Below are 568,804 nucleotides of genomic sequence, written 5' to 3'. Positions count from 1 at the left end.
GCCCAAGATCACCTTGCCAGCAGTAAAGACTATGAGATGCTTCCCATTTGGGCCTCACGGGCTCTTGAAAGTTAGATCGAGTAGAGACAGATTTCTGATCCTCCCACCATTCAGGGAGGTGGGTGGTCGCTGAGGAGGAAAGCTGGAGGCAAAGGGCTCTGGGAGAGAGGGGAGCCGTGGGAAGCTGTACTTGGGATTGCAATTAAGGCAGAGTCACTGTGGCAAAAGCAGAAGCAGAGAGCAGGAGGCCAACGATGTCCATGCTTCATGTGGTGTCAGGCCATGCCCACTACGTAGAAATAAAGCCAGAGGTGGTCCATTTTCAAGGCAAGACATGTAACCTGTAATGGAAAATTACTGCATGGCGGCCTGTGGATGGGACAAAGCTCAAGCACCTGGAAATCCACCCCCTCCCCCTGGCAAACAGGATATTAGAAAGAGCTCACCAGCAGGGAGCATGGGTCACGATGAATGAGGAAGTGGGGAAAGACGAGGAAGTGGGGAAAGACGTATACTGTCAGAAGGCACGCACCCAGGAGGCCTCCGCCACAGGGACAAGGGGGGTGGGGACAAGCCCAAGCCCACAGCCACTTTCTAGATAGCCTGGTAGGAAAATTAGGTGACATCTGGGAAGAGTGTACGCCCCATAGTGCTCAGCCAATGAGGGACCGGGGAGGGAGTCAGGCGCTGGGGAAACTGCTCGCTGTGAACACCGGGCTGTGCCTGCCCACAAGACACCTGGTCTTGCAAGACCACCAATAAAAGTTTCATGTTCGCCAGCTGGGTCTCACAAGCGGGGTCCACCAAGCAGTGGGGCAGTGTGTGTGTGTGAGTGGTATGTGTGGTGTGTGTGTGGTGTGTGTGTGTGCTGTGTGTGGTGTGTGCGTGGGGTGTGCGTGTGTGTGCTGTGTGTGTGGTGTGTGCGTGGGGTGTGCGTGTGTGTGCTGTGTGTGTGGTGTGTGCGTGGGGTGTGCGTGTGGTGTGTGTGGTGTGTGTGTGGTGTGTGTGTGTGCTGTGTGTGGTGTGTATGTGGTGTGTGTGTGTGTGCTGTGTGTGTGGTGTGTGCGTGGGGTGTGCGTGTGGTGTGTGTGGTGTGTGTGTGTGTGGTGTGTGTGTGGTGTGTGTGGTGTGTGTGGTGTGTGTGTGGTGTGTGTGTGGTGTGTGTGTGTGTGGTGTGTGGTGTATGGTGTGTGGTGTGTGTGGGGTGTGTGTGTGTGGTGTGTGTGTGATGTGTGGGGTGTGGTATGGTGTGTGTGGTGTATGTGTGTGTGGTGTGTGTGTGTGGTGTGTGTGGTGTGTGTGTTTTTGGTGTTTGTGTGTGTGTGTGGTGTGTGGTGTATGTGTGTGTGTGGTGTGTGTGGTGTGTGTGTTTTTGGTGTTTGTGTGTGTGTGTGGTGTGTGGTGTGTGTGGTGTGTTTGGTGTGTGTGGTGTTTGTGTGTGGTGTGTGGTGTGCGTGGTGTGTGTGTATATTGTGTGTGGTGTGTGTGTGTGTTTTTGGTGTTTGTGTGTGGTGTGTGTGGTGTGTGTGTGGTGTGTGTGGTGTGTGTGTGGTGTGTTTGGTGTGTGTGGTGTGTATGTGGTGTGTATGTGGTGTGTGTGGTGTGTGTGTGTATTGTGTGTGGTGTGTGTGTTTTTGGTGTGTGTGTGGTGTGTGTGTGAATTGTGTGTGGTGTGCGTGTTTTTGGTGTGTGTGTGGTGTGTGTGGTGTGTGTGGTGTGTGTGTATTGTGTGTGGTGTGTGTGTTTTTGGTGTGTGTGTGGTGTGTGTGTGAATTGTGTGTGGTGTGCGTGTTTTTGGTGTGTGTGTGGTGTGTGTGGTGTGTGTGGTGTGTGTGTGTATTGTGTGTGGTGTGTGTGTTTTTGGTGTGTGTGTGGTGTGTGTGTGAATTGTGTGTGGTGTGCGTGTTTTTGGTGTGTGTGTGGTGTGTGTGGTGTGTGTAGTGTGTGTGGTGTGTGTGGTGTGTGTGGTGTGTGTGTGAATTGTGTGTGGTGTGCGTGTTTTTGGTGTGTGTGTGGTGTGTGTGGTGTGTGTGGTGTGTGTGTATTGTGTGTGGTGTGTGTGTTTTTGGTGTTTGTGGTGTGTGTGGTGTGTGTGGTGTGTGTGTGGTGTGTGTGGTGTGTATGGTGTGTGTGGTGTGTGTGGTGTGTGTGGTGTGTGTTTGGTGTGTGTGGTGTGTGTGGTGTGTGTGGTGTGTGTTTGGTGTGTGTGGTGTGTGTGTGGTGTGTGTGGTGTGTGTGGTGTGTGTGTTGCATGTGGTGTGTGTGGTGTGTGTGGTGTGTGTTTGGTGTGTGTGGTGTGTGTGTTGTATGTGGTGTGTGTGGTGTGTGTTGTGTGTGTTGTATGTGGTGTGTGTGGTGTGTGTGGTGTGTGGTGTGTGTGGTGTATGTGGTGTGTGTGGTGTGTGTGGTGTGTGTGTTGTGTGTGTTGTGTATGTGGTGTGTGTGGTGTGTATGTGGTGTGTGTGGTGTGTGGTGTGTGTGTTGTATGTGGTGTGTGTGTTGTGTGTGTTGTGTGTGTTGTATGTGTTGTGTGTGTTGTGTGTGTTGTGTGTTGTGTCTGTTGTGTGTGGTGTGTATGTGGTGTGTGTGGTGTGTGTGTGTGTGTGGTGTGTGTGGTGTGTGTGTTGTATGTGGTGTATGTGGTGTGTGTGGTGTGTGGTGTGTGGTGTGTGTGTTGTATGTGGTGTGTGTGGTGTGTGTGGTTTTGTGGTGTGTGTGTGTGTGGTGTTTGTGGTGTGTGGTGTATGTGGTGTGTGTAGTGTGTGTGGTGTGTGTGGTGTGTGTGGTGTGTATGTGGTGTGTGTGTGTGTGTGTGTGTGTGTGTGTGGTGTGTGTGGCACCTACAATTGGGCAGGTTCTGGCGGGGCTCTCAGAGGAGGTGGGGAGTTCTACCCTGAGCTGGCACTCAGCTCATTCTCCTCTGAGCCCTGTTGCTGGTCGCAATGGGAAGGTCACCTGCAGGTGTAGCTGGGAGGAGGCTGATGGGAAGGTCACCTGCATGGCTAGCTGGGAGGAGGCTGATGGGAAGGTCACCTGCAGGGCGTAGCTGGGAGGAGGCTGATGGGAAGGTCACCTGCAGGGAGTACCTGGGAGGAGGCTGATGGGAAGGTCACCTGCAGGGGTAGCTGGGAGGAGGCTGATGGGAAGGTCACCTGCAGGGAGTAGCTGGGAGGAGGCTGATGGGAAGGTCACCTGCAGGGCATAGCTGGGAGGAGGCTGATGGGAAGGTCACCTGCAGGGAGTAGCAGGGAGGAGGCTGATGGGAAGGTCACCTGCAGGGGGAGCTGGGAGGAGGCTGATGGGAAGGTCACCTGCAGGGAGTAGCTGGGAGGAGGCTGATGGGAAGGTCACCTGCAGGGCGTAGCTGGGAGGAGGCTGATGGGAAGGTCACCTGCAGGGGTAGCTGGGAGGAGGCTGATGGGAAGGTCACCTGCATGGCTAGCTGGGAGGAGGCTGATGGGAAGGTCACCTGCAGGGCGTAGCTGGGAGGAGGCTAATGGGAAGGTCACCTGCAGGGAGTAGCTGGGAGGAGGCTGATGGGAAGGTCACCTGCAGGGCGTAGCTGGGAGGAGGCTGATGGGAAGGTCACCTGCAGGGGGAGCTGGGAGGAGGCTGATGGGAAGGTCACCTGCAGGGGTAGCTGGGAGGAGGCTGATGGGAAGGTCACCTGCAGGGGTAGCTGGGAGGAGGCTGATGGGAAGGTCACCTGCAGGGGTAGCTGGGAGGAGGCTGATGGGAAGGTCACCTGCAGGGGTAGCTGGGAGGAGGCTGATGGGAAGGTCACCTGCAGGGGTAGCTGGGAGGAGGCTGATGGGAAGGTCACCTGCAGGGGTAGCTGGGAGGAGGCTGATGGGAAGGTCACCTGCAGGGGTAGCTGGGAGGAGGCTGATGGGAAGGTCACCTGCAGGGCGTAGCTGGGGAGGAGGCTGATGCTCTGGTGAGCTCAGGGCCCCGCTCCAGGTGGGCCCGGTGGAGGTTGGGTCGCCTGCACCGGCTGAGGCAGAAGTGGGGTGGGCGGCGGTCCAGGCTGGGCCTCCAGGCGGCTCTGGTGCAGCTGCAGGTTGAGAAGCCTTGGGCTGTGGAACCAGACCATTGGGGAGTCTGGGCTGCCTGTCGGGAGGCAGAGGCAGGGAGAGCAGCAGGTCGCCCATAGGAAGCTGCTCTGCCTCCCCCTCCCCACCCCCCGCTGCTATATTGGGTAGAAGGACAAAGACCAGGGGGAAGTAGACAAATGGGCAGTTTACAGGTAATGGGGCTGGAGACTTGCAAAGGCCTGTGGGTAAGCAAAGACTGGGGGCCTTGACGGGCTGGGGGCTCTGGTCTCTGCAATGAGGCTGCTCGTCTTTCATGATCACGGGCAGCTCCTGGTGGGGGATGGGCCGCATTCCCAGGTGAGCCCCCGGGTCCCACTGCAGCTCCCAGCCAGGTGAGCATGCGCCTCTGCAACCAGAACAGCAATCCCGGCCACAGGGCAGGACTCACCCTCCTCACAGTCACAGCTGGCCCCGCGTTCCGTTTCTGCCCCTGTCAATCCTCTCTGCACACCGGCAGCAACCCTGGCACCATAGTTGGGTACCTCCCTCCCCCAGGCTGGTGGAAGGTGCCCGGCTGGCTGGACTGGGCCGGTCCAGGTGCCTCTGGACTGTAGGCTCGGGGAGGACAGGACCCAGCGTCTCCGTTTTCCATGATCTCCCAGCAGCTAGGTCTCCGTAAGGTTTGCTGCATCCGAGAGAGGAAGAAGGAGCCATCATCCAGGCATTTGCCTTCGCTCCACATCCACTTCCTGCCTTTCTGGGCCCTGGTTTGTGACCTAGGGAACTACATTTCCCAGGTTCCCTTGCCTCTAAGCCTTTGAGCCAATCAGAGCCACGGGAGAATGGGGAGCCTAGGAGGAGGGGAAGCAGGGGATATTTCTTCCCTCTCCTGCTGTCAGCCTGGGCTCCTCTTGGTGCCTGGTGATCCCTCCCTCCAGGGCCGTGGCTCCAGCTCCGTCCGCTGCCTGAGCCTCAGCCTGGAACCCTCAGCCCCCGGAGGGGCAGCTTCCTGCGGCTGCTAATCTCTGGGTGTCCTACCTCTTCTGTCCCCTGTACAAACCCCTCCTTTAAATCTCTGAGCTCGAAAGCCTAGCGTGGTTTTTGTCTTCTCAGTGGACTCGGTGGGGTGAATGGGTGAATGGGGGAACGTGCTGCTCATTCCCTGTATGGGCCACAGACCTGAGCAGGTTGGTTTGTGTTTTAAATATAGTTTTATTTATTTCAGAGAGGGAGGGAGGGAGGGAGGGAGGGAGGGAGAGAGAGAGAGAGAGAGAGAGAGAGAGAGAGAGAGAGAGAGAGAGAAACACCAATGATGAGAGAGAATCATCGATCTGCCTCCTGCATGACCCACACTGGGGATGGAGCCCGCAAGCCAGACTCATGGTTGGATTCCCACTCAGGGCACATGCCCAGGTTGTGGGCTCGGTCCACAGAGAGGGGCGTGCAGGAGGCAGCTGATTGATGATTCTCTCTCATCATTGATGTTTCTCTCTCTCTCTCTCTCTCTCTCTCTCTCTCTCTCTTCCTCCCCCCTTCCTCTCTTAAATCAATAAAGATATATATTCTTTAAAATGTAGGATGACTATTTTAAAAAATTGTTACTGTTTGATTTCATCAGTAGCAAAAGCATCCTCTCCTTTGCTGCCTCAGAGATGCTTTTTGTCATGTGAGGTGTCAGCATGAAAGGTCTGTCAGGTCAAACATCTGAAGTTTTGATCAACAATGGAGACATTTTCTCTGTGAACAACTTGGTTGTTTGAGAACCGAGATTTGATGGCATGTTCATTCCCTACAGTGACTCCACTGCATGAGCACGAGGTGGGCACTGAAAGGGCGAGGGCTACGCCCTCCATCTTGCCCCGGATCCTCCATTTTTGGGCAGCAGCCATTAGCCATGTGCTCAGCAAGGAGCTTTTTCCTGGAAGCCCAAGCCTCTGCTAGCCACACCTAGGATTTCTTTAAACTAACCAATGATAATCAAGGGAAGTGTGCGCCATAGACACAACCACATCCTGTGTAACAAGACTCTGACTTGTGCCTGGTCAATTGGCAGGGGCCACAGTCCTCTCTCCTCCCCTTACTCCAACCCCCCTATAAAACCCCTCTCCCCACAGAGTGCTCTCTCTCTCTGCCTCCTGCTGCTGCGTTGGTGAGTGTGGTGGATGGGGAGCTCGAGCTAGCTTGAATAAAGACTCTTTTGCTTTTGCATTGGACTCGGCTGGCTCCCTGGTGGTCTTTTGGGGATCCTGAAATCTGGGCTTAACAGGCACCAGCCAGGTGCCAAGAGGAACAGCCACCCCCTGCCTGCTGGGCTGGCGTGGCCTCCAGTCCTGGTCTCTGGGAGGGGAGGGCATGCAGTGACCCTCGGGAACTGTCGTCTCAGCCTCAGTTTAAGGAGGAGACAGAGTCTAAGAGCTTACGTGGCCTCTTTGCCCTTTACAACCAAAGAGCCACCAGTTCTGTCCATCTGGTCTCATTTCCTGCCTCTCGTTGCCTCCCTGCTGGCCTCACTGCTTCTGTTCACTTCATTATTATTTTTTCTGCACCCCTATGTTTATTGCAGTATTGTTTAAAATATCCAAGATATGGCCGAAACCGGTTTGGCTCAGTGGATAGAGCGTCGGCCTGCGGACTGAGAGGTCCCAGGTTCGATTCCGGTCAAGGGCATGTACCTGGGTTGCGGGCATATCCCCAGTAGGAGATGTGCAGGAGGCAGCTGATCGATGATTCTCTCTCATCGATGTTTCTAACTCTCTATCTCTCTATCTCTCTCCCTTCCTCTCTGTAAAAAATCAATAAAATATATTTTAAAAAAAATAAATAAAATATCCAAGATATGGAAACAACCTAAGTGTTCATGAATGGTTAAGTAGATAAAGAAGTTGTAATTATAGCCCAGCCAGCATGGCTCAGTGATTGAGCACCAACCTAGGAGCCAGGACTCTATCCACTGAGCCAAACTGCCCAGGGGTGATGGCTCCTTTTTTGTGTTGTTGATGGTCTCACCAAGTTCCTTGAGGGTCAGGCCAAGTCCCTTGGGCGTCCTTATGACCATTGTTTTAAACTCCGTATCTGGTAGTTTGCTTGTTTCCACTTCATTTAGTTCCTTTTCTGGAGATTTCTCCTGTTCTTTCATTTGTGACGTGCTTCTTCGTCTTTGCATTTGGGCTCTTCTCACTTTGAACACGCACAGCTCTCTGCAGGCTCTGAGTGGGTCCGCCTGCTCCCAAGGCCTTATTGTTGGAGGAAGGAGGCTGATTGCCTAACCCTGGCAGTCAAGGCCCTCCCGGGTCTGGTCCAGCACCCCTTCCAGCTGCCTCTCTTGCCTCCCTCCCCGTTAGGTCTGATCAAGTAATTGAATCAACACCCCTCCCCTGGGAGCTGACCTTTAGGCCAATTCACAATGGACAATCCCTTTCACTTAGACACATCCCATTTGCTAAGACCCTTACCTCTCTGCTCCAGACCTCCCAGAATCCCGCCTTCCCCGAGAGCTTCCCAGGGAAAAGCCTACCTCTGCCTCCCGTCCCTGGGTGCTGGCACCACTTGGGGGCTCAGCCCATCTGGTCTCCAGATGCCCTAATCGATTTATAATTCTTCACCCCTTTGGGCCTCATGCATTCTTCCTTTGGTGACCCTAACATTTGGTGCCAAAACCCGGGAGGGTTCCACAGGAAAGGGGAGCAATCTTCCTGGCTTCAGTCACCCCGAGTTTGCTACTTGGAGAGCAGTAGGCAGCAGCAGCTCATCCTGGGCTTTCCTCCAAATCCCACTCGATTAGGCCTCCCTCCTGAACCATCCAAGGAGGACGCCGGATCGGGCATCTCTCCTTCTTCATTGCTGACCCTCCATCCCACACCGCCCAGTCTTCTCTAGGTGAGTGACGTTCCACAACTCCCCTCATCTCGAGTCTTCTGCTCTCTCTCTCACTGACTTCTCAGAAGTCTCTCATCTCAAAAGCCCTAGCGCTAGGACACAAGATTCCTCAGTCATTTCTCGTGGTGATTGGGTTAGCAGTGGGGATGCCTGCCCTAAACAGTCACCTTTGTATCTGTGGTCTGTCACTCACTCTTCCTCTCTCGTGGGCCACGCCACACTCACCCTGCACACTCAGGGGAGAGATCAGGCCCAAGCACCTCACTTTGTTTTGTAACACTGTTTGGTCCCAATATAAACTAGATAATAAGTCTCAATGGCCTAAAAATGGCACTTTCAATTTTAACACATTGCACAATTTACTTTATTTATTTTTATTATTTTTTAAATATGCTTTTATTGATTTTAGAGAGAGAGGAAGGGAAAGGAAGAGAGAGACAGAAGCATCGATGAGAGAGAAACATCTACCGGCTGCCTCCTGCAGGCCCCCTACTGGGTATCGAGCCAGCAGCCCAGGCATGTGCCCTGAGCAGATATTGAACTGGTGACCTCTTGGTGCCTGGGTCAGCACTCAACCTCTGAGCCACACCAGCCAGGCCACATTGCGCGATTTAGATAATTGCTGTCACCGCAATGGAAAGTGGTCAGAGATTCCCTACGTCCAGGCCTTTTCACCCTTCCATCCTGACCCTCTCTTTCTCTCAGTCCTGCTCTACCCATCAGATCCTTCTCCTTCACACAAAACAACATCCCCTGACACTTCTGATTCTGAATCTACTTTTGACCCAGAAGACCACCAGCCTCTACCCCCTTACGTGCCCCCTCCCTTACCTGCAGTAGGTTCCCCAAACCCAGACCCTCCTAACCAGCAACCACCTTCTCCCCTGGCCCTTGAGAGCCCAAATCCCAAAACACGAGCGTCAGTACAGACTTTCCCCACCTAACACTTGCTCTCGGGCCACCCAAAGGGCGCCTTCCCCATCAGCCGCTTCTGTTCCCACACCCACTCTACCCTGAGGGAGGCAGCGGGGATTGTCCAGGTACACGTCCTATTTTCCACGTCTGACCGCACACAAACGAGAGGCATCTCAGGTCTTTTCCCACCAACCCCACCTCCTTTACCAAGGGATTTGCGTGCCTGACCCAGTCCTAAGACCTGACCTGGCACGACATCTGTGTCCTGTCCTCCTCGCTCACCCAGAGGAGAAGGAGTGCGTCTGGCCAGCAGCTCAGGACCGTGCCTATCCCATCCCTTCACAGACAGGACATGGCAGCCAGCCTGGCTGGCGCTGACACGGCCCTCCGAACTGACCCGAGACGGGACTATCGGGTTAATTCTCCAGGGCGCCGGCTCTGTAGCCATATAATCCCCTGTCTCATTGCCGGACTCAAAAAGGCTGCCCATAAGGTGGTCAACTATGAAAAGCTTAATGAAATCACTCAGGGCCCTGACGGAAACCCAGCTCTCCTCTCCCACCTCACAGAGGCCTTACAGCAATTCACCACCTTATACCCCCTCCCCAGAGGGGGCCCTTCTTCTGAACACCCATTTTATAGCCCAATCAGCCCCTGATATACCCAATCAGCCTCAAAGTTCAAAAAGTAGACACAGGGCCACAAACCCCTCAAAAAGACCTCATTAACCAGGCCTTTAAGGTCTTTAATAATAGAGATGAGGAGACCCACATCCAAAAACAAAGGCGAGACAGGCTAAGGCTGAGGCCCAGTGGGAGGCCTTCCAGCTCCCAGCCACCGCTCTCGCAAACCCCAAACAAAGTGCCGGTCCTCCAACCCAGGGTAAGTCAGGGCTAAGCCTCCTTCGGGCCCTGCTTCAAATGCAACAGGGAAGGACACTGAGCCAAGTCCTGCTCAAACCCGAGACCCCCGCCTGGGCCCTGCCCAAGGTGCGGAAGGGAAAGGCCACTGGAAATCACACCGTAGTCTGGCCCCTCCGGGTCAGGCCTCAGCCAGTCCAGCAAGGCCACCCTCTGGATCCGGTTTGGAGCCCCCAGACCTCCTGGGACTGGCCACCGAAGACTGAAGCTGCCCAGGCCCTGGCAAAGCCCCACAGACGTACATTACCAGGACAGAACCTCGGGTAAGGACTGTGGTGGGGGGTAAGCCGATCTCCTTTTTAACTGACACTGGGGCCACTTATTCTACCCTCCCAGAATTCGCTGGGACCCTTGTCCACTCCTCAGTCTCTATTATGGGGCTGATGAATTACTCTCACAGCCATCAGCCACCTCACGTCTACACTGCATCTTACTAAATATCTTTTTTATCCACTCTTTTCTCATTCTACCTCGGTGCCCGACTGGGGCACATCCCCTCATAAAGCCCAGTTGTCCAGAACCACAGTCACCTATCTCAGTTTCACTCTCACCCCCAAAGCCGAGCCATTACTGTTAGGTTGCTGAAGGAGGAACGCACAAGGCCAGAGCGGTGAGGGATCACGAATTTATTCGATCATCCACACACCAGGTGGCTGAGCCTGGATGGCTCCAGCCCCCAGAGGCTTTTAAAGGACTTTTGGCGGGCTGTTTCCTGGGTGGAGACTTCTTTATGCAGACCCGGAGGGGAGAGAATGGAATGTGGTAACCGCAAGTGGAATGTGGTCAAAGGGAATGTACATTGTGAAATGACCTGAAAAGCCAGTTCCCTGGGGAGGGGTACCAACTCAACTATTTGATCAGACCTAACACTTACCTTCCTGCAGAGGGCTTTAGCCTCCTCACAAAGGCACTCCTCACTGATGACAGGCCCCCTCACTGAGCCTTTAGGTCCCAAGGCCAGCATTCTCACCCTTTAATGCTCTGAAACTGCTCTCACCTCAGCGCCTTCTCACCCCCTTCCCAAAGAACAACTTTATTTACTGCTAAACTGCAAACACGTACTTAGCAGTCCAGTTACTATCAGAAGCTGAACTCATTATCACCCAAACCTTAGCATGTTACCTCTAAGGCAGTGGTTCTCAACCTGTGGGTCGCAACCCCTTTGGGGGTCGAACGACCCTTTCACAGGAGTTGCCTAAGACCATCGGAAAACACATACATAATTACATATTGTTTTTGTGATTAATCACTATGCTTTAATTATGTTCAATTTGTAACAATGAAAATACATCCTGCATATCAGATATTTACATTATGATTCATAACAGTAGCAAAATTACAGTTATGAAGTAGCAATGAAAATAATTTTATGGTTGGGGGTCACCACAACATGAGGAACTGTATTAAAGGGTCGCGGCATTAGGAAGGTTGAGAACCACTGGTTTAAGGAAAAATGTGGCTGTTTTAAATCCAAGCGGCTGGAGGCCTGGGAACTGCAGTCCTAGAACAGGCTGGGGCACCTGCTCCCACCTCCCCCACCTTTTCTCCAGCCCCATATGCCTGTACATACTCTCCCAAAGTCGTTGATATACGTAAAGGCTTTGGTTAATTGATAAACACCTAAATATTTTAAAATAACATAAAATACTGAAATATTGATTGTTAGACAAGTTTTAAATTTGCCTGCTCTTGGCTTTTAGTACAGAAGGTCTCTTGTACTTTGGTAAAGGCATATTTCCTTGAAAGTAAGAATGTGTTTAAAGTGTGTTCTGGTTTTTTGTGAATGGGTAGAAGGTTTGTGAAAGTTGTAGAAAAGTTTGTCCAGTGAATCAGGGCCTGATCCCCCTGACATGCCAGGGGACCCCTCTCTCTTAGGAAGCTGAAGCAGCCCGCCAGGCTCTCCTGTGGCTTACGTCCTTAGACTGGAGCCAGACTTGCTTCATTCCCACTGCTCATTCAGTCCTTGACACTATCACTGAAAGCCTCACGGGTCTTCCTGCTTGGCATTCAGGAACCTCTCTCCCCTCTTCTCACCTTCTTAAAGGTCATTCACTGCGAAGGACACTGAGTCGGGAATGATCCCGAAATAAAGAGAGATAACAAAGCAGACCAGGAGGCCAAGGCAGTGGCTCAGAGGAAGCCCCCATCTCCCCAACTCTTAGCTCTACCCCATATAACACCCTCATACACTCCAGAGGAACTTAGTCCCTAGTAGCTCATGGGGCCGCTCAGGAAGATCCATGATTAAAATTTCAGGGAAAGTATATCCTTCCCCAGGGACAGGCCCACAACATCATACAGCTACTCACAATTCCCTACATATAGGATATAGACCCCTTCTACAACTCCTAACCCCCCCGCCCCCCGCCATCACATGTCCTAGCCTAGCCTCCCTACTGCAAGATACACCAAAACCTGCTCCACTTGTTACTCACTATCTCCCCAAGGACAGGGTAGACCTCCTCCTTTCCCCACTCATCAGGCAAGGGGCCAAACCCCTGGACAAGACTAGCAGGTCGACTGCACTCACTTGCCCCCTATTAGAAGGACCAAGTTTCTCTTAACCCTGGTAGACGCCTCCTCAGGCTGGGCAGAAGCGTTCCCCACTGCGTCTGAAAAGTCCTCGAGGTCACACAAGCTCCCATTCAGCTTGTCATCCCCACATTTGGCCTCCCCACCTCACTGCAATCAGATAATGGACCTGCTTTCATATTTCAAACTAGAGGCCGGGTGCCTGAAATTCATGTGTGTGTGGGGGGAAAGTCCCCTCAATCCAGCTTGCACCCTTTCCAATCCGGGACCCCTCGGGGGATTTCCAACTGCTAGTTTAGGCCCGATCCCTCTCACAATCCTGGACCGCTGGCTCCTAATTGCTCACCTGCCTGCCTGACTGCCTGGTCACCCCTAACTGCCACCCCCCCGGCCTGATTGCCTCTCACTGCCTCTGTATGCCTGCCTGATCCCCTCCAACTGCCCCCCCTGCTGGCCAGGTTGCCCCCAACTGCCCCCTCCCTGCCAGCCTGGTTGCTCCTAACTGCCCCCCCTGCCAGCCTATTCCCCCCAACTGCCCATTCTGGCCTGGTCACCCCCAACTGCCCCTCGCCCTGCCGGCCTAGTCACCCCATGCAGCCTGCTGTTCAGTCGTTTGGTCATCATTCACTAACCCCCCTGCCGGCCTGGTTGTAAGCAGCCATGTTGTGAGGGTGTGAGAGTTAATTTGCATATTACCTCTTTATTATATAGGATGACTCAACAGGTCTCCTCCACTCTGAACATTCATGGAACTTACATACCCCTACCAGCCCCAATCTCCAGGCAAGGTAGAAAAGGCAAATTCCTTAATTCAGTCTCACCTAACTAAACTAACTCTCGAAATCAAAGAACCTTAAACTACTCTCCCTACCTCTAGCCCTTATGCGCATCAGGGCAACCCTCCCACCAACCCCCCCCCCCCGGGCACCCTCCTTCCTTAGTCCCTTTGAACTCATGTATGAAAGACGCTTTTATTAGGAAACTTCCCTTCCACAGAGACCCCTCTAGGAGACTGTGTCCCCATTTTATTTTATTTTATTTTAAAAAAATATATATTTTATTGTTTTTTGTTTTTTTTTAACAGAGAGGAAGGGAGAGGGATAGAGAGTTAGAAACATCAATGAGAGAGAAACATCGATCAGCTGCTTCCTACACATCTCCTACTGGGGATGTGCCTGCAACCAAGGTACATGCCCTTGGCTGGAATCGAACCTGGGACCCTCCAGTTCGCAGGCCAACGCTCTATCCACTGAGCCAAACTGATTAGGGCTGTGTCCCCATTTTAAATCTCGTCCAACAGTTGCTGAGAGAACATGCTGATCAGGTCCTCCCTTGGCCTTTTATGGCAGACCCCCCCTCCCCCCCTCCCACACACACTCCTCTACAGCCAGGGGACTGGGTCCTCCTAAAGGAAATCCATTTGTCAAATAATTTACAGCCCCAATGGCAAGGCCCTTATCAGGTACTCCTAACCACCCCACTGCAGCTAAACTACCCGGGCACCCCCATGGTTCCACCTTTCCAGATTAACACCCGCCCCACAACACCTCCATCACATAGCTGAGTCCCCTAAGTATCACAGCCACCTGGTTGGGCCCACCAGACCCCGCCTTGCCCACATCCCAGAGGGAGAGGACGACTGAGTGAGCACCCCTGCACGTGCCCCCGTGTACTGACCCTACAAACCCTGCCTTTCCTGGAAGCCCCCTCCTCTCCCAAGACAAGTCCTCCAGGTCCTACTACTGCCCCTCCCCCTTTGCATCAGGACTCTCACCTTCCTATGGGACTCGCTTCTCCAAGGGACTTCGCTTACCCGTGGGGTGAGATTTCCCTCCTTCTAGGTCCCCAACATACCCTCCCCCCTTGGGACCATCCCTGGCCTGGAAGTGGGGCTTAGCTCTCCTTCTCACCCGATCCCAGCCCTCCTCTCCTCCACCCACAGGGAACCTTCCCACCTCCATTCGTGTCCAACCAACACCTAACCCGCCCATTCCCTCCTGAGCCAGACCATTCCAGCCTTCCCCAGGGCTGCTGGCTCTGCCTTTCCCGCTCCTCTTCTGCAAATGCCACCATCCCTATCCCAATCCAGAGGTGGAATCAGGCAAACATCACTAGCTTATAGAAAGGGAACTGTTTCTTGAAAAGGCAGACACCCTTCTAGGCAATTATCCTGCAGCCCAGGCATCAAGCCTCCCTTCTTTTCTGTTCTTATATTCAATCTCTTGCTAAGGCAGCTCCTTCCTCCCTCCTGGTCACAGGTCCTATCACTCTGCACACCCCACCAATCGCCCAAGCCCCTTTATGCTTTACAAGGTCACAGGGCAATATAGCAATGGGCCATCTCCCATCATCAGCCTGCAACACCACAGTTAACCATGAACTACTGAACGGCCAGTGGTCCCAACAGGTTAACTGCCAGGTCCCCCCGGAAGCCAATGGTTATTTCTACAGCTGACCTGTTTTACTTCTTATCCAAACATCCAGGCCTCAGGCTTCAACTGCTCCTTCCCTTCCCTTTCGCTTTTCCCTTGGATAACAGCCCATCCTCGTGTTCCCTCCCTTTCACTGCAATGGAATCTCAACCACTCAACTGTCACCCTTATCGGCAGTGCCATGGCGATGACCCTCTCGGTTTGGAGCGTAGAACTGGGAAAGGAATTTCATACCCTTTAGTCACCTCTTCTCCCTACCCCTCAGCTTGTCTGCATGATCAGGGATTCTTCTTCCTCTGTGGGGAGAACACAGACATCTGCCTCCCCACCAACTGGGCAGGAACCTGTACTCTCATCTATCTCTCACCCAGTGTAGATGTGGCACCAAAAATCAGTCTTTACCTGTCCCCATAACCCATCACAGCCGACACAAAAGAGGAGTCCAGATAATCCCTCTCCTCATAACCCTGGGCATCACAGCAGGGGTTGGACCTGCCATAAGGGGTTGGCCTAACCACTGCTCTATCGTATTCTGAAATCCTGTCTCAGGTTCTACAAGAAAGCCTAGATGACATTGCCAAAACTTTAGTTCAAATTCAGGATCAGACAGACTCACTAGCGGCTTCACCCTCCAAAATCGAAGAGGACTAGACCTCTTTTTTTTTTTATTATTTCAAGAAAAATGATTTTAAATATAATAATATTACTAAAACTGTAATAACATATTATAATATCACAAAAGTTGTAGGAAATATTCAAAATCTGCAAATAACAGGATTACTTCTATTATATTCTAAAAATTTTTTCCCTGGCTCTATTTTTGTTCATCAGTTTATGTTGATCATTATATCCCACATATGAGTGAGATAATGTGGTATTTCTCTTTCTCTTTATTTTTTTTTATTGCTTAAAGTATTACAAAGGGTATTACATATGTCTCCTTTTTTCCCCCACCCTTGACAATCCCCTGGCCTCCCCTACCCCCCAGTGTCTTATGTCCATTGGTTATGCTTATATGCATGCATATAAGTCTTTCAGTTGATCTCTTACCCTCCCCCGCTTCTGCCCTCCCACCTTCCCCGGCCTTCCCGCTGCAGTTTGACAGTCTGTTTGAGGCTGCTCTGCCTCTGTATCTATTTTTGTTCTTAAGTTTATAATGGTCTCTATTATCCATGAATGAGTGAGATCATGTGGTATTTTTCCTTCATTGACTGGCTTATTTCGCTTAGCATAATGCTCTCCAGTTCCATCCATGCTGTTGCAAATGGTAAGAGTTTCTTCTTTTTTATAGCAGCATAGTATTCCATCGTGTAGATGTACCACAGTTTTCTAACCCATTCATCTACTGATGGGCACTTAGGCTGTTTCCAGATCTTAGCTATGGTGAATTGTGCTGCTATGAACATAGAGGTGCATATATCCTTTCTGATTGGTGTTTCTGGTTTATTGGGATATATTCCTAGAAGTGTGACCACTGGGTCAAATGGGAGTTCCATTTTTAGTTTTTTGAGGAAACTCCATACTGTTCTCCACAGTGGCTGCACCAGTCTGCATTCCCACCAGCAGTGCACGAGGGTTCCTTTTTCTCCACATCCTCTCCAGCACTTGCTGTTTGTTTATTTGTTGATGATAGCCATTCTGACAGGTGTGAGGTGATACCGCATTGTCGTTTTGATTTGCATCTCTCGGATGATTAGTGACTGAGCATGTTTTCATGTGTCTCTCGGCCTTCTGTATGTCCTTTTTTGGAAAGTGTCTATTTGGGTCCTTTGCCCATTTTTAAATTGGATTGTTTATCTTCCTTTTGTTAAGTTGTATGAGTTCCCTGTAAATGTTGGAGATTAACCCCGTGTCTGAGATAACATTGGCAAATATGTTCTCCCATGCAGTGGGCTCTCTTGTTTGGTTGATGGTTTCCTTTGCTGTGCAGAAGCTTTTGATTTTGATGTAGCCCCATTTGTTTATTTTCTCCTTGGTTTCCATTGCCCTAGGAGCTGTGTCGCGAAAGATATTGCTATGACATATGTCTGATATTTTGCTGCCTGTGGATTCTTCTAAGCTTTTCATGGTTTCCCATCTTACGTTTAAAGGAGGAGGCCTCTTGACGGTGGAGGAAGGGGTCTGTGCTTCTTCCTGGGAGAAGTGTGTCTACTTGGCTCTTCCCTCCACAGGCCGTTCACATTCCTATTCCTCGTCCTCATGTTTGGCCCGTGTGTTCTGCGCCATTTTTCATCGGCCCCTCAGGACCGCCGGAGCCTTCAGCCGCCGCCGATCTCTCAGGGAAATCCTGCCCCGCGACCTCCGCGCAACCAGGGGGAGCCTCCGCGGCCTCCGCCGCCCACACTCACAGTCCACCCTCAGCGGGAAGCAGCGAGGAAGATATGACCATCGGCCCCGTGCTGCCCCAGATGAGCCTGGAATGTTAGTTTTGATCAAATAATTGAACCGATACCCCTCCCCGAGGGGCTGACCGCTCCACGATGGACCTTCCCTCTGCGTGGGCCACTCTCCGCTTGCTAGGACCCGTCTCTCTCCCCGGGACTTTCCCAGAGTCCGGGCCCTCCCAGAGAGCTCCCCGCTGGGCACGCACTAGAGTCCTTTAAAACCTCCCCCCACCCCCGGTGCTGGAGCCGTTCTGGGGCTCAGCCCATCTAATTTTTACCGAACACACTTAAAATTGTTCCCCCCTTTTGGCTTCATGCGTTCCTCCTTCAGTGACCATAACCTCCACACTCACTCCTCACCCACAACCCAGCAGCAGGGAGCCCTGAGCGGCTCTCAACCTGTGGGTCGCGGCCCCTTTGGGGGTCGAATGACCCTTTCACAGGGGTCGCCTAAGACCATCCTGCAGATCAGATATTTACATGACGTTTCATAACAGTAGCAACATGACAGTTATGAAGTAGCAACGAAAATAATTTTATGGTTGGGTCACCACATGAGGAACTGTATTTAAAGGGCCAGAAGGTTGAGAACCACTGCACTAAGGCTTAGCGCTTCTGTGACCACCTGGCGCCCGTGCCTACTTCCCAGGGCTGTGCCCTCAGCTCTGAGACCTCCCTCCCCCACGGTGCCCTCTCCCTAACGGCTCCTGCTCTTTCTCAGCACCAGGCCTGCACAGCCCCCTCCGAGACGCCTTCGCCAGCTCTGCTCTGGCCCCTCCCGGACCCCGTGCACCCTCTGCCGCTTCCACGCCACACATCTGTCGCGACCACTGTTCACGTCTCTCTCCCCCGAACCCGCAGTTCCTCAAGGGCTGGAGCTATGCTTTGCCTTTCACTTAAAGGGCCCCCTGAGCACTAGCTGTGTGCGCACTCCTGCCGGCGGCTGGGATGTGCGTTTCCGTGTTAGGCAGCGTGTCTAGTGCAGAATCAAGCACACCGGTGACCACAGCAATAAAGGAACCCACACCTCCTTGGCTATAGATCGTGAAGGGAAAGGAAAGGGGGGATGTCATGGTGCCTGGCACCAGCAGGTATTTGATAAATTTGACTTCCACCCCAACCAGTGTGGCCTAGTGGATAGAGCATCGGCCTGCAGACCACAGGGTCCCAGGTTCAATTTCGCTCAAGGGCACGTACCTCAGTTGCAGGTTCCTCACCAAGGGCCCTGATTGGGGCGTGTGCAGAAGGCAACCAATCGATGTGTCTCTCTGTCTCTCCTTCTTTCTTCTACTCTCCCTAAAAATCAATGGGAAAATATCCTCGGGTGAGGGTTTACAATATAAATAAATAAATAAATAAATAAATAAATAAATAAATAAATAAAGGCACGCGACCCCCCTGCCCAGCGCACTGGCTGGGCACTCGCCACTGTGTGCAGGGCGCTGCTGCCGCCGTGGGCGCGTTGGCTCACGCTGGTCCCCGTGCTCCTCACGGGAGCTGAGCCTCAGGCCCCAGGGCCTGGCACACAGCAGGCGTGTGGCCAGGAGGTTGAGTGGGAAACGGACTTGCATCCTTGTGTGTGAGTCGCGATGGCCTTGCCACCCTGGGCGCCCAGGCCCCAGGGTAGGGGGGCCCGAGCTCTGGACATGGCTACCCCCTCTCCCCTGAGCACCCTCCCCGTGGCCGTGGAGCCCAGGGAGGGGTCCTCTCAGGCCGTGTGACCGTGAGCAAGTCCTGCAGCCTCTCCGAGCCTCGCCCTCCCTGCCTGCACCGCGGAGATAACAGTGGTACGTCCCGCACTGCTCTGAGGAGGCTCAGTTCATACACAGAGAGCGTGAGGCCACGCCTGGCAGGGACAGGCCTGTACATCTGAGTTACGACTGCTGTCATCTATGTTATTATTACTATTTCTTTGTTGTTGTTGTGGTTAATCCTCACCCGAGGATATTTTTCCAATGATTTTTAGAGAGAGTAGAAGAGAGAGGGAAGGACAGAGAGAAACATCCATGTGAGAGACACATGGATTGGTTGCCTCCTGCACACACCCTGACCAGAGCCCAGGCTGGGAGGAGCCTGCAACTGAGGTACGTGCCCTTGACCGGAGTCGAACCTGGAACCCTTCAGTCCAAGGGCCAGCGCTCTATCCACTAAGCCACACTGGCCAGGCTTTATTATTATTATTATTATTATCATTATTATTACCATTTCTACTGCGGGTTCCCAGGGAATGCCTCACTGTCCTCTGCCGCCCACACTGGCCAGTCTCCTCCGGCCTGACCTGTGGCTGGAGCCTTCCTTCTGCAGGACGCTGTGGGGAACTGGGTTTAATTAAGCATCTCACCTGGGGTGTGACCAGCGGCTGCTGAGACAGCTGAGGGCGGGGGACAGGGGGCGGGGAGATTACGGAGGGCCAGGGAGAGAGGCAGAGCAGGAGGCTCCTGGTGTCAGGGTGGTACTTCCAGGCTCAACCAGCCCACTTTGTTCAACAACTGAGGACCCAGGAATAACCCTTCAGCGCCTCCCAGTTCCTGGATAGGGCTCACCCCCACTCCCAGAGCTGTAGTCCATAGTTACTATCACCTACTCATTCAAGTCATTCCCCCCAAAACTGGGGGAAGGGAGAAAAGTAGGCTTACGGTTGTGGGTACCCGAAACAAAGTCATTAAAGCTGTAACGGTCGTAACCTCATGTTTTGTATATGAACACTGTAGGCTACCCCCCCCCCCCCGCCACCCCGTGCTTGCCCACCCACAGCCAGCCTGCTCTGTGCAGTCTCCCTGTTAAGAATGGTTTCTACATTTTAAAAGGGCACATTGTAAGAAAAAAATAATAAAACAAATCTCAACGACTACTAGGGTGCAGAGACCTATGTGGCTTCAAAGCCTGAAATATTTATTTTCTGATGTTTTACAGAAGCGTTTGCTGAGCCCGGATAGAAGCCGCTGTCAGCACCTCGCCCTCCTCACCTGGGAAGCACAGGGTGGAGGTGGACACCCCACTCCTTCCGTGTGGGACGCGGGCTCTGCATCCCAGTGCCCCTGTCTGGCTGCAGGTCTGAGAGGTCCATGCTGTGCCTCCGCAGGTGCCCAGGCAGTGGCCGGGCTGGCGCCGTGGTTGGCCAGGAGGAGCCGTATGGGCTCAGCAAGCAGTTGAACTCTGAGCGGCAGTTTCCTCCCCTGAAAAGGGGATGATAACTTAGCGCCTGCCTCCTGGGGCGCAGTAAGAACCGAAGGAGAATTACCGAGGAGTCTGTAAATGCTCCAGCGCCCAAATGCTGGCCACGCTGTTCCTGTTATTCCTGCACGTTGTGGGGACCCAGCTTTGTAGTTCTACTTGGTACATTGTTTTTTCCAGGCAGGAAGGGAGAGGGAGAGAGAGAAACATCAATGATGAGAGAGAAGCATGGATCGGCACCTCCTGCACGCCCCCCTGGGGATGGAGCCCGCAACCTCAGGCCGCAGGCTGGGGCTCTATCCACTGAGCCAAACCAGCCAGGGCTCCTTGATACAATGTAACTCATAGATGGGTTCCTTAGGATAGCTTGGTTCCAGAAGATCAAGGCAGATTCTCCAGCTGCCATCAGAGAGGCCCAGGGTGAGTGCGCTCTGGGATGGGGTGTCTGTGGCCTGCTCTCTGCCTGCTCCTCAGTCGTGAGGGGGATGGACTGTGAGCAGGAACTGGAACATGCCGGGAAGGAAGAGTCCAGGCTGGGGAAGGCCGACTCCCAGAGTCTTGATTCCCAACCACCCCCAGGCCTGCGCTGGAGACAGGCCCACACAGCAGGTTCCGGATTCACCTCTGCTCCCTGGAAGGGAGAATTTGGCTTTACTGCTTTCAACCAATGGCTGTTGGTGCCAATTTAACGCCAACAGGAATCCCCAGTTTGGGGTGCAGTACAGGGGCTGTGAGGCCACTCAGACCGGACATTGCCGGTCTTCGGCTCAGCCAGGGAGACGCTTCTTCGGTGGAAAGGGAGAGGGCACTGTCAGAGCCGGAGGGTAGCTGGCTTATATGGACAGAAATCCCACCTGGTCCCCGATTGGTCATTCCTCATGCAAATGAGGATCCAAACAATCGCGGAGTGATTGCTCCAAAGGGCACTGTCCTGATTGGTTAGAATAGAGCTACTCTGATTGGTCGGGGCTGCACAATTCTGATTGGATGGGGAAAGCCTCAATCCTATTGGTTGAGCTAGGATTCCAGGAAACCTTATAAGGGCTGGCTCAGGGGCAGGAGCACAGTGCGGGCCGCCAGTTCAGAGAGGAGGCTGGCTCAGCGCAGGCTTCCAGCCACCAGGAGCCATTCTCAATAAGTGTTTTTTTCTTCTCAGGGTTCACACTACCTTGCCCTCCACCCCTCCCACCACCACAGCGCCGGCCTCATCTCTTCATGCCCTTGACTAATCTTTGTTTAGCATTTTCTTTTCAGTGACTCTTCCCATGTATATCCAGTTTGCTTTCCACAAGAACCCTATGCTGTCAGGATATGAGTTGCCCCTCATCCTATCTAATAAAAGCCGAATATGCAAATTGTCCCTTCAGGAGTTCGACCGCTCGCTATGACGTGCACTGACCACCAGGGGGTGGCACAGAATGAAGGAAGGCCTGGCTGGCAGCTGGCAGCCGGGGGAAGGAAGGCCCTGATCGTCCCTTATCGCCAGCCAGGCCTAGGGCCCTACCTGTGCATGAATTTCGTGCATCGGGTCTCTAGTTTGTAGATAAAGATACTGGGCTCAAGGACATAAAGTGACTTGTCCAAAGAGAGTGTCCCACCTGGGTGAGCTCTAGGTTCCTGACTTCCAGCTCTCTCTCTATCACACCAAATGGTCTTTCTTCACCTGCCTCAGTTGTATCAAACAATCTGTCCCTTCCCTGCCCCTCCCACTCTTGTCCTGCCCTTCCCTTTGCCCAGCCTGAACCTCCTTCTCCTCCCTCCCCTCCTGGGCTGCTGGGACCGGCCTGCTCCCAAGTGGAAATCGGCTGTGATGACAGTGGGGCGTGGGGCCCCTCCTTCCCTGGCCCTGACCCCTGGGTCTGGGGGGGAGGGGGGGTCTGGGGAAAGGGCACAGCAGGGGTGCCAAGGAAGAAATGTCAGTTTTGCTACCATGACACGGAACATTATGCTGCCACGGGGCCTGGTGTCACAATGCATTACATGGCACCAGCTGCTCACCCTCTCCCTCCGCCTGCTGGTGCCGTGCTTGGGGCGTTCCTGAGCCTGGGCAAGCAGCTTGGCTCTCCTGGGTGCCCAGCCTTCGGAAGGGCCACTTCCTCGGAGCTCAGGGTTCAGCTGGGGAGAGAGAGCTCTGACCCAGCAGGTCTGTCTGGCCTTCCTGGGGGAGGCCCGTTTCCTGGTTTGAGGCCGTCAGTCTTTCTCGGGGGGGTGATGCTCCGCTTGGGGGGGCTGCCCAGCAGGGACTGGGTGCAGGAGCAGACTGCAAAGGAGGAGGATCTCAGGCCTGGCTCCCCCTATGGGCAGCAGGGAGACTAGGAGCCCCCAGCCCTCAGCATGCACCCCTCTTGCCTGCTCATCCTCTGTTGTCTCTGCAGCTCCCCCTTCCCCGGGAGCAATCATCTGGCCTAAGCTGTGGGGTGGGAGCAAGGCCATCGGAAGGCGCCCACACTGCGGAGGAGGAAGTATTTCTTGGGGGAGCACACAGTTCTGTGGGGCACCCAGCCCGAGGAATGGGGGGCATAGAACTGAGCCCCGAGCATAGGGCTCCGCTGTGCCATTCCCCCCCCCCCCCACACACACCCAGGCCGACCTCACGCTCACCCCTCCCCCTGCCCCGTGCCTGGCCTGAGCCTTCCGGACTGCAGCCCCCACCCCACCTCTCTGCTCACTAGACCCTACTAGTCTCCCCGTGCCGCCTGCCTGCAGCCTCCCCCACAGGCTGCCGCCGCCCACGTGCCCAGTGTGGCTTCCCCGCTCCAGCCCGGCAGTAGCTACCCCTCTGCCCTCTGCACCCTCTTCTCCGGGCCCCTCTTGTTCAATCTTGGGCCTCGGTGCACGCTGACCCCTGAGAATGAGGCTACTCCCTCGTCGCTTGCAAAGAGCCCTGGGTCCTTCCTGTCTCCCCCCGCGGAGGAAGAGGGTGCTGCACGGACACGCCCCCAGAAACAAACTGGAATGACAACTAGCGGGCGGAGAGAGCGGAGCCTGCGGGGGGGGGGGGGGGGGGGGGGGGGGGGGTGAGTGCTCGGGAAGCTACTGCTGTGGGAACGGAGAGGTATGGCCAGACCGCCCTGAGCCCCGGAGAACCACAAGCCTCGGGAGAACAGAAGCGACCAGGAGGGCATCAGGCCATTGCGCCCCAGGGAGAGACCCGCCGGGTCTCCGCCAGCAGACGCGGGGCGCGGAGAAAGCCGCGGGCGCAGTCTTATCTGGTCACCTCTCCCTACGTTCCAACGCTCACTTTTTCCAGAATCCCAAACCCGTTAGCTACCTGTTTCTCCTCATCAAAAAGGTCAGCTTGCCCAGCGGCGCAGCCCAGGGGTTGAGCGTGGACCTAGGAACCAGGAGGTCACGGTTTGATTCCCGGTCAGGGCACGTGCCGGGGTTGCGGGCTCCATCCCCAGTAGGGGGCGTGAATGGCAGCCAATCCATGATTCTCATCATTGGTGTTTCTCTCTCCCTCTCCCTCTCCCTTCCTCTCTGAAATCAATAAAAATATTTTAAAAAATCAGCTTAAGATGAGATGTAAGATGGTCTTTATGGCACACAACCCGCCCTCTTCTCAGATCACCAGCCATCTGAATAAAGTGCCCATAAAGATTCAAGAAAGAAAGAAAGGTGTGGGGCACAGGTGGTGGGTGCGAGGAGGTGGGAGGTCCTTGGATAGGACAGGGCCCGGCTCCGCCCTCACCTCCTGGGCCTCCCTGTCCTCCTGCTCCTGGGGCCACCTTGCATGAGGCTCCGTGGCAGTGAGGCCCAGTGGCAGGCAGAGGCCGGAGGGCAGACGGGCGCACACAGAGGAGGAAGGGCAGAGGGCGGGCGTCCGCACTCAGTGCCAAGAATACCCTTGGGGGCCATTTGCATCACGCAAAGCATGGCTGTCGATTGGCCTGGCAGCTAATAGAGTCATTTGGATGCCATTACCCGATTGGCTGGGAGAAACAGAAGGGCACTTATCCCCGGGTGGTCTCTGCATCCTCCGTTGGCACAGGGCTGGGCGCTGTCATGGCCTTCATGCGGGAGAAGGCGAGGAGCTGGTTATCTTTATGGCCGGTCTGAGCGGCGGGGTCAGGGGAGGGTCTCGGTCAGCTCCCAGTGGAAGAAGGCAGGCCACTGAGCTGGCATGAGCATGGGCGACAGGCAAAATCCTACTTGGAGGTGCTATTGTGGGGTATTTCTTCTGGCGAAGCTTTCGTATTCCTTTTCTATTGCTGAGCAACAAAGTACCACAACTGCACCAGCTTGAAACACAGACACTGTTATCTCTTGGTTCCTGTGAGCCGGGTGCCCAGCCCAGCCCCGTGGGCTCTTTGCTCAGGGTCACATACAGTGACATCTGGCTGTGGGCTGGCCTGTGTTCCTTCTGGGAGCATAGCATCCTCGTCTGAGCTCCCATGATTCCTGGCAGAATTCAGGTCCTTGTGGTTGCAGGACTGAAGTCCCATTCTCTTGTGGGTTTTCACTCCAGGGCCCCTCTTGGCTTCCAGAACCTGCTCCAGGTCTTGTCCTATAGCCCTCTTATCAGCCCACTTTCTTCCCCTCCTCCTCCTTCTCCTCCTCCCCCTCCTCCTCCTCCTCCCCCCCCCTCCTCCTCCTCCTCCTCCCCCCTCCTCCTCCTCCTCCCCCCCTCCTCCTCCTCCTCCTCCTCCTACTTCCCCTCCTCCTCCCCCTCCTCCTCCTCCTCCTCCTCCTCCTCCTCCTCCTCCTCCTCCTTCCCCTCCTCCTCCTCCTCCTCCTCCTCCTCCTTCCCCTCCTCCTCCTCCTTCCCCTCCTCCTCCTCCTCCTCCTCCTCCTCCTTTTCCTCCTCCTCCTCCTCCTCCTTCTCCTGCTCCTCCCCCTCCTCCTCCTCCTGGATTGGTTACCTTCTGCATGTTCCTCGACTGGGATCAAACCACAACCTAAGTATGTGCCCTGACAGGAATCAAACCTGCAACCTTTTGGTGCACAGGGACGATGCTCCAACCAGCTGAGCCACCGCCAGGGCCTGCTCACTCACCTCTTTAAAGTCTCAGAAGAATGTCCCTCCCCAGGAAGGGCCGGTCCCACTTCTATGGGATTTTGCCTGATGAGGTCAGCCCCGCCAAGATGGTCTTCCTTTCCATTAACTCAACAGCAGCTGGTTGGGGACCTGCATTACCTCCCCCTCCTATTCAGGAGTCTTCCCACACGGAGGGAGAAGTGGGCAGGCTATGTAGGCAAGGAGGCAAGAATTTAGGGACTGTCTTAGAATTCTGCCCATCACAGTATTTCAGAGAGAGAGAGAGGGAGAGAGAGGGGGAGAGAGAGGGGGGGGGGAGAGAGGGACAGAGAAAGATGGAGAGCAAGAGGGAGAGAGGAAGAAGAGGGAGGAAGGGAGGGAGAGAGAAGGCGGGAGAGAGGGGGAGGGAGAGGTTTGATAAGGGGGGTTGGGGAGTACAGAACAAGAGTTTTAGAAGCCCTCTTGTTATCCCCTTCTGCTCTGCTCTCCCCTTTCCTGTTTATAATGAACGTGAAAACCGCTGTTAGTGCGGAATGTTAACGATGAGCAGTGACTGCTGCGGGGAGGAGCCAAAGAGCATTTGCTGGAACCTGGGGACCAGCCCAGCCAACGCCACCTGCCAGGACGGGACCTGCACATCGCTTCTCCCTTCTTGAGCCGAGAGTCGAGAGTCGCAGGCGGCGGGAGCCAGTGTGGGCTTCGGGGTCACGTGAGTCCAGGCAGTCATTGCCCAGACGACGACGAAAGGAGGCCTCGAGAGGAGGCGGCGCCGGGTGAGGTCACGCAGCTAGTCTCACGGTGGCGGTGGCGAGGCTTACCAGGAACTGGGCAAGGCCGACTCGCTGGGCACAGAGTCCGCGGGGGCGGGAGGGGCAGGTGGCCCGGGCCATCCCATGCATGTCCCTCTACCCGTTTCCCCATGCCTGGGACTGGCTCTGAGAACCTGTAGTGTGTAAGATCTGACATCGCAGTTGCCTTTTTGCATTTTTAAAATTGGTTCCAGAGAGGAAGGGAGAGGGAGAGAGAGAGAGAGAAAATCAGTGATGAGCGAGCCTCCTGCACCGCCCACACTGGGGACCGAGCCCATGGCCCCGACATGTCCCCTGACCTGGATTCGAGCCGTGACCTCCTGGTTCATAGGCTGATGCTCAACCGCGCCTCCTTTGTCCTGCGTGGCTGTGGGGAGAGACGGGAGGGGGGTGGGGCGCTGTGGCCGGAGCACAGATGGGGCGGCAGCAGGTGGAGGGGGCTCTGCACCCGGCAGAGTAGCAATGTTCCTGCGCACACGCGTGTGCGTGCGTATCCAGCTGAGATTCAATCCTGAGAGCAGGACTCAGCCTCCCGCCCCCCTGCGGCCACATCCTGCCTGTGACTGCCCTGCCCCCGCCCCTCAGCGCCTCCATCCCCACCACGGCGCTGACTCACCAGGTGCGGTTTCCAGGGAGGTGATGCTGATAGCGCTGTGGTCCTCTGGCTCACCCGGCCTAGTGCCTCCCCCTCCTCTTTCCAGCCCCCTCCACCTTCCTCTAGGAAAGAAGGAGACTGTTCACAGCACGAGAGGGGCGAGAGGAAAGCTGGGCCCGCGGAGCCGCAGCGGCGGGTCAGGCATGGGGCCAGGCTCGCTCACGGGTCTGACGAACAGTGGACACAGAAGACGCCTCGGCCGTCCTGGGCGCAGCGGAGGGCGTGTTCTTGCCGCGCCCCCTCAAGGGCAGCGCCTCTGGGGGCACGTTCGCCGTCCTTTGGCGCACACGTTGCATATGTTGGCTCCACTGTGCGTGTGGTCAGCGTGCCGGGCACCAGAGGACAGCCGTGTGGACCCAGAGCCGTCACTGTCCAGGCTGTCGGTGGCCTGAGCCAGCACTCACCCCCCTGAAGGGTGAGAGGGAGACCAGAGGGAAAGGGCCTGCTCAAGGTCACGTGGACGTGGTCTCCCGCTTCCGTTCGAGGTCGCTCTCTTCTCCAGTTCCCGTTCCCTGCTGCCCTTTCACTCCCCGCTGGAGTCGGGGGCCACGGAGAGGCTCCCTCGGAGCTGCAGGTGCAGGGGAGGGAAGGGCACCAGCCTGAGTGCCCGGGGCTTCCGGCTGGGCGGCCTCTGCCGACACCCGCCTCTGCGAGCTGCCCCAGCTCCTTCCTTGTTTCCGTAGCGACTGGAGTGGGACGCGACAGCCTCCTGCACAAGGAGCTCACACAGTGGACCGTGTCCCTCGAGCTCTTCATTCTGTCCGTGTGTGTGGGGGGGGGGGGGCGGGGGGGTGCAGACGGTGAGGCATGCAGAACTTTTTCTTTCTTTTTATTTTATATATATATATATATATATATATATATATATATATATATATATATATATTCATACCAATAGGTTACAGAACTTTTTTAAAATAAGCCTTTACTGTTGAAAGTGTTACATATGTCCTTTCCCCCATTGACCCCTCCACCCTGCCCCCACCCCAGGCCCTCACCACCCACTGTCTGTGTCCATGGGCCATGCAGAGATGCATACAAGGTCTTTGGTTGATCACCTCCCACCCACCCGCCCTCCCCGCCTTCCCTCCGAGATCCCGCACTCTGTTCCCTGCGTCCATGTCTCTGGGTCCCCTCCGTCCATCAGTTTATTTTGTTCCTTAGATTCCACATGTGAGTGAGATCAGTGACACTTCTCTTTCTCTGACTGACTTAGTTCACTCGGCAAGGCACACAGACCTTTATGCTGAAGTTCGGATTTGTGTGATGGGCAGTGGGTCCCAGCCTTCACTGTGTGAGAGGGAGGCCCGGGTTCACACGGGGGTGAGGGGCGGGGGGGGGGGGGTGGACGAGGAGGCCCGGGATGCTTTTCCTGGCTGTCTGCTCCCTTTGGGCCAGTCTGGGGCTTGGGAGACCCCCATCGTCCTGCTTCCTACAGCCCGGACCTTGGGTGAACTTGGCGGAGGAGAAACTAGGTCATGGAGACAGGCCTGAGCACCCCCTGGAGTCCCACAGGCCCTGTGCTGGTCATTCTGTTTTGTGGGTTTTGGTGTTTTCATCAGGAGTGTCTGGTTGGGCACTCCTTTTGGGGAGGCCAGGCCGCCCCTGGGTTCAGCACCACGGACAGGGCCACGCCAGGGTCACGCTAGCGGGAGGGCTCTGCTTGCTTTGGGGCGCCCCCTGCGGGCCTGTGGGCATGGTGCCCGTGCACCCACCTCTGCCCCAAGCTGGTGGGCGGGCAGGGCTGGCATGACTGGCCTTTTGGGAGCGGCCTAGGGCTGGCCAGCCAGCCCCAGGGGCACAGGCTGGGCTGCTCCGTCCGGGAGACGGAGGGCTTGCTGCCAGGAAGTGGTCGCTGGAGCTGAGCTGGAGGAGGCCAGCGGGCAGCATGGTCACATCCCTCCCGGTGACGGCCCAGCACTGCGTGCCCGGAGGCCAGGCACAGAGCACCTCTGTCACTGCTGTGCCCTGGCAGCTGACAGAGCGACTGGCACGAGGTAGGTGCTATTTAAAAAAAAATTGATTTCAGAGAGGAAGAGAGAGATGGAAACATCAATGATGAGAATCATTGATTGGCTGCCTCCTGCATGCCCCCCACAGGAGCTCGAGCCCACACCCCCAGCACATGCCCTGACCGGAATCGAACTGTGACCTCCTGGTTCATAGGTCAATGCTCAACCCCTGAGTCAGGCAGCCGGGATGATGATTAATTCTCGATGGAACTTTGAGGAAGGTCACAGGGTGGAGGCGAGCAGGGGGGTGGGCGGGGAAACCGAGAGGGCCTGGGTGGTCCTCTGTAGGGAGGCGGCTTCCCAGCCCTGTCCTTGCTCTGCCCACCCCTCCTCACCCCAGTGCTCCGGGCACCCCTTCTCTACACCAGGCCATTCTCTTCTCTTGACACGTTCTCACCTCTAGTCCACCCTCCATGCCTCTCCCACGGCCACCACCCCACCCGTCGCTGACACTTATCTCACCCGCCACCAGCTCGCTCCTGAGCGCAGGCCCCAGTTCTCCCCACGACTCTCCCCACATCGCCCTACATTCTCCTCCCCGGTGCCTCCCCTCCCCCTTACACTGGCAAGGATTTTGCATTTTACACATATTTGTCTTGGGCCCATATTGGGATGTCATCGTTTAAAAAGTTAAACAAATGACGAATATATTTTATGTGATCCCACAGCATTACGTTGGCATGTTTAAAAAATATGAGTGAAATATTTCCCATTCTTCTTTTCAGAGCTCCATGGTGTGTTCTGAGCCCATCCCCTCCCACAGCAGGGCAGGCCCCGTGCCCAGCGGCCCCGGGGGGGGGGGGGGGTGTGTGACAGCAGGTTGAGCGGCGTCTGGTGCTGAGCACGGTCCCTGGGTGCACACAGCGCATCCTGTGTGGGCCTTCTCCTTCTCTGCGGTGTCAGCAGGTGGGAGAGCCCCTGAGAGCCAGGGCTCCTGCTCCCTCCCTCCGGTCCTCCGCTCTGTGGCTGTGGTCGGGCGGGTCCTCTGTGTCCCTCACCTGCCCCTGTGAAGGGGGCTCACCCAGCTTCCTGGCAGGAGCGCCAGAGGCGCCAGCTGCTCTCGCAGGTTCCCCACAAATAGAGGTGCTGTTTCCTATACGGCCCCACACTCCGCTCCGCATCACCTTTCCCTCCTCCCACACACCCGCCACCAGCTGTCCTAGATAGAGGGGCTCTTGTTTTTAAAAATATATTGTTATTGATTTCAGAGAGGAAGGGAGGGAGAGGGAGAGAGAAACATCAATGATGAGAGAGAAGCATGGATCGGCTGCCTCCTGCACGCCCCCCACTGGGGATCGAGCCCGCAACCCGGGCCTGTGCCTGATGGGAATTGAACCCAGGACCCTTCAGTCCACAGGCCGATGCTCCATCCACGGAGCCACACTGGCCGGGCGAGAAGCTCTCATTTTAGTGGGACTGTCTGCCCACTGCTGGCATCGGCGCCTCACCTGGCACTGAGCCCTCCTTCCCTAGAGGTGGCCGCGGCCAGTGTGCTCCTGCAGCGGGTGAGGCCAGGACGGGAGTTCCGCATGAGGCGGGAGAGGAGCCGGAGGGCCACAGGGAGCCAGCCCCAAGTCACGGCTCCATGGTGCCCTCCGGCGCCTGCAGTGGAAGCAGACAGTGGAGCTCTGAGGAGACGTCTGCGGCACCGCTGACGGTGAGACACACGCAGGAGCTCTCTGGGAAAGGGAGGGGCCTGGCCTGGCCCGGCCCGCGTGGCCCAGCGGTTGAGGTCACGGTTCAATCCCGTCAGGGCACGTGCCCGGGTTGTGGGCTCAGTCCCCAGTGTGGGGCGTGCAGGAGGCGGCCGATCGATGGTTCTCTCATCACTGATGTTTCTCTCTCCCTCTCCCTTCCTCTGAAATCAATAGAAATAGGTTTAAAGAAGCACCCGCCTCACAGAGTCCTCGTGAGGATGTACGGAGCTGAGAGCAGTGCTGGGGCCCGAGGGCACTGCGGACACGGCGCTGTATGAGCTTCTGTAACGTTAAATACATGACACGGACCCCCCCCCCCCCGCCCCCGCACACACACACACCGATTGTCCTCTGAGGGGCCTTGGTTGTCAGCGTGGCCTTCGAGATGGAGGCCCAGGACTGAGCAGTCTCCAGAGAACTGGGTCCGACCGACCTCCTCTGCCTGTTGCTCTAGGAGTGTAGCCTGGCCCACGGCACAGACATCAGAGATTACAGTGGCCTCATCATCTTCTTACCTTTTTCAAAGATATATTTTTATTGATTTCAGAGAGAAAGGGAGAGGGAGAGGGAGATAGAAACATCAATGATTGGCTGCCTCCTGCACACCCCACACTGGGGATCGAGCCTGCAACCCGGGCCTGTGTCCTGACGGGGAATTGAACTGTGACCTCCTGGTTCATGGGTGAGTCCTCAACCCCTGAGCCAGGCCGGCCGGGATCACCTTCCTATCACATCTCAAGCAGGTCTTTAGCTGAGTCCTGGGTCTGTTTTCCACAGGCTGCTGAGAAATGGCTGCTCCCCACCCTGTGCTCGTGCAGCCGGACTCCGAACAGAGCCGCCCTACCCTCCACCTGCTCCTGTGGGGTGGCCTCTGGGCCCGGCCTGGCCAGGTCTTTGCAGGACCCGGGTGCTCGTGTTGGCCGTGTGGACGGCTTCTCTCCTTTTGGGAACTCCTGGCCCCACAGTGTGCACTGGCCTCTGGCGGGGAGGGGACACGGAGGGCGGGTGCCGAGAGCATGGGCCTGGCTCACGCCCTCCCTGTGCCTTGTGGTCCGAGTCTTTCCGGCCTTTTCCAGAAGGCTTTTCCAGAGGCTGTGTGTCAGCCATGCCTCGCCCAGGAGTGTCTGGCCTGGTGTCTTGTGAGCGCACCTGGTCTCCAGATCTTAGCAGGCTGGCTTGGGGGTGAGGAGCTCCGTCAGCCCGGGAGCCTCTTTATCCGACCGTCCACTTTGAGTGAGAGCCTTGCTGATATAGTCATCTTGGTCTCAGATCCTTGCTCTCCATTCCCGTCTGGCCTGTCGTTTCTGATGAGGAAGCAGCTGACAGCCTAGGGGAGCCCCTGTGTACGTGACAGCTTGCCTTCCTCTTGCTGCCGTCGGGATTCTGTCTTTAATTTCTGGCATTTGATGCTGCTGTGCCTGGGCGTGGGCCTGGTCTCCAGAGCTTTAGAGCAAACACTTTGCCTGTCTTCCCTCCTTCTTCCCAGCTGCTGGCCTGTCCCTGGGCTCGGGCCAGTCTGAGCTCCCTCTTCCCTTCCCGGGGGCCTCTGTCTCCAACATTAAATAGGGAACCCACCCCCCAGGGAGCAGGCAGGCGCCTCGTGCTCCCTTCCGCTGTCTGCACTACTGAGTGTGCTTTCTCAGCCTCTCCTCTCTAAGAGGCGGCCATCAGCCCAGGGAGGACTCCCACTCAGCATCCTCGTTGGTGCTGGCACAGGGAGGGGACACAGGGGAAGGCAGAGGAGCCTGAGAAATACACAGAGAGGAATGCAAGCCTCACAGGCAGGGCCCCAGGCCCTCAGACGGACAGATGGCACAAGAGACGGGTGGGGGGGTGGAGGGAGTGGTCAGGGACGGAGCCCTGTGTTCCTTCCTTCCCAGTCCCCGCGGCGGCTGGGCGGGCCGGTCTCCCTGGTCTGTCCCTGGCTGTGCAGTGAGGGCTCTGAAGCTGGGAGGGGCAGGCCCCATGGGCACTGCCAACAAGATTGCACAGGAATCACGCTTGCTCTGCGGCTCCTCTGAGATCCCCTCCTGCTGTCTGTCCCCCACAGACCTTCAAGATGCCTTCTCCCTGGAGCCTCACAGCCAGGGCCCAGGGCAGGGACGACCCCTCAACCACAGAGGCCCCGACACTGGCGCCTGAGCCGGGCTCCTGGAGGGTCCGGTGTGGACTCAGGTCTGTGGGGACTGAGATTTCACACCCAAACCAGGCACAGGTTTCCTTCTAGGTCCCAGTACGAGCCGTGAGGTGGTGGCCGAGTCACCCGACTTCTCTGAGCCTCAGCTTCCCCATCTGTCAAGCAGAGCCTTTCCTCCAGGAGCAGGCAGAGATGAGACCAGGAGTGTGCGTGCGCGTGTGTGCGTGTGTGTGTGTGCATGTGTGTGCGTGTGTGCGTGCTGTAGAAAGCGGCTGGCATCACCCCCCACACACACACACCACTCTTGGTTGCCTGGCGCTGCCAGGATGCTTCCTGGGCTCAGAGCACAGGCACCCCTGCCTCCCGGGGGCGTGGTGGAAGACGCCATCTTTCTGCTCTCCTTTTTCATGCACTTTCCTTCTCTCTGCCCTCCACTGGGTCCCCACCAGCCCCTCTAGGGGTCCCGCAGTCAAAAGCTTCAGGGGCTCTGAGCCTCAGCTAAGAGCGTCCCAGACTCAGGGAGGGCAGTGGCCAGGCCCCGCGGCCAGCAGGTCCCTGGAGAGGGAGGCGGCGGCTCTCCCTTCTGCTCTTGGAAGGGGGCTTGCTGGTCTTCCAGCCTGAGCAGCAGCAGCGAGAAAGCCGACCCCACCCCCAGCTCAGCCCAGCCTCCTGCAGAGTTAGGGGTGCGACCCGACCTTCAGGGGGGCCTGAGACACTCACACTGCGGGTTCTCACTCTGCCTTCCTAGGGTTGAGGGTCAAGGGTCAGGGAGACTAGATGCAGCAACACCCACACCTGGCGACCACCACATAGGTCTGCCATGTGCCCACCAGGGGGCGCTGTAGGCTCCACCCTCCGTGTGGGCCCTGCCCTCTGGGTGAGAGGACAGGGTGCCTGCAGGGCAGCCAGAGACCCACGTGTCCTCCTGTCACTGGGCAGCAGGTGGGCTCAGCCTGGCCTGTGGGGAGGGGCAGGGCACTCCCCCCGCATGGCCGGGCCTTGACCAGCTCTGACCACCTGCAGGGCAACAGCTATGGAGATACTGGTCCACACATCTGCATCTCGTTGAGGAGGCTGGCGGCCAGGGAGGGAGGCGGGATGCTAGGAGTGACCGCAGAGCGCCCCTCCTGTGAGGGCCCGTGGGCCACGGCCTGTCCCGGCCGCAGAGCATCCAGAGCAGAGCTGCGTGCAGCGCCCACTCTGAGGCAGGTGTAGACCTGTGCTTCCCAGGATCCAACAGGCGCCCTGTCCCCTGCCCCACCCCTGCCATGCTCGCCCCCACCACACCTCCTGCCATGCCCCTGCCACGCCCGCCCCCACCCCTGCCACGCCTGCCATACCCCTGCAATGCCCCACCCCGCCCTGCCCCTGCCCCGCCTCACCTAGCCCGTTACACCCACCCCACCACACCCCCTGCCACGCACCACCCTGTCACACCCCCTGCTATGCCCGCCCCTCCCCTACAGGTCCCCTGCCATGCCCGCCCCACCCCTACAGGCCCCTGCCATGCCCCGCCCTGCAGCCCTTCTGGGAGGCTGAGGGGCTGGTGGTGAACGGGGTTCTGGGACCCTGATGGGAGGGGCGCTTGCAGCAGCGGGATGGGGGAGGACGCAGAGGCGGACCTGGCCCTGCCTGGGATGCTCATGCTCGGCTGCTGGGTCTCAGGGCACCTGGGATGTCTGTTCTGTTCCAGCCGCGCCATTTACAGACCAAGACGTGAGGCCGGAGAAGGGAGGCCTAAAGCTGTCCCAGGGGGACAGTGGCCCTGCCGGGTCTCAGCGTGGCACGCCGGCACCCCCAGGCTGCCCACTGCCATCCAGCCTGGAGGGACATGGTGGGGGGCGGGGCGGGGGGGGGGGTACCTCGTGCAGGGCTCTGCCTCCTGCCAGCAGTGAGCCTGGACAGCAGGGCAGCAGGCAGCCTTTCTATCCCGCTCCGCGCTGCTCCCCATCCTCAGCCCCAGGCAGCACGGCCTGTGCTCCTTCTGCCTTTCGCCCCAGGCCGGGTTGGGTCCCAGGCCCCAGGCTGAATTGGGTCCCAGGCCGAGCTGGGCCCTGCAGGGAGAAAGCAGGGTGGGTGCTCCTGGCTCGCGTATGGGCTGGGGCAGAGACAGCACATTCAGTTGGGGCGTGAATCCTGGATGCTCAGGGTGTCCTGGGTGTGGGACAGCCCCTCTGGAGGCTGCTCCCTGCCGGCCCCCGGCCTCTGCCAGATCCCCCTGCCCCGCGGCGGCCAGTGGTTCCAGATGCCACCGCTGCTGCCCTGGGGGTGCCCCTCGCCCACCACACCAATTGATTGCCGTGTGAGCTGTGCACCCAGGCTGCCTGAGCCCGCCCAGGGCGGCCTCGCTCCTGAGGGCTGTGCTAAAAACTCCCCGTGGTTTGGGGTGAAAGCAGGGCGTGTCTCCCTTTGCCCAGCACCCTGGTGTGTGTGGGGGTGTCTTTGCTCCCTGTCTGGGGGGGGGGGGCGGTGCTGAGGACAGGGGCAGAGCAGCCTAGCACTCCCAGGCCTTGTGCAAGCATCTACACAGAAGCAGAATGCTCTCCAGAGACTCGGGGAGCAGATGGCCTCGGTGACTTTCCGAATGTTTTGTTTGTGGGTTTTGTGCCATTAGCCACCGTCTCGTGGTGTTTTGTGATGCTGGGTGTGTGACTTTCGGGGTCTGTGCTGGGAAGGAAGGCTGCAACTTTCCCAGGCTCCCGCCTCCATCCTTCCCTCCTCAGTGGCCAAGTCCTGGGCACCCTCCCTCCTGCACAATCTCTCCCGTCTGCCGCTCCTGCTCCCTTCCATGCCACTCTCCCTGCATGGCTCAGGCTCTAGCCTGCCTGTCCCAGTGCTCTCCCAGCTTCTAGGAGTCCTCCCACCCCCCAACCCCCTGGCACTGGTCTGTGTCACTCATCACTGTCAGGATATGTTCCTAAGCTCATCTCTCCTAAGGCATCTTCCACTCTGAAACTCACCTCCTCAGCCCAGCAGGTAAGACCCTCCATGATCCAACCTCAACAGCATCCTCAGTACAGGTCATGCCTGGCTAGTCGCTGTTCCTGGTACAAGTCCCAGGGTCATCTTGCCTCGGTTTCCCTAAGGCGGTCTGTCAGTGGGAGGCTGACGTCAAACCATTTTGGGTGAATTGTAGATGAACATAATTACAACGTGTACGGCCCTTAGCCTAGAAGCGAGCTGTGGCACAAAACAGTGATCAGTGCCCTGGTGCCTTTGCCCTCACACCCAGTGCGTGGCCTCACTGGGCAGTTTGGAGCCAGGATGCCCTTCCCGAGGGCTGCAGCCTCACTCCCGGACCCTTGTCTGAGGGCTGCCCCCAGGACCTCCCCGGCTGGAGTAGTGATGCATTCACAGAGAGGGAGGGCCAGGCTTCCCGAAAGGGGTGCCCTGGGCTGGCCTAGGGGCAGCTGCCCGCCTGGCCCAGGCAAGCTGTTTAAAAAACCATTGAGCAATATTAACCTGTAAAAACCCCACTCCCCACCTCCTCCTGCCCCAGCACCTGCCCCAGAGACTTGATGCCAAAGCTGCTGCTGCCACCTTCCTGCATGACTGAGGGAAACTGAGGCCTGAGAGGGCGGAGGCTGCCTGAGTCCACGACGGAACGAGAACTGCAACCTCGGATGTTCCGGTGCCCCCAGCCCCAGCCGCCACCGCCTGCCACCCCTCCCCAGAGCAGCCTTCCCCCAGGGGAGCGCCTGCCCTGCCTCAAGGCCTGACCGGCTTTCCCGGAGCGACTACGGCCCTTCCAGCGCCACTTAATGAGTGCTCCACCTCCCACACGGCCCCGGGTCCCCCCTCCCACACGGCCACGGGTCCCCCCTCCCACACGGCCCCGGGGTCCCCCCTCCCACACGGCCATGGGGATCCCCCCTCCCACACGGCCACGGGTCCCCCCTCCCACACGGCCCCGGGGTCCCCCCTCCCACACGGCCATGGGGATCCCCACTCCCACACGGCCATGGGGATCCCCCCTCCCACACGGCCATGGGGATCCCCCCTCCCACACGGCCCCGGGGTCCCACCTCCCACACGGCCCCGGGTCCCCCCTCCCACACGGCCCCGGGTCCCCCCTCCCACACGGCCATGGGGATCCCCCTTCCCACACGGCCACGGGTCCCCCCTCCCACACGGGCACGGGATCCCACCTCCCACACGGCCCCGGGTCCCCCCTCCCACACGGCCATGGGGATCCCCCTTCCCACACGGCCTCGGGTCCCCCCTCCCACACGGGCACGGGATCCCACCTCCCACACGGCCCCGGGATCCCACCTCCCACACGGCCCCGGGTCCCCCCTCCCACACGGCCATGGGGATCCCCCCTCCCACACGGCCATGGGGATCCCCCCTCCCACACGGCCCCGGGGTACCACCTCCCACACGGCCCCGGGTCCCCCCTCCCACACGGCCCTGGGGATCCCCCCTCCCACACGGCCATGGGGATCCCCCCTCCGACACGGCCCCGGGGTCCCACCTCCCACACGGCCCCGGGTCCCCCCTCCCACACGGCCACGGGTCCCCCCTCCCACACGGCCACGGGTCCCCCCTCCCACACGACCCCGGGGTCCCCCCTCCCACACGGCCATGGGGATCCACCTCCCACACGGCCCCGGGTCCCCCCTCCCACACGGCCACATGGTCCCCCCTCCCACACGGCCACGGGTCCCCCCTCCCACACGGCCATGGGGATCCCCCCTCCCACACGGCCATGGGGATCCCCCCTCCCACACGGCCACGGGTCCCCCCTCCCACACGGCCCCGGGGTCCCCCCTCCCACACGGCCCCGGGTCCCCCCTCCCACACGGCCACGGGTCCCCCCTCCCACACGGCCCGGGGGTCCCCCCTCCCACACGGCCCCGGGTCCCCCCTCCCACACGGCCACGGGTCCCCCCTCCCACACGGCCCCGGGTCCCCCCTCCCACACGGCCATGGGGATCCCCCCTCCCACACGGCCACGGGTCCCCCCTCCCACACAGCCACGGGTCCCCCCTCCCACACGGCCACGGGGATCCACCTCCCACACGGCCCCGGGGTCCCACCTCCCACACGGCCACAGGGATCCACCTCCCACACGGCCCCGGGGTCCCACCTCCCACACGGCCCCGGGGTCCCACCTCCCACAGAGCCCCGGGGTCCCCCCTCCCACACGGCCCCGGGGTCGCCCCTCCCACACGGCCACAGGGTCCCACCTCCCACACGGCCCCGGGGTCCCACCTCCCACACGGCCCCGGGGTCCCACCTCCCACACGGCCCCGGGATCCCACCTCCCACACGGCCCCGGGATCCCACCTCCCACACGGCCCCGGGATCCCACCTCCCACACGGCCCCGGGATCCCACCTCCCACACGGCCCCGGGGTCCCACCTCCCACACGGCCACAGGGATCCCACCTCCCACAGGGCCACGGGGTCCCACCTCCCACAGGGCCCCGGGGTCCCACCTCCCACACGGCCCCCGGGTCCCACCTCCCACACGGCCCCGGGGTCCCACCTCCCACAGAGCCCCGGGGTCCCCCCTCCCACACGACCCCGGGGTCCCCCCTCCCACACGGCCACAGGGTCCCACCTCCCACACGGCCCCGGGGTCCCACCTCCCACACGGCCCCAGGGATCCCACCTCCCACAGGGCCCCGGGGTCCCACCTCCCACACGGCCCCGGGATCCCACCTCCCACAGGGCCCCGGGGTCCCCCCTCCCACACGGCACCGGGGTCCCCCCTCCCACACGGCCATGGGGATCCCACCTCCCACACGGCCCCGGGGTCCCACCTCCCACACGGCCACAGGGATCCCACCTCCCACAGGGCCACGGGGTCCCACCTCTTGCACGGCTACAGGGATCCCACCTCCCACAGGGCCACGGGATCCCACCTCCCACATGGCCACAGGGATCCCACCTCCCACAGGGCCCCGGGGTCCCACCTCCCGCACGGCCACAGGGATCCCACCTCTCACAGGGCCCCGGGGTCCCACCTCCCACAGGGCCACAGGGATCCCACCTCCCATACGGCCCCGGGGTCCCACCTCCCACACGGCCACAGGGTCCCACCTCCCACACGGCCCCGGGGTCCCACCTCCCACACGGCCACAGGGTCCCACCTCCCACACGGCCCCGGGGTCCCACCTCCCACACGGCCCCAGGGATCCCACCTCCCACACGGCCCCTGGGTCCCACCTCCCACACGGCCCCAGGGATCCCACCTCCCACAGGGCCACGGGATCCCACCTCCCACAGGGCCACAGGGATCCCACCTCCCACAGGGCCCCGGGGTCCCACCTCCCACATGGCCACAGGGATCCCACCTCTCACAGGGCCACAGGGTCCCACCTCCCACATGGCCACAGGGATCCCACCTCCCACACGGCCCCGGGGTCCCACCTCCCACACGGCCACAGGGTCCCACCTCCCACACGGCCCCGGGGTCCCCCCTCCCACACGGCCATGGGGATCCCCCCTCCCACACGGCCACGGGTCCCCCCTCCCACACGGCCATGGGGATCCACCTCCCAAACGGCCCCGGGGTCCCACCTCCCACACGGCCACAGGGTACCCCCTCCCACACGGCCATGGGGATCACCCCTCCCACACGGCCATGGGGATCCCCCCTCCCACACGGCCACGAGTCCCCCCTCCCACACGGCCATAGGGATCCTCCTCCCACACGGCCCCGGGTCCCCCCTCCCACACGGCCCCGGGGTCCCCCCTCCCACACGGCCCCGGGTCCCCCCTCCCACACAGCCCCAGGTCCCCCCTCCCACACGGCCACGGGTCCGCCCTCCCACACGGCCCCGGGGTCCCACCTCCCACACGGCCATGGGGATCCCCCCTCCCACACGGCCATGGGGATCCCCCCTCCCACACGGCCCCGGGTCCCCCTTCCCACACGGCCATGGGGATCCCCCCTCCCACACGGCCACGGGTCCCCCCTCCCACACGGCCACGGGTCCCCCCTCCCACACGGCCACGGGTCCCCCCTCCCACACGGCCACGGGATCCCACCTCCCACAGGGCCACGGGGTCCCACCTCCCACACGGCCACGGGGTCCCACCTCCCACACAACCACGGGGTCCCACCTCCCACACGGCCCCAGGGATCCCACCTCCCACACGGCCCCGGGGTCCCACCTCCCACACGGCCCCGGGATCCCACCTCCCACACGGCCCCGGGGTCCCCCCTCCCACACGGCCACAGGGTCCCACCTCCCACACGGCCCCGGGGTCCCACCTCCCACACGGCCCCAGGGATCCCACCTCCCACAGGGCCCCGGGGTCCCACCTCCCACACGGCCCCAGGGATCCCACCTCCCACAGGGCCCCGGGGTCCCCCCTCCCACACGGCCCCGGGGTCCCCCCTCCCACACGGCCATGGGGATCCCACCTCCCACACGGCCACAGGGATCCCACCTCCCACAGGGCCACGGGGTCCCACCTCCCACACGGCCACAGGGATCCCACCTCCCACACGGCCCCAGAGATCCCACCTCCCACATGGCCCCGGGGTCCCACCTCCCACACGGCCCCAGGGATCCCACCTCCCACAGGGCCACGGGGTCCCACCTCCCGCACGGCCACAGGGATCCCACCTCCCACAGGGCCACGGGATCCCACCTCCCACAGGGCCACAGGGATCCCACCTCCCACAGGGCCCTGGGGTCCCACCTCCCGCACGGCCACAGGGATCCCACCTCCCACACGGCCACAGGGTCCCACCTCCCACACGGCCACGGGGTCCCACCTCCCACACGGCCCCGGGGTCCCCCCTCCCACAGGGCCCCGGGGTCCCACCTCCCACACGGCCCCGGGGTCCCCCCTCCCACACGGCCACCGGGTCCCACCTCCCACACGGCCCCGGGGTCCCACCTCCCACACGGCCCCAGGGATCCCACCTCCCACACGGCCCCGGGGTCCCCCCTCCCACACGGCCCCGGGGTCCCACCTCCCACACGGCCACAGGGTCCCACCTCCCACACGGCCCCGGGGTCCCACCTCCCACACGGCCCCAGGGATCCCCCCTCCCACACGGCCACAGGGTCCCACCTCCCACACGGCCACAGAGTCCCACCTCCCACACGGCCATGGGGATCCCACCTCCCACACGGCCACGGGGACTGCATGCTCTCTGAGGATGGGGGTTGCACTGATTTCAAGTGAACCCAGCTCAGGGCGTGGCCCATAGGAAGGGCTCGGTGAATGTTTGTTGAATAACTCACAATCCACTCGGCTGCGCTTGCACTGAAAGTGACTGTTGTTCGTGTTGCAGGAATTCCCACGGCTTCAGGGCAGGAGGGCCCATGAAGGACTGAAGCAGATTCTCGTGTTCTCCATCCCAGCGGCCATCAGCGCCAGGGCCACGGCCAACGCCGGGGCCAAGGCCAGCCTACGGAGGCCACCTGCTCTGTGACCGCTACGTTTCCTGCTCACCTGGCCCAGGGGACTGAGAGGGAAGTCATCTGCCCTGGGGCAAACGCATTCCTGCGGCTGCTGCACCTGCCACAGGGAGGGCGAGGAGAAAGGGAGACAGCGGACGAAGGAGAACATCGGTCAATGTGAATGTCGTGTTTGTCTCTCTGGATTCCCGTGTGCATGGACTTGGCACTATTACTGATGAGTCGCAGGGACCATAGTCCCGTCTCCACCTCTGTCAGGTCCTAGGCAGATTCTCTGACTGCCTGACAGAAACCACCAGGCTTGCTTCAGGAACAGGAAATTTATCATAAACATGAAGACCGTCTCATGGGCTGCAGCCAGAATGCCCAGGTCTTGGGAGAGTTGAGAGCCACCCAGAGCCCAGAAGACTGCCCTTCCTGCTAATTTGATGCCATCTGGTCGCATCTGGGCTGCTCTGTGCGCCGTCTTCCTGCCTTTTCCTTCTGACCGACTTTCTTTGCTTGCGTCCTAACATAGTGGCTCCTAACATAGTGGCTCCAGTCCCCGCTAAGCTGCTCTGTCGGCCTGAGCCCCAGCCCCAGCCCCAGCCCCAGCGCGACTCCCAGGCTCTGGGACCCCCATCCAGTCTTCTGAGGGAGTCTCCGATTGGCTGTTGGTCAGCCAATGACGCGACTCCTGCTGGGTCGGGTGTCCCTGTTTTATCTCATTGCGTGAGCCCAGCAGGCAGGGAGGGGAGGCGCGGCTGGTGCTGCCTTCTCAGGACCCCGAGGGAGCAGGTGTGCTAGCTGGGGAGCTGGGCCAGGCAGCCAGCCTTCACCTTGGTGACCTGAGGGGTGCCCCTGGGCCAGCCAAGATGCCATGGCAGGTAGTTTCCTGTCGGTAGGCATGGGCATTGCCAAGAGGGTACCAGCCATGTTCCTGTGACCCACACAGGCCAGGGATGGAGCCCTCAGTGGCAGGCAGGGCAGCCCGTGGCCAGGAGTGGGCAGCACCCAGGCGATGATGGTCATTGGTGCCAATTCATTGCTAACAAGAGTCTGCAGTGTGGGGTGCAGTGTGGGGTGCAGTGTGGGGTGCAGTGTGGGGTGCAGTGAAGAAAACGTGACTCAGTGAAAACAGCCCAGTCATGACACAGCACAGCCCTGGAACAGCTCAAGGCTACAGCTCAGGCATAGGCAGCGGCCTCCATCTTGGGTGGAAGGGGTGTGCGCCCCCAGGGAGGAGCTGGCTTGCATAGAGAGAAGTCCCTGCCCCTGGTCCCTGATTGGTCTGTCCCTAAGCAAATGAGGACTCCAAATTCTCAAAGTTTGATTGGTCCAAAGGCACTGTCCTGCTTGGCTAGAATAGAGCTGTTCTGATTGGCCAGCGCTGTGCAGCTCTGATTGGATGAGGAAAGCCTCATCCTATTGGTGGAAATAGGATTCTGGGTGCTGCTTCCTAAGGACTGGCGCGGAGCGGGGGAGCCCCGGCGGCCAGCGCAGCTTCCCGTGGGGTGCCGTGTGGGTGAGGGGCCGCGGAGAAATGGGGCGAGGGCTCTGCTGGGTAAAGTGCGGTCCAGCCAGCCGCCAGGAGCGCTTCTCCTGTGCGTGTGCAAAGCTGTTGGTACTGATATTGGAGAGGAAGGAGGAGAGAGAGCATGGATGAGCGTGAACCGCCGCTCGGCGGCCTCCTGAGCCATGACCAGGGCCGGAACCTGCAGCCGAGGCCCGCGGCTGGCCTGACCGGGACGGAACCGGCAGCCCTTCAGTGGCGGGGCGGCGCCCAGCCACGCAGCACACGGCCAGGGCGGGACTTTTTTTCCCTCCTCCGAGGTGCTGGGGCACCCAGCCTCATCCTGGATCTTGGAGCTCGAGCCAGTGAGCCCGTGGTCCCTGACCGGGCCATGCAGCCCCTCTGCCTGTTGAAAAGGAAGGTTCCTTTGCTTTGCGTGATCTTTCTGGGAGAGAAACCACTCTTTCCAGCTGTTCTCTCCCAGCCTCTGAGCTACACACAGCCTCTGGGGTGCGGGGGGGCAGCCACTGCTGGGGGCTGGGGACCAGGGGGCCGTGGCGGAGGCTGGGGGTGCGGGCAGGGCAGCGTGCCTTTTCTCTGAACGTGAGAAATCTCTCGCTATTTATTGCTCACAGGCCCAGGCAGGTGCTTTTCCCTGGATCCGGGAGCACCTACTTGCCACCCCTGCTCACGGGGCTGACGCATTTGTCTCCACACAACAGGCAGGCCACGAGGCTGCTGACTCGCACTTTCCTCTCCCCAGCGTGTCTCCGACAGTGAGTCCTCCTCTCTCCTCTCCTGCCTTCGCTGCCCTCCCTTCCTCTCTCACCGGGTCCTCCATGGGGCTGGCCTCTGCGAGTTGGGCTCCAGTTCCTCAGCAGCGTCTGCAAGCCCCACCCGCGGCTGTGGAGCTCAGCCTCCTTCAGTGACTCTCCTGAAAGTAGAGTGCTCCTCGGAGCCAGGCATGGGCGAGGCACACAGGTGCGGGTGTGGCACACAGGTGCGGGGGAGGCACACAGGTGCGGGGGAGGCACTCAGGTGCGGGGGAGGCACACACGTGCAGGGGAGGCACACCCGTGCGGGGGAGGCACACAGGTGCGGGGGAGGCACTCAGGTGCGGGGGAGGCACTCAGGTGCAGGGGAGGCACACCCGTGCGGGGGAGGCACACCGGTGCGGGGGAGGCACTCAGGTGCGGGGGAGGCACTCAGGTGCGGGGGAGGCACTCAGGTGCGGGGGAGGCACACAGGGGATGATTCCTGCCCTCACAGCGAGGAGGGGAATATTAGACACAAAAGTAGACGACGTACACGTGATCATATTTAATTAGCACTGTGCTGTGTGTTATGAGGAGAATGTACAGGAAGCTGGCGAAGGCATGAGATTGGGGTCAGGGGCGGTTGGAAGGCCCCTGAGGAGTAACTAGTAAGATGGGGCCTGAAGCGCAGGGGTGTGGCTCCGTAGGTTGAGAGTCAGCCCATGGCTTAAAGGTTGCCAGTTGATATTCCCAGTCAGGGCTGATCCCCAGTAGGGGGCGTGCAGGAGGCAGCTGATTGATATTCCTCTTCCTGGCTCTGAAAAAAAAAGTTAAAAAAAAAAAAAGGATGAGGGCTGTAGAACAGAAAAGTGGGTAACGCCTTCCAGGGAGAGGAGCCCGCCCGCCCGTGGCAGGTGCTGCGTCAGCGGTGGGCGCTCTGAGGACAGCCACCGAGCGGCTGGCAGGAAGTAAGCAGGGGGGGAGAGAAGCTGAGGGCTGGGCGGAGAGGAGGAGCCAGGGCCTGGGGGGAGGGTCAGGCTAAAGAAGTTCAAAATTCATCCTAATGGCCAGTTGTGCAGTTTCTTATGCACTAAATGTGACATGTACTTATTTTATCCAGCAATTCTATTCAATTGCCATATTTACCCCCAAAGGAATAAAACGCGCACATCTAAAACAACGTGTATGAAATACTCATAGCGGCTTTACTGATAACAGCCCCAAACTGGGCACAACCCGAGCACCCACGCACCGGGGAGGGTGCGCAGCTGCCGGCGGTGCGAGGGGGTGACCACCGGCAGCCACAGGCGCGCTAGCCCGCGGCCCTGCGATTGGTCTGATTTAGGCAGGACTCGCGCCAGGGATGGGGGTGAATCCTGAAAATACTATTTTGAGTGAAAGAAGCCTGACACTGACGAGTGTGGACTGTGTGGGTTTGTAGGAAATTCTAGGAAAGGCTAAATAAGCGCTAGGAACCAGATTGCTCAGGGGGAGGTGGGGGAGGGCGGGGCTGCCTGGACAGGAACAGGAGGGAAACGTGGTGGTGGGTACACAGGTGTATGTTTGTCAAAACTCATCACCTAAATTCAATGAGTGCATGTTGTTTTATGGAAATCATATCAATAAAGTTGATTTTTTTACAAAGCACTTTTTTGTCCTGTCTGTTACCCCAGTAAAGACATATCATTTGCAAAACAAACAAACAAACAAAAACACACAAAAAACCCCACCCCAAAACCAACAACAGAAAGAAAAATGAGTGAGGATCAGGCCTGTCTGCATGGAGACAGCTGGGAAGGAGCAGGCGTGGAGGCGGGAAATGGTTGCGAGTTGAGGGGAGTCCCAGTGTTGGGCGGGGGGGGGGGGGGGGGGGGGGGAGGGGGGGGGCACAGCCGGGAGGAGACTTGTTGCCCAGCTGGCGACTCCCAGCTCCCTCCCCACGAGGACCGAGGGGCTGGCCTTAGCTGCCTTGGCCCTGGGTGGAGCCTGGCCCCAGCAGAGAGGAGAGGTTTCCCGGTGCCCCCTGTGGGGCCGCCCCAGCCCCTTCTTCCTCATGGGTAAACTGGCCGCCGGGATGCGCCGCCCACACGGGGAGGGGTTCGCGTGGCCCCCACCCGGTGCTGGTGCTGCAGGCGAAGACTCCGCTCGCTCTCAGGCTCGCACCTCCAGGCTCCAAGATTAGCAGGAGGCGCAGCAGGGGAAGGCGGTTCATTTTCCTGTTCACGGAGCCTGCTGCACCCCCTCCCGTCCTGGGGTCCCCACAGCCGCCTCAGCCCACCCTCCTACAGGGGTCTGTCCTGGACCTGCGGCGCTGGGCGGTCTCAGCCGGCTGCAGTGGGCACCCAGGGCCTCCATCCTGGGCCCTGCCGCGGGCCTGGCGCCTGCCCTGCAGCCTTGGATGGTCCCAGCAGCCAAGGTCTTTGGCTCAATTAATCAGCCCAATTAGCACCTTCTGGTGGGGCCATGGCCAGAGCCCACCCAGCCTCTGTCAGTTGGGCTCAGCCCGGGTGCCAGCGCTGCTGGGCACGAGAGCAGGACTGGCTCCCGTGCTGCACTTGCTGGGAGAGGAAGCTCTGCTCCAAAAGCAGGGCCCTGGGCCTCCTCCTAGGGGGCACCCCCGCTCCCCCCTTCTCTGACACTCCCACCCACCTGCACGCTGAGTCCCAGGCCCTGTGTACCCGCTGTGGGTCCCTCCTGCTCGTCGAGGAGCGGGGGCTGGCTTTCCCCTTCCCACTGGTACCTCCAGATGGATGGACGGAATCTTTTTACAGTCTTTCTTTTTTAAATATATGTTTATTGCTTTCAGAGAGGAAGGGAGAGGGAGAGAGAGAAAGAAACCTCAATGATGAGAGAGTCATGGATCGGCTCCCTCCTGCACGCCCCACACTGGGGATCTAGCCCGCCGGGCATGTGCCCTGACCAGAATGGAACCCTGACCTCCTGGTCCATAGGTCGACGCTCAGCCCCTGAGCCATGCGGCCAGGCCAGGCTTCACCTTGCTGGGGCACCACACACTCCTCTGTGAAGGTGCTGTTTCTGCCTTTATCTGACAGAGGAGGAAGAGGGGCTCTGAGCTGGAAAGGCCACGCTACATGCACATATGGACAGGAGTGGCTGTGGGCGGGGCTCTGCCTGCTGCCTCAGGTGTTTGATAATCCCAGCACCTCACACAGAACCCGCTTTCATAGTGCTCATTGGGAACCACGCCAGGTCCCTGGACAGCCAAGGCCGGTGGGAGCACAGAGGCCATGTTATCAACACACCAGGATGGCCACAGGCTGCGCTGGGCGTGTGCCTAAACGGATGTCCAAGGACTCTGAGCCTGGGAATCCTCATCAGGCCAAGATACCATGAGCAGGTGCAAGGACACAAGGCACACTGTGCCCTTCAGTAGCCAGTATGATTGATGTCACTGTTGGCACCAAGCCTTCAGTGTCTAAATGGTGTAAAAGTGGGTTACTGACCAGCTAGTCGGCTGGAGTGAGAAGTCTGCTGGAGAGAGCAGCTGGGATGGAAGGAGAAGAAGTCTGTTGGAGAGAGCAGCTAGGATGGAGGGAGAAGTCTGCTGGAGACAGCAGCTGGTTGGAGGGAGAAGTCTCCTGGAGAGAGCAGCAGGGATGGAGGGAGAAGAAGTCTGATGGAGAGAGCAGCTGGGATGGAGGGAGAAGTCTGCTGGAGAGAGCAGCTGGGATGGGGGGAGAAGTCTCCTGGAGAGAGCAGCTGGGATGGGGGGAGAAGAAGTCTGCTGGAGAGAGCAGCTGGGATGGAGGGAGAAGTCTGCTGGAGACAGCAGCTGGTTGGAGGGAGAAGTCTCCTGGAGAGAGCAGCAGGGATGGAGGGAGAAGAAGTCTGATGGAGAGAGCAGCTGGGATGGAGGGAGAAGTCTGCTGGAGAGAGCAGCTGGGATGGTGGAGAAGAAGTCTGCTGGAGAGAGCAGCTGGGATGGAGGGAGAAGAAGTCTGCTGGAGAGAGTAGCTGGGATGGAGGGAGAAGTCTCCTGGAGAGAGCAGCAGGGATGGAGGGAGAAGAAGTCTGATGGAGAGAGCAGCTGGGATGGAGGGAGAAGTCTGCTGGAGAGAGCAGCTGGGATGGTGGAGAAGAAGTCTGCTGGAGAGAGCAGCTGGGATAGAGGGAGAAGAAGTCTGCTGGAGAGAGCAGCTGGGATGGAGGGAGAAGAAGTCTGCTGGAGAGAGCAGCTGGGATGGAGGGAGAAGAAGTCTGCTGGAGAGAGCAGCTGGGATGGAGGGAGAAGAAGTCTGCTGGAGAGAGCAGCTGGGATGGAGGGAGAAGTCTGCTGGAGAGAGCAGCTGGGATGGAGGGAGAAGTCTGCTGGAGAGAGCAGCTGGGATGGAGGGAGAAGTCTGCTGGAGAGAGCAGCTGGGATGGAGGGAGAAGTCTCCTGGAGAGAGCAGATGGGATGGGGGAGAAGAAGTCTGCTGGAGAGAGCAGCTGGGATGGAGGGAGAAGTCTGCTGGAGAGAGCAGTTGGGATGGAGGGAGAAGTCTGCTGGAGAGAGCAGCTGGGATGGAGGGAGAAGTCTGCTGGAGAGAGCAGCTGGGATGGTGGAGAAGAAGTCTGCTGGAGAGAGCAGCTGGGATGGAGGGAGAAGAAGTCTGCTGGAGAGAGCAGCTGGGATGGAGGGAGAAGTCTGCTGGAGAGAGCAGCTGGGATGGGGGGAGAAGTCTGCTGGAGAGAGCAGCTGGGATGGAGGGAGAAGTCTGCTGGAGAGAGCAGCTGGGATGGGGGGAGAAGAAGTCTGTTGGAGAGAGCAGCTGGGATGGAGGGAGAAGAAGTCTGCTGGAGAGAGCAGCTGGGATGGTGGAGAAGAAGTCAGCTGGAGAGAGCAGCTGTAATGGAGGGAGAAGAAGTCTGCTGGAGAGAGCAGCTGGGATGGAGGGAGAAGAAGTCTGCTGGAGAGAGCAGCTGGGATGGTGGAGAAGAAGTCTGCTGGAGAGAGCAGCTGTAATGGAGGGAGAAGAAGTCTGCTGGAGAGAGCAGCTGGGATGGAGGGAGAAGAAGTCTGCTGGAGAGAGCAGCTGGGATGGTGGAGAAGAAGTCTGCTGGAGAGAGCAGCTGGGATGGTGGAGAAGAAGTCTGCTGGAGAGAGCAGCTGGGATGGTGGAGAAGAAGTCTGCTGGAGAGAGCAGCTGGGATGGAGGGAGAAGAAGTCTGCTGGAGAGAGCAGCTGGGATGGAGGGAGAAGTCTGCTGGAGAGAGCAGCTGGGATGGGGGGAGAAGTCTGCTGGAGAGAGCAGCTGGGATGGAGGGAGAAGTCTGCTGGAGAGAGCAGCTGGGATGGGGGGAGAAGAAGTCTGCTGGAGAGAGCAGCTGGGATGGAGGGGGAAGTCTGCTGGAGAGAGCAGCTGGGATGGGGGGAGAAGTCTGCTGGAGAGAGCACCTGGGATGGAGGGAGAAGTCTGCTGGAGAGAGCAGCTGGGATGGGGGGAGACGTCTGCTGGAGAGAGCAGCTGGAATGGAGGGAGAAGAAGTCTGCTGGAGAGAGCAGCTGGGATGAAGGGAGAAGTCTGCTGGAGAGAGCAGCTAGGATGGGGGGAGAAGTCTGCTGGAGAGAGCAGCTGTGATGGAGGGAGAAGAAGTCTGCTGGAGAGACCAGCTGGGATGGAGGGAGAAGAAGTCTGCTGGAGAGAGTAGCTGGGATGGAGGGAGAAGTCTGCTGGAGAGAGCAGCTGGGATGGGGGGAGAAGTCTGTTGGAGAGAGCAGCTGGGATGGAGGGAGAAGAAGTCTGCTGGAGAGAGCAGCTGGGATGGAGGGAGAAGAAGTCTGTTGGAGAGAGCAGCTGGGATGGGGGAAGAAGAAGTCTGTTGGAGAGAGCAGCTGTAATGGAGGGAGAAGAAGTCTGCTGGAGAGAGCAGCTGTAATGGAGGGAGAAGAAGTCTGCTGGAGAGAGCAGCTGGGATGGAGGGAGAAGAAGTCTGCTGGAGAGAGCAGCTGGGATGGTGGAGAAGAAGTCTGCTGGAGAGAGCAGCTGGGATGGTGGAGAAGAAGTCTGCTGGAGAGAGCAGCTGGGATGGTGGAGAAGAAGTCTGCTGGAGAGAGCAGCTGGGATGGTGGAGAAGAAGTCTGCTGGAGAGAGCAGCTGGGATGGAGGGAGAAGAAGTCTGCTGGAGAGAGCAGCTGGGATGGAGGGAGAAGTCTGCTGGAGAGAGCAGCTGGGATGGGGGGAGAAGTCTGCTGGAGAGAGCAGCTGGGATGGAGGGAGAAGAAGTCTGCTGGAGAGAGCAGCTGGGATGGAGGGAGAAGTCTGCTGGAGAGAGCAGCTGGGATGGGGGGAGAAGTCTGCTGGAGAGAGCAGCTGGGATGGAGGGAGAAGAAGTCTGCTGGAGAGAGTAGCTGGGATGGAGGGAGAAGTCTCCTGGAGAGAGCAGCAGGGATGGAGGGAGAAGAAGTCTGATGGAGAGAGCAGCTGGGATGGAGGGAGAAGTCTGCTGGAGAGAGCAGCTGGGATGGTGGAGAAGAAGTCTGCTGGAGAGAGCAGCTGGGATAGAGGGAGAAGAAGTCTGCTGGAGAGAGCAGCTGGGATGGAGGGAGAAGAAGTCTGCTGGAGAGAGCAGCTGGGATGGAGGGAGAAGAAGTCTGCTGGAGAGAGCAGCTGGGATGGGGGGAGAAGTCTGCTGGAGAGAGCAGCAGGGATGGAGGGAGAAGAAGTCTGCTGGAGAGAGCAGCTGGGATGGAGTGAGAAGTCTGCTGGAGAGAGCAGCTGGGATGGTGGAGAAGAAGTCTGCTGGAGAGAGCAGCTGGGATGGAGGGAGAAGAAGTCTGCTGGAGAGAGTAGCTGGGATGGAGGGAGAAGTCTCCTGGAGAGAGCAGCAGGGATGGAGGGAGAAGAAGTCTGATGGAGAGAGCAGCTGGGATGGAGGGAGAAGTCTGCTGGAGAGAGCAGCTGGGATGGTGGAGAAGAAGTCTGCTGGAGAGAGCAGCTGGGATAGAGGGAGAAGAAGTCTGCTGGAGAGAGCAGCTGGGATGGAGGGAGAAGAAGTCTGCTGGAGAGAGCAGCTGGGATGGAGGGAGAAGAAGTCTGCTGGAGAGAGCAGCTGGGATGGAGGGAGAAGAAGTCTGCTGGAGAGAGCAGCTGGGATGGAGGGAGAAGTCTGCTGGAGAAAGCAGCTGGGATGGAGGGAGAAGTCTGCTGGAGAGAGCAGCTGGGATGGAGGGAGAAGTCTGCTGGAGAGAGCAGCTGGGATGGAGGGAGAAGTCTCCTGGAGAGAGCAGATGGGATGGGGGGAGAAGAAGTCTGCTGGAGAGAGCAGCTGGGATGGAGGGAGAAGTCTGCTGGAGAGAGCAGCTGGGATGGAGGGAGAAGTCTGCTGGAGAGAGCAGCTGGGATGGAGGGAGAAGTCTGCTGGAGAGAGCAGCTGGGATGGTGGAGAAGAAGTCTGCTGGAGAGAGCAGCTGGGATGGAGGGAGAAGAATTCTGCTGGAGAGAGCAGCTGGGATGGAGGGAGAAGTCTGCTGGAGAGAGCAGCTGGGATGGGGGGAGAAGTCTGCTGGAGAGAGCAGCTGGGATGGAGGGAGAAGTCTGCTGGAGAGAGCAGCTGGGATGGAGGGAGAAGAAGTCTGCTGGACAGAGCAGCTGGGATGGAGGGAGAAGAAGTCTGTTGGAGAGAGCAGCTGGGATGGGGGAAGAAGAAGTCTGTTGGAGAGAGCAGCTGGGATGGAGGGAGAAGTCTGCTGGAGAGAGCATCTGGGTAGGAGGAGAAGAAGTCTGTTGGAGAGAGCAGCTGGGATGGAGGGAGAAGAAGTCTGCTGGAGAGAGCAGCTGGGATGGTGGAGAAGAAGTCTGCTGGAGAGAGCAGCTGTAATGGAGGGAGAAGAAGTCTGCTGGAGAGAGCAGCTGGGATGGAGGGAGAAGAAGTCTGCTGGAGAGAGCAGCTGGGATGGTGGAGAAGAAGTCTGCTGGAGAGAGCAGCTGGGATGGTGGAGAAGAAGTCTGCTGGAGAGAGCAGCTGGGATGGTGGAGAAGAAGTCTGCTGGAGAGAGCAGCTGGGATGGAGGGAGAAGAAGTCTGCTGGAGAGAGCAGCTGGGATGGAGGGAGAAGTCTGCTGGAGAGAGCAGCTGGGATGGGGGGAGAAGTCTGCTGGAGAGAGCAGCTGGGATGGAGTGAGAAGTCTGCTGGAGAGAGCAGCTGGGATGGGGGGAGAAGAAGTCTGCTGGAGAGAGCAGCTGGGATGGAGGGGGAAGTCTGCTGGAGAGAGCAGCTGGGATGGGGGGAGAAGTCTGCTGGAGAGAGCACCTGGGATGGAGGGAGAAGTCTGCTGGAGAGAGCAGCTGGGATGGGGGGAGACGTCTGCTGGAGAGAGCAGCTGGAATGGAGGGAGAAGAAGTCTGCTGGAGAGAGCAGCTGGGATGAAGGGAGAAGTCTGCTGGAGAGAGCAGCTAGGATGGGGGGAGAAGTCTGCTGGAGAGAGCAGATGTGATGGAGGGAGAAGAAGTCTGCTGGAGAGAGCAGCTGGGATGGAGGGAGAAGAAGTCTGCTGGAGAGAGTAGCTGGGATGGAGGGAGAAGTCTGCTGGAGAGAGCAGCTGGGATGGGGGGAGAAGTCTGTTGGAGAGAGCAGCTGGGATGGAGGGAGAAGAAGTCTGCTGGAGAGAGCAGCTGGGATGGAGGGAGAAGAAGTCTGTTGGAGAGAGCAGCTGGGATGGGGGAAGAAGAAGTCTGTTGGAGAGAGCAGCTGTAATGGAGGGAGAAGAAGTCTGCTGGAGAGAGTAGCTGTAATGGAGGGAGAAGAAGTCTGCTGGAGAGAGCAGCTGGGATGGAGGGAGAAGAAGTCTGCTGGAGAGAGCAGCTGGGATGGTGGAGAAGAAGTCTGCTGGAGAGAGCAGCTGGGATGGTGGAGAAGAAGTCTGCTGGAGAGAGCAGCTGGGATGGTGGAGAAGAAGTCTGCTGGAGAGAGCAGCTGGGATGGTGGAGAAGAAGTCTGCTGGAGAGAGCAGCTGGGATGGAGGGAGAAGAAGTCTGCTGGAGAGAGCAGCTGGGATGGAGGGAGAAGTCTGCTGGAGAGAGCAGCTGGGATGGGGGGAGAAGTCTGCTGGAGAGAGCAGCTGGGATGGAGGGAGAAGTCTGCTGGAGAGAGCAGCTGGGATGGGGGGAGAAGTCTGCTGGAGAGAGCAGCTGGGATGGAGGGAGAAGAAGTCTGCTGGAGAGAGCAGCTGGGATGGAGGGAAAAGAAGTCTGCTGGAGAGAGCAGCTGGGATGGAGGGAGAAGTCTGCTGGAGAGAGCAGCTGGGATGGGGGGAGAAGTCTGCTGGAGAGAGCAGCTCGATGGGGGGAGAAGAAGTCTGCTGGAGAGAGCAGCTGGGATGGAGGGAGAAGTCTGCTGGAGAGAGCAGCTGGGATGGGGGGAGAAGTCTGCTGGAGAGAGCAGCTGGGATGGAGGGAGAAGAAGTCTGCTGGAGAGAGCAGCTGGGATGGAGGGAGAAGAAGTCTGCTGGAGAGAGCAGCTGGGATGGAGGGAGAAGTCTGCTGGAGAGAGCAGCTGGGATGGGGGGAGAAGTCTGCTGGAGAGAGCAGCTGGGATGGGGAGAAGAAGTCTGCTGGAGAGAGCAGCTGGGATGGAGGGAGAAGTCTGCTGGAGAGAGCAGCTGGGATGGGGGGAGAAGTCTGCTGGAGAGAGCAGCTCGATGGGGGGAGAAGAAGTCTGCTGGAGAGAGCAGCTGGGATGGGGGGAGAAGTCTGCTGGAGAGAGCAGCTGGGATGGGGGGGAGAAGAATTCTGCTGGAGAGAGCAGGTGGAATGGAGAGTGGAGTAGCTGCTCAGCTGGAGCTCAGGTTCTGCTAAGATGTGAGTCTCGGAGGCAGCATGTGGCTGCTCAGCTGAAGATGTGGGTGCAGGGATGGATGCTGCTTTATGGGAAAGAGGTATGCTCACCAGCCGGTGTCTGCTGCCTGCCTCCGTGGACTTGACTGTGGGGAGTGTTCTCTCTGACGGCTGTGTGGCCACTGGCTCCTGCAATAAGGACTCATCCTTATAAACCCACAGCCTCTCATGGCTTCTCCATCTCCTCCATCTCTCAGGACCCCCTTACCAAGCTCTGCCCAGAGTCAGAGCATTTCAGAGCATCTCAGAGCACTAGCCTCGTGCATAGCCTCTGCTGCGTGCTCAGACAGCCCCCTGCATCCCCCAGGGTGGGATTCCCTTGCCCACTGGCTGAGACCTAGCCTGAGATCTGAGCTTCCAGATCCCAGCCCCCCAGGGCTCCCACAGGCTGTTTCCAGCCCCCCACCCCCACCCCAGGCCCCTGTGCACTGGACTTCATCCTCCTTCTGCCCACACCCCTGCTCTCCGGAGGCAGGTGCAAGCAGGGCTGGGATTGTGCCATCAGGACAGGGCTCCTTCAGCAACACGGGGTTCAGGGGCACATGCCCACCAGCTCAGGAGCTGTGGTGGCCGGTGTGAGGAGATGGTGGTGAGCGGAGCTTAATCCTGGCCCTTTGGGCCCTTTAGGAGCTGTGTGGAGAGTGAGGCCACAGTGGGGTGCAGCCACACGGGCAGTGGCAGGGGCTCTGGGCATCTTCCTCGGAGAGGTCCTATGGTGGGCAGGGGGAGAAGGGTGGGGGGGAAGGACAGGGGACGATGCTTGGCTGTTGGCTGTTTCAGACCCCGAGCAGTATGGCGGGGTTTTCGATAGGATGGTGGGTGGGTTTGAGCAGGTGCGCCGAAGGACCAGTCTACGTCCTGGTGACCAGAACCTGTGAGGGGCCTCATCTGGAGAAAGAATGAAGTTGAAGGATCTCAAGGGAAAGCACCCTCGATTATCTGGGAGGGAGGGCCCCAGATTCAATGGCAAGTGTCCTTACAAGGGACATACCAAGGAGAACCTGGGGAAGGAGGCAGAGGTTGGGGTTCCTCACTCTGAGCCAGGGAGAGCGATGATGAGGGAAAGAAGACATTTGGGGGGGGGGGGGGAAGCAGCCTGACTGATCAGTATCCCTAATGTACATTCTTGTTAGCCTATAGTCTAGTCACTGCCCCTTCCTTAATTATCTGGTCTTGCAAGAGCTATTTACCTAAATGCTCCCATTTTACAGAGGCCATAAACCATGAACCATACACAACCCCTGGAGGGGTTCTCAGCACTGGCGCCTGGCCAGGCCTTTAGGTGTGGTCTCACAGCCCCCATCCCAACACACGGGGCTTTTTGCAAAGCCCGTGAAAGGTCCAGAAATCTGATCCATATTTGGGGGACAAGGAAACCAAAGGGTATAAAGGGAGAGCTTGCTCCATATTTGGGGCTCAGGATTTGGAAACAGGCTCCCCTGAGTCACGGTGCTAATACATCTGGAAATAACGGGTTTTTCCTGTGTCTCCAACTACTCCTGTGTGTATTTTCTGGTCGCCTGGTAAATTCTGTAACAGCAGGGCCCCCATAAACAGGAGGAGCTCAGGGAGGCTCCCCGCTGGAGCCTGGGGAGCGTGGTCCTGCTGACGCCTGACTTTGGGTTTCTGGTCTCTCGGGGTCTGTGAGAGAACGCATTTCCGTCATAAGCACCTAGTTTGTGGCAATACGTTATGGCTAGGAAGTGAATACAATCATCTTTTTAAGGAAATAAAAAGAGTTCTGATTTTAAAAAACGCACCGAGCTGTGGGAGCAGGACCTTTAAGGGGCCTTGCTTAGGATTGCTAGAAATAAGGCGAGCCCCCGAGTCAGGGGTCCTGGGGAACACAAGTCATAGTTGGAGCCAGGCAGCAGGCGGACATCTGTGCTTCTACGCAGAAGGGTGCACACGTGGTCTGGGAGCGCGCACACGAGCGGGCGGCCTGTTTGGCTTTATAACCCCTGACGTGTGACCTGTCCCTTGCTCCTGATTGGTGCTCAGGCGCACAGTCTTTCCCGATTGGCTAATTCAAAGGGAGGGGTTGGCCTTTGCTGTTTCAAGATGGTGGCCCCCAGGGGGCTGCAAGCCATGCGGCCAACATGGCGGCTGCCTACACCAGTGATGGCGAACCTCTTGAGCTCGGCGTGTCAGCGTTTTGAAAACCCTAACTTAACTCTGGTACCGTGTCACATAGAGAAATTTTTTGATATTTGCAACCATAGTAAAACAAAGATTTATATTTTTTATATTTATTTTATATATTTAAATGCCATTTAACAAAGAAAAATCAACCAAAAAAATGAGTTCGCGTGTCTCCTCTGACACACGTGTCATAGGTTCACCATCACTGGCCTACACTGTTCTTTGACAGAGAGATGACTTGCTCATTCTCACAAGATGCTGAGTGTGAAGTGTGGTCGGAAGGGGCCACATGCTGACCTGACAGCTCAGGGGAGGCCGCATGGCGGGCTTGCAAACTCAGACCTAAAGTCACCACAAGGATGGTCTGAAATTACACTTGAACTAAAAGCAGTGATGGTGGGCAGTCACCTCCAGGACACCCGGTCACCTCCTAGGCGGGTATCTTCACTGACCAGGTCAGCCTTTCCCTTCACTGAGCCTGCCTGTCTTTTTGCCTCTATGATAACACACCCTTGAAGTGTCTGGGTAACTTGTAACTTCCCTTTTCTGGACCCCTTGGGGCACAACCTAATGTGCTGGGCGCCAGGACAGAGACCACAGATTCCTTCATTGTTATCATGTTCATTGATCCTGCACCCACCTAAGTATGTGTCCATCATTTTACCTTTTATCCAATCCCAGGCCCCACCCCCCCTGCTTTGCTTTCTCCCGCCTCCCTAGTCTATCGCCAATGGGTTTCAGGTCACCCACCTCCGTCCCTCCTTTGATTGCAGTGTGTACAGCTGTAACCCACCTTCTCCGGAGCATTATCTCAATATGTTGAGGTTCTGCTTCCCAGCATTGTTAACAGTTTGGCTCAAATAAACTCACAGAATTCTTTCCAGGATTGAATGTTTTTATGTTAACAGAAGCAAGCATATTTCCCCCGCCCCCGCCGCCCCCAGGACCGCCAGAGGTCAGACAGGTCTAGAACCTGGAGTGAGGAGGCCGCAGGAATGCCGACCAGGAAACAAGTCCGGGCTGTGCAATGCTCCCAGTCACCCTGGGCCACATTCAGCTGAAAGGAGACCCTTTTCAGAGGCAACTACTGGGTACGAGGTACAGAGAATAAAAGCCCCTGTGCACAGAGGAGAGAAGGGAGCAGCCACAAGCAGGGATGCATCCCCACCTGTCGGGCAGGTGAGCCAGGACCCAGCTTGCTCCTCACACACCTTTGCCATGGCATCGGCTCGGACAAAGACATGTGTGGGTTGTCATTGCCGGAAGCTGGTCCATCCTTGCTGCTTGACACAGTCACTGCAAGAAAGAAACATCTGCACAGCATATGTTTCAAGGGACCTGGCGTATATGGCATACTGTTCTTAATATGTTTGCTCCCCCTCTTAGCGCTATGTGTTTTAAACAAGACCACCTCACCAAGAAAGGTTGTTTCCCCAGGTGAGGATTTTTTTTCCCCTGGAGTTAGGGATTAACAGGACTAAGGAAGAGAATAAATCAGTGAACCCCCCCATGTACTACTTATGAAGAACTTGGACTAAGACTGTTGGCAATAAATTTGGGACTTGTTGGGCCCACATCCCCAGGGGTCTGCCCACCAGGGAAAGCACCAAAGCCTATCCCCCTGGAGACTCACCAACACAGGGCAGTCCCAGGGAAGGCAAGCAGTGAGGCTAGGACAGCCGTGGGCAAACTACGGCCCGCGGGCCGGATCCGGCCCGTTCGGTTGTTCTATCCAGCCCGTGGAGCCGAAAGAGCGGAGGGTTCTCTTGCTCTCCCCTCCACTCCTTCACCAGCAGCAGTGTTAACATGTATTAGTTCATACAAACACTCCATCCATGCTTTTGTTCCGGCCCTCCAGTCCAGTTTAAGAACCCATTGTGGCCCTCGAATCAAAAAGTTTGCCCACCCCTGGGCTAGGAGGACATAACCTTTACTGGGCAGGATAATCTCCTTCAGTCACTTCCTTGTAGCTTATCAGTAGAGCAGTGACCTTGGAATAGCCCTTATAATGGAACACAGAGATTAACCTAGACAGGATTAAACTCAACAGAACTAGATTAACAAACGCCTTTGAGGGGCGGAATGGGAAGGGGTGGGGGCTGAGTGTACTTGGTGCGCACTGATTGGTGGCTCACTGCATGGTCCATATAGGACAAGGCTTAGGGGATTTGGCAGGTGTGGATGGGTGGTTCAATGTATAGTCCATATAAGGTTCATGGTTAGTCACGCAGGTATTTCCGGGCTGCAGGTTACGTCATACTCCACCCACCAGTTGGGGGAAGGGAGGATCTATCACATACATCATCAACTCCAAGGCCAAGTTATGGACTGAAGTCGCCAAAGTAGACTAATAAGGATGATTAAACTTTTGAATTCTAAGTTTCTGGAGGAATAACAATCAATTATCATTTACATGTTTGCCGAGTCCTAGGATTTGCAACATTTTTGAAAGCTGCTATTAAATATAAATAACAGCACGCATTTTTTAAAGCTGCGGTGAGGCCTGGGGCATCTGCTACTCTCTTCCTGGTGCTCAGCTCTGCGGGTGTGGTTGGGGTCTGGGCTCTGGGCCTGAGGCCAGCAGAGGTGGAGGGTGGGTGGGATGCCACAGGGGCTGTGCGTTTGTAGCCGGACAGCCCAGGGGTCTGGGCCGCCTGTCACTACCTGAGCCAGTTAAGCAGAGGCAGGGGTGAATCACATGAGCGTGTGCTCCAATCCTGCCGGCAGCGTGGGAGAGCAGCAGGTCACCCACAGAAATCTGCTCTGCCTCCTCCCCATCGCACCAGGGTCTTATATTGGGTAGAAGGACAAGCAGTACAGGGGGGAATAGGCAAAAGGGTCAAAGGCCTGCGGGTAAGCAAAGGCTGGGGGTAAGCAAAGGCCTGCGGGTAAGCAAAGGCCTGTGGATAAGCAAAAGCTGTGGGTAAGCAAAGGCTGGGGGTAAGCAAAGGCCTGCGGGTAAGCAAAGGCCTGTGGATAAGCAAAGGCTGCGGGTAAGCAAAGACTGGGGGCCTTGACGGGCTGGGGGCTCTGGTCTCTGCAATGAGGCTGCTCGTCTTTCATGATCACGGGCAGCTCCTGGTGGGGGGATGGGCCGCATTCCCAGGTGAGCCCCCGGGTCCCACTGCAGCTCCCAGCCAGGTGAGCATGCGCCTCTGCAACCAGAACAGCAATCCCGGCCACAGAGCAGGACTCACCTTCCTCACAGTCACAGCTGGCCCCGGTTCCGTTTCTGCCCCTGTCAACCGGATCCTAGGGAAGTTAAGCCACTTGTCAGGGTCCTGGCTTGTAAAAGGTAGTTGGACCCTGGAACCCTGCTCTGGCTCCACGTGCCAGCCGTGAGACAGGTGCCCGCTCAGCAGTCTGTCTCCAGAAAACGAAACCAGAGTCCTGGGCCTTCCTCGGGGCTTGGGGAGGCGGAGACAAGGCTCACACAGCCTGGAGAGGACCTCAGAACTAGCCCAGTTTACGGTTCCCAACAGTCTGACGTGGCATTACTGTGCCTGCAGAGAACACTCCGGAAAGGTAGGTTCCCACGCAGTAGGCAGGAGGGAGAGAAGGAACCCCAGATGATGGGGGCATCATCATGCAGGGCTTCTCCTGACCCCACTTCCCACGGATTTGCCTCAGAGCCCGGTCGGCGGGGCTCAGTGGCTGAGCGACGACCCCTGAACCAGGAGGTCACATGCCCGGGTTGCAGGCTCCGTCACCTGGATGGGGCCTGCAGGAGGCAGCGGATCAGTGGTTCTCTCTCATCATTGATGTTTCTATCCCTCCCTTCCTCTCTGAAACCAATAAAAATATATTTTTTAAAATTTGCCTCTGAGATGTGCCACGTTCTCTGCCGAGAAGGAACTGTGTTTCCGTGGGTGGCACCACGCAGCCAGGCTGGCCTTGCTGGGCAGGCTCTTCCTCAACATTCTCTGTCTGGACATAAAGCGCCCAGCACTCAGCACCTTCTGCCTCCTCCTGGGAACACCCACACGCCAGGCAGTGCCAGCGCCCCCTCCAGGCCAGGTGACTGGTGCTCCTCACAGTGGTCAGCTGAGCTGTGTGCCCACAGCCAGGGCCCTGCCCGGTGGCTGGCAAGCAAGTGACCAGCTCAGACTGTGCCATTTGGCTCTTTGGCTTCTGCTCTGGGAAAAAAAGTAATTGGCTGAGAAGAGGTAAAAGCTGTTGGCAAAATGCAAAGTCTGGGCTCTTGGTCCCAACTCAGCAGAGATAATCCTGACTTGGCTTAGCTTCTGCATGTTAGTGCGTGTGCGTGTGTGTGCGTGTGTGCATGTGTGTGTGTGCGTGTGTGTTCACTGCTCCGTCACATGATTTTAACTGTCATAAAATGAGGATGAAAGCAGGCCAAAGGTTCATTGTGAAAGAGAAAGCACCTGGGGCCTCGGGCCAATCGTGACCAGTCTTGGGTGAGGTCACCTGCCAGGCAGTAAATGGCTTTGCCCAATTAGAGCAGCCAGTTGGCTCAGTCACCATCTGGCCCACCCATGGGAAAGCCACTTGTTAGAGACTGTGGACTTGGCTGAATTGATGCCTCGCCGGCTAAAGGCTGTGATGCTGGGTAGAACCTCTTCCAGGCCTCACTTCACTGAAAAAAAGAAAAGTGTTTTCCCCGTGTCCATTTCTGGGCATGCATTAATAATAACAGTGATGCGCCCTGTGCACAGGCGCCTGTCTGAGCCGTGGGCTCGGCTGTGCCCTTCTGTGCTTTCCCCAAGTCGCCCTCTGCACTCGCTCACAAGTGCGCAGGTGTCTCCCAACTGGACTGCAGGCTCCGTGACAGGAGAGCCAGCCCTCCTGCCTGCCCCCGGGCCCGCGTCCGCGGCAGCCGAACAGGAGCCCAGAGCAGGTGCTCAGTAAATGCCACTGGGTGAGAATGAGGGAGTGGACCAGTCCTGACAGGGGCAGCTGGCATGTGGGACCAGCTATGAAAGTCAGGAGTGTGACTGCTGCTCGGTGGCCGGGATTGTCTTGTTCGCATTACAGGAGGGGCATGCTCACCTGGTGGGAGCTGCACGTGGAGATGCAGATTATCATGGAGAGATTAACAACCTTGTGGCAGGAACCAGAACCCACAGCCCTTTGCATATCACTAACCCTTCTGGGGAAATGTGTGTGTAATTTACCGATATAAACGGCCCATTTGGCACACGCTTTCCCTCCTTCCCCTGTAATCTCTGTCCTTCTACCCATACAGCAGCTGGGGGGGAGTGGGGGTGCGGGGGCAGATGTCTCTGGGTGACCTGCTGCTCTCCACGCTGCCGGCAGGACTGGAACACACACGCTCACAGGATTCACCGCCTCTGGCGAATCGGCTCAGGTAGTGACGGGCAGCTGGACCCTGGCTGTCTGGCTACACTGCTGTCCGCCTGCTCCGTGAGGGTGGGGACAGGTAGACGGCCTGTGGTGACTAATTGTACATGTCGTGCCGACCTGACTGGCCACAGGCTCCAGGCGAGTCGGGAGGGAGCTGCTGGTGAGTGAACCTGAACCAGGCACTGGGGAAGCAGGTGGCCTCCTAGTGTGCGAGGGCCCATGCACACCGAGGAGCGAGGAGCGAAAGAGCATTCAAGGCCGAGGAAGAGCAAACCGCACTGCCGCCGGGCAGGTGGGGCAGCGAGCCTCCTGCCGCCGGGGACTGAGCCAGGCTCCCGCTGCACGCTGCCCTCGGGCGGGTTAGCCGCCACAAGCGCCGGAGCCAGTTCCTTAGAATCGCCCTCTTTCTACGACTATTTGTCCGCTTATACCCATTGGCTCTGTGTCCCTGGAGAAGCCTGACTAACCCAGGGCCCCTGACAGGCTCCGGCTGGGGAGGACGGGGAAGCCAGGCTGAGCGGAGGCGGCGGCCCCCCGACCCGGCTCCAGCAGACGCCTCCTCAGAAGGTCCCTTTTCTCTCACAAAGCATTTCTTTTCCCTTTCTCTCTCTCTTTCTTTTTTTCTTTCTTTCTTTCTTTCTTTCTTTCTTTCTTTCTTTCTTTCTCTCTCTCTCTCTCTCTCTCTCTCTCTCTCTCTCTCTCTCTCTCTCTTTCTTGCTTTCTTTCTTTCTTCTTTTCTATATTTTTATTGATCTCAGAGAGGAAGGGAGAGGGAGAGAGAAACATCAATGATCAGAGGGAATCATGGAACCCCACTGCCTCCTGCACACCCCCCACTGGGGATGGAGCCCACAACCCGGGCATGTGCCCTGACCGGGAATCGACACCTGACCTCCTGGTTCCTGAGCTGACACTCAGCCCCTGAGCCACGCGGCTGGGCAGAAAGCTTTGCTTCACAGTCTCTATGGACGCGTGTGGCAGAGGCGTGTTCTGACAATACAGGTAGAGCAGTGAATAGAAGGTCCCGGCCTCCGGACTCACCATTGCCATGGACATTAGTGTATTGAAGGTGAGGAATACTCTGGAAAATAAGAAATGGATCCGGGTCAGGAAGGTGGAGTGCATCAGGGTGGGCGTAGTGACGCGCTGAAAGGGAAACTAGCCATGCCTCAGTGGGAGGGTGAGCAGGAGGTGAAGGAAGTGCAGGAGGGAGCGCTAGATGCTGGAGGAAGAGATGCCAGGCAGAGCAGCCAGCACACAGACCCTGGGGAGAGCTGCCTGGTGAGCGGCAGCTGCAGAGGGTCAGGTGCTGGCACGGGAGCGGGAGTGGGAAGGAGGCGGCAGCAGGAGGCCGGATGGGATCACAGAGGGCGAGACATGAAAAGCAAACCAGGCAGGACCTCCCAGCAGAGGAGGGCGCCATCTGAGGTAGGTTTAAAAAGGATTTGTTTGGCCCTGGCCGGCTTGGCTCAGTGGGTAGAGCATCGGCCTGCGGACCCAAGGGTCCTGGGTTCGGTTCTGATCAAGGGCATATACTTTGGTTGCGGGCTTCTCCTCTGGTTGGGGCGTGAGCAGGAGGCAACGAATTGTGGTGTTTCTCTCACATCAATGTTTCTCTCTGTCTTTCACTCTCTCTAAAAATCAATGAAAATATCCTCGAGTGAGGATTAACAAAAAAGTAAATAAGTAAATACATGAATAAAGAGGACTTCATTGGCTCTCTATTGAGAAGAGATTGCCAAGGGGCCAGGGACAGGAGCCCGGCGAGCTGGTCGGATGCCAGGTGGAGTGAGCAGCAGGGGAAGAGGCCCCCCAGAGTGTGCTTCTTCTCTCTGCCCAGGGATGTGCCCTGAGGACACCCCCTCCCCTGGGACCCCCTGGAGCAGTGCTGGGTCATGACTGGGGACAGTCTACGTGGAGGGCTGAGGAGGAGGGGGAAGGCCAATACCTTTCCCCGTCCAGAGCTGCCATTAAAGATGATGACATCATATGCACCCTAGAGCTGGCGTGGGGGCAGATGGTAGGGAGGAGTATCTCCCCCATTAGTTCAGGAAAGGATGTGCTGGTAAAGGCTTAACTACTGGGGAAATGTGTGTGTAACTTACTGATATAAAGGCTATTTTGCATGTATTTTGTAAATAATAATAAAATACACAATATCCTTTATTATAAACTAGAGGTCCGGTACATGAATTCCTGCACCAGTGGGGTCCTTCAGCTTGGACTGTGAGGATTGAGCGAAACTGGCTCTCCAATATGCCCCCAGGGGTCCCAGATTGCAAGAGGGTGGTTCTCAGGTAACGGCACCCCAGAATCGGGCTCCCTCCTCTCTGGTTCTTGGTGTATCACCAAGAACTGCAGCTGCCAAGTCACTGCAGCTCAGCAGCTTCTGTGTTCACCATTTGCCCCCTGGTGGTCAGTGCATGTCATAGCTACTGGCCAATCAGCCAGTTGCTTAGGCTTTTATATATATAGGCTAGAGGCCCCGTGCACAAAAATTTGTGCACTCGGGGGGGGGGGGGGGTCCCTCAGCCTGGCCTGTGCCCTCTCGCAGTCTGGGACCCCTCGGGAGATAATGACCTGCTGGCTTAGGCCTGCTCCTGGGTGGCAGAGGGCAGGCCCAATCCCTAGGTGCAGCCCATGGTCGGGCTCAGAGCAGGGCTGATTGGGGAGTTGGGGCACCGCCCCCTGTCATGCACAGAGCAGGGCAGATCAGGAGGTTGCAATGCCACCCTCAGTCACGCTCAGGGTAGGGCCGATTGGGGGGTTGAGGAGCTGCCACCTGTCACTCACAGAGCAGGACCCATCAAGGGGGTTGGGGCTCCGTACCCTGTCATGCACAGAGCAGGGCGGATCAGAGGGTTGGGGCACTGCACCCTGTCACACTCAGGGCAGGGCCGATGGGGAGGTTATGGCTCTACCCTGTCACACACAGAGCAGGGCCTGTGTGTGTGTGTGGGGGGGGGGGGGGGGGGTTGGGGCGCCGTATCCTGTCACACACAGAGCAGGGCCGATCAGGGGGTTGGGGCACCGCAGCCTATCACACACAGAGCCGCAGGGCGATCAGGGGGTTGGGGAGCTCCCCCCTATCAGGCACAGAGCAGGGATGATCAGGGGGTTGGGGCACCTTCCCCTGTCACTAACAGAGCAGGGCGGATAGGGAGGTTGTGGCCCCGCCCCCTGTCACACACAGAGCCGCAGGGCGATCAGGGGGTTTGGGCGCTGCCCCCTGTCATGCTGATCCCGGTGCCGGGAGGCCTCCCAGCTCTGCTGATCCTGGTGCTGGGAGGCATATTACCCTTTTACTATATAGGATAGAGGCCTGGTGCACAGGTGGGGGCCAGCTGGTTTGCCCTGAAGGGTGTCCTGGATCAGGGTGGGGGTCCCCACTGGGGTGCCTGGCCAGTCTGGATGAGAGGCTGAGGGCTGTTTTCAGGCTGGCGGGTGACTGAAGCTCCCAACCACTCCTTTTTTTCTTTTTTTTAAAAATTCTGGGCCAGCTTTAGCTCTGAGGCTTGGCTCCAGCTCTTAGGCCTCTGCTGCTGAAAGCAGGTATCTGGTTTGTTTGGGTTCTATACTCGAAACACTGTTTCAACTCCAGCTCTGAGATCCCGGCTGGCTGAAAGCAGGTTTCTGGGGTTTTGTTTAGCTTCTATATTTGTAACAATGTTTCAAACTGCAAGCTCAGAGGCCAGCAAGGCAGGTGGGGAACGTTGGAGTCCTCCGTCACTGAAGCAAGCAAGCCTCATGTTCGCTTCAAGCTGCCTGGCTGCCGGCCGCCATCTTGGCTGGCAGTTAATTTGCATATAGCCCTGATTAGCCAATGGGAAGGGTAGCGGATGTATGGCTAATTACCATGTTTCTCTTTTATTAGATAGGACTAGAGGCCCAGTGCATGAAAATTCATGCACTGGCAGGGTGGTGTCCCTCAGCCTGGCCTGTGCCCTCTCAGAGTCCAGGAGCCCTCAGGGGATGTCCAACTGATAGCTTAAGCCTGCTCTGGCCTCCCTCTGTGGGAAGTGATTAGGCAGGCAATCAGGGGATGGCGCCGGCCCCCATCGCCCACTGCTGGTTGCCACCGTCCCTACCCACCCCTTTGCTGTCCCCTCCCTCTGCCTGCTGGCATGCACCTTGGCTGGCCTGGTGCCACCTACTCACTGGCTCTGCCCCCCACCTACTGGTCATTCTGCCATTCTGTCCATTTGCATATTATGTTTTTATTATATAGGATTCTGTGTAGCTAATTGGTTCCGACAGAATGACTTTGTTGATTTTTAAAATATATTTTTATTGATTTCAGAGAGGAAAGGAGAGGGAGAGAGAGAGAAACATCCATGGTGAGAGAGAATCATTGATCAGCTGCCTCCTGCATGCCCCCTACTGGGGATCAAACCCACAACCCAGGCATGAGCTCTGACCTGGAATTGAACTGTGACCTCCTGGTTCATAGGTCAATGCTCAACCACTGAGCCATGCCAGCCGGGCAATTCTGATGGGTTTTGCAGAACTTTTATGACTGTTGCCAACCTATGGTTGCAATTGACAAGCGAGTGTAGTTCCCACATGAATGTTGTTAATATTTGCATCTATATTAATGGGTCAAAAGAATTCAAAACAACAAAGATGTTTGTTGAAACTTCTTTGTCCATCCATGACATGAGCGACTTCTTTGCTGCATGAGATAATCATTTTCAATGACTGCAAGAGCATTTCCTCCATTTGTTGTGCTATGTAAAATGTAATAACTACACATAAAACACACCTATAGGTTTAATCTGCATTATTAAGATGTTCCCATCACTATTTTAAGTCTAAATAAATAAACTATAAATAAAGTCCTGACTTTCAGCATTTGCTAGTTTTCATGGTGTGAATCCTCCCACCTACTCACTTGCGGGTGGCATTACTGAGCTGGTTTGGGAAGATGCTTAGCAGTGAGCCCCCAGGTAGCATGTCCAACACACAGACACCATTGACAGAAATTGCCTCAAGAGCGTGGATAATCTTATCTAATAAAGAGGGAATTTGCAAATTGACCATCACACCCTAACAGTCAAGATGGCTGTGCCCACAGTGGAGGCCGAGTTCCCGAAATGAGCCTTAACGAGCAATCAGCAGGGACCTCAGGCCGCACCCCTGCTCCATCCCTGGGCCGGAGGACCTGAGGTCACGCTCCCTGCCATGTGGAGCTTGATGGTGTGAGAATGAGCCAGTCATCTCTTCTGTCAAAGAACAGTGTGGTCAGCCGCCATTTAGGCTGTGTCACTTGGCAGCCGCCCTGTTGGCCGCATGGCTTGCAGCTCCCCTGGGGGCCACCATCTTGAAACAGCAAAGGCCAACCCCTCCCTTTGAATTAGCCAATCGGGAAAAACTGTGCGCCTGAGCACCAATCAGGAGCAAGGGACAGGTCACACGTCAGGGGTTATAAAGCCAAACAGGCCGCCCGCTGGGTGTGCGCGCTCCCAGACCATGTGTGCACCCTTCTGCGTAGAAGCACAGATGTCCGCCTGCTGCCTGGCTCCAACTATGACTTGTGTTCCACCAGGACCCCTGACTCAGGGGCTCGCCTTATTTCTAGCAATGGGGGACCTCCGGCCACACCCCCCACCCAGCGGGGCTTGATGGGGACCTCAGGCCCTGCCCCCCACCTAGTGGAGCTTGTCAGGGGTGGGGTCGGCCGCATCTGGATCTAGCCCAGCCGTGGGCAAACTACGGCCCATTTGAAATGAATAAAACTAAAAAAAAAAAGACCGTACCCTTTTATGTAATGATGTTTACTTTGAATTTATATTAGTTCACACAACCTTCCATCCATGCTTTTGTTCCGGCCCTCCGGTCCAGTTTAAGAACCCATTGTGGCCCTCGAGTCAAAAAGTTTGCCCACCCCTGAGCCCAATGGGGGTGGGGCCGGCCGGGTCTGGGTCTCGCGCGATTTTGAGGTGCACGTGGGTGGGCGGGGACTTGACTCTGGGTCCCACGGCGTGCCCCAGACGTTGACAGGAGGAAGATTTTCATATACATTTTACTAATTTTCTTTCATCGCTGATACTTATATTATAGAGAAAGGGCAAATAGCAATATTAAAATATTTCCTCTAATTAATTCCCTTTTAATGTGCACAAATTTCATGCACCAGGTCACTAGTAGTAAAATAATTCAGAAGTAATGAGTTTTGAGAATTTATTCCCTTTGTGTTGAATAGAACTGATTTAATTGTAAGTTTATATAATTTAGTTTTATATAATACTGTGTTGATCCACAAGCTTGCAAAGCCACTGAGAATTTAACCACTGACTCTTAGGAGCCAACACCAGCCAGCTCTCACACCCACCACTGGGCAACGCTCACAGACACCTCCACTCTCCCAACCGAGGTCTGGTAGCTTCCTCTCCCAAAAAAGGGGGACACTGAGGCTCATGTCCTAGAACAAGGATGGCTGGGGGGGTGTCTGCTGTGGAGTGAGAGGAGGGCTGTGGAGCTGAGAGAGCCAGAGGGAGTTTCATACCAGGGCAGTGAGGGTGGACAGAGGTTGCATGTAAGGGATACTGAAACCCACGCCCACATTGCCAGCACTGGTGACCCGGCCTGCCCGGGCCGGCCCTCAGGATGAGAGCCACAGGTCTTCACAGAGAGGCGGCCACACCAAGGTGCAAATCACACACCAAAGAATGTAAATAACAAGTTTGCCCACAGGACGGAAGAATGGTCAGTGCCAGGCTCCTGGGCCGGGCCTGTCCGTCAGCACGTAGTGAAGCTGGTCACAGGGAGTCAGGCCCTGTTGGCCAAATGCAGTTGTGTTTCATCGTCTCAGAATTTAGGAAAAGGGCCCGCCGGCGTGGCTCAGGGGTTGAGCATTGACCTATGAACCAGGAGGTCACGGTTCGATTCCCAGTCAGGGCACATGCCTGGGTTGTGGGCTCGATCCCCAGTGTGGGGCGTGCAGGAGGCAGCTGATCAGGGATTCTCTCTCATCATGGATGTTTCTATCTCTCTCCCTCTCCCTTCCTCTCTGTAATCAACAAAAAAATATATATTAAAAAAAAAAGAATTTAGGAAAAAGGCAAGAGAGGGTTGAGAGACAGGAGCTGGGAACCCGAAGGTCGAAGACACCCTGACATAGCACTGCTCTCTGTTGGGAAAGCTGCCTCGGCCCCTGGGGCCCTGGAGTCCTGTTTCCATTTCCCAAGTCCTCTTCCACTTGCCAGTGCACCCTACATGCCTGCTGGCCTCTGGCTCCCGGAAAGGAGCTACAGGACCCCCGCCTCCCAGGCCCAGTGCAGTGGGAGGGGCCGTGCAGAGTCCTAAGCACCAGGGGGCTGAGTGGCGACCTTTTGTGCAACTCTGAACGTGGCCTCACTCAGGAGCTGACCCTGAGGCTCAGATGCCGTGAGGGGCGGGGCCGCGGGAGAGGAGCAGGGATGGGTCCGCAGGGAAGGGGCAGTTGGGTCGGAGAGCAGCCCGCCCCCAGCTTTGGCACAGGAGGCAGCCCGCCCAGCCCAGAGCGGTCTTTTCTGAATCCATTCGGCAAGTCAAAGCGCCCCTCGGACAGAACCAGCGGAGACCCTATGACCTCACCCTTGTGTGGGTATAAAAGGGACAGCGCCGACACTAACAGCACGTGGTGGGGCCGGAGGGGGGATGAGGAGAAGGGGGCCTACTATGAGGTGACAGGAGGGGATCTGACTCTGGGAGGTGGGCACGCGGTGCAATACACAGATCCTGCCACACAGAAACCCACACCCGAAACCTGTATGTTCATGTGGACCAACGCCACCCCAATTTAATTAAAAAACCAAACAACCCCACAAAACAGGAAAATAAATAAATAAAGCTTCTAGAACATTAAAAAGAGAGAGAGCCCCTCTGAGGCCTGCCCCGACTCCTGGCCCAGGGCTCCCTCCCGGGGGTCTCCCTCCCAGGAGGACTTGGGATCTGGGTCCGAGCTCACCCTCATGCCGGCGGGTCTGCGTGGCCCTGAGTCAGCTCTGCCCGGGCCTGGTGCCCGCTGGCCTGGGAGTCCCACAGCCTCGGTTCTGCCATTGACCAGGTTACTGAACCCAAGCAAGTGACATAGCGTCCGGCCTCTAGGCCCCTCTCTACCTTTCCATGCAGGGAGTCGCCTGGGCCAGCAGGGAGCAGGCTGCCCGGATGGGGGGAGGGTGGGCGGGGTGAGAAGGGGAGCCTCCTTGTGCTGCCCGCACCCTGCTTGCCCTCAGACTCCCAGCTGCAGGAGACAGCTCAGCTCAGCACCTTCGTCCTGGACAGGAGTGAAACCAGGCCCGAGGGGCCTTGGGCACCTTGGGGAGGGGCACCCGTGAGAGTGGGAACCTCGGGAGAAACAGGGGTGAGAGGCACAGACAGAGGGAGGCTGAGGCCAGAGGGGAAGCCGAGGGAAGGGGCGCTGACGCAGCTCACTCTGCAAATGTCTCCCCTAACCCTCGGAGGACCTGTTCCCCTTTCTGTGGGAATGATCCGGGGCGGGTCTCCTGGCCGCACGGGCGGCTGCACCGAGCTTACCTCTGGCCTGGCAGCTGCCCCGCCTTTCACACCCACCTCGCTGCCACCTCAGGCTGCACTGTCTCCCGGAAGGCTGCCTCCCGGCCTGGTTCCCGAGCCTCCTCCAGGGCCCCCAGACCTGCTTGCCCCACAGGGCATCCCCTGCAGCAGGCGGGGGGGCGCTCCCCCAGGAAGGGTGAGTTAGCTGCTCTGTGCTTGGCTCTGCCCAGCTGCCTGGTGTGCGGTGAATCCTGGGGGCGGGACTACCTGCTGCTCATCAGGTGTGTGTATGTTTGACGGGCAGGCACCCCTGGGTGCAGAGACCCCTGGTCCCACTGAAGGGGACGCCAGGGCCCCTCGCTCACCTGCATGGACCATCTCCAGCCTCCTCCATCCTCAACACCCACCAGCTCTCCTGAGAGGAAGGCCGCCAGCCTGCTGCACCCCGGAGTCTGGAAGGCTGCGTGGCCAGGGGAGAGGAGGGGGCGGGGCGAGGAGGGGGCGGGGCGATGAGGAGGGCGGGGGCAGGAGGGTGTCCTGGAGGCAGCGTCCGCTCCACCTTATCTCAGCAACGCATCCTTCAGTGGGTCACCGAGACACACGGCCTCTGTTTCTTTACCTGTGAAATGGGCACAGTCATACCTGACCATCTACTCAGCTCGGTTCCTACCCATTCTTTAAACTCTTACCAGATGCTTTTCGCCAGCATCGACCTTTGCCCTGGGCAGCCCAGTGAGGGGGACTCACCACCCAGGCTGTTGACCGGAAGCCTGAGGCCGGACGGCTCCCTTCAGACCTGTGCTGCCTTCACCTGGGCTCGGCCCCAGGTCACATTGGTGGGGTCACAGCCTCGCCTGGGGGTACAGAGGCGACAGGGCCACGGTGCTGCAGCCTGCAGACCTGTCCTCCGAACCCCGACCCCCAACAGGACGCGCCTTTCTGGCTGGAGGATCTGAGGGCTCAGCCCTCCCTCTGCCCCACACCCGCCAGGAGGAAGCCCGGCAGCGCCTCTTCCCCCAGGGAGGGTTCAGTGGGGAGTGAGGGGGGGCGGTGCTGGACCCACACCTCTGCCCGCCCCCTCTGGGCAGTTATTCCTGGGCCCCCTTCAGAGCTCTGCGTTGTCAATCAGACGGCAAGTAGATGCCTTTGCTCTGTGGGTGGGAGAAGGAGGATGATAGAAGTCAGGGCTCTGCAGGCTGCAGCCCTCAGGCACCTGATTCTGAGGACGGCCTTTCCACCCCACCCTTACCTGGTGGCCTGCCTTGTCCATAACCCCATCCCTCCCACATCAGAGGCTTCAGGACGGAGCCTGCCGAGCCCACCCAACCTCTCCTGCAGGCCCACCCTCCCATCCACAGCGAGGGCTCAGCGCCCACATGGAGGGGACCCGGCAGCTCCCGTGCTGGGTTGGGGTGAGCAGCAAGCCCCTTGTCCCTACTCAGCTGGGGGCCTGTCATCCTGTGGTCACATTCCACAGCCTCGGATAAGGCCCCTGCAGTTCATGCAGAAAGAGGGAAGGGCCACCCCTTGTGAAGGGGGTGTGGCCAGGCCTGACTGGGGAGGGAGGCTTAGTGCCCATTCAACGGCAGTGAAATTCTGCCACCTTCTGGCCACATCCCTGAAATGCAGAGAGCCTTTGGCGGATTCCCTGGATGGGAAAAAAAAAAACCCACAAAAAAACGGTGGGAAACTACCCAGCTGCCCCCACTGGGTCCCTCTGACAGGGGCAGAAACGGAACGCGGGGCCAGCTGTGACTGCGAGGAAGGCGAGTCCTGCTCTGTGGCCGGGATTGCTGTTCTGGTTGCAGAGGCGCATGCTCACCTGGCTGGGAGCTGCAGTGGGACCCATCCCCCCCCCACCAGGAGCTGCCCGTGATCATGAAAGACGAGCAGCCTCATTGCAGAGACCAGAGCCCCCAGCCCGTCAAGGCCCCAGCCTTTGCTTACTCACAGGCCTTTGCTTACCCACAGGCCTTTGCATATCCAGCCCGCATTGCCTGTGAACGGCCCATCTGGCACACCCTCTGCCTCCTTCCCCTGTAATCTCTGTCCTTCTACCCAATACAGCAACTGGGGGAGAGTGGGGGGGGGGCGGGCAGATTTCTGTGGGTGACCTGCTGCTCTCCAGCTGCCGGCAGGACTGGAACACACGCTCATAGGATTCACCGTTTCTGCCGACTTGGCTCAGGTAGTGACGGGCACAGACCCGATGTTTGTCTGGTTACATCTCCTGTCCAAGTGCAGAAGGTTAAAAATCAAGCTTGGCTGCAGGGGGAGATGTTGTCATTGTTGCTGATGATGATCCGACAGCCGTCACAATATTGGCGTGCTGGGGCTTCACACACTGTGTGGGCTCTTCCGAGGTCCTTTCAGACGCCGTTACCCTCCTGCAGGCTGAGCCGCTGCCCACGGTCGCACTGGTGAGTCCAAGGCCACACTGGTGAGCCCACGGTCGCACTGGTGAGCCCACGGTCACGCTGGTGAGTCGCCCCCTTGTGCTCTGACTCAGGCCATCAGTCCCAAGCGCTGCTCCCTGCTCCAAAGCCCACACGACAAGATACCCTGATGCCCCTTGCGGGGCATCTCCCCATGTCCCCTTTTGTCTGCTTCACCCTCCACTCCCACCATCTTTCCCCAAGTGGAGGCGAGAAGCCCTGCCCACACCCCTGCACTATTCTAAGAAGAGGACCCAGTAGCCCCGTACACACAGGTGTCTTGTGGTAGGCGGGCCTGGAAGACCCGGGTCCAGCATGTGGGGCAGCACGGGACTTGGTTGGAAGGTCTGTCAGGAGGCATCTCTGGAAGGTCGGGGGCCTCGAGGGGGACTTTGCTGAAGGCAGCAGCCCCTGCCTTGACTTTTCCAATCAAGTATGAACCTTCCTCCCCAACCCCCAACCCCAGTGTTTTACTAGAATCTTTATATTTAGACTTCAAAGTGTCCTTGCTTAAAAAACACTGCAGAGGGAAACCAAGATGGCGGCATAGGTAAACACCGGAGATTGCTGCCTTGCACAACCACTTCAAAAATACAATTAAAGACAGAACGGACATCACCCAGAACCACAGGAAGGCTGGCTGAGGGGAAATTCTACAACTAGAAGGAAAGAGAAAAGCATACCGAGACTCAGAGAAGGTGCGGTGAGGAAGTAAAATACTAAGGTGCGGAGGTGCATGCGGAGCGGGCTGGTGGCTGAGGGCGCGGTTGTCGTTTTCAATCGGGAGTCTCAGGCTCTTGGCTCCAGTTTCGGGCGAGTCTCTGGGGACGCAGACTCATACGGGAGAAGCGGGACTGTCTGGCATTGGTCGGAACTCGAGGGCAGTTTTCTCTCCGAGGGGCTTGCAGCGGTTGCTGGGACACTGAGAGGCAGAGCCTCTGGGGACGAGACTGAGAGCAGCCATAACTGCTTGCTCGGCCCGCCCTGTTGATCCCGTGCGACCCGCCCTGCCCAAGTCCTGCACAGAGGCATTTGCTGGATAGCCTCAGGCAAAGGCTAGATTAGCACCTCCCTAGAGGACAGAAGTTCTCCCACTGCAGACACAGCTGATTCTCACAGCCACTTGGCCTGGAGGTCAAATCCCCCCCAGTGTTACCTACAACAATCAAGGCTTAACTACAACAAGACTGCGCATGAAGACCACTAGGGGGTGCACCAAGAAAGCATAAAAAATGCGGAGACAAAGAAACAGGACACAAATGACAGAAATGGAAGAAAGCAAAATGCTGGATATAGAGTTCAAAACCACACTTTTAAGGTCTCTCAAGAACTGTCTAGAAGCCGCCAATAAATTTAGTAAGGCCCTCAAAAAGACTGGTGAGACCGCCGATAAATATAGTGAGATCCTCAAGAAATCTAATGAGACCCTCGATGTTGTAATAAAGGACCAACTAGAAATTAAGCATACACTGACTGAAATAAAGAATATTATACAGGCTCCAAACAGCAGACCAGAGGAGCGCAAGAATCAAGTCAAAGATTTGAAATGTGAAGAAGCAAAAAACACCCAACCGGAAAAGCAAAATGAAAAAAGAATCTGAAAATACGAAGATAGTGTAAGGAGCCTCTGGGACAGCTTCAAGCTTACCAACATCTGAATTATAGGGGTGCCAGAAGATGAGAGAGAGCAAGATATTGAAAACCTATTTGAAGAAATAATGACAGAAAACTTCCCCTACCTGGTGAAAGAAATAGACTTCCAAGTCCAGGAAGCGCAGAGAACCCCAAACAAAAGGAATCCAAAGAGGACCACACCAAGACACATCATAATTAAAATGCCAAGAGCAAAAGACACAGAGAGAATCTTAAAAGCAGCAAGAAAAAGACAGTCAGTTACCCACAAGGGAGTACCCATACGACTGTCAGCGGATTTCTCAACAGAAACTTTGCAGGCCAGAAGGGAGTGGCAAGAAATATTCAAAGTGATGAATACCAAGAACCTACAACCAAGATTACTTTATCCAGCAAAACTATCATTCAGAATTGAAGGTCAGATAAAGAGCTTCACAGATAAGGAAAAGCTAACGGAGTTCATCACCACCAAACCAGGATTATATGAAATGCTGAAAGGTATCCTTTAAGAAGAGGAGGAAGAAGAAGAAGAAGGTAAAGATACAAATTATGAACAACAAATACGCATCTATCAACAAGTGAATCTAAAAATCAAGTGAATAAATAATCTGATGAACAGAATGAACTGGTGATTATAATAGAATCAGGAGCATAGAAAGGGAGTGGACTGACTATTCTTGGGGGGGGGGGGAGGAGTGTAGGGGTGAGGGAAGAGATTGGACAAAAATCGTGCACCTATGGATGAGGACAGTGGGTGGGGAGTGAGGGCGGAGGGTGGGGTGGGAACTGGGAGGAGGGGAGTTATGGGGGGGAAAAAAGAGGAACACATGTAATAATCTGAACAATAAAGATTTAATTTAAAAACAAAACAAAACACTGCAGACGCATGTGTCTTCTCAAGGATGCTCACCCTGCTGATAGTATCTAATAGCTAATTTTAGTTCAAGCTGTTGCTACAATAAAAGCCCAAGGAGGCAGGCGAATGGGGCTGTCTGGTTCCTTTAGCCAGGCAGCCCCTTAGCCCTCTCTTTCACAGAAACATGCGTCGGAGTCATCACTCATCCATCGCTCAGGTCTGCTGGTCAGCCCAGCACCAGAGCGGAGCTGGATAGGGCCTGAGTCCCTGACTGGTGGGCTGGGCAGTGGGACCCTGGGGATGTGGGAGTCCCATCCATCTGGCCGTCACCCCATCCTAATCAGGGTGCCCCAGCCTGGGACCACACTCAGTTTTCCAGTCCCTTCCATTCGAGCTGGGAGGGGCCTCGTAATGACCCAGTGTAAGTGCCTCGTGTTCTGCATGGGGAAGGGCAAGCCAGAGAGGGCAGGCAGCCTGCCCAGCTCACACAGCTCAAGTGACCAGCCAGGAGGGGAGCTCCCCACCCCCCGCCAGGGGAGGCCATGGCACAGGTCAGCGTGGACAGGACTTGCTGGGCCTGAGGAAAGAGGATGGAAGTGTGTTTGCTTCTCTGTGCCTCCCGATTCGGGGGAGATGCCCCTTGCCCCGCCTCCCCTTCTCTGATTGCTTTATCGCCACAATTCCAGCATGGATGGAGTCGGTAGGGCTTGGGAGGGTCCCGTCAACATGGCTGTTTTGTCTTCTCACCTCCCGGCCTCCACCCTCCTGGTGAGGCCCAGGCCTGGGACAGGCAGGGACCAGCTGCCCCCATGGCTGTCAGCCCAGAGAACTCAGACAGACCTGGGTTCCTGTCCACTCCCCTCCTCTGGGGCTGAAGGGCTCAGGGAGGGACCCAAGGTGTGGCGGCCAGGACCTGTCTCTGAGAATCTAGGCGTCCCTGGAGGCCAGCAGTGCAGCCCCTGACCACACTCAGGGCCACAGGCCTGCAGGGTGGCCCATGGAGATGGGCTGCTGGGTGCCGAGCCCTCCTCAGGGCTCCCCCCCCCCCCCCACGCTCACGCTCACGGAGCTGCAGCCCACCCCCCCCCCACGGCCTAGGGGAGGCCCGGATGGCAAAGCGCCCAGCCCTGATGCATCCCTCTCCTCCCTGAAGCGCCTCAGGGCATCTCCTGTCTTCCTCTCCACCCAGGGATGCGCTTGTTCAACACAAGAGGAGTAGCGATTAGCGGTTTATTGAGTGGCTTGAGTGGCGGCCTGAGCTGAATGTCTGCCCCTCCCCCTCCTGCCAGGGCCCAGCCTCCCCCGGAGGAGGGAGGGGCTGTGAGAAGAATGACCCCACTTGCTGCCCCCGGTTTGGTCTCCTCTCCAGACCCCTAGCCATGGCAGCACGCGTTGGGGAGGCATCGGTGGAGAGGGAGACTGTGCTGGGTAGGGGGTAGGGGGTAAGAGGGATGGGGGGTGGGGATTGGGAGTGGGGGGGTGTGCGGGCAGTAGGCAGCGTAGAGGCACCTCATTGAATAGCGTGGTCTTCCCGCCCAGCACACTCCCCCCCCACCCTCCACCCCCCTGGCGCTGACTACCCATCGCCAGGGGATTCAAAATTACAGAACTAACGGGCTCTGCAGGTAAATGGTGTTCTGCAGGGCAGCTGGGCCTGGGACTCCATTGTCAGGGAATTGCACATCTCAGAGAGAGAATGTTCTGGCTCAAGTCCCGCCAGCCAGGAGAGCCGCCCTGCGGGACTGCAGACCCAGAGTGGGTGTGGGAGCCCAGGGACGATGCCAAGACCCTAAGAAGCCTCCCTCTGTCATGGCCACGGGCTGAAGGTCTGCCAGATTGGGCCTGGACAGGGAGGGCCAGGGCAGGGCACAGCAACAGTCTCTCCTGGATGGGCCCCCGCGGGTGGGAAGTGAGGGCTGGGCCAGGCACCCACTGCTCGCAGCATGGGGCCAGGGCTTGGAGAGCAGGGCCCATCCTGAGGGCAGCAGGGCCTGATAGGAGGCAGGCTGGTCCCATGTGGCAGCCATCTCTAGTCCCACTGAAGAGAAAGGTGGGGGTCGGGGAGAGAAGCTCACTTGTCTCCCACCCCCGTGATGCTTGGCTTCTGAGCAGAACGAAGACCGTGACCATTAGAAACCGGAAGTGGGAGAGCGGCCTGGGTGGAGTGTGGCCAAGGGGAAGGGGGGGGTGGCCAGGATGGCCCTGGGGGCGGGCAGAGGGCTGGGGACGGCAGGCACAGCACCAGCCTTCCTGCAGCCGCGACAGTAGCAAGAGCAGCAGGGTCAGCGGGAGGGGGTGCCTCGTTCCCTCTGGAGCTCACGGGGCCTCGTTGGAGCCAACCCCGTTGCCTTTGTTGACGTAGAATGGCCGGTGGTGAGACTGCGGGAACAAGAGTAGTTAGGGGTGCACATGGCGGGGACCCCATTAGCCAGACCCACCCCACCCTAACCCCAGGAAGCAGCAGTGGTCTGAACCCCAACAATCCTATGAGCTGTGGCCTAACCTGCAAGCTCGATCTATGCTGTGATCAGGATCGGGCGCCCATGTCAGTTTCCAGGCTCAAATCCTAATTAGAGTTTATTTCCCTCCATTGGTTGGTGAGCTTGAACTTCAGCCCCTCGTCCAATTCCCTGCATGGCCCAGGGCCTCCCAGCCATTGCAGGGCTCTCTACTCAGCAGAGCCACAGGCGCTGCTCACACACGGACTTGTGGGATTGCCGCCGCCGCCCGTTACCTGGGCTACTGCTCTCACGCCCACCCTCCAGGGGAACAAACCGAGGCGCTGCCAGGCTGAGCGCTTTGCCCGGTCACAGCTGGTAAGTGGAACCAGGTCGCCAGGCCCAGCAGGCCGGTCCGTGCACCCACCGTCCCCACCCATTTCTCCAAACCACTCCCGGGTCTCGAGGGCTTTGCCTGGATCTCCTGACAGAGGCGGTAGAGAGAGGCCTGCACCCGCCCCAGCCCAGCAGGGACCACGGCCCGTCTCAGCCCCTCCTCTTCCATCCTGGCTCCTCCTCAGGACTCAGGAAGCACCTCTCAGGACAGAGCCAGGGACCCTCTCCGGCCAGGTCTGTGCGTGACATCCAGCAGCGACTTCACATCGTCAGCGCCACCCTCGCTTCCTAGGCCCTGGCAAGCACTGGGACCCTGACCCTGACCCTGGCCCGGGAGACACCAGGTGCCCCCAGGCCTGTCCTTGGCCTTGCCAGCTTAGACCCTGTATTTCCTCGGACTCCTTGCTGAGCCCGGTCCCCAGCAGGCCTGGGGCCTGGGGAATGCGGGGCTGAGGCCTCGGCTCGTGCCTCAGGGACCCCATCTATAGGCAAGGGAAGAGATGGAGGCCAGGGAGGGGATGACAGGCAAGGCACACAGCCACTGAGCTACAGCGTCTGGACCAGGTCTCTGGACCCCCAGGTGCCCACTGGACCCCAAGCCTTCAATACAGCAAAGGGAATGGCCTGGCCGTGGCTGCGCCGTTCAGGGAGGCGGGTCAGTAAGACGGGCCGCGGTCAGTGAACAGTGCTGTCTCTGTAGCCCCGAGCGGGGGTGGTGGAGACACACAGCCCAGGCACCCGGCAGGGTGTGCTCCCCCCGCACCCCCATTCCCTCTCTGGGTCGCAGTCACAGCCTGTGAGGGTTGGAAGAGCTATGACATCATCCCAGCATCTGACTCATGTTACAGATGGGGAGACTAAGGCACCGAGGAAGAGTGGCTCCCATGAGGTCACATGGCAGGTGGTGAGAGGCCTGGGGCCAGCTGCCAGGCCGCCCAGCCCCTTCCCTGGGTGTAGAATTACCCGCCTCTTCTCCCAGCTCTGGGCGCAGCTGCAGGCACCAGGACCCAGCCCAGCCCGGCATCTGGAGGTGCCATGAGCCCCCTCCACTGAGATGCGGCTCTGGGACATGGGGGACGGGGAGGGGGGATGGGGGCTGGGCCCAGGAACAGGGGCTTCGACTTCCCCTCACTTGCTTTGGGCACCTACTGCGGCAGTGGCCTGGGCCCGGCTCTACGGCACATGCACCGTCACTCAGCTCCAATGGCCAGGAAGTTCAAGGGCCTCCCTCCCAACTAACCAGCCTCTTCCCTCCTGTGGCCCAGGTCCGCCCGCCCCGTGCTCTGACCTCCCTGTGCAAAGGCAGCAGAAGCAGCCTGTCCTCAGCAGGTGCGCCCAACTCCCAGGGCAGCGGGCTGACCCCTGCAGGGCTGGCCTGGCCTCCATGGAGAAGCCTGTGGAGACGTGCACAGCGTTTGAAGGTCTGATCGCTGAGGTCTGTGCAGGGCCCGGCATGTCTGCTACCGAAACCTAAACACATCTGTTCCTAAGTTTGCAGACGCTGCCTCAGCTCTCCCACTGCCTTGCCAGGATGCCCGTCCCAGGCTGAGCATGTCACTCCCAGAGCTGGCAGCAAAGCCGCCATTCAGCAAGCACGGGTGCCCAGCAGCCATCTGCCAAATATCAGCCAAGGCCGCCCGTTTTACAGATGAGAAAACTGAGGCTCAGCAAGTCCATGCTGACTTCCGTCCCCGCCTGTGAGCCCTGGGTTCCTACTGCCCTTTGCTGTGTGCAGGTCCTCGGCCACTGCTGCCTCCTCCCGCCCATGGCCTGGAGATGCCACCGTCCCCCCACAGGCCCCAGGCAAGTGACGAGCTGTCACTGGGGAGCCCCATTTAGCACCCCATCTGGCCATGTCTGGCCCGGACGGCTCTCCGCAGGGCTCCTCACTCACCAGCAAAGTCTGTTTGCCAGATTTCCAAGTCTGGGGCTGGACCTTGGGGCTCTGGCTCCGCATGAGGGAGGGGTAGCCTGGGAAGACAGAGGCTGTGGTCAGAGGAGGCCCTGCACGCTGGGAGCCCCCAGGGCACGGACCCATCTCCAGAGAGACCGCCAAGCTCCACCCAGCCCGTTACCAAGGAGAGCCACCTGAGGAGGTGTGCACCCCCGGGGGCCCGCTGGGGAAACCTGGGAGGCTGGCCAAAGGGAGGGGGCCCAAGGCAGACAGAAAGAGAAGGAGCAGGCGAGGTGGGCTGGGCCAGGCAGCAGGGGAGTGTCCCCCCAATCCAGGTCAGGGTCACCCCACTCTGTGGGAATTTTCTCCCCCTCCCCCATCCCCCCACCCCCGTCCTGAAGCCTCACCCCCCCCCCCCCCCAGAGCCCAGGAAAGCCTCTTCAGAGCACAGCCTGCCGGGCTCCACAGGAGGCCCCCAGCCCGTGCTGCACGGAGACGGATGTGCCCTCACTGATTGGCCCACTGGGCTCCGTGGGCCTCACTGAGCCCGCCCTATCTCTGTGCGCCTGGCAGGAGCAGAGCCAGAGAAAGACCAGGCTGAGGCCTGGAAGCGAAGGGACTCAGGAAGTCAGCAGGCCCTGCCTGGCCGGGGGCTCAGCAGGTGAGCCTCATCCCGGGCACCAAAGGGTTGTGGGTTCGATTCCTCTTTGGGGCACATACCTAGGTTGCAGGTTCTACCCCTGATCAGGGCATGTGTGGGAGGCAACTGATTAAGGTTTCTCTCACATTGATGTTTCTCTTTCTTGCTCTCTCTCCCCTTCTCTCTAAAAATCAATAAACGTAACTTTGCGTGATGTTTATAGTGTGGGATTCATGAGGCCAAACAATTAAAAAAGAAAGAAAGCCTGGCCCGTGTGGCTCAGGGGTTGAGCAGTGACCTATGAACCAGGAGGTCACAGTTCAATTCCCGGTCAGGGCACAGGCCCGGGCTGCGGGCTCGATCCCCACTGTGGGGTGTGCAGGAGGCGGCCGATCATTGATGTTTCTCTCTCTCCTTCTCCCTTCCTCTCTAAAATCAATAAAAAAAAACACAAAACATTAAAAATTAAAAAAAAAGAAATCACGTCTGTCCCTGGCGAAGGCCACCGAGAGCCCTCAGGCTGTTCGAAGGGACAAAAGCTGGTCAGACCCAGAAGCCACCGGCAGCACCGGCAGGATGCTAGCCAGCTGCCCTTCCTTGGCGGGCACTGGGTGAGGGCAGAGACGAAGCAGAGACCCTAGGCTCCGCCTGCACCTGGGGCGGGACAGCCTTGCAAAGAGAGGGTCCTGCTGACCCTGAGCGGGAGCCGTTACCAGGAAGAAAACCCCGCACCAGCCGGGAGAGGGGGCCGGGGCGCAGGAGGCGTAGGGCAGCAGGGGGACAGTGGGCACCCACGCTCTCCCGTGTGGGAGAGAGGGGCGGGACGGACAGGTACCGGGACTAATTTTAAACAGCTCATTGGTGTCCGCCGGCTTGGGGAACTCTGAGGTGGCCTGTCCCAAGGTGGGGAAGTGGTAGGGGGGCCGCCCGGGGCCTGCTGGGAGAGAGAGACATTAGCAGCGGGCGTTTCAGGGGCCGCCTTCCACAGCCCAAGCTCTCTGCCTCCTGAGCTGCTGCGCCAGCTGCGGGCGGGGCTGGTCCTGGGCGGGGTCTCCTTGCTCACAGGCAGCCCTGCCTCCCTCCAGGGCCTTCCCAGGGGGCTGGTGAGCTGATCTGTGGAGGTGACGCAGGTGTCCCAGGTTTCCTGGAGGACACAGTGCATGGGAGGGGGCTCCCCTGAGGTCAGGCCGACCGGAGGCTCTGTGGGCAGGTGAGGAGACACTGGGGAGCAGGACACCCCACCTGACACCTGCCGGGCAGCCTGTGACTGGGCCTGACCGCAGAGCAGGGAGGGACCCGTTAGAAGCCAGACAGGCCACAGGGACCCCAGTTCCCCAGCTCCTGCCGGCGGGGACCCTTCACCTGGCTGATCGCTCCTGGAAGAGGGGGCTGGAGGATGGAGCTGCCTTCAGAGGCCGCTGCCTGGATGTGTGCCCACCCTGCGATCCTCGCCTCCCGCCCCCCTAGAGCCCCGCCCCCCCATCCGCCATCCTGTCTTCCAGGCCAGGCATCCTCGGTGCGGACAGGGGGTGGGCTCCCTGCACCAGGGCTCACCAAGCCTGAACATCGCCAGAGACGCAAGGGCCTGGGCCCATTGTGAGGGGTTTGGCACGAGCCTCCCCTCAAAGCGACCTGCCTCCAGGGGCCGGAGGGCTGACTGTGCAGCCGTGTGGAGCCCGGGGAGCAAATCAGAAATGGAGGCCCTGGAGGTCCTCGTGCCCACTTTCCCCAACGCAGCTCGCGGGCTTTGGCTCTGCGGACCGGCACCAGGTGCCGCCTGGCCACAGGACTCAGCTCGCCCAGCAGGGGTCACGGGTGAGCATAGGGAAGGCAGCGCTCTGCAGTAGGGAGACGTGGGGCTCAGCCCCCACACACCTGGGATGGGGGGAGGAGGGGTGTGGAGGGTGTGACCTGGCCCCATCGCCCCACAGGGGACAGTGCGATTAAACAGTCCCCAGAACGCTGCCTGGCCAGCTGCCTGGCGGTGGGGAGGGAGAGGGGCTCAGGCCCTGGGAGGCGAGGGCCTGGCGAGTGAGGAGCAGGGTGGGTGCAGGGCTACCTGTGGCGGGGGAGGCGGGAGCAGGGCTCAGCTCACCTTTCAGAGAGAAGGAGGAGCTGCCTTGGACCCCGGGCAGGGGCAGGTCCTCGGGGCCCTGCACGGTGGAGGAGTACTCCCAGACTCGAGACGTGTAGTTACCTGGGCGGCAAAGGGAAGGGTCAGGCCACAGCGGTCGGCCCGGGGCCAGAGCCAGGACGAGGCCATTCCTGTGCCTGTCCAGTCCTCGCCGTGTCTCAAGTCAGGAGGATGCTGGGCCCACTCACCTCCTGCCAGTCAAAGCTGTCCTTCTGAACTGGGAAGTGCTGCGCCCTGCTGTCCCCGCAGGCCCCCGGCTGTCCGGCTTTCCGGTGAAGGTGCAAAGCCCACGCTACACGGCCTGCCGTTCTCCCGGCTGCTGCCCACCTCTCACCACCGCCTCCACCTCCTGGCTCCCCCTCGTGCCCTCTCCATCGCTCATCACTCCACCTCTGCACTCGGCGTTCCTCATACACTGCAGGCTCCCTCTTGCCCTAGCTTTTTGCACAGAACAGGCCTGGGGTACTCCCCATGCACCCCACTCTCAGCAAATCCATGTGTTGGTCTTCCATGTCACCTCCCCAGTCCGTGTGAGCTCAGCCACGCCCCCCTCACCACCCGCCTGCTGGTGTCAGCTGTCTGTCTCCCCACTGGGCTCCGAGGGCAGCATGGCACCCGTGCCCGGCACAGAGCCTGGTCCCCGAAGGGGCTCCTTGGATGGCTGACAGATGAAATGAACAAATAAATGCAAACACGGGCTAAACTTCAGAGACAGAGCAGCTGCTACACCTCCCGGCACTCTGCGCGCCAGGTGGGGCAGCTGACACGTGTCCATCTGCGAGCATGTCCCTGCAGCCTGGAGAGAAGGAGGCAGTGGGGGACATGCAGGACAGTGGGGGTTCTCAGCCCCTCTGGAAAAGGCCCCCTCCTCTGGCCCCTCCCATCCAGCACGCAGGGTCCCAGTCCTGAGATTTCCCACTGTTGCCTGAAGGGGGGTCTGGGGCTCAGCAGTCAGAGGGGCTGGCTGTCCACCTGCTGTAGGTGAGCCCCGCCCACAGGGTGCCCAGGAAGTCTGCAGTCTGGCCCTCAGCCAGCACGTCCGCCCAAGGCTCTCAGGCCCATGGGCCTGGCCCGTCATTCCCTCACTCATCTGTTCTCTCTCTCTCTCTCTCTCTCTCTCTCTCTCTCTCTCTCTTTCTCCCCACCCCCCGCCCCGAGTCCCTTCGGGCCGAGGTGGCAGCCGTGACAGCCAGACCGAGCTTGGCCTCACAGTCTGCTGTGTGCGCGATGGTGCAATGGGGGCCAGTCCTGGACGTGAGCCCGGGCGCTGCCCCGTCCAGGGGGCCTGCCTCCAGATCTCCAGGACTCGCTTTCTCTGAAGAGGCCCCGACTGGCCTCAGCAGCCTGGCTCTGTGCCGGGGGCTGGGAGCTGGCTCAGTCTCCCCCACGCCCTCTGCACGGGGCTGGGCAGCACCAGGGGCCCCAGGAGGCACCAGGCCTCCCAGCTGGGCCCCTCCAAGCCCACTGCCCGCCCTCGGCATGAGGTCCACCGCGGCACCTGGGCAGAGGCTTGGCACCTGGCTGTCCCCGGGAGGCCAGGGCTCCGTTCCATCTCGTCTCTCCTGGGCCGAAGGGCATGCCACCCTCCCCTCTCATGGCAGGGTACCTCCCTGACGCCTGGGCGGGCCCACTCCTCCCCGTGCCACCCTGCCACTTACAGCAACAGGAGTTGGGCTTCACGCAGATTCGCAAGGTCCCTGTGCCCCAATCCGCGCTGAAGGGCGTCCCCACACCCATACAGGCCCCAGTTCCCCTGCTTGTCCCCAAGCAGAAGGCCCCGGACTCAGGGTTCCCAGGGAGGCCCCTGCTCCCTGCAGCCTGAGTCACAGTGTCTCACACAGGCACACTCACCCTTTACCCTCAGCAGGACCCTCTGGTCCACCTCTGAGCTCACAACCCCTCCCCAATCCTCCTTCACCTTGGATTGGGAAGCCCAGGACACTGCCCACCTCGCCCTGAGCCCCGCCCACCTTGCCCTTAGTCCCGCCCCTACCTTTGGTGCCATAGAGATTACTGAAGTTCTTCTGGTTGATGTCCTTGGGGAGGCGGCTGGGGGACACAGGCTGGTACGACGTCCTGGCGCCCCCTGGGAAGCAAAGGGGAAGAGCTGTCATCGCAGAAGGTGGGGCGGCTTACTCAGGGCGGCACCTCTGACCTGAAGGGCCCCCAGCGCCTGTCCCCGGGCCCAGATGCCACTACGACAGCTCATTGGGGGCTGGAATAAAGTGATATGTCATTTACCCCCGAGCCCCAAGCCGGGACACTTTCCTAACCGTGCCAAGAGCACCAGGTGTGGCTGGCCAGCCCTGGACACAGGGATGCATCTGGCCACCTGCTCGAGGCTGAGGGTCACCAGGGGCTGGAGAGGCCCACATGCCACCCGGGCCAGTCCCCTATGGCTGCCACCCCGAGGCTGGGACACCGGCTCCTGTGAGGACGGGTGGCCACGGGGACTGTGAGGTGCTGGACGGAGGCCCCGGGCCAGGAGAGGGTCCTCTGCCCCCCACCCCGATGTGGCCTCTGGCATCAGTCTGGAGAGGGAGGCGGACTGGGACATACACCCCTTTACAGACGAAAGAACACACCCCTGCCTGGCCGGGGGGCTCGGTGGCTGAGTCGGCCTAGGAACCAGGAGGTCAGGGTTCCATTCCCAGTCAGGGCACAGGCCTGGGCTGTGGGCTCGATCCCCAGGGTGGGGCGTGCAGGAGGCAGCCGATCATGATTCTCTCTCATCATGGATGTTTCTCTCTCTCCCTTCCTCTCTGAAATCAATAAAATATATTTTTTTAAAAAAGAAAGCACGCTCAGGTCCTTCTGTGGGCCCTCCCTCTGCAGAGCCCGCCTGTCGGGTTCCAGCCCCTGCCCAGCCCCTGCCCAGCCCCTGCCCAGTCCCTGCCCAGTCCCTGCCCAGCCCCTGCCCAGCCCCTGCTGGTCCTCCCTCCGACCCTCCCACCTGCAGTGCTCGCACCTCTCTCCAGGGCCCTCGGCCTTCACGCCAGGCCCTCTGCCCTGAGCCCACTGCCTCTGCCGGGCCCTGGAGACCGCCCCTCCTGGGAGCCTGACTGACCAGCCCACTGCCTGGAGCCCCCAGACTCCAGCGGGCAGCCCTCCGGGGACCATGCCTCCTGAGTCTCTGACCCTCCTTGGCCCAGAGGGCACATCTCCTCCTGTTCCAGGGCAGGCGGGGCTGGGCACGGGGTCGGAGGTTGGGGGGCACCTGCTTCTCCCCGGCAGATGCCCAGCCTCATGCACAGGGCCAAGAGGATCCCTCCCGGCTCCTCTCTTCTCAGACAGGGACAGAAGGGTGGTGACAGTCAGGCTGTCAGGGGACACGGTGGGGTGCTCTGCCCTCCCTCCCCATCACTGCCCTCCTCCTCGCAGCCTGCGGGGAGCTGCCCTCCCCACCGTTGTCCACAGAATGGGGGGGCAGAGCAGGGGCAACTCGGGGCTCAATGCCCAGAGGCCCGGGGAGCGAGGAGAGAGGCCAGGTGGGGAGCTGGCATCTCAGAGTTGTGCCCAAAGGGCAGCATCGGGGTTGGGGGTTCGGGGGGCAGGACTAGCTGTCCACACCAGGACTGTGGGGGTGGGGTCAGGTGCGGCTGCCTCGCCAGGCCTCCACCTGAAGTCCAGGTGCTGTTTTTTCATTGGGTGGGGTGGCTACTCTGAACTGAGCTCATCCCTCCCACCCCTGCACCCCACCCAGTGTGTGTCCCAGCGGGTGAGTCAGTGCAGGGCTGAGGCCTCCTCCACGCATCCTTTCTGCCTCTCCCCACATGTATTCTCCCCCAACATGTGCCTGCACACCCCTCCCCCTCACATACCTGCACCCCCTCCCCCACACACGCCTGCACCCCTTCCCATGCCTGCACCCCTCCCTCTCCCATGCCTGCACCCCTCCCCCTTACATGCCTGCGCCCCCTCCCCCTCCCATGCTTGTACCCCTCCCTCTCACATGCCTGCACCCCTCCCCCTCACATGCCTGCACCCCTCCCACACACATGCCTGCACCCCTCCCCCTCACATGCCTGCACCCCTCCCCCTCCCATGCCTGCACCCCTCCCCCACACATGCCTGCACCCCTCCCACACACATGCCTGCACCCCTCCCCCTCCCATGCCTGCACACCCTCCCCCACACATGCCTGCACCCCTCCCTCTGAGGCTGGCAGGCCACACCCACCTTACGTAATGGGCATTGTTGTGGTGCCAAAGAATGTGACAGGCTCCCACAGGGCAAGGACAGGCAGGCACTGGTCTGCACCCCACCCAGCGGCACCACCTCTCAGGGCCTGGGTAGGGCTGGGCCCACAGAGGGAGGGAGAGCAACCCTGTCTCCATGCCCTGAGGAGCGGGATGATGCAAACTGCAAACACCCAGGCAGAATCCCACACAGCGAGGCCTGGCAGGGGGAGGGGAGACCAGCAGCCAGGAACCTGCTGGAGGAGCGAGAGGAAGGGTGGGGGCTGGCGGTGAGGGAAGGTGGGGACCCCTGGGTCCTGAGGAGGGAAGCCCCTGAGGAACAGGGTGCCAGGTCATAGGTCATCCGAACAGGAGGCACATGCTGAGATGGTCCCAGGCAAACAGGAAGTGCCCTCGCCCACCCAGGGAGCCTGCGAGTCCTTCCAGGAAGCAGCGGGTGCCTTACCCTTGGGCGTGAGGTACATGGAATACCGCTTCATGGTGTCGGGCGTGCTCCAGTCGCTGGCGTAGCTGCTGGTGTAGTTGCTCATGTAGCGATGGTCAACCCCTGGAAGGAAGGAGCAAGGTCGGTCAGCGGAGGGGCTGTGGGGAGCAGCTGCCCAGGGGCACCCCAGCCTTGCTGAGGCCGTGCCCTGCCACCGCTGTCCCCGGGGAGGCGGGGCTCCCCAGCATCAGAGAAGGTAACACCTGCCGCACCCCCTCTGCTGGGGGCAGGGGCCTCGGTGCACAGACCTGCATCTGCCAGGTGCTGCCAGCTCCCCTCCCCATCCGACAGGCACCGCGGCCCTGGGCCCCCTCCCCTCCGCAGGTGGTGGGTGAGGACCTGGGCTCAGGACGTCACTTGCTCCATATGTCTGGGCCAGTGAGGACAGAGGGGGGCGAGCCCAGCCTCCCCCTGCTGCCGCTCACTCACTGGCTGCTGGCTGCTGGCTGCTGGCTGGGGCGGGCTGATGCCCTGGCTGGTCCCCGGCTGGGCCTGAGCTGTGTGCAGAGCGAGCTCTCGGAATGGGCATGATGCCTCCCTGCCCGCCAGCCCGCCCCTCCCTCCTCAAACCGAAGCCAATGTGTGGCTCCTGCTTGCCTCCCAGCCCCCTCCTTCCCACTCCCTCTTCTCACTCCTTCCCTCTCCCATGTCCCCCTGCCCTTCCCGTGGCCTCCATCCTGGGCAGAGGGAAGAGTGGCTCGTCCCTCATTCTGCACCTGTCACCTGTGCCCAGCAGCCCTGGCACGCAGGGGGCATCCATGACAACCCCTGGGTGTGGCTCAGCCCTTCCCCAAGCCCAGGATGAAGATGGCTGGTGCCCGCAGCCCGCAGGCCTCTGACGGCAGAATGAGACCCTGGCCTGTGGGCGGCCGGCCTCAGGCAGGAGGACGGTCACTAGGGTCTCCCCACCTCCCACAGCCGAACACGTTCCCAGCAACACTGTGGCCGCAACAAGCACCAACACGGAGGCCAGGGCCCCGGGCACAGGTGCAGGCTGCTGACGTCAGAGGCTCCGTCGCTGCTCCCGGGAGCCGCCCCTCCACACCCGCAGGGGGCACAGGCCACACCTGCACAGAGGCCGTGGCCGACACAACCGTGACCTAGTAATGGCCAGTGGGTGGGTGGCAGGCCACTGGGTCCATCAGGCCAACTTCACCTCCCCGAAGCGGGCACCCGGGGCTGTGGCCACCACACGCTCCCGCCCTCCGCGTGGTGCCCGCAGCCCTTCTCGGAGGAGATGAGGGGGGAGTGGGTCAGAGCGGAGAGCTGGCTGCCTGCGGAGCGGGCGCCTGTGAGAAGCTGCTCCCTGAGCCTCGGCCCTGGCCTGGGAGACGCACACAGCTGCCCGGAGCTCAGATGCTGGGGGTGGCGAGCAGGCGGAGGCCCTCAGTCTCCCGCCGTCACCACTGGTGACATCGCCATCATCACTAGCAGGAGGGTTTCGGGACCGAGTGCCACCAAAGCCAAGTGCTCGTCTCGCTGCCATGGTTCACCAGTCCTCAGAGGGACACCGTGGGATGCCACCACCCAGACACGCAGGGCCCCGCGGGCCTGGCCCCTCTGCACACCCCACACCGCACACGCTGCGCCTGGCGCCTCCTCGGGCGCCTGGGGCCAGAGGCCGTTCGTCAGGCAGTGTCCCCAGGCCGGGCCAGGCCCAGGACCAGACGGGGCTCTGGGGAAAGTGCCCAGGCGTCGGGCCCTAAAGCGACGGGGCTGGGATGGGGGTGCGGGAAGCGGGGGGGGGGGGGGGGGGTGAGGGGGTCTCGGCAGAGTAGTTCTCAGGGTCGGGGCTTTCTGGAAGGTTATTCAGTGGCCTCTGTGGGTGGAGCATGATTCAGAAGAGACGCTGCCGTCAGGAGAGCTGTGAGTCACCAGGACATGCTGTGTCCCGCTGGCCCCCAGGCCCAGCCCAGCCTCTGAGCGCGGAGGACTCGGCACAGGTGACGGGCAGGCTCTCTCTCCAGCCCAGGTGCGGCTCTAGGCCCACCTCCTGAGGTCTGCAGAGCCCTTACAAGCATCAGCACAGCCCACCCGGCATGGCTCAGGGGTTGAGCGTCGACTTACGAACCAGGAGGTCATAGTTCGATCCCAGTCAGGGCTCATGCCCGGGTCGTGGATCCGGTCCCCAGTGGGGGCCGTGCAGGAGGCAGCCAACCCATGACTCCCTCTCATCATTGATGTTTCTCTCTCCCTCTCCCTTCCTCTCTGCATCAATAAAATAGTTTTTAAAAAAGAAGGGCAGCACCCACCCAGCTGCTGGACGGGGCTGGCAGCAGAGGCCCCTGCCCGGAGACCCCTTGCAGAGGCTGCCCACCTTTGGCAGCAAGTTCAAAGGGGACTGCACTCCCGGCATCTAGTACCAATACCACAGGTGCAGTGGTGGCTGGGGGCAACAAGGGCCATCGGTGGGTGCCAGCCGCACAGGCAGCCAGGACTGACTGGGAGGAAAGTGCCCACGGCCGCGGGTTGCCCGCGAGGGACCCACCGTTCTCCGCGTGGCTCCTCTCGATGAAGCTGCGGCTCAGGTCGGCCTTGCACATCTTCTCCACGTGGCGCATGCACACGTTCAGCAGGTCGTCCCTGCAGTTGCCTAGCGCCTGCCCCAGGCCCTCCCCCTCCAGCAGCACACGGTAGCTGGGCAGGGGCGGGGGCAGGGAGTAATTGCTCATCAAAGCGCCAAATTCCTGCAAGGAGGGAAAGCAGCCCTTAGGGGGGGAGGGGGGAAGAGTCTTGGAAGTGGGGGGAGCCCTCTCAGGGGCTGTCACAGTGAAGCTGGCAGGTCCCACACCGGAGCAAGAAGAGCCGGGGTTAGACCCAGCGCTGCTATTAAACAGCCCATTTCTCTTCCGGGAAATGGAAGAGTTTGGCCCTGGCCAGTGTGGCTCCGTGGATAGAGAGTCGGCCTGTGGACTGAAGGGTCCTGGGTTTGATTCTGGTCAGGGCACAATTCCCAGTGGGGGGAGTGCAGGAGGCAGCTGATCAATGATTCTCTCTCATCATTGATGTTTCTGTCTCTCTCTCCCTTCTTCTCTGAAATCAATAAAAATATATTTTATAATAAAAATTTTTAAAGAAAGATCCAGGACAACAACTGTGCAACACTTCTCTGCCACAATCCACAGCCCAAGCAGGCATCACTAATCCATCACCGAGCTCCTTCCTGCTGGACGGGGGCACTGCTCAAGGGTGCCAGGCGGCACTGGGTGCCATCCTTGGATTCGGCAGTGAAAGGGCTTGGGTGGGAGAATTAAGGGGAGAGGTGGGCTGGAGCGTGGATGGATGAGTGACGGATGCATGGGAAGGTGGATGGATGACCAGTGAGGCCTAGAAGGGGGGGAGAGGAGAGGGCAGATGGGGGCTCCTGGCACCTGCAGGAAGAGCACCGAGTCGCTGATGCTGTGCAGCTGCTCCCGGGTCTGCTTGTCCTCCTGCAGCACCTGGGCCCGCTGGTCCAGGGCATCCACGATCACCTTCACCTGGCCCACGGCATCCTGCTCCCGCTGCTCCAGCGCGGCCCGCACCTCCTCCTTCTGCTTCTCCAGGTCCCGCACCAGCTCCCGGAAGCTCTGCTCCAAGATGGCCTTCTCGTTGGTGGTGAAGCTCTGGGGGCAGAGCGAGGGCGCCAAGGGAGGAGGCATCAGTCACTGACACCTCCCTGGGCCTTTAGGTTCCAACACAGAGTCCGGTCGCTCCCACCCGAGAGCCTGGTTGGCCCAGAAGCTCCCTGGAGGCCTCTTGGAGAAAGGCCAGTTCTGACGGAGGTGGCCAGTGTTTACAGCCGCTGTTCCTGATCCACCGGTGGCCCCACCGCCACCATCGTTCCTCCCCGCCTCGGTGGGCAATGCTGCGGGCCCCAGAGTGCCCGTGAGTCAGGCTGCGCTCCCTGGAACCTCAACCAGGACCCAGCACCACCAGAAAGTGAACTGATGGATGTGTATGTGGCAGGGTCATGGGTCAGATGTGGTCTGCAATGACTCAGACCGTGGCACATGGGCATCTAACCTCCCCGGCACAGTGAACGGGGAATGGCAAGCCTTTGGCAGCTGGTGGCCTGAGCAGACAATGGGACATTGGAAGGTGGGTGGTTCGAGAGCCTGTCTGTCCTGGAATGATGTCACGTGAGTGTCAGGTGATGGGTCAGACCCACTTGTACCCCTGACCCCGACTGAGAAGAGGAATTGGCGAGAACGCCAAAGGGAGTGGGGAAATCGGGAAAAACCCAATGTGGGGAGTCCGTGTAGGGCTGAGGCCGCCCACAGAGGCCGCCTCCGCCGGGGAAGGGAGAGGCAGCGGCGCCGGGCGGCTCACCTTGATGCGGTCCTTCTCCTTCTGCCACTTGTCTGCTTCGTCCTCGAGCTCGATGACCTTGAGCTGCAGCTGCTCCTTCTGCAGGGACAGCTCTGTCTGCAGGGAGGGCCGGGTGGGAGGAGACGTCAGGGGGTGGTGGGAGAAGTGGGGAGCGGGCCCGCCCGGGGAGCAAACTCAACAGGCTCACTCCTCACCCATCCAGTCCTTCGTTCAGCAAACCAGCACCCAGACCTGGCCAAGGATCCAGAAACACGCTCCAAACACCCGGGTCTGTGGGGTCGAGCATCCCAGCCCTGTCTTCACAGGGCTAAGCTTCTGCAAGGCCCTCCAGCCAAGGTGAGCAGGAGGGAGGCCCAGATATGGAGTCCCCACTCCTGCCAGTGGGCCTGGGGCCATAAGAAGAGGGAGGAGAGCTACGGGGAGGTGGGGACCCAGCCCAGTCCAGGGAGTCCAGGGCACAGCAGGCGGCACATTCTCAGGGCCTGACATGGGCCTGCGCTGTGAGCGGGAGCCAGACCCGCTGCTGGCGGCAGGCACAGCTGTGGCCCTGCTCACGGGCAAGGGGGTGCCGTCTGCCTGTGGACAAGATAGAAACTTGATTCTGGGCAGGAAGAGGCTCGTGTGTGAGGCAGTGGTGGGCGGGTGGAGGGAACAGGAGAGGTTCCAGGGGCCCCTGACCAGGGGGAGATCAAGGCTGTTGAGATCGGGGGTGCGCTGGGAAGAGGATGTATCGGGAATGTGCTGGGACATGAGCTCTCCTACCCATACGTCCCTTCCCTTTGGGAAAAGAGATCTCACTTTGAAAAGCAGCTACAACCAAGACAGAAGGGGAGGCTTGGAGCAAGGCCGGCCCCATTCAGCTGAGCCAACGGGCAGCTGGCGGGCCCGAGGGCTTCCCAGGATGCTCTCCAAGCCCCTCCTGCTTGGGGGTAGGTGGCTGGTCCCCACCCGGCAGGCAGGCAGAAGGAACAGGCACCTGAAAGCTTGGGGTACACCCGGTCCCCCGTCCCTGGGCGTTACATGCAGAGCCACCCCTTCTGCAGCCATCTCTCTGAGGAGCATGAAGTCGCCACAAACGGCCGGGAATGTGTCTCTATCGGCTGGAGTCTGAGCAGCCACGACCTCCACACGTCACACCTGGACGCTCCCCGCACCGAGCGGTGCTGCCGGGAACCACTGCAGACACCGGCCGTGGGCCGAGGTGGGGAGCGCTCCCGGGTGGTCTGGAAAGGGTGCCCGAGGGCTGGGCTTTCCAGCTGCGACTCTAGTTCCTCTCAGAACGCACCTGCCCAGCCAGCGATGCGCTGGAGACCCCGGGGCAGGGACACGCTCACCAGGGCCGGCGTGGTTGCGGGAGGAGGCAAGTAAGGGGAGGGGAGTGCAGGGTTTGGCTGGGGTCTGGAGAAAAGCTGTGGGGAAGCCACTGCCACAGACACAGAGGCAGGAAGACAGAGCCCAGGGAGCGGCCTCACACAGGCCCAGCGGGGGCCCAGGCCGAGCCCGTGCACAGCAGGCTCAGCCCTCATGCTCTCAGGGGTGGAGCTTGCCGAGCCCTGGCCTGGAGACCCCATGGAGTCTGGGCCTGGTGGGCAGACCGAGCTGGGAGGAAGGGACCATGAGGTTGGACGGGGCCCGTCCCAGGCGGCTTCCCACCCCTGGAGAATTCCTGTCTGTACCAGGCTGAAGGGGCAGGGGAGGCCTGCCCCACGGCGCAGAGCGTTGTTGCTGGCTCAGGAATGGAGGAGCTGGCCTTGAGTTTCTCCCCCTCCACCCCCACACAGGCCTGACAGACAGGAGAGCAGAGAATAAAAGTGCAAGCAGCGTGCACTCAGCCTGGAGCCTGGGCATCCAGGAGGGGCCCGCCCAGAGCACGGGACAGGCATCGGAAGACTTAAATCCAGGCCCTGTCACCTGCAGGCAGGGCCCTCGCAGCTCCCCTGGCACACACCCCACCTTTCATGGAGGCGGGTAGAGGGCTGCCTCCAGGGGCTGTGGGGTCCCGGGATCAGGAAAGGGAAGCTCTCGGCAGGTGCCAGGGCACCTTCCATGGACAGTGAGCCAGGCAGGCCAGCGGGCACCATGAGCGAGGGCCGTGGGCACCATGGTCAGGTGACATCGCGGTGAGCCAGCCTGTGTGGGCGGACCGGCTCCAGGTGCGCATGGACACTGCCTGGACACAGAGCGAAGTGCACAGACAGGCCGGGAGGCCACCACTTTAGAGCAGCGATCACCAGCCTTTCGGACCTCACGGGCCATCAGCGGCCCACAGGCCACTGGCTGGCGACCACTCTTTAGATTAAAGATGCAAAATAGATCGTGGAGGCTTGGAGGATACGGGAGACACCAGAATGGAGGTGGGAAAAGGGGTGAGTGGGAGGCAATTTGACCAGAGAAGGCAGAGGCCCGAGGAGCCCAGTGTCTGGAGGGAGCAGTGGCGGGGCCTCGGGGGCAAGGGGGGACGAGGCTGTGCCGAGGCCTGCAGGTGAGGCAAGGACAGTGTGGACTCACGGCCAAGAGCAGGAAGGAGGCACTGACCACAGAGGAAGGAGGGTCCGATGAGGCTAAGAAAATGTGTAAACAAGCCTAGGGCCCCCGGCCCACGTGGCTCAGGGGTGGCGCGTCGACCTATGAACCAGGAGGTCAGGGTTTGATTCCCAGTCAGGGCACATGCCTGGACTGCAGGCTCGACCCCCAGGGTGGGGTGTGCAGGAGGCAGCCGATCCATGATTGCCTCTCATCATTGATGTCTCTCCCTCTCCCTTCCTCTCTGGAATCAATAACAAACTATTAAAAAAAAAAGCCTAGGCCAAGGGCAGAGGGAGCCCGCCTCGGGGAGCCCACCTGTCATTGAGGGGGAGCGGGGCCGTGGGGCTCGCTGAGGTGCAGAGGGGTGTCTGCCAGCCCTGGGGACGGGGGTGGCTGGCCTTGAACCGTGAAAGGGTAGAGACAGAAGTGGGGATGTGCTGTCCGCAGCCGTGGGCGGGAGCATCAGCTGGTGCAGAGGCCATCTCATCTCTCTGGGACACTAGGAAGCTGTACATCAAGCATGTCAAACTCGCAGCCCGTGGGCCGCATGCAGCCCACCATGAATGTTTTTGTGGCCCAGCCAATATAATGGTATGAATAAAAATGTCACGACTTAAGTTTTGCAATATCCTGTTATACATAATAATTATTTTTTTCTTTTAAAAATATGGAACGCTTCACAATTTGCGTGTCATCCTTGCTCAGGGCCGTACTAATCTTCTCTGTATTGTTCCCATTTTAGCATATGTGCTGCTGAAGTGAGCACCACACATAACTATTAATAACTAACTACAACGTCCGCTAATGACCGATGACTACAATTGTGCTGCATCCATTTCCCTTACAGCCTTACGCGCAGGCGCACCATTTCTCTCCACTAATACCAGCAGCGAATATTTTAGCAGCCGATGGCCACGTCATTAGTCTTGGACTGACTTGTTTGGTGTGCACAACAGGAAATATTTCACTTTCGGAGAACAAGAAAAATAGATTTATTTGTGTTACACTTATTAATCTGTGCAGTTATTCAGTGTCTGGTAAGTTCATGTTCAAATTAATTGTTATAAAATGTCCTACTATTTTATGTTAATGACTCATTTATGTCAGCCCTTTGTGTTCAGCATGTCTCTATCGAAATAAACCTGCGTTTCTATGAAAATCGAAGCTTTTGTTTGTTTGCGGCCACACACCTTGTTTACTGGGCCGGTGTCAGCCTTTGAGTGTGACACGCTCGCTGTACACTGTGCACAGCTCCCGCAGCACGTCCCGGGGGCCAGGCCCCTGAGCACAGCTCCCGCAGCATGTCCCGGGGGCCAGGCCCTGAGCACAGCGGCTCTCGGGGGGGAGCCTGGACCGGAGGCTGTGCGGCGTGAACGGCCCCTTCTCCGCTCTGGGGTGAAGGGCTTGGGGTGAGACCCTGGAGGTGTACTCAGCCTCTGTGCGCCCCTTGTCAACACCCCTACTCTGGGCCCTGGGCTCCCGGCAGCACGAGGGAGAAGGGGCGCAATTGTATCTCTGGGCACCCTTACGTGCCGGCTCGTCTCCTCTCACCGGCAAGCCCCCGCGAAGAAAGGGGTGTTAAAGGTGCAGACACCATGTTTAGAACCTGCAGGTGAGAAAGTCATTGACGCTTCCGAGCTGTTTCAGCATGGACACGGGACCTATTAGCAGCCTGCTAGGTAACAGTGGCTGAGTTCTTTGGGGTTTGATCATTCAAGGCGCTGTTTTCTTAGATTATTGTCTTCTAAGTGTTTGGAAGTTATTTGTTCAAGTACTTAATGTAGTTTGGCTCAAGTGCCTTTACACTCTAAATGCATGTTGTAGCATTTAATGGGCGAAATGGCCCTGGTTACCTGAGGAGGAGTCAGCACGACTTGGTGAAGACTTAAAGAACACATGTTGTGAATGTCTTATAAGGTGGAATGGTCATTGAAATATAAGGACTTGAATAATTGTATTTCCTGAAAAATGTATGTTTATGAATTTTCTAACTTAAAAAAAATAAACAAAGATGCAGAAACCCAGGCCTGGAAAGCCGGCCGAGCTCGCCGGAGGCCTCAAGCTGGAAAGGGGTGAGGCCAGAGGAGCACTCGGCTCTGTCCTGCGGCCGCCCGGCCTCTGGGCTGTCCCCGTGTCCGGGACTTCCCTCCCCTTCTCGCCGCCGCCTCAGCGCGCAGGCTGTCCTGCCTCACAGGGGGCAGTTGGTGAGTCTGCCCCTTCCTCTTGGCACCTGCCCCCACCCTCCTTATGGCCCCGGAGGCCCCAGCTCTCTCTCCTTCTCTCCCTTGGAAGGTGATTAAAGTCATGTCTGACGGGGCCTCAGCTCCCATGTCCCCTCCCTCCTGACTTCCTCCTGCTCCCCATTTCATCCCTTCGCCTGCACAGGCCTGTCCCTAAATGCCTCCTTTGTTCCCGCTCCCACCTCGTCTGGGTGCCTCTTGCTCTGATGGCTGGGCCTGGCCGTGTGGGGCCACCCAGCCTCGGGGAGCAGAGGTTTCCTGGAGAACGGAGAGCAGCTCAGCATGTGCCCCGCCTGGGGAAGCCTCCAGCTGCCACACACCTGGCCACGCACCTGGACGCTCCCACTGCCCTTGGGGAAGGGGCGACTGGAGATCAGGCCCCTGCCGCCCTCAGCCACATGGGCCACGGGCTGAGGCATGTGCCAAAGGAGCCATTAATGGCCAAATTCGCACTCCCCGACAGTGTGATTATCCGGATGGCAATCTGAAATGCTCAGTTCCCCATTTCCACTCATGCCAACAGCCCACGACCAGTCTGCCTGGCGGGGGATCCCCTTCCTCTGCTCCCTCAGGCATTAGGACAGGGAGGGTCAAGACAGGGGGAGCATCACCAGGCCAGGCCACGGCCGTGGCCCTCGGGGAAGTCACCCCACTCTCCAGGCCTTGGTTTCCTCCTGGTAACATTGAACTAGAGCTGGGATTCCCAACCCGGCAGCACATCAGCAAAGACCCCAGACCCTGAGCCCTGAGCAGGACCTCCTGGGGGACACCTGGGCATCTGTGTCCTAACAATTCATCAGGCCATCGGGTCAGAGGTCGGCTGTTGGAAGCCACTGGACTCAGGGAGTCCAAGGAGGGCCTGCAAGTGGGGGAAATGGGACAGCCTGGGCTGCGCCCCATAATGGATGAGCCAGCGCTGCCTCTCCGGCTGTGATTAACTTCAGGGAAGTCTCTAACATCTTGAAATCTGTCTTTCCCTTTCTTCCTTCCTTCCTCCCTTCCTTCCTTCCTTCCTTCCTTCCTCACCCAATAATATTTTTCCCATTGATTTTTAGAGAGAGTGAAAGGGAGGGAGGGAGGGAGGGAGAAAGAGAAACATTGATGTGAGAGAGACACATGGATTGGTTGCCTCCTGCATGCACCCTGACTGGGCCTGGAATCAAACCCGCCACCGTTTGATGTGCGGGCTGCTGCTCTACCCGCACCCCGCCCCCCCCCCCCCCCCCCCCCACGCCACACCGGCCATGGCGAGCCTATGTCTTCATCTATAAAGTCAGTGCCGGAGCCCCACTGGGTGACCTGTTGCCGGGAGTAACCATGGAATGCAGGGCCAGTCCTGGCACACCGGTGTGCTCCCTGAAGCCTGGTGTGCCTCTTGCCCATTTGCCTGTCACTCTCCCTGCCGTCCTGGGTCGAGCCTCTTATTTTGCTGCTTCCTCCTCAGCACCCACAGAGGTCACCCCACCTCCTTTCCTACCAGCTGGTCCCAGAGCAGAAGGTCCCCCCGACCTCCAGGAAGTGGTTCTGCCCCTCAGCCATGCCCAGGCCTGGAGCCTGGCTTCTCTGTTCTCTCTCCACAGAGCTCTTGCCCGCACCAGCCCTGTGTTCAGGGCTGAGGGGCCATGACTTCCCCACAGCCCCTCAGCCAGCAGCTCAGCCTCCGTGGGGAGCCGGGGCCTGAGCGGGGGCAGGGCTCTGAGTGAGAGGAGCACTCCTGAGAGCAGGCGGCCCTGCCAGGAGGAGCTGCCCTGGCTCAGCAGCAGGAAGGCCTGGGCTGGCGGAGGGAGGCGTGAGGCCGGGGTGCGTGTGTTCCTTTCACCTCGTCAGCCGATCCAGCCCGGGGAGCCCCGGAGCCGAGGTGGTGGACACCTGGGGGGCCCCAGGGCATTCAGAGTAACATGGACACCGTTCCGACCCCGGGTGCCCCAGAAGGGCAGTCATGTTGCCACCGAGTGCCCTGCCCCCGTGCTGCCTCCGCTCGGATCCTGGGCAGATGGACACCCACAGCCATGTCACCGGCAGCGAAACGTGCCTGCGATGACCTCACCCGGGCTGCCACCCTAGCCTGTCCGACAGGTCTGGACAGAGCTCCCTGTGCAGAGTGTGGGCCGGTGTTTGGGTCTGAAGGGGGCGCGTCAGAAAGGTGCCGGTTGATGTGCGTGTTCATTCTGACCCATTAACCCACGCACTCCGCTCGGTGCCATGGCTGAGGCTCCCGCAGAGCCAGGCCCAGGCAGGCTGTCTGCTCCCTCCACCCCGGGCTGGTCTACGCTGCTGGCACCACACACCCACACACGCACACACACACACACACACGCACACACGCACACACGCTCACATACATACACGCACACACACATGCACGCGCACACGCTCACACACACAGGCGCGCACACACTACATGAAGCTCCCACCATCACAGTCACATCTGTGGGTCAGACCCTCTCCCCGGAGAGCACCTCCCCCGAGTCCTGCCCTTCAAGGCTGTTCTCGCTGCTCCCCGTGCTGGACAAGACCGTGGGGAGCGGTCCCTCAGGCCCGGCAGCTGGACGGGTCCCTCCTCCTGGGCCTGTCCCCACCGCAGGTGAAGCGGGAGGACGAGCCTGCAGTCCGTGCACCTGGCCTTCCGTCCACTGTGACTGGTGCACCGGCAGCTGCTGTCGGGCGGATGCTCCCAGAGGAGCTGCTGTGCGCTCTGCCTCCCGCCTGTGCCTGAGCCTCAGAGACCACAGCGGCCCCTGGGAGGGCACAGCGGCCCCGGGACCGGAAGGCGAGTTGAGCTGGTGCCTCCGGGGAGAGCGGCCAGGCCCCTCTGTCTTCAGGGCACCTGCTTTCCTAGATGGTGACACCCCGCTCCAGATGAAGTTTGGGCCCCGCCCTGCGTAGGAGCCGGAGCGGGTTCTCTGCCGGTAACAGAAGGGGGAGCCTCCAGGCCGGCTCTTGGCTTCATCTCCCCTCCTTGTCCCTGAGGCCTTGACGACATGTTCAAGGCCCCCGGGTTCCACGAGGGCCACGCGGAAACAATCCAGCCCAGCCCCCGAGCACGAAGGTCAGAGTCAAACCCAGGAGCAGAGCCAGGCCGGTCCTGGAGCCCAGGCAGAGGCCCTGCGTGTCCTGGCTGCCGTGGGTGCTGATGACGGCCCCTCATTCTGGGTGATTTCCCGTCAGCTCCTGGAGGGGGGCTCTGTGGCCCCCCACATCTCGGCCTCCCAGTAGGAAGGTGGGAGCCAGGCTGGGGTGGGAAAGTGGGGGGGACTGGGAGCACCTCCTTCCTGGGCCAAATGAGGCTCCGGAGGCATCTGGGTATTTTCCCATCTCCACGTGCCCCTCCCTGCCCAGGGGAGAGCCACCCACCGCTCCTGGTCAGGAGGGCTGGGCATGGCGTCCGCGGGCAACCTGTGGGGAAGGAGCCTCGGCCGAAGCTGAGCCCTTAACGCACGACCTTCTCCCGGTTTCCCAGCCTACGCGCCCCTGCTGCTCCCCACAGCAGCACAGGCAGGGCCGCATACACCGACTCCACGCAGCACACGTCCCCCCCACACATACAAACACATGCAAAATCCATGAATGAACATAAACACCCACACGCCTAGAAACACACACACATATGTATATACCCAACCCACACACAAATGCCGACCTTACTAATAGTGTCCGCCCACAGGCCTAGGCAGGTTCTGCACACGCAAAGCACACGGGGCCAGCTGAGAGAAGGTAAAGGTGGCCAGAGCGGGCGGGGTGGGGGGAGGGGGGGCGGGGGAGGAAGGCAGCTGGCTGGTGGGGGTGGTCAGATAGAGCTGGAAGTCACTGTCCTCTAAATGCAAACTCTGAAGCCAGAGATGAAGGACGTTTAAAGGTCAAATTCCCTCTTCACCCAGGACCCTTTCCCGGGGAGCCCTGCTCAGCGGGAATGGAAGACTCTCCCTTAAATAAAAAGGAGAAACGGCCCGCCCAGGCACTGAGCAGGACTGCGTGCCGTCTCCGTCTGGCGCGGGTTGGCCCTGAGCCCTTGGCCAGGCCGGACCTTTCCTGAGCCTCTACCTGCTCCTCCAGGGAAAGGCCTGTCTCCTGAGGCCTGGGGGCTGCTTCCGACCCTCAGCCTGTGGTGTGTGGGGCAGGAGAGAGCCAGGGACCGAGGAGGCGGCAGCCCCAAAGCTGAGGGACCCCGTGGAGGAGAGCAGGCGGCAGACGCCTTCGGTGAGGGAGGACGGCTGGGCCGGGGGGGGGGGGGGGGGGGGAGGGACACGGCACGGGGGGGGGGGGGGGCAGTACCTCCTTCTCGGCCTTGGCCTCCTCCACGGTCACAGTGCTGTGGTTCTTGTGCTCCTGGAACATGCACAGGTAGCAGATGCAGGTCTGGTCCGTCTGGCAGAAGAGCTCCATGGTCTTGCCGTGCAGCGGGCACTTGCGGGCCTCGAAGTCGCCGATGGGCTCCAGCAGCGGGTGGTCGCGGAAGGCGGCGCCCTCCAGGTGCGGCTTGAGGTGCAGCTCGCAGAAGGAGGCCTGGCACACCAGGCAGGACTTGACCGCCTTCTGCTTGTTGCCGATGCAGGAGTCGCACAGGACCTCCTCGGCGCCCGGCTTGGCGCGCGGCAGGCTGCCCGGGTCCGCCCGGGGGAAGCTGTGCCTCCTGGCGTCCCCGGGCTCCCCGATGGACAGGGCGGGCTTGCGGGGCTCCGAGAAGATGGACTTGCGCAGCTCTCCCTTCTCGGCGAAGGTGACCGGCGGCTTCCTGGCGGCCCCCAGCTGCAGCCCCGCGTAGGGGGACCGCTTGCCGTCCCCAGAGTCCATGCTGAAGTAGTTGGGGCCCTTGTCGTCCACCGACTCCACGAACTGGACGATGGGCCGCCGCCACTCGCCCCCCAGGAACAGGGTGCTCTTCCCCTCCCCTGGCTTCGGGGTGCTGCCCGGGCTCTTGCCCTCAGCCGCCTCCCCGCTGTGCCCGTTGGTAGTCTTGGCGTCCTTACTGTCCGCCTTGGCCCCGTTCTCAGGGCTGCCCACAGGGCCTGGCGGGCTGCGGGCTTCCCTGGCCTCCGGGCTGGCCCCGTTGCTCCGGGCGGCGTCGGTGGCGTCCATGGCAGGCGTTTGGCGGGTCTGTCTCAGGGTCAGGGGCTGCGGTGGTGGCCTCTCGGGTGGCGTCTGCCGGGCAGTGGGACAGGAGGCGGTGGAGCCCAGAGACACACCTTGAGGGGAGGGAGGAGGAGGCGGAGGGACAGGCTGGGAGGAGCCGGCACACGGCTGCCTCCAGGCAGAGCAGCTCCTTGTCCAGGCCACACCCTGCACCTTCAGACCCACCCTGATTTGTGGAAGGAGTGTTTTTTCTCCCCGTTTAATTATTTCCTACAGCTCAGCAACCAGTCGGGCTGCTTCCTTCTGATGCACCTTTTAAAGGGGAGCCGTGTCCTCACAGGTGGGCCAGCTTGCTGAGCCGAGAGGCCCCTGGGGCAGAGGCCGAGGTGTCTGCTGAGGCCCACGGACAGAGGGCTGTGGACTGGATCATACAAGCCAAACAGCCGTGCGCTGTGTGGGCCTGGCTTCAGGGGGAGGGCCCTGTGCGGATGGTGGGATTGCTCCTCGTCTTAAGGGAAAGGGTGGGTGCCAGGGATTTGGGGTTTGCAATGAAATGGCTGCCAATTATTCAACTCACCTGGCCACGCCCAGGCACTGTCCTCCCTACATTACAATCCAGCAACCTGCTCAATGATCCCGCTAACAGACGAGGAAACGGAAGCTCTAGGAAGAGAAAGCACTGGCCTAAGTCACCTAGGAGAGCTGGCATCTGAACCCAAGGCCTAGAGATGCACAGGTCTTTCCTCAGCTAAGGGCCCCAGCGCCACCTGAGCCCCTCCGTGCAAGGCGGCCTCAGAGCGCCGTGCGTCCGGCAGCCCTAACCAGGTGCACACAGCCCTGCGGTTGTTCCTGGCAGAGCAGGCCAGAACTTGCTTGGATCTAAAAGGCAGACACAGTAATGCAGGGAATGCAAGCAATGCCAAGCCAGGGGGCTGGGTCCTGGGGCCCGAACACTTACCTCGCACTGTCTCCACAGCAGGTTTGCTGTGTGACTCAGAAAACATCTGCCCCCCGCCCCCCCGCCCCCTCAGAGCCAGGCCTCCTAAAAGAAGCCATGAAGGTGGGCCTCAGGTTATTCCCGAAGGGGGCTGTTCAGGTGTGATATCCCCTCAGCACAGAGCCCAGGACCAGATGTGAGGAAGCCTACGCCGGCAGAGGCCTCTATCCGACCACCTGCAGGAGCACCTGCCAGACAGGCCACCTGGTCCCCACCTGGGCTGTGACCCGCTGCCATGGTCCTGGGAGCCTCCCCAGCGAGTGCATAACTGTGCCTCTCCCGGGTGGGGCTGGAGGGACAGAACAGGGTGGGTGCGGCTGGGGTGGCATGTTCTGGGTGGTGTGTATGCAGGAGAGTGGGTTTCCCTCCCTCCCCTTGAATCCAGGTCAAGCTCAGGAGTCCCGCCCGGCTGGCTCACCAGGCTGAGCAGCTAATCCTGTGCAATAATATCCCTGGGAAAAGAGCCTAGACAAGCTTGCTTCACAAGCCAGCTCGAGTTTTAAGAGGTGTGGAGTGGTGTTGGGGTGTAGACCTGGCTCCATAGTGGGAATTCCTTCTGTTCTCAGGCACCACGGGAGCCACCTCTTGTTTGAACTTACTAGGAAGTTGGCTAAGAGCTCGTGGGGTCTTTGAGGGTGGGGAGCCCTTCCTTAAAAACTCAGTCCCCATTCCACGGGGCTCTTGCCAAAGGTGAGGAGGGAGAGCCCCCTCTCCTCACAGTGTCTCCCCAACCTTGTGAGAACAGACATAAGGAGGAAAGAGCAGGGAATCCAAGAAGCATAAGAGAAAAAACAAAGGGTTCTAGTATGGATCCGCCATCAATGGGCTGAGCCTGGGGCTGCACTAGGAGGCTCTGCTAGTCCTTGGAGCTCATGCACCTTCATCCCAAGTCTGGGGGATGGGTCTGAGCCTTGGGAGTAGCTGACACAGAGTAGATGCTCAGAGAACATTGGTGGATGGATGGATGGATGGGTGAGTGGATGGATGAATGGATAGGTGGATAGATAGATGGATGGGTAGGTGGATGCATGCATGGATGGATGGATGGATGGATGGATGGATGGATGGATGGATGGATAAGTGGATGGATGGATGGATGGATGGATGGATGGATGGATGGATGGATGGATGGATTGATGGATGCATGAATGGATGGGTGAGTAGATGGATGAATGGATGGATGGATGGATGGATGGATGGATGGATGGATGGATGGATGAGTTGGTGGATGGATGGATGGATGGATGGATGGATGGATGGATGGATGGATGGATGAATGGGTGGGTGGATGGATGGATGGATGGATGGATGGATGGATGGGTGTATGGATGAATAAATGAGTGGATAGATAGATGGATGGGTAGGTGGATGCATAGATGGATGAATGGATGGGTACGTGGATGATGGATGGATGAGTTGGTGGATGGATGGATGGATGGATAGATGGATAGATGCATGGATGAATGGATGAGTGAGTGTGTGGGTGGATGTATGGATGCATGCATGGATGGATGGATGAATGGATGGGTGGGTGGATGGATGGATGGAAGAAAGAAAAGTTAGATGAATCTGAGTGGGGAAATAGATGGGTAATATATGTGAAGAATGATGGGTGGGCAAAAAAAATGGATGGATGGATGAATACATAGTTTGCAAATTGGATAAAATAACTGAGAAAAAAGGAAGGAAAAAGACAGGAATAGAGAGAGAAAGGAAGATAGGTGGGAAGGAGAGAGTTATGAGAAGGGAAGAGAAAGGATGGATGAAGATGAATAGGTAGAAGGCGGTGGGTGTGCTGATAACAGTTTAGCAGCTGGCTCTTCCAGGGTGAAAAAGTGCTGGTTTGTAGTGAGCCCATTTCTCCTACCATGACCAATCTCCAGCTACCAATGCAAGATGTGTGGGGAAGAGATGCACCCGATTGGCTCTCCTGAGCTATTGGGAGCCAGCGCCAGCCTATCACAGAAGAGTGGTGGGAAACCAAGGTAGATTGATAGATTGTAGGAGGGAGACAAAACATATGGATTCTGGAGGATGCCACCCTCAGTTGTCCTGAGCAAGGAACCCAGGTTCAAGTGACTTCAAGGCCGTGAAAATCAAGGCTGATTTATGTCTTCCACAGGCGTTCCCTCTGACCCAGGCCATCGGTGAAGGCTCCTTCCGCTGGACCCCTGTCTGTCCCGCTCTGAGGCATTCAGCTCAGACCGCTCAGTACTGTTGTGATTCACTCATGGACACAGATTTCTTGAGCATCTTACTATGTGCCAGGCCCTAACCAGGGGCTGGTCACACGGCATGAATGAGTTGGAGAGCTCACACTCCCATGGGAAAACAAACCAGGGAGTCAATGATTTGAGTTTGGAGTAAACAGTGAAGGAGGCATTCTGCGAGGGGCTGTGCTGCAGAGAGGAGGAGGAGGAGGAGCCGGAGACGTGCTAAGAGGCCTCCCGCCAGGCTGGGTGGGGGCTCACTCCCCAGCACAGACGAGTCCCCCAGCCAGACAGAGGGGACCTGGGTTCAACGCAGCAGATCTGTATTTGGTTGAATGCCGGTTGATCCTCCTGGGCAGGGCCCCTGACCCCTTCCTCCCTTGGGGGACCCGAGCCTTCCAAATGCCTGGTGGGAGGTAGGGGCTCCTGGGGACCCCAAGGCCTGAAGAGACCTTCTCAGAGGAAGCCCGGCTCTTCCAGGACTGACGGAGCCCTCACACCCACCCGCCTGTGGCCGGCCACGTCGAAGAGCAAGGATTCTGTCTGCTCAGATGTGAGGGCTGAGCTGGCACTGAGCGCCAACCGCGGGAAGGCGATGGCTGAGAGCTGCCCCAGGCCCTTCACTCAGCCCCGCCCGGGTGCCATCCAGGGCCCAACTACACTCAGTCCATCCCCTGGGCCTGCCCCTCCAACCCAAATCCAGTGGCACTGGCTCCACAAGCAGACAATCCCTGACGATGGCAGAGACTGTGCCACACGCCAACTGGCAGGAAGGACCCAAGGCCACCTACCCATGTGCTGAGGGCTGGGAGCAGAGGACCTCTTCCATTTTTAAAAATATTTTTATTGGTTCCAGAGAGAAAGGGCGAGGGAGGGAGATAAGCATCCATGATGAGAGAGTCACGGGTCAGCTGCCTCCTGCACACCCCACATTGGGGATCGAGCCCGAAGCCGGGCATGTGCCCTGACTGGGAATCCAACTGTGACCTGCTGGTTCATAGGTCGATGCTCAACCACTGAGCCAGGCCAGTGGGGCTTGTGTGATGTAACATGTGGGGTCTGCTTTCATGTGGACTGGTGCAACTCTCCCATGCACTAAGCTGAAAGAGCCGTGCAAAGAAAAGAAAGAAAAGAGATCAGCGGGGAGTCCTCCCAGGTGAGGCCCAGACCCAGGCCTTCTCTGCACAGACGCACTCACTCACACTGGCCCTGAGCTCCGGGGAGGCAGCCTGCAGAGGTGCCAGGGACCCCGCAGAGAAACAGAATCGTCCGGCTTCAGGGCCAGGGCTGCAGGCAGGACTGAAGGCTGCCTGGCACCATCCTCCCTTTGCTGAGCCCTCCTCCCACACAGTCCTCTCCCCCACAACCCTCCCCCACACAGCCCTCCCCCCCACAGTACCCCCCCACAGCCCTCCCCCACAGTCCCCCCCACAGTCCCCCCACAGCCCTCCCCCACAGCCCTCCCCCACAGCCCTCCCCCATACAGCCCTCCCCTACACAAGCCTCTCTCCCACAGCCCTCCCCCACACAGCCCTCCCCCACACAGCCCTCCCCCCACAGTCCCTCCCACACACAGCCCTCCCCCCCACAGCCCCCCATACACAGCCCTCCCCCCCACAGTCCCTCCCACACACAGGCCTCCCCCCACAGCCCTCCCCCCCACAGTCCTCCCCCCACAGCCCTCCCCCACACAGGCCTCCCCCCAAAGCCCTCCCCCACACAGCCCTCCCCCACACAGCCCCCCCCCCCAGCCTTCCCCAACACAGGCATGGGAGAGTTGCACCAGTCCACAGGGAGACCCAGATTTGGCACCAGGCAGGTGCCAAATCTGGGTCTCCCTGCAGGTTCCCTGAGACCGGCCGCACGCCATTCGCCTGCCTGGCCCGTTTTTCAGCCACTGTCCCACAGGCCTTGCCTGCACTGCGGTCTTTCCTAACATCTCGCCGTGGCCCACAAACACCAAACAGCGGCCTTGGCATGCCTCACCTCTGGCTAAGGGTCCCCACGCTGGGCACAAGTGGCAGCGTGGCCTCCCCCACAGGCACCCAGGCCCAGTCCGGCAGCGACAGCAGGCTCACCCTCCAGGCTCTTGTCTTCCGAGCTCCCCCAGACTTAGGCAGCAGCCCTCCTCCTGCCCTGTCACTGCCCCCTCCCCCCCGGCTTTTCCCAGCCACTGGCCTTGGTCTGAGCCAGAGCACCGCACGGAGCAAGGCAGCCTCCGAAAGGAGAGGGCATCGGGGCTGTGTCGTGTCCTGGGGGGTAACCCACCCAGGACCCTCAGGAGGGTGGGCAGCGAGGGCCTGGCCCTGTTGGCACTTCCCTGACACGGACCGAGGGCTCTGACCAGGACTCTGACCAGGACTCTGACCCAGGGCTCTGACCTGGACTCTGACCAGAGCTCTGACCAGGGCTCTGACCCAGGACTCTGACCAGGTCTCTGACCCAGGGCTCTGACCAGGACTCTGACCAGGGCTCTGACCAGGACTCTGACCAGGACTCCTACCCAGACTCTGACCAGACTCTGACCAGGACTCTGACCAGGGCTCTGACCAGGTCTCTGACAAGGGCTCTGACCAGGACTCTGACCAGGGCTCTGACCAGGACTCTGACCCGGGCTCTGACCAGGGCTCTGATCAGGGCTCTGACCAGGACTATGACCCGGGCTCTGACCCAGGGCTCTGACCAGGACTCTGACCAGGACTCCTACCCAGACTCTGACCAGACTCTGACCAGGACTCTGACCAGGGCTCTGACCAGGACTCTGACCAGGGCTCTGACCAGGGCTCTGACCAGGACTCTGACCAGGGCTCTGACCAGGGCTCTGACCAGGGCTCTGATCAGGGCTCTGACCCGGACTCTGACCAGGACTCTGACCAGGGCTCTGACCAGGGCTCTGATCAGGGCTCTGACCAGGACTCTGAGTCCAGGGCTCTGATCAGGGCTCTGACCAGGACTCTGACCAGGGCTCTGACCAGGACTCTGACCAGGACTCTGACCAGGGCTCTGATCAGGGCTCTGACCAGGACTCTGACTAAGGCTCTGACCCAGACTCTGACCAGGGCTCTGACCAGGGCTCTGACCCAGACTCTGACCAGGGCTCTGATCAGGGCTCAGACCAGGACTCTGACCAGGGCTCTGACCAGGTCTCTGACCAGGGCTCTGACCAGGGCTCTGACCCAGACTCTGACCAGGACTCTGACCAGGGCTCTGATCAGGGCTCAGACCAGGACTCTGACCAGGACTCTGACCAGGGCTCTGACCCAGGGCTCTGACCAGGGCTCTGACCAGGGCTCTGACCCGGACTCTGACCAGGGCTCTGACCAGGGCTCTGACCCAGGGCTCTGACCAGGGCTCTGACCAGGGCTCTGACCCAGACTCTGACCAGGGCTCTGACCAGGGCTCTAACCCAGGGCTCTGACCAGGGCTCTCTGACCAGGGCTCTGACCCAGGCTCTGACCAGGACTCTGACCAGGGCTCTGACCCAGACTCTGACCAGGGCTCTGACCAGGATTCTGACCAGGGCTCTGACCGAGGGCTCTGACCAGGGCTCTGACCAGAGCTCTGACCCAGACTCTGACCAGGGCTCTGATCAGGGCTCAGACCAGGACTCTGACCAGGGCTCTGACCAGGACTCTGACCAGGGCTCTGACCAGGGCTCTGACCCAGGACTCTGCCCAGGTCTCTGACCCAGGGCTCTGACCAGGACTCTGACCAGGGCTCTGACCAGGTCCCTGACAAGGGCTCTGACCAGGGCTCTGATCAGGGCTCTGACCAGGACTATGACCTGGGCTCTGACCAGGGCTCTGACCAGGACTCTGACCAGGACTCCTACCCAGACTCTGACCAGACTCTGACCAGGACTCTGACCAGGGCTCTGATCAGGGCTCAGACCAGGACTCTGACCAGGACTCTGACCAGGGCTCTGACCCAGGGCTCTGACCAGGGCTCTGACCAGGGCTCTGACCCGGACTCTGACCAGGGCTCTGACCAGGGCTCTGACCCAGGGCTCTGACCAGGGCTCTGACCAGGGCTCTGACCCAGACTCTGACCAGGGCTCTGACCAGGGCTCTAACCCAGGGCTCTGACCAGGGCTCTGACCAGGACTCTGACCAGGGCTCTGACCGAGGGCTCTGACCAGGGCTCTGACCAGAGCTCTGACCCAGACTCTGACCAGGGCTCTGATCAGGGTTCAGACCAGGACTCTGACCAGGGCTCTGACCAGGACTCTGACCAGGGCTCTGACCCAGACTCTGACCAGGGCTCTGACCAGGGCTCTGACCCAGACTCTGACCAGGGCTCTGACCAGGGCTCTAACCCAGGGCTCTGACCAGGGCTCTGACCAGGGCTCTGACCCAGACTCTGACCAGGGCTCTGACCAGGGCTCTAACCCAGGGCTCTGACCAGGGCTCTGACCAGGGCTCTAACCCAGGGCTCTGACCAGGGCTCTGACCAGGGCTCTGACCCAGGCTCTGACCAGGACTCTGACCAGGGCTCTGACCCAGACTCTGACCAGGGCTCTGACCAGGGCTCTGACCTGGGCTCTGACCCAGGGCTCTGACCAGGGCTCTGACCCAGGGCTCTCACCAGGGCTCTGACCAGGGCTCTGACCCAGACTCTGACCAGGGCTCTGACCAGAGCTCTGACCAGGACTCTGACCAGGGCTCTGACCGAGGCCCGGGCAGCTCCAGCCAGGGAGGGCCGACTCCTGCAGCCTGGGTCCAGCCGGGAGCCTCGGGGAGGCGTGTGCCCGCTAGGAGGCTCCCCCCAGGTGGGTGGCTTGCGGGTCCCTGTCGGGTGTGAGGCCAGCAGAGCCGCGGACGGAAAGGAGGCCCCACCTCTGTGGTTGGGCCCCATCGTCCGCTGTGAGGCCCTGAGAGTAAAAACTGAGTTTTCCTGGAGAAAGAAAAATCCGCCTCCAACAGCTCCCGCCCCTCCTGCCTGACCCCAGCCCCGCTGCCCAGCTCAGCGCCAGCATCGCATCCACCGCGTCCTGGGGACAAGCCATGCGAGTAAACACCCGTCCGCTGGGTCCGGGCTCGGTGACACCCGCCTGAGTCCCACGGCGTCCACAGCCGGGACTGGCTCTGGGGGCGGCGGGGCGACTGGAAGGGGGGAGAGTAGCAGCAGGGAGCTGGGCCCGGAGATGGGGCCCCGGGGACTCATTGGTGTGTGAATGGGGCAGCTGCCTCCTTACTCCACCCAGGTTCCTGCTACAAAGGAGCTGTCACAGCCCCTGCAGGAGCACCGAGGGGAGAGGGGGGAGCACCGAGGACAGAGGGGGGAGCACCGAGGAGAGAAGGGGGAGCACTGAGGGGAGGAGCACCGAGGGGAGAGGGGGAGCACCGAGGAGAGAAGGGGGAGCACTGAGGGGAGAGGGGGAGCACTGAGGGGAGAGGGAGAGCACTGAGGGGAGAGGGGGGAGCACTGAGGGGAGAGGGGGAGCACTGAGGGGAGAGGGGGAGCACTGAGGGGAGAGGGGGAGCACTGAGGGGAGAGGGGGAAGCACTGAGGGGAGAGGGGGAGCACAGAGGGGAGAGGGGGAGCACTGAGGGGAGAGGGGGAGCACTGAGGGGAGAGGGGGAGCACTGAGGGGAGAGGGGGGAGCACTGAGGGGAGAGGGGGAGCACTGAGGGGAGAGGCAGAAGAACTGAGGGGAGAAGTAGGCGAGTGGAGAAAACCTCTTGAGTCTTGGCTCCCAGGACCTGCTCCGGAGGGCTGCTTGCTGCGTCCCTTTAAGAGAGACAAACAGGGCTCTTCTCTGGGAGGAAGGGGTGCTGACGGGGAGCTGCGGGTTGTCCTCCCCTTGGGGCTGGGCTTTGCCCTGCACCTCAGGCCCCGGGTGCCTCCAGCGCTGAAGCCCCCTGGTTCCAGGGCTGCATCCCCACAGAGAAGGGCCGGACAGCACAGAGGCCGGGGATTGCCTGGCCTGCGGGGGGGTGGCTAGTGGCACCCTCAGTGCGGGCGGGGGTCTCCCTCCCCCCTCTCCAGGCAGCCAGGGGAGCCCGGCGGGAGCCACAGGCTCGCGTGGCCGCGCCGTCAGAGAGCGCGAGGCGGGCCAGGGCCGCCCGCCGTAGGCCGTGGACTACACACCCCGGGTGTCCTCTCTGCTGTTTGAATTCTAGAACCAATTTTCCCAGAATTATGAAGAATAGGAGGAAAGGGCCCGGCCAGCGGGGGTCGGTCGGAAAGGGACCGACCTAGGAACCAGGAGGTCACTTTTGAGTCCCGGTCGGTCACAGGCCCGGGTTGTGGGCTCGATCCCCAGTGGGGGGCACTCAGGAGGCAGCCGGTCAGTGATTCTCTCTCGTCATGGATGTTTGTATCTCTCTCTCCTTCTCCCTTCTTCTCCGGAATCTATTTTAAAGAATCGGAGGGAAGGGAAAGACACGGAGGGCAGGCGGACTGGTGGTGGGCGGCCCAGCAGGCTCCACGGCCCCAGCTGCAGCGGAGGCCGCAGGGGGAGTGGGGGCGCTGAGGGGTCGGCGAGCTCGGGCCACGCGGAGTAGCTGGGTGCATTGTGAGAGCAGCTGGGTGCATTGTGAGAGCAGCTGGGTGCATTGTGAGAGCAGCTGGGTGCATTGTGAGAGCAGCTGGGTGCATTGTGAGAGCAGGTGGGTGCATTGTGAGAGCAGGTGGGTGCATTGTGAGAACAGCTGGGAGCATTGTGAGAGCAGGTGGGTGCATTGTGAGAGCAGGTGGGTGCATTGTGAGAGCAGCTGGGTGCATTGTGAGAGCAGGTGGGAGCATTGTGAGAGCAGGTGGGTGCATTGTGAGAGCAGCTGGGTGCATTGTGAGAGCAGGTGGGAGCATTGTGAGAGCAGCTGGGTGCATTGTGAGAGCAGGTGGGTGCATTGTGAGAGCAGCTGGGTGCATTGTGAGAGCAGCTGGGTGCATTGTGAGAGCAGGTGGGTGCATTGTGAGAGCAGCTGGGTGCATTGTGAGAGCAGGTGGGTGCATTGTGAGAGCAGCTGGGTGCATTGTGAGAGCAGCTGGGTGCATTGTGAGAGCAGGTGGGTGCATTGTGAGAGCAGGTGGGTGCATTGTGAGAACAGCTGGGAGCATTGTGAGAGCAGGTGGGTGCATTGTGAGAGCAGGTGGGTGCATTGTGAGAGCAGCTGGGTGCATTGTGAGAGCAGGTGGGAGCATTGTGAGAGCAGGTGGGTGCATTGTGAGAGCAGCTGGGTGCATTGTGAGAGCAGGTGGGAGCATTGTGAGAGCAGCTGGGTGCATTGTGAGAGCAGGTGGGTGCATTGTGAGAGCAGCTGGGTGCATTGTGAGAGCAGCTGGGTGCATTGTGAGAGCAGGTGGGTGCATTGTGAGAGCAGCTGGGTGCATTGTGAGAGCAGGTGGGTGCATTGTGAGAGCAGCTGGGTGCATTGTGAGAGCAGCTGGGTGCATTGTGAGAGCAGCTGGGTGCATTGTGAGAGCAGCTGGGTGCATTGTGAGAGCAGATGGGAGCATTGTGAGAGCAGCTGGGTGCATTGTGAGAGCAGCTGGGTGCATTGTGAGAGCAGGTGGGTGCATTGTGAGAGCAGGTGGGTGCATTGTGAGAGCAGGTGGGAGCATTGTGAGAGCAGCTGGGTGCATTGGGAGAGCAGCTGGGTGCATTGTGAGAGCAGCTGGGTGCATTGTGAGAGCAGCTGGGTGCATTGTGAGAGCAGCTGGGTGCATTGTGAGAGCAGGTGGGTGCATTGTGAGAGCAGGTGGGTGCATTGTGAGAGCAGGTGGGAGCATTGTGAGAGCAGCTGGGAGCATTGTGAGAGCAGCTGGGTGCATTGTGAGAGCAGGTGGGTGCATTGTGAGAGCAGGTGGGAGCATTGTGAGAGCAGCTGGGAGCATTGTGAGAGCAGCTGGGTGCATTGTGAGAGCAGGTGGGTGCATTGTGAGAGCAGCTGGGTGCATTGTGAGAGCAGGTGGGAGCATTGTGAGAGCAGGTGGGAGCATTGTGAGAGCAGCTGGGTGCATTGTGAGAGCAGCTGGGTGCATTGTGAGAGCAGGTGGGTGCATTGTGAGAGCAGCTGGGAGCATTGTGAGAGCAGGTGGGTGCATTGTGAGAGCAGCTGGGTGCATTGTGAGAGCAGCTGGGTGCATTGTGAGAGCAGCTGGGTGCATTGTGAGAGCAGGTGGGTGCATTATGAGAGCAGGTGGGTGCATTGTGAGAACAGCTGGGAGCATTGTGAGAGCAGGTGGGTGCATTGTGAGAGCAGGTGGGTGCATTGTGAGAGCAGCTGGGTGCATTGTGAGAGCAGGTGGGAGCATTGTGAGAGCAGGTGGGTGCATTGTGAGAGCAGCTGGGTGCATTGTGAGAGCAGGTGGGAGCATTGTGAGAGCAGCTGGGTGCATTGTGAGAGCAGCAGGGTGCATTGTGAGAGCAGCTGGGTGCATTGTGAGAGCAGCTGGGTGCATTGTGAGAGCAGGTGGGTGCATTGTGAGAGCAGCTGGGTGCATTGTGAGAGCAGCTGGGTGCATTGTGAGAGCAGCTGGGTGCATTGTGAGAGCAGGTGGGTGCATTGTGAGAGCAGCTGGGTGCATTGTGAGAGCAGGTGGGTGCATTGTTAGAGCAGCTGGGTGCATTGTGAGAGCAGGTGGGTGCATTGTGAGAGCAGCTGGGTGCATTGTGAGAGCAGGTGGGAGCATTGTGAGAGCAGCTGGGTGCATTGTGAGAGCAGGTGGGAGCATTGTGAGAGCAGGTGGGAGCATTGTGAGAGCAGGTGGGTGCATTGTGAGAGCAGGTGGGTGCATTGTGAGAGCAGCTGGGTGCATTGTGAGAGCAGGTGGGAGCATTGTGAGAGCAGGTGGGTGCATTGTGAGAGCAGGTGGGTGCATTGTGAGAGCAGCCCTAGCTCCTAAAGCCTCAGCAGGCGCCCCCCCCCCCCCCCCACACACACACACACAGACCTGGGCTCCTGCACGCAAACCTCACCACTAACCAGGCGGGGAGCACCGCCCCCGCTCACTGATGGGAAATGGGGACAAGCTGAGCAGCACACCCTCAGCCACTCAATTGCGAGCCAACGAGGCACATACACCAGCTCCCAAGCCTAACACGTCCCTGAAATGAGCGCGATGGGGGCCACCTCCTTCCACAGCTCTCACCCCCCGGGGAGGCAGGGTCCCTGTGAGGCCCCAGGGGGCGGCAGGCAAGAGCCACTCAGCCCTCGGCGCAGGGACGCACGCCGGCCAGCCGAGCCCCATCGCGGACCCCCAGCCTCCCATGATCCTGGGAGGCAAGCACTGCCCTTCTCCCGGGTTTCAGCAGAACCTGAGGCAGAGAGGTCGAGTCACCTGCCCGCGGTCACATGATTAGTAAGCACGTTGGGGTTTTGAACTGGACATAACCAGACTCAAGAAGTCTCCTTCCAGCCCTGGCCAGTAACTCAGTCGGTGAGAGCGTTGTCCCAATACGCCAAGGTTGCGGGTTCGATCCCTGGTCAGGGTGCATGCAAGGAGCAACCAACAGATGCATAAATGAGTGCAACAACAAATTGATGTTTCTCTCTCCGTGCCCCTCACTCTCTCTAGAATAATTCAATAAATACATTTTAAAAAAAAAAAAAGAAGAAGAAGAAGAAGCCCAGCCAGTGTTGCTCAATGGTTAAGCATCGACCTATGAACCAGGCGGTCACTTTTCGATCCCCAGTCAGGGCACAGGCCCAGGTTGCGGGCTCAATCCCCAGTGGGGGGCACGCAGGAGGCAGCCGATCCATGATTCTCTCTCATCCTCGATGTTTCTCTCCCTCTCCCTCTCCCTTCCTCTCTGAAATCAATAAAAATATTTTTAAATAAATAAATAAAAATTGAAGAAAGAGTCTCCTCAGTCCTTAAACCCTAGTGTCAGCTTTCCCTTCTGAGTCAGCAGGCTGACTGACCTCACAGGCTAACATTACCTTTGTGATGTCTCTACAGCTGAGCCCAAAACCTGGATCAGAGACACACCCAGAGCCACAGGCAGAACCAGACCCCAAACCAGAACCAGACCCAGACCCAGAGCACCCTGACAGGCAGAGGGGCTGGGCGGCGGGAGGGCTCTAGGCAGGCGGATGAGGGGAGGAACCCGGACACATGAGGGGCCCGGCCCTGCTGCTTCAGGAGAAGGGGCGCCCACACTGGGTCGCCCTGATTGGCAAGAGCACCCGCGCTGCGGAAGAGGAGCACAGGGGCTGGGCGGGGACTGGGCCTGGCAGCCTGGCAGGGAAGCGTGGGCTCTTCAGGCCTCACCTCCTGGCCAGACTCGCCCTCGCACCCAAAGCCAAGAGCCGCCTGCCTGTCTCACAGCTGCGCCCTCGCCGCCCCGCCCACCGTGGGTCTTCCCGTAGTTGGCACTTCTTCCAAGAATCACTTCTTGACCCTCCCCCCACCCCCCAATCCAGGCTGGGTGGCCCTCCCTGCCCCCCATCCCTCCTAGGCCCCCAGTGCTGCCTGGGTCGCACTGCGTCAGCCCACAGCCGTCAGCTACTCCACACCCGCCCGAGCCCACACGTCTGCTCATCTGTGGCCAGTGCTCCAGGTCGTGCCAGGCACAGTGGGTGGTGACACACCTGTTGCTGGACGGATGGTTACAACAGAACAAAAGAGAGGCGGCTGTCGGCATGGGTCCTGCCCCCAAGCCCACGGTTCCCAAACTGTCAGGTGCCCAGCTCCGGTCTTGGCGAGAACAGGTCAGGTTCAAGGGCTGCGAGGCTGATGACAGGGTGAGGCATCACCCAGAGGGAGGGAGGTGGGCAGGAGGCTCCAACAAGGAGGGTGGTGCAGGGCCGGGCCCTGGCTCACTTTCCAGGGAAGCCAGGCGAGGAGACGAGGAGACGTGTCAGGGCAGGAGCGCAGAGCAGGCCCTGCCGCCTCCGCCTCCGGGCGAGGGAGCCGAGCAGAGCGGGGCGGCCAGAGGCGAGGAGAAAGGCCAGAGGCAGCGCCTTCCCAGGTCTCCCCAAGCCGTGCTGCTGTGTCCTCACAACTTCAAGACAATGCCCTCCCCACTCGCCAGAGCCCTCCAGCCCCCAGCCTCCTGCTGCTGACCCTGATGCAGAGCCATCAGTGGGCAAAGGGCACGGGGCAGGGGGGAGAGGGAGGCCCTGGGCACCTGGGCAGGTGAGAAAGGGAGACGACAAGAGGGCTGAGCCCGGCCGGTGGGGCTCAATGGTTGAGCGTTGACCTATGAGCGAGGAGGTCACAGTTGGATTCCTGGTCAAGGCACACACCCGGGTTTTGGGCTCGACCTCCAATGTGGGGCGTGCAGGAGGCAGCCAATTCTCTCTCATCATTGATGTTTCTATCTCTCTCCCTCTCCCTTCCTCTCTGAAATCAATAAAAATATGTTTAAAAAGACAGAAGGGAGGGAGGGAGGGAGGGAGGGAGGGAGGGAGGGAGGGAGGGAGGGAGAGAAGGAGGGAGGGAGGGAGGGAGAGAAGGAAGGAGGGGAGGAAGGAGGGAGGGGACGAAGGAGGGAGGGGAGGGAGGAGAGGGGGGAGGAAGGAGGGAGGGGAGGAAGGTGGGAGGGGAGGGAGGAGGGGGGGAGGGAGAAGGGGGGAGGAAGGAGGAAAGAGGGCTGCGAGAAAGTTGAAGAGGAACCAAAGGGCAGCAGGAACCAGAGGTGGAGGGAGTGAAGGAGAGAGAGGCGGTGGGGACAGGGTGCTCCCAGCCTCGCACCCCTCCCGCCTGGTCCCTGTGCACACACAGCAGCTCCATGAGGTATAATTATCCTGTTCTTCCCTTTCATTTTACTTCACTTTTTATTACCAACAAACGTCAAACATACACAAAGTAAGCAAAATAGTGTAAATTAAACCCCTAGGCACCGTCACCCGCTGTGACAGTTATCGCTGGGCCATTTTTGTTCCGCTGTATTTTTATCCACTCTATTTCTATTACTTTTTGACAGTGCTATTTTTTTAGGAAATTTGCAGACAATACAGTGTACAGACACTGGCTGCGGGCTGCTGGTAGATGTTACATCCAGGCGCTCACACACCATGGCACGCCCCCACCGGAGCGCTCCTGCCGCTCGCAGCCCCTTTCTAACGAGGCTGGTTGTGCTGATGTCACACAGACGGGTCACAGAAGGTGCCCTTGCTCTCTCTCTCGTTATCTTGTTTTGGAGAGTCGCCCACCGTGGCGCCGTGTCAGGAGTGTCTTTCACAGTCGCTGACGAGCGTTCCCGTGTGTGGACTGTCCGAAGGCGGGCAGCAGCTCTCTGCTGGGTGAGCCTCTGGGCTCTGCCAGGGCGTGGCTGCTGGGCGCTCCGCTTCTAGGAGCATTGTGTTTGTGGGCAAGCTCTCACTTCTCCCCGATGAGCACCTGGGAGTTAAGAGGAATTGTGCGTCTGACTGACCTTGTAAGAAGCGGTCAGGCCCTGCAGGGCCCATCAGCAGTGTGTGAGCTCGCCGGCTCTAGTCTTGTCAGCATTTGGCCGTTGTCAGGCTGTCCCACTGGAGCCACTCGAATGGCTGTTTAGTGGTTGTCCTTACACTCACGACTACTGATGTCAAGCCATGTTCCATGTGCTTATTGGCATGTGCACATCTTTTGTGAAGTATCTGTTCAAGTTTTTGCCCATTTTTCATGAAGTCACTTGTCTTTTTATGATTGAGTCATAATTCTTTGTATATTCTGATAACAAGCCCTTGTCAGATGTAAGGTTTCTGAATATCTTCTCCAAATTTGAGACCTGCGTGCTCATTTCTTAATAGTGTCCTTTTAATCAAATTTATGAAGGCATAATTCATATATTTTCACCAATTTTAAGTGCCCATTTCAATGAGTTTTGGACACGTGTGTAGTGTCATGTATCCACTGTGAGAAGCATGACAGAGAATATTCCTACCACCCCAGAATGCTCCCATGTGCCCCCGAGGGAATCCTATGCCCCGTCTTCGGGAGCCGAGAAATGTGGACTGGTATCCACTGACCTGCTTTCTGGCTCTGTACACTTGCCTTTTCTAGAATTTCATATAAATAGAATCTTGAAGTATGTAATCTTTTTTTTAAATATATTTTTATTGACTTTAGAGAGGAAGGAGAGGGAGAGAGAGATAGAAACATCAATGATGAGAGAGAATCATTGATCGGCTGCCTCCTGCACACCCCACACTGGGGATGGAGCCCATAACCCAGGCATGCGCCCTTGATCAAAATCGAACTCGGGACCCTTCAATCCACAGGTGACGTTCTATCCACTGAGCAAAACTGGCCAGGCCAAGTATATAATATTTTATGTCTGGCTTCTTGCACTTGGCATAATATTGTCAACCAATGGTGCCAATTCAACACCAACGGGAATCCCCAGTCTGAGGTGTGGTGAGAAGGAAACTATTCAGCACAAACAACTCTACTGTGATACAAGGAGGCTGGGAAACAGCAGGCCGTGAGGCAGCCTGGGCAGACACCCCCCCCCCCCACCCCGCTGGACAGCTCTGCCCTGCCCCTCCCCCCCGGCTGGACAGCTCTGCCCTGCCCCCCCACGGCTGGACAGCTCTGCCCTGCCTGCCCCCCCACCCTGGCTGGACAACTCTGCCCTGCCCCCTCCACCTGGCTGGACAGCTCTGCCCTGCCTGCCCCCCCACCCTGGCTGGACAGCTCTGCCCTGCCCCCTCCACCTGGCTGGACAGCTCTGCCCACCCCCCAGCTGGACAGCTCTGCCCTGCCCGCCCCCCCCCCCCCCGGCTGGACAGCTCTGCCCTGCCCCCTCCACCTGGGCAGAGGTCTGGCTGGCTCCACTTCTGGGGAAATGCAGTCCTCGGTCTTTGGCTGAAAGAAAGTGTCCACTTCCTGAGCCAAAGGGAAAGTTATAATGATACTAGAGGCCCAGTGCACGAAATTCATGCACTGGGGGTGGGGGTCCCTCAGCCTGGCCTATTTCCTCTCACAGTCCAGGATCCCTGTGATGGATCACCCTCACAGAGGGAGGCCCCGCCCACCCACTGCAGCCCGATGGTTGGTGGTCTGGGCCTCCCTCTGAAGGGTGGTCATGGGGCAATGGCTGGGCCCCCGCCTAATCTCATGGCACCTGCCTTGGCTGGCCTGGTGCCAGTGGGTGTCATAGCCTGAACGGTCATTCCACTGTTCAACCGTTTGGTCTATTTGCATATTATGATTTTATTATTATAGATGAGGCAATGAGTGTTCACTAAACTCGTGGTGATCACTTTGCAATAGACATAGTTATCAATTCACTAGAGGCCCGGTGCACGAGCACCAGTGGGGTCCCTTGGCCTGGTCTGTGTCCTCTCACAATCCCGGACCCCTCAGGGGATGTTGGAGAGCTGGTTTCAGTCTAATTCCCACAGGCCAGGCTGAGGGACCCCACCAGTGCATGAATCTGTGCACCGGACCTCTAATATGCATATAAGACCTTTGGTTAATCTCTTCCTGCCCTTCCCCCTCCCCCCTTCCCTCTGAGATTCATCAGCCTGTTCCATGTTTCCATGCCAGTGCATTGAGTGTCTGCCCCCTGGTGGTCAGTGCATGTCATAGCTACTGTTCGAATGGTCACTTAGGCTTTTATATAGATAGATTATGCTGCACCCAAAGAGCTGCTGGCTTGTATAGAAAGAAGTCCCCACCCCTTGTGCCTGATTGGTCTATCCTTCTGCAGTTCCATTGGTTTAAAAAGTACTATCCTGGTTGGTTGAAATGGAGCTGCTCTAATTGAACAGGGAGGATGCTAATGAAACATAGTTGCAAAGCTCTGATTGGATGGGGAAACCTCAGTCCTACTGGATGAAGGAGGATTCCAGGAGCAACTTTATAAGGGCTGCTCAGATGCAGGAACCCAGTGCAGGCAGGTGGTTCTCTGAAGTGTGGTTGATGTGAGAAGCCTCTGTGTACAAATGGCTGCATTTCTGTTTTAAAATCTGATCCCAGTACAATAAATTAGTGGTATCTTATTGTACAAATAAATCTACACTTTTTTTTATTATCTATTCACCACTTAATGGAGATTTGGGCATTTCTGTTGCAGCTAATATAGATAAATAAGTGGAGATATGCCAGAAGACTTAATATTGTTAAGATGTTAATTCTCCCTAAATTGATCTATAGATTTAATGTACTCCACTCAAAATCCCAGCAGATGGTGCATAAATGTTTTTGTGTGTTTATTTCCCCTGGCAAATACCTAAGAGTGGGTTTGTTGGGTTATATAATAACAATATAACTTTGTAAGTAACAACAAATTGTTTTTCAAAGTGGCTTTGCCATTTTGCCTTCTCACCAACTCATACAACTTCCAGTTGCTCCTCATCCTGCCAATACATGGTCTAATCCAGGGGTGGGCAAACTTTGTGACTCGAGGGCCACAATGGGTTCTTAAACTGGACCGGAGGCCGGAACAAAAGCATGGATGGAGTGTTTGTGTGAACTAATATAAATTCAAAGTAAACATCATTACATAAAAGGGTACGGTCTTTTTTTTTTTAGTTTTATTCATTTCAAACGGGCCGGATCCAGCCCGCGGGCCATAGTTTGCCCACGGCTGGATTGGTTTTTTAAACTCTTAGAGGTCTAGTATGTGTAGTAGTGGAATCTCAGTGTGATTTTAATTTGTGTTTATCTAGTAACTAAAGATGTTGAACTCCTTTTCATGTGTTTATTTGCCATTTTTTACATTTATTGGTGAGATGTCTCTCCAAAGCTTTTGCCCATTTTTTAATCAGGTTGTTTGCTGTCTTGCTGAGTGGAAAGAGGGTTTATATATATAGACTAGAGGCCCAATGCACAAAAATCCATGCACTGGGGCGGGGGGGGTGGTCCCTCAGCCCGGCCTGCCCCCTCCACAGTCCAGGAGCCCTCAAGGGATGTCCTACTGATGGCTTAGGCCCGCTCCCCTCAGCGAGCAGGCCAAAGCCACAGTCTGGCCTCCCTTTGCGGGAGGCAACTGGGCCAATCAGGGGAAGGCGCCACCCCTATCACCCCCGTGCTGCTGCCACTGCCGGCCCTCACAGCCGCTGTGGCTTTGTCCAGAAGGATGTCCAGAAGGCATCCGGTCTATCTAGTCTAATTAGCATATTACCCTTTTATTAGTATAGATTCTGGATCTAAGGCCTTTATTAGATAAATGTTTTGCAAATATTTTTACCCCATTGTGGCTTGCCTTTTTATTTTTTTAACCATGTCTTTTTAAAAGCAAAGGTTCCATTCATTTTTTAAGTCCAATATATTGATTTTTTTTCCCCTGTAGAAGTTGTGCTTTCTGTGTCCCCTCTAAAAAAAATCGTGACTAACCCAACATTTCAAAGATTTTATGACTTTGACCCACTACTTTAAGTTAAATGTTTATGGTATGAGACAAGGGTCATTTTAAAATGTAATTTAGACACCCAACTGTTTCAGCACTTTTTATGGAAAAGACTGTTATTTTCCTCATCGAAATGCCTTAGCACCTTTGTGAAAAGTCAGCTAACCGTGTATGTGCTGATCTATTTCTGGACTCCACTCTGTCCCACGCATCTGAAAGTCTATTGTATGCCACAACGCATTGTCTTAATTACTGTAATTTTATTGTAAGTCTTGAAATCAGGAATTAACTTTTCCAACCTTGTTCTTTGTTGTCATAGGTTGTGTGTGTGTTGTTTTTGGATTTTTGCTTTTACACTCCTTCACATTGCCATATAAGTTTTAAAATCAGCTTGTCAATTCCTCAAAAAATCTGGGATTTTGATGGAAAGTACATTAAATCTAGAGATCAGTTTGGGGAGAATTAGCACCTTAACAATATTAAGTCTTCTGGCTCATCACATGGCATATCTCTGTTTATTTAGCTCATCTTTAATTTCTCCCAGCAGTAATTTGTAGTGTCAGTGTGCTGTATAAATTTTGCTAATTTGTCCCTGCATATTCATGGTTTTATGCTATTATAAATGTTATTACTATTTTTTTAATCCTCAATCGAGTACATGCTTATTGATTTTAGAGAGAGAGAGGAAGGGAGATAGAGCAAGAAAGAAACATCAATGTAAGAGAAACAGCGATCAGTTGCTTCTATATGTGTGCCCCCCGGGAGTCCAACCCGAAACCAGGCATGAGCCCTGCCTGGGGACACGCCTGCCATCTGTCAGTGCACGGGCCATGCCCCAGGCCCCTGAGCCCTGGGCCAGGGCTGTACATTTCATTTTTAATTTAAACTCCCAGGTGTCAGTTACTAGTATGTAGAAATAAATTAATTTTGTATACTGAACTTGAATCCTAAAACATTGCAAAACTTACTTATTCTGGTATCCTAGAGTTTTTGTGGATTGCTTTAGATTTCTCCAGATAGACAATTATGTTGACTCTAAGTAAAAATATTTTTGAATCTTCCCTTTATAACAACATACTTTTTATTTCTTTTTCTTAAATGACTTCATTGGCTAGGACCTCCTCCAGGACATTGTATATTGAATAAAAATAGTTATAACATGGCGGGGTGGGGGAGGACTTGGCAAAGGTGGCCAAATGCTACAACCCTCCAGTTCCAGTATAACATGCTCTGGACTATAATGTGTGGCATGGCGACTTTGGCTAACAACATGGTATTTGTATATTTGAAAGTTGCTAAAAGTGTAGCTCTCAGGAGTTCTCATCACAAGAAAAACATTATAATTATGTGAGGCAATGAATGTTAACTAAACACGTGGTAGTCATCTTTGCAAACATACATTCATCGAGTAATGGTGGTGCACACCTTAGACTCACACAACGCTGTATGCCCATCGCACCTCTAAACCTGGAGGGCAGGGTAGTTCTAGCAGACGTCCTGCCTCTCCTGACCTGAGCAGGACAACATTCGGCCTTCCACCCCTAAGTATGATGTGAACAGTAGGTTTTTTTGTAGACAGCCTTTGCAGGTTGTGTAAATTTTTTCCTATTCCTAGTTTGCCAAGATTTTACTATGAATCTATGTTAAATTTTGTCAAAAATTTCCTCTGCATTAATTGACATGATTGTGTGTTTTTTTCCTTTTAAGATAGTTTAAATCAGTGGTCGCCAACCAGTGGTCTGGGGACCACTGGTGGTCCGTGAGGTCCGAAATGTTGGCGACCGCTGGTTTAAATGATGTGCTGATTTCCTACTTACTTTTCTTTTTCTTTTTTGTTTTTTATTCTGTTACTCCTCACCCGAGGATATTTTTCCATTGATTTTTAGAGAAAGTGGAAGAGAGCGGGAAAGACAGAGAGAAATACCGATTACTGAGATATGCCATGATTATGAGCCAGAAATACCGATAAGAGAGGGAAAGACAGAGAGAGACACATCGATTGGTTGCTTCCTGCATGGGTTGGGGAGGAGCCTGCAACTGAGATACATGCCCTTGACCAGAATTGAACTCAGGACTCTTTGATCCACAGGCTTATGCTCTATCCACTGAGCAAAACCAGCTTATTATTATTCTTCCTACTTATTATTATTCTTCCTCCTACCTATATAAATCTTATATAAATAAGAGTTTTCTATAAACAGCATATAGTTGAGTCATACTTTTTATCCAATCCAACAATCTCTGCTATTTAATTGGAGTATTTAGACCAGCTAGATTTAATATAATTATACTATTATTTGGTATAAGCCTGTCATCTTGCTATTTGCTTTTTAGAATATTTTTATTGATTTCAGAGAGGAAGGGAGAGAGAGAGAGAGATAGAAACATCAATGATGAGAGAGAATCATTGTTTGGCTGCCTCTGCACACCCCCCACAGGGACCAAGCCCACAACCCAGGCCTGTGCCCCTGACCAGAATCAAACCCGGGACCCTTCAGTCCCCAGGCCGACGCTATCCACTGGCCAAACTAGTGAGGGCAGAGTCAGTAAACTTTTTAATAAAGGGTCAAAGAATAGGTATTTTAAGCTTTGTGGGCCATGCAGTCTGTTACTACTCACCTCTCCTGTTGTAGCAAAAGCTGCCACCACCTACATATAGATGAAGGAGCATGACTGGGTTTCAATAACACTGCATTTATGGATACTAAAATTTGAATTTCACATAATTTTCACATGTCACAAGATGTTATTCATCTTTAGATTTTCCCCCTAACCATTAAAAAATGTAAAAACCAGTCCTAGCTTGTGGAATAACAGGAGAAGTAGTGGCTGGATTTATCTTAGAGCCATCGTTTGCCAACTCCTGATGTAAAAACTTTCTAACAGAACAGCAAGTCCTATTTCACAGCATTGATAGGCTCTGCAACTTTCAGGGAAATGGCTGTGAAAGACCAAGTTACCCCAGGCTAACTGATATAAACAAGAATGAAGTCCCTAAGGCGTCCCATCAACATTGTGATAAAAGTATGTTGCACAAAACAGTGTTATTCGAGGACCTGCTGTATGCATTATTCCTATCCCGTCTCCTTCCTGACATTCTCGTCACACACTTTACTTCCACGTATGCTATACGCCCAGAAGACATTGATATTTTTGTTGCAATTAACTTTTTAAAAGATTTTTAAATGAGGAAAAAATTAACTTGGCTACACATCTATCACATCTCGTGCTCTCCGTTCCTCCCACACGTCTACGTCCCACCTGCGTCCCTCCTGCCAGGGGCCCCCTTCGGGTGTGTCTGTAGCGCAGTCTGCCCGCGCCCGCTCCCGCTGTCTGCCCGAGCACCGCCCTTCCTCCGTTTCTGAGAGGCGGTTTCCTTGCCGTAGAACCCCATGGCACGGGGTCTTTCCTAACGTTAAATGCCACGTCCTGGACCCGGGCTAGCACGCTTCTGGTGAGAAGTATGCTGAAGTTCTTATCTTTGTTCTCTATGTGTCTTTTTTCACTGTCTGCTCTGGAGATGTTCTTTGTCACAGGTTTTCAGAAATTTGATTATAATGTACCTGGATGTCATTAAAAAAAATTTTTTTTCTATTTGTGTTCATTGGATTCATGAATCTGTTGGTTTATACTTTTTAGCAAAATAGAGAACATTTTAGCTATAAATTCTCTTAGTCATTTTTTCTGCCCCCGCTGCTCTCTCCTTCTGTGGCCCCGGTCACCTGCGTATGTGTTAGGCTGCCTGACATTGTCCCGGGGGTCACTGGAGTTCTATTCATTTTCCCCGTATTTTTCTGCCTGTGCTTTATTTTGGATAATTTTTATTTCTGATCTTCAAGTTCATTGACCCTTTTATTTTATTTTATTTTATTTATTTATTTTTTTTTAAATATATTTTATTGATTTTCCACAGAGAGGAAGGGAGAGAGATAGAGAGTTAGAAACATCGATGAGAGAGAAACATCGACCAGCCGCCTCCTGCACATCCCCTACTGGGGACGTGCCCGCAACCCAGGTACATGCCCCTGACCGGAATCGAACCTGGGACCTTCCAGTCCGCAGGCCGACGCTCCATCCCCTGAGCCAAACCGGTTTCGGCTTCATTGACCCTTTTATATGAAGCGCCTCACCTGCTATGCATGCCTGCCGACGTGTGTTGCAGCAGACCCTGTATTCCGTCGCTAGGAGCTGCACGCGGGTCTTTGGGACCATCCATGTTTGCTCACCTGTGTTCATGCTTCCCTCCACCTTCCTGAGCCCAGGAAGCCTGTCTATCACAGCTCTGTTCACACTCTTGTTTGCTCATTTTATCAGGCTTTCTGTTGGCTGGCCTAGCTCCTGGCGACGGGCATGGTTTTCTAATTCATTTCCTACATGTAAAGGTTTATTAGGTGTTGGGCGCTGGATTGTACGCGCCGGGCACTGGCTTTGCTGTGCCTCTGTGTTGTGCGGGGCTTTGCTCTGGTGCGCGGCTTGTGTTTAAGCTTCTTCCACGCGGGCCCACATTAGGCTGGAATCCACTGGGCTTCCACCCCAAGGCAAGCCCCTCTGAGCGGTGGGACGTCTGTCAACTGGCTGGTGGGAGCGCACTTTCCAGTTCTGTGTGAACCTCAGAAACTGTTCTGTCAGCTCCTTTTCTGGTGATTCTTCCCCCGGCTTCAGGGCATTTCCTCTCCCATATCGTAGACCCACAGCCAGTCAAAGCCGCAGTCACATCTCTCAGGGTCCAGAGTGCTCCCGCCTCTGCCTGGGTGCTCCCGCCTCTGCCTGGGTGCTCCCGCCTCTGTCTGGGTGCTCCCGCCTCTGTCTGGGTGCTCCCGCCTCGGTCTGGTTGCTCCCGCCTCTGTCTGGGTGCTCCCGCCTCTGTCTGGGTGCTCCCGCCTCGGTCTGGGTGCTCCCGCCTCGGTCTGGGTGCTCCCGCCTCTGCCTGGGTGCTCCCGCCTCTTGTTGCCTGCCTGCAGGCTCAGCACCTCACTCCCCTCAACGCCAGTCACTTCCTCCTCACTTCACAGGTTCTGCTTGGTTTCTCTCTCGCTCTTCTGTGGCCTGGACACTGCCTTCAGGCCGTCAGGTCAGCTCTGTGTGGGGCTCATCTCACTTGTTCTCCTTCTTCCAAGGATCATAGCTCTGTGCCGACTGTTATCTAATATCTGAAAAGCATTGTTTTCTATATAGACTAGGGGCTCAGTGCACAGACTCGTGCACCTTGAAAGGAACTGTGGGCTGCGAGGCTGTGGTGGGCATAGGGGTGGGTCTCGGCCCGTCCTCCACGCCCCTGCCCGGCCCCTTCTGCCATGGCCCCCAGTCCCCTCTCTGCCAGCGGCCCTGCTCCCGCTGCCGCTGCTCCCACATGCTGATGGTGCCGGCCCTGCTCACACCTGCTGACAGCGCAAAGCGATCGGGGCTGGCACCAGCAGCAGGTGCAAGTGCACAGGAGCAGAGAATTTTCAGTAACCACCAGAGGCTCACCCCAATGACAGCAAACGGCGCCCCGCCTTGGTCTGCGCCCCCACTCACCTGCTCCACCATCCCGCTGTGGCCTACACCTGCCATGTTCCATGCTCTGCCGCCTGCTGCTGACGCCCGCCATGTTTCACAGATGCCCCCTGGTGGTCAGTGCACATCATAGCAACTGGTTGTTCTGCTTTTCAGTCTATTTGCATATTAGGGTTTTATATATATAGATTCCAGTTGTCTAGTTGTTTAAAGGTGACAGGGTAGGTCTGGTCCCTGTTACTCCATCCTTTTGAAAGCAAAAGTGTTTATTGGTGAACAAAGATTTCTTAAAAAGTTTTTAATGAAGCCTAATTTTGATTTCTTTTTTTTTTATTACTTTTTTTTATTTTATTATTATTATTTTTAATTTATTGCTTGAAGTATTACAAAGGGTATTACATATGTGTCCATTTTATCCCCCCGCCCTAGACAGTCCCCTAGCCTCCCCTATCCCCCAATGTCTTATGTCCACTGGTTATGCTTATATGCATGCATACAAGTCCTTTAGTTGATCTCTTACCCACCTACCTCCTGCCCCCCAACCCTCCCCGGCCTTCCCGCTGCAGTTTGACAATCTGTTTGAGGCAGCTCTGCCTCTGTATCTATTATTGTTCAAAAGTTTATAATGGTCTATATTATCCATGAATGAGTGAGATCATGTGGTATTTTTCCTTCATTGACTGGCTTATTTCACTTAGCATAATGCTCTCCAGTTCCATCCATGATGTTGCAAATGGTAAGAGTTCCTTCCTTTTTAGAGCAGCATAGTATTCCATCGTGTAGATGTACCACAGTTTTCTAATCCATTCATCTATTGATGGGCACTTAGGCTGTTTCCAGATCTTAGCTATGGTGAATTGTGCTGCTATGAACATAGGGGTGCATATATCCTTTCTGATTGGTGTTTCTGGTTTCTTGGGATATATTCCTAGAAGTGGGATCACAGGGTCAAATGGGAGTTCCATTTTCAGTTTTTTAAGGAAACTCCATACTGTCTTCCATAGTGGCTGCACCAGTCTGCATTCCCACCAGCAGTGCACAAGTGTTCCTTTTTCTCCACATCCTCTCCAGCACTTGTCGTTTGTTGATTTGTTGATGATAGCCAGTCTGACAGGTGTGAGATGGTACCTCATTGTTGTTTTGATTTGCATCTCTCGGATGATTAGTGACTTTGAGCATGTTTTCATATGTCTCTTGGCTTTCTGAATGTCCTCTTTTGAAAGGTGTCTATTTAGGTCCTTTGCCCATTTTTTGATTGGATTGTTTATCTTCCTTTTGTTAAGTTGTATGAGTTCCCTATAAATTTTGGAGATTAGGCCCTTATCAGATATGACATTGGCAAATATGTTTTCCCACACAGTGGGTTTTCTCGTTGTTTTGTTGATGGTTTCTTTTGCTGTGCAGAAGCTTTTTATTTTGATGTAGTCCCATTTGTTCATTTTCTCTTTAGTTTCAAGTGCCCTAGGAGCTGTATCAGTGAAGAAATTGCTTCGGCATATGTCTGAGATTTTGTTGCCTTTGGATTCTTCTAGAATTTTTATGGTTTCCTGCCGTACATTTAAGTCCTTTATCCATTTTGAGTTTATTTTTGTGTATGGTGTAAGTTGGTGGTCTAGTTTCATTTTCTTGCATATATCTGTCCAATTTTCCCAACACCATTTATTGAAGAGACTATCTTGGCTCCATTGTATGTTCTTGCCTCCTTTGTCAAATATTAATTGAGCATATTGGTTCGGGCCAATTTCTGGGCTCTCTATTCTATTCCATTGATCTATATGCCTATTCTTGTGCCAGTACCAGGCACTTTTGAGAACAGTGGCTTTGTAATACAACTTGATATCTGGTATTGAGATCCCACCTACTTTGGTCTTTTTCAGGAGTGCTGCAGCTATTCGGGGTCTTTTTTTATTCCAGATGAATTTTTGGAGAGTTCGTTCTAGATCTCTGAAGTATGCCGTTGGTATTTTAATGGGAAGTGCGTTGAATTTATAGATTGCTTTGGGTAGTATGGACATTTTAATGATGTTGATTCTACCAATCCATGAACACGGTATGTTCTTCCATCTGTTTATGTCTTCCTCTATATCTTTTTTCAACGTCCTGTAGTTTTCTGAGTAGAGGTCTTTTACCTCTTTAGTTAAGTTTATTCCTAGGTAGCTTAATTTTTTTGGTGCGATGGTAAACGAGATTGTTTTTATAATCTCTCTTTCTGAAAGTTCACTATTGGTGTATAGAAATGCCTCAGATTTCTTGGGGTTAATTTTGTATCCTGCTACATTGCCAAATTCATGTATTAAGTCTAGTAGCTTTTTGATGGAGTCTCTAGGGTTTTGTATGTATAATATCATGTCGTCTGCAAATAAGGACAGTTTTACTTCCTCTTTTCCAATTTGGATGCCTTTTATTTCTTCTTCTTGCTGAATTGCAATGGCTAACACTTCCAGTACTATGTTGAACAGGAGTGGTGAGAGGGGGCATCCCTGTCTTGTTCCTGTTCTTAGGGGAAATGGTGTTAGTTTTTGTCCATTGAGTATGATGTTGGCTGTGGGCCTGTCATATATGGCTTTTATTATGTTGAGGTATGATCCTTCTACTCCCACCTTGCTGAGAGCTTTTATCAAAAATGGGTGTTGAATTTTGTCAAATGCTTTTTCTGCATCAATTGATATGACCATGTGGTTTTTTTCTTTCAATTTGTTTATGTGATGTATCACGTTTATTGATTTGCGGATATTGTACCATCCTTGCATCCCTGGGATAAATCCTACTTGGTCATGGTGTATGATCTTTCTGATGTACTGCTGGATCCGATTTGCTAAGATTTTGTTGAGGATTTTGGCATCTATGTTCATGAGGGATATTGGCCTGTAATTCTCTTTCATTGTGTTGTCTTTACCTGGTTTTGGTATTAGGGTGATGCTGGCTTCATAGAATGAGCTTGGAAGTGTTCCCTCCTCTTGAATTTTTTGTAGTAGTCTGAGGAGGATAGGTTTTAGTTCTTCCTTGAATGTTTGGTAAAACTCCCCTGTGAAGCCGTTTGGTCCTGGGCTTTTGTTTGCTGGAAGCTTTTTGATGACTGCTTCAATTTCTTCCATAGTTATTGGCCTGTTGAGATTTTTAGATTCTTCCTGATTGAGTTTTGGAATGTTGTATTTTTCTAGGAATTTGTCCATTTCCTCCAGGTTGTGTAGTTTGTTGGAGTAGAGCTGTCCATAGTATTTTTTAACAATCATTTGTATTTCTGTGGGGTCCGTTGTTATTTCGCCTCTATCATTTCTGATTTTGCTTATTTGGGTCCTCTCTCTTTGCTTCTTGGTGAGTCTGGCTAGAGGTTTGTCAATCTTGTTTATCCTTTCAAAGAACCAGCTCTTGGTTTCATTGATTTTCTGTATTGTTTTTTTGGTCTCTATGTCATTTATTTCTGCTCTAATCTTTATTATCTCCTTCCTTCTGCTTACTCTGGGCTATTCTTATTGCTCTCTTTCTAATTCTTTGAGATGTAGATTTAGATGATTTACTAACACTTTTTCTTGTTTGTTGAGATAGGCCTGGAGAGCTATAAACTTCCCTCTCAGGACTGCTATCATTGCGTCCCATAGGTTTTGGATTGTTGTGTTTTCATTGTCATTAGTTTCCAGGATGTTTTGAATTTCTTCTTTGATTTCATTGGTAACCCAATCAATATTTAATAGCATGCTATTCAGCTTCCAGGTGTTGAGTATTTTGGGCTGTTTTTATTGTAGTTTATTTCTAATATTATGCCATCGTGGTCTGCGAAGACACTTTTTATGATTTCAATCTTCTTGAATTTGGGGATACTTTGCTTGTGACCCAATATATGGTCTATTTTTGAATATGTCTTATGAGCATTTGAGTAGAATGTATATTCCCTGGCTTTGGGGTGAAGTGTTCTGAAGATGTCTATTAAGTCCATCTGATCTAGTGAGTCATTTAGGATTGCTGTATCTTTGCTGATTGTTTGTCTAGAGGGCTTATCCAGTGTTGTCAGTGGTGTATTAAAGTCCCCTACTATGATTGCATTGTTGTTGATCTCTCCTTTGATATCTTCCAGGAGTTTTTTTTATGAATTTGGGTGCTCCTGCATTGGGTGCATATATGTTTACCAGGGTTATATCTTCTTGTTGTATTGATCCCTTTAGTATTATGAAGTGTCCTTCCTTATCTCTTGTTATGGCCTTCACTTTGAGGTCTATTTTGTCCGATATAAGTATTGCTACCCCAGCTTTCTTTTCCTTTCCATTTGCCTGAAAGATATTTTTCCATCCTTTCACTTTCAGTCTGTGTGAGTCCCTTCTAATGAGGTGGGTTTCTTGTAGACAGCAGATGTATGGGTCATGTTTTTTTATCCATTCAGCCACTCGATGTCTTTTGTTTGGAGCATTTAGTCCGTTTATGTTTAAAGTTATTATTGAAAGGTACTTGTTTGTAGCCATTTCTGTTTTTGTGTGGCTGTTTTCTTTCTGAGCTTTTTATTTCTTATTTTTATACCAGTCCCTTTAGCATTCCTTGCATTGCTGGCTTGGTGGTGATAAACTCCCTTAGCCTTTTTTTGTCTGTGAAGCTTCTTATTTCCCCTTCAAGTTTGAATGATAGCCTTGCTGGATAGAGTATTCTTGGATTCAGTCCTTTGCTTTGCATCACTTTGTAAATTTCAGTCCATTCTTTTCTGGCCTGATGTGTTTCTGTTGAGAAATCATTTGACAATCTAATGGGAGATCCCTTGTATGTAACTTTCCATCTCTCTCTTGCAGCCTGTAAGATTCTCTCTTTGTCCTGAACATTTGCCATGGTAATTATGATGTGTCTTGGTGTGGGTCTTTTCGGATTCACCTTGTTTGGTGACTCTCTGGGCTTGTGTGACTTTTTTCTTCCCCACCTCAGGGAAGTTTTCTGATATTATTTCTTCTAATAGGTTTTCTAATCCTTGTTCATCCTTCTGTTGTTCTGGTACCCCTATTATTCGTATGTTGTTTCGTTTCATGTTGTCCCAAAGCTCCCTTAGGCTCTCCTCCTGTCTTTTAATTTTTTTCTCCAATTGCAGTACATTTTGGGTGTGTTTTGCTTCCTTGTCTTCTAATTCACTAATTCGGTCCTCCACTTCTCCTAGTCTACTGTTGATACTTTCAATGGAGTTTTTCATTGCAGCTATATCACTCTTCATTTCTTCTTGGGTCTTACTTAAGTTGTTGATTTTTTCATCTGTTTCTTCTAGCTTCTTCCATATATTATCGATTTTTTCATCTGTTTCTTCTTGCTTCTTGCAGAGGTTGTCGATTTTTTCCTCCATCCGGTTTATGCACTCTAGGACCCTTATTCTGAATTCTTTTTCTGTCATGTTGCATGCCTCTGTATTACTTAGCTGCTTTTCTGGAGAGTCCTCCTTCTCTTTCCTTTGGGGGTTTCTTTGTCTACCCATGTTTGATCTCCCTGACATATCTAGATGTTGAGTCGTTCAGTGGTTGCTCCCTTGGTGGCAGTGACTCCTTGGTCTGTGGTTGCTCTTCAGGTGGTTGCGGTGGTTGTGGTTGTTGGCAGCAGCTCCTCTGGTGGGTGTTGTTCACAGCTGTGGTGGCTCTTCTGGCTGGTGGGGCGAGGTTTCACGTACAGCTGCTGTTCCTCAGCAGAGGGTGTGGTGCTCAGGAGGTTGCTGTTGCTTGGATCTGCTGCATTGATTTAAAGGCACAAAATACAACACAACAAGGCACCACGTACCAGACACTATACACAAATATATTCACGATATTAATAACCCCAAATAAAGGTGACCACCTGAATTAAGAGAATTAGGGGATAAGGAAGAAGGAAGAGAAAAAGATAAAAGAGAAAAAAGAAAAGAAAAGTAGGGACCAAAAAAAGGAGTGCAAAAATGAAATTGGGAAAAAGGAGGGGGGAAAATAAAAGCGAGAAAAGAAAAGAAAAGAAAAAAAAAGAGCGAAAAGAGAGAATGAAGTGGAAGAGGGGAAGAGACTTTTTTATATGAGGAGAATACTCCTATAGAACAGCCATTAATCCCAACAAATTCCAGCAACAGCTCCCTGGAGATGAATGCAAACTAGAAACAACCAATAATATAACGATGAAAATAGAATGGAGAACACTAATCCCAAAATAAAATAAAGAGAAAATAAAATGGCACTTTTTAAAAAAATGGTAAAATGGTAGCAGTAATAATACTGGTTAAAAATAAGAAGGTAGTAATAAAAAGGGTAAAATCAGGTGATGGAAAAAAGAAGAAAGAAAAAAAAGGAAGAAGAAGAAGAAAAGAAAAAAGAAAAGAAAAAAAATTGGTTTCTTAGTTAAAAGGTGAAAAAAAAATTGCAGTAGTGAAGGTCCTTCGGTTCTTCTATTCTTCAGTGTGGCTTGCCTTAGACCTGCCAGGTATTCAGGAGAGTGTTGAGTTTCCCTGCGATACACTGTTCCTCTGTGTTGTAAACCACAGTCCTTATTTTAAAGCAAGCCGCATTTGTTTCCCAGACTGCCATATTTTGTGTTTAGCAAAGAGTCAGTTTGTGGGTCAGTCTCTGGGTGGCAGTGTTCTGGGGTTGGCCTCTGAGGCTATAGGGCCTCTCTGTCCAGTGGAAGTTCACTGCCCAGAGCTGGCTGCATAATAGTTAGTTACCAGCGCTGTGTTGTTGCTGGGATTGAAAATCCCTCTATAGGCCAGACCCTGTTAACTCCCAGGGACTGATCAGGTTATTTTAATCCTTGACCTCGTACAGGGTGGAATCTGGGTGTGGCTGTGCTCCTTGCCTGGGGGCTGGGGGGAGGAGTCTCACTCTCCAGAGAGAATGGCTGCCCCAGTCCTGGGCTCAGGGGTGTCTCAGCACTCAATTCGCTGCCACCTCTCCCGGCCCCCCTTCTCTCCTCAGTCTCTTCCCAGATTCCACTCCTCCGCACCCTCTCCCTCTCTTCAGCACAGGTGAGTGTCTGTATCCGAAATGTCCCATGAACAGGATTCAGTGAAAACAAACAAACAAATGCCGGCCACGGAAACGGGGAAGGCTTGGTTTCTGTAAGCTTCTTCTCTTACAGGGACTGCATGGTCTGGTCAGCTCTTCAGGCTGCCCCCTTTTGGCTCAGTCCTCTGTGATCACAGAACCCAGCTCTCAATTCCCCCGGCGGCGCCAGGAATCCCGCGGTTCTCCTTTCCCCTGTCAGGGGCTGTGCCTATCCCAAGGGACGCGGCTGTCTGCCACGCGGTCTCCCTCCGACTCTCTGGGCTCAGAGGTCTGGCAAACTTTCCTGCCCAAATCCCTGGTTTTTTTTACCTTTCCAGGGGAGTTCTGCTCTTCCCGGCTGCAAACCGTCTCACCAGCTGAGCAATTTCGCCAATTCGGGGTGGATGTTACTAGTTTCAGCTGCTCACTCCATTTGCTCCAGGACACGACCTGGGACGCGTCTGCCTATACCGCCGCCATCTTCCCGAATCCTAATTTTGATTTCTAATAAAACCTGATTTTGGGTTTCTCTTCAAGACCTCTTTGCCTACCTTTGGGCCTCAAAAATATTCTCTGCTATGCGTGCTTTAAAATGTTTTTGTAGTTTTAGTTACTATATTGAGGTCTATGACCTGACTTTTTGTTTGTGTGTTTTTCTGTTTCCTGTTTGTTTTTGGTGTAGTACGAAGTTCAGGAGTCAAGGCTCACTTTTCTGCTGGATAAAGATGAACCATGGTTTCAGCACCATTTGTTAAAGAATGTTCTTCTCTCCATGCAATCACCTTGACCTCTCTATTACAAACCAACGCACTCCTTGAGTGCAAGCTTATTTCTATAACCTCTATTGTGTTCTATTGATCAGTTGGTCTATCCTCATGTCCCCATAGCACTGTCTCAATTGCTACCGCTTTGTAGTAAGTCTTACAGTACCTGGTACAAATTCTTCAGCTTTGATGGGCTTTCGCAGGGTTATCTTGGTCCTTTGAACATCCATATACATTTCAAAACGAGCCTATAAGATTCTATCAGCAAAGCCTCCTAGGGATGCATTAAACCTTCAGGTTACTTTGGCAAAAATTACATCTTTTCAAGGTTGAGTCTTTCCAGTTCATAAGTGTTGTATATCTCTCCATTTATTTAGGTCTTTCTAAATTTTACTTAGCAATAGTTTTGTAATTTCCAGTGCACAATATTTTGTAATTTTGGGTGCTATTAATTTTAGTGCACCTTTTAAAAAGACTTTCCTAAGTATTTTATTATTTATAACTAGAGGTCCAATGCACAAAATTCATGCAAGAGTAGGCCTTCCTTCCCCCAGCTGCCAGCACTGGCTTCCCTCTGGCCCCCGGGACTCGGGCTTCCCTTGCAGCCCTGGCTTCATTCAGAAGGTTGTCCAGAAGGACATCTGGCCTAATTAGCATATTACACTTTTATTATTATAGAAACTATTCTCAGTGGAATTTTTTATTTTCCAATCATTTGCTACTTGTGTGCAGAACTACAGTTTATGGTATATATTGTCCTTGTATCCAGCAACCTTGCTAAATTCACTTATTAGCTCTAGCAAGGTTTTTATCCACATAAGCTCTCATGTCACCTGTTTTACTTCTTCCTTCCCAGTATTCATGTCTTTCGCTCCTGTCGCAGTGACTGTGCTCTCCGTGGCCATGCGGACTGAGTGAGTGTGAGCAGTGACCCTGTCTCCTCTCTGTTGCCCTCGGGAAGCTTCCAGTGGAAAAGCTTTCCTTTGGATTCCAGCAGTTTGATCATCGTATGCGTGGGTGTGTTTTTCATGGTCACTTGTTAGGGGTTCACTGAGCTTTCTGGATTTCTCAGTGAAGGCCTCTCACTAAGCGTGCAGTGCTGAGCCATCGCTGCCTTCAAGGCTTTTTCTGACCATTCTCTCTCTTCCTTCACGGACTCAGTTGCATTTATGTTAGACGGCAGCTGCTGGTGGGGGTGGAAGGTGAGCCCTACACAGCTGTTCTCTCATGACTGGAAGTCTGAACTTTATAATCCCTCTTACACAGTAGGAACCTGAGGCAGAGAAATTATGTGACTGGCCCAAAGTATGGCGGCTGATCAATCAGCTTGAATAGCCAAGCTGCGCCCCAGCTGATTGCTGGGGTGGCGGGGGGGGGCCTCCTCGGATTTTTTTCTGTTTGAAATTCATTCATCTCTTTCCCTCCGCTCGCCCTACGGACAGCTTTCCTCTGCACCTGTGTGAGGTGCAAGCACTTCGCTGACTTCGCTCCTCGTCAGCTGTGAGGACAACCTGGCCCGATGGTGGTTGCTGGCCACACGGAGCTGGACGAGCCCAGCGACAGTGACGAGGGTGCTGCCAGCAGGTGCTCACTGAGCCTGTGAGCGCGGCCCTGACTGCCATGTCGCAGTGACGAGGTCTGTGCAGGTCCAGCCTCGCTCTGCACTTCACGTGGCCTGTGGAGAGCCAGCTGGCAGGTCCGAGCCGCAGGGCCTCATTCTGAAGACCAGAGAGAAGAGCATGGAGATGGGAAACCGTGAGGCCACGAAGCGGGTCCTCGCCGCCACCCCTGCACGTGAACGTGCCGCCGGGAGCACGGCCAGCGCGTGGGGGTGCTGCTAGCTCCGGGGCGGCAGGAAGCCAGGAGCAGCCCTCTGAGAGTTCAGCAACGCAGACAGGCACGGCCTATGCGGGAGACCATCCGTCACCATGGAGCCCAAAGGACGAGGGAACATCAGGGTCAGGCTCAGCCACCAGACGTCCTGGAGCGCAGGGCTGCCCGCGAGCGCGACTGGAGACGAAGCACGGCTGTTTGGAGGGGGCGCTGTTTGGAGAAAGACTGCTAATCAGAAGGGCTGGGGTGGCCTGGGCCCGTGTGGCTCAGGGGCTGAGCATCGACCTGTGAACCAGGGTGTCATGGTTCAATTCCTGGTCAGGGCACAGGCCCAGGTTGTGACTTGATCCCCAGAGAGGGGCGTGCAGGAGGCAGCCGATCCGATTCTCTCTCATCACTGAAAGCAATAAAAACCTACTAAAGAACAAACCGGCCTTCAGACTGAAGGGCCCCAGCAGCGGAGTCGGGGAAGCGGCGGGGCCTGCTCGCGAGGCCGACCGTCTGTTCTGAGTGAGGGCCCGCCCCGCGTCTGGGCCACACAGGTGCCTGAAGCAGAGCCAGCAGCCTTGACTCAGCCCCTGGCGGCCCTGGTCGGCCCAGCTGGCTCCAGAGGAGGGCCAACCCGGCGGTCCCTCTCATGTGGGCACAGAGTGGCTCTCGGACACACAGCTACACTGCCCTCCTGCCCTCACAGTCCCCAGCGGCCCTCCCGGGAGAAGCAGGGAGAGTGAGAGGAAGAGGTGAGCAAGCAGCCCAGTCCAGGGAGGGGCGTGGAGGAGTAAGCACATCACACCCCCAAATCCAGACCTGAGGGGCTGTGGTCTGAGCAGTGCTTGAGCTCAGGGGGGAGAAATGAGCCCACAGCCCAATCTCAACTCTGTCTTTTGCCAGTTCAGCCTTGCCCTGGCCACTTGGGTTAGCCAAGCCTATAATCTCCTCTGTATTTTTTTAAATATATTTTATTGATTTTTTACAGAGAGGAAGGGAGAGAGATAGAGAGTTAGAAACATCGATGAGAGAGAAACATCGATCAGCTGCCTCCTGCACATCTCCTCCTGGGGATGTGCCCGCAACCCAGGTACCTGCCCTTGACCGGAATCGAACCTGGGACCTTTCAGTCCGCAGGCCAACGCTCTATCCACTGAGCCAAACCGGTTTCGGCTCCTCTGTATTTTTAAAAAATATATTTTGATTGATTTCAGAGAGGAAGGGAGAGAGAGAGAGAGAGATAGAAACATCAATGATGAGAGAGAATCACGGATCGGCTGCCTCCTGCAGGCCCCCTACTGAGGATCGAGCCCACAACCCGGGCGTGTGCCCTGACTGGGAATGGAACCGTGACCTCCTGGTTCATAGGTCGACACTCAGCCACTGAGCCACGCCGGCCGGGCTATACTCTCCTCTTTAGAATGGAAGGGAGACACCTACGTCTGTTTCGGTGCCTGGTCATGGGGGTGCCAGGGGAGGGGTGGGGAAGGGACACAGGGGAGCCCGCACCTCTTCCCACCTGGAGCGCTGGGCCTGCCCCACCGGAGGGAGAGCCAGCTCACACCCTTCCCGTCTTGGGAATAAACGTCATCTTGGGATGGAACCTTCAGCAGTCCCAACTCCACTGCTTTTTTTGAGGGGGACTTGCAGAACCCTGCCAACCCAGGTGGCACAGCGGCGGGGGGTGGGGATACAAGGTGGGCGGTGCCTCTATCCCCCACAGAGGCGCGGGCACAGCGGACCCCGAGGCCCTGTGAGGCGTGCAAACCTGCCAGCAGCTCCGGTCCAGCAGCGCCAGCCACTCAGACTCAGAGGAGGCTCATCCACTGGCCCATGGCCTTTGAGGGAACCGGGATGTGGTTCCTGCTTCTCGCCACAGGGTGTCTCCACACTCCCACGCCACCTGCCCTGTCCTGGCCACCCTGGAAACAGCCCTGCCCGGGGCCTGCCTCCTCCCCTGCCGTGCAGCCTGCTTCCTCCGGCTTCCTCTGGCTTCCTTTTTAAAAATATATATGTTACTGATTTTTTACAGAGAGGAAGGGAGAGGGATAGAGAGTTAGAAACATCGATGAGAGAGAAACATCGATCAGCTGCCTCCTGCACACCCCCCACTGGGGATGTGCCCGCAACCAAGGTATATGCCCTTGACCAGAATCGAACCTGGGACCCTCCAGTCCGCAGGCCCACGCTCTATCCACTGAGCCAAACCGGTCAGGCTCCTCCGGCTTCCTCTGAATTCCTCCAGCTTCCTCTGAATTCCTCCAGTTTCCTCCGGCTTCCTCCTGCTTCCTTGGGCTTGGCGGCGGCAGGGGAGAACCCTGGCTATTGGCAAGTGCAAGGCCTGTCACCGCCGGCCTCTGCCTCGCGGGGCTGAGCCGAGTGGCTGTAGAGGAGTCCTTGTCCCGTGGCCCGGTCCCCTGTGGCCCTGGGAATGGTACGACCACCGCAGGGGCTTCTCCTGTCTTGTCAGGAGTCTCGGCAGCGCCCCGAGCGGCAGGGTTCGAGGAGCTTCTAGACCTGTGCCCTGCGCGGCCCTGGGAGGCTGGAGGCAGGCACGGCCAGCTCCTCCACAGAGTAATTGGGGCCTCCTATTGCCTCCCAGTCTCCACAACCCACACCCATAAACGCCTGGGCGGGCCATTGGAAGAGACATGATTATCCTATTTTGAAAATCAGATGAGGCCCCACAGGTGAAACGCCTGTTGTGAGCGCTTTAGGACAACATCAATGGCGGCTGCCAAAGACACTGGGAAACGGAGGCCCCACGGAATGAAAGGGTTTCCCCAGAGCCGCACAGCGCAGCCTGGGCCCCGGGGCAGCCAGGCCCCGTCCCAGCTGGTGACTCTCCCAGGAGTCACCCTTGGCTCCGATGGCCTCCTCTGTGTGACCCACTCCAGGGCTTGAAAGGACATCAGAACAGCCCGGCCGCGTGGCTCAGGGGCGGAGCGTCGACCTGTGAACCAGGAGGTCAGGGTTCGATTCCTGGTCAGGGCACAAGCCCGGGTTGTGGACTCCATCCCCCATGTGGGACGTGCAGGAGGCAGCCGATCCATGATTCCCTCTCATCATTGATGATTCTCTCTCTTTCTCTCCCTCTCCTTTCCTCTCTGAAATCAATAAAAATAAATGTTAAAAAGGACATCAGAACGGAGATGGTGGGGAGACAGGGAGCCAGGGACGAAGGTGCAAGGAGCCATCGAGACTGGAAGCTGTGCACAGCCCAGCAGGAGGGGGTGGGGCAGAAAGACGTCTGGCTGTGGTCAGGCCCTGACCCACCTGGAGAATCAGACTCTGAGACGGGCTGGCCGGCAGCAGGGGGCCTGGATTCCAGATGGCGGGCAGTGCCTCTCCCCACGGTGCCTCTCGAAGGGGTCGAGCTGGACCAGCTGCATCTGCTGCAGCCCACTGCCCTCCTGCCCCCAGGACCGTGTCCCCTCCACGGGCCAGACACACCTGCCCCCAGGGAGTCGGAGGATGTGCCATCACCTGCAGGAGAGAACCTCCCCTTTGCTCTCCCTGCTGAACCACAGCAAAATGGGGTGCACACACGGTGGCAGGAGACTTGACCTTGGGGTTGACACACAATACAATACACAGATCATGTGTTCTAGAAGTGTGTACGTGAAACCTATATAAGTTTATTAACCAACTAGAGGCTCAGTGCATGGAATTCATGCAAGAGTAAGCCTTCCTTCCCTGGCTGCCAGCACCAGCTTCCCTCCCAGAGGGAGGCCCTGCCCACCCACCATAGCCTGCTGGTTAGTGGCCTGGGCCTCCCTCTGCGGGGTGATCATGGGGCAATGGCCAGGCCCCTGACCAATTGCATTGCACCCGCCTTGGCTGGCCTGGCGCCAGTGGGTGTCTAATTAGCGCATTATGCTTTTATTATTATAGATGTCACCTAAATGAATTCAGTTAAAAAAATTTGCCCTAACTGATTTGGCCCATTGACTGAAGGGTCCCGGGTTTGATTCTGGTCAAGGGCACATGCCCGGGTTGCTGCTCCATCCCCAGTATGGGGCGTGCAGGAGGCAGCCAATCAATGATTCTCATCATTGATGCTTCTATCTCTCTCCCTCTCAGAAATCAATTTAAAAAATAAATAAATAGAATAAAAAGAAAAGTCTTAAATTTTTTTTTATGTTGTATAAGCCTTGGCCCGATGGCTCGGCATCATCCCGTGCATCACAATGTTGTGGGTATAATTCCTGGTCAGGGCACACGCCCGGGTTGCTGGTTCGATCCCTGGTCTCGGATCCCTTCCTTTCTCTCTAAACTCCAGTGAGCACATATCCTCGGGTGAGGGTTAAAAAGCTTTTTGAATGTGGCACAAGCCTGGAGCCACTGCAGACAGTGCACCACCCTGGGCCCAGCGAACCACAAGCCGCCGCCTGCCCCTGGCCAACTGCAGGACACCGACCACGAACCACGCCCGCCGGTGGGCCCGTGAGCACCCTCCCACCCGCTCCGGCAGGAGCCTGAGGCCTCAGGCCCACCGCTGGGTCTGACTGGCTCCCTAAACTCCCAGTCCTGGAGCCAGCGCCCGCTCACGACCGCATCTGAGGCTGGGCTTCCTCACCTGACCCAAACCCGCTGCCCCTCTCCCAGCGGAAACAGAGTGAGACACTAGCTGCAGGAGGCTTCGCCATTTAGACCCACGGCGCAGGGGGTGGCGGCTTTACTGCCATTTGGTGAACAGGCTGGCTGGGGCTCTGCTTTAGGGGAGCCTGGCTCGCACTCCCTGATCCTCACAGTCTCCCCTCAGTGCTGAGAAAACAGCATGAGGAAGAGGGACTGTTCGGCCACAAACAGACAAACCACATCCCCCCCCGCATCGACAGAGGATTCCCTAGGCACCCCTGGGGGCGTACTCACCTGCTGCTCCGTCCAAGATTGAGGAGGAGGGGAGACAGGGAGGGAGGGCTGGCAGTCACTGCTCCGTGCAGCGACCTTGGCCAGAAAATAGCCCGCATGTCGCCACTCACGCGACGCGTCGCCCACACGGCGGTTCCTCTCCGAGCGGCCGGCCATGGCTGCATCCGCTCAGACGTGTACGGCTCCCCTTGCAGCTGCCCACAGACAACCTCCATGTCCGCCGTTAGGGAACGAGGTAAATAGGTGAGGGCACATCCATTCTATTTAACACCAGGCAAAGGGTGAAGCAGGGTTAGGTGTGCATGTAAATGAGGTAGGTTTCTGTGAAGGCCTCTAAGACAGTGCTAAGAACAAGTCACATGTGAGAGAGTGTGTATAATATGTTTTTGGTTTTGTTTGTTTGGTGAATCCTCACCCGAGGATATTTTCCCATTGATTTTAGAGAGAGTAGAAGGGAAAGGGAAAGAGAGAGAAACATCAATGTAAGAGACACACATCCATTGGCTGCCTCCTGCACACGCCCCGACCAGGGCCCAGGCCGGGGAGGAGCTTGCTACCAAGGTACGTGCCCTTGACCAGAATCAAACCCGGGACCCTTTGGTCCACAGGCCAACGCTCTATCCACTGAGCCACACCAGCAGGGCTCTAATATGTTTTTGTTGATGGCAAAAAAGAATGCATGCAAAGCATAGAATGTATGGATGACACACAAAGCCCTGTGAACAGTGTCTCCCGGTGGGAGACTGGTGTCTCAGTCTGTTCCTAGGTTAGCATTTGTACATGTGCTATTTCTTCCAGGTAAATGAGGGGAAATAAGCTTGGGCTCAGCTACATTCCTCAACTCTGTCCACCTTTCAATTCCCAGAGTCTCGCCTCTGCTTTCTTCCCAGGCAGCTCTGACCCACCCCAGCCTGAGGCCTGTTTCCACCCGGCCCGCCTCTGGGGCAGCTGCCCTTCGCTCTGTGAGGACCAGGCCCCCTCCTGCCGCTGCGGGGTCTCACATGCTGGGAGCAGGGACACTGCCCGGTGGCCAGCCAGCTCTGGGCTTGGTTTCCTGTGAAGTGCTAGAAGGAGGGGCAGTGAAACACCAAGCTTCAAAGACACCAGGATTTCCCAAACTTGCTCTGGGGAATATTTGGCTTTTATTGGCGGCCCAAACATTACGAGAGTTCTGCATCTTAAGTGTGAGGAGCTCTCTCTCCCTCTCGCCTCTGCTCCCACTCCTCCCGCCCCGGGCCAGGCCCCTATGATTAGTCAAGGGGGGGTGAGCGTGGGCCTCCTGTCCCACCCGCAGCCAAAGCCCTCCCTGCACCACTTCTAGAAGACAGTGTTGGAGCTGAGAGGACCCAGGGACAGGCTGGGAGCAGCTCAGCAGAGGCTGGAAAGGCCAGCTCTCTCCCTGCTCCCCAAGAAAGCTTCTGTGGCAAATGCTGAGAGGCCGGGCTGCCCACGCCTGGGCCGAGCCCTCAGGACACAGTGTTTCCTCTGCAGATCGGTCACACTCTTAGATATTTTGAATCCTTAAGCAGAGGAGCTGTGGGAGCCCCGTGTTTCCCTACCACATAGCTCCAAAGGAGCCTTACTGGGCCATGTTTTAAAAGCTGGTTCAGCCCTGGCCAGTTTGGCTCAGTGGATAGAGCGTCGGCCTGTGGACTGAAGGGTCCTGGGTTCAATTCCGGTCAAGGGGACATGCCCAGGTTGCGGGCTCAGTCCCCAGCGGGGGCGTGCAGGAGGCAGCTGGTCAATGATTCTCATCATTGATGCTTCTATCTCTCCCTCCCTCTCCGTTTTTCTCTGAAATCAATAAAAATATAAAATAAAATTTAAAAAAGCAAAAAAACAAAACAAAATGCAGGGGCACCTTCAGTCCATCGGAAACAGAGGCCCCTCCTAAATACCTGCGGGCTACGCATGCACTCACATACAGGAGTGAGTGGCCTGCTTTGTCTTTATGTACAACAGGAAGACATGGATTGAACTTGAGAAATTAGACATAGACAGTAAATGGCATTAGATGCTTAGATTAGACATGAGAAAATACTCCTGATGGTTAGGCATTGGAACCCTTGACAAGACTATACCATGCTCAGCCAGTGTGGCTCAGTGGTTGAGGGTCAACATATGAACTACGAGGTGGTGGTTAGATTCCCAGACAGGGCACAGGCCCGGGTTGTGGGCTCGATCCCCAGTGTGGGGCATGCAGGAGGCAGCAATCCATGATTCTTTCTCATCATTGATGTTTCTCTCTCCCTCTCCCTTCCTCTCTGAAATCAATAAGAAAAAATATATAATTTTCAAAAGGACTATGCCATGAGTTCTTAAAGGAAAGACTCCCTATATTACTCATTTTTTTTTCATAAAGAATGGAGGGTTGGGTGGGCGGGGGATGGGTAGATGAGTAAATGAGTGGGGGAATATGTGGTAGACAGGAGAACAGTAAACAACCTGAGGCAGGAGGAGGGACAACACAACCTGCTGGGTTTGTTTCCAACCCAAGAACCTGCGGTTAGCGGGTTAGCGTGAGGGTTCAGGAGTATCTAGGCCAGGGGTGGGCAAACTTTTTGACTCGAGGGCCACAATGGGTTCTTAAACTGGACCGGAGGGCCGGAACAAAAGCATGGATGGAGTGTTTGTGTGAACTAATATAAATTCAAAGTAAACATCATTACATAAAAGGGTACGGTCTTTTTTTTTTTTTTTTTAGTTTTATTCATTTCAAACGGGCCGGATCCGGCCTGCGGGCAGTAGTTTGCCCACGGCTGATCTAGACCCTGAGAATAGGCTGTTACTAAGGTTTCTCAAAAGTTTTTCCTCAATGAAAGAGGAGTCGTGGAGGGGCCTGACCACGCTGCTGGCGGCCTCGGGCACCAACTCCCCAGCCCACGGCGGGAGCCCGGCGCAGGCTGCCACCCGCCCGCCACCCCAGGACCAGACCCACTCGGCAGCAGCAGCGGCGGGGCGGGGCGCGTGCCCTCACCCAAGGAGATGGAGGAGGAGGCAATCGCCGGCGCCCCCGGGAACGAGACGGAGGACGTGGACTTCCTGTCTGGGCTGGAACTGGTCGATCTGCTGGACCCCCAGCAACCAGACTGGCCCCTGGAGCCCGGGCTCAGCTCGCCCTGGGGGGGGGGGGGGGGCTAGGACTGGGCCCTCCATCTTGCCCTGGGTCCTCCATTTTTGGGGCGGCCGCCATGTGCTCAGGAGAGTGCCTTCTTCCCGGAAGCCCAGGCCCCTGCTGGCCACGCCCAGGATTTCTTTAAACTAACCAATGACAATCAAGGGACGTGCGCGCCATAGAGATGACCACATCCTGTGTAACAAGACCCGACTCATGCCTGGCCAATCGGCAGGGCCCACAGTCCCCTCCCCTGCCCTTACTATAAAACCCACAATCCCATCAGGCCTCGCTCTCTTTCGGCCACTGGGCTTACCGTTGTTGTATCGGTGAGTGTGGTCGGGAGCCGAACTAGTTCGAAATGAAGGACTCTTTGCTTTTGCATCGGACTCGCTGGCTCCCTGATGGGCTTTTTGGGAACCTTGAAATCTGGGCACAACAGTCTAGACCCTGAGAATAGGCTGTTACTAAGGTTTCTCAAAAGTTTTTCCTCGGGGGGAAAAAAAGGACATATATGTAATACCCTTTGTAATACTTTAAGCAATAAAAAAAAAAAAAAAAAAGTTATTCCTTGCTGACCTGTGAATGGCTATCAAGGAGACAGTCTGTCCACAGATCAGGAAGGTGGGACGGTGGTCGCACTGCCGGCCCAAGTCCCTGGGGAGCCACCGAGGGCCACTCTCCTCCGTCCACCTCAGCGAGGTCCCTGGAGGGAGGGGTGGGCGAGTTCTGTCCTTTTCTGAATCCCGGGGAGTGTGTCCCAGTCACACGGAGGCTGAGTTGGGGCCGTGCCATGCGTGTATTTTCAACTCACTAAAGGGTCAGGTAGGTCTTGGCAGCCATAAAAGGCTGGAGGAAAGTGAACTTGTTCACCTCCAAGTGCCAACAGAGAAAGGAGGCCCACAGGTGCTGCCGAGGCCGAGCTCTGTCTCCTTCCTCTTGTCTCTCTCTTCAATTTCCTATCCTTTCCCTAAAGTCCTTTTTGTTTGTTGGTTGGTTTTTGTATGTTGTGAATCTTCACCCAAGGATATTTTTCCATTGATTTTTAGAGAGAGAGGAAGGGAAGAGGAGAGACAGGGAGGAACATTGATGTGAGAGAGACACATCGATTGGTTGCCTCCCACACATCCCCAACCAGGGAGGGGGATCCACCCGCATCCAAGGCATGTGCCCTTGACTGGATCGAACCTGGGACCCATCAGTCCGCAGACCGACGCTCTATCCCAGGGGTCCTCAAACTTTTTAAACAGGGGCCAGTTCAATGTCCCTCAGACCGTTGGAGGGCCGGACTATAGTTTAAAAAAAAACTATGAACAAATTCCTATGCACACTGCACATATTATTTTGAAGTAAAAAAAACAAAATGGGAACAAATACAATATTTGTATTTGCATGTGGCCCGCGGGCCGTAGTGTGAGGACCCCTGCCTACCCACTGAGCTACACCGGCCAGGGCTAAAGTCCCTCTTTCAGGTGCCCTGGACCACTGTCCCTATGCCTTCCCTCCCCACAGAAAGCCCTCCCATCTATGGCCCTGGACTTGACCAGACGCTCGCGGGGACTCCCTCTGGGTGCAGTTGCTGGCTCAGGAGAGCAGCAGTGGGCCCCCTGGTCCCCTCGTCTCCCACGGACAGCGGACAGCGAGGCTGAGGCCTCATTCCCCGAGAAACAAGCACATCTCCCCTCATGGTGAGCGCCAGTGTTTTTTGTCTTATTTTCCCAGAGCCCACACAGCCTGCTCTCATGGGAAGAGGTCCCCTTCTCCTCGTAGCTGGCCCTCGACCTCCCCTTGTAAACACATTGCTGATGGCGGGGATGTGTCTGAGCATTCCTGACTCCCGGGTTGGTACAGGAGTCATGTGGCCCTTCACAGCTTACCACTCATGCCAATACCCAGCATGTCTTCTGGGAGGTTGACAGTGCTATTCTCCCCAGACATAACTGGTAAAAGGCTGGGTCAAGCCTAGAACACAGGCCCCTGACCCTCTGCTTTCTCCACCTCGCCTTTTTAAAACTTTATCTTTTCCCCTAGTGTTGAGTGTTTCCTTCCCACGTCCCGCGTGGTTCAGGGTTCAGGACCTGGTAGTGGAGCCGCACACAAATGAAAGAGAAGAGACAAGAGATAATTTGGAAATACTGGGGGGCCAGGCGGGCAGGTCCAACTCAAGGGGAAGGACTTCCACCCGTGCTCAGGCCTCACCAAGCTTTTATTGATCTGGGATACCCCCATAGCATAGCCCTTAGGCAGGCAACCCCTGGCAACAGGCAGACTAGCCCATCAGCAAGGATTTCCATAATAATAAATGGGGGAGTCGTTTCAGCTACCACTGTCTGGACAAACAGAGGTGGCGCCTAGCTCCGATCTTTGCTAGGGCTTCAAAGGCACCCAACCCTGGGGGGGGGGGGGGGCATCTCTGTCTACGCTTATCAGGTAGTGAAGACAATAAACTGTTTCCCACACCCTAGGAGCCAGCATCGGTGCCAAGATGGCTGCTCCCCCAGAAGGGTGACAGGCACTGCCTCCTCCTGAGACAAGGCCGTGCAGAGAGTCCTGAGCTGCAGGCAGACACCCACACAGCACATCTGTGTGAGGGCAGGGGACTGGCCCGGTCAGTTTCCCAGCTCCGGCCTTGCTTGCATGAATCTGTAGGTAAATCACCAGATTTTTCTCAGTCTTTATTTTTTCATCAGCAAAATGTGGGGATTCCCATCCAAAGACTGCCTGAAGCTAAAAAAGCAAAAAACAAAATGAGCGCAGCCAGAGTGGCTGGGTGGTCTGCGTGGCATCTGTGCGCCCACAGCTGCTGGTTAGACCCCCTCTGGGTCGGGGCACATGCCCGGGTGCAGGCTCAGCCCCGAGTTCGAGCACGTGCAGAAGGCAGCCAATCAATGTTTCTCTCTCACATCAATGTTCCTCTCTCTCTCTCTCTCTCTCTCTCTCTCTCTCTCTCTCTCTCTCTCTCTCTCTCTCCCTCTCTCTCTTTTTCTCTCTCCTTGCATGAGGATTCAAAAAAGAAGTTGAGCCCTAGCTGGTTCAGCTCAGTGGACAGAGAGTTGGCCTGTGGACTGAAGGTGTTGTATCGCAAATCAGTGATCTGGACAAGACGCCTAATGAGCCAATTACTTTATTGCCACAGGTTCAGAGCAGATTTCCTCTGTCCAATTCTGAACAAACACAGGAGGGAGTATTTCCTTTTTATATCCTTCTAGTTCTTTGTGTAAGTTATTTTTGTAGACAATGTGTAACCTTGAGTACATATCTACACAGGCACCTGGCATCAATATCAGCGTACCAGTTGGATGGCTAGCCTGCAAGGTCAGACATTAATTTTATCTTTTCTACTCAAGCAAAAAACAAAGTTATTTTACAGTCTGAGAACAGCAGAGCTGACCTACAGAATAAGAGTCTAAGAATAACAGAGGCGTTCAAACAGCAGTTTTTCCAAAGGAGGGACCACTATGCTTCAAAGGGCCCGGGTTGGATTCTGGTCGGGGCACAGGCCGGGTTGTGGGCTCGGTCCCCAGTGTGGGGCATGCAGGAGGCAGCCGGTCCATGATTCTCTCTCATCATCGATGTTTCTATCTCTCTCTCCCTCTCCTTTCCTCTCTGAAACCAATAAAAATGTATTTAAAATAAAAGAATGGAAAAGTTGAGCCAGAGGCTAGAGGAGAAGGGGACAGGGAGCAGGGGAGACGGGGGGCCTCCTGGAAGGTGTTTGAGAGCCTCGGGTAAGGATGCAGGAAGTCACACTGAAGAAACCGTTCTCTAGAATTCACAAAACCCAGAAAAAAATCCAGTTCTTTTCTCCTTGCAATGCCGGTACCCAGCCCAGATCCTCTCCCTGAAGAACACTTCCGTCCTCCACTGCCCTGACTTGGCCTCCGGGTTTGGCCAGAGGACCCTCCCTGCTGCCTCCTGTCAGACGGGCCTTCTCTCCACCTCGCCTGCAGCTCCTGTGCTCAGCACAGACGGGCAGCCCTGAGGCAGCCGCGGCCTGGGCCCCAGCTGGGCCTCCGAGGCCCTGCAGACGCAGCCACCTGGAGACAGAAGGCTCGCATGTGCAGAGGCTGACGGGCACGTGGACGCTCGACCAAGATTCTAAAAGTGGAGAGAGGCCCAGGCCCATTGCATTCACTTTGCAAAGGCCAAGGGCAAAACTGAGTCAGATACTGAGGTTAATGAGCAAATACTAGTAAGCGTTGCTGAGTGCAGGGCGAGCTCAAGGCGAAGGGGGGGGGGGGGGGCAGGGGGGACTGAGGCAGGAAGGCCCAAGGCCCAGAGAAGGAATGGCCTCCATGAGACAGAGGGACAGCCCTTTCCAGCCACTGAGGCTCCTGGGTGTCACCCCGCCGGCTGAGAGGCAGCAGCCCAGGCAGAGGTCCGGATAGAGCCATGGGCGGAGGAAGCCGCTCAGAGAGGAGGGCTGGGGCTGGTTCGAGGGACACCGAGGCAGCGGCCCGCGGGCCTGGGAGAGGCACCAGTGTCAGCGGTGCTGTCGCTCTGTTCCCAGGGATGCGGCCCAGGGCTGGATCCCGGAAGCAGCACCACGGGGACCGCAGCCTTCTGTCCACAGGGCAAGCCCTCTCCTCTGCTGTGGCTTCACTCGAATGGCCACCCTTCCCTCCATCTTCCTGTGCAACTTCCTGCATCTTCCCCCTCCCCCCTCCCGCCCTGACGGCAGGAAGCAACACCCTTTGTTCTTTCTTTTTTAAAAATGATAGATCCAAAATATGTTTTTATTGATGTCAGAGAGGAAGGGAGAGGGAGCGAGAGAGAAGCATCAATGATGAGAGAACCACTGATCGGCTGCCTCCTGCACTCCCCACACTGGGGATCGAGCCCGCAACCCAGGCCTGTGCTCTGACCCGAAATGAACCGTGACCTCCAACCCTGAGGGTCAGAAGGGACAGCCTTTGCAGGTTTCTCCCGAGGACCGGCCGCCCCTGGGCTGTGCTTCCTCCTGGAGAGGGTGCGGGCTCTGGCGCTGCTCTCTGTGATGTCAGCTCCAGTCACAGAGCCCAGGAGCTGGGAGGCAGGGACGTGCAGCGGTGAGAGGGAAGGCCCAGGGCCACGCTGCTGGCTGGAGCGGGTCCCTGGGCGCCTCCACAGTCCCAGGCTGACTTGCTAAGGGAGGGGCTGGAGAAGCTCCGCGGGGTCAGCTCAGGGTCCCGAAGGCTGGGGCCTCGGTGATGTTTCCTCCAGGAGGAAAGGTCGCCCCAAAACCCGCTGAGCTCATTCCCAGAGTCTGATTACTGCTGTGCACTCGCCCGGTCCCCCTCCCACTGGAGAAGCCTGAGCTCCGCAGGTGTCCCCCAGCAACAACCAGAGGAGGGGCACCCCTCACTGCCCTCTGGGAAACCCCAGCCCTGCAAACAGCCAGGAGACCCCGGGTTCCCTGGTCATTGAGATCATGACCGACTCCCAGGGCTGCCAGGGCCCTGAGATGCTGGGATGGAAGCACTGGGCTGAGCACAAAGCAAAAAGCCAGCGGGCCTGAGGGTGGGACACCGGGCCCTGGGCTCCCCAGCCTGGGTGCTGAGCCACTGCCTCTCTCCTGGCCACTGCACATCCGCATTCCAGAGACACGACTCCGAGGGGTGAGGGCAGCGATGGGTGCAGAGCCGGCGGGACTGGACTTCAGCTCACCACAAAGGGCCCAGCCCGGGAGGGGAGGGGTGTTCTGGTCCCAGTGCTGGTGACACACTCAGCGCTTTAGGCTCTCCCCCTCACACACGGGAGGCGCACGGCCCAGCCCAGAGAAGGCCTCCTCTGGGTCCATTTGTTAGGTCGGAGAGCCCAGGACCGGACACATGCAGACGTGACGAGATAACGGACCCTCCCTGGCATGTCTAACCGATCAGCCTGCCAGACACAGATACCGGCTTCTCCCTGAATCCACGCGGCCCCCACACAGACACTGACTCCTTCCTGAACACCCTGCAGACCCCCTGCAGCGGGAATTCCCTCAGCTCACGTCCCCCCACCCCCCAGCCGCAGTATAAAAAAGCGCCCCTCCCTGTGGGCGCGGATGCACCTGCCCTGTCTTTCGGTCCGTGCGTCGCCGGGACGCAGAATAAACCTTTCCTTTCTTTCTTTTCTGATTCACTCGACTCTTATTTCCTACGCAGCCTCCTGAGCCCCTACCTAACACCATTGAAAACCCGGGACCAAGCGGGGAGGCCCCCAAGGCTTCGGGGCCCACGGGGGGGGCGGGGGCGGGGGGAAGAGCAGCTCTGAAGCCTCCAGCACAAGTGACTGTGGGTGGCCGCCACGGCTACTCGCCCTGAAACCCCAGGCTCTCCTCCGAGCTCCCCGCACTGGGCTTGCTTCATCAGAAGGCAACAGACCAGCCTGGGCTCCGCCTTCTAGGAATTTCTTCTCCTGCTCGACTGGCCCCGCTTTACTTCCCGGAGGGCTCCCTAGATATTTCAGGGGACTGCAGAGGAGCGGGAGTTGGCCTCCTTCTGGAAGGTCAGAGGGAGAGGGGAGAGCTGTCAGGAAATGATGGGGCAGAAACGGAACGCGGGGCCAGCTGTGACTGTGAGGAGGGTGAGTCCTGCCCTGTGGCCGGGATTGCTGTTCTGGTTGCAGAGGCGCATGCTCACCTGGCTGGGAGCTGCAGGGGGACCCGGGGGCTCACCTGGGAATGCGGCCCATCCCCCCACCAGGAGCTGCCTGTGATCATGAAAGAGGAGCAGCCTCATTGCAGAGACCAGAGCCCCCAGCCCGTCAAGGCCCCCAGCCTTTGCTTACCCGCAGGCCTTTGCTTACCCGCAGGCCTTTGCATATCCAGCCCGCATTGCCTGTGAACGGTCCATCTGGCACACCCTCTGCCTCCTTCCCCTGTAATCTCTGTCCTTCTACCCAATACAGCAGCTGGGGGCGGGGACAGCTTTCTGTGGGTGACCTGCTGCTCTCCACGCTGCCGGCAGGACTGGAACACACGCTGATAGGATTCACCCGCCTCTGCTGAATTGGCTCAGGTAGTGACAGGCGGCCGGACCCCTGGCTGTCTGGTTACAGAAAGGCTTCCCGTGTTGGCCTCTGCCTGTGGATTAGAACCACAAACTCCTCTGAGAAAGGCGCCCCCTACTGGTCTTCCGTTGGCCTTCTCACTGGGTGGTGAGGGTCCCCTTCATCTGGCGGACCTCACAGCTCTCCTTCGGACAGGCCGGGCTCCATTCAGCACGTTCCCACGCGCGGAGGAGAGCTGGCCCACTCGGGCCAGTCCCGGGCGTGGCTCCCACTTCGGAGTAAAGAAGCGTGTGCCGCTGACCACGCGGAGCGGGACAAGCGCTGACACGGGGACCAGGGGCCTCGCTGACCTACTTGTACTTTGGAACCAAGACCGTCCCCTTCCCAGAGCTAGGCATCCGCCCCCGGTTCAAGGCCTGTGGGGTTATCCTTCAACTAGCCATACCCAGCTCTGCCCAAATCCATCTCTAAGTAGGTGTGTGTGTTTTTTAAATCCTCACCCGAGGATATTTTCCCATTGATTTTTAGAGAGTGGAAGGGAGAGGGAGAGACAGAGAGAAACACCCATGTGAGAGAGCCACATCGATTGGTTGCCTCCCATATGCCCCTAGCGAGGCCGGGACCCTGCCACGGAGGTGTGCGCCCTTGGCCCGAATCAAACCCGGGACCCTTCAGTCCGCAGGCCGGCGCTCTATCCACTGAGCCACAGCGGCCAGGGCCTTAAGTGGGTTCTTGCCCTGGACCCTTTCTCATGCCTGGAACCCTGAGAAGTAGGGTGAGCGGAGCCCCAGGAGCCCGTGGGCTCTGAGCCAATAAGCATGAGGTCTGGGGCAGCCCTGGCCCCAGCAGCCCTTCAGGAGGCCGGTCACCCCGCAAGACTTGCATCCACCTGCTTAGGATGCAGCAGAGCATTTGTGTGAACGGGAAGCACCCCCGAAGCACAGGTGGTTCAAGCCCAGAGCCACAGGCGGAGCTGCTGAGGCCTCTGTGGGGGTCATTGCTGCTGCACCCAGTGTGAGATGGCGGTGGCATCAAGAGCAGGCCCCTGCAGGCCCCTCCCAGGCCCAGCAGGCCCCTCCGGGCCCCTCCCGGCTCCTCCCGGCCTCTCCCAGGCCCCTCCCAGGCCCCTCCTGGCCCCTCCCAGGCCCCTCCCAGGCCCCTCTTGGCCTGAGGCTGCAGGGAAGCCCAGGGCGGAGTGGGGGTGTGAGAAGCCAGTGAAGATGGGGCTCCCTCCCTCCTGGCACTGGGCCCTCCTGGGGCCCTGCTCCAGCTTGTTAGTTTTAACGGGAGCCATTTCCTTTGAACTCCGTGAATTAGCATCACCATGGCGATGGAGCCTCATTTTCACATGTCAACCTGGTCTTCCCCCCTTAAGCAATGAGCTCCAAGGAGAAGAAGCTGAAGGAGGAGGAGGAAGGAGGAAGACCAACTGGTGGGAACAGTGGGAGGAAACGGAAGGGAAAGGAAAAGGGAGAAAGAGAAGGGGAAGTCATGGAGCTGGGGAGCGCGGGAGGGGGACCTGGGAAAGATGAGGAGGGGGACAGACCAGGAGGAGGCAGAGGCGGAAGACGTGAAGGGAGGAAGGGGGCCAGGACATGAAGGGGGCACTCTGCCCGCCAGCCTCGCCTAGCGCCAGGCAGGCAGGAGACGAGTGCTCAGGGCCTAGATGCCTTCCCGCCCTCCCTGGGGAGCAGGGCACTAAGCACAGACCTTCCCCTGGCCTGGGAGGAGCCTTCTCCAGGAGACGCAGGAGCCCGCCCGCCCCACCACCGGGCGAGGTCGCCCTCAGCCCTTCCTCCTGCAGGCACCAGGCCGACAAGAGACAAAAGCAAGGCTCAGAGGCTGAGAACTGAGGGGTGAGGGTCCCCTCCTCACCTGCCTTGTGACCTCTGCATGCCCCTGACCTCTGCAAAATAGCAGCGCCTCCTGTGGGGTCACTGCCTGGCCTGGGCTCTCACTTGTCTGGAAGCTTCGAGACATGGTCGCGACGAGGTGGTCATTATTGAGTTCCCGGCACTGGCCCAACTCTGTGCCTGGCACACAATAGGCAGGCAATAAGTCTTTTTCAAGTAAATTACAAAATAATTAACTATTGATTTTTTTGTGTATTTAAATATATTTTTGTTGACTTCAGAGAGGAAGGGAGAGAGAGAGAGAGAGAGATAGAAACATCAATGATGAGGGAGAATCATTGATTGGCTGCCTCCTGCATGGCCCTTACTGGGGATCCAGCCCACAACCCAGGCATGTGCCCTGACTGGAATCGAACCTGGGACCCTTCAGTCCGCAGGCCGATGCTCTACCCACTGAGCAACACCAGCTGGGGCTCACCAGCATCTGAGTCTTGTTTTTCCCCCGCATGAAAAATGGAAGTCAACGCCTTTCCCAGCATCTTCCTCTCACCCACCCCTGTGCCTCCCAACAGCAGGCCCCTCCTCTTCAGGAGGCCCGGAGGCGACGCCATGACCCGACCTGAGCAGCGCAGGTGACTGCGAGGCCGCGATGCATGGGCTTCCCCGACAACACCTGTGTGCCGTTTCTCTTCCTTGTGACTTTCTCAATGCCATGTTCTTCTCTCTGGCTCACTTTTATCAGAACACGGCGCATAGCTCATAACATACATAATGTGTGTTAATTGACTTTTCGTCTATCCGCCGGGTTTCCGAGCCACAGTAGGCTATTGGTAGTTAAGCGCTGGGGAAGCCAAAAGTTAAACGTGGCCCTGCCTGGCTGGTGTGGCTCAGTGGTTGAGTGTTGACCTATGAACCAGGAGGTCACAGGTACAATTCCAGGTCAGGGCACGTGCCCGGGTTGTGGGCTCAATCCCTAGTGTGGGGCGTGCAGGAGGCAGCTGATCCATGATTCTCTCTCATCATTGATGTTTCTCTCTCTCTCCCTCTCCCTTCCTCTCTGAAATCAATAAATATATATATAAAAAGTTAAACATGTGTTTCTGACTACATGGAAGTCAGCACCTCTAGTCCCCATGCCATTCAAGAGAGAACCGTTTCCATCTGCCCTAAGAGCCCTCCTCTCCGCTCCTCCTCCTCACCTCTGGCGCCATGTGCGTTTCCCCATCTGCTCGCAGGCCCTCCAGGCCTCACCGCCTCCTCCTTTCTTCCCAAGCCTGCCTTTGGCCTCTCTGTCTCACCCTCCCTCCCCTCTCCTCCTCTGCGACTCATTATAAGAAAGAAATCTTTCTAAATATGCCAAAAATGTACTCCTCTCCCAAGGCTTTGTGCAGCACAAAGGGCTGGTTCTTCAGGCTGCCCACAGGCCCTGGCAGCCCATAGCCTCTGAGTCCTGGCCTGGTTCACGGGCTGGAAGTGCTAACTGGGGGGGAGGAGGAGGGTGGAGACCAGCAGCTGAGAACCTCCCAGGGTTTGGTTGATCCTCTGAGTGGGGAGCGGGGAAGTTCTCACTTGACATCAGGAATGACCCTTGAACCCTGAGGAATTCTCAGAGTCCTGAGCAAGCACCGTTATGCAGTGGGAGCCGGTGCCGACCCGGAGGCTCATCTGGAGGACGTGCAGGCTGGTCACTCCTGGGTCGGAGCGCTTTGCCCCAGGGGCTGAGGGCTCCCTGGTCCTTAGGGACACCCTGATGTGAGCATCATGAGCATCCGGGCTGCTTCAGGGAACAGCACGCTCCCTCTCCCCACAGCCCCGCCCAGTGCTCTCTGGACACTGACCTCCAGAGCCAGGGCGACCTTGCTCCTGGGGAAAAGGCGGATCTGGTCCGTTGGGGCTGAGACCAGCATGTTTTTGTCACTTCTCACCAGAGGATAGTTCTCCATTGGCTTTTTTGTTTTAGGGAGAGAGTGGAAGGGGCACAGAGAGAGAGACACATTGATTGATTGCCTCCTGCATGCTCCCCAACCAGGGCTGGGATAGAGCCTGCAACCGAGGTACATGCCCTTGACTGGAATCGAACCCGGGACCCTTCAGCTCTCGTGCTGATGCTCTGTCCACTGAGCCAAACCAACCAGGGCCACCCAAGGCTTTTCAATCTCAGGAATTCAACCTCCCATAGAGCAGTGGTTCTCAACCTTCTGGCCCTTTAAGTACAGTTCCTCATGTTGTGACCCAGCCATAAAATTATCTTCCCTGCTACTTCATAACTGTAATGTTGCTACTGTTACGAATTGTCATGTAAATATCTGATATGCAGGATGGTCTTAGGCGACCCCTGTGAAAGGTCGTTCAACCGACAAAGGGGTCGCGACCCACAGGTTGAGAACCGCTGCCATAGAGGCTCAGGGGCCAGCGTGCCCAGCGGAGCCAGTGCAGGCCTCAGCGCTCAGGGCTGCAGAGAGGCAGTGGGAAGAGGCCAAGGCCTCAGCCTTCCCCGGCCCCACACCCTCCCTGGACTCCTGAGCTTCCCAGTCTCCTTCCCGCACTGCCATTCAGCAGCCTCCCTGCCCCCTCCCCTCCCACCCTCCTTGCCCCACCCGCCCCGCCCACAGCAGCTGGGCTGCTGGGAGGAGGCAGTTCCTGAGTTAATCAGAAACTCCTGTAGGTACTTTGCCCTTGAGTCAAGGCCATGTGCCTCCATCCCAGGGCAGGGGGCCAGCTGGCTCCGCTCTGGCTGACGTGAGTTTAGAGGAGGGAGGGGGGGAGGAGAGGGAATTGTCTGCCAGGGGCCTCCTGCTGTCCTCAGGCTGGCACTCCGCAGACTGACCCCACAACCGTGCTACGGGGGTCAGGGGTCTCCATTGTGCATCTAAGAAACTGAGATACAGTCCAGCCAGCGTGGCTCCGTGGTTGAGCGTCGACCGTGAACCAGGAGGTCACAGCTGGATTCCTGGTCGGGGCACAGGCCCAGGTTTCAGGCTGGGTCCCCAGTGTGGGGCGTGCAGGAGGCAGCCGATCCATGATTTTCTCTCATCATTGATGTTTCTCTCTCTCTCTCCCTCTCCCTTCCTCTTTGGAATCCATCCGACATAAGAGAGGAATATGCTAATTGGCCGTTATGCCCTGAGGCGTGCGACCAAGCGCAGTTATGACCAGGTCATGGATTAGCAGGAGTGTGGACCAGCGAGGTACAAGCAAGCAGCAGGCTGCGGAGAGGGGGTAGGGCAGCAAGCTGGAGGGGGGAGGGGGGGAGAGGGGGCGGGGGGAGCTGGGGAGACCCAGGAGGCTGGATATTCCTTAGGACCAGGAGAGCCCCATGTGCAGGTGGAGGGGGGAGGCCCTGAGGCCAGGGCACCCCTCCAAGGGCCTAAGAATCCTGGTCTGGCCCTGAGAAGATCAGAACTTTGGGGTACATTGCCAGAGTGGCCAAGGACCTAGGTCTGGTCCCCATGGGGGCTAGGCAGAGCCTTAAAATGGGTATGCAGCTAAGCAGGAGCTCTGCCCCTGCTCCCTTCACACCTCTGTCCCTGCCCCCCTCCCACCCCCCCACCCCTGCCTCATTTTTTGGGTACCCTGCAGCACGCTAAAGGGTCCCTCCTCCTTCCCATGCCTGAGTAGGTGCCAGTTCTTACTGCTCCTTCTGCTGTCTATTGCCCATCTGCCCTCTCCCCCCTTTGCCTGCTCCTCTCCCCTCCCACCACCTGGGTGGGGATCTGGGACGCCTGGTTTTGCAAAAAGAGAAGAGGCAGCCACTGCAGATGGAGAAGAGGCCTGGAGGAATGAAGGAGGCGAGGGAGGGGCCAGCCATGGGGACAGATGTGTTCCTGCAGGGGAGGGGCTCCAGAACCCATGAGAGAGGTGGGGTGCAGGAATGGAAGAGGCAGGTCAGAAGAGGAGGCACTCCAGTGCCCAGCCCTGCCCCCAGCGGGGCACGTGGCAGCTACACCAGCTGAGTCCACTCAGCCTCCAGGACGCCTGGCGTGGCTGCATGGGAAGCAGATGCAGGGAAGAGGGCCTGAGGCGGGGGGATGATGGGCAGCAGATAGGTAGCCTGGGCCCCTCCCCGCCAGGCATGGCAGCCCCTCTAACTGGGGAGCTTCTCAGGGCCACACCCTCTCCAGGCCTGTGTCTGAGCCACCTCCCCTTACCCCCCAGCCCGGTTAACCCTTGCACACTTGGCAGCCTCCTCCCATTTCAGCCACCCATTTTTAATATAGTATTATTGTTATTATTGTTACTATTTTTATTGATTTCAGAGAGAAAGGGAGAGGGAGTGAGAGATCCAAACATCAATGATGAGAGAGAATCACCGGTCGGCTGCCTCCTACACACCCCACATGGGATGGAGCCTGCAACCCTGCATGTGCCTGACCCGGAATCGGACCGTGACCTCCTGGTTCATAGGTCGATGCTCAGCCACTGAGCCACGCTGGCCGGGCTCAGCCACGCCTGTCTTCTCCTTCTAGGCACAAGTCCTAGTGTCGCAGCACATGGTGGCCGTCCTACGCCTGCCCAGCCAGGGCCTGGAACACAGGCGTCCGTCCCATCTCCTCACATGGGCAGGCCTCCCAGAGAGCCTGGCGTTCCTCCTTCCCCCGCGGGCCTGAGCCTACAGGCCTATGCAGGTGGCCTGTCCCAATCCCGGCAGCCCGAGAGAAATAGGCGTGGAGTCCAGAATGTTCGAACGGACAGGCCTCACAGACCTCCTGCCAACAGCAGCGACACAGGTGCTGAGGGTACCTCCAGGTCACCTGATGGGGAGAGCATCCAGAGCGCTGGGGCCAAGGAGTGGGGAGGGCAGCCTCCGTCAGGGGGAGGGCAGGCCTGTGCTGTGCCGAGGCTGCTGGAAGCAGGTGTGGCCTGGCTGGCTCGGTGGGTTCTGTGGTGGCCGGAGTGAGTCCCACCTGAGGGATTGCATGCCTGTGTGGGCGTGCTGAATCCGAGTGTGCTTCCTGCGTGTCTGGGGGCGTCGGCGGCACATGTGTGTGGCGTCCTTGCGTGGTGGGCTCTGTGTACCTGAGGAAGCATGCTCGGGTTGCTTCTGTGCACACCTGTGCCCACGGGGACCGGCACTGGGCTCTGTAGAGCGTGAACTCGCTCTCCGGTGGCCAGTTGTGCGGAGACCGGAGACGGGAAGCGCTGCTGTGCCCTGAGTCCCAGCGAACTCCAGTGCCTGCGTTTCCGCTCTCCCGGCTGAGCCAGCACAGATGGGAGGCGTTGGCTGCAGCTGTAAACAGACCTCCCAGGATTTTTCCAGAGGAAACCGAGAAACATTTGGTGTCTGCTCTGGGCAGTGGGAGAGAGGGAGGGGTAGACCTTCCAAACAGAGTCCCAGGGGAGGTGAAGTGGTGGGACCATCTCTCAAAGGCCCCGGGCCAGAGAGGGGCAGGCTGTGTGTGGCTTCCAGGTGCAAGGGCCTTGGGGTCCCAGGTGCCAGAGGTGTTGGCCTCCCAGAGCCCGGGCCACGCCTGCTCCCTGTCCCCCCAGCTCCCTCTCTCTGATGGGATGGGGCCCCTCAGGGATCCCTCAGCAAGTGTCCCGCTGCCTGCTGGGAGAACACCCCGCACACACCCATCCCTCACCCCAGGGCAGCAGCGTGCCAGGTGGTGCCCACATCCACTCCAGTCCCCACAGCCCCGTCATCACACAACTGACCACACATGCAGCACCACCCCATTCACACACACACACACACACACACACACACACGACTAGCTGTGGGCTGTGACAGTGTGTCCACCCCCACCAGCACGGCGACCCCGCACACCTGGGACGCTGCCTCCACACGGCTTGGACCTTCCCAAGCCAGGAGCAGGCACCGTGCTGTTCTTAGGGTTCTTGTCAAAGCAAACGATTTACTTATTTATTTATTTAATCCCTTTTATTGATTTCATAGAGGCAGGGAGAGACATCAACGATGAAGAGAATCACTGATCGGCTGCCTCCTGCACACCCCACACTGGGGATTGAGCTCACAACCCGGGCCTGTGCCCTGACCGGGAATGGACCATGACCTCCTGGTTCATAGGTCGATGCTCAACCACTGAGCCATGCCTGCCGGGCAAAGCAAACTACTTAAAGGTTTAAAAGAATTTGGCCTAACAAGCCTCCCATGGAAAACTCCCCTGTGCAACTGTGCCCATTCCTGGCCCCCCAGGGGAAAAGAAGCGCTCTCCCCCCCCCGGCCCCCCCCCCCGCCACTTGTTCTCTAACTCCTTAGGGAGGAGGGTTTGCACACCCACCAGCAAGCCCTTAGGGAGCTAGCAACTCTGCCCTTACCTGGGTCAGGGTGCTGCCCGCCTACCTGGGTCAGGGTGCTGCCGGAGCTGAAGGGAGGCTTCCTGTGCCCTGGGGGAGCTCGCAGGTCAGCAGGGGGATGTGCTCAGGCCGCGGGACACCTGGCCAGGTGGGGAGATGGAGTGCAGGGGGCGGGGGGCTCTCTGGAGGAGCGGCTGTGGGCGCTGACCCATGGGCAGCTTTTGCCGGTGGGGGTGTCGGGGCGCACTCCCACCCCACAGCATTCTCCGCACAGCACCCTGTTTTATGGAGTGCCCAGCACTCCCCTGGCCAGCTACTCCTGTGCAAATGCTTCTGAATGTGGGTGTCTGGGTCTCTGATGGAGCCAGCTGACAGCTAAGCTCTCTATGGCGTTCAGATGTGTGGCCTCCGGCATTGCAGGTTGACAGCAAACCCGGGCGAGTGTCCGAGTGCGCCTCATGGGCGGGGTGGGGCGGGCGAAGGGGCCCTAAAAAAGGCAAGAGGGACTCCAGAAGCCTCCCCTGAGCTGCCCCTCAGAGCCACCCCGGGGACGGGGGCCGAGCTGAGCGGAGACAAGTCATGATGCAGAAGTCTTGTCCTCGTCCTCGAGAAAACGCATCCACAGCGGCGCGCCCCCCAGGAGCCCTGTCCCTGCGAGTGGGAAAGCGGTGATGGGGCCGTGCTGGCCGCGGGGCCGCCGGTCCACGGTTCTCTCTCACCGTTGTTGTTTGATGTTCTCTCTCTCCCTTCCTCCTGAAATCAATAAAAATATATTTTAAAAAACAAGGGAGGTGGGTTGAAAGGAAATCCTTTTGTGAGCTACCCGCCCGCCCTACCCCCAAGCTGGGCAGGAGGGAGGCTGGCGGGTCTCCCTGAGGCCCTCTCCGTGTGGGGGGAGGCCTGCCTCTGCGGTCCTGCAGGGGCAGGCGGCTCTCCAGCACCGGGAGCCTGTCCGCGGCCGCACTGTGCGTGCTGAGCCCCAGGCCCGGCCATCCTGCCGCCGTCTCTGACCGCCAGCCTCCAGCTCCCGGGTCTGGCGCTCAGAGCCCACGGCTGCGTGCAGAGCTGGTGGAGAGGCAGAGCCCTGGCCGCAGGAAAGAGGGACCTGCCTGTGGCCTTGACCCCCAGGGACGCCTCTGGACAGAGCACCTTGGGTCTCGCTTGGAGCAGCTGAAGGGGCCGCACTCGGGAAGACGGAGCCCTGGGTAGGGCACAGCCTCCGGCTCAGCAGCCACATTCCAGCCCCGACGCTGCCGCGGCTCCCGCTGCTGTCCTGGCCGGCGGTGCTGCTCCTGCACCAGCCTCCGCACCTGGACATGCAGGCCTGCCACCGCGCCGCCTGCTCCAACCGGTGCCCTGCGGTCAGGCGTGATGGCAGAAGGAAAAAATGTGTGCCACGTGCACGGGAGGAGGCACAGGACGCGGAAAAGGGAGGCTAACAGGCCCTGCGCTCCGAATCCATCAGGAGGCGGATGCTGCCAGCCTGAGCCCCAGCCTCACCCTCACCCTCAGCCTCACCCTCAGCCTCACCCTCAGCCTCAGCCTCACCCTCACCCTCACCCTCAGCCTCACCCTCACCCTCACCCTCAGCCTCAGCCTCACCCTCACCCTCACCCTCACCCTCAGCCTCACCCTCAGCCTCACCCTCACCCTCACCCTCACCCTCACCCTCAGCCTCACCCTCAGCCTCACCCTCACCCTCAGCCTCACCCTCAGCCTCACCCTCACCCTCAGCCTCACCCTCACCCTCACCCTCACCCTCACCCTCACCCTCACCCTCACCCTCACCCTCAGCCTCACCCTCACCCTCACCCTCACCCTCACCCTCACCCTCAGCCTCAGCCTCACCCTCACCCTCAGCCTCACCCTCAGCCTCACCCTCACCCTCACCCTCACCCTCAGCCTCACCCTCAGCCTCACCCTCAGCCTCAGCCTCACCCTCACCCTCAGCCTCACCCTCAGCCTCACCCTCACCCTCACCCTCAGCCTCACCCTCAGCCTCACCCTCAGCCTCAGCCTCACCCTCACCCTCAGCCTCACCCTCAGCCTCACCCTCACCCTCAGCCTCACCCTCAGCCTCACTCTCACCAGCCAAGTCCCCTTGCATTCGCCACCCAGCCCCCCGGACCTCAGCTGCCCGATCTGTAAACTGGGAGTGGAGGGGTTGGTACCAAATGGTCACTAAGCTCTTCATCTCTTCATTGCTCCCCCCACCCCAGGTTCCAGAGTTCTCCCTCCTGTTCTGTCTTGTTCTCTGCCCAGGGGCCTGTAGAAGAGTGAGGTGGCTGGCAGCGAGGGGCCGCTGGTTGGCGGCTGAGCAGGCGCATCTGGCACGGAGATGGCAGAGGCAGCAGAGGACTTACATGGGGTCTCCAGCTGCTCCTCACACAGACGGGCCAGACACGGAGGCTCCTTTGCAATCGGCTTTCTGTGCTGCACACACCTCCTTTCTCTGTCTCTTTGTGTGTTTTATTGATTCTCGGAGGGAGAAGGATAGCGAGACAGCAACATCACCCACCAGCTGCCTCCTGCACGCCCCCCACTGGGGACGGAGCCCGCCACCCGGACCTGTGCCCTGACCGGGAATCGAACCGTGACCTCCTGGTTCATGGGTTGATGCTCAACCCCTGAGCCACACTGGCTGGGCTTCCTTTCTTTGGCAAGCATAGGCAGTTATTTGAACCAACATTTCCACTGTCACGGACATTACTCCTCAACACGGATCCACGCTGCCACGTCTGGAGGTGAGGGAATATGTTCTCACTCATTCACCTGCTTCTGCCACCTGCCAGGCACCAGTCCGGGTGCTGGAAACAAAGACATGAATGCGTTCAGGGGCTTGTGGGAGACAGCACGATGGTTCCCACCATGTGAGGGGCTGGGAGGGGAGCCCAGGTGCTGGGAGCGGAGGGGAGGCGGCGCCCGCGAGTGGGAACGGGAGCTCAGGCCTGCGGTGGGGCTGCTGGGAGAGCGCAGGAGCTGCCTGGCGCCCTGTCCGCGGCGGGCAGAGGAAGTGATGGGAGAGAAGGCACTGGTGTGGTGATCAGTGTTTTTGCGAAGGAGGAAAATATAAGTGTGTGCTGCTCAGCGCGCAAACACTCAACAGAGAGAACCGCTCAGAGAAAACGAACGGAGCCCCAGGGTTCTCACAAAGACACGGAAGAGAGGGAAGCGGGGCAGGCGCAGCTGCAGACACACTCCTCCCGCCCGGGAGCGTCTGCCCGCCTGGCGGCAGGAGAGGAGCGAGGAGAGGAGCCGGCTCCGCCAGCTGCTCTTTCCTTTCGGGGCTGCATCTCGGCTGCTGAGGTGAGGGCTCTGCTCACACACGTGGAGCGTTTTGAGGAACAAGCGATTCCCCTTCCTTAGGGCGTGTCCAGCAGGTGCTGGTCCCAGACCCTGGCCCCTGGCCCCTGAGGCCACCTCCCTAGGGAAGGCGGGTCTGTGCTCAGTGTGAGGAGCCGGCTGGCAGGAGAGCGGAGAGTTACCTTGTTTCTATGCCTGTGAACTGTACATATGGGTTCAGAACCTCCCAGTGACAGGACGGGCCAAAGCTGGAGGGACCTTAGCGCGAAGGGCTGCCCGGACCCAGGCCCAGGGGCACTGCCCCCAGGACGGCTGCTCCAGCATCAGCCCCCCTGTAAGTCGGTCTGGGCCTCAGGAGACAGAGTTCAGGAAGAGCCTCCAGGTCACTCCCAGGTCTGCTGGGAACTGCGTGCGGCAGGCGCTGCAGCTCTGGGCGGCGGGCGTGGCCCTCTCCTCCGCTGCAGCTGGGCAGGTGGCCTCCCCGTGCCCAGGGAGACCCAAGCTGGCCGCTCCCATCGCACAGGCCCGGTGGGTGCGAGTCTGCCCCGGTGGCTGCCTCTGGCGGGGGCTGGCGGTGTGTGCGACTCTGGTCCTGGACCTGGGGTCAGCCTGGGTTCTCCCTCCGCGAGAGCTGTCCTGACCGCCGCTGCTTCCCTGCCTGCGTGCCTCCATCTGCACCCCGGCGTCTCTACTGGGGCACAAGAGGCGGTCTTTGCCCCCCAGCTCCTTCCGCGTGGACCGCACGGTTCCCCACGATGGCTGTCCCGTGCTCTGTGGGCGGCGGCGCTCTCCCCGAGTCCGCGGTCTCTGCCGGAGCCCAGCTGGCCAGGTGCTCACTTTCGATCTTGGCGACTTCTCCCTTTTCCCCAGCAGCAGAGGAGAGACGCCTGGCCTGGAGAGGGTCGCGTTCAGCCAGACAGTCTTAGAGCACCTGCTCTTGATGTTGGCTCCCCTCCCCTGCTTCCTCCGCGAGAGGCACTGAGAGGGGGGGCCCTCGCGGGGTGCCGGGGCCACCCTCTGTGGGGAGTGAGGACGCAGGAGTGTGTGAGAGAGAAGCTGGACTTCGATGGGTGGCAGCCAAGGCCTCAGCCAACCCCGCGGAGTTATGGGACTAGAATGGCCCGGCACCGATGTCCCACCCTGGGGCGGGGACCAGACCGTCCACCCCACATCCACCTGCCCCTGGGCGCTGGCTGCCCCTTCCCAGGAGGGGCATGACCTTGTCAATGAGCTCATCCAGCTGAGGATCACCCTGGCAACAGGGCTGTGAGCTTCCCCAGCCTGAAGGGGGCTGGGCCCTGCACTCCAGCCTCTCCTCCCACTCCTCCACCCGAGGCTGTGACACACCATGGGCTGCGTCCTGATGAACTCGCTGTGAGTTGGAAAGGCATTTACTGCACGGCCCAGCCACCCCCACTGCGCCCGGAGCACTTGCATCAGCCTGTCGCTAGGCAATGACCCTGCGCTCCTCTTCTCTTAAAAATATATTTTATTTTATGGATTTCAGAGGAAGGGAGAGGGAGAGAGACATCAATGATGAGAGAACCATGGACCGGCTGCCTCCCGTATGCCCCCCACTGGGGACCAGCCCACAGCCCGGGCCTGTGCCCTGACGGGGAATTGAACTGTGACCTCCTGGCTCAGAGGTGACGCTCAGCCCCTGAGCCGCGGGCCGGGCCTGACCTTCATCTTAAGAGTAACTGCCTTCGCTCCTTCTCACCGGAAGCAGGAGACACGCTTGTGCGCTTTGTAGCCACAACGGGTGTGAAAATGAAGACGCAACACTCAGCAAACGCTAGCAACGCCATGCACTGTGGAGGCTGGTCGCTCACCCGGGAGCCGCGGCCCGCGGCCCCAGCCGGGAAGATCACATGCAAAGTGCACATCACGTCCGCGCCGCTGTGAGTAGAAAACTGCAAGCTATGCCCGCGCCCGCCCGGTGCCGGCCCGCTGGGAGCGAGAGGCCATCTTCCTGTCAGAGCCCAAATCCACTGGCTGCGGGCGGTGGTGGGAGCATAAACATCATGATGCAAACTGGGAAGTGCCTGAAACCCTGGTTTTATTATTATTATTTTGTTGTTAATCCTCAGTCGAGGATATTTTTCCATTGATTTTTAGGGAGAGGGGAAAGGAGAGGGAGAGACAGAGAGAAACATCAATGTGAGAGAGACACATTGATTGGTTGCCTCCTGCATGTACCCCAACCAGGCCCCGGGAGGAGCCTGCAAGCAAGGTACATGCCCTTAACCGGAATCGAACCTGGGACCCTCCTGTCTGCGGGCCATCGCTCTATCCACTGAGCCACACCTGCCAGGACTGTGCTGTAATTCCACTGAGCCACACACACTATGAACTCTGCCAGTTCTAATCCCGGTTCTCTCTGTGTGTTTGCTCCTCCCTGTCAGGCTGGGAGGTGAGGAAAAGGGGCCGCCATAGCCATGCCCCTCCGAGGGCCTGAGCTGGGGTGCTCTCTGCTCCAAGGCTGGTGGGAAGGCTGCTGCCGCCAGGCGGGAGGGGTGGGGGCGCGGCAGCAGGTGCCTAAGCCTCCCAGGCTGCCATGGAGTCTGGCTCAGGCCTGGCTCTTCCACAAGAAAGCGCTGGTGGCAGCGCAGGGGGTTTGCATGCCTTCGCCACCATGTCCTGGGGGGGGAAGCAGGTGGCCCTCAGCCTCCGCCCTGCCCACCTCTGCTCCGGACCATAGGAAGGCCGAGCTGCCACACCCACCATCACCAGCTTCCTTCCAGGAGGGGAGCTGGGCCCCAGAAGCATCCTCAAATCAGCAAGACTGCCCGGCCCGCGTGGCTCAGAGGTTGAGCATCGGCCCATGAACCAAGAGGCTGCCGGTTCAATTCCCAGTCAGTGCTGATCCCCAGTAGGGGGCATGCAGGAGGCGGCCAGTCAGTAGTTCTCTCTCATTGATGTTTCTGTCTCTCCCTCTTCCTTCCTCTCCGAAATCAATAAAAAATATATATATATTAAAAATCAATAAAACATATTTTTAAAAAGATTACAAATTCTCAGGCCCTGCCTCAGACCGACTGATGCAGAACTCTGGGTGGGGACCAGCCCTCTGCAGGATGACTATGGCCGCTCTGAAGAAGGCACACAGCCAGCTCCCTCCCTCCGCCTCAGGAGGGCCGGGCTGCCCCCAGCGCCCCGCCGCCACCAGGTCTAAAGGGCAAGAGGGGTGCTGCTTCCGGGCAGAGTGTCCAGGTTCCCGAGTCAGTGGTGAGGAGAAAGCCGAACCCCCCACCCCGGGAAGGTGCTGGCACGCAGCCCATGGATGCTAGGGCCCTACAGGCCCAGCTGCTCCGCACACCCCAGGGCCCGTGATGGTGGAGGGCGGAGGGCGGAGGGCCTTCCTGCTGGAGGAAGCACCGTCCCCCAGAATCAACCTCCTGCAAGCGCTTCATCCCCAGGAAAAGCCCGAAGCCTGGAGAGGCGAGTCCCACCTGCAGGCTCTCCGGAAGCTAGTGGCTGAGCCCAGACTCAGGCTCAGGGAGGAGGGAACTGAGCTTCTGGGGTTAGAGGATTTGTTCATTCATTTAGTCGCTGACAAGCAGCCCTCAGGCAGCCAGGCACTGTGTGGTATCTGCACACGGCCAGGTGCAAGGGGACCATTTCTTCCGCGATGGAGGCTCCCAAAGGAGGAGCCGTCTCCTAAGGTCCACAGCTTGGACACAGGGAGCAGTTTGACGGGAGTTTGACCCACAGTCGATTTCTTCCATGAAAAACTCCTAAGCCAACAGCTCCTCTGGGAAAGCCCAGAACAGAATGTGTCCCCAACATTTCCCCAGCAGGAGCCCAGCGAGGACAGAGGAGGGTCCCTGGGAGGGTCTTTGGCTGTGCCTTGAACTTCAGGAGGCTAAGGGCCTGCTCAGGATCCCTTCCTGGCCTGCAGCCCCCCACATCCAGTCCCATGTGGGCCCCTGAGTCCCAGACACCGTGTCTCCCCCAGTTACGGTTTTTCCTTTGCTTCTGTGGTTCTCCCTGGACGAACGCCCCCTTCCCCTGGATTTACAGCCTCCTCTTGCCTGGGCTGATGTCACTTTAATGAGAGTTACAGCTGCCTTCACTGCGGCCTCCGCATTCCAACCACAGCCCTCCCCTGGCTGGGAGGGGGTGCTCCGGGCCTGGGAGGGGGCAGAGGGTGGAAAAGTGCAGTCTTCGCCTTGTGTGGGGAACTCCTGGGTGGGTCCTGAGAACAGTAAGAACTGAGGTAACCAGGGATCTTAAAACTGGGACCGTGGGGAGCTGAGTGAAGGGGTGTGTGTGTGTGTGCAGAGGTGTTCCCTCTCCCAGCCCTGCTCCCCATCCACTCCCCTGCCCCGCACCCCCCCCTGCCCCGTGAGAACCAAAGTCCTGACCAGTAGGGCCCGGGCCGGGCCAGGGAGGGCGGGGGAGGGCCGAGGCGCTCACAGAGGCCTGTTGTTCCCTATTGAATCCAGATGTGGTCCTAGGAAGGGAGGGAGGGGGAAGGGAGCTGGAAAGCTGCTTCCGGCAGGAGAGCAAGAAGCTCTGAAATCATTTCTGGATTTGGTGCCTCTGACCCAGTGTAAAACTCATCTTGAGTCAGTACAGAAGAACCGTGCAAAGGAGATCCTTAAAGTACTATGACTACATCAGTGGGGTTTGAGGTTGCCCTGGGGACACTCAGTTTCAAGATGTCAGAATCAAGAAGTCAATGGGGTATGTTCTTTGTCCTACAGCTTCTAGAATAGTCTAAGCATGTCCTGTGGCCTCTGTCACAAAAGCAAGTTATTCAATGGGTGAGCAGAGGCCCAGGGTGTTGTGAGGCTGCAGAAAACCTGGGGCTGGAGCTCAGGAGCTGGCTGTCTGCACCCTTTTGGAGAAATTCCAACCGGGCCACAGTGTCTACGAGCCTGAGGGGGGATGTGGAGCCCCAAAGAAAAGCTTCTAGGCGTATGAGTCAAGGGGCTGCCTCTCTCAGCGACGCTGTAGTTCGCCAGAGTCATGCAGTCGGCCTTGCAGTCTCCCGTGAATAATGGGAGGTGCTGCCCCTGGCTCACCGCCTGCGGGAAAATCAGCGCCTCCTGCCTGCAGCGCCTCCTGCCTGCAGCGCCTCCTGCCTGCAGCGCCTCCTGCCTGCAGCGCCTCCTGCCTGCAGCGCCTCCTACCTGCAGCGCCTCCTGCCTGCAGCGCCTCCTACCTGCAGCGCCTCCTGCCTGCAGCGCCTCCTGCCTGCAGCGCCTCCTGCCTGCAGCGCCTCCTACCTGCAGCCCTGCTCCGCTCCCGCTCGGCTTCCTGGGCCCGCACGCCACGGCAGAAACCCAGTCCTCCATCTCATCCTCCCGTCCGCCCGCGAGAGGGCCTATTACACCCATTGCACAGGCAAGGAACTGAGGCTCTGATTCTTTTTTGTTTTTAATATATTTTTATTGATTTTAGAGTGGAAGAGAGAGGGGAAGAGAGAGAGAAACACCAGGGATAAGCATCATTGATCGGCTGCCTCCTGCACGCCCCCCCACTGGGGATGGAGCCTGCATCTCGGGCATGTGTCCCAGCCAGTAAAGGAACCGTGACCTCCTGGTTCATAGGTCAATGCTCAACCCTGAGCCACACCTGCCGGGCTCGGCTCTGACCCTTAAAGGTTTAGTCCCTTGTGCAAGGCCACGCGGCTGAAAGTGGCATCCAGGCTTGGGGCTGAGTAACGCTGCTGCCGGTGCTATGCTACCCATCGTGGAGCAAGGACACTGGTTTCTCTTTAAGCAAGATGGGCCTGCGGGGACCACTGAATGGCCAAAGACCCTCCCCCCGCCCACTCCTAGGAACCTGAAATAGGCTCAGAACTGAGCCCAAAGAAAGGCTCCCGGGCCAGGCCGGCCACACATGGACAGCGCCCCAGCCCACTCCACCCTCCTGGCGCCCTCCTGGGAGGGGCATCACCTTCCTGCAGCTGGAGAGAGACGAGGCTCCAGGAGGACATGGGGTAAATCCTCCGAGAGGCTGCTGGCCTGGAGAGGGAGTGGACCATCCCTGCCCTACTCTGCCTTCCTGTTGCCTCCACCTGCCCAGGAACAGGAAGTCCATGGCCAGGTCCCGGCCCCAGAGGGAGAGAGGGAGCTGAGGGCTGCAGCCTCATGGCCACCCCTGGGCCAACCCCTCCGTGGGAGCCGATGAGGAATGAATACTTGTCTCTGGGGGAGAGGCCACGGCTGGGAAGGACTTGGGGTGGGTGAGCGCAGAGGGCTCTGGGGAGCAGGGTGGGAGCTCATGCTGTGGAGGCAGGCGGTCGGAGGTGGCCCCGCTGGGTAAAGCGGGGAAGGCGGAGCCTGGGAGGCCGTGGGCAGCAGGTAAAGCATGGGCAGAGCCCGCTGTGTAGCGAGTGCACAGGTGTTCGCTGCTTGTTTTAGACGCCACTTCCCGGGTCACTGCTGACTCTGGCCTCAGCCTCCTGCTGCTCATTGTGGGTGGAAAGATCCTTTCAGTTTCCCAGGTCCCCCCAAACCTGCATTCCAGAGTCTGCAGGGACCCTGAGGTGTTAACAGCAAGGCCTGGGACTGAGGTGGGGAGGGAACGTGGCTGACCCTGCTTGGTTCTCCCAGGTCTTCGCCCGCTGGGCAGCCTGCAGCCTGCGATAGGGCCTCTGAGCTGGGGGTTACACTTTGCCCGAGACTCACCCCAGAGCAGGTGGAGTGGGTGGCTGGGCAGGCAGCCCCTCCCCTGCTGGCCCTCACAGGCCTAGCCTTCAGGAAGGGCAGGGGCAAGGCAGGAGAGGGGGAGGAATGGGGTGCAATCTCCTACGAAAGGGAGTGCAGCCAATGCTGAGGTCGGGGAGAGCTGCCACTCTCCAGAAATGGCCCTCAACTCATTCACTGTGTCCGGGGAGCCTGTGTGAAGTGCACAGCCCAGGCCACACCTGAGTGGTTGAGGTCAGGGCCTATGCTTGTCCCACACACTCAGGGTTAGTGAGGCTGGACTGCAGGACCACATTCTAAAGAGCACTGGTCTGGCTCTAGCCAGTGTGGCTCAGTGGATAGAGTGTCGGAGGACCAATGGGTCCCGGGTTCAATTCCAGTCAAGGGCATGTACTTCAGCTGCAGGCTCCTCCCCGGCCCGGGCCCTGATCGGGGCGTGTGCAGGAGGCAACCAATCGATGTGTCTCTCTCACATGGATGTTTCTGTCTTTCCCTCTCTCTTCCACTCTCTAAAATCAATGGGAAAATATCCTCAGGTGAGGATTAACAAACAAAAAACACTGGTCAGATGTTTGAATGCCCAATATCACATATTTAGTGCGGGGCCAGGCACACGATGGGTGCAGAATAAATGCTGATCATGGAATACACAAATGAGTGAGGGAGGGAGTGGGGAGCGTGAGGGAGAGGTGGTCCGCAGCTCCAGGCTCTGGAGCGAAGTGTCCTCCGCTGGAACCCTCCCTCGGGGAGAGGCCGGCCTTCCTCTCCAGGCCGCCCTCCTGCAGCTGGGACAGGACGCTCTCACTGAAGCTGCACGTTCCTGCTGAAGGTCTAAGGGAAGTCCCAGCCCAGGGAGAGAAGCCCCACAGAGTCGCCCCCCCCCCCCCCATATCCGCGCAGAGCAGCCGGGGCCCCTCAGGATTCTATTTCCAGAAAATGCAGCTACATACCAAGGTTTGCCTGTGGGTCAGAGCTCTGGGCGCCAGCATTCCCCATGGCTAGGGACCCTCGATCTTCAGTCCTGACTGGGCTGCCTTCCCTGAGTCGCAGCAGGGAATGGGCCAAGGCAGCCAGGGCTCCGCCCCCTGGGCAGAAAGTTGAGATTTGGGCGCTGGGTTCCTTGCTCCTGTAAGAAGTAAGGCGAGCCCCCATCTAGGGGTCCTGGTGGAGCAGGAAGCACAAGGGGGGCCAGGCAGCAGGCGTATCTTCCTCCTGCAGGAGGGTGTGCACATGCTCTGGGAGCACACACACACGCTCTGGGGGCACACGCACACGCTCTGGGGGCACACGCACACGCTCTGGGAGCACACGCTCTGGGGGCACACGCACACGCTCTGGGAGCACACACACACGCTCTGGGGGCACACGCACACGCTCTGGGGGCACACACACACGCTCTGGGGGCACATGCACACGCTCTGGGGGCACACGCACACACTCTGGGAGCACACGCTCTGGGGGCACACGCACACGCTCTGGGGGCACACACACACGCTCTGGGGGCACACACACACGCTCTGGGGGCACACGCACACACTCTGGGAGTACACGCTCTGGGGGCACACGCTCTGGGGGCACACGCTCTGGGGGCACACGCACACACTCTGGGGGCACACGCACACACTCTGGGAGCACACGCTCTGGGGGCACACGCACACGCTCTGGGGGCACACACACACGCTCTGGGGGCACACACACACGCTCTGGGGGCACACGCACACACTCTGGGGGCACACGCTCTGGGGGCACACGCACACACTCTGGGGGCACATGCTCTGGGGGCACACGCACACACTCTGGGGGCACACGCACACGCTCTGGGGGCACACGCACACGCTCTGGGGGCACACGCACACGCTCTGGGGGCACACGCTCTGGGGGCACACGCTCTGGGGGCACACGCACATGCTCCCTGCATGCCGAGCAGGCGGTCCCTGGCTTCGTAATCCTGATACCCGTGGCCTGTCCCTCACTCCTGATTGGCGCTCAGGCGCACAGTCTTTCCCGATTGGCTAATTCAAAGGGAGGGGTTGGCCTTTGCCATTCAAGAGGGCGGCCCCCAGGGGGCTACAAGCCATGCAGCCAAAGTGGCGGCTGCTAAACTGTTCTTTGACAGGAAAGGTGACTTGTTTCTTCTCACAATTCCCCCTTTTCTTTATTAAACTTTTTCCTTCAAACTCGCTGGCACCCATGGACTTCCCTGCCCTGCCGTGTCCAGGAGGAGACTAACTGCTGTTGGGCCAATGCGGTTCCGATTCGCCCTTGGATAAGACCCCCCACACGGGATGCTGCGACACCATCACTGCAGCGCCCAGTCAAAGGGGCGACGCGGGCACCATCGCGCCTTCCCTTCCCAACCATCGCCCAGGGATCGGAGACGGAGCCGCGGTCCGGCCCCGCTCACTCGGCACTGAAGCTGCCGGGCCTTGGGCTCAGCGACCGTCCGCGCGCCGTGCTGTCCGGGACGAATGAGCAGCACTGGCCCCAGCACGACCCACCTCCTCCTCCTTCTGCCAGAATCAGGCCCACGGCCGGCCTGCTCTCCCGGGCACCCTGCTGCTGGCACCCCGCTGCTCACTATCCCTTTAGCTGCCTCACGAGTGTAGTTGACAAGCCTTTGCTGATTTAGTAAATATAATTAATCTTAAGAAATTTGGTCCCTAGTTTCCATTGTAGGAAGATCTCGAGGCATCCCAGGACCTATTGGAATCACCTACAGCCAACTCCAGGTAAAAAATCAAAACAAAACACCTTTTCTTAAAATTCAAACCCTCGGAAGGTTGTCAAGCCCATTCTACCAAAAGATTATACAAAATTCAAAGTGACAAGAGGGTATTAAACACAAACATAACCTAGTAAAACTTCAGTTCCCACAACTAAGATTACTTTTTTTAAATACTCGATTAATATAACATACTAGAGGCCCCATGCACAAATTCATGCACCAGTGGGGTCCCTCAGCCTGGCCTGCAGGGATTGGGCTGAAACCAGCTCTCCGACATCCCCCGAGGGGTCCCAGATTGTGAGAGGGCACAGGCCAAGCTGAAAGACCCCACCGGTGCATGATCAGGGCCGGGGAGGGATGGGGGAGGTTGGTCAGCCAGGGAGGGACTGCAGGAGGGCTCCAGGGCATGCCCGGCCCTTCTCACTCAGTCCCGATTGGCCAGACTCCAGCAGCAAGCTAACCTGCCGGTCAGAGCCTCTGCCCCTGGTGGGCAGTGCATGTGATAGCAACTGGTTGACAGGTCGGCTATCTACCACCTGGTGGTCAGTGCACATCAGAGTGAGTGGTTGAGTGGCCTTAGCATGTCATTAGCATATTATGCTTTGATTGGTTGAATGGACAACCAGACACTTAGAATATTAGGTTTTTATTATCTATACTAGAGGCCCGGTGCACAAAAATTTGTGCACTCGGGGGGGAGGGGGGTCCCTCAGCCTGGCCTGTGCCCTCTTGCAATCTGGGACCCCTCGGGAGATAACAACCTGCTGGCTTAGGCCTGCTCCTGGGTGGCAGAGGGCAGGCCCAATCCCTAGGTGCAGCCCCTGGTCGGGCTCAGAGCAGGGCCTATTGGGGAGTTGGGGCGCCGCCTCCTGTCATACACAGAGCAGGGCGATCGGGAGGTTGTGATGCCACCCTCAGTCACGCTCAGGGTAGGGCCGATTGGGGGGTTGGGGCACCATCCCCTGTCACACTCAAGGCAGGGTCGATGGGGAGGTTGTGGCGCCACCCCCTATCATGCACAGAGCAGGGCCAATCAGGGGGTTGGGGCATTTCCCCCTGTCACTCACAGAGCAGGGCCCATCAGGGGGGTTGGGGCTCGGTACCCTGTCATGCACAGAGCAGGGCCCATCGGGGGTGGGACACCACCCTCTATCACCCACAAAGCAGGGCCGATCAGGGGGTTGGGGTGCCGCCACTCTCACACTCAGGGCAGGGCCGATGGGGAGGTTATGGCTCTACCCCGTCACACACAGAGCAGGGCCTGCCGGGGGGGGGGGGGGGGGGTTGGGGCGCCGCACCCTGTCACACACAGAGCCGCAGGGCAATCAGGGGGTTTGAGCTCTGCCCCCTGTCACGCTGATCCCGGTGCCGGGAGGCCTCGCGGCTCCGCTGATCCCGGTGCCGGGAGGCATATTACCCTTTTACTATATAGGGTAGAGGCCTGGTGCATGGGTGGGTGCCGGCTGGTTTGCCCTGAAGGGTGTCCTGGATCAGGGTGCGGGTCCCCACTGGGGTGCCTGGCCAGCCTGGGTGAGGGGATGAGGGCTGTTTTCAGGCTGGGGGTGACTGAAGCTCCCAACCGCTCCTTTTTTTCTTTTTTTTTTTTTTTTATTCTGGGCCAGCTTTAGGTTTGAGGCTTGGCTCCAGCTCTTAGGCCTCCACTGCTGAAAGTAGGTTTCTGGCCTTTGCTTACAATGTTGCGATCCTGCTGGCTGAAGCCCGGCAGGTTTCTGGGGTTTTGTTTAGCTTCTTTGTTTAGCTTCTATGTTTGTTACATAGTTGCTTGCAGCTCAGAGGCCTGCAGGGGCCGGCAGGGAACATTGGAGTCCTCCGTCACTGAAGGAAGCAAGCCTCATGTTAGTTTCAAGCTGCCTGGCTGCCGGCCGCCATCTTGGCTGGCAGTTAATTTGCATATAGCCCTGATTAGCCAATGGGAAGGGTAGCGGTCGTACGCCAATTACCATGTTTCTCTTTTATTAGATAGGATATATAAAAAGCCAACGGCCAGAATGCCGTAATGACTGGTCACTATGAAGCCCACTGTGGCCAGCAAACCTGCCCGATCAGGGGGTGGGCCTCTGGCCAACCTCCTGCAGCTTCTCCCTCCACCTGGCCCCACTCCTGATGAACCCCCACCACCCTGATCGGCCCGCAGCACCTCCCTGCCGATGGCCCCACCCCCAGTGGGCCCCCCCACTCCAATCAGGGGCAGGGCCCACTGGCCAATCACCTGAGGCCCCTCCCCCCAGCCCAGCCCTTATCGGGCTCCAATCAGGGGGCCGGCTGGCCAACCTCCCACCATCTCCTCCTGACAGGCCTGGCCCAGATCTGCTCCGATTGGGGTTGGGCTGGCCGGACCCCACCTGTGTATGATTCGTGCACTGGGACTCTAGTATAGGATAATAATTTATAGAACTTTTGTTTCAGAAAAGGACTAACCAAAATAAAGTTTATTTTCTAACTTCATTTGTCCTTGGGTGTGTCAGCGAGTGATACTAATTGGATTTTTGCTATCTGTCTCCCTGAGCACATTGATATAAGCTATTTACTCTATGGTTAGGGAGGCAAAATGCAAATCATTTACTCTTAAGTGTCCTTGGTTTAGAGAAGATAGGATTAATTAGATGGCTCCAAAGTGCTATTTATTTCAATTTCCCTATTCTACTTATTCTGGCTTACTGGTGTTATGCCCAGATTTCAGGATTCCCAAAAGACCACCAGGGAGCCAGCCGAGTCCGATGCAAAAGCAAAGAGTCTTTATTCGAGCTAGCTCGAGCTCCCCGTCCACCACACTCACTGACGCAGCAGCAGAAGGCAGAGAGAGAGAGAGAGAGAGCGCTCTGTGTGGAGAGGGGTTTTATAGGGGGGTTGGAGTAAGGGGAGGAGAGAGGACTGTGGGCCCTGCCAATTGGCCGGGCGCAAGTCAGTGTCTTGTTACACAGGATGTGGTCGTATCTATGGCGCACACTTCCCTTGATTGTCATTGGTTAGTTTAAAGAAATCCTAGGTGTGGCTAGCAGAGGCTTGGGCTTCCGGGAAGAAGCTCCTTGCTGAGCACATTGCTAATGGCTGCTGCCCCAAAATGGAGTATCCGGGTTAAGATGGAGGGCGTAGCCCTCGTCCTGGGGCAAGATGGAGGGCGTAGCCCTTGCCCTTTCATTCCCCCCTTGTCTTGAGACTTACAGGCCCAATCATGGGTCGGTTTGCATTTCTACTTCACCTTCTGCTGCTAGAGGCCTATACTGGGTACGCAGAACTATCAACTGAACCACCCCTATACGCTTCTTGACAAATTGGACTAGTCTGTTAATAATGCAAGGGCCGAAAGTCAACAGCATTAGGAGGATTACACGGGGTCCAGCGAGGTCCACTGTCCTCCCAAGGTTGATCTGCGGGTGTGTCTGGCCAGAGGTCACCTTCCATTCAGGCTCCCTTCTGTCCTGGGCACAGAAGGAGCTGGGCTTGCGACCTGGCAGAGACAAACTACAACAAATGGTCCGGTGGAAGGGAAAGAAACCATTTCAGCTTCAACAACTTAAACACAACAAGAATGGTAACTGACCACCTTCCAGGACAGCTAATACATAGCTATGACAATGTCCCTCAGTGTGGGAGACTGGACACTTGCCAGTTACTCCCAAAGACTACCAAGGATTGTAGACCATCACCGGTCTACAGCAACTGCTGGCAGCTACAGCTACATTTAAACCTGTAAGAGAATCAAAGGTTAATACAACATATTAATACAGTGAAACATAATATTGGCACCATGGCCGCTTCAGGCAGCCAAATCCTCCGCTACTAAACAGGAGATATGGCAGGGCTATACAAACATCTTAGGGAGGTGACTAAAGTCCACTCCTGACCCTCCTATATAAGGCAAAATTGTCCTTCTCTCTCTGGAGCCATGTCCATGAAGATGCAGGCATCACTTGAGTCTATTATACAGTTTTCTGCAGGTCACTGTCAGGGCTGTGCACTGTGGCCAGTTCTTCTTTCTAGTGACAAACACAGTCTGTCCAATTTCCTTAAAATGTATTCTGGCATGGGAGAAAGTTGTTTTGCTGCACACAGGTAGCTCAACCCCTATATAACTGGGCTTGGATCTCTGCCCAGCAAACTGCAGTCTACAAGCTCAGCATTCAGCCTCCGGTTCTCCTAACCTAACGAAGTTTCGGCCAGTCTCTGAGTCAGACTCCTCCTCTTCTTGGAGAACTTCAAAGTCCCGATGGCTTCCAGGTCCAGGAAGAGTGTCCCTTTGCTAACCCTGCCCATCAGCCACAGCGCTCCGCTCTCCTGCCTTTCCACCAGTTCCCTTTGTGGCAGAGCAGTAACCAGGCCTCCTCCAAGGGAGTGCACCAGAGGGGACATCACCCCCCCTTGTGAGCCAGCTGCTTCGCCTAGGGTCTCCCGGGGGCTCGGCCAGAGCGTCCCCCAGCAAATCCCGTAAGTCACTGCCCTCTCGCAGTGGCATGGACTCAAGCAGGTGGTTCAGGAGCTGGGCGGTGTTGTGACTTCAGCTTTGTTCCTCCTCTGCTTTTCTAGTGGTCTGCAGGTGGTAACTGCTAACACCCCTGCCCCCCTTGTCTCAGCCCAGGTTGGTTGCTTTCTCCCTTTAAGCAATGGGAGTTTCAAAGAAAAATACAGACTGCTCCCATAGAGTCCTCCCTCCCGCAGGCTGGGATCCAACCTGTGGGGAGATATGACTCCTAGTCAGCCTGGAAAGACAACGGGTGCATAGGGAGGTCTCCTGCAGACAGAAAGCCTGGAGATCACCCAAAATCCAGCTATAGACGCTCTCAGAATCAGGAGGAGGGAGGAAGGGAAAGAGCAGGCCACGTTCAATTCTAACAAACAATTGAAAACAACAAGTCAAACAAAACACCGTAACAGGCAGGGTTAGGAATGATAGGGGGTGTCCTGCCAAACATGATTTCATAGGGAGTAAATCCCAGGGTGTAAGGGGAGTTCCTTACCCGATAAAGGGCATACGGTGGGAGAGCCACCCAGTCCCCGCCAGTCTCCATGGTTAATTTGGTAAGAGTCTTCTTTAGAGTTCTGTTCATCCTTTCTACCTGCCCTGAACTCTGGGGCCTATAAGAATTTCCAATTTGCCCCAATAGCCCTGGCTACTACCTGTGTTACCTGTGAAATAAAGGCTGGTCCGTTGTCGGATCCTATCATAACAGGAGAACCATACCTGGGTAAGATGTCTTCCAGCAGCTTACCACGAAATGAAAATTTTGGTTAATACCTTTTGAATAATTACCTATTTCAAGTTAGCCAAATTTAATTAATTTGAAAACTTGACAACTATTTTACTGTCAAATTTAATATTCTAACAATAATTTTAATTTACATCCTTGTGAAAGCTCTGAGCATTCCTGTTGTTAGGCTAGATTTAGACATAGGGTCTGTTAGCCAAGCCTCCGTTTATCTGGATTCTGATTTCAGCTAGACCAAATCTCTTTCTGTTATTTGGTTCCTGATCTGGGCTGGGCATAGGAAGCAAGAAGCAGCCATGGGGACAGGAGTCCTTCCTCAGAAGGAGTGAGTGTTCAAGCCCCTGCACAATTGGGGGGGTGAGGATCTGTGCCCCACCTTTGTTGAACCCCAAGTTCTCTCCTACTGGCCCCCCCCCCGACTGTGCCTGTCTTAGGTCGCCCCTCCCTGAGGGGTCTTACCCGTCATTGACTACCAGCCATACTCTGGGCCAAGTAGTGATGGGTGATGTGAGGTTCAGTTCTGTCTCCTTGTTAACCTATGTCCCTCTGGCCTCCATGCCCAGCAACTGCCTTTGGATCCCCTCACCTGCTGGCGGGGCCCTGGCCTTGATCATGAGGAACCCAGGTTTCTTCTCCAGAGAGGGCCCAGCTTACGCCATTGGACAAGAAACAGATCCATGGTACCAGCTTTTAATGATCTCAGCTAGAATGGAGAGGAGAGCTGTTATCTGAACTGTAGACGATTAGAATCCTCTTGGGAAAAAAAAGGTCAAGAGAGGCCAATACAGAATGCTTAAGTGCCTTCCCAGGGGGCCTTCCACACAATGGAAGGGAATAAATCCTTTCATGTCCTTAAGTTGCTGCCAAACATTCAAAGAATTAATTTATAAGTTTGTTTGGGATAAAGCATCAAAAAATATTAATGAAACTTGTAGAATAACACCATGTAAGAATATCATGACAACTTAATTTTACCATACTTCACTTTAGAAATTGGATTACTGCTATCAGTCCCTTTTAAAGACTTTGACATAAGCTACTTAACTTCTGTTTAGGGAGGGAACATATAACCTTTAATTGTCCTTAGTTTAAGGAAAGCAGGGTTTTCTAGATTTAAGAGATTAGCTTAAAAATAGTATTAAATAAATCTGTGAGGCACACTTTCTGCCCCATCCACATTTCTGTAGTAAAACTCCGCCTTAAAGCTCCACCCCTGAAATTCCATCCTGCCTCAGTGAGCAGACATTCCCTTTTGGCTAAATCAGAGGGAGGGACCTTTTGCTGTTTCAAGATGGCGGCCCCCAGGGGCACTGCAAACCATGTGGCTGATATGGCAGCTGCCGAGTCATGCAGCCCAAAATGGTGGCTGTCTACACTGTTTTTTGACCGAGCAAACCAAAATCCCTAAAAGATAGATGGCCAACATTATATTGCAGACAAACTGAAATCTCATTAGCTGTTTATTCCTTTTATTATTATCTTAAAGAATATCAATTAAATTTAAACTGGTTTTTGTATGAAAAATTTTCAGTTGAGGTCATAAAATTAATCCTCTTTTTCAATCGGACCAATAAGCAAAGGCATTTAGCTACCACAACTACACAATTTTTCCCAATTCAATCCGAACCTTAAACTTTTAGCTGGCAAGTCAAATATTCAGCATTTCTCAATCAGTAACATTTTTAAGAATAAACTTCCAAAATGCAAGACATAATCAACCAACAGATTTAATTCTGTCCTCTAGATTTTGTATGAAGCACACTCAGATCTCACTTAATTCAGTATTATGTCACTTCAAGATACCTAGGTATAAGTTTTTAATCATTTGATTCAGTAAACTCCAAGGTCTCAAGTTTCCAGCAGTTCTGGAAAACCACACCTGAGGCTGGCAAGGCAGGCCTGGTCCAGCCCTTGATTTTAAAACGACCATAATGCTTAAAGGAGTAGTTTGAGTGTGTCCCATAATGTCCGTCCAGTAAGTCCACAGAATAAAACAGAAAAAAACACAAACACAGACAACCAAAGGGCCTCAAAGTACAGTCTTCCAACTCCATGGAAGCAAAACCAAAACAACCTTCTGACTCCGCGGAAGCAAAACCGAAAGCTAGACGATGGCCGTACACCAACCGGCGGGAGCAACCCGCCTCATCTCAGATCCTTGAGGGGAATACACGTCCCTCCTGAAGAGTGGAACGTCTTCCGACTCTCCCCACCCGTGGTCCTTCAGCAGTGCATCCACCTAGACCGCTTTGGGCACTACAGAATTTCAGAAGTGAGCTCACACAGGACAGAACACACAACACAGGACAGAACATATAACACACAGAATAGAATACACAACACACAGACACCTACCGTGGCCAGTCAGACTCTCCGGATCGGGGTCCCTCGAGGGTCTTGGGGATCTCGGACGAGCCCCCAAATGGTATGCCCAGATTTCAGGATCTCCAAAAGACCACCAGGGAGCCAGCCGAGTCCAATGCAAAAGCAAAGAGTCTTTATTCGAGCTAGCTTGAGCTCCCGTCCACCACACTCACTAACGCAGCAGCAGGAGGCAGAGAGAGAGCGAGCTCTGTGTGGAGAGGGGTTTTATAGGGGGGTTGGAGTAAGGGGAGGAGAGAGGACTGTGGGCCCTGCCTATTGGCTGGGCACAAGTCGGTGTCTTGTTACACAGGATGTGTTGTATCTATGGCGCACACTTCCCTTGATTATCATTGGTTAGTTTAAAGAAATCCTAGGTGTGGCTAGCAGAGGCTTGGGCTTCCGGGAAGAAGCTCCTTGCTGAGCACATGACTAATGGCTGCTGCCCAAAAATGGAGTATCCGGGTTAAGATGGAGGGCGTAGCCCTCGCCTTGGGGCAAGATGGAGGGCGTAGCCCTCGCCCTTTCACTGGCCTGTGTCATTTATTTAACTTCTTCTCAACATTTTTCTTTACAAATGTTTTATAACTTTCACAAATCTTTCTTTAGAAATCTTACAACTTTCAGAAATAACCAGCTTAAGAAACCTTTTTCTTTCTCCTTCAAATGCTTTCTCTGTTATACAAAAGCATAATTTTTTTTTCATGATTTTTTATTTCTTAACCCTTAGGAACCTTAATTTTTTTTTTTTTTTTTTAGGAACCTTAATTTTTAGGTGTCATGTAAGTAATTAATATTCCTCAGATTAGCAATACATTCACATTTAAGAGATATTTCAAGTAAAATTTTAAAAAAACTTATTCATTAATAGATTCAAATTCATCCTCTAACTCAAATTACTTAATGTTTCAGTATCCTGTTATTTCAAAATATTTAAATGTTTATTATTTAACCCAGCAATGCCCCAAAGCATTTAAGTTATCAAAGCCTTTGGAAAATTATGTGTAGGCCTGAGATGCTGGAAGAAAGGGTGGGGGAGAAGGGAGTAGGACCCACAGCCCATTCCCAGGCCCCCAGCTGCTTAGATTCAAAACTGCCACATATTACCTTAGGGTAACACTCTAAGGTATAGACGATACTGCTGTGGCCTCTGTTTCTGGCCCTCAGGGCCAGCCCTTCCCTGGGCCACTTGTCTTACAGTTGTGAGCATTATGTTAGCTTTCTGTTTCTGCCTTTCTTATCTTTATGTACCTTCTGAGCCTTTTTTTTAACAACTCTTCTGCACTTCTATCCTTCCAGTTCTCTATCTCTCACTTCTATCCTTCCAGTTTTCTTGACCAATTTTGTAAGAGGGATAACTCAGTATGAAAGTACCATTTTATTTTTCTCTATAAGAACAGGAGTGCCCCTGCTTCACAGCTAGAGGGTACTTCTACAGATCTGTTCCTCCCAGGGTTATGGGGAAAACAGAACACTGGGGACTAGTTATGGTTATGGGAAACATTAATTATGCTGTTAACCATGATTGCCCTTTCTGTTCAAAGAAAGGACATGCCAACCTGGCTGGGAGTCCCACACCCCTGGGACCTGGGAGTCACCCTTGGAATGTGATCCATTCTCATTCAAGACCTGCCCATTATCATGGAAGCATTAACCTTGTTGCCCAACCCAGCCTGCATAGCTTACTTCCCCATATCCATAAACCAGGGAAGAACAAACTAAAATCCCTAAAAGATAGAAAGCCAATATTACATTATAGACACACAGACAGAAATATCACTAGCTAAGAGTTTCTGGTGGCTAACACCCTGAGAGAGAGAGCAGGAAGTGTCCCCAAGATTAAGGGTTCTTGGCAGCTGCTGGGACGTCCCTGTAGTCTCTGTCACGTGTTCAGCCTCACCACACATAACTGGGCTTCCCCAAAGCGGGACTCGCCCCATTTTTAAACAAATTAAACAAGCAACAAAGAGACATGAACCATCAACAACACTCTTATACAGGCGCACAGTACACTAAAAGTTTATACCACAGAATTCCCGACATTAAGAACCACTAAAGCCAAGCCATGTCTCTGTCCCTGGTTCGGGAACTTGCCTCCCAGAATCTCAGCATTCCCCCAATGGACTATTTCAGGGGAATATATTCCCTAAGCCTAGAATTTCTGCTTCCCATCCTCGGCAGGTCCCTTATGACTATGTACTCAACCCCCCATGTTGGAGGTTTCTCGTACTCCCCGAGATCTGCTTCGTCCCTCTCTGGCCACTTCCCTCACAGGAGAACAGAACCACAGATCAGAACTCTGCACTCGCTTTATGTCCAAGACACATCCCAGTCATATGCCTGACCTCCAGGGACACGCAATCACCAATGTAGTACTCAGTCCATTTCCCACCTTGGCCCATGCATGAGGTCACCCGATTGCCGCGGGTCTTGCTTGGGCCCTCCCTGCGTTGCTGGCTGACTCTCAATCCTGAGCTCGGAGTCGGCCCAGGGGTGATGGCTGTCCCGCCTCACCAAGGCCGCCACAACTTGGCAGCCGGGCGCACCTTCTTAAGAGAGGGGGTCCAATTTCCCTATGACGAACGCTGTCCCGGACGCACCCCCAAATTGTAAGAAATAAGGCGAGCCCCCCAATCCAGGGGTCCTGGTGGAACACAAAGCATATGGGGAGCCAGGCAGCAGGCAGCATCTTTCCTCCCGCAGGAGGGCGCACACGGTCCGGGAGCATGCGCACTGGGCAGGCGGTTCTCTCAGCTTCGTAATCCTGATGCACGTGACCTGTCCTCACTCTTAATGGCGCTCAGGCGCACAGTCTTTCCCGATTGGCTAATTCAAAGGGAGGGGCTGCCTTTGTCGTTCAAGAGGGCGGCCGCCAGGGGGCAGCTGAGACTCCACAATCACCAGGGCACCAGGGCAGGAAAGGCAGCGATGGGAGGGGAGGGAAAGGACCTCTGTGAACTGGCTGCTGCGTGGTGCCCTCCTGACCCCTGGGGAGCAGAGACCCCGGTAGGGGTGGTCTCAGGCCCAAATTCACAGCCAGCAACGGGCAGAGCCAACATCTCAAAGCCACAGCCAGGGCACCCTCCTGCCCATGGGCTGTGGTAGACTCGGCGCCTGCAGCCCACCTCCTACTCTGTCCTCTGTGCTGCCCCTCCCCAGCTTCCCTTTGGCTATTTGTAGGAAATGCGAGTTTCTGAAGGGGCAGTGGGACCAATCCCTGCCCTCCACCCTCACCCTGACAGCCTGGACCAGCCCGACAGCCACACGCTCTACCCCCCTCCCCCGAGCCCCCCTGCACCCCCACCCCTCCCCACCTCCTCCCCCTCCCCCCAACCCCCACCCACCCCTCCCCCAGCCCACCTGCACCCCCACCCCTCCCCCACTTCCTCCCCCTCCCCCCAACCCCCACCCACCCCTCCACCCAGCCCACCTGCACCCCCCCACCCCTCCACCTACCCCTCGCCCCTCCACCCACCCATCCGCCCAGCCCACCTGCACCCACCCAGCCCTCCACCCACCCCTCCGCCCACACCCACCCAAGGCCTTGGATTTGAAAGCTGCCTGGATCTCCTCTGGCAACCACAGCACAGAGAAGGACTTTCAGATTCCCATCTTTCAGGAGGAAGCAAAAAGTTGTGGTTTTTAAAAAACTCCTGTGGGGCCCAGGCGGCGGGGCTCAGTTGAGCATCAACCTGTGAACCAGGAGGTCAGGGTTCAATTCCTGACTCTCTCTCATCACTCTTGTTTCTCTCTCTCTCCCTTTCCCTTCCCCTCTGAAAGCAATAAAAACATTAAAAATATAAAGTGTAAGTCTGAGCATGTCATGCCTTACACAACACCTCTCACTGACTGTCCTTTGCTCTTAGGACAACCAAACAAAACACAGCCCACGTCCTGCGATGCCCTGCTCGGCCGCCACACTCTCCCACATTATTCCTAGCAGCTCCCTCTCTACGTCAGGCCTCGGGCAGTTGGCGCCGTTTCTGGGGAGCCCCCAGACTCAAGCCCACGCTGCCCCCTTGGCCTGGAGTCGTCTTTGCTGATCAATCCTACTCATCTCTAGGTCAGCCTGGACACGCTGCCTCCCAGGCTTCCCAGTCGAGGCCGGCGTCTCCTCTGATTCTGCGTGGTTCCAGTCACTACAGCCATCATTTCAATATTTGGTTTTGCACTTACTTTTTGTGCTGCTGTGGGTTTCATTGCAGGATGAGCGATTGTCACGCCTCCCTTGACTGACTGCTGTAACAGCAGCAGCTAGCACAGTGTCTGACTGACTGGGTGACAGATGGATGAATGAAGAATGAATGAATGAATGACGAACGAATGAATGAAGAATGAATGAATGACGAACGAATGAATGAAGAATGAATGAAGAATGAATGAATGAAGAATGAATGAATGAAGAATGAATGAATGAAGAATGAATGAATGAATGATGTTGAGTGTCCAGGGGTGCTCAGGAAAGGCCTCCTGGAAGAACCAGCCACGAGAAGGAGATGGTCACATTTAAAAGCTGCAGCAGGAGTCACACTCAGGCCTGGAATAAACAAGGTGAGAGGCGCCTTGCCCTTCCCAACATTCGGGCCTTCCTTTCCTTTCTATGTCACCACTTCAGCCTCCCGTCCATGTCCCCTCAGCCTGGCTTTCTGAGGGGGGAGAACGCTCCACCAGGTGTCCCAGCTGCTCTTTCGTTCCACTCACCACGCAGGCCCTGTCCCTGCGTCCTCGCCCACCACACCCTCAGATGTGTGTGTCTGAGTGACTGTGATGCCTGCACTTCCCGGGGCAGGGAAGCGACAGAGCCTTGCAGCTGACCTCGAGGGGCAGAGGAGAGTGCCCACCCCATCCCCAACACCCCATCCCCAGCACCCCAACACCCCATCCCCAGAACCCCATCACCAGCACCCCATCACCAGCACCCCAACACCCCATCCCCAGCACCCCATCCTCAGCACCCCTTCCCCAGCACTCCATCCCCAACACCCCATCCCCAGCACCCCAACACCCCATCCCAAGCACCCCCATCCCCAACACCCCATCCCCAGCACCCCCATCCCCAACACCCCCATCCCCAGCACCCCATCCCCAGCACCCCCATCACCAACACCCCCATCCCCAGAACCCCATCCCCAGCACCCCTTCCCCAACACCCCATCCCCAGCACCCCTTCCCCAGCACCCCATCCCCAGCACCCCATCTCAAGCACCCCCATCCCTACCACCCCATCCCTACCACCCCATCCCCAGCATCCCCATCTCCAGAACCCCAACACCCCATCCTCAGCACCCCCATCCCCAACACCCCCATCCCCAGCACTCCATCCCCAGCACCCCATCTCCAGCACCCCCATCCCCAACACCCCATCCCCAGCACCCCATCCCCAATACCCCATCCCCAGAACCCCATCCCCAGCACCCCTTCCCCAACACCCCATCTCCAGCACCCCCATTCCCAGCACCCCATCCCCAGCACCCCTTCCCCAACACCCCATTCCCAGCACCCCCATCCCAGAACCCCATCCCCAGCACCCCATCCCCAGAACTCCATCCCCAACACCCCATCCAAGCACCCCTATTCCCAGCACCTCCACCCCCAACACCCCACCCCCAGCACTCCCAGCACCCCCAGCCCCAGCACCCCCGGTATCCCCTTCCCAGCATCCCCAGCACCCCTACCCCCAGCACTCCCAGCCCCAGCACTCCCAGCACCCCTACCCCCAGCACCCCACCCCCAGCACTCCCAGCACCCCCAGCCCCAGCACCCCCGGTATCCCCTTCCCAGCATCCCCAGCACCCCTACCCCCAGCACTCCCAGCCCCAGCACTCCCAGCACCCCTACCCCCACCACCCCACCCCCAGCACTCCCAGCACCCCCAGCCCCAGTCCCTCTCTGTTGCAAAGTACAGCAACCAGCCCATCTACAAGGGGCAGTGACAGGACCGTGGCAGAACCCAAGCCAAATGCCAGCCACAAAAAGAAACTGGAAAAACTCTTCCCACAGTGGAAAGACGAGGTTCTCATTGCATCCTGCCACCTCCCAACAGAGTCACTTGCCTTCCGACTTCCAGGGGACCTGCCGCCCCTGCTCTCCGGGTCGCGGATTGGGGGTGGTGTCACCCCTCTTCCTGCAGCTCGCGCACACTGAGACCCAAAGGCAAAGCAAGCTGCCTCCCCAGGCTTGGCTGCCACTCCCCAGTGTCAGAGGCTCCGGGCAGCCGGACCTGGAAGGCCAGGAGAGAACAGAGTGCGTGAGCGGGTGAGTGGAGGGTGGGCCAGGGGAGGAGGGAAGGTGTGTAGGCCACACAGGATGGAGTATGTGGCACAGTGGGAAAGAATGAACAATATTAAGTAATGGTGGCCCATTCACAGGGCCCGTCCTGTGCTGTGAAGTGCCTCATAGTCAATGTTTCATTTACTTTTCCAAACAACTCCGTGAGGGCGGCACCTCTGTGCCCCTTTCACAGATGGAGACACAGGCCTGCTGAGTCCCACAGCTCGTGAGTGGTCAAGCTCCAGCACTGCCGTCCGAGGCGCCTGGGGGAAGCGCTACCTGCAGCTGCTCGCCTGGGGCTGCAGAACAGAAAGCAAGGGAACTGGTTACGGAGAGGCCGCCAGACACAAAGAGCCTCTGACAGGGGGCCTCTGGGCTGCAGTCAGGGCAACAGGCGTGGAGAGCGCTCCCTCTGAGGGTCTTCACGGTCACGATGGATGGACGCCTCTGTGTCCGCTGGGGTGAGGGCAGCACTGTGTTCGCAGCACGGGCTGGCCTGCGGGACGGACTGCCAGCCTCCCCGGGCACAAGAGTGCCCACAGGCAGCCGTTAGCTCACAGAAGACAGCACAGGGTGTGCCCACGTGGGCAGGCAGAGCGCAGGGCTATGGGCAGGCAGGTGCCACTGTGGTCAAAAGTGAGAGCGTGCGGCCAGGGGCCTTGTGTTTTCAGTCCCTGCTGGCCTTGAATACGTTACTGAACCCCTTTAACCGCATTTCCTATCAGTAAGGAGAGGCTAAGAATAGAACCTGCTCTGGAGGGTGGCTGTGAACATGTTCTAAAAGACGATACGCGTCAAGTGCCTGGCACAGAACTTGAACACAATAAGGATGCAATGGGTGGGCGTTGCTATGACAATTGTCGGAGTTATTGCTGGAGTCAGAGGCGGGAAGAGCTGGTCAGGTCCAATCCAACGGAAGGAGTAGGGACAGAGGTCGTTCACACAGTGGAGTGACACTTCACATTTCCTAACTTAAAAGAAAAGCCTAGTTTGATATGCAGTTAAACTAAATAAGATGTTGATTATGGGGGAAGAAGTGGTAGAAAGAGAGGAAGTGGAACCTTATCTCCAAACCCAGAATTTAAAGAGACAGAGACAGCTGGAGGGACCTAAACAGGAACCCAGACACAGGGGGCTCTCTGCTTCCTTCTTCTGGGATCCCACCGGGGGGAAGGGGAGGGACTTGGGAACATGGCGGGGGGCAGAGCTGATTGATGAAGGAAGGGGCACAGAACCTGAAACAGGGGAGTGAGGAGGTCCCCGACAGGTGAGGCCCTGATGAGAGTGGGGGGCTCCCGTAGGAAAATGTAGCGTCAGGGTTTTCCCACCAGGTACGCCGTCAGGCAGGGGTGTCCTGTGAGACGTCTCTCTCCAGTCCTGCGAGCTCAGGGGGGCCTCTGGGAGAAAAGCCTTCCCGGAGGCTGCGATGCTGCGTGTCTCTGGGTGGAGGTGAACTCCAGGCCGCCCGCTTTCCAGGAAAGATGTTTGCTCTATATCCTCCATCCCTAACCCTCAGCAAGTACCAACCTTCAAACCCTTATATCAAGTGTCACTGGGGATTTTGTTAAAAACACATTTTCAGGGTTTTCCCCAAGGAGTTTAATCAGCTAGATTTTGGGACCAGGGTTTTTTTTTTAATCTATTTTTATTATTGATTTCAGAGAGGAAGGGAGAGGGAGAGAGATAGAAACATCCATGATGAGAGGGAATCATTGATCAGCTGCCTCCTGCAGGCCCCCCACTGGGGATGGAGCCCACAACCCAGGCATGTGCCTTAACCAGGAATTGAACCGTGACCGCCTGGTTCATAGGTCGACGCTTAACCACTGAGCCATGTCGGCTGGGCGGGGACCAGGTTTTTAACAGGCGTCCAGCGCATGCTCTTGGTGAGGCAAGTTTCTAGGTGAGGCAAGCTCAGAAAACCCCTAGTAGGTAAGCCTGAGGCCCCTCCGTCTGAACGCAGGCAGCGCGTGTCGGGGAAGAGCCCTGAGTGGGTGGCGAGCGGCGGTTCTGGCCTGACTGACCCCGCAGACCAGGGAAGCGGGCTCTGCTCTGGGTGCCCGTTGGCATCTTCGGTCCTGACAGGAGCCTGTGCTGGGTGAGCTCTGGAGGGGACGGAGGCGCAGGGCAGAGGGTGTTTGCTTATCTGCACTCAAGATCTCAGAATAAAACATGGGGACACAGCCCTGACCCGTGTGGCTCAGTGGATAGAGCGTCAGCCTGCGGACTGAAGGGTCCTGGGTTTGATTATGGTCAAGGGCACAGGCCTGGGTTGCAGGCTGGATCCCTGGCCCTGGTTGGGGCACCTGCAAGAGGCAGCCAATCAGTGATTCTCTCTCATCTTTGATGTTTCTTTCTCTCCCTTCCTCTCAGAAATCAATAAAAATTTAAAAATAAAAAAAGTGGGGACACAGAATAAACAGAAGTGATCCATGGACATCAGGAAACAAGAGTCCACGCATCTGAGGGGCTTCCTCTTGCGGGGGACTGGCGGCCCTCAGCCACACCCACCCTCCCAGGGGACACCCAGGCCCAACCACAGATCATCAGGGGAAGCAGGCAGCCAGGCCCCCAGCCTTCGCCAAGTCCATTCTGGGGTGCATGGCAGGGCAGTCCTGCTTTCTTGGGGGCTGTGGAGACCCCTGATGGTGGAGCCCCAGCGCCCTGAGTCCCTGGGCAGTCTCCAGAGTGGCCTGGAATCTAGCCTTTCCCCGGATGTGCTCATCCTGACAGAGAACGGGGTCGCAGAGCGGGCAGGACGGAGGAAGGCCCCGAATGGGGGGGGGGGGGGCTCGGCTGCGGCCAGGGGTGCCCTCACCTCCCAGGATGTCGCCCTGAGGGGCATGGAGCAGGCAGCAGCCTCCGCCCCTCTCCTTCCAGGTTAGAGAGAGGCGGCCGCGAGGGGAGGTCTGGTTTCGCAGGAGCCTTTTCAAATCCGCTTTGTCAGAGACTCAGAGACCAAACCAGACCCTACCCCTCCCAGCCCCACGACTGCATCCACGTGGCACCCGGACCAGCCAAAAAGGGGGCGGGTGAGAGTCCCAGCCCCGCCCCTGCCGGGAGGCCGGGATTTGCCCAGAACCCGCCCCTGGCACCGCGGCCGCGGGCAGGCCGGCGGGGAGGGGGAGCCCCGGAGGCCTCCCCGCGAGCCGGCCGCGCTCCCCTCTGGCCCGGCGGGCGCGGGCCTCGCGGGCCCTTTAAGGCGGAAGGTGCGCGGCCTCTTTAAGGCAGGTCGGGCGGTTTGTTGTCCGAAGGAAGTGACGGGGGGCGGGATTGAATGAAAAGTGCCACGGGGAGCCCCGAGCGCCCGAGTCGGGAGCCGCGGGAGCCCAGGGCCGGTCCGCCTCGGAGCGCCCCCCGCGCCCGCGCGCCCCAAACTCTCCTCCAACTTTGAGCGAAGTTGGCAGCGCCCCGCCCGCCGCGAGCCGGGCCGGGGATGCGCCCGCCGGGCGGCCGCGGGGTCCCCCCTGCGCCCCGCGCGCTGCTGCTGGCGCTGCTGGCGCTGCTGGCGGGCGCGGGGGGCGCGCGGGCCGAGCTGCGGGTGCGCGTGCGGCTGCCGGGCGGCCGGGTGGCCGAGGAGCGCCTGCAGGCGGACGGCGCGGGCGACAGCGTCGGCCTGGAGCTGCGCGAGCCCGACGGCGCCCTCGTCTCGCTCACCGCCGACTTCAGGAAGGTGAGCGCCCGGACCTCGCGCCCCCACCCCCCGCACTCGCGCCCGGGCCTGAGGCCGGGCCGGGAGGGGCGCCGCCTCCCACGTGTGTGCCGGCTGCTCTCCACCCCCGGGCCTGGGTCCCCAGCGCCCCGACGGGCCCCCTTCTCCCGGGACCCCTCTGCTCCTCCGAGCCCCCACTCCCCCTCCTGCTCCCTGTGCGCCCAGCCCCGTCCGCTCCCCGACCTCCCAGCCCGCCCAGAGCCGCCAAGTGCGGATCCTGCTCCAGGCCGCGCCCTGCCCTGTGCCTCTGGGGGTCCCGCCTGCTCCTGCGGGAAAGCCAGGCCGGAGTCAGACGCCCGGTCCGGCTGTGCTCCGCGCCAGGCCTTGTCCGACCTGGACCGCCCTTCTCACGGGGCCTGGACAACTGAGTGGCTCCAGGCCCTGCAGCCCCGACTTGGAGTCTGTGCGCCACCTCCTCCCGCTCGGCGCTCCGGGGCTGGGGGGCTGGAGAGCGGGGAGGCGGTGCGGGCAGCGCTGGCCCGGGCCTCCCGCAGGCCCAGGAGAGCTGCCTCTCTGGTTCGGGCTGGGCCGCCGGGAAGCCTGCAGCCGGCTGACCTGGGCGAGGCCCGGAGAGGTCCCTGTGCTCTGGGGGAGATGCCACCCCTTTCCAGGCCGGGAGGGAGGGCTGCTACCCCCATGTCTTGACCCTGATTGTGGGAGGAGAGGAAAGACCAGCCTCCGCTCAGGGGGTGTGCGCTGTGGAGGGCACAGAGGTGGACCTGGCTCCCCCGGGTCAGGTAGGGGCCTGGGGCGTGGAGGTGCTGGGGGTCATCAGCAGAGGGCCCTGAAGGGTAATGAGTGACTAACAATGACCCCACAGGGGAGTCCTGAATGAAAAGGTGGGTGAGGTGTCGGCGCTCAGAGGGAGCCTTCTCTCCTACACCCACCCCAGCCCCTCCTCTGTGTCTCCAGGGCAGGGGACAGGTGAGCCAGTGGACAGCTGGGCCCCAGGGGAAGGTCAGGCTGCAGGTCCGTGGGCCGAGTCGCCTCTTCTCCCTTGTAGAGTCTGGAGCGTGAGAAGGGGCAGAGTTGGGAGGCAGCCAGGGACTCAGCCACAGACAGCCTGGGGACGGAGACGCAGTGGGCAGCAGAGGCAGGCCTGACACTGGTCTGTCATCGGCATGTGACTGGTGGGCCGTGGGGGTGGGCGGGTAGGACTCTGTGGCCCTTTCTTCGCGGAATGTGGGGCCCAGCTAGGTTCTCCTTCAGGGCCCCGATGAGCGTGTGCCAGAGGGAAGCCGATGGGGCCAGACACCTCCTGCTCCCCCACCTGAACTCCAGGGCCGTGTTGTCAAATGTGCTCTTTTCCTAGAAAATCCAAACAGTGGCTGGACCCCTCAGGAAACAGACCCAGCCTTCCCCTCCCACCCTCCATGGAGCCTTTGCCGGAGAGTGAGCCTCTGGCCGCGCTGAGCCCCTGCCTTCCTGCCCACTGCCCAGCGCCCAGTGTTCTGTGAGCTGGAACCCGGAGAGACCTCTCACCGAGGGGACTCCCCAGCAGCCAGGCTGTGGCTAGGACCCCAGTGAGGGAGGCAGCAGGGGTCTGAGCTGTAGAGCCTCTGGCTGCAGCGGGAAGCAGGGCCTGCTCTCCCCCAGGGCTTGGAGGACTGAGGGTGGGGCTGAGTGTCCCAGGAGGCTGACTGCCCGGTTAGGGACCTGTTCGTGGCCGCTTGCAGGAGTCCGTGTTGATTCCCATAGCAGCTCGGACCTCCACACGGCTGCCCTTCTGCTCAGGTAGCTTCTGCCCCAGAAGCTGCTGTGCACCGCCACTGGCATCTCCAGTTTCACCAGCGAGGGTGGGCACGGGGAGTGGACGGCTCAGAAAGGGAACCCGCTCTCCGAGGTCCCCTCCAGCTCCTGGTGCTGGGTCAGCCCGAGGGTGGAGCTGGGGAAAGCCGGCTTCCAGGTGTGTGTCATGGAATAGCGTTCACTCCCACCCCACTTCCATTCTCCGTGCGCCCAGTGTTCAGGCCTCGGGCCTCATAGCCGGTTGTCGGTTCCCGAAAGAAATTCTGTCTAGAGTAATTATTTCTCTTGTAGGAAAAAATGCCTGGACATAGTGTTTCTTTTGTTTCCTGTGCCAAACCATTAGGGGTCGTTTGGGGAAAGTCCCTAGTGTGTTTGGGAATGGTGATGTTTGCCATTTTATCACCTTTGGGAAATAGTCCAGATTGAAATGAGACAGATTTAAGGCTGGGCAAACTACTTGATCTCTGCAAGCCTTCACTTCCCATCTGAAAAAGGGATACTATGCTCCAAGCCTGTGGCTGTTGTGAAAACTAAACAGGAGCACATGCAAAATACTCACGTGTGCTGGCTGCTGTGCCCAGTGCTCAAGAACAGAAGCCATTCACGTTCGGCTCAGCACGGACCCTCTCTGCTAAGCTTGGGCTCAAAGAGCTTGAATGACAGACCCAAAGTCACACAGCAAGTCGGCACCGAGCCTGGAGCCCCTCACAGTGACCTCTTAGAAGCACTATGTGCCAGAGTTCTCCAGGGAGACGGAAACAAGAGAAACACATGCACGCACGCACGCACACACACACACATGCACACACACACACACGCACACACACATGCACACACAGATATAGAAAGAGATTTTAAAATATCATGACATTTTTAAAAATTTTTATTCGCTGGGTATTAAGGCAGCTCCATTTTTAATTTTTTGAGGAAGCTCCATACTGTTCTCCACAGTGGCTGCACCAGTCGGCATTCCCACCAGCAGTGCAGGAGGGCTCCTTTTTCTCCACATCCTCGCCAGCACTTGTTGTTTGTTGATTTGTTGATGATAGTCATTCTGACAGGTGTGAGGTGATACCTCATTGTGGTTTTAATTTGCATCTCTCTGATGATCAGTGACATTGAGCATGTTTTCATTTGTCTATTGTATGTCCATCTGCATGTCCTCTTTGGAGAAGAAGTATCTGTTCAGGTCCTCTGCCTATTTTTTAATTGGGTTGTTTGTCATTTTGGTGTTGAGTTACATAAGTTCTTTATGAGTGTTGGATATTAGCCCCTTATCAGATGTAACATTGGCAAATATCCTCTCCCATCCATAGGTTGTTTTTTCATGTTGTTGATGGTTTCCTTTGCTGTGCAAAAACGTTTTAGTTTGATGTAGTCCCATTTGTTTATTTTTTCTTCGGTTTCCCTTGCCTATGGAGATAGAACAGCAAAAATATTGCTAGGAGAGATGTCTGAGATTTTGCTGCCTATGTTTTCTTCTAGGATTTTTATGGTTTCAAGTCTTACATTTAAGTCTGTAATCCATTTTAAGTTTATTCTTGTGCATGGTGTAAGAAGGTGGTCTAATTTCATTTTTTTGCACATTTGTCTAATTTTTCCAACACCATTTATTGAATAAACTATCTTGATCCCATTTGTATTCTTGCCTCCTTTGGTGAATATTAATTGACCATATGGGCATGGGTTTGCTTCTGGATTTCTATTCTGTTCCATTGATCTATGTCTGTTTTTATGCCAGTTCCATGCTGTTTTGATTACTATGGCCCTGTAGTATAATTTGATATCAGGTAGCATGATTTCTCCAACTTTATCCTTCTTTCTCAAGATTGCTGTGGCTGTTCGGGGTCTTTTATGGTTTCATATATAATTTTGCAATATTTGTTTTAATTCTGTGAAGTAGCCATTGGTATCTTGATAGAAATTTCATTGAATCTATAGATTGCTTTGGGTGGTATGGACATTTTAATGATGCTAACTCTTTCTATCCATGAACATAGTATATTCTCCCACTTATTTATATAGTCAATTTCTTCAGTGTCTTATAATTTTCTGAGTACAGGTCTTTTACACCCTTGGTTAAATTTATTCTTAGGTGTTTTGTTTTTTTTCATGCAGTTGTAAATGGGATTGTTTTCTTAGTTTTCCTTTCTGATAATTCATTATTGGTGTATAAAAATGCAACTAATTTCTGGATATTAATTTTGTATCCTGCTACTTTACTGAACTCAGTTATCAGTTCTGCTAGTTTTTTGGTGGGACCTTTAGGGTTCTCTAATAATGACAGTTTTGCTTCTTCCTTTCCAATTTGGATGCCTTTGATTTCTCCTGCTTGTCTGATTGCTGTGGCGAGGACCTCCAGCACTGTGTTGAAGGAGAGTGGTGAAAGAGGACATCCCTGTCCTGTTCCTGGTCTTAAGAGACACACTTTTAGTTTTTGCTCATTGAGAGTGTGATGTTGGCTGTGGGTTTGTCATAGATGGCTTTTATTATGCTAAAGTATGTTCCCTCTGTTCCCACTTTGCTGAAGGTTTTTATCTTAAACGGGTACTGGATTTTGTCAAATGCTTTTTCTGCATCTATTGATATGATCATGTGGTTTTTATCCTTCATTTTGTTTATGGTGGTGTATCATGTATGAACCTTCCATCCCTGGCATAAATCCCGCTTGATCATGGTGTATGATTTCTTTAGTGTATTGCTGGATTCAGTTTGCTAATATTTTGTTGAGGATTTTAGCATCTATGTTCATCAGGGATATTGGCCTCTAGTTTTCTTTCTTTGTAGTGACTTTATCTGGTTTTGGAATTAGGGTAATGCTGGCCTCATAGAATGAGCTTGGGAATCTTCCTTCCTCTTGAATATTTTGCAGTAGTTTGAGAAAGATAGGTGTTAGTTCTTCTTTAAATGTTTGATAAAGTTCACCTGTGAAGCCATCTGGTCCTGGACTTTGGTTTGTTGGGAGTTTTTGGATTACTACTTCAGTTTCATTAGTTGTAATCGTCTATTCAGGTTTTCTAATTCTTCCTGATTTAGTTTTGGAAGATTGTATGTTTCCATGAATTTGTCCATTTCTTCCAGGTTGTCCAGTTTGTTGGCACATAGTTTTTCATAATATTTTCTTACAATCCTCTGTATATCTGTGGAGTCAGTTGTTACTTCCCCTTTTCATTCCTGATTTTATTTGTTTGGGTCCTCTTTTTTTCTTAAAGGCCTGTCTTGTTTATCTTTTCAGAGAGCCAGCCCTTGGCTTCATTGATCTTTTGTCTTGTTTTAGCCTCTATGTGTTTCTTTAGGCCTGATCTTTATTATTTCCCTCCTCCTACTCACTTTGCGCTTTGTTTGTTTCCTTTTTCAAAGTTCCTTTGAGTGTAAAGTTAGATGGTTTATTTGAGATTTTTCTTGTTTCTTGAGGTAGGCCAATAATACTAAGAATTTCCCTCTTAGGACTGATTTCTCTATGTTCCATAGTTTTTGAGTTGTTGTGTATTCATTTTCATTTGTTTCAATGTATTTTAATTTTCCCCTTATTTCATTGTGAACCCATTCATTGTTTAGTAACATGTTATTTAGTTTCCATGGTGTGTTTTTCAGTTTTGTTCTTGTGATTGATTTCTACTTTCATACCATTATGGTTAGAGAAGATGCTTAAGATTTCAGTCTTTTTAAATTTATTGAGATTTGCTTTGTGTCCTAACCTGTGATCTATCCTATAAAATGTTCCAGGTGCACTTGAAAAAAATGTGTATTATGCTGCTTTGGGGTGAAATGCTCTGAAGATATTAAATCTATCTGATTTGATGTGTCATTTAAGGTCACTGTTTCCTTATTGATTTTCTGTATGGAAGATGTATCCATTGATGTCTGTGGGGTGTTAAAGTCCCCTACTATGACTGTTTTACTGTAGATCTCTCTCTTTCTGTCCATTAAGATTTGCTCTATAAATTCAGGTGTTCCTATGTTGTGTGCATAAATATTTACAAGGGTGATATATCCTCTTATTAAATTGATCCCTTTAACATTATGTAATTTCCTTCTTTGTCTCTTTTATCGCCTTTGTTTTGAAGTGTATTTTGTTTTAAGTAAGTATTAATACTCTTGATTTTATTTTCATTTCCTTTTGCATGAAATATCTTTTTCCATCCCTTTACTTTTAGTTTTTGTGTATCTTTCAGAGGTGGGTTTCTGGGAGACAGCATGCATATGAGTCTTTGATTCTTATTCATTCAACCTCCCTATGACTTTTGATTGGAGCACTTAGCCATTTACATTTGAAATGATTATTGATAGGTACCTATTTATTGTCATTTTAATTCTTTATAACTGTGTTACTCTTCCTTCTCCTCCTTCTTCTTCTTTGCCCTTTAACATTTCTTGTATTGCTGGTTTTCTGGTAAAACAAACCCCTTTAGCTTTTTCTTGTCTGGGAAGCTCTTTTTTTCTCTTTCAATTTAAAATGATAACCTTGCTCTGTACAGTAGTCTTGGTTGTAGGTTCTTGCTTTTCATCACTTTGAATATTTCATGCCAATCCCTTCTGGCCTGAAAGGTTTCTGTTGAGAAATCAGCTGACGGCCCATGGGAGCTGCCTTGCTGCTTTTAAGATCCTCTCTTTGTCTTAACATTTGCCAATTTATTTTTGATGTGTTTTGGTGTGAGCCTCTTTGGGTTCATCTTGTTTGGGAGTCTCTGCAATTCCTGGACTTGTGTGTCTTTTTCCTTCACCAAGTTATGAAATCTTTTCAGTTATTATTTCTTCAAATAGGTTCTCAATCCCTTGCTATCTCTCTTCTCCTTCTGGTATCCCTATGATGTGGATGTTATTGTGCTTCATGTTTTCCCAAAGGTCCCTTAAACTAGCCTCATTTTTTAAATTCTTTTTTCTTTCTGCTGCTCTGATTGGATGTTTTCTGCTGCATTGCCTTCCAAATTGCTGTTTCGATCCTCTGCTTCTTCTAACCTATCGGTTATTCCTTCTAGTGTATGCTTCATTTCTGACTGGATCTTTTTATGGTTTGTTTATATGTTCTTTGCTGTGCTTGATATCGCTTCCTTGAAGTTTTCATTAAGCTCATTGAGCATCCCTGTTGCCATGTTTTGAACTCCATGCCTGGGAAATTGCCTCCTCCATTTCAGTGAGCCCTTTTCCTGGAGGTTTCTTCTGTTCTTTCAGTTGGGACACGTTTCTTTGTCTCCCCGTTCTGGCTGCCTCTTTGTGTTTATTTCTGTGTGTCAGGCCCGCGGTGCCTCTCAGTCTTGGTGGGTGGCGTACATAGTAGGTGTCCTGTGGGTCCAGTGGTGCCGTCTCCTTGATCACCAGAGCTGGGTGCTCCAGGAATGTCCCTACCGTGAGTTATGTGGGCCCTCCAGTTCTGATTGAGTGTTGATTGCTGTCAGCCTGTTCGGTGTGAGGTCAGCCCTCAGGCTGGCCGACTGTGAGGCTCACCCTGACTATGGCTTGTGAGCTGCTGGGCAGGTGCTGAACACATGGAGCAGAGTTCGCCTCAGCAGGGATGGTGCCGGCCGAGAGCGCCCTGTGGATGTGCCGCTTGTGAAGGTCATTGGATCGTGTCCTGCTGTTGTCTGAAGCTGGCCACTGGGTGTGCTGGTTCTGGGCCTCTTGGTAGGGACTCTGGTGCAGGCCAGTGTCAGACGCTGCCTGTGACTGGCCCTGGCAACCTGTTTGGAACTGCAAAGCCGTCCACAGTGTGTGGCTGCCTGTCCTGGGCCGGGGTGTGCACAGGAGGGACCAAGCTGCACCAAGGCCATCTTTTACCAGCACTGAGCCTGGGGCAGGTCAGGGAAATTCCCAAGGCAGCCCAAAACCTGCCTCCTCCTGCCGACTCCCTGTTAGGCTCAGTCACTGAAAGAGCCTCTAGTGGTGTCTGAGTTGCATGAGGTAGGGTCTCAGGGAGCCACCAGGTGGGGGCGAGTGGTGTTCATCAGATGGAAATACATTCAGGCTCCGTGCTGGGTCTGAGGCCACTCAGCAAAACTCCCTGGGCCCGCCAAGTTCAGCTGCTGTCCACCGGGGTCCACAGACCTTCATGGTGGGGCAGGGCCTCAGGGAGGGTCAGGGCGAGGCCAGGGGAGTTTTCAGGTCCAAACAGACCAAGCTTTGACCATGTGAAGGGAGGGCTCTGCACTAGTTGGACGTGACAGGGGGAACTTGGCCCCGCCCAGAGCCACACAACTCAGTCTGTCCTGGATTCTGCCCAAAGCTCGGTGGGGCAGGGCCCCCAGAAGTCAGCAGGGCGGGGCCAGGAGCCCAGAGGGTGGGGCTCGTGGATTTCTGGTGATGGGGAGGCGTCAGTCAGGCTCATGGGAAAGTAGAAAGAGATTTGTATGAGGGATTGCTCCCACCATTAAGGAGGCTCAGTCCACGGTCTGCCACCTGCAGGCTTGAAGCCCCGGCAGCCATTCGTGTCGCCCGCTGGGCTGGCGGGCCTGGACCCGGGTGAGCCGGTGTCGAAGGGCAGAGGGATGACTGTCTCAGCTCAGCCAGGGCAGAGTCACCTCTCCTTCACCTTGTTGTTCGATTTACACCCTCAGCGCAGTGGGTGATGCCCGCTCACGTTGGTGAGGGCTCTATTAACTGATTCTGCTGATTCAAATGCTACTCTCTTCTCGAAATGTCTCACAGGTTCACCCAGAACCAACGTATTATCAGCTCTCTAGGCGTCCCTTCACCCAGTCAGGTTGACATGAAATTAATCGCCACACGCCGGCCTTTCTAGCCAGCCCTCAGCACATGTGGCAGCCAGCCTTGTCCTGCCAGCACACCAGGCAGCATCGAGGCCCTCGTACCGGGTGCATTGCCACCTTCAGTCTGGCTGGTCTTGTCCCCCCTGCTCCTCTCTCTGTGGCCCCTCCTTCTGCCAAGAGCCAGGTTCCAGCAGGGCCTGGCTCCCTCCACTGCCACCCTGGGCCTGAGCTGGTGAAGCAGGAGCAGCGCTCAGCCTGCTGAGGGCACACCACCCGGAGGCCAGGCCAGGCTCACACTCCACAGGCACGTGGAGCAGCCCGTGTCCACGGTGCGTCCTGTGCGGCGTGCCCTGAGGCTGCTGCCCAGCAAGTAGACTGAGCTGTGGCTCTTAAAGTCATGCCTTGGCTCAGTGGCTCCCACACTGGCTGCACGTAGGATCCCCTGGGGAGTTTTGGGACTGACCGCCTGATGCCCGAGCTGCTGTCCATACTAATCCCGTCAGAACGTCTCAGGTGGGAGCCGGGCAGCAGTGTTTTAAAGAGGTCCTGGTGACCCCACCGGAGTGAGTGAGTGCCCTGCAGGAAAGAAGTGGGGAGGCGAAGAAGTGGGGTTCTTTCCTGCTAGGTCGCCAGCTGCACAGAGGAGGTGGGCGGCGGAAGAGGGGTGATCTCAGGAAGACAGAGGGCCGCCTGGAGAAAGAGCTGTGTGCATCTGGATCTCACACTCATGTCAACGCGGTCAGCTGCGGTCACACCTCTGGCCTCCTTTGACCCTCCCCGTGCAGCGGGAAGTCAGTGCTGCCTGTTTCGCAGATGTACACACTGAGGCTGGGAGCTATGGTGTGCCTTCGACAAGATCCAGGCGTTATGGTCCAGGATTAGGGCCCAAGGATCCCTCCACGGTACCCGGTTGGCTGTGTATCGTGGAATTTAAGTAGGCCCTCTCAGGCAGCTGAAGAGGCCTGAATCGGAAGTGGGAAGGGAAGAAGCAGGCGGGAGATCCCCTGGTGCAGAGGGACAAGTCACAGAGGAGCCGCAGTGCGGACATGGGCTGGGCCAACGTGAGATTTTTAAAACATATTTTCATTGATCTCAGAGAGGAAGGGAGAGAGTGATAGAAACATCCTATAAAATAAGAGAGAAACATGCAAATTAACCATCCCTCCGCTACACTCAAGCCACGCCCACAAAGCCACGCCCACCAACCAATCCCAGTGACTATGCAAATTATCTGGCAAAGATGGCGGTTAATTTGCATACACAGGTGTCAAGTGCCCCAGGTGGCAACAGCGGCCACGGGCTCCCGGGACCTTCGCCAGCTCTGGGAGGTGCAACAAGCCACACCTGTGGGCTGGCGGGACTTTCGCCGGCCCTGGGAGGTGAGTCCGTAGCCACACCTGTGGGCTGGCGGGACTTTCGCCGGCCCTGGGAGGTGAGTCCGTAGCCACACCTGTGGGCTGGCGGGACTTTCGCCGGCCCTGGGAGGTGAGTCCGTAGCCACACCTGTGGGCTGGCGGGACTTTCACCGGCCCTGGGAGGTGAGTCCGTAGCCACGCCTATGGCTCCCGGGACTTTCCCAGGTCAGGAGCCGAGGCCACCCGCACCTTGCCACACCCACAGCTCCTGGGACCTTGCCGGTGGAGGGCTTGGCAGAGCAGGAGACCGCTGGACATAGAGCAGAGCGAGAGAGAGGGCAGCTTGGAGGGCGCGGCTCCCTCTGTCACCCCAGCTTCCTCATCACAGCTGTGGAAACTGACAGCAAGGGAGGAGGAAGCCCCACCCCCACAGAATCAGCCAGAATCAGCCTTTAGTCAGACAGCTCTCAGCGGCCTGACAGCCAGGACTCGCATTCACCTGCATCTCAGACCGTGACAGTAGAGAGGTGGGACTATGTCTAAAGAACAACTGTTGATACAACATAGCTCTGCAGCCGAAAGATGCCGGCGTTATAGACAGAAAGTGTCTGCAGAGCAGCGTGCGTCTGATCTTCAAAGAAGGCGGCGCCTGCAACAGGACGTATCTGAGCAGCTACCGGAAAAACGCCGCTCTGAAGCCGAAAAACAGCGGCGTCTTCAACAGAAAATGTCTAAAGACGAACGCGCCTTCGAAGCTGAAAGAAGGCGGTGGCGACAACAGAATATGTCTAGAGAACAGTCATCAACAAGTACTGCCCATACCGGTAGGAACTGCCTTCTCAGCGAAAATGGAGTACATGAGGATGCAATCCTCCAACATAGTCATGGTGGAATGACTGTTCAATGTGAATTTTGCCCATCACTAAATTTCTCTGATGAAAAGCCATCCGATGGGAAATTTACTCGATGTTGTAAAAAAGGGAAAGTCTATCCAAATGATATACATTTTCCAGAATACCCAGCATATTTAAAAAGATTGATGACAAATGAAGATTCTGACAGTAAAAATTTCATGGAAAATATTCATTCCATAATTAGTTCTTTTGCTTTTGCTTCCATGGGTGCAAGTATTGCATTGCCATCAGGATATGGGCCCTACTGCTTTAGAATACACGGACAAGTTTATCACCCTACTGGAACTTTACACCCTTCGGATGGTGTTTCTCGGAAGTTTGCTCAACTCTATATTTTGGATACAGCCGAAGCTACAAGTAAAAGATTAGCAATGCCAGAAAACCAGGGCTGCTCAGAAAGACTCATGATCAACATCAACAACCTCATGCATGAAATAAGTGAATTAACAAAATCGTACAAGATGCTACATGAGGTAGAAAAGGAAGCCCAATCTGAAGCAGCAGCAAAAGGTATTGCTCCCACAGAAGTAACAATGGCGATTAAATACGAGCGTAACAGTGACCCAGGTAGATATAATTCTCCCCGTGTAACTGAGGTTGCTGTCATATTCAGAAACGAAGATGGAGAACCTCCTTTTGAAAGGGACTTGCTCATTCATTGTAAACCAGATCCCAATAATGCAAATGCCACTAAAATGAAACAAATCATATCCTGTTTCCTACATTAGATGCAATGACATATCCTATTCTTTTCCACATGGTGAACAAGGCTGGGGAACAGATATTGCATTAAGACTCAGAGACAACAGTGTAATCAACAATAATACTAGACAAAATGTAAGGACACGAGTCACACAAATGCAGTATTATGGATTTCATCTCTCTGTGCAGGACACTTTCAATCCTATTTTAAATGCAGGAAAATTAACTCAACAGTTTATTGTGGATTCGTATTCAAAAATGGAGGCCAATCGGATAAATTTCATCAAAGCAAACCAATCTAAGTTGAGAGTTGAAAAATATAGTGGTTTGATGGATTATCTCAAATCTAGATCTGAAAATGACAATGTGCTGATTGGTAAAATGATAATACTTCCATTATTTTCTGAGGGTAGTCCCAGAAATATGCAGCAGCGATATCAAGATGCTATGGCAATTGTAACGAAGTATGGCAAGCCCAATTTATTCGTAACCATGACATGCAACCCCAAATGGGAAGGTATTGCAAACAATTTACAACGCTGGCAAAAAGTTGCAAACAGACCTGACTTGGTAGCCAGAGTTTTTAATGTTAAGCTGAATGCTCTTTTAAATGATATCTGTAAAGTCCATTTATTTGGCAAAGTAATAGCTAAAATTCATGTCATTGAATTTCAGAAATGCGGACTGCCTCACGTTCACATATTGTTGATATTAGATAGTGAGTCCAAATTACGTTCCTCTAATTAATTCCCTTTCAATGTGCACGAATTTTGTGCACCGGGCTACTAGTCAATGATAAGAGAGAATCATGGATCGGCTGCCTCCTGCACGCCCCACATCTGGGGTCGAGCCTGCAAGCTGGGCATGTGTCCTGACTGGGAATCGAACCCTGACCTCCTGGTTCAAAAGTCAGTGCTCAATGACTGAGCCACACCAGCCAGGCTAGCTGGGTGAATTTTGAATATCAACCCCTTGGCATCTTTGCACCTGAGACTGGTCCCTTCCTCCCCCTTCTATAGCTAGAGAGACGGGGCAGGCTGTGGGGACCACCTTGCTGTGGGGACCACAGATGCTGTGGAGCACGCACTGTGCACCTTCCCACCCTCACCAGCCGTGGGGCTTGACAGCCATAGTCTCTCTAAGCCCCAAGCTCAGACCTGTAGGCACACAACAGGCCGAGTGCGGGGCTGCGGGCTTGTCGTGGGAGGTGCAGGCGAGGCCTTTGCCCAGCAGACGTGGTGGACGTGACGGGAAGCCGGTCCCGCCAGGCCCACGCTCTCCTCGTGCTGAGCGGTTGTCCCAGCTCCTGCTTCTGCGCAGGGACCAGCGCACTGGTGGGCGCTTCTGTCCTTTAGGTTGAAGGGGTTTATGTTGCTGTCCCCCAGGGGTCTCAGTGAAGGAGGGAGCGGGAGGGTCCGGCTGGAATCTGGGTGAGAGGCAGCTCTGAGCCCCATCCTAGGAGCCTAGTCAGCAGATTGTTGGGCCTGGCGGGGTCAGGGCATTGTCCCCACGGGGTCAGGGGTCAGGGCAGTGGTGACCTTTGGGATTTGGCTGACAGAGCCCTAGGGTGGTCCGGGGGTGGAGGTGGAGTGGGCAGTGGGCACTGCCCTGTGACAAGAGTTCTGTCCCCAGCCTGGCCCTGAGGGCGTGCACACACCTCCTGATGGGGGTGGGCATGTCCCTGGTCACCAGCCTGGGCAGTACTTGGCCAGCTCGGGGGTTACTCCGCTCCCTGTGTTCAAGGGCACTGGGCAGGGCAGCCAAGGGACGGCTGTGCCCCATCGGGCAGCCAGCACGGGGCTGGGAGGCGTGGGTCCCAGCTGGCCCTCTTCACTGGCCTGAGCAGCCCAGCCAGGGGCAGAGGAGTCAATATTTAGGTTGGCTCAGTCCCGGCCTCAGGATTGCGCACCCTGGTGTGTGTGATGGGAAGGAGGCTGGGACAGGAAGCTCCAGGGGAGGGTGCCGGCTGTGGAGAGCAGGGAGGAATTGGGGAATAGGGAGGCCAGCTGCTTCATGAGAACCCCGGGGGAGAGGGGGTGTCCAGCCTGGGCCGGGGGAGGGCATGAAGAAGGGGCAGGGCCCCATCCTGTCCCTTTTGTCCTCAGCTCCCTTGTGATGGAGGCTGGGGGCACAGCCAGGTCTCACCGCCCACCCAGTGGGCATTCTGCAGACGGCTCTCGGAGAGGGGGCAGCTGGAGCTGGTGGGGGGAAGGCGTAGGCAGGAGGGATGAAGAGCAGAGGAGGAGCCATGGGGACGGTGTGGGGACAGGTGCTGTGTGCCAGGGTGGGAAGGCTGCTGGGCTGGGGAGAAGGGGTGTGTGGGACAGTGACTTCGGGGAGGGGAGGGGAGGGGAGGGGGTCTGAGGGAGGACAGCCTGGGAGGGAGGCTGCCCCGTGACCGTGACCAGGAGGGAGGAGAGAGGGAGGCTCCGTGGAGGGGCTGGGAGGGACGGGGCTGCGTGCGCAGGTGTGCGTGTGGAGTGGGGTGTGCACTGAGCCTCGGCGAGCCTGGGCCGGGCCCCTGCTGAGACGCCGCGAGCCTGCCTGTGGGTGTGTGGAGGGAGCAGGTGTGTGAGGAAGACGTGGCTCAGGGCTCCGGGCGCGGGTGGGGCCAGGCCGTCCTTCGAGGAGGCAGCCCAGGAAGGTCCTGGCGTTGCTGTAGCTGGTGCTGGAAGGGCCAGCGCCTGGGTTTGGGGCCCCGGGAGGGTGCGGGGCGCTGTGTGCAGACCCCAGTGCCAGGGCAGAGGGGCCTCTGAAGGGCCTCGCCCCAGTCCTGCCCGCCCTCCTGCTCCGTCCGGCTGTGCAGGCTCCCGGCTGGCTGTGCCATCCAGGCCCAGAGCGCACCCGCCCTCCGGGTCTCAGGTGCGTCTCCACGGAAACGTGCTTCCTGCCTCTGCAGTCGAGCCAGCAGTGGCCAGGCCAGGGCCGCAGGTCATAGAGGTCAGCCGCTGTCCTGGGACCTCGCTCCCTCCTTCGCGCCGTCCGAGGAGGGTGCTGCTGGTTAGAGTCATTCCACAGACGTGGTGACTCGGGTGCAGAGATCCGGATGCCCCGGGGCCTCTGTTCACATGTACCGCCCTGCGTGGCACACAGACCACCAGGACTGGGCAGCTCTCTCTCCATGGCCCACTTGCCCCACCTCCACTCAGCCCCACCTCACCCCTGGCCCCAGCGACCACGCCGCCTCCTGGTGGCCCGTGCCTGGCGAGCGCAGGTTCCAGGAGCTGGTGGGAGAGGGACCCTTAGTCCTAGGTCCGAGGACCCTGCTTCAAGCCTGCCGTGGGCTCGTTGCCAGCTGTGCCATCTGTCGTGGGTGCGAGGCCACATCCGGGTGGGTCATCCCAGGACATTCTCCCTGAGGAGGAAGCCTGAGCGTGGAATCTGGCCAGATGTTCTCTGAAGCAGGGTCCTCTCCCCAGCCCCCTCCCCAATGCTGGATGGAAAGGGGCCAGGAACCTTAGTAATGACCCTGGGTAGAGGGAGTAGAAGGTCGGAGGGCCCCTGGTCGGGTTGGGAGAGTCAGAGAGATCCAGAAACTAGGGCTGCCCCTCCCCTCCCGGGGACCAGCGAGTGGGAGGTGGTTTTCAGGAGAAATGGACAGAGAAGACGGGACAGGTCAGGGTTTAAAGGGGCTGGAGGACAGGCAGGTCACGGTTGTTCCGCCTCGTCTTGCTCTGATTCGTGTCAGATGCTGCTGCTCACTGGTCAGCCAGAGGCGTGGGGGGGGGGGGGAGGGCTGCCGCATCCCCAGCCAGGTGACCAGTGGGCAGGCACGGCCGGAAGACGGTCTCCTCCTGGCTCTGCTCCCCACCAGCTGTGTGGCCCAGGCAGGCAGCACGACCTCTCTGGGCCTGCGCGTCAGGTGCTGTGGCCGGGCATCCAGGAAGGCAGACCCGCGGACCTGGGAGCGCTGGTGCGTGTGTTAGGAGACCTCGGCCTCCGGGGTCAGGCTGCCTCCGTTAAGCTCTGGCTGCGGCTCCTCTTGGTCCCATGGCCTGGAGCAGGCACCCCTCCAGCCGCAGTCTGCAATTCAAACATGGAGCCGTGGTCTGTACGGACAGTTCTCGGATAAGGATTAACAGCAACAACAGCACTTGCTTTCTGTGGCTGGTGGGCGGGTGCCGTCCCTCACGGGGGGCCAGCAGCCGCAGCCCGGCAGGAGGCGTGGTCTGGAAAGACCGGACGCCCCAGACCAGCCTCGGCCTTTCGCTGCTGAGGATTCCCCAGGTCGGCAGGCGTGGGCTGCGCTCTGGCTCTGAAATGCCGGGCGTGGGGCCCGTGTGGCCTCCGGGCAGCACTGAGCCCGGAGTGGGGTCCGTGTGGTCTCGGGCAGCACTGAGCTCGGAGTGGGGTCCGTGTGGCCTCCGGGCAGCACTGAGCTCGGAGTGGGGTCCGTGTGGTCTCGGGCAGCACTGAGCCCGGAGTGGGGTCCGTGTGGCCTCCGGGCAGCACTGAGCTCGGAGTGGGGTCCGTGTGGTCTCCGGGCAGCACTGAGCCCGGAGTGGGGTCCGTGTGGTCTCCGGGCAGCTCTGAGCCCGGAGTGGGGTCCGTGTGGTCTCCGGGCAGCACTGAGCCCGGAGTGGGGTCCGTGTGGTCTCGGGCAGCTCTGAGCCCGGAGTGGGGCCCGTGTGGTCTCCGGGCAGCACTGAGCCCGGAGTGGGGTCCGTGTGGTCTCCGGGCAGCACTGAGCCCGGAGTGGGGTCCGTGTGGTCTCCGGGCAGCACTGAGCCCGGAGTGGGGTCCGTGTGGTCTCCGGGCAGCACTGAGCCCGGAGTGGGGCCCGTGTGGTCTCCGGGCAGCTCTGAGCCCGGAGTGGGGTCCGTGTGGTCTCGGGCAGCACTGAGCCCGGAGTGGGGCCCGTGTGGTCTCGGGCAGCACTGAGCCCGGAGTGGGGTCCGTGTGGTCTCGGGCAGCACTGAGCCCGGAGTGGGGTCCGTGTGGTCTCGGGCAGCACTGAGCCCGGAGTGGGGCCCGTGTGGTCTCGGGCAGCACTGAGCCCGGAGTGGGGTCCGTGTGGTCTCGGGCAGCACTGAGCCCGGAGTGGGGCCCGTGTGGCCTCCGGGCAGCACTGAGCTCGGAGTGGGGTCCGTGTGGTCTCGGGCAGCACTGAGCCCGGAGTGGCAGCTGCACGAGGGCCCCAGCCTCCAGTGCCCCCAGCTGACCCCGGGGGCAGGAGGCCAGCGGCTGGCGGAGCACGGAGACCCCGACCTGTGGCCCAAGGACGGATTTCCTGCTGAGCAGAAGCCGTGAACCCAGGCTCTGACTCGCCCTCCCCACGAGCCTGGGACCCGCAGCTGTGCAGGGATTTATGGGGACCAGCCTCTCTGAGCCCCTCGGTGGGCGGGCATGCCGTGCCTCCTCGCCCGCCCGTGGAGTCCTCCCCACAGCCCTGCCGGCACCGCTCATCCCGCGTTACAGAGAGGCTGAGGGGGCCGGGGCGCCTGGTGCTGGCCAACACACGCAGAGCTGGACGGAACCACGGCCCTCGCTGGGGGACCGGGGACCGGGGCCTAGACCTCTCAGAGCCCTTCCGCAGAGCAGGTGGTCAGCAAGGCCCTGTGGGACTGGCCAGTGCGTGAGGCCAGGGTGCGGGCGCGGACAGGTGAGCTGCACAGACTCCACCCTCTCGTGCCAGGCAGGGCCATCAGCCCTCCCAGACCAGGACTGTCATGGTCACCAGGGCATCTCCTAGGCAGGGGGCCTTGACAATGTTTTCTTAAATTGATTTCGGAGAGAGAGGAGGGGAGAGGGAGGAGAGAAACACCCATGTGAGAGAGAAACACTGACAGGTTGCCTATCGCATGCGCCCGACTGGCTTCAAACCTGCAAAATGGGCAGATGTCCTGACCAAGCATTGAGCCTACCATCCTCAGTGCACGGGAGGGACTACATGCCAACCACTGAGCTGCCTGCCAGTGCAGGGCCCTGAGATTTAGGCCCCTTCTGGCCGGGACCTGGGAACTCCTCCCTGGGGGCCGTTAGCAAGGCACTGAGGGGGGTGAGGGCAGGGGCACCCCCGGTGCAGGGGGCTGAGCCCAGGGCTCAGCCGGCAGTTAGGAAGGGGATCCCACCCCACACGCAGTGGGTCAGTGAGAGGAAGCAGCCCTGCCAGCAGGGAAAGGGGAAGCGAGGAGGGGAGGGAGCCGTGAGCCACCCAGCTCCCGCAGGCCAGGAGCGGCCACAGCTGCAGGCGGCTCGTGGGGGTGTCGGCCAGAAACCGCTCTTGCCCCCACCCATCTGAGATGGGGCGCAGGAGCCTGGGGGCAGCAGCCGGGGGCATTGGGAGGAGCACTCACACCCAGGCATTTCTGGGACCCTGAACAAGGAGTCAGTCAGAGAAGCTCCGCCTCTGCGCTGAGCCCCTGCCCGCGCTCTGGCCCTGTGGGCAGGCCTGGTGCCCCGGCAGCGCCGTGGGCAATGCCCCGGTGCCTGTGGGAGGCTCGCCCGGGCGCTGCTCTGGCCTCTCTGGCGGCTCCTGGGGGAGTGTCCGGTGCCACGGCACACCTGCGTGTGTTCTCGCTCTTCCGTCGCTGGGTTAAATGGGGAAGACAATTCCTACACCTGCAGGAGGGAGGCGTCCGAGCGGCTGTGTCCATGTGGTGGCCTCACGGCTGCACCGAGCGCTGGGTGGGCGCTGGAGCCCCTCCAGCCAGCTGCACCCTCTGCCCTCCCCCAGCACGTGAAGATCCTGCGGGCGCTGGTCCTGGGGGAGCTGGAGAAGGGCCAGCGCCAGTTCCAGGCCCTCTGCTTCGTCACCCGGCTGCGGGACCACGAGATCATCCCCAGCGAGGCCATGGCCAAGCTCCGGCAGGTGAGGCCGCCCGCTGCCCCCCCTTCTGCCCCAGCCCCCTTCTGCCCCAGCGCCCCCCTTCTGCCCCAGCACTCCCCCTTCTGCCCCAGCGCTCCCCCTTCTGCCCCAGTGCTCCCACCCCTGCACCCACCTCGGCATCCCGCCAGCACCTGGCCTTAGCACTCGGACCTGTACCCCACCTCACCCTCCAGGCCTGAACACCCTGACTCTGCCCTGGCCACACCTGAATTTGTACCCCAGATCCCTGATCTGTGCTGAGCCCTCCACTTCCATTCCTCCAGCCCCTAAAGTCAGCGCCCCCACTTAAGGTGCGGCTGGGTGCTCGCACTCGGAGGGGATCTGCCTCCGACCCGGGGCCACCCTCACTCTCTGGTGGTGTTGGGCACGTTACCACCTTCAGAGCCTCCACCTGCCCTAGCCTTCCCCTGTGCCTGCCCTTCCCAGGGACACTCGGTCTCCTGGAAGCATGGAGTCCCAGAGGCCAATTTCCTCGGACAGCCTGCCCCCTGGTCCCTGTGACAGCAGGACTGGGTGCTTCGTGGGGCCGCAGAGGACGGCGGGGCAGCTGCAGGGACGGCTGCACTCTGGGCATAGCGTCCCTGCAGCTGGAGGAGGGGCTGGGTATTCCTGAATGCTCCCTCAGATTGGCCTAGGCACTGAGACCACCAGCCTGGGACTGTCTGGCTTGGTGATGGGGGCAAGGGCAGGTGAGGGGGACGTGGGCAGGTGAGGGGGGATGTGGGCAGGTGATGGGGGACGTGGGCAGGTGATGGGGGACGTGGGCAGGTGATGGGGGCAAGGGCAGGTGAGGGGGGACGTGGGCAGGTGATGGGGGCAAGGGCAGGTGAGGGGGGACGTGGGCAGGTGAGGGGGGACGTGGGCAGGTGATGGGGGCAAGGGCAGGTGATGGGGGACGTGGGCAGGTGAGGGGGGACGTGGGCAGGTGATGGGGGCAAGGGCAGGTGATGGGGGACGTGGGCAGGTGAGGGGGGACGTGGGCAGGTGATCAGCGTCCCTGCAGCTGGAGGGGGGCTGGGTATTCTGAATGCCCCTCAGATTGGCCCAGGCGCTAAGACCACCAGCACATCCAGAGACCTGGTGGGAGTGGCCCTTCTCCTCCCACAGAAGAACCCACGGGCAGTGCGTCAGGCGGAGGAGGCGCGGGGCCTGGAGCAGCTGCACATGGACATGGCCGTGAACTTCAGCCAGGGGGCCCTGCTGAGTCCCCACCTGCACAACGTGTGTGCGGAGGCCACGGACGCCATCTACACCCGCCAGGAGGACGTCCGGTTCTGGCTGGAGCAAGGTCCGCTGGGTCTGCCCGCTGCCTGCCCATCAGAGGGGATAGGATTCATGTGAGGTGTGGGGTTCAGGGGAGGGACCTGCACAGAATGCTGGCTTCGCAGGCTCGGGAAGGGCACTCCCAGCCAGTCCCACCCCCTGATCTTGGTGATGATGAGCACAGATGGGCGCAGGCACGAGGTCGGGGGAGGGGAGGCAGACTCCCGTGCCCACGTGCCCCTCTCTGCCCCCGCCGCCAGGAACTCCACGCCTCTCCTTCCTCTCACCCTCCCTGGGCCACGCCTCCCCCAGACCCCAGGCCTCCTCCCTCCTCTCTGTGGCTTCTGGCCTGCGTGTGGCGCCACCGGGTCAGCTCCTGGCCCTTTTCCCAGGCCACCCGCAGGGCCCTGTAGGGAGGCACAGGGCAGTGTCGCCATTCCAGTCCCAGGGCCCCGTCCCTCTGCTCAGCGGGCCTCACCCTAGCAAAATGCCTACCCCTCCAGGTCACACTGGGTTTAGAAATGGCTGGCTTCCATCACCTCCACACGCCTCCCATGGGCTGCACCCCAAACGGAGGCACCAGCCTGACACTGTCCCCAGGGGCTGGTCCCCAGTGGCCACTGCGCTGAGCCCGGGCCCTGCCGCCTCCCACAGCCCCGTGTGCCCATCCCATCGGCCCCACGCCCTGGCATCCTGAGCTGCCCGGTGCTCCCCTGCCCCTCCCTCCTGGTCCTCCTCAGATACCTTCCCTTGAAGAGGCATCATTTCGTGATTTCCTGCTTGTGCTCCCCCCAAGCCAGCAGGGTGGGTGTCCCCACTCCTTCCTGCTGTGAGGGACTGACACCCTCCCTAGTGGCTTCCTCACCGGGAGGCAACGCCAGGGATGCTTAGCTCCTGAGGGTGATGAAGGGCCAGAGTCCTGACGGAGGAGCCCTCTGCCAGTGGACGCCCCTCCTTTGACCTCCCCCTGACCTTGCCTTTCTCCCCTGCTCCCCCCAGGGGTGGACAGTTCCATGTTCAAGGCTCTGCCCACGGACACAGAGCAGGCGCTGCCTCGCTGCGGGCAGGCGGGGGACCGGGGGGCGCCCTGTGTCTGCCGCTACGGCCTGAGCCTGGCCTGGTACCCCTGCATGCTCAAGTACTGCCACAGCCGGGACCGCCCAGCGCCCTACAAGTGCGGCATCCGCAGCTGCCAGAAGAGCTACAGCTTCACCTTCTTCGTGCCTCAGCGGCAGCTGTGCCCCTGGGAGGAGGACTCCTAGCTGGGGAGTGGGGGGGGGGACTCACCAGGCTTCCCCAATCCCCAGGAGACCTTACTCCCCCCTCCCCTCCCCTCATCCCAGAGCCTGTGGTCCGTCACTCATGACTGTGAAGAGGGGTGTGGTGTGCGGGGTAATCATGAAGGCAGCCCCACGCCCACCCTGTGTCTGACCGAGAAGGGGCTTGGCACACTGCACCCCTCCTTCAGCCGCCCGATTTCAAGACGCCAAAATGCCATGGCCTATGATTCTCCTGTTGAACTCTGCAGGTTTAGACCCTAAAAAGTGCCTTTTCCTGTGACCCCTCCCCACATCAGCCACCTGTGCCTTTCCCCCAGACTGCCCTGGCCACAGGGCAGGCGGGCACCTCCTCTCTGAGCAGAATCGTGTCTGCGGGGTTCTGGGACGGGGGGAGCATGAAGCATGAGGAAAACTTGAATTCCAGATTTTTAGTGCAAAGTATTTATCATTTCTACCAGAAATTAAACGTTTCCATTTCTACTTGACCAGCCTGGCTGATGCTGCCCCAGGTGTTGAACCAGTGGTGCGGTGGGGCGAGGAGGGGAACGGGTGTCACTGGGGTTACAGACAAACCCTGCACTAGGAAGAAAAGACAGACAGGTGAGCAAGCCAGACAGTGGCAGGCAGTACAGGGTATATTCAGTCAAGAGAGACGACGAACATTTCAGAACCAGACTTCAAGGCTTCAAATCCTGAGGGTCTGGCTTCTTATTTGCTGTGTACTCTTGGTCAAGTTGCTCTCCCTCTCTGCCTCAGCTCTCTCAGCGGTAAAAACAGCTTAATTGTGAGACATGAGTTCACACATGTCAGCACGTATGTTCATGGTGTTCGCTGCTATTACATCACTAGAGGCCCGGTGCACGAATTCATGCACCAGTGGGATCCCTCAGCCTGGCCTGTGGGATTGGGCCGAAACCAGCTCTCCAACATCCCCTGAGGGGTCCCGGATTGTGAGAGGGTGCAGGCCAGGCCAAGGGATCGGGGCTGGGGAGGGACTGCGGGAGGTTGGCCAGCTGGGGAGGGACCACAGGAGGGCTCCAGGGTGTGTCCAGCCTGTCTCATTCAGTCCTGATGGGCTGGACCCCAGCAGCAAGCTAACCTACCAGTTGGAGTTTCTGCCCCCGGTGGTCAGTGCACGTCATAGCGAGCGGTTGAGGAGCCTTAGCATATCATTAGCATATTATGCTTTGATTAGTCCAACGGATGACTGGAAGACTGGATACTTAGCATATTATGCTTTTATTATATAGGACTAGAGGCCCGGTGCATGAAATTCGTGCACTGGGGGGGGGGTGTCCCTCAGCCCAGCCTGCACCCTCTCCAATCTGGGACCCCTCTGGGGATGTTCGACTGCTGGTTTAGGCCCGATCCCTATGGCAGTCGGGCATCCCTCTCACAATCCGGAACTGCTGGCTCCCAACCGCTTGCGTGCCTGCCTGATTGCTCCTAACTGCTTCTGCCTGCCAGCCTGATCACCCCCTAACCACTCCCCTCCAGCCTGATTGACACCTAAGTGCTCCTCAGCTGGCCCAATCACTCCCAACTGCCTTCCCCTGCCAGCCCAGTCACCCCCAACTCCCCTCCCCTGCAGGCCTGGTCACCCCTAACTGCCCTCCCCTGCCGGCCTGATTGCCCACAACTGCCCTCCCCTGCTGGCCATCTTGTGGCTGTGGGTGCTGCCATCTTTGAGGGCGTGGCAGTCAATTAGCATATTCCCTCCTTATTGGCTGTGGGCACCACCATCTTTTGAGGGCGGTCAATTGGCATATTCCCTCCTTATTGTCTGTGGGCACCACCATCTTTGTGACGGTGTGAGGGTCAAGTAGCATATTTCCTCCTTGTTAGATAGGATTTCTGCCATGAAAGGAGCAGGCATGTCCTCATCTGTAACCCAGACCGCCAGCCAGACTCCTTGAAGCCCCTCACTTCGAAAGTGCCCGCCTGTGTGAAGAGGCTGTCACTGTGTGGTGCTGGGCTGGACGCCGGAGGACGCCCAAGGGGATGGACGGACCCCTGAATTTATTGCCCAAATTGCCCTGGGTGCAAGGGGACGTGAGTGGAGGCTGAAGGGTGGGGAGAGTTTGGCAAGGTGGGGGGGCTGTGCTTCAGGGGCTGGGAAGCCCTGGGATCCCAGCTCCAGGAAGAGAGGACGAGGGAAGTCAGCCTCCTCACAGGCCTTGGAGCGGGGGCAGCCCCCCCACTCTGCTCCCAGCACCCCAGAACAGGCTACGGCTGCCCTGAACCTGTGCAGGCTGGAGGGGGAATGCGAGCCAGGCTTGGCCATGGCCATTGTTAGGGGCCTGTGGGGAGACCTCCTCAGGCAGCTGTTCCTCTCTCTGAACGTGTTTGCAAAGACCAGATTCAGCTGCCCTGGGAGCAGCTGGGGGTGGGGAAGAAAGGGGTGGGGGTTGCTCCCGGACTCTCCAACCTCCCCTCCTGCACATATGGCCTCGGGCCTGAGCCTTCAGCCCTCCTCGGTGAGGGAGGCATTACTTGGAGAAGGCACCTCCCACCCTGTGTGTCTGCTTTTTTTTGTTAATCGGACCTGAGGGTTTTTTCCATTGAGTCTTAGAGAGAGTGGAAGAGAGAAGGAAAGACAGACAAACACCGATGTGAGAGAGACACATTGATGGGGCCGGGGAGGAGCCTGCCACCAAGGTATGTGCCCTTGGCGAATTGACCCTGGGATTCCTCAGTCCACAGGCCAGCGCTCTATCCACAGAGCCACACCGGCCGGGCAGGACCGGTCACCGTCTGGAGGCCTGGAGTGCTCAGAGCTGGGAACGCAGGTAGGCGCTCACTCCAGTCTAGGCAGAATTGCTTCTCTTTCCTTTCAAAGCCTCAGTGTTTGCCCGGCCGGCGCCCAGGCCTGAGGGCCTCAGCCCTCAGCAGAAGGGCATCGGGTGCCCGGATGGCTGGGGCGGGTTCCGCTCAGGGCACTTACCTGGGCTCTCGGGTCGAGGTGCATACAGAAGGCAGCCGATCGAGACTGATGTCTCTCTCTCTCCTTCTCTCTCTCTTCTCTCTCTCTCTCTTCCTCCTCCTCCTCCTCCTCCTCCTCCTCCTCCTCCTCCTCCTTCTCTCTCTCTCTCTCTCTCTCTCTCTCTCTCTCAAATCAATAAACATACCTTCTGGTGAAGATTTTTTTAAAAAAATCTTGATAGCAGCCTCGAGAGGAGCATTAGACCAGCACACCTGGGCAGCTAGCCTGCCGAGCTGGCACAGAGCATCACCTGCCGCCACTTGACACGGCCAGGCGGCACCATTCCCAGGAGAAATCAAGCATCAGGTTTGCTCTCAGGTGTCAGCCACTGCCTGCAGCCAGGGAACAGCTGGGCTGCTGTCCCCTGCTCAACCCCTGCCCCTGTCCCATAGTCCTCCACCCTCCCGTGCCTGCGCCCACGGACCCCACCTCTGGGCCTGGCCACTGGGCTCCCGCACCTCTGCTTGCCCGCCTGCCTGTGAGAAGTCTGAGACCTGAGGGCAGGATGAGAGAGACTCAGACAGGTGTTCCTGCTCAGCCCCACACCTGCCATGGCCACCTTCCCCAGTGCCTAGCGGCTCTTCCTCCTCTTGCCTCCTCAGCCCTCGCTCTCAGCGTCTCTCCCCTCTCCCCTCTGCCCTCTCCCCTCTGCCCTCTGCCCTCTCCCCTCTCCCCTCTCCCCTCTCCCCTCTCTCCCCTCTCCCCTCTGCCGGGCTCCCTGGGCCTGGCTGGTGCCTCCATAAATAAAGAACACTTTCCTGAAGGCGTCCAGTCGGGTGGTTCTGTTTCCTGGCAGAGACCCTGGCTGATGACCACAGTGTCCCAGCAGGAACCGGGGGGGGGGGGGGGGCGCGACGCGGCAGGGCAGGAGCCCTGGAGGGAGCAGGGGAGGATGGGGGGGCAGGGCAGGAGCCCTGGGGGGGAGGGGCAGGGCAGGGATGCAGGGATGCACTCCCTTGGGAGAAGGCCTTCCTCAGCAAGGAAAGGAGAATCACAGGCTACCTCAGGGCCCAGGCCTGTGGGGGTGCCCAGGCCCCTGAGGGCGGGAGGGGCAGGGTGAGAGACAATCCCCTCCTGCATCACAGGCAGCAGACACATCTCCATCCAGCTGCAGCCACACCTGTCTTTAGAATTCCTTCCTGCCATGATGGGGGCTGTCCCTTCACCCCGACCCTGACCCCCGGCACCCGCCCCTTCTGCTCTGAGTCCTAGCCCCTCCTCTTCCTCTCTTCCTCTCTTCCTCTTCTCTTTCCCACCTTCTTCCCATCAGCCCTGAAAGCATTTAAATCTCCCAACTAAAACAAGTAAAAACATCCCTACCGTCGTCCCGTCTGTCCCTGTTCCTTCCAGTGAGACTTCTGGCTGGAGCCCCCCACGGCCAGCGGTGCCCAGCCCTGTGATCAGCAACAAGCCGTCTGTCACTGGACCTGGCGAGCTGGCCCGCCTGTCAGGGCTGCCTGCCCTTCTGGGCGCCGTGTTTGTGCTCCTATACCCACCCCCCTCCCCAGGGGCATCTCACATAGAGGCCCTTCCTCTGAGCAGCCTTTCCCGATGCCCATGGCCTGTTAGCAGTGTCCGCATGTGAGGGACTCGCCTTGTCACTGCTCCCTGGGGGCAGGGAGTGTCTGGTTGCCTTCCCTTCCCAGCTCCCCGCCCATAGCAGCTGCAGTGGGTCCTCAATCCAGGCCCCGAGTGGCTGGAAGGACAAATGCCACTGACATCCTCCATGTGGGGTACGCGGATGCTGCAGAGATGACCGGCAGCGGGGCGGACACCCCAGAAGGCCAGGTCTCCTTCCACTCGTCGCCTGGGCAGAGGCTGGCTGACCCCGCTGGGATTCCAGGGTAAAGTCTGGCCTTTGTTGGGGAGCAGGGACTTGAAGAACCAGCAGCATTCTGAAGCTAAAGTTCAGTGTCTCCGTCTGCCCGGCACTGGGCCCTCCCCTGTGACCCCCCCCCCCCCCAGGCCCCCAGCCCCACGCCCAGCAGTAGGCAGGCTCTCCCTGCTGGGGGTCCTGGGCCCTCTCCAGAGACCTGCAGGGAGGCGGCTCGGCAGGCTCACACCCCTCTCACCACAAGAGGGCGCCGTGGACTTAGACTTGCCCTGAGCGTAAGGGTGAACCTGGCGGCCTCCCTGGTCTGAGGTAGGCCTGACGGAGGCATAGCTCCGCTGCAGGTGCAACTAGAGGGGCCAGACCGCCCAATGCTGGCCCCGAGCTCAAAAATGTACATTTAAAAACTCAGTTGCTCTAGCTGGTGTGTCTCAGTGGATAGAGCGTCGGCCTGTGGACTGAAGGGTTCCGGGTTCAATTCCGGTCAAGGGCACATGCCTGGGCTGTGGGCTCGATCCCCAGTAGGGGGCATGCAGTAGGCAGCCAATCAATGGTTCTCTTTCATCATTGATATTTCTGTCTCTCACCCTCTCCCTTCCTCTCTGAAATCAATAAAAAATATTTTTTAAAATAAATAAATAAAAACAGAGTTGTTATGCCGTGTTGACATTAAATACGTTTTAGTATGTCCTATTATTTGGAAACTTCAAGTGCAAAATGGGTGATGAGTTTGTGTGTGTCTCCCCTGGATGTGGCTGGAGGCTGGGTCCCAGGTGGAGTAGGATGTGCAGGGTGGCTCAGCATCAGGGACACAGGCAGGGGGTGATGCCTGTGTGTCCTGACTCATGTCCTCTCCAGTCAAATCCCCAGAAACAGTGGCTTTATCATGATTCCCAGAGCATCTCTCGCTTCATCACCCTGACACCCCCCCCCCCAACACACACCCCTATTCTGCAATCCTCCTCTGGCACCGTGACTCCGAGGTGTGACGTTTAAAAAGGGCTCCAAGTTCTTCCTGGCCTCTGCCTGTTCCATCAGCTCTTTGGAGAAGCTGAGCTTGGATTCGATCCCTGTGGTGGCCCCAAGGCAGGGAGCTGACCCCGCCACGCAGCCCCATGCTCCGGGCCCTGTAGTCCGTCTGGCAGGCAGAGGAAGCTAGAAGGGACTTGTTGCTTGGTGGCCTTCCAGGGCGCCTCGCTCTCCGCCCTTTTCCCAGGTCTGACAGCTCAATCCCGCTGACAGGGCAGGAAGTGAGAATGCACAGCAGGGCCTGCAGCCAAGAAGGCCTCAGTTCTCTGCTTCAGGGGGAAACAGGGCTGGGGTGCTGTAGACCAGACCCAGGCTAGACCATGCCCAGGCTGTAGACCATGCCCAGGCTATATAGACCATGCCCAGGTTATACAGACCATGCCCAGGCTATATAGACCATGCCCAGGCTGTAGACCATGCCCAGGCTAGACCATGCCCAGGCTAGACCATGCCCAGGCTGTAGACCATGCCCAGGCTATATAGACCATGCCCAGGTTATATAGACCATGCCCAGGCTATATAGACCATGCCCAGGCTAGACCATGCCCAGGCTGTAGACCATGCCCAGGCTAGACCATGCCCAGGCTGTAGACCATGCCCAGGCTGTAGACCAAACCCAGGCTAGACCATGCCCAGGCTGTAGACCATGCCCAGGCTATATAGACCATGCCCAGGTTATACAGACCATGCCCAGGCTATATAGACCATGCCCAGGCTAGACCATGCCCAGGCTGTAGACCATGCCCAGGCTAGACCATGCCCAGGCTGTAGACCATGCCCAGGCTAGACCATGCCCAGGCTAGACCATGCCCAGGCTGTAGACCATGCCCAGGCTATATAGACCATGCCCAGGCTATATAGACCATGCCCAGGCTAGACCATGCCCAGGCTGTAGACCATGCCCAGGCTAGACCATGCCCAGGCTGTAGACCATGCCCAGGCTGTAGACCAAACCCAGGCTAGACCATGCCCAGGCTGTAGACCATGCCCAGGCTATATAGACCATGCCCAGGTTATAAAGACCATGCCCAGGCTATATAGACCATGCCCAGGCTAGACCATGCCCAGGCTGTAGACCATGCCCAGGCTGTAGACCAAACCCAGGCTAGACCATGCCCAGGCTGTAGACCATGCCCAGGCTATATAGACCATGCCCAGGCTATATAGACCATGCCCAGGCTATATAGACCATGCCCAGGCTATATAGACCATGCCCAGGTTATAAAGACCATGCCCAGGCATGCCAGGCTATAGACCATGCCCAGGTCTAAAGACCATGCCCAGGCTATATAGACCAGGCCCAGGCTATATAGACCATGCCCAGGCTATAGACCATGCCCAGGTATAAAGACCATGCCAGGCTATATAGACCATGCCCAGGCTATATAGACCATGCCCAGGTTATAAAGACCAGGCCCAGGCTATATAGACCATGCCCAGCAATGTGTCTGGAAGGGGAAGCCTGGTTCCTGGGTGTTTCTAGACAGAGAGTCTTGGAGCTAGTGACTTCCTAGAGGTGCAGCCAAGGAGACCCCAGGACTGGGAGGGGTCCACATTGACCACTGTTTGGGGACCACAGCGTCCTGGAGTAAGACTGTGGTTACTCCCTGAAAAAGTCCTCCAGCTACTGAGAGGTAGGGGAAGCAGCCCAGGGAGAGGTCATTTGCATGTTATTTGCATAGGCCTCCTTGATGTCCAAAGGCTCTGAAATTTCCTGTCCCTCTTCTTTCAGCCTTTCTTCCTTATGTTCCTGTCTGACCCCAGGCAACCCCTTCTCTCTCCCCCTGGTTTTTCCTCTCCCAAACGAAGCACAGACATGGACTATCACCTCCCCCACCTCCTCTCATCTGCCCGTAACCCACAAAGCTGAATTCATGGGGACTCAATGTGGGGAAGGAGGGAGGGGAAAGGGGGTCGTTTGAGTTCCTGTTCCAGGTCATCTCCTTGCAATGGCCATTGAGCAAGTCAGCGAGAGGAGGACTCAGCATTGCCCCTGCTGCTCCACGCCCACAGAGACTGTGTGCCGCCGCCTTGCTGAGCCCCGGGAGGAGCAGGTGAGGAGGAGCAGAGTGGAAGGGTCCCTCCTCTGTGCGACTTGTCCTGTGACCTTGTATGGCTGATGCCTAAGTTCCAAGGTCATGGAAGGGAGAGGAGAGAGGAGACTGAGCCGGGCGCGGAGGCGGGCAGCCTGGTTGAAATCCCTCCCCTCTGCCATCTGCATTGCTCTCCATGAATCTTAGTTTCCTCTATAGAAGGAGCCTAAAAATCATAACTTCTGCCCTTGCCAGTGTGGCTCAGTGGATAGAATGTCAGCCTGTGGACCGAAGGTTCCCAGGTTCGATTCTGGTCAAGGACACATGCCCGGGTTATGGGCTCCTCCCCAGCCCAGGCCCTGGTCAGGGGCATGATGGAGGCAACCAGTCAATGTTTCTCTCTCCCTTTCTCTCTCTTCCACTCTCTCTAAAAATCAATGGAAAAATATCCTCAGATGAGGATTAAAAAAAAAAAAAAAAGATCCCTTCCTTCTAAAGCTGTGCTAAGATGCCCAGCATGTAGCAGCTTCCTGGCTTCGAGGGGAGGGGAGTGCACAGCCAATGTGGATGGAATGAGGGAAGAAAGGGGTGAGATCATGCCGGCCCCTCCCACCCTTCCACATGCCATGGCTGAAACCCAAGGCTGTGCTTCCAACTGGGAGCCTCCCGGGCCCATCTCTGTCCCAACGGCACCGTCCTCGGAGCTCCCCGGCTCCTGACCCACCCCCGGGCCCCAGAATCCTAGGCCCTGGAGCTGGAAGGCCCTGAGGTATCATCAGGCACATGCTCCCCTGGCTTCTGGGAAACACGGGCCCAGAGACACAGCATAACTTTGCATGTGGACAAGAGAACCAGGTCCCAGGTACTGGAGTCAGAGTCAGATCCTCCCTGCACACAGCCATGCAAATGATATGCAAATTGAGATAGGGAAGTCGCAGGCACACGGGGTATATAAACATATGCTTTGTAGTATGATGGCAGGAGAGGTGCAATTGCAGATCAGAAATGGACCCCAGGGAAGGGGCCCAGCCTGCAGGGAGGGGCAGGAGAGGAGACAGCAGGGGAGGGAAAGGAAGGGAAGGGATGGACAGACGGGAAGTGTCGAGTGGGGCTCCCTGGACTCACTGGGCTGCAGAGAAGTCTTGATCTCTTTCCCCAGCCGGAAGAATGGGGGGAATCCCTTCTCCTCCCCCACAGTGGGGGCGGGGGAGGAGACAGTGTGGCTGGGGAGGGAGGTCTCTGTCCCTGAAGATGCAGTTCTGAAGCTCTTCCTATTCCCCCAGGGTGCCCTTCCTGAGAGCTGTGGACTCAGCACGGTGTCAGGGCTATGGGGGCACCAACCCTTTAGCAACCAGGAGGGAGGGCAGGAGAAGTGGCACAGAGCCCACCAGAGGGTGCTAAGAAATGGGCCATGCCCAGGAAGTGGTTATTCAGTAAAAGGTCAGGCCACGTCCTGCTTCCGACAGGGGGTGGCCTTTGAACGGTGCATAGAGGGAGCAGAGGGCAGAGCTTGAGCATAGGAGCCAGTTACACGCACTCAGCCTCACCTGCCCCATCTGTAAAATGGAAATAATAACAGTCGGGCTTACAAGTTGTGAACTAAACAAGGTAGATGCTTTAAAGTGTTAGTACAGTGCCCGGCACAGAGTGGAAGTTCAGCCAATGCTGGATACGAAAACAGGGGTGATTGGGCGCGGCTGGGAGGTGGACAGACACCGCAGGTGGAGAAAAACACAGAGGACCCCGCACAGCACAGGGAGGCCAGGACCTGCGTTGTGAGCAGGAATCTGCCGGAGATGAGCATGGCTTGGTAGGGAGACCTGTCTGGAAGAAAGGGCTGGCCCTCCTATTGGCACAGGGCTTTCTGTGCTAACCAGACAGGTGACCCCTTGCCTTACTGAAACCTAAAGCGTGCGGGGGCGGGGGGGCCTCAGAACTATGATGGGTGCAAAGAGCACTAGAATGCGTCCAGAGGCCTGGGTCCAGCCAGGCTTGATTTGTCACTAGGGAATTGTGTGACTGTTGATGAGGGAGCCAGCTGTCCCCAGCACCCCACACCTGGTAGCTTTCCCATCATCCTCTCCTAGAGCTGAGAGCAATCTGAACCTGGGTGGGCAGGCAGGGGGCAGTGTCTTTACCTGGAAACCATGACCATAGCTGGGCCCATCTCGGTCCTAGGATGTTTCTCAGATGCACTGGGGCCGGTGAGCTTGGCCACCTGCTAACTCCACACAGAGAGATGCTAGTTAGGGTTTGCACTGCCCCATTTTACAGATGTAAACTGAGTTCAGGGAGGTGAAAAGCCATGTTTCATGTCGCCCAGAGGGTCAGGGGTTGAGAGAGACGATTCCCAAGCCAGATTCTTTTCGGGACACTCATGGCTTCTCCACACACACGGCTCCTCCGCTCCTTGCAGCCTCACGCTTCGCAAGTCTGTCCCACGTCCAGCCGACGCCAGCTCGGCGGCGGGTCCCGAGGGGTTCCTAAAAGGCCCACTAGATCCGGAGTCCCGGTCACCACGAGCTGGCGCGGTGGGGGGAGGCAGGGCGCCCAGGGGTCCCGCCGGGTCAGGACCACCCTCCCCCCACCCCCGCCCGCGGCACCTGCCTCCCCAGGCCCGGCTCCCCTTATGCAAATCGCTGCTTTGCCTGGGCGGGGGGCCAGCGCGGGCTGCCAGGGGCGTGGCCGGTCCCGCCCCGCGCTCACCTGGCGAGCGGCAGTCCCGGCGCAGAGCCGCCCGCGCGGGAGAGGTTGCGCGACAGCAGCGCCCAGGGCCAGAGGCGTCCAGGCAGCAGCGGTGGAGGCGGGAGGAGGGGACCCTGGCTTCGCAGGGGGCCCGGCTGGGGCCCACGCAAGGAGCCTGGGGGGGCGCTGGTCTCGGCCCCGCCTGGGGCAGGATGGTGAACCTGGAGCTCATGCACTCAGGTAGGGAGCAGGGGTGAGCCGACAGGTGTGCCTGCTCGGGGAGGTCCGAGGGCACCTTCTGGGTCTCCCTCCCCGTGGCCAGGAGAGAAGGGGTGGTGTGCTAGCTGGGGGGGGGGGGGGGGAGGTAGACGTTGGGGAACCTTGGGAAAGCATGCAGGTGGGGCTACGGGGTTGGGGGGGGGGCTCCCGAAGCCTCCCTCCTGATGTGGGTGTGTGAACTCTGTGGCCCCTGGATCGCCTGTCCACTGACTGCAGGCGTGGCTCACTCACTCGGCCACAGGGGTGTGGACTGGGAGGTGTCAGTGAGGAACATACTAGTACCCACATGTTACATGTGTGGTGTCCTGGGCATTTATGTGAAGTGGAGGCAAAGTGGGCATCTGTGTGGTCGGGGGGGGGGGGGAGGGAGGCGGCAGCAGGCAGTCACAGAGGCACCCCTGGCAGATGCCAGGCCCCCAGCTGTGAGTAGGGCTGCGGCCACAGGTATCCACGTGCACCAGAGGTGAGTCCACCTGTCCCCAGGTGAGCTGGGAGTTGGTGAAGGTGTGCCCGCTGGGTGCCTGTGGGCCTTGGCAATGCTGTGGGCTCGGGTGTGGGGGCAACGGCGTCTGGCAGGGCTGGGCGGGCCGTGGCAGAGGCACTTCCACTCCGCGCCCCTGATCAGACAGGAGCCCTCCTGTCTCTGGCGGGCCCAGCTGATAGAGTGTGTTCCCAGGAGTCAGTGTCTCCCTCAGGAGTGGAGTGTGGGCCTGGGGTGAGCCAAGGCCTCTCCATCACCCTGCTGACCCTCCTTCCCCAGCTGGGGTAGGGCAGGAGGTACTGTCCCTGAGGGGTGGGATTGGGGGGTAGAGTGGGCCTTATGGGAGTCTGAGGATCCGAGCAAAGAAAACAAGGAAGCAGAGCCTCTTTGGCCATTTCCAACCAGCAGCTGACTCGCCAAGGCCGATCCTGAGGACTGCAGCCGGCAGAGTTGTGACCTGCTCTCCTTCCTGAAGGAGCAGGGCATGAGGAAGCCCACCCCAGCGAGCAGAGCAGGCTGCAGGTGCCTGTCCCGTGGCCTGTGCCATCGGCCTGTCCTATGGCCTGTGCCATCGGCCTGTCCCATGGCCTGTGCCGTCGGCCTGTCCCATGGCCTGTGCCGTCGGCCTGTCCCGTGGCCTGTCCCGTCGGCCTGTGCCATCGGCCCGTCCCATGGCCTGTGCAATCGGCCTGTCCCATGGCCTGTCCCGTCGGCCTGTCCTGTGGCCTGTGCCGTCGGCCTATCCCGTGGCCTGTCCCGTGGCCTGTCCTGTCGGCCTGTGCCGTCGGACTGTCCCGTGGCCTGTCCTGTCGGCCTGTGCCGTCGGCCTGTCCCATCGGCCTGTCCCATCAGCCAGTCCCGTCGGCCTGTCCCATGGCCTGTCCCATGGCCTGTCCCGTCGGCCTGTCCCATCGGCCTGTCCCGTGGCCTGTCCCATCGGCCTGTCCCATGGTCTGTCCCATGGCCTGTCCCATCGGCCTGTCCCATGGCCTGTCCCATGGCCTGTGCAATCGGCCTGTCCCATGGCCTGTGCCGTCGGCCTGTCCCGTCGGCCTGTCCTGTGGCCTGCGCCGTCGGCCTGTCCCATCGACCTGTCCCGTGGCCTGTCCCGTCGGCCTGTCCCGTCGGCCTGTCTCATGGTCTGTCCCATGGCCTATCCCATGGCCTGTGCTGTCAGCCTGTCCTGTCGGCCTGTGCCGTCGGCCTGTCCCATGGCCTGTCCCGTGGCCTGTCCCGTTGGCCTGTCCCATGGCCTGTCTCATGGCCTGTCCCATGGCCTGTCCTATGGCCTGTCCCATGGCCTGTCCCATGGCCTGTCTCAGTCCTGAAGACACGCAGGACCCCGTGAAGGTCAGGCTAACAGGGCTGTTGACTCTGAGGGGATCCCCAGGTGTCAGGAGCTGCCAGGAAGGGCTTGATGAAGCTAAACCACCTGCCATCAGCCTGTGTTTGGGGGAAATCTGTTCCCAGACCCTGTGGCACCACAAGGGACTGGGCCGACCTGGGGCAGAGTCCCTGTCCTCCTTCACTCCCCACCAAGAAGGCCTGGGTTGGAATGGGAGCAAGACTTCAGAAATCCCCCTGCCCCCGCCCGGCCCCCCTCCCCCCCAGCCCCAGAGGCGAGTCCTTTAGGGCCAAGATCAGAGACTTCCTGGGGGGTTTCACCCCCTCCAGCTGGGGTGGGGGAGGGGAGGGAGTGGGGCAGCTGGGACCGGCTTCCTGGCCTCTGCAGGCTGAGAGGATGGAGCAGAGAACAGGAAAGCCAGTGACGGGAGGAGAGGGCCTCGCCCCCAGGCCTTGGTCTTGGAGGAGGCCCAGACACCCCCTCACCCCATGAGTTCCAGGCCCAGAGGGGAGCCTGAACCCCTAAGGAGGTGATCCTCGGGTAGGCTCATCGCCTCCGGGGTCACCTGAGTCATCTCTCCTCCTCAGGCTGCGCTCCCCCTGTGTGCTGGGCCCTGTGTGTGCTGGGCCCTCTGTGTGTGTGCTGGGCCCTCTGTGTGTGTGTGCTGGGCCCTGTGTGTGTGCTGGGCCCTGTGTGTGCTGGGCCCTCTGTGTGTGTGCTGGGCCCTGTGTGTGCTGGGCCCTGTGTGTGCTGGGCCCTGTGTGTGCTGGGCCCTCTGTGTGTGTGCTGGGCCCTGTGTGTGCTGGGCCCTGTGTGTGTGCTGGGCCCTGTGTGTGCTGGGCCCTCTGTGTGTGTGCTGGGCCCTGTGTGTGCTGGGCCCTGTGTGTGTGCTGGGCCCTGTGTGTGCTGGGCCCTCTGTGTGTGTGCTGGGCCCTGTGTGTGCTGGGCCCTGTGTGTGCTGGGCCCTGTGTGTGCTGGGCCCTCTGTGTGTGTGCTGGGCCCTGTGTGTGCTGGGCCCTGTGTGTGTGCTGGGCCCTGTGTGTGCTGGGCCCTCTGTGTGTGTGCTGGGCCCTGTGTGTGCTGGGCCCTGTGTGTGTGCTGGGCCCTGTGTGTGCTGGGCCCTCTGTGTGTGTGCTGGGCCCTGTGTGTGCTGGGCCCTGTGTGTGCTGGGCCCTGTGTGTGCTGGGCCCTCTGTGTGTGCTGGGCCCTGTGTGTGTGTGCTGGGCCCTGTGTGTGTGTGCTGGGCCCTGTGTGTGTGCTGGGCCCTGTGTGTATGCTGGGCCCTGTGTGTGTGCTGGGCCCTGTGTGTGCTGGGCCCTGTGTGTGCTGGGCCCTGTGTGTGCTGGGCCCTCTGTGTGTGCTGGGCCCTGTGTGTGTGTGCTGGGCCCTGTGTGTGTGTGCTGGGCCCTGTGTGTGCTGGGCCCTGTGTGTGCTGGGCCCTGTGTGTGCTGGGCCCTCTGTGTGTGCTGGACCCTGTGTGTGTGTGCTGGGCCCTGTGTGTGTGTGTGCTGGGCCCTGTGTGTGCTGGGCCCTGTGTGTGTGTGTGCTGGGCCCTGTGTGTGTGTGCTGGGCCCTGTGTGTGTGTGCTGGGCCCTGTGTGTGTGCTGGGCCCTGTGTGTGCTGGGCCCTGTGTGTGCTGGGCCCTGTGTGTGCTGGGCCCTGTGTGTGCTGGGCCCTGTGTGTGTGCTGGGCCCTGTGTGTGTGTGCTGGGCCCTGTGTGTGTGTGCTGGGCCCTGTGTGTGCTGGGCCCTGTGTGTGCTGGGCCCTGTGTGTGTGCTGGGCCCTGTGTGTGTGTGCTGGGCCCTGTGTGTGTGCTGGGCCCTGTGTGTGTGTGCTGGGCCCTGTGTGTGTGCTGGGCCCTGTGTGTGTGTGCTGGGCCCTGTGTGTGTGTGCTGGGCCCTGTGTGTGTGCTGGGCCCTGTGTGTGCTGGGCCCTGTGTGTGCTGGGCCCTGTGTGTGTGTGCTGGGCCCTGTGTGTGCTGGGCCCTGTGTGTGCTGGGCCCTGTGTGTGTGCTGGGCCCTGTGTGTGTGCTAGGCCCTGTGTGTGTGCTGGGCCCTGTGTGTGTGCTGGGCCCTGTGTGTGCTGGGCCCTGTGTGTGCTTGGGACCCCTCAGGGAGGCTTTCTGTGGAGTCAGCCTGGACCCGCACTTGCAGCTTCTCTTTGCTGATCTCCACGGTGGGCCGTGCAAGCCAGGCCGTCTCTGTGGCCCTCAGTGGCATGGCGGCTGCGCTGTGAGGCCAGCCCTCTGTGGCGTGGCTCATTCTGGGTCCCTCTCTAGGGCTCTCAGTCCAGGAGCCTCTTGGTGGGAACTTGGTCTTCTGGGCCCTATTCCCCTCCCAGTAGCCTCTGCCCTGCTGCCCCCTTGCCAGCAGCACTGCCCTGTGAACGCGAGTCCTGGGCTCTTGGGGCCGCCTCCTGACTCGCTGGCACAGGTGGAGTAGGGGAAGGTCGGGAGCAGGAGCACACAGCCCAGGCGCAGCCCCTCAGACAGCGCCACAGCCCTATGCCCGGAGTCAGCCCCTCCTTTTGCTCTGATAACCTGGGTGTAAGCCGTGCACCCAGGGGCCGGGGCCGCGCGGACTTCAGAGAGCAGCTCCCACGTGGGAGCAGGAACACGGAGCAGGCATGAAGTCCCCAGACCTGTGGACGCCCCGGACCTGGGGACACCCCACCCCAGCTCCCAAGCCAAAACCAGGCAGAGGGGAGGTGAGAGGGAGCGAGGCAGACAGACAGGGAAGGAGGGGAGAGAGAGGCACAGGGAGCAGCCAGAGGCGGGCACCGGCTGCCACAGGTCTCTCTCTCTGCCTTCTCCTTGCGAGCTGCTCCCCTGAGGCTGGGAAAGGGGTCAGTGACAGCCGGGGATTCCCTGTGGTCGGAAGGCCCGTCGTGCGAGGGAGTGGATTTCTCTTGAAGAAGAGAGTCTCCTGCAGGGAAGAGAGGGAGTCCTGGCCGACCCCAGATGGAACGGCTGGGCCCCTTGACTGTCCTCTGGTGGACATGCCCCATCATGGTGCCACGTGAGAGGTCAGGGGGAGCTGGACCCCGGAGTCCGAGGCAGGGAGGATACCGCCTGCAGCTGGGGCGGGGTGGGGGGGACGCCCCAGGGCCTGGCTGCTGCGGTTCACACACATCCTGGGTCACAGATGCCTCAGGAGGGGCTGCTCCTGGGTCACGCCAAGGCACAGGGCGGGGCGAGGCGGCCGCCAACGTGCTGCCCCCGCTTCAGCATGTGGGGTGCCGGAGAGACGGCTGAAAGTCGCTGCTGGTATCTGCGCTCTCACCTAGAGCAGCCGAGCCTCCCGGGGCAGGAGTGATGGCAAAGAGCCTGCTTGGTTGCAACTGAGATAAGAGCAGCGAGCCCGGCCCGCCCGCACCTTGCTCGCTCACCCGCGAGCTGTCTGACAGGAGAAGGTGACGGCTTCCCGGGGAGTTTCGGTGTTGGCCCATGTTTAGGCTGAGACCCAAGAGCTCGTCCCACCCATCGGCCCCAGCTCCTACCGGCAGGAACCGGTTCTCAGCAGAGGAGTCTCCCGTGGGACTTAGAGGAGCTCCCCAGGTCACCTCAGGCTGCCCCTCCACAGGGGCAGGCTCAGGTCCGGTCCAGCCCAGAGGGCCAGTGCTGCGCCACAATGTGCGTGTGGGACCCGTGACTCCTTCACATCCTGTCCACACACAGGCAGGACCGCTTCTTAAGCTCCAGGAAAGGAGGGCGGCCTCGGGCGGATTGAAAGGCACTGCAGGGTGGGTTACAGGCATAGAGTGATGATTTAGCTAAAAAAAACAGTACCCTTCTTAAAGGTCAGGAGTTTGAAATAAGCTGATTCAGGGTCTCTGATCGTCAGCCCAGCCTTACTGAATCTTGAACTCCTGTCTACATGAGTATTTTTCAGGCGAAATCAGAATTTGGAGAATGCCAAAGGTCCCCCAGGTAGCGGCCAGATGATCACAGAGCTGAGACGGAGTGAAGCTGGTGGCTGTACTAGGAGAGGGCTCACCTCCCAACCTGCCTCTGTTCAGCTCATTGGTGTGTCACAGGCTCACTCTGTGCCAGGGCAGGCTGCAGGCACTATTTTATTTGCTCCTCACAGTAACTCTGGGAAGTGTCTCTGTTCCCATTTTTCAGTTGAGAAAACTGAGGTTCTGGTATGTGGCCAGGATCCCCCAACTTGATGCGATGGCACCGGAATTAAACCCAGGTGTGTCTGCTACCCAAACCCAGGCTTTGAATGACAGGCACTACTGAAGCAGATTAAACGTCACCAAGGGGCCCTGGCTGGTTTGGCTCAGTGGATAGAGTGCCGGCTTGCCGACTGAAGGGTCCCGGGTTTGATTACAGTCAAGGGCACATGTCCAGGGTCAAGGGCACAAGTTTAGGTTTGCGGCTTGATCCCCGGTGAGGGCATGCAGGAGGCAGCCAATCAATGATTCTTTCTCATCATTGATGTTTCTAAGTCTCTCTTCCTCTCCCTTCCTCTCTGAAATCAATCAATAAATATATATATATTTTAAAAAATCACCAAGTGGAGGACTTGCCTCCCCCCAGCCCCCCAGCAGCCGCCGACTTTTTCTCAGCGCTGCCAAGGAATCCCTGTGGGTGGGCAAGGGCTGAGCACTCTGTTAGGCCAGGCCCAGCTCCGGGGCAGTGCTTAGGGGGTGAAGCAGAGCCCAATTTGGCACCAAGGCGAGCAGCCCAGAGCCCTTTGCAGATGTGCCCAAGTGCCCTGCACTAGTCAGTCTGCGACTTCATGCAGAACAGACTCGACGGAGAAGTTCCAACTGCAGCAGAAAGGACTCGGGCTCAGGAGATGCCCTCCTCAGTGCAGTGCACGGGAGAGGTGGCAGGGCGTGGCTGCGGTCTCCCTGGCTTCTGGGATGTCCTAAGGGCTGGAGAGCCTCTGGACTCCCCATCTCTGTTTGGCTAGGCAGGGAAGTCAACCCTGCTGGCCTGTAGTCACTGCAGCCCCAGGGCCACAGTGTAAATGTCTGCCAGAGCCACACACATTATTGCTCCTGCCCCTCAAATGAGCAGGTTGCTCCCACTTGCCCTGGAGAAGTGGTCCCCCTTTCCCCTGCATCCTGATTATGGCCAGACTGCCAACTGCTCATGACCTCATGCAAATGAATACTGTGTGCTTACCTGGGATTGGCTGGTGAGCCAGGTATGCAAATGAATACTGTCTGCTTACCTGGGATTGGCTGGTGAAGCAGGTATGCAAATTGGCTCATGGAGACTTGATCTGGTTTGAAAGAGTTAAAATGCTGTCCCAGAGAAGAGGTGGGGTGAGGATCCACGTGATTTGTATAAAATACTAGAGGCCTGATGCACGAAATTCGTGCAAGAGTAGGCCTTCCTTCCTCCGACCGCCGGCAGGCACCCGTGACCTGGGCTTCCTTCACAGCCCCGCTTCGTCTAGAAGGTCGTTCGGTCTAGTTAGCATATTACACTTTTATTATTATAGATTCTTCTGGGTGTTTACTAAGGAGCGTAGTTGAGAGAGTGAGGCTGAAATGCCTCTTTCCTTCTCTCTCCTGACTCTGGAGTTCACTTGGGGGCCTCATAGGTGCTGGCAGCTGTCTTTGGGGTTAATGTTTAGTTTATTGAAATGGAGCAGGACAGAGAGGCAAACCCACAGCCCAGGGAGCTGAGATGGGCCTTGCTAGGCTTTCTCTTCCTGGGAGGTCCAGACCCGCCTGTGGGGCCTGTGTCCCCAGGCGCTCTGGACGTGTAGGAGGGAAGGGAAGGACCTTGAAGGACAGGCTCTCCAGGGAGACTCCGAAAGAGCTGGGTTTCATTCCTAGGGAGTGGCTGCTGACCTCTGAGGTCCAGAGGCAGGAATCGGAGAAGAGAGGTGACAAGGTGATGCCTTAGTTCAAGGTACTCTTACCTTGCAGGAGAGGGTTATTACGGGGGGAGAAGGAAAGATGGCTACTTCTTATGCAACTTTAACAAGTAAAATAAATTCCCCAAATCCAAAAGCAAATGAGGATGGAGAATGGCAAGAGTTCTCTCCCACCCCCGTTCTACCCCTCCCCTTGTTACATGTTTCCCACGGAGCTTGGTGATGGAAGGGAATGACCATAAATAATATGAGGTGAGCAACCCCTGGGAGCCTGGGAGGAAGGGGAGGGAGGCCAGGGAAGGGCGGCAAGTGTGGAAGGAGGAGAGGTGTACCCGGACCTTATGAATATTCTAATGGCTGTGGGTCCAGAAACCAGGAATCTGAAAGTCGGATGTTTGTTGTAAATTACACATTCACTTTTGCTGTTTGGTTAAAGCCACATATGTCATAGCAAGAGAAAGCATGACCTGTTGTTGAAATCAGCTGTGCTTTCCCTACAGATATCAAGATGAGCGGGGACGTAGCCGATTCCACAGATGGTCACGGTGCCCTCAGCCAGGTGGACACAGGTAAGAAGGTCTTCTCTTCTGGGGATGGGGCAGGAAAGCAGAGTGTGAGAGAGTTGTTGAAAATCTTCCAACAACATGGTATCTGTTCTCACTTGGTCGTTTAGCCAATCAGACCCAGAAGGTGGGCCCCAGGGAACGAAGGCACTCCCTGGGGACATGGGTAAGACCCGAGGTGAGCCTTTGAACCGTACACCTTGATCTGCAGTGGGACGAACCTCTGGAACTTGGCTAGAAGAAGGCCAGACCCTTAAAAACAAAACAAAAAAGTCAGGGAGGAGGTTCATGTCTTGATGCTCCACTCCAGCCCCCTAAGGCAGCAGGCGTGTTCCCGGCAGGTGCTGTCTTCAGCATGGAGACCAGAGCCTTCCCCCCTCACCCCGATTTCTCATTGGTCCTCAAGACCCGTGTGCAGAGGCAGGAACTGGAGAAGGTGAAGCTGTGGGTGTGAGGACTCGCGGAGGGAAGCCTTTGCTGTGTGAAGAAGAAAGAGAGGCAGGGAGAATGGGAAGAAAGTTTCAGACCTGCCAGCTTTTAACTCTCTAGTTCATGCCTTGCTTTGAAAGCTCCATATAATTAAAAATAACTTAAAGAAACATGAGTATGAATTGTAACCCCACCAAATAACTTTAATAGCATCCCAACAAGACTTCAATTAGCCTTTCATCTGGGTCATTGGAGATGCAGACATTAGAAATGGAAAGGAATTGGTGACCCCAGAGTGAAATACCTTCCCAGTCTTCAGGCAGGTCTCCAGGTACCGTCCAGTTCCATTCTTGAAGCTAAAAGACTGGGTAAGGGATAAAATAACGGGGTTCTTGTGGGCGGGGCATCTGCAGGATGCATTCTCTGTTCAATTTCTGCCCCCAATTTCATACTGAAACAGTGTCTGTTTGCACAGCAGCGTGGAGGCTGCTCATTGGCTTCGTATGGAGACAGCTGAGCTGGGCGAGCGGGCCCGTGCATCTGTTTTGCAGGTGATTCACTAGCTGTATGATTTCCTGAGGTTCTGTGGGGTGAGACCCGTCTTTCCCATTGAGAAGGCAGTTCTTTCCAACCTCAGGAACTCCAACGAGACCTTAAAGCCAGTCCAGCTGGAGAAGGGCACGGTCCTGGCTCTGAAACACTGTCCTAGAGAAAAACCGGGGGGGGGGGGTGGCTAGGAGAGTCAGGGCTCCGCTCCCCGGGGTGGGGGTGGACAGAGGAGGTGTTGACAGTCTGAGCGAGGCTGGCCTCCTCTCGGGGACTGTGGAGCTGGGGACAGACAGTCGAAGGAGAAAGAATCCAGGTTGAACATAGGTTGAGACTCGGAATCTGACGTCATCTCAGGGTTACTGCCAATCAGTGTGCGACCCGAGCCCAGCCACTGTGCCTCCAGGGGGGCAGGAGCAGGTGGCCTGGAGCAGTGGGCTTAGGCTTGGACAGAGCGGGTGGGAATCGCAGCTCTGCACTTCTCGGTGTGTGATCCGATACGTGGATTTAGCCTCCCCGTCCTGTGAAGGGACAGCTCGTGCACATCCTCAAGACTGGCTGAGAGCCGGCGGAGGGCGTGTAAGGCCTTAGCACCGGGCTCGGCTCATGGCGGCTGAGACCATCGCTACCTGAATGGCATTGTTGGGATTCTGTGACCCGGTAATACGGGCGCTTTGGGGCTGCGGCCAGCTGGGGGCCCTTCTCCCCTTCATTTCTGCCAAGCAGGTCGGCCCCAGAGAGTGGTCTTTCTCCTTTCACCTTCAGTAAAGGTTTGTGTGTGGCTCCTGGACTCCAAGGAGACCATGAATCCACGCTGCCAGCACTTCCCCTTGGAGCCTTTCCCTCCTCGGGGCCCAGCTCAGCGGCTGGAGCACCCGTATTAGGTGATCATCAAATTGCTGCATGTTTTCCAGGGCGAGAAAAAAGAGGTCACTAATTAAGCAACCACACTTCCTGGAAAGCCACTGTGACTCAGTTCTTACAGAGGAGCTTATTATGCGTCACCATGGTTACCAGCCTGGGTTAATGGCTTTCTTTGGGGTTTTAAGAGGCAGATTCCTCCTCCCAGCAGGGCATGAAGGAAGAGGTGGTTTGTGTCTGGGTTTAAAGGAACTATAAACAGAGGTGACCTAGAAAGCCCTGTGCCCCAGGGCGCCTTCTGTGCTGTGTGAAAGCCCCACAGGGCACAGGTTTGGGGGCAGCTGGGAAGAGGAGGCCTTTCCCCATCCTCACAGGCCCAGACGGCCAGGGCCCCGGGCAAGCACTACCAGGCCCAGACACAGACGCCTGGTTGGAAGGGATGGGGCAAGACAAGTCTTTTTCCCTCTCGTCCTGCCTGTCTGGGAGTCGCAGGTGGAGGGTCAGCTGCCCAGATCTCAGAGAGTGACAGCTCTAGGGCCAGGGAAGGCCCCGCCCCGCCCGTCCGTCCTTCCCACCCCAGCAGAGGCTGGAGCGAGCTGTTTCTGGATTTCTGCACTGTCCTCTCCGTCACCCCCACACCCCCTGCTGCATGCTCCCTGCATCGGGGCTCACTGGAGTGCTTGGTAAGGAGATGCCCAACGCATTCCACAAGCTCCCAGAGGTGACTGAGCCCCATGCACCCCTGCAGCGAGCCCACTCGTCTGACCACACTGGTCCCAGCTGCCCGCACAGTGAGGAGAGGACAGAGACGGTCGGCTCAGTCCCCTGCAGGGAGACGAGGTCCCCACTTGGCAGGTGAGGGCGTGGGGTGGTGATTTTCCCACCACTCCCTCCTGCTCCTGCAGCCCCTTCACACGCCCGCCCGCCCGCCCGCCCCAGGACCCCACACCTAGCAAATGACAAAGGAAACCTGGTCTTCCTAGGGACTCTGTAGCCAAAGGTGGTGGTGGGAAGACTGGGGACTAGCACGGGGGAACCGGAGATGAGAGAGAGAGAGAGAGAGAGAGAGAGAGAGAGAGAGAGAGAGAGAGAAGCAGGGAGATGAGAGTGACAGGAGAGAGGGGCGTCCAGCCCTGGAAAGTGGGCGGGTCTCGCTCCAGAGGCAGTGCCCGCCCGCGGGGGGCCAGGTCCTTGGGGAGACGGGGCAGGGCTGGGCCACTCACTCCCCTTCCGTGGAGGGTGAGACCTGGCCCCTGAGAGAACTCTCTCTCCCTTCTCTTCTCCTGCCCCAGCCTCGCGAGGCACCAGCCCTGCCCACCCGCAGCTCAGATGACAGTGGAGCAGATGCCTGAGGTGGCCCTTGTCCACTTGTCCGGTCTGTGCGGGAGAGGGACTGACGCCTGCCCCACACTCGGACCGGCCACTCAGGCGAGCAGCTGTTTGGGGAATCTGGGCAGAAAGTCTCCTCACTCCACACTTGAGCTTTCCGTGTGAAGAGGAAACGGCCAGGAGCTGTAGGGGAGCCCAGAGGCTGGTGATTCTCCAGGGTCCCAGGGAGAGAAGGACCATCTGACCCAAGACTAGAAGGTCCTTCTCAGTCCAGCACTGCAGCACCCCCCCCCCCGCTCCCCCTGCCAAGTCCCCAGGAGCCTCCTCAGGGCCCAGAGGCGGGGTGGCAGGAGCAGGCAGAGGCTGGGGAGAGGGTGGCTTCTCCATCCACCCACTCGCCCAGGGAAGCAGGCCTTTCGAGGGCTGACAGCAAGGGACACCCAGGGCGTCCTTGGGAGCCTGCGGAGCTGGGGGGAGTGCAAAGGTCTCCTATTGGCAGCTCTTCCTAAGGAGGCCTGTGCACGCGCGAGACACACACACACGTGCGCCCGCACAGGCAGGCACACATGTGCACACACATGCACACACACATGCATGCACACGCACACACATGCACACACACGTGCACGCACACACACATGCTCCTCCCGGCCCAGGCCCTGGTTGGGGTGTGTGCGGGGGCAACCAGTCCATGTGTCTCTCTCACATCGATGTCTCTCTCTCCGCTCTCCCTAAAACCCAATGGAAACACCCTCGGGTGAGGATTAAGAGCAGCACAAATGCGACCTATCATCAGGCTGGTGATTATCAGGAACATTCAGGAGACTAGCCCAGCCCCGTCGCTGAGAGATGTGGGACCTGCCTGCTGCGCTGGCCTGGGTGTCTCGCCGGCGGTGGGCGGGCAGGCGAAGGGGCTGCAGGAGCAGGAGGGAGGGGTGAGCCAGGTGGGCCCTGGGGTTGGAGCCTGGTAACTGACCCTGTGCCTCGACCTGTGCCAGCTTCGCCCCATGCAGACGTGGGCCGGGGGCGCTGATACGAAGACTTGGGGTTAGGGATTCTGAGCGGACATCTTGTCCACACCTCTCTCTCCTCTGGAGACATTTCAAAACCATCCCTGGAAAATGAAAAAATGTACTGTTCTTGGGGCTGTTTTTTCCCTCTTTTTCTTTTCTTTTCTTTTCTTTTTCTCTTTTTCTTTTCTTTTCTTTTCTTTCTTTCTTTTTCTTTTTCTTTTTCTTTTTCTAGATGTTTCCTGCATGGTTTTTCTCCTCAGTCATCGTCCACAGGACTGAGAAGGTGTAGGAATACGCAGGTGCAGACTCAAGGCCCGGCTTTCTCTCCACCGTGTGGAAAGGGACCGTACATCACGGGCAGGGCCCTATGTGTTTCCCGCTTATTAAGAAAAGCTAATGCCGCGGTGTCTCTTGGCCATCTGTTCTGTTCTTTTATGATTTTATTTTCCCATCACATTTATCCCCTCTGTTCTTATACAATATCCTCCTCAGGCCTGGAAGTCGTTCTCCTCTCTCACCGAGGCCCTCCTGCTGCAGCACGAGCCAGGCCTCTGGGTCGCCCTCCCACGCCAGGGCTTTCCTCCCGCCTGGTTTCCGGGGCCTGTGACGGAGATGAGGCCCCTTGGCCTCCCAGGCCTCGGGTGCAGCCCTGTGTGCGGGAGACGCGGGAGCAGCCTGGGAGCCAGGCCCCGTCTGCCTGAGGCCCCCAGAGAGCTGAGCCCATAAACCAGCCGCAGAACCCTCCGCGCCGCCCAGCTCCCAGCTACTTCCCTGCTGCTGTCAGTCCTCGCCTGAGGACATGCCCATTGATTTTTAGAGAGCATGGGAGATGGAAAAAGAGAGACACATCGATGTGAGAGCGACATATCGATGGGCTGCCTCCTGCACGCACCCTGACCAGGGCCCAAGCCGGGGAGGTGCCTGCAACCGAGGTACGTGCCCTTGACTGGAATCGAATTCGGGACCCTTCAGTCCACAGCCGACGCTCTATCCACTGAGCCACACCCACCAGGGCAAACCTCTACTTCTCGTTCATAGACGCCCGTAGGGCAGACCAGGCAGGGCCCTGTGGCTCAGAGGGCTGTGGGCTGGGCCGTCCATGGGGACCAGCGGCTCTTCCCCCGGGGCCTCTGGAAGGCAGTGCCCCTCCTGCACCCGGCTGCCCTCTCTTTGGCCCCAGAAGCACGGGAAGGAACAGTGCAGGGGCCGGGCGGGCGGCCACGTCTCTCCTACCAGCCTGAGCTCCGCGGGCTTCTTCCTCCGGGCACTGCCGGGAGCACCGGCCGCTTGACTTCCGGCGGTCCGAGCCCAGTGCCTGGTCCGCTGGCGCGCGGCCTGCACCCGCCGTCTGCTCAACAGGACCCACCGGTCCCCTGCACCCACGGGAGAGCCACTAGCTGGTACTGGGTGCTCGTGCCATTTCTAAGTCCCACTTCCCAGAGAGACAGCTCGCAGCGCAGCCTGGATGCGGGTGCGGGGAGCCAGCAGGTGGGTCCCAGTCGCCCCTTCCACAGCAGCGAGGGGCCTGGGCGCGGAGGAGGAGGGCAGAGAAGGGAAATGGCGATGGAAATAAAATTTAAACCAGTAAGAAAGGAGAGCCCTTTCCCGGTGCATCTGAGGGCCTCAACATTCCTCTTCCTCCCGCTGTGGGCACTGGTGTGAGGAGAGAGGGTCAGCAGGGGAGGGAGTCAGCAGGGGAGGTGGTCCCGGCAGGGGAGGGGGGGTCCCGGCAGGGGAGGGGGGGTCCCCACAGGGGAGGGGCTCCGGGCTATCCTGTTGGCAGGGCTGGAGTGCCAATCCCACACTCAGGTGAGACAAGGTGTTGAGCAGCTTCCAGAGACATGGCCAGGGCGGCCAGGGCAGCCAGGGCCCCAGCCCTTCACTAGGCCCAGGGCTGCACCCGCCCACAGCCCTGAGTAAATGCCTTGTCTCTTGGGTCCCCCTCCTCCTCAAGAAACAGTGCGGGGGGAAGGGGGGGGCGGGGGATGACCCCCTGGTGTGGAAAAGAGCAGGAAAGAATTTAAAGTGAAATGAGCAGCCAAATCAGGGTGCATCTCAGGATCATGAGGAACGGCCCAAATCCAGGCAACTGAAATGCACGTCTGTTTTGTTCTGCCCCCTCCTTTAAGCTCACAGACAGACAGACAGACAGAGACACACACAGACTCACTCACAAAATCAGAACCCTCGGGAGCCCTGGCCGGTTTAGCTCTGTGCACAGAGCGTTGGCCTGCAGACTGAAGGGTCCCGGGTTCGATTCCAGTCAAGAGCATGTACCTCTGTTGCAGGCTCCTCCCCAGCCTGGGCCCTGGGCCCTGGTCAGGGCACGTGCAGGAGGCAACCAATCAATGTGTTTCTCTCACATTTATGTTTCTCTCTGTCTCTCCCTCTCTCTTCTACTCTCTCTAAAATCAATGGGAAAATATCCTCAGGTGAGGATTAAAAAAAACAAAAAACAAAACAAAACAACGCTTGGAGGAAACTCGGGTGCCCACTGGCAGTGCTCCTGGTCCAGGCAGCTCAGGTCTGAGGGGTTCGGAGGGGCAGAGAAATGGGACTGGAGGCTCAGCCAGCACCCAGTGGAGGGTGTCCCCCAGCCAGGGCTGTGCCCAGATGCCCACGGTTAGGGTAGGGCTAGTTGGGTTGGGAGGCGTGGGTAAGAGCCAGCTCAGCACCCTCCAAAGGGCAGCTGGGTGAGGTCGGCCCAGCCCAGCCCAGCCCAGGCTGCGTCCCCCTCACGGGAACCTCAGGGTCTGGAGGGCGGCCAGGGTCAGAGAACGAAGAGACCCGCAAAGGCTGAATTCACTTCTGGGGACTTCAGCCACTGGCTCTTCGGAGGCCCCCTTGGCACCTCCATGGACGAATGCTGGGGGTGGGGCCTCCTTGGGTAGCAGCAGGGCCCTGAGAGACTGGGGGGCGGGGCTCAGGCCTTGTCCCCAGGCCTCTGCTAATAGCCCCGTGCTATTGACTCAGAGAATAATAGATGCTCATTTGCATGACGTTTTACATACAGGTTTCAGCTGTGCGGTCACCTCCTGCCCTGGCACCAGGAAGACCCCAGGCCTCCCCTCTCCTGCCCCAGGAGGAGGGCATGTCCCCCAGCTCTGCTCTCCCACCAGCCAGGCCTGGGATTCGCCCTGCGGGGGAGGGACAGCCCTTGGCCGAGCCTGAGTGGCCTGGTCTAGGTTTGTCAGGTGTGCAGGCAGGTGGCCTGGCCCATGTGGGCCTGGCTGGGCACCTGGGTTAGGGGCACCCCACTTGCTTGCCTTCTGCCGACATTCTTCCCACCCACCAGCCCCTTCCGGTGCCCGCTCAGGCGGGAGCCAGGGACCCCCAAGAGCTGCTGGAAAGAGAAGCAGTTCAGTGGTGGCCCCGAAGAGGGGCCTGTGGCTGATTTGCATAGGGAGGTGATTTCCATACTTCAGGGTGAATTTCCATATTCCTGCCTCCGAGCCTGTGGGGCAGAGAGGGGAAGAGGGAGAGGTCTTTTGAAATTCAAATGAGCCCGATGAAGGTTTTCTCTGGGAGGGCGGCCTGGGCTGCGGGGTTAAGCGCTGGCAAACGTCTGCCCGCTGGGTTGTTACAGGGAAGCGGCCCTGGGCGGGTCCCCCACGCCCTCTCTGAGGCCCCGAGACCGGCTGGGGGTCAGGTGAGGCTGCGTCTTAGGAACAACCAGCTGGGCTCCATCCCTTCCGGTCCCAGGACTCATTTTACCTCCCAGTGACCTGAGGGAGCTCGGGCGTGAAGACCACGGAGGGAGCGAGCTCCAGTTCTGGGCTCAGGCCCACCTCCCGGGGGCTGTGGGATTAGGACAGTCTCGAATGGCCGAGGAGGTGTGAGGACCGGTGATCCTGAGTTCACCTCCCCCGCTAATCTGTGCCCGTGCACAAGTCAGCGTCCCGTCTTGGGACCTGAGGGTGGGCACTGGGCGTGGGTCTGACGTGAGGGTGTCTGAGGCCCTTTTAGCTCTCAGGTGTGCGATTGCCGAGCACACGCAGCTCCTGGCACACACCTCGGAATGTGTAAGACTGTGATGGTGTGCACTGCTTCACCTCCCGCTCCTCTGCTGGTGGGGAAGGGCACCTGACTTCAGCTGCCCGAGGTGCAGTCCTTGAGCCCCTGGACCTTGGGGCCGGAGCCTGCCTTCAGGTCCCAGCCGCTCTGCTCAGGCCCAGCCCTGCTCAGCGTCCTGGCTGTGGGTGGGGAAGCATAGTGCCCGCCGCTCGGCTCGAGGCCACACTCACCCGCACTGTGTGTGGGAGCAGGAAGCTAAGGGCTCCAGGAGCTGCTACCAGAGCTAGTGGTCACTCCACCAGGAGCCCCCCAGTGGAGGGGTCTTTCCCCTCAGCCAGTGTGGGCTCCTGGGGCCCATCCGAGCCCAGTGGCCTTCCCTTCTCAGGAAGGAGGAGAGAGCAGTTCCCCCGCTCCTCCAGGACCCAGTGCTGAGAGTGGCAGGCTCTCTGGAGCCGGGGTGGGGGGGAGAGGGGTAGAGGGGTGTCAGTGCTGGGGGGCCCAAGGCCCCTCCTGCAGAGTTTCTGCAGCGACTCCGGGTGAGGGGTATTTGGAGATAGCATGGTAGTGTGGACATGGGTTTCAGTTTCTTTCTTTAAAAAAAAAAAGTCTTTACTGTTGAAAGCATTACACAGGCCCTCCTTTCCCCCATTAGCCTCTTCCAGCCGCTCCCATCCCCTGCACCGACCCCCCACCCTCCACAGCCCATTGTCTGTGTCCACGGGTGGTCACCTATGCATACAGGTTCATTGGTTGAGCTCTTCCCGCCCTCCCCTGCCTTCCCTCTGAGGTTTAGCAGTCTCTTCATGCGTCTGTGGCTCTGGGTCTGTTCTTGGTCATCAGTTTATTGGGTTCATTAGATTCCACATGTGACTGAGATCATGGGATACTTGCCTTTGACTGGCTTATTTCCCTCAGCATAATGCTCGCCGGGCCCCTCCATGCTGCTGCAAATGGTAGTAGATCCTTCTTGTTTACAGCAGCGTAGTATTCCATTGTGTAGATGTACCACAGCTTTTTAATCCACTCATCTGCTGATGGGCACTTAGGCTGTTTCCAGATCTCAGCTATGGTGAATTGTGCTGCTACGAACATAGGGGTGCATATGTCCTTTCTGATTGGTGTTTCTGGTTTCTTGGGATATATTCCTAGAAGTGGAATCACTGGGTCAAACAGCAGTTCCATATTTAATTTTTGAGGAAACTCTATACTGTTCTCCACAGTGGCTGCACCCGTCTGCATTCCCACCAGCAGTGCACGAGGGTTCCCTTTTCTCCACATCCTCCCCAGCACTTGTCATTTGTTGATTTGTTGATGGTAGCCATTCTGACAGGTGTGAGATGGTACCTCATGGTTGTTTTGATTTGCATCTCTCTGATGATCAGGGACTTTGAGTATTTTTACATGTGTCTCTTGGCCTTCTGTACGTTCTCTTTGGAGAAGTATCTATCTAGGTCCGTTGCCCATTTTTAATTGGATTGTTTGTCTTCCTTTTGTTCAGGTGCATGAGTTCCCTGTATATTTTGGAGATTAAGGGGCTTTCAGTCTGTACTCAGTGACTTACTAATCAGTAGCCCTGGGCAGGTATGAGCCCTTTGAGGCTCCGGCCTCCTCATCTGTGTAATGGGGTTAATGGGGCACCTACTCACAGGGTGGGGAGGATAAATGCTGTCATGTGTGTAAAATGTTCACTACAGAGCGTGGTGCGTAGTAAATCCTTAATACACGTCAGCTAGTAATTAGTTCTTATTATTTGAAAACAGTGTTTTGCTGCCAAAATGTTTTAAAATGCTCTGATCTGGGCCTGGTCTCCTAGTTTACGGGCAGGAGCGTGGGGTCAGCAAAGGGGGATGACTTTCCCAAGGCCACCGCGGGCGAGGCTGGCGCTGAGGCTCCTCCAGGAGCCCTTCCCCACCTCAGGGAGCCCTCCACCCTTTGTTTTGTTTTGTTTTTTGTTTGCGGACAAAGCTTCCCCCTCCTCACCCTCATCCCTCAGCAGTGGCCCCTACAGCCCAGGCACCTGGGCCCAGAGCGGGGAGACGGCACCCTGGTGGTCACTCCACTGAGGGAAGGGCCCTCTGCAGAGAGCTCCCGGGAGTGAGGCCTGAGAGTGCAAAGCAGAGGAATAAGCTTGCGCATCTGCCATCCGTCCGAGGCCAGGTCCTGGGCGCCAGGCACGTTCCCTCCCCCCTGCCCGGTGCGGGCTTCCTCAGCTGCAGACTAGGAGCCCGAGAAATGATGAAAGGAGGCCGTGTTAGCGCAGCTTGCGCAAGTGTGGGCTGCTCTGCAAACGGGAGCTGACATCTCTCACCTGAGCTTCTACACACATGCCCCTGGGAGCCACATGGCATCTGGGTGCCTGACTGCAGGCCCCTGCCCCAGAGCTCCCCCGTCGCCTCCCGCCCCGCACCCTCTGCTTGCCCCACTGCACCTGGGAAGAGGTGAGGATACAGGCAGCTGGTCTCTTACTGACCTTGAACCCCTTGGAACCTCTTCTCTCTCAAGGGGTAGAGGGGTGCTGGTCTGAAGTTGCCCGTCCAAAGGCCCTTGGGCTGTTATGGAGGGAGGTGGGCCTCGACGTGGAGCTCAGGGATTGGTTCCTGCTTCTCTGAGGGTGGGTGCTGGGGCAGCCCCCCTCCCTGCCCCCCTCAGGTTCCTTTGAAGGTGGATTTCTTTTTTTTCTTTAAATGTTTTTATTGATTTTTCCCAGAGCGGAAGGGAGAGGGATAGAGAGTTAGAAACATCAATGAGAGAGGAACATTGATCAGCTGCCTCCTGCACACCCCCCACTGGGGATGTGCCCATAACCAAGGTACATGCCCTTGGCCGGAATCGAACCTGGGACCTTTCAGTCCGCAGGCCGACGCTCTACCCACCAAGCCAAACAAGTTAGGGCTGTTTTTATTGATTTTATAGAGAGAGGGAGAGAGAGGGAGATGGGAACATTGATGAGAGAGAATCATGATCGGCTGCCTCCTGCACGCCCCCTATTGGGGATCGAGCCCACAACCCAGGAGTATGTCCTGACCAGGAATTGAACCAGCGACCTCTTGGTTCTGGGCCGACACTCAACCCCTGAGCCACGGCCGGGCTGAAGGTGGGTGTTTGGGGTACGAGGAGTTCCGACTGGGGTGGGGAATGGCTCTCCTGCCGCATCCGCTGCGTGTGGCCTGGCCCCGGGCCTCGCTTTCTGGAACCTGCACGGCTCCCAAGGATGCTCCTCACTTCGGCCCTGACCGTGAGGCGCCTGGGCAGTTGTGCTGACTGCGTGCCAGTGTGTGTCCCCCGGAGAGAAGGGGGCCAAGCGGGGAGCCCGAGGGTCCCTTCTGTAGCTCAGACGGAGAGGAATAGGGACCATATTTCCTTAAAAACTTAGAAGGTGGTGGTGAGGTACCTTCCATGTATCGAAGGGGTGCTGGGGGGAGGCGGGGTCCTCTGAGCAAAGGGGCGCGGGAGCCCTGTCCGCCATGGCCTGCACCACACGGTTCTGTGGGAGACGCAAGGCCTCAGGTCCATCTTGTGACCAAACACGTGGAAAGGTCACCAGGACGCTCATAGAGGCCACGTGTCGGGAAGCCTGAGTCTGTCAGTTTTCACGGCTTTACATCACGAACACCCAAACCCACAGCCGTCTAGCGGGAGAGGAAGCCGAGAGGCTGGGCAGGAGGGAGAGCAAGGCCTGAGCGCTGAGCACTGAGCGCTGAGCACTGAGCACTGAGCACTGAGCTTAGGGAAAGGAAAAGGGAAGGGGGCGGGTCCCCGGAGTCCTCCAGGCCTGGCTGCAGGAGGCTGCTGGGTGCCCTTGCTGCCTGCGGCCTGGAGGTGAGGTGACCTGGCCAGGACACAGCTGGTGGGGACTGACACCCAGGCCCCCGGCTCCTCGGGCAGCCGCCCACCCTGGGTCTCCTGGTCCTGCTCCTCAGCTTCCCTGGGCCCTCACCCCTCGGGGGCAGGAATGCAGACCCTGTTGTGTTTTCATACTCGAGGGAAACTGAAGGCCACCGAAAGTAAGCCACTGGCCCGGAGTCGTGTGGAAAGCAAGTTTTCCTGTATTGTCCTACAGAGCTCTGACCACTGGGCAGTACTTCCCAGCTCCTAGGTGGACTCTCAAGTCATAGGAAAGCAACTATGTCCATGGGGTCCTGGACAGCTGTGTCCACAGGTGTGAGTGGCCGCACTGGGGGCCTTGGGTGTGGCTGGCTGCCCAGCAGTGTCTCCAAGGATCTGGTGACTTCAGTCACTGCTGTCCCAGCAAGCGCCAGGCAGTTGCCAGGTGGCCACAGAATGTCCCTGGCAGGCACAGGGCTCTGCTGGGCGGGAGCTGGTGAGGAGGGGCCGTCAGAGCCCGGAGAGGCTGGCCTTGCCTAGTGAGCGCCCTGCAGTGTTTACAGCAGAAGTGAACAATCCTGCTCACTCAGCTCTTCATTCCTGTGCTTCCACCTCCCTTGCCCAGAAAGTTACTCCCCAGGCAAACTCACATCCCCGCTGCCAAAGCCATGCAAATCAGGGCCTTCGAGCTGAGGGCGAGGGGCCGGGCTGGTGCCAGGGAGACTCCTGCATCTGCTTAGCAGGGGCCCTTCCAGCCCCAGCCTGTCTCCCCAAGGACAGGGGTCCCTCCAGCCCCAGCCTGTCTCCCCAGGGACAGGGGTCCCTCCAGCCCCAGCCTGTCGCCCCAGGGACAGGGGTCCTTCTCCCCAGGGACAGGGGCCCTTCCAGCCCCAGCCTGTCTCCCCAGGGACAGGGGTCCCTCCAGCCCCAGCCTGCCTGCCGATGTAGAGTGGAGGGCAGAGTGGACACTGCTCTTGACCCCCAGGCACCTCCTGAGGAGCCATCCTTGGCCTCTGTCATCAGGACTCTGCTGGGCATTAGGTCCATCCTGGCCTCAGGAGGCTCATCTAGGCACCTGGGCTCCCACTAATTCCGGGGCCTTTCCTCTCTTTCGGTCACTAACGGTCATTTTCTAAGGTCAGGGAGTACCTCTCCCGGCCGCCCTGCCTCTCACTCCGGAGGCTCTTCAGTGCAGATGGACGGAGCCATGCGGGACAGGGCGGCGCTGGTTGGGGTGCTAAGTGGGGGCTTTGGCGAGTCTTCAGGCGCTAGCAGCGGATCCGTGCTCGGGTGGGAGGAAGACCTCTCACCACGTTGGAGGCGTGGGTTTGTCTCCCCGGGATGATCGCTCCCCAAACCGCCCAGACGTGAAAGGCTCTGCCACTTTGTACCTATCTCTACCCTTGCTGAGGCTCCGTTTCTTCACCTAAAACGGAGTGAATAGGAACGCCTCATCGCTCTGGCTGGTGTTGCTCAGTGGATAGAGCGTCGGCCTGTGGACTGACAGGGCCCGGGTTCGATTCCTGTCTAAGGGCACATGCCCATGTTGCTGGCTCGATCCCCAGTAGGGAGCGTGCAGGAGGCAGCCGATCAAGGATTCTCTCTCATCATTGATGTCTCTCTCTCTCTCTCGTTCTCTCTCTCTCTCTCGCTCTCTCTCCTCTTCCTCTCTGAAATCAATAATAAAAAAAGTTATTAAAAAAAGACTTCCGAGATGGAAGAAGTTTCAGAAGTCACCTGAGACCCCCTCTTGATGCTAACTTGCCCCTTAATTAAACAAGCACTTCAGTGACACCCCTGAACGAAGCAACCTTTGCTCACTATTCCTCGCAACGGAAGCTCCGTGGATGGGAACACTCCGTGTGAACACGTTTTCCGCATGAGGAGGTGAAGCCTGCTTCTCAGGCGTCTCCCGTGGCTGCTGCTCTGCTCTGCGCTGCAGGCATGGCCGTGTGGCTCCCGGGCCGTGTTTGGGGAGGAAGGAGAAGCCCACTGGCGTTTCTTTACGCGCGTGCTATGTCCGAGGCCCCATGCCACGTGATCTCAAGTGTTTCCTCATTGAGTGGTTTTTTAAAACCTTTATTTTGAAAAATAAAAATACAGAAAAGTAAAAATTCAGACATACAGGAAAGAGAGAACACAGTTTCACAAATATAATTAATAATCTAATAATTATTATTTGGCACATTTATTTGCTCTATCCATTTTTGCAAAATACTTTATTTTTATTTATTTAAAAAAATATATTTTATTGATTTCTTAGAGAGGAAGGGAGAGGGATAGAGAGTTAGAAACATCGATGAGAGAGAAACATCGATCAGCTGCCTCCTGCACACCTCCCACTGGGGATGTGACCTCAACCAAGGTACATGCCTCTTGACCAGAATCGAACCTGGGACCCTTCAGTCTGCAGGCCAACACTCTATCCACTGAGCCAAACCGGTTAGGGCAAAATACTTTATTTTTAACTTCTTATTGTAGACATTTTCAAATACATGCAAAAGTAGAGACAAATACACTGACCCCCATATACTCATTGCCTACTCATAACAACCATCAGGTTTCTGCCAGTCTTGTTGCTGGAACATTTTCTTATACATTATGGACATTATTGCATGTCAGTCCTAAGTATGGCAGCATGCATCTCTAAGACATTTCATTCTTTAACAATAATAGCATGATCACATAAAAAAAAAAAAAAAAGTGCCCATTTCCTGCTCACAGCACTCCCCGCAGAGGGTTTGGACTGCAGGCGCGTGTCCCCTGAGCTGCGCATCCTCTCTGCCTGGTGGGTGGTATCTGGGTTCTCTACCATCTCGGTCTTCATGCTCTTTGCCCAGTTGCTTGGGGCCTTTTAAACACTGGAGCCTGGCCTGGCCTGATGCTGTCGGCGGAACCTGCACTGACCCGCACGCCCGCTGGTGCTCGGACGCGCGGCCCTGTGCACACGCCTGCCACACGTGCCTGCCACACGTGCCAGGCCGGCACCGAGCGGTCAGCAGGAGCTCTTTTTGTGCATGTGTTTCCGGCCCCAGCTCCCCCTCCCTCCCCTCAGGGGGTGCAGCGTGTTTGATTCCACGTCGCCCGCCCTAAGCAGCAGCGAAGCAGCCCTGTGTCCTTTAGGTGGGAAGTGCGTTAGATTCTCTTGGAGAGTTGGCCTCTTTAAAAATGTGAAATACAACAAGCAGGCAGCTTTTTTTTTTTTTAGTTTTTTTGTTGTTGTTAATCCTCACCGGAGGATATTTTGCCATTGCCTTTTTTTTTAGGGAGAGTGGAAGAGAGAGGGAAAGACAGAGAAACATCGATGTGAGAGAAACACATTGATTGGTTGCCTCCGCAGGAGCCCTGACCAGAGCCCAGGTCAGGGAGGCGCCTGCAACTGAGGTACATGCCCTTGACCGGAATCAAACCAGGGACCCTTCAGTCTACAGGCCAACACTCTGTCCACTGAGCCACACCGGCCAGGGCGGCATATAGATATCTCAATGGTCAAGTCTCTTAAACTATGCATACTTGACCTTTTAATCACCTTGTGTGTCAGCGATGCTTATTTCTATTGGTAGTTCCGCTGTGAGGTGGGTTATTGGTGAAGAAACTCAGGTTGTAGCAGACAGCCTCTTCCCAGCGTCATAGAGCACCTGACAGGTGAGAGAAGGTGTGCACATCATGGTGACGCCCGTGCACCTGGTGAAAGGGTCCTCCCGTCTAGCTATTATTTCCTGCATCACCTCACTCGTTATCTTTCTCTCTGAGTGTGAGGACACTTAAGCTCTACTCTCTTAGCAAGTTTCAATGGTACAACACAGTGTTAGCCACTCTAGTCACTGTGTCTCCATGCGTCCTCAGAATTTAGTCACTTCTACTGGAAGTCAGCACCCTTTCACCAGCTTCTCCCATCCCTCCCTGGCTACCACTGCTCTATGAGGCTGACTTTTTTCTTTTAGATTCCACACATAGTGACACTGTGCATGCATGGCCGGCACTGTTGTCTTTTTCTGTGTGGCTTATTTCATCCTAATAACAAAAGCGTAATATGCAAATCAACCGAACAGCCGAACAGCGGGACTCCGCTATGACCCCACTGGTGCCAGGCCAGCCAAGGCAGGTGTGATGTGATTGGTCAGGGGCTCGGCCATCACCCCATGATTGCTCCACAGGGGGAGGCCCAGGCCACCAGCCGGTGGGCTGCAGCAGGTGGGTGGGGCCTCCCTCTGCGCGGGAAGCCGGGTCCCGGGTGCCAGAGGGAAGCCGGTGCTGGCCGCCGGGGGAGGAAGGCCTGCTCTTGCACGAATTTCGTGCATCGGGCCTCTGGTATAACATAATATCCTCAAGGTGCATTCATATTGTTGCACATGGAAGGGTTTCCTTACTTTTCATGGTGGAAGAATATTTTATTGTATGTATGCTGTACCACTCCTTCTTCGTCTGTTCATCTGAGGAGGGACACATGGTGTGTCCGTATTTTGGCTGCTGAGTAACGCTACAATGAACATGGAAGTGTAGTTAACTCTTCAATGGCCTGTTCGCATCTTCTTTGGCTATATGCCGAGACGTGGGATGGCCGGGTCCTATTGAGCAGACTGTAATTTGACTATTGCATTTTACTACCCAATATAAGTTAGAAAAGTAGATTTCTGGGTTAGGGTACTTGTCAAAGCAGAGTTCCCAATTAAAAGAAAAACCTTCAGATTCCTTTTTTCCTTTCTAATTTTTACTGGGGGCAAAACAACACATAACATAAAATTTAAACATAACTTTTGCCATCTTCACCATTTCTAAGTGTGCAGTTCACCCTCCCTATCTTTTCTTTATAGAGGTGACTTTTTAAACCTGAATGCACTAATTCCTGTTACATTTTATCTTGTTGGTTTTGGCCCCTGATTAGAATCTACCAAAATATTTTCTAATCCTGACTCCATTATCCAGTTTTCGGTATGAATCTTACTCTGTGCTTTGAATCACTCCCAAATTCAACCACCCTCTATCCTGTTCACCCTCTAAGCTGTTCATTAACGTTTAACCCCGGTTTTCTCTGTGTTGGACAGTGAATGCAGTGCAATTACTGGGAAAGTTGTGTGAGTAAAGGATGGAGAAATCCAGGTTTTGATGCTGACGCAGGTCTCTGAGCTGTGTGGCCTGGGCCAGGCGCGGCCCCTCTGGGGCGGGACCTCAGTGTTCTTCGACTTTAAAATAATGTCCCTGTGTCTCCATGGGTGTGTCCTGCCTTGTTTTTCTGCAAGTGGTCACTGCCTTCCAAAGAGGAGCGAGAGCTTGGAGATGGAATGTGTTCAGGCTTCTGCAGAGGCACCGAGAGGGCCTGCACCTCTCAGCTCTCCGGCGGTGCTTCCGTGGCCGTTCCTCCGCCATTTGGATCAAACACAGTCATCCAGCGCCTACGCTGTGCTGGACAGGTTCAGGCCCTCAGGTGCAAAGAGGAATAAGACCTAATAACCCACATACAAGGAGATGCAAAGGGGCCCTGGGCTCACCCTTTCCCGAGGGAAACAGACAGACTCTGCACAGTGTGGCCTGGGCTCTAAGAGGCGGAAACGAGAGACGTGGACACAGAGGAGGAAACCCCTGTTGCGCTTGGAGAAGCTTCAAGGGGGATGTGGCATTCGAGTGGGTTTGGAGGGTGGTTGTGTGTTTTCTAGGGAGAGAAGGGCAGTACAGTCAGAGGGGACAGAACGTGCCAAGCACCTGGCCTAGGACGAGGCTCGGCCTAGAGAAACAGCCCAGAACCCACGACAATGCTTCCCAGCTTCCAAAGCTTGGTCACCAGCTCCATCTCCCCGGAGGTTTACCAGGTTCCTGAGAAGTGGCCTGATTGGGAATTGTGACCTTATTTTGACATTGAGAAAACCTGAGGCTCCACAATGACGTGCCTTGCCCTTGGGGCGGGGGTGGGGGGCAAGGCTGGCACTCCCATCCTTGGACTTCAAGTGCAGGATTCTTTCCTGGCCCATCTCACTGCTCCTGCAGGTAGCATCTCTCAGGGGCAGAAGTCCCCGTGGACCAGTGTCTCACACAATGTGGCAACTGCATCTCTTCCTTCCTCTGGGAAAGGAGGCGCCTGCCTCACTGTTTCAGAGCCTGGGAACACTGGCCGCCGCTTCTCGATGGGAAGCACGAGGGCGGCAGCAGAACCCGGCGAGCTGGAGCTCCGGGCACCTCCTCCGGCCTTTCCTGTAGACAGTGGAGAGGCGCAGGCGCAGGTGGAGCAAGACAGTGGGCCCTGGGAGAAAAGCCAGAGCCACTGGCAGTACGTGGGCGAGGTGGTTCCGTTTCAGCAGACCTGGAGGAAGAACCTACAGTGTCAGCATCGCGTTAGCTAATGCTGCTGTTCGCCTGGTCCCGAGGCTCCACTGGGACCCCCACGTGCTCCGAGCGCCTTCTCACGGGCTGTGGGCCAGGAGAAAAGCCATGTCCCCTGAGAAAACTCCTACCCCCTGAGCAGCGGGATCAGGTCAGCATGGGAACCGCTGTGTGGAACGCAGCCCCTACAAGTGCCCTGTGCTGAGCCGCGGGCCCCTCCCCACCTTCCTGGAGGGCATGGCCTCAGTCTCCGGGAGGTCCCACCATGTGGTTAGCCCAGGGTTCAAGGACAATCAGGCAGAGATACCAGTGCAGATAAGAATTCATTGTGTTTTATTTTTCTTTAATATGTTTTTATTGATTCCAGAGAGGAAGGGAGAGGGAGAGAGAGAGAAACATCAATGATGAGAGAATCATGGATCGGCCGCCTCCTGCACGCCCCCCATGCTGAGGATCGAGCCCACAACCCGGGCCTGTGCCCTGACCCGGAATCGATCTGTGACCTCCAGGTTCATAGGTCAACACGCAACCCTGAGCCACACCAGCCGGGCTATGTTGTCCAATATTATATTCCCAGTGACTAGAACAGTGCCTGGTATATGGAGTATGCTTAATGTATACTTGTAGAATGAATGAATTTGATCTTTTGTCAAATTTAAAAATTTCTCATTATCAGTCCACGTTTAAAATGGTGTGAAAAGGTTTTTTAAAGGTAAAAGCAATTTTACTTTTAAGTCGACCCTTTCAAGGCAGCTAATTTCAGTCTGTGAGGCCCTTCCCACACGTATCTCCCCTCCCAGATTTTATATGTCGCCTTAGTTGATCTCAAGATCGGTCTGCTATCCAGAGCTCACTTGATGCCTTCCGTAGTCCTCCTTCTGGGGCTCCTGTAGCCCCTGTCCTCTGCTCTCACCTGGCTGGCCCCGTCGCTCTTGGGAACGCCTCACAACCTTACAGGAAAGGCCGCGCTTGGCCGTTGTTTAGAACAGAGCAGAGAAAAGGGCTTCAGTGAAAACTCCAGAGGAGCCCTAGCCAGTGTGGCCCAGTGGATAGAGCGTTGGCCTGCAGACCAAAGGGTCCCAGGTTCGGTTCCAGTCAAGGTCAGGTACCTTGGTAGCAGGCTCCTCCCCGCCTGGACCCAGTCAGGGTGTGTGCAGAAGGCAACCAATCGATGTGTTTCTCTGTCTTTCTCTCTCTTCCACTCTCCCTAAAAATCAATGGGAAAATGTCCTCGGGTGAGGATTAACATCAACAACAAAAAAACTCCAGATGATTCTCTTAGAGCACCGGTCGCCAACCGATGGTCTGCGGACCACTGGTGGTCCGTGAGGCCCGAAAGGTTGGCGACCGCAGTCTTAGAGAAATTCATTCATCTACAGGCATTGTGTGTGTAACACAAGACTATCTTTAATTGAGTAACGACCTTTTGACCTAGAGTAGGAGGAAACATGATTTGATGTCGGAGAAGGCAGGGCGCCCTAGAGGTGGGATTGCTCATCTACAGGCCTATCTCAAGCCTCTGACAGTGTTAGGACCCGTGGTGGCCATCGAGGGCATAAGAATGAGTGTCATCATCCCAGTTCTCAAGAAGCCCCTGGCCGAGGGGGAGAAAGAGCACACAGACCAATAAGCGAGCCCAGGATGCGCACCCCGGCGCTGGTGGAGAGGCTGCTTGGCTCCAGAGGGAGGGTTATGTGAACCGGGACCGTGCAGGAGGGCGTGGGCCCATGAGCGTGCGCAGTTGGACATGAGTGAGCATTCGATGGGCTGCCGTGCGGGCTGCCTGGGAGGAAGGCAGCGGGACAGTGAGCGGCAGAAGACAAAGCAGAGGTGGTGAGCAGGAACCAGATCGCCCGGGGCACTGATTCCATCCGATTCTAAGAAATGTGGACTTTATTCCAATGCTCTTGAAGGTCCAATGAAAAGCAGAAGAATTTTCTGATTGCAAGTTCTGAATGTATTCACTTGTTCATTAATTCATTCATTAAATCAAGATATTTTGAGCTCCTGTCTTTTCCCCATTGCGTATTCTTGCCTCCTTTGTCATAGATTAAATCAATATATTTTGAGCTCTCTGTTAAGCAGAGTGCTAGGCTCTGGGTGTATGGTATGTAATAGTCATCTTTTTTTTAAATTTCAAATACAGTTGACACACAATATTAGATTATGTCTAGCGTACAATATAGTGACTGTATACATGTACACATAACTTGGGAAATGATCGCCTCGCTAAGTCTAGCTCCCTGACCTGTACACGGCCATCACAGTGTTACTCACCGTTCTATAATTGCCAGTTTGTGCTGCGTCAGCCCTTCACCCTTTTCACCCAGTCCTCCAAGCCCCTTCCCTCTGGCAACGATCGCTTTGCTCTCTGTGTCTATGTTTGTTCCTATTTGTTTTTTAGATTCCACATGTAAGTGAAGCCCTCTGGTATTTGTCTTTCTTTGTGTGACTTTTATCACTTAGCATGGTGCCCCCTATGTAGTTCGTGTTGACACAAATGGAAGGTCTCACCCTTTTCTATGGCTGAGTGATGACACTGCATGTATGCACCACGTCTTCTTTGTCCCTACACCTGTCAGCGGGTGCGTAGGCGCTTCCATACCTTGGCTATTGTACCTAATGCTGCCATGAGCACAGGAGTGCATATGTCTTTTCAAATTAGTGTTTTGGATTTCTTCAGATAAATACCCAGAAGTGGAATTTGTGGGCCATACAATGGCTCTATTTTTAATTTTTTGAGGAAACTCCATAACGGTTTTTTAACAGTGGCTGCACTAATTGACGATTCCACCAACAGTTCCCAGGGGTTCCCTTTCCCCACATCCTCGCCAACACCTGTCTGCTGTTTGTAGCTGGTAGCCATTTGACAGGTGTGAGGTGATACCTCATGGTGGTGTTAACTTGCGTTTCCCTGGAGATTAGTGATGTTGACCATCTTTTTGGATGTCTATTGGCCATTTGCATGTCCTCTTTGGAAAAGCGTCTATTCAGGTCCTCTTCCCATTTTTAATTGGATTATTTGTCTTTCTGGGGTAAAGTTGTCTGAGTTTCTTATGTATGTTGGATATTAACTCCTTATCAGCTGTGTCATTGGCAAATATCTTCTCGTATTCAGTAGGTTGTCTTTTTGTTTTGCTGATGGTTTCCTTTGCTGTGTATAATCTGTTTAGTTCCGTGGAGTCTCATTTGTTCAGTTTTACTTTTATTTCCCTTAACTGAGGATACTTACCAAAAAAAATATTGCTAAGAGCAACGTTGGAGAGTTTACTGCTATGCTTTTTTCTAGGAGTGATATGGTTTGTAGTCTTACGTTTAAGTCTGAAATCCATTTTGAGTTTATTCTTATGTGTGGTATGAGGAAATGACTCAGTTTTATTCTTTTGCATGTGTTGTCCAGTTTTCCAAGCACCATTTATTGAATAGACTGCCTTTGCCCCATTGCATAGTCTTGCCTATGTTGTCCTAGACCAGTGGTCAGCAAACTCATTAGCCAACAGAGCCAAATATCAACAGTACAACGATTGAAATTTCTTTTGAGAGCCAAATTTTTTAAACTTAAACTATATAGGTAGCTACATTGTTATTAACTTAATTAGGGTCCTCCTAAGGCTTAGAAAGAGCCACACTCAAGGGGCCAAAGAGCCACATGTGGCTCGCGAGCCGCAGTTTGCCGACCACGGTCCTAGACTAATTGACCTTATTGCTGTTGGTTTACGCCTGGCCTCAGTGTCCATCGCATTGATCTGTGTGTCTGTTCCATGCCAGCCCATGCTGCTGTGGGCGCTGTGGCCTGTGGTATGGTTTGATGTCAGGTGGTGTTCTTTCCCGTCAGGATCCCTTTGGCTCCCGGGGGTCTCTTTTAGTTCCATGTCAATAGTAGGATTGTTGGTTGCAGTTCTGTGAGAAATGCCACTGGTATCTTGACATGGGTTGCATTGTCTCTCTAGGTTGCTTTGAGTGGCATAGACATTTTATCAATGTTAAGTCTTCCTATCCATGGTTACGGTGCATGCTTCCATTTATTTGCATCTTCTTCAATTTCTTTCTTCAATGTCTTACGGTTTTCTGAGTACAGGCCCTTGGATGCAATTGTACTTAAATGGGGTTGTTTTCTTTTCCTTTTTACTTAAAGGTTTTGTAGTTTATTAAACCTCTCATGGGAAATCTGCAGTCACCACAGATAGAGTCGCTGAAGAACCTTTACTCGTGTTGTCCAGTCTCCAGCCACTGTTTGCAGCACCAGCGGGCCTTCCTGGCCTTCCTCATTCCGTCCTTGTATTCCTTTTGCTGTGTTCTTGAGGTCTTCTTCTCAGACAGGCCATGACTACATATCTATGTTTGGGTTCATTTCTCTTTGCATAACTGAAGGAATCATAAATCATGGCAAAGCCAGTTGTCTTGCCAACACCAAAGTGGTTTCTGAATCCAAATACAAAGATGGCATCAGGTGTGGGCTTGTGCATTTTGGCTAGTTTTCCCATCTTTCTCTCTTAGGTACTATTGCATGCCCCGGCTGAAGGATGTTAATGAGCATTTGTTTCTGTTCAACAGCCTATTGGTTATGAACTTCCAGGTCTGGATAGTTGGTGTGTTGTTCATGAGAGTGGCCAATCTTTAAGCAGCCAAGGAGAAAAAGAGGGAGAGTATGTTCTTAATTTCTCTTTCTAGTAGTTCATAATTGGTGATTAAAATTCAACCAATATCCAACTATTAATTTTTTACCCTGCTACTTTACTGAATTCATTTATCAGTTCTTGTAGTCTTTTGGTAGAATCTTTAGGGTTCTCTATGTATAATAGCATGTCATCTGCAAATAGTGAGTTTTACTTTTACCTTTCTAATTTGAATGCCTTTTCTTTATTTTTCTTGTCTGATTGCTAAGTCTAGGACATCCTCCATTATCCTATCTAATAAAAGAGAAACATGGTAATTAGCTTAAGACCGCTACCCTTCCCATTGGCAAATCAGGGCGATATGCAAATTAACTGCCAGCCAAGATGGCAGCCAGCAGCCAGGCAGCTGGAAGCGAACATGAGGCTTGCTTGCTTCAGTGATGGAGGACTCCAACATTCCCCGCCTGCCACTGCCGGCCTCTGAGCTGCAACTCTAAGCAACTATGTTACAAATATAGAAGCTAAACAAAACCCCAGAAACCTGCTTTAGTCGCTGGGCTTCAGCCAGCAGGATCGCAACTTTGTTTCAAATACAGAAGGTAAACAAAGGCCACAAACCTGCTTTCAGCAGCAGAGGCCTAAGAGCTGGAGCCAAACCTCAAAGCTAAAGCTGGCCCAGAGTAAAAAAAAAAGAAAAAAGAAAAAAAGGAGCGGTTGGGAGCTTCAGTCACCCACCAGCCTGAAAACAGCCCTCAGCCCCTCACCCAGACTGGCCAGGGACCCCCACCCTGAAGGGTGTGTGGCCAGCTGGAAACAGCCATCATCCCCTCACCCAGACTGGCCAGGCACCCCAGTGGGGACCCCCACCCTGATCCAGGACACCCTTCAGGGCAAAACAGCCAGCCCCACCCATGCACCAGGCCTCTATCCTATATAGTAAAAGGGTAATATGCCTCCCAGCACCGGGATCAGCAGAGCTGAGAGGTCTCCTGGCACCGGGATCAGCGTGACAGGGGGCAGCACCCAAACCCCCTGATCGCCCTGCGGCTCTGTGTGTGACAGGGGGCGGGGCCACAACCTCCCTATCCGCCCTGCTGTTCGTGACAGGGGAAGGCGCCCCAACCCCCTGATCAGCCCTGCTCTGTGCCTGATAGGGGGGGCTCCCCAACCCCCTGATCGGCCCTGCTCTGTGTGTGACAGGGTAGAGCCATAACCTCCCCATCGGCCCTGCCCTGAGTGTGAGAGTGGCGGCGCCCCAACCCCCTGATCGGCCCTGCTCTGTGGGTGACACGGGACGGTGCCCCAACTCCCCTATCGGCCCTACTCTGTGAGTGACAGGGGGAGCTCCTCAACCCCCTGATCGGCCCTGCTCTGTGCATGACAGGGGGGAGCTCCCTAACTCCCTGATGGGCCCTGCTCTGTGTGTGACACGGTACAGAGCCCCAACCCCCCTGATGGGCCCTGCTCTGTGCGTGACACGGTACAGAGCCCCAACCCCCCTGATGGGCCCTGCTCTGTGCGTGACAGGGGGCAGCACCGCAACCTCCCCATTGACCCTGTCTTGAGTGTGACAGGGGGCGGTGCCCCAACCCCCCAATCAGCCCTACCCTGAGCGTGACTGAGGGTGGCATCGCAACCTCCCAATCCGCCCTGCTCTGTGCATGACAGGGGGTGGCACCCCAACTCCCCAATCGGCCCTGCTCTGAGCCCGACCAGGGGCTGCACCTAGGGATTGGGCCTGCCCTCTGCCACCCAGGAGCAGGCCTAAGCCAGCAGGTCATTATCTCCCAAGGGGTCCCAGGCTGCGAGAGGGCACAGGCCGGGCTGAGGGACCCTCCCTCCCCCCCGAGTGCACAAATTTTTGTGCACCGGGCCTCTAGTATTGAATAAAAGTGTTGAAAGTGGGCAATTTCTTCTTTTTCCTGATCTTAAGGAAAATGTCTTTAGCTTTTCATCATTGCACAGGATGTTGGCTATGGGTTTGTCACTTATGACCTTTATTATGGTGAGGTATGTTTGCTCTCTTCCTACTTTGATAATAGTTTTTATCATAAATGGATGGATTTTGTCATATGCTATTTCTGCAACTATTGTTATGGTCATATGGTTATCTTGCTTTGTTTTATGTATGTGGTGTATTATGCTAATTGATTTGTGGTTATTAAACCAACCTTGCATCCCAGGAATAAATCCTACTTGATCATGGTCTATAATCTTTTTAATGTATTTCTGAATTCAATTTGTTGTGGGTGTTTTTTTTTTAGGATTTTTGCATCTCTATTTATCAGGAATATTGGCGTATACTTTTCTCTACTTTTTTTTGTATGTCTTTGTCTGGCTTTAAAATTAGGGTAATGCTGGGTTCATAAAATGAGCTTGGGAGCCTTCCCCCCTCTTCAATGTTTGGAATAGTTTGAGAAGAATAAGTGTTAAATCTTCTTGCAATTATTTGGTAAAATTCCCCTGTGAAGTCATCTGGTCCAGGACTTTTATTTGTTGGGAGTTTATTATTATTATTATTATTATTATTATTATTATTATTATTACTGATTCAATTTCATATGTTCTTGAGTGTTCTAGTTATATTCTAGTTATTGTTCTGTTCAGATTTTCTGTTACTTCTTTATTCAGTCTTGGCAGATTGGTTCTTTCTTCCTTCCTTCCTTCCTTCCTTCCTTCCTTCCTTCCTTCTTTCTTTCTTTCTTTCTTTCTTTCTTTCTTTCTTTCTTTCTTCTTTCCCCTTACCTGAGGATATTTTTCCACTGACTTTTAGAGAGGGTGGAAGGGATTGGGAGAGACACAGAGAGAGAAACATCAAAGTGAAAGAGAGACACATTGATTGGTTGTCTCCCACATATGCCCCTGCCAGGGCCGGGGAATCAAATCTACAACCAAGGTATGTGCCATTGACCATAATTGAACCCAGGACCTTCGGTCCACAGGCCGACACTCTATCCACCAGCTAGGGCCAGATTGTGTGTTTCTAGGAATTGATCTATTTCTTCTTCTACTTTTTTTAATTGATTTTTTTAAATTTTGTTTTATTGCTTAAAGTATTACAAAGAGTATTACATATGTCTCCTTTTGATCTATTTCTTCTTGATTGTCTAGTTCAGTGGTTCTCAACCTTCCTAATGCCACGACCCTTTAATATAGTTCCTCATGTTGTGGTGACCTCCAATTTCATTGTTACAAATTGAACATAATTAAAGCATAGTGATTAATCACAAAAACAATATGTAATTATATATGTATTTTCTGATGGTCTTAGGCGACCCCTGTGAAAGGATCGTTCGACCCCAAAGGGGTCACAACCCACAGGTTGAGAACTGCTGGTCTAGTTTGTCGGCATTTAATTGTTTGTAGAGTTTTCCTATAGTTTTTTGTATTTCTGTGGTGTTGTTACTACTCCTCTTTCATTTCTGATTTTGTTTATTTGGTTTCTCTCTTTTTCTTGATGAGTCTGGTTCAATAAATATCAATCTTGTTTATCTTTTAAAAGAACTAGCTCTTGGTTTCATTGATCTTTCTTTAACAATTTTTAAAAATATGTATTATTACCCATTTCAGAGAGGAAGGGAGAAGGAGAGAGAGAGATAGAAACATCAGTGATGAGAGAGAATCATTGTTCAGCTGACTCCTGAACAATGGGGATCAAGCCCACAACCTGGACATGTGCCCTGACCAGGAATCACACCATGACCTCCTGGTTCATAGGTAGATGCCCAACCACTAGGAAACACTGGCCAGCCTCATTGATCTTTTGTATTGTTCTTTAGAATCTGTTTTCTTTATTTCCACTCTGACCTTTATTCTCTCTTTTCTCCTACTCACTTTGGCTTTGCTTGTTATTATTTTTCTAGTTCCTGTAGGTGGAAGGTTACATGGTTTATTTGAGATGTTTCTTATTTCTTAAGGTAAGCCTGTATTGCTATGACTTTCCCTCTTAGAACTGCTTTGGCTGTGTCCCATAAGTTTTGAGTTATTTTGTTTTCATTTTCATTTGTTTCAAGGTATCTTTTGATTTATTCCTTGATCTTGTTGTTTACATATTTATTGTTTAGTAGCATGCTATTTGGCCTCAATGTGTTTTTCAGTTTTGTTATTGATTTCTCGTTTCATATCATTGTGATTGGAAAAGATGCTTACTCTGATTTTGTTCTTCTCAAATTTGTTGAGACATATTTTGTGACCTAACATGTGTCTAGTCTGGAAAACTTTGCACTTGAAAATAATTTACTTATAATCTACTACTTTGGCATGAAATGTTCCAATAATATCAATTAAATCCACCAGGTCTAATGTGTTATTTAAGGCTGCTCTTTCCTTCTTAATTTTCTGTCCATGGACATCAACGGGTGTTAAAGTCCCCTGCCATTACTGTCTTACTCTTTGTGTCCACCAACATTTGTTTTATGTATTTAGGTGCTCTTCTGGTGGGTGCCTAAATATTTACAAGGGTTATATCTTCTTGTTGGATTGATACCATTATCATTATAAAATGTCTGCCTTCATCTCTTGTTATTGCCTTTGTTTTAAAGTCTATTTTGTCTAATATAAGTATTGCTACCTCGTCCTTTTTTCTATTTTCATAAAAAATATTTTTTATCCCTCTACTTTCAGTCTGTGAGTGTCTTTTAACCTGAAGTGGGTCTCTTGTAGGTGACAAATGTATTAGGTTTGTTTTCTGATCTAGTTAGCCCCATGATGTCTTTTGATTGGAGCATTTATTTCACCAACATTTAAAGTAATTATTGACAGGTATCTACTTATTGTCACTTTATTATTCATTTTTAAAATTTTTCTTCTTAAATTAATTTTTAACTTTTTTTTTCCTAACACTGACTTAGTGATGGTAAAGTTCTTTAGCTTTTTCTTGTCCAGAATAAATAGTCATTTTCCTTGCCTTTATAAGGAAGGTTGTTTGGCTACTCCTGCACTAGAAAGCTATGTGCATGGAAACTTGATTACAGCAAAGAATAGAAATGATTTCCAAAAAATAGCTAGATGTTTAAGCAAGTTATGGTATGTCCACAGAATGGAATATTAGGTAGCCATTAAAAATTATATGTGCAAGCATAGCTAAATATTTTTTTTAAATATTTTTATTGATTTCAGAGAGAAAGTGAGAGAGAGATAGAAACATCCATGATGAGAGAGAATCATGGATCAGCTGCCTCCTGCAGGCCCCACACTGGGGATCAAGCCTGCTACCTGGGCATGTGCCCTGACCAGGAATCAAACTGTGACCCCCTGCTTCATAGGCTGATGTTCAACCCCTGGGCCACGCTGGCCAGGCCACAGGAAATATTCTTAATGCTCCTCAATGGTCCAGGAGAAATGTGTGTGATGCTTATTAGAGAACTCGTGGCAGTAATAGAGACAGACTAGTGTTGATCAATGAGAAAAAGAAGCATAAAAACAACCATAATAGATACAAAAACTATTAATTACAGTTGCTTCTCAGCAGAGTGGTTTTTTCTGTACCAGAGGTTTTCTTTATTCAGCACATATTTAACTTTTAGTACGAAAGGGAAAAGATGAACATGGAAGTGGAGGGTGGGGAGAAACAGGGCTGCCTGCTGTCTGCCTGGCATGACTAAGATGGCGTTCCCCTGGGGCAAGCATGTGGGAGGACTTTGGGGTGCCCGGCTGGCCGATCTGCGCTCACTCACTAACGCGCTGTAATAGCTTCTGTCTGAGGGAGAGCCACAGACCCCCATTCTGGTCTGGCAAGTTCTATCCTATGCTGCTTTGGGGCCTGGGCCAGTCAGCCTCCTGGTCCCCTGGTTATCAGCCTTTCTGGAGAAAATGTCTGAAGGCCTTTCCAGGAAACAGGATAAGCAGGAGATCCCAGTCATGGGGAAGTGGCTGTTCTTTCTAAAAATAAAGACAAGCTTCTCTCAACATCCTGTTTTTCCTCTAACCTTCAGTCCCTTCCAATCCTGCTGATAACTAATATTTGTTTTATCTCTTCCAGGAAATGATCGAAACAGCCTAGATTTCAACAGGCAGGTAAGAACTTTCAAAACGAAACCTTTATTCAATTAATTTGGGGGTCATTTGCACTATGCCAGATGTGGGAGAAACCAAAAAGATTACGTGTTTATTCAAGGGCCCTGCACTTGCCGATTGGAGGGGCATTTAAAGGGCTTCTGCCTCCAACCCACCATCCAACGCCTGGGTCCCCTTTCACTCTCCCCTCAAAAGAGCCCTACAGCGCAGCCCCTCTGAGAAGGACTGCGCCAGATGTGGCCCAGAATCTAGACAGCAGCTCCCTCCTCAACGCTCACCCGCACCGCCTCCTGGCCCCATTGGTTTACGTCGTCTGACCGTGTGTAGAGGAATTTACGGAAGTCCAAGTGTGCAGTGCCTGCATTCCTCGTGGAATTCCTGATTTGCAGGAAGTAGATAGTGGACAAAAGGAGAAAGGGCACAGAAAGAGCTCAGAGGGAGGGAGTGGCCACGCTCAGTGGAACAGTGTAGGCGCAGGCCTGGTGCCTTTGCAAGAAATCGAGTTGGTGGGTTGGAGTTAGTCAGGGAGGGACTTGGGTGGGGTCAGGCAGCGCCGGATGGATCACAGGGTGGAGGGATGTGGATGTGTGAAGAGAAGGGAGGAGGGGTTAGCGGCTGTGGGAAGCCGGGGTGCAGCTGGGACGGGGATGTGGCAGGAGCTTGTTGGGAGGAGGTCTAAGCTGAGACAAGCAGGAGCAGCGCTGGGGGGCTCCCGGAGTGAGTCCGAAAGAGGAGGCAAGGCTCAGGCGCAAAATCGGAAGCCTGGCTTTGGTCCTGTTCCTGCCACTAACCAGCTAGATTATCTGGGTCAGGTCTCTTCATAGTTTTGATCTGAATTCTCAGCTGCAGAATAAATTTACTTCATAAATTCGGGGTGGGGCTTGGGGGGATGTGCTATGTCAGGTGTAGGAATACAAAGAAAATTAAGATATGGTTCTTGCCCTGGAGGAGTCCACAGTCCAGCATGGAGTGTGGGGGGTAGAGATAGAAGGAGAATGCGAGGGAAAGGGAAGGAGGGAGGGAGCAGGGAACAGAGAACTAGAGACTCTTTTTCATTTTTAAGTATTTCAATTGTATGGTTTTTTAAAATTGATTTTTAAAGAGAGAGGAAGGGAGGGGGAGAGAGAGATAGAAACATTGATGAGAGGGAAACATCATCCATCGGCTGCCTCCTGCACACCCCCCACTGGGATCAAGCCCACAGCCCTGGCATGTGCCCTGACTGGGAACCAAACCAGCGATCTCTTGGTTCACAGGCCGACGCTCAACCACTGAACCACACCAGCTGGGTGAGATAGAGACTCTTGAGTGAATACTTATAATACAGTCTTATGCTTACTACAGATATGTAAAAAGCATGGTGTCATCCAGCTGGTATGGCTCAGTGGTTGAGTGTCAACCTATGAAAGAGGAGGTTTGATTCCCGGTCAGGGCACATGCCCAGGTTGCAGGCTTGATCCCCAGTGTGGGGCATGCAGGAGGCAACCGATCAGTGATTCTCTCTCATCACTAATGTTTCTATCTCTCCTTCTCCCTTCCTCTCTGAAATCAACACACACACCCACACACACACACACACACACACACACACACACACCCACACACACACACACACACACACACACACTTAAAAAGCATGTGTCAGACAGACATGGGGACCTCAGGGCAGGCTTTGTGGAGAAGGAATGTTTGTGTCGCGCTCTGAAGTAGGCATTTGTTAGGCAGAAAAAAGTAGACTGGAGAGGGGTGTCGGTGGGGAAGGGAAGGTGGCCCCCAGGTGGTCATGCATTGGGCGGCCACTGGGGTCTCTTCCCTCGCTGAACATCTGAGTCCAGGTTTAGACGGAAGCCTGGGGTGGGGCGGGAGATGACATGCAGACATGTTTTCCTCCTTCATCTGTAGAGGGATTTGATGTCACTGCTAACGTTTCCTGAAAAACTTTTCACTCTGGGTGTGTCCCTCACAGTCAGAGAGGAATGAGCCTGAGTCCCGAGCCAGAACCTCTCCTGGAGGCAACTTCTGCAATTGCTTTCATTGGGGACGTTTGCTGAGGAGTGGAGGCCAGCCCCTCCCTCTTCACTTGAGACCTGAAACAGAGAGACTTCACTGGAGCCCTCTGGGCGGGCGAGGAGGAAGCACCCACAGCCAGGCAGCTCAGTAAACATTGGAACAGCTACCAGGAGGGAGGCTGGGACACTGCCTGCGGGTCTGGCTGATAGCACTGGGCTTCTCACTCACGGTCTTTAAATAGGAGACAGATTCTTATCTAAAGGATAGCTGGGCCAGGTCTGCTTCCATCCCCGGATTCTGTGATCCTGCCTGAGTCCTACGCAGAGGAGATGGGGCCTGTGCCCCGAGCTTCCTGCCCTGTGACTGAGGATCCAGCCCCGGCCCTTGGGTGAGATGCACAGGGGGGAGCCCAACCCACACCAAGATGTGGCCCCCACAGCCCAGCCCAGGGGTGGCCCACGTCATAGGCCCCGTGGGCTTGGCTGCAAGTGCAATCTTTCTTGAGAAACGCTCACGCGCTGGACATGGCTGGGGCAGCCCCTCTGGCCTGGGATAGCCACAGAGAGGTCCCTGGCCTTTGGACATCTTTTGGGGTGTGGTCTCTCCCCCAGTTGGGAGAAAGTTTCCTGGCTGCTGCCAGGATGGGGCTTTCCTAGAGAGAACTTGCCCCCTCTCCCCCGCCAAGGGCTTGGACTCCTGTCACTGACGAGAACAGACATGACCGGTTTCTGTAAAGAGGGGATTTGGGAGGGGCAGAGGTTCCCTCTCCCTCATCTCTCGGGTGCCCCCAGATGCTGACACCCCCGCCAACACGCATGCCAGCTCAGTTGCGGGCCCACAGGTCGGTGCCCGGGGATTCTCAGGCCGTGGCTTTGACAAAACCAGTGCTTTGCTGAGCACAGGCTCGGGCGGGCTGCTCTCGGGCTTTACCTCACTGCCCTCACCCCTTACCCAGGCGAGGACACTGCCCCAGGCAGCCGCCTTTTCTGGTGAAAGATTGAAGGTTAAGCAATTGGCTGAAGGGCACGCAATTGGCCAGCTGGCAGTCAGAGCCAGAACCCTCATCTCATTTTCCCCACTTTTCCCACAAAGCCTGGCTGGGTCTTCCTCTCCCTGCCCCGTCCCTACACCAGCTTTAGGGAGAGGCTGAGCGTGACCTCACGGTGACTGCCTGGGAGGCAATGGGAGGAGGAGGGAGTGGGGAGAAGGAAAAGAGGTTGTGTAGGAACAGCCTGAGTGTTAGCAGACACAGGAGAGCAAACGATGAGCTGCTGCCCTGGGTGAAGCCTGGCAGCAGGAAGCTGGTGTGACTGGGAGCTGGTGGGGCTGGTGGGACTGGGAGCTGGTGGGACTGGGAGCTGGTGTGACTAGGAGGTCGTGTGACTGGGAGCTGGTGTGACTTGGAGTTTGGGACTGGGAACTGGTGGCACTGGGATTTTGGGACTGGGAGCCGGTGTGACTGGGAGCTGGTGTGACTGGGAGTAGGTGGGACTTGGAATTGGGGACTGGGAGTTGGTGTGACTGGAAGTTTGGGACTGGTAGCTGATGGGACTGGGAGTTGGTGTGACTGAGAATTGGGGACTGGGAGTTGATGTGACTGGGAGCTGGTGTGACTGGGAGTAGGTGGGACTTGGAATTGGGGACTGGGAGTTGGTGTGACTGGAAGTTTGGGACTGGGAGCTGGTGTGACTGAGAGCTGGTGTGACTAGGAGCTGGTGGGACTGGTGGAACTGGGAGTTAGTAGGACTCGGAGCTGGTGGGACTGGGAGTTGGTGTGACTGGGAATTGGGGACTGGGAGTTGGTGTGACTGAGAGTTGGTGTGACTGGGAGCCGGTGGGACTGGGAGTTCCACCAGCTGCTGGATAGACTGCAGCCCTGAAGGCTTTCACTCTGATGCAAGAGAGGCCTGTGCAGTGCTGCTGTAGGAAGCAGCAGACCATGCCAAGGAGAGAGATCCTAGCAGCGAGGTCAAGTGCGCAGGCCTGCAGCTAGACTGCCTGTGTGTGGGCCTGGGCTTAGCACCACCTGCTGGGTGACCTTGGGCAAGTACTTGAGCTTCTTGTCCCTTATTCTCCTCATCTGTAAAGTGGGGAGAATAACGACACTTATCCCACAGGATTGCTGTGAGGGTCAAATGAGTGAGTGAGCCTGAGTGTGAGACCTCTTAGACAATGACCTAGGACAGGTACAAGGTGGGGCAAAAGTAGGCTTACAGTTGCCCTCGTGTGCCCCCAGAGAGCATTGAGCTATAAATAAGATGGGATTTTCCTTCATTTTTTTAAATGGGAGCTACTGTGGCCCTCTGGCTGCCCGTGGTATGTGTTGACACAGCGTTTAGTTGGCGCAATAGGATCTCTCTAAACATCAAGAGAATTCAGCCTAAGAGAAGGGCTCTGAGACTTCAAAGCGATGAAGAGGCTGCTCTTGGGAGTCAGGAGCGGGTGGCCGGCCTGAACCTCAGGCTGCAGGGGAGGGTCTGACTGTTGGCAGGTTAGCTCCCTCTGCCCTCAGGCCCCCCCCCCACACCTCACCCCCCCACCCCCGCACGAGCAGCCTCAGAGCTCCCTGAGCAGCTGAGTGGGAGAGGGCAGGGGAGGAATTAACTGATGGCCTTTGCCTGTAGTTCATGGACCTGCTGTGAGCCAGTTAGTGAGGAGTCAGAGGGGACTCACGCATGTTCCCTGGCCACAGAGCACCCAGACAGGGGAGAGCACCCGGCGAAGGCCGCGCAGGACAGGAAGGTCCCTGCACCCTGACGATGGCCATGGCTCGCTCAGTGTGGCGAGGGAAGCCCGGCAGGCGGTGGGTTTGAAGCCAGGAGGCTCGGCGCCGTCCCTGTGAGAGGCCTAAGGGTGAGGATGCTGCATCGCAGGGGCCTGCCCTTGGCCCAGCGAGTGCAAAGTACTGAGAGCTAGAAACCCACCCCCAGACTCAGAAGCCATGCCCGCTTGCTGTCACCCCAGACCCCAGGGAGGTAGGTCACTTCTGCCAGAGGCAGGAACCTAGAAATGCCAGGCAGTGGAGAGGGAGGCGGCCCTGGCCCTGGGAAGGGCCCTCGGAAACACGCCTGGCCTCTGCCCTCAGAACATGTCATTGCTATCAGGGGCACCGCTCCTGAACGTGTCCGCGCAGGTGGAGCAGGTGCCTCCTGCCGCGGGGAGCAGGCTTGCTGGGGGAGAGGCAGACACATGGCGGTAGGCCGGTCACCGGTGCGATAATACGCCCCTTCTCACAGCTGGTTCCCCCATAGTTAGATGATATACCAACAATTGTATTTATGGGATTGTGCCTGTGTCTACTTCCCAGGCATGGTGTAAGGCTGAATGAGGATGAAGATCTATAATTTAGAATAGTCTCTGATATACAGTGATCAACCAATAACCATTAGCTCCTGGTGTTTTCTGATGAATGAAAGCCCATCATTTTTCTTCCTCTCTCTCCCTGTGTAGCTGCCAAGCTGGGCTTGTACCCCTTTGGATGGGCGGCAGATGCTACTAGAAAGGAGTGTTTTCTGAGATCCATGATCTGTCCATCTAAGGCCCCCTCCACCCCACAGCCTGGTGGGAAGCGGTTGATGAGTAGGTTGAGGAGTGTCTTTGCTCTTGGAGAGGAGGGAGTTTGTCCCTCTTTGCCAGCCATCCTTGGCTCTTTGGCCTGAGGCCCAGATGGTTGTGGTGGGGCTACAGTCCCTGTGCTGGGTGGCCCAGCCTGTTGAGAAGACGGGAGAGGAGATGGAGAGGAGACGGAGAGGAGACGGGAGAGGAGATGGAGAGGAGACGGAGAGGAGACGGGAGAGGAGACGGAGAGGAGACGGGAGAGGAGACGGAGAGGAGACGGAGAGGAGACGGGAGAGGAGACGGAGAGGAGACGGGAGAGGAGACGGAGAGGAGACGGAGAGGAGACGGAGAGGAGACGGAGAGACGGAGAGGAGACGGAGAGGAGACGGAGAGGAGACGGAGAGGAGACGGGAGAGGAGACGGAGAGGAGACGGAGAGGAGACGGGAGAGGAGACGGAGAGGAGACGGAGAGGAGACACGGAGAGGAGACGGAGAGGAGACGGGAGAGGAGACGGAGAGGAGACGGAGAGGAGACGGAGAGGAGACGGGAGAGGAGACGGGAGAGGAGACGGAGAGGAGACGGAGAGGAGACGGGAGAGGAGACGGAGAGGAGACGGAGAGGAGACGGAGAGGAGACGGAGAGGAGACGGAGAGGAGACGGAGAGGAGACGGGAGAGGAGACGGAGAGGAGACGGGAGAGGAGACGGAGAGGAGACGGGAGAGGAGACGGAGAGGAGACGGGAGAGGAGACGGAGAGGAGACGGAGAGGAGACGGAGAGGAGACGGGAGAGGAGACGGAGAGGAGACGGGAGAGGAGACGGAGAGGAGATGGGAGAGGAGACGGAGAGGAGACGGGAGAGGAGACGGAGAGGAGACGGAGAGGAGACGGAGAGGAGACGGGAGAGGAGACGGAGAGGAGACGGGAGAGGAGACGGAGAGGAGACGGGAGAGGAGACGGAGAGGAGACGGAGAGGAGACGGGAGAGGAGACGGAGAGGAGACGGAGAGGAGACGGAGAGGAGACGGGAGAGGAGACGGAGAGGAGACGGGAGAGGAGACGGAGAGGAGACGGAGAGGAGATGGGAGAGGAGACGGAGAGGAGACGGAGAGGAGACGGAGAGGAGACGGAGAGGAGACGGAGAGGAGATGGGAGAGGAGACGGAGAGGAGATGGGAGAGGAGACGGAGAGGAGACGGGAGAGGAGACGGAGAGGAGACGGGAGAGGAGACGGAGAGGAGACGGAGAGGAGATGGGAGAGGAGACGGAGAGGAGACGGAGAGGAGACGGAGAGGAGACGGAGAGGAGACGGGAGAGGAGACGGAGAGGAGACGGAGAGGAGACGGAGAGGAGATGGGAGAGGAGACGGAGAGGAGATGGGAGAGGAGACGGAGAAGAGACGGGAGCAGGGCCCTGGGGGCCCTCCAGGGCCTGTCTTCGTGAGCCCTGGGAGCAGACGGCCCCAAGTAGCACCACCCAGCCCTCTGGTCCGAGGGTCGGTTCCTCCAGGTCCAGCATCTTCAGGAGCCGCCGGGTGCGTGGGGACGAGCAGAGAGGCCGCAGGGGGTGAGGAACGTGTCTGCACGCTCTCCTGATTCTGCAGAAGCCCAGGGTGGGCTGGGAGGTTTCAGAACTGGCTGTGGTGGATGCAGACTCCGAGAGGCTCTGCCCCTCCCTCAGGCGCTCCCAAGGGAACCTCACTGCTCGGGACAATCCCAGGAGAGTTACGCCCTCAGCTTGACGCCGAGCAGCAGTTTGTTTTCCTTTTTTTTTATATTTATAAATGTAAATGTGTAATGTGGACTGTGGCTCTCTGGGGTGACGTCGGTGTCAGCGGGACGGCCTCCCTCCTGGGGGCTGTGTGGAGGGCCCTCCCTCGCCGCCCCGTGACCCTCCTGGGTCCCCTCTGTCTGACCAGCGCCAGGCAGGAGAGGCTCGGCTTTAATGACGCGGGCAGTTAGCCTGCCCCCCCCCCCCCCCCCGGAATGCAGGACAGTCCCCCATCCCATGCTCTCCCCTCAGTCAGAGCCTCAAGGTCCCTTCGCCAGGCGAGGGAACGTCGTCCAGGCCGGAGGGACAAGGGGCCATCTCGCAGGAGATTTTACAATCCCCATTTTACAGAAGAGAACACTGAGCTGGGAAAGGGCAAGGGACTTGCGTAAAGCCAGGATTCAAGCCAGGGACGATGGGACGCGCCACTTTACATAAAGTTGTGTCTTATGTGATGTGACCTAATCCTAGGCCAGCGGCGAGGCCAGCATCATCCCTCCGGCTCCCGGCCGGAAACGGCCGCTCAGGGCGGTGCGGGGTGGCCTGCCGCCTGCCTGGCCCCTGCCCTGGGAGAGGCGCCCGAGGCGCGGCCTGGGGGTCTGGCTCCCGACACCCGTGCTTTCCACACTGCCAGGGCCCTCACCCAGCCGGCTCCTCGGGCTCCCGGCCGCCCGGGCTGGCGCTGGGCTGGCAGAGATGGTATCGGAGCCGGCCGGCGGCCAGCGGGCGGGGCGGGGGTTCCCGGCCTGTGCGTGAGAAGCCGGGGCAGGAGCCGCCTGTGCGCCCGGGGCAGGGCGGGGCTGGCAGGGCAGCGCCAGGAACGGGAGGCTCTCCCAGCGCCACAGCTGCGGCTGAGAAGAAGCTTTTTCCACCTCAAGAAGGTGAAGCCCGGCCGTGGAGGCCGCTCGGAGGCCCAGGAGGTCGGCGCCCGCCGCCCCTGCCCCTCGCAGCCCGGCCTCCAACGCCCCGCGGCCCCTGCGGACTCGCGGGCGCGAAGCCACTGGCTTTCCTCTCGCAGTGGCGGAAGCGGTGGAGGTCCCCCGGGACAGATGAAGGACCAGAGGCGCAGGTGGTAACAGTGGCACGTACTCCATGGATCTGTATTCGGTGCCACCCACTCGATCCTAGGCGCCACGTTCCGCGCCGGCCTGTGGTCTCCAGATCCAGTTTCTTCTACTAACGGCTGCCCCCGCCCCCACGCGGCCCCTGAGCTCTGCTGCTCTGTCCCGAGCTGCTGTCAGGATGCCCCTCCCCTGTGGCCACTGAAATCCCTGCCTCCCAGGCGGCTGGCATCCTCTGCGCATCCTGTTTCAGCTTCCTCCTTGGCAGCCCCGCCCCAGAGCTGGCACCCCGAAGAGCTCCCCACAGACGGACCTGGCGCCTGTGCTGGTGCCCTGGTCAGAGCGGTCAGAGTCCAGCTCTGGCATCACACAGACAGACCTGAACTTGAATTTTGGCTCCACCAGCAGGAGCTGGGTAAGCCCCCTCATCCTCTCCAGCCTCCATTTCTGCATCTGTGAAATGGGCAGAAATCACAGCGTCAACCTCACAGTGCTTTTAGGAGGGAATTCAATAAGATCTTGGATGGAAAGTGTTTGGGACATAGTACATGCTCAGTTGACATGAACTATGGTTGCCCAGGCCTGTGTGGCTCGATGGAGAGAGCATCAGCCTGAGGACCAAAGGGTCCTAGGTTTGATTCTGGTCAAGGGCACCTACCTCAGTTGCAGGCTCCTTACTGGCCCAGGCCCTGGTCGGGGTGTGGACAGGCGGCAACCAATTGATGTGTTTCTCACACCGATATTTCTCTCTGTGTTTCCCTCTCCTTTCCACTCTCTCTAAAAAATCAATGGAAAAATATCTGTGGGTGAGGATTAACAATAAATAAATAAATAAATAAATAAATAAATAAATAAATAAATAAAATTAAAACCATTTACAAACAGCTAGTGTTGCTATGGCAACAGTATCGCTCTTAGCTGCCCGCTCACATCTCACATCGAAGTGGCTCTGTTCCCCCTTTTCTCCCGCTCGGCCCCTGAGAGGCGCTGGGGGCCTTCTCCTAGAGAGCATCCGCTCAGGCTCTCCCGGCGCTGTCCTTGGCGCCAGTGCCTTCCCTGTGCCTTCCCCTGGCTCAGCCCAGCTCTGAGCAACGCTTAGAGCCAGGCAGGCCTGGTCTGGGCAGGTGCACCACCAGGCCTCTCTGTACCGAAGAGTGGTTTTTGAAATGTTGTGCGTAAGTCAAAGTTCCATCAGCTAAATTCCACGCTGCTTCACCACCAGAGCCTGTTAGTTAAAGGGATGTTCTCCTGCGTCTTTCCAGAGGACAGAGAACGCCTGTTGATGGTCAGTGAGAGGCATCCGTAGGGTCGGCTTACAGTGGGCTGTATATTCACCTGCTTCCCCCTGAGGACATCGTCGCAAAGAAAGTGTGTGAACCTGACCAGGACCCTAAGAGTGAGCCCGTGGCTGTGGACGGACCATGGGAGGGCCTGGAGGTGGGTTTCGTAGGCCACATGTGAGCTGGTGCACTGGGGCCTGGAAGGGGCGAACACCAGTCAGTAGGGGTAAGCGTGATTCCTTTGGGGGTCCGAGGAGAGGACTTGCCCCTCATGCTGGTGAGAGGAGAGGGTTCATGCCAGGCCTGGAGGGGACGGTCAGCTTCCCAGAGGAGGCGTCTTCTCACTTCCTCTCTCTGAACCAGAACCAACTTCCTCCCTGAGGATTGGTGCTTCCCCTGCGTCAGCCTGCGGCCCAGAGGGCAGCTCCTGGCTGGCGGGGCAGCGCCAGCGCCCGGCTTGCCTGGGGCCTGGGAGACGCTTTTCTGGCATAGAGCGAGGTGGCAGGACCTGGAGTGGGACTCCGCCTGCGAACTGGGGACCTGGCCAGGGCCCAGCATTCTCGGGGGCGGCCCATCCTGCTCAGGCAGGCCTTTCAGGGGCAGGACCTGGGGAGTCCAACTTCACAAGAGGCCTCCAGGTGCCCGCATCCCCATTCCTAAGGACTGCCAAGTGCCACCTGGGTGTCGTAAGAAGCAACGAGAGTCCTCTTTGAAACAATGGCGGTGCCTGGAGCAGGGGACTGGACAGGCATTTGACTGGCGTGAATGGGCCTGGGCACCAGCCTCCCCCTCCCCTGGCCCCCATCTTCCTGTCAGGCTCTCGTTCATCTCTCCACGCAGCCCGGGAGACCAGCTCTCCTCTTCCTCAGCGTGAGGACTACGGGCAGTCCGCCTCCCCACGGGCTGGGAAGTGTTTGAGGGAAGATCTATACTTTATTGTTTAGTGCAGCAGGGCCTGGCACAGAGTGGACATTCAATACGTGTTTCCTAACCAACGGCCTGATGGGTAGTTGGAATGAGCCTACCCGCCCACCCCCATCCTGGGTGCCCGCCTCTCTGCTCTGCGGGCCTTCTGCTCTTCACACTGCTCGACGCCCTGCTGTTTTCCTGTGGCCTGTGATCTGCACACACCCTCTTCCCAGGCAGGTGTGCCTGTCGGTCTATGCAAATAGGGTGTGCAGAGGGCCCCAGCCAGTCCCTGCGTAAATATCCCCACCCCCGCTCTCCTGCCGGGCCAGGAGCTGCTGGCTGAGTGTCTCAGCCGCTGGCTCAGTGGTTGCTCAGGGCGCGGGCCCCTCTCCAGGTCCCGGCTGCACACAGGTCTCTGAGCAGCCCGGTTTCTAAACCCCGAGGATGGGAGATCAGCAGCAAGCGGCTCCGTGAAGCCTCAGCAGGTGGCCTTCCCAGGGCTGTCTCCTCGGGCCAAATGAATGGGAACGAGGGGCCGGGATGCCCATGACACCTGGTGTCACGGCGACTTTGTTTTTCATAAACGATGGAGACAGATTTAGGTTGAGCCTCTCACCCTGGGGTGAGTCAGAGACACGCAGACTCCCAGGGGAAGGTCCCGCAGGCCATCTGTTCTCAGCCCCACAGACTCTTGGTGTCTGACCCAAGGCTTTCCTCCTCCGCCTTCTGCCCTGTGTATTGACACACTTATCTGTTCATAATGTAATGCCTCAGACAAGGTGCAGTGACATTTTAAAAGAAAATGTAGCGGCCTGGCCGATGGTTCAGTTGGTTGAGCATTGTCCCATGAACTAGGAGATCGCGGTTTGATTCCCAGACGGGCACATGCCTGGGTAGGGGGCATGCAGGAGGCAGCTGAGGGGTGTTTCTTTCCCTCTCCCTTCCTCTCTCTCTCAAAATAAAATCAATAAAAGCATTAAAAAATAAAAGAAAATATAGCAATTTTTAATAAATTTGTATATTCAATTTTACAACATGGGATTTTTTTATTTTTAATGTTAAAATGTTAATTGTACATAATTAAATGATAGTCTGAGTAGAAATTAGTTACTTTGATATTCTTATTTGGGCCTAGCTGTGGTGGCTCAGTGGATTGAGCGTCATCCCATGGACCAAGAGAACCCAGGTTCGATTCCCAGTCAGGGCATGAGCCTGGGTTGCAGGCTCGATACTCAGTGTGGGGCGTGCAGGGGGCAACCAACCAATGATTCTCTCTCATCATTGATGTTTCTAGCTGTCTCTTCCTCCCTCTCTGGAGTCAATAAAAATATATATATTTCAAAATATTCTTATTTGGCAAAATAAAACAATTCTATCTGAACTTCCAAAGAAAATAAAAAAATAAGATTTACTTGTCAGGAACCTCAAAATCTTAGGAACCGGCGATTCCAGCCCAGCCTGCCTCTGGTGCATCTGCTCTTCCGCTGACACCCTGTCTCTGCCAGAGCTCCCCCAGGAATCCCACTCACTCCCAGAGGAAGCCTGCTCCGGGCTGAGTCGCTGCAATATCGGGCCATGCTTGTCCCAGTGGGCCCCGGACTAACCTCCCTGTGGTGATCACTCCTGGGGCAGGTCCTCATCCATCCCCTTCACGGGGTGGCCCTTCACTATGTGAGGAGAGCCGTCACACCCAAACCTACATAAATACCCAGAGTTCCTCGATGAGTCCGCATAGCAAGCTCCTGAGGCCTCACTTAGTACACGTATACACATGACACATGAGTGCTTCTTTGTGTGGGAAAAAGTCACAACAGAGATAAAAAAAAGCAGACTTTTGATCCCTGTTCAGTCTCAGAACGAGGCCACTCCTGTTATCATAGTAGTGTGTGTGTGTGTGTGTGTGTGTGTGTGTGACTTCTCTCTCTGTGCTTACAGGAATATGGGTACAAATGAAAATGTAGAAATGTTTGTGAAGTTTTAAAAATGCATCTAGGTACATATATGTATACTAGAGGCCCGGTGCACGAATTCGTGCACCAGTGGGGTCCCTCGGCCTGGCCTGTGGGATCAGGCCGAAACCAGCTCTCCAACATCCCCCAAGGGGTCCTGTATTGTGAAAGGGTTCAGGCCAGGCCAGGGGACCCCACTGGGCGTGATCGGGGCTGGGGAGGGACTTGGGAGGTTGGCCAGCCAGGGAGGGACCACTGGAGGACTCCAGGGCACATCCAGCCCTTCTGGCTCAGTCCCGACCAGCCAGACCCCAGCAGCAAGATAACCTACCGGTCAGAGCGTCTGGCCTCTGGTGGTCAGTACACCTCATAGCGAGCAGTTGAGCAGCCTTAGCATCTCATTAGCATATTATGCTTTGTTTGGTTGAAAGGCCAACTGGTCAACTGGACACTTAGCATATTAGCTTCTATTATATAGGATATGCATAAATTGAACAATGTGCAACTTTCTTTTTAAACTTACAAATAACATGTATAAATTGTTGCATGGCAGAACCTAGAAAATTGTATCATTTTTGTGAATGACTACATACTACCCTATTGTTTTAATGTAATTTTACTTTTCAATTGCACTATCGATGGACATTAGGTTGCCTCAAGTATTTTTAACAAAACTACAGTGAACTCCTTAGTCTTGTTTGTGCCTTAACATCCTTCTATATGCATATGTTTCGGGCTACCAATCACCCTCTTTAGCACCCGCAAGCGCACAACATTCAATACTCGGATGGCACCTGGAGAGCCCAGAGCACGGTGGGACCACCTGTTCATGCCTCTGTTCCTTGCTGTTCTTACTGTGCCCGATTCCTGTGGTGCCCGGAGCAGAGAAGGGCGCAGTGGACCTCTCCTCAGGGACCCTCCTGTGGTCCTGCTGCCATGAGCACCGTCTCTGCCGCAGGTCCTGAGTGATCATCCCACCACCCTCTCAGCTCACTCGCTCAGGGTCAGTGAGCACCTCTCCAGTCATTTATTCATTCATTTATTCATTCATTTATTCATTTATTTATTATTTTGTTAATCTTCACTCAAGGACATTTTCCACTGATTTTTAGAGAGAGTAGAAGAGAGAGGGAAAGACAGAGAGAAACATCAATGTGAGAGAGTCACATAGATTGGCTGCCTCCTGCACGTGCCCCAACCAGGGCCCAGGCCGAGAGGAACCTGCAATGAGGTGCAGGTCCTTAACTGGAATCGAACCGGGACCCTTCGGTCCACAGGCCGACGCTCTACCCATGGAGCCACACTGGCCCTCAAGTCTTTTTAAATATAAAACTGCTGCCTTCACTTGAACAGTTAGTGTTCACATTGTAAGTAAAGGAGTTTTACATGGACTCCTATGTTCTATCTTATTACTTTCTTCTGTTCCTTTTATATTTTCAAGCTTAAAAAAATTTGATGTCTTTGTGCAAGGTGCCAGCTGCTCTGCTCCTCGCGCAGAGGTTCTCTGCGTGAGCCGGAGCCGCTGCCTCTTCCCCCGCGCCTCTCACAGGTGGCAGTGGCCATGCTGGTCAACCCGGCCTCCGCTCAAACGCCCCACCTTGACCTCCGGGGAGGATACAGACACACACTGGACAATAATTACAGCATGCACCCCGTCTTCATTTCCAGGAACTCCATCTAAAAGGAAATGAGTCGGTCGTCATTTTTTAAGTCCGTGTGATATGGTAAAAGAGTCAATTCTGGATCCAGTCAGACCCAAGTTCAAATTCAAACTCTGCGACTTCCTAGCCAAATGGCCTTTGGGAAATCCCTCGACACCCAGTTTCCTGTGTTCCAGGATTATTGAATGTGGTTACGCGTTATTCTCTATATATTTAATGGCACTGGCTACGTGGCAGGTGTAATCAGCAGCACACGCCTTCCGGGCGGTAAATGTGCAGAATCAGCATCTCGGATTGTGTTGTTGAACAAAAGGAAAGCGCTCTGACAGTCAGCCCTCACCCGAGACCCGGGAAGGACTCAGGAGTCAGCTCCCTTTACACGTGAGGAACAGACTTTGGGAGAACCCCTTGGCTCAGGGGCACTTGGCTTTTGGTGACACATTCGTTAGCTGCTCCCCAGCCATAGAGAAGTGAACTGACACTGTCAGTTGTGTGGGTTTAACCCACCATTGTGCCTGGAGCCCTGTCCCAGGCTAACGAGGGTAACAGGACAGAATGCCCTCACCAGAAATTAAACCAGAGAGCAAGCCCATTGTCAGAGAGAGAGAGAGAGAGAGAGGGAGGGAGAGAGAGAGAGAGAGAGGGAGTTGTTTCATGCCTCACTGACCTGAGAGCCAGCAGCCTTGCCGACTAGAGCCCAGCCGAGGATCAGGAGGAAGCGAATGAGACCTTAAGCCAAGCCCTTTCTCAGAGCCTTACATTTTTATTTTATTTTATTTTTAATTAAATCTTTACTGTTCAGATTATTACATTTGTTCCTCTTTTTTCCCCCCATAACTCCCCTCCTCCCAGTTCCCGCCCCACCCTCCGCCCTCACTCCCCACCCACTGTCCTCATCCATAGGTGCACGATTTTTGTCCAGTCTCTTCCCGCATCTCCCACACCCCTTTCCCCCCCAAGAATAGTCAGTCCATTCCCTTTCTATGTCCCTGATTCTATTATAATCACCAGTTCATTCTGTTCATCAGATTATTTATTCACTTGATTCTTAGATTCACTTGTTGATAGATGCATATTTGTTGTTCATAATTTGTATCTTTACCTTTTTCTTCCTCTTCCTCTTCTTAAAGGATACCTTTCAGCATTTCATATAATCCTGGTTTGGTGGTGATGAACTCCTTTAGCTTTTCCTTATCTGTGAAGCTCTTTATCTGACCTTCAATTCTGAATGATAGCTTTGCTGGATAAAGTAATCTTGGTTGTAGGTTCTTGGTATTCATCACTTTGAATATTTCTTGCCACTCCCTTCTGGCCTGCAAAGTTTCTGTTGAGAAATCAGCTGACAGTCGTATGGGTACTCCCTTGTAGGTAACTGAGTTTCTTTCTCTTGCTGCTTTTAAGATTCTCTCTTTGTCTTTGGCTCTTGGCATTTTAATTATGATGTGTCTTGGTGTGGTCCTCTTTGGGTTCCTTTTGTTTGGGGTTCTCCGCGCTTCTTGGACCTGTAAGTCCATTTCTTTCACCAGGTGGGGGAAGTTTTCTGTCATTATTTCTTCAAATAGGTTTTCAATATCTTGCTCTCTCTCATCTTCTGGCACCCCTATAATTCTGATGTTGGTACGCTTGAAGCTGTCCCAGAGGCTCCTTACACTATCCTCGCATTTTTGGATTCTTTTTTCATTCCGCCCCTCCGGTTGGGTGTTTTTTGCTTCCTCGCATTTCAAATCATTGACTTGATTCTTGCGCTCCTCTGGTCTGCTGTCGGCAGTCTGTATAATATTCATTATTTCAGTCCGTGTATGCTTAATTTCTAGTTGGTTCCCCATCATAACATCGAGGGTCTCATTAGTTTTCTTGTAGATCTCATTAAGTTTATCGGCGGCTTCTAAACAGTTCTTGAGAGACCTTAAAAGTGTGGTTCTGAACTCTATATCTTCCATTGACAATTTTGTCCTGTTTCTTTGTCTCCGCATTTTGTTATGCTTCCTTGGTGCACCCCCTAGTGGTCTTTGTGCACAGTCTTGTAGTTAAGCTTTGATTGTTGTAGCTAATACCAGGGAGGGTTTGACCTCCAGGCCAAGTGGCTGTGAGAATCAGCTGTGTCTGCAGTGAGAGAACGTCTGTCCTCTAGGGAGGTGCTAATCTAGCGTTTGCCTGAGGCTATCCGGCAAATGCCTCTGTGCAGGGCTTGGACGGGGTGGGTCGCACGGGATCAACAGGGTGGGTCGGAGAGAGCAGTTATGGCGGCTCTCAGTCCTGTCCCCCGGGGCTCTGCCTCTCTGAGTCCCAGCACCCGCTGCAAACCTCGGAGAGAAAGCTGCACTCGCTCTGACTGAAGCCAGACAGTCCCACTTCTCCCGTTTGAGTCTGGGTCCCTAAAGACTCGCCCGTATCTGGAGCTCAGAGTCTGCGACTCCCTCCCGATTGAAAACGCCAACCGCACCCTCTGCCGCCAGCCCGCTCCACGCACTCCGCACCTCAGAATTCGACCTCAGCACTGCGCCTCCTCTGAGTGTCTGTATGCGTTTCTCTTTCCTCCTAGTTGTAGGACTTCCACTCAGCCAGCGTTCCTGTGGTTCTGGGTGATGTCCCTTCCGTCTTTTAGTTTCACTTTTGAAGTAGTTTTTCAAGGCAGCAAACTCTGGCGTTAACCTATACCGCCATCTTGGTTCTCCCTTATTTTATTTTTTAAGTGTGTATATATTTATTGATTTCAGAAAGGAAGGGAGAGGGAGGGAGGGACGGAGGGAAATAGAAACATCAGTGATGAGAGAGAATCATTGATTGGCTGCCTCCTGCACACCCCACACTGGGGATCGAGTCCATAACCCAGACATATAGCCTGACCGGGAATCAAACTGTGACCTCCTGGTCCATAGGTTGATGCTCAACCACTGAGCCATGCCAGCCAGGCCTTAAATTTTTATTTTAGAAACAGTTGTAAGAGCTTACTTATCTGACTTTTCCACCCTACTTAGCAAATAAAAGCTGCAAATTTGAGGTGGAATACGGGCATGCTAGCGGCAAGCACACCAATAGCAAGTGCAAGACCTGGTTGTGAGAAAGAAGTAAAAAACCTGGCAAAAACAGAGTTGCCACAAAAGCAATTTAGGGCCACAGGGAAGAGGCCAGACGCGCCAGTGACCCCACGGGCCTGGGCATTTTTGAAAGGAGCTCCCAGTCATGGCCTGAGTCGTGGCCTGAATTCTCACTCAGGTGCTCTTCAGGGGAAAGCAGAACTGCATACACTCCCTTTGAGCAAGATCGCTCTTCAACACGGCACCAACCAGCAGGCATCCGCACTGAGGCAGAGCGCTTGCAGCTACACGGGAGAGATTTCCGAGGCTGAAGACCCACTTATCTGGGAAGGCTTCCTCAGAAAAGCCTAGGCATTTGAAAGATGTGTTGAATTTTAAAGATGACATGGGTTCAGATCATAGCTCTCTTGCTAGTGGCCGTGGATAAATGCCGCCCCCCCTTTTGTGAGCCTCGTTTTCCTCCTCTGTAAACAGTAACGACATTGTCTGCCTTTTTTTTTTTCTGTTATCCTCACCCAAGGATATTTTTCCATTGATTTTTACAGAGAGTGGAAGAGAGGGGGAGAGACATAGAGAGAGAAACATCGATGTGAAAGACACATTGATTGGTTGCCTCCCACACATGCCTCACCAGGGCCAGGGATCAAGCCTGCGACTTAGGTACATGCCCTTGACTGGAATTGAACCCGGGACCCTTCAGTTTTGCAGGCCAATGCTTTTGTCTGCCTTTTTAATCTCATGGGAATATTCTGAAAATGAACCAAAATGATGTGTTTAAAAGTGTTCTGTAAGCTGTAGAGCGTCACAAAAACATCTGCGTGAGGTGTGCAGGCCACCTTCCAGGTGTGGCTGCTACAAGCAGGGGAGGGAGCAGGTTGGATCCCCATTGTCGCTAAAAACACACATGCACACACACACTGTACATATCTGCACAGCTGCATGACCATGTGTGTTTACTTAGATAATGTCATGTAAAGAAATACTCTACACCGCGTTGTACACTGAAAAATTCTATACATATCACATTTTCAGTGCTTACTATTTTTTAATCTTATTTTTTCCACTTTAAAATTAATGATTAGCTTTCTGCCATTGAACATAGCAGAAATGTGGGATCTAGAAAGTGAAGACCTTCTAGACCCCACGTGCACCCCTCCATCTGCTCCGAGCGGCCTGGCTGGCGGGGGCTTTCAGATGTTTCCTGTGTGCTTCCAGTCCTGCAGGCATGCCACAGAGCACTCCCAGGGAAACAGTCCTTCTTTGTTGTAAAGGATGAGCCTTTAGGGGCAGAAATACACTTTCTATCCTAGAAACTCTTCCTCTGTCTCTGCTCCACCCTGTTACCCTGGCCTCGGGCGTGTCCTCCTCAGTCTTACATGGCAATTGCAGGAAATAGCTCTTAACTGGTTCCCTGTGTACAGCGCGCACAGCTGTCACCAGCACTGAACTACAAAACCTCCCGTGGCGCTCCCTGGACTCACATTTCCTCCCGTAAGTGCCTCTGCCTGGCACATGGGCTCTGTGGTGGGCCCCCGCTGACCCGCCCATCCTCCTGAACGGAAGGCGCTTTCCCGCCTCTGTGACCCGACACACGCTCCCACCACCAGGCCCTGCGCCTGCCCTGGGCTGCTTGGGACTGTTCGGAGGAGCTGGAAAGGGTCCGCCCGGCACAGTGGCCACAGCCTCCCTGCTGGCCCCAGCACACTTCTCATTGCTCCCAGCATGTGCCGGAGGTGATGGCTGTTCTTTCTTTTTTTTAAAAAAAAAATATTTTTTATTGATCTCAGAGAGGAAGGAAGAGAGGGAGATAAACATCAATGATGAGAGAGAATCATGGATCACCTGCCTCCTGCACGCCCCCCACTGGGGATCAGGATGGAGCCCACAACCTGGGCATGTGCCCTTGACTGGAATCGAACCCGGGACTTCGGTCCGCAGGCCCACGCTCTATCCACTGAGCACACCAGCTAGGATGGTGATTGCTTTTCTATTTGTCCTCTTCTAATCAATCTGGAAAGTTCTTATTCGTCTTTGTGTGCCTAGTTTCTCTTGGTATACAGCAGGTGCATACTAAATCTTTGTTGAACTAAATTGAACTGGGCCCAGCTGGCATGGCTCAGTGGTTGAGTGTCGACCTATGAACCAGAAGGTCACAGTTCAATTCCCAGTCAGGGTACATGCCTGGGTTGTGGGCTCGATCCCCAGTGTGGGGCATGCAGGAGGCAGCTGACCCATGATTCTCTCTCATCATTGATGTTTCTATCTCTCCCTCTCCCTCTCCCTTCCTCCCGGAAATTAATAAAAATATATTTTTAAAAAATGAAATAAGCTGAACTGGGAAGAAGACCGTCACGGGGGAGGAATGTGTGTTCCCAGCATGCCACCTGGGCCAGAGCCCATCAGAGAGACTCCCTGGGGATCTCCGCTTAAGGACAAAATTCCCGAGAAAACCACCCACTTGTGTTTCTAGCCAGTGTGAGCCTCTGAGGGCCAGGCCTCCGGGTCACAGCAGTCTCCAGGAAAGGCCAAAGGGAATCCCACAGACGTGTTGCGAACTGGATTTCAGTAGCGATGTAGGTCCCACACATGTGCCTGCCCAGGCTGCGCTTGCTACAAGTGAGCTCTACGCCTGAAAACACGGGCACAGTGGAGAAATGTGTCCATAGCACATTGCTGGGCGGAAAGTTCCTGGGGCGGGGACTGCCCGAGACTAGTAGAGGCAGGAGAGGGAGGGTCTGGAGGCCCAAGCCCAGCGGGATGTCGGCCCGCTCCCCTGGCTGCGGCCTGTTCCTAGCGTCTCCTTGTCGCGGCTGCTACATCTGTAAGAACAGTTTGATAGGGTATTTCTCTCATTGAATTATCTGGAGGAATACGTGACAGCGCATTTGAAAGTGCGTGTAAAGCTCTAAAGTGCTAAAGATATGCTACTCTCTCTCTTGAGCTGATGCTCACGGAACAATCTGCGTAGCACTTCACAACCACAGCTGGTGTGTGTGTGAGGAGCAGGGTGTCTCCCCTTGCTTTCATTAGTGTCCTTTGGAAATTGTCATTAATGAGACACACTGAGCTCTGGCTGGTTTGACTCAGTGGATAGAGCGTCGTCCTGCAGACTGATGGGTCCCGGGTTCACTTCTGGGCAGGGCACATGCCCGGGTTGCCGGCTCGATCCACCGTGTGGGGTGTACAGAGGGCAGCTGGTCAATGATTCTCTCTCATCATTGATATCTCTCCCTCTCTCTCTCCCTTCCTCTCTGAAAATCAATAAAAATATGTTTTTAAAATAATAAGTAAGTACATAAATAAATAAATAAAATACACACTGAGACGGGGACGTCAGGGCATGACTGAGCCTTCTCTGTCCCCTCTCCACCACCTTCCTCATGATGAGGGAGGGAAAGTCGAGGAAACACACGATGCTGGCTCTCGGGCCAAGTCCATTCTGTTGTCATAGCAGCTCCATGTATGTTGTGTCTGTATGCAAACCTCACCCAGGAGAACTGCGTGAGAATCTGAGTGGCGCCTTTTCTTTTGACTGAGGTTAAACCTCATTAGAGCAATGGGATCAGGGCTACTGTGAGCAGTTACAGAGCCTGCATCGACAGCTCTCAGCGTGCTGGACAGAGGAGGGGGGCCAGGCCACAGTGCCCAGCTCTCAGCGTGCTGGACAGAGGAGGGGGGCCAGGCCACAGTGCCCAGCTCTCAGCGTGCTGGACAGAGGAGGGGGGCCAGGCCACAGTGCCCAGCTCTCAGCGTGCTGGACAGAGGAGGGGGGCCAGGCCACAGTGCCCAGCTCTCAGCATGCTGGACAGAGGAGGGGGGCCACAGTGCCCAGCTCTCAGCGTGCTGGACAGAGGAGGGGGGCCAGGCCACAGTGCCCAGCTCTCAGCGTGCTGGACAGAGGAGGGGGGCCACAGTGCCCAGCTCTCAGCGTGCTGGACAGAGGAGGGGGGCCACAGTGCCCAGCTCTCAGCGTGCTGGACAGAGGAGGGGAGCCATAGTGCTGGGAGTGGGCTGCACGGAGGGTGGGGAGGTGGGAGGACCGTCCTTGCTGGCCTGGCAACCTGCGGCACGAGCTGTGTATCCTGAGCAAGTGGTTCCCCTCGCTGGTCATCAGGAGCCAGAGCTGTAACTTCCACCTTTTGGACCAGGTGGTAATTGACACTCCATCCAGTCCTAATGGGCAAGGAAGGGGTCACACCTGCTGAGTATCTGCCCTGCAGCCGGCACTATACACGAAGCGACCTGGAAGGGTCGCTGCCCTCTGTACACCCCACACGACCTGGAAGTCATGCTCCCATGACTCCATCACACACAGTGAGTGAGAGTCAGGTCCATGCACAGGAACTAGGCACAGGTAGACTTGGGTTGAAATCTCAGTCTCATTACTTATCAGCAGTATTTAAACAAGTTTCCTAACATGTCCAAGCCTCAGTCTTATCATCTGTAAAATGGGTCTAGTCATACGACACACAGACTCAGAGGCTCACAAGTCTGCTCCCACTCTCTCTTTAATGCATTATACATGGATCAAGTCGATTCTTTCTAGTTTACTTCTTTTGTAACGTGGAGGAGTAGCCTAGGCCTACAGAGATGACTAATTTAATATTAGACCCTGCGACGAGTTAGAAGCAGGAATGGACTGCGAAGCCAGGTCTCCGGGTTGGTGGTGAGCGTTGTGCTGGTTTGCTGGGTGCCTTTTGTTGTCATGGTCCCCTGCTCTGCAAGGACACGCGAGCCCTCTTGGCAGGAGCCAGGGACAGGACAGACTCATCTACTCACCAGATGCCCAGACCAGCCACAGCCTGAGACACAGTTTTGAGAGTTTGATTCCAAGAACGCTCAGCATTGTACCTCTACTTCCCTCCCCACCACACCCCTACTCCCTGCCCCTCTCTAGCCCTACTCCCTCCCCCCTCTACCCCTAATTCTCTCCCCAACACACCCCTACTCCCTCCCCTCTCTACCCCTACTCCCTCCCCCCCTCTACCCCTAATTCTCTCCCCAACACACCCCTACTCCCTGCCCCTCTCTACCCCTACTCCCTCCCCCCTCTACCCCTAATTCTCTCCCCACCACCCCCCTACTCCCTCCCCCTTCTACCCTCAGCCCCCTCTCTACCCCTACACCTTCCCCGTCTCTACCCATAATTCTCTCCCCACAACACCCCTACTCCCTCCCCCTCTCTACCCCTACTCCCTCCACCCTCTACCCCTACTCTCTCCCCACCACACCCCTACTCCTTTCCCCCCTCTTCTAGCCCTAATTCCTCTCCCCACCCACCCGTCCGACCCCCTCCACCCTCTACCCCTACTCCCTCCCCCCTCTACCCCTAATTCTCTCCCCACCACACCCCTACTCCCTCCCCCTCTCTAGCCCTAATTCTCTCCCCACCACACCCCTACTCCTTTCCCGCTCTCTAGCCCTAATTCTCTCCCCACCACACTCCTACCCCCTCCACCCTCTACCCCTACTCCCTCCCCCGCTCGAACAACCCCTATTCTCTCCCCCACACACCACCTTACTCCCTCCCCCCTCGACCCTACCCCTCCCCCCTCTACCCCGTAATTCTCTCCCCACCACACCCCGACTCCTCCCCCGCGCTACCCTACGCACTCCCCCTCGAACCCTACTCCCTTCCCCTCTCTACCCCTAATTCTCTCCCCACCACACCCCTACTCCCTGCACCTCTCTAGCCCTAATTCTCTCCCCACCACACCCTACTCCCTCCCCCACTCTACCCCTACTCCCTCCCCCTCTCTATACCCCTACACACTCCCCCTCTCTACCCCCCTCATACTCTCCCCGCTCTAACCCCGACACAACCTCCCCCTCCTCTACCCCCTAATCCCTCATCTCCCCCCCCTCTCTACCCCTACTCCCTCCCCCTCTCTACCCCTACTTCTCTCCCCCACCATACCCCTACTTCTCTCCCTCCATACCCCTACTTCTCCTCCCTCCATAACCCCTACGTCTCTCCCCCCTCCATACCCCTACGTCTCTCCCCGCCATACCCCTACTTCTCTCCCCCCGCCATACCCCGACTTCTCCCCCTCCATACCCCTACTTCTCTCCCCCTCCATACCCCTACTTCTCTCCCTCCATACACCTACTTCTCTCCCCCTCCATACCCCTACTTCTCTCCCCTCCATACCCCTACTCCCTCCCCCTCCATACCCCTACTTCTTCTCTCCCTCCATACCCCTACTTCTCTCCCCCTCCATACCCCTACTTCTCTCCCCCTCCATACCCCTACTTCCCTCCCCCTCCATACCCCTACTTCTCCCCCTCCATACCCCTACTTCTCTCCCCCTCCATACCCCTACTTCTCTCCCCCTCCATAACCCCTACTCCCTCCCCCTCCATACCCCTACTTCCCTCCCCCTCCATACCCATACTTCTCTCCCTCCAACCCCTACTTCTCTCCCCTTCCATACCCCTACTTCCCTCCCTCCATACCCCTACTTCTCTCCCTCCAGACCCCGACTTCTTTATCTCGTCTTCTCTCCCCCTCCATACCCCTACTTCTCTCCCCCTCCATACCCCGACTTTCTCTCCCCCTCCATACCCCTACTTCTCTCTCCCCACCACACCCCTACTTCTCTCCCCCTCCATACCCCTACTTCTCTCCCCCTCCATACCCCTACTTCCCTCCCCCTCCATACCCCTACTTCCTCTCCCCCTCCATACCCCTACTTCTCTCCCCCTCCATACCCCTACTTCTCTCCCCCCTCCACACCCCTACTCTCTCCCCCTCCATACCCCTACTTCTCTCCCCCTCCATACCCCTACTGCTCTCTCCCCCTCCATACCCCTACTTCTCTCCCCCTCCATACCCTAACCCCGACTTCTCTCCCCTCCATACCCCTACTTCTCCCCCCCCTCCATACCCCTACTTCTCTCCCCTCCATACCCCTACTTCTCTCCCTCCATAACCCTACTTCTCCCTCCCTCCATACCCCTACTTCTCTCCCTCCATACCCCTACTTCTCTCCCCCTCCATACCCCTACTTCTCTCCCTCCATACCCCTACTTCTCTCCCCCTCCATACCCCTACTTCTCTCCCTCCATACCCCTACTTCTCTCCCTCCATACCCCTACTTCTCTCCCTCCATACCCCTACTTTCTCTCCCTCCATACCCTACTTCTCTCCCTCCATACCCCTACTTCTCTCCCCCATACCCCTACTTCTCTCCCCCCCATACCCATACTCCTACTTCTCTCCCCCTCCATACCCCTACTTCCCTCCCTCCATACCCCTACTTCCCTCCCCCACCATATCCCTACTTCTCTCCCCCTCCAAACCCCGACTTCTCTCCCCCTCCATACCCCTACTCTCTCCCCCTCCATACCCCTACTTCTCTCCCCCTCCATACCCCTACTTCTCTCCCCCTCCATACCCCTACTCTCTCCCCCTCCATACCCCTACTTCTCTCCCCTCCATACCCCTACATTCTCTCCCTCCATACCCCTACTCTCTCTCCCTCCATACCCCTACTTCTCTCCCTCCATACCCCTACTTCTCTCCCCCTCCATACCCCTACTTCTCTCCCCACCACACCCCTACTTCTCCCCCTCCATACCCCTACTTCTCTCCCTCCATACCCCTACTTCTCTCCCTCCATACCCCTACTTCTCTCCCTCCATACCCCTACTTCTCTCCCCCTCCATACCCCTACTTCTCTCCCCCTCCATACCCCTACTTCTCTCCCCCTCCAAACCCCTACTTCTCTCCCTCCATACCCCTACTCCCTCCCCCTCTCTACCCCTACTTCTCTCCCTCCATACCCCTACTTCTCTCCCCCCTCCATACCCAGACTTCATCTCCCCCTCCATATCCCCTACTTCTCGCCCCCTCCATACCCCTACTTCTCTCCCCCGCCATACCCCGACTTCTCTCCCCCTCCATACCCCTAATTCTCTCCCCCGCCAGACCCCTACTCTCTCCCTCACCTACTTCTCTCCATCATACCCCTACTTCTCTCCCCTACCATATCCCCTACTTCTCGCCCTCCAAACCCCGTAATTCTCATCCCCCACCATACCCTACTTCTCTCCCCCTCCATACCCCTACATATCTCCCTCCCATACCCTACTTCTCTCCCCTCCATACCCCTACTTCTCTACCCTCCTATACCCCTACTTCTCTCCCTCCATACCCCATACTCTCCTCCCCCTCCATACCCCTACTTCCTCTCCCCCTACAAATCCCGACTTCTCTCCCTCCTCCATACCCCTACCCTACTTCCCTCCCCCTCCATACCCCTACTTCTCTCCCCTCCAACCCCCCCCCTCCATACACATACCCCTACTCCTCCCCCCATACCCTACTTCTCTCCCCCCAACCCTCTCCCCCTCCATACCCTACTTCTCTCCCCCCATACCCCTACTTCCCTCCCCCTCCATACCCCTATTCTCTCCCCCTCCATACCCCTACTTCTCTCCCCCTCCATACCCCTACTTTCTCTCCCCCTCCATACCCCTTACTTCTCTCCCCCTCCATACCCCTACTTCTCCCCCTCCATACCCCTACTTCTCTCCCTCCATACCCCTACTTCCCTCCCCCACTGTGCCCCTACTTCTTGCCATTGCACTTGTTTGGGGGCAGAGCAGCCCTCTGTATGGACCAACCAGCAGCCCTGTGTGATCCTCCTCCCTGGACAGCCATGGCTCTGTGCCTGCCTCCCAGATAGGTTCCCAGGAGAACCTGAAGGGAACCAGGACCAGAGAGAACCTGTCAGTCCAGCCCCTACCTCAGGGCCTGTGGGGTCCGAGGAAGGCGGTGGGCAGTATAGGGGTACAGTTGTTCGAGGCCTGGGCACCATGGCATATGCGAGAATGTGTTCTTTAAAACACACACACACAGCTGAAGCCGGTTTGGCTCAGTGGATAGAGCTTCGTCCTGCGGGCTGAAGGGTCCCAGGTTCGATTCCGGTCAAGGGCATGTGCCTGGGTTGCGGGCATATCCCCAGTGGGAGATGTGCAGGAGGCAGCTGATCGATGTTTCTCTCTCATCGATGTTTCTAACTCTCTCTCTTCCTTCCTCTCTGTAAAAAATCAATAAAATATATTTTTTAAAAAACAAAACCTACACACATATTTTTATTGACTTCAGAGAGATAGAGACATCAATGATGAGAGAGAATCATTGATTGTCTGCCTCCTGCACACACACACACCCCTTACTGGGGATCGAGCCCGCAACCTGGGCATGTGCCCTGACCAGTAATGAAACCCTGGACCCTTCAGTCTACAGGCCAATGCTCTACCCACTGAGCCAAACAGGCCAAAGCAAGAGAATATGTTCTCCATGAGCACAACCCCTTTTCCAGAGTTTTTAAACTTGCATTCATGGACTTACATGCCAGGGGGCTTAAAATGATGGGGTTTCACACATGTTCGCATTAGCAGTGCTGTGTCCTAAGGACTGACGCCATTGCATCAGTAACAGGACGAGGAGCGAGCTGCATCTCCCGAGTGGGGGCGAGCCAGGAAAGCAGGGACTTTTCTTTGGAAAGTTCCTTTCCAGGGGGTAGCAGCTCCCAGGGGCCCCTGCCTTCTGAGGAGCCACGAGCCTATGGAGGGTGTCTCCTGGCTGGCTGCACCCCTTTACCTGGAAGTGGTGCTGTCAGGGCGTCGGTTCCAGCAGAGGTGTGTCCAGGCCGGTCGGCCACAGGTCTGACTGGACACCGGGGCTGGGTGAGGCCGTCTCCCCGCGCTCCCAGCCTGTCCGTCTGAATGAATGACCTGCCTCCCCGCCCCACCACTGGGAATACATTTTTAGGATATTTTCGTGAGCAACCTTTGCCAGCCCTCTCTAAATCAGTTACAAAACAGAAACTCTTCCTCCTGCTGGGCAGAAAGATAGAAGGGGGAGAGAGAGAGAAAAACACACCTTGCCTGTAATTGAAGGCAGGTTGGGAGATGTTCGCGCTTTGAAATTCTCCTTCTTGTGAAATGTTTATGAAACATTTTCCACAAACGAGTTATGCAACTGGGACAACAGCTTTGATCACTTCCATCCCCAGCGGTGCCTCCATCCCTGCTGGCTGTGCTTCCCTGGGGCGGGGGCTGCGGAATGTCAGGGGCGGAGGAGCCCCAGGCCCCAGGCCCCGGCCCCAGCCCAGGGCCAGGAGGAGGGCAGTGTGTCCGGCCCACCTGCCGCCCCGGTCTGTTCCCGGCCGCCCGGCCCGTGCGGGGTGCTTCGCGGAAAGCGCGCCGGGAGGGCGAGGCCGCCCGGCCAGGGCTCTGCGGCACTTCGTCGGTGGCTCGGGGCCTCCGGGCAGCTCTCAGCCTCCGGAGCTGGGAGTGGACACTGGTCCCCACCCTCCTGGCGGGGGACGCCCAGCGCGGAAAGGGCTCTCCCTCCTGGAGCCGGGGTGTCGGGAGTTCACTCGGGTTCCAGGAGCCCATCAGCCTGAGCCGGCTCACCCCGTCACTGCCCAGCGGCGCGGTGCGGGGGGCGCCGCACGGAGGCCCGGCGGGGCGGGGGGCAGGACGCCGGCGGCTGCGCCCCTGCGGCCGGAGCGGGGGATCGCGCCCCCCAGCGGCGTCTGCAAACGCTCCGCTTGCGTGAGAAGAGCCGCAGGGCCGGGCGGCCTCCGGGCGGGCTGTGGGCCGGGCTGGTTCTCACAAGTCCCGGGGAGAGTGGGTCCCGGCCAACTCGCCTCCGGTCCTCCCGGGAAGCCAGTGGCCCCGCGCGGCGCCCTATCGCCTCTCCGCCCCTCTCCGCCCGGCCACACCCGCCCCTGGGAGGGCGCCAGCCTGCGGCGGGGCTTCGGTGCGGACCCGCTCTGCCGCCTGAGCCCCGAGGGCGGAGAGGCGGTGCGCGCTGATGCCCCGCCCGCGGCGCGGCCTGTAGGCTGGCGGGGAGAGGGGCCCCTTCGTCCTCCCTGGGGCGCTTGGGGCTGTCTTCCCGGGGGCGACTCGAGCAGCTCATGCCCAGCGGGGCGATGGCTGACGAAAATGAAAAGTAACACGTTGGCCAAGAAAAAGCTCAGAATAGCGCTCGGGGTTGCCGGACCCGCGCAGACGGACGCCCAAAGGAGCGCGGGGATGGACGGGCGCTTTCTCCCGGGCTGGGGGCGGGCAGTGCCCGCGGCTGGGAGGCCGGCCCGGCGGCCGGTGGGGGCTCTCAGGCCCGGGCGGGGGGGGGGATCGGGAGGCGGGCGCCGGGGGCGGGGGGGGGATCGGGGGGGCGGGCGCCGGGGGCGGGGGGGGATCGGGGGGGCGGGCGCCGGGGGCGGGGGTGGGGATCGGGGGGCGGGCGCCGGGGGCGGGGGGGGATGGGGGGGGCGGGCGCCGGGGGCGGGGGTGGGGATCGGGGGGCGGGCGCCGGGGGCGGGGGGGGATCGGGGGGCGGGCGCCGGGGGCGGGGGGGGGATCGGGGGGGCGGGCGCCGGGGGCGGGGGGGGGATCGGGGGGGCGGGCGCCGGGGGCGGGGGTGGGATCGGGGGGGCGGGCGCCGGGGGCGGGGGTGGGGATCGGGGGGGCGGGCGCCGGGGGCGGGGGGGGATCGGGGGGGCGGGCGCCGGGGGCGGGGGTGGGGATCGGGGGGCGGGCGCCGGGGGCGCTGGGGGCGCTGGCGCGGGTCCGAACTGATAGAGCGCGGGCGGGCCCAGCGCGTGTTTTCCAGCCGCGTCAGCGCCGCCTCTTATCTGCCCCGCGCACCGGGACCTGCAGCTGGAGCGCGGCCAGACTGCCCGCCGGGGTTCCCCTTCTCCCCACCCGCCCCTCCCGGCTTCACCGGTGGCCCCCGTTGCTGGGGGGGTGGGGGAGGGGGGAGAGAAGGGCCCTGTGGGAGGGGGCTGGCCCGAGAGGCTTTGCTTCAGTAAAACCTCCTCGCAGAGAAACCTTAAGGTGTGCTGGTGCTGGTTTTAAATACGTCGTTTATCATTTATTTCTAGCTTTTACAAATGTTTCTGTGTGATTAGACTGTGAGAACTCCATTTGTGGGGAAGAATTGGGGTGCCGGAGCTGGTGGAGGAACTGAGGGGCGCGGGGGAGGGAGGAGGCTGTGCGGGTCCCTCCTGACTGAGGGGGTGTGGGGGGTACCCCCTGACTGAGGGGGGCTGGGCGGGTCCCCCCTGGTTGTCGGAAAGCCCCTCCGCGCCCGCCACCGCGCTCCCCCTCCCGCCTCCTTGGGTTCGGGGCGCAGAGGGGCTGGGGAGACGCGTGGGGAGGCGCCCTCTCCCGCTGCGCGCCGGGCTCAGGCTGCAGCCCCGGGGCCGGCCGGGCCGTGCGCACCGGGCACCGGCCTTGTCCTCCTCTCTTAGGCCTGAGGGGGCGTCAGGTCGGACCCGGTGCCGGACGGACGGGGAGCTGCACGCCCGCGCGGTTCCTAGGAGGTCAGCTCCGAGCCGGCCCGGACAGCGCCGCCCCGCCGCGTCCCGGACGCTGGAGCCGGTCGGTGCGCGGCCACCTCCCTCCCCGGCTGTGTCTCCGTGGCGCGTCCCGCCCGCCCCCGCCACCTTTCCACAGGCTCAGCTGTGAGTGTGCGCTCCACGGAAGCAGCAAAAACAGAGCAGAGATGCCAGGGTGCCCGCCCGTGAGAGCCCAGCGCGGCCCGAGGACACTCGGGGCGGTAGAGGTGGTTCGTCCCGGCCCCTCGCCCAGTCCTCTGAACTCAGCGTCGCTGCGCTGCCCGCCACGGGCCTCCCGCAGGGCGCAGGGCGCAGGGGCCTCCCGCGGGCCGACCCGCACCGGGCGCGGGGCTGCGGCTCGAGCAGCGGCTGCAGGAAGCTCGGAGCCCACCGGGCCTCTGGCTGCAACGCCGCGGGGCCGCGGGGGGCGGGACACTCCCGCCTGCAGGGGGCGCTCAGCTGCAGGGGGGGCCGGTCTTCAGATGAGTGGCTCCAGATTTGGAGACTGTGGACAATGACAATCCGAAGAGGGGAGGCGGGGAAAGGGTGCGGATGTGCCCCGTGAGGGGGCTTTAAGGTATCATCAGGGTCACCGTCACCTCATTAAAGAGTCTCACGCCCCTCCCCCGAAGACATCCTCTCAGGCTCAAAACGAAGTTTCCGTCACGCAGTGTCCTTATTCTTTCTCACTTCAACAAGGAGCAGCACAGCCCGGGCGCCACGCCCTCTGTCCCCCCAGCCTCCGGGCCTGAGGGCGCACACGCAGGAAACTCCAGATGCACCCACCACCACCCCGGGACGGAGCTTGCCACCCGGGCCTGTGCCCTTGACTGGAATCCAACCGTGACCTCCTGGTTCATAGGTCGATGTTCAACCCCTGAGCGGGCTGAGCTGGCTCTTTGTTTTCAGACTTACCACTCCCTCCTGCCCTGATCGCTGAGTTTCCTTTCCTGTGGGTCTGGGAGGCCCAGACTGAGCCTCCCCTCCTGCCTCCACTTACAGATTAAAACCGAGGACCTCAGCGACTCCCTGCAGCAGACACTCTCGCACCGGCCATGCCCCCTGAGCCAGGGACCTGCCATGATGCCTGGAAGCCAAGTGTCTGGGGTAAACGCCAGCCCTGCGGGGAGCCCTGGCACTCCTGGTGGGCAGTGGGCATGGTGAACCCGTGTTAATCTAAAGAGCCCCTGCAGGGGATGCAAACAGGCTGGAGAGCTGGGGTGGAGGTGAGGTTCCAGAACAGGCCTTTCAAAGGTCAGCTTAGCTCGTTATAGGAAAGGCGAGGTGTCTGCTTTCTGCTTTCCGGGAGAGGAGGAGGCAATCCTGCAGAAACAGCGGCCTCGCCGCGGGGCTGGGGCCTGGCCCTGCTCGCGCTTGGGGACCTGGGACAGCAGCCAGGGCAGCAGCTACAGGTGTTTCTGTCCTCGGTGCCCCCTCCGCCCCCGAGTATTTACGTCAAAGCCAAACTGGAAGGGTCCTGGCCCAGGGAAGAAGGGGGTGTCCAGACACAGCCCACAGTGTGTGTGAGCAGGCGTTCATGTGGGAGCTCCTGTCGGGCCTGGCTCACCGGGGAGGAGAGAGGCCCCCCTTCTCTGGCCGAATTTAAAAAGGGATGTGCACCCACTCCTCTGCGTGGGAGGAATCTGGGGACTGGGATTTCCAGGTTCTGGGCTGGTGGGGGAGCCCCGGGATATGGACTTTCTATGGAACCCGGTGGGGTTTACTGAGAACCAAGGACTTGCTGCCTTCCTCCAGGAAAGACGGTTTGGGCCCAGAAACCGGCCAAGACTTGGCTTCTAGCATAATAAAGTGCCATGAGATTTCAAAAATTGGACAGTTGGGACTTCATGTCATTTTTAGAGTAAACGTCTGAGAGGTGAGAATACTTAGGCTCTGCCCCAGGGCATTTGCAGTCTCGCTGGGGGACGGGACTGACACACACGTTAACAACGGCCAGGCTGTAGTGACAGCAGGTTGCCAGGCCTCCTGGCTGCACCGTAGTGACATCAGCATCAACGGAGCAGCAACTGCGCCCCAGACACTGGGGACACGCAGGGGCAGAGCCCAGGTCGCGGCCGCACACTCGCGCGTCTGAGGACCTGGAGCAGATGGGCAGCGGCGGTGGGCCGGTCTGGCGTGCGTCCGTGACGTGTGTCTCTCTCCCGCAGGACCTGCCGTCCCTCCATCCCCTCCAGCAGCTCGTGCTGGTGCCCAGCCACTTGCAGTCCGTCTCGCAGTTCCTGCTCTCGCAGACTCAGCCGGGGCAGCAAGGTGAGACCGGCTCGCGTGGCCTGGGTGCTGCTGCTGGCTGGCCCCGCTGCTGGCCCCGCTGCTGCTGGGCGAGGGAGCCGGTGGGATCTGGGCGAGGGGCTCCGCCCGCTGGTGTTAAGATCAGCTTTTCCCGATCACGGCCTGCGCCAGGGACCCTGTCCTTGCCCCTCCAGGCCGTCACCTTCTCTTCTTCCCTTTCCCATCTTCTTTGATTTCATGGCCACTTGAGGCTGAAGGGGAGGGGGCGGGACCTGGGCAGTGCAGGAAGGAGTGGCTCCTGGGAAATGCCATGCAGACGCCCCAGTTCTCTCCATGGCCCTCAGGAAGCCGGGCTGGGAGGCCTCGGTGGAGCAGCAGTGCCACCCACAGGCGGCCAGGTTTTCTTTGGCCAGAACTTAACCTCCAGATAACCTGGCCAAGAGCAAGGGGTTAGAACAGGAGTCCTCAAACTTTTTAAACAGGGGGCCAGTTCACTGTCCCTCAGACCGTTGGAGGGCCAGACTATAGTTTTAAAAAAAACTAGTTGGCTGCTAAGCAACAGGCAGCGGCGGCAAAAACACTCGGTGGGCCGGATAAACATTTTCGGCGGCCGCATGTGGCCGTAGTTTGAGGACCCCTGGGTTAGCATATTTACAACAATTGTGCCCTCACCGGCTTGGCTCAGTGGATAGGGCGTCAGCCTGCCAAAGGGTCCTGGGTTCGATTCCGGTCAAGGGCACATGCCTGGGTTGCAGGCTCCTCCCTGGCCCAGGCCCTGCATGTTTCTCTCACATCGATGCTTCTTTCTGTCTCTCCCTCTCTCTTCTGCTCTCTCTGAAAATCAATGGGAAAATACCCTCAGGTGAGGATGACCAAACAAACAAATAAATAAAACACAGAATGTTTATCATCATTGCTAACATCGCTTGAGCATGATGTGCCAGGAGTTCTGCTGAGTGGTTTTCCTGATTTATTTTTCAGAATAACTGTGTGCACTGGGTACTCATATTATGCCTCTGGTGACCTAGAAAGTTTCAGAATTGTCTGTCTAAAACCCTTCTCCTGACCCTCTACCTTCTATATCCGCTCTGCCACCTCTCCGCCTCCTATATCCATCAACTCGCCCAAACAGGATGGAGGAGTGTAAGCTCCAGAATCCGGGGCCAGGATAATACGTATCACACTCCTGAACTCGGTGTCCTGTTGGTCGACAGTGATATGAACTTGGCCCAGGCATACAGCCAGTGAGGCCAACATAATGCTGCGCAAACAACCAACAATTAAAAGCCCAGTTCAAAATCTGGAGTCAAAAAGCTCATGGGTAAAAATTACTAGCTGTGTGTTCTCGGGAAACTTACCTTAACCTCTTTGAGGTTTTATGTCCTCCTCCATAAAAAAGTAAAACTCGACCTCCCAAGGTGATGGGATCGCCTGCAATAAAGCACGTGAAAAGGCTTCCGTCACTTCAAAACAGCGTGAATGCTGGGTTACGGCTAGCACTCCCCGGCCAGCGTTCTTGCCCACTTATTTTAATAATAAAACGCTGCCCTGGCCAGACTGGCTCCGTGGATAGGGCATTGGCTTGAGGATTGAAGGGTCCTGGGTTCGATTTCACTCACGGGTACGCACCTTGTTTGCAGGTTGATCTGAACCCGGGCCCTGGTCAGGGTGTGCGGGAGGCAACCAATCGATGTGTTTCTCTCACATCACTGTTTCTCTCTGTCTTTCCCTCTCTTCCACTCTCTCTAAAAATCAATGGAAAAATATCCTTGGGTGAGGATTAACAAAAACAAACAAACAAACAGAACCAAGTCCTGAGTTTTTTTAGACTGAGGAGCATAACGTTTAACATCAGCTGATGCTCTGCATCAATGACCTAAACCAGCTTGGGCACCACAGAGACCCTGAGGCTGAGCTCTGTGCTGAGCGGTCGGGGTGACCCCCTTCTGCTGTGGGGTGTGGTGGCCCTGCTCCGAGTGGCAGCGAGAGGCCTGGCTGTGACCTTCCCTGAGGAAGACACTGGCGTGACCACCAACCAGGAGACTCCTGCGGGGACACCTGCCCGGGGGAGGGCAGGCAAGCGGATGAGCAGGGGAGTCCCACCACCAGATAGAGTCTCAGAGGCCTGGCTGCTCTCCCTTCTCTCAGGCCTTCCCCCCGTGTAAAGTGTCCGGCCTGGGGCCCCGCCAGTGGCCCATCCCCGTGTTCTGACATCCTCGCAGACGGCGGGGCCTGTGGAGCTGTCCAGGCAGCAGGACATTCTCAGCTGCAGCTGGAACCCTCAGTCCTCACACCCGCACCTCCTGCCTGCGGGGTCTCTCCATCCTCTTTCCTTCTGGGCTCCCCTCGCCCTGATGTCCACCTCAGACAGATTGCTGGCCCTCAGCCTCTGCCCTGCCCCGGACAGGCAGGCAGGCAGGCTGGGGGGAGCAGCAGGACTGGTCTGGGGACTGCTGTTTACATCTGCTTCTCCCTGAGTCTGCTCTGCCTCGGGCTGTGTGTGGCGATGCCTGGCAGCGCCCATGGAGCCTCTCCACGGGGCTTGAGGTGGGCTGCGGGACTTGGTTCATTAGCGGGGGGTAAGGAGAGCTGTCATGTTTCCAAAGCTGCAGAGGGTGTTTGTCACGTGGCCTGAGTTTCATTCCTTTGACCTTTGTCCCCCTCTCACCAGGTCTGCAGCCCAATCTTCTCCCCTTCCCACAGCAGCAAAGCCCCCTGCTCCTCCCACAGCCTGGACCCGGCCTGGCATCCCAGGTAAGCCCACATGTCCCTGGTTTTCCCCGGGAGTGCGACGGAGCTCAGCCCATTGGTCCTCCTTCAGCCCCTAGCTGGGCTCTTGCCTCCCTGGGAAGTGGGAGTAGCCGGGAATGCGCCCTGACGGTAGGCGGGCGAATGACAGCCAGTCCGGGAGGGTGGGCCACTGTCAGTGGTGGAGGCTGAATGGGGACTAGTGACCAGCTGCTGGCCTAGCCCGCCCCACAGTGCAGGTACTCCCACCCCCAGCCAGACCCCAGCACAGTCACCTCAACACCAGAGGCCAGCTAACTTCCCCAGACGCCACGTGATGGCCAGCCCAGCCTGGCGCTCTTACGCCCCGAGGGGAGACCACAAAGCCAGTGGCTCTTCCTTGTACCTGGGCCAAAGGTGGCCTCATGGGTGGGGGGCGGCACGCTTGGCAAGAGTAGCCAGGCTGTGCTGTGGCTGCCACTCCTCCTGTCTGCACAGCTGCCTGAGGTGGTTCTGCAGAAGTGAACCCCAAGCCCCCTTCTCTATGCTAAGATTCCCAAGGATCACTAAGGGCCCTGGCTTAGGAGACTAGTCACGGGACACCTGGGTGGACAGCGCCACCTAGTGGCCCATGGGAACGGGACACTAGAAGCATAAGCTCCCTGCGTTCCTCCAGGTCAGCTCTTGCATCTCTGAGAGCATCCTGGACAGTGTGACAATGACTGGCTTAGGGTGATGGCAATGAGATAGAGGTGAGGGGTGAATGAGAGATGCTTGGGGAAGTTGAGTCTAATTGGATGTGAAGGGGGAAAGTGAAGGTCTAGCAAAGAACTTGGTATTTGTCCGATGCAAGAACAAATACACAAATGAAAAGGACGTCTCAAGAAGACAGAGCTGTGTCCTGAGGGTCTGGTCTCTGTCGACAGGATCAGATCCATCACCATCTTAAAAATGATTCCATCCCAACAGCCCTTCGCTGGGGAGGAGTCCTCAACCTCCTTCAGGTCCTTTACTTCCCCATCAGAACAACGCCTGTCGTCATGGTAACCCTGAGTGTCTTGGATGACAAAAGGCAGAAAGCTAGCCCCAGTCTAGAAGAGTAACTGGGAAGGGGAGAGCAGAGGGTGGACTTAGGCCACGTTGGCCACATGGGCAGTGGCCCTGCAGTGGCCCCTTGGCCTTCCCTCCTTGGGGATGATCAATGTCTTCAGGTCCAACGTGCGCCTGGGTACAACATGGATTCTAGAATTAAGGATCCATTTTCCTATGAAAATAAACGAAAGAAAAAAAAGTTCTCCTGACAACCACAAATGAGATCTCAGTGCATTTAGAGAGCACTAAAATGCCTTTGATTTATAAAAAACAAAAACAAAAAAAAGAGCAGCCCTAGCCAGTTTGGCTCAGTGGATAGAGCCCATGAAGGGTCCTGGATTTGATTCTGTTCAAGGGCATGTACATAGGTTGCAGGCGTGATCCCCGGCCCAGGTCAGGGCACGTGTGGGAGGCAGCCAATTGACATCAATGATTCTCTCACATCAGTGTTTCACTCTGACTCTCCCTCTCCCTTCCACTCTCTAAAATCAATGGAAAAATATCCTTGGGTGAGGATTAACAAAACAACAACAAAAGCAGGAGAACCAAGATGGCGGCATAGGTTAACGCCGGAGTTTGCTGCTTTGAACAACTACTTCAAAAGTGAAACTAAAAGACGGAACGGACATCACCCAGAACCACAGGAACGCTGGCTGAGTGGAAGTCCTACAACTAGGAGGAAAGAGAAACGCATACGGACACTCAGAGGAGGCACAGTGCTGAAGTCAAATTCTGAGGTGCGGAGTGCACGGAGCAGGCTGGCAGCGGAGGGCGCGGTTGGCGTTTTCAATCGGGAGGGAGTCGCAGACTCTGAGCTCCAGATACAGGCGAGTCTTTAGGGACCCAGACTCAAACGGGAGAAGCGGGACTGTCTGGCTTCGGTCAGAGCGAGTGCAGCTTTCTCTCCGAGGTTTGCAGCGGGTGCTGGGACTCAGAGAGGCAGAGCCCCGGGGGACAGGACTGAGAGCCGCCATAACTGCTCTCTCCGACCCACCCTGTTGATCCCGTGCGACCCACCCCGTCCAAGCCCTGCACAGAGGCATTTGCCGGATAGCCTCAGGCAAAGGCTAGATTAGCACCTCCCTAGAGGACAGAAGTTCTCTCACTGCAGACACAGCTGATTCTCATAGCCACTTGGCCTGGAGGTCAAACCCTCCCTGGTATTAGCTACAACAATCAAGGTTTAACTGTAAGACTTCGAACAAAGACCACTAGGGGGTGCACCAAGGAAGCATAACAAAATGCGGAGACAAAGAAACAGGACAAAATTGTCAATGGAAGATATAGAGTTCAGAACCACACTTTTAAGGTCTCTCAAGAACTGTTTAGAAGCGGCCGATAAACTTAATGAGATCTACAAGAAAACTAATGAGACCCTCGATGTTATATTGGGGAACCAACTAGAAATTAAGCATACACGGACTGAAATAATGAATATTATACAGACTCCCGACAGCAGACCAGAGGAGCGCAAGAATCAAGTCAATGATTTGAAATGCGAGGAAGCAAAAAACACCCAACCGGAAAAGCAAAATGAAAAAAGAATCCAAAAATGCGAGGATAGTGTAAGGAGCCTCTGGGACAGCTTCAAGCGTACCAACATCAGAATTATAGGGGTGCCAGAAGATGAGAGAGAGCAAGATATTGAAAACCTATTTGAAGAAATAATGACAGAAAACTTCCCCCACCTGGTGAAAGAAATGGACTTACAGGTCCAAGAAGCGCGGAGAACCCCAAACAAAAGGAACCCAAAGAGGACCACACCAAGACACATCATAATTAAAATGCCAAGAGCCAAAGACAAAGAGAGAATCTTAAAAGCAGCAAGAGAAAGAAACTCAGTTACCTACAAGGGAGTACCCATACGACTGTCAGCTGATTTCTCAACAGAAACTTTGCAGGCCAGAAGGGAGTGGCAAGAAATATTCAAAGTGATGAATACCAAGAACCTACAACCAAGATTACTTTATCCAGCAAAGCTATCATTCAGAATTGAAGGTCAGATAAAGAGCTTCACAGATAAGGAAAAGCTAAAGGAGTTCATCACCACCAAACCAGGATTATATGAAATGCTGAAAGGTATCCTTTAAGAAGAGGAAGAGGAAGAAAAAGGTAAAGATACAAATTATGAACAACAAATATGCATCTATCAACAAGTGAATCTAAGAATCAAGTGAATAAATAATCTGATGAACAGAATGAACTGGTGATTATAATAGAATCAGGGACATAGAAAGGGAATGGACTGACTATTCTTGGGGGGGAAAGGGGTGTGGGAGATGCGGGAAGAGACTGGACAAAAATCGTGCACCTATGGATGAGGACAGTGGGTGGGGAGTGAGGGCAGAGGGTGGGGCGGGAACTGGGAGGAGGGAGTTATGGGGGGAAAAAGAGGAACAAATGTAATAATCTGAACAATAAAGATTTAATTTAAAAAAAAAAAGAAAAAAAAAACAACAAAAGCAAAAACTAAAGCATTCTAATGAGTGAAAATGGGTGGTTTAGAAGGTAAAATGCCAATCACAGGAGTTTGACATTGTACAGAATTCTATTGAAGTAACAGTGTCAGATGTCCCGTGTTATCTACAGTTAATGCCTGTTGAACACCTCAGGACTTTGCTTTGTGGGTAAAAACAGACAAAGCAAACAACCTTTTGCTTGTCCTGAGATTTCTCTTTGGAATCTGTAGACAAGCCTGCTGGCTCCTTTTATATTAGAAAACCCACAGGAGGGAGATAAATTTCCCAAGTCGGCGAGTCACAGACTGAAACCCAGCAGACTATGGCCGGCCCACTTGCTGCTTCAGCCCCGCTGGTCCAGGTGACTGCTCGCCCTTCATATAAACGTCCCTTTCCAGTACAGGCACTCAGTCAGCCAGGACCAGCCATCCTCTAAGCCGCCTGCTAGTAAACGTCGGCACTGCCGTTGCTATGCTGACTGCGTCTGCTTGGCCTGTGCTCCCTCCTAGGCAGTCGGGCGCCCGGGGCTGCCGGGACCCTCCTTAGACCCCCACCTGGAAGTGCCCCAGCATCTCCCGGTGCCTAAGCATCTGCCTGGTTCTGGGGGCGCTGATGAGCCCAGCGACCTGGAGGAGCTGGAGAAGTTTGCCAAGACCTTCAAGCAGAGGCGCATCAAGCTGGGCTTCACACAGGTTCGGTTCTGTGGGGGAGACGCAGGAGACGGGGCTCCTCGAGGCCAGGTCTCAAGAGCATCCTGAGGCTGGGCGTGTTGGGGGCGAGCCCATCCTGCGCCTGTGGCCCTGAGGACATTGTGGTGGAGGGGAGAGAAATGAGAGCCAGCGAGGGCCAGGTCTGTGGGCACAGACCCTCAGAAATAAGACAGTCCCCCTCTTAGGGGGAGCCACCTAGAAGGGAGCCGAGGGGCAGGTGGTGCTCGGGTGGTGGGTGTGGACCTGGCAGAGCAGCGGCCTGTCTCTCATCCCCCTCCCTGCCCCCAGGGGGACGTGGGGCTGGCGATGGGGAAGCTGTATGGCAACGACTTCAGCCAGACCACCATCTCACGGTTTGAGGCCCTCAATCTGAGCTTCAAGAACATGTGCAAGCTCAAGCCGCTGCTGGAGAAGTGGCTGAGCGATGCCGGTAGGCCTCCCTCAGGGGTGCAGGTGGATGGGCCCTGGGACAGCCTGCAGGGGAGGGGGCGACGTGTCGGTGCTGGATTTTAGGCGGCCCATACCCCACACCCCTTCCTCCTTCCCCTGAGTCTGGAGCCAACTGAGAAATGAGACGCAGGCACAAGGAGAGGAGCATGCCAGCTGGCGGCTCACAGCTCCCGCGGCCATGGCAACGCGCACCTGCTCCCACCCCACCCCACCTGGGGCCCCAGCCTGGACCCCAGGACAGCTGGCCAGGATGGAGCTGGGTCTGCCGAGCAGGCACATCTACCAGGCCGCTGGCGGGACCAGGGCTGGGTCAGGGCTGGAGGAGGAGGCAGCCTGACAGGGACAGGAGGTCGTTATCTGGCTGATCCTGAGAAGGCTCTCCGAGGGCAGGGCTAGGTGAGGAGACACACAGCACACAGGTCGGGTAGGGAAGGCCTTACAGTGGGCGTGGGGTTTGCAGTGGAGGCCGGAGGCGCCCCTAAGCCTCGGGACAGTTTGGAATCATGAGCGGAGGACTTTGTTGTCAGGGACAGAGCTTCTCAGCTACGCACCGTCAATAGCTGGGGCCAGATGCTCCTGTGCTGGGGGGGCCGTCCTGTTGAGCTCCAGCCTCGTTCCCTACCCACTAGATGTCTCCAGATATTGCCGGGGTTCCCTGGGGAGTCTCGGGGGTACCAAATCACCCTTGATTGGGAACCACTGGTCTGGCTGAGGGACCAAGCAGAGCCAGGGCCAGGGCCTCTGTTTGGTGGAAGTGAGGGTGGTGGTTACCGTGGAAACCGGGAGGCGGGCAGCAGGGTGCCACCCCCTTGGCAGTTCTTCCGCTTGGAACGTGGGAGGGGCAAGGACGCTCCCCCCAGATGGCCCCTCCACAGCGTTTACAGCAGCATCGAGGCGAGGGCTGCGGTCACAGGGCCGGAGGGTCCCTGGGGAAGGGCCTCAGCGATCATTTCCACGGGACCGTTGGAGCCGGAACCTTCCGAGGGAGACGCCGTGGCCGGCGCCTGCACAGAAGAGCGAACGGCCTCCGACCTGCCAGGCGACTCCCAGACAACTCGGGGGCCTCCTCCCGGAGCTCTGGCTGCGCCCACCAGCCCACCCGCGCCGAGCGGCCGGGTGTCCCTGGGCCGGACGCCCACAGGCGGCCCTGCGGGGGGCTCTCCGCCCGGAGCCAGCGGAGGCGGCCTGGGGGCGACCGCTCCCTGCCGGGGAGGCCTGTCCGGAGCCTGCCCCGCAGAGCTGCCAGGACAGGCGCTGGACCTCAGTCCGCTCGGCCTCCTCTCCCTCCCGCAGAAGCCTCCCCGGCGGACCCCTCGGTGAGCACCCCCAGCGCCGGCCCCGCCTTCACCGAAGTGTTCGGGAGGAAGAGGAAGAAACGCACCAGCATTGAGACCAACATCCGCCTGACCCTGGAGAAGAGGTTCCAGGATGTGAGTGGCCCCTTGGGGCGGGGGGGGGGGGGGGGGGCGAGCGGCACGTGTGGGTGCCTGAGCGGCACTTGTGGGCGGGCGAGCGGCACATGTAAACCCCTTGGCACCAACCCCTGGGCATCAGACGCCTGTTGTGGGAAGAGGCCAGAGAGCACACACGCCCCTCTGTGGTCACCCAGGTGTGTGAGTGACAGTCTGCCTGTGATCTCACATCCCAGGAACTTCCGCCCCCACTGACCCTTCTTGCCCTGATGCCTATTTGGGGCCCATCGCCCCTTCCACTGGGAGATTTAAAGAATGGAATATTGCCCTGGCTGGTGTGGTTCAATGGATAGAGCATCGGCCTGCAGACTGAAGAGTCCCGGGTTCAATTCCAGTCAAGGGCACACACCTGGATTGTGGGCTCAATCCCCAGTAGGGGGTGTGCAGGAGGCAGCCCATCAACGATTCTCTCTCATCATTGATGTTTCTATCTCTCCTTCTCCCTTCCTCTCTGAAATCAATAAAACTATATTTTTTTAAAAATGGGATACGGATTCCCAGAAAAGAGTGTAGCTCTATGTTCAGTTGAAGTAGAGGGAACACAGCCAGGGCATTGTACAGAAACTCTTTACTTTCTGTGCATTGTTTTATATTTTTCGAATTATAAATGTAATAAATGCTTATTGTACACAATTAGGAAAAGACAGGGATGGAGAAGGAAAAAAATTAATTGTCAAATGCCATCTAAATGTGTTTCCTTCTATTTCTCTTTTCCACACACATTTAAATACTTGCAATCATATTACATACATACAGATTTTAACGAGGAGCCAAAGCATAGTCTTGAACCTGTATGTGGAAGCTAATAATATCAACTGTGTCCCCCTGGGAGCTGGGGGAGAGAAGAGAGGAAAACAGGTTTGGTCCAAAGAGCTTCTAATCAGCGTCCTTAGGTACCGCTCCAGAGCCTGCATCTCCATCACACAGGCCCCTGCGGACATGCCTGTGGTCTCCACCCACCGCGCAGGCCCAGGCCCAGGCCCAAGCCGGCCGCCCTTAGGCAGAGGCTGCAGTGCATCTGGTCAAGGAGCTGGAGGCTGCTTCCTTCCGATTCGGTTTCTCAGAGCAACGGGGGGGCCTAAGGGAAGGTGTCGGAGGGAGGGAAGAGGGCAGAGATCAAAGACAGGTGGATGTTGGGGGGCAGAACTAGAGTGTCATCTATATATATATAATTTTAAAAAATACATTTTTATTGATTCCAGAGAGGAAGGGAGAGAGAGAAGCATCAGTGATGAGAGAGAATCATGGATCGGCTGCCTTCTGCACGTCCCATGCAGCGGATGGAGCCTGCAACCTGGGCCTGTGCCCTTGACAGGAATCCAACCTCTGACCTCCTGGTTCATAGGTCGACGCTCAACCACTAGCCACGCTGGCCGGGCAAGTGTGATCTGAATTTCCACAGTCTTGATGGATGCACAGGTTTTAGCTTGATCCTTCCCTATTTGGGGGCAGGACAGGAGGCAGTGACACAAGAGAAACACCAGATTGTGAGGACAGAGCACAGAGGAGGGCACCTGGGCTCTTGTCCCCACGTGACTCACCAAGGACTCATCTTTGCAGAGCTTCCCCTGAAGGAAGGAGCAAGAGAAGGACCTGTGGCAGGCCCGTGTGCAGCAGCTCACACACTTCCTAATTTAATCCTCACAATAATCCTCCATTTAGTCATTGTTATTCTCATTTCACAGATGATAAGACTGAGGCTCAGAAAGGTTAAGAACATTTCTTAGGGACACACAAGAAGTGATGAGCGAGTGTTCCATCCTAAGTCTGATTCTAAACTTAGGTTCATCTGTTGTTTTATCCTGTTTCTGTGGAACATCTGTCCCTCACCCTCAATTCTTGACCTCACTCCTTTCTTCACCTGACCACTCCCTGTCCCTTCGGCCTCTGTAGAACCCCAAGCCGAGCTCAGAGGAGATCTCCATGATTGCAGAGCAGCTGTCCATGGAGAAGGAGGTGGTGAGGGTCTGGTTCTGCAACCGACGCCAAAAGGAGAAGCGGATCAACTGTCCTGTGGCCACACCCATCAAGCCACCAGTCTACACGTCCCGTCTGGTGAGTGGCCGGGAGCCAGCTGTGCCAAGCACTGAGGGCGACGATGCCTAGAGTGGAAGAAGGGGGCGGGGCTGCTGGGTACGTGATGTAAAGAAATCAGCAAAGAGATGCTGTATATTCCGTATCTAACGTCAGGAAGGAGAACGAAAGGTAAGGAGAGAGAAAGTGATCGTGAGGAGATGTTTTTAATAGAGATTCAGATGCTCTGATAAGGTGACAATTGAGCAGAGATCTGAATGTTGAAAGCAAAATATCTCAAGGAAAGTATTTCAAGGAAAGAAAGACCAGTGAATGAGACGTCTGGCATGTTAGAGGAACAGCGAGTGTGCCAGTGTAGCCAGGGTGGCAAGGAAGGAGGCCACAGGTAGGAGATGACGTGAGAGAAGTAGCAGGAAGCAGGCCATTGGAAGGACCTGGCTTTAGTTTGGGTGGAAGAAGCCACTGGAGAACTCTGAGCAGAGAAGCCTGAGCAGCCGGCAGGAGCTGCTGTGAGAATAATGTGTGGGAGCGGGGGCCAGCCAGGAGAATGACATAAGCAGGCTAGGAGGCCTGGAGGCTTGGGCTAGGGTGGTAGCCGAGGTGGTGAGGCGAAGTGGTTGGATTCTGAGTCTACTTCACCTGTGGAACCAGCAATAGGTGCTCACCACTCAGACGTGGGCTGAGAAACGAGGTGAAGGTGACTTCCAGGGTTTTGGCCTGAGTAGCTGGTTGGAAGATGCTGCCACTTTTTTGAGATGATGAAGACTCAGGAGGAACAGGTGTGAGAAGGAAAACTAAGAATTTAGAGTTGGCCACAGTAAGCTGGACATGACTCCTAGACACCCAAGAGGAAGTGTCAGGTGGACAGTTATATCTGTAATCCTGACAGACAGGGAGAAGTCGGGCAGGAATAACATGGAGGTCAGGCATATGTGGCAGTTTGGAGAGGAGAAAACATCTTCTCTCTCCAGAGGAAAGATGATGCCTAGAGGGTGGGGTGGGAAGGTTCTTATCCATCCTTGGGGATGGGGATGGTTGAAGGTTAAGGTCGTGGGGATAATGGGGGTGCCCTTGAGTCTTTAGCTTTCACAGACAAACAACATTCAGCCTCGTCCACGGTGGGGCATAGCTGTTTCATAAAACTGGCCGTTGTTCATTCCTTCACCAAACACTTATTGACTGTCTACCACCATCTACACAGAGAAATAGTCCGTGTCCCTCTCCCGGAGGACCTCACTGCCTAGCGGGAAACAGTCAAATAAACAAATGATAAACCACATGATAATGTCTCCAGGAGAACGTAGTAGTCACAGCCAGTAAAGCCTTGGGAGGTGGTGGTTAGGGAAGGCTTCCCTGAGGAGATAATTCCTGCCTGGGCTAAGTCTAAAAGGCAAAAAGGAATGAAGGGGCAAAAAGGATGGGGGAAGTATGAGAACATGGTACAGGTCAGGGAGAACATGTGGCACATTCATGGGACTGCAGGTGGTTCCATGGGGAGGCATGTAGAAAGATGAGGCCGGATAGGTCAGCAAAGGACAGGCTGAAGGGCCGCTGTGCAATGCTAAAACCCTTAAAGGCGTAGAGAAGACGTGGGAGGATTTTTAAGCAGGACACTGGCATGATCATATTTGCTTTTTAGACTAATGATGATTCTCATGTCAGCGTAAAAGGTGCTCTGAGAGGCTGGGAGTTATCCAGTAGAGAAATGAAGGCTGAAGCAAAACCAAGTGGTAAGAATGAGGGGGATGGAGCGATCCAGGAGAAAATTAGAAAGTGGAGTCATTAGGTGTTGGCTAATAAATGGAGAGTTGGGTGGGGCCATGGAGAGTAGTGAGGAAAGAGACTGCTCTGGGATGGCTACCAGCATTGGGGCTGGGCTGGCTGGGTAGATGGTGATGCCATTGATGAACAAGCAAACGCAGGGGAGGAGCTAGCTTGGGAATTGGAAAGAGTGACCATTTCAGTACTTTCCATTATTATGATGTTCAGTGAGGCCTGTGGGACACCCACGTGGCAGTGTCCATGGGCACTTAGAACTGTGGGTCAGGAGTCAGGGAGAAGGCTGGAAGAGAGATGGGGGCCGGCAGTGTAAGCACACACGGTGGTTGAAACCCGGGTGGAAAGGAGCTCACCTTTGGGGTCTGTACAGAAGAAGCAAAGAGGAGAGCCCAGTCTCAACCCTGCAGAACAGCAGTGTTATGCCCAGATTTCAAGATCCCCCAAAGATCCACCAAGGAGAGCTGAGTCCGATGCAAAAGCATAGAGCCTTTATTCAAGCTAGCTTGGTCCCTCTGCCTCCTTTACCGGCACAGCGGTAGGATGCGTGAGGGCCCGGAGTCCCAAGAGAACAAAGAATTTATAGGGCTTGGGGTCAGGGGGTGGGGGCTCACTCGGACCACTGATTTGGCCGATTCTGGTTGGTTGAGTGAGGGCCGGGGGCTAGTGATGCAAGGGCAGGGTGCAGCTAGGGTCTGGTTACACAAAGACAGGGGGGTGGCTAGCATACTCTTGGCCTTGGGCTAGTTTCCCTCGCTTTTCCATTGGCTGAGATGAGGGCAGGCTGAGTAACTGATACATTCAGCTGCTTTTTCTTGGAAGAGGAGTTAGGGACACAGCTATCAGTTCCGTTCTGTCCTTTTATTCCCCCCTTGTCTTGGAACTTCCGGCTCAATCATGAGACAGACTGCATTTCTATTTCACCATTGCTAGAGGCCTGTAGTGGGCACGCAGAACTATCTACTGAACTACCCCATACGCTTCTTGACAAATTGGACTAGTCTGTTAATAATGCAAGGGCCGAAAGTCAACAGCATTAGGAGGATTACAAGGGGTCCGGTAAGGTCCGCTGTCTTCTTGAGGGTGATCTGCAGTGGGTGTGTCTGGTTAGAGGTCACCTTCCACTCAGGCTCCCTGCTGTCCTGGGCACAGAAGGAGCTGGGCTTGTGACCTGGCAGAGACAAACTATAACAAATGGTCCGGTGGAAGGGAAAGAAACCATTTTAGTTTTAACAACCTCTATTGAAATAGGATTTTTCTTCTTAAAATTTTTCTATGTCTATCAAAAAGCCAAATCAAGACTAATTTATCTACTGTATTCAATTTGGCCTGATGTTTGCATAAACATAACAAGAATGGTAACTGACTACCTTTCCTGGAATTTCATGATTGAATCTTAATGTGTCCCGTAGGGCCAGGAAGCCAAGCCATCCAGCTGCCATTAGGCCTGCCTGCAGTATCCTGCATTAGGTGAATCCCTCACCTGTAGCAACTCCACCTGAGCCCACGCTCTAGGCTTTAAGGCCCATCTCAGTAGCCCGCCTACTCATTGCGGCCCAGAGTGTGTGGGGGTTCCGCAGGGACACAGAGGCATCCCTATTGCTCCCCTTCTACTCTGACCAACCGCCAGTGATGGTAGGGCATGGGCCTGACACTCCAGCGCCAGCCATCTTCAGGGCTCCCAAGCAGGATACCAGGCTTTTCCCATGGCACTCTTATTGGCTTTAAGTCTTCAGAGTCCAGACAGGTCTCTTTAAAACATGATACTCCAAAGTTTTTCAATTAATAAAATCACTATTAGGAACTAGTCTTACTGAATTTATGCAAAGAAATGTATTGCCATGATTTATTTAGCATTGCCAGATTTCAGAGGAATTATATAAGGAGAAAAACATACTGATCTGCTCTAAGATTTTCTGATTTTGCTTGCCAGTTTCTTTTCATGGATTCTTCAGAGTTATAACAAAATAGTAACTGTTGGATTTCTTTTATCAGTCCCCCCTAAGTACTTTGGCATAACTATTTACCCTCTGTTTAGGGAGGCAGAATGTAAATTATTTACTCTGTCTGGCTTACTGGCCTGTACTATTTGATTAATTTCCTTTTAATATTTCTCTTCTCCTTCTTATCACATACACAACCTTTATAAATTTCATACTTTCAAACCAGCCTTTAAACCTTCCCTCCATGTCCTTTAAAAATGTATAACCATGCCTCAGACCTTCTATTCCAAACAGGCCTTTTCCAGTTTTGTACAGTTGAGGTTTGTACCACCCCTGACATGGGCATGGTCACGCAGGCCTGCAAGACAGTATACAGGCTGCCAACTGTCAACTGTCTCTCAATAGAGACCAAAACCTGATGGGTATTCTTCTTTGCCCAGTTGGACACCTGCCCTCTCAGCAGCTACAGCTACATTCAAACCTGTAAGAGAGTTGAAGGTTAATACAACATATTAATACAATGAAACATAATATTGGCACCATGGCCACTTCAGGCAGCTAAATCTTCTGCTACTAAACATGAGATACGGTAGGGCTATACAAACATTTTAGGGAGGTGACTAAAGTCTACTCTTGACCTTCCTTTATAAGGCAAAATTGTCCTTGTCTTTTTGGAGCCATGTCCATGAAGATGCAGGCATCATTTAAGTTAATTATACAGTTTTCTGCAGGACACTGTCAGGGCTGTGCACTGCGGCCAGTTCTTCTTTCTAGCTATAAATACAGTCTGTCAAATTTCCTTAAAATGTATTCTGGCACAAGAGAAAGTTGTTTTGCTGTATACAGGTAGCTTAACCCCTATACAACTGGGCTTGGACCTCTGCCCAGAAAACCGCAGTCTACAAGTTCAATTCGCAGCCTCCGGTTTTCCTAACCCAACGAGGTTTAGGCCAGTCTCTGAGTCAGACTCCTTCTCTCTTGGAGAATTTCAAAGTCCTGATGGCTCCCAGGTCTAGGGAGAGTGCCCTTTTGTTAACCCTGTTTATTAGTTACAGGGCCCCGCTATCCTTGTCTTTCCACCAGTCCCCTTTGTGTCAGAGCAGCAACCAGGCCTCTTCCAAGGGAGTGCACTGGAAGGGGATATCAGCCCCTCCTCTTCCAGCAGCAACAAGTACTGAACCCTTTCAGTACATTTGCAAACAGGGAGCTTTTGCTAGCTCTATCTGCAGCTTTGTTTCTCCTCCACTTTTCTCCTGGGAGTTTAGTTGTTTTTAACGTATTAGAATTCTTTATTCTTAGAAACCTTAATCTTTTAATGATTACCAAAAGTGAGCAGTCAGCAATTTTAGATTAATATTTATGAACACATTTTCAAGTACTTTTATTCTTAATATATATCTAGACCTTTTGTGATAAAACTAAGAACAGGTATCGGTCTAATTTAGCATTGGAAGGGTTAAAAAGAATAAACCAGGGCAGAGAAAGTCTAACTGTGCTTACAGTTACTTTTTGTGACCTTGAAGTTCATTGATAAGACCTGTTAGGTCTGCAGCCAGTAGCATAACTGCCAACACCCCCGTCACCCCTTCTCTCAGCCCAGGCCAATTGCTTTTAGTCGGCCTGGAAAGATAACGGGTGCATAGGGAGGTTTTTTGCAGACAGAAAGCCTGGAGACCATCTGAAATCCAGTTACAGATGCTTTCAGAATCAGGATGAGGGAGGATGGGAAAGACCAGGTTATGTCCTCTGTGAGAATTCTAATAAATAATTGAAAACAGCAAGTCAAATAAAACACATCATAGGCAGGGTTAGGGCCAGTAAATCTCTCCTCCCTGTGGAGCTGTAAGCCCTTTGTGTCCACCAAAGAGATACGGAAACCATAAATAACAAGTTCTTTGAAATTTACTACTTTGTTAATTTGCTAAGCAAACAGTTAACTTGAAAAGACTTCTCTCGCTTTTTTATAAGCAATCTCAGAACTAAGCAATCTCGGAACCTAGCCAGCCTTTATTTTAGCCTAGAACTTATCCCTTTAAAATTTTCTAACATGTAATTAAGAACAGTATGTTTACTTTGTCCTGACCTCATGATGATCAGTGACAAGAGACAGACAAGGGAGGGGGTGACCTGTTTTCACAGATCCTCACTCAGATGCCCGCCTGACCGAAGTCGTGGAGACACACAAAGGAGAGGAGAGGGCAGGCCCCCTCCCTCCACACTCACACACTTTCATCAGACATTTATTCAGAGTTTAAACAATCCATCCAATTCCTAACAATTTCCCAATTCCTGAGGGAGCTCCATAGCCTCCCCTAATCTCTTTGAAATGATCAATCATAATACTTAAAGGAGTAGTTTGAGTCTTTCCCATAATGTCTGTCCAGTAAGTCCACAGAATAAAAACACAAAAACAGACAACCAAAAAACCCCCCAAAAAACAAACAAAAAAAACAGCCTTCCGACTCTGCAGAAACAAAACCAAATGGCAGGAGCGACCCACCTTGTCTCAAATCCTAGTGAGGGGATTCTGCATCCCTCCTGAAGGGAGATCAGAACGTCTTCCGACTCTCCCCGCCCATGGTCCTTCAGCAGTACGTCCACCTAGACCACTTCGGGCACTGCAGAATTTCAGAAATGAGCTCGCACAGGACAGAACACACAACACACAGAACAGAACACACAACACACAGACACTGCGGTCAGACTTTCTGGATTGGGGTCCCTCGTGGGTCTTGGGGATCCTGCACGAGCCCCCAAATGTTATACCCAGATTTCAAGATCCCCCAAAAGATCCACCAAGGAGCGCCGAGTCCGATGCAAAAGCATAGAGCCTTTATTCAAGCTAGCTTGGTCCCTCTGCCTCCTTTACCGGCACAGCGGTAGGATGCGTGAGGGCCCGGAGTCCCAAGAGAACAAAGAATTTATAGGGCTTGGGGTCGGGGGATGGGGGCTCACTCGGACCACTGATTTGGCCGATTCTGGTTGGTTGAGTGAGGGCCGGGGGCTAGTGATGCAAGGGCAGGGTGCAGCTAGGGTCTGGTTACACAAAGACGGGGGGGGGGGGGGTAGCTAGCATACTTTTGGCTTTGGGCTAGTTTCCCTCGCTTTCCCATTGGCTGAGATGAGGGCAGGCTGAGTAACTGATACATTCAGCGGGTTTTTCTTGGAAGAGGAGTTAGGGACACAGCTATCAGTTTCGTTCTGTCCTTTCAAGCAGCACTTGAGGGACTGGCAAAAGGAGACCGTCAGGGGAAGAAGGGAAGGAGACGCAGAGCAGCAGGAATCGCGGTGAGATGGGTGCAGGGGAAGTGAAGGGGAGGTGAGGAGCTCTGTGGGCTACGGAACACTGACAGACACAAACCAATGCGGTCCAAGAGGACCCACACCCTGTTTATTTGAAGAGCGGATTAGGAGTTAGCATGAAGAAGAGCATGGCGGGCAAAAGGGCGGTCTGTGAAGAGGCATGGAATTCCAAACAACATAATATCTTTGGGGAAACACACGCATTTCAGTCTGGTTGGAGCAAAGGGTTTGGGACTAAGTCAGAGAGATTGACGAGGGCCAGATCATGACGAGCCTTGATACCAAAATACTCTAAAAACTACGAGAGTCCATTAAAATTTTAAGTTGGAAGCCTTGTGGCTTTCAGTCATCATTCCTTTCTTACGCATTTCCTGAGGACCCCGCATGCTTGGCCTTGGGATACAGTGGCCTGCAGGACCTCTGCGAGCTGCTCACAGCCAGCAGGGAAAGCCGACATGAAGCCTGTGCTGAAGCCTGCAGAGAAGATGTGGGGCATTGGAGGGCCTAACCTAGTGCAGGAGTCACAGCTTCTCTGAGGAAGGATATTCACACTGACAGCAGAGAATGAGGGGACGTTAATGGGGAAAAGGTGTGAGCTGGGAGGACAGGGAGGAGAGGGTACAGGCAGAGGAAACTGCGCAGCGGCCCTGAGACTGGGGTGTGGAGAGAGGAATCAGGGAAGGCTGGAGAGGGTTGGGCGCAGGGAGTGAGAGAATGTGGCCGAGGCAGGGGCTGTAGGGTGTGGTTGGCCTTGTTAAGGAGCCTGGGCCACGTCACAGCAGCATTGGACTGTTCCAGATGGTGCTCTATTTAGAGCAGATGGGAGACAGGTGCTCACTTTGGTTCAATCCCAGCCAAGGACACGGGCACGGAGAAGAGTGGTGGTGGCATGGAGGAGCATGAAAGAGCGTGACTCACTCTCTCTCTCTCTCTCTCTCTCTCTCTCTCTCTCCCCCCCCCCTTAAATATTTTTATTGATTTCCGAGAGGAAGGGAGAGGGAGAGAGACAGAAACATCAATGATGAGAGAGAATCATTGATCAGCTGCCTCCTGCAGGCCCCCTACTGGGATTGAGCCTGCAACCTGGACATGTGCCTGACTAGGAATCGAACCGTGACCTCCTGGTTCGTAGGTTGACGCTCCAGCTCTGAGTAATGACAGCTGGACAGAGCCTGAGTTATTCTCATCCTTCATCCAGCACATTCCTGCCGAGCACCTGCAAGCACCGCACAGACACTGAGGACATGCACAGGAGCACCCTGCCCTCATGAGTGACAGCCTAGTGGGGAGGGAGACACTGAATAAATGTTTGCATTAGTGCTTGTGGGTTCTGAAGAAAGCAGAGAGAGAAGTGTCTGACTCTGTCTTCCTTGGGCCCCATTGGGACAGTCTCTTTGGGATTAGGACATAGTTTCTCCGCCTCTGATATGAAATGATCTCCAAGATATACAGTTCAGAAAAAAAAAGGCAAAATGGTGAAGACCAGTGTGGGCAGAATGCGACCATTTGCAGCTGCAAAAAAGAAGGGTTTTACCCTTTGAGGCCGCATGGAGGGGCCTGGAGAGCATGATGCTGAATGAAGTAAGCCCGTCAGAGAAGGACAAGGGTCACATGATCTCACTCACATGTGGAATCTAAGGAACAAAATAGCTCCAGAGGCATGGGTGCATGGAGCAGACTCACAGATCTCAGAGGAAAGGGGGAGGGAACAGTGGTCAGAGATTAACGTAAGAACTTATATGCATATTTGCACGGTCTGTGGACACAGACAATAGTGCAGTGAAGGTCGTTGGCGAGGAGGGAACCAGGTGGAAAGGGCAATGGGGGCATCGCGATACTCTCAACAATAAAGATTTTAAAATTTTAACATTCAAAGGGAAAGCATGTATACGTCTGTTTGCACATGTGTGAGCTGTCTCCAAAAGGAAACTTCTTAGAAGCTGGTCACAGTGACTGAACGCATTGTTTACTTAACAACAATGAGATTGTTGGGCTTGGCAGCAGGGAGGGAGGAGAAGAGAGATTCCTGATAACACATCTTGCCCGCTGACCCGTGCTGTACCTGCACCCACCCCTGGGGGGCCCCGCGGACGAGGAGGCTTGCTGTGCAAAGGCAGCAAACGCAAGGAGCAGAACCAGTGCTGGCCTATCAGGAAGAGAGCGTGCACTGCCTCCTGCTGGAACGGGTGTTACCAATGGGGGTCAGAGGAGGAGTTTCAAATGCAGCTCCCTGAGCAGAACTTTCTTTCAAATCTTTGAAAAGCATCATCAGAGCTCCCCTGTCCACGTGAGGAGAATGGGGGCGGGGCATGAAGACCTCCGTTCACTGAAGAGGAAAACAGCATCTAGAGCAGTGGTTCCCAGCCTCCTTTTGGCCATGCCCCACTGAGCATCTCCAAAACCTCATGCCACTGTGACATAGAATTCTCATCATTCAAAAAGTGAACTATTCACGTGGAGGAAGCCTAAATGGCCATGAACTTGGTCTAAACAAGCTTCCAAAGAACATGGCATCCATGAAAGAGAAAAATAAAAGAATGAAAGGACAGGTGAAGTAGTGAGGAAGAAATCACTAAGAAATTGTTTTTTAAAATCCTATCTAATAAAAGGGTAACATTCAAATTAACCGTCACTCCATCCCAAAGATGTGGCACCCATAGCCACAAGATAGCGGTGCCCAGTCCTCTCAGCCCCGCTGGAGTCCCCCAGTCCCAGGGGGGCAGCCGCTGAGAACGGGCAGCGTGAGCAGCCTGGCAGAATGCTTGCTTCACCATCAAAGCGAGGAGGCAAGTGTTCCACTGGCTGCAGATGGGCCTCTGGGCCATGGAGAGCCTCTGGGCAGCAGGTGCGGAGTGGCCAGGCCCCACAGAGAGCTACTGGCACATGGATTCGTGCGCAGGGCTACTAGTAATAATAGTAATATGAAGTGATAGGAAAAAATAGCAAATAAAGTTTCAAAACATATAATAGAGAACTGAAATGCATAAATATGTCACAATATACATTTATATACTGTACTAGAGGCCGGGTGCACAAAAATTTGTGCACTCGGGGGGGTCCCTCAGCTCGGCCTGTGCCCTCTCGCAGTCTGGGACCCCTCGGAGGATGTCCACCTGCTGGCTTAGGCCCACTCCCTGGGGGATCAGACCCAAGCTGTCAGACATCCCTCTGGCAGCCCGGCAGCCCTCGGGGGATGTCCACTTACCAGCAGGGAGCAGACCTAAGCTGCAGTCGGACATCCTTAGCACTGCTGAGGAGGCGGGAGAGGCTCCTGCCACCACCGCTGTGCTGGCAGCCATCAGCCTGGCTTGTGGCTGAGCAGAGCTCCCCCTGTGGGAGTGCACTGACCACCAGGGGGCAGCTCCTGCATTGAGCATCTGCCCCCTGGTGGTCAGTGTGTGTCATAGTGACAGTCATTCCCAGTCATTCTGCTGTTAGGGTCAATTTGCATATTACCCTTTTATTATATAGAATAGAGGCCTGGTGCACGGGTGGGGGCCGACTGGTTTGCCCTGAAAGGTGTCCTGGATCAGGGTGGGGGTCCCACTGGGGTGCCTGGCCAGCCTGGGTGAAGAGCTGATGGGTGTTTGCAGGCTAGTCATGCCCCCCAGTGGGGACCCTCACCCCATGGGGGCTTGGCCAGCCTGGGTGAGGGGCTGAGGGCCGTTTTCAGGCTGACCACACCCCCTTCAGGGTGGGGGTTCCCACTGGGGTGCCTGGCCAGCCTGGGTGAGGGGCTGATGGCTATTTTCAGGCTGCCCACACTCTCTTCAGGGTGGGGGTCCCCACTGGGGTGCCTGGCCAGCCTGGGTGAGGGGCTGATGGCTGTTTTCAGACTGACCAAGCCCCCTGGTGACCGAAGCACCCAGCCTTTCCTTTTTTTTTTTAGTCGCTCCAGCTCCGTGGCCATGGTTGACTGGAAGCAGGTATCTGGGGTTTATTTACCTTCTATAATTGAAACTTTGTTGCCTTGAAAGGAGGCAGCAGCCAGCTGGGAAGCTTGGCTTCCTCCATCATTGGGGCAACCAAGCCTCCTGCTTGCGCCAGCTCCGTGGCTGCCAGCCACCATCTTGGTTGGGTTAATTTGCATACAGTCGCTCTGATTGGCTGGTGGGCGTGGCTTAAGGCATAGCAAAGGTATGGTCAATTTGCATCTTTGTCTTTTATTAGTGTAGACTAGTGGCCCAGTGCATGAAATTTGTGCACATTAAAAAGGAACTAATTAGAGGAAATATTTTAATATTGCTATTTGCCCTTTCTCTATAATAGAAGTGTCAGAGATTAAAGAAAATTAGTAAAACGTATATGAAAATTTTCCTCCTGTCAGAATCTGGGGCATGCTACAGGAACCAGAGTCAAGTCCCCTCCCACCCATGTGCGCCTCAAAATCACGCAAGACCCAGACCCGGCTGGCCCCACCCCCATTGGGTGAGATCCAGACCCAGCTGGCCCCACCCCTGTCAAGCCCTGCTGGGCAGGGGGCGCAGCCTCAGGTCCCCTGGCCCACCCTCAGGTCCCCTGGCCCACCCTCAGGTCCCCTGGCCTGGGGGGAGGGTGCGGCCTGAGGTCCTGCTGATCGCTCATTACAGCTTGTTATGGGAACCCCACCTCCACTGTGGGTGCAGCCATCTTGTGATGGCATGATGGTGTGAGGCTTAATTTGCATATTACCTCTTTATTACATAGGATATGAGGCCCCCTAGAACCATTAGAAATGCAAAAAATTCACTGTTAATAACTCATTCTAGAAATGCCCCCCTTAAAAGTCAAATGGCCCCCCTGTGGGGCGTGTGCCCCATGCTGGGACCCACTGGGCTAGAGACATTACGGCTGCCAGGTCCCTCAGGAAGGAAGGGCTGACGTGTAACTAGGCTCACTCTCTGCCAGGTGCTGAGTTGGGAGTTTCATGGACATGATCACACTAAATGTTAATGGACAGAAACTGTGAGGGAGGGTTGCTGCTATGCCACCAATTCCCAGTGGGTTAAGTAACTGGCCCAGAGTCACACGGACAGTCGATGGTGGAGCCAGGTCTTCTCCTGCATCTGCTGGGCTCCAAAGCCCATTCTACCGATTCCGTCCTGTTCCAGGTGCTGGGAGAGTCGGGGGGGGGGGGCTCCTGAGTTGTGTGGGAGGGTAGACTGTATCTTTCGTCCCCGCCAAAGCCCAGCACTGGTGATGCTGTGAGTCTCCTGGGCAGAATTAAAAGCTTCAGAGACCAAAGTCCAGCTCCTCCGGTGACCTCTGGAGGGTCCACACTGGGCAGCCTGAGGCAGGCGGTGAGGCCCCTGAGCCGGAGCATGAAGCAGTGGGGCCGATGGGGAGTGCCCTCCATTGCTGAGCCTCGAGCACAGCTGGGATCTGGTGGTGCCCAGGAAGCTTCCAGGCTCACACAGCAGGTGGGCAGGGTCCCTGAAATGGGACAGAATGTGGGTTTGGACTGGGAAATGGGCAAGAAAGCAAAGACCTGGTCTCTGCAACCTGGGCCCCAGCATGCTGGGGGAGCACCAGCTGGGAGGAGGGAGGGACATGGACGTTTACACACTTGTGTCGCCTTTCAGGTCTCTCCCTCCGGGTCTCTGGGCCCCCTCTCCATCCCTCCCGTCCACAGCACCATGCCTGGAACAGGTGAGCTCTGAAATGCAGCTTCTGAGTGGTGCCAGAATTCCTCTAAATAACGCCATGTTAGCACCAAAAGGCACTGGCCTGTCAGAACTCCTAAGGGATGCAGTCTAGGTGGAGGGAGGGCCTCACCAGGTAAGCTTGTGGGATGCTGAGCAGGCGAGGTTCAGTGTGTTTCTCGTGTTGTTTTGCTCGCAGTGCTTCTCACACTCGTGTGCATCGTACGTTCCTACCTGAGCCGTGTGGGGGGCTGGGGGCAGGCAGGGTTTTCCAAACCAACGCCCCACAGAGCCTGCTTTTCAGCAAGTGCCTGTCGCGTTTCAGAGAGCGAAGTAGGGTGGCCATGGGTCGGGTGCGCCGTAACTAGCAGCAGTGCTTCAAAGCCCTCGTTTGGGTGGTGAGACGTGTGCCACCTCACCCATGGGATGCTGTTTGGAAACTCAAATGCAAGAGCCCAGTTTAACTCAAATCTGCCATTGGACGGAGGACACAGGAGTGTGAGGGCCGCCAGGCCAGTCGCCCACCACAGGGACTGCCTGCTCCCCTCTCTCCCTGTTGGGCTTTTCTCGAAGACCATGGACCTTTTGTTTATGGCTATGGGAGCACCGGAGGCTGGCGATCTTGGATTGTGCTCTCGGCTCTCTTCCTCCCCTGCTCCCTGCTTCCCTCCCCCTCCTCTTCCTTCCTGTGGGTTCCTGTTTCCCTCCCACCTCTGATGCTGGGGCTGCCATGCCCCCCGCCCCAGGCTTTCCCTGCGTGGGGATGGCTCTGGCCTCCACCCTGCTTGTGTCCATGAGTCTAGGACGTACAGAACCAGCCGTGCATGCGGCTCCTCAGGGCCTGGTTTGAGGAGAGCACTGGCAGGGACCTCCTGGGTCTGGGCGCTCATGCCAAGATGGCAGGGCTGGGCAGATGCACGGGGCAGGGAGAGGGCGAGAGCCCTTTGGGGTCCCCTTAGGACCAGCCACATGACCCCCTGTGTTTGCCTCTCCTCATCCTCAGTGACCTCGTCCTGTTCCCCTGGGAGCAGCAGCAGGCCCTCCTCGCCCAGCGCAGGCCTCCCCACTTCTCAACACAACGCCAAGGCAGCGGCCAACTCCTCCAGCCTTGGCACTTCAGGGTAAGGTGCCGGGAGAGGCCGGCATGTGGCTGGGCCAGGAGCATGTGAGGGGTGCGGTCAGAGCCTTGGAAAAGAATGTGATCACGGGTCGGACAGGGGGATACGATGGCGGGAAGGACCAGAGCGCGGAGCCCCACTGGGCCTGGCCCAAGGGAGCAGGGTCCAAAGAAGGGCTCAGCCGCTGAGCATTCTGGGCAGGAGCTCCCCTCCCTCTGCCCTGGTAAGGGAGACAGATCCAGACCTCCTGTCAGAAGGCCAGGCCATCCCTTGTGTAGGAGTTCCCACTTCTTGCCAGAAGCCCAAGTTTCCCACGTGGCTGACACAGCGAGAGCCTGAATTTAGGGTGCACATGAGGGAAATAGCCTCTTGGGTCAAAGAATCTCCTCTGAAGAGTGTTCTTAGAGCTGGGGGGATGGGGTCCCTGACCCAGAACCCAGGAGACAGTGGGAGGTGAGAGGGCAGAGGCCTGGCTGTGCAAAGAGATGAACCCCAGGTTCAAGACCCGCAGCTCAGGAAGGTGGACAGCTCTCACCGGCCAATGACTGCACTGCAGCCACCAAAAAAGAGAGAGAACCCTAAAGTCCACCTGGAAAATGGTTGTGAGACCCAGTTCCTACACCACCAAGCTTGTCCTTGTGGGGCTGTGGCCGCGGGCTAGTGCGTGCACTGTCGGTTCCAGGACCCCGGCCCCCAGCAGGAAGCCCAGCCCTCCTTCCCACCTTCCCACCTTCCCACCTTCCCACCATCCCACCTTCCTGCCGGCCCACCTTCCCACCATCCCACCTTCCTGCCGGCCCACCTTCCCACCATCCCACCTTCCTGCCGGCCCACCTTCCCACCATCCCACCTTCCTGCCGGCCCACCTTCCCACCATCCCACCTTCCTGCCGGCCCACCTTCCCACCATCCCACCTTCCTGCCGGCCCACCTTCCCACCATCCCACCTTCCCACCATCTCACCTTCCCACCATCCCACCTTCCCGCCATCCCACCTTCCTGCCGGCCCACCTTCCCACCATCCCACCTTCCTGCCGGCCCACCTTCCCACCATCCCACCTTCCTGCCGGCCCACCTTCCCACCATCCCACCTTCCCACCATCCCACCTTCCTGCCGGCCCACCTTCCCACCTTCCCACCATCCCACCTTCCTGCCGGTCCACCTTCCCACCATCCCACCTTCCCACCATCCCACCTTCCCACCATCCCACCTTCCCGCCATCCCACCTTCCTGCCGGCCCACCTTCCCACCATCCCACCTTCCCACCATCCCACCTTCCCACCATCCCACCTTCCCGCCATCCCACCTTCCTGCCGGCCCACCTTCCCACCATCCCACCTTCCCACCATCCCACCTTCCTGCCGGCCCACCTTCCCACCATCCCACCTTCCTGCCGGCCCACCTTCCCACCATCACACCTTCCTGCCGGCCCACCTTCCCACCATCCCACCTTCCCACCATCCCACCTTCCCACCATCCCACCTTCCTGCCGGCCCACCTTCCCACCTTCCCACCTTCCTGCCAGCCCACCTTCCCACCATCCCACCTTCCTGCCGGCCCACCTTCCCACCATCCCGCCTTCCCGCCGGCCCACCTTCCCACCATCCCACCTTCCTGCCGGCCCACCTTCCCACCATCCCATCTTCCCTCCATCCCACCTTCCTGCCGGCCCACCTTCCCACCATCCCACCTTCCCACCATCCCACCTTCCCGCCATCCCACCTTCCTGCCGGCCCACCTTCCCACCATCCCACCTTCCCACCATCCCACCTTCCCACCATCCCACCTTCCCGCCATCCCACCTTCCTGCCGGCCCACCTTCCCACCATCCCACCTTCCCACCTTCCTGCCGGCCCACCTTCCCACCATCCCACCTTCCCACCATCCCATCTTCCCACCATCCCACCTTCCTGCCGGCCCACCTTCCCACCATCCCACCTTCCCACCATCCCACCTTCCCGCCATCCCACCTTCCTGCCGGCCCACCTTCCCACCATCCCACCTTCCCACCATCCCACCTTCCCACCATCCCACCTTCCCGCCATCCCACCTTCCTGCCGGCCCACCTTCCCACCATCCCACCTTCCCACCTTCCTGCCGGCCCACCTTCCCACCATCCCACCTTCCTGCCGGCCCACCTTCCCACCATCACACCTTCCTGCCGGCCCACCTTCCCACCATCCCACCTTCCCACCATCCCACCTTCCCACCATCCCACCTTCCTGCCGGCCCACCTTCCCACCTTCCCACCTTCCTGCCAGCCCACCTTCCCACCATCCCACCTTCCTGCCGGCCCACCTTCCCACCATCCCGCCTTCCCGCCGGCCCACCTTCCCACCATCCCACCTTCCTGCCGGCCCACCTTCCCACCATCCCATCTTCCCACCATCCCACCTTCCTGCCGGCCCACCTTCCCACCATCCCACCTTCCTGCCGGCCCACCTTCCCACCATCCCACCTTCCTGCCGGCCCACCTTCCCACCATCCCACCTTCCCACCATCCCACCTTCCCACCATCCCACCTTCCTGCCGGCCCACCTTCCCACCTTCCCACCTTCCTGCCAGCCCACCTTCCCACCATCCCACCTTCCTGCCGGCCCACCTTCCCACCTTCCCACCATCCCACCTTCCCACCATCCCACCTTCCTGCCGGCCCACCTTCCCACCATCCCACCTTCCCACCATCCCACCTTCCCACCATCCCACCTTCCCGCCATCCCACCTTCCTGCCGGCCCACCTTCCCACCATCCCACCTTCCCACCATCCCACCTTCCCACCATCCCACCTTCCCGCCATCCTACCTTCCTGCCGGCCCACCTTCCCACCATCCCACCTTCCCACCATCCCACCTTCCCACCATCCCACCTTCCCACCTTCCTGCCGGCCCACCTTCCCACCATCCCACCTTCCTGCCGGCCCACCTTCCCACCATCCCGCCTTCCCGCTGGCCCACCTTCCCACCATCCCACCTTCCTGCCGGCCCACCTTCCCACCATCCCACCTTCCCACCATCCCACCTTCCCACCATCCCACCTTCCTGCCGGCCCACCTTCCCACCTTCCCACCTTCCTGCCAGCCCACCTTCCCACCATCCCACCTTCCTGCCGGCCCACCTTCCCACCATCCCGCCTTCCCGCTGGCCCACCTTCCCACCATCCCACCTTCCTGCCGGCCCACCTTCCCACCATCCCATCTTCCCACCATCCCACCTTCCTGCCGGCCCACCTTCCCACCATCCCATCTTCCCACCTTCCCACCTTCCTGCCAGCCCACCTTCCCACCATCCCACCTTCCTGCCGGCCCACCTTCCCACCATCCCATCTTCCCACCATCCCACCTTCCTGCCGGCCCACCTTCCCACCATCCCATCTTCCCACCATCCCACCTTCCTGCCGGCCCACCTTCCCACCATCCCATCTTCCCACCTTCCCACCTTCCTGCCAGCCCACCTTCCCACCATCCCGCCTTCCCGCCGGCCCACCTTCCCACCATCCCACCTTCCCGCCGGCCCACCTTCCCACCATCCCACCTTCCTGCCGGCCCACCTTCCCACCATCCCACCTTCCTGCCGGCCCACCTTCCCACCATCCCACCTTCCTGCCGGCCCACCTTCCCACCATCCCACCTTCCTGCCGGCCCACCTTCCCACCATCACCATCCCACCTTCCTGCCCTGCCGCTGGCACTGGGCTTGCTCTCTCCCTCCAGGCCCTGGTACCGATGGAATCACCCCACCTACCTGCACTGAGCCGCGGGCAGCGCCTCCGCCCCACAGACGCTCCCAAGCGAGCGGAGGGCACCACCACCATGAGCCTGAGCTTGCCTTCTCCAGACAAGGCCTCGGAGGCCTAAACCGCAATTGGCTCGCGTGGGGCCCCCATGCCCTGGAAACACGTCCGTCCCGGAGCTGGCCTTCCTGCCCAGCCCGTCATTAGTTCTGTTTCAGGCAGCGTTGCTGCCCAGGCCTTTCCGAGAAAGGACATCTCGCCTTTGTTCTCTGCCTCTTCTGGGGACAGCACGCTGGGTGCCAGCCAGCAGGGTGCCAGCTCCGGGGACAGCACGCTGGGTGCCAGCTCCTGGGACAGCCACGCTGGGTTCCAGCAGGTTTCCAGGTCCTGTGACTGCCACGCAGGGTGCCAGCCAGCAGGGTGCCTGCTCTGAGCTCCTTCTGAAACCCGGGAGGAGCTGTGAATCTGCCGCCCCTGGCAAAGCCTCACCGTTTCCTCTGCTCAGCAGCTTTTTCTGACTGAATCTTCTTTCACCCGGTGTTCTCCGTGGCCCTGCCCCCTTGCATAGGACCAAACCCACTCATGCTTTCGTTCTCGAAGTTCCCTCCTCTTTAGAGAAGGACAAGTCCCTCCGACGCCCCCGCGAGGCTCCCTGCCAGCTACACCTGTCACCAAGCCAGGAGCTTGTCCCTCCCACCTGCCCTCAGCTCAGCCTCCCTCGTCTCCCGGCTGCAGAAGGAAGAACAATGATGCTATCAAAATGCCTGTATAGAGCCCTCTCCTGTTTTTTTTTTTTGTTGTTTTTTCATTATGTTCTTCTCTCCTTACTGCGGAATTTTCCAGCAAAATGTTTAACTCAGGTGTGAATTTCAAACGTGTCTCTGTAATATTTTATCATCTTTAAAAAAAAAAAAGGAAGAAAAAGAAAAGAAAAAACACCAGTGTGTGAAATACTGTGCTAAGTCCCACGAGAGTTCCCACTGGGCTGGGAATTCTTGTTAACGTCATGGAAACACCCCTGCCATCTCCTCTGTGGGCCACTGTGCAGAGATGTCACAGGAAGCCATCCTAGAAATAGAAACTTAAAAATAAAATCTGCATACCCAAGGAAGTGTGGAGATTCGGAAGAGTCTCACTGTCCCACGTGAATTTGTATAGTGATGACATAAACGATTCCACGGCTGATCAAACCAGGTTGAGATGATTGTTCCGTGGCTTTTGTTGTGGGTGGATGTGAGCGCATGTGATGACGGGGATGGGGAAAATGTCTCAGATCAATACATTAAGCCGATTACTCCCCAAACTAAAGCTGCAGATGCCATACATTAACGCGGGCTCTAACGCATTGAGAGTTCTTACTTTTTGACGGAACTGCTTGGAAGGCAGAGGAGGCGAGAGATTGGCTTCCTTGCTTTGTGAGTGGGGAGCATGGGAACACTCACGGCCCAGCCCTTTGGAGACATAGCTGGGACGAACAGCTCATACCTCAGACAGCCTGAAGGCCCATCGTTCCTAACTCATCATGGAAAGCAATAGATAGTTGAGGCGAATAGTAACTTACTAACCCTATGCATTTGGCTTTGCCATGTGCTGTAGCTTTGGTGAGGGCGTGAGAGGCATGGAAACTGTCCTCTGGTTTTCTTAGGTTATAAATACCTAAATGGTCACCATTCCTGAGGTAGTCCCCTGTGGGACGGGGGAGGGGGTACTAAGATTAGGATTAGACATTTGTTGCAAATAATAATATCCAAGTGAAAAATATACACATAAATGATTGAGTTAACTGCTCTTTTTTAAAAGATATATATTTTTTTATTGATTCCACAGAGGAAGGGAGAGGGAGAGACAGAAACATCAATGATGAGAATCATTGATCGGCTGCCTCCTGCACACCCCACACTGGGGATCCAGCCCACAACCCAGGCATGCGCCCTTGGTCGGAATTGAACCCAGGACCCTTCAGTCTGCAGGCTGAAACTCTAGCCACTGAGCCAAACCAGCCAGGGCAGAGTTCACCGCTCTTGGTGTTTAAATGGGGAATATATTAAGAAGTAGGAGAGGCCTATTGGCAGTAGTTAGTTTCTCAGGAGAAGTACTAGTTGAAAGGGGCGTGGTAGGTTACAAAAGGCAGCAAGAGGAGCCTTCTGCAGTCATGTAAGTCTATGAAAGGACCACTCCACCCCCAGGCCCAGCTGTCATCCATGCCCACGTGTGCATCTATCTGTTTGCGCTCTCCCCTTGCCAGGTGCTCACTCCCCCACAGCAATCCTGGACCCTGCTCAGATGAGCACTACAGGTTGATCTGCAGTGTCCCAGACTCCGGTTTGCATCCACGTGAACTTTTAAAAAAATACTTTAATTTTATAGCAGTTTCAGGTTTACAACACAATGAGACGATGGTGCAGAGATTTCTCCTATCCCGCTGTCCTCGCACAAACACAGCCTCCCCCATTATCAGTGTCACTCATCAGAAAGGACTTTTTTTTTTTTTTTTTTTTTTTTTTTTTACCAAGGATGAAACTACATTGACACATAATCACTCAAAATCCATAGTTGACCTTAAAGGTCACTTGGACACAAGTGTAATATGTTCATCATCATCCTATCATAACGAGTATTTTCACTGCCCTAGAATCCTCTGTGCCCTGCCCATGTCTCTTTCTTCCCCCTACACCCTGGCCAACCACTGATTTCTTTACTGCCTCCATAGTCTGGCCTCTTTCAGACGTCAGAGAGTTGGAATCGTGGAGCGTGTAGCCTTCCCAGATTGACTTCCGCTTTGTCATATGTACTTAAGCTTCCTCCACGTTTCTAATGGCTGGCAGCTCATTTCTTTGTGGCTCTGGGCAGTAGCCCGTTGTCGGGTGTGCCACAGTTTACCCATGCAATCCTACTGAAGGGCGTCTGGCTTGCTTCCACGTTTTGGCTATTACCAATACAGCTGCTATAAACATCTGTGTGCGGGTTTTTGTGTGAACATAAAACTTCAGCTCCTCTGGTGAGTACCGAGGAGCGTGATCTTGGATTGTACGGAAAGAGTGTACTTACAGCACACCTGTAAGAGTGCACAGACGCCCCACCAGAAGGAGCGAGAGGCCCTGCCGCTCCACACCCTTGGCAACATTGCTGTCCCTGTTCCGGGCGTTGGCGTTCTGAGAGGCCTGCGCTGGCATCTCACTGTTCTGATTTTCCATTCCCTGATGACATATGATGTGGAGCATCTTTTTATAGGCGTATTTTCCATCTGTTTACCTTTTTTTGGTGAGTTGTCTGTTAAGGTCTTTGGCCCATTTTTCAAACCAGTTGTTTGTTTTCTTGCTGTTGAGTTTTAAGAACTCTTTGTGTATTTTAGATAACAATCCTTTATCATATATGTCTTTTGAAAATATTTTCTGTCAAATCTGTGGCTTATCTTCTAATTCTCTTGATATTTCCTTTTGCAGAGCAGAAGTTTTTAATTTTAATGAAGCCCAGCTTTTCAATTATTTACTGGATGGAGTATGTCTTTGGTTGTATCTAAAAAGTCATTATCATATCCAGGGTCATCTAGATTTCCTCCCATGTTGTCTTCTAGGAGCTTTATTTTTTTAAAAATAAATTTTATTGATTTTTTTATAGAGAGGAAGGGTGAGGGATAGAGAGAAACATCGATGAGAGAGAAACATTGATCAGCTGCCTCTTGCACACCTCCTACTGGGGATGTGCCTGCAACCATGGTACATGCCCTTGGCCGGAATTGAACCTGGGACCTTTCAGTCCGCAGGCTGACGCTCTATCCACTGAGTCAAACTGGTTAGGGCTAGGAGCTTTATTTTTTACATTCAGGTCTACCATTCAGTTGAGTTCATTTTGTGAAGAGTGTAAGGTCTGTGTCTAGATTCTTCTTTTTCTCTCATTGCAGGTGGATGTCCAGTTGTTCCAGCACCATTCGTGAGCACTGTCACTTCTCCATTCCATTGCCCTAGCTCCTTGGCCAAAGATTAGGGGAGGATTTATGGGAGTCTATTTCTGGGCTATTTGACCATGATTAGGTTTTTTTAATCCTCACCTAAGAAGATTATATATACTAGTATACTAGAGGCCTGGTGCATGAATTCATGCACCAGTGGGGTCCCTCAGCCTGGCCTGTGGGAATTGGACTGAAACCAGCTCTCTGACATCCCCCAAGGGGTCCCGGATTGCCAGAGGGTGCAGGCCAGGCCGAGGGACCCCACTGGTGCATGATTGGGGCTGGAGAGGGACATGGGAGGTTGGCCATAGGAGGGCTCCAGGGCATGTCTGGCCTGTCTAGCTGTCTCAGTTGGCCAGACCCCAGCAGCAAGCTAACCTTCTGGTTGGAGCCTCTGCCCCCCTGGTGGTCAGTGCATGTCATAGCGAGTGGTTGAGTGGCCTTAGCATATCATTAGTATTTTACGCTTTGATTGGTTGAGCGGTCAACCAGATGATCAGACACCTAGCATATAATATTTTATTATATAGGATACATATACATATATATAATTATATATATGTATATATATATATAGAGAGAGAGAGAGAGAGAGAGAGAGAAACACTGATGTGAGAGAGAAGCATCAATTGATTGCCTCCTGTATGCGCCACACGTGGAGACTGAACCCCCAACCTAGGCGTATGGAACAACGCTCTAACCAATGGAGCCACCCAGCCAGGGCTTGGCCATGGTTTTTAATGAAAAAAAATAAACAGAATTATAGTTTACCTGCTCATCTTCCAGTAGCTTTCACTGTCTGTTGACTTGGGCAGTTGCTGAATAGATTCAACCTGAAAGCGAGTGTTGGTTACACTTCGGGTCTGCACGATTCCATAAAACTCACATCCCAGTACAGGAAGCGAAGCTTGCTTAGCTACTTCAGCATCTCATTGGGTGCTAGAGAGCCTCAGGCCAACAGCCAGTCGTTGTCCAGGGGAAGCTTTTCAAGTCTCATGCTTCGATCTTTAGTTGACTCAAGACTCGTGGGCCCTGGTGTGGGCTCCCAAGACTAAAGCTTTTGGATCCAACTCGAGAATGAGCTGAGTCCTGGGACTCGGTTGGGAAGCTGCCCTGAGCACCCAGGCTCCAGGTTCAGCCCCCCGCTCCCCCGTGCACTCAGAACGATCCTTTACCTCTCACACAGGGCACTTGCTGGCCCTGCTGCCCCTCTTGCTGGCCTGAGAGCCCTGGAGTGGAGGCTCTCTTTTTCGTTGTGTCCCCATGACTAGCATTGTGACTAGCCATAACAGGCAAAGAAGATTTTCAAAAATTGAATTTAATTTTTTTCTCTAAACAACTTCTAATGCCCTTAACCAGGGAAAGGAGTTGCGATCGCAGGAAAGTACAGGATGTGCCTGAGGGGATTGCAGTGCCGCAGGGCAGTACACCTCAACGGTGAAGGCACCCCTCCAGGGCCACACTGCCCGGCTCATTCTGCCTCCTGCTCACCCCAGCATCTCAGCCAGCTCTGTGCCGGTTCTCCGTTGTAAAATGGACTAACAATAGAGTGACTCAGAGCTGTGAGAATTAAAAGAGTTAATATATGTAGCATGCCTGGCACTGTTGGTGGAGGAGTGACCTGGTGTTGGAGCAGCGGATTTAGACCTGGTGCAGCACTCTCGGTGCTGGAGTTCTGGCTAATGAGGAATTCAGAGCCAAGGCTCAAGCCTGAAGACAAAATTCACTTAGAAAGTCACCGAGGCAGGAAAAGTGAGCCAGCTGACATGGGCTCATGAAGCAAGTCACAGAGGCAGAAGGAGGGCGCTTGGAGCTAGGAGAGGAGAGAAAGGTAAAGGTAATGCATGGGGTGGCGGGGGGGTGGGGGGGAGGTTTGGGTGTCCTCCCCGAGGGCCAGCGCACTGAATCCTCGTTCCAAGGGCTTTTATGAGGGTGGGAGTGTCCCTGGGGCCCTCAGGGGAGGACCTTTACCAGAACATGATCAGCTTCCCGGTGTGTCCTTCCCGGGGGGTGGTATCCACTGACTGGCCGGCACCAGGGCAGGGCTCCAGAGTCGATGAAGCTGGTCCTGTTGTCAGTCGTGGCTGCATTTCTGGGCCTGGAGCTGAAACAGAACCGAGGCCTGGATGGATTGGGTGGGGGTCAGAACCTCACGGGCCTGGGGGCTCAATGCTGAAAGGCTGTTCTCTGGCTCCCTTGTTCATTCCTCCTCTAAGGGGGTCTCATCCACATGACGGGCCACATGCCTGGGGGAGGAGGGGTCCGGGGAGTATCTGAACCCCATGGCCAGTGAAGTAAAGGTCAGGGAGTCTAAACCGCATGACCAGAGATGTGCTTGGGAGGAAAGGTCTCTCTGGAGGAGAGGTACCCATCTCCTCAGTGCTGCCCCTTGCTAGGCACCAGGGCTTTCTGTCCCCGGTCCATTGTCCTTGCTCTGCACATGTCTGCCTCGCTGCCTTCCACAGAACAATGCCTGGTACATTAATAAGTGTTATCTGCTATACTTGTGATCCTTATTGTCATTGTTATTCCAATGAATTGGGGGAGGGCTCCCTGTCCGCTGCTATCCCTAACAGAATAGAACTCTTCTGGGAATGTCACTATTGACAAGGACCTGACTTGTGGAACAAGAATTGTGCCCGCAGATATGTGAATCCCAACAGTTCAATCCCAGTAATGAGCCGCGAACCTGGAATCGCAGTCATCCTGGGATTCAGGTCCAATCAAGTCTTCCCTGAGGACTCGCGCCTTCTCTCCTGCCCTGAGCCTTTAGGCACCTGACGCTCTTTCCTGGGGAAGGTGGCAGCCAGAAGCCAGCTCCAGATTCACTCCAGAAGGAAAACATTCTGCACAAAACGAAAGGGGGAAAGGCTGAGGTTTGTGTGCACCCACTTAGGGCAGTGGGTCTCATGTTTCCTTCCTCCCTCTGTTGCCGCCTTTGATCTCTCTATTCCAACCCACTGGTACCAGGCTGTCTTCTCAAATTCATTTCATACTGATTTAGCTGAGTGTTTGTATAGCAGGGATTCTCAACTTAGGAGCACGTTGGAATTACCTGGGAAGCTTTAAAAAAAGATGGCTACCCACACAGGCTCTGATTTGTTTGGGGTGTAGCATGGACATTGGGGTTTTTAAAGGAGCTCCAGTGATTTGCTGTGCTCTCCCGGAGGAGAACCGTGGCCCGGATGTATACGCATGTCACCGGGGACCTCGCCACAAAGCAGATTCTGAGTCAGTAGGTCTGGGGTTAGGGTCTGCGATTCTGTACTTCTAACAAACTCTCAGTCCTGCACATTTTGCCGGCCCTGCGAACTTCGAGTAGACAGGGCTTGGGAAGCATGACACAATTATTCCGTTGCCCAGTAACATCCGAGGGGTCCTGCGAGTCACACACTAAGACTCTCAGCCTCGCATCCTCGGCTGGCATCAGCTATTTAAGATCCTCCCACAGCAGCGGTTCTCAGATACCACTCATTCTCTGACTGGCCTGGTGTGCAGCCTGCACAACGGGGATTTTTACACTTTCCAAGTGGTGTACACAACCAATAAGATTTAGGAGCCACAATATGCTGCAATCTACTTTTTCTTTTTTCCCTAATATACTTTTACATGTTCATTTCCTATTCATCCAATCAGCAAACATTTATTTATTTTATTTTTCTAAAGATATTTTTATTGATTTCAGAGAGGAAGGGAGAGGAAGAGATATAAACAGCAATGATGAGAGAGAATCATTGATTGGCTGCCTCCTGCACGTCCCACACTGGAGATTGAACCCATATACTAGGCATGTGCCCTGACTGGGAATCGAACTGTGACCTCCTGGTACATAGGTCGATGCTCAACCACTGAGCCATGCCGGCCGGGCTCAGCAAACATTTACTGAGCCTGCCTCATGCCAGGTACAAGGGAAAGAAAGATGAAAACAGTGCAGTCCTTACTCTTGAAGGTTTGGCAGACAAATGACCAAAATAAGACTATTGAGTATACCCAGGACCCAGCATAAAGGCGCCTCCTCCACTCCAGGTCTTCTGCTTATTTGGTGTCTCGCCCGTCACCGCCCCTCGCTGCCTGTGCTGATGCACCTGACACCCTCTTTACTGCATTTGAGTCTCTAGACTTATGTTTGGTCATCTCTTCAAATTTACTTTCCTTGGTGTTAAAATAGATCCAAAGAGACATAACAACAAAGAGCGCATACATGGGGATTTCCCCGTGCCAGCCCTGTGAGCCTTCCACGTGCACAGGGTGTGAAATTCTCACGCTAACCTTAGGAGAGAGCTTTCATTACTATGCCTGCTCTCTGGATGAGGAAACAGAGGCGCAAAATAGGTAACTTGATCAAAGACACACATTCAGGCATCAAGTCGGGCTTTCTCTGAGGTCTTATGCTTTGCTACCAACTCTGTGACAGGGCTGCCAGGAGAAATGACTCCCAGGGTCCAAGCCGAGCACTTCTCTGGGAATTAGTGACTGTGTGCTGCTGCACGCGTAGACTCAGCATGAGGGCGGGGCTATGTCCTGCACCTCCGCAGTGCCCAGTAGGGATGCAAGCACACAGTAGGTGTGCAACAGCCATGTACTGGACGGCCATCTCACCCGGGAGAGGCAGGTGACGGACAGTTATCCAAACAGACAATGAGCACACCAGCAGGAGCAGCAGCTGCAGGCCTCGAGTCACCACCAAGTCCACTCCATCACCCCCACGCCACCAGCCCCGCCCGCCCGCCCCACCCGCAGCCGGCCTTCCCCGCAGGGAGCCCTCGTCCCCTCCAGGTGCCCAGGCCGCGGCGCCTCTGCGCTCCGTCCTCCCGGCCGCGAGGTGCCCCCAGACCCCGCTCCTCCGCCGGAGCCTCCGTCCCTCTTCCCGCGGCTTCTGCTTCCGGGACCGGCGGGACGCAGCGTAGCCCCGCGGGGTCCCCGTCGCCGGCCAGGTAACGCGGCCGCGGGCTCGGGACGGGGCGCCGCCGGCGGGGAGGCAGGCAGCGGCCTGGGCTCCGAAAGAGGCGCCTCCTCCGCCCTGGGCGCCCGCGGCGGTGGGGGGTGGGGGGTCGAGGCCTGGCATGGGCGCCGGGGCGCCGGGGCGCGGGGCGGGGGGCGGGGGAGGGGTCGGTCGGGGGAGGCGTCTGCACACTCGCCGGTGCCCGCCCAGCGCCCTCCGCCCGGATCGGCCCGCGGGCGCGGGAGCTGGGTCTGGACCGACCTCCTGATCGCTCCCGCTTCCCGGGGAAAGCTGCACCCGAGGGGCTGCTTAGGACAGAGTGTGGCTGCCATTTGCACGGCCTGTTCTTTCACTGGGGTTTGCTCCCGCTGCTTCGCCAGGGATTAGGGTTCAGGGAGGAGGACCCTAAAAATAAACCGGCGGCTACGCGGCGCTGAGCCCGAGCCTGCGCGCGGACAGGAGAGAACATCGCCCCCCTCCCCCCTCCCCTCTCCCCTCCCCCCTCCGAGGAGGCGCCCAGTTCAGCTCAGACTGGACCGAATTGGAGACACACTTCTCTCTCTGCTTAACGTCCATTTAAAAATGTCAATTACATCTGACGTTCACTATTATTATCTAGGGTGTCCCCAGAAACTATACACACTCATTTCCGTAGATTCTTTTAAACTGTGAAAATGAACTGTATGTTATAATCATTCCAAGTGTCTACCTTTTGGGGGGACACCTGTGTTGTTTGAGGTGTACAGTGTAGTGTTCAGACAGCCACAATATCTGCAGAGTGACCCCGGCAAGGCTAGGACGCAGCTGGCACCATGATTGCTGTGCTCCCTGTGCTGTGCTCTCCATCCCTGTGATTATTTTGTAACTACCAGTTTGTACTTCTCAATCCCTTCACTTTTTTCACCCAACCCACCAACACTTTCCCTCTGCCACCCGTGTCTTTGTGTCCGTTTGTTTTGTTGTTGTTTATTGTGTTCCTTAGATTCCACATATAAGTGAAATCATGTGATATTTCACTCTCACCGCCCGCCCCCCGCCCCCCCAACTGAGGCTCAAGAGAGACTTGCCCACACACTCTTATTGGCTACTTACAGAGAGACCGAATTGGAACTCAAGTCTATGATTGACACCTACTGTTTTCTTGAATAGAAATCTGATGGTAGACGAAAGCTGTACGGAATGAAGCTTTCTCTGGAAGGCATTCTTGGGAGTGACATGTGTATTGAAGTGTGTTGGTCCACAGATACTATTTCACTTGTCAGAGTAGAATGAAGCAGTAAGTGTAGCCATGCAGAGAATTCCTGCTAGAGGAGACAGATATATGAAATGTTTTTGACATTTTTACTTGTACTTTAATAGAGGAGCTAAACCTATATAATAAAAGGCTAATATGCAAATTGTCCCCTCAGGAGTTCGACCAACTGGGAGTTTGACTGCTCGCTATGATGTGTGCTGACCACCAGGGGGCGGCGCAGAATGAAGGAAGGCCCCGATCGGCCCCGATCGCCGGCCAGACCTAGGGACCCTACCTGTGCATGAAATTCATGCACCAGGCCTCTAGTGAATGTTAATAACACTTTGGTTATTTTTAGAGTTTAGTCCTGTATGACTTAATTGACTCATTTACAGTCCTTCTTGTCCTGATATGTTTCTCACAGTGAAAATTCCGAACAATGGGTTTCTGTTCCATTTTTAGTAAAATAAATAGTGGCCCGGTGCATAAAATTCGTGCGGGGGGGGGGGTGTCCCTCAGCCCGGCCTGCACCCTCTCCAATCTGGGACCCCTGGAAGGATGTCCTACTGCCAGTTTACAAGGATGGGGCCTAAACTGGCAGTCAGACATCCCTCTCACAATCCGGGACTGCTGGCTCCTAACCGCTCACCTGCCTGCCGGCCTGCTCACCCCCAACTGTCCCCTGCTGCCAGCCTGCTTGCCCCCAAATGCCCCCCTGCCAGCCTGATCACCCCCAACTGCCCCCCTGCTGGCCTGCTCACTCCAAACTGCCCTCCCCACAGTCCTGATCACCCCAACTGACCCCCCACTTATTGCCTGCTTGCCCCCAACGGGCCCCCCTGCTGGTCTGCTCACTCCTAATTGCTGCCTCCCCCCCCCCCTCCCCCCGCTGGCCTGATCACCCACAACTGCCCTCCCCTCTTGGTCTCTAACCGCCTCTAGCTCAGCCCTGCCACCATGGCTTTGTCCAGAAGAATGCCCAGAAGGTCTCCCAGTCTAATTAGCATATTACCCTTTTATTAGTATAGATAGAGGCCTGGAGCATGGGTGGGAGCCGGCTGGTTTGCCCTGAAGGGTGTCCTGGATCAGGGTGGGGGTTCCCTTGGGGCATGCGGCAGCCTGGGCAAGGGCCCTGTGGTGGTTTGCAGGCCGGCCACGCCTACATGGGGTGAGGGTCCCTGCTGGGGGGCATGGCCAGCCTGGGTGAGGGGCTCAGGGCTGTTTTCAAGCTGGCCACACCCCCTTCAGGGTGGAGGTCCATGCTGGGGTGGCTGGCCAGCCTGGGTGAGGGGCTGATGGCTGTTTGCAGGCTGGCCATGCCCCCCAGCAGGGACCCTCAACCCCATGGGACATGGCCAGCCTGGGTGAGGGACTGAGGGCTGTTTTCAGGCTGGCCATACCTCCTTCAGGGTGGGGGTCCTTGATGGGGTGCCTGACCAGCTTGTGTGAGGGGATGATGGCTGTTTGCAGGCTGTCCACACCCCCCCAGCAGGGACTCTTACTCCATGGGAGTGTGGCCAGCCTGGGTAAGGGGCTGAGGGCTGTTTGCAGGTTGGCCAGGCCCCCCAGCGAGTACTCTTACTCCATGGGGGTGTGGCCAGCCTAGGTAAGGAGCTGAGGGCCATTTTTAGGCTGGCCATGCCCCCCCAACCCCCCCCGACCCAGGCTCCCAGCCCCTCCATGAGAGGAGGCCAGCCCCTCCTATTTTTTTCCAGCCCCTCCCTGAGCGGCAGCCAGGGCGGGCAGGAAGCTTGTCTTCCTCCATCGCCAGGGACAACCCAAGCCTCCAGCTTCATGGCCGATGCCATCTTTATTGGGTTAATTTGCATACTCAACCTGATTGGCTGGTGGGCATAGCGGGCCAGCGCACGCACTCCAGTGGGCCAGCGCACGCACTCCATGGTGACACGGGGGACGCTCCTACCCTGACCTAGGCTCCCTGGCATCCATGCGCACCACCCTGCCCCTGTCTCCCTAGTGCCTGTGCATGCACCAGCAGCTGCAGGGCTGAAACTTCCCCCGCATCGCCATGGCAACATGGGGGAAGTACCTGCCCCATACCTGGCTGCCCAGTGCCTGTGTGTGCAAATTAGCCCTCCATCTTTGTCAGGTTAATTTGCATACTCTCTCTGATTGGCTGGTGAGTGTAGTGGAGGGACAGTTAATTTGCATGTTTCTCTTTTATTATATAGGATTGTTGTAAAGATATATATTTTTAAAGATATTTTTATATCTCCACAAAATCTTCCCAATTGTACCTCAAAACCTTGCTTCCCTCTTTGATTGGATTTCAGAATGGAATAGACCTAGAATTTTTTCCCCCTCACCAAAATACCTGCACTCTGTTTAGTCCTTTATTTAGGGTTACCTCAGGTTTCCATTTGGACTGATAAACTTGTAACCCACATCCACATTTCAGTTGAGTTTAGTATCAGCGTAAAACCACTTTAAACTGCCATGTGTCATGTGAGCTCTTGCAGAGACCACAAGTGGTGGGGGTGTGTTTCCATAAGAGCTTCTTGTTGGGATTTTTGAGATGTGAACACATTTTCTAATACATGTCTTATATTACATACTAGAGGCCTGGTGCATGGGATTTGTGCACTGGTGGGGCTGTGGCCTGTGGGGATCAGCCTGCTGTGGGAGCACTGAACAGTCAGCTGAGCAGCTGTGGACCCTGGTCTGGCATTTTCTGGGAGCTGGAGGACTCGCCTCTGCAGGGGACCTGGTCAGGGGTGGGCCCAGGGACAATAGCACTGAGAGGCGACCATGAACCCACCTCCCAGCCTCCAGGGTCAGCTCTATGAGCCCAGCAGCAGCGGCGCTGCACGGCCTGCGGGCGTCCAGAGGAGGCAGCAGGGAGCAAGAAGCAGAAGCCTGGGGTGAGGAAGCAACGTCCGCAACGCAGGTTCCTGCCTGTCAGCCCAGGGTTCACAGAGGGAGCAGCCGCTCATCCCAGTCAGCCAAGCAGCGCTCCCACAGTGGTAGCGCACTGACCACCAGGGGGCAGCTCCTGCCTTAAACATCTGCCCCCTGGTGGTCAGTGTGTATCATAGTGACTGGTCAACCGGTCATTCTGGTCGTTCCACTGTTCGGTCACTGGGCTTTTATTATATAGGATATTATGCAATGTTATTGTCCAAGGTCAGTCATCACTGGGAGGTTACTTCTGACATTTACTGATTGTAACAGTGTGTTACAGTAGACAGTCTGCTAACTTACAACGCAGTTCCTGGTGTTCTGTCTACAGCTTTTACCAGTTGCCAACATGTTATCTTTTAAAATATTTTTTATTGATTTCAGAGAGGAAGGGAGAGAGAGAGAGAGAGAGATCGAAACATCAGTGATGAGAGAGAATCATTAATGGGCTGCCTCCTGCATGCCCCCAACTGGGGATCAAACCCACAACCTAGGCATGTGCCCCCCGACCGGGAATCAAACCATGACCTCCTGGTTCACAGGTTGATGCTCAACCACTGAACCACACCTGCCAGGCCCAATATGTTATCTTTGAGGAACATAGAGTCAGAAATCCAGCCACACTTAAATAGGAGATGCTTGGATGTGTATATAAGGAAGCAGGGCTCCCATGAAGGCAGTATCTTTATACTATGCTATCGTAGAAATGACAATTATACTCAAGTGAGCCCAGTGCTGTTTTCTTAGGTGCATCCTTTGTGTTTCTGGTGTCGGTCTCTTCATCAGAGGATGGCATTAGCCCTGTGTCTGCAGGTGCTGGGCAGCCTGGGAGGCTGGCTCTCCCTCTACATTTCTTGCTGCCACATGAATAAGCACCGAAGCTACGAATGGAGCTGCCGGCTGGTCACACTCGCCCATGGAGTCCTCGCGATAGGCCTCTCAGCGTACATTGGCTTCATTGATGGCCCCTGGCCTTTCACCTACCCAGGTAGGTGGGAGACAGGGTTTTTCCCTCAGGGATGTATAATCTGGGGGTAGTCTTAGAAGGTTAGGACTTTTTCCCCAGAGAATTTCTATAATATAAAAGAATATTGAAAATAATTTCCATTATCATTTCTATTGGGAGTCTTCATTGTTAGCTGTGATATTGTATGTCATCTATTGTTTCTGCTTTTCATAACTCTCTATTTTAAAACACACTTAAAATGTGCCCATTAATGATAAAATGCTTGTTATAATGTAATCCATCAAAATGTACAAAACAAGAAGCCAGTATCAACATCTTCCAACCACCCCCAAAACAGACACAAATGGGCAGTATTATACATACTTATTGGTAACCTGCAATTTTTACTTGATTGTATATTCAAAAGATATCATCTTTCCATGTATATGGGCATAGAGCTTCCTTTTTCTTTTTAATTATTACACTAGTGGCCCAGTGCACAAAATTTGTGCGCATTAAAAGGGAATGAATTAGAGGAAATATTTTAATATAGCTATTTGCCCTTTCTCTATAATAGAAGTTTCAGAGATGAAAATTAGTAAAAAAGTGTCAGAGATGAAAGAAAATTATGAAAATCTTCCTCCTGTCAGAGTTGGGGGCACGCTGCAGGACCTAGAGTCAAGTCCCTGCTCACCCGTGTGCACCTCTAAATCACGCAAGACCCAGACCTGGCCGGCCCCACCCATTGGGTGAAATCCAAACCCGGCTGGCCCCACCCCCATTAAGCCCCACCAGGTGGGGGTCGCAGCCTCGGGTCCCTTGGCCCGATGCCAGGTGGGAGGAGCAGCCTCAGGTCCCCCGGCGCACCCTCAGGTCCCCTGGTCTGGCATTGGGGTCCCCCTTCAAGCCCTGCCAGGCAGGGGGCATGGCCTGAGGTCCCCTGTCAAGCCCCATTGGGTGGGGGGGGGGGTTGTGGCCTGAGGTCCCCCATCAAGCCCCACTGGGCGAGGGGCGCAGCCTCAGGTCCCTGCTGATCTCTCGTTTACGGGAACCCCGCCTCCACTGTGGGTGCATCCATCTTGTGATGGTGTGTGACAGAGTGAGGGTCAATTTGCATATTACCTTTTTATTATATAGGATAATATTGTGCTCCATGCATTTACCATCATTTATATAGCCAGTGCCTTATGATTTGGGGCAGCTATATTTTTCAGCTGCTAGCTGTATAAGTGTTACTTTCTTAGAATACAAAAATCATATCCCCTTGTATGAGTTTGCTGGGGCTGCCATAACTTAAACAACAGGAGTTTATTTTTTTCACAGTTTTAGAGGATAGAAATCCAAGATGAAGGTGTTGGCTGGTTTGGTTTCTTCTGAGGCTTCTCTCCTTTGCAGATGGCTGCCTTCTTGCTATGCCCTCTCATGGGCTTCCCTTTTTTGTGGGTGTTTGTGTCCTCATCTCTGGGTTTTGTAAGGTCAGCCATCACACTGGGTCAGGGCCACCACATGCCCTGCTTTAATTTAATCGCCTCTTTAAAGGCCCGTCTCCCACTCTGAGGTCCGGGGTCAGGGCGTCAGTATATGAATTTTGGGGTGACATAATTTGGTCCATACGTCCCCTAGAATAACATTTTTAAAAACACCTTAGGCCAGGGGTGGGCAAACTTTTTGACTCGAAGGCCACAATGGGTTCTTAAACTGGACCGGAGGGCCGGAACAAAAGCATGGATGGAGTGTTTGTGTGAACTAATATAAATTCAAAGTAAACATCATTACATAAAAGGGTACGGTCTTGTTTTTTTTTAGTTTTACTCGTTTTAAACGGGCCGGATCCGGCCCGCGGGCCGTAGTTTGCCCACGGCTGCCTTAGACTGATAAACTTGTAACCCACATCTCAGGTCCCCCGGCGCACCCTCAGGTCCCCTGGTCTGGCACTGGGGCGAGGGTCAGAAAATCTAATTTTCTTAGATTTCTATAGTGAACTTCAGAGTTTCCTTCCAAACTGTCAAACTGATATGAAAGCAACTTTTAAGCTTTGTGTTGTCTCCATGAAGGTTCTTAATGGATTTGAACATGTCAGATCCTTGCACCCTGTGTTCTTGGATGTGGAACACACTCATTTCTGGGGTTCTTTCCAAAGTCCACTTTTTAAAAAAATATATATGTTATTGATTTTTTACAGAGAGGAAGGGAGAGGGATAGAGAGTTAGAAACATCGATGAGAGAGAAACATCAAACAGCTGCCTCCTGCACACGCCCCCACTGGGGATGTGCCCGCAACCAAGGTCATGCCCTTGACCGGAATCGAACCCGGGACCTTTCAGTCCGCAGGCCGAGGCTCTATCCACTGAGCCAAACCCGTTAGGCCCAAAGTCCACTTTTAAGATGGGTTAGGGTCACAGTGTCCAGCACTCTAACTCAGTACATTATGAAATTTATATGACATTCAGGACAGCGTAATTAAAAGCTTTGGAAACAGAATTTTAGCTGGAAAAAAAAAAGGAAAGAAAGAAAAGAAATTGTGTAGGATTTTAATTGAAAGAACAAAATAACTTGATTTTATGCTGCTACATAGAGAGGATACTGAAATCATTACTGGTGCCTAAACCACTTACTGAGAGAGATCTGATTCATCAGATCAGCATTTCTGGGGCCTGGAACATTGTTTGGTTTGATAAAGACCAAGTTTTCAGATTTTAGTCTTTTTTAGGTTATCATTTTAAAAGCATGTAATTACCATTGTCTTTTTAAATATTTTTTTAAAATATATTTTTATTGATTTCAGAGAAGGGAGAGGGAGAGACTGAAACATCGATGTTGAGAGAGAATCACTGATGGGCTGCCTCCTGCACACCCCCCACTGGGAATCGAGCCCGCAACCCAAGCATGTGCCCTTGACCAGAATCAAACCCCAGACTCAGTCTGCAGGCCGACGCTCTATCCACTGAGCCAAACCGGCCAGGGCACTATTATTTTTTATTTCAATATTTTAAAAAGGATTGAGAGACAGTAACCTAGGGTCCCTGTGTGAGGCAGCACAATCCCCAGTCGCTCAATTTGTTTCTGTCTTGGTCTATTTCAGGCTCACCCAATACACCTCTGCAAGTGCGCGTCCTGTGTCTCACCTTGGGCTACTTTATCTTCGACTTGGGCTGGTGCATCTACTTCCAGTCTGAGGGTGCCCTGATGCTGGCACACCACACTCTGAGCATCCTGGGCATCACCATGGCCCTGGTGCTGGGAGAGTCGGGGACAGAGGTCAATGCAGTCCTCTTTGGAAGTGAGATTACCAACCCCTTGCTGCAGCTGCGCTGGTTCCTCCGAGAAACGGGGCACTACCACAGCTTCACGGGCGACGTGGCGGACGTCCTCTTCGTGGCCCTGTTCACTGGAGTGAGGATCGGCTTAGGAGCTCGCCTCCTTTTCTGTGAAATGGTCTCACCCAAGCCCAGGTGGTTTATGAAGGCAGGGGGCATAGCCATGTACGCTGTGTCCTGGTGTTTCATGTTAAGCATCTGGCGCTTCGCCTGGAGGAAAAGCATCAAGAAGTACCATGCCTGGAGAGGCAGGCGGGGCGAGGAGCCGCAGCGGGCACATCCTGGGCATCTCCAGGCGCACTAGCCGACACCTACCGCGGCTGATGGGTGGGGTGTTAGCCTGGGGCCCAGGCTGGAAATAGGGCTGTTATGGAGCCATGCTTGTCTAACACATGTAGGTTTCAGAGAAAGGGCTCCCTGATCAGTCCGTGTCCAAGTGGAGCACACACCAGTACTAAACCCCTAACTCCGGCCGCGGTGCAGTCGGAGGCAGGCAGGCCGCATTCCTTCCGGTTTGTGCTGACTGTGGTCCTGCAGCTCCTGGGCAGCGGAGGTTCTTATCGCTCGGAGAGGAGCCCGGAAAAGATTGGCGCTACTTCGTCCTTATTCCTTTGAGGGGTGACTTTTTCAACAAACGCTACCCTGTTTTCCGTGTAGCAATTTAAGTAAATCCCACCATTTACTACAAAGTGAGTGCCTGTTAGGGAGACTCTTGCCTTTGGCATTCTGAGCATTGGATCAGAGAACGGCATCTACTTACTTAACCAAAGGGGGGGGCGGGGGAGGCGCGGTGAGGGGCAGAACTGTGGCTGCGGGGTGGGTTACTGGTTCAGCCTCCCTGTGCCAACGAGGTTGGGTCCCCAAGGCTACGCGTTTGGGTTTGGTATATGGTGAGAGGACTCCCTGGACCCAGCATGTAGTTGTGCTCATAGCTCTGATTCATCATAGTGCAAGGGCACAAGGAGAGAGCAGCAAGAGGAAAGGTGCCAGAGCAGACCCAGGGGAAGCCCAGGCCCACACGTCCGAGTCCTCTCCCAGTGGCCTCCTCTAGCCATGGCTTGTGACAATATGTGTGACAAGCCTGCCAAGGAAGCTCATTCGAGGCTCAGGTTTCCTTGGGCTGGCCACGCAGGCAGCCTTTGGCTGGCACGTAGCAAAGCTCCTGACTGCCAGAAGGGAAGTCGGTGCTCAGCATAAACCATGTGGCTTGTACAGTGAGCCAGGCTGGTTGGTTCATGGAGCTCTTCCCAAATCCGTGTTCCCAGATGCCCGCCAAGAGCCAGCCTTCCCAAGGACAGCAGCTCAGGCCTGCTGTGTTCACTCTTCTGCTCAGAATCCACAGAGCTGGGGCTTGGGTGAGAGATGGAGGAGGTGTGGGCAGGCTGACCCAGTCCTGCTGTATGGGTTCTGCTCTGCCAGGGAAAATGCCCCTTGTCAGGGCTTTTGTGCATTAATGTCCTGGGCATGAGCGGCTGTGATGGAATTCCACAGGATTTCCCATGTGGACGCCACTGGACTAGAGGGAGACGGCAGTTCCGACCGCAGGTCTGCTATGCTTCATGCAAACTAGAACCAAAGACCGAAGTGTGTAGTGGCCTCAGGGTAACGAGTCAAAGTTTTTCATTTTGGACACACCCCCCTTTAGTCCTGTTACTATTTTTTCTTTTCTCTGGAAAAGGCACCACCATCTGTGGACAACATATTATGACAAGGCCAGTCTCGGAAGGAACAACAACAACATGAGTGTGATATTCTCTGACCTCACCCAGGAAAAGCAAGAATGTAAACTTAGAACGAGAAGTTTGGAATCAAGAATTCCTGCTTTCTTTTACAGAATGTGGCTACTCCCTGGCCAACTCATTTGGGCAGGTCACTTATTCATTCTTTGCCTCCGTGCAAATCCTGGTGTGAATGAATGAAATACCCCATTGTGCATCTCATAGAGACATTAGGTAGCATTTCTTTAATGGAGGGCTTTTATGGGGGAAAAAAAGCATTATTTATTTATATCTTTGCTATTTGTTTGTTTGTTTGATGATGTTACTTAGATCGGTGGTGATGGGTCGGCTTTGTTGGTGGGAAAGTGTACAGGGCTAGTGAAGTCAGGGCTGAAGGCCAGTGGAAGTTTCAGCTCATCGAGGTCACTGGGAATAAGAACCTTATGAGGGTTCTTGAAAGTGTAGGTCACTGGCCGCACCAGCAGAGTGCTTGGGGCCACACAGAGTCATCATTGCTCCGTGAAATGCAGTTCAAAGGCATGTTAACAGTGCACCTTTTTAAAATGGTTGTCATTTGGTTAGAGTTTTGCTGGATGTGGAAATAATCTGACAGTAATATCTCTATCTCTTTTTTTTCTTCTGTGATCAGAACCCCTAAAATGCTGGCTAGTTTCTCTCCAACAAAATTATGGTCAAAGTCAGGTGCTGGGGAGTGCTGACTTCAGAAAAGCCTAGCAGAAAGTGGCACGGAGCGAGCTCTGGAAAGAAACGCAGCAGCTGGCTCTTAAAGTGTGGCCCCGTGCAACCCGCTCCATACCAGACCCTGAACAGGCTTCATCTGCTGCCAGTTCGTGCCCCATAACTCCTCAGAGGTGGAGGGGATGGGGATTGCGGATCTTGTTGCTTTGGGGTACTCCCGTGTGAGTGTATGTAGGTCTTTGAAATTTGAGAAACCTAAAGAATGATAAGGGAAAGAGAATCGCTCATCTCCGCTTATCTTGTTGTTGTAACTAGTAAACGTGAAGGAAACTGAGAGCTGTGAAATGAAGATGAGCACTAGTTGGGAAGCTGAGGCCACAAAGGGCTGATTGACATGCGGCACGGTCAGAGGTAACGAGTGCTCCTTCGCATCTGGATTACTGTGATAATTAACACTGCTCGAGAGGGTTTATATTTCAATATGATTTGTACTGTTTTATAAAAATAAACAACTTTTTATCCATCCAGAGTTTGCTTTATATTTTTGTTGTGGTTTTGCCAAGAGGTTTGAAAAAAAGTCCTTTGGCCTGCAGAAATGCTGACCCATGTTTATACGTTTCATGAAGTACCTCCCACCTGCTGCCTCTCATCACCCATTCCTGATATTCTTTACTTCTGGGGGCAGCAACCTATCTACAGAAAACAGTTTGGAAAAGAGGGAGGAAGAATGTAATTTCTTTGTTATGTTGCCCCATTTGAGTAGTTGCCTTGCCACAGTCTTCAGAACTGGATTCCCAATGCCCACAACAGTGCTAAGTGGTGGGTGCGCAGTAAGCATGTTGAGAGAATGGATGAGGAGAGGAGAATGTGGTTTAGAGTAAGCACCATTGTACAACCTCGGAGACCATGTGCCGGGAGCTGGGTCACCATGGTCATCTTTCTAGGTAAGGAATTAGTGACACGGGAGTGTGACGGGGCTTTCTGAAGGGATTCTATAGACCAGCGGTTCTCAACCTGTGGGTCGCGACCCCTTTGGAGGTCGAACAACCCTTTCACAGGGGTCGCCTAAGACCATTGAAAAACACATATATAATTACATATTGTTTACAGTAGCAAAATGACAGTTATGAAGTAGCAACGAAAATAATTTGATGGTTGGGGGTCACCACAACATGAGGAGCTGTGTTAAAGGGTCGCGGCGTCAGGAAGGTTGAGAACCACTGCTCTAGATGGAACATTCAGAACAGTCTAGAGTGGCGGTTCCCAGCCTTCTTTGGCCATGCCCCACCTAAGCATCTCTAAAATCCTGATGCCCCGTGACACACAATTCTCATTACTCAAAAAGTGAGCTGCTATCCATGGGGAGGAAGCCGAAAAATTAACCTGGTCTAAGCAAGCTTCCAGAGAGCATGGCGTCCATGAAAGAGAAAAACAAAAGAACGAAAGGACAGGTGAAGTCCTGAGGAAGACATCACTGAGAAATTGTTTAAAAATAGCAATATGAAGTGATATGAGAAAATAGCAAATTTTCAAAACATTTAATAAAGAACTGAAATGGACAAATAAATCACAATATATCCTTATACAGTAGGTCCTTGGGTTACGGTGGAGATCCGTTATGGCGCGATGTAACGCGATTTTCACCGTAAGTCGGAACCCACCTACAAAGCACCTATGTCACTCACATGGAGCACAGACACAGCGGTCATGAAGTGAAACAGTAAAAAAAATTTAAAAGAAAGATAATTCCTGACCTTTACTTGTGGTAAATAAATAATAAAAAACATAAAGCACATATGTACATACATTGAAATAATGTTTTGTTTGTTTGTTTTTTTATAAATAATCTAGAGGCCTGGTGCATGAAATCGTGCATGGGGGAGGGGAGTCCTTCAGCCTGGCCTGCACCCTCTCCAATCCAGGACCCCTCAGGGGATGTCCAACTGCTCCTGCAGAATCGGGTCTAAACTGGCAGTCAGACATCCCTCTTGCAATCCGGGACCACTGGCTCCTAACCGCTCACCTGCCTGCCTGCCTGATCGCCTCTGCTTTCCCCTGCTGACCTGATCACCCCTAATTGCTCTCCCCTGCCAGCCTGATTGCCCCTAACTGCCTCTGCCTCGGCCCCTGCTACCGTGGCTTTGTCCAAAAGGATGACTGGAAGATGTCCAGTCGACCCAGTCTAATTAGCATGTTACCCTTTTATTAGTATAGATGAGAGATGGCGATGTAACCACGAAACAATGTACATCGAATCTGACGTAACCAGAGAACTGACTGTATACTGTATATGAGGCCCCTAGAACCATAAGAAATGCAAATAATTCACTGTTAATAACTTATTTTCGAATTGTCCCCCTTAAAAATTAAATTGCCCCCGTGGGGCGTGTGCCCCATGTTAGGGCCCACTGGTCCAGAGCTACCAACGCCTGTAAAGAAGCTCCAGGGACCCTGTCGCCATTCGGGCGCGGTGGGTGCATACAGAGATCTGCCGTTAAAAAGAGCAGTTCTGGGATGAATGACTGGCTTAATTAAGTCCTTTGCTAACTGTCTTCTGAAACTTTCCCACAGCAAGAGCCTTCTTTGCTCACAGCTAGAACTGTGGGTCTGTTTAGCTTTGGAAAGATCTTGAAAGCAGTCTGCAAAGAGGTTTTGTATGCAAGGAAAAGGAGGTGAATCAGGAAACTTTCCCAGTTTGTTTTATTCCCGAAGCACAAGTAGTGAGGCATTCTTGAAGGAAAGAAAGGAACTCATTTTTAAAATGCATGATTTGATGAGTCATTGGGGCTACTATAAAATTATTAGGACAGGGCAAAAAAGATACATATTTAGTACGTGTACAAAAGATATAAGTTTGGAAATAAAGTTTGCATTTTGGTTATTGTATACTGATGGATGGAACTCTTTCCAGTTACAGTATGCGGAAAATAATTGTCTTCAGGACAGAACTGTTACGCTACCAGCAGGTGGCGATGTGTCCTGGTTTGATCATTCCCAAAGCGGCTTGGAACCCTAACTCGCTTCTATTCCTTCCCAAAATAAACATTACAAAATAAGGTGGCTGTGCCCTGAACTCAAAAAAGATCAAGCAATAAAGAGTCATCTCTGGCCTCTGTTTAGCTTTTCCTTTTTGTTTTTTAACCCTAATTTCTTTTTTTAAAAAAAAATAAATTCAATTCAATTAAGAACAAGTAATAAACATGTACAAGAAATTATAAGAAATAATGACCACGGTTAGTTACCCTTCTAATTTCAGCCTTGGTTCGGACATCTATTCCGGGATAATGACCATTCCTTTCAGGAACTGTGGGGCTGACTTTTAGGACAGCCTTGTTGGGAGGTCATCGTTGCCGTCTCCACACCCAGTGTTACTGCATTTCCTTTGTCACTTGATTTCCACAAAAAGGTTGAGGTCCCGCGCCCATCAGCACAAGTTTAAAACCAAGTCTGAAAACTCTGATAACACTACAGCTACTTTAGATGCCCGCAAGCGGCATGAAAAGGAACTGTATCGAATGGGGTACAGTCACTTAAATGGTCACCATCCCCAATTCTGGAATCACGAAGCCCGAAGGCCAGGGAGCCCCCGGTCGGGGGCGGGGACTCTTCCGACGGCCGCCACGCACCGACGCACCTCCCTCCCCTCCGTCCCCGCGGGCGGCCGTGGCCGGGAGCACCGGGCCTCTCACTCGGGCACAGGCGCCCACTCTGCCGGGCAGCAGCGGCCGAAGCAGCGCTGCCCCGGAGACGTCCCGCCGCCGCACGCCCTTCCTCCCGGCCCGGCCCGGCTCCCCAACCTCCGGGGCGGGGGCGCGTCCCCAGCGGGACGGCGGCAGCCCCGGACCGAGGTCGTTTCCGTCCACCGGAGGCCGTCGGTGCGCGTACCGGGTCGGGGAGCCGGCGCGGCCTCCGCGGAGCGAGTTTCCGGGGCCGGAGCCGCTCCCCGGAGCCTCGGGTGGAAGCGGGACGCGCCCCAGTCTGGGCGGAGGCCTCCGGGTCAGCGGGGCGGGGCCGGCTCGCGCTGGACGCGGCGGAGACAGAACCGGAACCGGAACCCCGCCCGCCCCGCCGCCGCGGCCTCCTCCGCCCGCCGCACGAGCTCCCGCGAGGCCTGGACTGGGAGGCGGCCGCGACCAGGGACCGCCGCGCGCAGGCCGGACGCTCCGGCCGCTCGGGAGCCGCCGCCCAGCCGACGGGGCGGGGCCGCGCGCCGCGGAAGAGCCGGCCGGGGCCGCGATGGGCGGCGGAAGGCGGCGCTGAGACCAGCGTCCGCGCCCGAGGCGGTGGGGCGGCGAGGAAGGCACAGCGACCCGGCCCGGGACATGGGGCCGCGCCAGCCCGGCGCCCGGGGGCCCGAGAGGCGGCGGAGGCTGCGGCCCCGAGCGCCCGGCGGCCCCCGATAGAGGCGGCTCCCGGCGGCGCCTGCTCCCCGCGCGGCCCTCGAGCTCGCTCCTCCCCGGCGGCCTCCCCTCCGCCTCGGCCGGTCCGGGCGACCTCCGGTCGGGCCCCCGCCGCGCCCCCTGGCCCCGCGGCCGCCCTCGATGCCGGCCTGCGGCTCGGAGCCGGCCCCGGTCGTCCCTCTCGGAGCCGGGCCTGGGCCCCGGCCCCGTAAGATGCCAGTTGGGTAGAAGCAGGACCTCTCGCCACGGCCCAATGAGCGGCTCACAGCCCACGACCACCGACAGGTTCGTCCGCGCCGCCGCCAGGCCCGGGCCGGCCACCGGGACGCGGGGGGAGGGCCCGGCCCGACCGGCCCCGGGTGGTGGCGCTGGGGAAGGTCGGCTTCGGGGGACGCTGCCGCGGGTTCCCGGGAGCGGCTCTCGGCCCGGGGCCCGGGCCTGTCCTCGCCCAGGAGCCAGAGGACGGTGGCGGCGGAGCCGGCGGGGAGGGTGCGGCGTCGCCCCCGCTCGTCCCGGCCCCGGAGCCCGAGCGGAGCGCCGGCCGGCGAACCATCGCGTCGGGACCGCCCTGCGCGGTGCCGGTCGAGGGCTGTCCGAACGTGACGTCACCGCATCACGGGCTCGGGGGGCCGGTGTCAGGAGCTGAAGAAGTGGGGGGCCCTGGGGCTGGACTGGAGTCATTGCACGTTCAGTGTTTCATCTCCCAGAACCCGAGCGAACCTGGAGGGAGCGCGGCGGGCGGACTGGCCGGGCTGCTGGCGGCGGGGATTGTGCTTTCCGTGCAGCACTCGTGGCAGTCTTTTGAATATTAATTAGGTCAAGGGATAGGCATATCCTTTTAATACATTTTATTTCTCAATTTTATTATGACTTTGTATCCTTGTCTGAGACTTCAGCTTGTTTTTTTTCCCCCAAGCAACCTTCAAACTATTATGTCATTAAAAAAAGAAAATAACCGAATTAGGGGGCCGATGAAAGCTCTTTGATGAAGGGTGCAATAGTGCTTCTGCAGAAAATAGTTGAGTTTCCTAAACGAGTTCCTCCTAATTGTAAGACTTAGTTGTTGATTTTAAAAGGGCCAAATGCCATTATCATACCATAACAGCTACTCCAGAAACAGAACTTCCTGTTCCTGTTGATGCTTCCCAGTGTCAAGTGAATGTTTACCTAAAAAGATACCATTAAACATTTAAACTATATTTATTTTTAGATTGCATGTCTTAAAAAATATGTTTTAGTTTTCAATGAAATGAAGTAATTTTCAACTTTTTGAGAGCGCACGTAACAGGAGTAGCCACGCTTACCTTGATTTCTCTGGTTGTCCTCCTTCCCTTCAGGGAGTTTTGCTTCTGAGAAATCGGTTTCACGGGGTGTGGGTGATTGTCCTCCTGGCTGGCTCAGTTCCCTCCCACTCTGCTGAGCCCGTAGGAAGAAGTCTTATTAGGAACTAAGGTAGTTACTTGGTGGTTTTCATTGTGATCAGAGGGGTGTTTAATTTTGTAGAGACAGATAGAGAGTCATCAATTCATTCCACACAAAATCACCCACAAGCCCCTACTTAATGACCTTTCTTCGTCTTTGCTTCTCAGAGATTTTTCTTACTATTTCCATTATCTTGGAAATAGAATCTTGGGATTTGTGCCCTTTCTATAACGTAGATGAGCTATAAATATACAATAAGCATGCAGCTAATCGATGCCCGTTCTTTGCCAGGCACTGTGGTAGGCCCACAGGGTAAAAGATGAGGATTCTAAGTATAAGATGAATCTGCAAATCCGTTTGTATAGTAATATCTTTGAATTGGTTCAAGTGCCGCCTGATTTTACATATTTTTTTAAAAGAAAAATAACACCCTTGAAAGTCACTTAATTTAAGACGCACTACTGAGACAGTATGGAAACCTGTTTCTTAGAAATTTACTAACAGTTTTTTGAAGTAAGAATTATTCTTATGTGACCATTACTTGTTCTTTAAGCATATTCTATAAATATCTAGCATCCATTGGCTCTTTGGAGAGGAATTGCCCCTGACCTGAATGTGTGTTGGGGTGAAACACAGCTTTGATGCTCTGTCTGTGCCAGGATGCCTTAACAGCCTTCTGGAATCGTTCCTACCTTCTGCTCAGCCCTGCCTGCCTCATCCTCTTGCTTACTCACTGCAGTGCACTGGAGGTATGCCTTGCTGATTCCAGAGCTGTTGGCACGGTTAGTAGTGCCAGTGTAGCTTTTAAAGATCCTTTCAAGTGTGAAGTATTGTTACAAGGTCTGGCTTTGCTTTGTAGGGTGTGCAGACCCGCAGGCCAGCTGTGGGAGTTTGAGCTCTTGCACTGCGGACTGGAGTCTGTCTGTCCTTAGTTGAATTCAGACGGGCTGGCTTTGGAGGTTACTCTTTTGCAGTTGGTGGCAGAGGACACACGGCTGAACAAGATAAGAAAGTTTTATTCTTACGCATTCGGGAAGTGCTGGGGCTGGGATGGAATTCAGCTGTGTTTAGGCTGTGGATTGGTCACTTTGGACGCTCAGAACTGACATCCTGTTACTATTTTGCAGTTAAATTTATTTACTCTCTTCCTCCTTTTCATCTCCCCAAACCTCCCATCCCCCTTTTTTAAAGGCATCGTCGTCAATTAAAAAACCCAAACTATGTTTATGGTACTCTTTGTTTATAGACTATCTGAACAGCTTAAAGACATGTATAAGTGGGGGACCTTCCAGTCTCTTGCTTTGCAACTTCTGTGAGACCTGGAGACTGTAGTTTTCATCTTTTAGAATCAGCACTTAAAAAGTGGCAGGAATATCTGATTGCTGCTTTTCAGTTTGCATTGATTACCGCATTCCCAATCCTCTTAGGTTGAATTCAGGGCTTCTATGGCAATTGGAATTTCTTCTGAGAAATAGAAAAGAATGATTTTCCGTCGACTCAGTAAATGATTTCAGGCTAGGTTCTAGAACAGGGGTGGGCAAACTTTTTGACTCGAGGGCCACAATGGGTTCTTAAACTGGACCGGAGGGCCGGAACAAAAGCATGGATGGAGTGTTTGTGTGAACTAATATAAATTCAAAGTAAACATCATTACATAAAAGGGTACGGTCTTTTTTTTTTTTTTTAGTTTTATTCATTTCAAACGGGCCACTGGCCCGCGGGCTGTAGTTTGCCCACGGCTGTTCTAGAACAATGAATTTTTAGGGGACAATACAGGTAGGATTTTGTTATAAGGGTCTTCCTTGAAACAAATGGACTTTTGTCTTGGACTTATGGATTTTGTTGTTTTGATTTAGAGATAAAGACAGGTTTTTGAGGTATTGGGATTTTCTTAGTGTGAGTTCAGCTTTATGCTTATTTAATTTGAGTAAACTTTAAAAGTGAATGTGGAAACCTGTGACTTTATATGCATATATCCAGTAATTAGCATTTTCATTCATGATACTTTTTCTGCCATATAATGCTCTCTATAATGCTCTTGATTAGAAAACAATCCAAAAAAATACTTTGTGCTATTTTGAAGATTGCCTGAGCCATCTGCAAGGTGAAATTATTTGTAGTATTTACTTATAAAGTCAGTCATTTGATAAACACAAGATTGAAATTGGGAATCAATCCCAGTTATGTTGTCTTTTCTAATATAAAATCATGATTCATGTAGGTCTGCAGTAGTACATTCACTTGTTCAATTCTACACGAGAAACATGTACCATCCAAATTAAATTTTAAAAATACAGAGCTGTAATCTTCCTGGTAAATGGCACACTTATTAGATGTTCATATTTATTCAATGAAATGACAGGAGAAGCTTTATTTGAATCAATACACAAATATGTTAACTTGGCAATACTGCATAACACATTCTTGGTTTCCAGTTGTATATAACAATGTTGAGTTAACGTCGAATTTTTTAAAAACTAAGTTTGAATTTTCAATTTAAAAATTAAATTTGAGGCAAACATTGACGGAATCCATAAATAGTGTGTTTTATAAATTTTTATGTGGAGCATTGTGGGTCCTGGGAAAAATCAATAATAATAAAAGCGTAATATACTAATTAGACCGGATGTTCTTCTGGATGTCCTTCCAGACGGCCTGCTGGACAAAGCCAGGGCTGCGAGGGAAGCTCAGGTCCTGAGTACCTGCCGGTGGGTGGCTGGAAGGAAGCCCAGTCCCAGGTGCCGGAGGGAAGCCCGGGTCCTGGGTGCCAGAGGGAAGCCAGTGCTGGCAGCCGGGGAACGGAGGGCCTACTCTTGCACGAATTTCGTGCATCGGGCCTCTAGTCTTAATAATAAAAGGCTCATATGCAAATGGTTGTCATGCTATGATGCTGTAACGACCAATCAGCAGGGACCTGAGGCTGTGTGGCACCAGGCTGGGGTGGGGAACCTGAGGCTACACCCCCCACCCCAGCGAGGCTTGACGGGAGAACCTGAGGCCATGTCCCTGACCCCGGCACTGTGGCCAGGGGACCTGAGGCTGGGCCGGAAGACCTGAGGCTGTGCCCCCCGCCCCAGTGGGGCTTGACAGGGTGGGGCCAGCCGGGTCTGGGTCTCGTTCAGTGGGGGTGGAGCCGGCCGGGTCTCAGTCTGGCATGATTTCAAGGTGCACGTGGGTGGGCGGGGACTTGACTCTGGGTCCCACAGCGCACCCCAAACTCTGACAGGGGGGAGATTTCCATGTACATTTTACTAATTTTCTTTCATCTCTGACACTTCTATTATAAAGGGCAAATAGCAATATTAAAATATTTCCTCTAATTAATTCCCTTTTAATTCGTGCACCAGGCCACTAGTCTTTGCATAAACACACGTGGTTGCCTCTTCTAAAAGCCATCTAGAAATTGGTATTAGTTGTCTGCCAAACTAACATCGGTCACAGAACCAGCAGGATGTTTTAATGTTTTTTATTCAGAGATAATTGGAGGAACTCTTTTACATCTTAGTTGTCTGACAAAGTTACTGAAAATGTTTCTTATCATATAATTTCTTACCTCCTAGAAATTGACCATGCCATATTTTCAGGAATAGGGAGTTTAACTTTATTTGATCTCATCCGTTAAAACTTGGTTTTGATAATATTTTAAGGTTTCATGGGAAGACATGCTCCTTTCCCTTTTAATAATTAAGAGTCTTCAAAATAGTGGTATTTAATTTTAAGTATTATATCTCCTTTTGAGTAAAATACCCTCATGCATGTACTGATACCCTGTCATTCTTTAGCATTTACAATGTTTTCGACTCAGTGTGGAGCAGATCACCACTTTAGGCAGCTCATAAAGTTTAAGTCAAGTTATAAAACTAGAAAGGACAGTTTTATAATCTAGATTTTTGATGTAGATTTTTTGGCTCTCAAGTCCCCTACTCTTTCACTTTAAATTATTGTCTTTCTACATACATTTTTTCTTTCCTACTTTCCAACCTGACCAAGTCCAAGAGGGATTTTGTCTCTTATAGGATGCTTTTTAGTGTCTTATCTATTCTCATTTTAAGTGTTTCTGGAGTAGCTGCTCATCACTTTCTCAGGAGACTGCACAGCAGTCTAATCTCATAATCAGGACACATTTTTAGTGATAATTCCCTCAAAGTTTAGAATTTTGGAAGCATGCCAAATTTAGAGCATTTCACTTTTTCAGCTTAGAATATCCAGAGTACCAAGATAGCCACATATGAAAGAAGTTTGTAAAACCGCCTCTAATATAGCTTCTAAGAAAAGCCCACGAAGCGGATACCAGTAACTTTCAGCTTTTCGCTTCTGCAGAGGTAATACACGATGATGCTGAAGGCCAGAGGCTTTGCCTGAATTGCATAAGCGTACAAGGAGAGAGACACTAAGTTTAGCTTAGTGAATTAGTTAACGTAGCTGACAGTTTAGGTTCTTACTGGCTTCCGAGTGTTGAGAAACATGCAAATGTAATGGCCAGTGAAAAATTGGATTTCCCATCTTGGGACTGTGAGTAAAAATTCATGAAGAAATTGGAAATAAATTTTAAAAATCTGGTTTAGTTGATGCTTACAGTTAGTCACCGGTTACACTGCTTTTTAATATTATAAAACTCATTTAAAAAAATTGCTTTGAGACTACAGTTTTGGTCAAATATTATATTTAAATGCTGCTTTTAGATTCACATAAGACATTAAAGAGGAGTTTGTAGGTCTTATGTGGACTCAGAAAATGTAGATTATTGTTGAAAGCCTGAAGACTTCATTGGCATGTGAAGAAATTGCATGTGTAATGCAGAAGGTGGCTATATCTTCTCCAGAAGAGTAGTAAGTCCTCAGAATACACGTAAAACATATAGGAAACCTGTGCAGGCACTTAGACATAGTCTTCCCTAGCTGTTAGGTGAGTTCTCTATCTGCGTTCCAGATACAAGCTAGTATATTGTGGTTTGCCCTGTGCAGTCTTTGTGGTTTACTCAGAGGAAGTGGTTCTTGTGGGTGAAGGTCTGATCTTGTCAGAGATTGTTGGTGGCACATGCACTGTCAGCTTATTTCCTGTTTTATGGGCTGTTTGGGGTAAGACCTTCTCAGGGCAAGTACTGCTGAGGGGTATTTAAATATTTTGTAGTGAAAAGGATGGATTATTATAATGTGCAACATCTACCCCTCAGGCGAAATGAGGGTTAATGTTTGTGAGGTGCTTTGAGATACAAGTCTGAAAAGTACAGACATATCCTAATCATATTTGCAAGATACTGCTATGTTCAAATATTGCTCAAATTAAGTAAAAATATGTTCACGTTGTTAAGTCTTACTCTATGGAACTTGACTTCTGAAAACATTCAAGTGTTTAATCAAGGCAAGAGTCATGGTTAGAATATTTTCCTTTTTTGTTCTTCTAACTCTTTTTAATAATTTTAACCTCCATGGGCTAACTTAGTAGAGTAAAATGCCTTGTCTGTAGTAGTACTATTTGAGTCTTGTTCCACAAAACTTAATGCCTAGAGCAGGCTTCCTCACCAGTTTACTGGTGTACTAAAATAATGTAATTGAGAGAATTCTCTTTGAGATCAGTACCAATAACCCAAAGCCCTATAGTTGTGAAACCTACGTCATGCTCCTGTTTTTTATTTATTTGCTAGAGGCCCAGTGTATGAAATTTGTGCCCCAGTGGGGGGGGGGGGGGTCCCTTATCCCGGCCTGCACCCTTTCCAATCTGGAACTGCTTAGGGTATGTTCGCCTGCCTCTCACAATCCAGGACTGCTGGCTCCTAACCACTCACCTGCCTGATCTCCCCTAACCCCTCTGCCTGCCTGCGTTATTGCCCCTAACCACCTCTGCCTGCCTGATCGCCCCTAACTGCTCCCCTGCTGGCCTGATCGCCCCTAACCCCTCTGCCTGCCTGATCGCCCCTAACTGCTCCCCTGCTGGCCTGATCGCCCCAACCGCCTCTGCCTCGCCCCGTACCCAGGACCCAGGACCCAGGACCCAGGATTCTCTCCTCCAGCCAGTTGCAGGCACCCTGGACCTGGGCTTCCCTCCCTCTGGCTGGCTGCAGGCACCCAGGACCTGGGCCAACTTTCCCCGGCCGGCTGCAGCTGCAGGGGACCGTGGGCAGGAGGCTTCGCCTGGGCCGCAGCCGCAGGCACCCGGGACCACGGGGTGGGCGGCTTGTCCTCTCCTGGGCTGCAGCTGCAGGCACTGGCGCCCAGGACCGTGGAGCAGGAGGCTTGTTCCTCTCCTGGGCCACAGCCTGGCTGGTCCCCATTCCTCTCTCCCCAGTGTTGAGTGTCTGAGCAGTTCCAGCACGAGGACCCGAGGCTGTGAGGGTATGACAACCATTTGCATGTTAGCTCTTTAGTATGTAGGATTTTTGCATTTAGCCTTTGCCACTTTAAAAAATTAACAGTTGTGTTTTTTGGGGGGAAGACACTTTTTAAAAAGCTAAATTATCAACAACTTTTTAGTTTCTCATTGGGTAGAAAGATGGTTCTTAATCATTTTTAAGTAACTATTATTTGCTTAAATATATTGTTATATTTTTAATACTAAAGTACATAGGAAATAAAAAATAGCTCAAATTATCCAAGTCCCTAGTTGTTCAGGTTTAAAAAAACATACACAAGAAAATTCATTGACATATGATGGTATAAATAAAGTCTCTCTCTGATCTTATCCCTATCCCTATACACCCACCAGTTCTCAAACTGTCGACTCAGTTAACCATTGTTAAGTTTTTTTATCTGCCTTCTAAAACATTCTTTTTTAAAAAACATTTTTATTGATTTCAGAGAGGAAGGGAGAGGGAAAGAGAGATAGAAACATCAATGATGAGAGAGGATCATTGATTGGCTGCCTCCTGCACGCCCCCTACTGGGGATCAAGCCCATAGCCCAGGCATGTGCTGTTGACTGGAATCAAACCTGGGACCCTTCAGTCCACTGAGCCAAACCGGCTAGGGCTAAAACATTCTTAAAAATATACTAGCCTTTCATTTTAACATGCTTTGTACCTAGCCCCTAGAGCCGTGGTGGGCAAACTGTGGCTCGAGAGCCACATGCGGCTCTTTGGCCCCTTGAGTGTGGCTCTTCCTAAGCCTTAGAAGTACCCTAATTAAGTTAGTAACAATGTACCTACCTATATAGTTTAAGTTTAAAACATTTGGCTCTCAAAAGAAATTTCAATCGTTGTACTGTTGATATTTGGCTCTGTTTACTAATGAGTTTGCCGACCACTGCCCTAGCGTATCCGTCAGCTTTTGCTAGTTTATGCTACCGTAACAACCCATTCAAATTCCAGTGGTTCACAACAGTGGTTTATTTCTTGCTTACATTATATCATGTCCGCTGTGGATTGGCTGCAGCATTTGTGGAACCCTGGCTGAGGGAGCAGCCTCTCGCTGAGAGATGCCATTGTCCTGTGAGAGGGAACGAACAGGAAACTGGTGCAAACATATGATGGCTCTTCAAGTTTCTCCTCAGCCCTGGTGTCCATCAGTCATCCCCGCTTACACATGCCATTGGCCAGAGCACGCTGTGTGGGCAGGCTCATTGTCAGTGGGCCAGGGATGTCACTCCCACAGGTCGCATTGCAGATCACACACTAATGGGCAAGTCTGCATAATCCTCTGAAGGGAGCAGGGGGGAGAGTGAGTCATCAGGAATCAGAAGTGCTCACTAACTGCTTGGTAAATGCATTGTTTTGAATCTGGGGAAGTTTTTTAACGAAATATTTCAAACATATACAAAAATATAGAGGCTAGTAAGACGAACCCCCATTTTCACATCATTAGCTTTAGCAATTGTCAGTGCATGTACAGTCTTGGCTCATCTGTTTCCTTGTTCTGCTTCTCCACTGGGTTATTTTGAGGCAGTTTCTGGATATCATCATTTTACCGTAAATGTGTTACTGTCTCTGATAGTGTCCTTCTTTCAGTAGATGCTTATTGTCTAGTAGGTGATAGGTGTCAAGTAGAGAAGGATGTTCATGGAGAGGCAGCCAGAAACCTGTTCTGTGTATTTGGGGCGTTTCTGGAGGAGGCTCACAGCAGAATGTCAGCTGTTCTTCCAGCAGCATCTTTACGTGGGGGGGGGGGGAGGGGGGAGGGGGAGAAGCAGGTAGTAAGCCTCTGGGGAAAGAAAGCACATTGCAACTTTTTTGATTTGCAGGAGGTTTCATTTCTCACTGAGCCTCTGTTGAAATGATGCCATTTGAAAGGAATCCCAGCCCTTAATGGCTCCAAGTCTTCTGGGAGTTCCCAGTCAGTGATGTTATTCACTCTGGAGAAGAACATTGGAGTCATTTATAAAAATCCTGTATTCACCTGTGTGATTTACTGTCCAGAGAAAGGCTCTGTCAAATCTTTAAGGATATCCTCAGGATAATATAAAAGTAAGGAAATTAGTCTAATTTTATTTTATTTTAATTGAATGTATTGGGGTGATACTGGTTAATAACGTTTTACAGGTTTCAGGTACACAATACTAAAGACCATCATCTGTACACTGTGTGTGTTTACCATCCCAAGTCAGGTCTCCTTTTGTCTTTAAAGCCACTTTCAGCTGCTTTAAAGCCTCCATTTTGACTCAAGACTTCACAGGTTTTACTAGCATGCAGTGGGACACAGTGTGTCCACCTGTCCTTTCTATGGTTGTAGGCAGCAGCAGGCATGCATGGTGGATCTGGGTCATCAATTTCATGGCATATTCTTTGGGGAGGGGTGTTATGTAATCAACAGTGGGAAGCAAGTAAAACTGACTAATCCCCTTTAGTTTGTAGATTGGCAGGAGGCAATGAGGTAATCAGAGGGGATTTATACAGGCCAGTGAATAAGAAAATTATTATAATTAACATGAAAATAGTTTATTTTAGTATAGTACTACTATCTAATTTTTAAAGCTTCTTTCACTGTGTATAGAAACATTTAAAATAGTCTTTCTAGATATTTAGAAGTTTTAGTTTTCTTTAGTTAAGTTCTGTTGTTTACCTCATTTCAGAATCCATGTAAGTGCAGTAGAAAAATGGCCATCATCCCATCTAATAATAGAGAAACATGGTAATTAGCCGTACCTCCACTACCCTTCCCATGGGCTAATCAGGGCGATATGCAAATTAACTGCCAACAAAGATGGCGGTTAATTTGCATATGTAGGCGCAATGCTGGGAGGTGAAAGGGGAAGAAGCCGCCTGCCACAGGGTGATAGGAAACCCAAGTGGCACCTAAGAGCCGGGTGGCAAGGCAAAAGTGGCCCTGGGGCTCAAATGGAAGGAGGTGATGGTGGGGCCCCGCCCCCAGTGCGGCCAGGCCATCCTTGCTGGGCTCAGGCGGAAAGCGGCGAAGGGGGGGGTCCCCGCCCCATGTGCAGCCCGCTCCGTGCGGCCAGGCCATCGGCGCGGAGATCAGGCGGAACATGGGGATGACTGGGGCCCCCGCCCCATGTGCAGTCCGCTCTGTGCGGCCAGGCCATCCGCGCGGAGCTCAGGCGGAACAAGGGGATGGAAGGAGCCCCCGCCCCATGTGCAGTCCGCTCCGTGTATGGCCAGGCCATTGGCAGGCAGCTCAGGCTGAACAAGGGGATGGCAGGGGTCCCCACCCCCGTGTGCAGCCCACTCCGTGTGCGGCCAGGCCATCGGCACAGAGCTCAGGGGGAAAGCGGCGAAGGCAGGGTCCCTGCCCCGTGTGCAGCCGGCTCTGTGTGCAGCCCTTCCTGAGTGCAGCCCCAGCCATCCGTGGGGCTCAGAGGGAACATGGCGTCGGCGTTGGCCCCGCCCCCTGTGTGCCCAGGCCATGGGCGTTGGGCTCAGGAGGCTCCACCAGCAAAGCGGGACTGTGCATTGGGAATGGGCACAAGGCAGACCTCCTGGTCCTTCCCCACAGCCGGCAGGCTCCCATCAATCTTCAGTTTCTACTGAAAGGAATGTGGCGCCTCCACTGTGCAGCCTCCCAGGACTCACAGGCTCTGGAGTGGAGACTTTAACAAGGACTTCAGTGCCTGCTCAGGGGAATAACCACCACCTCCCTACTCCACAGCTGCTTCTGTGTCTGCAAGAAGTGCACATGCTCCTTTCTGTGACATGGGCAGGGCAAGATCCTGAGTTGAGCGGTTCCACCATAGCATAGCAGTGGGACCAGTGCAGGGATGGAGGAAGGGAGGGCGGGGAAGGAGCAAGGGGGAAGCCCTGGTTCCCTGCTCCTCCTCCCACAGGCATGGCCCTTGCTGCTGTTATGATAAAAGGACTTGTGTTTTTCTAACTCTGTCTGGGTAAAGGAAACAAGTGTCTGTGGATTTCTGATCTTATTCTCCGAGCTGCCAGTTAATCCCTCTGGATGCATCATATCCAACCTCCATAGGATCCGAGGGGCAGGATCAACCTTCGTCCCATAGTTGAGGAAATTGACCAATAAACACAGGTGTCTCATGCTTCAGTGTTAACTACCACAGAAATCTCCAGGTAATGACTCAGATTCTATATCTAAGGGTGTATTTTCTTCTGTTTTCATGTTTAATTCAGCCCGAAGAATCAAAAAATACAATAAAGAATAATACGAGTTCAGGGGGCTCAGCATTGTATTCCCAGGGCCTTTCGTCCCACACAAACCGCAGAGCTCAGTTATCCTGAGATGAAGGGGAAGGAAAGAGAAACATGAAAGGTTTCCCAGCTCAGTCACAGAGACATCTCATAACCACATATTAAGGATAAGGCATTAACTTAGGGGTGGAAAGGACACAAATGGAATAGAAGATGGAGCCATTTGGAGTGAGCAGGCCATCAGGGGGACAGTTGGGGGCAAGCAGGCCAGCAGGGGGGGGGGGCAGTTAGGGGCAAGCAGGCCAGCAGGGGGGGTAGTTGGGGTGAGCACACTGGTACAGGGGGCAGTTGGGGCTGATCAGGCTGGCGGGGGGGGGGGGGTGGCATTTGGGGGCGAGTAGGCTGGCGGTGGGGGAAAGTTGGGGGCAAGCAGGCTGGCAGGCAGAGTGGTTAGGGGCAATCAGGCAGGCAGGCAGGTGAGTGGTTAGGAGCCAGCAGTCCCAGATTGTGAGAGGGATGTCCGACTGCCAGTTTAGGCCCGATCCCTGTAAACCAGCAGTAGGACATCCTTCCAGGGGTCCCAGATTGGAGAGGGTGCAGGCCAGGCTGAGGGACACTCCCCCCAGCCCCCGAGTGCACAAATTTTTGTGCACCGGGCCACTAGTCCTAATATATAAAAAGCCAGGAGCTGTCACAATGTAAACAATCAAACAGATGACCGAACAGAAGGCTGCGTGGGACGACCAGCTGGCAGGGGGGGCAGTGAGGGACGACCAAACGACTGGGCCCTGGGCCCGGCAGGGGCCCAGAGGTGGAAGAGAGCTCTGGGACCTGGCCGGGGTGTGGCAGAATACTGGGTCTCCCGTGATCAGAGGCATGGCTGGCCTTCAGACCCCGGGCACTCGGGGCGGGGCCAGCCTTGGGTGGGCACATGGTGGGAGGCGGGGCGTCAGTCTGGGTCCCGCGAGTCAGTCTGGGGAAACTTTTTCAGACTTGCTTGATGCTGGGACTGAATGCATCCAAGATCACGGCAGGCTCCGCGGAGGTTCCTGGTGGCCGAGGGTGCAGAGCCGAGGTGCGGCCGTGTGAGTGTGCATGAGCTTGGACCTGAGCGACACACACTGACACACCCGCACCCACACAGGGCCCTCGGCCGTGCCACCCGCGCCTCCCTGGACTTCACTTTCTAGCCCGGATCCTCCTGGTCCTGCGCCCGGTGACATGTCCCTGCCTAAGTTTTCTCAGTAACACAGCGTGTGGGATTCGGGAGTCAGGACTGGGAGCAATGGGAGGTCTCCCCACCACCTGCTGTCCCCGCCCACCCGGAAAAGGGGACAGGGAAGGGTGTTGGGGGCTCTTACTGCTCAGGGCTGGCGGGGACATGGCTGTGGCCCGCCCAGGGCTGGCCCCGCCCCCTGTGCCCAGCCCCAGCCCCGGAGTGCAGGGGGCGTCCAGGCATGCCCCTACCCTGGCTGGGAGGATCCCTGCTGCGCTTCCACCTTCTCGGGGAACTTTGCTTTTCCAGCTCTGTCCACGCGGGAGAACCTAGGGGCGCCGGATCCCTTTCCTTCCTTCAAAAGTGCCTTGAAAAGCACGCAGACAGATATGCCGGGACAGAGTCGCTCAAGTTCAGCAAGAGTTTGCGATTTGTCGAAGGCGTGTTGAACAGTTTTCTCTTACCCTGTTTGTGGGAGTGTAATCTGATTTAAAACCAATGGACTAAACCAGTGTTTGGCAAACTCATTAGTCAACAGAGCCAAATATCAACTGTACGACGATTGAAATTTCTTTTGAGAGCCAAATTTTTTAAACTTAAACTATATAGGTAGGTACATTGCTATTAACTTAATTAGGGTACTCCTAAGGCTTAGGAAGAGCCACACTCAAGGGGCCAAAGAGCCGCATGTGGCTTGCGAGCCGCAGTTTGCCGACCACGGGACTAAACAAACAGAAGCACTTTCTAGAAAGTCAATTTGGAAATGTGGATCAAAATTCAAGTGAATTAGCTTTGGGCCAGGAGTTCCATGTCTGTGAATGTGTCCTAAGTAAACAGTCAAATAAGCAATTATGTTCACTGTAGTTGATGCCAGGGGAAACCGGAATCAACCAGCCCCACGATAAAGGGTTAGTGAAGTAAACCATAGTAATGTCAAACAGTCAGGGATAACACTGTAGCCATTAAAAATCATGTCTGTGCATCCAATTTGTTGACATGAAAAGAAGGCCATAGCCAAATACTAAGTGGAGGGCAGGGGAAGCTCAGAAGAGTGCACGTATATTTATATGTATGTATATTTTATATGTCAGGGAAATAATAGTTTTAAAAACAGTGATTCATCCTGAGCTCTGCAATTGTGAGTGTTAGCAAATAGTGTTTCAGGCGTGACAGGTGTCCTTTGGTGTCCCATACACACAGACATCCTTGCCTGTGGACAGCCTGAACCTTTGCCGCACCTGCCCCTCTCTGCTGTGGCAACGGCCCAATCAGACATTCCCTTTCATCGGGCTGGTTTCCTTTTCTCCTTTGCCCAAACCACGCCTTTCCAACAAAAGAATATTAACCAAGCAATCCTAACAAGTTTTGCTGCCGACTGCAACTTGTGCCCTTTTTCGCAAATGTTGCTTTCAAGCCTACCAGGTTGTATTTCAAAACTTATTTTTCTGCAACTTGACCATTTTTTATTTGCTTAAAATCTTCTGGAGTATTTTAAATACATATAGAAAAGTAGAGAATAATATGACAAATACTTATCTATACTAATAAAAGGGTAATATGCTAATTAGACTGGACATCTTCCGGAAAAAGCCATGGTGGTGGGGGCCGAGGCAGAGGCAGTTAGGGGTGACCAGGCCGGCAGGGGAGAGCAGTTAGGGGTAACCAGGGCGGCAAGAGCAGTTAGAGGTGACCAGGCTGGCGGGCGAGGGCAGTTAGGGGCAGCCAGGCTGGCCAGGGAGGGCAGTTAGAGGCGACCAGGCCAGCTGGGGAGGGCAGTTAGGGCCAAACAAGGTAGGTCCTCCCCACATGTCCCAGGTTCCTTTCCAGCTGCTGCCCCAGTTCTGGAGTTTAGAGGGCATAAGTCTGTGTACTGGCCCTTTAAGAGGAACTGTCAGGGACTCCAGCAGCCTCTGTGTTATTCAGCTACAATCCACACTGGTTTTAACAGCCCAGAGTTATGGGGATTTCTCTTCCCGGCTCTGGAACCATGGGCTGGGGGTCTTGTGTGCAGGTGGGACCCCTGGATCCTCAGGGCAACCTCTACAGCCAAGATATTTCTCTGGATTTTAAAGCCACTGCATGTTCTGATTGGGTGTTTTCTGCTACCTTGTCTTTCAGATCGCTGATTCGATCCTCTGCTTCATCTAACCTGCTGTTGATTTCCTCCAGTGTATTTCAGTTATTTTATTCTTCATTTCTGACTAGTTCTTTTTTATGTTTCCTATCTCCTTATTCATGTTTTCTGTCTCTGTTGAAGTTCTGTGTTTAGGTATTTTTCATTTCAGTTCATTTAGCATCCTTATAACCAGGGTTTTGAACTCTGCATGTGGTAGATTCCTTATCTCCATTTTGGTTACTTCTTTTTCTAGAGTTTTTGTCCTGTTCTTTTATTTGTGACATGTTTCTTTGTTCTCCTCATTTTGGCAGCCTCCTGTGTTTGTTCCTCTGTGTTAGGTAGAGCTGCTTGCCATTGTGAGCTTAGATAGAAGATGTTCTGAGGGCCCAGCAGTGCTGTCTCCCTGCTTATCCAAGCTGGCGCTCCTAGGGTTTCCTCCGAGTGGATCGTATGTGCCCTACTGTTGTAGTTGAGATTCAGTTGTTGTTGGCATGCCAGTGGTTGGAATGACTCTCAGGCTGACCAGCTGTGAGAGTTGCCTGTGACTACAGAGTGCAAGGTGTGTGGCTGCCAATCCCATGGGTTAGAGTCGCGTTCTCAAGCTCTTACCTTAGGAGCTTGAACTTTGACTGTCATGTACGGAGCTGGTGGGTAAGTGGGTTGAAGCCTGCCACTAGATGTGATGTTTTTGGAACCTTTCAGAAGGGGTTCTGTGTAGGCCAATACCAGCCTCTGTTTGTGCTGGGCTTGGGGCTTCTTGGTAGGTGCTACAAAGTGATCTGCTGTTTATGCTGGGTTCGGAGGCGCCTCGGAGAGACTGTGATGCAAACCTCGGCCTGCTGTCACTTGTGCTGGCCTCGGGACCCTTTTTTGGGGGCACCATGATGTGAGCGAGGCTAGGCCACTTAGCAAGAGCTACAAGGTGCTCTGAGGCAGTAACTGATTTAAAAAAAAATATATATTTTACTGATTTTAGAGAGGAAGGGAGAGGGAGAGATAGATAGAAATATCAATGATGAAGGAGAATCATTGATCGGCTGCCTCCTGCACGCCCCCTACTGGGGATTGAGCCCGCAACCCAGGCACGTGCCCTTGGCCGGAATCGAACCTGGGACCCTTCAGTCTGCAGACCGATGCTCTGTCCATTGAGCCAAACCAGCTAGGGCAGTAACTGATTTTTTGGTGTTTGTAGACCTTTGTGAGATTTTTGGGAAAGTCTATAATGGCACTGGAGGCATGGTGCTTGTGTGGAGGTATATATGAATGTATTATTCTTTAAATGAGTTAATTCTAAATTTTAAAAAGAAGAAAAAAACCTATGTTTTTTTCAGTGGTATTAAATATGTCTCACCTAGCTGCAACCTCTAATTTTTAAATTTCCCCTTTTTCATCATTATACTTCATTGTGAAATATTGCAAGCATAAATCACAAAAGAAAACAATCTAGTGAATGTTAAGTATGTACCTACTACTTAGCAGCATCTTTTTGTGGGGAAAAGGAAGAAATACATATTACAGATAAAGTTGGTACTGACTCTACCTGCTGGCGTGGCTCAGTGTTGAGTGTCGACCTATGAACCAGGAGGTCACAGTTCAATTCCTGATCAGGGCACATGCCCAGATTTATCCAGGTACTTTCCCATGAAGAATAAGAGATCAGAGCCATTGTTGGCAGCAGCTCTGTATTTCAGGCCTAGCCGGAGCTTGGTTAGCTTTTTCTCCAACTCGAGAGCAGACTCTAGAAAGCTTGTCTGCCACTTCCTCAGTTACCTCTGTCTCAGGCCTCTCAATTACCGGAAGGCGGATTTCACTCTCAAGTCCTCTTAGTTATCTTAGGAATTGCTTTCCATGGTCCCTCTTCACCTCACCTTGGTTTTCCAAGAATGCGGCAAAACAAGATTTTCCTGGGCTTTCAGTGCAATAGCAGGCCATCCTATCTAATAAATGACAAAAAGGGTAATTAACCATACCTCCGCTACGCTTCCCATTGGCTAATCAGGGCGATATGCAAATTAACCGCCAACAAAGATGGTGGCTAATTTGCATACTGAAGGCAGGGTAGGACAGCGCAAGCTGCCATCTGGGCCTCTGTGTGCGACGGGGGCTAAGGCAAGCGGTGCCAATCGCCTCGCCGGAGCCCTCGCCCGCACACCGGAGACGGGGCCCACTCCCGTGTGCGACCCGGGGGCATCGCTTGCCTTAGCATGAGCCCCGCCTGCCCGCCCGCCGGGAGCCAGCCAGGGCCAGGAAGGCCGGACGCGACCCTGGAGCGCTGGAGCCACCCGGGCTCTCCCCGCCGTCCGCGCTTCATGAATCGTAAATTTCCCCGCCCGGAGGCGGCGGCTGCAGGACACAGAGTGGGAGACGGAGCCGGCCGAGTGCGGCTCGGGCTCAGGCTTGACGGAGGGCACCGGCGCGGAGGAGATCTCCCCAGCGGGCAGCGGCTCCCCCTGCCGCTGGGGAGATGTCCTCCGCGCCGGCGCCCTCTGTCGAGCCCGAGCCGCACTCGGCCTGCTCCTCTGTCTCCTGCTGAGTCCTGCAGCCGCCGCCTCCGAGAAAACTTGCGATTCATGAAGCCTGGGCGGTGGAGAGGAGGAGACACCTAAGAAGTCCCCGGCCGCTGGTGCTGGAAGCTAGGAACTTTGTGCCGGGCGCTCCCAGTGGGGCCGGTGGCAGAGGGGAGCTGGGACTCTGGCCACCACTGCCGCCGCCCCCCAGCTGGCTCCGGGCACTTGGCCCACTGGCTACTGCTGCTGCTTTGGCTGCTGGAAGCTCCGCTGCTGCTTGGGGTCCAGGCGCAGGAGGCTGGCCAGGGGCCTGGGCCAGGGCCAGGTCAGCAGCCCCCACTGCTGCTGCCTCAGCAGCAACAGAGCGGGCAGCAATACAATGGTGAGCGGGGCCTGAGCCCCGTCCGCCCGCCGGGGACACGGGGCCTCTGAGAGAGCGGGGGAGGGAGGAGGAGAGAGCGAGGCGGAATTTGGCACCCCACATCCCTCCCTGATCAACCACTGTGATTCCAAGCCAGGGAGGGCTGCCTTCCGGCTGCAGCTCTAGGTCCCTTATTCCCACCCCAGGCCCGAGAGCACAGTGCTGGGCAGGGGCACCCAGGGGTTCAGGAATGCAGCACGAGGGGTCGGCAGGAGGTGGGGGTGGGGGGGGGGGCTGTGTTTATACCGCCAAGTTCCCCACTTCTGCCCTGGCCTGCATCCCTCCTCCTTCCCCTCAGAGGCCAGCTCCTGCCTATATGCTTGCTGGGCAGGCCCAACTGCACCAGGGAGTGAGCCATGGGGATCAGGATGGCCACTTCCTGGGATGGGATGGCCAGACCACAGGGATTCATGAGGGCGATGAGGCCCGTGGGGCATGTGCAGCCCTCGGGCGGCGGGGGTGGCCAGCCAAGCCAAGTCTGGCTTCAGTGGGGCCAGTGGGAGCCCAAGGCCACCCCAACCCCCACAGGCCCGGGTGGAGGGGCAGGTGGCTCAGTAGAGAGCGGTTATCTCCATGCATGGTGCCCAGGGGTGGCTGTGAGCTGCTGCAACCCCGCCCCACGTTTCAGGGATGGGGAGAAGGCTCGCAGCCACCAGCACCCTAGGCTGCACCACCTGGCCTGTGCCTCAGCCCGCCCGGTTGGCAGGGTCCAAGCAGGTGAGCTGTTCCCTTCCCCCAGTGGTAGAACAGGGAGGAGAGCACTGGGTTCAGGGAAGGGACCTCAGCTGGGATCCGCCTGGTGTGGGGAAGGGGCCCAGCCTGGGCCCAGTGGGGAGCTTAGGAAGTCTGGCTAAGCAGGCGCCGGTTCATACCAACTCTTACTCTGCCATCTTCCTCCAGCTCTTCAAGCTAGCCCCCCTGCCCCACCTGTCCGGGGGAACGGGCTCTGGATGACCTCCCTGAGTTCAGACTATGGACCCAGAGACCTCAAGGAAGAGTGCCCGGCCGGGCCCTGGCAGGGGCTGGTGCAGAACTACCAGGGCAGAGTTGCTCCGGTGTCTTGGTGAAGTTTGCACCTGACCCAAGGAGGAAACCCGAGAGGGGAAAGGCCGGAGGCACGAATTGCCAGCACTTTAGCCACTTGAAAACAGCTCCACTTGGAGTGTGAGGCGATTGTATGTTCAGCTGAAAAGTGAGGGGGCTGAACTCCATTGTTGCTGGGCTCCTGTCAGTCCGAGGCCCAAGTGTCCACCACGACAAGGAATGAACAGAGTGAGGGGCCCAGAGGAAGAGAGGACAATTGAAGAAAACCGTGTCTAGACTTTCCCCAGCCCTCTCCTTCTTTCTGCTGCCTACAAGAGCCCCAGGCCTGGCCACAGTTCTGTCTCCACCTTTTAGTCCCCTATTCTCCAACCGCAGAGGAAAGAAATAAGGAAGGAGTCTGTGCTGCGTTCAGAAAGTATCTATATACCTGATCGGCCAGTTGCCTTCCACAGAGGGAAGCCAGACTGCGGCTTAGGCCCGCTCCCCACAGGGACATCAGTAGGACATCCTGTGAGGGCTCCCAGACAGAGGGGGCAGGCTGGGCTTAGGGATGCCCACTGAGTGCACACATTTTTGTGCACCAGGCCTCTAGTCTATCTATAATAATAAAAGTGTAATATGCTAATTAGACTGGACATCCTTCTGGACAACCTTCTGGAGGAAGCCGTGGCTGCGACTGCGGCGGGGCTGAGCCACTTACACAAATTTCATGTATCAGGTCTCTAGTATATATAAAAGCCTAAGCGACCATTACAACTGGTGGACCGAATGACTGGTCTACCAGTTGCTATGACATGCACTGACCACCAGGGGGCAGGTGCTCAATGCAGGAGCTGCCCTCTGGTGGTCATTGTGCTCCCACAGCCAACCTCCCATGGTCCCTTCCCCCAGCCGGCTGGCCCCAATTGGCCCCGATTGGGACTGGGCGAGATGGCCTCCATCAGCCCCGATTGCCGGCCAGGCCGAGGAACTCCACCTGTGCACAAATTTGTGCCCTGGGCCTCTAGTAGATAAATAGCATCACTGATTGGGCAGCTCATAAGGTGCCACATGACTAATAGGAATCTCACACTCTTCAGACAGGAGGTGCTGGGCTGCCATCTCAGCTTTAGAGAAAACCAGGCAGAAACATTGCTCTTTGAGATTTTAATTTCTCTCAAAAGATTCTATAGTTTTCAGTTTAGGGTTTAACTTCATCTCTCTTATTTCATGTGTTTTGAGGTTATCTTAAGTGGTATTTACAGTTAATTTTTAATTTGTTGCTAGTGTATAGAAATACTGTTGCTTTTTGTATATTGATTTTTATGTACTATTACCTTGCTAAACTTATCCACAAGTTTTTATTTATAGATTCAGGTGGATCTTTTACATAGAAAATCATGTTATCTGTGGTTAAAGACAAGTACTTTCTTTCTTTTCAGCCCGTAAGCCTTTTATATATTACTAATGACCCGGTGCGCAGATTCGTGCACATTGAAAGGAAATTAGAAGATGGCCAACGGGGCGGGACTGGGTGAGATGGGCTGGACAGGCCCTGGAGCCAGCCTCCTGCGGTCCCTCCCTGGCGTCTGCAGAGTGAGCAGGGTCCCTCTAGCAGGTGGGGTCTCTCAGCGTGGCCCGTGGGGATTGGGCCAAAACCAGCTTTCAGACATCCCCTGAGGGGTCCCGGAGTGTGAGAGGGCACTCTGCAAAGTTGCTGTCGTACAGGGTGTGGAACACAAACGCAAGTGTGCCGTAAACCGGATTTGGGGCCAACAGTGCCCCAGCAACAACATAACCCATGGCCGAAGGTGGAATCGCGTGGCCCCACAAGGAATTGGGCTCCCTCCTCTCTGGTTCTGGGATGCGTCACCCGAGAACTGCTGCTAAGTCACTGCAGCTCGGCAGCTCCTGCATTGAGCGTCTGCCCCCTGGTGGTCAGTGTGCATCATAGTGACTGGTCAGACGTTTAACATAATTAGCCTTCTCTATATATAGGTTACCTTGCTCCTCTGGCCGTCATGCTTACTAGAACTTGTGAGAGTAGTCATGTAGACATCCTTGTATTCTTGATTTTAGGGGAAAGGCATTCATTCTGTTACTATTAAGTATGATGTTTTGTGTTTGTTTTATATAGATGCCCTTTATCAGTTTTGAAAAGTTACTTTCTATCTTAGTTTGTCAGAGATTTTGTCATTAACTAGAGGCTCAGTGCACGAATTTGTGCACCAGTGGGGTCCCTCAGCCTGGCATGTGGGATCGGGCCCAAACTGGCTCTCTGACATCCCTTGAGGGGTCCCAGATTGTGAGAGGGTGCAGGCCAGGCTGAGGGACCCCACCAGTGCACAATCAGGTCCGGGGAGAGACGGGGGAGGTTGGCCAGCCAGGGGGGAACCGCAGGAGGGCTCCAGGGCATGTCTGTCCCATCTCACTCAGTCCTGATTGGCTGGATCTCCAGGAGCAAGCTAACCTACTGGTTGGAGCATCTGCCCCCTGTTGGTCAGTGCACATCATAGCAAGTGATGGAGCTGCCTTAGCATATCATTAGCAATTACACTTTGATTGGTTGAACGGCTGACCGTACACTTAGCATATTAGGCTTTTATTATAGAGGATGAGTGAATTTTGTGAAACTCTGTTGCTGCATCTGTGGAGATGATAATATGGTTTTTCTTTTTCAGACAGGTGATAATGGCGAATTATATTGAATTAGAATGTTGAGCCAACCTTACATTCCTGGGTTAAGCCCCATTTAGTTATTATTTATTATTGGTAAGTTTGGTTTTCTAATATTTTGATGAAGATTTTACATTGTGTTCACTAGGTATTTGGCTTTTCATTTTCTTGTAATGCCATTGACTCATTCAAAAAAATATATGCATTTATTGATTTTAGAGAGGAAGGGGGGGAGAGAGAGAGGGAAATAGAAACATCAATGATGAGAGAAAGTCATTGATTGGCTGTATGCCTTCTACTAGGGATCGAGCCCACAACCTGGGGCATGTGGTCTGATGGGGAATGAAACTGTGACCTCCTAGTCCATAGGTTGATGCTCAACCACTGAACCATACCAGTTGGGCCCATTGCCTCATTTTGATATCAGGGTAATGCTGGTCTCAGAAAATAAGTTGGGAAGGGCCATCTATTTATCAATGAAAGATGTGTGTAGGTTGTTAATATTTTTCCTTTTAAATGTTTGTGAGAATTCACCAGTGAAATCACCTGAGTCTGAAGGGTTTTTGTGGGCGGGGGGGAGGGTGTTTTTATCCACAATTGGTGTCACTACCCAGGAGCACCTAATATCTGACTTTATTATCTATATATATGAAAGTGTAACTGACCGGATGACTAGCCGGTAGCTTTCGTGTGCACTGAACCAGGGGCAGCTGAATGTAGGAGCTGCCCCCTGGTGGTCAGTGCACTCCCACAGCCAACTGCCTGTGGCTGGCCAATCTCCTGTGGTCTGTCCCCGGCTGGCTGGTCCCAATCAGCCCCGATTGAGACTGGGCGAGATGGCCCCAATTGGCCAGGAGGGACCCCACCTGTGCACAAATTTGTGCATCAGGCCTCTAGTTTGGGAATAATTTTAGATTTACAGAAAAGTTACAAAAATAGTATAAATAGTGTATTTCACACCTAGTTTTCTCATTGTTAACATCTTACATCACTATAGTACACCTGTCAAAACTAAGAAACTGACATTGGTATTAACTAAACTACTTTAAACTGGACTTTATTTGGGTCCCAACAGCTTTTCCTTGGTCACTTTCTATTTTAGGGTCCAGTCTAAGATATCACAATGCATTTGGTTTTTGTGTGTCCCCAGTGTCTTCTGGTAACAGTTTCTCAGTTTTACTTTGTTTTTCATGACCTTAACAGCCTTGCAGAGTACTGGCCAGATATTTTTAGACTATGCTCTAGTCTGAGTTTGCTGCTGTTTCTCATTATCAGGGTTATGCATTTTGGAAAGAATACAACAGAGGCAAAAGTGCCCTTTTTATTTAATCAGATCAGCGGTATATGATGTCCAAATGACATCCATATCACATCATATTAACCATGACTACTTGGCTAAGGTGGTGTTTGTCAGATTTCTTCACTCTAAAGTTACTCTTTCTTGCCCAGTCAGTGTTTCTCAGTGGTTGAGCATTGACCTATTAACCAGGAGCTCATGATTTGATTTCCAGGCAGGGCACATGCCAGAGTTGCAGGCTCTATCCCAGTGTGTGGCATGCAGGAGGCAGCTGATTGATGATTCTCTCTCATCATTGATGTTTCTATCTCTATCTCCCTCTTCCTTCCTGTCTCTGAAATCAATTTTTTTTTAAGTTACTTTTTCTTTCTTTCCATACTCTAATTTTTAGAAGCAAGTCACTGAAGTCCAATCTACACTTGGGGGTTGGGGGGGAGGAAGTATCCACATGTATGATTTGGAATCCTTCTGAAAAGAAAATGTGTTTTCCTCTATTCAATTATTTATATCAGTATAAACTAATGTATATTTATTTTATACTTTGAGTTCTAATCCAATACTTTATTTTTATTTTGTTGCTCATGTTTTTGTAACTTTGAGCATTAGAAAAGCTTTCAGATTGGCACTTGCTCCATCCATTTGCTTTTGGACCATTTACCTACTTTCTGGCTCCAGAAGATGCCCCAGGGCCATCTTGTATTTTCGTCACCCTTGTTTTAGACTAACCCTTTTCCAAGGGACTGATTCCTTTTATTGGGGGATGGTATTTAGAACCCAAAACGTGGGTGCTGGGTGTGCTCATTGTTATTGAGGTGCCATTACTTTTATGTCTTCCCAAGGGATTGAACTAAGCTATTCACACACACACACACACACACACACACACACACACACACACACGTATCCAGATATCTATAGAATTGTTTCTGTGTCCGTGTGTATGTATGTTAAACATGAGTTCATATTGATGTCTCTGATTTTAATCCAGTACCACAGGGTTCTGTGGTCTAGTCTTCCTTTTTTTTTTTTAAAATTTAATTTTGTTTTATTTCTTAAAGTATTACAGAGTGTTACACATGTCTCCCCCCAGCCTTGACATTCCCCCGGCCTCCCCTACCTCCCAGTGTCTTGTGTCCGTTGGTTATTCTTATATGCATGCCTATAAGTCCTTTGGTTGATCTCTTATCCCCTGCCCCTCCCCAGGCTTCCCACTGTAGTTTGACAGTCTGTTCAATGCTGCTCTGCCTTTGTATCTATTTTTGTTCATCAGTTTATAATGGTCTTTATTATCCATAAATGAGTGAGATCATATGGCATTTTTCTTGGCTTCCCAGGGGCCGTCGCAGCCTCACAGGGGCCGTTTCAACCTCCCAGGGGCCGTCCCAGCCTCCCAGGGGCCATCCCAACCTCACTGGGGCCATCTCAACCTCACCGGGAGTGGGGCCATTTTGACCTCACCGGGGCCGTTCCGACCTCACCGGGGCCGTTCCAACCTCACAGGGGCCGTTTCAACCTCACCGGGGCCGTTTCAACCTCACCGGGGCCCTGTCAGCCTCACAGGGGCCGTCTCAGCCTCACTGGGGCCGTCCCAGCCTCACAGGGGCCGTCCCAACCTCACTGGGGCCTTCTTAACCACACCGGGGCCATCTCAACCTCACCGGGGCCGTCTCAGCCTCACGGGGGCCGTCTCAACCTCACGGGGGCCGTCTCAGCCCCACGGGGGCCGTCTCAGCCCCATGGGGGCCGTCACAGCCTCACGGGGGCCGGCTCAGCAACACGAAGTTTGGCATTCTGTCTTTTGTTGGACGGCTCCTTACTGGACAAAATCTCCAGGCATTCTTGGTGGCTGAATATCTGGTATGCTTGCCTGGATTTCGTTTTCTACTAAGTGCACAGACTGCTTGTCTGCCGTCTCCCAGTGTCCCATGTGAGACTGGATCTGGTGGACCTGCCTGTGGGTTTGCTGGTACAGCAGTTCCACGTCGCCAGCCCAGCCGGGTCCGGCTCTAGCTTCCACTGAACCCGATTCTGCTTCTTGAGTGTGTCCCTTATGTATGCGAGGAGTTGAAATCTGCAGTTTGTTGGGTTGGGATGCAAAAGCGCAGGTGGTTCCTTTTGTGCCACTGGCACAGCTTGGGTGGGAATGTAAATTGAGTAGGGCGGCGTCTCCGGGAATCACCAGGGCGGAGCAAAGTGCAATGGCGTCTCCAAGACTCCTTGCCTCTCTGTGACTCCCTCCACATCTTCGCGCCCCTGAGGCCAGCGAGCAGCTCCGCGAGCAAGCCACCCTCGCTCTCCGACCCGCTGCAAGGCCGTCCTGTCTCTCCCCATAGGGGTCTGGGACCTCAGAGTCCCTCCCCAAACAAGCTCAACAAAATCTCTAGGCGTTCTTGGTGGCTGAATATCTGGTATGCTTGCTTGGATTTTGTTCCCTACTAAGTGCACAGACTGCTTGTCTGCCTTCTCCCGGCATTCCATGTGAGACTGGATCTGGTGGACCTGCTTGTGCGTTTGCTGGTACAGCGGTTCCACATCGCCGGCCCAGCCGGGTCCGGCTCTGGCTTCCTCCGAATCTGATTCTGCTTCCTGAGTGTGTCCCTTATGTATGTGAGGAGTTGAAGTCTACCGTTTTTTGGGTTGGGCTGCAAAAGCCCAGGAGGTTCTCTTTGTGCCACTGGCACAGCTTGGGTGGGGATGTAAATTGAGTAGGGCGGGGTCTCCAGGAGTCACCAGGGCGGAGCAAAGGGCAATGGCGTCTCCTAGATGCCTCACCTCTCCGTGACTCCCTCCGCGTCTCCGCATCCCCTAGCGCCGGTGAACAGCTCTGTGAGAAAGCCTCCCTCGCTCTCCTACCCCCTCCAAGGCCGTCCCGCCTCTCCCCGTAGGGGTCTGGGACCTCAGGATCCCGCCCCAAACAAGCTCAGTGGATTTGAGAGTCTGTAACCCCTTCCGATTGAAAAAAACCGCGCATCCAGTTGCAGTCCGCCTGGCGCGCACCCCCGTACCTCTGTTCTTGGCGCCTCTGCATATCCTACTCAGTCTCAGTGCTCTTCTTTCTTTCCTTCCAGTTGTAGAGCTTCCACTGGGCCAGCCTTCCCATGGTTCTGAATGACAACTGTTTGTTTTATAGTGCGTAGTCTCGATGTTGTTGTGGGAGGCAGCATGCACAGGTCCGTACCCTATGCCGCCGTCTTGGTTCTCCTTCCTTTCTTGTATGCACATGATTTTGCAATCTGATGGTGAAAAACCTGGCTCCAACCATGTAGTACCCATTTACTTATTTGTTGAAGTCCAGTGTACATGAAAAGCTATTTCAGAACTGCTAACTCATGTGCTCACAAGACACAAATTTTCCAACTAGAGTATAGTGTTTATTTTTGTCATTAGCTTTATAGTTTCCAGTCAGAACGTTGTTTTCCAGTTAGTTAGGCCAGCTCATTCCCCTCACTCTTTCAATGCAGTTCTGCCATAATTTATGATGTAGGTAGATTTATTTGTCATAGTCCACGTTTCATCTTGGAGTCTTCCAGCATCTTGTTGATGGTTTTGGTTGTTGTTTTGTCAGCATCCATTGAACACTTCACAGTGTTCTGTGGGTTCTGACAGAGTTCTGTTCCCACCACCCTAACCCCAGCACCTACAGGAGGGATCTGTACTCTAAATGTTCCCCTGTGTCCCCTTTGTAGTCTCAGCAAATGCTAATCCGTTTTTTGTTGAATCCTTTTAAGTGATTGATTTCAGAGAGAGAGAGAGAGAGAGAGAGAGAGAGAGAGAGAGAGAGAGAGAAACATCAGTTTGTTGTTCCACTTATTTAAGCATTCATTGATAGCTTCTTGTATGTGCCCTGACCAGGTAGTGAACCTGCAGCCTTGGTGTATTGGGACGATGCTTTAACCAACTGAGCCACCTGGCCAGGCTTAATTTTGCATTTTCCAGAATGTTATATGAATAGAATGATATGAAAATCTTTGGATTTTACAAATGTTTTCTTTAACATAGTAAAATGCATTTAAGATTTATCTGTATTGTGTGAATTAATAGTTTGTACTTTTTAAATTGTTAGAGTATTCCATTCAATGGATGAGTCATAATTTCGTTACCTTTCCCCCCATTTAAAGACCTCTTACTTACTTCTAGCAATTATGAGTAAAGCTGCTATAAACATCCAAGTATGATAAGTAGTATCGCTACTTTTCTACTAAGTACTAATAAACCATAAATTCAATAAGTTAGTTACTTAGTATTGCCCAAGAAGATTATTAAGTCTTTGGTCTTGTTTAGAGAATCTACGAAATCTATCTGTCCTTTGGTTCTAATTTTGTTTACTTTTGACAAACTGCATTTGCCACTGTGTGGTGTTTTGGAAGCTGATTCGCCAAAGGTCACTAATTATGGTTCTGGGGTTCTGTGAACTTATAAACGAAGTAATTTATGTAAGTGACATGATTACTGGGTTTTAACTTAAAGTTAGATACATTAACATATTTTAGGGAATATGTTTTATAAAACAAAGAATATATTTTTCATTATTACTAATATATTGATCCCAGGAATTATGTGTGTGCATATTGTCAAGGTGGATTGATGTTTCAGGAAAGGAAAGGAGCGCCTAAATGAGTCTCCTCAGATGGCGATGCATTTGTAGAGAGCAGTGCATGAAGCAAATTACAGTGTTAGTGAAATTACAGGGCTTCTAGGGATTAGATTGAGTGAGTGTGTCTCTTGTCCCTCCCTTGTTTTACGTAAGTGCCAGGGATACTAGTTTAGAGTGCCTGGGGCGTTATTAGGGATGAGAAAGATTTATTGTAATCAAACACAAACTGACAGCATAGCATGAAGAAATTTCAATCCTCCAGCCTTGCTTACAAGTTTGATTAGGCTTATTGAGGCAGAAAATGTTTTCTCTCCTTCCATTTTTTATGTTTCCCCATTCCCACTTTCTATCCTAAATTATCTTTGAAGGGGTCACACTACCAAAAAAAGGAGTCTTTTTAAAATAACAATTGATTTGGTTTATTTGGCTTTAGGGAAATGAGCCATAGCAACAACAGAACTTTAAAATATTGGAGGATCTCCATTGTTGGCAGAGACACTACGCGTTTTTCTAAAAACTATACTTTATTCAGGAAGTTCTAACAAAGGTTAATATTTCGTGGCTCTATCATTGGGTCTTGAGCTGGTACTGTTAACTTTGGGAGCTGGTTGGCTCTCGGGCTCAGACAATTGTGGGCTGAGTCGGCTGAGTCGGTGCTGCCTTTCTCACGTCTGTACCTTTCACAGGGCCGTCCCCTCTCAGTGTCAGCCGGGCTGCAGCGGAGGTGGTGGGTGCCGGGTGGGAGGAGAGGTGGGGTTTCTATCCTCCCTCGTGCTCCGCAATGCCACCAGCCACGTGCCTTTCCAAGGATCCCACGGTGTATGTGAAGGAAAAGCCTGAGAGGGGTGCTTTGGTGAGGATTTCCTTCTCCTCTGCTCCATGGAAATGAACCTTTTGAGCGTTTACTTGCTTGCTGCTTTGTCCAGTGACCCAGGTAATGCAGAGCAGTCTTTGTGTTCTCTGTGGTGTGTGAAAGGGAGCAAAATGGTAGAAAAATAGCTTCAGTGAAAGGGATGTGCCTGTAACAGAGGAATACAATAGAAAAGAAAAAGGATATTTTTGCATTATTATTCTTACAATAGCTTTTAAGGTATCTTCATCTTTTAAAAAGCCCAATTTGACCTCCGAGAAGAAAATTGCTGGTTTTGAAAACCTGTGCTTTAATCGCTTAGCTTGAGAACAAAGGTTTCAATATCCTGCATTGCAGGGGTATTTTTTTTTTTTTTTTTTTTCAATAGGAAAGGAAGCAACGTCCTTCTTTTACGTTTTTTAGAACTGAATTGGCATGGCTTCTCTCAAATCTTAGCTGGGGACTTTATTGTTCTGTAAATTGTGATTTAATTATCTGAAGCCTCAGGATGGTTTTTCCCTTTTACACCCAAGGGACACTGGATGGGATATTGGGGGTTGCAGGGAGGAATCTTCCAGTGGGGAAGGGAATGTTTTTACAAAGCAATCTTCATGATTGTTTCTTATTTGAAGTTAAATTGGAATATATAATCATTTGGAAAAGGCATCTAAAACTCTTAGATTAGATCTAATCTAGATCTAATCATTTGAATTATTTATTCTTTGCTCAGTTTGTGGTTATTTTGCTGTTGTCAGCTAAAATGATGGTTATAAATATGAAGAAGAAGCTGCCGATTACTATGTGATGGCATTGGTGGAATTGCTTTCTGCTTTTTAAAATTTTATTTTTCCATTCATCTCTGTGAATTCAGGAACAGAGGCATGAATGTGAAAAGTAGACATGGTATAAAATGCTGTGGGCTTTTTTACTTTCTCCTAAGGTGTTTTTCATGGTGGAAGTTATTTTCTTGTAGACAGAAAGACCCAAGATCATAGTTTCTGACACTAAAAGGTGTTTAGTGGTACAGACTTCTCTGCTTAGAAAAGATAGATCAAAAATATTTTCAGCACACTCTGAAGTTCCAGTTAATTTATCTCTATCTTAGTGATAGGAGTTATAATGTTTGCAACATTTTGAAAGCTGGTTAACCCCTCAGAATATTAATAATTAATGAATGCTTGTTTAGTTTCAGAGCAAAAATATTATTAAGGATAAAGATGGTCATTTCATGATGATAAAGGGGTTAGTAAAAAAAGAAATATAGCCCTGACCAGGTAGTTCACTTGGTTAGAGCATCAACCATGCCAAGATTGCAAGTTCAAGCCCCGTCAAGGCCCATGCCAAGTGTCAGCCAGTGGTGTGAATGGGTGGGACAGCACATAGATACTCTCTCTCTCTCTCTCTCTCTCTCTTTTTTCTTTCTCTTTCCTTCTTCTCCCTTTCCCTCCCTCCTTTCCTTTTTCCCTCCCTTTGTTTCTCTCTCCGCCCCCCCCCCCGCTTCTTCTCTCTCTCTCTCTCTAAAAAAAAAATAAAAAAATTCACAGTTCTAAGCCTTTATGCACCTAATAGCAGAACTTCAAAATTCATGAAATAAAAACTGACATGACTGCAAGGACAAATAGACAAATCCACAATCATTATCAGTGATTACAGTATCTCTTGATAGTTGAAAGTAGACAAAAATCATCAAGGATATAGAATACTTAACAGTTAGTTGTCCAGTTTAATATTTGCATTTATAGAAAATTGCATTTATAGAAAATTTTAGCCAACAACATAATAAACGTTATTTTAGCAAGTGCACATGGGATATTTATTAAGGTAGATCATATTCTGGGCGTTAAAATAAGTTTTGGGAAATTAAAAGGCTTAGCCCTGGCCAGTGTTTCTCATTGGTTAGAGTGTTGGTTCACGCACTGAAGGTTTGTAGGTTTGATTCCTGGTCATGTACCTGGGTTGCAGGTTCAGTCCCTGGCCCAGGATAGGGCGGGTACAGGAGGCAACCAGTCCATGTGTCTCTGTCACATAGATGTTTTTCTCTCTCTCTCCCTCTTCCTTCCATCCCCCCCCCCCCCCCCCCCGGCCTCTCTCCCTCTTTCCTTCCCTTCTACTCTCTCTAAAAATCAATGGAAAATATCCTCGGGTAAGGATTAACAACAACAACAAAGAAAAATCTCTAGAAAATCCCCGGATATTTGGCAATTAACACAATTCTAAAGACTCCATAGGTCAAAGTAGAAATAAAAAGGAAATGGGAAATTATTTTGTGCTGAATGAAAATCGAAACATAGCATATTAGAATTTGTGGGATGCCCCTAAAGCATTACTTAGAAAGTTTTAGCATTAAGCACCTATTAGAAAAGAGGAAAGATCTAAAGTTAATGACATCAACTTTCATTTGAAGAAACTAGTAAAACGAGCAAATTGAAATCAAATAAGCAGAAGAAAAATATTAAAAATAAGAGTAGGAGGCAATGAAATAGAAAAATAAGAAAAAAATCAAAACAAAAGCTGCTTTTGAGACTCCTATATAATAAAAGCCTAATATCCAAATTGTTCGACTGGGAGTTTGAATGGGAGTTCGACGCTCGCTATGATGTGTGCTGACCACCAGGGGGAGGCGTGGAACATGGCGGGTGTTGGTAACGCAGTGCTGGCAGCAGGGGGCAGTGGAGGTGCTGCCGGCCCTGTTGGGCCCCAAGGAGAGCTGCGAGATGGTGGGAGCAGGTGAGCGGGCAGCAGGTATGAGTGGGGGCCTGATTGCCCCCTTATCACCCCACAAATGGCGACCAGCGGCAGTGGCGGGGAGTGGGGCCACCACTCAGCTCCAAGGTGCTGAGGGAGCCGGGTGGGGGACCCAGCCCCGATTGATCACCCCGCAAGCGGGATGGTGGAGCAGGTAAGGGGGCAGCACCAGGCCTCGGCGGGGTGCCAGGTGGGGATGTGAGGCTGGGGATGTGAACCTTGGGGCGCAAGTTGGGCCCCAATCCTCACAGGCCACCCTGAGGGACCCCACCTGTGCATGAATTTGTGCACCAGGCATGTAGTATCAATAAAATTGTTAATCCTGTAACCAGGCTGGTCAAAAATAAAAGAGAAGGTAAACATTACCAATTCAGAAGTAAAAGAAGTGGCGTCATTGCATGTACAGATATTAAGAGGACAATAAGGCACTATTATGAGTAACTTTATGCCAATAAATTTAACAATTTAAATTGAAATATGGTTTGGAGTTTTATATGCAGAGGGATAGATAGAGAAACAATTGTGGATGTGTGTAAATCTCCAAGCTCTGTCTGCTGATAGGGCCTAGGAACAGCAATAGGATCCCCACATGTAAAAAAGTAAACTTCTGTCCATACCTCACACTCTACGAAAATTATTGAAAAATGTCCCATAGACTTAAAAGTAACATTGAATGTCATTAAACTTATAGGAGAAAACCACCCATCAGCTCAATAACCAGCATTTTTATGAATATTTCCCGTCTTTGGTCAAGATAGAGATATATTTCTGTATTTGTATAAAGTAGACACATAGTGTATAACATTTCTTTATAAAAATTAAAGCATACTGGATATACTGTTTGGTAAATTTTTTAACTTAAAACATCAACATAATTTTACATTATTAAATATTTCACTATAGCACCAGTTTTAAATTGTGTTGCATAGAATCCTAGGGGTTCAAATGAGGTCCCTTAGAGAGTAAAAGTGGACAGTTGGGAGCTCTAGGTTCCTTATATGTCAGAGCAGCTTAACTTTTATTTTATATATTGAACTTCCAAATAAGATTTGAAAAAAACAGACCTCTAAATAATTTTGATAGCTACGAAGTGCTTTGTGATATGGCTAATTGATTTAACCAGTTCACTTCTGTAAGTATTTAGGTTAGGTACAGTTTTTCAGTATAATAATCAAAGTTGTAACAAAATGTCCTTGTAACTCTAGTTACGTGTTCTCTCTCAACTTCTGAGGATGAATTTATATATAGCAAGGAAGCCACATGGGAGTTTGGACTAGAAGTGAAGAGTTTGTATGTGAACCGGGTGAGCAGAGAAGAGAGGACACACCTGTCCCTGGACTAATCCAGGGGTCTGTGCCTCTTCTCCAGGAAAGATGCAGCAAGAATCTGAAGGGGCTGTTTGGGGAGCAGACCTTTTGAGACAAATGTAATATCACTTTGATGCCAAGTAACAAAGTAGGGCACAGAATAGGTGAGAGAGACTATTTCTGTTCAAAGTAAAAAACAAAACAGGAATCCACCTGATAGCAGATAGAGATATAGTCTTGTCAAACTGAATAAATACCAAAAGCTACAATGAATTCATATTTTCAAATGAGTTGTATTTTATTCATCACAACGCCATCCTTACATTCGGAGCAGAGCAAGCCTAGCTGTGAAGATGTGCTAGTTATGCAGCATGGGCGTCGCACTGGTGCATGCAGTGACTCAGTTCTCCTGGGTTGAACTTAGCTTCGCTCTGGCCATGTGGCTCAAGTGGTTGCAGCATCTCCCATGCACCAATGGTTGCGGGTTTGACGGGAGGCAACCAATCGATCTTTCTCACATCAAAGTTTCTCTCTCTCTCCCTCTCTCTCGCTCTCGCTCTCAAAATCAATGGAAACATATCCCCGGGTAAGGATTAAATATAATAAAATGAACTTAAGTTTGTAAAGTAGTAATTCCCGATTCTGGGATAATCTAAGAGGAATTTCAACATAATTAACACACCTTCCCTCCAACTTAACCAGATTCAGTGCTATGATGAGCCATTATTACTGATGAAAGTATACCCCAATTTTAATTTCTTGGTTTGGGGTCAAGAAAAGCTCTTGTAGAAGAAAATGTAAGATGGCATGCATATAACTAATGTTATCACCTTTTCCCTGAAACCAGACGTCTTTTTCTTTGTGGTGGTTTGAAAGTTTGGGGTATTGAGATTTGGCAGCAGAAAGTGTGGATAGCTAAGAGGCATTGTTAATACTTGAGGCCAGAACCAAACCATTTGTGAAGAGATACCTCTTTACTTTAGTGTTATTTACAATAGCCAAGATCTGGAAATAGCCCAAGTGCCCATCCTATCTAATAAAAGAGAAACATGGTAATTAGCCATACCTCCGCTACCCTTCCCATTGGCTAATCAGGGAGATATGCAAATTAACTACCAGCCAAGATCTTGAAGCGAAAATGAGGCTTGCTTGCTTCAGTGACGGAGGAAGCCAACGTTCCCCGCCAGCTGCTGCCGGCCTCTGAGCTTGCAGTTTGAAACATTGTTACAAATATAGAACCTAAAAAACTCCAGCCAGCCGGGATCTCAGAGCTGGAGTTGAAACAGTGTTTCGATTATAGAACCCAAACAAACCAGATACCTGCTTTCAGCAGCCGAGGCCTCAGAGCTGGAGCCAAGCCTCAGAGCTAAAGCTGGCCCAGAATAAGAAAAAAAAAGAAAAAAAGGAGCGGTTGGGAGCTTCCGTCACCCGCCAGCCTGAAAACAGCCCTCAGCCCCTCACCCAGACTGGCCAGGCACCCCAGTGGGGACCCCCACCCTGAAGGGGGTGTGACCAGCTGCAAACAGCCATCAGTCCCTCACCCAGGCTGGCGAGGCACCCAAGCGGGACCCCCACCCTGATCCAGGACACCCTTCAGGGCAAACCAGCCGGCCCCCACCCGTGCACCAGGCCTCTATCCTATATAGTAAAAGGGTAATATGCCTCCCAGCACCGGGATCAGCGTGACGGGGCAGCGCCCAAACCCCCTGATCGCCCTGCGGCTCTGTGTGTGACAGGGGGCGGGGCCACAACCTCCCTATCCGCCCTGCTTTGTTCATGACAGGGGAAGGCGCCCCAACCCCTGATCAGCCCTGCTCTGTGCCTGATAGGGGGGAGCTCCCCAACTCCCTGATCGCCATGCGGCTCTGTGTGTGACATGGTTCGGCGCCCCAACCCCCTGATCGGCCCTGCTCTGTGTGTGACAGGGTGCGGCGCGCCCCCCCCCCCCCCCCACGGGCCCTTCTCTGTGTGTGACGGGGTACAGCCATAACCTCTCCATCAGCCCTGCCCTGAGTGTGACAGGCTGTGGTGCCCCAACCCCCTGACCCGCCTGCTCTGTGTGTGACAGGGGGCGGTGCCCCAACTCCCCTATCGGCCTTACTCTGTGAGTGACAGGGGGAAGCTCCTCAACCCCCTGATCAGCCCTGCTCTGTGCGTGACAGGGGGGAGCTCCCCAATCCCCTGATCGACCCTGCTCCGTGCGTGACGTGACAGGGTACGGAGCCCCAACCCTCCAATAGGCCCTACCCTGAGTGTGACTGAGGGTGGCATCGCAACCTCCCGATCCACCCTGCTCTGTGCATGACAGGGGCGGTGCCCCAACTCCCCAATCAGCTCTGCTCTGATCCACATCAGGGGCTGCACCTAGGGATTGGGCTTGCCCTCTGCCACCCGGGAGCAGGCCTAGGCCAGTAGGTCGTTATCTCCCGAGGGATCCCAGACCTCGAGAGGGCACAGGCCAGGCTGAGGGACCCCCCTCCCTCCCAAGTGCACAAATTTTTGTGCACCAGGCCTCTAGTCAGTAGATAAGTGGATAAAAAATGCTGTGGTACATTTTCACAAGGAAATACTACATGGGCATAAAAAGATAGAAATCTTACCTTTTGCAACATTATGGATGGACCTGAAGATTATTATGCTCAGTGAAATAAGTCATTCAGAGAAAAACAAATACCATATGATCTCACTTATATGTGGACAAATTAACAAACTGAGGAACACAGTAGAAACAGTGCCTGGATACCTGGAACAGTCTGACAGCTGTTAGGGGAGAGGGGCGGGGCTGGGTGGAAGAAGGTGAAGGGATTAGCTAAGGAACATATTTGCATAACGCAGACACAGACAACAGTGTGGTGACAGCCAAAGGGAAAGGGGGTGTGGGCCAAGTGGAGGTAGGCATGGGGGAGGAATGGGGAATCTGTAATATTGTCAACAGTAAAAATAAAGAAAAATATGACAATTTCTTTTCTGTAAAGTTTTTAAAAATTTATTTTTCATCTACAGATGGCATACAATCTTAGTTTTTGGTGAAAACTTAGTGAAGTGCTCACCCAAATCAGCCGAGTACTCATCTGCTACCATGCAGCTATTACAGTATTGTTTATTTAATCCCCTGTGCTGTACCTTAGTACCCGTGATTATTTCGATAGCTGGCAATTTGTACTTAATTTTTTTCACCTATTTCCTCAACCCTCTCCCATCTAATGATCACTGTTTGTTGTCTGTATCAATTAGTTTGTTTCTGTTTTGTTTATTTTGATTTTTAGATTCCAGATATAAGTGAAATCAGACGGTACTTAACTTTCTCTGCCTGACTTATTTGACTTAGCATACTACCCTCTAGATCCATCCATGTTGTTGCAAATGAAAGATTTTTTTTTATGGCTGAATAATATTCCATTGTGTATATATGTATCACATCTTCTTTACACATTTGTGTATGACATTTAGGTTCATATCTTGGCTCTACTATATAATATTGCAGTCAGCATAAAGGTACTTAAGTCTTTATGAATTAGTGTTTTGGATTTTTTCGGATAAATACCCAGAAGGGCCATTGCTGGGTCATGTGATAGTTCTGTTTTCGGTTTTATGAGGAGCCACTGTAATGGTTTCCATAGTGGCAGCACCAGTTTGCAGTTGCATGAGCAGTGCACAAGGGTTGCCTTTTCTCCACACCTTTAATATTAGTTGTTGTTTTTAAAATTTCTTTTATTGTTTAAAGTATTACATTTCTCCTTTTTCCTGATTAACACCCCCCACCACTACCACTCCCACCCCCGAGGGTCCTTTGGTTGATCTCTCACCCCCCTCCCCTTCCTTCTCTCTGAGGTTGGACAGTCTGTTCAGTGCTACCTTGTCTCTGGCTCTGTTTTTGTTCATCAGTTCATGTTGTTCATTATATCCCACATTTGAGTGAGATCATGTGGTATTTATCTTTCTCTGACTGGCTTATTTCACTTAGCATAATGCTCTTCAGGTCCATCATGCTGTTGCAGATGGTAAAAGTTCCTTCTTTTTTACAGCGGCGTAGTATTCCATTGTGTAGATGTACCACAGTTTTTAATCCACTCATCTGCTGATGGGCACTTAGGCTGTTTCCAGATCTTAGCTATGGTGAATTGTGCTGCTATGAACATAGGGGTGCATATATCCTTCTGATTGTTGTTTCTGCTTTCTTGGGATATATTTCTAGAAGTGGGATCACTGGGTCAAATGGCAGTTCCATTTTTAGTTTTTTGAGGAAGCTCCATACTGTTCTCCACAGTGGCTGCACCAGTCTGCATTCCCACCAGCAGTGCAGGAGGGTTCCTTTTTTCTCCACATCCTCGCCAGCACTGTCGTTTGTTGATTTGCTGATGATAGCCAGTCTGACAGGTGTGAGATGGTACCTCATTGTTGTTTTGATTTGCATCTCTCGGATGATTAGTGACTTTGAGCATGTTTTCATATGTCTTTTTGGCTTTCTGTATGTCCTCTTTTGAAAAGTGTCTATTTAGGTCCTTTGCCCATTTTTAAATTGGATTGTTTATCTTCCTTTTGTTAAGTTGTATGAGTTCCCTGTAAATATTGGAGATTAAACCCTTATCGGCGAGAACATTGGCAAATATGTTCTCCCATGCAGTGGGCTTTCTTGTTTCGTTGATGGTTTCCTTTGCTGTGCAGAAGCTTTTTATTTTGATGTAGTCCCATTTGTTTATTTTCCCTTTAGTGTGCAGTGCCCTAGGAACTGTGTTGGTAAAGATATTGCTACAACACATCTATATATATAAAACCCTAATATGCAGATAGAACGGTAGAACAACTGAACAACTGGTCGCTATGACGTGCGCTGACCATCAGGGGTTGCGTGCGGAACATGGCGGGTTTCAGCAGCAGGCGGCAGAGCGCAGAACATGGCGGGCATTGGCTGTGGCGGGATGGTGGAGCAGGTGAGCGAGGGCGCCAGATCAGGCGGGGTGCTGGTCGCTGTCATCGGGGCGAGCCTCTGATGGTTACTGAAAATTCTTTGCTCCTGCACACTGCAGTCCCTCCAGACACTCGCACCCGCTGGTGGTGCTGGAGCCCACCGCTTGCACCTGCTGACGGTGCCGGCACTGCTTGCACCCACTGTTGGCGCCAGCTCCAATCACTCCTGGCGCCATCAGCGTGTGGGAGCAGCGGCAGTGGGGGCAGGGCTTCCCGCAGACAGGGCATTGGGGTCCAGGTTGAGAGGGGCCAGGCGGGGGCATGAAGGATGGGCTGAGACCTGCCCCTGTGGCCACCACGGCCTCATGGCCTACAGTTCCTTTCAAGGTGCACGAATTCATTCACTAGGCCCCTAGTATCTGATACTTTGCTGCCTATGGAGTCTTCTAAGATTTTTATGGTTTACTGTCTTATATTCAAGTCGTTTATCCATTTTGAGTTTGTTTTTGTGTATGGTGTAAGTTGGTGATCTAGTTTCATTTTTTTTGCATGTATCTGACCAAATTTCCCAGCACCATTTATTGAAAAGACTGTCTTGACTCCATTGTATGCTCTTGCCTACTTTGTCAAATATTAATTGAGCGTAATGGCTTGTGTCGATTTCTGGGTCCTCTGTTCTGTTCCATTGGTCTGTATGTCTGTTCTTGGGCCAGCACCAGGCAGTTTTGAGAACCATGGCTTGGTAATACAGCTTGATATCTGGTATTGTGATCCCTTCAACTTTGTTCTTTCTCAGGATTGTTGCAGCTATTCAGGGTCTTTATTTTTTTATTTTTATTTTTTTAAATTTTTATTGATTAAGGTATTACAAATGTGTCTTTATCCCTCCATTGTCCCCTCATCCCCCCAGTCTTGCCCTCACCCTCACCTCCTGTTGTCTGTGTCCATTGCTTATGCTTATATGCATGCATACAAGTCATTTGGTTGATCTCTCCCCCTTACCCCCACCCTCCCCTACCTTCCCTCTGAGGTTTGAGCATCTGATGGATGCTTCTCTGTTTCTGAATCTGTTTGTTCATTGGTTTATGTTGTTCATTATAATCCACAAATGAGTGAGATCATGTGATATTTATCTTCGGGGTCTTTTTTTTTATTCCAGATGAATATTTGGAGAATTTGTCCTAGGTCTGTGAAATATGCCCTTGGTATTTTAACGGGGATTGTATTGAATCTACAAATTGCTTTGGGCAGTATGGACATTTTAATGCTGTTGATTCTATCAATCCGTGAACAGAGTATGTTCTTCCATTTGTTTATGTCTTCCTCTATCTCTTTTTTCAATGTCCTGTAGTTTTTCGAGTAGAGATCTTTTATTTCCTTAGTTAAGTTTATTCCTAGCTATCTTAATTGATTTGGTGCAGTGGTAAATGGGATTGTTTTTTTAGTTTCTCTTTCTTTGAGTCCATTATTGGTATATAAAAAAGCCATAGATTTCTGGTGTTGATTTTGTATCCTGCTACATTGCCAGATTCATTTATTAAGTCTAGAAGGTTTTTGATGGACTCTTTGGGGTTTTCTATGTACAGTATCATATCATCTGTGAATAATGACAGTTTTACTTCTTTTCCAATTTGGATGCTTTTTATTTCTTCTTCTTGTCTGATCACTGTGGCTAGCACTTCCAGTACTATATCAAATAGGAATGGTGAAAGTGGGCATCCCTGTCTTGTTCATGTACTTGGGGGAAATGGATTTAGCTTTTGCCCATGTGCACTTGAGAAGAATGTATATTCTGTAGCTTTGGGGTGAAATGTTCTGAAGATGTCAATTAATTCCATCTGATCTAGTAAGTCATTTCGGATTAATGTTTCTTTGCTGATTTTTTATTTAGAGGATTTCTCCAATGGTGTCAGTGGGGTATTAAAGTTCCCCACTATGACTGTATTGCTGTCGATCTCTCCCATGATATTTTCCAGGGTTTTTATTTTATTTTTTATTTTATTTTTTTTAATGTATTTGCGTGCTCCTGTATTGGGTGCATATATGTTACAAGAGTTATATCCTCTTGTTGGATTGCTCCCTTTATATTATGAAGTGGCCTTCCTTATTTCTTCTTATGGCCTTTACTTTGAGGTCTAATTTTTCAGATATATATTGCTACCCCAGCTTTTTTTTTTTTTCATTTCCATTTGCCTGAAAATTTTTTTCCCATTCCTTCACTATCAGTCTGTGTGAGTCCTTTGTTCTGAGAGGAATCTCTTATAGACAACAAATTTATGGGTCATGTTTTCTTATCCATTCAGCTATCCCATGTCTTTTGATTGGAGCATTTAATTCATTTACATTTCAGGTTATTATAGATAGGTACTTGTTTGTCGCCATTTTTATTTTTTATGCCTGTATTCCTTCTTCCCTTCCTATGTCTTCTTTTTACAGCAGTCCCTTTAGCATTTCTTGCATTGCTGGTTTGGTTCTAATAAACTCCCTTAGCCCTTTTTTTTTTCTGTAAAGCTCCTGATTTCACCTTCAATTTTGAATGATAGCCTTGCTGGGTATAGTATTCTTGGATTCAGTTCCTTGCTTTGCATCACTTTGTATATTTCATTCCATTCCCTTCTGGCCTGATGTTTTTGTGTTGAGAATTCAGTTGATAGTCTAATGGTCGATCCCTTATTGGTAACTTTCTGTCTGTCTCTGGCAGTCTTTAAGATCCTTACTTTGATGTTGGTGTTTGCCAATATGTTTATGACTAGTAGCCCAGTGCATGAAATTCGTGCACATTAAAAGGGAATTAATTGCCCTAATCCAGTGGTCGGCAAACTCATTAGTCAGCAGAGCCAAATATCAACAGTACAATGATTGAAATTTCTTTTAAGAGCCAAATTTTTTAAATTTAAACTATTTGGGTAGGTACATTGTTATTAACTTAATTAGGGTACTCCTAAGCTGGCCTCTGCTAAAAACGTCCTCAATCTGAGGGGTCGACCTCAGTGAACATACCCCCACTTCTTCTAACACCACCTCTTCAAAATAGACTCGCCCAGACCGAAAACCGACTTCTGTGCATGGGCCACGAAGTTTCCATCACACTGTACGTGCGTGCCCGCATGTGGTATTTTGTGAAAGAGCCACACTCAAGGGGCCAAAGAGCCGCATGTGGCTCGCAAGCCGCTGTTTGCCGACCACTGCCCTAACCTGTCTGGCTCAGTGGATAGAGCATCGGCCTGCGGACTCAAGGGTCCCAGGTTCTATTCCGGTCAAGGGCATGTACCTTGGTTGCAGGCACATCCCCAGTGGGGAGTGTGCAGGAGGCAGCTGATCGGTGTTTCTCTCTCATTGATGTTTCTAAGTATCCCTCTCCCTTCCTCTCTGTAAAAAATCAAAATAAGTATATTTTTTTAAAAAAGGAATTAATTAGCGAAGATATTTTAATATTGCTATTTGCCCTATTTCTATAATAGAAGTGTGAGAGATGAAAGGAAATTAGTAAAATGTATATGAAAATAATATACAAATTTATTAATAAATAAACAGTAACAAAAGGCTATAGCAACAACAGAGGCATGATATAAAAACGACAAAAACATGATATGAAAACAACAAAAACATGATATAAAAACAACAGTGATGCAAACAATGACTGATAAAGTGATTCAACTTATTCTAATATCTCCCTGTATATTACATTAAGAGTGAAAGCACTTTCAGAGTGCTTGACCAATTGCCCTTGTGATGAAGTATTTAGAACTTTAACTGTAACGTCACATGCTCTTCAAACTCGAGAGAAAGCAAAATATAACTGACCATGTGTGAAAACGGGTTCAGGTAGGAATATTCCTACTCTGTCTAGAGTTTGTCCTTGTGATTTATTAATAACTAGAGGCCCGGTGCACAAAAATTTGTGCACTCGGGGGGAAGGGGGGTCCCTCAGCCTGGCCTGTGCCCTCTCACAGTCTGGGACCCCTCGGGAGATAACGCCCTACTGGCTTAGGCCTGCTCCCGGGTGGCAGAGGGCAGGCCCATTCCCTAGGTGCAGCCCCTGGACGGGCTCAGAGCAGGGCCGATTGGGGTGTTGGGGCGCCACCCTGTGTCAGGCACAGAGCAGGGCGGATCGGGAGGTTGGGATGCCACCCCCAGTCACGCTCAGGGTAGGGCCGATTGGGGGGTTGGAGCACCTCCCCCGTCACACTCAAGGCAGGGTCGATGGGGAGGTTGCGGCGCCACCCCCTGTCACGCACAGAGCAGGGCTGATCAGGGGGTTGAGGAGCTTCCCCCTGTTGCTCAGAGAGTAGGGCCGATAGGGGAGTTGGGGCACCGCCCCCTGTCACACACAGAGCAGGGCAGATCAGGGGGTTGGGGCGCCGCCCTCTATCACCCACAGAGCAGGGCCGATCAGGGGGTTGGGACGCCACCACTCTCACACTCAGGGCAGGGCTGATGGGGAGGTTATGGCTCTACCCCATCACAAACAGAGCAGGGCCCGTGGGAGGGGTGGGGGTTGTGGCGCCACCCTCTATCACCCACAGAGCAGGGCTGATCAGGGGGTTGGGGTGCCGCCACTCTCACACTCAGGGCAGGGCCAATGGGGAGGTTATGGCTCTACCCTGTCACACACAGAGCAGGGCCCGTGGGGGGGTGGGCGGGGTTGGGGTGCCGCATTCTGTCACACACAGAGCCGATCAGGGGGTTGGGGCGCCGCACCCTGTCACACACAGAGCCGCAGGGCGATCAGAGGTTGGGGAGCTCCCCCGTATCAGGCACAGAGCAGGGCTGATCAGGAGGTTGGGACGCCTTCCCCTGTCACGAACAGAGCAGGGCGGATAGGGAGGTTGTGGCCCCGCCCCCTGTCACACACAGAGCCGCAGGGCGATCAGGGGGTTTGGGTGCTGCCCCCTGTCACGCTGATCCCGGTGCTGGGAGGCATATTACCCTTTTACTATATAGGATAGAGGCCTGGTGCATGGGTGGGGCTGGCTGGTTTGCCCTGAAGGGTGTCCTGGATCAGGGTGGGGGTCCGCACTGGGGTGCCTGGCCAGCCTGGGCGAGGGGCTGAGGGCTGTTTGCAGCTGGTCACACACCCTTCAGGGTTGGGGTCCCCACTGGGGTGCCTGGCCAGCCTGGGTGAGGGGCTGAGGGCTGTTTGCAGCTGGTCACACACCCTTCAGGGTTGGGGTCCCCACTGGGGTGCCTGGCCAGTCTGGGTGAGGGGCTGAGGGTTGTTTTCAGGCTGGTGGGTGACGGAAGCTCCCAACCGCTCCTTTTTTTCTTTTTCTTTTTTTTTTAATTCTGGGCCAGCTTTAGCGCTGAGGCTCCAGCTCTTAGGCCTCTGCTGCTGAAACTAGGTAATCGAAACAATGTATAACTCCAGCTCTGACTCCAGCTCTGAGATCCCAGCTCGCTGAAAGCTGGTTTCTGGGGTTTTTCTTTTAGCTTCTATATTTGTTAAAATGTTTTGAACTGCAGGATCAGAGGCCTGCAAGGCCGGCGGGGAACGTTGGTTTCCTTCGTCTCTGAAGCAAGCAAGCCTCATGTTAGTTTCAAGCTGCCTGGCTTCTGGCCGCCAACTTGACTGGCAGTTAATTTGCATATCTCCCTGATTAGCCAATGGGAAGGGTAGCGGTCGTACGCCAATTACCATGTTTCTCTTTTATTAGATTAGATAATTGCAAATGCTGGCATCACGGGAAACTGTCATCGAATTAATTTAAATGGGAGGCCAGTGTCAGATGGGGACAAATCAATTCTTGGAATCAGAACAACCTGTCTCTCTATAGATCCTGTTAATACTTCAGCTTTGATAATGTTAGGTCGTAATCTTTTGATAATACATTTGGTTACATTACAAAGACTCCTTTTACTATTGAGATTTGTCAATAGCGTGATGTTTGCACCCACTTTCAATTTTAATTTATGACAGGGAATTCCCAAAGGAGTAATACTATGAAATAATTCGATGGCAAAATTTTCTTTTTCAGCATCATCTGTTGAATCAAGGAATCATCACTCAAATATGTGTGAAAATCTCCATCGAGTATATTCAAAATTTCTTCATTTAATTTTTGAATGTGCTCATTTTTTGGACAAAGAATTTCATGTTTAGATATATTTTTAATATTATCTTTTTTAATTAAATCTTCATTGTTCAGATTATTGCAGGTGTTCCTCTCCCCTCCCCCCATAGCTACTGTCCACCCAGTTCCCACCCTACCCTCTGCCCTTTCCCCTCCCACTGTCCTCATCCATAGATGTATGATTTTTGTCCAATCTCTTCCTGCACCCCCACACCTCTTTCCCCCCAAGAATTGTCAGTCCATTCCCTTTCCATGCCTCTGGTTCTATTATATTCACCAGTTTACTCTGTTCATCAGATTTTTTATTCACTTGGTTTTTAGATTCACTTGTTGATAGATATTTATTTGCTGCTCATAATTTTTATCTTTACCTTGTTCTTCTTCCTCTTTTTAAAGAATACCTTTCCGCATTTCATATCATGCTGGTTTGGTGGTGATGAACTCCTTTAGCTTTTTCTTATCTGAGAAGCTCTTTATCTGACCTTCAATTCTGAATGATAGCTTTGCTGGATAAAGTAATCTTGGTTGTAGGTTCTTGCTATCCGTCACTTTGAATATTTCTTGCCACTCTCTTCTGGCCTGCATAGTTTCTGTTGAGAAATCAGCTGACAGTCGTATGGGTACTCCCTTGTAGGTAACTGACTTTTTTTCTCTTGCTGCTTTTAAGATTCTCTCTTTGTCTTTTGCTCTTGGCATTTTAATTATGATGTGTCTTGGTGTGGTCCTCTTTGGATTCCTCTTGTTTGGGGTTCTCTGCGCTTCCTGGACTTGTTAAGTCTATTTCTTTCACCAGGTGGGGGAAGTTTTCTGTCATTATTTCTTCAAATAGGTTTTCAATATCTTGGTCTCTCTCTTCTTCTGGCACTCCTATAATTCGGATGTTGGTATGCTTTAAGTTGTCCCAGAGGCTCCTTACACTATCTTCATATTTTCGGATTCTTTTTTCTTTTTGTTTTTCTGGTTGGGTATTTTTTGTTTCTTCGTATTTCAAATCTTTGACTTGATTCTTGGGATCCTCTAGTATGCTGTTGGATCTCTGTATATTATTCTTTATTTCAGTCAGTGTATGCTTAATTTCTAATTGGTGCTTTTTCATATCCTTGAGGGTCTCACTAAATTTATCAGCGGTTTCCAAAAAATTCTTGAAACACCTTATAACCGTGGTTTTGAACTCTATATCCAGTCGTTTGATTTCCTCCATTTCTTTCATTTGTGACCTGTTTCTTTGTCTCTGCATTTTTTATGCTTCCCTGTGTTGGTAGAGTGGCTTTGTGTGCTAGGTGTCCTGTAGGGCCCAGTGGCTCAGCCTCCCCAATTACCTGAGGTGGACACTGTTGGTGCACCCCCTTGTGGGCTTTGTGCACAGTCTTGTTGTAGTTAAGCCTTGATTGTCATTGGTATCACTGGGAGGAATTGACCTCCAGGCCAATTGGCTGTGAGAATCAGCTGTGTCTGTAGTGGGAGAACTTCTGTGCTGAAGACACCCTTCTGGGGCAAGACTTGCTTCAGTGGGGCTTTGGTGCTCACTGAGTCTGCCCCCTGATTGTGTCCCTTATGGATCTGAGGAGTTGTAATCTGGATGGTCCCACTCTGACCACTGGGTACACTGGCTCTTGGATCTAAGGAGGTGCTAATTTAGCCTCTGCCTGAGGCTACCCAGCCGGAGCTACGAAGAGATCTGCAAATTCCCCTTCCTTTTTGGGGGGTTTGGAGGTGCCCAGATGAGGCCCAGCTGTGAAGCAATGCAAGCTGCTGTGGGGCCTTGGGCCTTCTCTTGGAAGTTCTGGGTCTGTCTGGCCCAGCTGCAGTTTGTTAGGTAATTTTCAGATTGCAAAGGGCCTGAGCATTCATATGCAAAAGCTTCTGCCACAGCCTGGGTTGGGCGGGGTCTCGACAAGCAGCTTTGGCTGATCCTCAGCCCTGCCCTAAGGGGCCCCGCGTCTCAGTGTCCTGGTAATTTCTGCAAGCACCTCTGAGGGACAGCCGCTCTCATGTTCCGAGTTTTGCCCGCTGCCAGACAGTCCAGTTTCTCCCCGTATGAGTCCTGGGTCCCCAGAGACTTCCCGGAACTGGAATTCAGAGCAGTCGGGAGCTTGTGACTCCCTCCTGATTCAGAAAGACAGCTGCGTCCTCAGGTGCCAGCCCCTTTCTGCTTGCGCTCGAGCCTCCGTACCTCTGCACTTTACTTCTGCAGCTCCTCTGAGTCTCAGTGTGCTTTTCTCTTTCCTTCTAGTTGTAGAATTTCCACTCAGCCAGCCTTCCTGTAGTTCTGGATGATGTCCGTTTCGTCTTTTGTTGTATTTTTGAAGTTGTTGTCGGAGGCAGTAATTTCCCATGTTTACCTATGCTGCCATCTTGGTTTCTCCTCAGTATTATCTATCGTATACTATTTCCAAAGGTAGCTTGAATAATAGATCTATTACAAATCATTTCACAGGGGATTTCAATAATATCCATTCCTAAATAAAAAATGCTATCAAGTTTGCCATCTTCAAGTTTTACTAACTATTCACTATAAGCAGAATCCTCTGATCTCATATTTGTTGTAAGAGACAACTTTCTGAAACATCCCCAAACATTACAGTACTTTAAACTTGTTTGTACTATGGCCGATCCCATATCGTGCGGTATAATACTGAGACATTGTGGAAAATCCTCTCCAAGAAGGAGAACTTTCCCACCAAATACAACTTTCAAATTCATAATTTCTCTTAGTAATCTGTCTATGGCGATTATAGCATGACTGGATGCCATGATGCATTCATCAATAATGAGAAGTTGGGCCTTTTTAATAGTTTTAGCAACTTCACTGTTTATATTGAGTCTAGAAATTGAAGTTTCATTTAATGGAATTGGTCATTTATATTGGGAATGAAAGGTTCTTCCACTGATAAGTAAATTTGCAGCAATTCCTGTAGACTGTGTGGGTAAAACAGTACCAGCACAACCTCTAATATAATGTATTAAAACTTTATTGTGGGGAGCCACTACAGTGTTTTGGACACGTTCAAGCCTTGGACTAATGCAGAGGGCACAGTCCTCTCATTGCCACATACAAGTACCAGCTTGGAGGGCAGGGCCCTCCCAGCACAATTACTGCCAACAGCTATAGTTGTAAGCTTGAATCTATGGTCCAAACATGTGGTCCCACGTGCCTGAGTGATGTGGGCTTGATAGAGTTCAGGTGCATGTAGTTGAGTAGGATTGAAACCCAGGAGAATGTTGTAAACATCTTGGTCACGCCCTTACTTTGCCTCGTGGCATCTGGTATAAAATGAAGACATGGCTGAGGGTGTGGTCGCTGTCTCTCAGAGAAGCAGCCTCCCACCAAGACCCCGGTTTCATTCTCTTGTCTCTCTTTTCTAAGCCTTTCAGCCGCCCCCACTCAGGTTCACCCTTGGCCATGCTGGCTCGGCACATTTTATAAAGATAAGCCTCCCCGTTCCGAGGGTGGGTTCCTGCCTCAAACCCTGCCCTTACAGGAAACAGCTCCTGGAAACAGCTAGGGGGGAGGGTGCAGCTGTTTCCAAGACAACCCTGCAGGACTGACTTCCTGTTGGTTGCGGTTCTGTCCGTGATGTTACACCCAGGGTTTTTATATAAGTAGATGTGTCTTGGTGTAGGTCTTTTTTGGTTCATCTTGTTTGGGACTCTGTGAGCTTCTTGGACTTGTCAGTTTTTTCTGACCAATATCAGGGAAGTTTTCTGTCATTTCTAGAAACAAGTTTTTATTGCTTGCTCAGTTTCCTCTCCTTTTGGCACCCCTATTATGTGGGTGTTGTTTTGTTTCATGTTGTCCCAAAGCTTCCTTAGGCTCTCCTGTTTTTTTGTTTTTTTTTCCAGTTGCTGCTCTGCTGGGTGTTTTTTTCTACCTTGTCTTCTAGCTCACTGATACAGTCCTCAGCTTCTTCTAGTCTACTCTTGATGCTTTCTATTGTGTTCTTTATTGCAGCTGTTTCATTCTTCATTTCTTCTTGGTTCTTCTTCATTTCCTCTTGATTCTGACACATGTTGTTGAATTTGTCTTCCATCCTTTTCAGCATCCTTATGACCTTTGCTCTGAATTCTTTCTCTGACAAGTTGCTTGCCTCCATTTCGTTTACTTCCTTTTCCAGTGATTCCTCCTTTTCTTTTGTATGTGGGCTGTTTCTTTGTCTCCCCATTTCTCTCCTCTCAGGGTGTCTGGTTATGTGACTCACTCTTAACCAAAAGGCACAAAATACAACTCAACAAGACATGACACAGAGGGAACAAAACATGAATGTATTCATAACACTGATAACCCCAAATAAAGGTGACCACAAGAGAAAAGAGAATTAGGGGAGAGAAAAGAGCAGAAAAATGATATTGAGAAAAGGAATAAAGGCAAGAGAGAAAAAAAAAAGAAGAAAAAAGAAAGGGAAAAATGTATGTATATGGGGAGAAAACTCCACATCCAACAACTAATCCAAAAAATTCAAACAAACAAACCCAGAAAAAAAGGAAGGGAGCTGTATCTGAAGAGGCAGAGCTTATTTCCAAAAGGTAAGGAAGAGGAATTGAATGAATAGCGTAATGGCCATTATTCAGTATAGAGGAGGTAGAGAATGAGTGTATGAGAGGAAAAGTAAAAAACAAAATATTCAAAAATAATAAAAAGTAATTAAAATATACATATATTAAAATACACATAAAATTTTATATATATAAATTTTTCCCCATTTATTTATCTATATATTCATCTGTTTTGGGGAAAGGAGAATAGAGTAGAGAGCAGATAGGCCTGAGTTTGGTGAGTGAAACTAATTAAGCTATTAGTAGAAGAAGTGAGCAAGGGAGGAGAGGAAAAACAAAAGCATGAAATAAAAAACAAAGTAACAATCAAGCAAACAACAATTAGAAAAAGTTGGTTAGCAAAGAAAAGATAAGGGTACATGGACTTGGAGCAGGGCAGAGGAAATTAGATATATGAGTAAGCCAACATAGACTGTTATAATAGTAATGTGTCAATAAAGCAGGTAAAGAAGATCAATTTTTAAGAAGGAGTAAAAAAAGAAAGGAGAGAAAAATTAAAGCAGGAACTGCCCCGACCCGTGGGACAACAACGGGGGAACGAAGAGACACCCTAGGAGAATGAAACAAACAAGGGACACGAAAGAATGGAGGCAAGACAAGTTCTGATCAAGCCTCAAACTTTATTCTCACAGCGGCAGGATATATACTGTTTTAGGGAAGGGGGGTGGGTAAAGGGGTCTATGGGCAGTAACCTATTACTAGTGATTTATCAGGCTCCGGATGGCTGTGCTTATTAGCGGAGATGTGTGATTTAGCAGGCTCTGGATGGCTGTGTGCTTATCAGTGGAGATATGTGATTTAGCGGCTGTGTGAGGGTAGTTTATCTTTAAACTGCTGGCCAAATTGCAAGACACAGGTGGTTTCTGGTAATTAGGAGTTTCTGGAGGAGCCAGAAACTTATAGTTTTTAAGATGGCTTTGTCTAAGCCAATATCTCTAATGGCTCCCAACAATTCCTCCCTTTTTCTTTATTAAGGGTGGGCTTTAACCGACTGGGGGAGTAGGGACCTGGTTCCTCCCATGGGACGGGATCCCACCGTCAGTGGCTCTTGGTATCTTTTGGGGAGGAGAGGCAGAGCCGATAGTTATGTATGGATACCAACCTCTATGCAAACCAGGTGTGCTCACAGGGAAATCCAGAGGCGGTCGAAAATTTTGTGACCTTCCCTTGCAGTGCTTTGCCGTGCACCCAGGTCGGTGCCCATGCCTTTCTCCTTCTATGGGGAGTAGGCAAGCATCCCTCTGGCGTCATGCTGTCCCCGCAGGGAGGGAGTTTTAGCCGTCATTATAATCACATTCACGGTCTAACATGGCTAGACGATGGTAGTGTACCTGAATGGGTTTGGCCAGGACGCTATCAACCTGCTGTTTTACAAAGTCTGTTAATTTTCTAAAAGCCCAGGGGCCGAAAGCTAGGATTAGGAGAAGGCTTATAGGGGGCCGAGAACAGGAAGCAGGTAGGGCAGGAGTCCGTTCAGTCCGCTCCAAAGGGGGTTCTCGAATAATTCTCTCCGTCTCTTCACTAGATCTTCTTGTAACTTCTTTATCTTGTCTCGGACGATCCCGGATTTGTTGGCATAGAAGCAGCAGCGTTCCTGTAGGGCTAAGCATATTCCTCCCTGTTCTGCTGTGATCAAATCTAACCCTCTTCTATTTTGTAGTACTGCTTCAGCTAAGGAATCTATCTGATCTTGGAGATCATTGATAGTGCCTGAGAGAGCTTGGACATCATCAATTAGCTGGTTAGATAATTTGTTATAGGTATGCAATGCTGTTCCTAAAAAAAGGTCAAGAGAGGTCAATACAGAATGCTTAAGTGCCTTCCCCAGGAGGGGATAAATCCCTTCACATTCTCAAAATATCCAAAGTAAATGTTAATTTGTAAGTTTGTTTGGGATAAATGCACAATATACTGTTGTAAAGCATCAAAAATTATGAATAAAACTTGTAGAATAATACCATGTAAGAATATTCTTTGCTCTAAGTCATGACAATTCAATTTTAACTTGGCTGTCTCGAGGTTTGGAATGAGGAACCTATTTTTTTTTTTTAAAAAAGAAATTTACAGAAGCAGAGACAGTATGCTATCTAAATTACAGTTTTGGGTAAACACATTATCTAGAGTCCTTGGGTAACCTAGGTAAAACTTAGGCATGTTATCTGAATTAGTTTTTACCTGAATTAATTGTTACCATACTTCACTTTACCGTGCCCCAGGTGGTCTCTGGGCTGTTGGTTGTCTGGTTTGTCTTCCTCCTGCTCCTCATCTTCAGTGGACTGCTTGGAGTCGCTGCTCTCTGTGGCTGAGGTAGTTGATTGTTTACAGCTACATGTTATGGCTCCAGGCGCAAGATCTTCAGTCTGGCTAGATTCCTGATGCAGTTTAATATTTCTAGCAGGAATCCATACGGGTTTGGAAAAATTCTCTGGGAATATACAAGCATAGCCTCTGCCAAAGGTTAATAATGGGTCAGGTCCCTTCCATAAACCAGATTCGGGATCCTTCCATTTAACTAGACCATTTTCTTTTGTTTTATTCTGACACCAATGTAGCTCCATAGGTGTCTTTCCATCAGCATCACAAGTGAAAAAATTTTAGAGTAATTAAAGCTAGGTGCAGCCTACCGGAAGGTAATTTCTCCATCATCCCCCTTTTTTGTTTTTCAAGTTGGGATTTTTAAAAGCTGATGAAACTCTGAAGCCTCTTTTAATAAAGCAACCAATTGATCAGCATGTGCATTTCCCTTAGTTAATGGGCCCGGTAATACACTGTGAGCCCTGATATGGGTGATATAAAAAGGGTATTTTCTCTGCTGTACAATCTGTTGAACTTGCTTAAATAGTAAGAATAAACTTTGGTCACCGGGCAGTTTCAATTCTACTTACTGGTCAGTATGACTGGTCTTTCCCATTTGATGACCCATCAGTAAAAACAGTTAAAGCTCCAGGAATTGGTTCCTGCTTAGTGTTTTTTTGGTATAATGATGGAGGTCTTATATAAAAATTGTAAAAGTTTATCTTTTAATAGGTGACTGCTAAGTTCCCCTAAATATCCACTTAGCCCAATTTGCCAATTTTGAGTCAGTTTGAAATAACATTTATTCTTTTAACTTTACTTGTCCTAAGTTATGGACAGTAAATGACATTAATTAAATTTCTGGTATTAGTCTTTAAGTAAATTTACATAAACTTTGTTTAAGGAGGCAAAATACAAATTATTTAATTTAGCTTATGACGCCCAATATATTGATTTTTAATTTTAGTTAGACATCTGAAGGAAACCTCTTTTTATTTCCTTCTAGACAGTTTTCTTTCTCACACAAGCAACAAATGTAAGGAACATGGTTGCCTTTTGAGATTTTAACAAATACTGTCGCAAAGCTATATATTTCAAGTGATTTTTCATTTATGGTGACTAACTATCGTCAGATTTAGTATTTTAACAACAATCTGTAAATGTTAGCAATTATATTTTTAAAGAGTATCCCCTTTGGCTTATTTGCATATACAGAATAATGGGAAGCCTTCAGTAACTTTTTTAGAAGAATTTTACTTTACTAGGATTCAATTGCTTACAAGGATTAGTAAATTCAGTAAAGTTTTATGTCTGATACACGAGGTGCAAACGCTGCCCCACCTCCAGCCTAATTTAAAATGCAGTAGTGAGGAGCTTTTGTTATTTCAAATTACATCTTAAAATTTCACTGCTGTATTTTAAGAAATATTAAACAAAATAACTTGTTTTGCCCTTTCTCAGAGGCAAAAACTTAAAATATATATTTATTAATTTTTATTTGATAAGGCTTTCTATGTGATTTCAAGTATATTAAATTTAGCTAAATTTAAAAAGAGAGAATAGACTTTTGAAAAACATTTCAGGGCCCGTGAAATTTCTCAAAGTCATTCCTTAGTTATAGTTTTGAAATCCAACTTGAGAGACCACCAAATATATATATAATTTAAAAATTATATACTTCTTATAATTATTAAGAGATATAAATTAAATTTAAAGCAAATTAAATATTTAGCATTCTTCAAATCAATACTTTTACATTTAAGGATACATTTCAAACAAAATATAAGGCATTTTCAATTAATAGATTAACTTCTATCATCTAGACTTCATACTAGGCATACTCAGATTAACATTTCAGTATTATAAATTTCAATACTTTTAGATGATTTGAACTTAAAAGTTTTAAATTTCCAGCCATAGCTATTCATATGTAAACTTGACTATCAACTTCCTGGTGGTACTTTGCCTCAGGGCGGGAAATTTCAAGAGAGCTACTTTAAATCGCCTTGGGAAACCTGTCTGTATTTCTTTCTCAGGTTCATCTTTGCCATTTTTAAGGCCAAAACAGTCTCAGGTTTTTATTCTGTACTCAGCAAAAGGTCAAGTTCAGCTCAAAACTATGCGCACTCGTTTTTAAACTGGCCTTTTACCTTTACATGTGCACAGAAATCCCGGATGCATTTTTAAATTTGTAAAAGCTTTTCAGTTACAAGAAGGACTTTAATTTTAGAACACTTGGGGAGGGGGCGTCCACACTGGATCGCCACATGCTCCTTCTTCCCTTCCCCCACATTCTGCTTTTGGGGGAAGTTTCAGCAAATGACTCAGATGGCGTATTTTTCCCAAAGTCATGCTTATAGAAAAAGACATTTTAAATTTTTTCCTATTTTGCTTTCTAAAGTCATGGCTAGCACCCAAGGTTATCTTAGCCAAAGTTTGCTTGTCGTAAGATGTTCTCCGGTAATTTTTAAATAAAACATTAAGTAATCTCATTGCGGGAGAGCTTGTAACTCTGCTTTTTCTTGCCACCTTTGAATCTCTCCACACCAGAGGCGGATTTGGTAGCGGGATTTCATTTCTTATTACAGATTTTAGATTCCAAATACAAATTAAGATAAGAAAACACATTAAGATGACCATGCTACTATTTTTTCAGCCTGATTTTAAGGAGTACCTTTTAATATTCCAATTTCTTTATAATTTGGCCTTTTTGCACAGGTGATTTTATTAACGGCAAATTAAACATTTCAGGATTAGGACATGGAGGTGGAGGGAGCCATGAAGGCCATTTCTCCCTTTTTTTTTTTTTCTTTCTGCTTCTCTTAAGGAGCGGAGGGTGCAAGGGGGAGGAGATCCATCCTCCTTGACCTCTTCTAAAGCCTCTAGGAAATGAAATGCCGTGTTCCACAAGGGGAAACAATTTTTGGCAAGTTCTGATTAACTTTTTGGCAAACTTTTAAGATCTAATGTACCTTTTTCAAGAAACCAAGGGTTATGTTCTATGATAACATGCAAAAATTATAAAAGATTACCTTCTAAAATTTTAACACTTTAAGCATGCTAATCAAAAGTCTATAATAAACCATGAGCAAAGGTCAGTGACGAAAGTGAAAAAATTCCTTAAATCTTTCTTTTTAACCCGAAATCCTCACGCCTTGAGGGACTCCCTGAGCCCCCTGAGAAATGCTTAAATCTTTCTCTTAACCCTTACTCCCCGTGTCCTGAGGGACTCCCTGAGCCCACCTAGAAATACCTCATGAGAGTTCAATGAGTTGCCCATTATTTTGGCTGGGTAGTTCTCAAGATTTCCTCCTCCACGTAAGCCTCTGGGACGTATAAACCCCGTGCCAGGTCAGCTCGAAATTTCTTAAATCTCTGGTGATCCTTATGTAACCACTCTCCTTTTACCTTACGGCCTCTGCTCGCGTGTCATAGGTCGGGATGTATAAGCCCCATACCAGGATGGCAACCTCTAAGACTTAGCGAGCTCAGAGTTTGCCAGAGAGGGCGACACAGGTCGGGCCAGAGAAAAATTACTCTTCCAAGTGATTCAGAGTTTTCACTGCCGGTTTCGGGTACCCTTCACTCTTCCCCGAACGGCGAGGTGAAGCGCTTATTAGTGGACTGGAGGGAGATCAAGAAAACTAAAAAGGCCAGCCAAAGGGGGTGAAGGCTCTCAAGAGGTATTTTGAAATTCTTGTTTGAAAAGTTTCGTCTGCTTACCTTCACAACGATCTGTCTCACGGGCGGGCAAAACCGTGGCGATCAAGATGCCGAGTCTTCACTCACGAGTCAATACTGCGTGGCGACTCTAAGGGGTGCCTGGCCAGGCGCTTCAAGCAGACGTTCTCGCAGGGGGTCCCCAAGTTGCCACGTTGAGCGCCAGACTGCCCCGACCCGCGGGACAACAACGGGGGAACGAAGAGACACCCTAGGAGAATGAAACAAACAAGGGACACGAAAGAATGGAGGCAAGACAAGTTCTGATCAAGCCTCAAACTTTATTCTCACAGCGGCAGGATATATACTGTTTTAGGGAAGGGGGGTGGGTAAAGGGGTCTATGGGCAGTAACCTATTACTAGTGATTTATCAGGCTCCGGATGGCTGTGCTTATTAGCGGAGATGTGTGATTTAGCAGGCTCTGGATGGCTGTGTGCTTATCAGTGGAGATATGTGATTTAGCGGCTGTGTGAGGGTAGTTTATCTTTAAACTGCTGGCCAAATTGCAAGACACAGGTGGTTTCTGGTAATTAGGAGTTTCTGGAGGAGCCAGAAACTTATAGTTTTTAAGATGGCTTTGTCTAAGCCAATATCTCTAATAATGTGTCAATAAAGCAGGTAAAGAAGATCAATTTTTAAGAAGGAGTAAAAAAAGAAAGGAGAGAAAAATTAAAGCAGGAACAGGAGAAGAAACAGCATGAAAAAGGGATAAGGGAGGAAGAAAGTGTTGGCATAAAGGAAAAAATGAGATTGAGTAAAATAATGATAAAAAATAAATATAAGATTAGAATGTAGAACACTAATCCAAAAATAAGAAGAAATAAAAAATAATTGAAAGGTTAAAATAATAAAAACTAAAATAAAGTAAAAAAAATTCTAGTTTCTTAAGTAAAAGATTTAAAAAGTGAAGTTCGTTCCCTTCAGCTTGGTTTTAATGCCCCAGGGGGGCTGGTTTAAGATCCCTCTCTCCTGTCTGCCTGCCACGTCTGTTTCGTTGGGTGGTCAGCTCCGTGGGAACGTCCCCAGCGACCACAGTTCCTCTGACCCTGTTTCCACAGCCTTGGCGTCAGCCAGCGGGACCAGTCGCCCGCTTTGTTTGTCCGCCTGCTTTCAGTCATATTTACACAAAGCGTCTATTTCCGACACGGCTTCTAGGTGGTGGTGTTTTTGTATTAGTTTCTGGGACCAAATGGCCCCTTAGCCCAGTTCCTGGGAGCTCCCTGGGGTATTTAGAATCCTGGTTTTCCTGCTGATCTCAGGTTGGGTGCGGCTGCGCTGCTAGGAGGGGCCTGGTCTTCAGGATACAATGGCTGTTCAGGGTTGGAGAGAAGACTGTCCCAGGGCTGGCTTCCTGGTTGCCTTTCTGGCTGGAGTCCCGGGTGGAGATGAGGCTGGGCTCCCAGTCACCCTGTTCTCCAGCTTCCAAAACCACCTTCCCCTCCACCGCAGCCTCTCTGAGTGTTTGTAATTGAAAGATCCTATGCCCTGGGTTTAGCGAGTAAAAGCCAGGAAATTATAAAGACAGAGTGACCATGTTGCTGCACGTCTCTCTCCCCCTGGCACTGCGTGGCCAGTGCAGAACCTCAGGCTGCCTTTCTGGGTGCAGCCTCCCATGGCTGTGGACTCAGATCCTGAGCCCCCCGCTGCCAGCAGCCCTGTGGACCCCCTGCCAGTCGAGAGCCACATGTGTCCTCCAAGGGACGCCGACTTGGTGCAGCGCAGTCTCCCTCTAACTCTGCAGTTCTGGGTGCGTGCGTTTCTCCCTCCAGCCCAGATCTGCAATTCCACCGCTCTCCAGGTGAACTCTGACCTTTGCGTCCACGGATTGCCGCACCAGCTGTGTTTAATTCGCCAGTTCCGGGTGGATGTTATTTGACTCAGCTGTTCTATATGCTCCAGGAGAAGGTGCTGGACCCGTCCGCCTCTTTGGCCGCCATTTTGTCTACCCCTGGACAAACTTTTTAGGAGCCTCTGCTGGGGAGGCTGGAGTCTTGGTGGGTTCACAGCCGAGGCAGCTGGTCCCTGGCGGGTAGCATGATACCTCCCTGGAGGATCCCGGGTGGTGTCTGAGGTCTCCCCGGGTGGAGAGGCGTCTGGGCTCCCAGTCACAGCTCCTCTGCCCTTCAAGATGGCGCAGTCTCTGCGGCAGAGCTGGCCGCCCCTGGAGAGACTGCAGTGGGGGTAGAGGCTACCGGGCCAGGGGAGCCTGGTCCGCCAGCCCCCAGCAGTCCTTGCAGAATATAGCTGTCACACACACGCACGCACACACACATGCACTCCCCTTTCCTGCTCTCACTCATACTCCCTCACCACTGTCCTGTCAGCTTCCACAATGGATCTCCTAGTTTTTTGTTCACTTATCAGTTCTAATAGTTTTTTTTTTTTTTTTATTAATGACAGGTGTGAGGTGATATCTCATTGTGGTTTTAATTTTCATGTCTTTTGTGATTGGTGATCTTTTCATATGTCTATTGGCCATCTGCATGCCCCCTTTGGAAACATCTCTATTCAAATACTCTGCACATTTTTAAGTCGTGGTTGTGTGTGTGTGTGTGTGTGGGGGGGTATGAATTCCTTATATATTTTGGATATTAACACCTTATCGGATATATCATAGGCAAATATTTTCTCCCTTTCAGTAGGCTGTCTTTGTTTTTTTGATGGTTTCTTTTACTGTACAAACACTTCTTAGTTTGATGTAGTTCCATTTGTTTATTTTTTCTTTTTTTTTAAATAAATCTTTATTGCTCAGGTTATTACAGTTGTTCCTCTCCCCCCCTCCGCCCCCATAGTTCCTCTCCACCCCGTTCTCCTCCCACCCTTTGCCCCCCCCCACTGTCCTCATCCATAGGTGTACAATTTTTGTCCAGTTTCTTCCCGCACTCCCCACACCCCTTCCCACTGAGAATTGTCAGTCTACTCCCTTTCTATGCCCCTGATTCTATTTCACCAGTTTATTCCGTTCATCAGATTTTTTATTCACTTGATTTTTAGATTCGCTTGTTGATAGGTATGTATTTATTGTCACTTTGTTGTTCATAATTTTTATCTTTACCTCTTTCATCTTCTTCCTCTTCTTAAAGAATACCCTTCAGCATTTCATATAATACTGGTTTGGTGGTGATGAACTCCTTTAGCTTTTTCTTATCTGTGAAGCTCCTGATCTGACCTTCACTTCTAAATAAGAGCATTGCTGGGTAGAGTAATCTTGGTTGTAGGTTCTTGCTATTCATCACTTTGAATATTTCTTGCCACTCCCTTCTGGCCTGCATGGTTTCTGTTGAGAAATCAGCTGACAGTCATATGGGTACTCCCTTGTAGGTAACTGACTGTTTTTCTCTTGCTGCTTTTAAGATTCTCTCTTTGTCTTTTGCTCTTGGCATTTTAATTATGATGTGTCTTGGTGTGGTCCTCTTTGGATTCCTCTTGTTTGGGGTTCTCTGTGCTTCCTGGACTTGTAAGTCTATTTCTTTCACCAGGTCGGGGAAGTTTTCTGTCATTATTTCTTCAAATAGGTTTTCAATATCTTGTTCTCTCTCTTCTTATGGCACCCTTATAATTCGGATGTTGGTTTGCTTGAAGTTTTCCAAGAGGCTCCTTGCACTATCTTCATATTTTTGGATTCCTTTTGCTTTTCTGGTTGGCTATTTTTTGTTTCTTCGTATTTCAAATCTTTGACTTGATTTTTGGGATCCTCTAGTCTGCTGTTGGATCTCTGTATATTATTTTTTATTTCAGTCAGTGTATACTTAATTTCTAATTGGTCCTTTTTCATATCCTTGAGGGTCTCACTATATTTCTCGGAGGTTTCCAGAAGATTCTTGAGTAACCTTATAACAGTGGTTTTGAACTCTATATCCAGTAGTTTGATTTCTTTCATTTGTCTTCGCATTTTTTATGCTTCCCTGTGTTTATAGAGTGGCTTTGTGTGGTAGGTATCCTATAGGGCCCAGTGGCTCAGCCTCCCTAACTACCTGAGGTGGACACTCTTGGTACACCCCTTTGTGGGCTGTGTGGACAGTCTTGTTGTAGTTAAACTTTGATTGTTGTTGGTATCACTGGGAGAAATTGACCTCCAGGCCAATTGACTGTACCAGCTGTGTCTACAGTAGAAGAGCTCCTGTGCAGGAGACACCCTTATGGGGCAGGACTTGCTTTAGTAGGGCTTTGGCGCTTACTGAGTCTGCCTCTCGAGTGTGTCTCTCATGAATGTGAAGAGTTGTATTCTGCATGGTCTCATTCTGACCACTGAGTAGACTGGCTCTTGGATCTCCAAGGAGGTGCAAAGTCAGACACTGCCTGTGGCCACCCAGCAGAAGCTACAGAGAGATCTGCAGATTCCTCCTCTTTGTTTGGGGTTTGGAGGTGCCCAGATGAGGTACAGCTGTGAAGCAATGCAGGCTGCTGACAAGCCTTAGGTCTTCTTTTAGAAGCTCTAGGGTTCTCTGACCCACCTTCCGTTTGACAGGTTTTTAGGTGGAGAAAGGCCAGGCCATTCGTATGCAAAAGCCTCTGCTCACAGCTTGGGTGGGGTCGTAAATTGGGTAGGGCGAGGGTCTCGGAATCACCTGGGCAGAGCAAATAGCAATGGCTGCCAGTCTGCCCTGCCCTGATAGGTCCCTGGGTCTCTGTGTCCCGCGGCCCGTTGCAGGAACAATGACCGCTGCAAGCACCTTTTCGAGAAAGCCTCCCTCACGTTCTGGCCTAATGCCGGACAGTCCAGTTTCTTTTCGTATGAGTCTGGGTTGCCAGAGTCTCGCCCAAGACTGGAGTTCAGAGCAGTTGGGAGCTTGTATCTCCCTCCCGATTGAAAAAGACAACAGCGTACCCAGCTGCCAGCCCTTTTTGTGCGCGCCTCTGTACCTCTGCACTTGTGCACCTCCTACCTGCTTCAATGTGCTTCTCTCTTTCCTTCTAGCTGTAGAATTTCCACTCAGCCACCCTTCTCATGGTTCTGGATGATACTTGTTTTGTGTTTTAGTTGTAGTTTTAATGTGGTTGTGTGTGGCAGCAATTTCAGGTGTGGTTGTCCCACTGTTTATTTTTTCTTTTGTTTCTCCTGCCCTAGCAGACTTACCAAAAAAAAAAAAAAATTGCTAAAAGTAATGTCAAAATGTTTACTGCCATCACTTCTAGGCCTTTGGCTAAGATGAAGTGTAAAAAGTTTACTGCCTGTGTATTTTTCTCGGAGTTTTATGTTTCAAGTCTATTGAAGAGGCCCTGTTTACCCTATTATATATTCTTATCTCATAGATTAACTGGCCATTTAGGTGTGGATTTATTTCTGGACTCTCTATTCTGTTCCATTGATCTATGTGTCTGTTCTGATGCCAGTACCGTGCTGTTTTGATTACTGTGGCCTTTTTTGATGTTAGGCAGCATGATATCTCCAACTTTGTTCTTCTTTTACAATATTGAATTGGTATTTTGGGTTCTTTTGTGATTCCATGTAATTTTAAGATCATTTGTTCTAGTTCTGTGAAAAATGTCATTGATATTTTAATAGGATTGCATTGAATCTGTAGATTGCTTTGGGTATATGGACATTTTAACTATGTTCATTCTTCTTATCCATGCGCATGGTGTATCCTTTTATTTATTTCTATCTTCTTTAATTTCCTCTATGTTTTATAATTTTCTGAATTTAGTTCTTTTTTTTTTTTTTACTTCCGTGGTTAAATTTTTCCTAGGTATTTTATTCTTTTTGATGCAGTTGTAAATGGGATTGTTTACTTCTTCTTTTTATAGTTGAATCCTCATCTAAGGATGTATTTATTGATTTTGAGAGAAATGAATGGGGGGGACATTTATGTGACAGAAACATCAGCTGGTTGCTTCCCATCCATGGTCCTCATGGGCTTCAAACCTGCAACCGAGGTATGTGCCATTATTGGGAATTTAACCCGCAATCTTTTGGTGTGCAGGACGATGCTCCAACCAACTGAGCCACCCATGCAGGGCTGGGATTGTTTTCTTAATATCTGTTTCTGATAATTTGTTATTGATATATAAGATTGCAGGCAATTTCTGAATATTAGTTTTGTTTAGTTTACTGAATTTATCAGTTCTAATAGTTTTTTGGTTGGAAGCTTTAGGGTTTTCTCTATATGGTATCATGTCATCTGCAAATAATGGCAATTTTACTTCTTCTTTTTCAGTTTCGAAACTTTTTATTTCTTCTTGTCTGCTTGTTGTGGCCAGGACTGCCAATACAATGTTGAATAAAAGTGAAAGGGGACACCCTTGTCTTGTTCTGGTGTTAAAGAAAAAACCTCAGCTTGGCTTTTTTGTGTATGATGTTAGCTCTGGGTTTGTTATATGTAGCCTTTATTATGTTGAGGTATGTTCCCTGTATCCTCACTTTGCTGAGAGTTTTTAATCATAAACTGGAGGCCTGGTGCATGAATTTGCACACAGGTGGGGTCCCTTGGCCTCGCTGGTGATCAGGGCTGATCGGGCTGTTTCACCCAGCCCCGATTGGGGCCAATCAGGGCCGGCTTGGGGGTGTCGGGGCTGTGGGAGGTTGGCTGTGGGAGTGCCAGCTCCTATGTTGAATGTCTGCCCCCTGGTGGTAATTGTGTGTTATAGCGACTGGTAGACTGGTCGATTGGTTGTAATGGTTTCTTAGACTTTTATATATAGACTAGAGGCCCAGTGCACAAAAATTTGTGCACTCGGGTGGGGGCGTCCCTCAGCCCAGCCTGTGCCCTCTCGCAGTCTGGGACCCCTTGGGGGATGACCACCTGCTGGCTTAGGCCTGCTCCCCGGGGGGATTGGGCTTCAGATGGCAATCAGACATCCCTCTGGCAGCCCGGCAGCCCTGGGGGGATGTCCACTTGCCAGTGGGGAGCAGACCTAAGCTGCAGTCGGACATCCTAAGCACTGCTGAGGAGGCAGGAGAGGCTCCCACCACCCCCTCTGTACTGGCAGCTATCAGCCTGGCTTGTGGCTGAGCAGAGCCTCCCCCATGTGGGAACGCACTGACCACCAGCGGGCAGCTCCTGCATTGAGCGTCTGCCCCCTGGTGGTCAGTGTGTGTCATAGTGCCCAGTCATTCCCAGTCTTTCTGCTGTTAGGGTCAGTTTGCATATTACCCTTTTACTGTATAGGATAGAGGCCTGGTGCATGGGTGGGGGCCGGCTGGTTTGCCCTGAAGGGTGTCCTGGATCAAGGTGGGGGTCCCGCTTGGGTGCCTGGCCAGCCTGGATGAGGGCTGCTGGCTATTTTCAGGCTGCCTACACCCCCTTCAGGGTGGGGGTCCCCACTGGGGCGCCTGGCCAGCCTGGATGAGGGGATGATGGCTGTTTTCAGGCTGGTGGGCGACTGAAGCTCCCAGCCTCTCCTTTTTTTCTTTTTTCTTTTTAATTATGGGATTTATTTACCTTCTATAATTGAAACATTGTTGTCACTGGAGCTCCCAGCTCTGAGGCCGCGGCTGGCTGAAAGCAGGTATCTGGGGTTTGTTTAACTCCTATAATTGAAAGTCCGTTGCTTTCGGGCTCAGAGCTGGGCCACGGCAGGCAGGGAACCTTGGCTTCCTCCATCACATGAGCAAGCAAGCCTCCTGCTTGCTTCAGCTGCGTGGCTGCTGCCCACCATCTTTGTTGGCAGTTAATTTGCATATCACCCTGATTAGCCAATGGGAAGCATAGCGGAGGTACGGTTAATTACCCTTTTTGTCTTTTATTAGATAGGATGGATGTTGGATTTGTCTATTTAACTGCATATATAGATATGATCCTGTTATTTTTATTCATTTTATTTATTGCTTCCCAGAAATCTTACTTGATCACATGTATGATCTTTTTAGTGTGTTGCTAAATTTGATTTGCTGATATTTTGTTGAGATTTTTGCATCTATGTTTATCAGGGATATTGGCCTGTAATTCTCTTTTTTGGTAGTGTCTTGTCTGGTTTTGGTATCAGGATAGTGCTGACCTTGTAAAATGAGTTGTGGAGTCTATCTTCTTTTTCAATATTTTGGAATATTTTGAGGCAGATAGATATTAATTTTTTACACTTTGGTAAAGTTTTCATGTGAAGTCATTTGGTCCAGGTCTCTTGTTGGTTTTTAAATTACTAGTTTGATTTTGTTAGTAGATATTGATTTATTTGGATTTTCTGTTTCTCTTGATATTCAGTCTAGATTTTATATTTCTAAGAATTTATCCATTTCTTGCCAAATCAAATTCAGGGATGAATGCATATCAAGTGCAGTGCGTTAAGGCAAGCAGATATCTTTAATAATAACTCTGGAGTTTGGGAGTTATTGTACTTTATTTGAGTTTTTCCTTAACCTAAGATTTCAGAAATAAAAGACTCCTATTCCTGTAATTATGTTGGTACTTGATAGAAGTGTTCAGGAACATTTATGATAAATTTACTTTTACTAATATATATTTTTTAATCTTTTTATTGATTTGAGAGGGGAAGGGAGAGAGAGAGAGAGAGAGGTAGAAACAACAATAATGAGGGAGAATCATTGATCGGCTGCCTCCTACATGCCCCCCACTGGGGACCAAGCGTGCTATCCAGGCATGTGCCCTGACCAGGAATCGAACCATTACCTCCTGGTTCATAGGTTGATGCTCATCCACTAGGCCACGCTGGCTGGGCTATGATAAATCCCCCTATATGATAAAAGGCTAATATGCAAATCAACTGAACAGCAGAATGACTGTGATGTGCACTGATCACCACGGGGCAGACACTCAACACAGGAGCTGCCCCCTGGTGGTCAGTACGTTCCCATTAGAAGCCAGGTTCATGGCTGGCAAGTGCAGCAGCATTGGTGGGAGCCCCTCCTGCCTCCATGGGAGTTGGACATCCCCTGAGGCGAGAGGGCGCAGGCTGGGCCGAGGGACACCCCCCCCCCCCCGAGTCCCGATTGCACGAATTTCGTGCACCGGGCTTCTAGTTTATTATAATTTGCTTTCTTGTGGAATCAGTATCGCTTGTTATAGAATACCATTTTTATAGATGCTTTAATTTTTGTCTTTCATAAAATAATGCAACAAATGGCAAATGTGTCATCAGATTTGTGATTTAAAGAATAAACTTTGATTAGAACTTTTTATATTGGAAAAATAAAATGTTATTTGACATAATACTTTATATTTTAATTTTACATTTTAAACTTACTGTTCTCAACCTTAGATTAATGCTGGAACTTATCTCAATGGCACCTCAATGCAAAAGGTTAAAGCTAACCAAGACTTTCTACTTTTTCAGAAGCATGATGGTATCTTTTGGCAAATTTGCAGAAAGCAGTTTGTCCTAACAAATTTTGCACAATTCTCTCTATTTTACAAAATTTGAACATTTAACCTCAGTGTATTTTACGTAAAATCTTGTTGGAAAATATTCCCATCCTAGATTGAGGCCCCCTCCCCTTTTTATTATTTTCACATACATATTCTGCAACAAGTATTTGTGAAACAAGATTAAGTGTTAAGTCCCTATAAAGTGAAACACATATATTGTCCCTATTTTATAAATCACGAGATTGTATTGTAGAGTCCGGTTTATTACTTACATTTGCTTATGATGTTAATGCCTCCTATAAGCATGGGTCTCATACTTTTATCTAACATTTCTCTCTAGTTGGTTTTTTAAAGTGAATAGTTTAAAGTCTAAAAAGACACTGGATAACTTAATAGTTATTACCTCAGAGGAAGTTATTTTAGAAACCTTATAGGATAAATTCACAAAACTGATACTGTCTCAATTCCTCAATAAGGAAATGAAAGCCTTTAACGAGCTGCTGTTTTTATTGTGAACTGCTTTTCCCAGCCGAGACTCAACCAATAATCAATTTATAATAGCTCTGACAGAAAGAATGAAAATAATTTAGAATTTATCATTTGATTTGTCAGTGTATGTCCAGGAAATAAGAGACTTATAATAAGGATCTGTCATGTGTTTAAGTTCTTCAGTAAAAGTGGCATTATACTTAGCTATATTTAAGAAGTTAATTTGAAATCTTGCATTGCATTTGAGTGAATCATTTTTGGATTTTTCACCAGAACTGAGTTCCTTAGTCCTTGTCATTCTGTATTGCAAGGTTCAAAGGGTTAAAAGTAAAAACATCATGAGAAACCCCCCAGGAGCCATCCTGCAGCTGCAGCTTCTGCCTAGAGCCTTTCTGATAGAGCTGATGTTTTACTGCCAGCTCTGTGCACACTTCACATTGCCTTGGCTCTATATGCTGATGAACTACAAAGGTAGATAACATTCAGGCTTTTGTATCGAGTTTAACAATTTTAGTTCTTTTAGTGCTCTAAGCTAGACCAGTTATGAATTATAGGTGGTGGAAGGATTTATGACTAGGGTTTTATGAAGAGAGGAGAGTAGTAATGACCAGTTATTATTTTTAGTTCTGTTTATCTTATTGTCCAGAGATCGAAAGATTGAATTAAAAGTTCAGCTGACAGCAGCACTATGTTGTAAATACCTATGCCTTAAGGCACGTATGTATTGCTTACAAATGCCCTTGAAATTATTTTGTGAAAAATAATAGAATACTAGAGTTAGCAGGTTCATATTCATATTAGAGTAACTTAATTGTGTTGTGCTTCACGCTGCTGAAATTAGTCTGTTGAAGTAAATAAATGAAAAAGTTGTTTTATATCCAGGACACACAGTGCCTTAATCATTCTTGATATTTTACAAGAGATCTGAAAGCAGTGGACATTTCTGCTAAATGTCAGGTATAGTCAACACAGGAAAATTTAATGGTTTAGTTGTAACCTGACCATTTTTCTTATCAGAAGCATATGGGAATTTTGTTACCTTGAGTATTGATGTAACTTTTATATAACATGATAATATGAGTTGGTGAGTTAAATTTGTCAGTGGATTTGAATTATGTCTCTGTGGATTTTACTGAACTAAAAACCTATTTGAATATTGTTAGTTTTTAAGTTTATTTTTATTTTCTACTTAGTTTGAAGTCATGTCACAAAAGTTCAGATTTTTATTTTTTTTCTTCCTAATCCTATCTAATAAAAGAGAAACATGGTAATTAGCCGTATGGCTACTACCCTTCCCATTGGCTAATCAGTGAGATATGCAAATTAACTGCCAGCCAAGATGGCGGCAGACAGCCAGGCAGCTGACGCGAACAGTGAGGCTTGCTTGCTTCAGTGACGGAGGAAGCCAAGCTTCCCCGCCTGCCTTGCCAGCCTCGCAGCTGCTCTCTAAGCAACATTGTAACAAATATAGAAGCTAAACAAAAACATGGGCTTCAGCCAGCAGGACCGCAACATTATTTCAAATACAGAAGGTAAATAAAGGCCAGAAACCTGCTTTCAGCAGCAGAGGTCTCATAGCTGGAGCCGAGCCTCAGAGCTAAAGCTGGCCCAGAATTAAAAAAAAAGGAAAAAAGGACAGATTGGGAGCTTCAGTCACCCGCCAGCCTGAAAACGGCCCTCAGCCCCTCACCCAAGCTGGCCAGGCACCCCAGTGGGGACCCCCACCCTAAAGGGGGTGTGATCAGATGCAAACAGCCATCATCCCCTCACCCAGGCTGGCCAGGCACCCAAGCGGGACCCCCACCCTGATCTAGGACACCCTTCAGGGCAAACCAGCCAGCCCCCACCCGTGCACCAGGCTTCTATCCTATATAGTAAAAGGGTAATATGCGTCCCAGCACTGGGATCAGCGTGACAGGGGCAGCACCCAAACTCCTGATTGCCCTGCGGCTCTGTGTGTGACAGGGGGCAGGGCCACAACCTCCCTATCTGCCCTGCTCTGTTCATGACAGGGGGGAGCTCCTCAACCCCCTGATCGGCCCTGCTCTGTGTGTGACAGGGTGCGGCACCCCAACCCCTTCCCCCCCATCGGCCCTGCCCTGAGTGTGACAGTGGCGGCGCCCCAACCCCCTGATCTGGCCTGCTCTGTGGTTGATAGAGGGCGGTGCCCCAACTCCCCTATTGGCCCTGCTCTGTGAGTGACAGGGGGAAGCTTCTCAACCCCCTGATCAGCCCAGCTCTGTGCGTGACAGGGGGGAGCTCCCCAACCCCCTGATGGGCCCTGCTCTGTGTGTGACAGGGGGGAGCGCCTCAACCCCCTGATGGGCCCTGCTCTGTGCGTGACAGGGGGGAGCTCCCCAACCCCCTGATTGCCCTGCGGCTCTGTGTATGACAGGGTACGGAGCCTCAATCCCCCTGATGGGCCCTGCTCTGTGCGTGACAGGGGGCAGCGCCCCAACCCCCTGATCGGCCCTGCTCTGTGCATGACAGGGGGTGGCGCCGCAACCTCCCTATCGACCCTGCCTTGAGTATGACGGGGCAGTGCCCCAACCCCCCAATCGGCCCTACCCTGAGCGTGACTAGGGGTGGCATCGCAACCTCCCGATCCGCCCTGCTCTGTGCATGACGGGGCAGCGCCCCAACTCCCCAATCGGGCCTTCCCTCTGCCACCCGGGAGCGGGCCTAAGCCAGCAGGTCGTTATCTCCCGAGGGGTCCCAGACTGTGAGAGGGCACAGGCCGGGCTGAGGGACCCCCTCTCCCTCCCGAGTGCACAAATTTTTGTGCACCGGGCCTCTAGTCCTAAATAATAAAAGGCTAATAATGCAAATCGACCAAACAGTGGAACGACCGATCACTATGTTGCACACTGACCACCAGGGGCAGATGCTCAACGCCGGAGCCGCCCTCTTGTGGTTAGTGCGCTCAGCCAGAAACTGGGCTCACAGCTGGCGCACTCAGTGGCAGTGGCGGGAGCCTCTCCTACCTCTGCCAAGTGACAGCCATCAATCTGACATAACCCAAGGGCTTCCAGACTGTAAGAGGGCAAAGGCCGGGCTGAGGGACATTCTCCTCCCCCAACCCCTGAGTGTATGAATTTCATGCACCAGGCCTCTAGTCCTATAGAATAAAGAGGTAATATACAAATTGACCATTACTCTAACACACAAGATGGCCACCCCCATGTGGACACAGGATGGCTGGCCGGGGAGGGCAGTTGTGGGCGATCAGGCCAGCAGAAGAAGGCAGTTTGGGGGACTCAGGCCTGCAGGGGAGGGCAGTTGGGGGCAACTAGGCTGCCAGGGGAAGGCAGTTGAGGGGGACCAGGCCTGCAAGGGAGAGCAGTTAGGGGTGACCAGGCTGGCAGTGGAGGGCAGTTGGGAGTAACCAGGTCTGCAGGGGAGGGCAGTTAGAGGTGACCAGGCTGGCAGGGGAGGGCAGTTAGGGGCGACCAGGCTGTCAGGGGAGGGCAGTTGAGAGGAATCAGGCCAGCAGGGTAGGGCAGTTGGGGGGGACCAGGCCTGCAGGGGAGGGCCGTTAGGGGTGACCAGGTCGGCAGGGGAGGGCATTTGAGGGGAACCAGGCCGGCAGGGGAGGGCAGTTGGGGGGAACCAGGCTTGCAGGGGAGGTCAGTTAGGGGCGACCAGGCCGGCAGGGGAGGGCAGTTGAGGGGAACCAGGCCAGCAGGGGAGGGCATTTGGGGGGGACCAGGCCTGCAGGGGAGGGCAGTTAGGGGCAACCAGGTTGGCAGGAGAGGGCATTTGAGGGGAACCAGGCCAGCAGGGGAGGGCATTTGGGGGGGACCAGGCCGGCAGGGGAGGGCAGTTGAGGGGAACCAGGCCAGCAGGGGAGGGCATTTGGGGGGGACCAGGCCTTCAGGGGAGGGCAGTTAGGGGTGACCGGGCCGGCCGGGGAGCAGTTAGGCGTCAATCAGGCTGACAGGGGAGTGGTTAGACGGTGATCAGGCTGGCAGGCAGAAACGGTTAGGGGCAATGAGGCAGGCAGGTAGGCAGGCAGGCGAGTGGTGGGGGGCCAGCAGTCCTGGATTGTGAGAGGGGTCCCAGATTGGAGAGGGTGCAGGTTGGGCTGAGGGACACCCCCCTCCTGTGCATGAATTTTGTGCGCCGGGCCTCTAGTCCTAAGTAATAAAAGCCTAATATGCTAAGTGTTTGGTTGTTTGGTTGTCCGTTGAACCAATTAAAGCGTAATATGCTAATGATATGTGAAGGCTGGTCAACCACTTGTTATGACGTGCACTGGTCAGGGGGCAGACACTCTGACCAGTAGGGGAGCTTGCTGCTGGGGTCCAGCCGATCAGGACTGAGTGAGAGAGGCCGGACACGCCCTGGACCCTCCTGTGGCCCTTCCCGGCCGGCCCACCTCCCGCGTCTCTCCCCGGCCCGATCGTGCCCAGTGGGGTCCCTCGCCTTGTCTGCATCCTCTCACAACCCAGGACCCCTTGGGGGATGTCTGAGAGCTGGTTTTGGCCTGATCCCGCGGCCAGGCCGAGGGACCCCACTGGTGCACAAGTATGTTGTAGACTAGTTAAACCTAGTTAAAAATGGAAGCTTTACACATTGTATAATTTTGGGGGGGTTAGGGTTATTTAATCACATTTCCCTATCCTGTATAATAAAAGCATAGTATGCAAATTGTTCCCTCAATTGGAAGGTTGTCCAGGAGTTCAAAGAGGGGGTGGGGCTGGCCAGGGGAAGGGAGGGAGGCTCCGGTGGCGGCAGCAGCTGCTAGGGACCCTACAAGTGCATGAATTTAGTGCACTGGGCCTCTAGTCCACTATAATAACATATTGGAAAGTCTGTAAAAATAGAAAAGTTAGGCCCTGGACAGTGGCTCAGTTTGTTGGAACATGGTCCCATACACCAAAAATGGTTGCGGGTTTGATTTCTCATTGGAGTGCATATGGAGTGCATATGTTTCTCTCTTTCTCTGCTCCCTTTCTCTCTCTCTCAAAATAAATAAACATATTCTCAAGTGAGGATTTTAAAAAAATGGGGGGGGGGCTGCTATATATTCTTACCTAGGGCTTTAATAGAACTGAGAACTAACAAAGAAAGGCATCTATCCTTAGTCAAGTATGTGACATTTAAGGCCTTTGGTTAGGCTTTCTGGCATATGAGTATGCTGAGTATAGGTCAGCAATTTTCAGCTTCCTTCATCTCATGGCACATAAACTAATTACTAACATTCTGTGGCTCACCTAAAGTATATTTTTTGCCAATCTGACAAAAAATAGGTATAATTTTTATACATTTGCACAAGATGGCTGTTGTTGTGTTGGCCGTTGTCATTTTTTTTATTTCACAGTCTAAGGCAGCGGTTCTCAACCTGTGGGTCGCGACCCCTTTGGTGGTCGAACGACCCTTTCACAGGGGTCGCCTAAGACCATCCTGCATATCAGATATTTACATTATGATTCATAACAGTAGCAACATTACAGTTATGAAGTAGCAACGAAAATAATTTTATGGTTGGGTCACAACATGAGGAACTGTATTTAAAGGGCCAGAAGGTTGAGAACCACTGGGGGAAAAGAGGTCAGTGCTCTAAGTAGGTATTGCATGTTTTAAAAATTCTTGCAGCACACCAGTTGAAAATTAGGTAATCAAAATAAGGGTGTCTAGTCACCTTATACTCAAATTCCTGATAATCTTTTTATTTATTATGGTTCTTCATTTTGGTACTTTGATTTTGTCATATCTGGAAAAAGTACGTACATACATATATACATATGTACATCATATATAAATAGGTGCACAAACATGTTCATTGTTTGGCTATGTGTCCAAATCATCACTGATATTTTCAAAAGGCAGACAGTTTGATTAGGCACATCTAACATTATATGTATCAGCATTTAAATGTAGCTTTTCTACATAAATATCTAACCAAAGGAGTTTACCACAGTTTTATTACTTACTACACAATGGACAGATTTGAAAATACAAAGTTTTGAACACCAGAATTATTTCATCAGCCTAGTATTGGGCTAATTTGTTGCTTAGAATATGGCCAATTATTAGCCTTTATATCTGCATTGTGCAGCATTTAATAGTATTGATTACCTCTTCTTTGTTGGCCCCTATGACAGCTCTTTTTCTTTTCTGATTTATCTTCTTCATCTTCTTCATTGGGTCTCACATTCACAGTCATTTAGAAGCTAGTCCCCCTACCTCCCCTCCCACCTGCCTCAGGATTTGATCCTTCATTTTTTTTTTAAACATATTTTTATTGATTTCAGAGAGGAAGGGAGAGGAGAGGGTGAGAGAGAGAAACATCAATGATGAGAGAGAATCATTGATTGGCTGCCTTCTGCACACCCCCCACTGGGGATCAAGCCCGCAACCCGGGCATGTGCCCTTGATTGGAATTGAACCTGGGACCCTTTAGACTGCAGGCCGACACTCTATCCACTGAGCCAAACCAGCTAGGACAATGGTCGGCAAACTGCGGCTTGCGAGCCACATGTGGCTCTTTGGCCCCTTGAGTGTGGCCACGAAGTTTCAGTCGCACTGTAAGTGCGCGCCCGCACGTGGTATTTTGTGGAAGAGCCACACTCAAGGGGCCGCAGTTTGCCAACCACTGGGCTAGGGCGATCCTTCATCTTTACATGCTGTTTTCCATTTTAGTGACCATCTATGGGTGGGTGACTCAACTCTGCAGACTCTAAAAAAGCAATTTTAAAACCCAATTTTATAATAAACCCTGTTCTGACTACTTTTCCTTGGGGTCCTAGTTTCCTATTTCTAGCTATCTGATTTGCATCTCCATCTCAGCATCAAGCACATGGCAGAGGGAACAAGTGCAAAAGCCAGGAAGTCCCTGACGTCATTAATTATGTGTGTATGCAACTGCACGACATAGGAACACACATATGTGCTTCCGCACGTAATCTAAAGTGGAATTTAGTGACTAGAGAAAAAGTATTATGATTTAAAAAGTTTCGTTTGAGAAAAGTTGTTTATCTGTATTTTATGAATATAATAATAGATTATGATAAGTAAGTTCTACTGGTTATACTGCAGGGTGGTCCTTGTTCTTCATCTTCTCATTCCACTTTTTCCTCTTTTATGCCCTCCTTTTTCATTCCCTGGAAGAGAAATAGCTCAGGAAACTGTCTGACCGGCACTGGTCTGGGAACTTCCGATTCTTCCCAGAACCTCCCTGGGCGTGGCAGTCCCTGACGCAGTAGCGCTGCTTGGGGGTAGGAACCTTTGCAGTGGCCACCAGGCAGTGACCAAGGTTGCTACCTGCATGTGTTAGCCTTTGCAGAAACTCGGCTGGACATTATTTTTCCCTCCAGTGCTCGTGTGCATCTGCGAATCACACACAAACACATGTTCCTGCCCCCTGCCCACAGCAAGGAGGGACTGCTGAGGAGCGTGTCCTGCTGAAGACTGGCCATCGTTTGTAGTCAGTGTGTTCTCCAGCACAGTGTTCGCTTACCCAGAGCCCCTCCTTGTTATTCCTACCTTCGTTGTGAGTTAACGTGCTTATTAGGCACGCTTTTAGATTCTTTGTCTTTCTTAGGATCAACTTTGATTTATAGGAGTTAAAGGGAATTGTAATTAAACTTGTACTTTTTTAAAACTAAACTCCATGCCAAATAAAGTAGTCAATTAGGTGTCATTGTTTTATATTTATCTCTTACTATCTTTACTATTAGATTTTTTTTCGAAAACCCCATTTTACTGATATTTGTAACATGTTACCTGTTTTATTACTAGAATAAATAATATTACATAAAATACCATAGGTTGAGATAATTTCTAAAAAACACAGAAATTGAAGAAATTTAAGAACTCATTTTAGACTTAGGTTAGCATCTATGTATAGTATCAAACTCTTATCAAGAAGCCTCCCGTAATATTGCTTTTAAAAAAGACAACCAAGAGGAAATGATTTAGTTCTTTTAGCTTATAGAATTGAAAAAAAAAATACCTTCTGTTTTCTACTTTAGGAACATATTTTTAATAATTGATACTACTGCAGTGGTAACTTTTTATAGGTTCCTGTTATAAAGTTAAACATAAATAATTGAGGATCATGCTTTGATCATGATCAAAGGGTAGACAGGTCAATAGAGCAGCAGTCAGCACCAGGTCTTTTAAGGGGTGAGGAGAGGTGATAGACAGGAAGGAACTTTTTCTTCTTAGGGAGACAAAGTATAACATTTTAATGGTAAAATACATCTTTGCCCTTTTTTAAAAACCTGTAAAATGGAAATATCTTCATAGTTATTTTTTAGGATTAAATAAGATAATACATATAAACAGTTTAGAGTAGTACTTAGTATTTAGTAAGCCCTTCATAAATCTAGCTGTTATTCTTATTTGGATTTTTTTTTAACCCTCAGCTGAGGATATTTTTCCCATTGATTTTTAGACAGTGGAGGGAAGGGAGGAGAGAAAGAGAGAAACATCAGTGTGAGAGAAAGGCACTGATTGGTTGCCTCCTGTTCACACCCAGACTGGGGCCAGGGATCGAGCCTGCAACTGAGGTACATGGCCTTGACTGGGAATTGAACCTGTGACCCTTTGGGCCATGGGCCGATGCTCTAACCACTGAGCACTGACCAGGGCTATTATTTGGATTTTAAAAAAGAGAAACCATACTCAGGGACAGCTGATGATAAATACACCTGCAATTTAAGATTTAATGAAGTATTTAAGATATTAACAATGATACCCAGCTTCTTCATCTGTTTGTTGAATTGCTTTGGGAAAGTTAGCATAAAATTTAAATTCCTTATTCTGGTTTAATAGAATGAAATAAATTTAATGACTGTCTTACAAGTGAAATAATTACATTTATCCTTTTTTTTTTTTTTACTTTATTTCAGGTTTCCCCTCAAAAAACCTATAAGGTAAGTTGTTCAGTTGTTCTTCATACATTTAGGTTAAATTTTCATTAGAATTATTTCTTTGAAATTATGGTGGATTTTTTGTGGCTTTTGTAATGTGGATTTTAGTTTAAATTTTCAAAATATTTTACAAATTAGAATGTAATAGATGTTTCTATTTTTTCTAGAAGATGACATTGTTTTGATAACATTTTCAATGTTTTTAATACAAGCATTTTATTTTTATTTATTTATTTTTTTAATATATTTTATTGATTTTTTTACAGAGAAGAAGGGAGAGGGATAGAGAGTTAGAAACATCGATGAGAGAGAAACATCGACCAGCTGCCTCCTGCACACTCCCTACTAGGGATGTGCCCGCAACCAAGGTACATGCCCTTGACCGGAATCAAACCTGGGACCTTTCAGTCCGCAGGCTAACGCTCTATCCACTGAGCCAAACCGGTTTGGCTAATACAAACATTTTAAAAGTTCAAATCGGTATTAAGGTCACTCCCTATGAAGAGGTTTACATTTTTTTTTTATTTGCTTTTATTTTTTCCCCCTTTCCTCTTCTTTTTATTATCATTATTTCTTTTTATTGTTGACTCTATTACAGATTTTAAAATCTATTATGACTGTTTTTGGTTGTGAATAGCTTAGGGAGTGTAAATGGATTACTAGTTTTTGATGTGTTTTATCATCTGGTAACTGTAACTACCTTTAGTTAATGAACTTTGGCAAACAGTCAGTCTTAATTCCTTTAAGACAGTAAAGGGAAAAATCCAAAATGTTCAGATGTCTGTGCCCATATCGATATCTGCACATTCATTAATTTTCCAGGATTAAATGCCTCTTTCTTAATACTTGTTCTTCAACGTCTCTCTCTCATCTTATCAGAAATATTATTTAAATGTAAGTAGTATGTCATTCCTACCTACATTTGTAGTACATTTATCATTTTTAATGACACCAGAGTTCAGGACACCAGTGTTAATTTTGGGATTTCAATTAATTAGTAGTGCATGCATCATAGTCAGTCTTATTTACTGCCTAGCCATTATTGATCAATGTAATTTGATAGACCATAAGAAGAAGAAGAATTCTTGTGTCATCAGGGCTTGCATACGACTCCTGTGACTAGAACTATTCGCAGGTTTTAAGTGCAGCTTCCCAGTGATTTTTTTTCAACTGCTAACATCAGTGCTGTATTTACACAGTGATTTTAAATCTGACTATGGCATACTTAGGTTTGGGAAATGTATTGAATTACTTGTAGGCATGGTTTTCTTATCTGTTAAATGAAAATAATAATGAGTAGCCTTTGAAAACCACTAAAAGAATTTAAGCAGTATATCTAAGAATAAAACAAACTTTATTGCTGAATACTACTTTTCTAATTTTAAGCACTTTTTATAACCAAGTAAAGAGCCACTGTGTTACATGTAGCATAGCCTGAATTTTAAAACTTCTTGAAAAAGTAGAGAGGTTTATGAGACAGTGTAAGGTAAACTGATTTCTTGGTCTCTCTCTGTAAGACACACTTGAAATTTTTAAATTAAGTTTTTATTCTAATGACTGTTCTGGAGTACATATCTGGTTGCTTTGGTTTGATTTAGGCATGGAAGTATTTTGAACCGAGAGTCACCAGCTGATAAGAAGCAGAGAGTTGAGCGCAGTGCATCACATGATTTTGACCCCACAGGTAAAAAAACCAGTTTGTTCTTCCAAAGAATATTGAAAGCAGTAGCTTCAGAATACTATCACTCAAGCTGCATAACTGCCTGAGCACCTGTTTCAGAAGTAGGACTTCTGTGTAGGGCTCTCCTCCTTCTTCAGTGATGACGTAAATTTGGCATTCAAGAGAAATGCAAGCAGTTTTAACTTTCAATACTTTGGATTCCACTATGGAAGCTTCATTGTAAAGTGTATCATATTTAGAAATAGTGTTTATATCATAATTGGGTATTTTGTTAACGACTAAGGACTTAGAATTAAAATAAGTCATAGGTATGAACCAATAAGTAAGTAGTATGTCATAAAATTAAGTGTACAACAACTACCAATTTCCGTAGTCATTTAAGCATTCAGACCTGGAGTAGATAAAATGCAATTTCAAAATTAATTATCATTTTAGAGTAAGCAAATGAAGAGACCTTTTTCTTCAGTCAAAGAGGATTCTGCACTCAGAACGTCTTTTACCCTTTCCTAGCGTTTTTGTGTCAGTGACCTACTGAAAGCCTTTATTTATACAGAGTTTGACCTCCTCTTGTAAAATACAGGCATTTGCTTTCTCCTTATAAATGTACCAAGTATTTAATTTATAAAAATTACTTGATAATTCTGCTTTCACCATTTGAAACTGATGTGTGTTATTTGTGCACATACTATTTTATTCAGTGGTATGTTCCTGTGACAAAAGATAAAGTAAGTAAATGCTGAGGTCCCAGCTACATAAATAAAATGTATCTGTTTTTAGATATTTTCATTTAGAAATAAAATTTAATTTTTAATAGAAAGCAAGTATATTTTTGTGTCTCATTAAGATGCTTCATGCTTTTACTTTTGTTATCTAGGAAGGAAAGAAAGTGAATAGCTAATAACTTACCTGCATCTTCGGTAGTAGGTAAAAGTGAAACCTCAGTCATCAATTTAGAAAGTTTTGGTGGTTGGAGTATGTAATATGTAACTTCTAGATCTCCATTAAAAGATACCTTTTTAAAAAATTTCTGACACCTAATTTTGACTTATTGTCTTGCTAGTGAGGGTCAGTTTTCTGCCTGTGTTCATAAAAGTATTATGGTCTTATTGATTGACTTATTCTGTAGTGTTCATCTGTGATGTGACACATTTAGCAAGTGATATGTAATGCTTCCTAATGAGATTATTATAGCTTTTAGTGCTTTTGCTGTCTCTAAAATTTCCAGATGATGTATTTTGTAGACTATTCACGTTTCGTTTTGTTTGAATATATTTTATTGCACTGTCTTGTCTCTGGTAAATCTGTAAAATGTGTCATTGCCTGTGCTGTCTGTGACTGTTCTTAGTGCTGTCACCTGGATGTTCATACTTTGCACGATTTAACTTGATCATGATTCATTCCTTTCCCCCATTAGTTTTTCCCTTACATTGGTCTCCGTATTTTCTACATCTCTCTCCTTTTCTCCCGCTCTTGTGCAGAAAGCTCCTCCAAGAAGACAAAGTCTAGTTCAGAGGAGAGTAGATCCGAGATCTATGGTAAGCTCATATAGCCAATCAGCCTTGCACCTGTGGAGCTTGCTTCATGCTGTTTCCTCTTTTAAATAACTACAGCCTTCCTGTGTCTGCTCTGCATGGCATGCTGTGCTGCAGGGAAAGGGAGCCTGGGGCCGATGTGGCGGTGATGTGGAAGCTTAAGGTTGCTAGAAACTAACATTGTCGAGTAAGAATAGGCCACGTTCCTCATCTTCTCTTTCATTTTGTTCATGTTAGGAAAGTGTCTTTAAATCTTTGGGTCAGGTTCCTCCATGTAACATGAATAGGTGTTGAATTCTTACTATCTTCTTCCTATTCCCATTTGCAGTTTGGATCATGTAGAATTTGTGTGATTTAATGTGTGTTAGTGGTTCTTTGGATCTTTTACTTTTTATTTGTTTCTTTATTTTTAATCACCTCATCTTTTGGAAATGCTTGTATGATTTATCCACAGCAGCAAAAATACCTTAAGTTTTTATTTTTGTAACATGAAGTATTTGTCTATGCCTTTCATAAGTTTCCCCAATTTTGAAATGGCACCTTTTTAGAATAATTTTTGTGAAGAGCAGGTTTCAGCAGAATGTTCAGCTTTGTCACAGGCGATTGAAACACCGGCATTTCCAGACTGTGTCCTGTCTCCCAGGCACGAGAGAAGCCACTGTGAAGCTCACACACATTTCCCTTTGCCTTTGCCTAGTTTTACTTTCCCTCTTTCCCTGTTTTGACATCTAATGAGTTTTTTTGAGAAAAGTGGATAGCAGAAGTAGGACCTGGGACCAATTCTTTAAAATAATCTCTGGAAGAATAACAAGGTTTTGGTTTTTAAAAAAATATTTTTAGTTTTATTGATTTCAGAGAGGAAGGGAGAGGGAGAGAGGGAGAGAGAAACACCAATGATGAGAGAGAATCATTGATTGGCTGCCTCCTACACGCCCCCCACTGGAGATCGAGCCCGCAGCCCTTGAACAGAATTGAACCTGGGACCCTTCAGTCCGCAGGCTGACGCTCTATCCACTGAGCCAAACCAGCTAGGGCAGAAGTTGTGTCTTTTTTAAGAAGATTCCAAACTCAGCATCAAAGGAAAACCATGTCTCTCTTATACAGCCAAAAGTCTGTAAATAGACGTTTCCCCAGGTGTAGCTGTTCCTAGCTTGATAAACATGAAAGGAAAATAATATACGACACTTTATAATTTATATCTCCTGATAAAATTATAAGGCCTCAGTGTTTGGTTATAAAGCAGTAAATGCTTCTTTGTTAGATACATATATATATAGGTCTTTGCTTGGGTTTTTGTGACCAGAGTTTTCTCTATGTAGTTAGTAAGCCTTTTACAGGACAGTAGTTCAGCAGGAGCTGTATACCATGCCAGACACATGTCAAGTTTATGTTTTTTCTTCCTAAGTATCCACATAAGTAAGAAATAGCTTCTGAATTTCTCGAGACTTTTTTCTGTTCTCTATAAAGAGTTTCCTTTCGTTTATTCTCACCTTAGGAACGAGGACACTACCGTTTTAGCCCCATTCATTTCGATACCTTTGCAACTTTCCTTTTCCCCCTACCCCCACTCTGTTTTTCTAGATCTGTGGATCTGTGGTCTGTATGAAAGCTTGTTGTTTGATTTGAATGTTAATATTCCAGTGATAGTAACGCTAACACATGCCATTGGCCTGGCAGTCACAGGGAAGTAGGGTGTGGATTCTCTGTGTGTTTGTTTCTTGACAACCCTTGAAACGCCCTTTTTGGGAAAAACAGAACCACGAGTCCCCAAAAAGTACTTACAGAAGGATGAGTTTATGAGAACTGAGTTAGCATTTTAACTTCAATCTCTTTGACATCACAAATACTTTATCAACTGTGTAAATAGACTTCTTCAGACTGTGTGCACTTAGCATGGGTAAAAAAGAATCTCTCATGTCTAGGGAGCCAAGGAGAGCTGGGACATCCTGGAAGATGAGACTAGAACAGCCGTGGGCAAACTACGGCCCGCGGGCTGGATCCGGCCCGTTTGAAATGAATAAAACTAAAAAGAAAAAAAGACCGTACCCTTTTCTGTAATGATGTTTACTTTGAATTTATATTAGTTCACACAAACACTCCATCCATGCTTTTGTTCCGGCCCTCCGGTCCAGTTTAAGAACCCATTGTGGCCCTCGAGTCAAAAAGTTTGCCCACCCCTGAACTAGAACAAAGCAACTGGTGACATTGCTTTAATGTAGGGTCTCTTAACCAGGCAACTTCTAACTTGTGAGATTATACATTGTTTTGGAGTAAAATTTATTAACTGGATAATTAACACAAATGTCATTTATTCACTTATAAATTATCTTTATTTTAAACTTCCTGAGCCATTTTCAAAGCTGCTTTATCAGATGGATTTACTTTGTGCATTTAAAAAGGAGCCCAAGTATGTGTTTTGTTGTGATTCCTTTTGTTAATTTTCTGCCCTCGGCAGTAGGTCCGTATTACTTCCCTATCACCTACTCCCCCGCGCCTTTTGGAGTCTGTTGATGATACTAGTATCCAGGTGTATTTTCTGATCTGCAATTTTCCCCAAGTTGTTATTCTCCCTGTTTTCCTCTTGAACTTTGCAAAGAGCATTCTTACTTTCTCTCTTTTTCACTGATACTGTCATGGGGAGATTTGGTGGGATGTGAGAGTTAGCAAGGGAATGCTGAGTTAGACGACTTCTTCCTCACGTCTGTCTAGGTTTCATGAAGAGACACCAGCTGATAGTATTGCACAATAGAATGAGCCATGCCTTTTTGAAGCTGCCTCACTCGGTTGGGGCTGCTAGAACAAAACACCAAAGACTCACCTTGAGTCATGGACATTTAATTCTCTTCTCACAGTTTTGGAGGCTGGAAGTATGAGCTCAGGTGCCAGCATGGCTGGGTTGCGGGGAGAGCTCTTCCCCTGGCTTGCTCTGGCTCACTCAACATATGCATTTTGTGGGGACACCAGCATGCAGTCCATGACAGGAAAACTTAGCACTTGAGACATCCTGGTTTGGATACTTCAGAGTACATATTTTTAAAATTCATATATTTTCCTTTTTTAATGTATTTTTATTGACTTTATTGGGTGACATTAGTTAATAAAATTATATAGATTTCAGGTGTACAATTCTATAATGCATCATCTATATATTGTGTGTTCAGTATCCCATGTCTAATTTCCTTCCATTACCATTTATTCCCCCTACTACTTTCTTCTACTTCCCCCACTCTATCTTTTTTAAAATTTTATTTAAGCTTCTCATATATGCAAAAGGATAAGTTCTTGGTTTGATTCTTATTTTCCCCAAGTTATTATTTTCTCTGTTTTCCTCTTGAACTTTGCAAAGAGCATTCTACAGTATGAACCTTCAATGTACTTATAAATCATTCACTTGTTAACCTCTTGGAAATCTGACATCTAAACACATACTATCATGAAACAGCAGTTTGGGTCCCTGCCACAGACACCATCCTGGACGGCTCAGTGAGGTCAAAGCCAGTGGGACCCCAAGCACCTGCAGCTGACACCTGCGGACACGCTCTGTGGGGAAGGGAGTACAGCTCAGAACAGGGACAGTCAAGGCTGAGACTCAAGGCAGACACAGCCTCTGGACTAAGGAGTCCCTGAGCACTGGATGACTAATGGATTCAACATCTCAGACCTTAGTCAGGCTGCCCAGAGCCAAAAAGGACTGCCGGGGTTCTTGTCCCAGCATCAAGAAGGGTTCAGGAATCTGGAAAAGTGCTATGTGTCACAATTTATCCTAGGGCAAGGTGGAAATAATACACTTCAAAGGGTAAGGTTTCAAAGGGTACAGAAGCATTGTCAGTTTGGGGGAATTAGCCCACGGCTGTTCAGGTGTTTGGCCAGCAGGAGGCAATAACATGTAGGTTAAGATGCCCTTTAACTGTCTGGCAGCCACAATCAGTTTCCTGTTCAGGTTTGGGGAAATGCCTTTAGCCATTCCCAACAGGTGACTACATGTGTGACTCAACCCTGTTGAGTCCCCAAGTTTCATCAACCTTTTGATGAAACTCTTGAAATTATGGCATGCTGGAATTGGTCTACGGCATCTCACCCTTTTTGATTTTTTAAATTTAACAAGAATGTATGTTTTAAGATTCTTAAATTCAATGGAAAGGACAGAGTTCTATCATGTCCCCTTAAATTGCTGCCAGGCATTAAAGGAATCAGTTTGCAGTGAGTTTCTTTCTGGGCCGACAGTTCTTAGAGTCCCCATTTCAGTGTCCAACAGTTCTTAGGTGTACATGTCAGCAATGATATTTCAGTTCTGGATGGTGGACAGACGGTGGCAATGCAGGTCCGACTTTCTCTAGTTTGGTCCTGGGCAACCTGCAGTGACGCACAGCTGCTGACTACTAGCATGGCAAGGCGTCTTTACCATCTCCATTTCTGGACTGTCTTCTGTTGTTCTGGGGCTACTGCTATTCTGTGGCTGGAGCAGTCCTGTCAGTTACTCTTTGGAATTCGTTGTAGGAATCCACATGGGCTTGGAGGAGTTTTCTGGAAATATACAAACATATTCTCGACCAAAGGTTGATAAAGGAATCATTTTTATAAATTAGACTTGGGATTCTTTTCATTTTTTTCCCAAACAATTTTCCTTTGGCTTATTTTGACACCATATGTGTTTTCATGGGTGTCTTTTATTAGCATTACAGGGCATTATTCCCCTATCCCCACTTTTTTGATTTAAATATTAGGAGGCTTTTGGAAACTTTTCAAGGCAGTCTTGATAACTTTTAATTTCAATTTTTTGTATAGAAATATGACTGCTTTGGATTATGCATGTTAAGCAATTTTTGAACCATCAATAAAAAATTATAGTTAATACTTCAGGATCAAGTTTCCTGTACAGTACAATTAAGTTTCTTGAATATATATTTATTTCAGTTAGCCAACTTAAATTAGTTTGAAATAAGGTTTTTTATTATTTTTAACTTTACTTGTCCTAGGTTATAGACATGATGTTGTGCATAGGCAACCCTAATGACTCCACCAGGAAAATACTGGGCTTAATAAATGAATTTAGCAATGTAGCAGGATACAAAATCAACATCCACAAATCTGTTGCATTTTTATACACCAGTAATAAACTCCCAGAAAGAAACTAAAAAATCAATCCCATTTATCATTGCAACTCCCCCCCGCCACCCCCTCCCCCCCCCCCAAAAAAAAAAAATAAGATACCTAGAAATAAACTTAACCAAGGAGGTAAAAGACCTGTACTTGGAAAACTATAGAACATTGAAAAATCAAATAGAGAAAGATACACACAAATTGAAACATGTACCATGTTCATGAATTAGAAGAATTAACATCATTAAAGTGTTTATACTACCCAAAGCAATCTATGGATTCAACGCAATCCCTATTAAAATACCAATGGCATACTTCACAGACCTAGAACAAATATTCCAAAAATTTATATGGAACCATAAAAGACGCTGAATAGCTGCAGCAATCTTGAAAAAGAAGAATGAAGTAGGAGGGATCACAATATTGGATATCAAACTATACTACAAAGCCATTATTAACAAAACAGCCTGGTACTGGCACAAGAACAGGCATATAGATCAGTGGATCAGAACAGAGATCCCAGAAATTGACCCAAGTCATTAGGCTCAATTAATATTTGACAAAGGAGGCAAGAAAATACAATGGAGTAGAGACAGTTTCTTCATCGAATGGTGCTGGGAAAACTGGACAGACACATGCAAAAAGATCAAACTAGACCACCAACTTACACTATATACAAGAATAAACTCAAATGGATAAAAGACTTAAATGAAGACATGAAACCATAAAAATCTTAGGGAAAAACATAGTAAAATCTCAGACATCTCACGTAGCAATATACTTATTTGATACATCCCATACGGCAAAAGGAACTAAGGAAAAAATAAATAAATGGGACTACATCAAAATAAAAAGCTCTGCACAGAAAAAGAAACCACCATCAAAATGAAAAGGGAACCCATTGAATGGGAGAACATATTTGCCAATGATACATCTGATAAGGGATTAATATCCAAAATATATAAAGTACTCATACAACTCAACAAAAGGAAGACAAGCAATCCAATTAGAAAATGGGCAGAAGACCTGAATAGACATTTTTCCAAAGAGGACATACAAATGGGAAAGAGACACATGAAAAAAATGCTCAAAGTTGCTAATCAGAGAAATGCAAATTAAAACCACAATGAGATACCACCTCACACCTGTCAGAATGGCTATCATCAAAAAAAAAAGTGCTGGCGAGGATGTGGAAAAATGGGAGCATTAGTTCACTGCTGGTGGGAATGCACATTGGTGCAGCCACTATGGAAAACAGTATTGTGTTTCCTCATAATATTAAAAATGGAACTTCCATTTAACTCAGTGACCCCACTTCTTGGACTATATCTCAAAACCCCCAAAATACCAATCAGAAAGGATATATGCACCCCTATGTTCACAGCAGCATTATTTACAATAGCTGAGATTTGGAAACTGCCCAAATGCCCATCAGCAGATGAGTGGATAAAAGAGCTGTGGGACACTTACACTATGGAATACTATGCAGCTATAAAAAGGGATCTCTTACCCTTTGGGACAGCATGGATGGACCTGGAAAATATTATGCCAAGCAAAATAAGCCAAACCTAGACAAATGTCACATGATCTCACTTATTTGTGTAATCGAATGAACAAAATGAATTGATCGACAAAGTAGGACCTGAAGCATGGAGGCATGGAACATACTGATATATCTCAATGTGGGGTTTGGTGGGAGGAGAAGAGATAAATCACAGAGCTTACATTCCTAAATGCATAGCCCATGGACACCGGCAATAGAGTAGTGAAGACTTGGAGGGGTGGGTAGGGGTTGGGAGGATGGGGAGTGGAGGGAGAAACGTGAGATATTTGTAATACTATCCTATCTAATAAAAGAGAAACATGGTAATTGGCGTACGACCGCTAACCTTCCCATTGGCTAATCAGGGCAATATGCAAATTAACTGTTAGCCAAGATGGCGGCCGGCAGCCAGGCAGCTTGAAACTAACATGAGACTTGCTTGCTTCCGTGATGGAGGACTCCCACGTTCCCCGCCTGCCACTGCAGGCCTCTGAGCTGGCAGTTTGAAACAGAGTTACAAAAATAGAAGCTAAACAAAACCCCAGAAACCAGCTTTCAGTTAGCCAGGATCTCAGACCTGGAGTTGATACAGAGTTTCGATTGTAGAACTTAAACAAACCAGATACCTGCTTTCAGGAGTGGAGGCCTAAGAGCTGGAGCCTCAGAGCTAAAGCTGGCTCAGAATAAAAAAAAAAAGAAAAAAAGGAGCAGTTGGGAGCTTCAGTTCCAGCCTGAAAACAGCCTCAGCCCCTCACCCAGACTGGCCAGGCACCCCAGTGGGACCCCCACCCTGAAGGGTGTGTGACCAGCTGCAAACAGCCATCATCCCCTCATCTAGGCTGGCCAGGCACCCCAGTGGGGACCCCCACCCTGATCCGGGACACCCTTCAGGGCTAACCAGCCAGCCCCACCCATGCACCAGGCCTCTATTCTATATAGTAAAAGGGTAATATGCCTCCCAGCACCAGGATCAGCGGAGCCATGAGGCCTCCCGGCACCGGGATCAGCGTGACGGGGCAGCGCCCCAAACCCCTGATCAGCCCTGCTCTGTGCCTGATAGGGGGGAGCTCCCCAACCTCCTGATGGCCCTGCGGCTCTGTGTGTGACAGGGTGCGGCGCCCCAACCCCCCCACCCCATGGGCCCTGCTCTGTGTGTGACGGGGTAGAGCCATAACCTCCCCATCAGCCCTGCCCTGAGTGTGAGAGTGGCCGCGCCCCAACCCCCGATCGGCCCTGCTCTGTGGGTGATAGAGGGCAGTGCCCCAACTCCCTGATTGGCCCTGCTCTGTGCGTGACAGGGGGGAGCTCCCCAACCCCCTGATGGGCCCTGCTCTGTGAGTGACAGGGGGAAGCTCCCCAGCCCCCTGATGGGCCCTGCTCTGTGCGTGACAGGGGGCAACCAACCCCCTGATTGACCGTGCTCTGTGCGTGATGGGGTGGCACCGCAACCTCCCCATCGACCCTGCCTTGAGTGTGACGGGGCGGTGCCCCAACCCCCCAATTGGCCCTACCCTGAGCGTGACTGAGGGTGGCATCGCAACCTCCCAATCCGCCCTGCTCTGTGCATGACGGGGCGGCGCCCCAATTCCCCAATCGACCCTGCTCTGAACCCGACCAGGGGCTGCACCTAGGGATTGGGCCTGCCCTCTGCCACCTGGGAGCAGGCCTAAGCCAGCAGGTTGTTATCTCCCGAGGGGTCCCAGACTGCGAAGAGGGCACAGGCCGGGCTGAGGGACCCCCCCTCCCCCTGAGTGCACAAATTTTTGTGCACCGGGCCTCTAGTGTATAATAATAAAAGGGTAATATGCTAATTAGACCAGAGGGCCAAATGACCTGGACGTCCTTCCAGATGCCTTCCGGATGAAGCTGTGGTGCTATGGTAGCGCGGGGGAGGGCCTGAGGCAGAGTCGGTTAGGGCGATCAGGCAGGCAGGCTAGTGGTTAGGGGCAATCAGGCTGGCAGATGAGCAGTTAGGGACGATCAGGCAGACTGGCAAGAGTGGTTAGGGGCAGTCAGGCAGGCAGAGGCGTTAGGGGCTATCAGGCAGGTAGGCCGAGTGGTTAGAGGTGATCAGGTTGGTAGGTGAGTGGTTAGGGCTGATCAGGCAGATAGGCAGAGTGGTTAGAGATGATCAGGTTGGCAGGTGAGTGGTTAGGGCCGATCAGGCAGGTAAGCAGACTAGTTAGGGGTGATGAGGTAGGCAGCCAGAGGCAGTTAGGGGTGATGAGGCAGGCAGGCGAGCTGTTAGGGGCAATCAGGCAGGCAGGTAGAGGTAGTTAGGGGCGATCATACAGGCAGGCAGGTGATTGGTTAGGGGTGATCAGCCAGTGTGTTTAGGGGTGATCAGACAGGCAGGCAAGTGGTTGGGGCGGTCAGCCAGAGTGTTTAGGGGTGATCAGGCAGGCAGGCAGGCGAGTGGTTAGGGGCGATCAGCCCGAGTGTTTAGGGTTGACTAGGCAGTCAGGCGAGTGGTTAGGGGAGATCAGGCAGGCAGGTAGAGGTAGTTAGAGGTGATCAGACAGGCAGGCGAGCAGTTAGGAGCAATTAGGCAGGCAGGTGAGTGGTTAGGGGTGATCAGCCAGAGTATTTAGGGGTGATCAGGCAGGCAGGCGAGTGGTTAGGGACAATCAGCCAGAGTGTTTAGTGGTGATCAGGCAGGTAGGCGAGTGGTTAGGGGCAATCAGGCAGGCAGGCTAGTGGTTCGGAACCAGCAGTCCCAGATTGCGCAGGGATTGGGCCTAAACCGGCAGTTGGACATTCTCCAAGGGGGCCCGGATTGCGAGAGGGTACAGGCCGGCTGAGGCATACCCCCTCCCCCCCCACACACCCCCTTGTGCACAAATTTCGTGCACTAGGCCTCTAGTCAACAATAAAAAATATATTTAAAAAAATAAGTAAACACATACTATCTGGAAGGTAAACCAAAATATTTGACTTGAAAATCTATGAAGTTAGTCTCAGTTCTCACCTTCTCTCTGAACCATTTGACAGTGCTGATACCTTTTTTTTTGGTTTCTATAATATTGTATCAACCTGGTTCTTTTCTCTCTATAATTTTGTCTTTTCTTTACTTGATTGCTCTTCCTTCTACAAATGTAGACGTGACCTGAGTTTCTGTCCCTGATATTTCTTTTACCAGTTTTATATTTTTAAGTGTTTTCTGAATACTTTCGCTCTAACTGTCCTTCAAATTCAGAATGACAACCTGAAATTCATAATTTTTCATCATGGCTAAAAGTCAGTCTTTCTCTTGATTTTCCTGATTCTTTCAGTGGCACTGTCATTCTTTTGTTAACCTTGTCTTACTTTTTTTTTTTTTTTTTAAATAAAGTTATTTTTATTTGTTCCTTTCTAGTCTTTTTTTTTTTAATATATTTTATTGATTTTTTACAGAGAGGAAGGGAGAGAGATAGAGAGTTAGAAACATCGATGAGAGAGAAACATCGATCAGCTGCCTCCTGCACATCTCCCACTGGGGATGTGACCGCAACCCAGGTACATGCCTTTGGCCGGAATCAAACCTGGGACCTCTCAGTCCGCAGGCCAACGCTCTACCCACTGAGCCAAACCGGTTTCGGCTTGTCTTACTTTTTTTATAGTTATCTTTGACTTCTCCCTTTACCTTGTCCTCTCTAGTCAACTGTCTGAGATGTCCTATTGATTCTACCATCACATTATTTTTCATCCCTTACTATTTTGTTCCATCCCCACTGCTTTGTTCAGTTTTTCATCTTTTCATTAAAATACATTTTTTAAAATATATTTTTATTGATTTCATTGAGCAAGGGAGAGGGAGAGAGATAGAAACATCAATAATGTAAGGGAATCATTGATTGGCTGCCTCCTGCACACCCCTACTGAGGATCGAGCCAGCAACCCTGGCACATGCCCTTGACTGGAATTGAACCCGGAACCCTTCAGTCTGCAGGCCGACCCTCTATCCACTGAGCTAAACCAGCTAGGGCTAGAATATTTTAATAGACTCATAACTTTCTTTCACTTTGATTTCACATTGATTCACTTCTCCATTTTTATATATTTTGTCAGATTAGTATTACTAAAGTAAGGATCTGGGCATTCACATGCTAGGAATTACAAATAGTTTTTAAGATATGCTATAATTTATTTCCAGTTTATAATTCTACCTTAATTTACTATTCACCTAAATGTACTACACTCTCTTCCAAAATTTCATTTCTGGAATATGGCTTCATATTCTTTCTTTATTCATGCAATTCTTCAAAGGTTTATCCACTATAACTTCCTGTTAGAACTCTCCTCATCCTTCAGGCCCATTTCAAATACTGCCTCCTTCCTAGGACTCCCTAGGGCTGTTCCGCTGTTTTTGTTGTCTGAGCTTTGACATCCTGCTTTGTATCCAGTTATTTGTACTTACATTTGTCTTCACATCTCCCATAATGCTTGGCACACTGGAGGCACTCATTCAGTTTTGATTGAGTGATTGTTGAAATTGGGATGAGTATTTTAATAAAGGGAATTGGTGGAATAAAATGTTGACTCATCTTGGATTTTTCTTCTGAAAAATTTTAAGGTAGAAGAAAATGTAACTCAGAAAAGAGACATAACTGTCGGTTTGTGATAGTCAAAAGAGTGAAGTCAGCATACTTGGAACTGAAGGCACCTCTTGCCAGCAGCATTGTGCATTTATAATCCAGGAGCTCTCAATGGAAGGGTTATCTGAGGTCTTACTCATAAACGAACGAGCTGTTTTTATGAGATTGTACATGGTTTTCTCCTCACCCTTCCCTGAAGCTCATTTTGAAGAGACATGAGACTTAGGAGAAGCTTGATCATATAATAAAATCAAAGGTGAAATAAAAAGTGCTTTCACTAAAGTGTGGTATGGAAGGTTAGCATGTTGCCTGACATATTTAACACTCCATTTTCATTAATTTGCTGTTTGACGGTATAGTTGTTGTTTTTTTCCCCCAAGAATGTGTTATAGTGAAATTTTCTCACCTTTTTTGAATAGCTTTTTATGACTTCTTCCCTTCCCCACTTCATAACACTACAAAGAACCTAATTTTTTCATTTTCAAAATATAAGTCTTGGTAATTTCCTTTTTTTCTTTTAATTTGTCTTTATTGTTGTATTGTAGTATTACAAATGTCCTCCCTCCTCCCCATTCCCTTCCCTCCCTAGGCCTTCACCCCACTATTGTCTGTGTCCATGGGTATCATATATGCGTATATGTTCTTTGATCTCTTTCCTTCCCAGCCCCACCTCTCCCTATTTCCTCAGAGGATCCTCAGTCTGTTCCCTGCGTCCATGTCTCTGGGTCCACTCCGATCATGAGTTTATTTTGTTCCTTAGATTCCACGTGTGAGTGAGATCATGTGACACTTGTCTTTCTCTGACTGGCTTATTTCACTCAGCATGATACTCTCCAGGTCCCCCCCCCCCCCATGCTTTCTCAAAGGGTAAGAGAACCTTCTTTTTTTACTGCTGCGTAGTATTCCCTGAGGTAAATGTACCACAAATTTTTTTTATCCACTTGTCTACTGATGGGCTCTTGGGCTGTTTCCAAATCTTGGCTTTTGCATATCTCTGATGATTAGTGATGTTGAACATTTTTTCATGTCTCTTGGCCTTTTGTGTGTCCTCTTTGGAGAAGTCTTCTCCCCATTTTTTTATTGGATTGTCTTCCTTTTGTTGTATGAGTACTTTATATATTTTGGAAATTAACCCCTTATTAGATGTTTCATTGGCAAATATGTTCTTTCACTCAGTGGGTTCCCTTTTCATTTTGATGGTGATTTCTTTTTCCATGCAGAAGCTTTTTATATTGATGTAGTCCCATTTGTTTATTTTTTCCTTTTGTTTATTTTGTCCTAGGCGATGTATTGGTGAAAATTTTGCTGCATGAGATGTCTGATATTTTGCTGCCTATATTTTCTTCAAAGATTTTTATGGTTTCACGACTTACATTTAAATCTTTTATTCATTTTGAGTTTATTCTTGTGTAAGTTGGTAGTCTAGTTTCATTTTTACATGTAGTGGTCCAGTTAGTCCAACACCATTTATTTATTTATTTTTATTTATTTATTTTTTTTTAAAATATATTTTATTGATTTTTTACAAAGAGGAAGGGAGAGAGATAGAGAGTTAGAAACATCGATGAGAGAGAATCATCGATCAGCCGCCTCCCGCACATCTCCCACTGGGGATGTGCCCGCAGCCAAGGCACATGCCCTTGACCGGAATCGAACCTGGGACCTTTGAGTCCGCAGGCCGACGCTCTATCCACTGAGCCAAACCGGTTTCGGCCAACACCATTTATTGAAGAGACTGTCTTTACTCCATTGTATGCTCTTGCCTCCTTTATCAAAGATTAATTGAGCAGTATGGAGTGGGCCGATTTCTGGGTTCTATATTCTATTCCATTGATCTGTATGCCTGTTCTTGTGCCAGTACCAGGCTGTTTTGATTATGGTGGCTTTGTAGTATAGCTTGATATCTGGTATTGTGATCCCTCCAACTTTGTTTTACTTTCTCAAGATTGCTGTGGCCTTTTTGGTTCCATGTAAGTTTTTGAAGTGTTTGTTCTAGATCTGTTAAATGTGTCGTTGGTGTTTGTTCTAGACCTGTGAAAAATGCTGTTGGTATTTTATTGGAAGCCCTAGCCACAGTGATCCGACAAGAAGAAACAAACAAAACAAGGCATCCGAATTGGAAAGGGAGATGTAAAGTGGTGACTATTCGCAGGTGACATGATATGGTACATAGAAAACCCTAAAGACTCCATCAGAACACTACTAGATTTAATACATGATTTTGCCAAGGTAGTAGGATACAAAAGTAACACCCGGAAATCGTTGGCATTTTTATAGACCAATAATGAATTCTCAGAAAGAGGAACTTAAAAAGCAATCCCAGTTACCATTGCAATAAAAAAATTAAGTGCCCTGGCCTGTGTTAAAAAAGAAAAAATTAAGATACTTAAGAATAAACTTAATCAAGGAGGTAAAAGACCTGTACTCAGAAAACTATAGAAAGTTATGAAAAGAGATAGAAGAAGAATAAACAAGTGGAAGAAGATACTGAGTTCATGGATTGGTAGAATTAACATAATAAAAATGTCCATACTACTCAAAGCAGTCTGTAGATTCTGTGTAATCCCCATTTAAATACCAATAGCATAGTTCAAGGGGCTAGAACAAACCCTCCAGACGGTCATATGGCATTTATCTTTTGAGTAAAGAGTAATCTTTTTATGTTGGTTTCACTTACCACATCATTCTAAAAGGGGAAGAAAGTCCTTTGTTAGAAAGAGAAAATGAAATTTAGGAAAGGATAGTGTTTACTAAATTTGATAAAACATCTTTATTTCATGGATGACATGAAGCCAGATATCTGTTATTAGCTTCCAGGTGAAGAAATATCATACTCCTTAAAAAAAACCCAAAAGTGGGCAATAAAAAATGTGTTTATGCCCTGGCCGGCTTGGCTCAGTGGATAGAGCGTCAGCCTGTGGACTGAAGGGTCCCAGGTTCGATTCTGGCCAAGGGCACATACCTGGGTTCCAGGCTCGAACCCCAGTAGGGGGCGTGCAGGAGGCAGCCGATCAATGATTCTCTCTCATCATTGATGTTTCTATCTCTCCTCCCTTCCTCTCTGAAATCAATAAAGAAATATGTTTAACAAAATGTGTTTATAAGTAGAGGAGCTATTTTATGTTTGTAGCTAGCTATTTGTAACTAGAGTTATTTAGATGGGATTCAGATATTTTAGTTAGAATTTAACCAGTGTCCTTATAGGAGTATTTCTCTACTTTGCATAGTTTTCAGATCTATGATATTACTTTTTCTTAAAAAGTGACTGGATATGATTTATTTAAAATATATTTTATGTAAAATACATTCAGGTTTACTTAGCAAACGTTCATTGAGCAGCTCTTATGTGCCGTGCACTGTCAGTAAGGGGATACAGAGGTAAGAGGAGGTGATTCCTGTCTCCTGCAACTCGTGGGAGAATGGGGAGGTGGCTATAGTATGATATATATATATATATATATATATTCAGTGTTGCAGTTGTCTTGATTTTTATTTTAAAGTCGCAATATATAATTCATTTTGAAATTTCAAATAACTCTGGAAAGAAGGCATCAGATATTTATGTTTTCAAAACCATATATTTTTAAAATTACATTATTGGGGTGGCGTTGGTCCACATGAACATACAGGTTTCGGGTGTGGGTTTCTGTGTGGCAGGATCTGTGTATTGCACCGCGTGCCCACCTCCCAGAGTCAGATCCCCTCCTGTCACCTCATAGTAGGCCCCCTTCTCCGCATCCCCCCTCCGGCCCCACCACGTGCTGTTAGTGTCGGCGCTGTCCCTTTTATACCCACACACGCGTGAGGTCATAGGGTCTCCGCTGGTTCTGACTTCACTCAGCATCATGTTCTCAAGGTCCATCCATGCTGTTGCAAATGGTGCTGTTTCAGACTTCCTTATTGCTGAGTAGTGCTCCACTGTGTGTTTGACCCAGTAGTTCCTCTCCTGGGTATATACCTGAACATCTGAAACACGTGTTTACAAAGATATAGGCACCCCTGTGTTTGTTGCAGCATTATTCACTGGCCACGGCATACAAACAGCCACAGTGTCCTGCCATAGAGGACTGGATAAAACCATGATTTTTTTTAAGCTTCCTGAAAAACACTGCTCTTAATCTATTTTGAGGTTCTCTCATTCCTATATTTGTTGTATTCTGTATTAGAAATTTATAAAGAATGCCTTTTTTTCTTGTTTTTATGTATTCTTATCCTTTCCATTTATAGTTTTTCCTAGTTACTTGAAGGAAGAAACATTAAGCAAAGGAAAATGGTTGATTTTGATGGGCAGTCTTCCCTCTACCCTCATTCTAATTGACTATTTTGTGGGAGTGGAAAATTCAAATGCTATTTAGTATTTAGTAGTCTCTTGAGTTGAGTGGTAACACATTTTTTTTAATGTTGAAAATCAACTTTCTTGGGGTACAATTTACATAAAATAAGATGTATCCACTTTAGATGTGCAGTTCAGTAAGTTTTGACAAATGAATATACTCATGTAACCATTACCTTAAGTACAGGACATTTCCATCACCCCCCAAAATTCCTTAATGTTCCTTTGCACTCATTCTCCCCACTCTGCCCCTAGGCAATCACTAATCTGATTTTTGTTACTATAGTTTAGTTTTGTCTGTTTTACATTGGAATCATATAGTGTTCACTGTCTTTTGTATCTGCTGTCCATTGCTTAGCATAATGTTTTTTTGATTCATTTGTTTGTTGCATATATGCCTAGTTCTAGTTTTATTTCCTAGTTTGGGGCTTTTATGAATAAAAAACTATTATGAACATTTGTCTACCATTCTTTATGTACAAAGGAGTTTTCATTTCTCTTGGGAATGAAATTGCTGGGTCAGATTTAAATACATGTTGAAATTTCTGAACTGTTTTTCAGAGTGTACCATTTGACACTCCCACAGGATGTATGAACATTCTAGTTGCTCCACAGCTGTGCCAGCACTTGGTATTGTCACTCCTGTTTTTAGCCATTTCAGTTAATGTATATGGCATCTCAGTGTGATTTTAATTGCCGTTTTTCTGATGACCGCAGATATTGAGCACCTTTGTATGTGCTTATCACGCATTGGTATTTCTTTGTGATTTGTTTATTCAAATCTTTTGTCCCTTTTAAAGCAGCGGTTGCCAACTGGTAGTGCTTTAAACTACCAGTTTAAATGTTGGTTTCACTTACCACATCATTCTAAAAGGGAAAAAAAGTCCTTTTTTTAAAAAAAAGTCTTCCATTTTTAAATTGTAGAGTTTTTTTTAAAATATGTTATTGGATATAAACTTACATATTTGTTTTGTGAATATTTTCTCCCAGTCTTTGGCTTGCCTTTTCATTTTCTTAGTGTCTTTTAAAAGAGCAGACGTTCTAAATTTTTAGTTCAATTTGCTAGTTTTATTTCTTTTCTAGTTGGTACATTTTGCATCCGCAGCTATCTCTGCCTACCCTAAGGTCTTAGAGACTTTTTTCTGTCTTTTCTCATGAAATATTTTAGCTTCATGTTTAGGTCCATGATCTGCTTAAGTTAAATTTTGTATAGGGTTATGAGTTAAAATTTAAGGTTCATATTTTTCATGCTGGTATCTAGTTATTTTCTTTCATCTGCAGTAGCTCAAATACTTGTGACATTCCATTAACAGCAAGAAAGATATATAGAAATGTGCAGTCTTTAACATACTCTTTGTTTTGTAAAAGATCATGGCTCTGTATAAACATTTTTATTTTGAAGAATATTTTCTAACCATTGTTATACCTGCTGTTTTACAGCTGTTTATATATTGATTTTTATATTTTTTTATTGATTTTAAAGAGGAAGGGAGAGGGATAGAAACATCCATTGGCTGCCTCCTGAACGCCCCCTACTGGGATTAAGCCACAACTTGGATTTGTGCCCTGTCTTGGAATCTAACCAGTGACCTCTGATGCATGAGATGATGCTCAACTAACTGAGCCACACCAGCTAGGGCTGTATATTGATTTTTGGTGAAATGATTAGATTCTGTAAAACTGAAAGTATGTATTAAGTCTTTGGTTAACACAGAGTGGAGGATCTTCATATCTGACCCATAATAAAAGAGCTGGGCACTAACCAGGCTTCTTCTGTTATGGGACATCCCTAGCCTTTGACGGGGTCCTCTTCCTCTCACCTTGCCTTGACAATTTCCATTTGCTGTTAAACTGGAAGGAAAATAAATGCTCCTGGAGGAATCAGGTCAGTATATGAAAGAGTTGGTTGACCTCACAGATTCTTTATCTTTTCTACTTTTTTCTCTTTTCTGTTTATTTTTTCTTTGAGCCAAGGCTCTCTTGCCCTTTGCAGCTTTCCCTCTTCCTCTTTCTTTTGGGAGAACAGCTGCAGGCGCTCTGCACGCACCTCCTTTATGTAGTCTGTGTTTCTGAGGGAATGTCCCCGAGAGTGAGATTGGATTTCTCTAGAAGTTACTGTGGGCTGCTTCTAGCTTAATGTCCCAAAATGTTTTGGTGGTGGTTGTTGTTTTTTGGGGAGGGGGGGATTAGTGGTTAAGAGCACCAAAACACAGGGTGGTAGGGGAGGATTTTATATTACGAATAATAGCACAGATGTGAATGGGCTTTTCTTAAAACTGTCTCCTCTCTAATCCCTCCTCTTTCCCGTTTGCCAGAGCTGCTGTTCATCTCGGGCCATTCTACGCTGCCTCTCCAGTGAGAGACCTACATATATATAGATAGATAGATGTATAGATATCTATATGTATGTATATATATATGGCTTTGTGATGTTCTTATGTTTGTTTTGTTCATGGGGTTAGTGCTCTTATTTTATATACTAGAGGCCCGATGCATGAAATTTGTGCAAGAGTAGGCCTTCCTTCCCCCGGCTGCTGGCACCGGCTTCCCTCCGGCACCCAGAACCCAGGCTTCGCTGTGGCCACCAGCAGGCACCCGGCACCTGGGACCCGGGCTTCTCTCGCAGCCCTGGCTTTGTCCGGAAGGTCATCCGGTCTAATTAGCATATTACGCTTTTATTATTATAGATGGTTTCATGTGCTACCTTGTATTTCTCCAGAAAGAAGACAGTTCATTGCTACTATGTAATTATTATCCTTTTTCTCTTTGTTTTTCTCTTCCTTCTCTCTGTCCTGTGGTTCCTGTGCAGGTCTTGTTCAGCGCTGTGTGATCATCCAGAAGGGTGACAATGGATTTGGGCTGACGGTCAGTGGAGACAACCCAGTCTTCGTACAGTCTGTCAAAGAAGGCAAGGCATTTTAAAACTGTCTTGTCACTCGAGAGCAGAGTAAGAACAGAAAAGTATAAATACAATCTATTGCACAGAATGACACAGCCGTATACAGTGCAGGCTATGTAACCTGTGGTGCTAGATTTGTGTTCAGTGTCATAGTTTTAGGCATGAATTCCCCCCCAGTTGGTTTTCTTTGCACTTTATATATAGTTTTAGAAATCATAATACTCTTTGTCGTGATACTTTATGCATCATCACTTATAGAAGTTTGTTGAATATTATTTGTTTAGAGTTGTTTGGTAGAGACAGATTAAGCAGATGGTTATAGGCTCAAAAATATCTTATTTTTTTTCCAAAACAACAAAAACCGTATCTTTTACTGCTATTACCATATAAGATATACTTACTTCATGTTGGGTGCTGTAATTTGAGGTAGTATGTTTTTATTCCCATTTCATAGGTGATATTGAGGCTTAGAGTAAAAAAACATAAAATCACACAACTAGTGAGTGGCATTTGAACCTAAATCTGACTTTACAGCCCATGTTCATAAGCACTTTATTATGCTCCTCTCTTTCAAGAAACATTGTCAATCAATGCAAATGAGTTACATTTTAATTAATTAGTTTCTCTTACAGATGGAGCAGCCATGCGGGCTGGAGTACAGACAGGTGATCGAATCATCAAGGTAAGGAAACGACTACTATAGAATTTATGGTAGAATTAAAAAAAACAACAACAACAAACCAACATCTATTAGCCATATTTTTATTTTTTTCACTTGGATTTTTGTAAAATGCAGCACATTACGTATGTTGGATTTGTGGGCTATAAAAACTCACTTAAAAAAAACTAATATTACCTTATACTGAAAGTCATAAAAAGGGCTTGAATAAATGGAGTCATATATGTTCCTGGAAAGGAATGTAATACACTGTTGTAAAGATCATTTCTCTCCATATTATTTTTTAACAGGTAATTCTCATTAAAATATACTATTAGAATTGGGGAGGTATGCTATTACTTGTCTGGTTATTTTTTCAAATGAATTTTACAAAGGTATGAGAATCACTAATGAAAAAAGTGTTCTGTGTGTGCGTTTGTGTGAGGTGACAGGGTGTGGATTAATGAAGGCAGTGGCCCTGGTCTGGTGTGGATCTATCGGTGGAACAGAGAGCCCAGAGCAGCCTTGAATCTGACCAGGAGGAAAGAATGGGTTAGTTAGTAATGACGCTTGAGATACTTGACTCATTTGATTTCTTGAAACAAAATTACTACCCAGGAAAAGACACCATGAACATACTTACAAAGAACAATCTGGAAAAAATACTTGAAACATATTACAGAGTATATCCTTAATTATAAGGAGCACTTTTCAATTACTAAGAAAAGAATAAACTAATAGAAAAATGGGCAAATAATTTTATCAGGCAATTCCCCAAAGTAATTGAAATAAGTGATATATTAGTAAGAATATGTCCAACCTCACTACTAAATTAAAGATACGTGAAAACATATTTGGTTGTCAGAAATTTTAAAGATTGATACTACGTATTAGGTATAGTTTGGGTATGGTAAAATGGCTACTCTCATAAGCTAGTCATGAGTATAAATTAGGTAAAATCTGGATGGAAATTTTTGAACATGTATAAAAGATTATATACTCTAAGTAAGTATATTACCTTTGACCAGCAATTTTGCTTTTAGGAATATATCTAAAGAAATAAGTGTACAACCCTGAAATGTATACAGGGAAATTCATTTTAGCTTCATCATATTGACAACTTATAAACAACCTAAATATGCATAAACTGAGAGCTAGAGAAATAAATTACATTTTATCTGCAGCTTTTAAGAATGTGTATACTTCTAATGAAAGACATACGAAATACAATGAAAAGTATTTCTTTACAGGAAAAGACAGTAATACTTTATGTTTTGTGCGTCTGTGTATGTGGTGTGTATATGTTAGGATAGTGTCCAGGATTAAACGTCATGATTACCAGAGGTGGTCTCTGGCGGTCATGATGAGTGTACCTGTACTTCTGTCTTATACATTGATAGTATTTTAACTTATCAAAATCAGAGGAAAATTAGTTTTAATGTTAGATCCCTGTTTGATATTTTTACCTTACTTTGTTTTGTTCAGTGGAGACTTTGGATAATATTTCCTACATGTAGCCTCTCTGAAAATACTTTCTTTGTAAAAGTTAGGTCATAATTGGGAAACTAAAAGTAAGTTGAATATTACTTTGGAAATAATTTTTTTATCTTTTAACAATGCATTACGATTTTAACAAATCACTGAATTTATAATTAAAGGCAAAGAGATATTTTCTATTTGCAAGAGTCCTCCACTGTGTAGGCTGGTAAATCTGTTGTAAGTTAGGTTCCATTATCTGTCAGAGTGAATACGCTGCAAGGCCCTTTCAGTCAGGCCTGGTTTTGTATTCATGTTCATTTTGTTGCCGAGTGTATCTTATGGGACAGCAGTAAAAGTGGATATTGAATCATGCATATACATGTTTTAGTATATACACAACCCCATCGCCTGTATTGTAATTGATTGTGCTGGGCATGCTAATTCCTGAGGTCAGCACACCATCTGTCTGTAGAGTGTATCTGACACGCACTGTTTTCATTCTCTTGCAGGTGAATGGGACTCTGGTGACCCACTCAAACCATTTGGAGGTGGTCAAGTTAATCAAATGTAGGTGAATGTTGCCGTTGTGTTTTCCGAACCCTGAGCAAGGACCAGCAGACACGTCTGTAATAGATCAGACAGTAAATGTTTTAGGCTTTGTGGGCCCCTTGGTTTACAATGTGACTTAGTCATCGAGCACAAAAACAGCCCTGGACAGGATGTAAATGAATGGGTGTGGCTGGGTTTCAATAAAGCTTTATTTGCCAAAATAGCCTGTGGGCTAGGTTAAGCTGCTTGGCTATAGTTTGATAAGTCCTGCATTAAAGGAAAGTCTGAGGTGAAAATTCTTAACCAAATACTTCTTTCCTGTCACTTCATAGATATGGTTGGTTTTGCTGTCCTTGTCATCTTGGTAATATTGAAAGCATATATTTGAAAGAAGTGTCTAAGCCACCTGAGAGGGGGGAAGATTGGACACAATGGCCTAGATCAGTCGTTGGCAAACCGCGGCTCGTGAGCCACACGTGGCTCTTTGGCCTCTGAGTGTGGCTCTTCCACAAAATACCGACTTCTGCGCATGGGCCACGAAGTTTCAATCACACTGTATGTGCGCGCCTGCATGTGGTATTTTGTGGAAGAGCCACACTCAAGGGGCTAAAGAGCCGCATGTGGCTCGCCAGCTGCAGTTTGCCGACCACGGGCCTAGGTGAACGGAAACCCTTAAAAAATGTATATACTTAAAATTCCCCCAACTCATAGTACTTATGACCATTAAGTGTAAAAATAAAACCTTTTTAGCATCTCAGACATGGTGAAATAGCTGACAGTGAGTTCCATAGCTAGTGTTAAATTGCCAAAAATATTGTGAAAAACTATACATTTAAAAGTTCTATTGAAAAGTCTAAGAGAAAGATTTTTGTCATTTAAATATTAGTTACCTAAAGAAGTTATTTACTTGGAAAGTCTCATTTCTTCTTCATGCTAGATAACTAAATAATCTCTTCTGTCGAGTCTTTCTGGTCATGGTTAATTTTGCTTTCTGTCTTCTCCAAATATATATATTTCTTATGGTGTAACAGACTTTATCTATTTATTGTTGAGAGTATTACAGAAGGTCCCCCATTGCCTCCTCCATCCTGGTCCGCACCCCACCAGGCCTTCAGCACACTATGGTCTGTGTCCATGGGTTATGTGTAGATGCTTACAAGTTCTTTGCTTGATCTCTGCCTGCCAACCCTCCACCTTTCCCTCTGAGATCCATCAGTGTGTGCCATGCGTCTCAGTTCCTGGATCTATTTTGTTTGTTGGTTTATTCTATTCATTAGATTCCATAGGAGTGAGATCACATGATACTTGTCTTTCTCTGACTGGCTTATTTGCTTAGCATAATGCTCTCCACGTCCCTCCAGGCTGTCTCAAAGGGTAAAAGATTCTTCTTTTTCATAGCTACATTAAAGGCCCAGTGCACAAATTTGTGCACCAGTGGGGGGTCCCTCAGCCTGGCTTGCAGGATTGGGTCAAAACCAGCTCTCTGACATCTCCCGAGGGGTCCTGCATTGTGAGAGGGCTCAGGCCAGGCCTAGGGACCCCACCGGTGCACGATTTGGGCTGGGGACGGACCACGGGAGGGCTCCAGGGCATATCTAGCCCTGTCTCGCCTAGTCCCAATCAGAGCCAATCAGGGCCATCTCGCCAAGTCCCGATCGGGCTGGCCAGGGCGGGATGTGGGAGGTTGGCTCCAGGGTGTGTCCAGCCCGTCTCACTCAGTCCCAATCTGCTGGACCCCAGCAGCAAGCTAACCTACCAGTTGGAGTGTCTGCCCCCTGGTGGTCAGTGCACATCATAGCGACGGGTCAACCAGTCGACTGTCTGCCCCCTGGTGGTCAGTGCACATCATAGCGACTGGTCGGCCGGTCGACTGTTTGTCCCCTGGTGGTCAGTGCACATCATAGCGAGTGGTTGAGCGGCCTTAGCTTATAATTAACACATTACACTCTGATTGGTTGAACAGGCGACTGGATGACTGGACACTTAGCATATTAGGCTTTTGTTATATAGGGATAGTATTCTATTATGTAAATGTACTACAGTTTTTTTTATTCACTCATCTACTGATGGGCAGGCACTTGGGCTGTTTCCAGATCTTAGCTATTATAAATTGTGCTGCTATGAACATAGGGGTGCTTATATTCTTTTTGTTTGGTGTTTCGGGGTTCTTAGGATATATTCCTAAAAGTGGGATCACTGAGTCAAATGATAGTTCTATTTTTAGTTTTTTGAGGGAACTCCATACTGTTTTCCATAGTGGCTGCACCAGTCTGCATTCTCTTTTCTCCACATCCTCGCCAGCATTTGTTGTTTCTTGATTTATTGATGGTAGCCATTCTTGATAATACTGGCATGTGAGTGATAACTTATTGTTGTTTTAATTTGTATCTCTCTGATGATTAGTGACATTGAGCATTTTCTCATGTCTCGTTCCCGTCTATATGTCCCCTTTGGAGAAATGTCTGACCTTCGCCCATTTTTTAAATTGGATTGTTTGTCTTACTTTTGTTTGAGTTGTATGAGTTCTTTATATATTTTGGAAATTAACCCCTATGAGATGTATCATTGGTAAATATGTTCTCCCATACAATGGGTTCCTTTTACATTTTGAGGATGGTTTCTTTAGCCGTACAGAAACTTTATAGTTTGGTGTAGTGCTATTTATGATTTTTTCTTTTTTTCTCTTGCCATAGGAGATGTTTCTGTGAAAATTCTGTTACGTGAGATGTCTAAGATTTTGCGGCCTATGCTTTCTCCTAAGATTTTTATGGTTTCATGACTTACAATTAAGTCTTTTATCCATGTGGAGTTCATTCTAGTGTATGGCTTAAGTTGGTGGTCTGGTTTCATATTTTTGCATGTACCTGCACAGTTTTCCCAACACTATTTATTCAAGAGACTGCCTTTACTCCAGTGTATGCTCTTGCCTCCTTTGTCAACTATTAAATGAGCATAAAGGCTTGGGTCAGTTTCTGTTCCGTTCCATTGATCTCTATGCCTGTTCTTGTGCCAGTGCCAGGCCAGTACTCTGGCTTTGTAGTGTAGCTTGACATCCGGTATTGTGATTCCCTCCAGCTTTGTTTTTCTTTCTCAAGTGTGTGAGGGTTATTTGGGTTTTTTGTTTTTTGGGTTTTTTTTTTATTTTTGGTTCCATATAAATTTTGGGATTGTTCCATATAAATTCTTGACCTGTGAAGCTTGGCATTTTAATAGGGAGTGCATTGACTCTATAGATTGATTTGGGTGGTATGGACATTTTAATGATGTTAATTTTACCAATCCATGAGCACTGAATATGGTTGCACTTGTGTGTATCTTCCTCTGTTTCTTTTTTCAGTGTCCTATAGTTTTCTTAGTATAGGTCTATTATGCCCTTGGTTAAGTTTATTCCTGTTACCTTATATTTTTAGTTGCAGTGGTAAAAGGGATTTTTTTTTAGTTTCTAAATCAGAGATCATTATTTGTATATTAAAATGCCATTGAGCCCTAGCTGGTTTGGCTCAGTGGATAGAACATCGGCTTGTGGACTGAAGAGTCCCAGGTGCGATTCTGGTCAGGGGCACATGCCTGGGTAGTGGTCTCAATCCCCAGTCGGGGGTGTGCAGGAGGCAGCCGATCAATGACTCTCATCACTGATGTTTTTAGCTCTCTCTCCCACTCCCTTTCTCTCTGAAATCAATAAATATATATTTTTAAAAAATGCCATTGATATCTGGATATGAATTTTATATCCTGCTACTTTGACAAATTCACTTATTAACTCTAGTAGTTGTTTTTTGTTCGTTTATTTTGGATTCTGTAGTCTTTGCTGTGTAGAATGTCAGGTCATCTAATCTAATAAAAGAGAAACATGGTAACTAGTGTCACTCTGCTACCCTTCCCATTGGCTAATCCCCCTGTCACTCACAGAGTAGGGCCAAGATATGCAAATTAACTGGCAGCCAAGATGGCAGCCAGCAGCCAGGCAGCTGATGCGAACAGGGAGGCTTGCTTGCTTCAGTGACGGAGAACTCCAACGTTCCCCGCCTGACTTGCCGGACTCTCAGCTGCAACTCTAAGCAACTGTGTTGCGAATAAAGAAGCTAAAAAAAACCCAGAAACCTGCTTTACTCAGCGGAGCTTCAGCCAGCTGGACTGCAACATTGTATCAAATACAGACGGTAAACAAAGGCCAGAAACCTGTTTTCAGCAGCCGAGGCCTCAGAGCTAAAGCTGACCTAGAATAAAAAAAAAAAGAAGAAACGGAGCGGTTGGGAGCTTCAGTCACCCGCAGCCTGAAAACAGCCCTCAGCCCCTCAACCAGACTGGCCAGGCACCCCAGTGGGGACCCCCACCCTGAAGGGTGTGTGACCAGCTGCAAACAGCCATCATCTCCTCACCCAGGCTGGCCAGGCACCCCAGTGGGGACCCCCACCCTGATCCGGGACACCATTCAGGGCAAACCAGCCAGCCCCACCCATGCACCAGGCCTCTATCCTATATAGTAAAAGGGTAATTAATATGCCTCCCAGCACCGGGATCAGCGGAGCCCCGAGGCCTCCTGGCACCGGGATCAGCGTGACAGGTGGCAGCGCCCAAACCCCGTGATAGCCCTGCAACTCTGTGTGTGACAGGGGGCAGCGCCCCCCCCCCCCCCCCACGGGCCCTGCTCTGTGTGTGATGGGGTAGAGCCATAACCTCCCCATTGGCCCTGCCCTGAGTATGAGAGTGGCGGCGCCCCAACCCCCTGATCGGCCCTGGTCTGTGGGTGTTAGAGGGCGGCGCCCCAACCCCGCCCCCCCCCCCCCACGGGCCCTGCTCTGTGTGTGATGGGGTAGAGTCATAACTTCCCCATCTGCCCTGCCCTGAGTGTGACAGTGGCGGCGCCCCAACCCCCTGATCAGCCCTGCTCTGTGGGTGATAGAGGGTGGCGCCCCAACCCCTGATCCGTCCTGCCCTGAGTGTGACAGGGGGCAGTGCCCCAACTCCCCTATCGGCCCTACTCTGTGAGTGACAGGGGGAGCTCCTCAACCCCCTGATCGGCCCTGCTCTGTGCATTACAGGGGGGAGCACCCCAACCCCCTGAATGACCCTGCTCTGTGCATGACAGGGTATGGAGCCCCAACACCCTGATGGGCCCTGCTCTGTGCATGACAGGGGTTGGCGCCGCAAGCTCCCCATCGACCCTGCCTTGAGTGTGACAGGGGGCGGTGCCCCAACCCCCCAATCAGCCCTACCCTGAGCGTGACTGGAGGTGGCATCACAACCTCCCAATCCGCCCTGCTCTGTGCATAACGGGTTGGCGCCCCAACTCCCCAATCGACCCTGCTCTGAGCCCGACCAGGGGCTGCACCTAGGGAAAGGGCCTGCCCTCTGCCACCCGGGAGCAGGCCTAAGCCAGGAGGTCGTTATCTCCCGAGGGGTCCCAGACTGCGAGAGGCCACAGGCTGGGCTGAGGGACCCCCCCTCCCCGCCAAGTGCACAAATTTTTGTGCACCGGGCCTCTAGTCTTTGTAATAAAAGGCTATTATGCAAATCAACCAAACAATGGAATGACCATCACTATGACATGCACTGACTACCAGGGGGCAGAAGCTTAATGCAGGAGCTGCCCCCTGGTGGTCAGTGCACTCCCACAGGGGGAGCGCTGCTCAGCCACAAGCCGGGCTCATGGATGGCAAAGTGCAGCTGTGTGGCGGGAGCCTCTCCTGCCTCTATGGCAGTGCGAAGGACCCCATGGGGGATGTCCTACTGCCGGCTTATGGTTTCTCACAGTATTTTTTTAGAATACTTTTGAATAGTATTTTTTAGAATACTTTGAATTTCTATGGTGTCAGTTGTTCAACTCTTTCATTTCTGATTCTGTTTATTTGAGCCCTCTCTGTTTTTTGAGGAGTCTAGCTAAAGGTTCATCAATCTTGTTTATCTTTTCAAAGAACTAGCTCTAGGTTTCATTGCTCTTTTTGTTTTGTTTTGTTTTTAGTTTCTATGTCATTTATTTTCGCTTTGGTCTTTATTTGTTCCTTCCATCTACCTACTTTGGGCTATTCTTATTGTTCTCTTTCTGATCCTTTTATTTATAGGGTTAAATAGTTTATGAGTCCTTTTTCTTGTTTCTTGAGGTGGGCCTGTATTGCTATGAACTTCCCTCTCAGGGCTGCGTTCACTGTGTCACGTAGATTTTGAGTTGTTGTGTGTTCGTTTTTATTTGTTTCCAGGATGCTTTTGATTTCTTGTTTGATCTCATTGGTAACCCATTCATTATTTAATAACATGCTATTTAGCCTCCACGTGTTTGATTGTTTTTGAGTGTTTTTATTGTAGTTGATATCTATTCTCATGCCATTGTGATCCAAGAAGATGTTTGATATGATATCAATCTTCTTGAACTTGTAGAGACTTACATTGTGTCCTAACATGTGTCTGCCTTTGAGAACGTCTCTTGTGCACTTGAGAAGAACGTATATTTTGCTGTTTAGTGGTGAAATGTTCTGTAAATGTCAATTAAATCCATTTGATGTAGTGAGTCATTTAAAGTCGTTCTTTCCTTGTTGGTTTTTTGTTTGGAAGATATATCAGGTGATGTTGATGGGGTGTTAAAGTAATGCTGTTGATCTCTCCCTTAAAATCCTCCAAGAGCTTTTTTTATATATTTAAGTGCTCCTATATTGAGTGTATATTTGTTTACCAGGGTTATATCATCTTGTTAGATCAATCCCTTTAGTACTGTGAAGTGACCTTTTTTGTCTTTTGTTATAGCCTTTGCTTTGAAGTCTATTTTGTCATATGTAAGTATTGTACTTATGTTTTTCTTTATGTTTCCATATGCATGGAAATTTTTCTCATCTCTAAATTTTTATTCTGGTTGCATTTTTTATTCTGAGATCTATCTCTTATAGACATCATATATATCCATCATGTATTCTTATTCATCTCCCCTATGTCTTTTGATTGGAGAATTTAATCCATTTATATTTAAGATTATTATAGACTAGAGGCCCGATGCACAAAATTTGTGCACTCAGGGGGGAGGGGGGCCCCCTCAGCCCCGCCTGTGCCCTCTCGCAGTCTGGGACCCCTCGGGAGATAACGACCTGCTGGCTTAGGCCTGCTCCCGGGTGGCAGAGGGCAGGCCCAATCCCTAGGTGCAGCCCCTGGTCGGGCTCAGAGCAGGGCCGAATGGGGAGTTGGGCTGCCGCCCCCTGTCATACACAGAGCAGGGGGATTGGGAGGTTGTGATTCCACCCTCAGTCATGCTCAGGGTAGGGCCGATTGGGGGGTTGGGGGACCATCCCCGGTCACACTCAAGGCAGGGTCAATGGGGAGGTTGCGGCGCCACCCCCTGTCACGCACAGAACAGGGTTAATCAGGGGGTTGGGGCATTTCCCCCTGTCACTCACAGAGCAGGGCCCATCAGGGGGGTTGGGGCTCTGTACCCTGTCACTCACAGAGCAGGGCCAATCAGGGGGTTGGGGCGCAGCCCCCTGTCACGCACAGAGCAGGGCCCATCAGGGGGTTGGGGCACTGCCCTCTATCACCCACAGAGCAGGGCCCATCAGGGGGTTGGGATGCCGCCACTCTCACACTCAGGGCAGGGCCGATGGGGAGGTTATGGCTCTACCCCGTCACACACATAGCAGGGCCCGTGGGGGGGGGGGTGGTTGGGGCGCCGCACCCTGTCATAGAGCAGGGCCGATCAGGGGGTTTGGGCGCTGCCTCCTGTCACGCTGATCCCGGTGCCAGGAGGCCTCGCGGCTCCGCTGATCCCGGTGCTGGGAGGCATATTACCCTTTTACTATATAGGGTAGAGGGCTGGTGCATGGGTGGGGGCTGGTTGGTTTGCCCTGAAGGGTGTCCTGGATCAGGGTGGGGGTCCCCACTGGGGTGCCTGGCCAGCCTGGGTGAGGGGATGATGGCTATTTGCAGCTGGTCACACTCCCTTCAGGGTGGGGGTCCCCACTGGTGTGCCTGGCCAGTCTGGGTGAGGGCCTGAGGGATGTTTTCAGGCTGGAGGTGACTGAAGCTCCCAACTGCTCCTTTTTTTCTTTTTTTATTCCTAGCCAGCTTTAGCTTTGAGGCTTGGCTCCAGCCCTTAAGCCTCCGCTGCTGAAAGTAGGTTTCTGGCCTTTGCCTACAATGTTGCGATCCGGCTGGCTGAAGCCCGGCAGATTTCTGGGGTTTTGTTTAGCTTCTGTGCTTGCAGCTCAGTGGCCTGCAGCGGCAGGCGGGGAACATTGGAGTCCTCCGTCACTGAAGCAAGCAAGCCTCATGTTAGTTTCAAGCTTCCTGGCTGCCGGCCGCCATCTTGGCTGACAGTTAATTTGCATATTGCCCTGTTTAGCCAATGGGAAGGGTAGCGGTCGTACGCCAAGTACCATGTTTCTCTTTTATTAGATAGGATAGGTACTTATTTCTTGTCATTTTTATTCTTTATGGCTATGGTCCTCTCTTCATTCTATTTATTCTTACAAAAATCTCTTTAGCATTTCTTGCATTGTTGGTTTGGTGGTGGTAAACTTCTTTAGCCTTTTTTTGGGGGTGGCGGGGTCTGGGAAGCTCTTTATTTCACCTTCAATTTTGAATAATAGCCTTGCTAGATAGAGTAGTCTGGGTTTTAGATCCTTGCTTTTCATTCCTTTCAATATTTCATGCCATTCCCTTCTGGCCTATAGTGTTTCTATTGAGAAATCATTTGAGAGCCTTATGGGAACTCCCTTGTAGATCACTATCTCTCTCTTGCTGCCCTTGAGATTATCTCTTTGTCTTTGTTTGCTATTTTAATTATGATGTGCCTTGGAGTGAGTTTCTTTGGGTTCATATTGATTGGTACTTTCTGTGCTTCCTGAACTTGTGTGGCTTTTTCCTTCACCACGTTAGGGATGTTTTCTATCATTATTTCTCTAAACCAGTTATGTGTCCCTTGCTCACTATCTTCTCCCTTCAGTAACCCTATGATGTGGATGTTGTTCCATTTGATGGTGTCCCTGAGTTCCCTTAAACTGTCCTCATGCTTAAGTATTTTTTCTTTTTGCTGCTCTAATTGAGTATTTTTTCCTATCTTGTCTACTCATTCATTTAGTCTGTCCTCTGCTTCATCAAGCCTGCTTGAATTCCTTCCAGTGTATTCTTGATGTCCTACATAGTCTTCATTTCTGCTTGGCTCTTAGTTCTCTTTTTTCATGCTGATGTAGTTCCCACTAAGTTCCTTGTCATTCCCACTGTGTTCCTTGAGCTTCTTTATCAACATTACTCTCGACTCTATGTCTGATACCTTTTTCACCTCCATCTTATTTGGCTATTTTTCTGGCTATCCCTCCTTTCCTTTAAGTTGGGGGTTGTTTCTTTGTCTCCCCTTTGTCTCTTTGTGTTTGTGTTTATAAATTAGACATACTTGCTATGACTCCCAGTCTTCTTGGGGTGGGCTTTTGTAGTCAATGTTCTGTGGGACCCAGTGTCCTTGTACTGCTGAGTTGTGTGCCCTAGGAGCGACCCTTTTGTGGGTTTTTTGGGCTCTCCTGTTATAATTGGGTCTTGATTGTTGTTGTCCTGTTTGTGGGTGGGCTCTCCTCTGAGGATGGGTAACTGTAAGGCTCAAGCCAAACCATGTTATGTGAGCTCTTTTACCTGTGCTGATAGGGGAAACATCCACAAAAGAGAGGAGAATTAGTAAAGAGATAAGAAAACAAGAATAGAGGGAAACCAAGATGGCGGCATAGGTAAACACTGGAGTTTGCTGCCTCGAACAACCACTTCAAAAATACAACTAAAAGACGGAACGGACATCATCCAGAACCACAGGAAGGCTGGCTGAGTGGAAGTTCTACAACTTGGAGGAAAGAGAAAAACATACCAAGACTCAGAGGAGGCGCAGTGCTGAAGTAAAATACTAAGGTGCAAAGTGCATGCGGAGCGGGCTGGTGGCTGAGGGCGGGGTTGTTGTTTTCAATCAGGAGGGAGTCTCAGGCTCTGAGCTCCAGCTCCGGGCGAGTCTCTAGGGACCCAGACTCATACGGGAGAAGCGGGACTGTCTGGCATCGCTCAGAACCCTAGGGCAGCTTTCTCTCCGTGGGGCTTGCAGTGTTACTGGGACACTGAGAAGCAGAGCCTCTGAGGGCAAGACTGAGAGCAGCCATAATTGCTAACCCCGCCCTGTTGATCCCATGGGACCCACCCCGCCCAAGCCCTGCAGGGAGACTTTTGCTGGATAGCCTCAGGCAAAGGCTAGATTAGCACCTCCCTAGAGATACAGGAGCCAGGAAGCCCAGAGGTCAGAGTGGGGCCATCCAGTTTGCATCTCCGTGGAACCATAAAAGACACACTCAGGGGGCAGACTCAGTGAGCACCAAAGCCCATCGAAGCAAGTCCACCCCCAGAGGGGTGTCTCCAGCACAGAAGTTCTCCCACTGCAGACACAGCTGATTCTCACAGCCAATTGGCCTGCAGGTCAATTCCTCACAGTGATAACTACAACAATCAAGGCTTAGTTACAACAAGACTGTGCACAAAGCCCACAAGGGGGTGCACCAAGAGTGTCTACCTCAGGTAATTGGGACACTTAGCACAGAAAGGCACTCTAGCGACACAGCGAAGCATAAAAAATGCCAAGACAAAGAAACAGGACACAAATGACATAATTGGAGGAAAGCTAACTGCTGGATATAGAGTTCAAAACCACACTTTTAAGGTCTTTAAAGAACTGTCTAGAAGCTGCCAATAAACTTAATAAGACCCTCGAAAAGACTGGTGAGACCGCCAATAAATGTAGTGAGATCCTCAAGAAATCTAATGAGATCCTCGATGTTGTGATAAAGGACCAACTAGAAATTAAGCATACACTGACAGAAATACATTATACAGACTCCCAACAGCAGACCAGAGGATCGCAAGAATCAAGTCAAAGATTTGAAATACGAAGAAGCAAAAAACACCCAACCGGAAAAGCAAAAAGAAAAAAGAATCCAAAAATACGAAGATAGTGTATGGAGCCTCTGGGACAGCTTCAAGCGTACCAACATCCGAATTATAGGGGTGCCAGAAGAAGAGAGAGAGCAAGATATTGAAAACCTCTTTGAAGAAATAATGACAGAAAACTTCCCCTACCTGGTGAAAGAAATAAACTTATAAGTCCAGAAAGCGCAGAGAACCCCAAACAAAAGGAATCCAAAGAGGACCACACCAAGACACATCATCATTAAAATGCCAAGAGCAAAAGACAAAAAGAGAATCCTAAAAGCAGCAAGAGAAAGAAACTCAGTTACCTCCAAGGGAGTACCCATACGACTGTCAGCAGATTTCTCAACAGAAACTTTGAAGGTCAGAAGGGAGTGGCAAGAAATATTCAACGTGATGAATATCAAGAACCTACAACCAAGACTACTTTATCCAGCAAAGCTATCATTCAGAAGTGAAGGCCAGATAAAGAGCTTCACAGATAAGAAAAAGCTAAAGGAGTTCATCACCACTAAACCAGTATTATATGAAATGCTGAAAGGTATCCTTTAAGAAGAGGAAGAAGAAGAAAAAGGTAAAGATACAAATTATGAACAACAAATACACATCTATCAACAAGTGAATCTAAAAATCAAGTGAATAAATAATCTGATGAACAGTATGAACTGGCGATTGTAATAGAATCAGGGACATAGAAAGGGAATGGACTGACTATTCTTGGGGGGCGGGGGGAAAGGGGTGTGGGGTGAGGGAAGAGATTGGACAATAATTGTGCACCTAAGGATGAGGACAGTGGGTGGGGAGTGAGGGCAGAGGGTGGGGTGGGAACTGGGTGGAGGGGAGTTATGGTGGGAAAAAAGAGTAACGTAATAATCTGAACAATAAAGATTTAATTTAAAAAAAAAAACAAGAATAGTAAATAAAAAGAGAGACAAAGATAACATTACTAATAGTAAAATAAAAAAGTAAAGAGAATAGTGGAAAAGTGACAGAAAAAAGATTCTTAAAGAACAAAGGGAGAGCAAAAACTATGAGTAGAGAGTAGGAAAAGGAAAAAGGTAAAAAAATAAAAAGGGAAGAAGACAGAAAAGGAAAGGGAAAAAGTTATGCAATGGTTAAAAGAAGAAAGATAATGGTAAACTAAGAAAGAATTGAAAAGGAAAAAGGAGGCCTGTAAGATATGAGAGAAAATAACAGAACTATTAATGGCAATAATACTAAAGCAACAAAGAAGAAAATATTGAAAAAGAAGAACAATTACAACTCAGTTCAGCCAAGTGACGTTCATCTAGGACAGCGATGGCGAACCTATGACACGTATGTCAGAGGTGACACGTGAACTTATTTTTTTGGTTGATTTTTCTTTGTTAAATGGCATTTAAATATATAAAATAAATATCAAAAATATAAGTCTTTGTTTTACTATGGTTGGTTGCAAAGATCAAAAAATTTCTACATGTGACACGGCACCAGAGTTAAGTTAGGGTTTTTCAAAATGCTGACACGCCGAGCTCAAGAGGTTCGCCATCACTGATCTAGGTGGATTACACGATCAGACTCACTTTTTTGTATTTTGATTTCAGGCCTCCCGGGAGGTACTTTTGTGTCAGCCAACGTTAGGAGCTGTCCACGTTTGGCTCTGGGTGTCCTGTTGTAGCTGTGGTCAGTCTGAGGCGTCAGCTACTCTGCTCGCGCGCCCCCCCCCCCCCCCCCCCAGTTGCCTGGTTTTCTTCCTGTGTTTTCTGAAGAGAGTCTTTATGGTGAAGCCAGGCGAGCACAGCTAGAGCTAGTAGGCTCCCAGCTTAGCGATTACTCATCAGGCATTCACTGGGGGGAAATGAATCTCTGCTGCGAAGCCCAGCTCCTCAGTCTCTACCAGATCCTCCAACTCCAGCTCCCAGCAATGGGGCCTGGGCAGGCTCAGGTTGGACGTGGCCTGCCGCCCATCTGCAGGAGAAGTTGCTGCTGCCCTGGCTCAGTGGGATTTTTCAAAAGAGATTCCGAGTCCTGGCTGGTTTGGCTCTGTGGATAGAATGTCGGCCTGTGGAATGAAGGGTCCCAGGTTCAATTCCGGTCAAGGGCACATGCCTGGGTTGCGGGCTCAATCCCCAGTAGGGGATGTGCAGGAGGCAGCCAATCAATGACTCTCTCATCATTGATGTTTCTATCTCTCTTTCCCTCTCCCTTCCTCTCTGAAATCAATAAAAAAATAAAATAATAAAATAATAAAAAAGAGATTCCGATTGAGAATGTTGCCAGTCTCGCCCTCAGGACCGGGCTATTCCTTTTCTGCTGCTAGATAACGGCCTCTGAGGGCCTTACTCTCGGGATGTCCTACTCTGGGCTGTTCTCCTTCCCCCACCAAAGTGTGCCCAGCGGAGGATCTGGTCTTCTTCTGGCAGGGGTGTTCCCAGCCCACAAGAGGGGGAGACAAGCTCCACCCCCTCCTTCCCAGGCCTGGCCGCCTGGATGCACAGGGAGTTTGGATTAACCTCTCCTCAATGCAGTCACAAAGCCCAGCTCTCCCTCCTCTGTCTCCTCAGCGGAAGCCTTCCCATGGGATCCCATCCAGAGAGACTCAGCCTGCCAGGACCTGGTGCCCTTGTGCCACAGTCCAAGCAGAAGGGGTTGCGAAGTCAGCCCCACTCAGGACTCCGGAATCTCCACATGGCGTCTCAGGAAAGCTGGGACCAGTTATCCCCGCTCCACTTGTGCTCCCACTCTCTTCGGTGCAGGATTCAAATCCCCGATCTAGCCCCAGCTGGTGTTGCTCAGTGGATAGCACATTGGTCTGCAGACCAAAGGGTCCCGGGTTCTATTCTGGTCAGTTGCAGACTCTTCCCTGGCCAGGCTCTGGTCAGGCTCGTGCAGGAGACAACCAGTCAATGTGTTTCTCTCACATTGATATTTCTGTCTTTCCTTCTCTCATCCACTCTCCCTAAAAATCAATGGAAAAATATCCTCGGGTGAGGATAAAAAATAATAAAATAAAACCCCGATCTGCCTGCTGCCAGCTCTACAGGCTGGAGCAGGCCCTGTGGCTCCACAGGTGCCAGAGGGGTTCCAACCCCACACATCCAGCTGGGGACTCCCCTTCCCCTCCCCATGCCATCGCTCTGGGCTCTCTGCACAAGCCTTTCAGGAAAGCCCAGCGTCCCTCAAATCACTGCTGGGTGCAGCCCTCAGGCGCCTTGTGTTTTGAGCCAAACACTGCTGTGCAGCCTCAGTAGTCAGAGCCTGTGGGGAATCCCCTCTGGGGCGGCCAGCACCTGGCACATTCTATCACTGGGCAGGGGGACCCCGCCTCCTAGGCAGGCAGAGTCTCCTGGACCCCTTGGCCCGATGCTGCGTGGACTCTCCTTCCAGTCTGCTGCTTGGGGTTGGGGGTCCCTGCGTGGAGGGAGCTTTGCAGCCAATATCACTTAGGCCTCAGACAAGCATCCGCCCCGGGGGGCTCCCCCTCTTACCAGTTCTACGCTGTTCCTTCAGGGCTCCTTAGACAAATAATGTCCGGTCAGCTACACTTCTCACTTTTCCAGGCAACCGCATAGCATTTCAGCTGTAAGTCCATTCAGGCTGGGAGCACAGGCACACGGTCTCCTGGTCCCACAGCCATCTTGTCCCATCAGTCTTCTCCAAATTTTAAAAATTAAACTCTACTTATTTATGGAGATTTTTCTTGGCTTTTGTGGTATACTTTTTGTCAATTTTATCTAGTAAAGTTAATTTAAAATTGCATCATTAATATTCTAGAAAATTAGTTAAACTCTGCCTAATTAATTATCATCTTAAAATGATTTTTTAAAATTTGCATTTAAGAATTTTTTAAAAAATATATTTTTATTGATTTCAGAAAGGAGAGGAGAGGGAGACAGAGATAGAAACATCAGTGATGAGAGAGAATCATTGACCAGCTGCCTCCTGCACGTCCCGCACTGGAGATCAAACCCACAACTTGGGCATGTGCCCTTAACCAGAATCGAACTCAGGGCCACTCAGTCCGTCCGCCGACGCTCTATCCACTGAGCCAAACCAGCTAGGGCTTTGCATTTAAGAAATTAATTAAACATAGTCATTAGTAGATGGCTGATATTAATTCGCTCTTCTCTAATTAAAAATTGGGGGGGTTATACATTTTATTTGCTTTTAAGTAATATTATGAGTAGTAATTTACTATCTGAAAATGACATTGTTCTTTTAGATTCTTAGAGGATTCGTAAAAAAACATTGGGTTGTTTTTATGTGGATCAGTGGTTAGCAGTTGGTGCAGCTTTCTCACATGACCATACTTTTAGAACTGTCAAAGACTAAATAGTAAAATGCTGTAACAATTTGTTCACGATGTTGCTTTCCCTTTCTTTTCTCTCCCCACCCAAGCTGGTTCCTATGTAGCTCTCACTGTTCAGGGACGCCCCCCTGGGATGCCCCAGATCCCACTTGCTGATTCTGAAGGAGAGCCATCAGTCACTGGACACATGTCTCCTCTCATGACATCTCCTCACTCACCGGGAGCATCTGGAAATATGGAGAGAATTACCAGTCCTGTGCTCATGGGGGTAAGAGCGGGAAACATCTTTGTAAATGCTCGGTTGCATAATGCCTTCACTTTTTATATTCAGAATTTTGTGGTATTGAGCTGATAAACTAATTTAAGGTCAAGGTTCTAGAAGATGACTTCCTAATATAATAATGACATAGTATAGTTGACCCTTAAACAATATGGATTTGAAGAGTGCAGGTCCACTTAAGCACAGATTTTTTTTTTTCAGTAAATGTATTTTCTCTTCTTTATGATTTTCTTAATAACATTTTCTGTTCTCTAGCTTACTTTATTGTAAAAATTCAGTATTTAATACAAGTAACATACAAAATATGTGTTCATCGGTTGTTTATGTTATTGGTAAGGCTTCCTATCAGTAATAGGCTATTAGTAAGGTTCTGGGGGAGTCGAAAGTCACGCGCAGCTTTCCGACTGCACAGAGGGCTGGCATCCCTAGCTCACATGCTGTTCAAAGGTCAGCTGTAATTTGGAATGATTACTGAATCTTGGGACAGGAGATTTAATTTAAAAAATATTAAACACCTACTATACACAAAACCATTTGCCACTCACAAAAATATTTAAAATATCCTATGTTCAAGGTCCATATTACCTAAGAATATACACTTTGAAAGAACATGGGTATTTTGTTTGTTTTGTTTTGTTTATTGTTGAGCCCCTAGTTTCTGGAAAAAAGTACCTAGTGCTTGGTGTATAGTAGGTGCTTAATATACCTTTGTTGTTTAAGATGGAGTTAAGTGTATGTAAGTAATTACAATACAAAGGCAGAATGTGACATGAGGGGAAAAACAGTAAGTTCTGTACGAATTCCAAGGAGGGAAAAAATACATCCAGTTGTGACAAGGAAGGACTTTGTCGAAAGCTATTTTATTAATTGAGCCTTGAAAAACAGGTCACAAGTGAGTGGTGGCAATGGGAATGAAGGCAACTCAGGTAGAGGAAGTAGAGGGAAAGAGCCAAGAAAGCACCAAATATGTTTGGAAGTAGCTGGTGCCTGTTAAGGATTTATGTAGTGGAAGAGGAGCTTGAAAACTTAGGACTATTTATTTTCAAAAAACTCACAACTACCAGGTTACTTTATATGTAATTAGATAGGCAGTGAGATCCATTAAAATTTCTTTTGAGCAAGAGAGTGATGTGGTTATAACAGGATTTTAGGAAGACTAATTTGATTAAATAAAGGGTTACAAAACAAGGAGAGATGGCATGAGGTCAGGAAGGAAGTACTGGGAATATGAGCCATGCATGGGGGTTGACAATAATGATCTAAAGATAGGAAAGCGTAAGTATTATTCCTATATTTAAGCCAACTTCATTTTTCCAACTAATATAAGTATTTAATGTTTTCTTGAATCCTAGTTTAGTAAAAGTGAAAAGGGCTAAAATTTCCCTGTAATCTGTTATCTTTCATGTCATGTCTAAAAGTCCATCCTTATAAGTGATGGAAAATAAAAAATCGAAATAGATATTGAAAACCAGAGCTGGGGCATAACATTATATGTCTCGTTTTCCTTATTTATTTTAGCTTCACTTTTCCTGTATTGGTTCTTTTTTGTTTGTTGGTTTTTTATCTTTTTCTAGGAGGAAAACAGTGTGGTTCATAACCAGAAAGTAGAAATTCTGAGAAAAATGTTACAGAAAGAACAGGAACGGCTGCAGGTACTGCCTTAGGAAAGGGCTGTGTCCAGGCAGTCAGAATGACGGGCTTCTTGTCAGAGTCGCAGGCAGACAGTGGGATTGGTGCCATCAGCTGTTTGATTAAGAATAGGCTCTCTATTTTCTTGATATAAGCAATCAATTATCAAAATGTTTTTATAACTTTTCAGTTGTTGCAGGAAGATTACAACCGAGCACCTACCCCAAAGTTGCTAAAAGAGATCCAGGAGGCCAAGAAACTCCTCCCTCAGCTGCAGGAGCAGCTCTCCAGAGCCGCAGGTCCCGCGCAGGTAGCAGCACCCCCGAGAGCCTCCCGGCTCTGTGCTCTGTGAGCGCGCCAGATAGCGCCGCAGTGCCTGTTGGAAAAGTTACGTCTTAAAGGCGGCCCTGTGTAGGGCATGACAGAAATAATGGTTCATTAAAAGAAATGTGGGCTTTGATTATTGCCTTGCTCATGATTTGATGTTTTTTTTCCACAATAATTTTAAAAAGACTGCTTTTGCTTTGATGTGACAAATTACTAAAATGTATATGTATGTATGTGTGTATATATATATATGTGTGTGTGTGTGTGTGTATGTATATATATATATATATATATATTTTACATTTTTGAGGTTCCTTCTGCAATTATGTTTTTAAGTATAGTTATAAGATTTTACAAATTGACAAGCATTGTGCTAAGTACTTGGACAGGCGTTTTCTTAGTCTGCACAACAGCCCTCTTACATTAGGTACTCTGATGTTTCCCCCATTTTACATACACACTTAAAGAACTCAGAAAGATTAAATAACTTGCTGAGATCATTTGGCTCAGCAGCAATGGAACTGGAATTTAAACCCTGTCTGATGAATTCAAAGCACATTCACATTCCTAATACTATAATTTCATTGTAATTTTAAAATTGATTTCAGCTGAATTTGCTACATAAGTATAAGTATGGAGATGATGGTGTCATTAGAAAAAATAGCTTAGCATTAAATCTCAACCAGATTTATATTCTATAATATTCAGATGTGGGATATGAAAAGCTCCTTTACTTCATTTTAAAGCAAAAAGGATGAATTGCCTATATCATTTAAAAGCAGTAAGAGCTATTAATAGCTGCTGATAGTTAATAGCTGCTGATTTGCTCTTCTTCCTCAGTCAGGCCTGGCATTGACAGCCAGGCTCTAGCACTGACAGCACTTTAAGGTCCTCTAGCATAAATAAAAATCCTGTCAAGATGCTGAGAACTAGGGCCTAAACTGGTTAAATGACGTACACAAGATCACACTTATAAGGTCTCCTGGCTTGCTGGTTTAGCGTACTTTTTATTTTGCATTATTTATTTTTCTATCACTTTCAGTTCCATCAACTATAGATGTTTTTAGAAATACCCTTCAGTTATGTTGACAGTTTTATGTTGTTATTACTGAGCAAAGACAGCATTCTTACTATGTTCGAATAGTAAAAATGTGGTTCCTGATCTGAAAGCTTCTAACTGTGTTAGAGCACTGTATCTCAGTATTTGTGATTTACTGAAATCTGAAGTGTTGAAAGGCAGTGAGCCAGATGTGATGCGTGATAATCTTTACTAATGGGCAGGAAATAGAAATCATATAGTTTAGCAAACTGTTTTACCTTTATGTTCTATATGGAAATGCAAACTTATCCTCCTTACTAAACTGTCTTTGATCATTGCCATTTTACAACCACAGAATTAGTAGTGGTTTATGTTTCTAACTTTTAGATCTTTAAGCATTCTTGATCACATCAAACTGGCCAGATGTTAGCATTCTTTAGATTGTAGTGCAACTCGATTTCTTTATGCAGGCCACAGTGACAGTCTCTTTAATGTGCTTGTGTTTAATCCATTTCAGGACGGAGCTGTACTTACATCCTCCAGGCCTTGCAGTGACACACACGCAGTCAGTGAGGTGGAAGCAGACCCTGAGGATGGACTAGGCAGAGTTGACTGTAGCAGCGGAGATGCATCGTGGCCCAGCAGTGACAATGCAGAGGTGAGCTCCACGTCTCTGTCTTCCTGTGTTCTTCTGAAAGCTGCTCTCTAGATTTAATTTTAAGTGGCATGAGTTAGAGTTGTGTTCTCTTCCTGCTTATATTTTTATTGTTGCCATCTTTAATGTAGCAATTTGATAAGCAGAAATTCTGGACATTGTTGTAGAGGAGCTTTTAATTCCAGAGCTCACTTTTCCCTTGCACACCATTGACACATGTTTCTTTAGAGGAGATGGTATCTTGTTTGAGGGTAGGAAAGCTAATAACACAAGTGCTTTCTTACTGAACTGGAAGGCCAGCTGTTGATAACTTTAAGAGCAGGTTAATATTCCATCTGTGGGCAGAGTTACTCAGTCTTGAAACATGGGGCCCTTTGCCGTTGCAAAGAGGAAAAGACTTACTAGTAATTCTGTTAGGTAGACTTAAGTTAATAGCTCATGTTTAATAACACTTTCTTGATTAACCCAGAAATTGCTAGATGAACATGAATATTTGTTAAAAGATAAAATATTTGAAGTTGAATATGATGTGACTTCATAGTCATATGAATACTTAAAAGCTAAATTCAGTGTTACTTAGCATTTCTTTGTAAGTAGTATACAATGATAGAATTATGACTTACAAATAGAGCACCTTTTTTTTTTAATATATTTATTGATTTTTTACAGAGAGAAAGGGAGAGGGATAGAGAGTTAGAAACATCTATGAGAGAGAAGCATTGATCAGCTGCCTCCTGCGCACCCCACACTGGGGACGTGCCCGCAATCAAGGCACATGCTCCCGACCCGAATCGAACCTGGGACCCCTCAGTCCTCAGGCTGACGACGCTCTATCCAGTGAGCCAAACCGGCCAGGGCAGATCACCCTTTTTTTAAAGTAATGAGGAAAGTAGTCTAATGCAGCATTTTTAAAACTTGTTCATGAAATCAATTTAGTTGGTTGGGGCCAGCATATTAAAAAAATAAAAAAGAATAGGAAATAAGAGTGCTTTGCATGTAGAGGTGGTGTTACTTCTTGTGACTTTGTTGTATGTGCATATATATATATGTACAGACACATACACAGAGACACACCCAAGTATTATATTTAACAGTAAAATTCCTGCCTTACTGAAGGTTCTAGTAAAAAAAAAAAAGGAAAGCTACTGGCCTAAGCCATCATCGTGGCCACCTTTTGAGGCTTAGACCCAATGACTCAGTTCCTTGTGCAAAGAAAATATGAGAATTGTGTGTGTGTGTGTGTGTGTGTGTGTGTGTGAGTGAAAAATGACAGTAGGAGTCTTAGGATTGGGTGTGCTAAAGGTTTTCATGAGAAATTCACTTTGACTCAAGAAAAAAAAGATAACAGCTAACATTTATTGTGCATACATGTAATATGCTATCACAAGTGTTTCACATCCCTGTCTTAGTTAATTCTTAAAACGGCCGTGTAATGTAGTGCTGTTGTTATCATAACTTTACAAGAAAAAGCAGGCCAAATGGAAGTAACTAACTGGCCAGACTTACCCAGAGTGTAAGCGATCTGCCTTTACCAGGTGCAAAGTGTGAGCACTCTATAAGCTAAGGCGCTCGTGTGTGAAAATGCCTCGCCGTGGGAGAGCAGTGAAAGTTTTCCTGCTATGTTAGGGCCTGGAGGAAATGGCTGTCCTTCATCTCAGACACAGGCGAGTCCAAGCTGTCACTTGTGGTACCAGCATTGGCTGAGGGAGCCCTTCTCATGCTCTCCTTTCTGCTTTAGAGCTGCTTTTCCTGTCTCTCTTCATGGCTTGGTCTTACCATTACATGGAAAGTGTCTGAGTGCAAAGGGACTGTCCTGTTCACCTTTATGCTTCCAAAGCCTGACATATCATAGGGGTTTAGAACAAGCTGTAAGAAAGAAAGAAAATTTTGAATTTTGTATTTTGAGTGATGTTACAATAAATTCTGTGGCTTAGATGTATATTCTTTTTAAAATAGAGTGAATTTGCAAATGTAGAAACAGGCATTTCAGTGAGTTAAGAGTGTTTGTCATGTAGTTAGTGTTTATTAAGTACTAGAAGCCCGGTATATGAAAATTCATGCGCTGGAGGGGGGGGTCCCTCAGCCCGGCCTGCACCCTCTCACAGTCTGGGAGCCCTCAGGGGCAGGAGGTGACCCGGCGATCAGGGGAAGGCAGTGCCCCCATCACATCTCTGCTGCTGCCACTGCCAGCAGCGCAAGCCTTGGCCAGCCCTGGTTACCTGAGCCTCGGGTGGCCCTGGGTGCCTGGGCAGCCGCCATCTGTGGCTGTGGGTGCCGCCATCTTTGAGGGCATGGCAATCAATTAGCATATTCCTTCCTTATTGGCTGTGGGCACCGCCATCTTTGCAATGGCGTGAGGATCAATTAGTATTTCCTTCCTTATTAAATAGGATTTGAATAAACAGCAAAATGAATGATTAAAGAGTTTGGTCTTTGTCTTGCATGCAAAATCAGAAACATGTCCATGTGGAAAGTGAAGTGGAGTAGAGGCAGGGGGATGTGTAAGAAAAGAGGACTGCTGCCCCACTGGGTGGCTCCGCTGGTGGAGTGTTGTCCCAAACCCCATCAATTCCCACACAGAGCACATCCCTAGGTTGTGGGTTCGATCCTTGCTTGGGGTGCATACAGGAGGCAACCGGTTGATGTTTCTCCCTCTCTCTGTTTCTCTCTCTCTAAAAATCAATGAACATATCCTCAGGTGAGGATAGAAAAAAGAAGACTACCTGGCTTAATAGGAACAAATACGTGTTGAATGGATAATAATTGGTTATCATTTATGGAATACTTGCGTTATGTCAGCAGTTGTAACTAATACTTTACACATACTCTTTAGCTCTCATAATAATCTTCAAGGCGCAGTATTACCATTTTATAGATGAGGAAACTGAGACTCCATAAATAAATGAATTTTGTAGAAATCTGGGTGAGAGATAATATATTGTAGGCAAGGATATTTACTGAACACTTAACAAACTAGCCTAATTTCTACATGTGTCTTTTTGAAGCTAAGATATGCCGTTTTTAGTTTATGGGTTTCCATGTTTGTTTCAATTATGTTAAGATTATAGGAACCGATCAGTGCTTTATATTTTAAATGAGCGCTTTTAAATTTTTTTCTTTTTCTGCTCATTTTTATAGAATAATCTCCTTGTGCTGTTTGTGAGATCATTATCATTGCAAAATTCCCTGCTTGTGTTTACCTCAAAGGTGATTCTAATGAATACCCACACACCCAGTTCTCACAAGGGAAGCTGCTTGATCACAAAGAATCATAAAAAATTCAGAGCATCTACCTCGCTAATTTTTAATATGTAAATGATAGAAAAATACCTTATGTAAACGTTTTAAATCCATTCAAAAGTAGAGATGCATAATGATCCCCTTTATGCACCTAATCACCAGCCTCAGTAGTCATCAATAGGTGCTCAATCCTCTGGATTATTTTAAAGTAAAATCCAAGACATTAGTTCATTAATATGTATCTTTAAGAGAAAAGGATACTTAAAAAATTAGCCAGTGGAGAGGCTATACGTCTGTAGAATAACTAGAGGTTGCATGCCTTTCCTCCCAGTTTGGGACAAGATTTACAGCTAAATACTGTGTAATCAACTTGAAAAACCAGGTGAAGTGTAGCTGATTGGACATCTTAGATCTCAGCAGCACTGAGGAGACCATGGAGAAACTGGTCAAAGGAGGGGGGTTGTAGAAAAGGAGAGACCACAGCAGTGCCATGGCTGAGAGGACCGAGTGCTAATGCCTGCAACGCTCCCTCCCCCTGGGAGTGTGGTGTCTCAACCCCCCCCCCCCCCCCCCCCCCCCGCAGGGATCCCAAACCCAGAGCAGCAGAGACAGTAAGAAGAGCTCATGTAACATCGGCAGAAGGAACCAGGGGGATTTTGTCTGCCTGGGAGACTGGACAGCAGCTTCCCAGTGACAGAGCGCTCCTATTGTTAGCACCCCAAGCCTGAGAAGTTTGTTTGGGCTCTGACCGCTGGAGAGGCTGTGCCTCCATGTTTGGGTCTGGCAGAGGGGTCTGTGGGAGCCTCTTCTGTCTTGACAGGCATGTGCAGAGCCTGTCAGTGATGGCCGTCTGCTGAGGGAAAGGGGAGAGGGTTCCTCACCCTGAGCACAGGCAGGAGCCCCTCCCCCACCATGGAGCCTCCTGGATGCTCCACCTGCTGGGTGGGTGTCATGGGGGAGAAACACAGATTGGAGATTTGGGCCCACACTGCGGAGAGTTTGGAGCATCAGTGGATATTGGAATTTCAGTTCCCACTTTGTTGAGACCAGCCATGTGGGAAAAATATTCCATGCAAATGGAAACAAACAAACAAACAAAATGCTGGAGTAGCAATTTTATATCTGACAAAATAGATTTCAAAATAAAGGCCACAAAAGAGACAGAGAAGGTCACTACATAATGATAAAGAGATTGATTCAACAAAAGGATATAGCCATCATAAACGTATATGCACTCAATATAGAAGCACCTAAATATATCAAAAAAAAACTTTGGGTAGACTTTAAGGGAGAAATTGCCAGCAATACAATCATAGTAGGGGACTTTAACACCCCATTGTCATCAATGGATAGGTCTTCCAGACAAAAAATCAAAAGGCAAACAATGATCTTGAACAACCCACTAGATCAAATGGATTTAATTGATATTTACAGACATTTCATTCCAAAGTAGCAGAATATATATTCTTCTCAAGTGCACATGGAACATTCTCAAAGAAAGACCACATGCTAGGACACAAAATAATCTCAACAAGTTCAAGAAGAATTGAAATCATATCAGGCATAGTCTCAGATCATAATGGCATAAAACTAGAAATCAACCACAATAAAAAAGCTCATATAATATTCAAACACATGGAGGCTAAATAGCATGTTATTAAAGAATGAATGGGTTACCAATGAGATCAAGGAAGAAATAAAAAATTACCTAGAAACAAATGAAAATGAATACACAACTACCCAAAATCTGTGGTACACAGCAAAAGCAGTATTGAAAGGGAAGTTCCTATCATATAGACCTACCTCAAGAAGCAAGAAAAATCTCTTGTAAATAATCTAACCCTGGACCTAAAATAATTGGGAAAGAAAACAGCAGGAAAAGGCCAGAGTAAGTAGAAAGAAGGAAATAATAAAGACCAGAGCACAATAAATGACATAGAAACTAAAGAAATACAATAAAATAAGTACAAAAGATCAATGAATCCAAAACCTGGTTCTTTGAAAGGATAAATGAGATTGATGAACCTAGGAGAGAGGACCCAAAGAAATAAAATCAGAAGTGAAAGAGGAGAGGTAGCATCTTATAGAAATACAAAGGATTGTAAAAAAATATATTAGGAACAACTATTTGCCGACAAAATAGACAACTTGGGTGAAATGGACAAAGTCTTGGAAACATACAATCTTCTAAAAGTCAAGAAGAATAAAAAAACCTGACTAGATGGAAAACTAATGAAATTGAAGCATAACCATAAAAAACTCTCTGCAAATAAAAGTTCTGGACCAGATGGATCACAGAATTTTATCAAACATTCAAAGAACTAGCACCTGTCCTCAAACTATTCCAAAAAATACAAGAGGAGGGAAGACTTGCAAGCTCGTTTTAGGAGACCAACATTATTTTAATATCAAAACCAGATAAAGACACTGCAAACAAAGAAAATTATAGGCCAATATCCCTGATGAACATAGATGCTAAAATCCTCAACAAAATATTAACAAATTGGATCCAGCAATACATTTAAAAAAATCATACACCATGATCAAGTCAGATTTATTCCAAGAATGCAAGGTTGGTTCAATATTCACAATTCAACAAATCTGATACATCACATAAACAAAGTGAAAGATAAAAATCCTGTGATCATATCAATAGATGCATTCAGTAAACTCTAGCATCCATTTATGGTAAAAACTCTCACCAAAGTGGTAATGGAGGGATCCTACCTCAACCTAATAAAGGCCATATATGACAAACCTAGAGCCAACATTATACTTAATGGGCCAAAACGAAAAGATTTTCCCTTAAGATCAGGGATGTCCGCTTTCACCACCCTTATTTAACATAGTACTGGAAGTTCTATCATAGTGATCAGACAAATCTGATATCAAACTATACTACAAGGCCATACTAATCAAAACAGCCTGGCATAAGGACAGGCATATAGACCAACAGAACAGAACAGAGAGCCCAGAAATCAACCATATCTTTATGTGACAAAGGAGGCAAGAGCATACACTAGAGCAGTGATGGCGAACCTATGACACGCCTGTCAGAGGTGACACGCGAACTCATTTTTTTGGTTGATTTTTCTTTGTTAAATGGCATTTAAATATATAAAATATCAAAAATATAAGTTTTGCCCTAACCGGTTTGGCTCAGTGGATAGAGCGTCGGCCTGCGGACTGAAGGGTCCCAGGTTCGATTCCGGTCAAGGGCATGTACCTTGGCTGCGGGCACATCCCCAGTAGGGGGTGTGCAGGAAGCAGCTGATCGATATTTCTCTCTCATTGATGTTTCTAACTATCTCTCTCCCTTCCTTTCTGTAAAAAATCAATAAAACATATTTAAAAATATATATATATATAAGTTTTTGTTTTACTATGGTTGCAAATATCAAAAAATTTCTATATGTAACACAGTACCAGAGTTAAGTTAGGGTTTTTCAAAATGCTGACACGCCGAGCTCAAAAGGTTCACCATCACTACACTAGAGTAAAGACAGTCTCTTCAATAAGTGGTGCTGGGAAAATTGGACAGGTACATGCAAAAAAATGAAACCAGACCACCAACTAACACCATACAGAAAACTCAAACTGGATAAAGGACTTAAATGTAAGTTGCCACACCGTAAAAATCCCCAAATAAAATATAGGCAGTAAAATCTCTCGAAGCATTTTGCCGATAGGTTTCCAAGGGCAAGGGAAACTCAGGAAAAATAAACAATCAAGCTAAAAAGATTCTATTCTTCACAGCAAAAGAAACCACAAAAATGAAAAGGGAACCCACTGCATGGAAGGACATACTCGCCAATGATACATGTCATAAGGGATTAATTTCCAAAATATGTAAAGAACTCATACAACTCAACAGCATGCAGACAAACAGTCCAATTAAAAAATGGGCAATAGTTACTTTGCCAAAGAGGACATCCAGAGGCCAAGAGACACATGAAAAAAAACGCTCAAAGTCACTAATCATCAGAGACGTGCAAATCAAAACAACAATGTGGTACCTTACACCTCACACCTGTCAGAATGGCTATCATCAACAAACAACAAGTGCTGGCGAGGATGCGGAGAAAACAGAATCTTCCTGCATGCTGGTGGGAATGCAGACTGGTGCAGCCACTATGGAAGACAGTATGGAGTTTCCTCAAAAAGTTAAATATGGAACTCCCATTTGACCCAGTGATGCCACTTCTAGGAATATATCCCAAGAAACCAGAAACACCCATCAGAAAGGACATATGTACCCCTGTGTTTGTAGCACAATTGACAATAGCTAAGATCTGGAAACAGCCCAAGTGCCCATCAGCAGACGAGTGACTAGAAAAGCTGTGGTACATCTACACGATGGATTATTGTGCAGCTGTGACAAAGAGGGATCTCTTACCCTTTGAGACAGCACGGAGAGACCTGGAGCGTATCATGCTGAGTGAAATAAGCCCGTCAGAGAAAGACAAGTATCACATGATCTCACTCATGTGAAACCTAATGAATAAAATAAAGTGACGAGTAAAATAGGATCAGTAGCATGGATACGGGGAATAGACTGGCCAGTTCCTGAGGGCAGTGGGGCGGAGTGACTGGATAAAGAAGGTGAAAGGATTAGCTAAGGAACATATATGCATATCCCATGGACAGAGACAATAGTGTAGTGAAGGCAAAAAGGGGGAGGTTAGGGGAGAGGCGGGCATGGGGGGGGGCAGTGGAATAAGTCTGCAATATCGTTACAGATTCTTAATAAAAATTTTTAACCCACTAGAGGCCCGATACACAAAATTCGTGTAAGAGCATCCCTTCCTTCCCCCAGCTGCCAGCACCAGCTTCCCTCCAGCACTCAGGACCTGGGCTTCCCTCGAACCCTGGCTTCGTCCAGAAGGTCGTCTGAAAGGACACCAGGTCTAATTAGCATATTCTTTTATTATAGATACTAGAGGCCCGGTGTACAAAAATTTGTGCACTCGGGGGGGGGGGGAGCGAGGGTCCCTAAGCCCAGCCGGTGCCCTCTCGCAGTCTGGGACCCCTCAGGAGATAATGACCTGCTGGCTTAGGCCTGCTCCCGGGTGGCAGAGGGCAGGCCCAATCCCTAGGTGCAGCCCCTGGTCGGGCTCAGAGCAGGGCCGATTGGGGAGTTGGGGCGCCGCCCCCTGTCATGTACAGAGTAGGGCGGATTGGGAGGTTGTGATGCCACCCTCAGTCACGCTCAGGGTAGGGCCGATTGGGGGGTTGGGGCACCGTCCCCTGTCACACTCAAGGCAGGGTCGATGGGGAGGTTGCGGCGCCACCCTGTCACGCACAGAGCAGGGTCAATCAGGGGGTTGGGGCGCTGCCCCCTGTCACTCACAGAGCAGGGCCCATCAGGGAGGTTGGGGCTCCGTACCCTGTCACGCACAGAGCAGGGCCGATAGGGGAGTTGGGGCACTGCCCCCTATCACACGCAGAGCAGGGCGGATCAGGGGGTTGGGGCGCCGCACCCTGTCACACTCAGGGCAGGGCCGATAGGGAGGTTATGGCTCTACCCCGTCACACACAGAGCAGGGCCCGTGGGGGGCGGTTGGGGCGCCGCCCTCTATCACCCACAGAGCAGGGCCGAACAGGGGGTTGGGGCACCGCCACTGTCACACTCAGGGCAGGGCCAGTGGGGAGGTTATAGCTCTACCCTGTCACATACAGAGCATGGCCCGTGGGGGGCGGGGGTGTTGGGGCACCGCACCCTGTCACACACAGAGCAGGGCCGATCAGGGGGTTGGGGCACTGCACCCTGTCACGAACAGAGCAGGGCGGATAGGGAGGTTGTGGCCCCGCCCCCTGTCACACACAGAGCCACAGGGCGATCAGGGGGTTTGGGCGCTGCCCCCTGTCACGCTGATCCCGGTGCCAGGAGGCCTCGCGGCTCCGCTGATCCTGGTGCTGGGAGGCATATTACCCTTTTACTATATAGGGTAGAGGCCTGGTGCACGGTTGCGGGCCGGCTGGTTTGCCCTGAAGGGTGTCCTGGATCAGGGTGGGGGTCCCGCTTGGGTGCCTGGCCAGCCTGGGTGAGGGGCTGAGGGCTGTTTTCAGGCTGGCGAGTGACTGAAGCTCCCAACCGCTCCTTTTTTTCTTTTTTTTTTATTCTGGGCCCGCTTTAGCTCTGAGGCTTAGCTCCAGCTCTGAGGCCTTAGCTGCTGAAAGCAGGTATCTGGTTTGTTTGGGTTCTGTAATCGAAACACTGTTTCAACTCCAGCTCTGAGATCCAGGCTGGCTGAAAGCAGGTTTCTGGAGTTTGTTTAGATTCTATATTTGTAACAATGTTTCAAACTGCAAGCTCAGAGGCCGGCAGCAGCAGGCAGGGAACGTTGGAGTCCTCCGTCACTGAAGCAAGCAAGCCTCATGTTAGTTTCAAGCTGCCTGGCTGCCGTCCGCCACCTTGGCTGGCAGTCAATTTGCATATCGCCCTGATTAGCCAATGGGAAGGGTAGCGGAGGTACGGCTAATTACCATGTTTCTCTTTTATTAGGTAGGACTAGAGGCCCGGTGCGCAAAAATTTGTGCACTCGGGGGGGGGTGTTCCCTCAGCCCGGCCTGTGCCCTCAGAGGATGACCACTTGCTGGCTTAGGCCTGCTCCCCCGGGGATTGGGCCTAAGATGGCAATAAGACATCCCTCTGGCAGCCCGGCAGCCCTCGGGGGATGTCCACTTGCCAGCGGGGAGCAGACCTAAGCTGCAGTCGGACATCCTTAGCGGTGCTGAGGAGGCAGGAGAGTTTCCCACCACCACCGCTGTACTGGCAGCCATCAGCCTGGCTTGTGGCTGAGCAGAGCTCCCCCATGTGGGAGCTCACTGACCACCAGAGGGCAGCTCCTGCATTGAGCGTCTGCCCCGTGGTGGTCAGTGTGTGTCATAGTGCCCAGTCATTCCCAGTCTTTCTGCTGTTAAGGTCAGTTTGCATATTACCCTTTTACTATATAGGATAGAGGTCTGGTGTACACGTGGGGGCCTGCTGGTTTGCCCTGAAGGGTGTCCCTGATCAGGGTGGGAGTTCCGCTTGGGTGCCTGGCCAGCCTGGGTGAATGCTGGGGTCCAACCCCAGCAGGTCCAGGGGTCCCCAAAGGTGTGGACGGAGTCAGCGAAGAAGGAATGACACGGAGAGGGCATTCAGATGATCATCATAGCGAGGTTCTCTAGCCAAGTTCTGTCTAGGATCTCCAGCCAGGTTCTGTAGCCATGTTCCCTCGCTAGGTTCTCCAGCCAGGTTCTGTCCAGGTTCTCCAGCCAGGTTCAATCACCAGGTTCTAATCAGGTTCTCTTGCCAATTTCTGTAGTCAGGTTCAATCCAGGATCTTTTGCCATGTTCTCTCGCTACATTCTGTCTCTAGGTTCTGAGGCCAGTTTCTGTCCAGGATCTTTTGCCATGTTCTCTCCAGCGAAGTTCTTCTGTCTCTAGAGAACGTTCTGTGGAGGTTCTGTGCCTCCTGGTTCTGTCTTCTTAGTTCTGTGTCTTGCTGTCTTATTACATCTGTATTTATACCAGTTGATTCAATCCTATCAATCTCTATTACAAAGGTTAGGGCGTTTCTTATCTCCATTCCAGGGAGTAAAGATTATGTAGCTTAAGCGTGATTGTTTATAGTTAAAGTGATTAACTACCCTCCTGGCACTTAGTTAAGGAGTTTTATCCCCTCCCTGACTTCAGGGAAAAATCCCTACCTGGGGAAACAACCTTTCTTGGAGAGGTGACCTTGGTTAAAACACACAGCGCTAAGGGGAGCAAACATATTAAGAACAGTATGCTATATACGCCAGGTCCCTTGAAACATATGCTGTGCAGATGTTTCTTTCCTGCAGCGACTGTGTCAAGCAGCAAGGATGGACCGGCTTCCGGCAGGTGAAGGGCTGATGGCTGTTTGCAACTGGTCACACCGCCTTCAGGGTGGAGTTCCCCACTGGGGTGCCTGGCCAGCCTGGATGAGGGGCTGATGGCTATTTTCAGGCTGGCCAAGCTGGCAACGGAAGCTCCCAACCTCTAACTTTTTTCCTTTTTTTTTTTAAATTCTGGGATTTATTTACCTTCTATAATTGAAACTTTGTTGCCGCTCCAGCTCCGAGGCCACGGCCTGCTGAAAGCAGGTATCTGGGGTTGTTTAGCCTCTATAATTGCAACTTTGTTGCTTAGAGTGGAGCTCAGAGCCGGGCTGCGGCAGGCGGGGAGCCTTGGCTTCCTCCATCACTGGAGCAAGCAAGCTTCCTGCTCGCTTCAGCTGCGTGGCTGCCAGCCGCCATCTTTGTTGGCAGTTAATTTGCGTATCCTGCTGATTAGCCATTGGGAAGCATAGTGGAGGTATTGTCAATTACCATGTTTGTCTATTATTGGATTAGATTATATGGAATTATTGTATGAAGAATAGTTTTCCCTTACTGGTTTTTAGATTACCCTAAAATATAGCTTATGCAGGAAGGGTGGTATAAATGCTTGATTCTTTTCTTTTATGAATCTGTTTTCAGAAGAGTTGTTACCTAACAAACTCCAGAGGTCCCCAATGTAGGGATGTGTGTACATTCACTCGTGTGTATATTTTGAATTGATAGATTTTTGTGACTGTCCCCCCACGTCCCGCGTGGTTCAGGGTTCGGGCTCTGGAAGAGGGGCCGCACGCAAATGAAAGAGATGAGACAAGAAATAATAATATATCTGGTGGAGAAGTTGCTTCAGTTACCATTGTCTGGACTAACAGTGGATGCATTGCCCTGACCTTTGCCAGGACTCAAGGGTCACCAGCATTCTGGGCTCCTTGTCCACACCTCTCTGCTAGAGAAGACAATAGGCAGTTTCCCACAGACTTTACCATACTTGCTTAGTGTGTTTCGGTCCATTGCAATCATTATTCTTTTTGATGCTTAAATTGTTCTTTTTTTGGCCCATGGAGTCTCCTCAAATTGTCTTCTGTATTCTTGTGACATGACTCCCAGTAGGTCTGGCAGCTTTACTGTCTCTCTGTCGCGTGGTATTTGGTGTCTATAGAGAGCATGTATTGTCCCTATTGGCATTCACACAAAATCTCTGTGCCTCATTTCAGCCGCTCTGAAGAGTGGCTCCATTGCTTTGGGGTATTCCTCACCCTCCTAAATTGAAATCCTGCATGTCAGAGAATTTGTGTTTATATTAGGTCATTGCAAACATACCATGTAAATTTTATGAAAATCTATACATCCGTTTTACACAAGATAGTAACAGCAAAATAGAAGCTAATTTCATTCATATAAATAATCCAAAATGCTTTTATCTTGGGACAGAGGGGATTAGAGGAGATGGGTAACGATAGAGATTGATTTTGACATAATGAGTTTGAGATACGTAATATATCTAGTTACACTTATTTGGTAGAAATGTGCCCTCAGGCCCAGAGTTAAAGTAAAACTTTTCCATTGTTTGTAATTCTGTTGTTGTTGTTAATCCTCACCGAAGGATATTTTTTCCATTGATTTTTCGAGAGAGTGGAAAAGAAGGAAGTAGGGGAGAGAAACATAAATGTGAGACCTGGCCAGGAATGGAACCTGTGACCCAGGCATGTGCCCTTGACTGGGAATTGAACCCGCGACATTTTGGTGCACGGGTTGATGTTATAACCACTGACCAACACTGGCCAGATAGTTCTGTATTGTTTTAATGGCATCAATATAAAACTAAAAAGCTGAGAGAATAAGTGATTTGCTAAATTCAGGAAAAAAATAGCAAAGCCAGATATTATATAAAAGATATTTAGTAGTTTCAAATACATAAATGAAATTCAGAAGATTCTTTTTCCACATTATTTTTTTTTACTCTCCTTTAGTGAGCCTGTTGAAATGAACTAAATACCTTTCTTCTTTTTCTTTTTAATTAGAGTCCTAAGAGCGGCCTGAAAGAGGGGGTTTATCTAGAGGAAAACCTGGAGAAAAATGATGTAATTCAGGACACTGTGAGTATAAAACCTGTGAAATGTAGTGCTTTTAAATGCTTAAAGTGACAGCCGTGTCTGCTATTTGTTTTTTGTTGTTTTTTTTTGGTTTTTGGTTTTTTGTGTTTGTTTGTGTTTTGTTTGTTTTTTGTTTTTTTGAGAGAAAGCTTAAATTTTAAAACAACTTAATAATTTTTTTTTATAAATGGAGAGGTACTTCACAGTCAATGTTATTAGGTGATTTAATGATTTTTTATTGTAGTAAAATATACATAACATAAAATTTACCAGTGATTCTTTTTAAGTGTACAGCTCATTGGCATCAAGTTCCTTTCATGTTGTGCAGTATCACAGCATTCGTCTCAGAACTTTCATCTTCCCGCAGCTGAGACTTGCACACTAACTCGAAATCACCCTCTCCCTCCGGCCTCTGACAACCCCCCTTCTCTTTCTGCCTCTGGGAATATGACTCCCCGAGAACCCAGGGCAGTGGGATCCCACAGTAATTGTCCTTGTGTTGACCAGCCTGTCTTGCTCAGCATAGTGTCTTCACGACTCACCTCTGTTGCAGCCAGTGTCAGAATGTTTGTCCTGTTAAGGCTGAATAATAATCCATTGTCTGTATGAACCCATTTTGTTTATCCATTTGTCAGTGAGCACTTGGGCGGTTTCTATCTCCTGGCTGTTGAGAATAATGCTCCTCTGATCATGGCTGCACACATACTATTCAAGTTCTTTCAGGTCTTTTATTTCTTTAATTCTTTATTGTTTAAAGTATTATTATAGTATTACATATGTCTTCTTTTCCCCCACTGACCTCTCCCCTACCACTCCCACCCCCAGCACGTGCCCTCGCCCCTTACTGTCCGTATCCACTGGTCATGCATATAAGTCCTTTGGTTGATCTCTGCACCCCCGTCCCCTTTGTCCCCCACCTGTCTTCCTTCTGAGCTTTCTGTTCGATGCTTCTCTGTCTCTGGATCTGTTTTTGTTCATCAGTTTATGTTGATCATTATATCCCACATATGAGTGAGATCATGTGATATTTATCTTTCACTGACTGGCTTATTTCACTTAGCATAATGCTCTCCAGTTCCATCATGCTGTTGCAAATGGTAGGAGTTCCTTCATTTTACAGGAGCGTAGTATTCCATTGTGTAGATGTACCACAGTTTTTAATCCATTCATCTGCTGATGGGCACTTAGGCTGTTTCCAAATCTTAGCTATGGTAAACTGTGCTGCTATGAACATAGGGGTGTATATGTCCTTTCTGATTGGTGTTTCTGCTTTCTTGGGATATATTCCCAGAAGTGGGATCACTGGGTCAAATGGGAGTTCCATTTTTAATTTTATGAGGAAACTCCATACTGTTCTCCACAGTGGCTGCACCAGTCTGCATTCCCACCAGCAGTGCACGAGGGTTCCTTTTTTCTCCACATCCTCTCCAGCACTTGTCATTTGTTGATTTGTTGATGATAGCCATTCTGACAGGTGTGAGATGGTACCTCATTGTTGTTTTGATTTGCATCTCTCGGATGATTAGTGACTTTGAGCATGTCTTCATATGTCTCTTGGCTTTCTGAATGTCCTCTTTTGAAAAGTGTCTATTTAGGTCATTTGCCCATTTTTTGATTGGATTGTTTATCTTCCTTTTGTTAAGTTGTATGAGTTCCCTGTAAATGTTGGAGATTAAATTTTTATCGGTGATAACATTAGCAAATATGTTCTCCTATGCAGTGGGCTTTCATGTTGTTTCGTTGATGTTTCTTTTTGCTGTGCAGACGCGTTTTATTTCGATGTAGTCCCATTTGTGTATTTTCTCCTTAGTTTCTATTTCTCCGACATATGTCTGATATTTTGCTGCCTATGGATTCTTCTAAGATTTTTATGGTTTCCCATCTTAACATTCAAGTCCTTTATCCATTTTGAGTTTATATTTGTGTATGGTGTTAGTTGGTGATCTAGTTCCATTTTTTTGCATGTGTCTGTCCAATTTTCCCAGCACCATTTATTGAAGAGACTGTCTTGACTCCATTGTATGCTCTTGTCTCCTTTGTCAGATATTAATTGAGCATAATCGTTTGTGTCTGGGTTCTCTGTTCTGTTCCATTGGTCTGTATGTCTGTTCCTTATGCCAGGACCAGACAGTTGTGAGAACAGTGGCTGTATATTATAGCTTGATATTTGGTATTGTGATCCCTCCAATTTGTTCTTCTTTCTCCAGATTGCTGTGGCTACTCGGAGTCTTTTTTTATTCCATATGAACTTCTGGAGATTTTTTTCTAGGTCAATTTCTGATTTTGTAGACTATAAGAAAAACAGAGAATTGCAATGACAGCAATGGTTAATCTAATTAAGAAGACAGGGTGCTTACAAGCATTAAATTTTGCCTTCTAGTGAGGTGTAGGGGACAGGATTATAAAGGAGAAGGGGCAAGGGTGCGGAATGTAGCTACTTGCAGGCCTGTGGTCTGTAGACAGAGCTTGTCAGGTGATGAGATGATGTTGACTTCTGGGGGTCAGTCTGACCATGCTTATCGGTTCTGTTTGCTGGATTCATAGCTGAATTACCTCTCTACTTCAAACAGGCCTTGAAAAGAAAACTTTAGGAAAAAATGTAACCCCCCTATTCACATATAAGGATATGTGTTCTAAGATTTAAAATAATATGATTACTTTTCCGATTAACTTAGGTGCTCTATTTATTAGATTTATTATTTAGTATACTTATAATTCCTTTTAAGATTTCTCTTTATAAACCTTTTATGACCTTTTTAAACATTCTTATAACTTTCACAGTTATTCTTAAGTATTACTCTAATTTCCTCTCTTCCTGTTATATTCCTTTCTTTACATCTCTTCTCACAATTTTACTTCCTCAACTTTAGTTCTTCTTTACTTGTACAGACCCTCAGTAACTTATACATACCTTTTAAAATTTACATGTACATTTTATAACTTATATATACCTTCTGTAACTTATATATATCTTCTGTAACTTACACATACCCTTTCAGTTTATCTACTTTACTTTCTTTTTTCTTGATCTTTATACCTTCTATTATACAAAAACTATAAATTCCTTCTAATTATTAGTTATGATTAAAGGTAGTTTTATACAGGTTCCTCTGTTCCCAGCTTCAGAGCAGTTGGAGTGGTGAGAAGTCTCAGCGTCTATCTCTTTACCCTCCAGTTGGCCCATCGTCCTTGCTCTGCCATGTCTGTCTAACTGCCTACTACATCCCCCTCAAGGATCTTGGCTCTGAGTTCTTTCAGGGAAAGGGGACGCCGGTTTCTTCTGTAGCTGCTTCCTGCTGAGGTGGGTCAGAGGTTTCTCTCAGAGCCAAGAGATCCTTGCTCTCTGTCAGAGGGACGATGAGGCCTGGGCACAGAAGGAGGTGGCAGTGGTGCCTAGAGGTGGTATTCCCTAGGTGCAAGTAGGGCTTGTAATCTGGTGGAGACAAACTGAGTTATAAAATTTAGTATTAATTGGACAAAAGTTAGAACAGTTTCTAATAATTTCCTGTTGAAACATTTTTTTCTCCCTAAAATCATCCTTATTTTTATTAAAGGCTAATTTACTTACTGTATTAAGTGTAGTTATAATTTGGCCTGATTGTTTGCATGAACATAACAAGAATAACAGTTGATTACACAGGTTTTTTAAAAAAAAATGCTTTGCTGGAATCTCATGAGAAAGCTTCCCCCAGGGCAAAGAAGCCAAGCCATGCAGTTGCCATCAGGCTTCGCCTGCAGTACCTACAGAGTTGGGGTGCACTCCTCAAGTTGAGGTCCCCACAGGTGTCTTGAGATGTCTTTCATGCCATCTCTCAGGAAAGCAACCTTCGTTCCTTCCCTGGAAAAGCTGCCTTGAGCCATGTGACCAAGCAAGGACCAGGCTGTTTTTCCAAGGGGCTTATCAGCTTCAAAGTCAGTCTTCATTCCTCAGAGCTTCTGGTGACACCCACAGTCCTGGCCTGTCTCTCTCAGACATGACATTCCAGCAAAGTTTTGGTCAATAAAACCACAATTGGAAACTGATTTATGTCCTGTTTTGAAGAAATTAGATTTTTATTGGATTCATACAAACAAATATATTTCTATTAGAACATAATTACTAAAACTATAATTATTTTTAGTTCATTTAGTCCTATAATCAAATTCTTTTTATCCTGATTTTTCTTGCTAGTATTTCTATAAATTTAGTTACTTTGGAAGCTTGTCCTTTTTGCAAAACACAGTATTCCACAATATTATAACTTATAACACTTAGTTATAAATGAAAGCATATTAGGATCTATTAAATATGTATATATAAATAAAATACAAATGTCATTTCCTTATTTGACAGAGCTTCCCATATACCTTAAGCATAAAATTTTTCTTCATAAGGAGAGAAAGCAAATCTTAAAATTTAAACCCTGGGAATGTAGTCAAGTACATTATATATTATTATTACTATTTTTTTTTTGGAGGAGGGGATTATTTATGTATTTATTTTTAAATTTTATTTTATTGTTTAAAGTATTACAAATAGTAGTATATATGTCTCCTTTTCTCCCTCATTGCCTTTCCCCTGGCCTTCCCTATCCCCCCACAAACCCCCTGGCACATGCCCTCCCTACCCTCCCCCCAGTGTCTTGCGTCCATTGGTTATGCTTATGTGCATGCATACAAGTCCTTCGGTTGATCTCTTACCACCACCACCACCACCACCACCACCCACCCCCCCACCCCACCCTGCCCCGAACCCTCCCAGCGTTCCTGCTGTAGTTTGACAGTCTGTTTGATGCTTCTCTGCCTGGGGAGGGGGAATGGCTCTGTGACTCACAGAAACCTGCGGCCTGGGCGTCTGGGGTCTTAGTGTCTGTGGGTCTCCAGCTGTGGTCGCAGGCATTTTACCCTAGTGGCTGTAGGGTCCCGGTTTGCATCTGAGACCAGGTTGGGTAGTGGCGAGGTTAGGATCCTAGTCTCAAGCAGTTCTGTTCTTCAAGATGGCGTGGTCTCTGTGCCCGTCCTGGCCGCCCCCAGAGTGTTTGCGGTGGCAGCAGGGTTTTGCCATCTAAGACTGCCTGTTTTGGCAGCCCCTTGGCAGACCTGTAGGATCTAATTGTCCCTATTTCACTCACACACGTCCACACACTCCTCTATCGCGCCCTCACTCTCACACTCTCCCTCCCTGCCTTCTTGCCGGCCACCATCTTTCTCACTCAATATATATTATTATTATTAAAGAGTATTAAGTAATCTGTTCATTTAAAGTAATCAATTTCCTGATTAATAAACCTTTGCTTTCCTAGGCAAATACAGAAAAAACTTTTTTTCCTTACTTTCAGAAATAGGCTTATTTTTCTAATGGAAAACTTACATTCTTAAGAAGCATAACAGAGATAGTGAATTCCTTAGCTGAGAAACAACTCCCTCGAACTTGGAAATCCCAAGCGGCTCCAATGACTTCCTGCAGTTACTTTCATTTTCTTACTCTTTGGTTTTCTTCGTTGCATTCCTTGGTACTCACACAGGGCACCACTTTGCCAGGGCTGACGCTCTGACCCTGAGCGACAGAACAGATTGCTCGAGCCCAGTTTTTGTGAAAGAGGCTAAGGCACTCCTCGACTATCACTGCCCAGGAGCCCTGCTCACCTGCCTCCTTTGGCTTTCATTGTCGTTACAGCGAGAACTAAAATTGAGCCCTAGACACAGTTAGCAGGGCACGTAGCCTTGAGAAAGTATGTGTTTCCACAAGGGGGGCCTTTAAAGACCAAACATAGAGATTCTAGCAAAACACCCCGGGCTCGGACTTGTTTGGAAAAGTCGAGGCAGGGACCGTGCCTTCAGCAAGGTCGTGGCCCCCGCCCCCCGCCCCCAGCGGCCCCCGACCTTTTGGAGCACCCTCCTCACAGACATTCCAACCAAGCCCCGTGCTTCCCCACAGCATTCCTCCTTTTCTTTTCTTGGGGAGTTGTGTCTTTGTCTCCCCATTTTTTAAAAAATGTATATTTTATTGATTTTTTACAGAGAGGAATGGAGAGGGATAGAAAGTTAGAAACATCGATGAGAGAGAAACATCGATCAGCTGCCTCCTGCACACCCCCTACTGGGGATGTGCCTGCAACCAAGGTACATGCCCTTGACTGGAATCGAATCTGGGACCCTTCATTCTGCAGGCCGATGCTCTATCCACTGAGCCAAACCGATTAGGGCTGTCTCCCCATTTTTGCTTTCTCTTTCTGGCCCTGGGCACCCTCTTGGGGTTTGAGAGGGTGACAACCCTCAGGGCAATGGTCTGGGACTTGTTAGCCCAGAGGCAGGGTCTGCTGGTGTCTCACGCCTTTATTGTCTCTGCTCTGAGTGGTATCCCCTTCTCCTACGGACCTGCTCCCTCAGTGTCTGCTAAGATGTTCAGGGCGCTGGGAGCGTGTGCGGAGTTCCTGTGATGTGCGACTCCCTGTGAGGGTCCAGAGCTCTCTGGCATGTAATTGGCTGAGCGGCCCTGGCACCTGTGGCAGGGTGGCACCCTAGGCCCCTCTGCCAGGGCACTTGCAGCGCAGTTCTGTGGCCTCTGGCTGGGGACACCCGCTCCAGGTCGCCCCCGCAGGACTGTCTCAGGGGCCGGGGAGAAGCGGGTGTGGGTTGCTCTGGGTCGCAGTCAGAGCCCCCTGTGACCTGAGTGGGGCAAGCGCCGGGTTACTCCATGTTGCCCCAGCAGCAGGACCCTGGGCTGAGGGTGGAGTGGGCGCAGGTTGCTCTGGTTTGCACAGTCCTCGCTTTCTGGTAGGCCATAGCGAGATGGGCACTGGTTTGCTCCAGTGCTCCCCTCCCCGCCTCAGTGAGGAGCGGGGCAGGCTGCCCTGGGTCGCTCCGGGCGCACTCTCCCGTCACCCTGAGTGACGTTCGCGTTGAGCTGCTCCAGTTTAGCAGATGCAAATACATAGTGTTGGGGAAACACTTAGGGAGGAGAAACTAGGGACATGTCATTTACTTAATTTGAGCTTGTTTCAGTTATGACTGCTTCACAGATGGCTTCCAAGCTTTATAGCCCCACTCTCTTGGCTCAGTGGCTGTCAGATTTAAGCCAACTTCATTCTTTTCTATTTCTTCCAAAAGTTTTACTTTTCTTCATACTCTGGGGTCTTTGATTTAATATTTGTGGTCTTTAAACATCCCATATTTTTTACATTATACATTCACAAGAGGCCTAATGCACAAAATTCGTGCACGGGAGGGAGGTGTCCCTCAGCCCTGCCTGCGCCCCCTTGTAATCCAGGACCCATCCGGGGACATCTCTCTTGCAATCCGGGACCTCTTGCTTCTAACTGCGCACCTGCTCGCTCCTAACCTCCCACCTGCTCGCTCCTAAACCTCCCACATGCTCGCTCCTAACCTCCCACCTGCTTGCTCCTAACCTCCCACCTGCTCGCTCCTAAACCTCCCACCTGCTCGCTCCTAACCTCCCACCTGCTCGCTCCTAACCTCCCACCTGCTCGCTCCTAACCTCCACCTGCTCGCTCCTAACCTCCCACCTGCTCGCTCCTAACCTCCACCTGCTCGCTCCTAACCTCCCACCTGCTCGCTCCTAACCTCCCACCTGCTCGCTCCTAACCTCCCACCTGCTCACTCCTAACATCCCACCTGTTCACTCCTAACCTCCCACCTGCTCCCTCCTAACCTCCCACCTGCTTGCTCCTAAACCTCCCACCTGCTCACTCCTAACATCCCACCTGTTCACTCCTAACCTCCACCTGCTCGCTCCTAACATCCCACCTGTTCACTCCTAACCTCCACCTGCTCGCTCCTAACCTCCCACCTGCTCGCTCCTAAACCTCCCACCTGCTCACTCCTAACATCCCACCTGTTCACTCCTAACCTCCACCTGCTCGCTCCTAACCTCCCACCTGCTCACTCCTTACCGCTTGGCTCACCATCCTTGGCACTGCCTCGGAGGCAAGAGAGGCTCCCGCCACCACTGCTGCGCTCGCCAGCCATGAGCCAGGCTTCTGGCTGAGTGGCGCTCCTGCTGTGGGCGTGCACTGACCACCAGGAGGCAGCTCCTGCATTGAGCATCTGCCCCCTGGTGGTCAGTGCACATCATAGCGACTGGTCATTCTGGTCATTCCGCCGTAATGGTCACTGAGCTTTTTTATATATAGATGCCTCTACACTGCCTATTTCATGCTGAATTTTACACAATGAATTGACAAATGGATGTTCTATTTCATGGAGTAAGATCTGTATTTTTGTAATTTTGTCGTTTTTGTTTCTGTAGCAGTGTTTTATGGGATTGCTTTAAATTTTAATTTTGCATGTACCTGTGATTTTCAGCCAGAGTGATTTTATCCCTGGGATACTTGGTAATATCTGGGAACATTTTTGATTCTCGTGGCTGGGAGGCTATTACTGGCATCTAGTAGGTGTGTAGAGGGAAGGATGCTGTTAAACACCTTACAATGCACAGCAAAGCATTACCTGTCCCAAAATATCAACAGTGCAGGGCTGGAAGCCCTGCAATATGCACTTAGGAAAAATAATTAGCAACAGTTTTCAATAAGTGACATTAATAGAAATCTTTGTATTAACCTCTGCAAATTTTGTCTTATCATTTCTACTCTCATTTTTCCTTTGCCCTGATGTCTTCACTCACATTTTAAAGTATAATTTTTTAATATTTAACAACGTATATAAGCTAATTTTATTTTTTCTGTAAGGTCTAGAAATGTATGAAGTAATAAATGAAGTATCCTGAGAGTGATTAGAATCAGATAACCAGGGGTATAGTGAGCAAAGAATGTTTATTTCCAGGAGAACTGTGCCCCCTCCCCCCACCAAATACTGTTGTAGTTTGTTTGTTGCTGTGGTTCATGGCCTTGAAAATTTGAGAACCACTTCTTTCAGAGTAAAGTACATAAAGAAAAGAAATAAAAAGAAGTCACACCTGTTTGGTAAACGACATTTCTTTGATGGTTTGGCTTTATTCTTTCTCTGAATTTGATGACAGGTAATTTTTCTGTTTCTTTTCTCTGAATATCACCAGGACACTCAGTCCCTTATTGGGAGCCCCGCAGCCCGCACAGCACCTCACATCATTGGAGCAGAGGATGATGATTTTGGTACTGAACATGAACAGGTGATGATATATTTTTCTAAAAAAAACACTAATATTCCGAGATATTTGATTATTGTAAAAATGAAAAATTTCTGGACATTAAAATTAACTGGTTAATTAGTGGGTTAGTTGCTTATTTTAGCTTTAATCAATAGGAATGACTTTGCTTTTAAAATTGATAAGAAGTCACTGATTAGACCTAAGTACTTCATTTTAGGAGGGGGAGGTGTTATTGTAAAGGTTATTTTTCTTTTTATTTCAAATTCCAGTTGTTTATTGATGGTATATAGGAATATGATTGGCTTGGTACTTCAAGGAACTTTTTATTTTTATTTATTTTTTATTTATTTATTTTTTTTAAAGAAGGACTTTTTTTTATATTTTATTGATTTTTTTTACAGAGAGGAAGGGAGATAGAGAGTTAGAAACATCGATGAGAGAGAAACATCGATCAGCGGCCTCCTACATACCCCCCACTGGGGATGTGCCCACAACCAAGATACATGCCCTTGACTGGAATTGAACCTGGGACCCTTGAGTCCGCAGGCCGACACTCCATCCACTGAGCCAAACCGGTTAGGGCTTCAGGGAGCTTTTTAAAATAGCTTTATTGGCGCCCAGCCGATGTGGGTCAGTGGGTAGAGCATCAGCCCACAAACCAAATGATAGTGGCTTCAAGTCCTGGTCAGGGGCAGGTACCTGTGTTGCAGGTTTGATCTTGCACCCCAGGGCGCATGTGGGAGGCAACCAACTAATGTGTCTCTCACATCAGTGTTTCTCTCTTTCTCCCCCACCTCCCTTCCACTCCCTTTAAAAAAGCAATGGAAAAAATATCCTCTGGGGAGGGTTAACAGCAAACAAAAAATTTGTGATTTTCTTTATAGGCAACCATGGTGTCTGTGAATAGAGACAATTTTTATTGTTTTGTTTCCAACCCGTTTATCTTGTATTTCTTGTTATTACCTTCACTGTGCTAATTAAGACCTCCAGCAATGCGGCTGAACTGGATGGTGAGGCAGTACTTCTTCGTTTTATTACTGATCTCAGGAAGAAAGATGAGTCTTTCACCATAAAATATAGTAAAGTTAGCGTAGGTTTTCCGCAAACGCTTTTTATTACCGGTGAAGGAAGTTTCCTTCTACTCCTAGTCTGCTGAGAGTTTTTATCATGAATGGATATGGAATATTATGGAATGAGTGAGGTGATTATATGAGTCTCCTAACATGGATTGCTATTAGCATGTTGAGCCAGCTCTATGTTCCAGGATAAATCCTGATTGGTCGTAATGTGTTCTCCTTTTTAGATACAGCAGGATCCAACTTGCTATGATTTTGCTGAGGATTTCTGTGTCTGTGTTTAGGGGGATATTATTGTGTAGTTTGGGGGTTTTGTTGCTGTTGTTTTTGTAATTTGTTTGGTTGTTGTAGTTGGGTATTGCTGGCCACCTAGGATGAGTAAGAAGTGCTACCTCAGCCCAGCCTGTGTGGCTCAGAAGTTGAGCGTGACCTATGTATGTACCAGGAGGTCAGGGTTTGATTCCATGTCACGGCACATGCCCAGGCTGCAGGCTCAATCCCCAGTCGGGTGCGTGCAACAGGCAGCAAGTGTTACGTCCTCTGATATTTTCTTTCTTTTTTAATAACAATTATGAATTTACTAGAAGCCCAGTGCACAAATTTTTGTGCACCGGGGGGCGGGGGGACGGTCCCTCAGCCCGGCCTGTGCCCTCTCGCAGTCTGGGACCCCTCAGGGGATGTCCAGTTGCCAGTGGGGAGCAGTCCTAAACTGCAGTCGGACATCCTTAGTGCTGCTGAGGAGACAGGAGAGGCTCCCACCACCACCACTGTACTGGCAGCCATCAGCCTGGCTTTTGGCTGAGCAGAGCTCCCCCATGTGGGAGTGCACTGACCACCAGAGGGCAGCTCCTGCATTGAACGTCTGCCCCCTGGTGGTCAGTGTGTGTCATAGTGACCAGTCATTCCCAGTCTTTCTGCTGTTAGGGTCAGTTTGCATATTACCCTTTTACTATATAGGATAGAGTCCTGGTGCACGGGTGGGGGCCAGCTGGTTTGCCCTGAAGGGTGTCCTGGATCAGGGTGGGGGTCCCGCTTGGGTGCCTGGACTGGGTGAGGGGCTGATGGCTGTTTGCAGCTGGTCACACCGCCTTCAGGGTGGGGGTCCCCACTGGGGTGCCTGGCCAGCCTGGGTGAGGGGCTGAGGGCCGTTTTCAGACTGGCCAGCAACTGAAGCTCCCAACCTCTCCTTTTTTTCTTTTTTTTTTATTCTGGGATTTATTTACCTTCTATGGCTGAGAGCCAGCTCCAGCTCTGAGGCACGGCTCCAGCTTGAGGCCTCGGCTGCTGAAAGCAGGTATCGGGGGTTTGTTTAGCTTCTGTAATTGAAACATAGTTGCTTTCGGAGCTGTTGCTTTCAGGCTCAGAGCTGGGCAGCGGCAGGCGGGGAACTTTGGGTTCCTCCATCACTGGAGCAAGCAAGCCTCCTGTTCGTTTCAGCTGCGTGGCTGCCAGCCACCATCTTGGTTGGCAGTTAATTTGCATATTGCCCTGATTAGCCAATGGGAAGCGTATTGGAATTACAGTTAATTACCCTATTTGTCTATTATTAGATAGGATTAGGTCATCTGGAAAAGCAGGTGGGCTGAGCCCCACAATGGCACCGGCCTCCTCTTATATTTTCTGAGAGAGATTGTGTGGGATTGGTATTGTTCCTTAGATTAACTTTAGTCTCACTGTAATTTATTTTACATGTGAAAAATTATATGAAAGTTATTATTTAAGTTACCTTAATTTTAACGATTACTGTGTTCTGTGTGGTAGGGAATATACACATTTATTATAGGCTGGTGTTACTTAAAATGATACAACTCCATTTTCTACCACCATTTCTGTGATTAGTGCAAAAGGAAAACAGCTAGTTCTTTATTAGGCAGAGAGTTTTCCATGACATTTGCAGAAGTGCTGTTAGATAGTTGTGTACTGATTTATAGATGCCTCAGCTCCTTGATAATCATCTTCTAAACTTGCATTCTCCCAAGATGATCTTACTCCCAGCCTCTCCCCTGAAATACTCATTTCAGAGGAAAAGATTCCATAGCCTATGTTGCTAATAAATTCTAGTGAAATTTCTCAAATCTTGAATTTTTTACGGTAGATCTAAGTGGATTTTGATAGTTAATGTTTAGTTGAGCTCACGTGACATTTGCATTTGTGTTGGAGTCACTGATGTGTAATTGTTTCTTTTTCTAGATCAATGGGCAGTGCAGCTGCTTCCAGAGCATCGAACTGCTGAAATCACGCCCTGCTCACTTGGCTGTGTTTTTACACCATGTAGTTTCACAGTTTGACCCTGCAACATTGGTAATATATTTTACGATTTAGCAAATTCAAAGTTTTTACATTAATTAATAAACCATAAAACTTTTCACTTCTGTGAACTAAGTGGACAGACTTTTTTTCAGTTTTCTAAACATATAAGGATAGACATGAAAGATACTTAAAATGTTATTAATTTATTTTTTTAAGCACTTTGTTGGATGTGTTAACTATTACTGTTTCCTTTGTTCTAGTACATTGCTTATGGTGACTTGCCTGTTCCAAACATTCATACTCTCTGAGAATATAACAGATTATATTTTCCAAGATTTCTCACTTTTCTTTTTCCTTTCTTCTTTACTACAGCTCTGTTATCTCTATTCAGACCTTTATAAACAAACCAATTCCAAGGAGACGCGTCGTATCTTCCTTGAGTTTCATCAATTCTTCCTGGATCGATCTGCAGTAAGTTACCAAGTTAATAGTAAACTCTCTGCTCTAGTACATTGAGATATCGACCTCCTACTTCCAGTTTTCCCTCCCATTTGATTTTTTTCTTTCACTTTTTTTTATTATTTTAAAAATTGATTTTAGGGAGGGTTGGGGGTGGAGAGGGAGAGAGAGAAACAGCCATCGGTTCGGTTGCCTCCTGCACATGCCCCAACCGGGGATCGAACCTGGAACCTTTTGGTGGACAGGATGATGCTCCAACTACTGAGCCGCACCAGCCAGGGCTCCCTCTGTGTTTTTGGACTTTATTGTGCTTTGTGACATCTGTCAGTTATTGATTACTCTTGGCTGTTATTTTTTTTTATCATTTCTAAATTATTTGTAGGCATATCTGTTGTCACATGTGTATGATTAGGATGAGGGAATAAAAAGAGAACACAAATGATATACATTTATATGTCAGGATCCAAAGGGTAACACTTGCATACTTGAACTCCGCTTGGCCTCTTTGAAGTTTGTAGGTACAAGTTTAACTAAAAAGTGAAAACTATCTTATCTACATAAATGATAGTAAATGGCAATAGTGTTTCCTAAGAGTTACATTACTCATTTTGCTCTAGGGAAAGGAGAATCGCCCCTAATGCTCCCTGGATAATTACTCTATGTCCCTCGTTCTTTCATATTTGCAGTTCTCTCATATGATTGTTTTATACTTTCTTTCTCCTAAAACTATCACTTCCTCTCCTGTCCTTTGCTCAGCTGATGACCTGGCTGTTTGCCTGAGAAATGTGAAGTCGTCTGCAGAGACATCCTCTGCTCCGGCAGGCCGTGTGCACTGCTTCACGCACAGACGCTGCTGCAGCCGCAGCGCTTTCTGCCTGCACCACCAGTTCTTGTTTTCTGTTGAGCCATTTACGTCAGTTGCAGACCGTAAAGCAGTAAACACGCACAGAAACTTTGGGCCTCTCCTTTCTCCAGCTCCCCTTTCTCTGCTCTTTACAGTTGCCTGCACACTGCTGAATATAATCACCTCTCAGGAAGGCCTTCCCTGACCAACCCACTTAAAATGTAACCCCTTTCACTTTATGCTGCTGTCTCTCCTGTTATTTTTGTCCATAGAACTTATATTTTATTCACTTATTTTGTTTGTTTGTACTCCTCCTCTACCCTGAATGTAAGCTTCATCAGGGCAGAGGTTTTTATCCTGTCTGTTATCTGCTGTTCTCCCGATATTAATAGATCGCAGCACAGAGTGGCCACTCAGATATTTTTTGAATGAATGTTAGGCTTCTGATTTTACTGCCATTGTTTAATATATTACACATCATATTTTTTAAGAAATGACAGCATATTGAAGTGTATTTGAATTTCACATATAGAACTCCGTGCTAAGTTAAAACTTTATATCTTGCTACTGATCTATATAAGTTTATTAACATTAAAATGTAAGAACCTTGATTAATTTGCTAATTATTTTTGACACACAGGTGATATTTTTTTTCATGTAAATACCCACATACATAAATGAGCATTTATTTACTTTTTTGCATTTGTGCTAGAAATACTTTTAGGAAAGCTGATTTGAGTTGCAGCATGGCAACATCAGTTAAAGAAAAAGCTTTGAAATCACTTCCCTGTCCTTCAAATGAATATTAGCGATCCTCATAATCTTTAACAGTGACTTATTTTCAAATATAAAACTTCAGATCTTATAGGAATTGTTTCCATTCTGAAAGTGTATGACTTAAGTAGGTGTACAATACAGAGTCAGTATACAGAGGTCACGATACTTACTGTAACTGCAAAAACAATTTATTTTTAAGATATTTTCCAAATTGATGGGAAGGAAAACACATTTCTAAATTAATAGTGGGACCAGAAACTGCAGTTATTATGGGGGAAGTCCTAGCTATACAGAACTAAAACACGGCTACTTTAATTAGTTCAGTAGTGTAAATGCTACAGATGGTCACTGGATATTTAAGACTCCAAATCCTCTGAAATGACATCCACTAACTCTCTCATTGGGGGTGTGACTATTGTGAGGGTTCTTTAAGGAAAGGGACTGGAAATGTCATGGTCTGTAGTGGGAGTATCTCAAATACAGTAAATAAAAATTATAATAATAAAAGTGTAATATGCTAATTAGACTGGACGTCCTTCCGAACATTCTTCCAGACGACCTTCTGGACGAAGCCGGGGCTGTGAGGGAAGCCTGGGTCCTGGGTGCCTGCCGGTGGCTGGAGGAAGAAAGGCCTCCTCTTGCACAAATTTCGTGCATTGGGCCTCTAGTAGTTATATATGAGTAAATCTTCCATATAATAATATATACACATAGTTTAGTTTTTACCTATATTAATTCAAATGAAGTAGAGTAACCAGATTCTAGAAAACCAAAGTCAGTATTCATTCATTCCAGAAAGAATAAGTAAGGCACAGAAGCATTTAGTCACTTAGTAAATATTGTAGGTAATTCCTTTATAGCATGATCTGTGGAAAGGGCTTCTTTTCCAGGTTAAACAATAGAACACACGAGAGCTGTGACACTGGATGGGGGAACACAGGAAATGAGCTTATGCATGAAGGTGCTTGTGACAATAGGTGTCCAGGCTCTGTTAATTTACTTTATACAGGCACTGTATGCATCTTGAAAAGCCCTTAGTGCTGTCTCACTTTTTCTTTGCATTTTTGTTTTAGCACTTGAAAGTTTCTGTTCCTGATGAAATATCAGTAGATCTAGGTAAGTTTGGAGCACCAATATCCTGGAGAATTGTATCTCTGTAGTTATGTAACTCAGCTCATTCCTAAAGGTGTTATGTGTCATGTGGTGACTAGTAGGTCGTCCGCATTAAAGGGTAAATGAAATGTGAATTATGAGATGAAATACATGAGTGAAGTTGAAGAACTCTTTGTCTTTCTCTGGGATAAGTTTGCACCAGTTGCATTGGTGCGTTGCCAGTGATAATGCACAGATTATTCCTGTAGACGAAGTAATCCTTTCCCTTTGCCTCTTTTCAGAAAAAAGAAGACCTGAGCTTATTCCTGAGGATCTCCATCGCCACTATATCCACACTATGCAGGAGCGGGTGCACCCCGAGATCCAGAGGCACTTGGAGGATTTCCGGTAAGCTGGGGGGTAGAGACAGAACTGGTAGGTTATGCATTAAATCCTCGGCTTAGCATCTGGTCTCTATCTCTGTTACTAAAGCATAATGAGCATCTGGAGTCAAAGTGTTTGGATATTGAGAGTTCATAGTTCCCACCCCATGTGACTTCCCCGTTTGTCGGCGCTGAGTGTGTTCCTTCAGGGTCTGTGCTCTGTTGAGTGGCTGGCTGCCTCTGGAATGTTTTCCTCTGTTGTCCTAGCGGACATGGTGTGCTGGCATGAAAGCCGGGGCCTTGTGCCTGTTGCTGGAAACTCGTGGCTATGGAACCTGATGAGGGAGATACTTTCCTCTGAGCCACTTCAGGCCAGGCCTCCTATTCCCTTTAGGCAGAAAAGGAGCATGGGGCTGACCTTGGCTGAAAGTGAACTGACCAAACTTGACGTCGAGAGAGACAAGGACCGGGTCACCTTGGAGAAGGAGCGGGCATGCGCAGAGCAGATTGTTGCCAAAATTGAAGAAGTGTTGTAAGTCACAGACATGATGTCGAAATTCCCTTTATTCTGCTGAAAGACGGTGCACTCTGAGCATGTCCAGAAGAGGGCCAGGCTAGGTGGGCGGGGCTACTTACTTTGTCACGGTGCTTGATAAACTGAATGTTTTACTTACTTTTTTTGCTGATATTTTATCTTATTATTTTATTATTTTTGCTGATATTTATTTTAAATAAAGTTCTTGAGTTTCTTTTTCTAGGTATTAGCAAAATGAGTAACTACAAAATTTCTAGCTGATGAAGACCAGGTTAAATGCTTTTATTGGTTTAAGTTCAGAGGTTTGGAAATAACATTTCTTGCTACAAAACGTTTGTAGTTGATGACAGTACATGAGTGAGAAGCATGCAGCTCCTCTGGGGACAGGGGGTTTTCTTAGCATTATAGTCCCTGTGGCTCTGTGCTGCTGGCTCGGGCATCTGGGTATAATAGCAGTGCTTTTCTTAAGCTTTAATATTTCATTTGTAAATGTTTTTATTTTTAGGATGACTGCTCAGGCTATAGAAGAAGATAAGAGGTAATGCAACTTTTATTCTAGAATTTTAAGGAAATAAAAATAAACTCTCTTCTTTTGTCAGTCATGAATTATATTTTATTTCTTTTAACTTAAAAAATGCAGACCGTCTCCCTCTGATGGCCTATATTTTATTTGACTAATATTCTAGTGTCTTGAGATAGAATCCTGTCCTGGTAACTCCTTATGTTCCATGTGGTGGATGAATTCTAAGAGTTCTGTCCCTGAGGTTTGGGAAGTCAGTTGCTCTCTCTGTTTTCCCCGCCCCCTTTTCAGAAGCTTATCTCACGCCTCTGTTCTCCTGCAGTTCCGCAGCGCAGTACGTCATCCTCATGTACATGAAGCACCTGGGCGTGAGAGTGAAGGAGCCCCGGAGTCTGGAGCAGAAGCGGGGCCGGATCGGGTTCCTTCCAAAGATCAAGGTGAGGCGGGCGCCACGTGCGGCGCGGTGCGTTCCTGCTTAGTGTTCACTTTTCCAGCGACTCAGCGCAGGACACTTATTGGACACGATGCGGCTCCTGTTGTCGGAAACTCAAATCTAGTGAGAGCGCAGGGACATGAGCTAATTACTGGGAAGTATGAAAAGTGGAAAACAGCAACTTACACAGGGTCCCATCCCCAGCTTAGCCTTTTCTTTGCGGTGCCTGTCATAGTTGGTAAGGATTTGTGTTTTTGTTTAACTTTTATTTGATAGTGAAGCTCTGTGAGGGCAAGGAGCTCCATCATTGGCCCTCCAGCTTTTAGCATAGTGTGCTCACATCTTAGGAGCTTAGTAAGTAAATGTTTGCTCAATGGATAAATGAACCATTTAGAACAAGCTCCCAGGAAATGTGTTATAAAACTATCCTTTTATTTTCCAAAATTATCAACTCGAAAGAGTTTGAGAAATGTCTTGAGTTTTTTATTGAATTTACTGGGGTGACATTGGTTAATAAAATTATACAGGTTTCAAGCGTACAACTTTATAATGCATGATCTGTACACTGTATTGTGCGTCAGGTCTCCTTCCATCAGTATTTATCTCTCATATACACTCCTCCACCTCTCCCAGTATCTTAAGTTTGATCTATACGCAGTACTGTGTGCCAGTTTCTAATGCGTATCATGCGTGTGTGTGTGTATGTGTGTGTTTCATTTACATTTAACCAATTTCCTTCAAATGACCATTGGAATTGCATTTCTATGTTTGAAAGCAACAAAAGAAACCCACTCTGTTACGTATCTCTTATCTCTTCGATTTACCTTAACTCCAGCAAAGTATGAAGAAAGAGAGGGAAGGCGACGAAAAGGGGAAGCGAAGGGGACTCTCCAGCATCCTGGGGCCCCCGCGGAGGCCCAGCCGTCCTGACAACAGTGCGAGTATGTTGAAGTTTAAAATGCTGTATTCTGCTGTCCCATGCCACCTTTAACATGCTCATTGAGCTAGAATGGATTGCTGGAGAAGGGTGTTCTTGACATGATTCCTCTGAACTTGCAATGTGCCTGCTTCCATTCAGTGTTCTATCTGCACTAAATTCCCCCATCTGGCTACATAATTGTTATAAACCTCTCCTGTGATGGTAGCAGAGCATCTCATTCATTATCCATAATATAATTTATCCACCTGTTCTAATTTTGTTTGTATTCAAGTTCCGATCATTAAAGTTAAAAATTAAAAACACAGAAAATGGGCATGGGTCTCTCCACCGTACTTTGTTCAGTCCTCTTATACATAGATTCCTCACACTTTCACCTCTCCACCGTCAGGCCCAGGGGAGAGATCAGCCCTGGAGAGGGCTGAGGAGGAAGTGGAGTCGTGGAGCTGTGGGAAGACCCGAGGCCTGTGGGGTCCAGGGCTGCATCTGGGCACACTGGCAGGGGGGCATGGGGACGGGTTGGGACCAAGTGACGCTAACTGTCCTACACGATGAGTCCATTCAGAAACTATTACTGAGCTTTCTATTAGGTATTAGCTTCCTGCCAGACGTTAGCGCACAATAATTATACATAGATTCTGCCCCACAGAGCTTAGTTTCATGGGGAGAGAGTCCTACACACACAAATTCAAGTTGTGCTAAGTCCCTAGAGGAGAGGTGAGGGAGCACTCCCCCTCAGGGCCATGGGCGCCCCTGGAGAAACACTGGGAAGGGGACGGGAACTTAGAGAAGTTGAGGAGAGGGAGTGTTTCCAGATGCTGACCACAAGTTCCCAGGAGACGAGAAGAGCCTCTGGAATGCGGGAGAACATTGGAGCCGTGATGTGTGAAGTCCGTGAGGGTGCGCAGTGCTGCAAGGAGGGTGCCCTCGGGCGAGCTTCGTGTGGGTGACTGACAGGAGCAGGAGGGGTACCCGGGTGGACCAGGGCACGTTGTGAGGAAGTGACGAGGATTGGGGAGAATGGGGAGCTTCTAGAGCTCATAGAGCTCAAAGGCTTTCTCTTCACTGGTACCAGCAAGTATGCTCCCTACGGACCTGCCTGCCTCAGCACCCCGCTCCCCTCCCACCATGGCGCCCTTCCCTTTTCTCTTGCTCATCTTTGTCACCTCCTGTCTCCCCCTCACGCTGCACCATCTCCCTCTCGTCCTTTCAGCCCTCTTCCGTCGTCTTCTCCCTCCCCCTTCCGCTCATTTCCCTTCCTTTCTCACTCTGTGTAATGATTGGCCTAGTGTTCTAGGGCCTACCATGTTTTAGACATTTTTCCAGACCTTTGACATCATCGTTCTTTTAGCTGCTTTGAAACACAAATTGTTGACCATTTCTTTCTGTTCAGTTGGCAGAGCCATGGAGCTACAGAAGCCGCGCCACCCTAAGCACTCACCCCCACCCCCACCTGTGAGTCCCGAGCCCCAGGATGCTGCTAAGTCACGCCAGAGCGGGCCAGCAAGTGACGGAGCCGACGCTGGGTGCCTGCCCGCCGGCTCCGTGTCCTCGGTGGCTTCAGTGGCCACTCTCTCCCAGGACGGAGGGAAAGAGAATGATACGGGTGAGCTGTAGTTCAGCTTAACTAAGTGTCTAGACTTTAAAACAATCATACTAACTAAGAAACGGTGTGGCAGGTTATTTTAATCAAGACTGAATCCCAGTTAAATTTAGTTTTAATATTTTAATATTTGACAACTAGTGACAGATCTATGCTGAATGATGATTTTCAAGTTCTCATCCATTCAGAAACTATTACTAAGCTTTCTATTAGGCATTAGCTTCCTGCCAGACGTTAGCGCACAATAATTATACATAGATTCTGCCCCACAGAGCTTAGTCTCATGGAGAGAGAGTCCTACACACACAAATGCAGTTGCGCTAACTCCCTAGAGGAGAGAGAGGTAAGGGAGTGTGGGGGCCTGTCATGGCTCAGGGCAGATGGGGGAGGTCTGAGGAAAACTTGCAATTAGAGAAACTAGGGAGGCGTGTCACTGCTAGGGGAAGCCAGCGGTCAGGAAGAGGCTGGGGACACAGGGATAAACTGTAGCCAATGGAACAAAGTTTTGAGAAGGAGGGAGGAGATGAAAGGCAATGTTATTGCCTCAGAGTAATGACCTCAGTGAAGAGGGAATTTAAAGAGTGAAGACAGACAGGAAGTCATCGCAGAAATTGTGGAAGAGCTTATTACCATGTTCTCAAGCAGTACTTGTCGTCGTGGTTTTCTTAGGCACGTGAGCAGGGAGAAGAGGTGGTTTTGTCTGGAGGAGGCAGTGCCTGTGTTAGTGATCTGGGAGGCAGTCGGTGTTTGGTGATGCGAGGTGAAGGCTAGAGCGGGGGGAGTGGTCACTGAGGTGGCGTGGAGGAGGGAGACAGGAGTTCGAACAGCTTAACAGGCACGTGGGCTTTGAGGCCGTGTGACATCGGAGTAAGAGGAGAACTGAGGCCGCAGCCACAGGTGGTGTTACTAGGTGACTACTGTGAGGAGGAGGACAGGTGGCAGTGTCCAGGGAGGGAGGAAGCAAGACAGTGGGCTGAAGAATGTACTGCAGAAGGAATCCATGTCACCCACCCGCTGAGCACAGTGTGTGACAGATGCAAGTCTCCACGGGAGAGGGTGGTCGCAGGAAAGGTTGCCTCCCCATGGGATAGGCAGATTTTTATTTAAGACCAAGAAGTAGGAGCGACATTTGGAGAAGAGTCTGGAGACTGTCTGACACAGCACTCTGAAGGTGGTGGAGTAGATACATGCACTCGCTCACGGCTCCGTGTCCCAGTGAGATACAAGCACGGTAGGCAACAGAGAAAACAAAGAAAAAGGAGGTAGACGAACATAAGATGTCATCAACAAATAAGAAATGTCAGCACATTTTTGGGAGATTGAACAAGGACAGTAGTGGTTGGTGGATGTAACAGCATAAAGGAAACTGAAGCCCATACTTGGTGAAGGAGCCCACTGCGGCCCGTGCCCACGAGAGCCCGCAGGCCAGGCTGGCTGTGGGGTGCGTCCACAGGAGGCAGAGCTGCAAATGGCGGAACCAAAAGCCTAATCAGCGCAGTCATGTCAGCAGCTTCTGCTCCTTGCACTGCAGGCTGTGGGCAGTCTGTCCTTTATGTGCCAGGGGAAGCAAGGGGCCCTGTTACAGGGAAGTCAAATGACTTGTGTTGGGAGAGTCAAGTTCTCCACAGCATGATTGTCCCGGAGCGCTAATGTTTGGGACCCTGAAGCCTGACAGTGGGCGTGCTAGGGACACCCCCCCCCCCCCCTCAGAGGACACCCCGCGGGAATGGGTCTCCTTTCTGGAGCCCCAAGTAAGCCAGGCACTGGCCAGGCCTTGTGTTCTTAAATAGGAGTAGCATCACTCACTCGGCAAAGTGTGCTTCTCGGAGTCGAGGCCTAAGATAACACACAGTGCCAAGCATGCGAGACAGTGGCGTGCAACAGGCCTACTGCGCAGAAACACTCCTCTACCAGGAGACAATGATTTTGATAATAGATAAGAAGTTGAAAAAATCACTTTTTTTTCCATTTTAAAATATTCTGATTTTTATTAGTTTTCCAATGAAGATGCTTATTTTTAATTGAATTGATTGGGGTGACATTGGTTAATGAAATTCTACAGGTTTCAGGTCTACAATCCCATCATACATCATTAATATATCACATTGTTTGCCACCCAAAGTCAAGTCTCCTTCATACATTTGACCACTTTTACAATTAAAATACTTCTTTTTTTTGGATATTTAGTACTTTTGTTGCCAGTCAGGTCTAAATAATGAGAATTTCTTTTATGATGTACACTAGAGGCCCAGTGCACAAATTCGTGCATGGGTGGGGTTCCCCAGCTCGCGCCCCCAGCCTCGCGGCCCTGAGGCCCTGCCTGACATCCCACCTTGGCCTGGCTCCACCCCCTCACCAGCTCCACCATCCTGCCTGTGGGGTGATCGATCAAGGCTGGGCCCCTCGCCCGGCTCCCTTAGTGCCTAGGAGCCAGGTGGGGAGCGGGGCTGCTGGTCACCGTCTATGGGACAGTCGGGGCCCGCGCTTGCACTCGCCTTGGCCTGGTGCTGCCCGCTCACCTCCACCGTCCCACCGAGGTCCCACTCTCATTGGGGCCGGCAGCGCCTCCACTGCCGCCCACTGCCAGTGCCGTGTTGCCTATGCCCGCCATGTTCCGAGCCGCCTCCTGGTGGTCAGCACACATCGTAGTGAGCAGTCAAACTCCTGGTCGAGGGGACAATTTGCATATTAGGCTTTTACTTATATAGGATGTGGTTCTATAAATTACTTATAAGCTATTTAAAAATTTTCTAATATTCATGGTTTTGAGGTTGAAAAAAATGCATTTTAAAGTAGCATAAATGGGGAAAATTCTTGAACAATTTAGTTCTTGACCAAGTTGTTCAGAGAAAAAAATGTCTTGGTGGTTGTTGAGCAAAACTTTGGTTCTCAACCTAACAGCCCTTTCATGCTGATGCCTGTATAATTAGTCACGCATGTCTCAGGACAAGCAAGGAGAATGCGTGAGTGAGTCAGTTCACTGCTATACCTTGCGTTGTTAACATCTCGGGGAAATTGTGCTGTGAATATTTTCATGTCTTTTTGCTTGTGTTGCTGCTGATTCGGTTTTTGAACAAATCGCTTCTCAAACAGCCTCTGGAACAAATTAAGTGCAAGAAGCAAGGTTTCACTTATATCTGTAAAACCAAAATAGGCTGCTATGAAAAGGAGCATTCAGAGACCACAAAAAGTCTTAATATAACTACTACATATAGTACAATAGTTATTTATTAATGGTTGTGTGATAAATTACACCAAAACTTAATGATTTAACACAGAAAACATTTATGGTGTCACTTTCTTGGTGGGTGAGGTGGAGGGGCTGATGTGCTGGGCGGGTCTGGATGGGCTCAGAGGTTGCAGTGGAGGCGTCAGCTTAGCTGGGGTGGGAGACCTTCTGCTCATGCCAGAGGCGGGGACAGGAAGGTCTGCTCCTGCTGGAAGCCTCCGTCTGGGCTCCGCGTCGGCCTGCAGAGTGTGCCGAGCATGGGAGCTGGCCTCCCCGGGGGCTTCGGGAGAAAAAGCCCCTGCGCTCCCAGTGCTTCCGTCTCGTGGGCTCCCGCTGCCACCTCAGCAGGTGGAAGGAAGTCATAAGTCTGGTCCACACTCAAGGACAGAAAAATGGAGGCTTTACCCCTGAGGAGGGGAGTGTCAAAGAACTTGTGGACATATTTTTAACTGCCAATATGTATTTTCAGTTCCTAAAATAAAGTCAAGGAGACATTTCAGAATATATAGCAAGATACAGAAATTAAAGAGGTAAGAATTACGTAGAGAACAGCCAGTGCAGAGGGCTCTTTCACAAAATGTCAGCAGAGAAAATGGAGAAGAGACAGATGACAGGAAAGCTTCCTAGAGCTGAAAAAGAACAGACATTTCCGCTAGAGCTCCCTCTTTAAAAACAGACGTTTTCACTGAAGTCAGAGTGGAGGGAGAGGGAGAATCACTGACCGGCCGCCTCCTGCACGCCCCACACTGGGGATGGAGCCCACAACCTGGGCCTGTGCCCTGACTGGGAATCGAATTGTGACCTCCTGGTTCATAGATCAATGCCCAACCACTGAGGCACACTGGCTGGGCCAAATAGAGCTCATTTGGAACCAACTTCAGTGAATAATAATAAAAAGAAAAGATCCATATACCTAAAACTTACGGAAATTTCAGTGCCCCAGAGAGAAGGAAAAAGAACCCTCAAAACTCTTAAGAGAAAGAGGCAGGGATCACACAGCATCACACGTGCCATAGGACAATGGGTGCTTGAACACAGAACATGTCTGCAGCTTCCGGAAGGAAGGGGCATTGGAGTAGAAGCCTGCATTCCGACCGTCCCTAAAGCACAAAGAAGATGAGGAGGACATTCCAGATGCTCCAGGGTTAAGAGTTTCACTGAGACGTGCCTTTCACTCGAAGATTATTTTAAGAGACCATTGTAGCAAAAGGAGAGTAATGTTAAGAAAATGTAATGAGACCCAGGAAAACATGGCAGCAGCTCAGGAAAGTGGAGAAGGGTCGTCCTAGGATGATGGCTGTCAGGCCCAGGGCAGTGGCTGCCAACGAACACAAGAGCGTGCAGGACAAGCAGGGGTCAAAGCAGGTGTGCACACACTGCTATGCCATGCAGCAGGTGAAAACATTTGAGAGTTGATAAAATTCTATTTTGACAGTAATAATAGAAAAGCATTTAGAAAAACAGTTCAGAAAGTTGTCACGATTTTAAACATGAAGCAAAATAAAAAGTGGTATGATCTTAATTGATGAGTATAATACTTTAATATAATAAACATTTTATTTCAAATGGCCCAGGAATTACATTATCAGACCATTAGAAAAGAACATATAATCCTAATTAACATACCTTTTAACCTGGCAGGAATAGTATGTATATGTATGTTATATATTGTATATGACAATATGTATATATTGTTATAATAATGTAGGCACTATATTGGTTTTTAGACTTTCAGAATTAGTCTCTTAGGCAAAGCACAGAATATTTCGTTGTGGCTACAGATCAGGATGGAAATGTAAAAAAATCCTATTAATCATATGAGTGAAATTGTAGTTGAAAGAAATGAAGGTAGAAGAAAGGAAATGTACACTAAATACCTAATCTGACATAGAAGAGAGTTAACGTACTAACTTCTTGCCCTGGCTGGTGTTGCTCAGTGGTTAGAGTGCCAGCCCGAGCACCAAAGGGTTGCAGGATCAATTCCTGAACAAAGACACCTACCTGGGTTGCGGTTGCCTCCCTGCCCCCAGTTGGTGTGCATGTGGGAGGCAACCAGTTGATGTGTTTTTCTCACATCGATGTCTCTCTCTCTTCACCTCCCTTCCACTCTCTCTGAAGAACGATGGAGAAAATATCCTCAGGTGAGGATTAACAACAACAAGAAGATACTAATTTCTTGAAGGAACAAATATATAGATACTAGAGGCCCAGTGCACGAATTCATGCACCAGTAAGGGTCCCTCAGCCTGGCCTGTGGGGATCAGGCCAAAACCAGCTCTCCGACATCCTCTGAAGGGTCCCAGATTGCGAGAGGGCGTCTGGTCGGCTGGTCGCTTAAGCTCACATATATACTAGGGACCCAGTGCACAAATTTGTGCACCTTGAAAGGAACTGGGGCCGCGAGGCTGCAGTGGGCACAGGGGCAGGTCTCGGCTCATCCTCTGCACCCCCCCAGCCCTCCCACCACAGCTCCTGTCCCCGGTTCCCTGTCTGCCAGCAGCCCTGCTCCTGCCACCGCTGCTCCCACACACTGACAGTGCCGGCCCCACTTGTACCGTACCTGCTGAAGGTGCAAAGTTATTGGGACCGGTGCCAGCAGTGGGTGTGAGCAGCTGCTGCTGCCCTGATCACCCCTCAGGAGCAGGTAGAGTGGAGAAGCCCTCAGGGGTGATCAGCCAGCAGCTGCCACTTGCACCCGCTGATGGCGCCGAGCAATCAGGACCGGTGCTGGGCAGCGGCTGCAAGCTGGGCCAGCACTGGCAGTGGATGTGAGTGGCGGCTCCAGTAGCGGGTGCAAACGAGGCCGTTGCTGGCAGCGGGTGCAAGAGGTGGCTGCCAGCCCCTATCTCCCATCAGGAGCAGGGGGAGGTGGAGAAGCCCTCAGGGGTGCCCCGGCAGCTGCCGCTCGCACGCACTGATGGTACCAAGCCATTGGGACCGGTGCTGGGCGCTGACGGTGGGAGTGGCAGCCTCGGTGCCGGCAGCAGGTGAGAGGGGAGCCCGCGCCCGCAGCAGGTTTGAGCGCTGGGCACAACTGTGGTGTATGGGAATAAAGAATTTTCAGTAACCACCAGAGGCTCTCCCCGATGACAGTGACTGGCACCCTGCCTTGGTATGGCACCACGGCTCACCTGCTCCGCCATTCCGCCGTGGCCGATGCCCACCATGTTCCGTGCACGCCCCATGGTGGTCAGCACATCTCATAGTGACCAGTTGTTTGGTTCCAGTTGTTCTGCTGTTTGGCCTATTTGCATATTAGCCTTTTATTATAAAGGATATAGAATTTTATCAAGTCTGTTTTTTTCATCTACATGATATAGCAGTATGCACACACCTGCCTCAACCCCATGCTTGTCCTGCATGCTGTTGTGTTTTTGGGAGCTGCTGCCCTGAGCCTGTGACAGTCATCATCCTAGGACTGCCCTTCTCCACTTTCCTGGGTTTCCATTTTTTCCTGTATCTCATGACATTTTCTTTCTTAATATTACTCTCATTTTACTCAAATCCATGCACCGGGCCTCTAGTATGCATCTAAGATCTTTGGTTAATCTATTTTTTCCGCCCTACCCCTTCCCTCTGAGATTCATCAGTCTGTTCCATGTTTACACACCTGTAAGTTTCCACTCCTGTGCTGAGGTCTGCCCCCTCTTGGTCAGTGCGCGTCATAGCTACCAGTCAGATGGCCGCTCAGACTTTTACATTCTTCTATATAATAAAAGGGTAATATGCAAATTGTCCCCTCGGAATTTGGCCGGGAGACTGTGAGTTCGATCACTTGCTATGATGTGTGCTTTCCACCAGGGGGTGGCGCAGAACATGGCAGGTGACCAGCAGCAGAGGTGGGCGCTGAGGGAGTGAGGAAAGGAGGAGGCGGGAACCACGTGGTGGCAGCGCATGGGCGGTAAGGGAAGCAGGAGGCGGGGAGGTGGGGAACCTGATTGGGCCTGATCACCAGCCATGAGTTTCGTGTACCGGGCCTCTAATATATATCCTATATAATAAAAGCCTAATATGCTAAGTGGCTGGTCGGCCGTTTAACCAATCAAAGTGTAATATGCTAATGATATGCTAAGGCCGCTCAACTACTCACTCTGACCTGCACTGACCACCTGGGGGCAGACGCTCTGACTGGTTGGTGAGCTTGCTGCTGGGGTCCAGCCGATTGGGACTGAGCGAGACAGGCCGGACACGCCCTGGAGTCCTCCCGAGGTCCCTCCCCAGCCGGCCAACCTCCCACATTCCTCCCCAGCCCCAGTCGTGCACCGGTGGGGTCCCTTGGCCTTCTCGCAATCCGGGACCCCTCAGGGGATGTCAGAAAGTTGGTTTCGGCCCGATCCCACAGGCCAGGCCGAGGGACCCCGCTGGTGCATGAATTTGTGCACAGGGCCTCTAGTATATAAATAATGATATTGTTGACACTTAAGTAATAACCAAAACCCAATTAATAATAATTTAATTATCAAACATTGGGAAGAAATGGAGGGAAATTGAAGGCAGGAAGGATATTACCTAAAGATAATAAAAAAGTATGAAGCTATTTTTTGGATCACCACAATATCTGAAATGTGAATGAAAAAGATTTAGGGTAGGAAAGGATAGGTGAGAATGTTTTTCTCTTATATGCTCTTCTGCGTTGTTGCCATGTTTTATGTTGACACTTAAAAGCTGTTTAAAAATGATTTTCTATTTAGTTTTTAGTGTATTTTAAAATGTTACGTACTAGAATTTTGATTCTAGCTAACACACAGTTGTTTAAATATGAATGTGACTGTGGATTAGGTTGAAGCTCTTTTGAAACTAACACATTTATTTTGTTGTCATCAGCTGAATAAGTGCATGATATTATACGTATGTGGCACGAATCGAACGTGTGCCATTTGTCTCTTCAGGATCGAAGCCGGTTGCAGAATCCCCAGCATCTGCAGACCTTATAGACGCCCCCCCTCATGCTTCCAGTGCTGCCCTGGAGTTTCTGCCACCTCCCCTGGACCAGGTGCAAGAGGAGGAATGGGAAGCAGAAAGGTGATTCAGTAATATCCCTGTATTTACCGTTTTTCCCACATGTGTGTTTTGGGAAGAAACGAGAACTTACATTGGTAGTAAATATTAGATAGATATTGAATGCTTTTCAATTTATTTGGTATTAATCTTAAAATACCGAGAAGAATTATTTATCAGCCGCGGTGGTTTTACCCAGTTGTGAACACTTGGACAAACATTTCTTAATTAACATTTTGGTTTTTTGTTGCCTCTTTTTTCCCATTGTTTTAGGATGACTGAACATGGGACACCAAAGCCCTTTCGAAAGTAAGTAATCCTACAGCAGCTTTTAGTAGGGCATACTTTAAGAAATATATTTTCTTGCCCTAACACCTATATTAAAGGAAGAGACTCGGGTATTCTGGCCAAGATGGTGGAGTAGATAAACGCTGCTTTACCTCCTCCCATGACCACAGCAGATCACAACGGAGCAGCTCTCACTGAGGACCGTCGGGAGGCCAGCTGGATTAGAGGAGCTCTAAGGAGAATAGGGAGAAGCCCTGTTGAGACTGACGGTTGTGGAGTGGGTGGTCCCGCACCCACGTGTGGTGGTTAAGAATAAGAGGGCCATCTCAGTTGTGGAGATCCCACTGAGGAACGAGGGTTCTAAGACCAGCCTGGGCTTTCCGCCTGGGCCTCCAGTGTTGGAAAGAGGAGCCCCCACATCGGGCTCTGAAACCAGCGGAGACTGCCTCTGAGCGAGGCAGGGGCTGCAGTGCCCCAGCTGTTCCTTTGGGGGCCCAGGTGCTGGCTCACACAGGAGCTCGCTCGCTCCGGGCTCCAGCGCTAGAACAGAGCGGGAGGTGCCAGGGGCATGGAGGAGGAACTACATTGAGTAGGTGCGGGTTGCAAGCTGAAGGACAGCCATCAGAACAACACTCTCTGGGCACAGAAGTGCTGGTAGGCCCCGCTGTGCCCGTTGCCCCTCCCCCGCCCACCTGGAGGCTCAGGGTGGCTCCCAATCTGTGCTCCATGAGCGTGGCTAGCACTGCTCCTACGGCCAGGCTCACTCCGACACTCCCCACCCAACTTTCACTGCCGGCCCGAGCCATTTCCAGCGGCATTTCCACACAAGTGGCCTGCCTCAGCTCCTGCTGCGGATTTTCCTAAAATCTCTCAAGGGTCTCTAAACCCTGAACAAGCAGGCGCTGGCTACGGCATGCCCCATCCAACTTTCTCAGTGGCTCCAAATGCAACCAGCACCAGCCTCAGTTTGCACTGATCAGGCAGCCCCGAGCCTGGCATAAGCTGTGGCCAGTGTTGGCTTGGAAAGGAGCTTCAGTGGAGTCACAAGCCTGGCACAGGGGCCGCTGGCCTCGGCTCCCGTCATGACACCCTCCACGAGGTCTCACGCCGGCGCTGTTGACAGCCGCCTCGCAGAGTGATCTCTTCCAGGTGCCTCCCGCTCCAGCGTAACAGCAGCGGCCTGAGCCCACACAAGAGGCTCCAGAGCCAGCACCAGGGCCGGGGCCAGAACACACCAGGGCAATACCCACAGGCCCACAGATGACAGATTGGAAGGGTGGACTCAGCCCTGCCCTCACACGCAGCTGGTCTGAGAGTCACAGCCAGCCCTCACCCACTCAGCCTGTGGGCAGTCCTACCCACTGAGGTGCCAGCAGCAGTCGAGGCTCAACCACAACAGGAGGCCCACACAACCCACAGAGGAGACATAGAAGAGAAGTGAGCAAGAGAATGAGAAAGGAGCAGAACTACAAAACTAGTCAGAAAACCATTAATAAAATGATAACAACTGCATACCTATCAATAATTACTGTAAACGTAAATGTAGTAAATGCTCCAAGCAAAGCACGTGGGGTAGATGAATGGATGGCTAAAAAAACACCAGTGGTGCATATACTGCCTCTAGACCCATGTCAGATCCAGACACACAATGAAAGCAAAGGGATGGGGAAAAGGCATTCCCTGCAAAGAGGGGAGGGAGGGGGGGAAGCTGGTCTAGCAATACTTAGAGGACATAGAATTTAAAGCAAGTAACAAAAGACAGAGGGCATTTTGTAATGATAAAGGGATCAGTCCCACACAAGAGCACAGCTCCTATAAGCTCCTACATACCCATATAGGGGTATCTCTATAAAACAGGATGATGGAGAGGTGCAGAGAGGTTGGTAGCAAGGCAGTCACAGTAGGGAGCTTAACACCCGTTTCCATTGATGGATAGAGAACCCAGAGAGTAAGTCAGTAAGGAAAACAATGGCCTCAAATGACACACTAGATGGATGGACTTGATGACACCTGTAACATTGTTATACAAAGCAGCAGAATATTCACTCTGTTCGGTTTCGTTCTACTTTTTTTTAATATATATTTTATTGATTTTTTTACAGAGAGGAAGGGAAAGGGATAGAGAGTTAGAAACATCGATGAGAGAGAAACATTGATCCGCTGCCTCCTGCACACCCCCCACTGGGGATGTGCCCGCAACCAAGGTATATGCCCTTGACCGGAACCGAACCTGGGACCCTTGAGTCCTCAGGCCAACGCTCTATCCACTGAGCCAAACCAGTCAGGGCTTGTTCTACTTTTTTATTGTTGACAGTATTACAGATGCCCCTCCATTCACCCTCACCCCTATGCCTCCCTCCACGCAGCCCCATCCCCACCCCATGCCTTCAGCACACTATTGTCTGTGTACATGGGCTCTGCATATATGTTCTTTCTGTTCCTCCCAACCCCCTCTTCTCTGAGATATGTCAGTTTGTTACATAGGTCCAGAGACATGAATGCATGGAATAGAAAATACATTCTTCCCAAGTGCGTATGGAACATTTTCCAGGACAAACTACATGTTAGGTCACAAAACAAGTCTCAGTAAATTTACAAAGGAAACAACCATCTTCTGCGAAGATAATAGCACAAAACTAGAAATAATAAGGAAAACATGAAAACACAAGGATGGAGGCTGATTAACGTGCTACTAAACAGTGAATGGATTAACAAGATCAAGGGATAAATGAAAAGATACCTTGAGACAAATGAAAATGAAAACACAGTTACCAACATCGATGGGGCACAAGCAACGCAGTTCCAGTTCCGATGGGAAATGTAGCGAAACGGGCCTACCTTGAGGAACAAAAACCTCAAACCCCATTGTGAGGAGAAGGGTGGAAAAATAAAGATCAGAGCTGAAATAAATGAAATAAGAGTTCTTTTTAAAAGGAAAAGAAATGATCAATGAAACCATGACCTAGTTCTTTAAAGAGATAAAGTTGATACACCCTTAGCTAGACTCATCAACAATAACAAAAATGGGGGAGGCAAATATATAAAATTAAGTGAAAGAGAAGAGACAACCAACACCACAGACATTCAAAGGTTTATAAAGAAATACTACGAACTGATTTATTGCAACAAATTGGACAACCTGGAATAAGTTGATAAATTTTTAGAAATGTACAATCTTCCAAGCTTGAAAAAACAAATATGAACAGACCAATAACTACTAAAGAAATTGAATTAGTAATCAAAAAACTCCCAATAAACAAAAGCACTGGACCAGATGGATTCACAGGAAAATTTTACCAAACATTCAAAAAAGTAATACTTATTCTCAAACTATTCTTTAAAAAATGGAGAGAGGGAAGACTCCCAAAATCATTTTATGAGGCCAGATTATCCTGATACCAACACCACACAAACACTACAAAAAAAGAAAGTTCTAGGCCAGTGGTTCTCAACCTTCCTGATGCCACGACCCTTTAATACAGTTCCTCATGTTGTAGTGACAATTTCACTGTTACAAATTGAACATAATTAAAGCATAGTGATTAATCACAAAAACAGTATGTAATTATATATGTGTTTTCCAATGGTCTTAGGCAACCCCTGTGAAAGGGTTGTTCGACCCCCCCTCCCCCTCAAAGGGATCGCGACCCACAGGTTGAGAACCGCTGATTTAGATGAAAACTCAGACAGTTGGTGATACAGGGGGTATACCTCAGCACAAAGGCCACACATGAAAACCCACGGCTAATAAAGAACCCTAAATATTCTGCCAAAAAGTTATTAGAACTAATAAATTCAATAAAATAGAAAGGTACAAAATTAATATTCAGGAAAAACCAGTTGCATTTTTTATACCAATAATAACAATTATTTCTTAAAGAGAAATTAAAAAACCAATCCCATTTGCAGCTGCATCATAAATACCTAGGAATAAAGTTAACCAAGGTGGTAAAAGGCCTATACTTGGAAAACTCTAAGAAATTGAAGAATCAAATTGAAAATTATACAAATAAATGTAAGTGTAGATGAGTGATGGCAAACCTATGACACACATGTCAGAGGTGACACGCAAACTCATTTTTTTGGTTGATTTTTCTTTGTTAAATGGCATTTAAATATATAAAATAAATATCAAAAATATAAGTCTTTGTTTTACTATGGTTGCAAAGATCAAAAAATTTCTCTATGTGACACGGCACCAGAGTTAAGTTAGGGTTTTTCAAAATGCTGACACGCCAAGCTCAAAATGTTCGCTGTCACTGCTGTAGACTGTGCTCATCTAGGAAGAATTAGCATTTTTAAAATGTTAGTACTTCCCAAAGCCATCTACAGATTCAGTGCAGTAGTATCAAAATACCAGTGCCATTTTTCCCAGAATTAGAACAAATAATCTTAAAATTCATATGGAACCACTTGAGAAAGAATGAAGTTGGAGGTATTATACTGCCTGATACCAAACTATTCTACTGGGCTGTAGTAACCACAACAGCATGATATTGTCATAAAAATCAGGCACATCCGCCCTGGCAAGTGTGGTTCAGTTGGTTAGGCGTTGCCCTGTGCACTGAAAAGTCACCAGTTCAATTCCCAGCCAGTTCACATTACCCAGGTTGCTATACCCAGGTTGAGGGTTTGATCCCCAGTTGGGATGCATGTGGGAGGCAACCAATCAATGTTTCTTTCTCTCCCTTCTCTAAAATCAATTTTTTAAAAATTAAAAAAAACAAAACAGGCACATGGATCAGTGGAACAGAATAGAGTGTCTAGAAATAAACCCATGCCTATTACGATCAATTAATCTATAATAAAGGAGGCAAGACTACAATAAAGTAAAGAGAGTCTATTCAATAAATGGTATAAGGAAAACAGCGATATGTGCAAAAGGATGGAACTGGATAACTTAAGTTATGGAGGGTTTTATTAGCTATCAAATGTCTTTCATATTTTGAGTGATTGCAATCATCTGCTTTAATAAATTTCAAATATACCAGAATCCAAAATTGGAAATGCTTCTCTCATGCACTGCTGCCCTGTCAGGAGGGGTTCTTGGCTGTAGGCAGGAGGCCTCAGCTCCGGGCCAGCTGTGAGCAGGAGGAATGCTCCATCGGGCTCCTTGAGTGTCCTCAGCGTGTGCAGCTGGCTTCCTTCGGAGCTCTCAGCTCTCCAACTTGAGTTTAAATTGAAGTGTTGCTTTTTAAAGTCCCCATTTTCTTTTCTTTTTTTCATTTTTGAACCTTGGATGCAGCTTCTTAGAAATGGCTCCAAGGGCATCTTGTCAGCATCATTCAAGTCTAACCATTGCTGGAAAACACAGGACTTGGGTACTCATAGCATAGCTGTCAGCCTAAGCTTCGTGTTCTGCTTGGTTCCCGTCTTTTTGTCAGATGTGATTCAGACCTAAGTCAAAACAATTGGTCCCCATGACTGAGGTGCGGACTTGTGGAGTCTGGGGAGAAGAGCAGCTCGGGGAGAGGTGGCTGGGAGTCTGGCACTGAGACATACCTGACACGTTGCAAACCTGAAATGGTTTGCTGATATGAACCAACCTCGAATGTCAGAAATAAATGTAACTGTAGACTGTGCCATTTTCCTCTCTGGATAATTTTCTTACACCGTATACAAGAATAAACTCTAAGTGGATTAAAGACTTAAAAGTAAGACCCCGAACCATAAAACTTTTAGAAGAAATCATAGGTAATAAACTCTTAATTATTGCTCTAGTTGTAGGTTTTTGGATATGTCTTCTCAGGCAAGGGAAAGAAACAAAAGAAAAAAATAAGCAAATGGGACTACATGAAACTAAAAAGATTTTGCACAATGAAGAGAACCATCAACAAAACAAAATGACAGCTTGCTAAATGGGAGAAAATATTCTCTAATGATATATCTGATAAGGAGTTAATATCCAAATGTCTAGGGAAATCATACTAATACAAAATAAAAACCCCTAACAATTCAATTTAAAAAAGTGCAGAGGACCTGAATAAAAATTTATCCAAATAGGAGAGATCAGTGGTCAATAAATATATAAGTTGCTCAGCATCACTAATTATCAGGGACATGCAAATTAAAACCACAGTGAGACACCACTTCATATCCCTCAAAATGCCTTATCAATAAGTTTTGGAGAGGAGGTGGAGCAAGGGAACCTTTATGTAGAGATAACCACTATGGAAAACATTGTAGCGGTTCCTCAGAAGTTTATAGAGCTACCCTATTAGCCAGCAATTTCACTTGTGGGTATTTCAAAACACTAATTTGGAAAGCTTTATGCACCCCTATACTCAGTACAGCATTATATGTGATAGCCAAGATACAGATGCAAGTTAAATGTCCGTTAGTAGACAAATGACAGAGAAGATACGGGACATATATACAATGGAATATTCAGCCATAAAATGAATGAAATCTTAACATTTGTGACATGGATGGGTCTAGAGCAGTGGTCGGCAAACCGCGGGTCGCGAGCCACATGCGGCTCTTTGGCCCCTTGAGTGTGGCTCTTCCACAAAATACCACGTGCGGGCGCGCACGTACAGTGCGAATGAAACTTCGTGGCCCACTCGCAGAAGTCGGTTTTTGGTCTGGGCGAGTCTATTTTGAAGAAGTGGCGTTAGAAGAAGTGGGGGGGGTGTCGGTCGGTCTGCCGACGGGAGACACGGTGCAGACGGGCTGCGGGATATGCGCCAAATACCAACAGTACTTAAACTGTATAGGTAGGTCAGTAACAATGTACCTACCTATATAGTTTAAGTTTAAAAAATTTGGCTCTCAAAAGAAATTTCAATTGTTGTACTGTTGGTATTTGGCTCTGTTGACTAATGAGTTTGCCGACCACTGGTCTAGAGGGTATTATTCACTTAGCAGCTAAGTGAATAAGTCAGAGAAAGGCAAATGCCATATGATTTCAGTTATATGGTTTATCTAAAAAACAAAATAAATGAACAAACAAATCCTAGAGTCAAACAACAAATAGATGGTTGCCAATGAGAGTAGGGTTTTTATGGGTGAAAAGGGGGAAGCAGTTAAGTTATAAAAATTGTCATGGAAATATTAAGTACAGCGTAGGAAATATAGCCAATAACATTTTCATAGCTGTGGTGTAAGACAGGCTTATCCGGGTGATCACTTTGTAAGTTACATAAACGTCTCATCACTGTTGTACACCTGAATTTAATGTAATATTGTATGTCAACTGTAATTGCAAAATAAGAGATTTTTTAAAGAAACACTGTCCACAGTTTGTCGGACTCTGTGCTGTGACGCACGAGTGGAGACCTGCTGTTTCCCATTGAGACGTGTGTCCTCGGCTGGGACTCTCCGTCCTTGTTTCTGTTCCAGGCTAGACAGCATCGCTTTTGGAGAAAGTCAAAGTGAGGACGAGCAGTTTGACCATGACTTGGAAACTGACCCCCCCAGCTGGCAGCAGCTCGTTAGCCGAGAGGTGTTGCTGGGACTGAAGCCCTGTGAGATCAAAAGGCAGGAAGTGATTAATGGTGAGTTGAATCAGTTGTTGCTTAAGTGTGTTTATTGTAGCAGACAATGCCCTGGACCTTGGTGTTTGCTTCCACGTTTCTGCTTGCCTTTTGTTTTAAACGAAGATGAAATTAAACTATATAGAGGATCCTTGAACTTTAAAACTAGAAAAATCATTGAGACATTTGCCTCATCACTTTCAGACTCTTCATCTTGTTCGTCGATTCTGAATGAGAATGCTAAGGCTCAGGGCAATGGAAGGGATTAAGCTTGTGCCGCTGATAAGTGACAGGGAGAAAACTAGCACCCAGCTCCCCCTTAACCCTGGTGCCGCTCTTCCTCCCCCAGCACGTGCGCAGCAGAGGTTCCGTGGACACTGCCCTCTCCTGCCCTTAGGATGTGACTTCATAAACATCCTCTTGTCCCCAATAACTTTGAGACAGTGAGATTACAAGTGTGGCCTCAGAAATGAGGTTTGATAGGTGTTAGATAACCAAGAGTACTGTTCTTATGAGGAGGGCTCCATCTAAAGGCTGTATGATGTTTGGGCTTATGGTTTTCTAATGTAGTTATGATTGGTGGCTACTATTTTAAAAAGATAGAGGAGTTTTGGAGTACACTGTTACCTTTTAAGTACAAAACAGTTTATAATGATGTTTTTCATTTGCCAATATTAAACTCTTAGAGCCAATATGTAGGTGAGTTCTATGGATAAAAAAAAAAGACTTCACCTTTTCTAAACTATAAATGGTTGTTATATAACTTATTTGCTAGTTAATTCCAGCTGAAGCCTATAGGAATATGGGCTATAATATTGTAATAACTGCGTGGTGTGAGATGGGAACTAGACTTTTTGTAGAATTATTCTAAGTGAGGCCACATTTTATATTTATTTCTTTTCTGTTTAGAATTATTTTACACTGAAAGAGCTCATGTTCGAACATTAAAGGTTCTTGATCAAGTGTTCTACCAGCGAGTATGCAGAGAAGGAATTCTGTCACCTTCAGAACTAAGGAAAATTTTTTCGAACTTGGAAGATATTCTTCAGCTTCACAGTAAGAGAAATTTACTCTGATCTTTGTCCCTAACATTTCCAATATGTAAAAGAGCACAACGTAATGAAGTGATTGGATCTTTGGATAAACCTTCACCCCATTCCCACATCAGCCTTTTCTATTCAACGTGTTAACACAGGACTCGGGATCAAATGTCAGTGTCTAAGCTGAAAAACATGAGTTGTCAAAACTACCCTTGAAAACTTCCTATCAGTTATAGTGTGTATGTTTTTAAAAATACACATCCCATGTAATAGATATGGATAAATGCATTTTTGCAAATAGTAATACGCAATAGATAACCCGTGGTGGTGTCATTTCCATGAATTAGATCATTTCATTGTTTTATTGTTTGCTTGGGACGCTCGAGTGACTACAGGGGAGCTCTCTCCTGCTGGATCCCTGGTGGTGGTCATCACGGACTTCATGGCCGTGTGCCCGTTCCTCTCTGAGTTACTGTTCCCCGTGTCCCTTCGTGGTTCATCTTTTTTCACCAGGAATGCCATCACTGTCCTTCAACACCTGCCACCCTATGCATGCCTTCTCACTTCTTTGGGAATGATTTTAGGTTTCACCAACATGCATTGTCAAGTTCAGGCTAGATTATGTCCATTGCCTGTGAACATAGACATTTTCAGAGGAACAGTAGGCAGAGTGACCTGCATTATTTAAATCCAAGTACTTTATAAGTATGGTTATAGATGGAGTCTTAAGTTAAATGACTATTTGATATATCTATCTTGTATGTAATTTGCTATTTTCCACATTGTTTGGTCCTTTACCATCTGTTTTTCAGATAGAGCTCACAAATACCTAGATGTGTAAGAATTGTGTCCTGGTTTGTACTTAAGGAGATTAGAAGTAGTTATACTACTCGGAGTCTTGTCCTTTTAATTTAAGGTCTTGGTACTACCAGTAATGAGTATATGCTTACTTTTTTTTCCATTTTACTTTTCCCCTTGAGTTGGGCTGAATGAGCAAATGAAGACTGTTCGAAAAAGGAATGAGACCTCTGTTATTGATCAAATTGGGGAAGATTTGCTGACCTGGGTAAGGAAATTTGCTATTTTATTTAATACTTTTATAGATATTTTATTATCAGATTCTAGGTTAACCCTTTGAGTGTTTTTTGCCAAAAGTGCCGGAAGCACTATCAAAGAAAGCTTCGAAATGGCGTCCAGTTCTAAGTCTGCTTTTATTAGTGATGATGATATTGCTAAATATGTCAGTGTAGTAAAGGTTTCCTTAAGTTTTTGAATATGTAACTTCATTTACTTGCGATTCATAATTTTTTTTCCTAAACTGCTGTAAAATCAGCAAAAATGCCTTGGCAATTTTAGCATAGTTCCTAGGATATTGGTTGGCACTCAAAGAGTTAAGTAATTAACATTTCCAAAAATGCAAAGTCATCTATTTTGAAAAGGTAATGTAAAGATGAAGAGTCCAGAATATGTATTCTCTGGTTAATGTCTTCTTTAAGTGCTCAATCCACTAAGTGCTCTTTTTTCACCAAACACTATTTCTTTGTGTTTTAAAGAATATAGCATAAAATAGATCCTCATAAAAATAATTTAACTGATATAATTATTTTTACATAACTGATGTAATTTAGCTCTCTGCTGCTGTCCATATCTCATAATTTACTGCACAGCATTAGACAATTGTAGATCCAGAACTACCATCACAAAAGTAGACAAGTGAAAATTACTTTGTCTTATTTATAACATAATAAAAGAGTTCAGAGACTCTGGTAGCTATTTATTGAGGTTTTTTTTTTTCTATTTGTCCATATAGACCTCTCAATATATATTTATGTGCCAAGCCCTGTGCTGGGGAATACAGTAGGAACCAAAACAGACATGGCTCCTGCCTTAGTGAAGCTTATAATTAATTAGAGGCCTGGTGCATGAATTCGTGCACCAGTGGGGTCCCTCAGCCAGGCCTGCGGGATCGGGCTGAAACTAGCTCTCTGACATCCCTTGGGGGTGTCCCAGATTGCAAGAGGGTGCAGGCCAGGCCGAGGGACCCCACCGGTGCACAATCGGTGCCTGGGAGGGACACGGGAGGACTCCAGGGTGTGTCTGGTCTGTCTCGCTCAGTCCCAATCTGCCAGACCCCAGCAGCAAGCTAACCTACCAGTTGGAGTGTCTGCCCCCTGGTGGTCAGTGCATGTCATAGCGAGTGGTTGAGCGGCCTTAGCATATCATTAGCATATTACGCTTTGATTGGTTGAATGGCCAACCAGACATTTAGCATATTAGGCTTTTATTATATAGGAGATGGGGAAATTGTCCTTAGTTATTTCAAGCTTAATGAGTGTTACAATAAGGGGAGAGTACAGGTTGTTATAGGATTATATAGCAGGAAGACCGAAATTAGAACATATAGAAAATCTTCCTACAGGAAAGGGGGTTTGATTCAAACCTTTAAAGAAAGTACTAAAGTTAAGGTGGTGGATAATAAAGTACATCACATAGTCTGTAAAATCTTAGCACAGGTTTGAACATAAACTGTTTAGACATGCCCATAGACATTTATTTCAATATGTAGCTTGCCATAAGATTTTGGTAATTCTACAATGATAAATTTTAGTAGTTCACTAAAATATACTCTTGATCTTACGGCTTTCATTGATGGTGAGATCATGGTCTAGATTAGAATCTACCAATCCAGTAGTACATCTCTTTTTAGCCAGTTAACTCATAGAGCAGGGTTAGGGAACCATAACCCAGTCTCATCTTGCCCTTACTGCACTTCCAAAAGCATTTTCTCCCTTAGGCCCACTCGAGGACTATTGTTATTAAGGAGGTTTACTTCTTTGAAAAGGTCAACTTATTCTTTGACTACTCTGAGATAGTCTGAGTCGCTTTGCTTTTTTGATGTCAGTGTAGCAGCGAAAGTTATAACTGAGTTCTGTTGGCTTGTTAGCAAGCACACTACTCAACTTGAAACAAAAAATTTGTAGTATGACAAATTGTAGCATCAATTTTCATGTCAAATATGGATTAAAAAGTTGTAAGCCATATGGACTTGATATCAGCCTTGATTTCTAAGCAGTTTAATATACATTCATATAAAATAGCATTCAAACCAAGTTTCCAGTGAGATTCATCATTCATATAGGAGAGAAGTGCACTCGGTCCTCTTCTCAGAGTCCATGGGACTACATAAATCTATCTACATGTTAAAACAAAGTGGAGAAACCTGTTAATAGAATGGGACAAAAAAAACCCTTATTTTAATACATGTAAAAAGAAGTATATTCTTTTAACTTTATTTTCCAATTACAGTTGACATTTATATTACTTTGTGTTAGTTTCAGGTGTACAGCACAGTGACTAGATCAGCCGTGGGCAAACTGCGGCCCGTTTGAAATGAATAAAACTAAAAAAAAAAAAAAAAAGACCGTACCTTTTATGTAATGATGTTTACTTTGAATTTATATTAGTTCACACAAACACTCCATCCATGCTTTGTCCCGGCCTCCGGTCCAGTTTAAGAACCCATTGTGGCCTTCAAGTCAAAAAGTTTGCCCACCCCTGGACTAGACAATCACATACTCTACAAGTGTCCCAATATTTTCAGTCCCCACCTGGCACCATACACAGTTATTACAAATGATTGACTCTACTCCCTATGCTGTACTTTACATCCCCGAGACTATTTTTTTTAAAATATATTTTATTGATTTTTTACAGAGAGGAAGGTAGAGAGATAGAGAGTCAGAAACATCGATGAGAGAGAAACATCGATCAGCTGCCTCCTGCACATCTCCTACTGGGGATGTGCCCGCAACCCAGGTACATGCCCTTGACTGGAATCAAACCTGGGACCCTTCATTCCGCAGGCCGACGCTCTATCCACTGAGCCAAATCGGTTTCAGCCCTAAAACTATTTTATAACTACCAATTTGTACTTCTTAATCTCTTCATCTTTTTCACCTAATCCCCCAAATCCTCTCCCCTGTGGCAACTATCAGTTTGTTCTCTGTATCTATGAGTCTGTTTCTATTTTGTTTGTTTCTTTATTTTGCTCTTTAGATTCCACCCATAAGGGAAATGATGTAGTATTTGTCCTTCCCTGGCTATTTCACTTAGCATCATACCTCCTAGGTTCATCTGTGCTGTTGCAAATTTCCTTCTTTTGTATGGCCAAGTAATATTCCATTGTATGTATGTACCACACCACTCACTTATTGATAGACACTTGGGTTGCTTCTATATCTTGTTTATTATCTATGATCATAAAAGCATAATATGCTAATTAGACTGGACATCCTTCTGGACAACCTTCCAGATGAAGCTGGGGCTGTGTGGGAAGCCTGGGTCCCAGGTGCCTGCTGATGGCTGGAGGGAAGCCCGGATCCAAGGTGCCAGAGGGAAGCCAGTGCCGGTAGCCAGGGGAAGGAAGGCCTACTCTTGCACAAATTTCATGCATCGGGCCTCTAGTATCTATACTAAAAATAGCCTAGGTGGTCGTCACGCACTCATGCATCACATCCTAACGTCATCACAAGATGGCCATCACAAAATGGCCGCAAGCGGAGGCCGGGCCCAGTGGAGGAGGTGGGTCATGGCAGGGGAGGGAAGTTGGGGGTGATCAGGTTGGCAGGGGAGGGCAGTTGGGGGCAATCAGGCCAGCAGGGGAGTGGTTAGGGGGCGATTAGGCTGGCAGGCAGAAGCAGTTAGGGGCAATAAGGCAGGCAAGCAGTTAGGAGCCAGTGGTCCCAGATTGTCAGAGGGACGTCTGACTGCCAGTTTAGGCCCAATCAGGCCTAAACCGGCAGTCGGACATCCCCCAAGGGCTCCCATATTGGAGAGGGTGCAGACGAGGCTGAGGGACACCCCCCTTCGTGCCTCTAGTTGTAAATAATGCTGCAATGAACATAGGGGTGCATGTATCTTTTCAAATTAGTGCTTTGGGGTTCTTTGGATATATACCCAGGATTGGCATTGCCAGGTCATAAGGTAGTTTTAATTGTTTGAGAAACCTCCATATTGCTTTCCACAGTGGCTGCACCTGCATTCACACCAACAGTGCACAAGGGTTCCCTTTTCTCCACATGCTTGTCAACACTTGTTTGGTGATTTATTGATGATAGCCATTCTGACAGGTGTAGGGTGGTATCTTGCGGTTTTAATTTGCATTTCTCTGGTGATCAGTGACTTTGGGCATCTTTTTAAATGGCTATTGGCCATCATCTGTATATCTTGTTTGGAGAAGTATCTATTCAGGCCCCCTGCCTATTTTTAAATTGAATTGTTTGCGTTTTTTGGCGTTGAGATAGCTGAGTTCTTTATAAATTTTTTATATTAACCCCTTATCAGATGTTCATTGCTGAATATATTCTGCTATTCAGTAGGTTGTCTTTTTGTTTTGCTGATGGTTTCCCTTGCTGTGAAAAACTTTTTAGTTTGATGTGGTCCCATTGTCTACTTTTTCTTTTGTTTCTTTTGCCCAAAGAGATATGTCAGAAAAAAATATTGCTAAAAGAAATACCAGAGATATTACTGCCTATGTTTTCCCTAGGAGTTTTGTGGTTTGAGGTTTTATATTTAAATCTTTAATCCATTCTCATGTGTGTCGTAAGAAAGTGGTCTAGTTTCATTTTTTTGCATGTATCTGTGCAATTTTCCCAACATCCTCTATTGAATAGATGTTCTTTACCCCATTGTATGCTTTTCCTTGCTTTGTCAAATATTACTTGACTATATAGGCATTGGTTTATTTCTGGGCTCCCTATTCTCTTCCAATGATCTTTGTGCCTGTTTTTATGCCAGTACCAGGCTGTTTGGATGACAATCGTCTAGGAGTATAGTTTGATATCAGGTAGCGTGATACCTCCAACTTTGTTCTTTCTCAAGATTGCTATGCCTATTCAGGGCTATTCTGGTTCCATATAAATTTTTGGATTATTTTCTCTGGGTCTATGAAACACACCATTGGTATTGCGATAGGAAGCGCATTGAATCTAGAGATTGCTTTGAGTAGTATGGACATTTTAACGATGTTAATTTTTCCTGTCCATGAGCACAGTGTATAATGTTATTTACATTTTTTGTTCAATTTCTTTCTTCAGCGTCTTATAATTTTCCAAATACAGGTCTTTTACCGCCTTGGTTAAATTTATTCCTAGGCATTTTTTTTTTGAGGCAATTGTAAATGGGATAGTTTTCTTAGTTTCCTTTCCTGATAGTTCATTATTGGAGTATAAAAGTGTCACCAATTTCTGAATATTAACTTTGTAACCTGTTACTTTGCCAAATTCATTTACTAAATCTAGTAGTTTTCTATAGATTCTTTAGGGTTTCCTGTTTACAGTATCATGCCATCTGCAAATAATTACCATTTGACTTCCTCCTTTTCACTTTTGCTGCCTTTTACTTCTTCTTCTTGTCTGTTCACTGTGGCTAGGACTTAGAGTACTATGTTGAATAAGAGTGGTGAAAGTGGACATCCCTGTCTTGTTCCTGTTCTTAGGGGAAATGGTTTTAGTTTTTCCCACTGAATATGATGTTGGCTGTAGGTTTGTCACCTATGGCCTTTATTATGTTGATGTATGATCCCTCTAGTCCCACTTTGCTGAGAGTCTTTATCATAAACGAATGCTGGGTTTTGTTGAATGGTTTTTCTGCATTGATTGATATATGATTTTTATCCTTCATTTTGTTTATGTGATGTATCGTATTTATTGGCTTGTGAATGTATTACAAACCTTGTATCCCCGGATAAATCCCACTTGGTCATTGTATATGATCTTTTTAATGTATTGCTGGATCCAGGTTGCTAAGATTTTCTTGAGGATTTTAGCCTCTATGTTCATAAGGGATTTTGACCTATAATTTTCTTTCTCTGTAGCATCTTTGGAATTAGAATAATGCTGGCCTCCCAAAAAAAAGCTTGGGAGTCATACCTCCTCTTGAATTTTTTGACATAGTTGAGAAGGATGGGTGTTAGTTCTTTTTTGAAAGGTTGGTTAAATTTGCTTGTGAAGCCATCGGGTCCAGGACTTTTGTTTGCTGGGAGTTTTTTGGTTACTGCTTCAGTTTCATTAGTTGTTATCCATCTATTCAGGTTGCCAGATTTTTCTTGATAGAGTTTTCAAAGATTGTATGTTTCTAGGAATTTGTCCATTTCTCCTAGGTTGTTCGATTTGTTGTCATATAGTTGTTCACAGTATTTTCTAACAATCCTTTGTATTTCTGTGATGTCAGTTGTTCCTTCACCTCTTTGATCAATTTATTTGGGTCCTCTTTGTTTGAGAGAGGAAGGGAAAGAGAGAGAGAAAGAGAAACATCAGTGATGAGAGAGAATCATGATCGGCTGCCCTGCACGCCCCCTTCTGGGGATCAAGCAGCACCCTAGGCATGTGCCCTCGACTGGAATGGAACCTGGGAACCTTCAGTCTGCAGACACTCTATCCACTGAGCCAACAGGCTAGGGCGTGTTTCTTGATGAGTCTGGCTAAAGGTTAATCAATCTTATCTTTTCAAAGAACTAGCTCTTGGTTTTATTGATTTTTGTATTTTATTTTTATTCTCTATGTTACTTATTTCTGCTCTGCTCTTTATTATTTCCTTCCCCTTATTCTGGACTTTTCTTGTTTGTTTTTTTATTTTGTTTTTCGTATTTATTTTTTGTTGAGTTCTTTTTATTCTCCAGGTGTAGTGTTAGATTGTTTACTTGAGATTGTTCTTCGTGAGGTCGGCCTGTGATGCTATGAACTTCCTCTCAGGATTGTTTTCACTCTGCCCCATAGGTTTTGGGTTGTTATGTGTTCATTTTCATTTGTTTTTAGATAGTTTTTGATTTCTTGTTTGATATTAGTATCCCATTCGTTGTTTAATAACATACGATTTAGCCTCCATGTGTTTTAATGTTTTGGTTTTTTTTTTTTTTATTACAGTTGATTTCTAGTATCATGCCATTGTGATTCAAGAAGATGCTATATAAGATTTCAATCTTCTTTTATTTGTTAAGAATTATTTTCTGTCCTAACAGTGGTCTATCTTTGAGAATGTTCCTTGTGTTCTTGAATAGAATGTATATTCTGCAGCTTTGGGATGAAACGTTCTGTAAATATCAATTAAATCCATCTGATCTAGTGTGTCGTTTAAGATCTTTTTTACATTGTTGATTTTTTTGTTTGGAAGATGTATCTATTGATGACATTCAGGTGTTAAAGTCTCCTATTATGACTGTACTAGAGGCCCAGTGCACGAAATTCATACACTCAGGGGATCCCTCAGCCCAGCCTGCGCCCTCTCACAGTCCAGGAGCCCGGCTGAGCAGCACACCCCCTGTGGGAGCACACTGACCACCAAGGAGCAGCTCCTGCGTTGAGTGTCTGCCCCTGGTGGTCAGTGCACATCATAGTGACCGGTCGTTTATTATATAGGACTAGTAGCCCGGTGCACAAAAATTTGTGCACTCGGGGAAGGGGGTTAGGGGTGGGGCCAGACCCCTCAGCCTGACCTGCACCCTCTGTCATGTTCCGGGACTCCGGCCACTCCTGGCCTAAGCACAGGCCTACAGGCTTGGGGTGGCCTGGCTCCTGAGGCCCCATTTTTATCAAGAGAACAAAGTTGGCGTTAGTTACAGCCCTCACCGAACCCAGTACAGTGCGTCTGTGCGTACAACTGCCTTGTTCGTGTGCCTGCTTCACCCTACTGAATCACTAACATCTTGAGGACATAGCTCTGTCTTATCACCTTCAGTGCCTGGCCTGGTGCCAGGGACCTGAGAGGGTTTTCTGAGTGAGTGAGTGAGTGAATAATGAGTGAGTGAATGAGCGAATGAATGAGCGAGTAAGTGAATGAGCAAGCAGCTACTGGGCGGGAACTTCTGCCGTGTGAGGTTTGCAGAGGCTCGCGTCGCTGCCCCTGGCGCCAGCCCCGGGTATGTGAGGCTCGTGTTCCCAGCGCTGGCCCTGGGGATGTGAGGCTCACAGAGGCCTACCTCTTTGGGGCGATGGATCATGGGGCTCCCACACTGTGACAGGGCACAGGCAAGGCTAGGGGACTCCCCCCCCCCCCAAGTGCACAAATTTTATGCACCGCACCCTAACTGGTTTGGTTCGGTGAATAGAGCGTCGGCCTGTGGACTCAAGGGTCCCAGTTCGATTCCGGCCAAGGCATGTGCCTTGGTTGCAGGCACATACCCAGTGGGGAGTGTGCAGGAGGCAGCTGATCAATGTTTCTCTCTCATCGATGTTTCTAACTCTCTATCCCTCTCCCTTCCTCTCTGTAAAAAATCAATAAAATATATTTTAAAAAAAATTTCATGCACCGAGCCACTAGTTATCCCCGATTACAATTCCACTTGTATGTGTCCTAGTTGAAAAAATACTCTGAATTTATCTGCACATGCACTACAAAGGGATTTTTAACAAAATATCTTCATGTACAAACTTTTGAAAATATGGCTTTAAAGGGAAGAGTATATGAAAAGTTTATTTGTAAATCATGAAAGCAATTATTACAAATATAAACCTGGTTATAAAAATTTATTTGACCTCTACTTATAAGAGCGCTCTAGCCCTAGCTGGTTTGGCTCAGTGGATAGAGCGCCAGCCTGCAGACTGAAGGGTCCCAGGTTAGATTCCAGTTAAGGCATATGCCTGGGGTGTGGGCTTCATCCCCAGTAGGGGGCGTGCAGGAGGCAGCTGATCAGTGATTCCCTCTCATCATTGATGTTTCTATCTCTCCCCTCTCCCTTCCTCTCTGAAATAAATTTTGAAAAATGTTTTTTTTATAAAAAAACAGTGCCTATTAGGAGTTGAAGCACTTGTTAGGTGTTTCATCAGAAACTTTAAAATTATGGCATATACAAACTTAAATTCATATATTAAAAATACCAGTTTAAAAAAGTATAATTTTTAGTAAGAAATTCGCAGGCCCTTGGATCTTCCACAAGAGAGATGTGCAGCATAGATGTCTCACCTCTATACAAGTGAAACAGTGGATGATTTAATTTCATTGGTGCCCCGGAAAGTTTTGACCTGACCTAGGTTTCAGAGTACGAAAGCAAGCTCTAATGCCAGGATCTTCTTCCTGGAGCAATAAGAGAGTCATTTTTGTGAAGGTGTCAGATTCTAAGAAAATGAAATTGTAACCTCAGTCTTTTTTACACTTTTTTAAATTTTATTTATTTTAATTAAATTTATTGGGGTGACATTGGTTAATAAAATTATGTAGGGTTCAAGTGTACAATTCTATGACATAGCATCTGTATGTTGTACTGTGTGTTTACCACTCACAATCTCTTACGTGATTATGTCTCATAATTCCCCAGTGCCAACCTTTCTGTCTAGCATAGTATGTAAGCGGCATAGCCCGGAAAGGGGTAAGTGTGCAGGCGACAGGAAGAACCAGTAGAATGTAATTAGGAAAGGTTCGGCCGTGTCAGGATCAGATGTTTTCATAGAGAAACATGGATATTCCACATGCACGTGAAGTTCTTTGTTTCTTGTCTTCTGAGAATATTTACTAAAATACCTGAAGGCTTGTGTCCTCTCGCGCACGGTGTTTGGCCTGCTGTCAGCTCACACCCTGGCGGTTCTTGGTCTCTCGCTCAGTTCAGTGGGCCCGGGGAGGAGAAGCTGAAGCACGCTGCTGCCACCTTCTGCAGCAACCAGCCCTTCGCCCTGGAAATGATCAAATCTCGTCAGAAAAAGGACTCTCGGTTCCAGACGTTTGTGCAGGTGAGTTTAGGGTGACTGTGAGAGAAAAAAATAGTTTTACCAATTGTAGAGTCTAAGCCTGTCTTTCACAAGGGCTATATCTATGTGAATGCTTTTTAAAGCTATAACTGCCCTCTTCAATTACTAATGGTAGAAAGATGATCTTGGGATGGTGAAAAATAAAGAGTATATTCATGATTAAAATACTTGACATAGACGTTCACATTGCCATGGAGATATTGTCCCGAAGTGGCCATGCACACTGTTAAAATAATATCATCAAAACATAGAAATGGGTTTGCAACAAGCCCAGAGAAGAACATAACAGCAGCCATATGATTGAGGTATACATGGGCAGTGATCGAGGGTCAGTGAGCTACAGCCCAGGGGCCATATCCATTCTCTTGCTTGTTTTGGTCAATCATTTTATTGGAAAACAGGTAGTTTTTTATTGCCAGATAGTAAATTACCACAAGCACAGGAACGTAACACACTGTCCATGCATGATGCCCTGGTATGAGTTGAGGAGGACGTGTAGTTCAGCTGGGTCCTCCCTTCACCTGTAGTTCTCACCTGGGCTGGGGGTCCTCTTCTAGGCCCACTTGTTAGCAGAATTCACATCCTTGTCAATGCATAGCTGAGATCCTCGTCTGTTGTCTTGGCTCCTAGCCGATGCCGTATCTGTTTGCTTCACGGCCCCTGTGGGCAGTTTGGAAGGTGAGTGTTTGCTTTCTTCCAGGCGAGTAGGAATGCATATCCCTGACGGAGCTTTTCTTTAAAATAAAGGCTCCTTTGATAAGCCAGCCTCACCTACGACAGACTTCAGAAATCCACCCGCAGTAGCCTAGTCCGAGCTGTGATGTCCCATCCGCGCCAGGTTCTGGCCACAGCACGGGAATGGGGTTACACAGGTGTGGGCACCAGAGGGATGTGGGGGCCATCTCAGAGCTTTTAATACACATCGCCATGTTCATTCATTGACATATTGGCTGCTGTTGTTCTAAAACAGCAGAGCTGAAAGTTGTGCAGAGACTGTAAGGCCTGCAAAGCCTCAAATGCTTTATTGTCTAGCACTTTACCAACTGCAGGTCTGCCTCCTTGGGATGGCAGCCGGCATATCAGCTCAGTTGGTTTGGTAGGAATGCCAGTTATAAGCACATGAAAGTAGAGTTTCTGAATATGTGAAGATAAAACTGTGTTATCCCAAGAAAGTAATTCTTGGAGTTGATTATGGATGCTCTAAGTTGTTGCTTAAACAGATAACAAGCCATTGGTCTAGTGATAAAGAGAAACAAGTGTAGTGTGGCAGTGGTATGTCTTAGCATGTGGTAAGTTTTATTTAATTACCAGGGCTGTGATGCTATAGACCAGCCGTGGTCAAACTACGGCCCGCGGGCTGGATCTGGCCCGTTTGAAATGAATAAAACTATTGAAAAAAAAGACCGTACCCTTTTATGTAATGATGTTTACTTTGAATTTATATTAGTTCACACAAACACTCCATCCATGCTTTTGTTCCGGCCCTCCGGTCCAGTTTAAGAACCCATTGTGGCCCTCGAGTCAAAAAGTTTGCCCACCCCTGCTATAGACACTTATGTAATGAACATGTGGTCCATGATAGGTGCCCTCCTAATAACCAGGATCATTTCCCCCCTCCCTTTCATGCAGGACGCTGAGAGTAACCCACTGTGCCGGCGCCTGCAGCTGAAGGACATCATTCCCACCCAGATGCAGAGGCTCACCAAGTACCCTCTCCTCTTGGACAACATTGCCAAGTACACAGGTCAGCACTCATGGAAATTCAAAAGCGTAGCAACAAAACTACAAACGTCTCTCAGAGCATTCTGGTGCCTGCAGGTTTCCAAATCCTAGAGCAAAATCCTATATAATAAAAGAAAAACATGCAAATTAACCATCACTCTGTCACTCCACTACACTCACCAGCCAATCAGGAGCGAGTATGCAAATTAACCCAACTAAGATGGCAGTGGCCACAGAGCTGGAGCGAGCAGGAGGCTTGGGTTGCCCCCGGTGATGGAGGAAGCCAAGTGGTTCCCCACCTACCCCTCTTCCTCCTCCTCTCGCTGCCCGCATCCGCTGCCACCCACCCCCAGTTCCCTGTCCCAGCCCGAGGCCTGGCCCTGATTGGGCAATTGGGACCTGCCGGCCCAGGGGAGGGACTGGGGGTTGGCTGGCAGGCCCTGTTCAGGTGATCGGGTCCTGCTGGCCAGGGGTGGTGGGGGAGGCCACCACAGCAGGCAGGCAGCAGGCCGATTGGGGCCTGCCAGACAGGGGAAGGGACCTGGGAAGTTGACCTCCAGCCCTCGGCCCCCCTGGGAAAGGGGCCACATCTGCCACCCACCCCTGTTCCCTGTCCCAGCCCGCGGCCTGGCCCCAATCAGGTGATCGGGGCCTGTGGGCTGGGGGCAGCTCCTGTGTTGAGCGTCTGTCCCTGGTGGTCAGTGTGCATCATAGTGACCGGTCATTTCGTCGTAACGATTGCTTAGTCTCACACACACACACACATACACATATATTCTAGGGGCCCGGTGCATGACATTTGTGCACTGGGGAAGGGGTGTCCGTCAGCCCAGCCTTCCCCCTCTCACGTACTGGGAGCCCTCAGGGGATGTCCTAGTGATGGCTTAGGCCCGCTCCCTGCTCCCCTTGGGGATAGGGCCTAAGCTGCAGTCTGGCCTCCCTTTGTGGGAGGCGACCGGGCTGATCAGGGGAAGGTACCAGCCCCATCACCCCGCTGCTGCAGCCACTGCCAGTTACCGCAGCCAGCAAGGTTTTTCATCAACATGGGCTCCAGTCCCTTCACCGTAAAAAAAAGACAACTTTCTTTAGGCATTTTAAGATGTGTCTTTCATATAATAATAATTTCTTTATTATTTCTTTTTATCCTCACCTGAGGATACGTTTCCATTGATTTTTAGAGAATGGAAGAGAAAGGGAAAGACAGAGAGAAACATCAAAGTGAGAGGAACACTTTGATTGGTTGCCTCCTGCATGAGCCCTGACCTGGGCCCCGGCCAGGAAGGAGCCTGCAACCTAGGTACATGCCCTTGGTCAGAATTGAACTCAGACCCTGCCATCAGCAGGCCAAGGCATTATCCACTGAGCCAAACGGGCTAGGGCAGGATATGACATTTCTTAACCCTCCAGCAGCAGACCTTCGTTTTTTTCACCAGGAGTAAGGTGGAAAAACCCTAGATCCCCTTTTTGGATTCTTATTACCCAAGTTACTAAGAATATTACCAGTGGCATACAGGGAGCTAAGCCAATGATTGGTCAGAAAAGGTGTTTCCTCTGTAGTTCACACCAATCGCCGGCTTGGCCCCCACCCGCCCCCAGGCCTGACGCCTCTGGCCCAGGCTTTAGGCCTGGGCAGGGGACCCTCTCTCCCCCCAATCACCGGGTCCGCCCTCGCCCAGGCCTGACGCCTCGGCCAGAGGCGTTAGGCCTGGGAGGGGACCCCCATCTCCCCCCCCATCACCGGCTCTGCTCCCTGCCCCGGCCTGATGCCTCTGGCCCAGGCTTCAGGCCTGGGCAGGGAACCCCCATCTCCCACCCCCCCTGATCACCGGCTCTGCCCTCGCCCAGGCCTGACACCTCGGCCAGAGGCATCGACCCCCATCACCCTCCGATTGCTGGATCGGCCCCTTGCCCAGGCCTAATGCCTCCGCCAGAGGTGTCAGGCCTGGGCAGGGGACCCCCATCTCCCCCCGATCACCAGCTTCTGGGCAGCTTCTGGGGCTGGCCTGCGGCCCAGGATGGCGGCTCACGCTGGCAGCTGCGCTGTACCACCCTGCCTGTAGTATGCAAATTAGACGCCATCTTTGTTGGCGATTAATTTGCATATTGTGTTGATTAGCCAGTGGGAGGTGTAGTGAAGGTATGGTCAATTACCATGGTTATTATTAGATAGGATACACACACACACACTTTTTTCTGATTTCCTCCATTGACATTTGGATTTTTGCCCTTGTTTAGAGTGGCCAACAGAAAGGGAGAAGGTGAAGAAAGCAGCTGATCACTGTCGTCAGATCTTAAATTATGTAAATCAGGCTGTCAAGGAAGCAGAAAACAAGCAGGTAAGAAGGGAAAAGCAAAAAGATACAGGATGGCATAGTGAGAATATTAAATTAGCATCACCTGGAATCTGTGAAATAGTAATTGAAAACCTCACTGCATAACTGCAGGGTGAACGTTTGTTAGCTTCACATTGTCGGTGGGTCTGGGTCACTTTGAGCAGAGTATGAGAGTTCTGGCTGACTGTTCGAGCATCTCCCGCTGCGTGTTTGCTCGTCCATTCATGGATTTAGTGACCGTGGAGCATCTGTGGGTGCTGAGTGTAGGGCACAGAGAGATTAAAAAGTGAGCACAGTGCTGGCCCACACTGAGCTTTTTTCTAGCAGGAAGGAATGTCATTGAGCAGATCAAAGTGCAAGTGTTTTATGTCAATGTTGATAACTTTAATGACGGAGAATTTCAGGATGCTAGGAGTGTAGGCCGCTGGGTGGATTCCCGGTCAGGGCACAGGACCGGGGCTGCGGGCTGGAACTATGTTTCTCTCTCAGACGTTCCTATCCCTCCCTCTCCCTTCTTCTCTCGCCAATTAAAAAAACAAAACAAAACTTTAAAAAAAAAAAAAAAAAGCATGGTCTGTTTGAGGAACTTAAAGATGAGATTATTGTGTTTATCATGATGAAACGCAAGTCATAGTGACATGAAATGAGGTGCAGTGGGGATGGGCCATATCATGCAGGGCTCTGTACCAAGCATATCCAACTCATGGCCTGTGGGCTGAGGCCTGCGGCCTGCCGGCTGGGAGTTTGACATGCTTGCTGTAGACCCTGTTTAGAAACGTTTCTATGCTAAGAGCAATAGGGCTTCATTATAGACGTTCAACAAGGAGAGGGGCCTGCTCGGGCTTTCACTTTGTAAGTATCAGCCATCTACTCTGAGAAAGGGCTGGAGAGGGACGAGAACGGATGCAAGAGCTCACGGGTCTGTGGCCAGGACGATGCCGGTGCTCCAAGCGGTGCTAGGCTTAGAGAAGTATTTAGAAGATGGAATTGACAGAGTGTGTTGCCTGACTTAGAGAAGGATTTGAAGAGAGAGAATGTCAGGAATAAACCAAGGTCTCTGACTTGCACATTTGGGATGAGTGGAGGAAGACTGAGTTCATTTGAGACATCAGGGAACATGCACAGTAAGCAGTTGGCTTCATGGGCCCAGCTCTCAGCGCACTGGACCGAAGATCAGACACAAGCGCACAGAGGCCTCCTGAGTCCGTGGACCTGGATGTAATTTTTAGGAACTGAGTATGATGACGACTCTATTGGTGAGGCGATAGCAAAATGGGAACTTGCCAGTGTGTGATTCGAGTAAAAAATAATCAAATGCCAGAGGGCAATACTTATGTAAATTAAAAATACACATATTCATATATCCTTTGACCCAGCCATTCTTTTCCTAATTATTTACCCAAGAGAAATGAATTTATGCCCAGAGACTTATAAGATTGTCTATAACATTAACCAAATGTGGTGTAATCATAAAAGAAAATAATACCAGCAATAAAAAGGAAGGGCCTACTGAAGGAAGCATGGATGAACCTCGCAAACATTCCAGAGAAAGAATCCAGACACGAAAGGGCACACACAGGTAGTCAGTTGTTTAGGGTGTCTCTCACACTCCAAAAGGTTGCAGGTTTGATTACTGAACTAGGTTGCGGGTTTATTCCCCAGCTGGGGCAAGTATGGGGGGCAACCAATGGATGTTTCTTTCTCATACCGAGGTTTCTATCTCTCGCTGTCTCTCTCTCCCTCCCACCCCCATCCCTTCTTCCTCTCTCTCTCTAAAACCAATAAAAACATATGCTTGGATGAGGATAAAAGAAAAAGAAGAGTATATACTTATAATTCTATGTATGTAAACTTCCAGAACAGGATAAACTAATCAATGGGGGGAAAGCCAGAAAGGTGGTTGTCACTGGGCATGTGGGGACAGACACTGATTAGGAAAATATGAGAGCAGCGGCATTTTATAAGTTGATAGAGTTTGCACAGGTGCACTTGCGTTTGTAAAACGTATGGAAAGCTACATTTAAGACGTGTGCATGTCGCTGTTTGTAGATTTTAGTTTATAAAAAGAACTGTAAAGAAATATTGAATTCTTGTTTATACCAGGAATGCTAAAATGTTTAGAGGTAAAGTGTCCTGTGTCTGCAATTTATTTTGAAATGCATGCAAAATACAAAGTGGATTGATGGATAGAGGGATGAGGATGACTAGAAGGACGGGTATATGACAAACAAAAGCAAGTGTTATTTGTAGAATGTAGGTGGGAGGCATCTAGGTAATCACTGTACACAGTCAAACTGTTCTGTGTATTTGAGAATTTTATAATCTTGGGGAAAATGCATGTACCCTTTGAGCTAACAGTTCTTCCTTTAGAAATTTATTCTATAGTTGTATCTACATATGTGGACAAAAGTATACGTTAAGGCCATTTTATTGCAATGTTGTTTGTTAGAAGATTTGAAGTAACCTGCATTTCCTTCAGTAATGAGCTATAGTTCATTCAGAGTTGAATACCATGCAGTCACTAAAAATATGAGACCGCTGTTTCTTTCTATATAGGCTAATGTGGGACAATGTCCGAGATCCATTGATGAGTGATATGTACATATAGAAAAGTGTATATAAATATATTAGGCTACCATGTCTTTTGTTGAAGGATATATACACACAACATATACAGAGACAAGCATACGCATGTATTCTATTTGCTTAGAATTTTTCTTACAGGCTGCCCAAGAAATGGGCATTCCTTTAGAGCACATTGGGGTGGAGAGGCAAGCAAGCAGGGTGGGGGAGACCTACTTTTTACTCTGTGCCTTGCAGCAGCTTCTGAATTGTGTGTCATGTACATGGTTTACATCAGTGATTCCCAAAGTGGGCGCTACCGCCCCCTGGTGGGCGCTGCAGCGATCCAGGGGGGCAGTGATGGCCACAGGGGCATTTGTTTTAACTTTTTTTGTATTACCTTTCTATTCTGAGTTCAATAAATAGTTTCATAATTTCAAACTTCAATGTTTCTAATTTACACCTTTCTTTACTATATTTTACGAAAAAGGTAGAAACATTAATACATATCTCTTTCTGTTTAATTGCTATTAAAATTTTAAAAAAATTAATTTCCAGGGGGCGCTGAGTAATATTTTTTCTGGAAAGGGGGCAATAGGCCAAATAAGTTTGGGAACCACTGGTTTACATGCTCAGAAAACAAATACCAGCTTGTGAGTCCGAAAAGATTGAAGAACAGCCAGAGGTAAGACAGGCACTAGGAGAGCTCTCAAAGCCCAAGGAGAACTGAAGGAAGATGGAGCGTCCGCCTGTCTGGTATCGCACAGAGCTCAGTCAGTGCCATGTGACTTAGGGGCAGGGAAGGCTTTGAGCTCCGCAGCAGTAACCTTTGCTCTGTCCCGTCTGCTTCTCAGCGTTTAGAGGATTATCAGCGCCGCCTTGACACCTCCAGCCTGAAGCTGTCCGAGTACCCAGACGTGGAGGAGCTCCGGGTGAGACATGGTCGGCAGTGACCTGGGCCGTGAAATCACTGCCGGCCACAGGAGGCGGTGCCTCTGAGGGAGCACCGCCCGAGGCTGATGCTCCAGGCTCAGTTCTTCCTTCTGAACGCTGTGTCCCTGGGGGCTGCTTTGTGTAGGCTTCCCCTAAGGCAGCGGTTCTCAACCTGTGGGTCGCGACCCCTTTGGCGGTCGAACGATCCTTTCACAGGGGTCGCCTAAGACCATCCTGCATATCAGATATTTACATGACGATTCATCACAGTAGCAACATGACAGTTATGAAGTAGCAACGAAAATAATTTTATGGTTGGGTCACAACATGAGGAACTATATTAAAGGGCCAGAAGGTTGAGAACCACTTCACTAAGGAATGTTTTCTATGGGAAACTTTTTTGATAAAAATTTGCAAGAGACGAAAAAACATTACTTGTTAGGTTATATTATTGTGTTGTACAGTTTGAGTAAGAATAGGGCTGTTTGCTTTGGGAACTTTCCAGATTATTGAGTGAAGCAAGGTAATTATTTTTCCATGAAGTTCCTTAGAAAGTTGAAACCATTATGCAAATGGTAGGGAAATATTTATTAATTGTCACTCTGGTACATGCGGCCTTTCTGTTAATCACTATTTAGGATTTTAAATCTTTCTTACATTGTTTCACTGTTGGTTGTTTTGGCAGATTAATTTGGTGGCTGTTAAAACTTCCGTGTCATATATAACAATTTACCAACAAGCATGCTTGTGCTTATCCCCGGCCAGAGAGCGAGGTTTTCCTAGAGCTGCTTATGCTAAAGGCGACTCTCCGACTCCACCGTTCCTCCCGAGAGCGAGCCTGAGTGCTGCTCCTTAGACGTTCCCTTGCCACCAGAACCTGGGACTAGAGGCGTCTTACAAACCAGCTTAGCAACATCCTCATCTGGTTATTGATAGAAAATGCAGGGATGGTGAGAATCTGATGGCTGAATGCTCACAGCTTCACTTTCATAAGCTGGGTCATCTGTTGAGAGAGATTTAGAAGGCAGCACTTCTGAGAGTTTTTTTAGAAAATGTTATGCAGCTTACTTGACCTTACTGTTTATTTCATTTTCAGTAATTGACAGATATCAATAATAGTGAATGTAAGTGGTATTTTTATACAGTAGGTCTTTGGGTTTCGATGGAGATCCGTTCCTCCGGCACAGCGTAACACGATTTTTGCCGTAAATCGGAACCCACCTACATAAGCACCTATGTCACTCACATGGAGCACATACACAGCAGTAATGAAGTGAAATGGTAAAATAAATTTAAAAGAAAGATAACAATTTCTGACCTTTACTTGTGGTAAATAAATAATAAAAAATATAAAGCACATATGTGCATACGTCAAAATGACGGAACTTTTTTAAAATATAAATAAATGAGAGATGGCGACATAACCACGAAATGACGTATGTCGAGTCAGACATAACCCGAGGACTGTCTGTATTAAGAATTTCTTGAAAAGAGACTAAAATATTATCTCACTAAGAACTTAGAAAGAATTTCTGTATAATTCTTTTTATTTTGACAGAATTTGGATTTAACAAAAAGGAAGATGATTCATGAAGGACCATTGGTTTGGAAGGTGAATAGAGATAAAACTATTGGTAGGTCTAATGTCTGTCAGTTTTGGGGAGAGTGAAGAAAGGAAAATAATAGGAAAGTTGTTTTTTTTTTCTATTGATATATTATCTTTTATTTATTTTTTTAATTGTTTTATTGCTTAAAGTATTACAAAGGGTATTACATATGTCTCCTTTTTTCCCCCACTCCTGACAATCCCCTGGCCTCCCCTACCCCCCAGTGTCTTATGTCCATTGGTTATGCTTATATGCATGCATGTAAGTCCTTCAGTTGATCTCTTACCCCCCCCCCCTTCTTGCCCCCCTACCCTCCCTGGCCTTCCCGCTGCAGTTTGATAGTCTGCTCAAGGCAGCTCTGCCTCTGTATCCATTATTGTTCATAAGTTTATAATGGTCTTTGTTATCCATGAATGAGTGAGATCATGTGGTATTTTTCCTTCATTGACTGGCTTATTTCACTTAGCATAATGCTCTCCAGTTCCATCCATGCCGTTGCAAATGGTAAGAGTTCCTTCCTTTTTACAGCAGCATAGTATTCCATCGTGTAGATGTACCACAGTTTTCTAATCCATTCATCTACTGATGGGCACTTAGGCTGTTTCCAGATCTTAGCTATGGTGAATTGTGCTGCTATGAACATATGGGTGCATATATCCTTTCTGATTGGTGATTCTGGTTTCTTGTGATATATTCCTAAAAGTGGGATCACAGGGTCAAATGGGAGTTCCATTTTTAGTTTTTTGAGGAAGCTCCATACTGTCTTCCATAGTGGCTGCACCAGTCTGCATTCCCACCAGCAGTGCAGGAGGGTTCCTTTTTCTCCACATCCTCTCCAACACTTGTTGTTTGTTGATTTGTTGATGATTGCCATTCTGACAGATGTGAGATGTACCTCATTGTTTTGATTTGCATCTCTCGGATGATTAGTGACTTTGAGCATGTTTTCATATATCTCTTGGCTTTCTGAATGTCCTCTTTTGAAAGGTGTCTATTTAGATCCTTTGCCCATTTTTTGATTGGATTGTTTATCTTCCTTTTGTTAAGTTGTATGAGTTCCCTATAAATGTTGGAGATTAGGCCCTTATCAGATATGACATTGGCAAATATGTTTTCCCACGCAGTGGGCTTTCTTGTTGTTTTGTTGATGGTTTCTTTTGCTGTGCAGAAGCTTTTTATTTTGATGTAGTCCCATTTGTTCATTTTCTCCCTAGGAGCTGTATCAGTGAAGAAATTGCTTCAGCATATGTCTGAGATTTTGTTGCCTTTGGATTCTTCTAGAATTTTTATGGTTTCTTGTCGTCCTTTATCCATTTTGAGTTTATTTTTGTGTATGGTGTAAGTTGGTGGTCAAGTTTCATTTTCTTGCATGTATCTGTCCAATTTTCCCAATCCCATTTATTGAAGAGACTATCTTGACTCCATTGTATGTTCTTGCCTCCTTTGTCAAATATTAATTGAGCATAATGGTTCAGGCCGATTTCTGGGCTCTCTATTCTATTCCATTGATCTATATGTCTGTTCTTTTGCCAGTACCAGGCAGTTTTGAGAACAGTGGCTTTGTAATACAACTTGATATCTGGTCTTGAGATCCCACCTACTTTGTTCTTTCTCAAGATCACTGCAGCTACTTGGGGTCTTTTTTTATTCCAGATGAATTTTTGGTGAGTTCGTTCTAGATCTGTGAAATATGCCGTTGGTATTTTAATGGGAAGTGCATTGAATTTATAGATTCCTTTGGGTAGTATGGACATTTGAATGATGTTGATTCTACCAATCCATGAACACAGTATGTTCTTCCATCTGTTTATGTCTTCCTCTATCTCTTTTTTCAACATCTTGTAGTTTTCTGAGTAGAGGTCTTTTACCTCTTAAGTTTATTCCTAGGTAGCTTAATTTTTTTGGTGCGATGGTAAATGGGATTGTCTTTTTTGTCTCTCTTTTTGAAAGTTCACTATTGGTGAATAGAAATGCCATAGATTTCTTGGGGTTAAGTTTGTATCCTGCTACATTGCCAAATTCATGTATTAAGTCTAGTAGTTTTTTGATGGAGTCTTTAGGGTTTTGTATGTATAATATCATGTCGTCTGCAAATAAGGACAGTTTGACTTCCTCTTTTCCAATTTGGATGCCTTTATTTCTTCTTCTTGTCTAATTGCAATGGCTAATACTTCCAGTACTATGTTGAACAGAAATGGTGAGAGTGGGCATCCCTGTCTTGTTCCTGTTCTTAGGGGAAATGGTGTTAGTTTTTGTCCATTGAGTATGATGTTGGCTGTGGGCTTGTCATATATGGCTTTTATTATGTTGAGTTATGATCCTTCTACTCCCACCTTGCTGAGAGTTTTTATCAAAAATGGGTGTTGGATTTTGTCAGATGCTTTTCTGCATCAATTGATATGACTATGTGGTTTTTATCTCTCAATTTGTTTATGTGATATATCATGTTTATTGATTTGCGGATTTGTACCATCCTTGCATCCCTGGGATAAATCCTACTTGGTCGTGGTGTATGATCTTTCTGATGTACTGCTGGATCCGATTTGCTAAGATTTTGTTGAGGATTTTGGCATCTATGTTCATGAGGGATATTGGCCTGTAATTCTCTTTCATTGTGTTGTCTTTACCTGGTTTTGGTATTAGGGTGATGCTGTCTTCATAGAATGAGCTTGGAAGTGTTCCTTCCTCTTGGATTTTTTGTAGTAGTCTGAGGAGGATAGGTTTTAGGTCTTCCTTGAATGTTTGGTAAAACTCCCCTGTGAAGCCATCTGGTCCTGGGCTTTTGTTTGCTGGAAGCTTTTTGATGACCGCTTCAATTTCTTCCATAGTTATTGGCCTATTGAGATTTTTAGATTCTTCCTGATTGAGTTTTGGAATGTTGTATTTTTCTAGGAATTTGTTCATTTCCTCCAGGTTGTCTAGTTTGTTGGAATAGAGTTGTCCATAGTATTTTTTAACAATCATTTGTATTTCTGTGGGATCTGTTGTTATTCCGCCTCTATCATTTCTGATTTTGTTTATTTGGGTCCTCTCTCTTTGCTTCTTGGTGAGCCTGGCTAGAGGTTTGTCAATCTTGTTTATCCTTTCAAAGAACCAGCTCTTGGTTTCATTGATTTTCTGTATTGTTTTTTTGGTCTCTATGTCATTTATTTCTGCTCTAATCTTTATCATCTCCTTCCTTCTGCTCACTCTGGGCTTTTCTTGTTGCTCTCTTTCTAATTCTTTGAGATGTAGATTTAGATGATTTACTACCATTTTTTCTTGTTTGTTGAGATAGGCCTGTAGAGCTATAAACTTCCCTCTCAGGACTGCTTTCATTGTGTCCCAAAGGTTTTGGATTGTTGTGTTTTCATTGTCATTAGTTTCCAGGATGTTTTTAATTTCTTCTTTGATCTCATTGGTAACCCAATCAATATTTAATAACATGCTATTCAGCTTCCAAGTGTTTGAGTATTTTGGGTTGTTTTTATTGTAGTTTATTTCTAATATGCCATCGTGGTCTGAGAAGATGCTTGGTATGATTTCAATCTTCTTGAATTTGGGGAGACTTTGCTTGTGACCCAATATGTGGTCTATTTTTGAATATGTCCCATGAGCACCTGAGTGGAATGTATATTCCGTGGCTTTGGGGTGAAGTGTTCTGAAGATGTCAATTAAGTCCATATGATCTAGTGAGTCATTTAGGATTGCTGTTTCTTTGCTGATTGTTTGTCTAAAGGATTTATCCAGTGATGTCAGGGGTGTATTAAAGTCTCCTACTATGATTGTATTGTTGTCAATCTCTCCTTTGAGATCTTCCAGGAGTTTTTTTATGTATTTGGGTGCTCCTGCATTGGGTGTATATGTTTATCAGGGTTGTATCTTCTTGTTGTATTGATCCCTTTAGTATTATGAAGTGGCCTTCCTTATATCTTGTTATGGCCTTCACTTTGAGGTCTATTTTGTCAGATATAAGTATTGCTACCCCAGCTTTTTTTTCATTTCCATTTGCCTGAAAGATATTTTTCCATCCCTTCACTTTCAGTCTGTGTGAGTCCCTTCTTCTGAGGTGGGTCTCTTGTAGACAGCAAATGTATGGGTCATGTTTTTTTATCCATTCAGCCACTCGATGTCTTTTGGTTGGAGCATTTAGTCCGTTTACGTTTAAAGTTATTATTGAAAGGTACTTGTTTGTAGCCATTTCTTTTTTTGTGTGGCTGTTTTCTTTCTGAGTTTTTTATTTCTTCTTTTTACACCAGTCTCTTTAGCATTTCTTGCATTGCTGGCTTGGTGGTGATAAACTCCCTTAGCCTATTTTTGTCTGTGAAGCTTCTTATTTCCCCTTCAATTTTGAATGATAGCCTTGCTGGATAGAGTATTCTTGGATTCAGTCCTTTGTTTTGCATCACTTTGTAAATTTCTGTCCATTCTTTTCTGGCCTGATGTGTTTCTGTTGAGAAATCATTTGATAATCTAATGGGAGATCCCTTGAATGTAACTTTCTGTCTCTCTCTTGCAGCCTTTAAGATTCTCTCTTTGTCCTGAACATTTGCCATGGTAATTATGATGTGTCTTGGTGTGGGTCTTTTTGGGTTCACCTTGTTTGAGACTCTCTGTGCTTGTGTGATTCCCCCCCCCTCCCACCTCTGGGAAGTTTTCTGATATTATTTCTTCAAATAGGTTTTCTAACCCTTGTTCCTCTTTCTGTTGTTCTGGCACCCCTGTTATTCGTATGTTGTTTCGTTTCATGTTGTCCCATAGTTCCTGTCTTTTAATTTTTTTCTCCAATTGCTGTTCAGTTTGGGTGTGTTTTGTTTCCCTATCTTCTAATTCGCTAATTCGGTCCTCCGCTTCTCCTAGTCTACTGTTGAAACTTTCAATGGTGTTTTTTATTGCAGCTATATCACTCTTCATTTCTTCTTGGTTCTTACATAATTAATTGATTTTTTTCATCTGTTTCTTCTTGCTTCTTGCATAAGTTGTTGATTTTTTCCTCCATCCGATTTTTCCACTCTAGGACCCTTAATCTGAATTCTTTTTCTGTCATGTTGCATGCCTCTGTATCACTTAGCTGCTTTTCTGGCGAGTCCTCCTTTTCTTTCCTTTGGGGGTTTCTTTGTCTACCCATGTTTGATCATACCTCCATATTTAGATGTTGAGTTGTTCAGTGGCTGCTCCTTGGGTGGCAGTGGCTCCTCGGGCTGTGGTTGCTCCTCGGAGGGTTGTGGTAGCAGCTGCTCCTCAGTTGGCAGCAGCTCCTCTGGTGGGTGCTGTTCACAGTTGTGGTGGCTCCTCTGGCTGGTGGGGGGAGGCTTCACACACAGCTGCTGTTCCTCAGACAGAGGGTGTGGTGATCAGGAGGCTGCTGTTCCTTGGATGGGGGCCGGCTACACAAGCAGCTGCTACTCCTTGGAATTGTTACTTTTAATCTCTTAAGCGGCCTCAGGGCAAGGTGTTTTCCAATAGGGTGTGTCAACTGTCTTCCCCCGAGGCAAGGCAGATGTCTATCCCCCGAGGCAAGGCAGATGTCTATGTGGCTGTGTGAGGGAATGACTGGCCAAGGAGCCTTGGGGTGTCTGCCTTCTGAGCTCTGTCCCCCAAGCCCCCAGTGCTGGCTTCTGCTCTTACAGCTCCAGTCCACTTCACCCTCCCTCTGCCAGAGCACAAGGTGGGTGGCTCCATAGGGAATGTTTGTGCCTTGGCCCTTTAAGAGGGTGCCTGAACTTTCAGCTGCCACTCCCTGGCAGACAGCACCCCACTGCTTTTCACAGCTTGATATTATGTGGATACCTTCCTCAGTTTGGTGCTCTCTGCTGGGGAGCCCAGCTCTGGGATTAGATCCCAGAATTCACAGTGGCACCTCCCCCCCCCCCCCACCACCGGCTGAGATCTCTCTCTGGGACTTCAGTTCCCCTCTGTGGGTCACGTCTCTGCCCCTCCTACCAGTCTGTATGCCGGCTCCACCTTTGGTCTTTGGGTATCAGGGTTCTCTCCTATGAGTTTTCTGTTGATTATTCAGGAAGCCTTCTCGTATTTCAGTTGTAATGCCAGCTTGTTCCTGGGAGGTTGACCATGCAGCATCTTCCTACTCTGCCGCCATTTTTAATCTCAGGAAAGTTTCTTAGAAGAGAGAACCATTTACAATTTTCAGTTACAGCAGTTAGCATTGCTACTTTGTGTTATTCATGCACTTACAGGAGATATGCTTCTGTGGTTTTATTATCTGTGAAGTGTGTTACTTGTTCGTGTGGGGGTGAAACAGGAAACTGTCATGATTCAGTCCTGTCTCCATCATCCATGCATCTGCGTGAGTCTGGGCTTTTGGATCATGAGGCTACAACTGTCTGTGTTGAGGAACTGTTGCTTTTTGATTTTTTGTCAGGCTGATACTTCAGGGTAATGGAGGCCATTTTTCCCCCCAGAAAATTTCTCTGTTGAATTTTTATAAAATTTATAAAACATGTCTCAGTTTCTGTACTAATCACCCATCCCTGTGTTTTTATCTCTAGATCTGTACACATTGCTGCTGGAAGACATCCTTGTGTTGCTACAAAAGCAGGATGATAGGCTGGTGTTACGGTGTCACAGTAAGATTCTGGCATCTACAGCTGATAGCAAGCACACATTCAGCCCTGTCATTAAGCTGAATACAGTGCTGGTTCGACAGGTGGCCACAGGTGAGGATGTCTGCTGAGTGTTGCTAACCTTCAGGTTCATGGTAAAGTTGTGGAAGATATTTAGTGTTATTTACATAGAACAGCTGGCATAAAGTTTTGTTCTTTTCATATTCTTATACAAATTAAATGATATTTATTTACTGCTTGGAAAGTGGATTAAGAGTTTATACTCCCAAATTAGGACACCCAGACTCTCTGAGCAATTTTCTGCATTTGAAAATTTTCTGCATATTACTTTGGTCTTTTATTCCATGTTCAAATCATTGATAGACAAAAGGCTTTCATTTGAGTGGTATGTTTTTTGATTTGGTAGGGAAAGGGGCAAAACCTCAAGAGATGGGTGTAGTTTAGATTTTTGAAATCAGTTTAAGTTAGCAAATTATATATTAGCTAGTGACCCAGTGCACAAAATTCGTGCACATTAAAAGGAAATTAGAGGAAATATTTTAATATTGCTATTTGCCTTTTCTCTATAATAGAAGTGTCAGAGATGAAAGAAAATTAGTAAAATGTATATGAAAATCTTCCTCCTGTCACAGTCTGGGGCACACCATGGGAACCAGAGTCAAATCCCCACCCACCCACGTGCACCTCGAAATCACGCAAGACCCAGACCCGGCCAGCCACACCCCGATTGGGCTAGATCCAGGCCCAGCTGGCCCCATCCCCGTCAAGCCCTGCCGGGTGTGGGGCGCAGTCTCAGATCGCCTGGCCCGGCGCTGGGGTGTGGGGTGCAGCCTGAGGTCCCCCAGCCTGGGCCAGGGGGTGTGTCTTGAGATCCCCTGGCCCGGGCCAGGGAGCACGGCCTGAGGTTCCCCCATCAAGCCCCGCCAAGCAGGGGCACAGCCTCAGGTTCCCCAGCCCAAGGTGGGGCAGGAGACATGCCTTGAGGTCCCCATCAAACCCCACTGGGCTGGGGGCACAGCCACAGGTCCCCTGGCCTGGTGCTGGTGCAGGGGGCACGTCTTGAGGTTTCCCGTCAAGCCCCGTGGGCAGGGGGCATGGCCTGAGGTCCCCCATTAAGCCCTGCCAGGCAGAGGGGGTGCAGCCTGAAGTCCCTTGTCAAGCCCCACCAGGCAAGGGCCGCAGCTTAAGGTCTCCTGCCCTGACACAGCACCATGCAGCCTCAGGTCCCTGCTGATAGCTCGTTAAGGATAATTGCAGGAACTCAGCCTCTGCTGTGGGCGCAGCCATCTTGGACGTTATGTTTTGACGGTCAATTTGCACGTTCCCTCTTTATTAGATAAGATGATATTGACAATGAGATCCCTTTTAAAACTCGTTAGCTCCATGATAGCAGGGTAAATTTAGGCACTTTGACTAATTATTTCTAGTGAATTACTGTGGAGTCTGTGCTAGTGTTTATCATCTTTGCTTTGTAGCAGTATTATAAACACAGTAGAACACAGTCTGTCGTACAAAGTTTTAAGTGTGTAGCTTGATGAATTTTCCTGAAGTAAACACATGTTTACAGAGTGAACACATGTAACCTTTACCTGACTAAGATGCAAAATAGTACCAGAGCCTAGAAATGGCCTCTGTGGGTCACACTGTGAGGCATTTTTATCTTTTTTTTTCTAGATAACAAAGCTTTTTTTGTCATCTCCATGTCAGACAATGGAGCCCAAATCTATGAGCTGGTGGCACAGACAGTTTCGGAAAAGACTGTGTATGTATTAAACATCGCTGTTTCTCTAACTTTTTAAATTAAATCTATTGGGGTGACATGAGTTAATGAAATTATATAGGTTTCAAGTGTGTAATTCTGTGATGCATCGTCTGTATATCGCATTGTGTGTTTACTGTGCAAAGTCCATCTCGTTCCCTCATCATGGACTGGGCCCCTTACCCTTTACGCTCCCACCCCTTGGTGCACCAGTGCTTTCAATGTCCTCACTATAATCTGTCACAAACGTAACATTGTTTCTGCAATAGGACCTTGAAAACCAAAAAATAAGCAATTCCTCTGTATTCTTTTAGATAGTTTTTCTAAGAGCGTGTTGCTTTTTAGACTGATGTCCCTTATTTTGATTCTGTTCTACTGAAAGTATGTTTTCTAAAGAAAAAAATGCAGAAGGGTCATGGGAAGTGTTTTAATGGGCAGTGTGTTCATGATATTGTTAGGATTTTCTTTAAGGTACAGTTATAATCGCTGCTTAATAGAGATTTATGATCATGTCAACATAAATATGATCTCTGTCAGAAGTACAGTTTCTTGTTTGGTTGGTTGGTTTTGGTTTCTGGTATATTTGTTTTAGTTTTTATTTTTGCGTTCTCAGTGTATTTAAAGGCCTTTCTTTTTCCTTCCCCTTTTGTATGTGGGATTCTTGTAAAAATTCCACAGCTGGCAGGACCTAATCTGTCAGATGGCTGCATCGGGGAAGGAGCCGTCCACAAAGCCAATCCCATTACCACAGTCACCACCTTGCGAGTGAGTGTGCCTGGGCCTCTCTGAGGAATGTCTTTGTTTGTTTTCTTTTGGTCAGAACAGGAGTGGGTGATGTTTGCATTTTGTTGTAGTGTGTGTAGGCACCTGTGATGTTTAATGATGGTCTTCTTTCTCCTACAGAGGAGACAATGACGACAGTGAGCCTCCCAAATTGAAGGCGGAGCCTCATGGCGTTTCAGTTGCTGGCCTGCAGAGTCCAGGTAAACTTACCTGCTAGTTTCCTGGGAAGAATGTGGTCCACGTGTTGCTTATTAAAATGCGCAGAAACCGCTGGCCACCTGGCTCAGTGGGTGAACATCGACCTATGAACCAGGTGGTCACAGTTCGATTCCCAGTCAGGGCACATGGCCGGGTTGCAGGCTTGATCCCCAGTAGGGGGTGTGCAGGAGGCAGCCAATCAATGGTTCTCTCTCATCATTGATGTTTCTCTCTCTCACCCTCTCCTTTCCTCTCTGAAATCAATAAAAATGTTTTTAAAATGCACAGAAACTTGAACTCTTTTTGTTTTAGGCAGGTTCGGGCGTCAGTTTTTCACTTTAATAAACTTTGCTCGTGAGCCTTCTGCGGGCATTCCGGCACTGCTCTGACTTAACAGTCTCGGGAGTTCATGTGGCCATTCCCCCGTATTTCCTGAATGCTTCACGTTAAAAGTTTAAAGATATGTTCTACTTTTCCTCTTTCATTGAACAGACAGAGATTTGGGATTAGAGTCTCCCTTACTATCATCAAAACCTCAGTCTCATCCACTGGGCACTTCTGGGAAAGCAGAGGCAGACGAACTCTCTGTGGCTGAGAGGCGGTTTGCACAGGCGCAGCACGCAGAGCGAGCTGTCAAGGAAGCAGGAGTAAATGACCAAATCACAACCCCAGACCCATACGTGCCTGTCTCAGAAGAGCGGTGGGCATTGGACGCACTGAGGAACTGTGAGTTTGATTCATAAGTTCACACAGATTCTTAGTAAGTACCAGAGCTGTGTCATGTACTATGCAGTCGTTTAGGGAGAATCTAAAGAAGTATAAACAGACTTTTTCTTGGTAGAATTTTACAGTCTAGTTGGGAGGATAATAGAAACATTGCCCATCTTTTTAAGTAAACACATAGGGACGTCCAAAGTGACCTGATCAGGGGGACCAGGGCAGGGAGGCATCAGGAAATGAGAGCCTTCAAGGGTGGGTAAGTCTCTGATAGAAGAGTAGAAGTTATTCAGCAAGAATATGATGGCACCAAAAGCACAGCAAGGGGAAACGGAGGGTGTTCAGAGGGCAGGGATAGACGGCTGGCATGTGTGAGACGGAGTGCCAAGGGCAGATGGTGGTGCTGCCCACCTGCTGGAGCCTTGAACACTAGTCTGAGTCTCCTGAACTTTACGATGGCACAACACCGTGTTCAGAGGGCTTTTCCAAACTACAAATTACTCTTCTAATATGCTTGTGGCAATTGTAGTGTTCTCTGCCGAGGCCCATCCTCACACACAGACACACGTGAACACACACACACCCCATGCACTTACCCAGGGGTGTGGACAGGCCTTGCCACTCTTAGCTGCCCCTCCTCGCCAGCCGCTGATGATCAGCTGCAAGTGGGAGTGCCACATCTCTCAGGGCTAGTGGGGGGGGGGGAAGGCTGGGAATGATGGCTCTGACTGTAGAGATCTATTTGAAGTCTTTAAGGTTATGACGAATGAAAAAAGATTTGAGAGCTGTGAAAGGATTTTAATGGAAAGAGGTTTAGAGTGGTACACTTACTGTTAGACTATTGTAGTAGCATGGACTTGAGCCTAAAGGGTTAGAACTAGAATGGTGTCAGAGGAATAAATATAAATTGAGGAGTCAACAAATATTTAAAGCAATTGACTTGTTTGGATGTGAGGACAAAGAAAAGGAAATAGAGATAATGTTAGTATTTTTATCAGATATATAAGTCAAAAAGGACCACCACTGCCCACTGTCACACTTGCCCCCCTTTTTTAATTTGCCGAAGATTGTGGGCTTAATTGTAAAACATACTGAGCTTAAGACAATGAATGGTAAAGCATTAAGGGGAAGCAGGAGGTTGCAGTTTCAGGCTGGGATTTGGGAAGGGCTGGGAGGGAGGTGGATGTGAGCATCACAGCCACAGGGATTCAGAGCGTCTCTTGGAAGTGAATGCAAAGCAGGAAGACGAGGTCAGAGCCTTAGGCCTCCAGGCGGGAACAGAAGATAGAAATTAAGACGGAGCTGAAAGGGGATGTTGGTCTCACTTATTCAAACCTGATTAATTCTAGATTCTCCGGAATGAACATTGATCATGATTTCTCTTTTAAAAATTGTTTTTTTCAATTACATTTCAAATTCAATATTATATTAATTTCAGGTGTACAGCCTAGTGGTTAGGCATTTATAAGTACAATAAAGATTTCTGACGGTTTGACTAACCTTGTCCCAACTGTCATTGTATGAGGGGCCTTACAGCATACACTTGCCTATTCAAAGTTAAATTGGTTCTTTTTTTTTTTTTTAATAACTTAAGGAAGCTATGCCATGAATAAGGTCATTTTAAAAAAACTAATTACTATTCCCTTTTGAAATTATACACATTGCCAAATCATTAGAATTAAATATTTTTACAGGGAAGTTTATTTTCTTCACCACTTAAGGAAAGTCTTTAGGTTATTATCCTATATAATAAAATAGTAATATGCAAATTGTCCCCTTGACCAGAAGTTCAACTGGAGTTTGACCAAGGGGCAGGGCCAGCCTGCCAACTGCCTGCAGCCCCTTCCCCTGGCCAGCCCAGCCCAATTGGCCCCTATCTCGGTGGGCCAGCTGGACCCCACCCATGCACAAATTCGTGCACTGGGCCTCTAGTCCTATATAATAAAAGCCTAATATTCTAAGTGTCCCACCAGTTGACAGTTTGAACAGTTGCTATGATGCACACTGACCACCCGGGGGGGGCAGATGCTCCAGCCATTAGGTTAGCTTGTTGCTAAGGTCTGGCCGATCAGGACTGGGCACGATAGGCCAGACACGCCCTGAAGCCCTCCCACAGTCCCTCCCCGGCTGGCCAACCTCCTGTAGTCCCTCCCCGGGCTCCGTTGTGCACCAGTGGGATCCCTCAGCCTGGCCTGCACCCTCTCGTAATGCGGGACCCCTCGGAGGATATCAGAGAGCTGGTTTCAGCCCGTTTTCTGCAGGCCAGGCCGAAGGACCCCACTGGTGCACAAATCCGTGCACCAGTTCTCTAGTAAATGATAAAATAAATGTTCTTTATGTTTAATTAAATTAGAAAAATAATGTCTATGTGTATAGTGTCTGCTTCTGGGAAAACAGAACGTGCAGAGTTTTTGTTGTCTAGCTTAACAAAGCTTCTCAGCACTTTGGGTCTTGTCCCAGTTACTAGTAAAGAGAAGAAAAATGGAGGAGGACGTAGTTGGTTACTCAGCAGTTCTCAGTAGGAGCACCTCCCGCTACAAACACCTGGGTTTTTCAAGTCTAGTTTAATATTATATTGTCTGTAGATGGTGCTTTATTTCAGAAAATAAAAATAATTCTATGAAATTAATATTTTGACTGCATGTTACTAAAAAGGTGCTTCCTTTTAGAGACACTTGCTAATGGTACTCCTTTAGTTTGGGTTTCAGTCTGAGGTCACAGTTGATGTGCCTTTCCCCCCCTCAATCTTGCAGTGGGCTTGTTGAAGCAGCTGCTGGCACGGAATCGGAGTCTGGCTGAGAAGAGCACTCAGGAAGATCGGCCACATCTTTCAAGATGCAGGATGGCCTTCCCGGGGATGCAGGCAGGCAGTGAAACCCAGAACTTTGGAATTATGAAGGCCTATCCTGGGCAAAGACAGACGCCCTTGAGAGCTGGAGCAGGTGGCCTTTCAACGTGCAGCAGTCCACGGGCCTCAGCGGACTCTCCTCCTCCAGGGGGCCCCGTGGTCCCGGCATTCCAGGAGGGCAAGGCAGGTAGTGTTGTGGTGATGGGCCGCACACCTGTTCCCCTGGAGGCTCCTCCTGCAGAGCCGGAAGGTGGTCTTGATGAGAGTGGGGAGCACTTTTTTGATGCCCATGAAGTACACAGTGATGATAATCCATCGGAGGGTGAGGGAGCAGTTAAACAGGAAGAGAAGGACGTTAACGTACACATCTCAGGCAAGTTCTCTCACACGTACACTTCGATGGTGATTGCCATTACTGTCCTGTGTGTTGAAACAGATGGTGTTTGGGTTTGCAAGCATTGTGTGTGTGTGTGTTATTTATTCTTTATCGCACTAAATAATTATTGAATCTACTCTAGTGCTAGGAGATACAGCATTGAATAAACATAAAAATCAACTCTTCTCATGAAACTTAGGTGCTATTAGGGGGAAGAGTAATCTATATGTATATAAAAGGCTGCCCTTGCTTGTTTGGCTCAGTGGATACAGCATCAGCCTGTGGACTGGAGGGTCTTGGGTTCGATTCTGGTCAGGGCACATGCCCGGGTTGCGGGCTCAATCCCCAGTGGTGGGCGTGCAGGAGGCAGCCAATCAATGATTCCCTCTCATCATTGATGTTTCTCTCTCTCCCTCTCCTTTCTCTCTGAAATCAATAAAAATATATTTTAAAAAAAGAAATTAAACAGTAAAAGGCTAAGTGACCAACCGACTGTCCGTCTGCCCGACGAACTGGCCAGTCCATATGAAGTGCACTGGCAGTTTAAAAATAAATTCTGCGTAGCCAGTTTGGCTCAGTGGATAGAGCGTCGGCCTGGGGACTGAGGGGTCCCAGGTTTGATTCCGGTCAGGGGCATATACCACGGTTGCAGGCACATCCACAGTGGGGGGTGTGCAGGAGGCAGCTGGTCGATGTGTCTCTCTCATCGAAGTTTCTGACTCTCTATCCCTCTCCATTCCTCTCTGTAAAAAAATCAATAAAATATATTTTTTAAAAAATAAAAAATAAATAAAAATGTTGACTCTCGCATGCACAATACATGTAAAGCTCTTGAAATAGATATTATTAAAATCCCCCATGAAATGACTTGTAACGGACTTATTAGTGAAGCTACCTTTGGAAATAGCATATCTATAGATAATATTTAAAATATATCTAAATGTGTGATTCTTTGTCCTAAAAATGGGCACGTTCATAAACTAAATCATTGGTTCTCAACCTTCTGGCCCTTTAAATACAGTTCCTCATGTTGTGGCCTAACCATAAAATTATTTTTGTTGCTACTTCATAACTGTAGTGTTGCTACTGTTATGAATTGTAAGGTAAATATCTGATATGCATGATGGTCTTAGGCGACCCCTGTGAAAGGGTCGTTCAACTGCCAAAGGGGTCGCGACCCACAGGTTGAGAACCGCTGCACTAAATGAAGAAAATTTGGATATACATGATGGCGATTTTCATGCCTATTTGAGTGATGATTCCTTCCATTCAATGGATGATGCCAAAAAGGAAAATTTTCCCATTGAATTTCTTAATAGTATTACTCCTTTGGGAATGCCATGTCATAAATTAAAATTGAAAGTGGGTGCAATCATCATGCAGCTGAGAAATCTTAATAGTAAATGGGGTCTTTGTAATGGTACCAGATTTATTATCAAAAGATTATGACCTAACATTATCGAAGCTGAAGTATTAACAGGATTGCAGGTAGGGAGGCTGTTCTGATTCCAAGAATTAATTTGTCCCCATCTGACACTGGCCTCCCATTTAAATTGATTCGACGGTGGTTTCCTGTGATGCCAGCATTTGTGAGGACTATTAATAAATCACAAGGACAAACTCCAGACAGAGTAGGAATATTCCTACCTGAACCTGTTTTCAGACATGGTCAGTTATATGTTGCTTTCTCTCGAGTTCGAACAGTGTGTGACATTAAAGTTAAAGTTGTAAATACTTCATCACAAGGGAAATTAAGCACTCTGAAAGTGTTTTCACTTTTTTTGTCATTTTTTTTTTTATTGCTTAAAGTATTACAAAGGGTATTACATATGTGTCCTTTTTTTTTTTTTCCCCTACCCTTGACAATCCCCTGGCCTCCCCTACCCCCGTGTTTTCACTCTTAATGTGGTGTACAGGAAGATATTAGAATAAGGTTAATCAATTTATCAGTCTTTTTTTGTCAATTTGTGTTTATATCATGTTTTTTTTTGTTTTATTTCATGTCTTTGTTGTTAATATCATATTGATATTGTTTATTAATCAATTTATATATTTTCATACACATTTTACTAATTTTCTTTCATCTCTGACACTTCTATTATAGAGAAAGGGCAAATAGCGATCTTAAAATAGTTCTTCTAATTAATTTCCTTTCAATGTACACAAACCTGTGCACTGGGCCACTAGTGATAAATAAGTAAGCAAATAAATAGATAGAAGAAGTCACCGGAAAATAAGTCAGACTAAGGGTCACAGAGTGAGGGGCAGACAAGGGACCAGGGCAGAGGCCTCTGCTGAGGCTGCATCTGAGCCGGACCGGAAGCAGCTTGGGATGTCGGGCAGCATCTCAGCGAGAGGCGCGCCGCTGTGCAGCGAGCTGGGCTGGGGCTGAGGAGTGAGCAGCTGCAGGGAGAACAAAGGGGGGAGGTGAAGCGGGGGGGGGGGGGGGGGGCACGTAGCAAGGGAAGTGGTGGCAAGATCGCATAGGAACTTTGTAGTTTTCAGCTTTTAACTTTTCAAATGCTAACTCCTATGGATTACTCAGAAAGTACCATGAAAGTTTGCTAAGTTTCCCTGGAACCCAAAGGGAGAACATTAGGTTGCACTTTAAACGTGGGCATTCGGGAATTAACGGCTTTCCCAGTCTTGAATAGCTTTTAAAGCTATCACCGGGTCACCCAGCCCCTGTTCTGTGTGCTGATGGCAGTCCTCGTCTCACCGCCTGCCCTGTCTCTGCCACAGGAAACTATTTGATCCTCGATGGCTATGATGCCGTGCCGGAGAGCTCCACCGATGAGGAGGGCGCCGCCTGGCTCCCCCCCCAGCCCAGGACGGGCCTCCCCGCCGTGGACCCTGCCCCGCAGCAGCGGCCCTCTTCCCAGAAGGCTCTTTCCGACGGGGCCATGCCACCACTCACCCCGGAGCCCGTGGCCCCGCAGCGCTGGGGAGCCCTGGAGGGGGCCTGCTTGGAGATCCAGAGCCCCTCCGCGTGCACAGACGCCCAGAGCCAGGTCCTGGAGTGCATCCGCCAGATCGAGGCCGCCCTTGAGCACTTAAAGGTACCTCGGCCTCGGCCTCCTCAGGACTCGGTGATGGGAAGCACATGGAATAGAAGGGAGCAAACTCGTTGTTTTCAATGTGTGTTTTCTTTGACCATCATCCATGAAAAGGCCTGATAAGAAGCAGAGGTCGGCATTGTTTGTCTGGTTACACAGCACAGCGACAGGAAAAGCTGCAGCCGGTGAGCTGTGCTTGCACAGGCTGCTACGTGTGAGGCCCGTATGTGTCCGAGGGGCCTGGCTGGCCCCTCGTGGAGGCGGGAACAAATAGCGGGATGAAGGTTTGTGTCCTGGTAAGAGGCCGGGCATGTTAGCCCGGTGCTGGGGCTGGTGTCCCAGGTGCTGTGGAAAAGGAAGCGGCTCCTCTGAGTGAAACGCCGCACAGGGGTTTGTAAGCGAAGCTGTCACTCCCTGTCCTGGCCCCTTGTCAAGCCTGACCGCCTGGGAGTTTCTGAGGAAAGGGCTTTATTGATTCCGTCTGCAGCCCCCTGCGCCCACTGGCCGCGCAGTGGAGGCTTTGGGGGACAGTGTTCCCTGGTTCACACGCAGTTTCCCTGGGGCTGCTGAAGGGAACATCTGAAAGGCGTGTGCAGGCGGCTCTGGTCCCGGTGCCAGCTGCTCTCTCTACTTTCTTCTCACGGGGAAACGTTAGGTCACTCATATAAGACGGAAAACGGCAAAAGGAATGAAATTTACTTCTTTCCCTCCACTAACAAAATTTTAATTATGTTTATGTTGCAATTTGGAAGCATACCTGTAATACTGAAAAACATTTTTCTTATTTTCAAAAATAATTTTTTATGACGTTCAAATGAAAAACCTATGCTTTTATTTTACAGAAGGTGGAGGAAAGTTATACCATTCTTTGCCAAAGGCTGGCTGGGTCAGCCCTCACAGACAAACACTCAGGTACGTGAAAGTGGTAGATTCCAGACTCTGGAATTCTGCCTGAACAAATACATGAAATGATTTCTTACTCTTTAAAATAGAAACCTCCTTTTCTTCTTTGTCTTTAAAAAACTGTTTGCAAAAACAAACAAATTAAATAAATAAATATTTAAAAATGTTTCCAAACATCAAAAATCACCCCCTCTCCCCTTTGCACAGCGGGAGGCAGAGCAGAGGGGCTGCTGACCCTGTGGGGCCGCCTGTAGCTCCGGACCCAGGCCTGGTCCTCGCGGCCTCGCTGCCCTTTGTCTGTGGCTGCGGGTGGTGCTGAGCTCTGCAGTTCACGGTCATTGGCTCTTGGGTGAGGCCGCCCTGGCCCAGAAGCAGACAGAGCCAGGCCTTGGAGTTCACAGTGTCCCCAGGTGTCCAGTGTCCTTTCTTCTTTCTTTGATCCCTGATGTCCTTATTCTTCCAGATAAAAGCTAGAGCTGCACGTTCTGGAGGTGGTTGGAGTTTGAGCATCGGCACATCCTGGCCCCGGTGTGGAGGGAGAGAGTGACAGAGGGTCTGCCTGGGAAGCTTCGGCACTGGCCTGTCCCAGGCCCAGAGCAGGACTGTCCTTCCCAGTCGGCAGCTGCCCTGCTGTCCGCGAGGGAACCTCCGCTCCGCACTCTGCGCGCCTCACGACCAGAAACTCATTTTGATTCAGAACAAAAACCAAATGCAGAGAGCTCTGGTGTTGGGTATGGAATTTTATTTAGACCTAAGAAAATGAGAAAATCAGATGTATTTATTTGACTTCATTCCACATTTGAAAGCACATTTTAATTTCTATCTTGCTGTGTTTTAATTATGTAGTGAGACTTTTGTCCCTTTATATTTAGTTCACCAAAGACCAGTGGCTCCTGAAGCAGAGTGCTCAGGAGGGGTGGCAGGAGGCTGGGTGGAGAGAGGGCAGCGGGGGAGGAGCACCCAGCCTTCCACTGTATCCAGCTGCTGCCCAGTGGCTGCTCCCACCTGACCTCAAGGCAGAGCCGGGCCTGTGCTCCTGTGCCCCCCAGGGGGGCAGAGCGCAAGGCCCCCTCCCTTCCGAGGCCAGCACTGTGCTCCCGCTGGGATCACTGAACCAGAGCCTCCTGTGCTACAAGCAGCCACTGGGAATGGGTGTGTTTTCTTCTGTTTTCTTTTCCATTGAGGGTTGGGATTTGGGCGGGAAAGGAAAGCAAATTTTATTTTCTTGACTATAATTTGTTTTTCTTAATATTGCTTCATCTTTATAATTATACATTGGACTACAGCACGTGTGTACAATTGTTCCTGCAGATGAGCAGGAAGTAAAAGCAAAAACAAGTGGAGGTGCCTCAGATGGCAGGGGTGGGGTTCCGAGGAGGGCGGGGTGGCAGCAGCCGAAGGAGTTTGGGAAGGTCTGCAACTGAGTCACTCCTGAGTTGAAGTGGGTGCCAATCGGCACAGGTACTGCTGCTCCTGTGGTCAGTAACATTTTCGTACCTGGAGGTTTGACTCTGATGTTTGCACGGATGGTGCCAAAGGGCTCAAGTAAAAAGGAGAGCCAAGAGTGAGTGGAGAAAGGGTGGAGGAGGCAGAGCTGCCCGGACCAGCTCCCTGCTGGCGCTTCTCCCTGCTGGTGCCTGCCTGCCTGCCTCACAGACGCAGGCCAAGCGCACTGGACCTGCCGGCGAGTGGGGGAACGCCTGCCCCAGGATGGCCAGCTGTGTTGGCAGCACCCCACAGAGGACAGAGGTCAGAGTAGTGGCTCAAGAGCACCTTCAATTATATTGTTTTCTGTGATTTTCTTTGTGCATCAGGTATATATGTTTTGCCAACTAAAAGGAAATCATTTGTCAAATCTTAAAATTGTGTTAATATGCAAGGAGTTCACCCACTGCTCTCCGTCCTTCAGCAGTGCCCTCTGACACTGGAGGGTCCGGCTGTGATCTTCTTCCCTGCTGTCTAGTTACACACACACTCACACATACTCATCACACACACAAACTCTCTCACACACACACTCATTGCACACACACTCACTCACATTCACACACACACTCATTGCACACACAGTCACACACTCACATTCACACACACACACTCACACACACTCATCACACACACAAACTCACACACACACACCCATTGCACACACTCACACACACACTCACACACTCACACACACACACACACACACACACACACTCATCATGCACAGGAGGGTTCCCAGCTACTGTCATAAAGAGCATGACAGCTTACAGCACATTCATCGATGTCCAGGTTCCTGTGTCTGTCTTTTCAAAACTGACCTCTGTTTTTAGTAAACTGAACAGCTTGTATTGCTGTACCCTCGTTTATAAATTATAATTATATTTTGGGTCGTAGACCAAGTATAAATTAAATTAGAGTGGGATTTAAATTTTAGAAGCAGAAGCTAATATATAAGTGGAACTTGAACCTTCTGATCTCTTTAAAGAAGCAGGTAGCAACTAGATGGTCACATGGTGCTGCTGGGAATAATGCGCTCACTCAGCTAGGGGTTCCCCTCTGGCCGTGGCCCTCAGACCATCAGTGGGCAGGGCATCCGGAGAAAGGCACTGAGAGAGCTCCCGTCCCACCTGCAGGCCTGCGGGACCTGCAGCGTCCCCGGCGCTCACGGGAGACGCTGGCTAGGTCAGCAGATTAGCAGCATCGTGGTTTCTCTAGCTCAGCCAATACCTTGTCCTTGGCAACTGTTTGCTTTTCTTTTCTGGTAGTTTAACCTCTCCTTGGAACAGTAACAGGGCTGACTGGGACAACACTGTGACCATAGCTCTAGTACTGCCAGATCCATGTGTGTCTAGATTGTCAAACACGGCCCCAAACTGAAGTCTAATTTTGAAGAGATCCCACCGTTTTGAGTGTTCTTTCTGTCTTCCCAGCTGAACTTCTCCTCCTCCCTCTCCTGGCCTCCCACAACTCCCACTTACACTGACCATTATCGTCACATCTGTTTTACTTTGATATTCGATCTGCCTTTCAGGATGATGGAATTCATCCTGCCCTTGAGTGGAAATGGTTCAGTTACCATCAAAGTCATTTTCTCAGGAGACCAGAAGCTGGAATCCACTTCCACACCGAGGAATCCAGGCGTAGTGGACAGAGCACTTTCCCAGACCAGGGGAGCTGGCTAGCTGTGGGAGCGGCCTGGGGCCTGTGCTCTCTCCTGAGGCCTCATGAAGTAGGAACAGAGGACAGTTAATCCAGACAAATCACTGGGCTCTCGGGCCTCTAATTTAAAGTGCTGATCATTGCCCAAGAAGCGACAGCTTGTACGTTCCTTGATATCAGCTCCCCAGCTGCTTGAGCTGTCTTGGCTTTTCGAATCTACTGTAACTATTTATTATACTGCACAGGAGGTACATTTCACAACTTTTTTGGGCTTTTAAAAAACAATTACTGATTTTTAAAGAGGAAAGGAGAGGGGGAGAGAGAGAGAAACATCAGTGAGAAACATTGATCAGCTGCCTCCTGCACGCCCCCTACTGGGGATCAAGCCCGCAACCCTGGCCTGTGATTTCTATTTATAAAATAGAAATCAAACCTTGACTCCTGGTACATGAGTCAACCCTCAACCACTGAGCCACACTAGCCAGGCACTTTTAGGAAAAAGTTTTATGAAATGTACTTCCCATGCAGTATAATGAATACAGTTTAGGCACAGAGGGGAAACGTTTTTTATTTTGGAGGAGAGGGGGACTAATGTGATCGTGGAGGAGAAGAGTCTTTTTTCTTATTTTCAGAAGCTAAAGTATGTTCTCTGAGTTTTCTTTCATTGGTACCCTTTTCCTTTTTGGCGTCCTGAGGTGGGCGTGCTGCGTGGGGCTTCTGCACTCCCAGCCGGAAGCGCTTCCTCTGCAGCCCTGGGGAGTGTCACTGGAACTAGGGCTCTGGCCAACATTTCCTCCCTGAGACGCTGAAGGCGCCATTGAGAACCGAGTGCAGGGACCTCAGGACAGACCATGCGCAGGGCCCTCCCGGCATCTCTGCTCCTTTGTCCTCCTAATATTACAATTTTTGTTTTGTGTTTTTTTTCTGATTTTTCTACCTTTTCAAAATGTCCTGCAAAGTTGTTCAAGAAAAGAGTTCCTTTTCTTCATTCCTTCTGCCTTCCCCACTGGTCCTGATGGTTTTGATAATAAGTTGGTTGGGAAATGGATCTCCTAGGGGGATGGGCCGCAGAGACCCCGGGGACGTGCACACTGGGCTGTGGCTAACACGCCTCTTCTGCCAGAACCCTTTCTTCACTCGTTCACCAACAGTCTTGGGCTCTTTCCTAGAAATCACTCTATAAAAACAGCAGCTGTCTTCAGAAAACTCTATTAATAATCATGTATTTTTACTCATATTTTGAAATACCTAAAAGACTTTATTGTTCTAATTATCCAGATGTACCTTTGTAAAATAGCTCTTTTATGAATTAGCTGATAAGGCTGTATGTTTCTGGAACAAAATATTGGTCAGCTAAAAACTTTCTCTTTTCTGGGGTCTGGGAAAATAGAAAATGAGAGTTCAAATATTAAATATGCTTAAAGGAACCAAGTGTGTGACTTTTTATTTGCATTCTTGTTGATGTGTCCTCCACATTTCAGAAGCGTTTCCGTGCAAAGGAGGCCTTAACTGCTCTCACTCCTATCAGCGCATCTTCACTAGTGAGACTGGCCAGTGGCCTCTGAGGTGTCAGCTCCACGAGGACACTAGCAGCTGGGAGAGCTCACCATCTGGGCGACGGCAGGCTGTGGAGCAGCTCAGTGTTGCTACAGGAGCAGCGTGAAGTGGCCCTGCTGTGGGAGCAGGTCTGCTGTGCTGCTTCAGTGTGAAGCGTCGTGGCTGTGGGAGGCCCTGGGGTCAGGCTGCCCCGAGTGAGTTCCCTTCAGGCCACACGGCTCAGCTCCACTCTGCGCCAGTTGTGTGTTCTAGTCTGGTCCTGCCATCTCTCCTTTTCTCAGTCCACATGTCTATCAGTCAGTTCAATGCGGGAGGGACTTTGCAGGCCACTCCCTCTGAATTGAGGTTTATATTAGAAACTCCTGTGTGGAAATGAACATGAGACTCTGGTTTGCTTTTTTATTTTTCTATTATAATTATTATTATTATTATTATTATTATTATTATAAATTTGAGCTCAGTTATCTCTCAGGAGCCCTTTATATAGGGATCTGTATTCTTAGCATCCATCCATATATCTGTCGTCTGCAATGTGAGTTGCAAGGGGAGTCCTGGAGTAAGGGATGAGGAGAGAGCTGGAGGCAGATTTTCTATCCTGGCTCCAACCAGCTATGAAGGAGATGAGGGGTGTCTGGGGAAGGATGTGGTAGACCTGAGGCCACATTTCCATTCTGCCTTGAGACCAGTGTGTGAGGGGCAGAGCAGGTGTTTGGCTAAGAGGTGAGGAGAGAACTGGAGGCAAATTACTTAACCCCTTTCCGCACACCTTTTGAGGGGTCATGAGTCAGTGAACAAGGAGGGACTTGTGGGCAAATCCTCCCTCCCTGCTTCAACCTGCTGTGAAGAGCACAGTGGTTGTTGGGGTGTGTGGCCAGGAAAGACGTTGAGCAGAATTCTGTATCACGGCTCTCGCCAGCCCTTGTGGTTACAGTGGTTGCCTGGCAAAAGGAGAAACAGCTGGAGCTGAATTTTCCACCCTGCCTTCACCAGGATGTGATGGGTGGGAAAGAGGACATGAGGAAAGGGGCCAGGGAACATGAGGGGCCAGTAGAGACCTTGAGATGAATTACGTGTCCCGACTCCAGCCCAACTCTAATGGGCAGCTGGCACCTGTGGAAACTGGTGAGGAGAGACCTGGATGCGATGTCTCCCTCCTGGTGCAGGCAGTGTGGGGGGTAGAGAGGGGGCCTGAGATCAGGGTACAGTGCCAGCGAGTGCTTGAGAACCAGAGGGGATGCCTGGGGCGGGGTGCACAGCGGCGGCTGGAGTCTGTGAGCACTTTCTCCCACTGTTTCCAAGTCAGCGCTTCCTCAGGATCAGTTTCCTGGGGAGCGTCCTCCTGGTTCCAGTTGGACCCCTTTTCGTGATCACCTCCTCCAGACAGGTTCAGGAGTGCACGACTCCCAAACACACCTTTTAAAAAATAAGTTTTTACTGATTTTTAGGGAGAGGAATAGAGATATAGGAACATCAATGAGAAGATTCATTGATTGGCTGCCTCCTGCACGCCCCACACTGGGGATCAAGCCCACAGCATGTACCCTGACCGGGAATCAAACCGTGACCTCCTGGTTCCTAGGTCGACACTCCACTGAGCTACACCACCAGGCCAAATAGACACATTAACGGAACAGAAGAGAAGGTGTACTAATAAACCCAAATACAAAGTAAGTTTCATATGATAAACATGTCTCCTCAGGTGAATAGAAAAAATGTGCATTCTATAATAAATGGTGTTGGGATATGAGGCAAGCAGCAGGTCACAGATAAAAGTCTAGCTGCTTCTCAGTGGTTAGAGCATTGGCCCTGGGACTGAAGGGTCGCTGGTTCCATTCCTGCCAAGGGCACCATTCCTGCTTTGGTTGGGCCGGTTGTGTTTCTCTGTATCTCCCCCTTCTACTCTCTAAAAAAATAGCCGTGGGGAGAACCAAGGTGGTGGCATAGGTAAACATCTATACTTGCTGCCTCCCACAACCACATCAAAATTACAAAGGCAGAACAGCTACCACCCAGAACCTTGGGAAAGCTGGCTGAGTGGAAGTTCCACAACTAGAGAGGTGAAGAAGGTGCATTGGGACTGGTAAGAGGTGCGGCAAGTGCTGGCACCTGGATGTGCTGCTCTTTTAATCAGGAGGGAGATACAAGCTCCCGATTGCTCTGAATTCCAGTTCCAGGCGAGACTCTGGGGCACCCAGACACAAGGAGAAACTGGACTGCCTGGCATCGGGACAAGAACACAAGCGCAGCTTTCTCTCAGAGGTGCTTGCAGCGATCATTGTTCCTGCACAGTGGCCGGGATGCGGAGACTCGGGGACCCCTCCGGTGCAGGGCTGACTGGCAGCCATTGCTATTTGCTCCGCCCTGGTGATTCCCAGAGACCCTGCCCCACCCAATTTACAATCACACCCAAGCTGTGCGCATCGGCTTTTGCATATGAATAGCCTGTCCTTTCTCTGCCTAAAACCTGTCAAACTGCACAGCTGGGTCAGAGAGCCCCAGAGCTTCCAAAAGAAGGCCCAAGGCCTGGCAGCAGCAGCCTGCCTTGCTTCACAGCTGGGCCTCCTCTGGGCACTTCCAAACCTCATACAAAGAGGAGGAATCTGTAGATGTCTCTGTAGCTCCTGCTGGGCAGCCCCAGACAGTGGCTGACTTTGCACCTCCTTGGAGATCCAAGAGCCAGTGTACCCAGTGGTCAGAGTGAGACCATCCAGAATACAACTCTTCACATCCATAAGAGACACACCCAGGGGGCAGACTCAGTGAGCACCAAAGCCCCACTGAAGCAAGTCCTGCCCCATAAGGATGTCTCCAGCACAACAGATCTTCCAGTGTAGACACAGCTGGACATCACAGCCAATTGGCCTGGAGGTCAATTCCTCCCAGTGATACCTACAGCAATCAAGGGTTAACTACAACAAGACTGTGCAAACAGCCTACAAAGGGGTGCACCAAGAGCATCCACCTGAGGTGACTGGGGAGGCATCAGAAATTAAGCATACAATGACTGAAATAGAGAATAATATACAGAGATCCAACAGCAGACTAGAGGATCCCAAGAATCAAGTCAAAGATTTGAAATATGAAGAAGCAAAAACACCCAACCAGAAAAGAAAAAAAGAATACAAAAATATGAAGATAGTGTAAGGAGCCTCTGGGACAGCTTCAAGCTTACCAACATCAGAATTATAGGGGTGCCAGAGAAGAGAGAGAGCAAGATATTGAAAACCTATTTGAAGAAATAATGACAGAAAACTTCCCCTACCTGGTGAAAGAAATAGACTTACAAGTCCAGGAAGTGCAGAGAACCCCAAACAAAAGGAATCCAAAGAGGACCACACCAACACACATCATAATTAAAATGCCAAGAGCAAAAGACAAAGAGAGAATCTTAAAAGCAGCAAGAGAAAAACAGTCAGTTACCTACAAGGGAGCACCATCGTCAGCTGATTTCTCAACAGAAACTATGCAGGCCAGAAGAGAGTGGCAAGAAATGTTCAAAGTGATGAATACCAAGAACCTACAACCAAGATTACTTTATCCAGCAAAGCTATCATTCAGAACTGAAGGTCAGATAAAGAGCTTTACAGATAAGGAAAAGCTAAAGGAGTTCATCAACACCAAACCAGTATTATATGAAATGCTGAAGGGAGGAGGAGGAAGAGGAGGAGGAGGAGGAGGAGGAGATAAATTATGAACAACAAAGTCAAAACAAATGAACCTAAAAATCAAATTAATAAAAACCTTATGAACAGAACAGACTGGTGAATGTAATAGAATCAGGGGCATAGAAAGGGAGCAGACTGACAATTCTTGGGGGGAAGGGGTTGAAGGGGGTGCGGGAAGAGACTGGACAAAGAGCTATGGACACCTATGGACAAGGTCAGCTGGGGGAGAGGAAGGCCTGGAGTGGGGTGGGAACTGGGTGGAGGGGAGCTATGGGGGGTGGGGGGAGAGGAACATCTGTAATAATCTGAACAATAAAGATTTTTAAAAATAGCCATGGAAAAAATATCCTTGGGTGAGGATTAACCAAAAAAAATTTAAAAGGCTTCAAGGCTTTCTCCTGAGTGGAAGGGCAGGGCCAGGCTGGAGTGCGGGCTGGGATTCAGGAGCGTGGCCTTGCTGTGCACCTGAAGCCAAAGACCCGTCATGATCCGTCACAGTGTGCCTGCAGAGCGGGAATTGAGGCCAGAGGTGAGAGGTGTAGGACATGCGATGAGGTGAGACGAGACGCGTGTGGAATGAGATGAGGTGAGAGGTGAGGCGGGAGGTGTGAGGTGAGGCATGGGGCTTGAAGAATGAGGAGAGGTGTGAGATGAAGTCAGAGGCATGGGCATGAGGTGAGGCGGGAGGTGTGAGGTGATTCAAGAGGCATGAGGTGAGGCATGATGCATCGGGTGTGGGGCCTGACATAAGGCGAGACGTGAGAAATGAGGTGAGGTGAGAGGCTGAGGCATGAGGTGAGGTGTGAGGCAAGAAGTGAGGTGAGAGGTGAGGCAAGAGTTGTGAGGTGAGGTGAGAGGCATGGGGTGAGGCGAGAAGTATGAGGTTAGGTGAGGAGTGAGGTGAGGTGAGAGGCAAGAGGTATGGGGCATCAGGCATGGGTGAGGCATGATTTGTGATTTGAGGCATCAGGCGTGAGGCATGCCAGGCAGCATGAGGCGTGCGGTGTCAGGCGTGAGCTGAGGCGAGAGGTGTGAGGTGAGGTGCGACGGGAGGGATGGGACGTGGCATGAGGTGTGAGGTGATTCAAGAGGCATGAGGTGAGGTGAGGCTAGAGATGAGGTGTGAGGAGGTGAGGTGTGGGGTGTGGGGTGATTTGTCGGGCGTGGGGCATGAGTTTGGTGAGAGGCATGAGGCGTGGGATGAGAGGTGTGAGGCGTGAGGTGAGAAATGAGAGGTGTGAGGTCTGAGGTGAAAGGTGTGGGGTGTGAGGTAGGGGTGGTGCAGGGGCTGGGATGAGTGGCTGGGCCACACTGAGGCAGCTCGGGGCACCTCACCTCTTTCGCTGCGACTTTTATTTCTCAGGAGCCACGGCCGCCCTCTGAGGCTCTCCTGTGGCTGCTGCTGTGCGGAGCGTTTCCCTGTCCCCGGCTTTCATGGATGTTCTCTCAGGAGCCGGAGATGTGTCTCGGCTGTAGAGCGTGGCAGAGGCTGGCACATGGCTCAGCGGCTGGAGCATCGTCAGGGACGCACAACATGCTCCTGAGCCGGCGGGTGCGCCCGGCGGTGACAAGTCCCTGTTTCTCTGTCACATTGCGGCCGCCTCCTGCTGCCGCCGCCCCAGCATCAGTGAAGATGAAGGGGAACCGTGTGTAGGTCCTCACACGCCTGCAGAGGCTCACACGGATTCAGGCTCCTGGGGTCATGTTCTTCGCAGGGGGGCCCGCGTCTCCTCTCTGACCCCCGTGGAGCCTGTGGTGCTGGTGTCCAGTGACAGCCCCACAGCTCGGCCCGGCCAGGAAGCGAGCCCGAGACACTTCTCCTGACTCAGGTGGCTCCATGTTGCTGAGCCTCAGCAGACACGTAGAGGCATCTCCATAGGCCCGGGGGCGTCTCCACAAACCTGAGGAAAGATGAGGCAGGAAGAGTGTCTGCCTACAGAGGGCCAGCAGGGGAGGTGGCTGGTGTGGGAACCGGTGTGTGTGTTAGTGTATTGTGTGCTGTGATATAGTGAGAGTTTGGTGAGGAGGGGGTTACTGAACATAGATTTATTCATGCTTTGCTTCATCTTATAGAGGAACTAAAGGCATTGGGACTATTAGCAAACATGTCCTGTGGAACGTAAAACATTGTACTACGAGAGAGTTTATTTCTAGAAAGGAATCTGTTCTGTGTTCAGAAGAACATCACTTGTGACTGTGAGAACCCTCAGCTTAGGGCTCCTCTCTCAGAGCTGCAGACCATGAAAGGAGCCACTTTAGGCTAAACAATTAGGAAGGGTTTTTGTTCTTTTTAGACTAAGAGGCCAGGCTTGGTGAGCAAAGGAAAGACTTGTGTTGTCACCACAACAGTCCCTGCCCAGGCTTCAGGCCTCTGGCTGGGGCGATCACCGGCTCCACCTCCCCAGGTGGCATCTGGCACTGCCCGCCCCACCTCCCCGGTTCCCATATCTGTGGCCCAGATCCCATGGGCGGCGTCTGGCGCTGCCCGCCCCATCTGCAGTATGCAAATTTAACAGCCATCTTTGTTGGGTTAATTTGCATACTTTCTGATTGGCTGGTGGGTGTAGCGAAGGTACAGTCAATTAGCATCTTTGTCTTTTATTAGTGTAGATTTGGCACAAATGTCAATAACAAATTCCTAATAAGAAAAGTCATGCTGACATCCTACAAACATAAAATATGTTTAAGTAATTTTCCACATAAGTACAAAGCCCACATTTTAGTGAAAATGAAAATGGATTTCCCTGTGATGTGATAGACATTGAAGATAATTACAAATAACTGTCTATGGTCAGTCTCGTTTTAGAAAGTAAAGAGCCAAATGGCATTGTATTTAAACTCGCCCTGACATTTTCCCAATGAAGTGAGCTGCAAACACCGGGAGGATCCTTGTATGCTCCAGAGGAATAGACAGCTGAGAGAAGACAGCAAGGGTGTGGAGATGCGCCATCTCTGTGTCCAGCCTGCACCTACGCTTAAGTCATACTGTGGAAGTACTTCCTCGAGGGAAAAGATGTCAGGTAACAATCGATGCTTTTACTGGCGGAAACTCCATTTACTGTAGCCTCATTGCAGACCATGCACTTCACCATGTGCTGGTGGAGCTTGCCGTCCAGGCTGATCAGCAACTGGCACATGTGACAGTTTATCACTGGGATGCCCCTGGCGTCCAGGCTGGTGAAGGCGGTGTATGGAGGGGGCAGCTCCGCTAAAAAGATACCAGTCGCTGAGTCAATCACACATGTTGGGTTTGAGCATAGGAAACTGTCAAAAGGTCCCCTTTTCTTTTAGTAACATGCATAAAACTAGTCATCATTTCAGAGCAGAAACACACATGGGACTGATAAAATCCAACTCATCTTGCCAGGTCTACCCCAATGACCCAGGTCCTGTTTACAAAACTATACCCCAAATATCAACTGCCTTCCTATGTGCAAACCCATAGGGGCTTGTCTTAGAAAGTGATGATGTATGCCCAAAGTAAAAACCTTACATTAACGATCTGAATACCAAGAAATAGAAATAGTCAACGAAAGCAAAGTTTTTACATAGCTTATAAACACACATACATGTCCTATAGCTGTTATTCTGAGTTTATACAGAACCAATATAATAACTGCTGGCTATGACAAGCAAAATGGAGTTCTGGTGTCAATCAAAGAAAGACAAAAATGAACCTAGGAAAAATAAATGTATCAACATGGAACAAAGCTAATTAGGGTGTTAATTTTACAGACGCAAAACAAAAATAAACTTAAATTTTTGTCTCAAATTTTTATTTAACATTAAAAATTTAAGGATTTCACTGAAGTATGGGTAAAACGTATGGCTGGGATCTAGTTTAAATACTCCAAGAAAAAAAAGAATTAGATGAAACAAGAGTAGCAAACTTTTAATAATTGACGAATATAATGAGATAGAAGGTCATTTTGTTTTTACTGCTTTTGTGTGTGTGTGAAAATTCTCAGAATACAGAGATCCACACACTGTTTTTAATAGTCCTAAGGCTGACTAAGTGGGTATAGGATGGAGGCCCAGTTTCAGGATCTTGTTGATCTACCACAGTGGTTCTCAACCTTGGCTGCACATTAGAATCAACCTGGGAATCTTTTAAAAATCCTGATTTCTGGGAGCAGGTGAACAGCAGGCTGCGTGGGGCGACCAGGCCAGCAGGAGGGTTAGTGAGGGATGACCAAATGACTGAGCAGCAGGCTGCGTGGGGCAACCAGGCCGGCATGGGAGGCAGTGAGGGGCGACCAGGCCAGCAGGGGGGGCAGTTGGGGGAGACCAGGCTGGCAGGGGGGGCTGTGAGGGGTGACCAGGCCAGCAGGGGGGGCAGTTGGGGGAGACCAGGCCAGCAGGAGAGGCAGTGAGGGGTGACCAGGCCGGCAGAGGGAGCTGTTGGGTGTGACCAGGTTGGCAGGGGGGGCAGTTGGGGGCAACCAGGCTGGCAGAGGGGCCAGTTAGGGGCGATCAGGAAGGCAGGCAGGTGAGCAATTAGGAGCCAGCAGTCCCAGATTGTGAGATGGATGTCCCGGAATTAGAGAAGGTGAAGGCTGGGTTGAGGGGACCCACTCCCCATGCATGAATTTCATACACCGGGCCTCTAGCCTATATACCTAAAAGCCTAAATGACCATTACAACTGGACAACCAGGTAGTAGCTATGTCGCGCACTGATCACTAGGGGGCAGATGCTCAATGCAGGAGCAGAAAACGCAGACATGGAAACATGGAACAGACTGATGAATCTCAGAGGGAAGGGAGGAGCGGGAGAGGGCAGGAAGAGATTTACCAAAGATCTCTTATGCATACTAGAGGCCAGGTGCCCATGCACCAGTGGGGTCCCTCGACCTGGCCCATGAATATTGGGCCGAAACCAGCTCTCCGACATCCCCCAAGGCAGCAGTTCTCAACCTGTGGGTCACAACCCTTTGGGGTTGAACGACCCTTCCACAGGGGTCACCTAGACCAACAGAAAACACATATTGAATATATAATTACATATTGTTTTTGTGATTAATCACTATGCTCTAATTATGTTCAATTTGTAACAATGAAAATATATCCTGCATATCAGATATTTACATTATGATTCATAACAGTAGCAAAATTACAGTTATGAAGTAGCAACGAAAATAATTTCATGGTTGGGGGTCACCACAACATGAAGAACTGTATTAAAGGGTCACGGCATTAGGAAGGTTGAGAACCACTGCCCCAAGGGATCCCGGATTGTAAGAGGGTGCAGGCCAGGCCGATGAACCCCATCAGTGCGCGAATTCATGCACCAGGCCTCTTGTAACTCTATATTCTCTTATAAAGGCCCTGTAATTCCAGAAGCATATTCTACAGTTAGTAAACCTACAATCATTAGCAACTCAGATTGTTCATTTGATCTCCTTTCACATTCAAATGGTCAGCAGATCACCATCGTACCTAATTTAAATCTATGCCCTGTATAAAAAGTGTACTGTAATCTTAGAACCAGGGATAAGTAGGTATTAAGAGTCACAAAAATTATGCATTTTGAAAGTCTTGTTACTTAAACAATAGTCATTTTCGTTATGGGTTTTGCCTATATGAAGAGCATTTTTCCTACATGTGAGCAATCCTCCATCCTGAATAACTCTCTCAAATTTTTAGAATTGTATAATGTTAGACATTCAAGCATCTTAGGAATTATATAGTATAATTTATTTATATTAGGGAAGAGAAAAGTGAGGCCCAGAGGTTTTGACTTTTGAATAGTGTTACAAGCACTTCAGCAAAGCCAAGAGCTGACTGCTCTCCCAGAGGCCTCTCCACAATCACAGATTCCTCTCTTCAGGAATAATTATTTACTACAGGAAAGAGACATCAGGAGCAGTGAGGGTTCTGTTAGAACACTTAGACAAGGATCAGATTTGAGTTCAAGGGGATTAGGAGAAGAAAAAGAGAAGCAGGAAAAAGAAAAACTAGAAGAGAGTATGAAAATACAATCTGTTCATAATAATAAAAATCTTTACAGAAAATCTGAGACTTGTGAGAAAGACAGGATGGAAGAATATGGATCACAAGGTATATGAAATGTTCCTTCAAAACACTCCAAGGACCATTATAATTCTGTAAACCTACAAGTGGTCAAATTACATTTTCCAATCACAAACATCAAACTCATTTATTTATTTGATGGCAAACAGCCCCTGTGTCCTACAGATCCATCCTGAGTGTTGATCCGCACTTCACACTGTCAGGGCTGTGTCCCAGCATTGGAAAGGCTTACGTTGTCTGTGGGACACTCTGAATGGTATCATCTCAGTCATCCCTCCACAAGTGTCTTCAATGGAAATGTTCTCCAGTTAATTCACTTATTCACTATTACACACTTTTTAAAAATTATATTGAATTTATTGGATTTCATATGTACATTTCTATAACACATCATCTGTGCATGTATCCAAAGTCAAGTTTCCTTCCCTTCCACTCTCTCCTACCTCCCCCACCCCTTTTCCTCTTGTAATCACTGTACTGTTCTCTGTGTTGATGCATTTTTTTTTTCTTTTTGGTGAATCCCTTCACCTTTTTCATCCAGTCCCACACAACACCCCTCCCATCTGACAGCTGTCAGTCTGTTTCATTTCTATGAGTCTGTTTATATTTTGTTCACTAGATTATACATGTAAGTGAAATCATATGGTATTTGTCTTTCCCTGATTGGCTTATTTCACTTAGCATAATACTCTCCAGGTCCATCCATCCATGCTGTCTCAAAAGGTAAGATTTTCTCTTTTTTTATGGCCAAGCAGTATCTATAAAATAAAGATCCAGGGTCATTACCACCAAAGGCTCCACCAGATCAGAAGTCAACGCCGGGTCACCATGGCAACCCAGCATTGACTGGGGTGCTGTGGGTACTCTGACACAGCACTGACTGCCAGGGGGCTGTGGATCAGGCCCGGAGAGAGGCCTGCAGAGAGAGAGGCAGGGTCTGATCCATAGCCTCTATGGCAACCATTGATCAGAACTTGCCTCTCTTTCTCTCCCAGCCTGGCCAAGAGCTGTGCCTCCCTCCATTTCTCTCCAGGCCTCCACTGGGGCTGCTGATCAGCCCCGCCTATCTGATTAGGCCCCATTGATAGGCCCAGAGAGACTGACTGGCATAGAAACTGACCAATCAGAACCAAATCTGGGTGAATGTAAGGAGCTAATGGCTGCCTAGGAGGTGGAGCTTTTGATGCTGACTGGCATAGAAACTGACTAATCAGAACCAAATCTGGATCAACTGTGAGGGGCCAATGGCTGCCTAGGAGGTGGAGTTTTTCATGCTGATTGGCATAGAAACTGACCAATCAGAACCAAATTGGCCAGCAGGGGAGGGCAGTTGGGAGCAAGATCAAGCCAGCATTGGGAGGGCAGTTAGGGGCGATCAAGCAGGCAGAGGCAGTTGGGGGCTTGATCAGGCTAGCAGGGGAGGGCAGTTAGGGGCTGAAAGGGCGAGAGCTATGCCCTCCATCTTGCCCCAGGGTAAGGGCTACGCTACGCCCTCCATCTTACCCTGGATCCTCCATTTTGGGGCAGCCATGTGCTCAGCAAGGAGATTCTTCCTGGAAGCCTAAGCCTCTGCTAGCCACACCCAGGATTTCTTTAAACTAACCAATGGCAATCAAGTGAAGTGTGCGCCATAGATATGACCACATCCTATGTAACAAGACACCGACTTGCGCCTGGCCAATCGGCAAGGCCCACAGTCCTTTCTCCTCCCCTTACTCCAACCCCCCTATAAAACCTCTCTCCACACAGAGTTCTCTCTCTCTGCCACTTGGCTTGCTGTTGCATCAGTGAGTGTGGTAGGGGAGCCGAGCTAGCTCGAATAAAGACTCTTTGCTTTTGCATCAGACTCAGCTGGCTTCCTGGTGGGCTTTTGGGGATCTTGATATCTGGGCATAACATTTGGTGGCTCGTCCAGGATCCCCAAGACCCTTGAGGGACCCCCGATCCGGAGAGTCTGACTGGCCGCGGTAGGTGTCTGTGTGTTGTGTATTCTGTTCTGTGTGTTATATGTTCTGTCCTGTGTGAGCTCACTTCTGAAATTCTGTAATGCCCGAAGCGGTCTATGTGGACGCACTGCTGAAGGACCACAGGCGGGGAGAGTTGGAAGATGTTCTGCTCCCCAGGAGGGATGCGTATTCCCCTCACGAGGGACGTTTATTCCCCTCACATATTTGAGATGAGGTGGGTCGCTCCCGCTGGTTTGGTGTAAGGCCATCGTCTAGTTGCTTCCATGGAGTTGGAAGGCTGTTCTTTGGGGCCCTCTGTTTGTCTGTGTCTGTGTTTTTCTGTTGTTTTTTTTTCCTGTGGACTTACTGGATGGACATTATGGAACAGACTCAAACTACCTCTTTAAGTTAAAGTCAAGGTCTGGGCCAAATCTGCTAGCCAGCCCCAGGGGTGGTTTTCCAGGGCTGCTGCAGTGAGCCTTGAAGCCTAGGGCACGGGCCTGGGTGGAGCCACCGCTAGTGCAGATCTTGGTGGTAGTAGTAAATAATTTAAAGTCCTTCTTGTAATTGCAAAGTTTTACAAAACTTAAAAATGTGTCTGGGACTTCTGTGCACGTGTAAAGAGAAAAGTAGCTCAAAACTAATGCGCGCATTGTCCGATTTCGGATTAGATAGAGTTTTGAGCTGGAATCTCTTTGCAAATGTACAAAATAAAACCCCAAAACTGATTATTTCCTAGGAAAGATGGCAAATTTTACCCAAATGAAAAAAGATGCTGGCTAGATTTTAACAGCAGGATTGGCATTTCCATAATAAAGAACAATTTTTAAAGGTTGTTCCAAGGTAAAAAACAAAAAACAAAAAAAAACTGGTCCTTTATTAAGAAATATTTTCTTAATGGAGGAAGGGGATAGTCGCCTCCCGCCTGTAGCAAAATCTTAAAGAATGTGGTCAATTTACATCTGAAAAGACCAGGTAGACCAGAACCTGTTTTGCAAGGCTCAAATGTGGTTTTCCAGAGCTGCTTGAAAGTAAAAAATAAAGTTTACTAAATCAGATTATAAAAATTGCTCAATAATCTAATTTGCCTCATGAAAAATCTAGAGGACAGAATTGAATCTGTTGGTTGATAATGTCTTCCATTTTTGAAGTTTATTCTTAAAAATGTTACTGATTGAGAAATGCTGAATATTTGACTTGCCAGCTAAAAGTTTAAGGTTCAGATTGAATTAGGAAAAATTGTGTAGTTGTGGTAGCTAAATGCCTTTGCTTATTGGTCTGACAAAAACCAGTTTAAATTTAATTGATATTCTTTCAGATAATTATAAAAGGTATAAACAGCTAATGAGATTTCAGTTTGTCTGCAATATAATATTGGCCATCTATCTTTTAGGGATTTTGGTTTGCTCTTCCCTTGTTTATTGTGAGAATGAGGAAATCATCTTTTCTGTCAGAGAACAGTTTAGACAGCCACCATTTTGGGCTGCGTGACTTGGCAGCCGCCATGTTGGCCGCATGGCTTGCCGTGCCCCTGGGGGCCACCATCTAGAAACAGCAAAGGCCTCTCCCTCTGATTTATCCAAAAGGGAATGTCTGCTCACTGAGGCAGGGTGGAATTTCAGGGGTGGAGCTTTAAGGAATCTCTTAACTCTAGGTATGTTCCCTCCCTAAACAAAAGTTAGGTAGCTTATGTCAAAGTCTTTAAAAGGGACTAATAGCAGTAGTAAACTGTGGTTTCATACTGGTCTTAGAGGGCACATTTTTCCTTTGCCTAGGAGGGACAGCACAGCTGTCCCAGAGTAGGAGGGCTCCAGTTAACTTGTCAACTCAGTGTTCTGGAGACCCAGGACTGTAATTTAGATAACATGCCTAAGTTTAACCCAGGTTCCTCATTCCAAACCTTGAGATGTAATCAATACCTTTGTGATCTGTCAATTTTGTCATTTCACCGAAATCCTCTTGGATGACATTGAATGGTTCTTTCCTTCCTCTTTAACTTTTGGGGGATTGTGTGAATGGATTACTGGTCTAGATTATCAAGGATCTCTAAGGGACTTGTCCTGTATCTGGAGGAATGGCTTCTAGATGGTATTCACCATCTCTGGGACTCCCAGGAGGGAAGTCAAAACTTGGATTGGCTAAGGGTTTGAATCTGGCCTATCTTTTTAAAAAGGTAGAAGAGAAGCGTTCCTAGGTAGTTTTCTACTGCCTCTCTTCAGGGATTTGTTCTGTATCTCTGCACAATTGAAACTGATTTGTTGGTATTTTGTGCTGTAAATGTGGCATGTGCCTGTGTAAAAGTGTTTTTGTTTATTTCTGTTTTGTTTTGTTTTCTTAAAAAAAAATCCTAAACAGCTCCTGAGTTTCCGTGGTGACCCAAAGTTTTTAATGGGGAATGTTATCTGTCTTTATTGCTTAAATATGTGTCTTTGTTGTTTAAAATTGTTTAGCTAGTGAAATTTGTTGCCCTAACCGGTTTGGCTCAGTGGATAGAGCATCAGCCTGCGGACTGAAGGGTTCCAGGTTCGATTCCGGTCAAGGGCATGTACCTTGGTTGCGGGCACATCCCCAGTAGGGAGTGTGCAGGAGGCAGCTGGTCGATGTTTCTCTCTCATTGATGTTTCTAACTCTCTGTCCCTCTCCCTTCCTCTCTGTAAAAAAAAAAAAAAAAAGAAAAAGAAATTTGTTTATGTCTCTTAAAAAATATGAATATATTGCTAATCTGAGGAATGTTAATTATTTCTATTTGTTCATGTAAGTATAGAAGTCTGCAAGAAAAAAACAAAACACCCACGCTTGATTCCTTTTAAGGCTGAGTGCTCTGACTGATAGCAAAACACCCCTGAGAGGCCGCTGGGTTCTTTTCCCAAAGGGCGCTTGCTCTCTGTCAGAGGTGGAATCGGCCCGCCTACCTAGTAAAAATTTCTGTCTATGTTTGTGTACTAGGGAATTTGATTTGCTGTATGATATTTCTATGTTGGATTGAAATTTTGAAATTCTAGAGTAGATTTAAAGGTATTTGTGGCTTTTCTAGTCTGATTGGGACATTCAGAGGTGGGCTCACAGCTCCGCAGGGCGGAGAGATTTACTGGCCCCAACCCTGCATGTGACTGTGTTTTGTTTAACTTGCTGTTTTCAACTGTTTATTAGAATCTAATAAACAGGGTTAACAAAAGGGCACTCTCCCTAAACCTGGAAGCCAACGGGACTTTAAAATTCTCCAAGAGAGGAGGAGTCTGACTCAGAGACCGGCTGAAACCTCGTTGGGTTAGAAGAACTGGAGGCTGAATGTTGAGCTTGTAGACTACAGTTTGCTGGGCAGAGATCCAAGCCCAGTTGTATAGGGGTTGAGCTACCTGTGTGCAGCAAAACAACTTTCTCCCATGCCAGAATACATTTTAAGGAAATTGGACAGACTGTGTTTGTCGCTAGAAAGAAGAACTGGCCACAGTGCACAGCCCTGGCAGTGACCTGCAGAAAACTGTATAATAGACTCAGATGATGCCTGCATCTTCATGGACATGGCTCCAAAGAGACAAGGACAATTTTGCCTTATATAGGAAGGTCAAGAGTAGACTTTAGTCACCTCCCTAAGATGTTTGTATAACCCTACCATATCTCATGTTTAGTAGAAGATTTGGCTGCCTGAAGCGGCCATGGTGCCAATATTATGTTTCACTGTATTAATATGTTGTATTAACCTTTGATTCTCTTACAGGTTTGAGTATAGCTGTAGCTGCCAGCAGTTTCTGTGGACCAGTGATGGTCTGCAGTCCTTAGTGGTCTTTGGAAATAACTAACAAGTGTCCAGATTCCCACACTAAGGGCCATTGTTGTGGCTATATATTAGCTGTCCTGGAAGGGGACTATGTGGGGTGAATCCCAAAAGTAAAGGGTGTCTAGCTGCCAAGAGGGCAGGTGCCCAACTGGGCAAAGAAGAATACCCATCAGGTTTTGGTCTCTATTGAGAGACAGTTGACAGTTGGCAGCCTGTATACTGTCTTGCAGGCCTGCATGACCATGCCCATGTCAGGGGTGGTACAAACCTCAACTGTAGAAAACTGGGAAAGGCCCATTTGAAATAGAAGGTCTAAGGCATGATTATGCATTTTTAGAGGCTAATTTGAAAGTACAAAATTTATAAAGGTTGTGTACATTATAAGAAGGAGAAGAGAAATGGTAAAAGAAAAATCAGAAAATCTTAGAGCAGATCAGTATGTTTTTCTCCTTATATAATTCCTCTGAAATATTGGCAATGCTAAATAAGTCATGGCAATACATTTCTTTGCATAGTTACAATGAGACTGGTTCCTGATAGTGGTTTTATTAACGGAAAAATTTGACTGGAATATCATGTTTTAAAGAGACCTGTCTGGACTCTAAAGACTTGAAGCCAGTAAGAATGTCATGAAGAAAGCCTGGTATCCTGCTTGGGAGCCCTGAAGATGGCTGGCGCTGGAGTGTCAGGCCCATGCCCTACCATCACTGGCGGTTGGTCAGAGTAGAAGGGGAGCAATAAGGATGCCTCTGCATCCCTGCGGAACCCCCACTCACTCTGGGCCGCAACGAGTAGGAGGGCTACTGAGATGGGCCTTAAAGCCTAGAGCGTGGGCTCAGGTGGAGTTGCTACAGGTGAGGGATTCACCTAACTCAGCAGATACTGCAGGCAGGCCTGATGGCAGCTGGATGACTTGGCTTCCTGGCCTTATTGGGCACATTAAGATTCAATCATGAAATTCCAGCAAAGGTAGTCAGTTACCATTCTTGTTGTGTTTATGCAAACATCAAGCCAAATTGAATACAGTAAATAAATTAGTCTTGATTTGGCTTTTTGATAGCTATAGAGGAATTTTAAGAAGAAAAATCCTATTTCAATAGAAGTTGTTAAAGCTAAAATGGTTTCTTTCCCTTCCACCGGACCATTTGTTATAGTTTGTCTCTGCCAGGTCACAAGCCCAGCTCCTTCTGTGCCCAGGACAGCAGGGAGCCTGAGTGGAAGGTGACCTCTAACCAGACACACCCGCTGCAGATCACCCTCAAGAAGACAGCAGGCCGAAACTGGTTTGGTTCAGTGGATAGAGCGTCGGCCTGCGGACTGAAGGGTCCCAGGTTCGATTCCGGTCAAGGGCATGTACCTGGGTTGTGGGCACATCCCCAGTAGGAGATGTGCAGGAGGCAGCTGATCGATGTTTCTCTCTCATCGATGTTTCTAACTCTCTATCTCTCTCCCTTCCTCTCTGTAAAAAATCAATAGAATATTTAAAAAAAAAAAAAAAGACAGCAGACCTCGCTGGACCCCTTGTAATCCTCCTAATGCTGTTGACTTCCGGCCCTTGACTAGTCCAATTTGTCAAGAAGCGTCTGCCTCATGATTGAGCCAGAAGTTCCAAGACAAAGGGGGGAATGAAAGGGTGAAGGCTATGCCCTCCATCTTGCCCCAGGGTAAGGGCTACACCCTCCATCTTGCCCCAGGGTAAGGGCTACGCCCTCCATCTTACCCTGGATCCTCCATTTTGGGGCAGCCATGTGCTCAGCAAGGAACTTCTTCCTGGAAGCCTAAGCCTCTGCTAGCCACACCCAGGACTTCTTTAAACTAACCAATGACAATCAAGTGAAGTGTGCGCCATAGATATGACCATATCCTATGTAACAAGACACCGACTTGCGCCTGGCGAATCGGCAGGGCCCACAGTCCTTTCTCCTCCCCTTACTCCAACCCCCCTATAAAACCTCTCTCCACACAGAGTTCTCTCTCTCTGCCACTTGGCTTGCTGTTGCATCGGTGAGTGTGGTCGGGGAGCCGAGCTAGCTCGAATAAAGACTCTTTGCTTTTGCATCAGACTCGGCTGGCTCCCTGGTGGGCTTTTGGGGATCTTGAAATCTGGGCATAACAGGTGATCAGGCAGGCATGAAGAGGCAGTTAAGGATGATCAGGCAGGCAGGCAGAGGGGTTAGGGTCAATCAGGCAGGCAGGCTGGTGCGTAGTTAGGAGCCAGTAATCCCAGATTGTGAGAGGGGTGTCCGACCTGTGGTCAGAAATCCCCTGAGGGGTCCCCAATTGTAGTGGGTGTAGGCTGAGCTGAGGAAACCCCTCCTCCATGCACGAATTTTGTGCACCGGGCCTCTAGTCCATTGTGTAAATAATCTATATATCTAGCCTATGTTAAAACTGAAAAATGACATCAGATAAAATGAGAGGAGTTTGGGGCTGTGATGGTTACAGGACGGTCCAGGGGAGGATGCAGGAACAGCCTGTGGGGAAAGACCTGCTCTCTCTCCTCCCTGGGCTGTTTGTGGGAGAGAGTGACAGAGAAAGGGGAGCCCACCTTTTGTTCTCTCCTGCCTGCATCCACAGAAACAAAACTATTCCAGGGACTCTTGGGTTCCTCCAGAGCCAGGACACGCTCCGAAGGACCGTCTGGCTGAAGCCAGCGTGGAGGGAAATGTGCTAGTGATGAGGTTGCTGAGCTCAGGTCCAAGCCCTGCTCCTCGCTTTGTCCTGCTGTGGCTCTGCCAACCCACGTGGCTGTGCCTGGCGCTGCACTGCCCACCTGAAACCAGGAGGGTGCAGGGAGCAGCAGGGGTGGCTGGCGTCTGGGAGCCCCTGCGTCAGTGCCGCCCACCCTCCTCTAAATGACACAATGATCCCAGCCCCGCCCTGCTCTGCCCACCCTCGGAGGCAGCTGGTTCTTGCTTTTGAACCCATCGCATGGCACACAGAACACTAAGATTAAAATCCTGTGGCACCAAAACATGTATTTTTTGTCAGTCTGACAAAAACACAGGTGTATTTTTATTCATTCCCACAGATGGCTACTGTGCTGGCTGTTGGCATTTTTCATTTGACATCTAAGGGAAAGAGGTCGGTGCCCCGACTAAATAGTTTTAAAAATCCCGCTTCACACCGGTTGGAAATCATTGCCTTTGAGTAATAGTTTTACCTTTTAGTTACCTAAGCAATAACTTTCTACCGAATTAACAGTGATTTCTATTATGTTTTACTGTGTGGTTTCTACCTCCAGGTCTTTACTTATGTAAACTCACACCAGGAAGGGACCCTGGGGAGGGGGGGGCGGCTTGGTGGGGTGACAGATGGCAAAGGGACGCTTCCTCCGCGTGGGAATCGGCTGCCGACCCCACAGCAGGAGCAGCCACTGCGCGGACTGTGGCCTGGGCGGCTCTCACCACCCACTAGGGCCTTTACAGAAAGAAAATGAGAAGATCTCTGCTCAGGTCCTAGTCAGACCACCAGGGAACGGCTATCACAGCCTAAACCACCACCTACCTCTAACCCTCACGGGCCTTATCTTGCTGGAAACAGACACAAACCTCACTGTGCAGATGGCAAGATTATAATGTACCGACCAGAGCAGGGAGCGCTGACCTCGTCACTCTGAGCCTCCCTTCTGAGGAGACCGAGTCAGTCCTCTGGCGTCTGAGACGACACCTTCCCTCCGGGCACCCCGCCTGCGTCGGGCCGCTGACCTGCCCAGGGCGCCT

General features: G+C 51.5%; 5 protein-coding genes, 2 long non-coding RNA genes, 1 other non-coding gene and 1 pseudogene across 30 annotated transcripts; 4 read left to right on the top strand and 5 right to left on the bottom strand.

Moving 5' to 3' along the window:
- Window positions 1-43,738: 43,738 nt before the first annotated feature.
- On the bottom strand, window positions 43,739-72,074 carry LOC118657365. Its single transcript, XR_004968000.1, has 2 exons — window positions 69,353-72,074; window positions 43,739-44,005 (listed from the first exon to the last, which is right to left on the bottom strand). It is a non-coding gene; the product is annotated as an uncharacterized LOC118657365 (long non-coding RNA).
- A 4,006-nt stretch (window positions 72,075-76,080) lies between these two features.
- On the bottom strand, window positions 76,081-100,350 carry TRIM29 (tripartite motif containing 29). Of its 5 annotated transcripts, none has more exons than XM_036311247.1 (10): window positions 99,445-100,350; window positions 90,407-90,502; window positions 89,467-89,700; window positions 88,584-88,782; window positions 86,057-86,158; window positions 83,406-83,498; window positions 81,374-81,475; window positions 80,114-80,215; window positions 78,639-78,715; window positions 76,081-76,289 (listed from the first exon to the last, which is right to left on the bottom strand). In XM_036311247.1, the coding sequence occupies exons 1-10, from the start codon at window positions 100,246-100,248 to the stop codon at window positions 76,227-76,229; spliced, it is 1,872 nt and encodes a 623-aa protein (XP_036167140.1). In that variant the 5' UTR covers window positions 100,249-100,350; the 3' UTR covers window positions 76,081-76,226. The 5 variants fall into 5 exon arrangements, with proteins under 5 accessions (XP_036167140.1, XP_036167141.1, XP_036167142.1 ...); XM_036311248.1 differs by having other exon boundaries at window positions 80,114-80,212; XM_036311249.1 differs by lacking the exon at window positions 80,114-80,215 and having other exon boundaries at window positions 99,445-100,347.
- Window positions 93,594-93,698, bottom strand: LOC118657367. The gene has a single exon (XR_004968001.1). It is a non-coding gene; the product is annotated as a U6 spliceosomal RNA (small nuclear RNA).
- An 87,103-nt stretch (window positions 100,351-187,453) lies between the features above and the next one.
- On the top strand, window positions 187,454-209,329 carry OAF (out at first homolog). 2 transcript variants are annotated; one of them, XM_036311244.1, is made up of 4 exons: window positions 187,454-188,009; window positions 206,149-206,283; window positions 207,340-207,589; window positions 208,564-209,329. In XM_036311244.1, the coding sequence occupies exons 1-4, from the start codon at window positions 187,773-187,775 to the stop codon at window positions 208,824-208,826; spliced, it is 885 nt and encodes a 294-aa protein (XP_036167137.1). In that variant the 5' UTR covers window positions 187,454-187,772; the 3' UTR covers window positions 208,827-209,329. The 2 variants fall into 2 exon arrangements, with proteins under 2 accessions (XP_036167137.1, XP_036167138.1); XM_036311245.1 differs by having other exon boundaries at window positions 187,460-188,009; window positions 207,409-207,589.
- Window positions 209,330-219,450: 10,121 nt separating this feature from the next.
- On the top strand, window positions 219,451-321,099 carry POU2F3 (POU class 2 homeobox 3). 5 transcript variants are annotated; one of them, XR_004967996.1, is made up of 13 exons: window positions 219,452-219,645; window positions 227,851-227,919; window positions 256,842-256,876; window positions 287,470-287,574; window positions 288,636-288,738; window positions 291,389-291,471; window positions 295,505-295,687; window positions 295,994-296,135; window positions 297,449-297,585; window positions 299,521-299,682; window positions 310,573-310,609; window positions 312,245-312,311; window positions 313,308-313,323. XR_004967996.1 is itself a non-coding variant. In XM_036311241.1 (13 exons), exons 1-13 carry the CDS (start codon window positions 219,618-219,620, stop codon window positions 317,168-317,170), a joined length of 1,272 nt encoding a protein of 423 aa, XP_036167134.1. In that variant the 5' UTR covers window positions 219,453-219,617; the 3' UTR covers window positions 317,171-318,349. The 5 variants fall into 5 exon arrangements, 3 of the variants coding, with proteins under 3 accessions (XP_036167135.1, XP_036167136.1, XP_036167134.1); XM_036311241.1 differs by lacking the exon at window positions 310,573-310,609 and adding an exon at window positions 317,131-318,349 and having other exon boundaries at window positions 219,453-219,645; window positions 313,308-313,425; XR_004967997.1 differs by lacking the exons at window positions 310,573-310,609; window positions 312,245-312,311 and adding an exon at window positions 317,131-317,152 and having other exon boundaries at window positions 313,308-313,425.
- On the bottom strand, window positions 232,322-232,499 carry LOC118657368 (annotated as a pseudogene).
- Window positions 321,100-325,865: 4,766 nt separating the features above from the next.
- TLCD5 (TLC domain containing 5) lies at window positions 325,866-337,391 on the top strand. Of its 3 annotated transcripts, none has more exons than XM_036311238.1 (3): window positions 325,866-326,033; window positions 330,942-331,182; window positions 334,223-337,391. In XM_036311238.1, the coding sequence occupies exons 2-3, from the start codon at window positions 330,984-330,986 to the stop codon at window positions 334,759-334,761; spliced, it is 738 nt and encodes a 245-aa protein (XP_036167131.1). In that variant the 5' UTR covers window positions 325,866-326,033; window positions 330,942-330,983; the 3' UTR covers window positions 334,762-337,391. The 3 variants fall into 3 exon arrangements, 2 of the variants coding, with proteins under 2 accessions (XP_036167131.1, XP_036167130.1); XR_004967994.1 differs by lacking the exon at window positions 325,866-326,033 and having other exon boundaries at window positions 328,987-331,182; window positions 334,223-337,095; window positions 337,190-337,391; XM_036311237.1 differs by lacking the exon at window positions 325,866-326,033 and having other exon boundaries at window positions 328,987-331,182.
- A 3,681-nt stretch (window positions 337,392-341,072) lies between these two features.
- Window positions 341,073-549,531, top strand: ARHGEF12 (Rho guanine nucleotide exchange factor 12). Of its 12 annotated transcripts, XM_036311230.1 has the most exons (42): window positions 412,658-412,777; window positions 414,141-414,164; window positions 415,760-415,845; window positions 417,321-417,377; window positions 434,718-434,809; window positions 435,734-435,832; window positions 436,456-436,505; window positions 438,470-438,527; window positions 453,816-453,994; window positions 455,581-455,658; window positions 455,826-455,948; window positions 457,519-457,659; window positions 470,766-470,840; window positions 479,851-479,943; window positions 483,189-483,299; window positions 483,621-483,719; window positions 486,402-486,444; window positions 486,723-486,828; window positions 487,198-487,335; window positions 487,844-487,876; window positions 488,181-488,295; window positions 489,127-489,232; window positions 490,622-490,834; window positions 498,950-499,082; window positions 499,332-499,367; window positions 506,688-506,842; window positions 507,731-507,877; window positions 508,842-508,927; window positions 518,454-518,579; window positions 520,227-520,341; window positions 522,555-522,655; window positions 526,069-526,146; window positions 527,706-527,781; window positions 534,243-534,410; window positions 535,992-536,079; window positions 536,755-536,841; window positions 536,980-537,059; window positions 537,550-537,783; window positions 540,528-540,995; window positions 543,741-544,057; window positions 544,897-544,966; window positions 545,421-549,531. In XM_036311230.1, the coding sequence occupies exons 5-42, from the start codon at window positions 434,791-434,793 to the stop codon at window positions 545,429-545,431; spliced, it is 4,455 nt and encodes a 1,484-aa protein (XP_036167123.1). In that variant the 5' UTR covers window positions 412,658-412,777; window positions 414,141-414,164; window positions 415,760-415,845; window positions 417,321-417,377; window positions 434,718-434,790; the 3' UTR covers window positions 545,432-549,531. The 12 variants fall into 12 exon arrangements, with proteins under 12 accessions (XP_036167121.1, XP_036167119.1, XP_036167122.1 ...); XM_036311226.1 differs by lacking the exons at window positions 412,658-412,777; window positions 434,718-434,809 and adding an exon at window positions 341,078-341,559; XM_036311229.1 differs by lacking the exons at window positions 412,658-412,777; window positions 417,321-417,377 and adding an exon at window positions 363,194-363,284.
- Window positions 548,778-556,696, bottom strand: LOC118657358. The gene is made up of 2 exons (XR_004967995.1): window positions 554,662-556,696; window positions 548,778-550,023 (listed from the first exon to the last, which is right to left on the bottom strand). It is a non-coding gene; the product is annotated as an uncharacterized LOC118657358 (long non-coding RNA).
- Window positions 556,697-568,804: the final 12,108 nt, after the last annotated feature.

The sequence above is a fragment of the Myotis myotis genome, unplaced genomic scaffold, assembly GCF_014108235.1.
Source record: "Myotis myotis isolate mMyoMyo1 unplaced genomic scaffold, mMyoMyo1.p scaffold_m19_p_53, whole genome shotgun sequence".
Taxonomy (NCBI): domain Eukaryota; kingdom Metazoa; phylum Chordata; class Mammalia; order Chiroptera; family Vespertilionidae; genus Myotis; species Myotis myotis.
The sequence above is the reverse complement of the archived record's forward strand: the minus strand, read 5'-3'. Positions and strand labels throughout refer to the sequence as shown.

What these genes read in the sequence shown, in the direction of transcription:
- OAF (XM_036311244.1), top strand. Translation starts at nt 187,773, where the DNA reads ATGCGCCCGCCGGGCGGCCGCGGGGTCCCCCCTGCGCCCCGCGCGCTG. An exon ending in TCACCGCCGACTTCAGGAAG is followed by an intron (nt 188,010 to 206,148) that starts GTGAGCGCCCGG and finishes GCCCTCCCCCAG; the next exon opens with CACGTGAAGATCCTGCGGGC. An exon ending in CCGGTTCTGGCTGGAGCAAG is followed by an intron (nt 207,590 to 208,563) that starts GTCCGCTGGGTC and finishes TGCTCCCCCCAG; the next exon opens with GGGTGGACAGTTCCATGTTC.
- POU2F3 (XM_036311241.1), top strand. Translation starts at nt 219,618, where the DNA reads ATGGTGAACCTGGAGCTCATGCACTCAG. An exon ending in CCTGGAGCTCATGCACTCAG is followed by an intron (nt 219,646 to 227,850) that starts GTAGGGAGCAGG and finishes CTTTCCCTACAG; the next exon opens with ATATCAAGATGAGCGGGGAC. An exon ending in TCCAGCCTTGGCACTTCAGG is followed by an intron (nt 313,426 to 317,130) that starts GTAAGGTGCCGG and finishes CTCTCCCTCCAG; the next exon opens with GCCCTGGTACCGATGGAATC.
- TLCD5 (XM_036311238.1), top strand. Translation starts at nt 330,984, where the DNA reads ATGGCATTAGCCCTGTGTCTGCAGGTGCTGGGCAGCCTGGGAGGCTGG. An exon ending in CTGGCCTTTCACCTACCCAG is followed by an intron (nt 331,183 to 334,222) that starts GTAGGTGGGAGA and finishes GGTCTATTTCAG; the next exon opens with GCTCACCCAATACACCTCTG.
- TRIM29 (XM_036311247.1), bottom strand. Translation starts at nt 100,248, where the DNA reads ATGGACGCCACCGACGCCGCCCGGAGCAACGGGGCCAGCCCGGAGGCC. An exon ending in AGGCCAAGGCCGAGAAGGAG is followed by an intron (nt 90,503 to 99,444) that starts GTACTGCCCCCC and finishes CCCTCCCTGCAG; the next exon opens with ACAGAGCTGTCCCTGCAGAA. An exon ending in CATGTACCTCACGCCCAAGG is followed by an intron (nt 83,499 to 86,056) that starts GTAAGGCACCCG and finishes TTTGCTTCCCAG; the next exon opens with GGGGCGCCAGGACGTCGTAC.
- ARHGEF12 (XM_036311225.1), top strand. Translation starts at nt 412,085, where the DNA reads ATGGCAGAGGGAACAAGTGCAAAAGCCAGGAAGTCCCTGACGTCATTA. An exon ending in ACATGATTTTGACCCCACAG is followed by an intron (nt 415,846 to 417,320) that starts GTAAAAAAACCA and finishes GCTCTTGTGCAG; the next exon opens with AAAGCTCCTCCAAGAAGACA. An exon ending in GCCAAAATTGAAGAAGTGTT is followed by an intron (nt 487,336 to 487,843) that starts GTAAGTCACAGA and finishes TTTTATTTTTAG; the next exon opens with GATGACTGCTCAGGCTATAG.